The sequence below is a fragment of the Ornithorhynchus anatinus genome, chromosome 4, assembly GCF_004115215.2.
Source record: "Ornithorhynchus anatinus isolate Pmale09 chromosome 4, mOrnAna1.pri.v4, whole genome shotgun sequence".
NCBI lineage: Eukaryota > Metazoa > Chordata > Mammalia > Monotremata > Ornithorhynchidae > Ornithorhynchus > Ornithorhynchus anatinus.
Window position 1 is genome coordinate 32146014 of NC_041731.1, and position 553843 is coordinate 32699856.

Below are 553843 nucleotides of genomic sequence, written 5' to 3' on the forward strand. Positions count from 1 at the left end.
TCATTAACAAAATAAATAGGGTAATGGAAATATATCCAGTTGAGTTGATGCCCGTCTATTTGCTTTGTTGCCTGTCTCCCCCTTCTAGACCGTGAGCCCCTTGTTGGGTAGAGATTGTCTCTACATGTTGCCAAATTGCACTTTGCAAGTGCTAGTGAATGAATGAAGGCTCTGCTTATAGTAAGCGCTCAATAGATAGGCCGGAATGAATTACTCCTATCTCTCCTCATCATCCCAACCCTTGCCCTCCTTCGGGCCCGCGGGGCCTTCTGGGCGTTGTAGGCGGCGAGGTGCATTGTGGGGGTTGTAGTCCGGAGGCGGCGGGAGTAGTGCGGGGGTTGGCGGAGCCCGGGCCTAGAGCGGGCGGCCTTGGCGGTGGGGGATGGTTTGGGGGATGAGGTGGGAGATGGAATGGGGGATCCGGGGTCCCGGCGGGGTCGCCGTTTTCCCGCTGATGCTGTTGGTCCTGTCCGGGTTGGCGGGGGCGCGCGGAGGCGTCTGGGACTTGCGCTCCCTCAGCTGCAGCTTCCGAACTTACTGCGAGTGCGACTTCCGGCCCGACCTCGAGGGTGAGCAGGAGGGTCGGGGTCACGCGGGGGTCACGCGGGGGCCTGCGGGCCCAGCCCCATGCCGTCATTCGGTAGTATTTAACAATGTTGGTATTGGTTAAGCGCCTGCTATGTGCCGAGCACTGTTCTAAGCGCTGGGGGAGACCCAGGGGATTCAGGATGTCCCACGTGGGGGCTCACAGCCCCCATTTGACAGATGAGGGAACTGAGGCACAGAGAAGTGACTTGCCCACAGTCACACAGCTGACAAGTGGCAGAGCTGGGATTCGAACCCATGACTTCTGACTCCAAAGCCCGTGCTCTTTCAACTGAGCCACGCTGCTTCTATACGACTGGATGAACGAAGGATCAAGGAAGCGGGGACAGGACATGAGGAACAGGGCTCATGGGGAAACCGGGGGTCCCCCAAAGCCCAAGAGATGGGGAGCAAGGAGGCCATGGGGCCTGGAGGAAGAAGGACCCTGGCGTCCTGAGCCCCCGCTCCTTTCCTTCCCCCAGGCCTAGAGTGTGACCTGGCCCTGCACCTTGCTGGGCAGCCCCTGGCCCGGCAGCTGGTCACCAAGGCAGTAAGGGACTTTGTGCAGGACCCGGCGCCCAGTAAGCCCCTGGTGCTGTCCTTCCACGGCTGGACCGGCACCGGCAAGTCTTACGTCAGCTCCCTGCTCGTCCGCTACCTCTTCCAGGAGGGAATGCGCAGCCCTCACGTCCACTACTTCTCCCCCATCGTCCACTTTCCCCACCCCGACCGGATCGACCTCTACAAGGTAAGTCCGGGCTCCGACGGTGCTTCCCGAAGGGAAACTAAGGCACGGCCTTATCCCCCACTCTACATGCTCAGTTGGCATTTTTCTTTTTGCCGATGGTATTTGTTAATAATAAGAATAATAATAATAATGACGGTATTTAAGTGATTACTATGTGGCAAGCGCAGGGGTAGATACAAGGTTATCAGGTTGTCCCAAGTGGGGTTCAAAGTCTTAACCCCCATTTTGAATGTTTTCGTAGAAAAGTTAAGTGACTTGCCCAAAGTCACCCAGCTGACCAGCGGCGGTGCCAGGAATAGAACCCACGATCTTTGACTCCCAAGCCCGTGCTCTTTCCACTAAGCCACACTGCTTCTCGCTGTTAAGGGTTTGCTAACATTATCACTGGTATTTATCTAGCGCTTACTACATCTGTATTTATTGAGCGCTTACCGTGTGCAGAGCGCAGTACTGAGCATTTGGGAGAGTGCAGTGCAAAAATATAAGACACATTCCCTGCCCACAACGCATCCAACCTAATTAACTTGTATCTATCCTAGCATTTTACTGCAGTACCTGGCACATAAGTGCTCAACAAATACCAGAAAAGAAAAGAAAAATAGACTAGCACTGATGGACTGATTGTTGTCCCCCGGCTTGGTCATCTTTCCCCGTGCCCTGTGCCTTTCCCGCAGGAGGACCTGAAGGGCTGGATCCAGGGGAACCTCACCGCCTGCGGCCGCTCCCTGTTCCTCTTTGACGAGATGGACAAGATGCACCCGGGGCTAATAGACGTCCTGCGCCCTTTCTTGGGTCCCTCCTGGGTGCTCTTCGGCACCAACTACCGCAAGGCCATCTTCATCTTCATCAGGTCTCGACACACTCTGGGCATGTTGGCGGGGGGGCACCCTTTTCACTCAATCCTATTTATTGAGTGCTTATTGTGGGCAGAGCACCGTACTGTGTGCAGAGCACTTGGAAGAGTACAGTATAACCAAAGAACAGACACATTCCCTGCCTTCCAAGAGATTACAGTCTAGAGGGCTAGACAGATATTAATATGAATAAATAAATAAGTTATAGATATGTACAGAAGTGCTGTTTGGCCGGGGGGGTATGAATACAGGGAGCAAGTTAGGGTGACACTGAAGGGACTGGGAGAAGAGGAAAGACGGGCTTAGTCAGGGAAGGCCTTTTGGAGATGTGCCTTCAATAAGGCTTTGAAGGGGGAGAGTCATTGTCTGTCGGATATGAGGAAGGAGGGTGTTCCAGGCCAGAGGTGGGATGTGGGCAACAAGATGGTGGTGAGAGAGATGAGATGGAGGTACAGTGAGAAGGTTGGCATTGGAGGAATGGTGTGTGCGGACTAGGTTGTAGTAGGAGAGTAGCGGGGTGAGGTAAGAGTGGGCAAGGTGATGAAGTGTTTTCAAGCCAATGAAGAGGAGTTTTTAATTTCATATGGAGGTGGATGGGCAACCATGGGAGTTTCTTGAGAAGTAGGGAAACATGGTGTGAATGTTTTTTTAGAAAAATGATCCGGGCAGCTGATGGAGTGTGGATTGGAGTGGGGAAAGACAGGAGGCAGGGAGGTCAGCAAGGAGGCTGAACAGTACAGAAATCAAGTCGGGATAGGATAAGTGCTTGGGTTAACGGGATAGCAGCATCCCACCCTTCCACAGCCCACCCCACTCTGCAGCTTACATCTGTGATGACTGTAGGCAGCTGGATCACTGCTGCTCTTTCCTGGGGCTGGGGATGGGACTAGGGGCTGTCCCCACCAACCCCTGCAAAGCCCCGACACAATAAAGTGCTGCTGTAAATCCGGGTTTGTCAGAGAAGTCCCTTCTCCCACGCGGGCCCCCGTCTGGGCCCTTTGGGATCCCCTCGACGCGCACTCTGACCAGAGCTCTCCTCTCACCATTGGTGTCTAGCAATGCCGGAGGGGAACAGATCAACCAGCTGGCCCTGGAGTACTGGCGCCTCCGCAAGGACCGGGAGGAGATCCGTCTGCAGGACCTGGAGCCGGCCATCTCCAAGGCCGTCCTGGACAACCCTCGCCGTGAGTACCCCTCCCTCCCCCTTAGATCCCCAGGGCTCTGGCTACCCCTTCCTTTCCTGGAGAAAGGCAGGAAATGGTGGGGAGGTGTCATTCTGCCCTCTCTGCCCTGCCCTGTGTGTCTCACTTACACACATACACACATTCTGCACTCTGCCCTGGGTGTGTCCATTACACACGCACGCATACACACACACACACACAATCCTCTACCCCTGACCAAAAGAAGTCCCAGCTCCCTGACTCTCCCGGCCTCCCTCTCGAGTTGGCTGCACAAAATCCTGGCCGGCTCGTCTTCCACCAGCTGCAAGGAAGGGGTTGGGGGCGAGGAGACCTCCAGGTTCAGAACAGACACCAGCCCAGTCCAGAGTGGGGCCGGACCATGGCCAACAGCCCCTGAACATTCACAGCCCAGGTGGAGGCCGGGTGCATGTGTGGAAAGGAAGGAGACAGTGGGCCTCCCTAACTCAGCTTCCCTCCCTTGCTCCCACACCTCCTTCTCAGATGGCTTCTGGCAGTCGGGAATCCTGGAAGAGCAGCTCATCGACCTGCTGGTGCCCTTCCTCCCCCTCCGGCGTCACCACGTGCGGCACTGCGTGGCCAACGAGCTGGCCCAGCAGGGCTTGGAGCCCCTGGAGCCTACGATCGAGGCCGTCGTAGACAGCATCACCTACTTCCCCGAGGAAGAAAAGCTTTTCTCCTCCAACGGCTGCAAAACCGTGGCCTCCCGCATTCCCTTCTTCATGTGACCCCGGGGGCCCCGGGTCAGGAACCTCGGCCTCCGAAACTCAACCCTCACGGCCAGGCACGGATGGGGAGCCGCCGCTCTGACAGACGGGAACGCCCACTCGCCTCGACCCAGGGTGGGGCTCCTCCTCCTCTTGCGGCTTCGCCCTTTGCCCCGCCGGCCCGCCGAAAGCAAGCGAGGCGGGACGTGGCTGCCACCAGGGCAGAGAGCCCCACCCGGTCACGAGGGGCCGGGGATGCCCTCCCGCTGTTCTGACGGCATCTCGGCCCGGCCCAGCCCTAGAACAACCACTGCTGTCCAAGCCAGTCCCCAGGGGCCAAGACCAAAAGGCTTCATCTGAGCCCAATCCAACCCCCTCTTTATGGCTGTTCTGTGAATCACTGCCTCTCAGGGATGCTACACTGCAAAGCTGCTAAGCTAAACTCAGACTGGTATTTATTTCTGGGTCTCTCCTCCTTCCCAGCCTCTCCCCACCACCGGCGGGGGCTGCGCCTCCCTCAGCTACACCACCATCTCTTCCTTCCCAGGTCTCCTCCACAGCTCTGGTGGCTGCTGCAGGGTTTCCCTGCGGCAAGGGGAGGGCCACCAGGCAGAGGTGGACAGCTGGGAACGGGCAGGCTGCCTAGGAAGACCTGCTCAGCTATGGCTGGTTCCAGGATGGAGCAGGATCCTCATCTTCCGGAAACCAGGGCTGGGCACTTCCCCCATCACGAGTGCCCAAGGACAGAGACCCACCAGCACAGTGCCAGTTCTCAAATCCTTTTATCTTTACCAAAAAAAAATTAATAAAAAGAGGGCCCTGAGCCTGAAGCCCAGTGGGCTCCTACCTGCAGGTGGGACGAGGTGGGGGTTCCAAGACGGCTCTGTGGGAATCGGGCATTCAGGAGGGCATCCACCATGCTTCCAGACACACAGCCTGGTTTCAGGCCTGAGGGGTGGTGGGAGAGGGGCAGGCTGTCCTGGACCTGACAGCCGCTGGTGTAAGACCGGTATGCGTCGCCCCTCGGTCCCTAGGCCTCCTTAGAGCAAGTGTCCGACTGTGCCGAGGAGCTGGGTGTGGGACTCCAACGGGCGAAGCTCTGCTGACTGGCTCCACGCAGGCCCTGCGGCCACAGACCGGGAGACTTCCCCAAACCCTCAGGGGTCAGAGGATGATGGACGCTTCCTACGGCCAAGGGAAGGAAGGTGGAGCGGGTTGGTCCGTGTCTCTTCAAGAACTCCGAGCACCTGGGCCAGTGCTCAGGCCTCAGCCAGCTCTGGTCAATCAATCAATCAGTCGAATCTACTGAGAGCTTGGGAGAGTTCAAAATAACGGAGTTGGTAGATATGTTCCTTGCCTTCCACAAGCTTACGGTCTGGAGTGACTGACTGGGCTTCAGTCTTCTCTGAAAAGTGGGCTTCACTGGCCCCAGGTTTGGGAGGGGAACTGAGGCTCAAAGGAGAAAAATGCATGCCCCAGTCATACATCTAGTCGGGGATATGGCCAATGGAGGATACGGCTGGTAACAAGGGTCAGGAGGCAGTGGCCCCTAGCCCAAACTAGCTGCAGGCCTTGGGACTGTTGCGCAAGGTCTAGCGGATGGGCCTGGTAGTCGGGACATGCATTCTAATCCTGCCAATTGACTACTGTGTAACCCTGGGCAAGTCACTTCACTTCTCTATGCCTCAGTGACCTCATCTGTAAAATGGGGATCAAGTTTGGGAGCCCCATGGGGGACAGGGATTGGGTTCAACTTCGTTAGAGTGCATCTACCCCAGCGCTTAGAACAGTGCTTGATACATATTAAGCACTTAATACCATTTTTTTTTCCAATTGCTGTTCCCTCTGGCCTAAGGGCAGGCCAGGGCCGAGGCTCTTCCTCCCCTCCCCCACCTGCATCCCCACTCCCTCTCCTCAGAAAAGACCCTTGGGCCTGGGCTCACCCTCTTTCTCTGAGGGAATGGAGTCTGTGGGTGTCTCCTCCGTGTCTGCTCCCACAGAGGACGCCAGCCAAACGCACGGCCCCTTCCCGTCCGAAGCCTCCTCTGCTTCCTGTGGGTAACATAAGAAAGGACCAAGGGTGGGATCTGATGGGGGCTGGAGGCCCGTCGCCCTGAGGCGGACCACTCCCCCCTGGGGTCAGCGTCGCTGCGGCCCAGGGGACCATCTCTCGCGCCAACACCGTGATACGTCCTCAACCAAGAGGTAGTGCACCCATCTAATGCCCTTAACCTTCCCCTCTAATAGTCTATGGGGAAGTCTATCATTTGGGGACCCGCTTAACCCTTCTTGAGCCTTCTAACATCCCTCCTATTTCCCTCAAATAGCTTAGTTCTCCCACTCCCCAAACAGCATTCCCCGTTCTTCACAGATCTTCACTCGGGTCTCCTTTCTGGCCTCACGTCCGTGCCTCCCCTCTTCCCCATTCTCTGCAGCGTCCCATCTCCACCCCCATTTATCCCTTGGCCTGTTTAATCCTGGCAGAGGGCACAAGGGTTATTCTCCCCACAAGTGCACAGCTAGAAAATGGGGCAAGGAGTGAGGGTCCCCCACCCGAGACCTCGTGATCAGTGCCCTGCCTCACCTGGTGCCTCTGTCCTCTGGTCAACTCTGTCGCAGATAAGGGTTGGCTCCCTTGGGGTAAGGCGTGGGGCTCCAGGTTCTCCCGTCTGCTCTGGCCCGGCTGCTTTTCCACCTGTGCCCCCTGGCCCGGGAGCTGCCCCGCTGCCCTCAGCTGCCCCGCTGCCCTCAGCTGTCTGGCAAGCCAGTACTCCGTCTTCTGGGGCCACGGCTTCCTGTGGAGCCAGGGCACCGTCAACTAGGATCTGGATGGAGAGAACCCAGCTGAGGGCCCGGGACTGGGCAATCTCTCTGGGGTGAGTGGGGCCTGGCACGCTCCTTCCCTCCAATCGGGCAAAGCAGCCTAGGCCCAAGAAGGAGCTGAACTCTGGTGCCGTTGGCAGCAGTCAATCAGCCAATTGTATTTATTAAGCACTTCCTGTGGGCAGAGCACTGTTCTAAGCCCTTGGGAGACTACGATAGAGCAATATAACAGACACATTCCCTGCCCACAGTGAGTTTACAGTCTAGAGGGGGAGACATTAATAGAGATAGGTAAATCACAGATATGTACATTAGTGCTGCGGGGTTGGCGGGGGGATGCATAAAAGGAGCAAGTCGGGTGAAGCAGAAGGGAGAGGGAAAAGAGAACATCGTGACTGAGTGAAAAAGAGCGTGGGCCTGGGAATCAGAGGACCTGGCTCTAATCCCAGCTCCGCCACTTGTCATCTGTGTCACCTTAGGCAAGTCACTTCCCTTTTCTGGGCCTCGGTTCCCTCGGCTGCAATACCTGTTCTCTCCCCTACTTAGAATGCGAGCCCCATGGAAGACCTGATGATCTTGTATGTACCCCAGCGCTTAGTACGCAGTAAGCGCTTAACAAATACCACACTTATTGAGCTGGGACCCACCCATGGCTACTGCTCACAACCTCATCAGTCCCCAAAAGCTGGGGGGGACTGTGCTGGCGGGCTGACAGAGCGGCACATCAGCCGCGGACAGACCGAAGCCTTGCGGACGGGGGAGCGGCCTGGGGAGCACGCTTAGCACAGCCGCGCCCCAGAAGACCCGAATCGACGGTCCCCAGGGAGCCCGCCCCTCACCTGAGCATGCTGGTGGTGAGCCCGGGATACACGCGGCCCTGAGTGACACGTTTCAGGATGACTTGGGCCAGATCTGCTGCTTTGCTACTCAGCACCTCCTCCTTGGACTGGCCCGGAAAGAGGTTTGTCATGATGGGCATCACCTACGGGGGTCAAACTTCATTCAATCGAACTTACTGAGCGCTTACTGGGTGCGGAGCACCATGCTAAGCACCTGGGAGAGTACAACAGAACAATAGACACATTCCCTGAACCCAAAGAGCTTGCAGATTAGACGACCATCAGGCTCCTCAGGTCCCGAGGCAGGGGGAGGAAGGTGGGCAACTCTGCCCGCTCTCTAGCCAGCCGGGACAACAGAAAATGAATCAGGTGAAATGAGCCCGTTTGGGTACAACTCCCGCTCAATCACTAGTGCTAATGGAGAGCGAGGGATAAATCCATTTCAGTCCTAAGGTTCTTATTAGTTTTCAAACTCATCCCGCATCAACTGCTGCTGCTTCTGCAATGTAATATGGGCAGTGTTCATTTTACTCCCCCTGCAAGTGAGAAAAAAAAAAAAGAGAGAGAAGCCTACCCACAGCCTGGATAAGCCCCATTCGATCAGTCAGTTGTATTTATTGGGCTTTTACTGTGTGCAGAGTACCATACTAAGTGCTTGGGAGAGTACCCTATAAATTCATTCAATCATATTTATTGAGTGTTTACTGTGTGCAAATATAACAGAGTTGGTAGACACATTCCTTGCCTACTTACTGTGTACAGAATGCTCTACCAACCACTTGGGAGAGTATAATAGAACAGAGTTGGTAGACCCATTCTCTACCTGTGAGCCCCACCTGGGTCAGGGATTGTGTCTTACCCTATTTGCTTGTATCCATCCCAGTGCTTAGTACAGTGCCTGGCACATAGTAAGCAAATACTTTAATTATTATTATTCCCCACCACAAGCTTACAGTCCAGAGCCAGGATCAAACTGGCTCTCCCTCCGGAGGAGTCATCCACAGTGGCTTTCCTTGGTCACTCAAGCCCTCCATCCTCACCACGATCCAGGAATAGGGCTGGAGCCCAGCCTGCTCTCGGGGGAGAGACCCTCGGGCCCTCAAATATCCAGGAGAGAAAGGGCAAGCTGCATGGCTTTGTGGAAGAGCACGGACCTCAGAGTCAGAAGACCTGGGTTCTAATCCCAGCTCCACCATTTGCCCACTGTGTAACCTTGGGCAAGTCATTTAATCTCTCTGTCCGTCAGTTACCTCATCTGTAAAATGAGGACGAAGACTGTTGAGTCCCATGTGGGACACAGACTGTACCTGATGATCTCACAAATACCCCAGTGCTTAGTACAGTGCCTGGAAAATAGTAATGGCTTAGCAAATACCACTGGCAAAATAAAAAGGTAGGGGTGAAACAGAGAACACAACCAGATCAATAGCCAGGCTAGGAGTCTGGCTAGGGCAGTCAGGTTCCGATATTTTACCAGACAGACTGGTTTCAGTTGGTCCGTCCTCTTGCCTGGAATGGGTTCAGCCCCCGATTGCTGTTATTTTTACTGTCTGCCCCCAGCCTCCCTCTGCCGAGTTCCATGGCTCAAACACGGCTCCCGTGTTCCCACAGACCTGGGAAGGGAAAATGCCAGTTCTAGAATGTAAACTCTTTGAGGGCAGGGAGAATGCCTACCAACCCTGTTGTACTCTCCCAAGCACTTAGCACATTGCACTGCACTCAGTAAACGCTCAATAAATTCCACTGATTGACTGAAGTGGGGGGCTCATGATCAGTTTCCAATGGCTCCTTCTAATCAATCAATTGTATTTACTGAGCAATTACTGTGTGCAGAACACTGTACCAAACACTTGGGAGAGCACAATATAACAGAGTTGATAAACAAATTCCCTGTCCACAACAAGTTTACAGTCAGTCTAGGGGGAGAGACTGACATTAATATAAATAAGTAAATTTTGGATATACATGTTCTTGCTGTGGGGATGAGGGACAGGTGAACAAAAAGTGCAAATCAGTGAAATCCTAAAAAAATCCTCCCTTGACTCCCCAGCTCTCTCCAGTTATCGCCCCATCACTCACCAAAGAATCCTCTCCAAACCCCTTAAGCATTTTGGGTTTTATCACGGTATTTTTTAAGGACTTACTATGTGCCAGGTACTGTACTAAGCACTGGAGTTGATAACACCTGCTGCCTCTACTTCCTCTTCTCCAATTCGTTCCTTGACCCCCTCTAATCTGGCCTCTGCCCCCTTTAGTCCTCTGAAATGCCCTCTAAAAGGTCACCGACAATCTCTTTCTTGCCCAATCCAATGGACTCTACTCCATCCAAAGCCTCCTCTACCTCTCAGCTACCTTCAACACTACCCCTGATCTCCTGGAAATATAAGCCAACCTTGGTTGCACTGACACCGTCCTCACCTGGTTCTCCTCCTATTTCTCTAGCTGTTCATTCTCAGTCTCTTTTGCGGGCTTCTCCTCTGCCTCCCACCCCATCACCGCTCAAGACTCAGTTCTGGATCCCCTTCTATTCTCCATCCTTCCCCACTCCACTGTAGAACCGCCATGGCTTCAACTACCATCTTTATGCTGACGATTCCTAAATCTACATCTCCAGCCCTGATCTCTCTCCTTTTCTGCAGTCTCATATCTCCCGCCTTCAGGACATCTCTATCTGGACGTCCCACCGATACTTCAAACTTAACATTTCCAAAACAGAACTCCTCCATTTCCCAACCAAACCCTGTCCTCCCCCTGACTTTCCCATCCCTGTAACAGCCAATCAATTGATGGTATTTACTGAGTGCTTATTGTGTGCAGAACATTGTACTAAGTGATTGGTAGAGTAATAATAATAATAATAATGGTATTTGTTCATCAGGTCAGACACAGTGCTTGTCCCATGTGGAGTTTGCGGTCAATCTTTATTTTACAGATGAGGTAACTGAGGCATGGAGAAGTGACTTGCCCAAGGTCACTCAGCAGATGTGGCGGAGCCAGGATTAGAACCCAGGTCTTTCTGACTCCCAGGCCCATGCTCTATCCACTAGGCCCCACTGCTTCTCTAGAGTACAGTACGACAGCTGTACAACAACACCATCATCTTCCCCATCTCACAAGCCCATAATCTTGGCATCATCCTCGACTCATCACTCTCATTCAACCCACCTATTCAAACTGTCACCAAATCCTATCGATTCTCCCTTCACGGCATTGCTAAAAGCAGCCCCTTCCTCTCTACCCAAACTGCTACCACACTGGTCCAAATGACTTATCATCAAGCTCTCATAATATCCCGGCTGGATTATTGTGTCAGCCTTCTCTCTGATCTCCCTTCCTCCTGTCTCTCCCCACTCCAGTCTATTCTTCATTCCGCTGCCCAGATCATCTTCCTGCAGAAATAATAACATTGGTATTTGTTAAGCGCTTACTATGTGCAGAGCACTGTTCTAAGCGCTGGGGTAGATACAGGGTAATCAGCTTGTCCCATAATCAGCTTGTCCCACATGAGACTCACAGTTGATCCCCATTTTCAGATGAAGGAACTGAGGCACAAAGAGGTTAAGTGACTTGCCCACAGTCACACAGCTGACAAGTGGCAGAGCCAGGATTTGAACTCATGAACTCTGACTCCCAAGCCCGGGCTCTTTCCGCTGAGCCACGGCTGCTTCTCTAGCCATGCTGCTTCTCTCTGGGCATGTCAATCCCCTCCTCAAAACCCTTCAGTGGTTGCCTATCAACCTCCACGTGAAACAAAAACTCCTCACTCTTGGCTTCAAAGCTCTCCATGCCCTTGCCCCCTCCTACATCACCTCCCTTCTCTCTTTCTACTGCCCACCCCTTACACTCTGCTCCTCTGCCACTCACCTCCTCACCGTCCCCCATTCATGCCTGTCCCGCCAACCACCCCTGGCCAACGTCCTCCCGCTGTCCTGGAATGCCCTCCCTCCTCACCTCCACCAAACTAACTCTCTTCCCCTCTTCAAAGCCCTACTGAGAGCTCACCTCCTCCAAGAGGCCTTCCCAGACTGAGCTCCCCCCTTTTTCCTCTGCTCCCTCTCCACCCTCTGTTCCTCCCCCTTCCCCTTTCACCTCCCCTCAGCTGAGCCCCCTTTCCCTCTGCTACCCCTCCGCTCCCCTTCCCATTCCATCCCCTTCTCCTCCGCCCCCCAGCACTGTGTTCTTTTGTACATATTATTTATTACCCTATTTATTTTGTTAATGAGGTGTATATCCCCTTGATTCTATTTATCAGGATAATGTCTTGTTTTTGTTCCGTTTTGCTCTGGCGTCTGTCTCCCCCAATTAGACTGTGAGCCCGTCACTGGGCAGGGATTGTCTCTATCTGTTGCCGAATTGTACATTCCAAGCACTTAGTACAGTGCTCTGCACACCGTAAGCACTCAATAAATACTATTGAATGAATGAATGGATGAATGAATAATTCCCCACCTCAACTACTGCATCAGTCAGTCTGGAGTCTCCACTTCCAGTTTCCCCCTACTGCGCTGCCTGGACCATTTTCCTAAAAAACAGTTCAGTCCACAGCTCCCCACTCCTCAAGAGCTTCCAGTGGTTGCCCATCCACCCCTGCATCAGTAGGAACTCATCACCACTGGCTTTAAGATACTCAATCAGCTCTCCCCTACCTATTCCTGTTGCTCTCTTACTACAGCCAGCCCACACACTTTCCTCCTCCAACACCAACTTATTGCTGTCCGCTTCACCGGAGTGTCATTGGTGAGCACCCTGGATCCAGCCCGTGGCCAGGCCCCTGGCCAGGCTGGGGGCGGGGAGGAGGGCGGTCCTCCTGGGCCGGGGGAAGGGGCGCAGACAGACCCACCTGTGGGAGGTTGGGGTCGAGCAGCAGCACGACGGCAGTGTCCTGGCGGGCCCCGGCGATGTCCTGCAGCAGCAGGCGGATCTTGGCTCGGTGGAGTAGTAGTTGGCCCGCTCGGGGTTGTGCTCGATGGCTGAGGAGAAGTGGACCTCTGCCTTGCCGAAATGCCTGGAGGGACGGGACAGGTCATGGCACCCTGACCCAACCGGGAAAATAAGCTCTAGCCCCAGGCACCAGAGAAACGAGGGTGGCCTAAGGGAATGCAGGGGCAGGGGGGAGGTCCCTAAAAGAAATCAGGCAGTGGGGCGACCAGAAATTGAATCTATTCTGCTTATCCTCTCTATTCCTTTTGCACTTGGCTTTCCTGAGGATGTTGCAGGGGTCCAGGGGACACACGGGAGTGGGGGCGGGGTACGGAACCGGAATGATTTACAGCGAGCAGATCTTGGTGTTCTTTGAGCCCGGTAAGGTGGGGAGTGGTACAAGGAGCTGTGGGGTGGGGAGGATGGTTCTCTGGGCTGGTCCCCGGCTCCCCAAGGAGCTTCCATTCCAATCAGGGAGAGAGATCAAACACCAGTCAACAGACAAGTGTAGAAATAAGCATGGAACACACGTGGCAGACATAAAAACATAAAAAAATCTCGTGAAAGGTTTTAAAGTGAAAGGTTTTAAGTGTGCATAAAAAAAACTCGAGAAATACTCTACAGAGAGACAAACGCCACAGGGTCATGGGAGCAATCAGAGCCAGGAATGGGCTAGTCTAGGAGGGCTTCCTAGAAGAGAGGATGTTTGTTCAATTTGGAGATAGGGAATGAATCTGGTTTTAAGGAAAAAAAAAAAGGTGCGTGGGGGGTGGGCATTGCAAGTGAGGGATATGGCTTTGATGAAGGATTATTCATTCAATCATATTTATTGAGCACTTACTGTGTGTAGAACACTGTACTAAGCGCTTGGGAAGTACAATTTGGCAACAGATAGAAACAACCTCTACCAACAATGGGCTCACAATCTGGGTAAGAGAGAAGCACCATGGCCTAATGGAAAGAGCATGGAGTCAGAGGACCTGGGTTCTAATCCCTGCTCCACCATTTGTCTGCAGGGTGACCTTGGGGAAGTCACAACTTCTCTGTGCCTCAGTTCCCACAACTATAAAATGGGGATTAAGACGGTGAGCCCCATGTGGGACATGGACTGTGTCCACCCTGATTAGCCGGTATCCACTCCAGCACTAGTGCAGAATTTGGCATGTAATAAGCACTTAAATACCATAAAAAAGAGGGAGCCAATCTATGAAAGGAGCAGGGGCTGGGGATCAGATGCTTGTTGAGGGGAGAGATTGGTGACCAGGTAGAGAGGGAAGGAGGAGATGGCAAACACAGTAGTCTGGATCTTTCCTCCTTCCCCCACAGCTTTGCCAAACCAGAGCCCTTCCCTCCCTGAGTCACCTCCTCCAGGAGGCATTCCCAGATCTGTCCCTACCTCCTCCATCAGCCCATCCCACCAAACCTCTCGGCACTAAGAGATTTATTCATTCATTTGCGTATTCAGTTCAGTGTGATATTTCTAACTATTCTCTCACTTTTAGCTGAAGTACAGTCATCAATTTCTGTCTATTATTTCCCCCAAATGATTATAAGCTCCTCCAGAGCAGGGACCATGTCTTGTATTTGAATTGTGGGCTTTCTTAGATTATAAACTCCTAGGGGGCAGGGACCATATCCTGTCCTCTAACAGTGGCTTCCAAGAGTCCAGTGCTTCAACAGATTTATAAGTTCCTTGAGAGCGGAGACCTTGTCTTGTATTCTGTAAGCTTCCGAGAGCCCAGTGCTTCCCTAGACTGTAAGTTCCTCAAAGGCAAGGACCATGTCTTGAACCCCAATTGTGTGTTTCCCAAGTGTCCGGTCCGGGAAGCTCCAACAGCAGGGTTGCTGATGCTGAGAGTGACGGTGATCCTGATCCTAGAGCCGCAGGCAGGCAGAGGGTTGGCAGAGACCCCTGGCATGGAGTCAAGGCCCTGAGATGCTTTCTTGCTATGGGAGGAATCCCGACCCCGCGCACACACCCACACACACATATACACACCTCCTCTGCTGTTCCTGGAGGCCCATTCTGTTCTGCAACATCCCCAAGCGGACATGGACGCCCTGATCTGTCGGGCTCAGTTCCAGCGCCTGCTGGTAGTCAGCGAGGGCCAAGTTCAGCTCCCCAAGCTGGAAGAAGCAATCTGGAGAAGGCGGGGGGAAGAAGAGGAGGGGCCTTGGAAGAGCAGCAGTTACCGGATGCCCCCCCAATCTTCCCCTTAGCCAAGGCTCCCTCTCTGCCCCCTGCTTGCTTGGGCCCACAGCCCATCGAATATGGCCTCCGTTCATTCAATCACTCATTCGATCACATTATTGAGCGCTTACTGTACTAAGCGCTTGTGAGAGTACAATTTAACAATAAAGAGAAACATTCCCTGCCCACAATAAGCTTTCAGCCTAGAGGGTTTTGAAGAGAGCTCTGGCCTACTGTTTTCCATCTTCCAGTTGGGTGACTGGGTCGCCATTGTAGCAAGAGAGACTTAGGTCAGACCTAAAGGGGAACTTCCTAGAGGCACAAGTGAAGGACAAACTGGGCCATGCTAATAGAGGAGGACTGGACTTGTTGCAACTTTGAGAAAACGAGAGACAGTCATTTCCCCAGGAAGGTTTGGGGTGGGCCTATGTGGAGGCATGAGGCTGGAGTAGATGATCTTTTTTTTTTTTTCAGTATTTGTTAAGCGCTTACTATGTGTCAGACACTGCTCTAAGCAACTGAGATAGACCCAAGGTAATCAGGTCGGACACAGTCCCTGTTCCACATGGGACTCATAATGTTAATCCTCATTTTACAGAGGAGGTAACTGAGGTCCAGAAAAGTGAAGTGACTTGGCTAAGATCACACAGCAGACAAGTGGCGGAGCCGGGATTAGAACCCAGGTCCTTCCGACCCCCAGGCCCGTGCTGTGTCCACTAGGCCCCACTGCTTCTCTGTGACCCCTCCCCTTCCAGCCTTGCGCAGGGGCAGCCCTGCCTCCTTCACAGGTCCCCGGAGCCTCCTGGTTCACCTCCCCGGTTGAGGTAGAGCCCCTTCTCGGTCGTCTCCCCCTTGATGGCCTTGTTCAGAAGAAGGATGGCCTCCCGGTAGAAGCCCTTGCTGTAGCAGTGGACAGCGAAGTCGTTGTAGGAGAGGAGCAGTTGCCTCTGCGTCTGGGCCAGAACCTCAGGCCCCTTGCCTTTCCACTCCTGGATCAGGTCCAGGACCATGTGGAAGTCACAGATGGCCGCCTGGAAGTCCTTGAGCCGCCGGTACAAGGTGCCTCTGGAAAGAGGGGGGAGGGAAGCACCTCAACTTAGAGGGGAGAGGAAGGGAGGGGAGAAGCAGGGGACACAGTGTTCAAACAGCCACGGGAGAGGCTCAGCGAAGGAAGCCCCCGCGACCATTTCCATCCACCCGTCCTCCCCCAGCCAAACATCTCCAGAGGCTCCCTGTTGCTCCTTGCATAAGACAGAAACCCTAGACCGCTAGCGTCAAGGCTCTCCACCTCCTGCCTCTCTTCTAACAATAGTAATAATAACTGTGGTATTTGTTAAGCACTTATGTGTGACACTCACTGTACTAAGCATTAGAGTGAATCCAATTAATTCAGGTTGGACATAGTCTCTTGTCCCCTATCGGGCTCACGGCCTTAATCCTCATGTTACAGATGAGGTCACTGAGGTGCAGAGATGTGAAGTGACTTGCCTAAAGTCACCCAGCAGACAAGTGGCAGAGTCAGGGTTTTCCTCCCACCATAGCCCAGCTCGCACCCTTCGCTCCCGCCAAGACGGTCTTTAACTGAACCTAGATGCCTTCCTACCTTCTTTCCTGCCTACCTGCTCTCCCAGCTCACATCTGTATCCCCTCTCTGCACTTGCCAAGCCCCCTAAAAAGCCACATCCTGTGGAAACCATTTCCCAACTGATCCCTTCTGTCTTCCCCTCCCCACCCACCCTCTCAATATTTATGTGCTTGTCTGTTATTTTTTTAGAGTATTTGTTAAGCTCTTACTATGTGTCAGGCACTGTTCTCAGCGCTGGGCTAGATAAAGTTAATCAGGCTGGACATAGTTTTTGCGCCATTTGGGGCCCATGGTCTTAATCCCTATTTTCCAGATGGGGGTAACTGAGGCAAAGAGAAGTGTCTTGCCCAAGATCACAGAGTAAACAAGTGAGTTTATTACTTTGGTCAACTTAGGGAAGGGGGAGGGAAGGAGGGACAAGTCAGGGCAGATCTGGGATAGATCCAGCCTGGCGTAGGGGATAGAGCATGGGGCTGGGAGTCAGAAGGTCCTGGGTTCTAATCCTGACTCTGCCACCTGTCTGCTGTGTGACCTTGGGCAAGTCACTTCACTTCTCTGTGCTTCAGTTCCCTCATCTGGAAAATGAGGATTAGAATATGAACTCTATGTGGAACAGGGACTGTGTTCAACCCAATTATCTTATATCTGCCCAAGCGCTTAGTATGGTGCCTGACAGTAAGCACTTAACAAATACCACAGTCATCAAATACCACAATCATTCAGCTGGAGGGCAGAGGGGATAGTTCTGAGAAGATGGTGACATTTGTTCTCTTGTTCTTTTCAGGGTCTGGACCATCTAGACTGTAAAACCCTTGTGAGCAGATAATGCGTCTGTGAAATTGAACACGAAGCACTCAATAAATACAATCAATCACTCAATCGTATTTATTGAGCACTTACTGTGTGAAGGGCACTGTACTAAGCATTTGGGAGAGTACAATATAACAGTAAATAGACCCGCGCCCTGACCGTTATGAGCTCACATCATCCCAGAGTCCATGCAGCTGGTCTCTCTAAAGGGAGGAAGATTCACTGTCTCTGTCCCCCACCTCTTGGCTCGCAAGCCTTTATGGGGGTCCGGGCAGACTGAGGCGCAGCCCACCCAGAGCCCCCCAAAGTGCACCATGGTGGGGCCGGGGGGGTCCAGGATCGGGACTGCCCCTGCTGCCAGCCCCAGTATCCACTTCCCAGAGTACAGACCTGAACAAAAAGTAGCTGGGGTCCAGCGGGCTGTTCTCGATAGCCCAGTGGATCCGCAGCAGCGAATCCCGCAGGTTGCCCTTCAAGGCCAGCCTGACCGCTTCTTCCCGGGCTTTCTGGGCCTGCCCTACCAGCTTCTTCAGCAGGTTGTGGGCTTCCGGGTGCTGGTGCTCTAGGGCTAGGGCCTTGTGGATGTCCTGGTAACACAGTGTCACCTGCAAACGAGAGATGAACTGTGGGACTGCTGCCCCAGCCCACTCGCTTGAGCTTTTCCCTTCACACGGCTCTAGTGTTCCCATCAACTTTGCTAATAGCATTCATAATAATAACAATAATAATGATAATGGTGGTATTTGTAAGCTACGCTTAGGACGGTGGTTGGCACAAAGTAAGCGCTCAACAAGTACCGTAAGTATTGTTATTATTAACCACTTACTATGTGCCAGGCACTGTACTAAGCACTGAAGTAGATACAAGGTAATTGGGTTGGACACAGTCCCCGTCCCGCAACAGGCTCACAGTCTCAGTGCCCATTTTATAGATGAGGTGACTAAGGCACAGAGAAGTAAAGTGACTTGCCCAAGGTCACACAGCAGACAGGTGGCAGAGTCGGGATTAATGCAATGGTGACCCAGAAGGGAATGGGAGAAGAGGAAATGGGGGGCTTTAGTTGAGGAAGGCGTCTTGAATAACAATAATAATAATAATGACATTTGTTAAGCACTTACTATGTGCAAAGCACCTTTCTAAGCGCTGCGAAGGATTCAAGGAAATCAGCTTGTCCCACGTGGGGCTCACAGTCTTAATCCCCATTTTACAGATGAGGTAACCGAGGCACAGAGAAGTTAAGTGACTTGCCCGAAGTCACACAGCTGACAAGCGGAGGAGCCGGAATTTGAACTCGATGTGCTCAGGGATGTTTCACATAACTTGCCTGGAGCTATTAAAGCCCAGGCTCTCAGAGGAGGAAATGGAAGTGATTAAGGGATTCACTTCAGAAATGAGGGGCAGGGAGAGAATGAGAGAAAACATGAACGATAAGACTCTGCAAGCCCCCATTCCTCGACTGGTCCCCGGACCCAGCCAGCCCCCACAGTTCTGCCTCCCACAGAGGCGTCGGGCAACATGGAGCAACTGTGAGCTGGTTGGCTTCCATCCTTGCGGTTAGGGCTGGACCATCCAACGGCCCTGTCTCTCGATCGTATTTATTGAGCACTTACTCTGTGTGCTATATGTACTAAGCACTTGGGAGAGTTCAGTGCAACAGGGTGAGCGGACATAATCACAATCATGGTACTTGTTAAGCACTTACTATGTGCCGAGCACTGTTCTAAACTCTGGGGTAGATACAAATTAATCAGATTGAACACAATCCCTGTCCCACATGGGGCACAGTCTTAATCCCCATTTTACAGACGAGCTAAAGGAGGCACAGAGAAGTTACGTGACTTTCCCAGGGTCACACAGCAGACAGGTGGAAGAGGCAGGATTAGAACCCAGGTTCTTCTGTCTCCCAGGCCCACGCTCTGTCCACTAGGCCACAGTTCCTGCCCATAACAAGCGTGCAAAACTTCGCTTCTAGTGACCATGCGAGGGAAAGTGGGAGTGGGAGGACTGGATTCATAACTGTTCTCTCTCTCCCTTAGACGGTGAGTGCTATAAGGGCTTGGTCCCTAGACTCCTTGTGGGGAGGGAGCATGTCTACAGACACTTTTATAATGTACCCTCCCAAGCACTTAATGTAGCGCTCTGCACACAGTAAACGCTCAATAAAGACAACTGATTAGTTAATGAGGAGACTGTGTCAGACCTACTTATCTTCTACCTAGCCCAGGGCTTAGTACAGTGCTTGGCACAGAGTACCAAGCAGCCTGGCCTAGTGACTAGAGAGTGGTCCTGGGAGTCGGAAGGACCTGGGTTCTAATCCCAGCTCCATCACTTCCATGCTGGGTGACCTTGGGCAAGTCAGTTAGCTTCTGTGTGCCTCAGTTCCCTCATCTGTAAAATGGGCATTGAGACCGCGAGCCCTAGGTAAGACACGGACTGTGATGGATCTGATTAGCTTGCACCTACCCCAGTGCTTAGAACACGGTTTGACATGCAGTAAGCACTTAAATACCATGGGAAAAAAAAGTACTTGCTTAACAAAATCCAGAAATTTTTAATATTAATCATCATCATCATCAGAAGAAGAGACTGATGGGTTGGGGAATCCTGGTGGGCAGGGCAGGGCACCCCAGGATGGATGCCGGAGCTGGCAGGGGCCGGGGCAGTCGGTGGGCAGCAGGGCATACCTGGGCAAAGTGGTTATAGAGGCGGGCGCGGAGGATGTAGAGGTCCGGGTTGTGGGTGTTGGTCTTCAGCTCCTTACTGACCAGGGTGAGACAGTTCTTGTGGTGGTTCAGCCTGCACAGGCAGGTGACGCTGGAGCCGGGTGGGATGGGGAGAGCACGGGGTGAGGGACCAGCGGGGAGAGATGGCCAACGGCCTGGTCTCCTCCCCCTCCCCCGCCTCCCCCCCCCCGCCCCCCGCCCCCAGGCAGCCAAGGCATCACCTGCACATGAGGTAAAGGACATTGCGGGGCTGTAGCTCCCTGGCCTGGGTGAACAGCTCCAGGGCTTCCAGGTAAGACTCCAGCTCATAGAGACACTGGCCCTGCATGGAGGGAGCCGGGAAGGGAAAGAAGATCCAGCCCTGACCGTGGGCAGCTCCGGCCCCGGGAGCCCGGTGAGGGGAAGCCGGAGCGGGAAACGGTGGGGTGCCGGTGACAGACCCAGAGACAGTAATAATGTTGGAATCAGTACAATACAACATTGTATTGTATTCTCCCGGGCGCTCAGTACAGTGCTCTGCACACAGTAAGTGCTCAATAAATAGAATTGAATAATAGTAATAATAATAATAATAATTGTGGTGTTTGTTAAGCACTTACTATGTGACAAGCACTGTTCTAAGCATTGGGGTAGATACAAGGCAATCGGGTTGGACACAGTCCCTGTCCCACATGGGGCTCACACTCTTAAACCCCATTTTTACAGATGAGCTAACTGAGGCACAGAGAAGTGAAGTGGCTTGCCCAAGGTCACACAAAGAGAAGTGGCGGAGCCGGGATAGAACTCACAATCTCTGACTCCCAGGCCCGGGGTCTTTCCACAGTGGTCTGTCAGTCATGGAGAAGGAGCGGCCCCAATTCCCAGCCATGCCCCCCGCCCTGTACTCCTTTCTCTTCCTCTCCCTTGCCGCTGCCTCTCTCCGCCATCCACCTTGTGGGGTGCAAGGCTGACCAAGTCACGGAGAGAGAGTATTTGGGGGGGGGAGGGCTGGCGGGGCCCAGGAAGGGGGGACAGGGGATCGGGGGGAGGAGACACACTGACAGGGGAGCCGCAAGCCCTGACCTGCAAGTAGAGGATGAAGGTGAGCCGCAGCAGATTCTTCTTGTGGCGAGCACCCAGGGTCCAGGCCTTGCGCAGGTTCTGGGTGGCCGAGCCGAAGTCGCACAGTCGGATGTAAGCTTCGGCCCGCTTCAGGAAGAACACCTGGGAGAGCCCCCAGCCTCACCCTGTGGCGAGCACCCCGCCGCCCACTCCGATGCCCGCCCTCAGGGGCCCAGAAGATGGAGCGAACTGCCGTCCCCGGAAGAAATCCGGAGCTCGGGCTTCCTCACGGTGTTGCCCCGACCCCTACGGAGCAAAGCGAGCTGAGGAGACCCTGACCGACCCCGGGACCTCCATACCGGCAGGGGCTTGAAGTTGATGGCTTTGGAGAAACACAGTATGGCGCTCTCCCACTCCTCACTGGCCAGGTGGTCCCGCCCCTGCTTATAGCTAAGGGAAGAATCAATCAATCAGTGCCATTTATTGAGTGTTTACTGTGTGCAGAGCACTGTACTAAGTGCTTGCGAGAGTGCAATATAGCAACATAACAGAGCTCAAGTCTAAGTAGGGAGCAATTTAGGGTAGTGATGGAGAGGCAGCCTGGTCTGATGGAAAGGGCATGGGACTGGGAGTCAGAAGACCTGGCTTCTAATCCCTGTTTTTGTCACTGGCCTGCTGTGTGATCTGGGGCTAGCCACCTAACCTCTCTAGGCCTCGGTTTCCTGAGGATAAGATTCCTGCTCTCTCTCTACCTTTAAAAGTGTGAATCCTGTGGGGAACAGGGGCTGTGTCCAATCTATCTTGTAACTACCCTAGCCCTTACCACAGGGTTCAGTGCCTCATAATTATTCCTCTGTTGTCAGCCACAGAGTTTGGACTGTGGGGACCGAGATAAAAGCTTTTTGGGCGGGGTGGACAGCTCTGTCTAGTCTACCTGTCAGAGCTGCATGAAAAGGAGGAGGTGCAGGGGGAGGGGGCGTGTGTCTCCAGTCGCCTTGCTCATGGGGGTCCCTGATCAGGGTCACCAGGTCCATGGAGGGCCAGGGACCCTTTGGGTGGGGCTGCAACCTGCCCTTGGCCTGAAGGAAAGGAGAAATTGCCCCCCCGCCCCAAGATGGCAGCTGGGATCTCCAGGGAGAAGCAGGGTGAAAGGACCATGAGTCTGGAAATCAGAAGGACCTCGGTTCTAATCCTAGCTCTGCCGATTGCTTGTTGCTTGAGCTGGGTTAGTCACTTATCTGGGCCTCAGTTTCCTCAACTGTAAAATGGGGATGTCTGTCCTCCCTCCTACTTAGACTGCGAGCCCCACACAGGACAGGGACTGTGTCCAACCTAATTAACTTGTATCCACCCCAGAGCTTAGAACGGTGTTTGAAACACAGCGAGCACTTAACCAGTCTCTAGACCGTAAGTTTGATTTGGGCAGGGAACATGTGTGCCAACTCTATTACACTGTACTCTCCCAAGAGCTCAGTATAGTGTTCTGCACAAAGTAAATACAACTGATTAACAAATACCATTTTATAAAACCCAGTTCCAAAATCTGCTGGGGTTCCTCTTGCCTCAGGGGGGCTTCAAAACCAGGTAGCAGGCTCCTCCGGCCTCGGGCCCCAGAGTAGGTGGAGATTCAAGCTGGTGACCCGTCTCCAGAGTAGGTGGAGATTCAAGCTGGTGACCCGTCTCCCCAAAGAGTCTTCAGCCTGTAGTCTGAGGTGGAGGTGTTAGTCAATCAATCCATCATATTTATTGAGTGCTTACCATGTGCAGAGCCCTGTACAAAAGATTTAGGAGAGTACATTATACTAGAGTAGGTAGACAAGTTCCCTGCCCACAAGGAGCTCACAGTCTAGAGGGGGAGACAGACATTAAAATAAATTGCAGCTGGACTCAGCGTGGGCAGGGAATGTGTCTCATATTGTACTCTCCCAAGCGCTTAGTACAAGGCTCTGAACCAAGTAAGCGCTCGATAAATATGATTGATTACAGCTCTGTACATAAGTACTGTGGGGTTGGGGGTAGAATAAAGTGTTCGAAGCCAACTGTAAGGGCAATGCAGAAGGGTGAGGGAAGAGGGGAAGTGAGAGCTTAGTTGGAAGGCCTCTTGTAGGAGATGGGATTTTACTAAGGCTTTGAAGGTGAGAAAGAGGGGTGGTCTGTGTTAGTTGGGGTTGAGGAGCTGCTCTGACTTGGAAACCCCACAGCGCCTCATCCTCGAGCTGGGACAGGACACTGCCCTTTTCTGCCCCTGCCTCCTAAATGCCAGTCCTCTCTTGGCTGGAAGTCGAGCTGCCAAGATGGCACCAGGAGAGTTCTCTAAAGGCAAAATCCCTGGTCCCTGCCCTCGAGGACCTTCACTTCACTCCCCACCAAGCTCCCCTTCTAACGGCCTCACTCATTCTGTTCCTCAAGCCTAAGACACCTCCACCTCAATTCTGCCAGGCCACAGTTCTAGCTCTCTTTGAAGCCCTCCCAAAATTTTACCTCCTCCAGAAAGCCTTCCCTGATTAATCCCAGTCACATCAACCCAGCAACCATCCACGGCAGTGAATAATGTCCTCTAGACTGTAAACTCGTTATGGGCAGGGAACGTGACAGCTAACTCTGGTGTACTGTACTCTCCCAAGCACTTCGTACAATCCTCTGAACATACTAAGCACTCAATAAATACAAATGATTAATGTATTCCCATCCTCATTCATTCATTCATTCAATACTATTTATTGAGCGCTTACTAGGTGCAGAGCACTGTACTAAGCGCTTGGAATGAACAGGTTGGCAACAGATAGAGACAGTCCCTGCCGTTTGACGGGCTTACAGTCTAATCGGGGGAGACGGACAGACAAGAACGATGGCAATAAATAGAGTCGAGGGGAAGAACATCTCGTAAAAACAATGGCAACTAAATAGAATCAAGGGGATGTACATTTCATTAATAAAATAAATAGGGTAATGAAAATATATACAGTTGAGCAGACGACAGTGCTGAGGGGATGGGAAGGGAGAGGGAGAGGAGCAGAGGGAAATGCCGGCACTTATACGCATGTGAATATTTTTATTTGCATTTTTATAAATGTATTTGTTTATTTACTCACTTATTCAGCTATTTCATCCCAAAAAATATAAATGCTCAAGAGCAGGGAAGGCACCGCCTGCTTCCAGTGCACTCTATGGTGCTCCTTAAATCCCACTGTTTGTCACTGAGACCAGGGTGGAGTGGTTTGCTCTCTCCAAGGGTCCTCCAAGACCAACTGAAGATTTTTGTGTCCCCCTTAGGGCCCGGGCAAGGGCTTTTCTGCCCCCCTCTGAGCCCCACCCCAAATTCACCCCTCTCTTTAAAATTAGCAGTTGGCACCGAGGGGTGGGAGAAGAGGTAGCCAAGGGGTTACTCTGTGGAATGGAGGGTGGTTGGCCAGGGGAAGCTGGGCAGAAAAAGAGAGCTGGGTACCTGGGCTCAGGTGAGGGGCACCTGGGGACACGATGACCAACGGCGGGGGGCACGGTGTCAGGGGCAGAGAAGCGGCATAGCCTAGTGGCAAGAGCCCGGGCGTGGGCGTCAGAGGGCGTGGGTTCTAATCCCGGCTCCACCACCCGTCTGCTGTGTGGCCTTGGGCAAGTCACTTCACTTCTCTGGACCTCAACTACCTCATCTGTAAAACGGGGATTAAGACTGTGACCCCCATGTAGAGAAGCAGCGTGGCTCAGTGGAAAGAGCCCGGGCTTGGGAGTCAGAGGTCATGGATTCGAATCCCGGCTCTGCCACTTGTCAGCTGTGTGACTGTGGGCAAGTCACTTCTCTGTGCCTCAGTTCCCTCATCTGTAAAATGGGGATGAAGACTGTGAGCCTCACCTGATGACCCTGTATCTACCCCAGCGCTTAGAACAGTGATCTGCCCATAGTAAGCGCTTTACAAATACCAACATTATTATTATTATGTGGGACATCCTTGTATCTACCCCTGAGCTTAGAGCAATTAAATAGCATAATTATTATTGTTGTGCCCCAAAGCGGAAGGGGTCGGGGGCACCCTGGCCCACTCACTGGTCGTTGATCTTGTTCAGCACGATGTCTTCCGAGAATTTCTGCTCCCTGGGGGCTGGGGTCCCGGTCGCCTGGACCCTCAGGCTGGTCTGGAAGAGGCCGGGACCGGCCGGATCCCTCTCCGGCTTGTCCGGGGCCTGCGGGGAGGAGGGCAGAGGAGGGAAGGAGGGCAGGCCCGGGTCAGGAGGGCGGCTGTCCCGGGACGGACCCCCGGCCGCCATCGCCCCCCTCCCCGTTGCCAGGCGCCCGTATCCAGGACGCCGGGAGGAGGGGCGGGCCCGACCCCCGGGGGCCGGCCACCACCCCTCCTTTCACAGACATAACATCCACAATAATAATAGCATTTGTTAAGCGCTTACTATTTGCTAAGCGCTGGGGGAGATACCAGGTCATCAGGTTGGGGCTCACACTCTTCATCCCCCTTTTTTAATAATAAGAATGATAGTGATGGCATTTGTTAAGCGCTTATTATGTGTCAAGCACCGTTCTAAGCGCTGGGGGAGATTTACAGGGTATCCCAAGTGGGGCTCACTGTCTTCATCCCCCTTTTATAATAATAAGAATGATAGTGATGGCATTTAAGCGCTTACTATGTGTCAAGCACCGTTCTAAGCGCTGGGGGAGATTTACAGGGTAATGAGGTTATCCCACGTGGGGCTCACACTCTTCATCCCCCTTTTAGAATAATAATAATGATAGTGATGCCATTTGTTAAGACCTTACTATGTGCCAAGCACCGTTCTGAGCGCTGGGGGAGATTTACAGGGTAATGAGGTTGCCCCACGTGGGGCTCACACTCTCCATCCCCCTTTTATAATAATAAGAATCATAGTGATGGCATTTGTTAAGCGCTTACTATGTGCCAAGCACCGTTCTAAGCGCTGGGGGAGATATAAGGTCATCAGGTGGTCCCACGTGGGGCTCACAGTCTTCATCCCCCTTTTATAATGATAATAATGATAGTGATGCCATTTGTTAAGACCTTAATATGTGTCAAGCACCGTTCTAAGCGCTGGGGGAGATTCACAGGGTAATGAGGTTGCCCCACGTGGGGCTCACACTCTCCATCCCCCTTTTATAATAATAAGAATGATAGTGATGGCATTTGTTAAGCGCTTACTATGTGCCAAGCACTGTTCTAAGCACTGGGGGAGATACAAGGTAATCTCAGTGAGGTCACTGAGGCACAGAGAAGTGAGGTGACTTGTCCACAGTCACACAGCTGCCAAGTGGCAGAGTTGGAATTAGAACCCATGACCTCTGACTCCCCAGCCCACGCTCTTGCCACTGAGCCACGTAGAGCCAGTATGGACCCAGCCACAGCCCCGCTGTTGGTCCAAAGCTGCTCTGGGAATCAGAGGTCCTGGGTTCTAAACCCGGTTCTGTCCGAAGCTGGCTAATGTGGGTAAGGCCTACAACGACACACTTCACGGTGCACTGCGCCAGCAAGCTGGAACATGACCTGCAGGGGCCAGAGTGTGAGTGGCATTGTGGAACAACTAGAATCAATTTATCTGTGCCAGTACTTACTTAAATCTGAAAACCTAGGCTCACTGTGGGCAGGGAATCCGTCTGTTTCTTCTTACACTGTACTCTCCCAAGCACTCAGTACAGAGCTCTGCACCCAATAAGCACTCAATAAATACGAGCGAATGAATAGGCTGCTATTGAACATTTCCTTCCATCTTGTCTCCCCCTTTCTACACTGTGAGCCCCTTGTGGGCAGGGACTGTCTCTCTCTGTTGCTGAATTGTACTTTCCAAGCGCTTAGTACAGTGCTCTGCACACAGTAAGCGCTCAATAAATACGATTGACAATGAATGAATCTTATTACAGAATGAGCACTATTGCTCCTTTTCAAATATTCCAGAAGGTGGCGTTATTTTATCTGTTGAGGAAAAAAAATAAAATAAATGCATTTTGGTATTTGTTAAGCGCTTACTATGTGCAAAGCACTGTTCTAAGTCCTGGGAGGGAAACAAAGTGATCAGGTTGCCCCACGTAGGGCTCACAGTCTTAATCCTCATTTTACAGATGAGGTCACTGAGGCTCAGAGGAGTTAAGTGCCAAAGTCACCCAACTGACAAGTGGTGGGGCCGGGATTAGAACTCATGACCTCTGACTCCCAAACCCAGGCTCTTTCCACTGAGCCACGCTGAGTAGGCTGAGCTCATTGGCTTAGACGCCTGCTCCCAAGGAATCCTCAAATTAAGAAGCAGCGTGGCTTAGTAGCAAGAGCACGGGCTTTGGAGTCAGAGGTCATGGGTTCGAATCCCTGCTCTGCCATTTGTCAGCTGTGTGACTGTGGTCAAGTCACTTCACTTCTCTGTGCCTCAGTTACCTCATCTGTAAAATGGGGATTAAGACTGTGAGCCCCACATGGGACAACCTGATTCCCCTGTGTCTACCCCAGGGCTTAGAACTGTGCTTGGCACGTAGTAAGCGCTTAACAAATGCCATCATTATTAAATTACCTTGTCTACAATTATTCCCAGCCTTCTTCGTTCCCCACATTTTGGAACAGTGGCTGTGTGGCAGTCAGTCCCCCTCTCGGGATGACACTGGAGAGTTTCCAGTTCTCTACCAATCTCGACTACGGAGGGAGATTCTAGCAGAGGCCTGTCCGTTCCAGTCCTAGCTTGGGTGGTGTCTAGCGAGGGGAAGACCATCTGCTACAGGTCAAAGCTCACCTGTGCTGGGCCTCAGCGGCGTGGGAGAGAGTACAGGGAGAGATTCAAGTTTACTGCGAGGAAGAAAGCAGTGGTGAACCCCTTCTGGATTTTTTAAATCAAGAAAACTCTGTGGATACACCACCAGAACGACTGCACCAGATTTTTTAAATCAAGAAAACTCTATGGATACACCACCAGAACGACTGCACAAGGGGGTGGGGGGTGGTGTTCTGGGAGAGATGTGTCCATGGAGTCGCCATGGTTTGGAAATGATTCGACAGCGTAAGACGAGACAAGGCAGTCAGTAACACACTTTCTTATAAGCCCCATTGGTTCCAGCCCTGGGCTGCACATTTTACAGGGCAGCAAATTATGTAAAATGGGGACATGTGGGACGGGGACTGTGTCCAACTCGATTACCTTGTATTTACCCCCTTGCTTAGAACAGTGCCTGGAACACAGTAAGCACTTAATACTATTTTATTACTACTAATAATAACAATACTAATCATACATTTCAGAACATTTAAAAATTTTCATCACTGGAGGATGGGAGAGAAAGGCGGAGCATAATTCAGGGTCAGGCTGAGCAAGGTAAAGTATCAGAGATATTTCCGCCAATTGTCCCAGGCATCATTGGATCCTGGCACGGGGCTGGGTGGAGAGCAAGGTTCAGAATGAAATACACGTTTACGTTCTATTACGATTTCAGAGTGATTCACACATGCTAGTGACTAAACCAAGAGGCAGCGATACTCTTCCGGCCCAGAGATGGCAAAACATTAAACCCTCCACTGTTGCCCTAACAAAACCACAGGTCTTTTCTGGACTTTGACTCAAGAACCGAAACCAGAACCCAAGGCCCTCTCTTCTCCCTCGGGAGCCTCACTCATACTTGCTCTTCACTCTGCACCACCTCTCTCTCTAACTTTGGGCAAGTCACTTGACTTCTCTGTCCCTCAGTTACCTCATCTGTAAAATGGGGATTAAAACTGTGAGCCCTACGAGGGACAGTCTGATCACCTTGTATCCCCCCCAGCGCTTAGAACAGTGTTTTGCACATAGTAAGCACTTAACAAATACCACCATTATTATTATTATTATTATTAATGATCTCCCAGCTCTGGAGCACTGTACATGGTATTCCTTTCTGCCCTACCAACCCCAGGACCCCACCTCTTCCCACTCAATAAAAACAAAACTTTCCTCCACAAAGTCTTCCCAGATTACACTCAAGAGGTTTTCAATCTATCAACCAATCAATTGTACTTATTGAGTGCTTACTGTGTGCAGGGCACTATGTAGGGCACTGTACTAAACGCTTGAGAGAATACAAAATAACAGAGCTGGTAGACAGGTTCCCTGTTTGTAAAGAAGAGCTTATAGTCTAAAGAGGGAGACAGACATTAATATAAATAAGTTACAGATATTATCATAAAGTGCTGTGGGGCTGAGGGAAGGGTGAATAAGAGGCGCAAATCCAACTGCGAGGGCGATGCAGAAGGGGGTGGGAGAAGAGGAAATGACGGCTTAGTCAGGGAAGATCTCTTCGAGATGTCCCCTCAAAAAGGCTTTGAAGGTGGGGAGAGTGATTGTCATATATCTAATGAGAATTGTACGTATTAAGAGCTTCCAGTGTGCCAAGCACTGTGCTTAGCACTGAAATCTTTACAAAATACTCAGAATGGATACAGATATGCTGGATCCTCTTCTCAAAATGAAAATATTTTAAAATGAAGAGGAAAAACTTGATTGCTCCCTTGTTAAGGAAATCGGTGGCCAAAAGGAAATACAGAGATAATTTTCTTTAAAGTGACCCAGAATATAATGCTCAAACATTTTCACTACATGCTTGCACCTTTTATTAATAATAATAATAATAATGGTATTTGTTAAGTGCTTACTATGTGCCAAGCACTGTTCTAAGCACTGGGGGGGATACCAGGTTTTCCCATGTGGAGCTCACGGTCTTAATCCCTATTTTACAAATGAGGTAACTGAGGCACAGAGAAGTTGTGACTTACCCAAAGTCACACAGCTGACAAGTGGCAGAGTCAGGATTAGAACCCACGACCTTTGACTCCCAAGCCCATGCTCTTTCCACTAAGGCATGCTGTTTCTCTTTTCTTTCCCACAGGTGTTACAAGAGACCTAAGTGACTCCATGTTTAGCTAAACTGCCATTTCGGGGCAAATCAGGGAAAATGCAGAAGAAGCCCGATGTAAAGAAGAGTCAGGGAAACACCGAAGTGCCTGTCCACACCAGGCCCACGGCCCACTGCCTGGGAGCTCAAAGGTGCCATTTCACACATTTCAATAACACACGCCACCGGAGGGAATGCGCAAAATCCACGCCAGCTGCAGCCACACCGTGACAGTCAATTGTATTTATTGAGCGCTTACTGAGTGCAGAGCACTGTACTAAGCACTTGGAGAGTACAATCTAACAATAAGTAGACACATTCCCTGCCTCTGGCCACAGCAAGCTTACAGTCTAGAAGGGGAGACAGACATTAATATAAATAAGTTACAAATAGGTACAAAACTGCTGTGGGGCTGGGAGGGGAGATGAATAAAGGGGTCAAGCCAGGGTGACACAGAAGGGAGTGGGAGAAGAGGAAAGGAGGGTTTAGTCAGGGAAGGCCTCTTGGAGGAGATGTGCCTTCAATGAAGGTTTGAAGTCACAGGAGAGTTATTGTCCGTCGGAGATGAGGAGGGAGGGTGTTCCAGGCCAGAGGCAGGACGTAGGTGAGGGGTCGGCGGCGAAAGAGGTGAGATCGAGGTACAGTGAGAAGGTTGGCATTATAGGACAAAGAGTGCGGGCTGGGTTGTAGTAGGAGAGGAGCGAGGTGAGGGAGGAGGGGGCGAGGTGACAGACTGCTTTAAAGCCAATGGTGAGGAGCTTCTGTTTGATGCCGAGGTGGATGGGCAACCACTGGAGGTTCTTGAGGAGCGGGGAAATGTGACCCCATTGTTTTTGTAGAAAAATGATCCAGGCAGCAGAGTGAAGTATGAACTGGGTCCCCTGATTAGACTGTAAGCCCGTCAAAGGGCAGGAACTCTATCTGTTGCCGATTTGTACATTCCAAGCGCTTAGTACAGTGCTCTGCACATAGTAAGCGCTCAGTAAATACTATTGAATGAATGAATGAATGAATTGGAGGGGGGAGACAAAGGAAGCAGGGAGGTTAGCAAGGAGGCTGATACAGTAAACAGGGCGGGATGGGATCAGTGATTGGACTAATGTTATAATAATAATAATAATCATATTTGTTAAGTGCTATGTGTCAAGCACTGTTCTAAGCGCTGGGGGTAGACACAAGGTAATCAGGTTGTCCCATGTCGGGCTCACAGTCTTCATCCCCATTTTTACAGATGAGGTAATTGAGGCACAGAGAAGTGAAGTGGCTTGCCCAAGGTCATCCAGCAGACATGCGGCAGAGCCAGGATTAGAACCCACGACTCCCAAGCCTGTGACTCCCTAAGCCATGCTGAGGAAAGGGCAGATTTTAGCAATGTCGGGAAGATGGAACCTATGGGATTTAGTGATGGATTGAATATGTGGATTGAATGAGACAGCAGAGTCAAGAGAAACAGCATGGCTCAGTGGAAAGAGCACGGGCTTGGGAGTCAGAGGTTGTGGGTTCGAATCCCTGCTCTGCCACTTGTCAGCTGTGTGACTGTGGGCAAGTCACTTCACTTCTCTGGCCCTCAGTTACCTCATTTGTAAAATGGGGATTAACTGTGAGCCTCATATGGGACCACCTGATTGCCCTGTATCTACCCCAGGGCTTAGAACAGTGCTCTGCACATAGTAAGTACTTAACAAATGCCAACATAATTATTAAGGATGACCCAATGATTATGGGCTTCAGGGGGAGGAAGGGCTTGGGTGGGAAAATAGATTCTGTTTTAGGCAAACATATAAAAAGGAATCTTTAGAGTCTGTAGGCATTTGAAAATAAGAATATCACATTTAAGTTCAACCTATTGCTACTGTTTTTGTCTGTCTCCCCTGATTAGACTGTAAGCCCGTCAATGGGCAGGGTCTGTCTCTGTTTGCCGAACTGTACATTCCAAGCGCTTAGTCCAGTGCTCTGCACACAGTAAGCGCTCAATAAATACTATTGAATGAATGAATGTCCAGGAGTCAGGCCAGATGATGAGCAGCACGGCCTACTGGCAAGAACAGGGGCTTGGGAGTCAGAGGGGATGGGTTCTAATCCCAGTTTCGCCACTTGTCTGCTGCGTGACCTTGGGCAAGCCACTTCCCTGTGCTTGAGACTGTGAGCCCCACATGAGGCAATCTCATCACCTTGCATTCACAGTGCTTGGCACATAGTAGGTGCTGAACATATACCATAATTATTATTATCGTTATGAAAGAGGGACCAGCCATCCTAGCTGGGGGGGAAGAACCCAAACTGATGCTTGGGCCTCCCAAGGGTGTGGCACTTCAAGTGCCCCTTAAAAAGCAGGCACTTCCGCCCCCAACCAAAATGGCAACCAAAATGGCGGCCTGACGCCTCAGGCATCGCCTCCATCCCCAAGTCCCTCCCGTCACGTGACCTCTGGGGAGGCCGGCCCCCCGAGGCGCTGACGTCACCCAAGACGTCAGCACGTTCCTGCGTGGCGTCGGGAGGGGGGGAAACCACTCCGAAGCCCCTCTGGAGGGCTGTGATTGGTCGCGAGGGGCGGGAGCGGTTGCCGGGCCGTGATTGGCCGCGAGGGTCCGGGGGGCCTGTTGCGAGGGCCGTGATTGGTCGCGAGGGCCCGGGGGCCTGTTGCGAGGGCCGTGATTGGTCGCGAGGGCCCGGGGGGGGGGGGCCTGTTGCGAGGGCCGTGATTGGTCGAGGGCTGTTACATTGGGGGGCGGGGTTTCCCGGGCGGGCAGGACCATGCTGCCGGCTGGCCGCCTCTGGTTGAGGCGGGTGATGAGCGGGGTCGCCGCCGCCGCCGAGCTCCCGCCCCCGGCCAGGAGGTGGCTGGTAAGGGCAAAGAAGGCGGAGGAGAGGAGGGGGATCGCTGCGGGCGGGGGGCGTCCCGGGCCCGCCGTGAGGCTACACGTGGAGGGCGCTCGGATGGGAGGGCAGGGACTGTCTCTATCTGTTGCCGGATTGTCCATTCCCAGCGCTTAGTACAGTGCTCTGCACATAGGAAGCGCTCAATAAATACTGTCGACTGAACGGGGTGGGGGACAAGGGGGCGGATGGAAGCGGGATCAGTAAGTTGGGGAGTACCCTTGGAACAGTGGTATTTACTGAGCGCTTACCGTGCGTGCACTGTATTTAGTAACCACCGCCCCCCACCCCCAGCGCTTAGAACAGTGCTTGGCACACAGCGCTCAACAACTGTCATCATCATTATTATTATTACAGTGTCACAGAATTAGGAAGAAGCGGGATCAGAAAGTGGGGGGTGGGGAGTACCCTTGGAACAGTGGTATTTACTGAGCGCTTACCGTGCGTGCACTATATTAAGTAATGTTGGTATTTGTTAAGCGCTTACTATGTGCAGAGCACTGCTCTAGGCGCTGGGGTAGACACAGGGGAATCAGGTTGTCCCACATGGGGCTCACAGTCTTAGACCCCATTTTACAGATGAGGTAACTGAGGCACAGAGAAGTGAAGTGACTTGCCCACAGTCACACAGTTGACAAGTGGCAGAGCTGGGATTCGAACTCATGACCTCTGACTCCAAAGCCCATGGTCTTTCCACTGAGCCACTCTGCTTCCCGCAGAGTAACCACCGCCCCCCCCCCCCCCCCCCAGCGCTTAGAACAGTGCTTGGCACACAGCGCTCAACAACTGTCATCATCATTATTATTATTACAGTGTCACAGAATTAGGAAGAAGTGGGATCAGAAAGTGGGGGTGGGGGTTACCCTTGGAACAATGGTATTTACTGAGCGCTTACCGTGCGTGCACTGTATTAAGTAACCTCCCCCCCAACGCTTAGAACAGTGCTTGGCACACAGCGCTCAACAAGTCATAGTCATTATTATAGTGCCACAGAATTAGGAAGAAGTGGGATCAGAAAGTGGGGGGGGGGGGCTACCATTGGAACAATGGTACTTACTGAACGCTTACCCTGTGTGGAGCACTGTATTAAGTATCCCCTCCTCCCCAGCGCTTAGAACAGTGCTTGGCACATAGTAAGCGCTCAACACATCATCATCATCATTATTACAATGCGACAAAATTAGGAAGAAGCGGGATCAGAAAGTGGGGGGTGGATGTTACCTTTGGAACGGTGGTATTCCCTGAGCGCTTACCATGTGTGGAGCACTGTATTAAGTATCTCCTCCCTCCCAGCGCTTAGAACAATGCTTGGCACATAGTAAGCACTCAACAAATGTCATCATCATCATTATTATTATTACAATGCAACAGAATTAGAAGACACGTTCCCTACTAGGAAGGGGATGGGGCACAAGGAGGGGTCGGGGAGAAGCGGGATCAGAAGGTGTGAGGTGGGAGTTACCCTTGGACCAGTGGTATTTATTGAGCGCTTACTGTGGGCAGAGCACATACTAAGCGTTTGGAATGTACAGTTCGGCAGCAGTTAGAGACGATCCCCGCCCAACGACGGGCTCCCGCAGGGACTGTCTCTATCTGTAGCCGAATTGTCCATTCCAAGCGCTTAGTACAGTGCTCTGCCCCTAGTAAGCGCTCAATAAATACTACTGACTAAAAGGGGGAGACAGACTGATTGAATGAATGAGTACAGTATAGCAGAATTAGCAGAGACGCCCCCTGCCCATAAGAGGCTTCCAGTCTAGAGACTCTAGGGTGGCAAGAACAGTGGTATTTGGGGGAGGGAGAACTGCCCCGGTCTGGGGTGGTAACCCCCGAGCCCCTCACCGCCCAGCCCCCCGGAGGGGTCGGGACCCGAAAGGTTTCTAGCTGTGGAGTCTGGGTCCCCACGACGGCCCAGCGACTCCAGCCTCCGTGTCCTCAGGTGGCCGGGCTGGGGAACTATGGGATGCAGGGCACGCGGCACAACGTGGGCATGGCCGTGCTGAACCAGCTCGCCCGGCGCCTGGATGTGGCCGACCAGTGGAAGAAGGAGCGGAGGTGCTGCGCGGACCTGGCCGTCGCCCGGGTCGGGGAGACCGAGCTGTTGCTCCTCAATCCCCGAAGGCTGATGAACGTCAACGGGCACAGCGTGGCCCAGGCCGGTGAGGAAACGGGGCGGTCCCGGCGTCGGGGGGGAAAGGCGCGGGTTTCGGGATCAGAGCCGGAGATTGGGGACTGGCCCGACTCGGGGTTCAGGGCTTCCAAAACTAATTGAGGGCATTCCTAAGGTCTGACCTGTTCAGGGCTCCCAAAACTAATTGCGGGCATTCCTAAGGTCTGACCTGTTCAGGGTTCTCAAAATTAATTGAGGGCATTCCTAAGGCCTGACCTCAGGGGTGCTCAGTAAACAGCCAACCGGGTTGACTTAAAAGAAACTTCCTGGAGAGACGCCTGTGTTGTGCCAGAACCAAAATTAGGGTGAAGCCGGCTGTGACTTAATAAACAGCTAGCTGCTGAGGGGACTGTAGGCGCTAGACTGTAAGCTCAGTGTGGGCAGGGAATGGCTCTTCTAATTCTGTTGTACTCTCTAAAGCGTTTAGTACAGTGCTCTGCACATAGTAAGTGCTCAGTAAATACCATGGATTGACTGCGAGCTACGAAGATTGACTCCCCGAAATTCCCAGTTCAGTTGTGAAGCCTTAGTTAGGCCATTCCCCACGATTTACTCAAAGGAGGGTCCACACAGTATCTCTAGCTCTCCACCCTGCCATGCCATCTATCAAACAATCAGCCATTATTTATTGAGTGCTTACTATGTGCAGAGCACTGTACTAAGCACATGGAAGAATACAATAAAACAGAGTTGGTGGGCACGTTCCCTGCCCACAATGAGCTCAGTCTAGAGGGGAAGACGGACAATATAAATAAATTGCAGGTGTAATAATAATTATGGTACTTGTAAAGTGCTTACTAAGTGCCAAGCACTGTTCTAAACAGTGGGGCAGATAGGAGATAGTCAGGTCAGACACAGTCCCTGTCCCACATGGAGCTCAGACTTAATCCCCATTTGCCAGATGAGGTAACTGAGGCCCAGAGAAGTGAAGCTACTTGCCCAAGACCACACAGCAGCAGCGTGGCTCAGTGGAAAGAGCACGGGCTTGGGAGTCAGAGGTCATGGGTGTGAATCCTGGCTCCGGTATTTGTCAGCTGTGTGACTGTGGGCAAGTCACTTCACTTCTCTGTGCCTCAGTTACCTCATCTGTAAAATGAGGATTAAGACTGTGAGCCTCACGAGGGACAACCTGATTACCCTGTATCTCCCCCAGCGCTTAGAACAGTGTGCTGCACATAGCGCTTAGCAAATACCAACATTATTATTATTATGTGCGGGATTAGAAGCCATGACCTTCTGTCTCCCAGGCCCGTGCTTTATCCACCAAGCCATGCTGTTTCTCCAGATATTTATATAAGTGCTGAGGAGGGCCTGAATAAAGGATGCAAATCTAAGTGCCAGGGTAACGCAAAGGGATTGGGGGGGAGAGGAAATGAAGGCTTAGTCAGGGAAGGTCTCTTGGAGATGTGATTTTAATGAGATTTAGAAGGTGGGGAAAGTGAAATCATCTGTCAAGATATGAAGGCGGTGGGCCCGGCATTTAGAATAGTGCTTGGCACCTAGTAAGCGCTCAACAACTCCCGAAAGTATTATTATCATTACTGTTTCTGAATTGATTCATTGATAACTATTGCAAGCCAAGATGTACACTCTGCAAGCTGAGGATGTCTACCTGGTACACGACGAGCTGGACAAGCCACTCGGGAAGTTGGCCATGAAGCTGGGAGGAAGTGCGAGGTGAGGAATGGTCCCCCCCACCCTTATCCCCTTCCTTCTTCTCCGGGCCCTGGAGCTGGGGCCAGAAGAGGAGCAGGCTGGGTCTGAACTGCCCTCTCCCATTTGGGCCTGAGAAGTGGGGGGCAGGGTGCCCCTGCTCCGCTAGGATCCAGACCCTCTGTGGTCTGTAGACCACCCCTCACCAGCCTGCAGTCATATTGTCATCCACCTTCACAGAGGCTTGCTGAACTTGGACAACAACACTGCAAGAGAAATAGAAATGTCCAAGGCATTCCGGGCTATGGGAGCTAACTGCCCTCTCTCCTGACCACCTTTTGTTTTTTGGGTTTTTTTAAAATGGTATTTAAGTGCTTACGATGTGTCAGGCACTGTACTAAGCTCTGGGGGGCATACAAGCTAATCATGTTGGACCCAGTCCGTGTCCCACCTGGAGCTCACGGTCTTAATCCCCATTTTACAGATGAGGTAACCTAGGCCCAGAGAAGTGAAATGACTTGCCGAGGGTCACACAGCAGACAAGCTTCGGAGCCGGGGTTAGAACCCAGGTCCTCTGACTCCCAGGTTCGCCCCCTTTCCGCTACGCCATGCTGCTCTCCTGGCTCGCTGGGCAGTTCTGAAGCTTTCTCTTTCCGTGCTGTTTTTCTAGGGGTCACAACGGAGTGCGGTCCTGCATCAACTGTTTCAGCTCGGACGTGAGTTCTCTCCCCACGGATGGGTCATAGCCTACCCACCCCCCGCCCCAGCCCAAGCTAATTCTCTGGCCCAAAGACCCCGGAAGGAGGCGGGAGTCCGACGCTGAGTTTAGTTGGGTGTTGACTACCTGCCCCACCATGACTGTGTAGAGGCTTTAAGCCCTTGGGCTGTCCGGAGGTAGGGAGGGGAGCATCAGCTTTATCCCTTCTGACATCCCCGGCCTTGTCACTCCCGGCAGACCCTGCAGTTAGTGCGTGCAGGGCCGAGGCAGGTGAGTGAGGCATGCCGGCGAGGTGTCCCAGCCCCCCTCGCTGCCGCTTGTCCCTACCGGCCGGGAGCCGAGCCAAGCCGGGGGAGGAGCTGACGGCGCCTTGGCCCGGGACCCAGCCCCCTCCCTCCTTGACTCCCCTCCCCGCCCTCGGGGTTCTCCCTCAGGCCATGCCCAGGCTCCGGGTGGGCATCGGCCGCCCTACCCACCCTGAGGCTGTGGAGCGCTACGTGCTGGGCAGGTTCACGGAGGCTGAGCGGGAGCGGCTGCCCCGGCTCCTGGACGAGGCGGCGGAGCTGCTACTGAGCCACATCCTCCAGCGGAGCCCGGAGAGGACAGATGGCACCAAAGGCCCGAGACCCAGCGCCCCCAGAGCCCCCAGCACCTGCTGACAGCCCACAGGCCGGCGGGACTCATAAACACTCTTGGCTCTGTCTGGGCTGGTAGATCCTTGCCAGGTGCCGGGAGAGGAAGAATCTTGGCCTCGTGGAACGGGCACGGGCCTGAAAGGCAGAGGACCTGAGTTCTAATCCCCGCTCGGCCACTTGTCTGCTGTGGGACCTCGAGCAAGTCACTTTACTTCTCTGTGCCTCGGTTACCTCATCTGTAAAATAGGGCGTACGACTGTGAGCCCCATGTGGGACATGGACCGTGTCCAACTTGATTCCACCCCAGCGCTTAGGCCAGTGCCCGGCATATTATAAGCGCTTACCCAATACCACAGTTAATCCTGGTTCTCCCACCTGTCTGTTTGACCTTGGGGAAGTCACTTCACTTCTCTGTGCCTCAGCGACCTCATCTGTAAACTTGGGGGTTCAATGCCTGTTCTTACTTAGACTTTGAGCCCTAAGAGGGGTAAGGATTGGGTCTGATTGATTATCTTGTGTCTGCCTCATCCTCTGTTCAGTGCTCGGCCCAAAGTAAGTGCTCAATAAGTGCCACCATCATTGAGGGATGGTACTGAGCTCCAGAAGGGACAGAGACCTCCTCCATGGTTTGGGCAGAGCAATCAGGAGGGGTGAGGCAGGCCTCTGCCATCCCCAGGGCCTTTCCCTATCCCAAAGAGACCTGCCCGGTCACTCTGTGAAATAGCTGCTTTATAGAACCCCCCCCCACCCCCAGAGTCCCTCCCAACCCCGAGGCGGGAGGGGAATAAAGGCGGGGAGTCAGGCTGGGCTGGACTCTGTTGCTCGGCCACCGATGTCTTTTGAGGGATAAATGTGTCCTTTTCCTACTGGCGGGGCCGTGGGAGTGCAGGCAGCTTGCCCTGCTTTGCTCCCTTCTTGTGGGGAGGAACAGAGTTCTGAAAAAGAAAGGGGAGGGACTGGAATTGGAGCCCCCAAACCAACAGCCCTGGCCTGCCCTAGCAGGGTAGCCGGGTCAGGCGTGGCTGGCGAGAGCTCACTGCCTTCTGGGCACGGCGGTGACTCCTATCTGGCCTCACCCCTCTCCCTCCTCCAGCTCGTGGTCTGCTGGCTCCCCGCTCATGGCCATAGGTGTCTTTCCCTCCTCCCCACCTCCTCCAATTCTGGGGGAGGGGATTTCCCGCCCACGCACCTGGGAGGCGACGGAAGCCTGGAGGGGACCAAGCCGGCTGGTCCGTGAGAGCAGAGCGATGTCGTGGGGGTTGAGGTGGGGGGGCAGCGGGCGGGGGATGAGTCCCAGGTCCCCTGGCCTGTAGTGCACCACTCTGCTCAGCTGCTGGAGCAGGGGCCCCAGCGGGGACTGGGGAGGGCTGGGGAGAGGTGGGCCAGAGGCCATCAGCACAGGAGAGCTGGCCCAACTCCCAGCCCCTCTGCCCATCCTGGGGCCTGTGCCACTTCCTCTGGTGGGCCAGGGCACGGCTGTGGTTCTCCCCCCGCACCCCCCGTTCACCTCTGCTCCTGGGGCTCGACGGCCGGCGGGGGCACAAATTCGGGGACGTGCAGTCGGGCGGCCGCGATCTTGCTCAGCTGGGACAGCAGGCGTTGCAGCAGCTCGTTGCGCCGCAGCTGGAACCGCACGTCGAAGTGGCCATCCTCCGCGGGCGGCCGCTCCTGCCGGGACAGAGACCTCGGCGTGCCGGACCGACAGGGCCACCCCGCCAGACACGTCCACCCCCAGCCGTGGGTATCCCGGCTGCTGGATATCCCGGGGGGGGTCGGTGCAGGTCAGGCCAGCCGGGTCTCTGGGCCGGGGTCGGGCCAGACAGATCTCTCAGCCGGTCGGCCGGGCTCTTTTCATTCATTCATTCGGTTGCATTTATTGAGTGTTTACTGTGTGCAGAGCACTCTACTATTCTGCATATACTCTAACAACGAACAGCAGTGGGAGGAAAAATCTAGGCGAGCCAGGGGGCCGGAGGGTCCAGCGGCTGGCAGCCACCAGCCAGGGAGCTCACGTGAGTCAGAGAAGACCTGGAGCCAGCAGGTGCAGACATCTGCCAGCTGGGGCTCAGGAGTCCCGCCTCCCAGCACGGCGGACCCAGCCGCATTTGGCATCCACCCCCGCGCCAGCCAGCCGCTCACCGACAGGATGTCTTTGAGGGAGTAGGTGGCCTGGGCTAACACCTGCTCCAGGTTCTGCCTCTGCTTCAGTTCCCCATCCAGCTCCTGGTTCAGGCGCTGTCCCTCCTCCCTCTGCTGCTCCACCTCTTCCTCCAGCCGCTTCACCTCCTTCCTGGACACCAGGGGGTGGGGGCAAGGAGGGTAGTCCACTAGGAGGGAGAGGTCCATTGGGCTCCAACTGACCAAAGGTCCCGGGCAGGGGGGCCAGGAGGTTACCCAGAGGATGGTGGGAGGGTACACAGTACCTTCCCCCGCATCCCCTCGCCCCAACAAGCCCCTAAGCTCCTTCCCTTTCCCAGGGAGACAGACTCTTTTCCTGGGCAGGTAAAGCTGGTTTGAATCCTGATGCTCATACAGGGGACGAGGGGCTTGTGACCACCCACCTCAGGGCTTGGTTGGTGCTCTGCAGCCGCTCAAAGGCGACTTTCAGGCTGCCCAGCTCCTTCCTCAGCTGATGAGCCTCCTCCACCCCTTGCTGCTGCTCCCGACACTTCTCGCTCAGCAGCTGGATCATCTGGGGAGGATGGAGAGGTGGGTGGGGTGAAAGTTGGCCGGACTGATGGATGACAGACAGACAGCTGCCCACCTCGGCCCCGGCACGGTCCACCACCGCTGCAGGAGCAGGAAATCTTCCAGGTGGGGAAACAGCCCCAGGAACATCTCAATCTCCCCCTTTCATTCATTCAATTGTATTTATTGAGTGATAACTGTGTGCAGAGCACTGTACTAAGTGCCTGGGAGAGTAAAACGTAACAATAAGCAGACACCTTCCCTACCCCTGACCAGCTCAAACCCTGCGGGCGGAACCTCCCCCAGAGCCCAGTGCCCGCCGTGCCCACCTTCTTGTTGCCGAGGCCGTCCTTGGCCATGGCCTTCTCCATGTGCTGCAGCAGGACCAGCTCCTTCCGCATCTCCTGCGCGGTGCAGTGCAGCTGCTCGTTCTCCTGCATCAGGGCCAGGCTGCGGGAGGACACGTTGGCCAGCTGCAGGGTCACCCTCATGTTCTCCCGGATGGCCCGCTTGGTCGTCTCCGCCATCTGGCTGGAGGAGATCTTGCGGAACTCGGACGCCACGGTGTTCACCCGCTGGATGATCTCCTTCTTCAGGCTGTGGGGGGGAGGTGGGGAGAGAAGAGCATGCAATGGGGTTCCATGGGACCCATCTCCCCCCCAGCAGAGGCCTGACTCCACTTACCTGAAATCCATCATCCTTTATACTCTCCCAAGTGCTTAGTATAGTGCTCTGCCCACTGTAAGTGCTCAATAAATACTACTGATTGTTTGATTACCCTGCCATCCCTGTGGCCTTCCTGCCCTAGAGGCCTGGTTCTTCTGGGAGCCCCCAGGCAGTCCCACCCAGAGCCCTGACTTGAGGGGCCGGAGGATAGCCAGAGGGCCATGAGCCTGCTCCAGTCTGCCCAACAGCAACCCTCAGACGCCCAAGCAGATAGAGCACGGGCCTGGGAGTCAGACAGTCATGGGTTCTAATCCCAGCTCTGCCACTAGTCCGCGTGACCTTGGGCAAATCGCTTCACTTCTCTGGGCCTCAGTTACTTCATCTGTAAAATGCGGATTGAGATTGTGAGCCCCACATGGGACAAGGACTGTGTCCAACCCGATACCGTGTTCGTATCCACCCCGGCGCTTAGTACAGTGCCTGGCATGTTTGTTAATGAGGTGTACATGCCTTTGATTCTATTTATCGTGACTATGTTGTCTTGTTTTTGTCCGTCGGTCTCCCCCGATTAGACTGTGAGCTCGTCATTGGGCAGGGATTGTCTCTATCTGTTGCTGAATTGCACATTCCGAGTGCTTAGTACAGTGCTCTGCACATAGTAAGCGCTCAATAAATACTATTGAATGAATGCACGTAGTAAATACTTCACAAATACCACAACTATTATTATTACTGACTTGTCCTTGTCCAGCACGGCCTTCTTCTCCAGGTGGTAGATGTGTTCCTTATATTCCAACTCCTGCTTCTTCAGCTGCTCCTCCAGCAGCGCAAACTGGGCCATGAGCTCCTCCTTCTGAAGCCGGAAGTCATCCAGGGCAGCCAGCTTCCCCCCTGCACCCCAGAAGCCGGTTAAGCGAGAGGGCCCGGCTTCTCCCGTGGGCCCCAGGAACCACCAGAGGATGGAAGCCAGCCCTGCGTTTGGTTTTTCTTTGTTTTAATGGCATTTGTTAAGCGCTTACTACGTTTCAAGCACTGGGGAAGATACAAGTGAATCAGATTGGACACGGTCCCTGTCTCGCAAGGGGCCCACGTTCTAAGTAAGTAGGAGAACTGAGAAAACACAGACGAATGAAGTGATTTGCCCAAGGTCATGCAACAGACAATAATAATAATAACTGTGGTATTTGTTAAGCACTTACTATGTGCCTGGCACTGTACTAAGCTCTGGGGTGGATACAAGTAAATCAGGTAGGACACAGTCCCTGTCCTATGTGGGACTCACAGTCTCAATTCCCATTTTACAGATGAGGTAACTGAAGCCCAGAGAAGTGAAGTGACTTGTCCAAGGTCATACAGCAGACACGTGGTGGAGTCGGGATTAGAACCCAGGTCCTCTGACTCCCAGGCCTGGGGTCTTTCCACTAGGCCTTTCCTCCCGCCCCCAACTGCCGATGAGGGTGTAATCCAGCACCCTCCCCTGCCTCCGAGCAGACCCAGACCGGCGGAGGCAGCCAGACTTCCTCCTGGAGCCGGGACTCTCACCCAGCACCATGTTCTCCGAGGTGAGTTGGTCCTTGGTCTCCTGGAACTCATGGCGGACCTGAGCCAGCTGGGCCTCGAAGGCGTCCTTCTCCGCCTCCTTAGAGAGCTGCAGGCCCTGCAGCTGTTCGTTCAGGTCGGTGATCTCGTCCACCCGCTGGTTGAGGGTGCGCTTGAGGAAGGCCACGATCTCCTTCTTGTTGTTGGCCAGCTGCTCAAACTCCAGGCGGAAGAGCTTTTCCTCCACCACCAGCTCGTCCCATCTCCGCTGGTACCTGAGGGCAGAGCAGGTGGGATTCACTACGGGTCTTCATCTCCGGGCCCCCACACTCCTCCATCACCGCCCTGTCAGGAAGCTTCCTCCTCCGACTTCCTCGTCGCCCCTCACTCCTGGGGGAGCACACCTTCAAACCCCAGCTCTGGCCCAAGCTGACAGGACTTAGGGCTCTGGATTCTCCTCTTCCGCCTCTACTTCCATCTTCCCCCATGTTTGGTTCAGGACTTCATAGTGTGTGCTGCATGCCTCAGGCTTGAAGGAATGGGAAAAAGTAGGGGGCGGAGGCAGGGCTGGGCCAAAGGTATGGTAAGTAGGAAAGCAGAGTGGGAGTGACTCCTCTGGGAATCAGAGGACATGGGTTCTAATTCCCCTTCTGCCACTTTTCTGCTGCGGGATCTTGGGCAAGTCACTTAACTGCCCTACGCCTCAGCTTTTTCAACTGTTAAAATGGGGATTCAATCCCTGTTCTCCCTCCTTGTTAGTCTGTGAGCCCCATGTGGGACAGAGACTGAGCCCTACTTGACTGGCTTGGATCTACTCCACTGCTTAGAACACTGCTCGACACATAGTAAGCACTTAACAAATACCACAATGTCTCACACCCAGGATTTTGTGCTGCTGCTCAAACGAGGCTTCCTAACTCATGGGCAAGAAATTCATTTATTCATTCAATCGGATTTATTGAGCACTTTGTGCAGAGCACTGTACTTCTACCACTAATAATTATGGTATTTGTTAAACACTTACTATGTGCCAGGGACTGTACTAAGTGCCGGGGTGGATATAAACAAATCGGGTTGGACACAGTCCCTGTCCCAAGTGAGGCTCCCAGTCTCAATCCCCATTTTACAGATGAGTCAACTGAGGCTCAGAGAAGTGAAGTGACTTGCCCAAGGTCATACAGTAGACAAGCGGTGGAGCCGGGATTAGAACCCAGGTCTAGCAGCATGGCATATGGTGTAATGAATAAACCACGGGCCTGGGAGTCAAAAGGTCATGGGTTTTAATCCCAGCTCTTTCACTTGCCTGCTGTGTGACCTCGGGCAAGTCACTTTGCTTCTCTATTCCTCAGCTACCTCATCTGCCCTAAGTGGAAAAGGGACTGTGTCCAACGCAATTTGCTTGTATCCACCCCAGCAATTAGTACAGTGCGTGACACATAGTAAGCACTTAACAAATACCATATTATTATTATTGTTATTATTATTATTATTATTATGGTCACAGCAGGAAAATGGCAGAGTCTGGATTATACCCATGACCTACTGACTCCCAGGCCCATGCTCTATCCACTATGCCATGCTCCTTCTCTAAGCGCTTAGGAGAGTACAATACAACGAAAAACAGACACATTCTCTGCCCACAAGTTTACAGCCTAAGAGAGTGAGGAGACAGGCATTAATATAAAAAATGAACGACAGAAATGTGATTCCCCGAGGGGGCCGGGGAGACAGAGAAGCAGGGGAAGAAGGACCGGCCTGGCCTCAGCCCCATCCCCCTGTCTCCGTCCCCTCGTGCGTCTCCCCTGCAGGAGCAGCCGGGCATCAGCGTCGACCCCCAGAGAAGCCTGGGGGGCTCCGCTCCCCCCTGACATCCCCTGGGGGCTTCCCCTCCCGGGGCTGGGGCTCCCTCATCACCCACCGGGCCAGGCGGCTCTCCAGATCCCGAATCTGGATGAGGTAGAATTCCCGGGTCACCTCCGTGAGGGGCTCCTCGGGGGGCTTTTGGAGAGGATTTGGCTCCTTGCTCCCCTTTCTGCCCTTCTCCCCATCCTTCGGCGGCATGATGACAGGCCCTGATCTGCCCGCTGTGGCCCTTTAAAAAAGCCAGCTCGTCGCTAAGGAAGCTGTTGTACATAGCAACAGGAGGGGGAGGTGGGGGGGGGGGGGGCGGGAGGGGTCCCACCCCAGCCTTGGCCAATTCCGAGTAGGAGTCCCAGGAGCCCTGGAGGAGGAGGGGCTGGGAAGCCCAAAGCTGTTCATTCGTTCAATAGTATTTATTGGGCACGCACTTTGTGCAAAGCACTGGACCAAACACTTTGAGGTGGAGGTCTGCACCTCTCCTGGCAGAGACCTGCCAGTGAGCCCGCTTAGAGCTCCCTGGCTCCAGCCACCCCTCTTGGAGGGCTAGAAATCGGGACATCTAATTTTTTTATCGGAATCTGTTAAGCACTTAGTATGTGCCAGGCACCGAATGAAGCACTGGGGTAGATACAAAATAATCAGGTTGGACACAGTCCTTGCCTACCTCACCCCCCCCCAGCACCACAGCACCATTTAAATTATTATTATTTATATATCGTATGTTATTTACATTAATATCTGTATCCCCTTCTAGACTGTAAGGTCATTGTGGGCAGGGAATGTTACGTTGTAATATGTAAGACTGTTATATATATATAAATATACATACATATGCATATGTGTGTATATATACGTCTGCTCTATTGTTGTGTTGTACTCTCCCAAGTGCTTAATACAATGCCCTGCACACAGTAAATCCTCAATAAATACAATTGATTGTCCCACATGAGGCTCATGGTCTTAATCCCCATTGTGCAGATGAGGGAACTGAGGCCCAGAGAAGTTAAGCAATTTGCCCAAGCTCACACAGCAGTCGAGTGGCAGAGCTGGGATTAAAACCCTAATAATCATAACTGTGGTACTTGGTAAGGACCTACTCTGTGCCAGAAACTGGTCTAAGCTCTGCGGGAGTTACAAGATAATCAGGTTGGACCCAGTCCCACACCACACAGGTCTCATGGTCTAAGTGGGAGGGAGAACAGGTATTGAATCCCCATTTTACAGATAAAGAAACTGAGGCCCAGAGAAGTTAATCTGTGGCAACTCAGAGACCCCTGCCTCTTCCTTGCCTAAGTCTGTCCCCACTAGAGGCAGAGAGGAGGCTGCTAACGAGCCCCAGGACTCTCCCCCTTCCCTTCCCTTCCAGCCTTGTGCAGACATGATCTCACCAGGCACCAGGAGAGAGCAGGGATTGCCCTTGTTTCCGGACAGAAGGGGAAACGGGCGCCCGGAGAGATGGACCACCTCCAGGGTCTCCCAGCAAGGCCAGAACAGGTCTGGGAGGACAAGTCAAGTCAAACTTACCAGATGCTCCAACTCCTGCTGTTCTTCACACACAGCCCTGGCAATGGGCAGGAAGAAGAGTCCCTGGGCAGCTGCCCAAGGCGTCAAGGCTAAAGCATGCAGGGCTGCACAGAACCAGGGAGGGGAAAATGAGGATAGCCTCAGCTGGACTGAAGGACCGGGGAGACTAGACCCAGGGAACACAAGGGCTGTGGCCCGGTTCCCCTCTGCCCTAGCCTAGCCTAACCTACCCTGTCTCCCCTGCTTGCCCATCCTGGGGTCCCCTGCCCCGTTCAGGCCCTGGAGCTCCTCCAGTTCTTCCTTGGGAAAGCCTCCCCCAGCTCTTTCATTCCACTTATGTTCAGGAAAATAGAATGAAAGAAGGAATGAAGCAGTGGGAGCTACAAGACAGAGACCAGGGGCTGTTCCTTTGGAGAATTTTTTTCCACTTTATTCCATGAATCAGATCCCAGAAGAGAACCCGCCCCCACCCACCCACTCACCCTCTCCTCACCTCCCCCAACCCCCAGCAGACCTCCCGTTCCAGAGAAGCCATCCAGATATCCAAAGAAGCATCCCCACATCCTTGCTGGCACCAGTTAGCCGGCTTTATCCCTTCCCAGGAGGGGAGAGACATCACTGGCAAGGAAAGGGCAAAGGCTAGCAGAGATCCAGTCAGGACTGGAGGTTTCTAGCCACCTGCCTTGTGCGGGGGGGGGGGGGGGGGTGGGAGGGGCACAGCCCCTTCTGTCCCTACCCTTTAAACTGGGGGTTTGCCATGCCAACTGGCTTTCCCTGGTCAGCAAGAGACTGTGCCTGCCGGTGCCCAACCAACACCACTACCCTTTTAGGGAAAATATTCATTAGATACTCCTCACTGGATCATTTGAAGTCATTTGAGGATTGGGTAATGCCAGTGAGGGGGCACATTACGGGGACCCCTGGTGCAACCTGGCCCCTCTGAATCAAGGACCAACCCTGAGAAAGCACGTGTGTGTGGGTGTCAGGTTGGGGAGGAACTGTCTGGGGAAAAGAGGCCCCAGATAACTGCTAAAGGGAAGGAGTCTCTCTCTATAGGGGAAACTGAGGCGGGGGGGCCCTGTTATCGACTTCCAGGAGACTTCACTTAATCCTTGTCTGCCTGGGGTCCATGGAGGTAGGTACCTCTATTCCCTCCGGCGCAACCTGCCTGAAGCTCCGGAGGGCACCCGGCCAGAGGATCCCCGGAACCCGGCCCTCGGGTCCCGGGGTTACAGCTCGTCCCGGGAGGTAGGGCGCAGGCTGTGCCCGCTGCTGCCCCCGCCATCGAGCCGTGTGTCCTTCAGGGTCTTGTGGGAGCCGCTCCAGCCCGTGGCCCTGCTGTCGTCGTCCCAGATGGTGGAGGTCTCCGTGTCGCTGAGCCACTGGGCGTCCCCGGTGTAGTGCGTGGGGAAGGCCAGACTAGGGCGCATCGCGAAGGCCCGCAGGTCCCGGGGCCTGAAATGTTGCTTGTAATCCTCACTGGGGGCGAAATGGTAGGGGAAGGTCACGCCCGGCTCCACCCACCGTGGCATTCGGTACACAGCGCTCAGTACGGGGCTCGGCATGTCATAAGCTCTTAACCCAGAGTGCAAATTATTGCTACATCGGGAGGGGTGGGCGGATCCAGAGGCCTCCCTGCCTGGTGTCCCAGCTCCTGCTCGAGGCCTAGTTCGGTGGGGATGGAGCCGAGAAGGCAGAAGAGCCAGGAGGAAGGTCCAGTGGACGGAGAGGAACATGCTGACTGACAGCCCCCCCGCCCCCACGGGCGGGGAGCCAGCCTGGGACCTCCCCCTTTTGGGTTCTGATCCAGGGCTGCAGATGTGCCATGCACCCGGGAGGCTCCCGGCTCCTCCCTCGTTTCCCAGCCTGGGGGGCCCCTGGGGCTGCTGAGTCGTCTTTTCCAGAGCCGGGGGTGGGGGTGGGAGGGATGGGGGGGAAACGTGACCCAGCAGCTGCTTCTGATTATCGGGGGAAGGCGGGAAGGAGTTGGAGCTGCCGCGTTCCGATTCCGACAGACACTGGCCCTCGGCTCCCTGCGAGGCAGACCTGCTCCCGACCCCGCGTCTCTCTCTTGGGGCGTCGGCAAGACCCTGGGCATGCTCACTGATGCCCATCCCAGTGCCCAGGGGGTTTCCACCAGAGGAAGTCCCCTGTCTCTCAGCTCCCACGCGATTTGACTCTCAGCTCCCACCCCACCCTTACTTAGCTCCAATTCCCCACTGACCCCGCCACCAGGCCCTCTACAGTTGGTCATTCTGCCATTTTCCCTCCTCCCGGCCCCTCCCCCGCCACCTTTAGTTCAAGCGCCTGCCCCTCATCCCCTGCCCCGCCCCGCCCCTGCTGGCTCTCACTTTGGATGCCTGTCATACATGATGGGCAGGAATTCGTCCACAGGCAGCATCCTGCCGAGGGGCTGGGCCGCCAGCAGCTTACGGGCCCCACTAAGCGACAGGGCGTAGGCCAGGGTCCAGTAGGAGTAGTGGGCCACCACCAGGTTGTGGACGTCTGCCACAGCCTCCTCTTCCTCCGACGTCACCTGCTTCCGCCCCAAGTAACTAGAGGGGGGAGATCAGACACCATGCAACTCTCGGGATCCCACGCCCCACACACCCCTCTCCCTCCCGATCCCAGCCTTAGGCGTGTAAGCGGGGAGCTGCTTACTGGTTTCTCCCAATGTTAGAGGCTCTATAAATCCCAGGCCGTCTGGAGGCGAGACACGACTAGGGGCAGTTCTGCTGCTGCTTCGCGCCCCGGATTCGCAGCCTGGAGCTGACCGGATCCCCGGCGTAGTGGTCCCAGCGCTGCCCTCCACCCTCAACCCTCTCTCTCCCCGCCAAGGTCCTCATACATCAGATCCCACTCCAGCTGCTTGGCCTCCACCTCCTCCAGCAGCCGTTCCAGTCGACGCTTGAAGTTTGCCTCGAAGCGCACGTCGTCCTCGAGCACCACAACCTGTCCCAGGCCCCGAGCTGCCACCTGCAGGTGCAGGGAGAGTGTGGGGGCCAGGATGGGGTGGGGAGAGCATGGAGACTAATTTGGGAGCAAGGATAATGGGGGGATCGGGTTGGGACGGGGATAGCATGGGGCTCAGGATGGGATGGGGATAACGTGGGGGTCAGAATGGGAGTAGAGACAACATGAGGATCAAGATCAGATGAGGACAGCTTGGGGGTCAGGATGAGTGTGGGGATAGAGTGGGGATCAGGATCAGATGATGAAAGCATGGGGGTCAAGATGGGATGGGGAAAGGGTGGGGATAAGGACGGGTTGGGGAAAGAGTGGGGATCAGCATGGGGACCAGGCCAAGAGCAGGGAGAGGGTGGGGCCCGGGATGGGGCAGGGATTCCAGAGGGAAGGGACTTCCCCAGATCTCCCCTCCTGCCCCATCCTGTCTCTACCTTCCCACCCTCATCGGGCACCTCCTTGTCTGCCTCCCCTCCAGGCATCTCCCTCATCTTGTCCTCCCAGGTCCCTCTCCCACCCCCTCCCAGGGCCAGGTCCTCACCTCCTCCCAAACAGCATGGTGGCTTAGGAAGCAGCCCACCTCCCCCTTGGTCAGCGTGCGGCCGGAGTAGGGGTCATAGTAGCCAGTGAGCAGATCCACACCTAGACTCTTGATGGAGCTGCTGTTGAGGGCGCTGGTAGCAATAATCATTATCATCATTATTATTAGGGTATTTACTCAACGCTACACATCAAGCACTGTATCAAACACCAGGGTAGATGCAAGATAAGAAGACCCAATCCCTGACCCACCTGGGATGTAAAGTGAGGAAGGGAGGAAAAACAGGCATCGAATCCCCACTTCTCAGGTGAGGGAACTGAAGCACAGAGAAGTTAAGTGACTTGCTCAAGCTCACAAAGCAGGCAAGTGGCAAAACCAGGATTCAGACACAGACCTGGGCTCTTTCCACTATACATGCTGCACCTCTATAATTCTCGTAGGAGAAAAACGGTGGGCAGGGCTAAGGAAAGGTCCCTGAATCAGTGGGTTAACTGGGGGCATTAGATGCCTAAGTCTGAGTCCTTGAGCCCCAGAAACCTCACCACCCTGAGAGGGATGGGCCGTGGAGGAGGAGCAGCTCAACCCCATCTCCTGAGACTCCAGTCTAGTGAACCCTCCTCTCCTCCATGTACCACCATAGCCAAGGCAGTAGAACGCTCCCTTCCCTCTCTCTCTCTGCCACGGACCCTCCATCCTGGAGCCCCCAGCCATGGAGTCTGGAGAGCAGACCCAGAAGGCTCAGCAGAGGTATGGGGGGTGCAGAGCCAGCCTGCTGGGGAGTGGTTTGGCGCCCCCGAGCCCTCACCTGCCGTCCACGGCCTCCACCACTCTCCCCACAATCTCCAGCTCGTGCAGCGAGTTCAGCATCCGCTCCCGGCGGTCTGGACGGCGGGCCAGGTTGATGACAAACACCTAGGGGCGGCGCCGGGGAGGAGGTTTGAGAGGGGCTTTGGGGGGAACTGGGAGCGCCTGAGCCCCAAGAATCACTTACCTCATCAAACCCCATCTGGCTAGGCTTCTTGGGGGGCAGGGACACGTGGACTGAAGGCTGCATGGGAGGGCCATCCACTACAATGGAAAGGGCAGGATGAGGCACGGTTCTTCAGGGAAGACCACAATGACCCTGCTCCCTTGCTCAGACTGTGAATGTTGGTGGGGAGGGAAGAGCAGGAAGGTGCTAAACTCCAACATGGAGCTAACCCACTCCACTGTCTTATTTCTCCCACTGAAACGATGTCCGAACTACCCTGCTGCCTCATTCATCCTTCAAGCCTTGAGAAAGAATCCCTAACCCAGGCACGAAACAACCCACTCATTATACCTCGATCTCATTTATTTACCCCGTGACCCCTCGTCCCTGTCCTGCCTCTGGCCTGGAACTCCCTCCGCCCCCCCCCCATCTGACAGACCACCACTCTCTCCACCTTCAAAGCTTTATTAAAATCACATCTCCTGCAAGAGGGCCTCCTCGACTAAACTCCTCATTTTCCCCTGCTCCTTCTCTCCTCCACCATTGCACTTCTATTTTTACCTTTTATTTGCCCCAACATCAGTCCCACAGCATTTAGCGTATATAGCTATGATTTATTTTAATCCCTGTCTCCCCCTCCAGACTTTAAGTTTCTTAAGTGTCTACCAACTCTGTTATATTGTACTCTCCCCAGAGCTTCATACAGTACTCTGTACATGGTAAGTGCTCAATAAATAATAATAATAATAACAATGAAGGTATCTGTTAAGCGCTTACTATGTGCCAGCTACTGTACTAAGTGCTGGGGAAGATACGAGCAAACTGAGTTGGACACAGTCCCTGTCCCATGTGGGGAATCACAGTCTCAATACCCATTTTACAGATGAGGTAACTGAGGCACAGAGTGGTAAAATGACTTGCCCAACGTCACATAGCAGAAAAGTGGCGGAGCCGGGTTTAGAAAGCATGTCTTTCTGTCTCCCAGGGCTGTGCTCTATCCCCTACACCGTGCTGCTTCTCTACAATCGATTGATTGGAGGAGAGGATTGGGAGCCACAGGACTGGGGCTGGGAACAGACAAAGAAGAGCAAAGCCAGGAGTCCCAGCACTCCCTCCTCCCACCACAGCATGAACTGTCTTTAGCTGGAGCTTGAGGTGCAAGGGGGCTCAAGTGTCCGGAAAGCTTGACACCAAGGGGTGGGGTGGGCGAAGCCTGTGGTGACCACACCCCCTCACCCATGGCCTCCAGGACCAGGTGGATAAAGTTGACCCTGTCGTCCTCCAGACCCTGGTGGGGCTGTGCGGGCACGTTCAAATAGCCGAAGCGCTGCTGGTTGCAGACGTGGATGGAGACGCCTGGCAGAGAGGGGAGATGGTGGCATGTTAGGAATCTTCCAGAAGCTCTGCCCTCCCTCCTTCTTCACCCTCCCCTCTGTCTGCTGCCCTTATTCATCCCTCCCACCGGGAACCCATGAGGGGCAGGAATTAGTTTTATCCAGGCCAGATGAGGCAACTGAGGCATGGAGTGATCGGGGCACAGTTGAGGATGGGGACCCAAGCACTCTGGTTTCTAGCCAACTCGATGGGCTAGTGGGCTAACTCCCTGATAATTCCTTCTATTCCTTTCTCTATTCCAAATTCAATTCCTCCACCCCTCCCCAGACCCCAGCAGCCACTCCGTCCCCTCCTCCCCTTCCCAGACTGCCATCCCTCCTTGCCCATCACCTGCAGCCTGGCAGGAGAACGCAAAGACGATGATGTCATCAAACGGCCAGGTGTAGTTGGGGTGGGGGGGGTAGAAGGCGAGCCGGGCAGCCCCCTCCCCACGTAGAGCCAGCAGGAAAGTGGAGTGGACCATGGGGACTGAGAAACAGCCCAGCCGCTGCCGCTTCTTGGTGGGAAAATATTCCACCGTGCGTCGGTAATACCCCTGGGGGGACACGGCCGCCCTGGAGCTGGGGGAGGGATGGAGAGGGGGAGCAGAGTCCAGTCTGCCCCCTGCTCCACACCCCCATACCACTCCCTGACTCCAAGAAATCTCCTCCAGCTCCCAGTTCTGCTTCCTGGGTCCTACCAGCCTCCTCCCAGGCCCAGCCGCATTGCCCCGATGCCCCCTGCAGCCCCCTGCAGTCCAGGAGACTCAGCCTTTGAACATGGGAGCTGTCCCAAATGCTGGAGGGGCCGGCCGGGGAAGGGGGGAGGTCTGGGTTCCAGCCAGGGCCTCACCTGGGGGGTGATCCCGCACCAGAAGTTGGAGTAGAAGGTCTGGGAGTCCAGCATGGGGGCCACCACCGGCCGCCCTTCCTCCACCAGGAAGCGCAGGGTCTGGTTGTTGGTCAGGATGTTGTCCGTGTCGGCGAACTGAAGCAGGGAGAGGCCGGCTCAGGCCCTCGATCCGGAACCCTAATCTTCCTTCCACCCCGGAACTGACCGGGGACGGGGGTGCTCATTGGAATTGAAGTACCCCTCCCAGTGAGGCCAAATGAGATCCAGGCCGGTGGGGAGGACACCCATCCTGCTAGATCCCCCGGGAATCTGATGCGATCTGGGCTGAAGAGATCCTGTACAGGAACTTGTCCCGACCCAGGATCCGGCCCAGCGATCTGGGACAAGGGACCCGGTTGGCCAGCCGCACCCGGGTTTCCTGGGTCAGGGGTCGGGAGAAGAGGTCAGGTAGCCCACCCCTGCTTACCAAGATATAGTCAGCCCCCCAAGACCGAGCAAAGTCCAGGGCCTCCTGCCTCAGCTCCATGAGGAACTGGTAGCGCTCCCTGGTCCAGTGTTTGGGGCCTTCCTCCTCCGGGTAGGACCTGTGTGGGGGCCAGAGACCAGGCTGGGCAGGGCACGGGGCAATTGTCCACTACTCCAATGGAGTGGGAGTGGGCAGAGCAGGGCCCTCATGGAGCAGAGGGACTCCTCGAGAGGCTCAGGCTGGGCCCCTAGTCCTCGCCCCAGCGGCAGAACAGGTAGAGAGCATCACGACCCCCGTCTTCGCTCCTCCCGCACCACCCCGCCACCCCTCCTCCTCCGGCTCCCCACCTAGGCTCGCCTTGGGGACGCCACGTCACAGAGGCATAGTCCTTGCCCACGGCCGCCAGCCACTCCTGCAGCATCTGCGTCGTGTTGTCTTCATTGTGGTCCGTAGCACACCTGTGACAGGCTGGAGTTGGGGTGCGGGGAGTGTGGCACCCCGCCCCCCACAAACCCCCGGTGGAGTCTGGGGGCAGCTCTGGTCTGGGCAAGGACAATGGACTGTCGGAATGCTGTTCTGTGAAACTCTCGGGCCAGAAAGGGATTCCCAGACGGTCCCACGGGGAGAGTCCAGGGGCCCCGGCAAGACCGGCTCAACTGGAGGTGACGTGGCTGAGGTGGCAGAGCCCCAAATCAGAACAGTGGTGGCCTCTGGTCCCAGCTCGGACGCCGACCCGCCGGGCACCCTGGAGTCCTGGCTTCTCCCTCTGTCCAACAGGGCCCTCCTGGGCCAGAGCAAGAGTCTGTAAAGGGTCTTGGCGGGAGAGGTGAAGGAAGGGGAGAGGGATTGCCCAGGCTTTTGCAGCTGATGAAAAGAGAGCTGGAAGTCAGGAGACCTGGGTTCAAATACTGGCTCTGCCAGCGACTCATTGCATGAGCCTGGACAAACAACCTCTCTGGGCCTCAGTTTACCAGTCTGTGAAATGGAGAAAGTAATCTGCCTCTCTACAGGTTGGTGTGCAAGTGGAAAAGCAGCATAGCCTAGTGGATAGAGCACAGGCCTGGGAGACAGAAGAAAGCGGGTTCTAGTCTCGGCTCCACCGCTTTGTCAGCTGTGTGACCTTGGACAAGTCATCACTTCTCTGGGCCTCAGTTACTTCATCTGTAAAATGGGGATTAAAATTGTGAGCCCCACAGGGACTCTGACCAACCTAACTAGTATCTACCCCAGCGCTTAGTACAATGCCTCTCACATAGTAAGCGCTTCACAAGTACCATAAAAAAATGCCAAGCCAGTGTAAAGATGAAAGTGCTTTGAGTTCTTAGGAAGAAAGGTGGAGCTTCTGTGTTTAGGAAGCAGCGTGGCCTAGCAGAAGGAGCACGGGCCTGGGAGGCAGAGGACCAGGGTTCTAATCCCAGCTCAGCCACTTACCTACCGTGTGAACTTGGGCAAGTCACTTGTGCCTCTGTTTCCCCCTCTGTAAAATGGGGATTCAGTAGCTGTTCTCTCTCCTACTTAGACCATGAGCCCTATGAGTGTCAAGGACTCTGTCAGACTTGATTATCTTGCATCTCCTACAGAGAGTGCTTGGCGCATAGTAAGCTCCTTAATAAATGCCACAAATTTTTGTTTGTTTTTTCCTGGGGGTTCCGGAGAGGTCACCCACTGGTGGGGTCCCGCCTGCCCTGGGCCTAGTCCTCATTTAAGAAGCTTATTTTTCTTTAAGGCCTCAGCCCAGCCCAGAGCAGCCCCCAGGAGAGGAGAGAACACAACGTGTCATTCACAGCTGGAGAGTTCCCTGCTCCCCAAATTGCAGGGTGCTGGGCCAACCATTCTGTCCCTGCTCCACCCCCTACCGCCCCTCCTCAACAATACACGCTCACACACGCAGACACACACACACACATACAGTGCCGGGGGGGAGGGGGGGAATACACAACCCCATTCCCCAGTTTAACTCCCTGCCCAAAGAGCTAGAATTTCAGAGGTGGAAAGGTGCCCAACCCCATCCTTTGGGTGGCAGAGTTCCAGGTCCGCCTCCTGGTCGCCCCCTGAGCCCCGGGGTGGAGTCTGTGCCCACCAACTACCCCCTCCGGAAGATTCTCCTGGGACCTCATGGGGGGACACGGAGGAGCTGGAGAGGGCCTGGGGAGGCTAGGACGACTGCAGGGACTTCACTTCCCTGCCCTGATCTTTGACCTGAGGGAGGTAATTCCCTGGGTGGGGGGTGTGGGTGCTGATTATTGGGAATACAACAATCTGCACCCAAACCCCAGCTCGGTACCAGAGTGAGAGCTGGGGCTGATCAGGAGAGGGACGTGGGCTTTACTAAGGGAATGTATGGGGTGGGGGGCATCCATTCAAGGCACACATCTGCTAATATCGCTGTATTGTACTCTCCCGATCACTTAGTACGGTGCTCTGCATGCAGAAAGTTTTCAATAAATACTATTGACTGATTGATCGAAAGGGATCCACCCTTTAAGGAGGCCGGCGGGATTCCCTGAGAGGGCTCTGTCATGCCCTCACCCAGGAGGGGAGGGAAGACACCCCAACTCTTGCCCTTTCTCCTGCAAGGGACTTGGGCCCAACCACCAAGGGGCAGGATGGGCGGGTCCTGGCCTGGGATGTCTCAGAACTCAGGGAGAGGCTGTGGGGCACCCCCGGGGGCACGGGTCCAAGAAGCGGCACCTCTGTGGGCCTCAAAGCCAGCGGGGGCTCAACGATGGGGCTTGGGAACCAAGTGCCCGGGACCCCCGGGCGACCCAGGGGCGGTGGGCGGCCCGGAAGCCCTGGCACAGAGAGGGGCGCAGATGCCATGGACATGCACCCCAAGAAGCGGGCTGGGGGTGGGGCACACGTGGTGCCCGCGGGCAGGGGAGGGAAGGGGGCGAGGCGGGGGTCTGGGCGTCTCACCAGAGGGCGAGGCGTCCCTTGGGGTAGTCCAGCCGGTCCAGAGCCCCCAGGTAGTGCGGCAGCGAATGGGCGGCGTTGCGGGCCAGCAGGGCGATGACCACGGAGGGGTCCGGCGGCGGGGCAGGGCCCGGGCCCCCCGGCTCCCGAATGCCCTGGGCAGGGAGCCCCAGCAGCGGGAGGAGCAGGAGGGCGGCGAGAGGAGGGGGCATGTCGGGCCGGCAGCCGGAGGGAGAGTGTGCTGGCCGCCCCCGGGGAGCAGGGCCGGAGGAGCAGGCGAAGCAGGGCCAGGAGGGGCGGGAGCCGAGGGCCAGCAACGGGGGCGAGGGTGGAGCCGGGGGCCGGAGGAGGGGAGAGGAGGGGAGAGGAGGGGGGAGGAGGGGAGAGGAGGGGAGAGGAGGGGAGAGGAGGGGAGAGGAGGGGAGAGGAGGGGAGAGGAGGGGAGAGGAGAGGAGGGGAGGGGAGGGGAGGGGAGGGGAGGGGAGAGGAGGGGAGAGGAGGGAGGGGAGAGGAGGGGAGGGTCCGCCCCCTCGCCCCTCCCCTGCACTCCGTGGCCTCCCCCAACGCCCGTTAGTCGAAGATCTCCAAGTGCCGTATTGGCCCGGGCATCGGGCCCCAGCTGGGATCCGGGCCCAGCCCAACCCTGACGACATGGCGGGAATCCGAGACCCCCACCCCGAGACCCCCGCGCCGGCCCGGGGTGGCGACGGACCGCAGGGTGGCGAGGGGCGGGCAAGGACCGGCAGGGGCGGACAGTGATGGGGAGGGGCAAGCAAGGACTGGCAGGGGCGGGCAAGGATAATAATAATAATGGCATTTGTTAAGTGCTTACTATGTGCAAAGCACTGTTCCAAGCTCTGGGGAGATACCAGGTGATCGGGTTGTCCCACGTGGGGCTCGCAGTTTTAATCCCCATTTTCCAGATGAGGTTCAGTGAAGTGACTGGCCCAAAGTCACACAGCTGACAAGCGGCGGGGCCGGGATTAGATCCCATGACCTCTGAATCCCAAGCCCGGGCTCTTTCCACTGAGCCACGCTGCTTCAAGGATGGGCAGGGGGGCTGACAAATACGGGCAGGGGCGGGCAGTGATGGGGAGGGGTGGGCAAGCAGGGCCTGTCGGGGGCAAGCAAAGACGGGTAGGGGTCAGCAGGGGCGCGTAAAGGGTGGGCAAGAACGGACAGGGGCGGGCAGAGGCGAGTAGGGGCCTGCAGGATTGGGGATCTGGGGGGAGAATCCGAAGGGTTAGAGGCTTCCAGTGGGGCGGGGGTCCCGGGCCAGGAGCGGGTCGGACAGAGCCCCTGGGGGACGAGGAGTTGTATGTGGGTGGGAGGGTGTTATTTGCGGGGCGGGGGCCCGTTTTTCCCCCCCGCTGCAGTAGGAGGGCACGTGGTCAGCAGAAAGGGGCTCCCCCCGGGACGCCGCCATCCGCAGCCCACCGGCGCCACCCAGCGGCCAAGGCCGGACCTACAGGCCGGGGGAGGGGGCGACTATGGACCCCCCCCAACTCGAGGCCCCTGGACGGCAATCAATCAATCGATCGATCATATTTACTGAGCGCTTACAGTGTGCAGGGCACTCTATTAAGCGCTTGGGAGAGGACTCATTCATTCAATCGTATTAATTGAGGGCTTCCTGTGTGCAGAGCACTGGACTAAGCGCTTGGCAAGTCCAATTCGGCAACAGAGGCAATAATAATAATTATAATGGCATTTGTTAAGCGCTTCCTATGTGCAAAGCACTGTTCTAAGCGCCGGGGAGGATAGCAGGGGACCGGTTCATCCCACGTGGGGCTCACGGTCTTCATCCCCATTTTACAGGTGGGGTAACTGAGGCACAGAGCAGTGAAGTGACTTATCCAAAGTCACACAGCTGGTGAAGTGATTTATCCAAAGGCCCACAGCTGACAAGCGGCGGAGCCAGGATTTGAACCCATGACTTCTGACTCCCAAGCCCGGGCTCTTTCCACTGGGCCACACTGCTTCCCTACCCAACAATGGGCTCACAGTCTAGAAGATATAATAGTCTAGAATAATAATAATGATGGTATCTGTTAAGCACTTACTACGTGCCAAGCACCGTTCCAAGCGTTGAGTACAACACAGCAATATAACGGACACAATCCCTGCCCACAGCGAGCTTATAGTCTAGAGGGGGAGACAGATATTCATACAAATAAGTAAATAGATTTTGGATAAGTACCTAAGTGCTGTGGGGCTGGGTGACACAGAAGAGAGTGGGAAAAGAGGAAATGAAGGCTTAGTCGGGGAAGGCTTCTCAGAGGAGATGTGCCTTCAGTAAGGCTTTGAAAGTGGAGAGAGTTGTTGGAATGGACCCCAGGTGGACCGGGGGTAATAATAATGCTGGAATTTAAGCGCCTACTATGTGCCAAGCACTGTTCTAAGCACTGGGGAGATAACAAGGTAATCAGGTTGTTCCAGGTGGGGTTCACAGTCTTAATCGCCCTTTTTCAGATGAGGTCACTGAAGCCCAGAGGAGTGGAATGACTTCCCCAAGGTCACACAGCAGACAAGTGGCAGAGCTGGGATTAGAACCCATGACCTCCTGACTCCCAAACCCGGGTTCTGTCCATTATACCATGCCGCTTCCCAGTGGACTCGGCCTTTGCCTCTGCCCCAAGAATAGATACAAACAACCTCTGCCCTCTCTTAAACTCACCTGGAGTTCGGCTTCCTCCTGGTAACTCACCTTGTTTGGAAGAGACATGAGCCGTTAACCCTTGGAATATGACTAACTTCCTCCAGCTGCCAACTCAAGCTCCGGTGGCAGGCAGGCCCGGGTTCCATCTTGCCTCTCCGGAATTCCCACTTCCAGGTTGCAGGACTTGGATCGGCGAAGTAAGAGCTTAACAAATACCATTTAATAAAATGACAATGTCAGGAAAAGTGAAAGAAGGGGTCTTGGGAGTGAGAGTCCTCAGACTTCCCACTACTCAAGCTAAACAGCCCTTAGTTGGAAAGAGCAGAGGAATGGGAATCAGAGGCTTCGAAGATGGGAGAGTCACTGGGATGGATCCCAGATAGACCAGGGATGACCTCGGCCTTTGCTCTCCTCCACTTACCTTACCAAGCTGTTGAAGCATGGGAACAAAGGAGTTTCTGAAGATGGAGAATAAAAAGGGGTTTAGAAATGAGCCCTGAGGGGCTCCCATCAGTTGAGGGTGGGAGGTAGAGGAGAAGCCCATGAAAGAGGCTGAGAAGGATTGCACAGAGACAGCAAGAGAAGCAGGACGGTGTCAGTGAAGCCAAAGTTAGATGATGTTTCAAGGTGAAGGGGGTGGTCTTCAGTGTCAAAGGCAGCTGAGTGGTTTAGGAGGAATAGGATGGAGTTGAGGTCATTGGATTTGGCAAGAAGGTCATTGGTGACCTTAGAGAGGGCTATTTCCATGGTATGAAGGGGGTGAAAGTGAGGAGGGAAAGTGGAGTCAGTGGGTGCAGACCACTTGTTCAAGAAGTTCGGAAAGTGTGGTAGGAAGGAGATGGGGTGATAACTGGAGGGAGCCTTGGGGTCAAGGGAGGGGTTTCTTTAGGATAGAGGAAACATGGGTGTAATTGATTGGTAATTTCTTTGAATGTCTGTCTCCCCCCAGACTGTAATCTCGATGTGGACAGGGAAAATGTCTGCTAATCCTGGTGTATTGTACTCTCCCAAGCAGCACAGGGCTCTGCACAGAGTAAGCACTCAAAAAATACCACTGCTTGATTATTGGTGTCTGAAAGCAGTGGGGAAGGAGTCATTGGAAAGTGAGCAGTTGAAGATGGCAAGAAAAAGGGAAGGGGCAAGTGTTCTGATAAGATGGGAAGGGATGGGGTCAGAGGCGCTTGTGGAGGGGCAGGATTTGCCATGAGCAGAAGATCCCTTCTTGAGATATTATTATCATAGGGATTCAGTCACTATTATTACTATTAGAATGAGAATGCTTACACAGGAAATTATTTCAATCAATGGTACTTATTGAGCTCTTACTGTATGCAGAGCACTTTACTAACTGCTTTCCAACTAGTCCCTCCTCCTGCCTCCAGTGGATACAGAAATGAAACCATCCTGACCTGGAAGCTACACAACTCAACATTGCTCTCTGTCAAAAAGTTCTTTCTGATGTCTACCCTTCAACCGTCTTGCTACCAGTGGAAGACAGTCCCTCTTGTGCTGTGAACAAGGAAGATGGAGAACAGCTGGTCCTATGTGTACTTTAAGACGGGGGCCAGTGACCGCCCTCAGCTTTCTCTCCTCCAGTCTAAACAATCCTCTAACCTCTCTTCCCTTGGCCTTTTACCAGCCCTCAAATCATCACTATCACTGATGACTAGAACTAAGGAACTATATATTATGCTTTCCATTCCTTATCAGCGTCATCTAAGAGAAGCAGTACGGCCTAGAGGATAGAGCAGGGGCCAGAGAGTCAGAAGGACCTGCCTTCTCATCTCTTTTCTGCCATTTGCCTGCTGCATGACCTCGGGCAAGGCACTACACTTCTCTGTGCCTCAGTTATCTCATCTGTAAAATGGGGATTCAAGACTGTGAGCCCCATGTGCTCTTTCTATCCTGTTTTTTCACTATCCAGAACTAATTGCTTAGGAGAGTACAATACATCTGAGTTGGTAGACACATTCCCTGCCTGAATCTCCCTCCCCCTTCACATCCAGAAGACCACCATTCTCCCCATTTTCAAAGCCCTAGTAAAATGACATCCCCTCCAGGAAGCCTTCTCCAACTAATCTCTCATCTTCCTACCCTATTCCCTGCATGCTGTGTCACCTATGCCCTTGAGTCCTCACCCTCATCCCCCAAGCCCCCTTCTTTCCCCACAGCACTTATGGACATATCTGTATACTTGGTTGCTTCTCCCTACCTGTAATTTATTTTAGCTTCTACACACACACACCCCCCCCATAGAAATGTAAGCTCTTGGAGGGCAGGGATGGTGTCTGCCTATTCTATTGTAGTCTCCTCAGTGATTGGCACAATGTTCTGCACAGAGTAAGTACTTAATAAATATTATTGATTAATTTTGACTGAATGATTAGAATCAGTAGACATGCCCACTACCTCCATGGAGCACTCAACTCAGTGGTGAGTAAGTGAGCTTGAGAGAAACAGAGAGTGTGAGTTGGGGTGTAGTAAATCAATCGGTATTGAGCACTTACTGTATGCAGAGCACTGTACTAAGCACTTGGGAGAGTACAATACAACAATATAATGGACACATTCCCTGCCCACAATGAGCTTATAGTCTACTATTTTAGTAAGAGAAGGGAGTGCCAGTAAGAGGAAGAAAGGTGGTGGTATGTCCTGAACTACAGGTCACAGATTTCTGCTTGCTGTAGAGAGGAATGGGCAACCACTGGAGGCTTTTGAAGAGTGGGAAAATGGTGCAGAAGGACATTTTAGAAATATGATCCAGCCATCAAAATAATTTAAGGACTGGAGAGGGAAGAGATCAGTGAGTAGGCTCATGCAGTAAACACTATCATCATTAAACACTATCATCATCATCATCACCACCACCATCATCATCATCAATGGTATTTACTGAGCTGTACTAAGCGCTTATACATGTGTCTACCAACATAAAAGAGTTGCTAGACACATTCCCTGCCCACAATGAGATTACAGTCTAGAGGATCCAAGGATATGCCAAGTGAGAAGCATCATGGCTAAGTGGAAAGAGCACAGGTTTAGGAGTGAGAGGTCATGGGTTCTAATCCCTGCTCTGCCACTTTGGGCAGGTCTCTTAACTTTTCTGGGCCTCAATTACCTCACCTGTAAAATGGGAATAAAGACTGTGAGCCCCTCATGGGACAACCTGATTACCTTGTATCTACCCCGGCGCTGAGAACAAGGCTTGGCATATAGTAAGCACTTAACAAATACCATCGTCTAGATGAAGATGGTGACTCTTTGGGTGGAGAGGAAGGGGCGGATCCCGGGAATGTTGGGAAGGAAGAACTGAAAGGATTTAACAACTGATTGGATGTGGGAGAGAGGGAGGAGACAAGGATAATGCCAAGGCTGCGTGCTCTGGAGACAAGGAGGATAGTGGTGTCAACTGCGATGGGAAAGTTAGGTGGCTGCGACATTGTAAGCTCCTTGAGGGCAAGGGATGGTGTCTACTTTATTGTAATCAATTAATCAATCAATAGTGTTCGTTAAGAGATCACAGTGTGCATAGCACTTGGGAGAGTACAATACCACAGAGTCGGTGGACATGATTCTTGCCCTCAAGGAGCTTACAGCCCAGTAAGGGAGTCAGATAATAAAATAAATTGCAGACAGGGGAAGCGGCAGGTTATAAGGAGAAGGGCATCAGTGTTCTGAGAGCTGGGGTGGGAGAGTATCATACCACAGAGTTGGTAGATGTGATTCTTGCCCTCAAGGAGCTTACAGCCTATTAGGGGAGACAGATAATAAAATAAATTGCAGACAGGGGAAGCTGCAGCTTATAAGGACAAGGGCATCAGTGCTCTGAGAGCTGGGGTGGGGTGAGGATTAAAGTAGTACTCAGAGGTTACCGAGCCAAGTGCACAGGCAGCCGAGAAAATAGGGTGGGGAGATGAGAGGTTAGTCAGGGAAGGCTTCTTGGAGGAGACAGGATTTTAGTAGGGCTTTGAAGTTGGGGAGAGGGGCGGTCTGTCCCAGGTGAAGGGGCCGGAAGGGGGACCTAAGCAAGGGGTTGACGGAGAGAGGAGATCAGGGCGCAATAAGTAGGCTGGTGTTGCAAGAGCGAACTCCCGAGCAATAAGTACAGTGTTCTGAACAGAGTAGGCGCTCAGTAAATACTATTGATCGATTAACTGATTCCTGCCGCCCTGATGTGGGGAGAGAAGGGGAGTGATGGAGTGGCTTGGCCGCTTGGCCGTTCCATGGAGAAGCCGGGAGGTGGCGCTGGTGAGCCAGGTTTAAGAGACCCAGGTGGTTCTGGAGGAAGAGAGACCAGAGCAGACGGCCCGGCCCGGCCCCACCTCCTATCCCAGGCCTCTGCCCCTTAGCCTGCCCCCCTCCAGCCTCCTTATGACCCCCAAGGTCATCCGGATCTCTTCTTCCCGACGGGACCGAGCAGCCGTGATTCCCGGCTGGACCAGCCCTTGGCAGCTGGGGGGACCTCGGAGGGGTGGGGGAGAGAAAGGGCCGGCGACCAGGGGGGATCGCTGACCGTCTGGACATTAAGCAAGAGACACGCCAAAGGAGGGCAACTCCGCTTCACTTATTTTGAATGAAAGGGTCAGGTACTTTTGGCAACTGGACGGCCACGCCCTCCCACTCTTAGAACCGGGGGGGGGCATACCTGTCCCCACAGTTGGAGGCCCATGAAAATGACACCGGCGTGATCGGAGCCACGAGCCACGCCAGACCCAAAAGTCACTGGCTTCTTTGCCCCCCTCCCACCCTAGTTCAGATCCACAGGCCCTGGGGGCAGGGCCCCCCCAAAGCCTCAGCCCCCTCCCCCTGACCTCCTCGCCCTCGTCGGGGGTCTCTCCTATGGGGTGGGCCCAGTACCGGGCCCCTCACTGGGGTGGGTTAGATACAGAGGAGGAGGCTGCACACCAGGCTGAGACCCTCCGCTGAGAACACCCCCGTTCTATGGGAAGGGGACTGGAAGTGCAGGTTGGGCAGGAAAGAAGAGGAGAGGGGGCCATTGGGAAAAAGGGGGAGGACAGGGGAGCAGAGCTCTCTTACCAGACTGAGGTTGTTCTCTTTCTCTTCCGCCTCCTGTGCTGCTGCCTGCTAGCCTGCCCACCTCTCTCCCACCCTCCACCGGGCTTCACCCCCCTGGCCTTCCTTCTCCCTACCAAGGTAGCCCAATTCCCAGCTGAAAGGGGGAGGGGGACGGGACCCCTCCAGCAGGGACACTTCCACGGGCCCCTCCTCTTCATCCCCAAATCCCCAAATCGGAGGTTAGGGTGAGGGCAGGAGCAGGAGTCAGATGTCAACCCCAAAGGCAGCTCTGCTCCCTGAGCGGATCTCTCGGGCGAGCCCAGGTCCTAGTGGAGCGACCAAGAAAGTTTCTGCTCTTGGTTCCCTCCCCCTCCCCCTGCAGCATCCTCAAGCCCGCTCTGTAGGGGTGCAGGGGGGCATTTCTTGGGATCAGCCACCTACCTTCCCTCTGCCAGGACTCCTAAGTCCCCTACCCTAGCTGCTTCCCAGACTGAATCCCTCTCTGCTGTGCTCTGAGGAACCAGGGACTGAAGATTTCTCTCCCCCGAGGACCCAGAGAGGCTGTACCTTCATCCTCCAGAGGCTGGGCAGGGTCCAGCTGTTTTCTCCAGGAATCCAGCTGTTTCCCCTATCAGGGCACTGCCTCCTCCTCCTCCTCTTCCAACTCTTCTGCTAAAGTCGTTCCCTCTCTGCTCTGCAGCGTGGCGGCTCCAGGCCCCACCGGGGTTAACTCTTCACTGTCCCCGAGCTTCCGTACCCACCCATTTCCCCTCTCCAAGAAGGTCTGGGCTCAGAGCCAGACAATCTCCTTTCTGAGCCCCTCACCCCCAAACCCAAGGCCACCCCAACTGATGCCAGGGAAACCCAACCTGCTGCTGCCAGGGTGCCCCGCTCCACCACAGGGGATTGTCCTCAGGTGACCCTAGGATCCAAAGAAGTTCACCCTCCTCAGGAGCCACCAAGTGGGGGCAGAATGGCCTCGCCAACACTTCTCTGTCTTGCCTGCAGCCTGGCACCTTGACGGGTCCCGCCCAAAAGGCATTCCCAATCCTTAAAGGGGCCAGGCCCACCAGGCTCCATTTCTAATTAATAACTGTAATATTTGTTAAGCGGCGCTTTCTGTGTCCAGGCACTTTACTAAACACTGGGGTGGATACAAGCAAATAGGGTTGGATACAGTCCCTGCCCGACGAGGGACTCCCAGTCTCAATCCCCATTTTGCAGATGAAGTAACTGAGGCACAGAGAAGTGAAGTGACACAGAGAAGTGAAGTGACTTGTCCAAGGTCACACAGCAGACAAGTGGCAGAGCCAGAATTAGAACCCATGACCTTCTGACTCCCAGGGCCGTGCTCTATCGACTATGCCATGCTACTTCCTGGGCTGGGAAAGGGGTGGGGGGGGAGGGACCCCAGGTGGTGGAGACAGGAGGCTGGGAAACAGGCAGTGGGGTTCCCGTAGCCCCCGCCCATGGGGGTCCCCGCCCGCCCCTCTCCTCTGGCCCCCTGCCTCAAACTCCAGATCCATTTAAGACCCTCACACTCCAATTTCCAAGCCCCCTACTCTTATTGTACTCTCCCAAGAGCTTATTACAGTGCTCTGCACGCAGAGGGTGCTGAATAAATGCGATTGAATGATCGATCGATTGACCGGAAGGCTCGGACCTCAGCCCTGCAGTTCTGGGGAGGCCAGGGGTCTGGGCGTGATGGGACCGTCCATTTGGGGAGTGATTCCTCCCAGGCCGGGGCGGAGGAGGGCAGGAAGGTGGGAGTCGAGGGACCTGAGTCGGCCCCAGGGGATGCAGTGACCCGTGCTCTCCCCCTCCCCACCGCCCGCCCCCCCTTCTCCCCACCGGTCAGTCCCAACCCAGGCAGCTGGAACTGGGGGGAACAAAGCGATGAGGCCGACACAATAACCTTCTGTCCATTCCCAGATGCCGGCCACAGCCCTGGCCAGAGACAGGGGCTCGAGACACCGCGGGGCCGTGCCAGGCCCCTGCTGGCAGGAGACAATGTTGGCAGTGATGAAGAGGAGGGATTTCAAAGGGTTTTGTTCCCCGCCTGACCCCAGGAGCCAGGGGTGAGGCCGGGGCCCCACCCCCAGCCACCCAGCCCTCAGCGCAGCCGGGCCATTCTTGACCCCGGGGGAAAAGTTTAGAAACCCAGAGCCGGTGAAACAATAACAGTGTCATGGAACTGATTTAGGAGCAAGCCTTAACATCACAAAGGGGACACAAAGGAGCCAGAGCTGGGAAAGCACAAGGCTGCCGGCCCGCCCTGGGAGGGGACCAGCCTGTCACTTTCTCCCTGCCGGCCACCTCCCCCCAGTCCCCGCCACACACACACACATATGCACACACACACAAACACACACACACCTGCTCTCCCGTGGGCCCCGGCCACGCTGGCCATCTCCCCGAGGCCCTCTGCAGCCACATCACCCCGACCTCCTGCCCTCTGAGGCCTCCTTCTGCTGCTTAGCCGACGGGAGCACTGGCCTGGATGGTGGGCGGCGGGCAGCGGGAGAAGCCTAGGAGGGGCCCCGGGGATGGTCCTGACTCCCCTGTTTCCGAACCAGCTTCAGCACCACAGGAGGGGGTCTAGGGGTGGGGAGCCAGAAGACCTTCCTGAACGGGAGGGTCCCCGGGCCCGGAATCAGGAAGAATGGATGCTGCCAGTCTCTCCGCTCTTGGGCCTTTAGAAGTCAGGCGGCTTCTCCGCTGGCTGGGCCCAGCTCTCTGGGGACTCCTGACTGGTGTAGGTGCAGCAGGTGATGGGAACAAGTTCCCCAGGTCCTGGGGGGGGCCGCCCCAAGGGGGTCGCTTCGGCCCCGGCACAAGACCCCTCCCTCCGGCTTCGGCAGCTCCAAACTGGCTTGGGTTGGGTGGGTTCGGGGTGGGTTCATCCCCAGCCTCAGTCCCTGAGCTCTGCTTCCACTCCTGCTTAGGCAAGATCATCCAGAGGCAGGGGTTGGCCTAGATGACCCTTCCAGCCATCTGGAGGGACTAAACAAAATCAGGCTGCAGCCCAGAAGGAAAAATGGATCTGCTTGTCTTCCTCCAACATTTCTCAATGCTGGGCTAGTCCCGCTGCTTGTCCCAGGCCTAGGGATTAACCTGGGTCCTGGCCGAACCCAGGTGCTCTTTTCTAAACTCCCAGAGAGTACGTTGGGGAGGGAATCCGAGCCCACAGAGGTCCACTGAGACCCATCCCCTATATGGAGTGCAAGTTTTAAGTGGGATTGAGGTTAGCTGAAGAGGGGACCGGGCTCCAGGTGACCCTGCCAGGGCTGAGAGAAGAGCTGGCCATGGGGTAGCCTGTCTTCCGCACGACACTGTGGGAATGGGCGGAGCATCTGTCCTCTGTTCTACCAGAGAGACTGGCTGAGTTTGCAGCAGAAGGGATTAAGGTTAGACAGTTAGAACTTTCAGTTCCACCACTTGTTGGGTGAGTGGCTGTAGGCAATTCACTTCCTCCTCCTTCTGATTAGACCGAGTCCCAAGTGGAACTGAGACCTAATCTGCCCCAGGGTGCAGTATGGTGCCCTGCACATAGTACGAGTGTGACAAGTACTTTAACAAGTACTCTCCCCTCCTTTCCCCCGCGACACACAACCACCTTCCTGTCTGTGAAGTTTGCAGCTATTGAAAAGGGAACCTGAGAGGAAACACAAGGGGAGTCACTGATGGGTGGGGGTAGGGATGTAGGGGGTGAGGGCAGGAGACTGGACCAGATGAAAGGCTCTGGGGTGCTCAGCAATGTGCCTGGGGACATTTTATCTTCAATTACAGTGGGTTGCCCTGCCTGTGCCCACCCTAAGGGGCACAACTTGGGATGTGACTGTGAATCACTCATTGAATTTATTCATTCATTCGTATTCACTGAGCGCTGACTGTGTGTAGAGCACTGTACTGAGAGCTTGGGAGAGTACAATACAACAATAATCAGTCACATTCCCTGCTCATAACTTACAGTCTAGAGAAGGGGAGACAGACATCAATACAAATAAATGACAGAAATAAATAAATGACGGATATGTACTCAAGTGTTATGGGGCTGGGGGGTGGGAGAACAAAGGGAGCAAGTCAGGGCAAAGTGGAAGGGAGTGGGAGAAGAGGAAAGGAGGGGCTTAGTCTGGGAAGGCATCTTGGAGGAGATGCACCCTCAATAACGATTTGAGTGGGAGAGTGATTGTCTGTGTGATCAAGCTCCCGAGGGCTTCTGACTGGGGATGGCGGGGTCCCCAACAACATCTCAGGGGCTGGAGGGCTGGCCCACACCCTGGTCGAGAAGCTTAAGAGTCTGGAATCAGTCAATGTATTTATTAAGTCCTTACCGTGTGCAGAGCACTGTAGTAAGCACTTGGGAGAGATAATACAGTGGAGTTGGTCGACATGCTCCCTGCCCACAAAGAGTTTATGTAAAGTCAAGAAGGGAGACAGGCATTAATATAAATAAGTTATGAATATGGACAAAAGTGCTGTGGGGCTGAGGAAACACTTGGAGGCTGCACAGCTGAACTCTATGTTCTCTCCAGAGGGTCCCTCAGATGCTGCCCTTCAATCTAAGTGCAAAATAAATACGATTGATTGATTGATTGATTGCCCATCTGGCCCAGACACACCTGGAACCCCAGAGGGAAAGAATAAACAGGGAGATGGCACCTGCCAAACTCCTGGGTTCAGAATCCTTTGCTCCGAGCCCCAGATCCCAGCTTTACCCCCAGTTCCCACTGCTGCTTCCCCCACATTTGCAAACTAGCTCAGAGAGGGCTCAGAGCAGCAGCAGCAGCAGCAGCAGCTGAAGAGTGGGGAAGGATCAGGGCATCCAACTCCCAGCTCTATCTCCCACCATCCCTGTGGCCTAAACAAAAGAGCATGGACCAGGCAGTCAGAGGATACGAGTTCTAATCCTCGCTCTGCCACTTGTCTGTTGTGTGACTTTGGGCAATTTATTGAACTTTTCTATCTCTCTGTTTCCTCATCAGTAAAATGGGGATTAAATCGTACTCCCTCCTTCCTAGAGTGTGAGCCCCAGGCTGGATGGAGACTGTGCCTAAACTGATAATCTTGCATCTACCCCAGCGCTTAGAACAGTGCTTGGCATACAGTAAGTGCTTAACAAATGTAGTAATAATAATAATAATAATAAACAATAGTAACTCCCTCCCCTCTTCTTCCCTCCCTTCCTTGGCTTTCCTCAGTAATTCTCACAAGACCCCTCCCCTGCTTGTCCTCTCCAGGAACCTTCCCACTCCCACCTGGCCCTCTCCTGGATGAGACAGCAAACCTAGTCCCCGGAAGTCCCACAAGGAAGCAGACCGCTAGGTTAAGATGGGGAGGTGGTCCCCAGGGAGGCCGAGAGATGGAAAGTCCGGGTCTCAGTCCCGTGGTGCCCCACCTTTTGGCCTACCTGTCCTCTCCTCCCAGGACCCCCAGAAGGTAGCGCTGGGCTACCGAATCAGTTCTAGCTGTTGCCCCCGAGAGGCCTGGTCCTAAATTAGGGTCTGGGATGGGATTTAGAACTAAGGGAATCCCACGGGGAGAAGGGGAGAAGAAGAGATGGGAAGCAGTCTGAAATGGTGTCTCAGATTGGGGAGGCAGAGTGACCAGGAGGCTTGGACAGAGGTGGGGGTGGAGGGTTGGTGGCAGGCAGAGAGACGGGTGAGGAGGAGCAGGAAGGCAGGCTGTAAAGAGTTAGGAAAACAGGGATCCAGGGAGGCTGAGGAAAAGGAGATTTCCGGGGGGGTGGTTCTTCCATTCCTCGGAGCAACTGACCCTTCTCAGCTTCCCTCCCCTTCCCCCAAGGCCACAGTGGCCGCTCCCCACTCACCACAGAGTGAGGGTTTGGGGGATCCATTTCCCTCCACAGCCAACTGCCGGTTTTGCAGGCACAGCGGAGCTGGGGTGGCTTATGGGGGATTTTGCTGCTGAAAGTGCGTTTGTCTGTCTGCCTCCTCCTCCTCTGAGGAACGGGCACCCTGGCCGCTCACTTTATTTGTCCTCCGTGATTTTTTTTCCTGGCAGCTGTGGGGCAGGAAAGACGCTGCTGGCAAGGGGAGACTGAAGCTGAGGAAGGAGGCTCCCTCTGCCCCAGGCCTCAAATCCCTCCCTCTGCCTTAGGCCCCAGCTGCAGGGGCTAGGTCCTGGGGGGCTCACCCAGCTCCTCCCAACCCCCTTAGGTGGGGGGCAACCCCTGGACCCTGGCTCTGACTCCAAGGTAGGAGGGAGGGGAGTCTGGCCAGAGTCCTGACCTCCCCGGGGCTCCCTCACTGCCCCAGATGGAGATGTTTGTCTTTCCCTCTGGTCACACTGGGCTCAGTTCAGCCCCGAAGGCCATAGACAGCAAGGCTGAGTGGCAGGTCTGTCTGTGAGAAGGAAACACCTTCCCCCTCCCACCCCGCCTGCCAAGAGAGAGGCAGCTTGGTCTCTTGTGCACCTCCAGTCTCCCCATAAAGAGATGGCGTGGGGGAAGAGGGAAGAGGGTGAGCCAGGTTGGGGGGTAAGACGTGGGGGTGAGGAGGAAAGAGGGAGCGGGAAGGGGCACAAATCAGGGAGTGAGAGAGACAGGCAAAATGTCAGGTAGACAGGCAGAAACTGAGAGCCAGAGCCGAGGAATGGAGGCAGCCGCGGAACCCCAAATCTCAACCCCAAGGGCCAGGCCCGAGGGACCTTAGACCATCACACTGTCCCCCTCCTGGGAGGCCCGAGGTGCTGGCTCCGGACTGGTGACCCGGGGGGTGGTGAGGGTCCCTTGGGGCCAGAGAGGTGGGGAGGGGGCGTGCCCTTTGTGGGTCCTAGCTGTCAGGTTGGTACATAAAAGGGGTGGAAAGGTCAAGCGGGGCCTTTCAGGGCTGTGGGAAACCCCCGCCAATTTCCCTAATCCATATTTATTGGTGTGAGGCTGGGGGAAAAGGGGGGCGGGTGGGGGGAAGGCGGTCCTCCCGGCTGGGCCATCCAGACCTCGCACAGGTTACCGCTATCCTTCGAGGCGGCTCACGTGTCACCCAAATCCTCCTCTTTGTCTCGGGATTGGCTACATTTTGTCCTCCCGTCTCCCCCCACCCCCCCCACACCCCGCCCGCCCAACCCCATTGGGGTTGCCAAGCAACCGGAGCAGGGCAGCCAAGAAATTTTCTTTATTACAAGAGGGAGCAAGAAAGCAGCGTAGTTTTTTTTTTTTGGTGGGGGGGTGTCGCTGAGAAGCCCCATTCTCGGGGAAGATTCGGCAGTTTCACCAGCCCAAGGTCTGGCGAAGGGGAGAGGGAGGGACCTGAAGGAACAGGGGTGAAATTGACCAGCGGGAGGTGATGAGGTTAATAAGACTCATTATTGATTTTTTTTTTTTTCGGAAGAGGAATAACGATAATAAAAGTAGCGATAATAACGATAGCGTTAGCTTTCCTCCTAAAGGTGAAAAGCTCTTTCGCTTAATTCACCGCCTCTCCGGAGATCGCCGGGAGGAGCCAAGATTCTTTCGACTCCCCCCATTATAGAGAGGGAAACTGAGGTCCAGAGAGGTTAGGCGACTCTCCCCGGGTCACACAGCTTTCAGCCAAGCGCAGCAGCCCGAGGGTGAGGGATTCCCCTTTAGAGCCCTCCCAGGTCTTGGGGAGCAGGGTGAGGAGGAGTCGTTTCGGACCCGCACCCTGCAAGGGGCGACAGGGACGCGGGGGTTCGGTCCTTTCTCTACCCTCGGGCCCTGCTTGGACAAGGTGGGATCCCGCGGGAGGGCACGGCTGCCCCCCACAACCCCCCAAAGAGCCACAGCAAGGAAAAGGGGGCAGGTAACTGAGGGCCGGGATGGAGCCCGAGAAGCGGGAGTGGAAATTGAGCAGAGAAAGTTGCCTGGGCAGATCCGGGCGGGGCAGGGAGGGACGGGGTGAGCCCAGGCGGGGCACACGAGGGCATAGACGGGCAGGGGCAGGGAGGGACGAAGTGGGGCGAAGCGGGGCACGGGAGGGCACAGACGGGAGGGACGGGGTGAGAGCCCAGATGGGGCACGCAAGGGCATAGACGGGAGGGACAAGTTGAGCCCAGATGGGGCACGCAAGGGCATTGACGGGAGGGGCAGGAAGGGACGAAATGGGGCGAAGCGGGACACGGGGGGGCACAGACGGGAGGGGCGGTGTGAGACCAGACGGGGCACGCAAGGGCATAGACGGCAGGGGCAGGGAGGGACGAAGCGGGGCACGGGAGGGCACAGACGGGAGGGACGGGGTGAAACCAGATGGGGCACGCAAGGGCAGAGACGGGAAAGGCAGGAAGGGATGAAATGGGGCGAAGCGGGGCACGGAGGGGCACAGACGGGAGGGACGGGGTGAGACCAGACGGGGCACGCAAGGGCATAGACGGCAGGGGCAGGGAGGGACGAAGTGGGGCGAAGCGGGGCAGGGGAGGGCACGGATGGGAGGGACGGGGTGAGCCCAGATGGGGCACGCAAGGCACAGACGGGAGGGGCGAAATGGGGCAGGTGGGGCACAGAAGGGCATAGACGGGCGGGCAGAGGGGAGTGGAGTGGGGCGGTGCGGGGGCATGGAAAGCCATAGATGGGCCTGGCAGGGAGGGGCGGGGTGGGGGCCAGACGGGGCACGGGAGGGCATAGACGGAAGGGGCAGGGAGGGACGATATGGGGCACGGGAGGGCATCGACGGGAGGAGCAGAGAGGGGCGGGATGGGGGCAGATGGGGCACGGAAGGGCATAAACGGGCGTGGAAGGGAGGAATGGGGCAGGGACGAGCAGGAAGAGCATCCTCATTTGTAAAAATGAGAATTCAAAACCTGTGCCTTTTCCTAGAGAAGCAGCGCGGCTCAGTGGAAAGAGCCCGGGCTCGGGAGTCAGAGGATGTGGGTTCTAATCCCGACTCCGTCACTTCTCTGCTGTGTGATCTTGGGCAAACCACTTAACTTCTCGGTGCCTCAGTTCCCTTGACTGTAAAATGGGGATTAAGACTGTGAGCCCCACGTGGGACAATCTGATTACCTTCTATCTACTCTCTCTGCTCGGCACATGGTACGCGCTTAACAAATACCAATATTATTATTATTACTTAAATTGTGTGCCCCTCGAAGGCAGAGATTTTGACCCACCTGATTATTTTGTACCTGCCCCCTCTCTTGGTACTGAGCATATAGTAAGCGCTTAATAAATGCCAACATAATTACCAGTATTATTATTATCATTATTATTAAAGGATATAGAGGTGCGGGGCAGAGAGCGGCAGGGCGGGGCGAGAAATAATAATAATAATAATGATGGCATCTGTTAAGCGCTTACTTTGTGCCAAGCACTGTTCTAAGCGCTGGGGGGGGATACAAGGTAATCAGGTTGTCCCACGTGGGGCTCACAGTCTTCATCCCCATTTTACAGATGAGGGAACTGAGGCACAGAGAAGTAAAGTGATTTGCCCCAAGTCTCACAGCTGACAAGAGGTGGAGGCGGAATTAGAACCCACGGCCTCTGATTCCTCAGCGCGTGGCTCAGTGGAAAGAGCCCGGGCTTTGGAGTCAGAGGTCATGAGTTCGAATCCCAGCTCTGCCACTTGTCAGCTGTGTGACTGTGGGCAAGTCACTTCACTTCTCCGTGCCTCAGTTCCCTCATCTGTCAAATGGGGATGAAGACTGTGAGCCCCACGTGGGACAGCCTGATTCCCCTCTGTCTACCCCAGCGCTTAGAACAGTGCTTGGCACATAGTAAGCGCTTAACAAATACCCACATTATTATTATTATTATTATTACTAAGCCATGGGACAGGGTGTGTCCGGTGGGAGGGACGGGTATACATCGGCCAGTACGTGTCGCGTGGGTTTGCCGTGAACGAGGTATAAACGGAATGGAGCGAGTTAGGTGGGAATCTTCCCTGGACGGGACGTGCCGGGGGTGGGAGGAATCTTCCCTGGACGGGGCGTGTCGCGGGTGGGAGGAATCTGTCCTGGACGGAGCGTATCGCGTGGGGTCTGCCCTGGACGGGGTAAAAACGGAACGGAGCGTGTTGCGTGGGATCTGCCCTGAACAGGACGTGTCAGGGGTGGGGAAGGGGGGGATCCGCCTAGACGGGGCTGCCCTGGACGGGGCGTGTCGCGTGGACAAGGGATAAATGGGACAAGGCGTGTCGGGTGGAGTCTGCCCTGGCCGGGCCATGTCAGGGGGAGTGGGTGGGTGTCCGGGGGGGGTCCTACCCTGGACAGGGTATAAATAGAAATTGACATGTCGGGTGGGGGGTCTGCCCTGGCCGGGGCGCACCCTGGATGGGGTATAAACGGAACGGAGCGTGTCGGGTGGGGTCAGTCCCGGCCGGGGTATAAACGGGACAGGCCGCGTCAAGTGGTTTGCCTGGACGCACTCTAAACTCCGTGAGAACGGGGCCACCTGTTCTCCGGACCCCGAAAGTCCACTCGGGGTCCAAACCCAGGGTCACACCCGGCCCAGGAGCCCGCCGTCCACGGAATTCCCCCTCGCCCCATTCTCCCCCGGGGATCCCTGAGGTCCACCCCATCTCCTCGCTGGGGTCGCCCCCGGGAGGGGGCTGAATCCCGGTGGCTGCGGACAATTTGGGGGAGCGAGAGGGGGGCAACGGTTAACGGGGGCAGCTCGTCCCCCCTCCCTGGCCTGACCCTGAGCCCGCTGTCCACCCCAAGGTCCGTTCGGGGCTGGGGGCCTGCAGACGCCCCCAAGCCGAGGGTCAAGATCCGGGGTGCCTGAAGAATCTGAAAAGCTGGTGGTCTCGGGGACTAGAGGCAGAAGCAGCGTGGCTTAGTGGCTAGATCACTGGCCTGGGAGTCAGAAGGACCTGGGTTCTAATCCCGCCTCCGTCAGGTGTCTGCTGTGTGACTTTAGGCAGGTCAATTCACTTCTCTGGGCCTCGATTCCCTCATCTGTAAAATGGGGATTAAGAGTGTGAGTCCCTTATGGGACAGAGACTGAGTCCAACTGATTAACTTGACCCTAGCGCTTAGTACAGTGCCTGGCAGTCAGGGAGCGCTTAACAAATGCCATTATCATTATCATCGTCATCATTATTATTATTACGGACCTTCCCAGGTGTCCTCATTCCCAGACTCCCCAGAGCTTTCTTCCTGAGCGGTCCCCTGCTCCGGATTTTCTTCCACGGGTTCCTTCTTCTCCCTTTCTCTTTCTCCCCCCCCCCCCGCATCCCCGGGGAGACAGAGTTGTCAGCTGAGTGACTGTGGGCAAGTCACTTAACTTCTCTGTGCCTCAGTTACCTCATCCGTAAAATGGGGATTAACTGTGAGCCTCACGTGGGACAACCTGATGACCCTGTATCTACCCCAGCGCTTAGAACAGTGCTCTGCACATAGTAAGCGCTTAACAAATACCAACATTATTATCAAGCCCCCATGACCAGTCCTGGTGACCTCATATCTCCCCCAGCGCTTAGAAAGGGGCTTGGCACGTAGTAAGTGCTTAACAAATACCATTATTATTATTATTATTAGAGGCGCTGGCTGCGGGGAAAGAGAGTTCGCCGACGGGAGGGATGGGGTTGAGGAACAGGGCCTGGGGGTCGGTCCCGGGGAAGAGTTGGGGGGTGAGGGCTTGGGGGGTGGGGGTCTGCAACCCCGGAGAAGGAGGGTGCCGGCAGGGGATGGGATCCGAGGACTAGGGCCCGGGAGAGGGATTTGGGGCGGGGGGGATCAGCCGGGATCCCGGGACGGTCCCGTCCTGGGGGCCGCTTAGGGTCAGGGCCTCCCCGAGCTGGACCGCGGGGACCGGGCCCGACAGAGGGACAGAGGCCTGAGTGTGGACCCAGGGGTCCCGGGCCTGGGGGCGGGGGGTCTGCGGGGAGGGAGGGAGGGGGTGTGTGTGTGTGAGAGAGGGGGGGTGTGTGTGTTGGGGGGGAGGGTCCGCGCTGTGTCTTTAAGAGCCGGCTGGCTGCAGGTTGCAGCTGCTGCGAGGCTCGGCTCTGGAGACAGCGGAGATTCATTACCCGCCGACACAATGGCCATTGATCTCCCCGTGGCGTTATTCAAATCCAGTACCAATTGCAGCCCATCCCCATTCTTCGGCGGCCTCCACTGCAAGCCCCGTATTGTTGGAGGGGGCGACTAAAAACCCTCCCGAGCCCCCGACACGCCAGAGCCGCCGGCCGACGCTCTCCCTGCGCCTCGTCGCCGACACCGGGACACCGGGACACCGGGACACCGGGACACCGGGACACCGCCAGGCCGGGGACGCCGGGGACGCCGGGGACACCGGGTCCCCTCCCCCTCCCCACCGCCCCCCGGGCCGGCCCCGGCCGGAGCCCCCCGCCCTCCCTCCTCCCCGGGAGGTCCAGGGCCGGGGGACTGGGGGCCGCCGGGGGCCGGTCCGGTCCCGTCCGGTCCTGTCCAGCCACCGGGGCGACGAGGGAGTCGCCGCCACCGTCGCTCGCCTTCGGGCCGTGAGCCGGGGACCCAGGCGTCCGGCGGGCTGGGGGCTGGGGACGGACGGACGGACAGACGGACACTGTCCGGGGCGGGGGCGGGTCCTGGATTTCGTCCGGTTGGCCGATGCCGTTGGAGGGCGACGGCCCGGGGCCCCCCGGCGGAGGATGCTCGTGGGCACTCCCGGGCACGGATGTTTCCCGGTGGAGCGGGACCTCCGGGCAGGAGACCGACCGGACCGGACCGGACCGGACCGGACCTGACCGGGCCGGGCCGGGCGCGGACCTGCCTTCCCGAGGCCCCGGCGTCCGGGGCGGCATCTCCGGGACCAACCGAACCGGGCCCAACCGAGCCAGCGGGGCCCCGCCGCTGATTGTCCAAACGCAATTCTTGTGCGAGTTTGCGGCCAACCGAGAATTGTGACTGGACATCTGTGGCTGGGCTCCCGGCGCGACGCGGGCCGGACACGGGTCGGGCAAGGACCGGGCAAGGACCGGACACCGGCCGGGGGCGGCCCCGGACCCACCGTCCCGAGCGAGCTGCGCCAGACGGACCCCGGCGTCCCCCGGTCCCGGCCGTCCCGCCGCGGGGTTTCGGTGACCTCGGGCTGCGGGCCGGAGCCGGGGCTCCGGCTTTCCCCGACTTCTGCCGGGAGGGGACGGGGGGACCCCCGCACCCGAAATCGTTTGTCTCGGGGCTCGAAGGTCCGATTCCCAGCAAACCCGTGAGTTGTCCCGCCGGTCCGGTCCTGTCCGAGGCCCCCCTTCCCCACCGACGCCTCTTCCATCGAGCTGGGAAAGAGGGAGGAGGATCCCCCCCCAACCCTCTACAACCGCGCACGCACACCCACAGACCACACAGACCCAGACACCCTCCCCTCACACACACACAACATCCCCAGGGAGCCGAAACGACCCGTTTCCCTCGACTTGGGACTATGGCTTTCCGCGGGCCCGGCCCATCTCCCGCCTAACGGGCTGCGGTTCCCCTCCCGATTTCCCGGGGCCACGGGGACCGCCCCCCACGGGAACGGCGGGGGCAGCCGAGCTCCCCAGGATGGGCTGGCTCCACGCGCTCCCGCCCCCGGCCAGGTAAAAGTCCCCGCGTGGGGCGACGGGCCAAGCTGGGAATTCCCTCGCCGCAACCGCGTGGGTGGCCGCCGGAGCCGGGAAGGCCGGATAGACGGTGGGAAGCTTGGGGCTGGCTGGAGAAGAGCGGAAGGCCGAAGTGGCGGAGGGGCAGGTCGGGAGCGGGGCAGGCTGGAGGAGGCACCGGGGGTGGTGTCTCAACCCTCCTTGCCCCCACCCCGGCTAAGGGCTTGGACAAAGGTTCGGCTCGGAGCCCGTCTGGGCCGCAGCCCGGAGGTTAAGAGCAGGGGAAGGCCTGCGCTTTCTCTCCCCCGGACAACCCTAGCCTAGGCTGCCACGCTAAAAGACAGGTAGGCCCCGAAACTCAACACCTACCATCGCACACTCTGATCCACCGTCAAAACTGTCGCCTGGCCACAGCTACCCCACTCATCGCCCGGCTAGAGACAGAGACAGCCCCGGAGAAGTTCAGTCACTCCAATATTTATACGCACACAAGGAAGAAGGCACAAACATCCACAAATTAATTTTCGCCCACACCAGTACAGAAACCAAGGCAGACTAGACGGCTCCCCTGGGCATTCAAAAGACACACGCAAGGATGTAGACTCAGCCTCACATCCACCTCCGCTCCTTACCCACGGCGGAGGCGTGGACTCACACACAGCAAAGGCCCGAAAATGAGGAGCCACCCGATTAGACACACCAACACACACCGGCACAGCCACGACGACGGTTGTATAGCTGCATGCGTGTGCGCACGCACGCTTAATGAATACTATCTGATAGGGTGAGAGGCAGCCATGGCCAGAAACACAGGTACTCACCCGCCTGCAGGGACATCCACCCTGCCTTGCCCCATGCAGATTCAGGGTCCCATTACTTACATTTTCTGCCTCTCCTACCTCCAGTTTAATGGGAGCAGTTTTCTCATCTGTATAACGGGGATTCAATAACGGTTCTCCTGTTTGGACTCTGTGCCCCATGCGGGGCGGGGATCTACATATACCGATCTACATGTACCGCACCTACCCCGGTGCTTAGCATGGTGCCAGGCGCGTAAGGGCTTAACTTACGTTCAACCCAATTACCTTGTCTGCCCCAGGGCTTAGTACAGTGCCTGGCACAAAGTAAGTGCTCAGCACATACCATTATTAACAAGTACCACAATTATTATAGCTTGAGGGACATCCCCTAGGGTAGGCCGCCTCTCCCGTTTCGGGGAGTGGCTGGAGGCAGGTGGCAGCTGGTTAGCCGTGGGCTGGGAGGTGGGCACCTGGGAGAGGGAGTGGGGAAGGGCCTGCAGACTCTAGGCAAAGGGGCAACAGTAGGTCATCCAAGGGCTGGGCCCCACTGAAGCCCCCAAATTTGGGTCAGGCCAGGTCCTACTGATAGGCTGCTGGTGCCCAGCTGGGTATCGAGGGTAGGGGGCACCTGAGGCCTCCCTTTTGGTGAGGGGGAAGGATAATTTGGGTTCAGGATGGCACTTCCACCCCACTCCAGCCTACCCGCTCTTCTCTAGGGCAACTGCTTGCCCTGCCCCTTGACCGAAGGCTGTCAAGGGGGCCCCTCGCAATCAACCTCTGGGACATCTCGTCACAGTAGGGCTGAAGGCCAGGGACAGCAGCGGGGGACTCTATGCTCGATGTGGGCAGGGGACGTGTCTATCAACTCTGTTATATTGTACTCTCCCAAGGGCCCAGAACAGTGCTCCGCACATGGTAAGCGCTCAATAAAAACGACTGATTGGGAGCGACACTCCTGAGCCTCCGGGTCCATTTCTGACCCACCCACACGCAAAGGAGACGACTGCTAAATACCAAGAAGTTGCCAGCCAGGAGGTCCTGGCGAGTTTGGAGTGGAGTCCAGCCCCTGTCCGGTCCGAGCGTGTGGAGGACAAAGCTCCAGGCAATAAAGAAAAAAACGCCAAGCATGCAGGCCTTTATTTGCCCGACACCGGCTGTTACAAGCTCTGCGGCGCTGGCCTCCAGACGGATCTGCGGGGTGGGAGGGGCTTGGGACTCCTGCTCTCTTTGAGTTTTGGTGGTGAGAAGCTGGAGAACTCAATCTGGGGTCAAAAGGCTGCAATCCGTCCCCCCTCCCTCCCGCCCCTCCACATACACTCCCTAGGCTCCCTCTCCCAAGGGAGGCGTCCCATTCAGTGATGGCCAAAATCCCGGGTGACACCAGAGAGCGGACGCCCGCCCTCATCCAACTGGGCAGTGGCAGCCGGCAAGTCCAGAGGTCGGTTCCACCTCCCAGCCCAGGGCTGTCGGCTCCTGTCCACTCTTTCCCTCCAGCGGGGCTTGACCGGCAGCAGTCCTTTCTTGGAGGGGTGTGGAGGTAGGTCGGCTGGTGGCCTGTCTGACCTGGGGTAATGCCCTAAATTGAAGCCCAGGGCATGAGGAGGCAGAGGGAGAGGAGAAGCTGGAGCGGCTCGGAAAACCTGAAGCCAGTTGTGGAGATTGGGGTGGAAGAGGCAGAGAGCGCTACCCTAGGGGTGCTTGTTCAGGGTCTTTTTAGTCCATCTGCTGGGAGGCTCATCCCCACTTTTCCAGGAATGGAACCGGAGGTAGAAGGGTGACTAGGACCCCTAACCAGGGCCCTCAGGGACTCCACTTGGGGTTGAATATTCTACTCGGTTCCTCACTTGACCACCCGGACCCCAACACGGATAGACACAAGACGTCAAGGCACTTTTGGCCAAGGGGCGGTCCATCTGCTGAGTTTGGTTGGGGCCGGGGAGAGGGAGAAAGCTGCGTCCTCCAGTTCCCTTGCTTGTTTTGAGTGCTTGGCCTCATTTCCCTGTCCGGAGGGAGAGCTGGGGAGACGGAAAAATAGGGAGGAGATTGGGACAAGGAGGGAAGGTGGGAAAGAAAGGAGTCGGTTCCAGGAGCCACTGCAGGGGGGCTTGGGCTTCTTACTGTCACTGGTTAGTCCTTCCTGACAGCCAGCCAGCCAGAAGCACCCTGAGCAGCCCTGAGAGCCCAGGGGGCAAAGGTTGAGTCTTCCTTTTTTTTTTTTTTTTAATTTTGATCCCCCATCTTGAGGGTTTCTGCCTCTGGGCTTTCAGGGATTTTAACCACCATGTAAGGTCGAGATGAAGATAATGTTGTCCTGGTCCTTCAATTGGTAGTCCAGCTCACCCTGAAGGGGGAGAGAAAGGGGGAAAAGAGGGAAAGGAAGAGAGAGTTAGGTCATCAGAAACCAGCAGAGGAGGATTACTCCCTCCCACCTGGGCAGAAGCTGGGAAGAAGGTTGGACACTGGACCCAGGGGACAGAGGGGCTTGGACCTCCTACTCTCTTTAAGTTTTGGTGGTGAGAAGCTGGAGAACTCAATCCGTGGACAAGACTGTCCGTCTCCCCCACAGCCATACACTCCCCAGACCCTCCCCCCAACCATGGGAGGCATCCAGTTCAGTGATGGCCAAAACCCCGAGTGGACGCCTGCCCTCACCCTATAGGGCAGCGGCGGCCAGGAAGTCCAGGGATCAGGCCCACTTCCCGGCCCAGGGCTTTCTGCTCCTGTTCACTCCTTCCCTCCAGCGGGGCTTGACTGACAGGAAGGGGCGGCCGGGGGGATGGATGGATGGATGGACGGGGGCTTTGCTGCTGCTGGGAAGGATGCGCTTGGATCCCCGGACAGAGGGAGGCCCGGGCTTAATTCTCTTTCACCTTCTGCCCCCTCAACCTCTGATCTCTTCAAGCGTGGACCTGGCTGGGTTTGGTCCAGCCCTAGGCGGGCACTAAGATCGACCTGGGGGTCTGCCATTGGGAAGGTCCAGGTGGTTTTATCTTGTAGAACTGCTTTGGTGTGAGGGATTTTAAGTAACAGCCCCTGGTACTAACCAGAAGCTCCCAGTCGGCGTCGTTGATCAGCACCAGGATTCCGGGCCGCCTGCGGGACAGAGGAGTTGGTTGAAGAGACGAAGGCACCTAACGGCCACAGTGGAATAAGCAGAACCTTCAAGAGATGCAGCGTGGCCTAGCGGAAAGAGCCTGGGACCAGGACTCAGTGGACCTGGGTTCTAACCCCGGCTTTGCCACTTGTCTGCAGTGTGACCTTGGGCAAAGTCGCTTAACTTCTCCGGGCCTCGGTTCCCTCGTGTGTAAAATGGGAATTGAGACCGAGAGTTCCATCTGGGACCAGGACTGTGTCCAAACTGATTAGCTTGTAGCTCCCCAGCATTTAGTAGAGAACCTGGCACACAGAAGGGCTTAGCAAGTACCATTTAAAAAAAGAGAGAGAGAAAGATAGGGGAACCTAAGCCCATAAAGGTTCTTGACCTCACGGAGCTTCCATTCCGCTGCCCTCCTATTCCCAGGGACAATTTCCATCGGCACCTGGTGTGATTGAGACTGAATCTCACTGTGGCCTCTTCAGCCACCCATACACCCTAAGAAACTTCAGAGTCGCTGGCGTCACCTTTGAATTCAAAGGACAAATTAACTAAATTCTCAAAGAAGATTATTCTAAAAAGTTCTTAATGACGGTATTTATTAAGCATCTACTACATGCCAAGTACTGTACTGGGCACTGGGGTAGGCACAAGATAACCAGATTGGACCCTGATCCTAGTCCCTGTTCTATATGGGGCTCAAGAGGATGGGAGAGGAGGTATTTCATCCCCATTAAACAGAGGAGGAAACAGACAGAGAGAAGTTAAGTGACTTGATTGAGGTCACAAAGCAGACTAGTGGTGGAACTGGGATTCGGCATGGGCCTGGGAGTCAAAAGGACCTGGGTTCTAGCCCCAACTCTGCCACTTGCCTACTGTATGACCTTGGGCAAGTCAATTCACTTCCCTGTGCCTCAGTTACCTCATCTGTAAAATGGGGATTACGACTGTGAGCCCCACATGGGACAGGGACTGTGTCCAACCTGATTATAGCTTGTATCTACTCCAATGCTTAGTACAGTGCCTGGCACATAGTAAGTGCTTAACAAATACCATTAAAAAAAGAAAAAAAAAACTTATGGGTTTCCTGGCTCTCAGCCCCATGCTCTTTTCACTAGGCCAGCGGCCTCTCTTCCTGTGGTCTAACCTGAATTTCTCATGCTACAGTTTCAGCCTCTTCCCTCTTGATCTACCCTCCTTGCAATAACTCTCCCGAGGCTTCCAGCCCTCGGTAGCAGAGGGCCGTGGGACAGATCTAATTTCAGGGAGGGAATGACCTGGGGAGGCTGAAAGTGACGGCAAGCAGGAGGGGCAGACCAACAGGATCATCCACCCTCTTGGAGGTGGGTAGGGCCTGTGGCCAGCTCCTCCTGGCTCCCGGGGTCTGGGGCACCCTGCGGATCGGGATCAAAAGGGCAGGTCTACCCGTTCCCTCCCTCCCTCTGCCCCGCAGCTGCCTGCGCCCAGCTCGGAGTCGCATGCTCCCTTTTCCACCAGGCTGGCCTCGTTTTAAAAATAAAGCGATTTCCCAGCAGATCGATCCCAGCAGCTTCTTGGAGAGGCTCGATCGGGTGCCAGGAAGTGCGTGAAGGCTGAGGAGGAAAGAGGGGGAAGGTGGCTCGGAGGTCTCCCCGGCCCTGTCCATTCCCCGTCCATAGCTGATGGGGATGGGGACAAGCATGATCTAGGGTGCGCGGGCAGGGGGAGAGAAAGCGGGCCCAGGAGAAGGCAACGGCCACTATCCCAATAAAAGGCTGGAAGAGTCAGTGGAGCTGTAGCCATTGGCGGTCCAGTTGAGGACTGACAACACTATGCATACACGCATAGACGTGTGCGTGCACACACACACTCCGACCCATGTGGCTAGTTCACTAAGTTTCTCTCCCCACCCCTCCATCTTGGGGGAAAAAAAAAATCCCAAACCTAGATTGAGAGCAGGAAAAATCTAGACGGTGGCAGTGCAGAGGCACACTGAAGTGGAGGGAGAGGAAGTTTCCTCTTAACGAATCGCTGCAGGACAGGTGGAAGTTTCCATGGGCTGATGACAAGTCTGTTTTACTGGGTGATTCCCAGACAAGTCCCTTTCCCAATCTGGGCCCCTGATTCCCCCTCTTACCATAGGTAAGATTCCTTTTTCCTTAAGAAGCAGTGTGGCCCAGTGTGGGCCTGGAACTCAGAAGTTTCTGGGTTCTACACCCAGCTGGTAGATAGAGCCCGGGCATGGGATTTAGAAGGTCATGGGTTTTAATCCAGGCTCTGCCACTTGTCTGCCGTATGACCTTGGGGAAGTCAATTCACTTCTCTGTGACTCAGTTCCCTCATCTGTAAAATGGAGATTGAGACTGGGAGCCCCACATGGGACAGGGACTATGTCAAACCCGATTTGCTTGTGTCTACCCCAGTGCTTAGTACAGAGAGCCTGGCACATAGTAAGCGCTTGACAAATACCATAATCCTTATTATTATAATTATGGGCAAGAGATTCCATTTCTCCATGCCTTAGTTACCACATCTGCAAGATGGGGATTAAGACTGTGAACCTCATGTGGGACAGGGATTGTGTCCAACCTGAGTAGCTTGTGCTTATCCCTGCGCTTAGTACAGTCCCTGGCACATAGTAAGTGCTTAACAAAGACCATTTACAAAAATTATGAGGAGATAAGGGCTGCGAGACAAGGCCTGGAGCTTGTGCAGGATCCTCCAGGGCCCAGGTACTCTCCAAGCCATCTGGACCCATCTGGATCCTCGTCCGCTAAGATCTTCTCCACCATTCTTTCCTCCCACCCTCCTCACCCCCGACAAGCCCGTCCCGGCTGACTGAGGACTCACACACTGTCTCCCTGGATGAACAGCTCGGGTCGCTCTTTCAGCAGGTTGCTCTGGATCCAAACGAGGAGGTGCCGGATGTCCCCTGAGGAAAGACAAATTATGAAATTCCATCACTACTCCCCCACCCCTACCGTCCCCTGAGTCCTCAAGTTGCCCCGGAGACTGGGCTCAGTTGCCCCAACCCCACTCGTACCCCTGGGGCAGAGACCCTGAAGTGTCAACGAACAAGAGAGCAACCGATCCCTGAACACATGGGTGACTGTCTGCTTGCAAACCACGTACGTACAGAAAATTTCTCCCTTCCACAAATGTTGAGCACTGGCAGTGAAATCCGGCACCACATTCTACCTCTCCTCTGAAAGTCTAACAAGGAACAGCTTCAACTGCAGCAAGAGCTGAAAAAGCCAAGAGGCTTCGTGGGTAGAGCCTGGGAGTCCAGAGAACCTGGGTCCTAATCCCGGCTCTGCCACTTGTCTGCTGTGTGACCTTGGGCAAATCACTTAATTTCCCTGTGCCTCAGTTCCTTCATGTATAAAATGGGAATTAAGACCGCAAGCTCCATGTGGGACATGGACCATGTCCAACCTGATTAGCTTGGATCTCCCTAGTGCTCGGAACAGTGCCTGGCACAAAGTAAGGGCTTAACGTACACTTTTATTTTTTAAAGGAGGGATCTGGATTAGGCATCAGGAGTATTCAGTCAGTCAGTCATATTTATTGAGTGCTTACTGTGTGCAAAGCACTGTATTAAGTGTTTGGGAGAGTACAATATAATAATAAAATAGACACGTTCCCTGCCTATCCCAAGTTTACAGTCTAGAGGGACATAGGGGGACACTGGAAAAAGGGTTGAGGGGAGGCTGCGGATGAACCCCCTGTCCGGAGTAGGCTAGAGGTCCTCCTGCCTGCCAGTCTATCACACAGCCGGACAACAGGCTGACCGCTGTGGCTCTGCACTGGAGCCCAATTCCCCCCCGCTCTCGGTTCTCAGGAACCCTCCCGTTGCGCTGAACCGCAGCACCCAATGAGGAGAATGTATCTTGGCTCTGGAGGGTGAGAGGACGCAGCTTTCGCCTTTGCTGGCATACGTCCTTTGTGAGGGGAGAGAGGAAAAAAAAAAACAATTGTGGGAGCGATAGCATCAGTTAATTTCCTCTGGAGGAGGCTGAGGAGAGGGAGGAATCAGTCACCGGCCTGGAAGACGCTGACAAATGATTCTCCTGCTCCCTCTAGGTCCCTGGCTCCCCGGCCGGCTATTCCCTAGACCCACCCCTCGTTAAGCTGGCTCTGCCATGGGGCTGCATGGGAGTAGGGAGAAGGGGAGGGGAAAGATGGAGAGGGAGAGTGAGAGAGAGGGCGGCGGGGGGCGGGGGGGAACCTAAGCACAAGCACCAGTGCAGCTGGAAATGGGTCATCCCCACCTGCTTTACTAGCTGCCTTGCTCATGATGGGATTAAGCTCATCCTATATGCCAAAGCACTGTGCTAAGCACCGGAATAGATGCAACGGAATTAGATCAGGCCCAGTCCCTTGTCCCACACAGAGCTCACATTCTTATAATTGCTTATGTCCCTGCTGCTCTGGGGCGGGTGGAGGGATATTCTTTATCTTCCTAGAGAAAGGGGGCGGGGGTCCAGGACCAGGATCGTGAGCAGGGTTGGCACCCCCAAGTATCCCATCCCTTTGGTCTGCAGTGAGCGTGCATGTCATTGTACATCAGAAACTCAGTCTTGGCGGGGCTGGTGGGTGTTGCCTGGGTTCAACGGGGATAGGCTTGATGAGGGTCTGGAGACACTCAGCCATCGTCTCTCCTGTGTGAGAAGCAGCGAGAGGGGAGCTCAGCTGCGATGTGGGGCTGAGGGGGACAGATCCAACCTTGCTGCCACTGTGCAGTGTGACCCTGACCTAGGCCCTCTCCTCTCTAGCCCTCAGTTTCCCCACCTGGGGCAATGGGATGAGTAATGCTGAGCCACAAAAGTTGAGAAAAATGATGTCAAAGTATGACTTGAAAAAAAAAAAAAGCACAAAAACCCCACCACAGTAATCGGGAAAATTGGCATATGCCCTTTTAGTGCAAGGGAAATAGCAGCGCAGAGGGCAAGAAGGACTTGCTGCTCTTCTCTGCCCACCATCTTGCCTGGTACTCCCTCCTTCTCCCGCCCCCCAACGGGGTTCGGCCCAAAGGCCGACCCAGGGTCAAGCAAGGGCCCCAGGGCCTGGAGATGTGGGCCGCAGGTCCGTCCAGAACCAGCATGACCTCAAGTTCGTTCTGGGCCTGTGTGTGTGTTTATGTGTACGTGTCCATATGAGTTCCGCCTAGCGCCCGGCTTCACACCTGGCTGTTCTGAGAGGGGGGCCTTGGGCCTCGTCTCCCTCAGCCTCCATCTTGGCCCGGCCGGGCGGGGAGCCTCGGGCCCATAGATCTTCCTCCCGCTCGATAAAACCGCCCAGGCCTGACAGATTCATCAGCGGGGAATGGGCGGAGGGAGCGGGCGCGCGGCTCTGTGTGCAGAGGAACCGCCGGCGCTGGCGAGTGCCTGGAATACCAAACGCAAGGACGGGGCTGCCCTCTTTAACCCCTGCTCCCACTCACCCCAGCTGTCTCCCCGGGCCCTGGACAACGCTCCCCGCCTCAACCCAGCAGCTCCCGGTCCCCAGGGACAGCGCTCTGGACGCCCAGCCCCCACCCCGGAACCCGAGTCCGTGGCCTCCGATCCCAAACTGGAGTCGCCCAGCGGGATGGGGCTCCTCCCAAGCCTCGCCGGGTGCAGACCTTGGGGTTTATGGGAGGAGGGGGCTTGGACGCCGGCTTGGGGAGGAGGAGGAGGGTCTTGCTGCCCTCCTCATGGCGAGGTCAGATAAGCAACCAGGGCCGTTGGCCAGCCCGGGCAGCGCCACCCCCAGGGAGGAGACGCTTCCTTTGACCCGGGCTCGGCTCGTTCATCATGGTGCCCGAGACCCTGCTCCCATTTGCTGAGGTCACTAACTCCAGCGGACCCCCTGGCCCCGCCCACATTCTCACCCGCCTGCCCGTTACCATGGTGAGGCCCCTGCCTCTCCGCCCTTATTGTTCCCCAGACTGGATCTGGGGGTGGGGGGGGGGGTGGGGGGGGGGAGGAAATCCACAGCTCCCTTCGGAAGGGTCCCACTCGGCCTCGTCCCAACCTTCCTCGGCTCTGCTCCCGGGGAGAGGGGTGTGATGGTGGGGAGGAAGAAGGAAGGAAGGGAAATGGAGACCAGGAGCGGTGAAGGTGCTTAGCGGTGGGGGAAGGGTTCCAGCTCAGCTCCAAGGCTTTCCTTCTTTCTCCCAGGGAAGGCCTGACTATGCTAATGCCCTCCCTTACCAGATGGCGGCTCTCCAAAGGCAGGCTGGGAGGTGGAAGGGGGAAGCACAGCATCAGTCAGGTGCTGAGGAGCCACCCGGAACGGAGGAAAATGGCGGCCGGGACTACTCCCTACTGCCTGGGGATCGCTCCCTCACCTCGTCCCGCAGGCCTGGGAGTCAGAAGGCCATGGTTCTAATCCCGATTCTGCCACTTGTCTGCTGTGTGACCTTGGGCGAGGCACTTCATGTCTCCTTGCCTGTTACCTCATCTGCAAAATGGGGATTGAGACTGTGAGCCCCACGTGGGACAGGGACTGTGTCCAACCCAATTGGCTTGTAACGACCTCAGGCTCACTACAGTGCCTGGCGCATAGTAAGCGCTTAACGAATACCAGAATAATAATCGTCATTACATTAATTAATCATCGATAATTATCACTAAATTATTATCTAAAAGGAAAACAGTAATGAACAACATTATCAGTATCATCACCCCTTGAGTTGGACCATTCGGGTCCCACATCTCAGGAGGTTGTCAGCTGGAAGATTGCGGGCCCAGATCCGCCACCGGGCTTGAGCGCGACAGTCCAGAGGTGATGGGGCTCCTTCTCGGAGCTCCTCTCCCGGGACCCCTCGGCCAATCTGTTTGCAGCAGTCCAGCGGGGAACCCTTGGGACTCGGCAGCTGATTCCTCACCTCACGGCAGCTCGGCCCACACCGTGCCACCCCGACCCCCGGGCTCCCGGGTGTGGGGCAGTTAGACATGGTAGGGAACAAGGCCGGGAGCCCCCGAGGCCCTGGCTTCTGCCCCTTGGGGTGTCCCCGGGAGCGAGGCCAAGGAGGAACAGCCCTTACGGGTGGGGGCCCTCGGCCACTTTAACGGTTGGTCCCAATCAAAGGGCCAAGTTTCCGGCCCATAATTCCACCTCCAAAGGCCCCCGTCCCAAAGCGGCAGCTGAAGGGGAGTTGAGACGCCGTCTCCTCGTGACCACACGAGAGGCTTCACACTTCCTCCGAGGGGAGGCCGCAGAAGGGGATTCCCCTGCCAGACGTGGCCTGGCACTGCCCTCTCGGAGACCCCTCGGGGAGATGTCCTTGGAAGGCCTGCAGCTGGGCCCTACCAACAAGGACAGCCCACAGCTAGCCGGCCAGTCAACCCTCCCTCCTCGCCCTCCAGGAATCCTCCCCGCAACACCCTTGCCCACCCGCCCCCAGCCAGGACCAAGCCCTACCCAGAGTCACTGTCGTCCTGACCCACCCCACCCCCTCCTCCTCCGTCTGACCCCTTGCTCTGGGAAGTAGCATCCGGGTGGCTCTCCTAATGTCCCGGCCATATCCAACAAGGGCCATGAAACGGTTTTTCTCCTCTGCCTGCCCCCAGCCCGCCTCAGCCCCTTGAGCCTTACTTAAAAGGGAAGAAGAAAAGACCAAAGAGGGGAGCGGGAGGAGGGGGGTGGGGGGGCATCAGAGAGTCGATTTACAAGTGAATGGGGGTAAGAATGGAGCAGTTTGTGGGATAAAGCGCTTGCAGAAGGAGGTTTACAGATGTGCAGAGGGGACTGGCTCCTCATTGTTTAATTAAGCAGAAAGTGGCTCTTTTCAAAAGCAATTTTGCACAGGGGCTGGGGGGGCTCTGCAAACAGCCCCAGCGAGCCGAGGGCGAGGGCGGCAGGAGAAAGGAACAGCTGGCGCTGGGAGCCGCTGTGAAGCGCATGCTAAGCAGTTTAAAGAGCTACTGAAGCTCCCTCCCTCCCCCACACCACGGCCACCCTATAAATGGGAAGGGGCTGGGCTGGGGAAAGACTCAGGTTCCTCCTGCTAGGTGTCCCCCTGCAAAGAGTTCTCCTCCTAGATGTCTTCCTGCCAGGAGCCCTCCTGCCAGGTGTCCTTGGAGGAATGCTGTATGTCAGAAGAGGTGCAGGGAGGAAGCTTGGTGCTTTGTTTGATGGGAGGGCTCAGAGGAAAATCAATCAGTGGTATTTACTGAGTGCTTACTATGTCCACAGCACTGTACTAAGTGCTAGGAAGAGTACAGGAAAGCCAGGACACTGCCAAGGGTGCTAACCCTGTGGAACGGGACCTGGTCCGGTAGGCCCAGAGCTGGGGCCGGGCGGCTCCTCGGGACGGGAGCTGACGTCTCATTACAGCCACCTGGTCTCCAGGTCGAGACTGATTGATTGATCGACAGATGCCCAAGCTTCTCCAGCCAGGCAGGTAGGCAGGTAGGCAGCCATGCGAACCTTCGAGAGCTCCACCTCCCTTGTGTAAACCCATCTCTTTTTGCTTTCTTCTCAGGGCGGAGGAGGGACAAATGAGAATCACCATCCTCTAAAAACCTGCTTTTAGACCACAGGGGGAGAATTAGAGCAGCCTCAACCCCCAGAGAGAGGCCTGGAGTCAGTCCTCAGTGTGAGCCTCAGTTTCCCTTCTGGGGAAGCAGAAACTCTGCTCCCTCTCTGAAGGGGCTTTGTGAAATTGCATGAGGGCTTTTGGGAGAAGAAACTAAAATCCCCGACTAAAATCCCCAAGGTTCCTCTGCTCACACCCCCAACTCCAACAACTATCCAGCTGTGGGCAAAACCAAGGGCACCCCAGGCCTCCGCCACCGGGGAGGACTCCGCTAGCTGCCCCTTGGTGCCCACCCCCTTCTTCCTGGATCGCTCCCGCCCAAGGCCCGTTCCCCTCTGCCCAACTGAGTGGAGCTGGAGCTCTTCCATTCCCAGGGAGGCCCAGTGAGCGCCGCTCACAGACCTGCCACTGTGCAAAACTCCCGGAGCTGAGGAGGGTCCATGGCGGCGGGCGGAGGCAAGAGCAGGTGCACAGTGACCTGTTTGAGAAGGGCTCTGCCACATCCCGATGGCCATTTCTCCCCTGGGGGCTCCTTCTCCCCGTTCCTGTCCTCCTTGTCGGACAAACCCAAACCCAGGCAGCTCGTTTCTGGGAGAGAGGCCCTGGACTCAATTTTCTGGTGGGCTGAGGGCTCTGGGGGTTTCACATAATCACAATCACCTCAAAGGGAGTTGGCCTGGCCTAGCGCCCTGCCTCGAGGCAGAACTGCATCCAAGCCAGAGGATACGCTGTCAAACGGGACCTAATGTTAAGTACTTCCAGGGATGGTCCTCTCTCAGCTACCCGTTTCACCTTCTACTATACCTCCAACGGGAGCGTTTTCCTTGTATCATGACATCTGTGTCAGATTATGGTCCACCCTGTCACCTAAAATCTCAGGTTCTCACTCCCCACTGCTGCCCGTTCCCCTCAGGTAGTACATATCTTTTAACTTTATTGCTTCCCCCTATTTATTTATTTATAAAATAATTTTATATTTATTTTAGTGCCTGTCTCCCCTTCGATTATCTTTTAACTCTGTTACTTTCCCCTACTTACAATTTATTTTAGTGCCTGTCTCCTGCCTCGATTCGATTATCAGCTGCTTGAGGGCAGGGATGGTGTCTCTCAAACTCTGTCGTACTTATACTGTCCCAAGCTCTTAGTACAGTGCTCTTACACACAGTAAGTGTTCAATGAATACTAGTGAGTGAATGACTGCTTTCTAGCCTAAACCTCCCCTTGCTATCTCAGCCCATTTCCTCTTGTTCAGCCTTCTGAAAAAATGGAAAGCCGGTGACTACCGTTCTCTGTAAAACGCAGTCCTCTTCAAATCTTCCCCGATCCCCAAGCTAGTGTCCAGGGTAAATGATCCCGACTCCTGTGTCCTTCCAACTTTTCAACCTGTTGACCCCTGTGGCTCTCTCCCTGGAGCAAGCCTCTGGGTGCTGTATCTCAGTTCCTGAACACACAGCTACAGACTGGGGCCTGAGCTTGGGGGCTAACTTTCCTGGCTGTCTGAAACACAGGAAACGTGAAGCAGTGTGGCCTAACGGATACAGAAGGACCTGGTTTTAACCCCAGCTCTGCCACTTGTCAATTGTGTGACCCTGGGCAAGTCACTTCACTTCTCTGTGCCTCAGTTACCTCATCCGGAAAATAGGGAGTGAGACAAATGGGACAGAGACTGAGTGTCCTATGTGGGACAGGGACTGTGTCCAACCTGATTACCTTGTCTCTACCCCAGCGTTTAGTAGAGTGCCTGGCATATAGTAAGCGCTTAACAAATACCATTAAAAAAAAAATGAAAAAAGCCACCTTCCCCTGTTGCCTTTCCAGGGAGCCAATACACAGAAAAGCAATTAGGGTTTACACTGAAAGGGGGCAGAGAGAGAGTACAAGAGAGATTTTGTGTGTGTCCGTGTCCGTATCCGTGTCTGGAAAGGGAGGAGCACAGGAGGGAAGGGACAGCAGTGGCTGGCTGGTTGGCTGGCTTGCTACAAGCAGTGGCTGGTCAACAAATCTACACCACATCCAACCCCCACTTTGGGCATTTTCAGAGTTTATTCAGTCTGATTCATCTACCGGTCTCAATTCCATCTACCTTGCCGTTGACTCCACCCACGCCCTGCCTCTGGCCCGGAAGGTCCTCCCTCTTCATTTACCGGACAGACAACATTACTCTCCCCACCTTTAAAGCCTTATTGAAGGCACATCTCCTCCGAGGCCTTTCCAGACTAAGTCCTCATTTCCTCTTCTCCCACCCACTTCTGCGTCACCCCGATTTGCTCTTCATTCACCAACCCCTAATCCCATAGCAATTCTGTACATACCTGTAGTTTATTTATATCAGTGTCTGTCTCCCCGCTCTAGATTGCAGGCTCCTGGGTAGGAAATGTGCCTATCAAATCTGTTATATTGTACTCACTCAAGTCTTGGTATAGTGCTCTGTACGCAGAAAGCAATCAATATGATTGATTCAGTCATATTTATTGAGTGCTTACTATGTGCAGAGCACTGTAATAAGTGCTTGGGAGAGCATGACAGAGTTGGAAGATATGTTCCCTGCCCATAATGAGCTTAAAGTCTGATTGAGGTAGGAGAAGTGGTCTCCTTCACCCGAGGGAGGTAGCCAGACTGAGGTAATCGGGCAGGGCTGGTCCTGTGTGAAAAAGCTATTGAAGAGTCTCCCCTGGGAACAGAAGGGCCTAAGGTAAGAGCGGAAGTCCGAATGGGGAGGCAAAGGGGATCTCTGAAGCTGCTAGAAATGGTCACCTAGCACGCTCAAGGAACTGACGACGTTGTGTTTGTTTGCTTTGGGGGGAGCCCCCACGTGGCTCTGTGGAGGGGATTTCCTTCCCGTGGTTGTACCACTACCTGCTGAGATGGCAGGGCCGCTGGGGAGTTCCAATCCATTACCTCCTGCACGCAGAGCAAGCGGAGCCCTCCCTGCCTCCCCTCCCCTCCTCCTCCCTCCCTTCTCCCCTCCCACCCTGGGAACATGTACAATGGGCTGGCAGGGCTGGTGGAACAGCCTGCACAGATCAGCTACTCACAGGGCTCTGCCTGGCTGGGCAAGGTCACCAGGTGCTTCTTCACGCCGTCAAACAGGAGTTCGACTCCACCTCTGCAATTTGGACGGAGACAGAGAAAGGGCTTAGGACCGTGGGTGGGAGAGCATAGAGGAGAGCCGGGGTGGGGGAAGAAGCGTACAGGTCCCCAGCAGCAGAAGTGGAAGGGCAGAGTCCAGGGACCCGAGCTACATAGGTGGAAGGCTGATGTCCAAGGACTCCCCCGGTGCCCCACCAAAGCGCACCTGGTCTTCTCTCCGGAATGATGCTCTGTAGACAAACTCTGATCCATACCCTTGCTGTCCTCTGCAATCTCGCATTTCCTCCTGCCTCCGGGATTCCTGTCCTTCTGGCTCCTCAAGCTCAACAGGTCTAACCTCCTTAGACTGTGAGCCCCACGTGGGACAGGGACCACGTCAGACCTGGTGGGCTTCTATCTACGCCGATGCTTAGAACGATGCTCGATGCATAAGTGCTGATATACCATCGTAATAAGTCCAAAACTGAACTCCTCATCTTCCCTGCCAAATCTACTCCTCCTAACCTCCCCATCCACAGTGAAAAACACTACTCACTTCTAGTATCTCAGGTCTTAACCTTGGTATTATCCTTGACCCCACGCCCCTCTCTGAGTCTGTTGCCAAATCCTGTCGGTTCTTCCTCAAAAATATTTCCAAGATCTGCTCCTTCCTCTCCAGCTGAATGGCCACTATGCTGGTCCAGACACTTGTCCTATCCCGGCTTGGCTATTGTATCGGTCTCCCGGCCAAACTCCCTGCCTACAGCCTCTCCCCTCTTTAGTCCATACCTCGCTTTGCTGCCCGGATTGTTTCTCCACACTGCCGTTCAAAAACCTCCACGGGTTGCTCATTGCTCTTTGCATTGAGCAGACAATTTGTTTTAAAACACTCAATCAGCTTTCTTCCTATTTATCCACTCTCTTCTCCCACTACATCCCCAGCTCACACGCTTGGTTCCTTTCAAGCTAACCTACTCCCTGCGCCTCATTCTCATCTCTCCTCCTGCCAACCCCTCACTCATGTTCCCCCAACCCCGCACCTGGAACTCCCTCCTGCTTCCTGACAGACCACAGCTCTCCCATCTTCAAAGTCCTTCTGAAATTAATTTTCCCTGGAGGGCTTCTCCTACACATTTGCAATCTTCCCACCTATTTTCCTCAACTCCCATTTTCAGCAACTGCATGACACCAAATCCTCCGAGTCCTCTCAAACCTTTGTAGCCCTTATTTACTTATCTTATATACTTATTTCCTCCTATCTGTCATATTCTTTAGTGTGGCTTGCAAAACTGTAAGTTTCTTGAGGGCAAGCATCATGTACCTTTTTTAATGGTGTTTGTTAAGCGCTATGTGCCAGGCACTGTACTTATTTATTAAATCACTTTATTTATTCATATTAATGTCTGTCTCTCCCTCTAGACTGTAATCTTGTTATGGGCAGGGAACATGACTGCTAATTCTGTCGTACTGTACTCTCACAAGCGCTTAGTACAGTGCTCTGTAGCGAGAAGCAGCACAGTGTAGTGGATAGAACTGGGGCCTGGGAGTTAGATGGTCATTTGGTTCTAATCCCGGCTCCTCCAATTGTCTGCGGTGTGACCTCAGGCAAATCACTTCACTTCTCAGAGGCACACTTCACTTCTCTGTGCCTCTGTTCCCTCATCTGTGAAATGGGGATTGAGTCTGTGAGCCCCAAATGGGACAGGGACTGTGTCCGACTCGATTTGATTTGCTTGTATCCTCCCCAGCACTTAGTACGGTGCCTGGCGCGTAGTAAGCACTTAAATACCACAATTATTATCATCATCATTATTATTAAAGGCTCAATAAATACAATTGACACTAAGCACTGGGGTAGATAAAAGCTAATCAGGTTGGACACAGTCCCTGTCTCACATGGGCTCACAGTCTTAATCCCCATTTTAAAGATGAGGGAACCAAGGAACAGAGAAGTCAAGTGACTCTCCCAGGGTCACCCAGCAGATAAGTGGCAGAGATGAGATTAGAAAGCAGGTCTTTCTGACTCCCAGGCCTGTGCTCTGTCCACTAGGCCTCGCTGCTTCTCCAATTTTATTGCATTCTCTCAAGTGCTTAGTACAGTGTTATTGCGTGACACTGAGTAATGAATCGATTGGCTGCTCCATATCACACACCAAAACTCCTGTCCGTATTGCACCCCGCTCACCTCCCCATCCCACTAACCATCAAAACCACATCAAGAAACAGACACGCTCTTTTCCCTGATCGAGGGGAGGAAACTCAGGTACAAGGAGGCCAAGTTACCAAGATTTTAAACCAGACACCTTGTCTCTTGGCTGGAGCTTTTGACTTTCTTAAGGGGCTAAGTCATATACACTTCTGAACAGGATGCGGAGTGGGGGGATGGCAGAACCAATCCCAGTCAGGGGGAGTGGGTGAGGTTTTCTCACTAAGACTACCTTGAATCCCTGTTGGGGTCTCAGCAGGAGGGTGGCGGGTCAGTTTGTGGGGCGCGGCGAGGTGGTATCCCTTCCCGAAGCACACACAGTCACCATCAACCCCGGCCCCCTCCCTCCTTCTCCCACAAGTAACGTGATTTGATGAGCAACAGAGACCACCGAGAGCCCAAGACAGGGTGCCCGAGCCAAGGCAGTTGTGACAGGGGAAACATGGGGCGTCTGTAATCAAAACAAGGTCACACTTTGTTGCTGTAGAAATGTGGAGGGAGAGATAAGGCCCATCTGTGGCATGCTTGCTGGGGCTATTTCAGCTGTGAACGGTGCACAGAGCCTCCATTTACGCGCCTCCAAGAGATGCGCTTTCTTCTAGGGTGGAGATCGGGAATTGCAGCAGCTGGGAAGAGGGGCGGGTGGCCGGGGGGAGAATAGAACGGGGGGCTCTTTGCCTCGGGAAGAGGTGATGGCCATCTTGGGGGACGGAGAAGGATGAGGGGGGAGGCAAAGGACGAGGACGGCTGACGGCTGGGTAAACAACAGGCCGTGGCAGAGCCCGGTAGTACCAGCCACGGGGATTTGGTTTGTGTGGGGCTTTCCGCTGGAGGGAGAACGAAGCTGGATCAATGGAGAACTCACCGACCAGCAGCTGGGCTTGCTGGTCCACGAAGGGAGGGGGAGAGCGGGGCCTCGTTGGAGGTTTCTCCAGTGCTGGAGGGTTTTTTGAGCCGGACCCCAGGCAGATGAGCGGCTCCTCCTGGCTGGTGTGCTCAGTAGGGAGCTGGAAAATAACCTGGCTCAAGATCCGATCACGGGAGTCCAAGGGCCAGCCTGAGAGCGGAAGGACCTCGAGGGTCAGCCTACTGAAGGACCTCTCTGCCCAGCAGATTTTCTTCTTTTCTCCTAACCCTGCACCAACACTTATGCTGACTGCCAACTTGCTTGGTTTTTCTACCCGGTGAGGGTCGATGGGAAGGGCCGGGATGTTGGCCCTGACAACGGGTATTATGGTGCTTGCTTCCCGTCACTGTTCCCGATAATGAGATAATGACCCTCTCCATCCAGGCCCCGTTAGACTGTAAGCTCCATGAGGAGCTTCTCCCTTCTGCGTCGCCCTGACTTCCTCCCTTTGCTCTTCCCCCCGTTCAACCCCAAAGCACTTATGTTCATATCTGTAATTCTATTTATCACTTTGCTCTTCCACCCTCCCAAACCCAAAACAATTTTGTACATATCTGCAATTTTTTTTTTACTTGTATTGATGTTTGTCTCCCCTACTCAAGACCACAAGCTCATTGTGGGCAGGGAATGTCACTGTTTATTGTTGTAGCGCACTTTCCCATGTGCTCAGTACAGTGCTCTGCACAGAGGAAGTGCTCAATAAATATGATTGAAGGAGGATAAGAATCACGTGTTCTAACACTTTCGTGTTTTCTCGAGTGCTTAAAACAGTGCTCTGCACAGAGTAGGCACTTCATAAACACTAGTGAATGAACACCCCTCACCCACCAAATATTCCCTACATCAAGTTGGAGATAGACCAGGAAAGCATGGGGTTACTAGGGAGGAAGGGTAAGGAGTGTCAGAACTGGATGTGAAGATGGCATTCCTCCCTGGATCTATGATTTTTCCCCGCTGGCTCCAGCTGTCATGAATCAAAATAAATCCATAAATAAATAAATCCTGATTACCTTGTATCTACCCCAGGGCTTAGAACAGTGCTGGCCACATAGTAACACATTTTACACAGAGGTGCCCATGTTTTCTTCTGAGTGTGAGGGTGAAACAAGGGCAGGGGTTTTAGTGGTGATGAGAACTGGGAGGGGACAAGTTTCAGAGATATAATAATAATCACTGCGGCATTTGTTAGGCACCCACTAGGTACCAGGAACTGTACTAAGCACTGGGGCAGATACAAGCAAATCGGGTTGGACATGGGCCCTGTCCCATAAGGGGCTCCCAGTCTCAATCCCCATTTTACAGATGAGGTAACTGAGGCACCAAAAAGTGAAATTCCCAAAGCCACAGAGCAGACAAGTGGAGGAGCTGGGATTAGAATCTGGGTCCTTCTGACTCCCAGGTCCTTGCCCTATGCTCTAGGCTATGGTGCTTCTAATAAGCTAGAAACACACCACTTTGAGACTTTTCAGCCCTTACTGGAAATTCCCAAGTCTGTCAAAGGCCTGGGATGAGCACGTCTGGAAGTCCAGCTCCAACAGGTCTAATCCCAGTGCTTGGAATAGTGCTTGACACAGAATACCTGCTTACATAAGAATTTATAAAATAACACAAAAAACTAAGTGAAGAAAAAAACAGTTGTGGGGTATTGTCTCTGTCACACCTCAGGTAAAGGAAGACTTGACAAAATATCCGGGATTGGGCCAAAATGGCCTGCCCTCAAAATTGCGATAAGAACCGAGAGAAAACCAACAACGTGGAAATTATGGGCAGACTGCATTATATGACCGGAACTGCAGCGAAGACTGCAAGCATCAGCCTTATAGGAAGGCACAGAGTGGGAGTCTAAAGGACAATGGGGAGAAGAAAAGTGTGAATCAGACCTTTCTCTCTATAAGCAGAGCTTCAATCTTGAAAGGTACAGAAAAGGAATTAGAAACAAAATAGGAAGGAGGGTCACGTTGGTGATGGGGCTTGGTCCTTTTGTTTGGGTTCAAAGATAAGAACTGGGGTTGTCAAGCTAAGGAAAGGAAGACAGTGGGAGCAGGGGGGCTACTAGGCCACGAGAAGCAGTGCGAAAGTCAGAAGGAGCTGGTTTCTAACCCCGGCTCGGCCACTTGTCCGCTCGGTGACTTTGGGCAAGTCGCTTCAGCTTCTCCGTGCCGCGGTTACCACAGCTGCAAAATGAGGATTAAGAAACTGTGAGCCCCCGTAGACCACGGACTGTGTCCAACCTGATCAGCTTGTACCTACCCCAGCACTTGGGACAGTGTCTGGCGCATACGAAGTGTGGAACAAATACCATAAAAAAATAAGAGTGGATGATTTCAGAGCAGTAATGGGCAGTGGTGGAAGCAGCAGCGAACCCTGGGGGCAGGATAGGCAGCTGACAGCGTAAGGGAGAAGCCAAGCATTTATCTTGCTAGTGCTCCACTGTCCAAGAGCCTGAGCCAAATTAAGGAGCCTAGGTGCGTGTTGCCTTGGTCAAAGGGATTTACGGTTTTAGACTCACCATCCCTGAAAGAGATGGCACAACCAAGCTGGCATCTTGGCACCCGGGTACACAGACGCTCTCGGATACGAAAAAAACATCTTAATGATTTGGGGCGTGAAAGCTCTCAAGCCTGGATAAAACAGGACAGTGTAGCCAAAGAATCGAGGTTTGGGACCTAGGTCTATAAAGTCAGTGGCACACGGTACAAGGCAAAGGGCTTGATCAATTAAGATATCCTACAGCATATCTAGGACACTGAAGCAGCGTGGCCAGTGGATAGAGCACGGGGTTGGCAGTCAGATGGACCTGGATTTCCTAGCTCTGCCACCTGTCTGCTGTGTGATCTTGAGCGCTTAACTTCTCTGTGCCTAAATTACCTCCTCTGCAAAAAGGAGATTAAGACTGCAAGCCCCGTATGGGGCAAGGACTGTGTCCAACCTGATTTCCCCAGTACTTAGCGCTTGGCACATAGTAAGTGCTTAACAAAAACCGCAATTATTATTATGATACATATAGACTGTTTTTGCTGACCAACTGTATTTGAGTGCTGTGTGCAGAGCAGCACGGCTTAGTGGAAAGAGCACAGGCTTGGGAGTCAGAGGTCATGGGTTCTAACCCCCGCTCTGCCACTTGTCACCTGTGTGACTTCGGGCAAGTCACTTAACTTTTCCGTGCCTCAGTTCCCTCACCTGTAAAATGGAGCTTGAGCGTGTGAGCCCCAGGTGGGACAACCTGATTACCTTGTACCCACCCCCAGGGTTTAGAACAGTGCTTGGCACATAGTAAATGCTGAACAGACACCACCATTATTATTATGACTAAGTACTTGGGAGAGTACAACAGAAAAAACAGAGTTGGTAAACACATTTCTTGCCCACCACGAGCTTACAGGCTAGAGGGACACAGAAAAAAGAAATACGCGAGAACTCGCAAAGGATGGGGGTGTTCAGGCCTGGGAAGTGGGATTCCGAATGTCCATCCCAGTCTACCTCTGACCCCTCATACTATCTCAGCTCCCTCCTTTGGTGCCTCAGTTTCCCCCCAGAATAGATGCCTGTGAGCCCGTTGGGCAGGGACTGTTGCCCAATTGTCCATTCCAAGCGCTTAGTCCAGTGCTCTGCACCCAGTGAGCGCTCAATAAATACGACTAAATGAATGCGCAGAAGGATTTCATCCCCTTTACGGCTCTGGGTGGAAGTGGAAGGAGATGGGGACCGAGGTTGTGGACACGGACGACCTGGGAGGAAAGCAGAGCGCGAAGCCCAGCACGGGTGGGGGGCCGCCAAGCAATGGACCGCATTTTATGTGCAGAACACTGTACTATGCGTTAGGGCACGATCCCTGCCCAAAAGAAGGTGCAGGAGCCGTGGGGCAGAGGCCCGAATCCACCGGGACAGGCGGGAAGCAACGTGGCTCAACGGCAAGAGCAAGTCACTTCACTTCTCTGGGCCTCAGTTCCCTCATCTGTAAAATGGGCATTAAGACTGTGAGCCCCACGTGGGCCGGCCTGATGGCCCTGTATCCTCCCCAGGCTTAGAACAGCGCTTAACAAATGCCATCATTATTATCACCATTATTTTTCATCCACCATCATTCACTAAATTATTTATGAATAATAAATAATAATAAATAATACATTAAATGATAAATAATAAATTCATTCATGAATTCATTCATTCACTCCGCCACTTGTCTGCTGGGTGACCTCGGGCCAGTCCCTTCACTTCTCTGGGCCTCGGTGTCCTCATCTGTAAAATGGGGATGAAGACTGGGAGCCCCACGTGGACCACCTGATGAGCTTGGATCCTCCCCGGGGCTTAGTACAGTGCTTGGCACTTAGGAAGCGCTTAACAGATGCCCTTATTATTATTAAAAATAAGAATTGGTTCCTGGACAAATCGGGCCTTGGCAAAAAGGATGCGGCTCCGTATGGTTAAGACCCCGCCGAGTCACAACCGGTGGGCGAGGAGCGAAGGCCTCGCCCGCTCTCATTTTTTTAAGGGTGTTTACGAAGCGCTCACTAGGTGCCGGGCGCCGTACTAGACGCCGGGGCCGAGAGGCGCTCATCAGGTTGGGCCCCATCCTTGTCCCCCGCGGGGCTCGCAGCCTCCGTCCCCATTTTCCCCCTGAGGTGGTTGGAGCGGAGGGAAGGGGCTCGCCCAAGGCCCCCAGGCGCGGGATTAGAACCCAGGTCCCGGGGACTCCGAGGCCCGGGGTCTGCCCCCCCTTCCCCCCCGCGCCCGCCGCCACTCACCCGAACTCCACCCGCACCGACACGGGCGCCGCCATCTTGGGGGAACCCGAGCCGCCGGAAGTCCCGCCCTCTCGCCCCGGAAGCGGGGGCCCCCGCCCGCCACTCATTCGTCCGGCCGGCCGTCCATCATCCCTCCGCGCCCCCCCCCCCGCTCACTCATTCATCCGTCCAGCCATTCATCCTCCATCCATTCATCCATCCGTCTATCCATTCATTCGTCCACTCGTTTATCCATTCATTCATCCGTCCATTCATCCATTCCTCCACCCATCAGTTTGTACATCCATCCAGTCATCCATCCATCCATCCATCCATCCATCCATTTATTCATCCGTCCATCCATCCGTCCATTCATCAATTCATTTGTCCATCCATCTATCAATCCATTCATTCATCAATCCATTCATTCATCCATCCATCCATCCATTCATTTATTCATCCGTCCATCCATCTGTCCATCCATCCATTCATTTGTCCATTCATCTATCCATCCATTTGTCCATTCATCCATCCATCCATCCATTCATTCATCAATCCATTCATTCATTCATCCATCCGTCCGTCCATTCATTCATTCATCCGTCCATCCACTTGTCCATACATCCATTCATTTGTCCACCCATCCATCCATCCATCCATCCATCCATCCATCCATCCATTCATCCATCCATCCATCCATCCATCTGTCCATTCACCCATTCGTCCGTCCATCCATCCATTTGTCCATTCATCTATAGATTCATTTGTCCATCCATCCATTTGTCCATTCATCTATTCATTCATCCATCCATCCATCCATCCATCCATCCATCCATCCATCCATCCATCCATCCATCCATTCATCCATCCATCCAATCGTACTTATTGAGCACATACTGTGTGCAGAGCACTGTATTAAGCGCTTCGAATGTAGTAAGCGCCACTTGCCAGCTGTGTGACTTTGGGCAAGTCACTTCACTTCTCTGGGCCTCAGTTCCCTCATCTGTAAAATGGGCATTAAGACTGTGAGCCCCACGTGGGACAGCCTGATCACCTTGTATCCTCCCCAGGCTTAGAACAGTGCTTAACAAATGCCATCATTATTATTATCATTATTTTTCATCCATCCATTCATTAATAAATTCATTCATTCATCCATCCACCCCTTCATTCATTCATTCACTTTTTCATTCATAGTTATTGAGCGCCTACTCTGCGTACCACCCCCCACCCCAGCCCCATAGCACTTGTGTATCTATGTACATACCTATAGTTCTATTTATTTATAATTAATGCCTTATTTGTAATTGTTTTGATGTGTACATATATTTATAATTTTATTTACTTATATTGATGCTTTTGAGGCCTGTTTACTTGTTTTGATGCCTGTCTCCCCCCTTCTAGACTGTGGGCAGGGATTGTCACTCTTTGTTGCTGAATTATACTTTCCAAGTGCTTGGTACAGTGCTCTGCACAGACTAAGCGCTCAATAAATAAGATTGAAAGAATAAGTCCTTGGGAGAGTACAATATAATAATAAAAAAACACATTCCCTGTCCACAGCGAGCTTACTGTCTACAGGGCTACTCTTTGGCTTTAGCTCATTCCTCTTTGGCTACCGAAACCTTCCCCGTGACCCAATCTGCTGCAGAGAAGGGAAGGAAGGACAATCCATCAGTCAGTCAGTGATATTTATTTAGCGCTTGCTATGTGTAGAATGATGCACTAAGCACTGGGGGAAGAGTACAGTACAAAAAACTTAACAGACGTGCTCCCTGCCCACAATAATAATAATGGTATTTGTTAAGTGCTTACTATGTGCCAAGCACTGTTCTAAGCACTGGGGTAGATACAAGGTAATCAGGTTGTCCCATGTGGGGATCACAGTCTTAATCCCCATTTTACAGGTGAGGTAACTGAGACACAGAGCAGTTAAGTGACTTCCCGAAAGTCACACAGTTCATAAGTGGCGGAGCCGGGATTAGAACTCATGACCTCTGACTCCCAAGCCCGTGCTCTTTCCACTAAGCCACGCTATGAGTTTAGAGTGTAGAGGATCAATCAATCAATGGTATTCTTTGAGCGTTTACTATGTGCAGAGCACTGTACTAAGTACTTGGGAGAGTAGAACACAACAGTTAGCAATAATAATAATAATAATAATGTTGGTATTTGTTAAGCGCTTACTCTGTGCCGAGCACTGTTCTAAGCGCTGGGGTAGACACAGGGGAATCAGGTTGTCCCAGTGGGGCTCACAGTCTTAATCCCCATTTTACAGATGAGGTAACTGAGGCACCGAGAAGTTAAGTGACTTGCCCAAAGTCACACAGCTGACCAGTGGCCGAGTTGGGATTCGAACCCATGACCTCTGACTCCAAAGCCCATGCTCTTTCCACTGAGCCACGCTGCTTCTCTAGCAGAAACGTTCCCTACCCAGAATGAGCTTACAGTCTACAGGATGAGAAGGGAAGGCAAACCCCACGGCACCTGCGTCTATATAGACATTATATTATAAACTATTCATTTATATTACTACCTGTCTCCCCCCTTCTAGGCTGCAAGCTCTTTGTGGGGAGGGAAAGTGCCTATCGACTCCATGGTACTGTACTTTTCAAAGAGCTTAGTAGGGCACCCTCCTGGAGTACCTTCAAGCTAATCAGGTTGGACACAGTCCCTTTCCCACAGGGGCTCACAGTCTCCCCTCCCCATTTTACAGATGATGCACAGCAAAGCAAAGTGACTTGCCCAAGGTCACACAACAGCAGACAAGTGGCGGAGCCAGGACTAGAACCCAAGTCCTTCGGACTCCCAGGCCTGTGTTTTATCCACCAGGCCATGCTCGAGTCTCAGTATGTCTCTTAGAACCATTCCCTTTCCCAATCCGGGCTCCCGGGAGGAATCCACCTTTTAAGCTTTGAGCTCTCGGGAATGATCAGCGCTCTGGTTTTGCGGGAGGAGCACACCGGCTCCCACAGCCCATCTCCTCATACCGGCAACCCCGACACAGGAGCTGGGGAGCGCTTCTCCCTTTTGGCATCGGGCTCTCCCAAACGCTTAGTCCTGGGTACACTACAGTAGGGATCAATCAAAGGTATTTATTGAGCGCTAACTGTGTGCAGAGCACTGTACTAAGCACCTGGGAGAGTATGCTATGATAGAGATCAATCAGTGGTATTTATTGAGCACTATCTGTGTGCACAGCACTGTACTAAGTACTTGGTAGAAAGTGGAGAAATCATTCGTTTTGCCTTTCTCATTCTCTAGACTGCAAGCTCTTTGTGGGCAGGAAACGTGCCTGCTAGTTCTGTTGTACTGAACAGGGAAGCAGCGTAGCTTAGTGGATAGAGCATGGGCCTGGGGAGTCAGAAGGACTTGGGTTCTAATCCTGACTGTGCCATAGGTCTACTGTGTGACCTCAGTCAAGTCACTTAACTTCTCTGGGCCTCAGTTACCTCATCTGTAAAATGGGGATAAAGAGTGTGAACCTCGTTTAGGGCAGGAACTGTGTCCTATTCAACCTGATTAACTTGTATCCACCTCAGTGCTTAGCACAGTCCTTGGCACATACTAAGAGCTTAATAATAATGTTGGTGTTTGTTAAGCTATGTACCAAGCACTGTTCTAAGCACTGGGGCAGATACAGGGTAATCAGGTTGTCCCACATGAGGCTCACAGTCTTAATCCCCGTTTTACAGATGAGGTAACTCAGGCACCGAAAAGTGAAGTGACTTGCCCAAAGTCACACAGCTGACAGGTGGCAGAGCCGGGATTAGAACCCATGACCCCTGACTCCTAAGTCCGGGCTCTTTCCATTGAGCCGTGCTGCTTCTCTAATAAGTACCATAATTATTATCATTATTATGACCCTCCCAAGCACTTAGTAATCGCTCAATAAATACCACTGATTGATGAGAAGCAGCGTGGCTCAGTGGAAAGAGCCCGGGCTTGGGGGTCAGAGGTCACGGGTTCGAATCCCGGCATTGCCACTTGTCAGCTGTGTGACCGTGGGCAAGTCACTTAGCTTCTCTGTGCCTCAGTTACCTCATCTGTAAAATGGGGATTAACTGTGAGCCTCACGTGGGGCAACCTGATTACCCTGTATCTATCCCAGCGCTTAGAACAGTGCTCTGCACATAGTAAGCGCTTAACAAATACCAACATCATTATTATTATTATTATATCCAAGTGGAAAACAGGTCCAGGCAGGAGATTTGCACCCAAACCCTCAGTGTTTAACCTTCTTATTGGTAAACTTGGGTACTTGTAATTAAGTACATAGTCAGTACATCTAGCATACACCCTTGAATACGGGGGCACTGAGAGGTCTGTTGGGGATTGTGGAAGAAAAACGTCAGGACTGTGAATTGTTTTGGAGCCAGTATGTCAGAGACAAGTTTATTACTACCAGAGTTTCTTCTAGCACTAGTAGGGAGTAGGAGTTTCCTCTCTAATCAAGGCCAGCTCAACGCTAAGCAATCCAGAATTTTATATATATACACAGTATATATATATATGCAGTTGGCATTGAAATCAATCAGAAGAGAACAAAACAGGATAAATACATTAGCATAGGCAGCAATAAATCCACAAGGCGTTTTCCCATCCAACCCCTGCTTTGTTCTCTGGGTGATTAAATCCCACTGAACAGCAGGGCCTGGGGTCCTGATTAGATCAAGGGAGTAGCTTCAGCTCGTCTTCAGGTGATATTCTACTCCTTTCAGAAGACCAAAGAAGGAAGGGAAGAAGATGTGTTGTGAAGTGCTTACCTTGAGTTAATCGAGAAATCAAGCACATCCAGAGGGGGTCAAGCAGGCCGAGAGCTGAAAGAAGAAGAGTGGGGTGGGGGGGTGGTGAATGCAAGACCTTGACCATTGTGCTTCCACATGATGCATTAGATGGTTAAATACATCCTCCTGCAGGGAACCCGATAGAGTCTGAGTGGGGCAATTAAATAATTCAACAGTTTCCCACTCTGCCAGGCGGGCAGAGGGAGTGAGAAAAGTGGCTCTTGAGCTTTCCGGGCAGAGGCAGGGCTGCCCCTGGTGGCTCTGGGTAAAAGGATCCATGCGGGGAAAGCCGCCGCTCCCTCTGGGATTTACCCCTCCTTGAATCCAGAGGGTTTTAAAAATAGTATTATTAATATCAAACTATTATTAATAATGATAAAAATAATAATTACAGTATTTGTTAAGGGCTTACTATGTACCAGGCACTGTACTAAGCGTTGGGGTGGATACAAGCAAACTGGGTTGGACGCAGTCCCTGTCCCGCATGGGGCTCAGTCTCAAACCCCATTTTACAGATGAGGTTACTGTGGTACAGAAAAGTGAAGTGACTTGCCCAAGGCCATACAGCAGATAACTGATGGAGCCGGGATAAGAACCCATGACCTTCTGACTTCCAGCCCCATGCTCTATCCCCTATGCCATGCTGCTTCTCTATAATAATAGTACTTGCTAAGCACTTAATATGTGCCAAGCCCTGGGGTAGATGCAAGCTAATCAGGTTGGACACAATCCCTGTCCCACGTGGGGCTCACAGTCTTAATCCCCATTTTACAGACGAGGGAACTGAGGACCAGAGAAGTTGAGTGACCTGCCCAAGGTCGCACAGCAGACACGTGGCAGAGCCAGATTAGAATCTAGGTCCTTCCGATTCCCAGGCCTAGTCACTAAAGATTGAGTCACTATCTACTAAACCACTAAATACTTAGTGCTGGGATAGATACCAGGTTGGACACAGTTCTCAGCCTACTTGGGACTCACGGTCTTAATTCCCATTTTTACAGATAAGGTAGAGTGCTCTGCATACAGGAAGCACTCAGTAAATACAATCGATTGATCGGGTAACTGAGGCATAGAGAAATGAAACGACTTACCCAGGGTCACACAGTAGACGTGTGGAGGAGCTGGGATTATAACTCGGGTCCTTCTGACATCCAGGCGTGTGCTCTAAGGCCTCGCTGCTTCAAGTTCCCAGGTAGTAGATGTTGTGAGGTTTAGTCCGGCCCTAATTTCTCTACTGGCCCTTAGTAAATACCAGAGGTCACCAAGTGACTGGATTTCAGCTCAGCACCTTTGGGTGAGTCATTTGACTTCTCTGTGCCTCAGTTACCCCATCTGTAAAATGGGGATTCAATCAGTCGGATCTATTGAGCGCTTACAGTGTGCAGAGCACTATACTGAGCACTTGGGAGAGTACAATACAATGCTATAACAGACATTTCAGTCTAGAGGGATAGAGGAGAAGCAGCGTGACTGACATGGACTGTGTCCAACCCAATTAGCTTGTAGCTACCCCAGCGCTTAGTACAGTGCCTGGCACCAAGTAAGTGCTTTACAAGCACCATTTAAAAAACCAACCCTGTCTGACATGTGACTCATTTTCTACTATCTGCATTCCCTTCTAAAGATAATGACAATAATAAAAATAACCGTACTAATGATAGTGATAATAATAACACTATAATCCAATCCTCCACACAGGTTCTTGGTTCTGAAGTTTCAGGCCCGAGGCTCAGCGGTAGTTCCTGGTGGGAGTCTCCACTATGGCTTTGTGTGAAGCATTTTACTAGGCACTGTAAAAATAGGGATGCTGCTGTCAGAGAGATTATAGCTTTATAGGCCAGAGGATGAACAAATAAACAAATACGTAATCAGGTGAAAAGGGCGAGGGCTGAGGGCATAAGATTCACTAGGGGATGAAAAAACCTTCTCGAGACTTTCAGAGATACTTTTAAGTGCTGAAGTAGGGGAGTGGCTGGCGTAGTCAGGACTCCATGCGGGATGGCTTGGGTTTTTTTTAGAAGGGGCAGCTGAGTGTATGATCAAAAGCAGGGGCAGGAATTCTCTTTAGATTTTTATTAATAATGATAATAATAATAATTTTGGTACTCAGTTTGTCCCACGTGAGGCTCACAGTCTTAATCCCCATTTTACAGATGAAGTAACTGAGGCACAGAGAAGTTATGTGACTTGCCCAAGGTTGACAAGAGGCGGAGCTGGGATTAAGGAAGAGAAGGATGATCAGAGTGACTCTTCAGAAAGAGAAGTGTGAGCTAGTGGAAAGAGCATGGGTCTGGGAGCTAGAAGACCTGAATTCTGATCCGGGCTCTGCCACTTGCCTGCTTGTGATCTTGGGGTAAGTCAATTCACTTCCCTGTTTCTCAGTTTCCTCACCCGCAAAATGGGGATGAAATACCTGTTCGGGTTTTTTAATCGTATTTGTTAAGGATTTACAATGTGCCAGGCACTGTACTGCCCGGGCTGGGGTAGATACAATTGATTCAGGTTGGACACAATCCTTGTCCCACCTGGGGTTCACAGTCTTAATCCCCATTTTACAGATGAGGAAACTGAGGTACTGAGAAGTGAAGTGACTTGCCCAAGGTCATACAGCAGACAAGTGTTGTATCCAGGATTAGAGCCCAGGTCTTCCTGACTCCCAGGCCTGTGCTCGATCCACTAGGCCACGCTGCTTCTAGTTAAATGAACAGTAGTGCTAGTCTTTTACAGGTTTGTTTTCCTCTACTAAATTTTGAGCTTCTGAAAGGCAAGGAATGGTCTCTTCTACCTTCCAGGTAAATTTGCTGGCGTTTAGTTGGATGCCACACATGTCAGGGATCTGATACATGAGTGATGGAATTGATGGAATTGCTCCCAGCGTTCATTCAGTCTGGGAATCCCCAGCCTGCTCAGCAAGGGTTAGAAGATCCAGGTGCCAGCAGCATAGCAAAGTGGATAGAGACCAGGCCTGGAAGTCAGAAGGTCATGGGTTCTAATTCCAGCGCTGCCTGGCCTTGGACAGGCTTCTTCACTTGCTTGGGCCTCAGTTACCTCATCTGCAAAATGGGGATTAAGACTTTGAGCCCCAGGTGAGAAAACCTGATTACCTTCTATCTACCCCAGTGCTTATAATAATAATTAATAATAATGGTATTTGTTAAGCGCTTACTACGTGCCACGCACTGTTCTAAGCACTGGGGTAGATGCAAGGTAATCAGGTTGTCCCACATGAGGCTCACAGTTTAATCTCCATTTTACAGATGAGGTAATAATAATAATAATGTTGGTATTTGTTAAGCGCTTACAATGTGCAGAGCACTGTTCTAAGTGCTGGGGTAGACACAGGGGAATCAGGTTGTCCCACGTGGGGCTCACAGTCTTAATCCCCATTTTACAGATGAGGTCACTGAGGCACAGAGAAGTTAAGTGACTTGCCCAAAGTCACACAGCAGACAAGTGGCAGAGCCGGGATTAGAACCCACATCCTCTGAATCCCAAGCCCGTGCTCTTTCCACTGAGCCACGCTGCTTCTCGTGCTTAGAACGATGCTTGGCACAAAGTAAGTGTGTAACGAATACCATCATTATTAGTAGTAGTAAAGGGCAGAAGGCAGAGGATAAGCCCCTGCTCACAACTCCTTTCATTTTATTTTTCAACCCAAAGCTGGTCAGTCAGTCAATTGTATTTATTGAGCACTTTCTGTGTGCAGAGCACTGTACTAAGCGCTTGGGAGAGTGCCATATAACAATAAACAGCCCCCTCCATAAGCTGCAGGCTGAGATGGCCTAGAATCAGAAACTCAGAGTTGGAAGATAAATCCAGAGAGCAATCCTGTTTGCCCACCTGCCTACAGGCAGGAGAAGCAATCCACTCCCGATCCTGGTCTAGACCAATCTAGACCAGGATCGGGAGTGGATTTTCCGGGCAGGGAACTTGTCTGCTAATTTGGTAGTATTGTGCTCCTCCAAGTGCTTAGGACAGTGCTCTGCACATACCAAATGCCCTCAAAATACCATTGAATATTTCACTGATTGACTGATGTGCTGGGGGAGAAGAATCCTCCAGGCCACGAAACAACTTGGTCCTCAGACTCTACCCTGAAGCCCTCCTGCTGCATCTCTAGTTTGGTCTTCAGGGAGGAAGCAACCAAGAATTCAGTCGCCAGGAGGCGATCCCCGATTAACCTCTTCCTTCCCACAGCAAATCAATCCAACAATTTGGCACTTGGGCTCACATACTTATCCTTCCCAAGGGTGGATGGCACGGCTTCCATTTATTTTACAATTTATCCTGCCAGACTCCCGCTGCCAGCATTTGTAGCCTCGGTTTTTCTTTCTGCTGCTCCCACTGTTTGTAAATAAATTTCTCTCCGATTGTTCCGGGGTTAAATCGTAAGCTCCTCGGGGCCAGGGACCGCGCATCCTTGACTTGTAATAATAGTGATGATGGTTGAGGGCTTACTCTGTGCCAAGCACCGTTCTAAGCGCTGGGGTAGTTACAAGGTCATCGGGTGGTCTCACGTGGGGCTCACAGTCTTCATCCCCAGTTTGCAGATGAGGGAACTGAGGGCCGGAGAGGCCAAGTGGCTTGTCCTCTCCCAAGCCGTCGGGGCGGCCAGTCCAAGCCCAAGGGGTGATGGATTGGTACCTGGAAGAGGCTTTTATAAGCCGGAGGAGCCAGGAGGGGAGTGAGGCCTTCTTGGGTCCCCGCGGGAATCCATTGTTTCCGCCCCCAGGACCTCCCTCCCCCGGGCCTTTTGTCTGATCCCCCGGTCTCCGCGCTCAACTCCGGGGGGCCCGGAGAAAGGGAGACGGGGCGGGTCCGGAGGGCTCCCAGCCTTTTCCAGGCTTCCTCTTCCATTCTTGTGCTAATTGGATGTCAAGCTGAGATCAGTGAGAGCGAAGCCAGCCCCTCTGCTCGGGTTAAACTGCCGCCGGGGGAGAGAGCCCGAGCTCCCGGGAAAATAGCCGAATGGCATTAGCCGGTCGCCCGCCCAGGGAGGCAGGGAGGCTGGGAAGTGGGGAGGGAGGTCAGCAGGGAGGCTTGCAGATTGGGAGGTTGGCAGAGAGCTTAAGAGGGTGGCAAGGAGTTGGCATGGAGGTTGGCAGAGAGGCTAGGAGGTTGGAAAGGAGGCAGGAGGAGAGGGAGGGTGGGAGGGAGACAGGCACGGAATTTGGGAAGGAGGCAGCGTGGCCTAGTGGAAAAAATCCGGACTTGGGAGTCAGAATTGGGTTCTAATCCCGGCTCTGCCCCTCACCAACTGTGTGACCTTGGGGAAGTCACTTCTCTGTGCCTCAGTTATGTCATCTGCAAAGTGGAGGTTAAGACTCTGAATCCTATGCGGGGCCGGGACTGTGTGCAACCTAATTAACTTGTATCAACCCCAGCCTTGAGAACAGTGCTTGACACATTGCAAGTGCTTAGCAGATACTATCATATAATGATGGTGTCTGTTAAGCGCTCACTTTGTGCCAGGCACTGTACTAAGTGCCGGGAGTGGATACGAGCAAATCGCATTGGATGGAGTCCCTGTCCCACTTGGTGCTCACAGTCTCAATCCCCATTTTACAAATGAGGTAGTTGAGGCACAGAGAATAATAATAATGATGGTATTTGTTAAGTGCTTACTATATGACAAGCACTGTTCTGAGCGCCGGGGGAATTGTGGGGGGGATGCAAGGTAATCGGGTTGTCCCACGTGGAGCTCACAATCTTAATCCCCATTTTACAGATGAGGTAACTGAGGCACAGAGAAGTGGAGTGACTTGCCCAAAGTCACACAGCTGACCCAGGTGGACCCAGGCTTAGAACCCATGACCTCTGACTCCCTAGCCTGGGCCCTTTCCACTGAGCCCCACTGCTTCACTAATAATAATGAAGGTATTGGTTAAGCACTTACTATGTGCCAAGCACTGTCCTAAGCACTGGGATAGATGCAAGATAAGTAGTTTGTCCCACGTGGGGCTCACAGTCTTCATCCCTATTTTACCGATGAGGTCACTGAGGCGCTGAGAAGTGGAAGTGACTTGACTAAGATCACCTTAAGGGCAGGGAACCCCAAATTTCTGTGCCCAGATCTCCTCCTAGGCCGGCCTGAAGCTCTTGGCGATCTCTGGCTGTTTCCCTCCAACAGCCTACCGCACCCCCCGCCCCTTCTCTCCAGGGCAACAAGAAGGAGCTGACCACCGGCCTTCCTCCCCAAACCCCCAGGCCTGGAGCTGTGTCCATCTCCTTGATTCTATTTATCACGATTATGTTGTCTTGTTTTTGTCCGTCTGTCTCCCCCGATAAGACTGTGAGCCCGTCATCGAGCAGGGATCGCCTCTGTTGCCGAATTGTCCATTCCAAGCGCTCAGTCCAGTGCTCCGCACATAGTAAGCGTTCAATAAATACTATTGAATGAATAAATGAATGAATGGAGCTGGCAGAACGGGAAGATTGGTTAAACTCAGCACGCCCTCTGCTGCTCACACCTTCAACCTCGGCTAGCCTCCAGCTTTACGTGCACTTCAGTAATCAAATACTACTACTTGAGAAGCGCTTACTCTGCGCCAAGCACTGTTCTACGCGCTGGGGGAGATACCAGGTCATCAGGCTGTCCCACGTGAGGCTCACAGGCTTCATCCCCCTTTTACAGAGGAGGGAACTGAGGCACAGAGAGGGTAAGGGACTTGCCCAAAGTCACACGGCTGACAAGTGGTGCAGTGGGGTTCAGAACCCAAGCCTGACCTCTTTCCACTAAACCACACTGCTTCTCTAGTAGAGGGGCCAAGGTCTCCTGGACCCCATTCTGGACTTTCACTCGATTGTACTTGTTAATAATAATAATGACATTTGTTAATCGCTTACTATGTGCAAAGCACTGTTCTAAGTGCTGGCGTAGATACCAGGTAATCAGGCTGTCCCGCGTGGGGCTCACAGTCTTCATCCTCATTTTACAGGTGAGATAACTCAGGCACAGAGAGGTTAAGTGGCTTGCCCAAAGTCACACAGCTGACAGCCGGTCATTGGGCAGGGATTGTCTCTATCTGTTGCCGAATTGTACATTCCAAGCGCTTAGTACAGTGCTCTGCACATAGTAAGAGCTCAATAAATACTATTGAATGAATGAATGAATGAATGAGTGGGGCTTAGAACCCATGACCTTTGACTCCCCAGCCCCAGCTCTTTCCACTAACGCACGCTGCTTCTCTAGTAGAGTAGCCAAGGTCTCCTGGGCCCCATTCTGGACTTTCATTCATTCACTCGATCGTACTTATTGAGCGCTTACAGTGTGCAAAGCACTGTACTAAGCACTTGGGAGACTACAATACACAGACATCTCTGCACACGACAAGCTCCCTTTGCTAGTTTCTCTCCCCCTCCAAAACAGTTCCCTTATTCATTCAATAGGATTTATTGAGCGCTTACCATGTGCAAAGCACTGTACTAAGCGCTTGGAATGTACAATTCGGCAACAGAGACAACCCCTGCCCAATGATGGGCTCACAGTCTAATTCTGTTCCCTGTTCTTACTGATCCCCACCTAACCTCTGGGACCACCTCTTTCCCTCCATCTGCTAATTCAAACGGTTTTGAATCCCGCTTGACCAAGCGCCTCTATACTGTAAGCTCGTTGCGGGCAGGGATTGTGTCTGTTACACTGTTGTGCTGTACTCTCTCAAGTGCTTAGTACGATGCTCTGCACACAGAAAAAGTTCAATAAATATGACTGACTGCACCTAGTAAGTTCTCAGTAAATACCACTGATTGACATCAGGATGAACGTGGGGCAGGACAATAACCAAATCTGGTCAAGCACACAGATACACACACAGACGCGGACCCACAAACACACACATACACACAGAGGAGAGTCCATTTATTGGCCATGAAGACACAAGTCCCCCACAGCTAGAGGTAGGAGCTAGGAGGAAGGGGAGAAAGAGAGAGAGAGAGAGAGAGAATATCGGCTGGGAGAATGGGATGGAGATTCCTGGGAAAGACCAGCCCGTCCCCTCCTTCCCTCCCCGACTCTGCTCTCCCCACCTAGGGTCCTGAGAAATTGTGGGAGAGTCGCAGTGGTCCAGGCCCAAATACAGAGTGGGGGAAGGGGATTCAGTCCTTGGGAGATAGGCACTGGGAAAGAGAAGGGGCTGCAAAGAGAGAGACTGATGGGGAGTGAGGTTAGGCGAGGGAGGAAGAAAAGGGTATCTCTGCTGCATTCTCACCTCCCGCTGGTAGGCTCCTTGCCCCCCGGCCCGCAGGGGGAGGGGGACTATACCTTAGCATCATTCCTCTCCCCATCCCATACTCTAACCCCAACCCCTGTCCACCCACCAGACCCAAGCTCGGGGCTCCCCGCCAGCAAGCCCAGAGGAAGACTGCTGAGGTGACCTCGGCCGTCCGGCTGGCCTCCCGGTCTCCTCCACGATCTGGCCCCGGATGCTCAGGGCCCAGCCCCCTGGCATCTCCCCAGTGCCTTTTGGCGCCCTCCTGGCCCGCAGATTCAACCCCCAGAGTGAAGGGATGGTGGGAGGTGGCACACAGGCCAGGGGGAAGGAGGAGGGCAGCCCCCTTGGGGGTGCTTCAAGCCCCCTGAGACCCTGCCACTCTCCTCACCACGCCCGGCCCCCCATGCCCTAGAGAGATGGATGTAGCACCCTAGCCTCATGACATCATTCTGAGCATGCTCAATCAATCGCTGCCCTGTAAAAGGGGATGAGGAGAGGGCAGGCATGCCAAAATGTGGCCTCTCCTCCTCTGCCCCTCACTGCCCTGCCAACCTCCTTGCCCCCAGTCCCCCTCCCACACATGAGGCTTTCACAGAAAGCCCTGGTGGCAGTGAAGATAGTTGGCAGGCTCAGAGCTGGAGGCTGAGGGCAGGAGGCTGGTGGGGGAAGGAGGGGAAACGGGGGGCATCCCTGGGGTCAGCATTTCAGGGGGACCTGGTCCCGGGCGCCACCCGCTTTGGTCTAGCACTGGCCTCCAAGGCCCGGGGTGGGGGCTCTGGCCATTAGGGACCGAGCCCCAGACACAGTCCAGCACCCTTCCGCCCCCAACCCCATCCGGCTGAGGGTGGGGAGGGGGAGGGAGGAAAAAAAAAAAATCACAGCTTCTGCTCCCCGGACTGAATGCGTCTGTGGGCCTCGGCGTCCAGGGGCAGGTAGCGGCCCAGCTGAGCGTTCAGGTAGAACAGGGGGTCTTTGACCACGGCCGGGTCGAAGGACTCCCGTCGAAGATCTGCCTTCTGGAACTTGTAGGTCCCTGGTTGGGGGTGGGCAGAGGAGGAACGGGGAAGGGAAGGGGTCAGCCAGAGGAGGAACGGGGACCCCGCAGGCCCTGCCCGGAGATTGGTCGGGGCCGGTGAGGGGGCTTGATCCTCTGTCTCCCGGGTTGTGGCGGGAGAAAGAGAAAAGGAGAAGAGGGAGCCTATGGAAGAAAATCCGGAGCAGGGGATGGCTCGGGAACAAACAGCTCGGGGGTCTGGGAATGAGGATATCCGGAAAGGTCCTTAATAATGATAACAATATGTAGTATTTGTTAAGTGCTTACTGTGTGCCAGACACTGCACTGAGAGCTAGGGTAGATACAAGTCAATCAGCTGGACACAGTCTCTGTCCCATGTGGGGCTTACAGTCTTATTCCCCGTTTAACAGAGCAGGTAACTGAGGCACGGGGAAGTGAAGTGACTTGCCCAAGGTGCCACAGCACACAAGAGGTGGAGCTGCCATTAAGAACTGTGACACCCAGCCTGTGCTCTTGCCACTAGGCCACGCTGTGTCTCTGTCCTTGTGGCCAGGGGACGTGTCTACCAGCTCTCTCTTACTGTACCGTTCCGAGAGCCTAGTACACAGTGCTCCGCGTGCACTAAGCGCTCGATAAATACGACGGATTGCCCGACCGATTATCTGGGGGAGGGAAACCCGGGGGCCTGACCTGTCTTGTTGACCTCGGGCAGGAAGCGCAGGAAGATGGGCCGGGCATACACGGGCAGCTCCTTCTCCAGAGCCCGGGCAAACCGTTCCAGGTCACAGGAGATGTCGGGATCGGCCACTGCGGCCATGCCAGCGCGGCCCTCGGCACCTGAGGTCCCAACATGGGGAGAGGCGGGGGTAGTCGGGGAGGCCGGGAGATGGTCACGGAGGCCGGAGGATGGTTCAGGGAGCGGTCGGGGAGGCCGGGGGACGGTCACGGAGGCCGGGGGATGGCGGGACGGACTGCAGGGCTAGCGCTCGGCCCCGCCACCCAAATTCCCAATCCCCAAGGGCAGGGGGGGTCTTCCCATCCGCAGGGCGAGGGCGACATCTGGCGGCCGCCCGTCCCCAGAGCCAGAGGCCGGAGGCGGTGGCCAGAGCCCCGTGGGCCCTGCGACGGAGGCCCGGGGTCCGCCCAGGTACCTGGCACCTCCACTCCATACACCGCCACGTCGGCCATGCCCAGCAGCCGGCTCAGCGTCCCCTCCACCTCCGTCGTGGACACATTCTCGCCCTTCCACCGGAACGTGTCCCCCGTGCGGTCCCGGAAGTACAGGTAGCCCAGCTCGTCCATGACCAGCACGTCGCCTGGGTGGGGAGCCGGGCTCAGGGGCCGGAGTCCGGTGTTCCCGCCCAGGGCACCCCTCTCCCTCCGGGGACCGGGGCCCGCCCGGGGCAGGAGGAAGCCGCCCGACTCACCGGTCAGGTAGGCCGAGTCCCCCTTCTTGAAGACGTCCCGGGCGATCTTCTTGTTGTTGGCGCCCTGGTTCAGGTAACCATCGAAGCGACGCAGGGGGTCGTGCTGCACGATGCGGCCTACCAGCTGGCCCGGCTCCCCTGCGGGGGTCAAGAGGGTCAGTTTGCGGGGGACGGAGGGGAGCGGCGGGGTGAGGGGGCACATTGCCATGGAGACGGACCCACAGCCTCAGCCTCCACACCACCCTGTGCCTCCTGGCCTGCCCCAAGCCCAGCTCCAACCCCGGGCCCAGCTCCGACCCCTACCTTAGCTCTGACCCCTACCCTGGCTCGGCTCTGACCCCTGCCCCAAGCCTAGCAACGACCCCTGCCCCGGGCCTAGCTCTGACCTGGCTCGCAGGGGATGCAGACGCCGTCAGAGCCCCGGACGAGCTCCATGGTGTCCTCATTCACTCGCACCAGCCGGATGGGGTAGACGAAGGTCAGGATGCGACTGTTGAAGCCACAGGCCCCGACCTGCAAGGCCGGCCCCTGGAGCTCAGTCCCCGGACGCCTAAAGTTGCCCCTCTCCCCACCCGTCCCCTGCCCTGGCCACCCCCACCTCTCCCTGGCTGCAAGAGCGAGGGACCTTCCACTGGCCTGTCGTGTGACCTTGGGCAAGTCATCTAACTTCTCTGGGCCTCAGTTTCCTTATCTATAAAATGGAGATTCAATATTCTATGAACTCCATGTGGGGCAGGGGCTGTTTAACCCAATTGTGCTTATCTACCCCAGTGCTCTCCCCAGTACTTGACACATAGCAAATGAGTAATTAAAATCCCAATTCCTCTTATAATTATTACTGGTGTTTTTACGCGCTACTTTGTGCTAGGAACTCCACTAAGCTCTGGGGTAGATACAAGCCACTCAGGTTGGACACAGTCCCTGTCTCACATGGGGCTCAAGGTTTTAATCCCCATTTTACAGATGCGATAACTGGGGTATGGAGAAGTGATGTGACTCTCCCAAGGTCCCACAGCAGGCTAGTGGCAGAGCTGGGATTAGAATCCAGGTCCTTCTGACGTCCAGGTCCGTGCTCTAACCACTAGACCACACTGCCCCTCCCCGAGTGCTCCCCGCCCGGGCCCGGACCCCCACCCCCGTCACCCGGCCGGCGGCACCTGGCTGTCGAAGTTGCCCAGGCTGCAGTTACACTCCGTGGCCCCGTAGAATTCGGCCACCTGGGGGATGTGGAAGCGGCTGGAGAAGTCGGTCCAGATGGACGGCCGCAGCCCGTTGCCCAGCGCCATGCGCACCCGGTGCTGCCGCTCCACGTCCCGGACCGGTTGGTTCAGCAGGTAGCGGCAGATCTCCCCGATGTACTGCACGATCTGGGCCGGGCCGGGACAGCCGTCACCCTCCGCGAGACCTCCGCCCGCGGCGGGGAGGGGCCGGGACCCCTCTGCCACCACGCTGGGTTCCCGTGTTCCTCCTCCCCGGGCTCCCGGCCCCGGGCTCCCCCAGCCCCACGCCCCCCGGCTCACCGTGCAGTCGTATTTGACGCAGTCGCTCCAGAAGCGGGAGGCAGAGAACTTCTTGCGGATCACCACGGTCATCCCATGGAGCAGACACTGGCCGAGCCCCACGATGTTCCCTGAGAGGGGTCGGGCCCAGAGCTGGGGGTGAGGCGAGGGTGGGGAGCCTGGCTGACGCTCCCGCCCCCCAACAGTGTTCCCTAAGAGGGGTCCGGCACAAAGTTCACGGTGAAGCGAGGGAGGGAAGCCTGGCAGACCTCCACGGTGTTCCCCCAGAGGGGCGAGACCAGAGTTGGGAGTGAAGTTAAGGTAAGCTGGAAGGGAGTTTGCCTGCCGTGTGACCCTGGGGAAGTCATTTAACTTCTCTGGGCCTCAGTTGCCTCTTCTTTAAAATGGAGATTCGCCCTCCTTCTTGGACTCTGAGCACTCGGTAGGACGGACACTGTGTCCGACCTGATTATCCTGAAATTATCCAGGGCCTAGCACGTAGTTATTGTTAATTATCCTTATTATTGTTAGCTTGAGAGTAGCCCCTTTCACCCCAGTTTGGTCCAGGCACAGAGCCACAGAGACATCAACAGGAAGGATGGCAGAGAGCACCACTGGGGAATCCCCCTAGACTGTAAGCTCCTCAAGGGCAGAGTTCATGTCTACCGCCTCTACTGTCCTCTCCTCTCACAAGCACCGGTGAGGCAACCAAGACTAATAATAATGTTGGTATTTGTTAAGTGCTTACTATGTGCAAAGCACTGTTCTAAGCGCTAGGGTAGATACAGGGTAATCAGATTGTCCCACGGGAGGCTCACAGTCTTAATCCCCGTTTTACAGATGAAGTTACTGAGGCACAGAAAAGTTAAGTGACTTGCCCACAGTCACACAGCTGACAAGTGGCAGAGCCGGGATTAGAACCCATGACCTCTGACTCCCAAGACCAGGCTCTTTCCACTGAGCCACGCTGCTTCTAGAGAGGCAGCATGGCCTAGTGGACAGACCACGGGCCTGGGAGTCAGAAAGACCTGGATTCTAATCCTGCCTCTGCCACTGGTCTACTGTGTGACCTTGGGCCAGTCACTTCCCTTGTCTGTGCCTCCGTTACCTCACCTATAAAATGAGAATTAAGACTGTGACAGGGACTGTGCTCAACCTGACTGACTTGTATCTACCCCACTGCTTGGTACGGTGCCTGACACATAGTAAGCGCTCAATAAAAAATACCATTTAAAAAAAAAAAGTCTTGGGGTTCCAGGGCCAGGATGGGCCCCTGGAATCCCGCTTACCTGCCGAGTGGTAGAGGGGGAGGCAGTCGTACACGATATCATCCGACCGCATGCGGAAGCCGTAGTAAACCAAGGCGGCCATACGGTAGTACCTGGAGAGACGGGGCGAGATGAGGCTCCGAGTTGGGTCCCAGGCACCTGTCTCACCTGTTCTCCCCGCGCCCACCCCGCCCTCGCTCGCTCACCTGCTGTGGGCCACAATGGCAGCTTTGGGCATCCCCGTGGTCCCCGAGGTGTAAATGTAGAAGAGGTTATCTAGGGAGGGGACAGAGACGTGGATGAGCATGGGGCGGAGGGGGCCGCCAGACTGGGGACCAGTTTGGGATGGCAATGGCAGAAACTGCCCTGGGGGGTCATCCTGGGAGAAGGGGAGGATGGGACTACTGCATTGTGCCTCCTCGCTGATCTCCCCTCTTCCTGACTCTCCCCATTTCAGTCCACACGGCACTCAGCCAACTGGATCATTTTTCTACAAAACCGTTCAGCCGTATTTCCCCGCTTCTCAAGAATCTCTAGTGCTTGCCCATCCGCCTCTGCATCAGACAGAAAGTGCTCACCGTTGGCTTTAAAGCCCTCAATCACTCAACCGTGAGCTCGCCGTGGGCAGGGAATGTGTCTGTTTGTTGTCGTAGTGTATCCTCCCAAGCGTTTAGTACAGTGCTTTGCTTTGACTGATTGCTTTGCTAAGCCCAGCTCGCATACTCCCCTTCTCAGTGTGCCCCGATCTCACTTAGCTCGCCTCTGACCCCCTCCTGCGTCCTCCCCCTACCTGGACCTCCCTCCCCGTCCATATACGCCAGACCACCACTCTCTCCACCTTCGAACCCTTATTAAGGTCACATCTCCTCCAAGAGGCTTTCCCCAATGAAGCTGACTTTTCTCCTGCTTGCTCTCCCTTTTGCGTCCTCTGTGCACTTGGATCCGTGTCCTCTGGACATTTGATATTTGAGCCACCCCCATCCCCCCAGCGCTTATGTCCACAGCTTTAAATTATAGATTATAAATTATTTATTTATATTAACGTCGCTCTCTCCCTCTAGACTGCAAACTTGTTACTGATTCTGTTGTGTTGCACTCTCCCAAGCTCATAGTACAGTGCTCTGCACATAGTTAGCACTCAATAAATTCCACTGACTGATAGGAAACTGAGTGCTGCTCTCCAACTTCCAGAGTGTGTTTGTGCGTGAGTGACAGTCCCATGCGGGACAGGGACTTGCACTACCTAATTAGCCTGTATCTATCCTAATACATAGAACAGTGTTTGACACATAGTAGCAGCGTGGCCTAGTGGATAGAGCACGGGTCTGGAAGTCAGAAAGACCTGAGTTCTAACCCTGGCTCTGTCACTTGTCTGCTGTGTGACCGTGGGTAAGTTCTCTGTACCTCAGATACCTCATCGTTAAAATGGGGATTAAGACTCTGAGCTCTAGGTGGGAAAGGGACTGTGTCCAACCTGATTATCTTGTATCTACCCCAGTGCTTAGTACAGGGTCTGGCACATAGTAAGTGCCCTTATTTCCTTTTTTCCCCACTCCCTCTGCATCACCCTGATGTATTCCCCTTATTCACCACCACCCCCAACCAGCCCCACAGCACTTACAGATATATCCGTAATTTATTCTCGCAAGACAGTAAGATCATTATGGGCAGGGAACGTTTCTGCTATTCTGTTGTCCTGTACTCTCCCATGCGCTTAGAACAGTGCTCTGCGCATAGTAAGCGCTCAACAAATACCACCGATTATCTGTGCCTCAGATCCCTCATCTGTAAAATGGGGATGAAAACTGTGAGGTCCATGTGGGACAGGGACTGGGTCCAACCTGAGTAACCTGTAACTACCCCATCACACAGTACAGTCGCTGACACAAAATAAGTGCTTAAGAAATACCATAAAAATCCAAATATGTGCGCGTGTAGACAAAGGGACGGGGAGGCAGGGGAAGGGGGGAGAGCTTTCTTACCTGTAAAGCCTTTATCTGAGGGTCTGGGGAGGTCCTTGGGGGCCTCCTCCAGCAAGGGGTCCAGGTGCTCTGTGCCCGGGGGCACCGAGTCCGGCTCCCAGGCCCCAGAGCAGAAGAGGCTGATGGAAGGCTCCAGGGTGTCATGGATCTCCATAATGGCTGTGGAGAGGGGGGGTGGACCAACGGCTTTGGAAACCGCCCTCTGCCCTCTCTGCCACCGCCTCCTCCGCCCCCTCTCCCGTCCTCGGCCCACCCCCGCCGCCCGCCCCGGCCTAGCTCACCGGGGGCCAGCTCGCTGCCAAACACGAGGACGCGAGCGTGGGACGTGGTCAGACAGTGGCGCAGGGCATCGCGCCGCAGGTTGGTGTTGATGAGAGCGGCCTCCACCCCCAGCTTGGCCATGCCCAGCCACAGCCCCACGTACTCGTTGCGGTTCTCCATGAACAGGGCGGCCACATCCCCTGGGCGCAGGCCCCGGGACCGCAGCAGGTTGCCCACGGCGCTGGAGTAGGTGTCCAGCTGGCGGAAGCTCCAGCGGGCCCCGGTGCCCTCGAAGATCAGGGCCGTCTTGTCCGGGTGGCGCCGCAGCGTGGAGGCGAAGAGAGCGGGCACCGTCTTGCGGTCTCGCAGGTAGCTCCGCACCTTCAGCTTCACCTTCAGCAGGACCATCGCGGCGCTGCCAAGGGAGGGAGATGGACCCTGGCTCGGGGCCCGGGCTCCCGGCCGCCCTGAGTGCCCACCCTGCCGGGCACGAGCCATGGGGCCAACTCGGGGGGAGGTTCCCGGAGACCTGCGTCCCAGTCCCAGCTCTGCCACGGAGCTGGAGGGTCCCTTATCCTCTCTGGCCCTCGGTTTCTTCAGCTGTGAAATGGGGGATGGGATGCCTGCTCTCCCTCCCTCCCTCTTGGACTGCGAGACCCAGATGGGACCGAGGACTGGGTTCGCTCCGTTTGTCTTGTATCTACCGATTAGCGCTTACTACAGTGCTTGGCTCACAGGGAGGCCCTGGACCAATACCACGGTAATAAGGACCGTATTGGCTCGAGTCCCTGCCAACTAGGGTTGGGCCAAACCTCTGCGTCCACCTGGCACTGACCAACGTGATGTCACTCACTCCACAGTCAAGGTGGAAGTGGACGCCGTCAGCGGGTCTGACCCAGGCGGGGGCCGGGGGCAGGCGGCCCCTCTCGTCGGATTGCCAATAGAACCCTCCTCGACCCCCGGTAATGGGCTTGTCCCAACTGGGCCAACCTGGTACCATAGTCCTCTCCTGCACTGGCCCATAGGCAGCCCCGCCTGTCCTAGGCCTGGCACCACCATGCCAGCCCGCCAGGATGCACCTGCTTCCACCCCAGGCCTTATTTAGCACCCTCCACCCCCAGCCTCCTGCCACAACCACGCCAACCCGCATCACTCTCAGCCCGAACGGAATCCACTTAGTGCCGTGGCAGCTTGGTGTCTGCTTGCCTTTGCTCACGTCTGCCATCTCCAGTCATGCCCGCTGGGCGTGGGTGAGAATCTCTGGGACTTTCACTTCTCTCCTCCCTCCCCTCCCACCCTGTAGCCGCTGGGGCACCGGGGTGGGAAACCTCAGCTCAGACCAGACCATCATGGAAGTGGTATAAAATCTGGCTTTCCAGGTTCAAAACCCAACCAGACCCAGAGCCTTTCGACTCCTATTGAATTTGCCTCCCTGCCCTACCAGGAAGCTCTCCGGGGTGACCCTCGTGGCCGGGGTGGGGGGACCCTCTCCCAGGGACGGTTCCAGCCCCCAAGGCAGGACAGGAAGTCTGGCTAAGGGAGGGCAGAGGGGTAGAGGGGAGGCCTTTCCTCCACTCTAACCCACCCAGGAGCCTGACGTCTGAGGCCCGGGTCGGCCAGAGACTCGGGCCCCGTCCCTTCCCTACCCGTCCCGTGTATTGGCTCAAGAAGTCCAGGGCCAAGGGAGCCGTCCCTCAGCTTGGGCATCCCACCCACCAGGTTGACCGGTGGCAGGCTAGCGAGCCGAGCGGCTCTCTCTGCCCGCCGCCAAACCGGAAAGGAGACCATCGTGCTCGGCCCACCCAGGGGAGGGCGGAAGAAGGGGCGGCCCAGAGAGGTACTCACAAGACATCCCGTCTTATAGTCTTCACCACGACCCTGACAAACCGCCAGCCACCGGAGCCCAGGTAGGTGACCAAGAGTCCTAAGAGGACCTGTGTCCAGGGCAACCTCAGCACCAGCCGGGAGACCAGCAGCAGTGCCCCCAGGGAGGCCGCCTGCCACATCTTGACCTGCAAAGAAAGGAAAGCCAGGTGCCAGGTGCCTCTCCCGCCACCGCAGCTGGGCTGGGGAGGGCACCCTGGGCCCGGCGCCAGTCGGTTGGGTAAAGACCCGGGACCCGTCGGGAGCAGAGACTTCTGGCGGAGGGGGAACGTGGCCTAGTGACTAGAGCCCAGGCCTGGGAGCCAGAAGCACCTGGATTCTAATCCCGGCTCCGCCACCTGTCTGCTGTGTGACCTTGGACAACTCGCTTAATTTCTCTGTGCCTCAATTACCTCACCTGTAAAATGGGGATTAAGATTGGGAGCTCCGTGTGGGGCAGGGACGGTGTCCAACCTGATTAGCGTGTACCTACCCCGGCGCTTAATATCGTGCCCCTAGTAAGCGCTTAGCAAATCCAGAAGAAAATAAAAGAGGGTGCTGGCACTCGGAGGGACAGTGCGGTTGCCCGAATCCCCAGCCTAGAGGCCCCCTTCCCAAACAGGATGACCGCTGGGCCTGGGTGTCCGTCTCCTCTGCCAGTCCTCCCACCGCCCCTCCGCCTCAGGGGGCTGCCCGAGGCAGCCAGAGAACAGGGCGGATACGTTTTCTCCGCCCAGCCCGGGCCGGGACCCAAGTGATTCTGGGGGCTCCTCCCTGCTTCCCGGCCCCTGGTCCCGCAGGACCCCGGAGCGTTAGGCCAGAAGCAGGGGCGGGAGGGCTCCACAGGGTCCGGGGTGCCCTCCGGGATGCCCTCCTGGATGCCCAGCCCGAGGCGTGGGGGGGGAGGGGGGGCGACGCAGTGGCCGCCAAGGACCACGAGGGGGCGCGGGAAGACAGGTCTAGGCCCGGCCTAAAGCCCGGAGGGCTGCCTGGGGGCAGGGGTTGGGGGGGACGACCCCCGGACACCGGATAATAATAATGACCATGGGGTTCGTTAAGCGCTTACTAGGTGCCAAGCACTGTTCTAAGCGCTGGGACAGATACGAGGTAAGCAGGTTGGCCCACGTGGGGCTCCCAGTCTTCATCCCCATTTTGCAGATGAGGTCACTGAGGCCCAGAGAAGTGAAATGACTTGCCCAAAGTCACAGAGTTGATAAGCGGCGGAGACCGGGATTAGAACCCACGACCTCCGACTCCCCAGACCGTGCTCTTGCCCTTAAACCACGCTGGATCTAAAGAAGATGAACCTGGGGAGGGGGCGGCCGGGTCGGGACGAGGGCGCCTGCCCCTGTTGTGACCCTCTGTTGTGACCATCTTGGGGTGGGGTTGGGGGGGGGGGGGTCATTCAGGCCAGAAGATTGCAACCCCCATCCCACCTTTCGAAAGGGAAAGATTGAATCCCGGAGTAGCGAGGCAGGGGGGAGGTGGTGGGGAGGGGGCGCCCAGTCCGAGTTGGATGTCAGGACTCCTGGGTTCTCTTCCTTTGCCCCCCCCCCACCCCGGATTCTCTGGAGGCTCTTTCTCCCAAGGCCAATTAGCAGAGGGACCTAGAAAGCACTTTCGGCCCCTCCAAGCCAAGAGACCGGATGGGACCAGCCAGTTCGGGAGTCAGAGGCCGTGGGTTCTAATCCCGGCTCTGCCACCGGTCTGCTTGGGTGACCTTGGGCAAGTCACTTCACCGGGCCTCGGTGACCTCATCTGGCAAATGGGGATTAAGACCGTGAGCCCTGCGTGGGACAGGGTCCAACCCGAGTCACCCGTGTCTACAGGGTGCCCGGCACGGAGTAAGGACTTAAGGCGAGGGGCCCGGCCTTCCCCTCTGCCCCAGGGGGGGTCGGGGTCCTCCAAGGGTCCCTCGGGGTGACCCCCAGGCCCTGCAGTTCGGGGGATTCCCCAGGGGTGGGGGGTCCGTCCATCAGGGGTGGGAGCCAGGCCCAGCTCCGGGAGGCCTCCCGGGACCGGTCCTTGCGGCACCCGCAGACCCCGCCCTGCGGAGGGGAGCGATGCTGGGGCCCGCCGGGCCCGGGGCAGACCCACGCCGGATGCCAAGGGCCGCGCCCCCCGGGACCCCCCGCCCCCCGGAGCCGTCCCAGTCCCCGCGGAAGGTCCCGCAGCCCCTCGGCCCCGCTGGCAGGGTGGGGCCAGGTGCAAGCAGGAGGGGAGTGGGTCCCCGCCCTGGGGCCCGCAGACTCACCTTCCTGGGCGAGCTCGACCGCTGGTCTAGGCGGGGTCCGGCTGCAGGCTGCGGAGCCGGGGCTCCTACATGGGGCGGCTCAGGGGCGAGGGGCGGCCGGCTCTGACCTTTGCATGGTTGCAACTGCGGCTCTTGGCCTCTTCCCGGCCCCGCCCGCCTGCCACCCCCTCCCTCCTCCTCCTCCTCCTCCTCTTTCACCTGCACCCCCCGCCCCTTGCTTGCAAACCGGCTACACCGGGCTCAGACCTTGCTCCTTCCCTCCTTCCCTCCCTCCCTCCTTCTCTCCTTTTCTCCCTCCCTCCCCCCCCCACCGCCGCAACCCGGGGTGCGGGCAGGACGAAGCAGGAGGGGCCGGCAGCCTCCTGCACGCGCACGGGAGCGAGCCGCGGGAGCGAGCCGCGCGCCCCCCCGCCGCCGCGCAGCCCCCTGGGAGTTGTAGTCCGGGCTCCTCCCACCCAGCACGTGGCCTGCTCCAGGCCCAGATCCCTCCCATCCCATTTGGGGGGAAAATCCTCGCACATTCCCCCCCCTTCCTCCTCTTCCCGTTTTCCCCCCCCCCCCCCGTTTTCTTCCCGGGATGGCGGGGGGTGGGAAGCAGCCGAGGAAGCTCGGTTGGCACCGAAGGGCCTCTCCCTCCCCAGTAGCCGTCGCAGGAGCAACGAGGAAAGGTCAGCAAAGGGGAAAGGAGGAGCGGGCAGGTCCTGCTGCCGGGGGCTCTGTGGCGCCATGGAGAGCGCATTGGACTTCTAGAGGGGCGGAGGCGTTCAAAGGTTGTGGGGTCGAGTCCCACCGGAGTCGTCTTTTGAAAGCCTCCCCCTCCCAGGCCGCTTGTTTTGATGAAGGAGGGACGGGAGAAGGGAGAGCTAGGTCTCCCACCGGGGAACGGCGGGGTGCTTCGGCAGTTGGGTTGTGCTGAGCTCCCTGGGGGCGCTTAGTACAGAGGTCTGCGTGGAGGAAGCGCCGGGTAAATTGACGCATGCATTCGTTCAGTCCTGTTTAGGGCGAGCGCTCAGTACAGTGGCCTGCGCAGAGGAAGCGCTGGGTAAATTGACGCATGCATTCGTTCAGTCCTATTTAGTGCCAGCGCTTAGTACAGTGATCTGCGCAGAGGAAGCGCCCGGTAAATTGACACATGCATCATTCAGACCTTTTTAGTGCGAGCGCTTAGTACAGTGGTCTGCAAAGAGGAAGCGCTCGGTAAATCGACGCATGCATTCGTTCAGTCCTGTTTAGTGCGAGCGCTTAGTACAGTGCTGTGGGCAGAGGAAGCGCCCGGTAAATTGACACATGCATCATTCAGTCCTGTTTAGTGCCAGCGCTTAGTACAGTGGTCTGCAAAGAGGAAGCGCCCCGCAAATTGACACGTGCATTCGTTCAGTCCTATTTAGTGCCAACGCTTAGTACAGTGGTCTGCGCAGAGGAAGCGCCCGGTAAATTGACACATGCATTCGTTCAGTCCTATTTAGTGCCAGCGCTTAGTACAGTGGTCTGCAAAGAGGAAGCGCTCGGTAAATCGACGCATGCATTCGTTCAGTCCTGTTTAGTGCGAGCACTAAGTACAGTGGCCTGCGCAGAGGAAGTGCTCGGTAAATTGACGCATGCATTCATTCAGTCCTGTTTAGTGCGAGCGCTTAGTACAGTGGTCTGCGCAGAGGAAGCGCTCGGTAAATTGACGCATGCATTCGTTCAGTCCTTTTTAGTGTGAGCGCTTAGTACAGTGGTCTGCGCAGAGGAAGCGCTCGGTAAGTTGATGCATGTATTCATTCAGTCTTGTTTAGTGCAAGCGCTTAGTACAGTGGTCTGAGCAGAGGAAGCGCTCGGTAAATTGATGCAAGCATTCATTCACTTCTATTTAGTGAGCACTGTACTAAGCGCTGGGGGGAGTGCAATACTACAATAAACTGACACATTCCCTGCCCTACGATGAGTTTAGAGTCTATAAATACCAGTGACTGATTTAATTCCAAGCCGCGTGGCTCAGTGGAAAGAGACTGGGCTTGGAAGTCAGAGGTCATGGGTTCTAATCCCCCCTCCACCACTTGTCAGCTGGGTGACTTTGAGCAAGTCACTTCACTTCTCAGGGCCTCAGTGACCTCATCTGGAAAAATGGGGATTAAAAAATGTAGGCCCTATAGGGGAGAATCTAATTCCTCTGTATCTCCTCCAGCGCTTAGAACAGTGCTCTGCACATAGTAATTGCTTAACAAATACCTTAATTATTATTATTACTAAAATGGGGATGAAAACTATGAACCCCACGTGGGACCACCTGATTACCTTGTATCTCCCCCAGCGCTTAGAACAGTGCTTGCCACATAGTAAGCGCTTAATGAATACCATCACTATTATTATTTGAGCTGGGCACATAGCCCATAACAAATACCATCATCATTATTGTTGTTACTTGAGCCCCAGATAGGATGGAGGATCAAAAGTAAATGTGAAGGGATAAGTACAGTGCTTTGCACACAGTAAGCGCTCAATAAATACGATTTAATGTATGAATGAATTATGGAAACAGCTGCAGTAGCGTTGCCCCGGGAGAAAAGACAGGATTTCACCGAGGTTCACGCCTGAGCTTTTGGCTTTAAGATTTCTACCCGGGGCAAGGGAACACAAGTAGTAATTATGATACTTGTTAACAACTTAGTATGTGCCAAGCACTGTTCTAAGCACTGAGATAGATATACGTTAATCAGGTTGGACATAGTCCCTTTCCCACGTGGGTCTCACCTTCTCACTCCACATTTTTCAGAGGTAAATGAGGCACAGAGAATTTAATAATAATGTTGGTATTTGTTAAGCGCTTACTAGGTGCTGAGCACTGTTCTAAGCGCTGGGGTAGACACAGTTGAATCAGGTTGTCCCACGTGGGGCTCACAGTCTTAATCCCCATTTTACAGATGAGGGAACTGAGGTACAGAGAAGTGAAGTGACTTGCCCACAGTCACACAGCTGACAAGTGGGAGAGCCGGGATTCGAACTCACGAGCCCTGACTCCAAAGCCCGTGCTCTTTCCACTGAGCCACGCTGCTTCTCTAAGGGCACAGAGCAGACATTATGTACATATCTGTAATTTATTTAATAATAATTGTATGGATGTCTGTCTCCCCTCTCCCCCTGGACTGTAAGTTCGTTGTGGGTAGGGATGTGTCTGTTGATTGTTGTAGTGTACTCTCCCAAGTGCTTAGTACTTCTGCACACAGTAAGCGCTCAATAAATACGATCGAATGGAGGAATGTGGAGGAGACGGGATTAGAACCTAGTTCCTTCTGACTCATTTGTATATATTATTTATTACCCTATTTATTTTGTTAAATGAGGTGTACATCCCCTTGATTCTATTTATCTTAATGTTGTCTTGTTTTTGTTTTGTTCTGTTTTGCTCTGCCGTCTCCCCCGTTTAGACTGTGAGCCCGTCATTGGGCAGGGATTGCCTCTATCCGTTGCCAAATTGTACATTTCAAGCGCTTACAACAGTGCTCTGCACATAGTAAGCTCTCAATAAAGACTATTGAATGAATGAATGACTCCCAGGCCCAGGCTCTACCACTCAACCGTGTTGCTTCTCACTAGTCCCTGCCTTTGCGTAAGCCCTTCACCCACCAGATCTTATCTTGATTAATTGATTGTTTGGCAGCCAGGGCAGTGACTTACTCAAGGCCATTCTCCAAGTCAGTGAGGGAGCTTGAAATGGGGCCCAGGAGTCCTGGCTCCCAGTTCCACATCCTCTCCATCACACAATCACCTTGCCCCCTCCTACTTTACCTCTCTGCTCTCCAACTACAACCCAACCCGCACACTTTGCTCCTCTAGTGCCAACCTGCTCACTGTACCTCCATCTCTTCTATCTCGCCACCCACCTCTGGCCTATGTCCCACCCCTGGCCTGAAACGTCCTCCCTCTTCATACCTGAAAGTGACTTTTCCACCCTTCAAAGCCTTCTTGAAGGCACATCTCTTCCAAGAGGCCCTCCCTGACTAAGTCCTCTTTTCCTTTTCTTCCATTCTCTTCTACATTACCCCAACTCGCTTCCTTTATTCATCCCCCCCCCCCACCAGCTCCACATCACTTACGCCCGTGCCCGTAATTTATTTATTGATATTAATGTGTGTCCCCCCTCTAGACTGTGAGCTCACTGTGGGCAGGGATTGTGTCAGTTACCTGGTTAGAGTGTACTCTCCCAAACGATTAGTACAGTGCTCTGCACACAGTAAGCACTCAACAAGTCCAACTGACACCACATGACCTTGTTTGAGAAATCCCCCCTGCAAATCTTAAGTATAAAAAGATTATATTATATTATCTAATTATCTAATATAATTAGTATTATCTCTATCTGTTGCCGACTTGTTCATTCCAAGCGCTTAGTACAGTGCTCTGCACATAGTAAGCGCTCAATAAATACTATTGAATGAATAATTATCTAATATAATTAGATTATATTGATCCTGGAGAACAATCTCCAGGAGGGTGGCTGGGCTTTGGTGTCAACCCTCTCTGGGAACAACTCCCGGAGAGTGTCTTTGGACCCGGAGTATTTAAACCCCTCCCTCTCCCCACACCCACCAAAGCCCTGGGTCTGGGTCAGAGCATATTTCTCTTTGGAGTCGTAAGAACCACAACTCCAGGGATCTCTTTGGTGGAGAGGAAGAGGGGCCTAGGTTCTAGCCCCGGCTCTGCCACCTGTCTGCTGGGTGACCTTGGGCAAATCACTTCACTTCTCTGGGCCTCAGTTACTTCATCTGAAAAATGGGGATTAAGGCTGTGAGCCCCATAGGGGCCATGGACTGTGCCCAACCTGATTAGCTTGTACAGCGCTTAGTACAGTGCCTGGCACGTAGTCAGCACTTAAGAAACACCACCGTCATCACCATCGTCAAGGGATACTGCTGGTGCTGGGACTCTGCCCCCATCCAATGATTAAAAAAAGGGGATGAATCACTTTCACAGCTCTTGGGTCTGCTGAGGCCGGGAGCCTGTGTTCCAAGACCAGGACGTGACCCTTGGTGTCTTGAGATCCACGAGGGAGACACGTTGTCTTTCTGGCTGAACAAGGGCAAGGCCGGCCAACCAGCCGGCTCCGGTCATCCCCGCCCAACTCCTCTCGTAGGTTCTTTCCGGACTGTCCACTTGGATCTGTGACCTTTGGGCCTCTGATATTCACCTCACCCTCACGATCGATCCATCAATCAATCGAGCACTTGCTCTTGTGCCGATCACTGTACTAAGCGCTTGGGTGAGTACGACAGGGTTGGCAGACACGGCCCCTGCCCACAAGGAGTTTTACAGTCTAAAGGGGGAGACAGATATTAATCTAAATAAAAAATTTAGAATGTGTAATTTAAAGATAGGTACCTAAGTGCTGTGGGGTGGAGGATGGAGTGAATATCAAATGCCTAAAGATTCTATATATATCTATAAATTATATATTATAAATAATGTATTTATATTGTCTCTCTCCCCCTCTAGATTGTAAACTCATTTTTTATGGTATTTGTTAAGCACTTACTATGTGCCAGGCACTAAACACTGGGGTAGATACAAGCCAATCAGGTTGGCCACAGATCATGTCCCACATGGGGCTCACAGTCTTAATCCCCAGTAGTAAAGGAGATAAGGTAACTCATGCACAGAGAAGTTAAGTGACTTCCCAAGGTCCCTCAGCAGACAAGTGGTAGAGCTGGGATTTGAACCCAGGTCTTCAGACTCTCACTAGGAGTCTCTTTCCACTAGGCCATACTGCTTCTCTTGTGGGCAGGCTATGTAACTATTACCTCTGTGGTACTGTGTTCTCCCAAGCACTTAGTAGAGTGCTCTGCACACGGTAAGCACTCAGTGAATACCATTAATTGATTGTTCGAATGAACACAGGCTCAACACAGTTGAACCTCCCCGGTAATCTGAATTGGTCGGATATAATCCCGTGGTTGGTGTTTTTTGTTTTCAAATAATCATCATTGTGGTATTCTTTAAGTGCTTTTAGGTGCCAAACACTGTACTGAGCGCCGGGTAGACCCATGATAATCAGTTCGGACACAGTCCCGGTCCCAGATGGGGCTCACAGCCTAGGTCGAAGGGAAAACAAGACCTGAATCCCCATTTTACATCTGAGGAAACTGAGACGAAGACAAGTTAAGTGACTTGCCCGAAGTCATATACCGACAAACAGTGGACTGGGATTAGAACCCGGGTCGTCTGACTCCCAGACTCTTCCCACCAGGCCGTGCTGCTTCTCACGGTGCTTTAAACGATATTTACTAAGTACTCACTGAGTGCCAAATCAGAGGGGTAGATATGAGTATCAGATCGGACACAGTCCTTGTCCCACATGGAGCTTAATATAAAATAATCAGATTGAACACAGTCCATGCCCCACATGAAACTCACAATCTGACAGGAGGTATCTTATCCCCATTTGACATATAAGGAGATAGAGGGCCAGGGAGGTTGAGTGGCTCAAAGTCGCCCAGCGGGTCATGACAGAGCTGGCAATAGAACCTAGAACCCAGGTCTCCTGACTCCCAACCTACACTCTCACCCCCAGATTAGACGGTGCTCCTTTCTGAGATATTTGGGAGCTAGGCTGTGCTGGCTGGGGCAGCCGGGCACACCCTCACATTTGGAGACAAGCATCTCGTATCCATCGCTCCAGGCCTCTTTTAGCTCTTACATCTGTCTCTGTTAAAGACGTTTACGTTTCTGGCGCTGCTTGATGATCATAACGACGCCATAATCACCGGCCGGTCTGTGCTGAGCTCCCTCAGGGTGCGCTCACCTATACCGGGCCCTGCTTTTAAAGAACACACATCCTTCCTGCCCTCGAGGAACTTCCACTCTCATAGGGGAGACGAGACAAGGCAACCAAGTATGCAATCCACGTAAATATGTACCTGTGTCTGTATAATCATTTCATGATAGGAGTTTGAAGGGGAGGATAAGGGTGTAGGCTTATTCAAAGCATTAGTGAGTTTATCTGATCAAACTTCTTGGTCGATGTATTTTAAGCTGATATTTTATAGCTATTTGCCAGGATATGCATCTGACCTATAGACTCTCAGTTTTTTTAGGGCCCAGTTTTCTTCCTCTTTTATCACTCCCACAGCAGCAGGCCCAGGCTGTGACCCTGACAGACTTGAACGATCATCTGGACTCAAGATGGATTCCCTTTGACTGGGCAGACATCAAGGACTCAAGGAGCAGCGTGGCAGAGTGGAAGGGCACGGGCCTCTGACTCAGAGGACCTGCGTTCTAATCCCCGCTCTGCCAGATGCTCTGCCAATTCACTCATATTTATTGAGCACTTACTGTGTGCAAAGCACTGTACTGAGAGCTTGGGAGACTACACTTGCTTGCTGTGTGACCTTGGGCCAGTTGCTTAACTTCTCTGTGTTGTTTCCCCAACTGTAAAATGGGGATTCAATCCCTGTTCTCCCTCCTACTTCAGACCATATGCCCCAAGCGGGATAGGGACTGTGTCCGACCTAGTTGACTTGTACCTATCCCAGCACTTAGAACAGTGTCTGACACATAAGTGCTTAAGAAGTACCCTAAAATGAAAAAACATAAAACATTTATTATCAGCTAATAATAACAGTGGTGGTATTTAAGTATTTACTATGTGTTGGGCACTGTATTAAGTGCTGGATACAAGCAAAATGGGTTAGACACAGTTCATGTCCTACATGAGGCTCACAGTCGCAATGCCCATTTTACAGATGAGGTAGCTGTGGCCCAGAGAAGTAAAGTGACTTGCCCAAGGTCACATGGCAGACAAGTGGCAGAGCCAGGATTAGAACCCAGGTCCTTCTGACTCCCAGACCGCTGCTCTGTCCACTAGGCTATGCTTCTTCAACTCTGGGTCACTGAAAAAGCTGGGAGCTATCACAGGCCAACAGAGGTGGGAAGGCCTGAGATATTGAGGCCCGAGAGAGAATAATAATAATTATGGTATTTATTAAGCGTTTACTCTGTGCCAGGCACTGTACTAAGCGCTGGGAAGCCAGGTAAGTCGGGAGAGAACGCTGGGAGCCCAAAGTCAGAGAGTAGGATGAGCTGACAGAGGTGGAGAGCAGCTAAAAAAGACCCCTAAAACAGCAGTCCAGCTCCCCACCCTCCCTGGCTGCCCGTGCTCCAATCCAAGATTCTCCCAGGTTCCCCGAAGACTCACCCCACCCTTTCCCCAACCCCCAAACTTCCATCCCCCCAAGTCTAGAGCTGCTTTTTGCTAAAAAGGCCCTTGTCCAAACCCCCGCCGACCAGGTTTTAGCCGGACCCTAAGGGCCAGCCCCCGTCCTAGGTTCTACAGAAGGTATCTTTGGAGCTCCTCTGCCCCCTCGGCTGAAAGCAGCAAACAAGGCCGGAGAAGCAGTGTGGTCTAGTGGATGGGGTACGGGCCTGGGAGGCAGAAGGACTTGGATCTAATCCCAGCTCTGCCACTTGTCGGCTGCGTGACCTAGGGCAAGTCACCTAACCTCTCTGGGTCCCACCTTATCTGTAAAATGGGGATTAAGACTGTGACTCCCACGTGGGACATGGACTGTGTCCAACCTGAGTAGCTTGTATGGGCCCTGGCGCTTAATACAGTGGCTGGGACACAGTAAGCATTTAGCAAATACCGTAATAAAAAAGAGGGCTAGTGGGGGGCGGGGAGGGAGGGCCCTCAGAGGGGCAATAGGGGACTCAGACACGGGGGTTTTCCATTCCAGACGGGGTTTTTATTGAGGCAACACCTGCTCCATTCCCTCCCTCGTCGAATCTGCCTCCCCACTCCCCCAGCCACGGGCCTCGGACCGGACAGCCGATCGGTAGTCCAGGGGTCCTACCCGGGGGACCCAGCCCCCATGGCTACCCACAGAGACCCCTACGTAGGGGAAGAGAAATGAGGAGGAAGAAGAGGGTCAGGGGCCAGGAATGGTGGAGGAGCCGGGAAGAGGCAGATCCCTAGGACTGCCCTCAGATGAGCCAGATTCTGCGGATTCTTGCTCGCCGCTGAACAGCTCCTCTGCCTCCGGATCAGTAGATTCCTTTGATCCTCCACCAGGCTCCCGAGGAAAGCCCCTCCACCCCCTCAAACCACCCCCCCAGCTGCTCCCTCCTTGACCCCCGGCCCAGCGCCAGCCTGGGAAAGAGGGAGGAAAGGTACCAGCTGGTGGACCACCAAGCCCAGGGGAGCGGGCTGTGGATAGCTCAGTGTTGGGGGGCAGGGGTCCTCCGCCTCCTGCTGAGCAGGGGAGGCTGGGGGATACGCAGCTCCTCTCGCAGGGCTTCCAGGGGCTGGTCCCAGCGCCGCTCGTAGTACAGGTTCAGGACGCAGCGGGAAGCGCGGCCGCTGCGGACGGCCCACGGGATCAGGTCGCCGGTCAGCGCCTGCAGCTTTCTGCGGCAGAGGGGAAGAGCGGCCTTCGCTCTGGGCCCCCCCCCCCCCCGGCTCCCGGGAACGGCTGGCCCCGCTGACGTGGGGCAGCCTTGGGCGTGGGAGAGACCCAATGCCAGAACGACTCTTGGACTCTCCCACTTTCTTCCTCGTCCCCTCCCCCCGGCCACGCAGGCAAGCTTACTGGGCGTTGAGGCGGATGGGACCGAAGACAGCTCCCAGTATGCACATGGGAAGGCCCAACTGGACGGCTTCAAACCACTTCACCACGACCTCCCCTGAGGAGAAAGAAGCGGAGGAAATGGGAAATGGGAAGCGGGGGTGAAGGGGGAAGGTTTTGTCCCCCGCCGCCCACCATCTCCTTGTGCCCACCACTAGCCCAGCCGTATCATTGTCTCTGCCCCCTTGGGCAGGGGCCCGGCTGCCGGGACGAGGAGAGGGATCGGGGCCCAACGTGCCGCTGCCCGAGGGGGATGACCCGGGGGACTGTGGGGCAGGAGAGGCAGGAGCGAGGGGCCAGGGGCTCACCCAGCATATTTGTAGGCATCCCGAGGAGGGTATGTAGCAGGTCATGCACCTCGCGGTAGCGCTGAATCACGTAGGCCAGTTCTTCATCGTCCACAAAGCGGGTTGGGGCCCGGGTGTCTGGGGAGACCCGCTGACAGCCAGAACCCCTCCCGATCACCTTAAAGCCCCCGGTTCCTCCCTGCCAACACCCTCGAGGCCAGATGCCTCAACTCCCCTCGTAGGGGGGGGGCCTTCCGCAGCCCCTTGGCCTCCCATCTTTTGAAAGGAAGTGCCGGATAACTTCCCTGACCCCTCCCTCCCTGACCCCATCCCTCTGCCTTCCCTGATCTCCCCCTCCGCTCGCCCCCAAAGAAAACGTCTTTTTTGGCTACGTAATCCGGGGACCTGGCTCGGTGTGGGTCGGGTGGTCCGGCTATCCTCTTTATACACCTGTTGGTCAGGCCGGGCGGTGCCGGCCGACAGGGCCTGCCCGCTCCCAGAGGGCAGGAATCCTGTCCGGTTTAGTCTGCGCCGATCGGCGCCGGTGCTGACAGAGGCTTAATTGACGTTTTGATCGTTCGAAGGGTGATTCATCTGAATCAGGTTCCAGGAAGACGGGTTGAACCCTGGACCTCGAATGGAGTAACCTCCCGGCCAGCCTCATTGCTCCATCCAATCTGTGGGCTGTCGGGGGCTCCATCCCAGCTGGGTCACAACCTCCGGGGCTGTTGCTTCAGCGAGGACCGGGGGAGGGGAAGAGGCTGGCGAGCCCGAGGTCTCGGTCTCCTCCCAGTGCCGGGGCTCTTCCCTGCCCTCTACCCTCTAAACTCGTCCTCGAGACTCTAAGCTCACTGTGGGCAGGAAACATATCTGCTGGATTGTTATACTGTACTCTCCCAAGCGCTTAGTACAGTGCTCTGTACACAGGAAGCACTCAATAAATACGTTCGAGAAGCGTGTGGCCTGGTGGACCTGGGAGTCGGAAGGACCTGGGTTCTAATCGTGACTCAACCACTCATCTGCTCTGTGATGTTGGACAAGTCACTTGACCTCTAGGTGCCTCGGTTACCACATCTGTGAAATGGGGATGAAGACTGTGAACCTTATGTGGGATAGGGACTGTGCCCAATCTGATTATCTCGTATCTACCCCAGCTTCTACAACAGTGCTTGGAACATAGTAAGCGCTTTCCAAATGCCATAAAGAAGAAGACGACAATTGATCGACCGATTGCAGGCCCCGGTCTCCCCACCGTCCCGCCCAGGGTCCACATGACAATAGGCTCTGGCGGCAAGAGGTTGGTCCTGACCCGGTGTCCAAAACGTTCCCACCTGGGAGCACCCACCCCGGAGGGCCAGAATCTGTGTCTCATGGAAATTTCCAGACCCGGGTTCTCTCCCTCCCCCCTAGGGGCACGGGAGAAGCCAACCGCTAGCCCAAGGACTCACGTTATCATCCAAGAAGTGCACATATTCTCGGCCAAAAGTGCCTTCTGGCAAGGCCCGGAGCCTGTTCAGGTCCAAAGTAGAGAGCTGAATGCGGGGTCGTTCCCTGTGGGGCGGAGGTGAGGCCTTAGGCTGGGACGGGAGAGGCAGGAGGAGAGGATGAAGAGGCGAGGTGAGGTAAGAGAGGCAGCGGGGCCCAGTGGAAAGAGCGTAGGCTCGGGAGTCAGAGGACTTGGATTCTAATCCTGGCTCTATCACCCGCCAGCAGTGTGACCCTAGGCAATTCACTTGACTTCTTTGTGTCTCAGTTTACTCATCTGTAAATGGAGCCCTAAATACCTGTTCTTCCTCCTACTAAGGCTGCAAGGGATTGGGACTGTGTCCAACTCGATTATCTTGGCTCTACCCCCGCACTTAATACAATACCTGGCCTGCAGTAAGCGCTTGTCAAATACCATTCTTATTATTACCCGTAAATCTTCTGGGAAACCAGCAGTTCACGGGGAGGAGTGAAATGTCGAGCTAAGTAGAAGGCTGGTGGGAAGTTACTGTACCCCTTCGCCCCATTACCATTTCCCTTCTTGCCTTATGTTGTGGAATCGTTTCCGACCCATAGCGACGCCACGGACACGTCTCCCAGAACGCCCCGCTCTCCCTCTGTGATCGTTCCAGTAGCGGATCCGGAGAGTTTTCTTGGTAAAAATCCGGAAGCGGTTTACCACCGCCGCCTTCCGTGCCGTAAACTCTATTTATTTTGTGAATGAGGTGTACACCCCCTTGATTCTATTTATCTTGATAATGTTGTCTTGTTTTTGTTCTGTTTTGTTCTGCCATCTATCTCCCCCCTCACTTCTCTTCACCTCCCCTCAGCTAAGCCCCCTTTCCCTCTGCTCCTCCCCCTCTCCCTTTCCCTCCCCTCAGCACTGTGCTCATTTGTATAGATTTTATTACCCTATTTATTTTGTTCATGAGGTATACATCCCCTTGATTCTATTTATCGTGATTATATTGTCTTGTTTTTGTCCGTCTGTCTCCCCCGATTAGACTGTGAGCCCGTCATTGGGCAGGGATGGTCACTATCTCTTGCTGAACTGTACATTCCAAATGCTTAGTACAGGGCTCTGCACATAGTAAGCGCTCAATAAATACTATTGAATCAATCAACTCGAGCCTCCACCCTTGACTCTCTCCCATGCCGCCGCTGCCCAGCGCGGGTGAGTTTTGCCTTGTGGCAGATGGCCTTCCACTCACTAGCCACTGCCCGAGCTAGGAATGGAACGGACAGGCCTCTGCTTGACTCTCCCTCCCGTAGCCGAGACTGGTAGAGTCCTGGAAACTCCCCGGCTGCGACCCTGAGAGGGACACTATTTCCCTTAGCTATAATTGATATTAATGCCTCTCTCCCCCTGTTGACTGTAAATTTCTGGTAAGCAGGGATCACATCTGTTTGTTTCATTCAGTTTTCCTCTGCCGTCTGTCTCCCCCGATTAGACCGTGAGCCCATCATTGGGCAAGGATTGTCTCTATCTGTTGCCGAATTGTACACTCCAAGTGCTTAGTACAGTGCTCTGCACATAGTAAGCGCTTAATAAATACTATTGAATGAATGAATGAATGAATGAACATCTACCAACTCTACTGTACTTTCCCAAGCGCTTAGTACAGGACTGCACGCAATAAGTGCTCAGTAAATTCCACTGATTGATGATTCCACATGGGTCATAGCTGACTAAAGGTCCCCCCTGGCGCCGCAATCCCGGGAGGGTGGGGAGAGGGTGGTCGGGGCAGAAACATACTGAAGGATCAGGGCACCCTCGGGGTCCTTCCTCATCTGCTGTCTGAGAGCCTGCAGAGCCCAGCGTCCTGTAGTTTCACCTAGGACTGCGACCATATCTGAAAGGGAAAAGGCAGGGAGGGAGACGAAGAAGAACAATTACGGTATCTTTTAAGCGCTTACTAGGTGCCAAGCACTGTTCTAAGTGCCGGGATAGATACAAGTTAATCAGGTTGGACACGGTCCCCGTCCCACATTCTTATCACCATCTTAGAGATGGGGTAACTGAGGCACGGAGAAGTGACTTGCCCAAGGTCACACAGCAGGCAAGTGGCAGAGCTGGGATTATTACTCAGGTCCTTCCGGCTCCCAGGCCCGAGCTCTATCCGCAAAGTGGGAAAGAGCAGCTAAGGGATATCCCGTCTGCCTCGAGAGGTTGGAATTTCCCCCAGACACCCAAGGAGATGTCTTTAGGAGTGTGGGGCAGCGGGGGCTTGTTGAGAAAGAGCCTCGGGGAGCTAACTGAAACCTCAGCCCCACATTCAAGGGCACCGAATCCGGGGAAGGGAGGCACGGAGAGATGCCAGGACCAGAGAGCAACGGCCCGGACGGTGGGGCCGAGCCGGGCAGACAGACTCCCGGGCAGAAGAGACGCCAACGGCAGAGACGGGAAAGCAGTGCTCACTCAGCCGGCTCCGCCCGGCCCCGTCTCTCCTGAGCCTGTCTTTGGGAGACCCGTCTCTGGCGGGAACGTTAGCTGGGGCCCGGAGAAGAGACGAGGTCCCTGGTCTGGACCTACTCACCGTGCCGATAAGGGTCGTAGAGGGCCATGACGGCCGAGCCGGCCGCCAGCAGCACCTTCTGCAGTGGGCTGGTGGGGATGTGTTCGGGGTACAGCGGGGCCAAGACACCGGGGGGCCCCGAGGGCCTGGCGTGGAGCAGACGACAACCGGGACCTGCAAGGCGGCCGGAGAGAGCGAGTGGATCATCGGGGTGACGTTCATTCGTTCGTATGTATTAAGCGCTTACTCTGTGTGGGGCACTGTGCTAAACATTTTGGAAAGAACAATATGACAATAAAGGGTGACAATCCCTGCCCACAACGAGCTCAGAATCCAAACGGGGGGCGGGACACAGACATCAATACAGATAAATAAAATTACAGATATATACATAAGTGTCGTGGGTCAGGAAGGCGGGAGACGAGGAAAGGGAGCAAGTCAGGGCGACGCAGAATGGAGTGGGAGAGGAGGAAGAACAGGCCTAGGTCTGGTGGGGGTCATTCGTTCATCCATTTATTTTTATTGAGCACTTACTGTGTGCAGAGCACTGTACTAAGCACTTGGGGGAGGACAATACAACAATAAACAGACACATTCCCTGCCCACAACGAGTTTACAGTCTAGCTGAGGGGTCAGAGCGATCCTCCCTCCCGGAGGCCTACCCAGCTGTCGCCCAGCTCTTTAAATCACTCTTATGGCATTTATTGAGCACTAACTGTGCGCAGAGATGCGTTCCCTCACCTGTAAAATGGGGGTTAAGACTGTGAGCCCCAAGTGGGACAGGGACTGTGCCCAACCCGATTTCCTTGTATCCACCTCAGTGCTTAGTAATAATAATAATGATGGTATTTATTAAGCGCTTACTATGTGCCAAGCACTATTCTAAGCTCTGGGGTAGATACAGGCTACTCAGGTTGTCCCACGTGGGGCTCACAGTCTTAAAACTCATTTGACAGAGGAGGGAACTGAGGCCCAGAGCAGTGAAGTGACTTGCCCAAGGCAAGTGGCGGGGCCGGAATTAGAACCCACAACCTCTGACTCCCAAACCTAGGTTCTTGCCACTCAGCCACGATGTGCCTGGCACCTAGTAAGTGCTTAACAAATACCATAATCATTATTATTATTATTACTACATTCTTGGGAGAGTAATAATAAGAATTATGGTATTTTTTAAGTGCTTACTATGTGCAGAGCACTGTTCTAAGCGCCTGGGGGAGATACAGGGGAATCAGATTGTCTCACGTGGGGCTCACATTTTTTCATCCCCATTTTTACAGATGCGGTAACTCGAGGCCCAGATAATAATAATAATAATGTTGGTATTTGTTAAGTGCTTACTATATGCAGAGCACTGTTCGAAGCGCTGGGGTAATAATAATAACAATAATAATGTTGGTATTTGTTAAGCGCTTACTATGTGCAGAGCACTGTTCTAAGCACTGGGGGAGATACAGGGTAACCAGGTTGTTCCTCGTGAGGCTCACAGTTAATCCCCATTTTACAGATGAGGTCACTGAGGCACAGAGAAGTTAAGTGACTTGCCCACAGTCACCCAGCTGACAAGTGGCAGAGCCGGGATTCGAACCCATGATCTCTGACTCCCAAGCCCAGGCTCTTTCCCCTGAGCCACCCAGTCTTCATCCCCATTTGACAGAGGAGGTCACTGAGGCCCAGAGAAGTAAAGTGACTTGCCCACAGTCACCCAGCTGACAAGTGGCAGAGCCATGACCTCGGACTCTCAAGCCCGGGCTCTTGCCACTCAGCCACGCTGTGCCGAGCACCTAATAGGCGCTTAACAAATACCATAATTATTATTATTATTATGATGCTCCTGGGAGAGTACAACACAAGAGAAGTAGCAGACACGTTCCCTGCCCGCAAGGACCTTCCCCCGGTCGGACCGGCCCAGCAGGGAGGCGCAGAGCGCTCAGTACAGCGCTCTGCACACGGTAGGGCTGCATAAATAGCCGTGATCGATAAATACCATGGATGATTGATGGAGGCGGGTGGGGGGTGGAGCGGATGCAGGTGAAGGGCGAGGCAGGGGGAGCGGAGCGGAGCCGGAGCAGAGCCCGGGAACCCATCGTGTACCGCAGGGTTGGCACCGGAGGGTTTGGAGGGGTGGGGCGAAGGGAAGGGGGTGGGGCGGCCACCACGGAGCCTCGCACCGGCCAAAACAGTCCTCTTCGCCCCTCGGCCGAGGGGCTCGGGCGGTCAGAGGTCGTGGGTTCTAATCCCGACGCCCCCACTTATAGGATCGCCTTTGTCTAAGCACTCACTGGGCCCCGAGCGCTGACCTAAGGTCATACAAGGGCATCGGATCGTGGGGCTCACGGTCTGCAGCCCCCTTTTATTATGAGAATAATGAGGAGGAGGAGGATGGCATTTGTTAAGCGCTTACAATGTGCCCAGCACTGTGCTAAGCGCTGGGGGAGATTTACAGGGTAATGAGGTTGTCCCACGTGGGCCTCACACTCTTCATCCCCCTTTTATTATAATGATAATATTAATAATGATAAGGATGGCATTGGTTAAGTGCTTACAATGTGCCGAGCACCGTTCAAAGCGCTGGGGGAGATGCAAGGTCATCAGGTGGGCCCACGTGGGGCTCACACTCTTCATCCCCCTTTTATTATAATAATAATAATATTAATAATGATGAGGATGGCACTGGTTAAGCACTTACAATGTGCCGAGCACTGTTCTAAGCGCAGGGGGAGATGCAAATCATCAGGTGGGCCCACGTGGGGCTCACACTCTTCATCCCCCTTTTATTATAATAATAATAATGATGATGATGACATTTGTTAAGCGCTTACAATGTGCCGAGCACTGTTCTAAGCGCTGGGGGAGATACCAGGTCATCAGGTGGACCCACGTGGGGCCCACAGTCTTATTCCTCATTTCCCAGATGAAGTAGCTAAGGCCCAGAGAAGAGAAGTGACTTGCCCAAAGTCACACAGGCACTAAGTAAGCGCTTAACAAGTACCAACATTATTATTATTATAAAAAGGGGATGAAGAGTGTGAGCCCCACGTGGGACAACCTCATTACCCTGTAAATCTCCCCCAGCGCTTAGAACGGTGCTCAGCATTCATTCAATAGCATAGTAAGCGCTTAACAAATACCAACACTATCATTATTATTATTATACAAGGGGAATGAAGAGTGTGAGCCCCACGTGGGACAACTTCATTACTCTGTAAATCTCCCCCGGGGTTTAGAACAGTGCTTTCTCTGGGCCTCAGTTCCCTCATCTGAAAATGGGGATTAACTGTGAGCCTCACATGGGACAACCTCATTCCCCTGTATCTCCCCCAGCGCTTAGAACAGGGCTCTGCACATAGCGCTTAACAAATACCAACATTATTATTATGATTCTCTGGGCCTCAGTTCCCTCATCTGGAAAATGGGGATTAACTGTAAGCCTCACATGGGACAACCTCATTCCCCTGTATCTCCCCCAGCGCTTAGAACAGTGCTCATCACATAGTAAGCACTTAAATGCCAACATTATTATTAATAATAATAATAATAATGTTGGTATTTGTTAAGCGCTTACTATGTGCAGAGCACTGTTCTAAGCGCTGGGATAGATACAGGGTAATCACCTGTAATCACCGGTAATCACCAGGGTAAAAGCCTCACATGGGACAACCTCATTCCCCTGTATCTCCCCCAGCGCTTAGAACAGGGCTCTGCACATAGTAAGCGCTTAACAAATACCAACATTATTATTCTTCTTCTCTGGGCCTCAGTTCCCTCATCTGTCAAATGGGGATGAAGACTGTAAGCCCCACGTGGGACCACCTGATGACCCTGCATCTCCCCCAGCGCTTAGGACAGTGCTCTGCACAGAGTAAGCACTTCACAAATACCAACACGATTATTACTAGCAAAGTCTTCCGGCCCTTTTGTCCTTCGGGTGCGTGTTCCCGGCCGGACTCGGGAGGGGGGGGGGGGGGAACGCACTTCCGGTGCGGCGGGCGCGGAGGCCGGAGAGGGGGAAGGCGTTTCCGGGGGCGCACTTCCGGTCTGGCGCTGGGCGTGGGGGAGGGGGCGGGGCGGCGCGCTGCAGGCCATGGCGTCGGCAGGACTGGCCCGGCTCAACGGGCTCTTCGCCGCCTACAAGCCCCCCGGCAAGCACTGGAAATACGTCCGGGACACGGTGGAATTGAAGCTCCTGCAGGGTGAGCGTCCGGCCCGAAGCAGCAGGGCATAATAATAATAAGAATGATGCCATTGGTTAAGCGCTTACTATGTGCCCAGCACTGTTCTAAGCGCTGGGAGGGGATACAGGGTCATCAGGCGGTCCCACGTGGGCTCATAGTCTTCATCCCCGTTTTCCAGATGAGGGAAGTGAGGCACAGAGAAGTGAAGGTGACGTGCCTAAAGTTATAAGTGGTGAAGTCGAGATTACTAACTATAATGTTGGCATTTAAGCGCTTACTATGTGTCCAGCACTGTTCTAAGCGCTGGGAGGGGATACAGGGTCATCAGGCGGTCCCACGTGGGCTCATAGTCTTCATCCCCGTTTTCCAGATGAGGGAAGTGAGGCACAGAGAAGTGAAGGTGACGTGCCTAAAGTTATACGTGGTGAAGTCGAGATTAATAACTATAATGTTGGCATTTGTTAAATGCTATGTGTCCAGCACTGTTCTAAGCGCTGGGAGGGGACACAAGGTCATCAGGTGGTCCCACGTGGGCTCATAGTCTTCATCCCCGTTTTCCAGATGAAGGAACTGAGGCACAGAGAAGTGAAGGTGACGTGCCTAAAGTCACAAGTGGTGGAGTAGGGATTAATAATAATAATGATGCTGGCATTTGTTAAGTGCTTACTATGTGCCCAGCACTGTTCTTAGCGCTGGGAGGGGATACAAGGTCATCAGGCTGTCCCACTTGGGACTCAGTGCATCATCCCCATTTTCCAGATGAGGGAACTGAGGCCCAGAGAAGTGAAGGTGACTTGCCCAAAGTCACAAGTTGTGAAGTCAGGATTAATAATAATAATGTTGATGGCATTTGTTAAGCGTTTACTATGTGCCCAGCACTGTTCTAAGCGCTGGGAGGGGGTACAAGATCATTGGGTGGTCCCACGTGGGGCTTACAGTCATCATCGCCATTTTCCAGATGAGGCAACTAAGGCCCAGAGAAGTGAAGGTGACTTGCCCAAAGTCACAAGTGGCGAGGTCGGGATTAATAATAGTGATGGCATTGGTTAAGCATTTACTGTGTGCCCAGCACTGTTCTAAGCACTGGGAGGGGACACAGGATCATCAGGTGGTCCCATGTGAGCGTCATAGTCTTCATCCCCATTTTCCAGATGAGGTCACTAAGGCACAGAGAAGTTAAGATGACTTGCCCAAAGTCACCCAGCTGACAAGTGGCAGAGTCGGGATGAGAACTCACGACCTCTGACTCCCAGGCCCTTGTCAGTGAGCCACGCTGCTTCTAATTAATAATAGTAATGACATTTGTTAAATGCCTACTATGGGCCCGGCACTGTACTAAACGCTGGGGTGGGTGTGAGCAAATCGGATTGGGCATAATCCCTGTCCCAGATAGGATTTACAGACCTAATCCCCATTTCACAGATGAGGTGGAATGGGCCCGGGAGTCAGGTGGCCATGGGTTCTAATCCTGGCTCTGCCACTTCTCTGCTGTGTGACCCCGGGCAAGTCACTTCACTGGGCCCCAATTACCTCATCTGTGAAATGGGGATTCAGACTGTGAGCCCTATGTGGGACAGCGACTGCGTCCAACCCTTTTTGCTTGTATCCACCCTAGCGTTTAGTATATTCTCTGGAGGGCCCCGATCAGTCAAACAGTGGTATTTATTGAGTACCTACTTTGTGCCAGTTCATCAGTGGTATTTATTGAGCACTTAGTATGTGCAGAGCACTATATTAAGCACTGGGGAGAGTGCAGTACAACAGAGTTGGTAGATATGTTCCCCGCCCATGATGAATTTACAGCCTAGCAGGAGTTTACGGTGTAGAGCACTGTCCTAAGCGCATGGGAGAGTAACAAGAGAGGAAGGAAACAGGATCCCTGCCCCCAAGGAGTTTTCAAAATAGCAGGGAGGAGGACACTAAAATAAATTATAGGCTTGGGGAGGCTACCAAGCATAAGGTTCTGTAAAGGTATGTAAGTGCTGCGGAAGTGGAGGTGAATGCCTAAGGAGATTTAGGGGATGTGGACTTGTAAGCATAGATGACACGTGGGGATAGAGTAGGGAGCTCAGAGGTTAGTTAGGGACAGCTTCCTGGAAAGGATGTAATTTTAGGAGGGCTTTGAGGAGGGTCTCTTGGATATCAACGGGGTGGGAATTACAGGCGGGAGGGAGGGTTTGAGCATGGAAGGGGTCACAAGTGAGACAAGAAGCAGGGCACAGTTTCGAACAACTTTATGCCTTTGTCACGTGCAATTTAGATCAGTTGGTGTGTCTGGGACTGTTAGACTCTCTTTCGGACTGTTAGCTTCTCCAGGTCAGGGGCAATGCTTTTTTTTAAAACGCTATTTTTTAACTGCTTACTAGGCCAGGCACTGTTCCAAGTGCTGGGGGAGATTCCTCCTCTGGGACACCTGCCAACCCCTCTAACAAGGGTCTGCCAGAGGGACTCTCCATTCCTCCTTCCCCATGAAGGTTCCCCGGCCTCAGTTTTCCAGCTGCCTTTACCCTGGATCCTCATCTTGCAGTGATCCTCCCCTTCGGGTACAGTTTGGGAAGTGCTCGGCACCAGCAGAACTATAATAATAATTATGGTACTTAAGTGCTCACTTTAAGCCAGGCACTGTTCTAGACACTGGGTAGATACAAGGAATCAGGTTGGACACAGACCCTGTCCCACATGGGGCTCACACTCTTAATCCCCATTTTACAGAGGAGGTAACTGAGGCCCAGAGAAGTGGAGGGACTTTCCCAAGATCACACAGCAGACAAGTTGCAGAGTCAGGAGTAGAACCTGGGTCCTTCCTACTCCCAGACCCGTGCTCTATCCACTAAGCCTCGCTGCTTCTCAGGACTAGGTGATGCCTTTGCCACCATCGCAGACGGCGAGAGTGGGTAGGGCTCGTCTCTGCTGCTGAATTGTACTTTCCCAGCGCTCGGTACAGTGCTCTGCACACGGTGAGCACTCAATAAATACGATTGAATGAACAAGAGATGGGCCTTTCGCTTCTGGATTCCCCCACCAAGTGCCCTCTTGCTCCCCGGCTGTCCCGGTCAGGACTCAATGCCCTGAAGAGGCCAGCACCGCTGCAACAGGTCCGCTTCCTGCTGGGCCCCAAGGAAGGTGGTGAGGAGAAGGAGCTGACCCTCACAGCCACCAGCGTGCCCATTCTCGCCAATCACCCCCTTGGTAAGAGCTCGGGGGGCGGGAGGGAGAGGGTCTTTGAGGAGTGGTGGGGCCGGGGAGAGGAAGTGACACTATCACCCCTCCCAGGGGAGGGACTTTGGGTTGTCCCCAGGGGCAAGGACTGGGCCTCAGGGAGGCAGGTGTGTCTGCTGAGGTCCCAGGGGGCTGGGAGCTTTGTGAAGCCTGAAGTCTTCTCTGTGGGGACTTTGGGAATTTAGGGGGCGGGGGGGCTTTGGCCTGCACCCTCCTCCCACCCAAGTCCCTCAACCCATGAGGTCCGAGCTGGGACTCGAGTCCCTGGACCTCTGGGTTGGGAGAGAAAACAACTCGAACACCCTTCCCCCGCCCTAAACCCTGCTCCCTTTGACTCCACCACCCGGCCGCCGGGAGCCCACGACGGTCAGAACCACTCTGGGCAGCGGCCACAGGCCCGGGGCAAACGGATTATCGAGAGGGCCCCACCAAGACAGTTTGATAACGAGCCACGGGGAGGGTGGAATCTCAGCCTTAGGAGCCGTTCCACCCCTCCCGGCCTCAATCGTGTCCGGGCGCCTTCCCGGCCGGCCGCTGGCCCCGGATGGCCGCTCTCTCCCTCAGGTCCCAACCAGTTTGTTCCTTCTCAGTGAGAGGGCCGAGCTTCACTGGCCTGAAGATAGGTGTGGGACATGTCTTGGATATCCAGGCCTCTGGCGTGCTTGGTAAGTGCTGCTCCCGGGGCCCGGGCCCCAGGGTCCTTCTTGACCCGCCCCCGCGAGACCATCAGGCCTCGCCTAGCGGGTGCTCGGGCCGGCTGGCCACCCCTTTGGCTGCCGGGTCTTCCGCCCGTCTCCTCTGGGGACACGGGCTGCCCTTCCGTCCAAACCTGTCTCGTGCCTGTCTCCCTGGGCCACTCAGTCGTATTTACTGAACGCTTACTTTGTGCAGAGCACTGTACTAAGTGCTTGGTAAAGTACAATATAACAATAAACAGACATATTCCCTGCCCACAACGAGCTTACTCCCTAAAAACTAGGCTAATTTTGACTGGGTGGACGGGATCTCCTTGCCTGCTTTTTCTCCCCCCGCAGTGAGGCTGGGGCCATGCTCCCCTTCCTCTGCCAGAGACACAGAGAGACATAGAGATTGGGGATAGAGCTGAGAACTGGAGTCCTGAGTACTCACCACTCCTAAGTGTCCGAGGGCATCACCGTTGGGGCGTCATGTCAGATGGGGAGGATTGGGGCAGGAGGAAGGGAAAACAGCGTGGCCTAACGGATAGAGCCCGGGTCTGGGAGTCAGAAGGACCTGGGTTCCAATCCCGGCTTCACCGCTTGCCTTCTCTGTGGCCTTGGGCAAGTCATTTCGTTTCTCTATGCCTCAAAATTCCCTCAAACTGGTAAAACTGTTTTGTTAATGGTATTTAAGTGCTTACTGTGTGCCAGGTACTGTTCTAAGCCCCGGGGTAGATAAAGTCAGGTAGGACACAGACCCTGACCCACATGGGGCTCACGGTCTTAGTCCCCATTTTACAGATGAGGTGACCGAGGCACAGAGAAGTAAAATGGGGACTAAGCCCTGTGTGGGATACGGACTGTGTGTCCAACCTGATTATCTCATATCTACCCCAGTGCTTAGTACAGAGTCTGGCACATAGCAAGCGCATAACAAATGCCATTTAAAAAAAGCAAAGGCTTCTGCGAGCAATAGGTGGGCGCTTCAGGGGCTCGCCATTTACATGGTCTTCATTTCTCTCCCATTTCCTCTCCAGCTGTTTTGGGGTCCTACCCAGAAGCAGGGGACATGAGAGGGTGACAGGAGCATGTTAGAATCGGGCCAATCTCAGAGCAGTCAGGAGAAAGGCCAGTGGGGGAGGAGGACAGACACACACTCACTCAGAGAAGGACAGGGATCACGTCTCCCAATTCTGTTGTACTTTCCCAGTCCATTTAGTCCAGTGCTCCGCAGCCAGTAAACGCTCAATAAATACCATTGATTGATTTCAGTGCTCGGCGTGGGACACGGGAACAAACTGCTCATGGACTTGCATCACGCCCACCTGACCAAGGTAGCCTCCCAGCCGCTTGCCTGCCCTCCCAGCTCCCCTTCTGGGGAGAGAGCTGCCGGCGTGGCGCCGTGGAAACGAGGGGCCTCACCAGCTAGGAAGGAGGATTTCCAAGCACCTTGTGGGTCAGTCGGGCTCCCCAGCGTTCAGAGCAGTCACAGCCCCGACAGGGTTCCCTCTCAGCTTCTCTGGGTTGGAAAGCGGGGAAGGAAGAGGATCCCTAAAGGAGAAACCGAGGTGCAGAGAGGCTCAGGAGCTAAGGGTGGTGGCGGGGAGGGCCGTGGAAGACGGATGCGCCCCTGGCTCGAGGGAGATGACTCTCGGGAAGGATCGAGCACCACTGATAAATCCAGGGGGTCAGAAGGACCCTCGGTCTCTAAAGTCTTAAGGTTTCCGATCAGCCTGATGATCTCGGTGGGGATCCTCGGGTCAAAGGTCCTAGCCTCTCTGGATGGGGGCCTCAGGGGGTTAGGGGTGCTTGGGAAGGGGCTGGAGAATGGCCATCTCTTACCCTCCCCCCCCCAGACTACCAGGAGGACTAACCCAGTCCCATCTCTGGATTACCACCTCTCCCCACGTTCTGTCCCCCTTCCCTCCCATAATACCGCCCGCCCCTCTTCCTCCTCTAAGGATTACACAGTGCGTGGCCTTCTGGGGAAGGCGACAGATGACTTTTCTGACCTGGGCAGGCTGGTGGAGAAGACAACCTATGGTAAGATTCCCAGATAAGAGGAGAGGGAGGGACCGGAAACCAGGGTGGAGGTGGAGTGGGCGAGGGGGATGAGCGGCAAGTGGAGTGTTTCCTACCTCCTGACCCAAAGCCTCCCCGTTTGCCGGGCTGAGCTCCCCCGAATCCCCAAGAAGTCTCTCTTGGGCGTCTGGCCAGCTGCCAGCAGGACCTTTCCCAGCCGGGGAGGGGATGCGGTCACCCCAGATCTCCAGCTGAGACCCGGCACCCAGCTCTGGGGACCACCTGAGCTCCTCCCCCTTTCCCAAACTCCCCTTGGACTCTCTGGCCTAGAAGAGGACTCAAGAGGTCATCCTGTCCAACTCCCTGCCCCCCTCCAGACCTGCGCAGAAAGACTGTCTGAATCCCATCACGATCAGAGCTCTGCTCCGGAGGGGACGAGACCCCCAGGCGGCGAAGCCGCGCCAGGCCTTATCTTTAGCGGCCGGCTCCGGGCTGGGGGTGGGACCCGGGTCCCAAGGCAGCCTGGGTGGAGAAGCAGGGGTGGGGCTGCCAAGTTCGGGGGCACCGTCTGATGGCCTGGTGCCTCCGGCCGTTGCAGATCACGTGACCCAGGAGAAGCTGGACCGCATCCTGGCAGTCATTCAGGGCTCTCATCAGAAAGCACTGGTGATGTACGCGGGGCACTGGACCGGGCGGGGCGGTGGAGGAAGACCGGGGATATTTACTGAGAGTCCGCGTGGTACAGAGCACACCTCCCGCTTCTGCCGCCAGAAACTTCGAGCGCGACGGCTGAACTTGCGGGGGAGGGGAGCAGCTCTCCGAGGGCCCAGGCCCCTGCCTGGGGCTGGGAGGCCGAAGCTCCAGATGTCGGTCGGACAGAGGGACGGAGGGGGAGCCCGGGATGAGGGGGGGTCGGGTCTCCGGTCGAGCCGTCACGGCCCCCCACTTCGGTTGCGTCTACCCGCGCAGGCACTCCAGACTGGATCTGAAGACCCAAGAGGCCTACGAGTTGGCCGTGAAGGGATTGATCCGGCCCATGGACAAGGCGCCGATGCTCATCCTGGGCGTCCGATGTCTCGAGTTTTCACCTCCTGAATTCCTGTTAGGTAGGGCTGGTCGGGGGGAGGAGGCAGGGGGCAGGGACTGGGCAGTGGGCAGGCAGAACAGAGAAGCAGCATGGTGTAGTGGATAGAACACGGGCCTGGGAGTCAGAAGGTCATGGGTTCTAGTCCCGGCTCTGCCACTTGTCTGCTAAGTGACCTTGGGCAAGTCGGTTCACTTCTCTGGGCCTCAGTTACCTCATCTATAAAATGGGGATCGAGACCGTGAGCCCCACGTGGGTCAGGGAGTGTATCCAACCCAATTTGCTCGTCTCCACTCCACTACAGTGAGTGCTTAACACATACCATAATTATCTCTAGACTGAGCCCGTCTCCAGTCTGAGAGGTCGTGTGGGCAGGGAATGTGTCTGCTTTACTCTCCCGAGCACTTAGTCCAGTGGTTTGTCCACAGTAAGCGCTCAATAAATATGACTGAATAAATGGACTGGGTCCAACCCGATTACTTTGTATCTTCCCCAGCACTAGAACAGCACTTAAGCACTATTAAAAAAAAAATAGAGGCCTGGGGCAGCAGGAGAACAGGGAAGACAAGCCGTGGAAATGACCTTGGTGTCCAGGTCCGCATCCACCTGGTGTGTGCGCCCCTCGATGTGGCCACTCTGCAGCCTTGGCCCCCTGCCCGCCCGCACCCCTTTGGGTCTGCCCCAAAGGCTCCAGGCTGGCCTGTTCCCTTCATCCGCCCTCACCCGCTCCGCGCCAGGGCAGCGCCAGATAAGAGATCCTAGAACAAATGCTTTCATGTCTCCTGCCAAGACTCTCTTTGAAGCCGAATCCCAACGAGCGGAGTTTATATTTAGTCTTGTTCCCAGGCTCAGAGGGTGGCTCAGAAGTTGCCGTCCCAGTTTGTGCCCCCCCCCCCCCCAGCCTCCCTCTGCCCCTCTGTTCTCTTCCACACTTTCTTGCTTTGCATTCCGCTTCCTTCCTCTTTGTCATGTTCTTTACCGCCTTCCCCACATGCCACCCCAGGCTCCCACTCCCTTATTTCCCCCTTCCCCTTGACTTGCTTCACCACGTTTCTTCCCTCTAGCTTCCCTCTATTTGAGTTTGTTCATCTCCACCCCCCTTTACTCCACCCAACACCCTCCTCCCTCCTGACTGGTCCAGATTGCCTCTTGATTATTCTCCGCACTCCATAATAATAGTGTATTTGTTCAACCCTCGATATCTGCTGTACTAAGCACTCGGGGTAGGGACCATACAATCACATCCGACGTAGTCCCTGTCCCACAGGGGACCCACAGTAAGCGCTCAACAAATACGACTGATTGGCGGAGCAGGAGGACAGGAAAGGCCCAGAGAAGTGAAGTGATTTGCCCAGGGTCACGCAGCAGACAAGTGGCAGAGCCGGGATCAGAACCCAGGTCCTTCTGTCTCCCAGGCCAGTGCTCAATCCGCTAGGCTACGCTGCTTGTCTGAAGCCAATTATCTCTATACACATTTAGGTCGATTACCTGGTTGGCAGGCCTGTCCTGTTAGGCAGTAAGCTTCTTGAGGGCAGGGACCTTAGGTCATCGGGGACCTGAGGAGCTCAGTCCAAGCTCGTCTGACTGCCCTCTCTCTGCTTGCCCCTCTCCGTCTCACACCCCCGGCCGTCACAGAGATCCAGTGCATGAACGAGACCCAACAGCAGCTCCGCCGGGTGGTTCATGAGATCGGGCTGGAGCTAAAGTCGACGGCCGTGTGCACCCAGGTGCGCCGCACCCGAGACGGGGCCTTCACCGTGGACGATGCCCTCCCGAGGACCCGGTGGGACCTGCGCAGCGTCCAGGACGCCATCCGGGAGGTCAAGCCCCGCCTGGAGGAGGAGCTGCTGAAGACCTGGGAGGTGGTCCTGGACTCAGAGACGCCGGAAGGACGCACAGCCTCCCCAGTCCTGGGGCTAGAGCCCACGTCAGGCCGGCCTCCCCGTGTCGGCCGTGGATGCGGGTCGGCGCCCGGGCCGGGAGAAGGTCCCCGGGGCCCCGACGCGGACTGTGGGAGCCCCACTGCTGCGACCGCTCCTTTCTAGATGGCCACAGAGACCACTGCTGCCGGGGGAGCTCAGGGTCACATCTGGAGCAGCATGGCATAATGGATAGAGCACGGGCCTGGGAGTCAGAAGGTCATGGGTTCTAATCCCAGCTCCACCACTCGTCTGCTGTGTGACCTTGGCAAGTCCCTTCACTTCTCTGTGCCTCAGTTCCCTCATCTGTAAAATGGGGATTGAGACTGAGCCCCACATGGGACGGACTGTGTCCAACCAACCCGATTTGTGTGTATCCACCCCAGCGCTTAGTACAGTGCCTAGCACATAGTAAGCGCTTACCAAATACCATCGTTGTTATTATCATCTCGGCCTGAGAAGTGTTAACGCGGACTTGGGGGAAACTCCCAAAGGGCTCGGTGCACGGCTGGTGAGGAGCTAGCGAAGAGCCGACAGACCTGCTGCCTCGGCTGTTTGGGGGCCTTCTGTAGCTCTGTCACTCGGGGGCACACAAGGGATGTGCTTGGGCTGGAGACTCCATCTCCCCGTCGCCTCCCCTTCCTTCCTCTCCTCCCTCCCCGCCAGCTTAGCTGGGCAGGCGGGGGCACCGGACGGGCAAAGTGCATGGTGGGGAACCTAAATAAGACCTCGGACCAAATAGGTCACAACCCCATTGCTTTTGTGGTTGACGGTGAGGGGCTTCGGGGTGGAAGAAAGGGGATTTTTTTCTGAGCTGGTTGCCCCACTTGAGTAGGCAAAATCTCCAGATGAAAGAATGGGGCAGAAGTGAGGAAAGCAGGGACAGGGGGATTGGAGCTATGGCTTGCCATGCAACAGAGAGCAGTGAGAATAATGTTAATTTGGCTCAAAGATGTGCTTCCCTGAAGAATTTCACTTCACCCTGTCCACCCTCTCTGGCCGGGCCCCTCACCACCCATCTGCCCTAATGGGGGGGAGACTGGAGGGGAGAATGAGGTCTGTTCTTAAGCGATGGCCTGTCTGGGTCCTGGATGGTGGGGAGGGAGGGGATGGGGGTACCCTGCCTGCATCTGATGAGGACACCGGGCCCCAGAATCCTGCCTTTCAGCCCAGGGCTCAGCTCCCCCAGTTCTGTTTCCCTGCAGTCCCGTGGCCCTTTGGAGAAGGGTGGGAGCCAGATCTGAACCCTCCGAGCAGCTCTCAGCAGAGGTGGCACTTTGCCTTTGGCCGCCCCGAGCGTTAAGCCAGCAGGGGAAGCCTAGCCAGGGCTTCTTGTGAGTTAGTGTGAGCTGGGAGCCTGAGAGCATTCTGCTATTGGGGAGGCGGGGGGTAGGGGAGCCGGGGGGACGGTGGACAGTGTCTGTATTCGTTCCCCTGTCTCTGATCCAACATTCCTTCAGAGTGACTCAATCTCAAGGTCCCTTCCTCCCTGGGCCACCCAGACCCCATGCCTCTTGTCCCCACCTACACTTCAGCCAAGCACTCCCTGTCTCTCCCTCCCTGCCATGAAAACCCCCGGCCCTTCAGTCGTGCTCCTGTTCTTCCCTGCCCTAAGTAGGGGCGGGTTTACAGGGAGGCCAACCAGGCCGCGGCAGGGGGCTGCCCTCATTGATGGCCTCCCACCAGCCATGGCCCCCTAGTCAGGCCGCTACTTGGGCCCTGACTTCGCTGAAAACTTGGGTGGTTCCACGGTTCAGTCTTCCGGTCAGGGAGCTGGAGAGCCAAGGGGCACTTTTGGGAGTCGCAGCTAAATTCAGGGTGCCACCCGGAGCCGGGCCGGTTGGCCCCACATCCTACTTAGACTTGGGCTCCAAACCTGGCCTCGGTGAGGGTTTATCGAATAATGATAATGGTATCTGTTAAGCACTTACTATGTGCCAAGCACTGTTCTAAGTACCGGGGTAGATACAAGCCAGTTAGTTTGGACACAGTCCCTGACCCACGTGAGGGTCTCAGTCTTCACCTCCACTTGACAGATGAGGGAACTGAGGCACAGAGAAGTGAACTGACTTGCCCAAGGTGTCACAGCAGACAAGTGGTGGATCCAGGACTAGAACCCAGATCCTTCTAACTCCTTGGCCTGTGCTCTATTCACTAGGCCAAGCTGCTTATCTGTTTGCTACCAAATGGTAAGATCTCAACTGCCAGAAGAAAGTTAAACCCTCATTGAATGATAATAGTAATGATAATGGTACTCGTTAAGTGCTTACTTTGTGCCAAGCACTGTACTAGGGTAGAGGCAAGACAATCAGGCTGGATACAGTCCCTGTTCCTAGGCGTGGCCTAGTGGATAGAGCACGGGCCAGGTCAGGTGGATTTGGGTTCTAATCCTCATTCTGCCACTTGTCTGTTGTGTGACCTTGGGCAAATCACTTAATTTCTCTGAGCCTCAATTACCTCATTTGTAAAGTGGGGATTAAGATTGCGAGTCCCATATGGGACAGGGACTATGTCCAACCTGACTAGCTTCCATCTACTCCAGCGCTTAGAACTGTGCCTGGCACACAGAGCTTAACTCAGAGGGATTAAGATTCTGAGCCCCATGTGGGACAGTGACCGTGTCCAAGCTGGTTTGCTTGTATCCACCCCAGCCCTGAGTACAGTGCCTAGCATATAGTAAGTGCTTAACAAATACCATTACTCTTATTATTAATAATAGTAAGAAATGCCATAAAAAAGTGACCAGTTCTTCATCCCCTGGAAGGGCCTGGTATCACTGAGACCAATGCAATGGTTGCAGTGAGAGGATGGGTAAAGGATTTGGGAAGGACTCCCTGGCCGCGTTGTTGATTGAGCTGCTTGTGAAGTCTTTCCCTGGGCGATTTTTTTGAGTGAAAGCCTCCTGCCAGGGTGGGAGGCAGGGGGCAGCCCAGTTTTCCAAGGCCCCATCCATCCCTGGGTATGTCCCAGTGGCCAAAGCCAATGCCAGGTGAGCCGTCTCCTCCATCCTCTGCTTTTTTATGGTATTTATCCAGTGCTGTACTAAGCGCCAGAGTAGATAATTATGGTATTTAAGTGCTTACTGTGCACCAGGCGCTCTACTAAGCCTGTGGGCACTGTACTAAGCTCTGGAGATGCAAGCTAAACGGGTTGGATATAGTCCATGTCTCATGTGGCGCTCACAGTCCCAATCGCCATTTTAGAGATGAGGTAACTGAGGCACAGTGAAGCAAAGTGACCTGTCCAAGGACACACAGCAGACAAGTAGCGGAGCCGGCATTAGAACCCAGGTCTTATCCGCTAACCTACCCTTGCTGTCTCCACTAGGCCGTGCCGCTTCTCACTCCTCCTGGGGTTGCTATTCCCTTCATGCTCCCACCTCCCCAGAATGCTGGAAGTGCTTGGAATGCCTTACATCAGCTGGCCAGGCCGGACTCCATTTATGGGATGAACCGGGACCCCCGGGGACTGTGAGGCATAGGAGAGTGGGCTGGGTGAACGGAGGGAGCTGCAGAGGCGGCAAAACAAGCCCATCTCTCAACTCGGCAAACCAGCTAGGCAGGTTTGGCAGATTTTATGGTGTCCAACCCACCCGGAAGCAGGTGGGCAAGCCATGAAAAACAGAATAAATCAGCTGGAGAGGGGCTTGTTGGGAGCCCCGAGTGCCTGCTTTGTGATAGGTTGATGGTAAGGGGGAAACTGGCTGGGAAGACTGGGTGGTTTTGCCTTTTTTTTTTTTAATGGTATTTGTTAGGCACTTACTATGTGCCAGGCACTCTACTAAGTGCTGGAGTAAACATGAGCTAATCGGTTTGGACACAGTCCATGCCCCACATGAGACTCACAGTCTTCATCCCCATTTTACAGATGAGGGAATTGAGGCACGGAGAAGTGAAATGACCTGCCTGAAGTCACACAGCAGCCAAGCGGCGTAGCTGGGATTAGCACCCAGGTCCTCCTGACTCCCAGGCCCGTGCTCTATCCATTAGGGTGCCCTGCTCCAGTCCAAGTTGAACAAGCGTGAGGGCATTTAAGATGACGGTGGGGCCGAGGGCTCACTTTATCCTTAAAAAGGCTGGGCTGGGGTTGGCAGGGACGGATCAGGGATAGAGGGAAAACGATCCTGAGTTGCTCACCCCGCCCGGGCCCACAGCTTTCGCCCCTAATCTCGAGGTGGGGCTTGGGCAAAGACCAATCTGAAAGAAGGAGAGTCTCTGCTGCGGCCTCATGTGCAAAAACCGCCTGCTTCAGGCAGGGACAGGATGCCGAAATCACTACTCTGGGGCAACCTTCTGAGCTCGATACGATAGGGATGACTGAGTCAAGTGCGCAATTCCCTTTTCACCTAGTTCCACACCTGAACCAGTCACTCCCACCTCCTCTGCCCTGGTAACATGCCTGAATTTAACGCTTCGCTTCCAGGAAGCAGACGGGGAGAGCAGGTGACCCCTGGGGTTGGCAGTTACCCTCCACCTCCACCACTAAGTGACCTGCTGAGCCTCCAGCACCACCTCCTCCAGGAAGTCCTTTTAAGATTAAACACCATCACACTGGGCCCTCGGCTAACCCTTGGCGTTTAAAGTAGATCCCTGTAAATGACATGTTTATTGGGGCTTTAATATGGCCTTTCGTTTGGATATTCCTTTTTTAGGTTTCGTTACGTCAAGGCATCTGTGGTTGACCTGCCTCCCGTAAGCTCTTGAGGGCAAAATCATCACACGTTCTTTTGTACTTCCCACACGGCCTCGTGCAGCCGGGCTCTGCCGACAATGGCTACTCCAACAACAATTTCCCATCTAAGTCTGATCGTTCGTGCCACCTGTCTCCGTCCGTTGCCCAAACTGCCCTTTACAGCCAGCAGGAGGACCCCGCTTAGAGGGATTCTCTGCCACCCTGCCCAGCTAAGCAGCCCACAGACCTCCCTGGTTATGCCAAGAGGTGGCATGGGAGCTAATATTCCCCGCAGGATTTACATGCGCCATAGATGTCTCCTAGATCTGTCGTTCAGAGCCTGACCCGCTGTGGGCATTTAACCCCAGCAAGGCCGGGAAAGGGGCTCAGGGGCCCAAAATGGCACCTCTTCCTTTCTAGGCCTTCCAGCTGGCTGGTGGAAGTTGCCAGAGGCCTCTTCTTTTTTTCCTCCCCCAGGCTCAGATGATGCAGACTAAGGCCGGCACCCTCTTCAGTCTGTCCCTGCCTGAACCGTCCTGGGCGAGGCGCTGGGGCGAGCTAGAAGACGCGCTCCTGGGAATGGGGAGGGCCTTGGCACCCAGCTTGCCATCGGTGGGGTAACACTGCCCCAAACAGGCCACTGCCCAATGCTGCACTTAAAGGAACCCGCTGGGGGCTCTTTCCCGGCCCCAAATGAGGATTTTAATGGACAAAGCCATTTTTTTCCCCCTTCTTGTATCTGTCAGGCAGTTACTACGGCCCCGGTACTGTACTAAGCGCTGGGGTTTTTTTTTTTCTTTTTTTAATGGTATTTGTTAGAAGCACTTACTATGTGCCAGGCACTGTACTGAGCACTGGAGTAGATACAAGCTATAATCAGGTTGGACCCAGTCCCCGTCCCCCGTGGGGCTCGCAGTCTTCATCTCCACTTTACAGATGAGAGAACGGAGGCCCAGAGAAATGAGGTGCCCAAGGTCACGCGGCAGATGGGCGGCAGAGCCGGGACTAAAACCCAGGGCCTTCTGACTCTAATTAATTAATGATGGCATTTGCTAAGCGCTTACTATGGGCCAAGCACTGTTCTAAGCGCTAGGGGGATACTAGGTGATCAGGTTGTCCCACGTGGGCCTCACAGTCTTAATCCCCACCCACTAGGCCACGCTGCTGCCTCCAGCACTTATTTTTCCTCCAGCACTTCCTCCTCGAGTGGGCTGCTCTGATGGCCGACCCTTCTCCCACCCTCTCCCCTGGGTGGGCGGAGGAGGGAGGAAGTAACACACAGACTCAGAATGATTCAAAGCCCAAGGTGTGGGGAATGACCTTTCACCGAGGCGGGCAGAGTTTAGTGTCTGGGCATTTCTCTGCCCGCAGCCCTTGGCAGGCGGGGGCGGCTTCGGTGCCCAGTGCCCGGCACCCCCTCACTCAAAGGTCTTCTCCGTGATGCCCCCCCATCTCTTTGACAGCCATCCTGTGAGAGTCCTCCAATGCCTCCGCCCAACTCCATGCAGCTTCCCCAGAGAGCGGGAGGGGAACCCTTTGGCTCAGTCATTCACGTCCAGATCAAACTCGGGATACAGCTCCTTGGTGGGGACCCCTCGGATCACGGCTGGAAGACAGCAAGACTTGAGGCTAGGGTGGAGCTACGTGGCAGGGAGGGGAGAGGAGGTGGACGAGGGAGGGGAAGGAGTCGGTGGGAGGTACTTCCACGACTTACCCAGCCTGCCTAGCAGCATCTGCCCCGCGTCCTTGATGTCATTGTACTCGTGAAGCAAGGAGATGTGTTCCTCCAGCTCAGACACGCTGTAGCCCCTGAGACAGAGAAAGGAAAGCCTTCAGTGTGGAAAGGACAAAGTTACGAGGGGCGGGGGGGCTCGACCGACCAGAGAAACTGGATTGATGGTGGCTGAAGAGGGAGCCTAGGACGGCATGCTGTGCTTCAGGGCAGGGAGCAGGAGGCAGCGGGCAGAAAGCAGGGTCTGCTGCCAATCCGGGGTGGTGTGCTGCAGGGGTGCTCGAACCTTTTCATCCCATGACCTCCCTCGAGGCTCCCGGGACTCGACCCTCCCCACCAAATTAAAAGCCCAGTCCATCTCCCTCGTGGCATCGCAGCAGAAGAGAAAGAAAGGGAGGGAGAGAAGGAGGACATGCACCAGTGGAAGGTGGCCAGCTCACCCCATTTGTCCGTTGGCTCTCAAAGTCACTGTGGATCCAGCCTCCTCAATTATTATTATTCTTATTTATGGTATTTGTTAAGCACTTGTTATATGCCTGGCACTGTTCTAATCCCGGCTCTGCCGCTGTGTGACCTTGGGTGAGTCACGTCACTTCTCAATGCTTCAGTTGCCTTATCTGTAAAATGGGGATTGAGACTGGAAGCCCCAGAGATGACAGGGACTGTGTCCAACTCGATTTGCTTCTATCTACCCCGGCGCTTAGTACAGTACCTGGCACATAGTAAGTACTTAACAAATACCATAATTAAGTGCTTATTACAGTGCTCTGCACACAGTTAAGTGCTCAATAAATATGAATGAATGAATGCTGAGGTAGATACAAGGTAAACAGGGTGGACAGAGTCCACTTCCCACATGGGGCTTCCAATCTTAAGCCCCATTTTACAAATAAAGGAACTGAGGCACAGAGAGGTGAAGTGATTTGCCCAAGGTCACATAGCCAACAAGTGGCAGAACTGGGATTAGAACCCAGGTCCTTTTCACTTCCAGGTTGGTGCTCACCGCCCCCCCCAACCCAACAAACCAGTCAGATCTCAATAATTCCCCATCAGAGAAACCTTGGCCTAATGTTAACATTGGCAATTTCATGAGAGGCAGGAACACTGGGAGTCAATGGACCTGGGTTCTAATCCTGGCTCCCTCACTATTCTGCTGTATGACCTTGGGCAAGTCACTTGATTTCTCTGAATCAGTTAACTATAAAATGGGGATTAAGATCATGAGCCCCATGTGGGACATTGACTGTGTCCAGGTTGATTGGCTGGTAACTACCCCAGTGCTTAGTGCAGTGTCTGGCGACTAGCCCTTAACGACTATCTTAAAAAAATAAAACATTGCAGGGCAGAGTCTCCTTTATGCTGCTGCTTTTTTGACAACACAGTGGCAGGGCTCTGGCCTGGGAGGCAGGATTCTAACACCAGCTTCCGGGACCCAGGTTGTGTGTTTGGGGAGTAAAGGGGCTACGAAGAACTTCAAAATCCTCAGCGGTAAAGGTACAAGTTCTGGCCCTTCCATCTACATGACAGTCGGCCTCAAACCTGCCCGGCTTCTGTCACTCAGTCGATCATAACGATTTAATGAACCCCTCCTGCGGGTCGAGGGCTGTACTAAGTGCTTGAGAAAGTACAACACAGTTAGAAAACATGATCCCTATCCTCAAAAGGCTTACGGTTTATAGATGGAAGAAGTGAAAAGAAAAATGGAAATGTAGATGAGTAAGTGCTTCAGCAGTAGGGTACATAAAATGATCTGAATAATGGGCACAAGTGCATAAGTGCCTAGTTAATGCAGGAGTACTGAGGTAATGGTTTGGGGGATAGGATGTAGAGAGAAGAAAGTTTAATCTGGGAAGACCTCCTGGAGGTGTGATTTAAAATTATTATTATTAATAATAATAATAGTAATGGTATTTGTTAAGCACTTACTATTTGCCAGGCAGTCTATTAAGCACTGGGGTGGATACAGGCAAATCAAGTTGGACACAATCCCCGCCCCATGTGGGGCTCACAGTCTCAATTCCCATTTAACGGATGAGGGAACTGAGGCACAGAGAAGTGCAGTGGCTTGCCCAAGGTTACGCAGCAGGCAAGTGGTGGATCCGGGATTATAACCCAAGACCTTCTGACTCCCAGGCCCGTGCCCTATCCACTAGACCATGCTGATTTCAGAAGAGTTTTGAAGCTGGGGAGAGCTGGGGTCTGGCAGACTTGAAAGGAGAGGGAGTTCCAGGCAGGAGAAGGACAGGGGCAAGTGGTCCAAGTGGAAGAGACGAGAACAAGCTAATGGTCAAGAAATTTCTGCTGGATGCAGAGAGGAAGGGGCAACTAATGACAGTTTTTGAAAAGCGGGGAGGGGTGTACAGAATGATGCTTCAGAAAAATAATCAGGGTAGGAGAGTAAAGTAAGGGCTGCAGAGAGGAGACCCTGGAGTCAGAGAGATCAGTGAAGAGATTGATACGGGAGTGAAGTCAGGATTTGATAAATGCCTGCACCAGAGTAGCAGCTGTTTGGATTGAGAGGACGGGGCAGATCCAAAAAACACTGAGGTGGAAAAACCAATAGCATTTAGCAATGGACTGAATATGAGAGTTGAAAGAGAGGGAAGAGTGGAGAATAATGCCGAGGTTGTGAGTTTCAGAGTCTTTTTTTTTAGTGTCTGCCTCCTCCGCTACATTGTAAGCCCCTCGAGGGCAGGGATCATGTCTACTAACTCTTTTGTACTCTCCTAAGTGCTTACTACAGTACTCTGCCCAGGGTAAGTGCTCAATAAATACTATTGATTGAGGGAGTGACTGTTTATAACGCTACTGGCCAACTTACTCTGCGGACAGCTGGGAGATTTCCTGATCCAGAGTGTCCTTCTTCTGCTTCAGCTTCTGGATCTCCAGTCGCAAGGCTTCCTCACTGGTCTCGGTGGCCAGGCCAGTCCTGGGAGACGGCAGCTAAGCAGCAGAAATAATAATAATTGCGGTATTTGTTAAGCACCAAGCACTCTTCTAAGTGCTAGGTTAGATACTTGATTCCTCTCTCTCATTCAACCTACATATTCAATCCATCACTAAATCCTGTCGTTCCCACCTTCACAACATCGCTTAAATCCAGGACAGGGACTGTATGTATCCAACCTGCTTATCTTGTAATAATAATAATGAAAATGATTTTTGGAGTATTTACGTACTTATCAAGCACTGTTCCAAGCACTGAAGAAGGTACAGGATAATCAATTCAGTCATACACAGAGTTTACAATATAAGTGGGAGGAGGACTGTAGACTAGACTGTAAATCCGTTGTGGGCAGGAAATGTATCTGTTATATTGTACTTTTCTGAGTGCTTAGTACAGTGCTCTGCACATGGTAAGCGCTTAATAAATACAATTTATTCATTGAGGGAGAACAGAGAAGCAGCACAGTAGAGAGAGCACAGAACGAGTCAGAAGAACCTGGGTACTAATCCCAGCTCTGGCACTTGTCTGTTGTGTGACGGAATTGAACATCTCTTTGTCTAGTTACCTCATCTATAAAATGGGTTAAGATTGGGAACCCCATGTGGGAGGGAGCCCACCTCCCAGACTGTTAGTTCCCCGGCTCTAGGCTGAAAACTCGTTGTGGGCAGGGAATGTGTCAGTGTATTGTTGTATTGTACTCTCCCAAGTGCTTAGTAGAGTGCTCTGCACACAGTAAGTGCTCAATAAATATGACTGAATAAATGAATGTGTCCAAACCTGCTTATCTACCCCAATGCTCAGTAAGGTAAGTGCTTAACAAATACCAAAAAACCCCCCCAAAACAAACCAAACTGAAAAACGGGGATTATATTCCCATTTTTCAGATAAGGGAATTGAGGCACAGAGAAGTTAAATGACTTGCCCAAGTCCAAACAGCAGGCACTTGGCGGAGCCAGGATTAGAGAAACAACATGGGCTAGTGGATAGCGCCGAGGCCTGGGAATCAGAAGGACCTGAGTTCTAATCCCAGCTCCGCCCCTTGTCTGTGTTACCTTGGGTAAATGACTTCACTTCTCTGTGACTCAGTTACCTCATCTGTAAAATGGAGTTCAATACTATGAGCCCAATGTGGGACATGGACTCTGTCCAACATGATTAGCTCCAGGGCTTAGTACGGTGCTTGGCACAAAGTAAGCGCTTAAGAAATATCATTAAAAAATAACAAAAAACCCCAAAACTCAGGTCCTCTGACTAAGCCATGCGGCTCCCCACACTGAGGTAGAAGGAATCTACCTAAGCACTTAGAGTCTGGCACACAATACGCACTTAACAAATGCTATATCCCGGCTAGACTACTGTGTCAGCCTTCTCTCTGACCTCCCTTCCTCCTCTCTCGCCCCGCTCCGGTCTATTCTTCACTCCGCTGCCCGGCTCATCTTCCTGCAGAAACGATCTGGGCATGTCACTCCCCTTCTTAAACAACTCCAGTGGTTGCCTATCGACCTCCGCTCCAAACAAAAACTCCTCACTCTAGGCTTCGAGGCTCTCCATCACCTTGCCCCTTCCTACCTCTCCTCCCTTCTCTCTTTCTACCGCCCACCCCGCACGCTCCGCTCCTCTGCCGCCCACCTCCTCGCCGTCCCTCGGTCTCGCCTATCCCGCCGTCGACCCCTGGGTCACGTCCTCCCGCGGTCCTGGAACGCCCTCCCTCCTCACCTCCGCCAAACTGATTCTCTTTCCCTCTTCAAACCTTACTTAAAAATCACCTCCTCCAAGAGGCCTTCCCAGACTGAGCTCCTCTTCCCCCTCTACTCCCTCTGCCATCCCCCCTTTACCTCTCCGCAGCTAAAGCCTCATTTTCCCCTTTTCCCTCTGCTCCTCCACCTCTCCCTTCCCATCCCCACAGCACTGTACTCGTCCGCTCAACTGTATATATTTTCGTTACCCTATTTATTTTGTTAATGAATTGTACATCGCCTTGATTCTATTTAGTTGCCATTGTTTTTACGAGATGTTCTTCCCCTTGATGCTGTTTAGTGCCATTGTTCTCGTCTGTCCGTCTCCCCCGATTAGACTGTAAGCCCGTCAAACGGCAGGGACTGTCTCTATCTGTTGCCGACTTGTTCATCCCAAGCGCTTAGTACAGTGCTCTGCACATAGTAAGCGCTCAATAAATACTATTGAATGAATGAATGCTATAAAAAATATTGATCAGTGCCTCACTAGGGGACACCAGGGAAAGAGCTTTCTTCCACCCAGCATCTCCTTCAGTGTCTTAATTTAAATTCTTCCTACTGTGAAGGAAATCTGTTCTCCCTTGTTCCATCTCCTCCACTCCGAAGCTAAACCAATCAATCCTCAAAAACACAACCTCCAAAGAGCTTTGTATCCATCGATTTATCTGTCTGGTTTCTTTCACCTGTTCACCTACAGCCTCTTCCCTGTGAGCCCCATATGGGATAGGGACTGTGTCCAACCCGATTTGCTTGTACACATGCTTAGTACAGTGCCTGGCACATGGTTAGGTGCTTAACAAATACAATTATTTTTATTGTTATCATTAATATTTCAGGCTCCACACAGAACCCAGCCCCAGCTTCAAACTGCTGTTCGGGGACACAAATCCGAAGAGGTCTGAACGACTGGTCTGCTGTGTGACCTTGGGCAGGAGAAGCAGCATGGCCTAGGGGATAGAGCATGGGCCTGGGACTCAGGTCATGGGTTCTAATCCCACCTCCACCACTTGTCTGCTGTGTGACCCTGGGCAAGTCACTTCACTTCTCTGTGCCTCAGTGACCTCATCTGGAAAATGGAGAGTAAGACTATGAGAAGACTATGAGTAAGACTAATGAGAAGCAGTGTGGCTCAGTGGAAAGAGCACGGGCTTTGGAGTCAGAGGTCATGGGTTCGAATCCCGGCTCGGCCACTTGTCAGCTGTGTGACGGTGGGCAAGTCACTTCACTTCTCGGTGCCTCAGTGACCTCATCTGTAAAATGGGGATGAAGACTGTGAGCCCCACGTGGGACAACCTGATTCCCCTGTGCCTACCCCAGCGCTTAGAACAATGCTTGGCACATAGTAAGCGCTTAACAAATACCAACATTATTATTATTATTAAGCGCTTAACAAATACCATCATTATTATTAAGCCACTTCACTTCTCTGGGCCTCAGTTACCTCATCTCTAGAATGGGAATTAAGACCGTGAGTCCCATGTGGGACGAAGTCCAACCTAGCTTGTATCCACCCCAGCGCTTAATACAGTTACAGTGCCTGGGCCATAGTAGGCGGTTAATAAATACCCTATGAAAAAAAAAAAGGTGGAGGGGAGATTGGAAATGGAGTCAGACTGGGCCCTGGGCAGAAAGGGGAGGTTTGGGACATACTCACGGGGGATCGGAAAGCCGCACGGCAGCGATCAGTGGGTCCAAGCGGCGTCCTAGAAATAGGCCCAAGGGAAAGTGGGGGGTTAGGTGAGGTGGGGGGTGGGGAGCTCTGAGAAGACTGTGGGGTCGGCGGTCTTGGGGTTCTCTATGGAGGGAAATCCGGGGGGGGGCTGCCTGAGGACCCCCCCATCCAAGAGGGACATGAACAATCCAAGGGGGCTGCCTAGGGAGGATCCCCCACCCAAGGAGAGGGAAATATGGGGGCACTGCCTAAGGACTCCCCACCCAAAAGGGACAGGGAAATCCAGGGGGACTGCCTGAGGACACCTCAAAAGGGACACAGAAATCCTGGGGGACTGCCTGAGGACACCTCAAAAGGGACAGGGAAATCCAGGGGGGCTGCCTGAGGACCCCTCCCCAACCAAGAGGGACAGGGAAATCCGGGGGGACTGCCTGAGGACACCCCGACCAAGAGGGACAGGGAAATTCAGGGGGCTACCTGAGGACACCCCACCCAAGAAGAAAAGGGAAACCTGGGGGGACTGCCTGAGGACCCCCCACCCAAGAGGGAGAGGGATACTCAGGGGGACTGCCTGAGGACCCCTCCCAACCAAAGAGGGACAGGGAAACCTGGGGGGCTGCCTAAGGACACCCACCCAAGAGGGACAGGGAAATCTGGGGGGCTGCCTGAGGAGGACCCCCCAACCAAGAGGGACAGGGAAATCCGGGGGGCTGCCTGAGGACATCCCACCTAAGGGACAGGGAAATCCAAGGGAGCTACCTGAGGATGACCTTCCACGCAAGAGGGACAAGGAAATTCAGGGGGGACTACTAAGGAGAACTCCCCCCATGCAAGCGGGACAGGGAAATCCAGAATCAGGACAATCCAGGGGGGCTGCCTGAGGAGGACTCCTCACCTAAGAGGGACAAGGAAATTCTGGGTGACTACTGAGGAGAATCCCACCCACCCCAGAAGGACAGGGAAATTGGGGAGGTCTGCCTGAGGAGGACCCCCCCCCAACCAATAAGGACAGGAGTAATCCAGGGGGACTGCCTGAGGAGGACTCCCCCCACCCAAGAGGGACAAGGAAATTCTGGAGGAATGAGGAGAAACCCACCTACCCACCCACCCAAGAGGGACAGGGCAATCCAGGAGGGCTGCCTGAGGAGGACCCCCCACCTAAGAGGGACAGGGCAATCAGGGGGGCTGCCTGAGGGGGGCTTCCCACCCAAGAGGGACAGGGCAATCTAGGGGGGCTGCCTGAGGAGGACCCCCCCACCCAAGAGGAACAGGGCAATCCAGGAGGGCTGCCTGAGGAGGACCCCCACCCAAGAGGGCCAGGGTAATCCAGGAGGGCTGCCTGAGGAGGACCCCCACCCAAGAGGGCCAGGGCAATCCAGGAGGGCTGCCTGAGGAGGACCCCCCCCCAAGAGGGACAGGGCAGTGCAGGGGGTCTGCCTGAGGAGGATTCCCCACCCAATCCAGGAGGGCTGCCTGAGGAGGACCCCCCAGCCAAGAGGGCCAGTCCTTTCCCCTCGCCCACCTCCTCAGCCCCGGGGGCCTGGGCCCAGCCGGGGAATCCAGCGCGGGGCCGCGCCCGAGAGCGCGCGAGCTCGCTCCCGCCAGGAGCCGGGGGGGGGGGACGGGACGGGACGGGACGGACACGGGAGCGCGCACGTCGGGGAGAGACGGCGCGCGCGCGCCCGCCCGCCGGCCCCGCCCCGGAGGCCCAGCGTCGAGGTGGCTGCCGGGAGGAATGCCGCGGTGGCTGCCGGGATCGCGGTGATGTGGCCCCCTCCCCCTCCCCCCGGCCCGGGATGGCGGACGAGACCCGACAGAGCAAGCTGGCCGCGGCCAAGAAGAAGGTGAGGCCCCCGCCGCCCCCAACCCCGCACTTCCCCCTCTCCTTGACCCCTGACAGCCCGGCCGGTCCTGGCGGGGTCGGGGGAGGAAGGGAAGGACGGACCCCGCCCCCCTCCCCCCTCCGCCCCGAGCTGCTCCTGGGCGGGACCGTCCGGCCTGAGCGTTTTGGAGAAGGGTCGTCGCCCCCCGCCCAGCTTGGCAGGACCGACGGTTGCCTCCCGGACAGGGCCCCTTGGATCTCTCCCTCCCCGGGCCACCCGCAGGACAGTGTGGGCCATCCCCGCCCCTCCCCCGTCCTCCCTCCCAAAGCCCCGGAGGGAACCCCATAAGCAGCGTGGCTCCGTGGAGTCAGAGGTCATGGGTTCTAATCCCGGCTCCACCCCCATCTGGTGTGACTTTAATAATAATAATGATGTTGGTATTTGTTAAGCGCTTACTATGTGCCGAGCACTGTTCTAAGCGCTGGGGGAGACCCAGGGGAATCAGGGGGTCCCACGTGGGGCTCCCAGGCTTCATCCCCATTTGACAGATGAGGGAACTGAGGCCCAGAGAATAATAATAATGTTGGTATTTGTTAAGCACTGACTATGTGCCGAGCACTGTTCAAAGCGCTGGGGGAGACCCAGGGGAATCAGGGGGTCCCACGTGGGGCTCCCAGGCTTCATCCCCATTTGACAGATGAGGGAACTGAGGCCCAGAGAATAATAATGATATTGTTGGTATTTGTTAAGCACTGACTATGTGCAGAGCACTGTTCTAAGCGCTGGGGGAGACCCAGGGGAATCAGGGGGTCCCACGTGGGGCTCCCAGGCTTCATCCCCATTTGACAGATGAGGGAACTGAAGCCCAGAGAATAATAATAATAATAATAATGTTGGTATTTGTTAAGCACTGACTATGTGCCGAGCACTGTTCTAAGCGCTGGGGGAGACACAGGGGAATCAGGGGGTCCCATGTGGGGCTCCTAGTCTTCATCCCCATTTGACAGATGAGGGAACTGAGGCACCGAGAAGTGAAGTGACTTGCCCAAAGTCACTCAGCTGACAAGTGGCCGAGCCAGGATTCAAACCCATGACCTCTGACACCAAAGCCCACGCTCTTTCCACTGAGTCACGCTGCCAAGCCACTTCACTTCTCTGTGCCTCAGTGACCTCATCTGTAAAATGGGGATTAACTGTGAGCCTCACGTGGGACCACTTGATTAACTACCCCAGCGCTTAGAACAGTGCTCTGCACAAATACCAACATGATTATTATTACATAATCATCTCCATATTCTCTCCACCCACCTGGCTCACCATTTGCCATAGGTGAGCGGGCCGAGCGATGATTTGGAAGGCTGGACCTCCCCTTTGGGTTGGTCCTCATCCCCCGATTAATAATAATCACGTTGGTATTTGTTAAGCGCTTCCTCTGTGCAGAGCACTGTTCTAAGCGCTGGGGGAGATACAGGGGAATCACGTTGTTGACGTGAGGCTCACAGTCTTCACCCCCATTTTACAGCTGATAATCACGTTGGTATTTGTTAAGCACTTACTATGTGCAGAGCACTGTTCTAAGCGCTGGGGGAGATACAGGGGAATCGGGTTGTCGACGTGAGGCTCACAGTCTTTATCCCCATTTGACAGGTAATAATAATGTTGGTATTTGTTAAGCGCTTACTATGTGCACAGCACTGTTCTAAGCGCTGGGGGAGGTACAGGGGAATCAGGTTGTCGACATGAGGGGAGGTACAGGGGAATCAGGTTGTCGATGTGAGGCTCACAGTCTTCATCCCCATTTTACGGCTAATAATAATGTTGCTATTTGTTAAGCGCGTACTATGTGCAGGGCACTGTTCTAAGCGCTGGGGGAGATACAGGGGAATCGGGTTGTCCCACGTGAGGCTCACAGTTAATCCCCATTTGGGGACAGATGAGGTAACAGGCCCAGAGAAGTTGTGACTTGCCCCCAGTCACACAGCTGACAAGTGGCAGAGCTGGGATTCGAACCCATGACTTCTGACTCCCCAGCCCAGGCTCTTTCCACCCCTGAGCCACGCCGCTTCTTACAGCTTAGACTGTAAACCCGTCAATGGGCAGGGATTGTCTCCATCTGTTGCCGAATTGTACATTCCAAGCGCTTAGTACAGTGCTGTGCACATAGTAAGCGCTCAATAAATACTATTGAATGAATCTCCAGTTCTCTTGGCATTGGTACCCCCATTCCCCCTTCCTTTTTCTCCTCCCCCATCTTTTCTCTGTATCTCACTGTCTCTGTATGTGTGCGCGCACGTCCATGTCCTTGTGTCTCCCCCCCCACCCCCCAATCCTTGGCGATCACAGCTTTGTCCCATTTCTCCGCTGGGAAAGCCGAGTCCCCGCGATCTATCCAGACGGGGTGCCCGGACTCGTAAGGCTGTAGCTTTAGGTCAGCTGCTGAGCCTAAAGGCTTACCTTGGTGACAGTTAATAAAGCAATATCAGACTTAATAAGCCCCGTTAATTTCTAGGCCCAGTGTTTAGGTTCCAGTGATTTCAGAGCACTTGGTAATTCTTACAACATCCCAGGGAAGCGCGGGACAGAAAGATTGGATCCATTCCCCACCTTGGAGAAGCTACATGATCTAGTGGAAAGGGCGCAGATCTAGCAGTCAGAGGTCCTGAGTTCTAATCTAGTTGTCTCTATCCACCCCAACGCTTAGTGTAGTGCCTGGCACATACTAAGCGCTTAACAAATACCATTATTATTGATAATAAATCCACTTCTGCCACTTGCCTGCGGTGTGTGTATGTGGGCAGGTCATTTTACTTCTCTGTGCCTCTGTTCCTTCATCCGAAAATGGGGGTTCAGTTCCCGTTCTCTCTCCCCTTTAGACTGTGAGCCCCATGTAGGACAGGGGCTGTGTTGGATCTGATTACCTCAGTGCTCAGTATAGTGCATGGCACATTGTAAACACTTAACGAATACCCAGTATATTATACCCAGAATACCCAGAATATAACGAGTAATATTGTTATTACTTTCCATAGATCCGTACTGGATCCCCTTCAGATTTTCCTCAGATGTCCTCCCTCCCCACAAATGCCCTCAGATTCTGGACACCGTGTTGCCTAGTATCCCCACTAAAGTACTCCCTGTCATTGGGCAGGGATTGTCTCTATCTGTTGCCGAATTGTACATTCCAAGCGCTTAGTACAGTGTTCTGCACAATAAGTAAGCGCTCAATAAATACTATTGAATGAGTGAGTCACTCTCTTGTCCAAAGTGATCCTGGGAAACAGAGGTACAGGTCTGAAACGGGTCTTGCCCCAGTTCACTCAGCGAGCCCGGAGCCTAACCCGGTTCTCCCCATTGCGCATTGCCTTGCCTTCCGTTCATCACCGTCCAGTGGCTCGAACTTCGGCTCACGTGCCTGGTTCCTCTTCCTTCCAGCTGAAGGAGTATCAGCAGAAGAACAGCCCAAGCGTCACATCAGGAGCCAAGAAGAAAAGGAGAACGAAAGATGGCAGTAACCCTGAGACTCCTCCCTCCGGTGGCCGCCATTCTCCTCAAGACGTGAGTTTTAACTGGGTGGTCCCCTTCCCGGACAGGGAAGGAGGAGATTTGCGATTTGAGCGGCTTCTTAATTGAACCAATGGCCTTTAGCGTGCCTCCCCACCCCCCATTCTCCAGGGCAGCCTTGCAAATGGTAATGGAAATGGGCTTATCTCCTTGGACAACTTACCAGCCAGCTACCACTCCTGTCCTCCCCCTATAAGGCACAGAGGGAGTCAAGTAAATACTCTTTGTGTTCTTTCTTGCCACTCACCTGGCCTAGATTGGTGCTCGCCATAGGTGAGTGGTCCAAGTGACTATTTGGAAGGCTGACCCTGGGTTTTGGATTGGGGGCCTCATCCCCGATTCTCTTGGTTTTGGTGCCCTCATTCTCCTGCGTCGTCCCTCCCTTCCTTTTCCTCCTCAGGCATCTTTTCTCTCTGTCTCTCTGTCTCTGTCTCTCTCTCACACCGTCTGTGTGTCTCTCCCCTCCTCCCACCCTTCTTTTTTGTTTTCCTTTTCGCCTCCTGTAGATTCAGGACATACTGAAGGTGCTGGTGTCTGACCTTAGTCGTTCCAATGGGGTAGCGCTGCCCCCATTGGACAAGCGGAAGGTGAGGCCACGCTGAGGTCCCATCTCACTGGCTTGCTGTCCCTGCTCTGCATGCCTCCCCGGGCCTCTCTCGATCTGGAGGCAGCTTTGCCTTTGGCTTGATTTTTCTGTTGCCGTCATTTAACACTCAACGTGGTTGTCTCCTTGTGTTGACCTGCTTGGTCGCTTTTTCCTCCTCCACCTCTTGGGTGCCCAAGGGAGGTCTCCCGGATGACCTGGGGGAGAGATCCATCCCCAGAATCCAGCTGCGGGGGCGGTTTCGTCTAATATCCGCAGTGTCCTTGGACCCTGTCGATCGATCAATCGGTGGTATTAATCGAGCACTTACTGTGAGCAGAGAACTATAGTAAGCGCTTGACAATACGACAGACTTAGCAGATACGTTTCCTGACCGTAGCGGGCTCACAGTCTAGGGGGGAGACCTCAAAGAGCGTCCATGCTAAAAAGACCAAACCAGCAAGCCTCCCATTTCAGAGGCATTTGGGGTTCCTGAGGGTTAATTGGTTTGCTTTTAAGGTCCGAAGGTTAAGGTGAGAGGAAGTGGATTCTTCACTGAAGCTGGAGGGCTTAGAGTGAGACCTCAGGAGAGACCGTCTCCCTGGAAGACGGAAGGGGCATGTGACTCATTAGAATAAATTATCTCATGGAATCTACCTTCTTAGAAATTGTTAAGACAAGGCCAGGCACCCATCTGGTTTAGAGGGTTTTGTTGTCATTTATTTGAAGGCAGGGGGATTACTAGATGGCCTGTGAAGGACCTTCCAGTACAAGAAAATGTGTAATAATAATAGCTCTGGTATTTGTTGAGCATTTACCAAGCACTGTTCTAAGCTCTGGGGTAGATACAAGATAATCAGTCCTTGTTCCCAAGTGGGGGTCACAGTCTAAGGGGAAGGGAGAACAGGTATTGAATCCCCATTTTACGAATGAAGAAAGGGAGGCCTAGAGAAGTAAAGCGACTTGCCCCAAGTCACACAGAGCCAGGACTAAAACCCAGGTCTTCCGACGCTCAGTCAGTGTTCTCTCCACTAAGCCACGCTGCTTCTCGCATGTAATGAGATGTTGGTTCTCCTTGAGGGAGGGACTTCCTAAGCGCCGTGGACGGAGTCAGGTGAGATTGGAGAAGAACGTGGGAGAGGAAGAAGGTGGGAGGAGAAAGGCAAACGGGGGTAGGAGGGTGGGCGGGCAGGGAGGCGAGCCCCAGTGAAGATGGAGAACGGAGCTGAGGAGGGGAGACGCTCATTCAGAACAGTAAATGGGCTTGGTGCCGGAGGTTTGGGAGCCAAATGGGCCTTCCAGAAGCCCATGCCCTGGATGGGCCACGGGATGTCCACGTACCCTGGCCGGCCCAACTGGTGAAGCCGCCTCGCTCTAGGCGGAAACCAAAGAGGGCGACCTGCCAGGGTTTGATGAGCAGCGCCAGCTGTAGAGCTGCAGCCCTTGGGCAGGGCCCCCGAGGCCTCCCAGGAAGCGGGTGAGCCGCTCCCCGGGGTCGGCCGGCCGGCTTCGGGAGCAGCCCGTTGCCAGGAGGGCGAGCAGGAGCGCTCGGGTCTGGGACGCCGACTCTGCTGTCAGCTCTGCAGCGGGTGACTCGCATCAGGAAGTGACGCTGGCGTTTCCCCCCCCGGGGCAACTCTCACACCGAGCCGGGAAGCCAGAACCTGGCTGGAATGCAGCGGCGTCACCCATCACACCCACACAGAGCGCCTCAGAGCCAAGGCCAGTTGTTGGCGGGCCTGCGGGGAAGGCACTCTCCCTGGAGGAAAGGGACCACCATCTTGTCAGAGGGCAGGGGAAGCAGCCAACTCCTCCCGGATCGGAACCCCAGAGATCAGATCCCTAACCTGGGCAACCTCCCCAGCACACACACGTACTCGCCTTCGGATTCGCGGGTCACTCCGTCTCCTGTCGGAGTCCTGTCACCCTCTCTCTCTCTTTTCCGTCTCTGTCCTTTCCTGGAGTATCCAGCCTTTCTGTAGGCCAGGTGATCAGCCTGAGGGATCTGACCAGGGTATGTAGGAGGAAATAAAGTCTTTGTGAGAGCCAGGAGCCATCTGAGAAAGCAGCTGAACTCACCAGCAGCCGGGTTCCTGGCTCACTCCTGCTGTCCCCCCTCTCCTTCCCCCTCTCCCAGTCTCTGTTCTCCTTACTGTGATTGAGACCCTACTCACTCCCCGGGGCGGGCAGAGGGGTCTGGCCCAGTGCCTCGCAGGGGAGAGAATTCGGTCCGTGTTCTCTGATAATTAGAAAGAGACCGTGGTCCTGGGCACGGTGGCAGACAAGGGATAAAGGTCATGTGATTCAGGGAAGTAAACACACACAATGCCCAACAAAGTTTCTTCGTACATTTCTGAACCAGAGAAGGGGAACTTTCACCCTCATGGAAGCCAGGCTTGGAGAGGATTCCTGGGCCAGTGAAGCAGCTTCTTTGACAAGCAGCGTGGCTTAGTCGAAAGAAACCGGGCTTGGGAGTCAGAGGTCATGGGTTCTAATCCCAGCTCCACCACTTGTCAGCTGTGTGACCTTGGGCAAGTCACTTAACTTCTCTGTGCCTCAGATACCTCGTCTGGAAAATGGGGATTCAGACTGTGAGCCCCGCGTGAGACAACCCGATAATCTTGCATCTACCCCAGTGCTTAGAACAGTGCTTGGCACACACATACCATCATTATTATTATTTCCGTGGACTCATCAACCCCAAAGAGCAAACTAGCTCCTCCTCCCCCCACCCCCCATTCCCCTCCACCTCTGGGCCCCTGTTTTTTCTGGCCAGACCCTAATGATTATCATAATAAAATAATTATAGTACTTGTTAAGCGCTTACTATGTGCCAAGCACTGTTCTAAGAGCTGGGGAAGATACACGTTAATCTGATTGGACACAGTCCCCGTCCCTCATTGGACTCACACTCTTAATCCCCATTTTACAGATGAGGGACAGTCACATATCAGATAGGTGGCGGAGCTGGGATTAGAACCCAGGTCCTTCTGACTCCCAAACTCATGCTCTGTCTACTGAGATTGTGGTATGCGTTAAGACCCTGTGGCTCCCATCCCTTGAGGAGCTCCATCCCCTCAGCCTCTGTCGGGGAGGGATGACCCCGGACCCTCCCAGCCCTTAGCCCAGCCTTAGACTTTCTCCTGCTGGGCCCGGTTCCCGACCCCTTGGGAGCTAGCTTGTCTCCTAGGGGGATCTGGTGCTGCTCTGGGACTCCAGCACCCACAGACCCCTAGTTCAGGCATCCAGATCCCACAGCTCTGAATGAGCAGGCCCTTGGTTGGGCCAGGGTGGAAGGGAGCTGGAGAGAGAGGCCAGGGTTGGCCCTAGTCCGACCCCTGCGTTCAGCTGCGCTTGGATCCTCAGAATATCAGGGCTCAGCCTTGTATTGCGAGGGTCCCTTCCAGAGGGGCAGAACCACTGAGGTGACACTGAGCACATAGAGAAACCCGAGAACCTTGACTCTAGGCAGGTGGAGTGACAGTCAATAGATCACTCATATTTATTGAGCACCTCAGTTTGCAGGGAACTGTACTAAGCGCTTGGGAGAGTACAACACAGTAATATAACAGACAATAGAACAAGCTTACAGTCTAGAGGGGGAGACAGACATTAATTACGGATTTGTTCGTAAGTGCTTTGGGTCCGGGAGGGGGGATAAATAAAAAGAACAAGTCAGGGTGAAGCAGGAGGGAGTGGAAGGAAAGGAAAAGAGAGCTTAGTCAGTGAAGGCATCTTGGAGAAGATATGCCTTCGATAAGGCCTTGAAGTTAGGGAGAGTAATTGTCAGATATGAAGGGGGAGGGCATTCCAGGCTAGAGGCAGGATGTGGGCGAGAGGTCGGCGACAAGAAAGACGAGATTGAGGTACAGTGAGTTGGTTGGCATTAGAGCAGTGAAGCATGTGGGCTGGGTTGGAGTAGGACAGTAGCTAGATGGGTTCAGAAGAGGCAAGGTGATTGAGTGCTTTAAAGTCAATGACAAGGAGTTTTTGTTTGATGCGGAAGTGGATGGGCAGCCACTGGAAGTTCTTGAGGAGCAGGGAAACATGGACTGAACATTTCTGAAGAGAAATGATCCGGGCAGCAGAATGAAGTATGGACTGGAGCAGGGAGAGACAGGAGGCAGGGAGGTCAGCAAGGTGGCTGATACAGTAATCATGGCGGGAGAGGATAAGTGCTTGGATTACCGTGGTAGCAGTTTGGATGGAGAGGAAAGGATGGATTTTAGCAAAGTAATGGAGATCGAACTGACAGGATTTAATGATAGTGTGAATGTGTGGGTTGAATGAGAGAGAGAAGAGTCACGGATAACGCCAAGGTTATGGGTTTGGGAGACAGGAAGGATGGTGGTGCAATCTACAGTGATGGGAAAGAGAGGGTTTGGGTGTGAAGGGAAGGAATTTTGTTTTTGACGTGTTAAGTTTGAGGTGATGGCGGGACATCCAAGTAGAGATGTCGTGAAGGCAGGAGGAAATGCAAGATTGCAGAGAGGGAGATCAGGGCTGGAGATGTAGATTTGGGAATCATCCACATAGAAGCGTTAGTTGAAGCCATATGGGAGAAGGAATTTTCCAGGGACTGGATGTAGATGGAGAATAGAAGGGGGCCCAGAACTGAACCTTGAACTCACAATTAGGGGATGGGAGGCCGAGGAGGAGCCCATGAAAGAGACAGAGAATGAGCAGCCGGAGAGGAGGAGAACGAGGAGAGGGACGCTGTCAGTGAAACCGAGGTTGGATAACGTTTCCAAGAGAAGGGGATGGATGACAGTGTCCAAGGCGGCTGAGAGGTGGAGGATTAGGATGGAGTAGAGACAGTTGGGGCCTGGGGTGGCAGAGGATGGTAAGAGGTGGGTGGGCAGTCGGGCCACGCTGGCTGATGACTAGAGATAGACCGCGGTCCCGGGTCCTGAGGCAGGCGAGGGGCAAAGGTCATATGACTCAAGGAAGTAAACACAAACAAAGCCCAGCAAAGCTTCTTGTTAAATTTCCGATCCAGAGCCGGTGCCATTTCCACTCACTGTGGAGGTCCAGGGTAAAATACCCTCATGGCAGGGCCTGCGGAAGGACCCTTGCTGTGGTGTCCCCAATTCTTTGGGACGGGGGGGAATGTCCGCAGAGCAAGGAGGCCACAGGAGAGGGAGGTGTGAGTGCCTGTGGTTGGCTCAGCGGGAGGGAGAGAGAATTCCGGCCAGACGGCTTCTGAGTCAGGGAGCCCTGGCTGGGCCTGAGAGAGGAGGCGGGACCCACCGGCTCCCTCCCCTGCTGCAGAACTGGAAACTGGGGAGCAGGTGTGGCACTGCCAGGCCTGGGCAGGCCACCCCGGGGACCTTCCTTCTTGCTCCCTTCTCTCTTCTCCCCATCCCACACTGCTAAACCTCGGAGCCCAATGCTGCTCTCATCCTTTGGGTGCGTGCGTGGTCCCCATTGTTTCGGAAGCAGTATTAGGGCTCAGAGCCCGAAAGAAGGGAGAAGCCTCTGTCAGCAGTGTAGATGTAGGCCTTATGTCCTGGCGACATGATGCATCCGTGTGACAGGTGTCACATGTTCATGTATCCGTGATCATTACACCCTATGGGAGAGTCCCCAGCTGAACGAAGACACAGAGTTGGTGGGGGATTTCTCTTGGCGCCCTACCCTTGCCACGCTCACCTCTGTCCCAGAAGCTCACTCCCCACGCCCTGCCCGCCTGCACCCTGTGCATGCCACCCCTAACCCCCGTGCTCTGTTCTGTGACAGGCGCCCCATGAGAGTGTCGCTTTCGCCCAGCCACCTGCAGATGTCACCGGGTCCCTTGGCTACGCCAGCCCCCCCCGCCCCGCTAGCATGGCGCCAGCTCAGGTTTGTGCCTCCAGTGTCCTCTCCAGCCCTCCACCCCCCCGATCCTCCGGGCATTTTGGGCTCTGGGCTTTCCCCGGCATGGGGGAGGCTGGGTGGTGGCAACCAGCCCACACTGGCTTGCAGTCTCGTGGACTTCTCCTGGCACCTCCTGAGGTGTTGCAGGAGAGAGGGCCCAGCTTCGGGCCAACCATTTTGAGCGAGCCAGGTGTGGCTGGTATGAATGGCATTGGGACCACCTTTCACCATTCCCCCTTGTGCCTTCTTCCCCACAGATGTGGGATGCTGACCTCGGGTCCCGCCCTCTGGACGAAAGCAAGTGAGTCTTTTTCTACCCTGGGGTCTCTCTGCTGCCCTTGCCCCTGCCTCCCCACGCACACACACTTTACCACTGCCCTCCCTTCCCCATCTGTGTCCATCTGCAGGTCTCTGTCCTCAACTGATAGCCTGCGGCAGCTCTCAGAGCAGCTCAACGGTATCGTCTCCCAGGTACTCCCAGGGCGGGGTTGGAGTCAGACTCGCAGGGCACTGGGAGAGGGAAGAAGGGGTTATAGGGCAGAAATCATGTGAGGTTAGGGTCTGGGGGTGAAGAGAGGGAGGGCAGAGAAGGGATCAGTACTAAGATCAGGGGCTCAGAGAGTGGAAGGATCTCAGGAGATGGGGCATCCCAGGGGCCTCTTACTGCTAGACTTCGGGTTGCTGCCACCCTCTCTCCCTCCTTTCCCTTCCAGTCCACATCCTACATCAACGGAGAAGGCCCGGCCCCTTCTGCCAACATGAAGGAACTGGAGGTAAGTGGCTTGGGTCCCTGGTGAGGGTGAGCTGAGATCCACCTGCCCCAAGGGCCTTCTGTCTAACGACTGCTCTCTCCTCCCCTCCTTCTCCTCCGGCTTCCTCCGGCCCCTCCTCCTTTGCATGCGCCTCAGAGCCGGTACCAAGAGCTAGCAGTAGCCCTGGACTCCAGCAATCTAACAAACAAACAACTCAGTAGCAAGATAGAGGAATTGGTAAGCTTCCAGTCCTCCTCCCAAACCCCATTCTGGGGCTCCTCTCCCTCCAGGGCCCCCAGAGCCAAGGCCAGGCCAGAACTGTCCGGTGACAGGGGGCTCCCTCAGGCTAGGAGCTTCAGGATTTGTCCTGGGCCTGGGAAGTGGCCAGTGAGGGTTAACCACCCTGCCCCCTCCGCCCCACCCTCCTGGCTGCTTCTATCTGACTCCATCCTACACCCCCAGGTGCATCCCACCTGCCCTCTCTTTCTCTTCTCTGCCCCTGAGCCTGCCCTCAGACCCCGCATGGCCCCAGGAACTCCCCAAATTGGCTTCCTGAGAGGGGAGAGCAAGGAGAGTGAGAGGAATGGCAGCATCCCACTCCAGTCTCTGGAGTGCCCCGAGGTCCGGGGCACTGGGGAAACCCTGGTTGTCGTCGGGGGTGCCTCTCTGATCTGATCTTTTTACAGAAACAGCAGAACCAAGAGGCTCTGAATCAGCTGGAGAAGGTAAGACCACCTCCCCGCTGTCCGGTCTCCGCCACCCCACCGGTTTCCACCTCTCACTCTCCGCTCTCCTCCACCCCTTAGATCACCTCCTGGCCCTTTGACACCCTTCCAGGACTGACCCGTCCTCATCCCTGCCCCTCCCGCCTCTCTGATGGGCCCCTGACTTTTCCCCTTCCAGGAGAAGAAGGACTTCGAGCAGAAGTTTTCCAAGGAGCAGGGGGCCCTGAGGGAGCAGCTGCAGGTAGGTGGGTAGGTTTACTCTGGGGAGGGGTTTACTCTCGCTTCCCCTCCCTCCCAGCCCCGACCCCTGTGCTCTCCCTCAGGTTCACATCCAGACCATCGGAATCCTCGTTTCAGAGAAGACGGAGCTGCAGGCCGCTCTGGCGCACACCCAGCAGGCTGCCCGGCAGAAAGCGGGTAGGAGGCCAGGGTCCCCACTCTCTGACATCACAGATGGCTTTCTCTCTGTCCACCCCACTGATCTCCCTTCTTCGGGTTGGCTCCCCTGGACAGGTTGTGGGCCTTCCCCGTTCTCTCCTAGGGAGTGCACCATGCCCCCGCACTTACCCTGCCAAAAAAACTTTTCCCACCCGCTTCCCATTCCAGGGGAGTCCGAGGATTTGGCTGGACGACTGCAGACGTCCCGGCAGCGTGTGGGGGAGCTGGAGCGGACGCTGTCTTCTGTCTCTACGCAGCAGAAACAAGCAGAAAAGGTTGAGTACCTCCAGAAAGATTCTCTTCCTCCCACTCTCTCTCCCTCCACTCGCCCACCCTTCAGGCTGTCCCTCACTCCGCTCTGCAGGTGGATGTTCTGAGCGGAAGCCCCAGTCCGCCGGACTGTCTCTTGCCCCCGATCCAGCTCCTGGCAGGTTCTCGTTGCCTGTGCTCAGTCCGTGGTCCCCGGGTAGGGTGAAAGGGGTCAGACGGGCTCGCCTTCTCCCACACTGTGGCCGATTGACCCGGCTCTCTTTCCTTCTAGCACAACAAGGAGTTAACAAAAGAGCGGGACGCCCTGAAACTGGAGTTGTATAAGCACGGGTGAGGAGAGGCTAAGGGAGGCCTAGGAGGGTTGGTGGGGAGGTCTGGCATGTGGAGTATGAAAGGAACTGAGGAGAGCACAGCTGTGTGACAGTCCCCTCCTTCCCCCCCCACCCCCCCGACCTCCACACTGGCCTCCACCCTCAGCAAGGGCAACGAGGAGCTGAAGCAGCAAAACTCCGAGCTGGAAGAGAAGTTGAGGGCGCTGGTGACAGAGAAGGCAGCGGCTCAGCTGGGCCTGGAGGAACTGACCAAGAAGCTGGAGATGGCCGAGGTGTTGCACCAGGTAACAGGGGTCGGGATCAGGGTTGGGGGTGGGAGGCTGCCACCCAGCCCTCGGGGGCCCTCGGGATTCCCTGCTTCTGTCCATCTGGCTCTCTCCCTCTCTCCTTTCATCTAAATCACTTATCCAGGAAGCTTCTCTTGGTCTGCCCCTACCCAGTCTCTATCCCATCTGCCTCGTGTACCCCGTCCACGGTCCACTTCGCCCCTTCAACTCTTTCTTGACATTATTATCTCGGTAGATCGATCAATCAGTCGGTGCTGCTTGTCAAGCCCTATTGAGGGTGCAGAATGCTCTACTGAGCGCTCACGAGAGTAGATACAATCACTGCCCTCAAGGAGCCGACAGTCCAGTCAGTCGTCCGTGGTGACGCTACTGGTGGCTCTCCTGACTCTGTGGCCAACCCATAAGCTCCTTGAGGGCAGGGATGGTAGCACGATGTATATCGCGATGCTGTGGATGCTTGGTGCAAGAGTACCTGATTACAGACAAAGGGAGGGGATGGAAGTGTGAGCTGTGAGTCGACAGCTGGAACCTGACAGTTGCATTTCTTTCCTCTAGTTCTCCAGCCAGTCAGGGGCCCCGGATGCCAACCAGCAGCTGCAGCTGGCACTAGAGGAGCGTGTGCAGCTGGAAGCTCACTTGGGGCAGGTGAGGGTGCAGAGGCCGCCCCCCAGGCCCCCGGCGGTGGAGGACAGCGGGAGGATGGGAGGTTGAGAGCCCTTGGGCTGGATCCCCCGAGCCGGCCTCCTTCCTTGGCCTCTCCAGCTGTCAGAGTCACTGCAGCAGCTGCAGACGGAGCGGGACCAGTATGCGGAGAAGCTGAAGGAGGAGGGGGCCGTCTGGCAACAGCGGGTACAGCAGCTTTCGGACCAGGTGAGGAGGGTGGGCACGGTGGGTGAGCTGGCGAATCTGAGGGTGAGTCCGCCTCCCAGGGGGCCTGCCCTCATGCAGCTTTGTCTTGGGCCCACCCATCGCCCGTGTCCCGGCCAGGTGCGGCTGTTGGGGGAAGAGAAAGAGCGAGGCCGGAGTCAGATCCAGGAGCTAGAAACCAGCCTGGAGGAGCTGAGGACGCGGCCTGGTAGGCTCGGCCGGGTCGAGGTGGGGGCCAGGGGGTGGCTGGAGGCTGGGACAGTCAGAGCCTTTCCCCAGGGGTAACGGGACCGGGCGATCGGGGGCCCGAAAGGCCTGACCCACTACACCCCCCCACCCCCAGCAGCCCCCTCGCCCCCAGAGGTGGCGCCGGGGCCCTCAGAGGCCGAGCGGCAGCTGCAGGAGGAGGCCGAGCGGCTGCAGGGGGAACTGGCGAGGTTGGCGGAGCAGCTGCGGGCCCAGGTGCAGGACAACGAGGGGCTGAGCCGCCTGAACCGCGAGCAGGAGGAGCGCCTGCTGGAGCTGGAGCGGGCGGCCGAGCGCTGGGGGGAGCAGGCGGCCGAGCGGGAGCAGATCTTGGAGAACATGCAGAGCGACCGCACCACCATCAGCCGGGCGCTCAGCCAGAACCGGGAGCTCAAGGAGCAGCTGGCAGAGCTGCAGAACGGCTTCGTCAAGCTGGTACGCCTCCCCCATCTCGGCCCCGGCCTCCAGCCACCGCACCCCGAGGCCTTTCTCCTTTTCCCGTTCGGCTGCGCCTCTCCTCCAGCTGCCCTGAAACCTTGCTGCCCCCCCCCCTTCCATCCCCCACTCCCGGCCACTGCCTCCCTCTCTTAGGGTCGCTGCCGGCCCCGCTGTCTAACGCAGGGCCCGGATCGGTCAGGGCAGCGCCGGCTGGTGGCTCCCACAGGCCTTGGGGGCGGTGCCCCTGAGAGCCAGGTGGCAGAGCAGTGTGACTGGGTGGTTGGCCATGGGCGAGTGGAAGAGCCCAAGCCAGGGAGAGAAAATGGGCACCCGGAGCCTGGCACAGAACTGAGCCGGGAAGTGCAAGCTCCTGGGAGGGATGGGATCCTGGGGCAGATGGGAAAACTGATGTCCGAGTTGGGAGAGGATCCCTCTCCTCCCCCCTTCCTCACACTGCCCTCCCCTCCCTCCGACAGACCAACGAAAACATGGAAGTGACCAGCGCCCTACAGTCGGAGCAGCACGTCAAGAAGGAGCTGGCCAAGAAGCTGGGGCAGCTGCAGGAGAAGCTGGGAGAGCTCAAAGAGACGGTGAGGCCTCGGGCAGGAGACGCCGTGGAGGAGTGGGACCAGTCCGAGTCGGAAATGGGACTGGGGGACGGGGGAGGTCGAAACTGGCTGGGGTCACGGGGCCAGGGGCTCAAAATGGGTGGTGCTTTACCCGGTGCGGGGCTAGTGGAAGAGAAGCCGGGGGTGGGTGGTGCCGGACCTCGCCTCCAGCCTCCGGACGGAACCTCGACGGTGCCTCCCCGCCAGGTGGAACTGAAGACCCAGGAGGCACAGGGGCTGCAGGAGCAGCGGGACCAGTGCCTGGGCCACCTGCAGCAGTACACCGCTGCCTACCAGCTGCTGGCAGGTGAGAAGGAGGAGCTGCAAAAGCAGTTCCTGCTCCAGACCCAGCTTATGGACCGGCTGCAGCACGAGGAGGTGCAGGGGAAGATGGCTGCGGAGCTGGCCCGCCAGGAGCTGCAGCAGGCCCAGGTGAGGGGCGGGGGCTCCTGATGGCAAGGGGGCTGGACTCAGCACCCACCTGGCCACCCACTGATTCCCTCTCCCCCTTTTTCCCCCCTCTCATTCTCTCTCCCCCTTCATTCTCTGACCCCTCTTCTCATTCTTTCTCCCTCCACTTCTCACTCTTTCCTTTCTCTTCACCCTCTCTCATTCCTCTTTCTCCTTCCTTCTGTGCCTGCCCCCTCTCCAGGAGAGTCTGCAGGCTACCACTCAGGAGAACCAGCAGCTGCAGGCCCAGCTCAGCCTTATGGCTGAGCTGGGGGAGAGCGATAAGGCCCCAGGTGAGTGGTGCCCCCCTGGGAAGGAAGGGTCCGGGACATGGATCAGGCCGACCGATCCCTCTGACCGATGCCCCTACAACCCCACAGAAGGGGAGTTGGAGAATGAGGAACAGGTGGACGAGGCCGAGGAGAGGCCTAAGCCAGCCTTGAGCATCCCCGAGGACTTCGAAAGCCGCGAGGCCATGGTGAGCCGAGCCGTCCCGAGGTCCCGGGACGTCTTCCTCCCCCCGGCCCCATGCGTCCTTTCCCGGATACTAGCCCCCGTGTCCCACCCTGTTCCCGTGCCCGGTTCCAGGTGGCGTTCCTGAGCGCGACGATGGCCGGGGTGGAGGAGGAGCGGGAGCGGCTGCGGCGGCGATGCCAGCGTTTGGTACGGCAGGCGGCCACCCTCGGCCAGCGGCCCAGACCTCTGGCTCCGGGGCACTCCGAGCCCGGGGACAGTGTCCCCGGGGAGGTGTACCACGCCCTTCAGGCTGCCATGGAGAAGCTGCAGGTGAGACCGATCCCAGGGGGCGGCAGGGCACGGGGGAGGCTTGTCGGGGACGGATCCCGGCCGGCCGCTCCCGGCCCTGACCCCGCCGCCCGCCCCAGGGCCGCTTCACGGAGCTGATGCGGGAGAAGGTGGATCTGCGGGAGCGGGTGGAGGAGCTGGAACATCGCTGCATCCAGCTATCCGGGGAGACGGACACCATCGGTGAGGAGGCGGGGGCCCGTGGCGGGAGAGCGCCGGGGAGCAGGGTGTCGGGGTTGGGGAGGAGCAGAGGGCTCGGGGACCCCCTGGAGCCCATCTGCCCCATCCCTCCCTCCACCGCTGCAGGCGAGTACATCGCCTTGTATCAGAGCCAGCGGGCGGTGCTGAAAGAACGCCACCGGGAGAAGGAGGAGTACATCAGTCGGCTGGCCCAGGACAAGGAGGAGATGAAGGTAGTTGGGCATTACCGTGGTAATAGTTGGGCCCTTACCCTGCCCTGCCCTGCCTTCCCCTAGCTCCCAGCTTCCCCGGAGCCTACTTCTCCCTTGTCGTCAGGCCCCGGTAGTCATTTTGTGGTTTGAGGCCCCCGCGGGCCCCCCCGCCGTGCCACCCCTTCCCCTCTTCCTGTTCGTCGCTCCCGGAAGGCTGCTGCCGTTGCCAGGGCCCGGCGGGCCTGACGGGCCAGGGTCTTTGCAGTTGAAGCTGCTGGAGCTGCAGGACCTGGTGATGCGGCTGGTCAGGGAGCGCGACCAGTGGTACCGCAAATTCCTGGTGGCCGCCCGGGAGCCGGCGGAGGCCGTGGGGGCGAGTGGCCCGGAAGAGGACAGGGACCTGGCCCCCGGGGAGCAGCCGGAGCGCAGCACTGCCGAAGGGGAGGGTGAGTCGGGAAGGAGCAGGGGGGCGGGGGGAGGCGTGGGAGCCGGAGAGGTGGGGGGGGTGGTTGGGGGAAGGAGAGACCAGCTGAGAAGGTTTTTGCCCCTGCCAGACCTGCGCGAGGTGAGCCTGGCGGATGAGCCAGCGGCAGGGCCCCCCTTCCTTGGCGAAGCGCTCCCCAGCCAATCCCAGCCCGATGACCCCACGGCCCAGCAGATCATGCAGCTTCTGCGGGAGATCCAGAACCCCCGCGAGCGGACGGGAGGCCTGGGCGACAGCCCTTGCATCCCCTTCTTTTACCGGCCCGATGAGAACGACGAGGTCAAGATCATGGTGATCTGAGTGGGGAGCGGGCCCGGGGCCGGCTGGGGCCCCTCCTCCCCAACCCCAGGCCACCCGCACCAGTGGGCAGGAACCAGGGGGCTCGGTGGACTCCCTGCAGCCACCTGGCTACCAACCCAGGCTTCTTCCCCTCTTCTCCCCGGGTCCAAGGGGTCTATTTATTCTCAGCTGACGGCGGAGAGGAAGCAGCTCAAATCAGGCAGCGCCTGTGTGGGAACCCTTGGACCACCCCCCCCCGCACCCTCCTCTCCCCACACCCTCTCGGGGAGGTGGTTTCGGGGGGTGACAAGAGGGCCATTAGGGCCCCTCTCCCTCAGACCGGCTCTTATCCTGGCTTTGGTGATGCACCCGAGGAGTTTCCCCCATTCCCCGCCCTCCCCCCCACCCCCAAACCCCCACTCCCATCCCCCGCTCCTTGAGCCTTCAGAGGGCAGCGGCGGGACGGGCAGCACTTTCAGCAGGCTCGGGACGGGCGGCATTTCTTTCCGGCGGGCGAGGGCAACGAGAGAGGGTAGAGGATAGACTCCGCTTGAGCTGTGGCAGGAAAGGCGGCAGGGCGCGGGCGGTGTGTACATACTGTAGCTGTGTAACATTTTGTATATTGGAGGGAGCACGGCCAGCGGATCGTGCCACAGGTGGGCCCCTCTGCCCGAGAGGCCGAGGACCCCGCCCCCGGGAGAGGCAGGGGCATTTGCTATGGACTCAGAGTCTAATAATTATTTCCAGGGATGGGGGAAACTATTTATTGGTGGCACAGAGCAGGGCAAGGAGGGGCTGGGGCCTGGGTGATTTGACTCCTGTTTCTTTGGCTTTCTCTTTCGGAATAAATGGATTCAGCCCACCACTGCGTCTTCCAGCCTGCCCCCCCCGCCCCGGCTCCTCCGAGGACCATCCTGCTAGAACCTGAGTCTCCGGGCCCAGGAAGCTTGGGGCCACACGGGTGGGCCACGTAAGGACCTAAAGTCTAAATCTGCGCTTTCCCTGGGCCTCCGTTACCCTAGTAGGGTCGAGACGGGGTGGGGGAAGGCACCCTGTTACCCGGCAGCCTCCAGGGCAGTCATGGCCACCTCCCAGCTAGCGGAAGAAAGCCCTTGCTTCTTGCCCCTCTAGCGTAAGGGCGAAGGTAGATCCCACCAGGTTAAGCAGAAGCCAACACCCTTTCCCCCTAGTCACCCACCCTGACTGTGGCCTCTCTCTTTGCCCAAAGCGAGGGTAGGGGCTTGATTTCTCTCCTTGCCCAAGCAGGGGTAGGGGCTTGATCAACCTTTTCCGCTGCTGCTTTCCTCCTAGCCCCCTCCCTGGGCTCTGCCTGGCCCTCAGAACTTCAGTCCCCCTCCCGACTGCCAGAAGCACAGGCTGGCCCTTGGGTATACACGGAGGGAATGGACAGAGACCCACAAGACTTGTCCTGCCCCCTAGTTGATTGCTTTTCAGCTGCTTTAGGTGGGTGCTCGAAGGTGGCAGTCCCCTCCGCCTCCCCAGGCCACCATTGTGCCTTCTGTGGCCGGCCCTCCCCCTCCGTCCCCACCCCCCACACAGACTCTCAGGCAGCCCCGGCCAGGGGAGGATCTCCGTCGTACAGAAACGGACTTTTATTCTCAGCCAACGGTCAGAGCAACGGGGAGAGATGACAGCCACGACAGCCACCAACACAGCACCCACACATCTGAGGGGAAACGGGGGGCGGGCGAGAGTCCCCCGGCCGGCCGCGGCCCCGGGGGACAGTCGGGAAACAGGAGATAGAACACAGTGGGTGGGGGCGGATGCAGGATCTCCAGGCTGGGGAGACCCCCCCGGCTGTTTGAGCAATAAGAAGACTCCACGTGGACGTCACGATGGCCAGACTCCCACCCTAGCAAGGTGGAGCACGGATAGACAGCTCTCTATATATGTATGTATATGTGCGTGTGTGTGTGCATATATATTTATAGATATTTATAGAACGGGCATAGAGGGCTGGGGCCACAGACCAGGGTAGTGGGCTCTGAAAACAGGGGTCACTAACATCACCTACTGACTGATACATGTTCCGGAGCTCACGACAACGACCAAACACGTCTGGGGGTCGGGGTGTGTCTGAGGCAGGAAGTGGGGAAGGGAGAGGATCCTGGAGGAGGAGCTGGGTTACAGGTCAAATGGTGGCCGCGGGCTCTCGGGCCGGGATGGGCTGGCCTGCCCCGCACGGCTGGGAGGGGGGTAAGAGAGAGAAAAAGAGAGGAGAAGAACACGGGTAAGGCGGGAGCACCCAAGACGGAGAGCGGAGCAGCCTGAGAGGCAGTAGGGCGGAGGAGGGGGTGAAGGTGGTGACAGGAGTGGAAGCCGGGGATGGAGGGAAGAGATTGGGAAGAGGAGGAGGAAGGGCTTGGTGTCGAGCCTGGGAGGGGAAGGGGGGTTTCCTCTCCCAGTGGCCGGCAGGGCTGCTCCCCAGACATGCCAACACCCATATCTACGCATACACACCCACACACACCCACTCACAGAGGCCTCGAGGCCCCAGCTCTCTGCCCTGTGGGGAGCGTTCAATACTGGGAGTTGTAGTTCCCCCTTCCCTGGCTCCCCGTCTCAGCTCCCTCGCGGCCTCCGGGTCACGGCACCTCGAGGGTTTGGGCTTGAGACAAAACAAGGTTTGGCTCTTGTGCTAAGAAGGAAAAGTCAAAGGTCAGGCCCCCAGAGAGCCAGACGGCCCTTCCGCAGAGAGGGAATCGGGGGAACAGACCACCCGGCCCCCGCCTCGGGTCTCGGCTGACTGGAGGATGGAGAGGGAGGAGGGAGTTGGGGGGGAGGGGGGCGCGGGCCTCGGTGTCGGGGAGAGGCGGCAGGGTTACAAATCTAAGAGGGGCGGCTCGGCCAGGCGGGGGTTGGCAGGTCGCGTAGGTGAGACGGGGCCCTTCCTGCTGGGGGAGAAGCAGAAGAGGAGAGTCAAGGGTGAGGGCGGGATCTGGCCAAGGGGGTGGTCGAGGGATGGGGGGCAAGGGGCAGGAGAGGCGGAGACAGACCCCACAGCCTCCCATTTAGGACCCCAGGCTGATCACCCTGTGGCCCGAGAGGGCTGAGCAGAAGATGACTGACCAACCTGGAGGGACTACGGGTCTTGGGGAGGGGCCCAGAGAGGGCAGGTGGGTGGAGGGCCGGCCCAGCCCAGCCCAACCTGGGGGACTGCCAGAATAGAGGAGCCAAAAGGGGGTGGGGGGAAGGTCTGACTGAGGAACTGGGCCAGGGAGCAAATCTCCCCCTGGCCCTGAGCCCTAGCCCTGGTGACCCCCGTGTGGGCCCCACACGATGCCCGGGGCCAAGGGGGCAATGCCCAAGGCAGGGAAGTGCCTCCTGCCCTAATCTGGGCTCTCCGGGGGGCATCGCTCCCCGCCACCCGGGGCCCTCCTCAATCCGGCACCACGTCCAAGATGCTCAGCGGAGACTCGGAGAGCAGGAGGCAGCCGAAGGAGGAAGAGAAATGCAGAGAGGCAGGTAGGGCCCTGGAGGGGGGCCGTTAGAGCAGGAGCAGTGGAAGGAGGAGGAGGCCTGGGGCCGCCAAGGGTCTGGCTGCCTGTGCCGGGAGCCTAGAGTCCAGCGGGCTGGCCCTGCCTGGGCCTGGGGGGCCTGGGGGGTGCCGGGGCCACCGGGCCTGGCGTGGAGCCCGGGGCAGGCCGGGGACGGGACAGGCACACTGACTCATGCATCACACGGTGGGGCAGCACGTACCGTGGCTTTGAGTCCTCAGGGGTCACTGATAGTGATTCTGAAAGACAACACGAAATCAACATGGCAGTTCAGACAGGTCAAGGCAGGAGGCCAGGCGGGTGGACAGGCTACAAAGGTGGACACGCACACACGCCCACTCATACACCAACACGTGCACGGGGGCCCACACATAAGGGCATGCAGATGCACGCACATACCAACACATACACACACACACACACATCCCCGCCATGCTACTCTAGCACTTTCAGAAGCCTACGCATGCAGCAAAAAGCCCAGGTGTACGTCCTCGCAGCCCTCATGTGCACAGGGAAGCACACATATGACGACATGGAAGCACATCCCATGGCACAACACGATGGGCACACGGCGGGGCTCCCGGCTTCAAGCCGGTCCCCGAACCCCGAAGCCTAGGCTGGGCAGCCCGGTGGTGCTGGTTCCGCCAGGCAGACGGGCCAATGAGAGTCCCGGTCTTGGGCTCCCCAGCTTGCGGCCCCTGGCCGTGGGTCCCAGGGCCCGGACCCCAGCCTCCATGCTAGGGGCAAGGAATTTCAGCCTCGGGGTTGCCCCGCGTCTCAGCTTGCCTGGGTCTCGGCTGGTCAACTGCCACCCCCTCTGGACCCCCAGATTGGGTTAGCAGCCGCCGCTCGGGCCGCGGGGACCAGAGGAAAGAGGGTCGCTCCTCTGACATCTGCCTCCTCCTCACCAGCTCTGAACTGATCGACGCCAGCGGCGATCTGGGCTGGCCAGGGGTCGAGGTGCAGGGGGTTGGGGGAGGGACTCTCCCAGGAAGCTCCACATCCCCAACCCTGCTCTGCTTCCTCTCCTCCCTTTCTTTGACCCCCTTGGACCTGGCGTCTGCTCCCAAAGGTGCAGCAACCGCCTCCCCTAAGGTCACCAATATCCTTCTTCTCTCCCCCATCCCATCTTCCTTGGCCTAGCTCCTGTCTTTGATGCCGTGGACCAGCACCTTCTCCTCAGAACACTGTCTAACCTTGGCTTCACTGACACCGTCCTCTCCCGGGCCTAGCTCTCTGGCTACTACGTCTCAGTGTCTTTTGCAGGCTCCTCCTCTGCCTCTAACTGTGGGAGTTCAGTCTCAGGGTTCAGCTCTGGGTCCCTGCTAGTCTCCATCCACTCCCCCAGAGAACTCATTCACTCCCACAGCTTCAACTACCATCTCTAGGCAGATGATTCTCAAATCTACCTCTTCAGGCCTCTCTCCCCCCCATCCTCCTGCCTTCAAGACAAGTCTACTTGGATGTCCCGACAACATCTCGAATTTAACATGTCCGAAACAGAACTCTTCATCTCCTCACCCGAACCGTCTCCTCCCACCAACTTTTCCATCACTGTAGATGACGCCACCACCCTCCATCTCACAGGCCCGTAATCTTGGCATTATCCTCAACTCATCTCCCACATTCAACCCACATAGCCATCGCCACAAATCCTGTCAGTGCTTCCCTCGTAACATTTCTAGAATCGGCCGTCTCCTCTCCATCTAAACTGCTACCACGCCGATCCAAACACTTGACGTATCTCACCTTGACCACTGTATCGGCCTCCTCGCTGACCTCCCTGCCTCCAGTCTCTCTCCATTCCGATCCTGACTTCACTCTCCTGACCGGATAATTTTTCTAAAAAAAAAGTTCAGTCCACATCTCCCCACTCCTCGAAGACTTCCAACGGTTGCCCGTTGACCTCTGCATCGAACGGACTCTCCTCACCATCAGCTTTAAGGCATTCAATCAGCTCTCCCCTTCCTACCTAACCTAGCTAATCATCCACTATGACCCACCCCACACACCTCGGTCTCTTAATGTCAGCCCACTCACTATACCTTGATCTCACCTGTCTTGCCGACTCCTGGCCTCGTCCTCTCTCGAGCCAGAAAATCCCTTCTTCGTAGCCTACAGACCGTCATTCTCTCCATAGTCAAAGCCTTACCCAAAATCACATCTCCATGAGATCTTCCCTAACGCCTTATTTCCCTATTTATTCACCTTTTCATCTGGGTCATCTATACGGTTGGGTCTGTACCCCTTAAATATTTTGATTCCCCGTCCCACATCATTCTTAAGCACTTTGATACTTTAAGCATTTACGTGCAAATCCAAAGCTTCTTTTAATGTCTGTCTCCCCCAGACTGTAAGCTCCTTGAAGGCAGAGATCGGGTCTAATTTTCTTGTATTGCACTCTCCCAAATGCTGAGTATCAATGCTCTGATGATGATGGTATTAAGTGCTTTCTATGTGTCAAGCGCTGTTCTAAGCTCTGGAGTCTTTACAAGCTCATTAGGTCGGACACGGTCTCCGTCCCACACAGGGCTCATGGTTGATTTCCATTTTACAGATGAGGTAACTGAGGCACAGAGATGTGAAGTGGCTCGCCCAAGGTCACACGGCAGATAAGTGGCGGAGCTGGGATTAGAACTCAGGTCCTTCTGAATCCCAGGCCCGGGCTCTAATCCCTGGCTGCTCTGCACATAGAAATCACTCAATAAATGCCAGTGATTGATTGATTGCTCCCAGACCCTCTCTGGACTTGCTGTGAGGTGCCAACGCAGTCCCCACCCAACTGGTCCCCTCCCCTCCCACACTCCTGAGAAAGGACTGAAAAGAAGGGTCATCCCAGTCGGTCAGTCACCCAACAGCTCCTGTGGTTTGTAATTCAGTCTGCTGTCCTGTGTGTGTGTCTGTTCCTCACACCCTCCCCGACCTTAGATTATGGAGCTCCCTGTCGAACGGGATCAGGGAGCGTGCCTGAATTGACTTATTTTCTCCTTGTCCCGGGGTTTAGGGCAATGTCTGGCACTTAAAAAATGCCATTTATCAATCAATCCTGGCCCGGGACCAGGTCATCAGCGGCCAGTCCCGAGCCCTCTGCAGAATTCCCAAGCTGGGGAAGTTGGCTGGAATTGCAGCAGGAGGATGATGGGGGCGATGTGCGGTGAAATTTTCCAACCACGGGGGTGGAAGGCACAGGTGCCGTTGCCCCAAGAGGGTCTCACACCTCCCTTCTGACCAGGTTCACCCAGGGGAAGAACCCTCTTCGGTCCAGTCCGGTCAGCGAGGCATGCGGGGGCCCGAGGAAGGAGGAACCAGTGATGTCTGATTGGGGAGGAAGAGTGGGGTGTGCATTGGGAGGTGGCCCCGGGCTCTCTGGCCACTGGGATTTGGGGCACAGCCACTCACAGCACAGCCCAGCTCCACTCCTCCCAGATCCTCAGGCTCCACAACCCTCTCCCCGGGTGAAGGCAGGAGCTCTTCCAACAAACCCAGGAGTCCTGCCCCCGTTTTTCCCAGCCTCTCTCCCTGGCTGGCTAACCAGCTGTCCACCTCTCGGGGCATGTGGGCACAGCCAGGCCCTCCCCGAGTCGCTCACACGCCTCCCTGCACGTGTTGCACGCGCGCACACACACACACACACATACACACACACACACACACACACACACACCCTGCCTCCTGCAGGCCAGGCCCAGGACCTCCTGAAGCATGTGGTGCCCTCTGGGCAAGCCAGAAGGAATGGAGATTTGGGGGGTAAAGCAACAATGGATATGGAACCGACTCAGGCCCGGCAGATGGGGCACGGTGACTCCATAACTGGGATGAGCTCACTTATTCTATATCCGGGATAGGGGCGGGGGATAGGGATAAAGTCGGGGTGTCTCCCGAGGGGCTCGGGGAGCAAGGCAGGCACAGCCTTGGCGCCCTAAGATGCAAGTCGCCGGCCCGAAGGGGCGGGGTAAGGGGTGGGGGTGGGGGCGATGACCAGGTCCCACTGAAGGACCGGGCAGCAGAGAGGGCTCTCCTCAAGGACTGTATAGAATAATAAGGAGGACAGGAGCGGTGCGGGGAGAGGAGGGGTGGAGGGCAGGAAGGAGGAGTGGCAGAGGAGAGGAAGGAGGATGTGGCGGTGTTAGTGACGAGAGGAGAAAAGAGGAGAGGAGAGAGCGAGGCGGGAGAGGCATGCCCAGCGGAGAAGGGAGACCAAGAGGTGAGCAGAGTGGGTGAGGAAGCCACATGCCATTGTCCGGAGGACAGGCCCCAGAGACCCTCCCCCTCCCCCCATAGCTCTTCCAGGCCACCTCCCCTGGCACCAGCCCTCTCACCCCCCAACGGAACCCAGAGTTTGACTCCGATGACCCAGCCCCGTAGGCCTGTGCCCGTGGTGGGCACCATGCCCAAGGCACATGGGCCTCTCCCTCTGCGGCACCACAAATACTGCCCTCATCTCCTGGGGGAGCCTCAGGGTAGCGCGGGTACCCCAGGTTGCCTGAAGAGCTGTTCCCACGGAGTCAGCACCCCCATTCTATCTCCCCTCCGCCCCTCTCCCCTTCCTTCCTTCTACCCTCGCCCTCCCCTCTGGGAGCAGTCAGGGCAGATGCCGCTGCCTAGCAGATGGCAGCCTCGTTGTGACACTGGTGTCTTCTCGGAGGGGTTCCCCACCCCCTGCCATCCCCATCTCCCCCTCGGCCCACCCCCCCAGAGCCAGTCCCCTGCCATTTCCAGTGGGTGCCGCGCCTGCTGCTGCTCCCCGACCCCGCACCGCCCCCACTCACCTGGGCACGCCCGGAGGGGCGCGGTTGGGCCGGGAGGGCACCTGAGGAGGGGGCCCAAAGGGATCAGGGGACGCCCCCGGCCTGGAGGGCACGGGGGGGGCCCCCCCCAGGGCGGATCCAGCAGGCGGAGGCCCAGGAGCAGGGCCCCGGGAGCCGGGGCGGGCTGGGGGCACGGCCGGAGCTCGCCGCTGCGGGGTGGGGCTGGAGGTGGGTGACCTGCGGGTGACACAGAAGCCAAGGAAGACGGTCAGCCTTCCCCGCCGGACCGCCCCGCCCTCCTGGCCCCAGACCCTCGCCCTCACGCTCCTCGGATGCACCCCTTTCCTCCCGGCCAGCCTCTCTCCCGCTGGAATTCCAGGCCCCGGTCCCGACCCCCTGGCTCCTGCCGGGGTGGGGGGCGCGGGAGGGGGTGGGGCCCCTCCTTCCCACCCCAGGGCGGAGCCGCCGGGGGGCGGGGCCGCCCCTGGTACCTGCGTCCGGACGGTACGCTCTGCACCTGCAGCCAGGAGTCGTCCACGGGCGGGGGCATGGGGGTGCTGATGGTGGTGGTGTTGATGTCGCCGATGATGTTGAGTGCCTCCTTCAGGGCGTGGTACATGCGCAGCATCTCGTCCCGCCGCTGGGCCTGCTCCGCCGACTCCTCCATCAGCGTGTTCTGGTCCCCGCACGAGTACAGGTTGGCCAGCAGCTCCGAGTGGATGAAGTCCTTGGTCTGAGGATCAATCCATTAGTGGTATTTATTGAGCGCTTCCTGGCGGCAGAGCACTGGACTAAGCGCTTGGGAGAGGACCTGGCAGTCAGAAGGTCATGGGTTCTAATCCCAGCTCCGCCACCTGTCTGCTGTGTGACCTTGGACAAGTCACTTCCCTTCTCTGGGCCTCAGTTACCTTATCTGGAAATTGGGGAATGAGACTGTGAGCCCCACGTGGGTCAAGGGACTGTGTCCAACCCGATTTGCTTGTATCCGCCCCAGCGCTTAGTACAGTGCCTGGCACACAGTAAGCACTTAACCAACACCGGAATTATTATTTAGTACACTGCACTACTCAATAGGAGCTAAATAAATATCATCATCACTACTATTTTAGACTTTGAGTTCCCTGTGGGCAGGATACATGTCTACCAACTCCACTGTACCGTATTCTTCCAAGCAGCTAGTAGAGTGCCCAGCACATAGTAAACACTCAATAAATACCATTGATTGATTAACCCCTCTTTGTCCTCTCTCACTGGGCTGAGTTTGGGAATCAGGAGGCCAAAATCTAACCCAGGTCCATCCACCTCTTATGTGCCACTTGGCCTCAGTGTCGCTTAACCTTTTTGGGCCTCAGAGTCCTCTCCACAAAATGGGCTGAAGAGTCCCCGTCTCTCTTTGGCATCCAAAGCGGGAGCGCCCAGGCAAGTAAGATGGATCCGATCATTAAGTTAATTGAGCGCTTACTATGTGCAGAACACTGTACTAAGTGCTTGGGAGAGTTCGATACAACAGAATTAGCGGACACGTTCCCTGCCCATCATGAGATCTGTCCTGAATCCAAGCTCCAAGAGAATTAAGAGCTGTGGAGCAGGTGTTCTGGGCCGGCAGGGGAGGGGCAGTGCCACCCGGCCTCGTCCCCAGCCCCTTCCACCAGCCACAGCCTCAACCTCTCCCAATCCCCCATGCCCTGCCTGAAGCCCGGGGCAGTATGTCCGACGTCTTTTTCAGTGGCCGGCCGTGGTGACCATCCTCACCCCAACCCTGGAAGCCTGTTAACTTCCAGGGTGGGGCACGAGTTGCTATAATTTTTCTTTTTAACCCTCAACTCAGAGTGACCAGGGGTAAAAAGGAAAGAAGAGCTGGGGAATGGCATGAGTCCCAGGGGGTTGGGAATTCTGTCCAACCTGATTATCTTGTATCTACTGCAGCACTTTGAACAGTGTTGGCACATACTAAGCACCCAACAGAAACCATAATTATTATTATCTTTGTGAAGAACAAGCTGGAAACTCAGGATACTGTTAGTCTTCAAGGACGGGGGCAGGGGCACAGCAGATGAGGTCCTGGCTGCAAAGAGGAGTGGGACGGTGGGTGAGCGAGTCACCCACCGGCAGGAAAGAGCCACCGGGCAGGGGAAAGTGAAGAAGCCCAGGATGACCAGGAGCGGCAGGATCTAGGAGAGGGTCATTGTGGGCAGGGAATATGTCAGTTTATTGTTACATTGTACTCTCCCAAGTGCTTAGCACAGCGCTTTGCACAAAGTGAGCACTCAATAAAGGCGACTGAATGAATTAATTAATTAGAGGAACCCTTCAGGAAAGGGCCAGGGACAGACCGGGGAGGCAGAAAAATCCTGGGGTCTGAGAGTGGCCTAGCATTTGAGTCTGGGACTAGGCCGAGTCCATTCTACAGAGCCCTGGATCTGGCTTGGGTCTCATTAGCCGTCCTCCCCTCCAGAGCTAGCTCTCCGTTGCACAACATTGCTAATTTCCGCCCTTTCCTCTCCATCCAAACTGCTACTGAGCTGATCCAAGCGCTTATCCCACCTCGATTACTCTATCAGCCTCTTCGCTGACCTCCCTGCCTCCTGACTTCTCCCCACTCCAGTCCAGACTTCTCTCTGCTGCCCAGATCATTATTCTAAAAAAAAGTTCAGTCCACGTTTCCCCACTCTTCAAGAACCTCCAGTAGTTACCCACCCACCGCCGCATCGAACAGAAACTCCTCACCGTCGGCTTTAAAGCCCTCAATCCGTTCTTCCCCTCCTTCTTCCTTCTCTGATCCTACTACAGCCCAGCTCACACACTTCACTCTTCCAGCGTCAGCTCAATTTTGTCTGTCTCTCCACTGACCCCTTTCCCTCATCCTCCCTCTGATCCAGACCTCCCTTCTCCCTCCAAATATACATCAAACTCCCACTCTTCCCACCTTCGTAGCCTTATAAAGGTCACATCTCCTGCCTTGGCCCTCCCCCTCCCCCAGGAGAGGGCACCGCCGATGGTCCTGGAGCCTCCCCAGCCCCGCAGTGACCACGTACATTGTTGATCATCAGGTGCATGATGGTCTTGGGCATGAGGTCCCGGATGGTCTTGTTGACGATGGCCATGTAGGAGTCCACCAGGTTGCGGATGGTCTCCACCTGCCTCTCCAGCTGGGGGTCCATCGAGTGCATGAAGCTGTCCGAGCCATTCTCCTCACTCTCGCTGGCCTGGGGGTGGGGAGGGGCGGGGAGGGCACAGGCGGCTTGGTTTCAGCTCCGGCTCCCCTACCACCACTCCAACTCTGGCCCTCAGGACAAGTTAACCGCACCCATTGCGCCTTCCCCGCCCCTCTTGCCCCAGTCCCACCCCGACTGTCATTTGCTTCCATGCCTCACTCCTACACCCTGCTCACCCTCCCTTGACCTTCCCCTGGGCCCTGCCCCAAACACATCCTTATTTCTCCGAGCTTCCACTCTCCCCTTCCTTAACCTACCCCAGTTCCCTGGCCCTGATTGGTTCATGCCGGGTTGACCCAGAGGATAGGAGTGCAGAGGCATACAGCTAGAGGTGAACCAAGGCAGTCCCACTCTGGCCCCCCCCCCGACTTCCTGCTCTTCAGCTTGGGTAGATGGAGGCTGGATGCCCTGGAAGGACAGTGCTGAGGGCACGGATGGGGTCCAGGGCATCCCGCTCCTTGCCCTCCTGGGCCGTCATCTCCTTGGCATCCCAAGCCGTCACCTCCTCCCTTTGGAGGAGCCAGTGGGAGAGGCGGGTTCGGTCCCTCCCACTCATCTTAGGACTCTGCTGACCCGGCTTCAACCCCCACAAGCAGTGGGGATGAGGGAAGGAGACACCCCATAATGGGGGCCACAAGAAGGCAAGACCTGTTCCCCCAGAACCTCTAGGGCTCAGGCAGAGGCAAGGAGGAATCTCCAGGGACCCGGACACCAGGCCAAACTCTCCAGCCCGGTACTAACAGATTGGGCACAGACGAAGCAGAGCTAGCCCGAGGACGAGAGAGCTGGCAGGGAGTTGGGGGGCAGCCCAGGCCCCCGGGAAAGAGCAGGGATTGGGGGGGAGCAGGTTGCCGAGAGGCAGGGAGGAGAGGGGCAGGAGGATGAGTGGAGGCTCTTAAGGCAGGGGAAAGGGAGGGGAGAAACTTACTTTCTCCTTGTCCTGAGGGGTGATCCGGAGGTCCCACACCGAAAGACCGGTAGCCGCAGCACGACCACCACCACGCACCGCGGGCCCAACGGGAGAAACACAGACAGGGAAGTGGGAAGGGGGGTGAATTTAGAGCTGAGAGTGGCCACTCGGCAACCCAACCCTATGCTATCTAAGGAGGAGCAGGTGGTTGATGGGTCTAGGGACTGGAGGAAGTGGGTAGTGGGAAGTGGGAAGTGCAACCTCAGTAGGGAATGTGAGAAAGCATCATTTGAGAGACTGAGGAGGCACAAGAAACAGAGAGGAGGTGGGGGGGGACAAAAAAACCTCAGAGAGAGAGAGACAGGAGTCAGGCTGGGGCAGGTAGCTTCACCATTTGTCTATTGTGTGTGACCTTGGGCAAGTCACTTCTCTGTGCCTCAGTTACCTCATCTGTAAAATGGGGACTAAGACTGTGAACCCTATGTGAGATATGGATTGTGTCTAACCTGATTACCTTGTATGTACCCCAGCACTTAATACAGTGCCTGGCACATAGTAAGGACTACACAGATACCATAAAAAAAAAAGGACACTCTGTGCTGGAGTTCTCTAGAGGTTGTGAGTTGACCTTCCTCCCCTGCCCTGCTGCCACCACCACAAACCACAGTCTATCCAATGGGAGCTGCTGAAACTGTGTGGGAGCAAGGAGGTCCAAAAGGCTGTTGGGAAAATCACCACTGAACCCTGGGTCCCTCAGGGAGGAGGGGCCTCCAGAGGCCGGGGTAGATCTAAGGGAGGAACCAGCTGGGGGCTGGAATGGGGACGTGACCCCAGAGAGAGCAGGAACCTTGGGGAGTCAAGGCCCCTCCTGGAGCCTCCACACTCAGCTGGTAGAGATAGCCCAGGGAGGAACTGGGGAAGGCAGAGAGGGTAGAGGCTCAGCTTCTGGGCCGGAGGCCGCCAGCAAGCCCAAGGAGGGGATAGTTGGGGCAAGAGGAGGCACCGAGAGACGTGGGTGGTGTCTCCTCTCCTCCAAGGACCCCCCCCTCCCGAAGGACCCAGACTCACCCCAACCCTCTCTGGATACACCCCGGCCCGCAGGAACGATGCCTTCCAGCTGTCCACCTCCTCCTGGGTCTCGCAGGCCAGCTCCAGCTGCCGGTAATCCTTGTACACGTTCCTGGGAGATGGTCGGGGGCCCCAGGGTGAACAGGAAGAACCCAGGTGCCCTGCCTCCCAGCCCCCATGCCCGCCCACCCAGGGGGCAGCTGAACCTGCTCCCCAGACCCTCCAGGACTCGGGTGGAGGCAAGGGGGAGGGCGGGTACCTCTGCTCCGTGTTGAAGAGGGCAAAGATGTGCTTGCTCGACATGAAGCCCTTCTCCACATCTCGGAGCTTCAGGTTGTCCACGGGCAGCATGTACTTCTTCTCCTTTTCCTGAAAGGCACAGTCAGTCAGTCGATCCGGATTTACTTAGCACTTAGGGGGTAAAGAGCACTGTAGTAAGCCCTTGGGAGAATACAGTTGACTGTATTTATTGCCATTGTTCTTGTCTGTCCGTCTCCCCCGATTAGACTGTAAGCCCGTCAAACGGCAGGGACTGTCTCTATCTGTTGCCGACTTATTCATCCCAAGTGCTTAGTACAGTGCTCTGCACATAGTAAGCGGTCAAGAAATACTATTGAATGAATGAATGAATACAGTGTAACAATATAACAGACCCATTCCCTGCCCCAAATGAGCTCACGGTCTAGCGGGGGAGACAGACATTAATATAAATAAAACGGGTGCAGAGCTAAGATGGGGGTTCACATCCAGGCCAGTCTCCTGACCTTCATGAAAAGCAGCGTGGCTCAGTGGAAAGAGCACGGGCTTAGGAGTCAGAGGTCACGGATTCTAATCCCGGCTTCGCCACCTGTCAGTGTGTGACTCTGGGCAAGTCACTTCACTTCTCTGTCCCTCAGTTACCTCTTCTGTAAAATGGGGATTAAGACTGGGAGCCTCACGTGGGAAGACCTGATTCCCCTGTTATCTACCCCAGCGCTTAGAACAGTGCTCTGCACATAGTAAGTGCTTAACAAATACCAACATTATTATTATTATTATTCATCCTCCCTCCGGGCTCCGACCCCCAGCTGAAACTGCCCCCGGCTTGCGCCGGAATGCCACAGGCGGGCACCAGGGGGCGCCCTCTGCCCAGGGTTCCCGCCCAAGTTACCCCAGACCAGTTGGGGACACGAAGCGACTTCAATCAATCATCACTCGTATTTACCGAGCTCTTACTATGTGCACAGCACTATACTAAGCGCTCGGGAGAGTACGGTACATCCGAATTAGTGGACACATCCCAATGGATGCTTCTCGGACAGGGACCGAACCGAGGAACTTCCACAGACCTGAATGAGGAAGGAGGCCCTGGGGAAGGGGTGGAGGTTCTGTACCCTAGGTTGGGTGAGGGGTAGACCCCGCTTTCCAGGGAAGCCTGAGATGAACCTTTTGTTTTTTTAACAGCACTTGTTAAGTGCTCACTATGTGCCAGGCACTGTTTCACGCGCTGGGGTAGATACAAGTTAATCAGGACGAACACATGGGGCTCACAGTCTAAGCAGGAGGGAGAACAGGTATTGAAACCCCATTTTGCAGTTGAGGGAACTGAGGCCCAGAGAATTTTAAGTGATTGATACAAGGTCAGACCGCAGGCAAGTGGCAGAAGTGGGATTAGAACTCAGGTCCTGTGGCTCCCACTAGGCCCCGCTGGACCTTCCGGTCCCTCACTACCCACCCAGACTGTGTCTCGGGCGAAGTGGCATCCGGCAGCCCGGGCTCCAGCTCGGCCCCGCTCACTGGATCCCTTCTGACCAGGCCAGAGATGTCGGGCGGCTCGGCCCTTAGGTTTCGGGGGCCAGACCTCGGAGCTCGGCCTTGACCCGATGGTTCCTCTCACCTCGGGGGGTCCGGACCAGCCCCCCTACCCCCACCTGCAGAGAGCTGACACTGAGCGCCAACACAGTAGGAGAGGGTCTCTGATGCCCTGTGGATTCCCACCCCTGGTTCCTCTGTTTTTGGATGGGGCAGTCTGCTCCTGTCCCTCCTGCCCGAGGAGGGGAGAGGATGGGAGCGGGATATAGGGATCCCTCAGTGCCCCCGGCTGGAAGCCTCCTGCTCGGCTGGAGTCACCAGCTGCCCGTCCTTACAGCTAGACCCAGGCGCTCCAGGAGAGGGGACTGAGGGATGGACCGTCAGAGAACACCCCGGGGCCTGGAGGCCACCCCGCACCACCCTTCCCGACAACTGCCCGGGGCCTCCCTCCTCCTGCAGCGCCTGGTTTAGATCAGGCTGTGACTTCATTTCCTGAGTGTGGAGACAGGAAAGGGGGGAGCGGGCTGCCTGGGGGCCCTGGCTTCAAAGGGCTGGCTCAGCCCCCGGCCCATGTGGTAGCAATCAGGGGCTGTGTACACTCACGCGCATGTGTGTGTGTGTGTGTGTGTGTGTGTGTGTGTGTGTGTGTGTGTCTATGAGCAGATGTGTGTTTGGGTATGTGCTTGTGGGGGAAGGCGGGGAGGTGGAGTTGGGCTTGAGTCAGTGGACACAAGGGTGGGTGTGGATTTGAGGGTTGTAAATTGAGGGTTGGACATATTTGAGGGTTTGAGGAGCTGTGTATGTATGTGAGGAGATGGTATATGTACATGGGAGGTTGTAATGTGGGCAACAATGTAATGTGTGCAGGAATGGATGTGTGTGCAGCTGGGGAAGAGTTGAATCTGTGTGCAATGGGGAGTGTACATGGGGAACTGTAATGTGTGCCGGTTGAATATGTGCGCACTGGGGGGGTGTATATGTGCATGGGGGACTGGAATGTGTGCAGTATGAATGCGTGCAGAGTTATAATGTGTACAGCTGGGGGAGGAACTGAATATGTGCACGGGGAGGGTTCTGTCAACCCTAAGAAAGTAGCACGGCTAGGAAGTAGGGAGAGCATTCTCCTCTGGCCTATCACCCCACTTTGATCAGAAGCGGAGGCCCCTTATGGCCCAGCAGGGGAGAATGGGGACAGTGGAGGTGGGAGGGAGGATGGGGGGTGGGGGGGCGGCGCACCGCTCTGGGAATAGAGGCAACTCACACAAGGAGAGGAGAAATGGGGGGGGGGGGATTGCCTTGGAGCCCTGGGGGCTCAGCAGGGAGCAGAACTTAAGAACCCATCCAGAGGGTCCCCATCCCCTAGGTGGGGGCAGAACCCAAGCAGCATAGCATTCCAGCTTCAAGCCCCTTAACTAGCCCTGCCCCCTCTTCAGGCTGAGGCTGATCTCTGCCAGCCCAGATTCTCTCCGGGGAGTCCCCTCTCCGTGTCCCCCCAGACCCACCCCCGCGGCTCTCCCACAACCAGGCACAGAGACACTTCTGGGGAGGCACTAGGCCAAGAGGGCACTGCAGGACAGACTCCTCTCCCCTTAACGGGGGGGGGGGGGGGAGGAGAGGTAGGGAGGGGCACAACGGGAGGTCCTGGAGAAAGGGGACGTGGCGCGGAGCAATTTCCAGAATCCAGGACAGAGAAAAAGACGACCTTTTCTCTTCTCCAACTCCCATCTCCGCAGCCAAAATCTTTTAACCTCACCTGAGCCGGGACACCCGAGCAGCCCCCTCCCAACATTTTCGAGGTCCTGACCTCTAGAGCTAAGGGTGAGGCCCTGGACAGTGTGCCCCGGGAGATAGGAAAGTGGGGGAGAAAGGGAAGTGGGGGGGGGTCCTATATTTTAACATGAACTTAGTGTGTCACACCTACCCATGTAGTGTGATCTACTGACATGAGCTGCCCCCATTCTTGTATGTTGTGGCATAAAGTGTTGGATGTGTCTGGTCGGGGCATTTGCACTCCTACATGTTGGCATGGGAACCAGCAAGTTGGCATGTCACCTACATGTGTCGACCCATGCATGTCGGCATGCCGGAGAGGGCACCTGGCGACTCCAGAAAGGGCCGGTTTTGGGGGTGCAGACAGAACCGTGGGCGGGAGGTGTGTCCAGGCCCAGAGACCCCAGGGGGAGGGGAGAGGATGGACGGGGGACGGGGACGCGTGGTTGGGGAGCGGGCACCAGCCCCACGTAGGCACACACGAGGATGCCAAAAACCTACGTTCGAAGTCAGGACTGAAGGGGCGCCTTCTCATTAACCCTTTCCATCCCTGGAGAGGGGAGGTGTGGCGGAGGGGTCGGGGCGAGGTCATCCCTCCTTCTCCCCCTCCCACGGTGGTGGGCTGGTGGGGGGGCGGGGTCGATGCCCATTTGAACCCCCAAGCCGGCCAGGCCGGATCTCCTCTATGTCATATAAAGCGCTCTTTATCCCGGACAGGGCAGGGCAGGGGCAGGGGCAGGGGCTGGGGCAGGGGCAGGGGCTGGGGCAGAGCGAGAGGAAGCGGGCGGGGGGGGGGGCGGAGGAAAGGAAGTGGGGAAGTGGGAGCACCATATGCGTCTAGGAGCATCTGGAACTGTCAGAGTGGGCGGCGGTGGCGGCCGGGCCCGACTCTCCGCCGGGGCCACAGTCAGGTATGAAGCCTCCGACTCTTTCCCCCTTCTTCCCTTCTCCTCTCCCCTCCCTCCTCCTCCTCCTCAGTGGTTTTTATTGAGCATCTACTCTGTGCAGGGCACTGTACTAAGCGCTCGGGTGAGTACACGACAACAGAATGAGCAGACACGTTCTCCGCCCACAACGAGGTCCTTGCTCCCCCTTCCTCTTCTCCTCTTCCCTCCCTCCTCCTCCTCTTCTCCCCTCCCTCCTCCTCCTCCCTACCCCCTTCCTCCTCCTCCTCTTCTCGCCTCCCTCCTCCTCCATGCCCCCCTCCTCCTCCTCTTCTCCCCTCCCTCCTCCTCCTCCTCTCTACCCCCTTTCTCCTCTTCCTCTTCTTCTCCCTTCCCCTCTCCTCTTCCTCTTCCCCCTTCCCTCCTCCTCCTCCTCTCCTCCCCCACCCCCCCACCCCGGCTCTGACTTCCTGGCGGCCCCCCAGTCCCAGCCCCCGGGCCGGCTCCCCTCCCGTCCCCGTCCCCTCCCCTCGGTTCCCCTCCTGGCCCCTCCTTCCCCGCCGCCCGCCTCGTCTGCCACGTCAAACGGGCCAGGAGGGGCGCGCCGAGCGGTGGCCGGGGGACCGGGGGGCCGGGGGTCCGAAGGGCCGGACCGGGGGAGACTGAGCAGCCGGACGGGGGCGGAGGAGGATGGAGGAGGAGGAGGATGGAGGAGGAGGAGGATGGACGAGGAGGATGGAGGAGGATGGAGAGCGCGCTGGCCCCGACGGGCCCCCCGACGGACAACCTCGACGGCCGTCCCGGACAGTCGCCGGAGCCCAGCCGGAACACCGCAGAGTGTGTGTGTGTGTGTGTGTAGGGGGTTGGGGGTTGTGCTTGTCCTGGGGGGGACCCGGGAGGGGGAGGGGAAGGCAAGGCGGAGGAGCCCGCTTGCTCCCTCCAAGCCCCCAACCCGACGGCGCGGCCACCGCCAGACAATACACGGCAAGGGACGGAGAAGACGCGCGGAGGACAGGCCGGGACAGGCCAGGACAGGCCAGGCCGGGCCAGGACAGGCCGAGAGGCTCCACTCCGTCTGCCCAGTGTTTAGACTACCTGTTCACTGCTCCAAGATTGTACAGTAGTCTGCACATTGGTTAGGCTGGGCTGGGAGACGCACGCCGACCCACTCACCCACCGGACTCCCACAGCCGGGACCAGCCGGGACCACCTTCCTCCTCCTCCTCCTCTCTTCGACCTGACCCGACCCCTTCCCTCCCTCCCTGCAGCTGGCCCCATCGGAGGGGGCGGGGGGCGTCGGGGCCAGGGTGGGGGGCGTCGGGGAGGTGTGGAGCCGGACAATTGGGCGCGAACGGGCTGCGGGCGGGAAAGTGACTGGCCGGAGTGTGGGGTCGTGGAGGGGCACTTCTCCTCCCTGGGGGCTGGGGGCTGGGGGCTGGATGCAGCCGGGGCCTGGGGGCGAGCCTGGACGGGACGGGCACCAGCAGGGGCCAGGACAGAAGGAGGGGAAGGGAAGGCTGGAGGTTTTGGGGGGAGAGTCATTGAGAGGCGGGGGTCGGGGTCTGGGGGTCCGGTGTGGCCGGTGGGGTGGGGGGAGGGGGGCTGCAGCAGCAGCAGGGCCGGGTTTGGCCTTTGTCTGTCTTACCCCCGCCGCTAGGGGCGCCACAGAGCCCCACGCCTCCCATCCCGGACCCGGCTCTAGGGGGCAGCAGCCGCCCGCTCCTCCTTGACCGACAGAAACCCCCCCACCCAGGCTAGCAGCCTAGCCCCTGACCCCTGACCTCTGACCTAGGCCCAGGGGCCACGGCAGTACTTGGGGGGGCACGGCGGGGAAGGGAAGTCAGACAGGGTCCCGTTCCCCTGCCCGTCCCCCTGTCCCCGGCCCCGTTGGCCCCGCCACCGCAGGGAGTGGGGGATGCTGGGGCCCAGGCCAAGCCACCGGGGGAGGGCGGACAGAGGCTTCCCTGAAACCCGAGATTAGGGATCACACCCTGGGCTAGCAAAACATTGAGAGGCACCCCTCTCTGACGCTCCCTCCCACCTCTTCTCCACCAGCCCTGGGTCTCCCCTAACCCAGGAGGGGGGTGAAAGGCAGAGAGCGGGCACCCCCATCTTCCTACAACCATCTCAAACCCACAGACAGACACCCACACAGAGGCACAGGGCAGACCTGAGCCCTGCTCCAGCCGTCCCCACCCCTTCTTGGCCAGCTGGAGTTCATTACCACGAATCCCCCTCCCTTCCCCCTCCGCATCCCGGTTCCCCCCCCCCCATTCCTGGGACTCCGGTCACCTCTGGAATCCAGATGTTAAAGCCAAAAGCCAAGCTCTTAAAGGAGCCTGGCAGGGGTGGGTGGGAGACAGAGGGTGAGGAGGAGGAGGAGGAGGAGGAGGAGGGTGTGGAGAGAAAGAGGGAGAGGCCTGTGGCAGTCCAGCAGCCGGGCCGCCGGGGTGTCCCTCTTACGTTCTGCAGGGACGTCCTGGGGGCTCCCCTGCAGCTGGCCAGACCCAAGTCAGGGGGAAGGCGTTAACATGGGCGGCCGGGCCAGGCCTGTGTCTGTGTGCGTGTGCGTGTGTGTGTCATGGGGCCGGTGGGGCTGCGGGAGGAGGAACGCCCTGGAATGAGGAAAACAGGAAAGCAGCTGCCTGGGTCCAGAGGAGGCACACTCGTCCATCCCATCACCCCCCCCCCCATCCCGCCCCCGTGTCCACCTAAGCCCCGAGGTCCCTCCGGGGTGGAGGGGACTCGAATGGCCAGGCAGAAAGTCAAAGGCAAGGAATGGCCGGAGGGCGCCTGGAAGCCCTTCTCATCTAAGCCCAAGCCACATTTTGGGTTCCGTTCCACTCGGTAGGGGGCCTCCACTGGACCCCAGAACCCAGACCCCAGGAGGGTCAAAGGCCCCCGCTGGCCATCTCCCCTGGACGCGAGAACCGCCGGTTCTGGTGTCAGATGTCAGCAGCCGGGGATTCCGCCCCAGCTCCACCGACAACAGCTGGACCTCCAGGGACCACAGTCTACCACGACACTACTACCATGAAGTGCACGCTTCACTCCTCCAACGCCAATTCGCCAATTCGTCTATCTCGCCACCAACGCCTCGCCCACCTGCTGCAGCTCCGTCCCCTTTCATATCCCCATCTTTTCCAGCCTTATTAAGAGCGCATCTCCTCCAAGAGGCCTTCCCGGACTAAGCCCTCATTTCCTTTTCTCCCACTCCCTTCTGCGTCACCCTTGCACTTGGAATTATACCATTTATTCAACTCCACCCTCCTCTCCGCCACACTCATGTTCATATCCGTAATTAATTTATATCAATATTTTCCCCCTCTAGACTGGAAGTTCACTTTGGGCAGGAAATATGTCTACCAACTGTTGTACTGTACTCTCCCAAGCGCTTAAGAGTAGTGCTCTGCACCCAGGAAACAATAAATATGATCGATTGAGGAGGGTCTAAGACCATTTTCTGTGTCCTTCCACTCTCCCCACCTCTCCCCCCCGGCACCCCAGAGATCTCCGAGAAGTCGCAGGCTGAGGTCCTGCCTTCTGTCCCCTCTAGTGTTTTTGCCCAGGTGTGCTGGTCCACTGGCAGCGAGGTCCCACGATCCCATCGCTTCTCTCTACAGGAAAGCACTCTCCCCCCCGGGGGAAATGTCCTACCTCCCTACCTCCCAGAAGCCCACACACCGATCCCTGCTCCTCCCTCCCACCAAATCTCCCAGGGGAGCACGGTGTCCAGGAAGCAAACACAAGGGGCTCAGGGCACTCACCTCATCATCCTTGTACCACGAGAGGTTCTCGGCTGTCAGCACAAACCAGTACTCCTTAGAACCACCCTTCATGATGCCAATGTTGTTGATGGTCAGCCAGCCTTTCCGGATCACCTAAGGGGCAGAACGGGGGCAGAGGAAATGGAGAAGAGGAGCCCCAAGGTCCCCACTCTACCCCCTTCACCTGCTCGGATTCCCAGGTTGTTGGGTTTTTGTTTTCCCCTGTGATATTTGTTAAGCACTTTCTATGTGCCAAGCACTATAGTAAGCGCAGGGGTGCGGTCCCACATGGGGCTCATAGTCTAAATGGGAGGGAAAACAGGGATTGAATCCTCATTTTCCAGTGAGGAAAGTGAGGCTTGGAGAAAGGAAGTGACTTAACTAAGGAACAGAGAAGCAAAGTGACTTGCCCAAGGACACACAGCAGGCAAGTGGCAGAGCCGTTATTAGACCCCAGGTCCTCTGACTCCCCATCCCATGCTCTTTCCGCAAGACCATGCTGCTCCCAGATGAAGTAAGAGCAGGGATGGGAGCCCTGGGGACAGCAGAGGGACATCTGGGTTTCTTTGGTCAGTCAGAACCGCCCTGAGGCAGCACCTGGGGGGAGGAGGTTAGAGCCTCCAGAAGGGACTTTAAGAGTGCTCTGGCCTGAAGGATCCGTGAGGGAGCCATTGGGTGCTGGAGACCTGAATCTCAGCCCCATTTCTAAGAAGCAGTCCGACCTAGTGGATAGAGCACTGGCAGGCCTGGGAGTCAGAAGGATCTGGGTTCTAATCCTGGCTCCACCACTTGTCTGCTGTGTGACCTTGGGCAAGTCACTTCGCTTCTCTGTTCCTTAGCTATCCCATCCGTAAAATGGGGATTAAGACTGAGAGTCTAATGTGGGACATGGACCGTGTCCAACCTGATTAGTTTGGATCTACCCTAGCGCTTAGTACAGTGCCTGGTATATAGTAAGTGCTTAACAAATACCATAAAAAAAGAGAGAGACTTAGGGAGTCCCTGGAGACAACAGAAAACCACTTCGTGCTCTTTCAGCATTTCTGCATCATCTCAGACCTTGGGTTCTGACTCTCCACTCCGCTGTTGCACTCATGAATAGCTCCGGAAGCTTTCCTGTTTCTACCTGGCGGTAATTCCCTTGAGCGTCTGGTTCCCTTGCTAGACCATAAGCCCCTCGACGGCAAGGATTGCCCTTGGATCTGCACCCTTCATTTACCCCACCCTCAGCCCCATGGCACTTATGTACGTATCCATAATTTACTCCCCCTCTAGACTGCAAGCTCCTTGTGGGCAGGGAACATGTCTACCAACTCCATTCTTTTGCACTCTCCCAAGGGCTTAGTACAGTGCTCTGCACACAGTAAGTGCTCAATTAGTACCAATGATTGATAGGATAGCGTCACCAAACTTTATTGTACTCTCCTAGGCTCTTAGCAAATACTCTCTACGGAGTCAATGCTCAGAAAGTACTATCAATTGATCGACTGACTGACCAGGGGGTGAGGATCATTTGTGAAATGTTGCCAGGAACAAACCAGAGTTGGGCCCTCGTATTTATCCAGCACCTTTCCTCTGAGGAGCTCAGCACATGCCTCTTGTGCAGTCTCTCTGTCTCCTCTTCCTCCCCCTGTGGCCCCCACTGGAGAAGGAAGGGATGGGGTTTCTTTCCTGAGGGAAAGTTGAGAAGCAGTGTGGCCTAATGGTAGAGCACGGGTTGAGGAGTCTGGACCCGGGTTCTAATCCCCATTCTGCCATTTGTCTGTTGTCTGACCTTGGACACGTCACTTGCTCCCTTTATTCATCCCCCGCTAACAGCCCCATCACACTTCTGTTCATATCTGTAATTTATTTACTTATTTATATTAATATCTGTTAGCCCCTCTAACTGAAAAAGTGTTTTGGGTAGGGAATATACCTCCTTATTGTTGTAATGTCCTCTCCCAAGAGCTGAGTACACTGCTCTGCCCACAGTAAGCGCTCAGTAAGTACAATGGAATGAATGAATGAATGGCTCTGTATCTCAGTTACCTCATCCTTAAAATGGGGATGAAGTCTGTGAGCCCCAGGTGGGACAGGAACTGTGTCCAACTTGATTAGCTTATATCTACCCCAGTGCTTAGTACAGTGCCCAGCACATAGTAAGCATTTAGCCAATATCATTTTTTTCTTTTTAAAAAAGAAGCTCAGAGAGATGAAGTGTGGCTTGCTCAAAATCACAGAGCACATCACAGCCAGGGATCCCAGCTCTCCCTATGACCGCTCCATCCACCTGCAGGTTGGCTCTACCCACTGTCACCCCCACAACTGCAAGTGTTCTTCTTGTTCATGGTGTGAGAGCACACGTGTTCCCCAGGTGGAGGTGCAGGTGCGTCAGGTGAGCCCTGCTTCAGCTCTACGAAGGCGATCCGGAGCAGTCTTCGTGCCCCCCCAGCAACTCCACATCCACTGCCTGGGGGCTCTCTGCTCCCCTGATCCCCCTCAGCCCTCCCTCCTCGCCAGGTGACCCCCCCGGCCTTCTACTCACCAGGATCTCATCCTTTACAAGGCAACCAGTGCCACCACCCCGGAGCACAGGAGAGAGGAGAGAGGGTTACCAAGAGCAAAGCCCACAGATAAGCTAAGCCAGTTAGTTGCTGGAAGCTCCTGGCCTCCCCGCCATCCACCCCACCCCGGCCCATAACCAAACGCCAGTCTCTCTCAGGATCCGACTCCCCCAGAGATAACGGGGTGACTGCCCGACACCTCTAAGGCAGGCCGATTATTTCCCAGCGTGGGAAGAGGGACACCAGCGCTAGCCAGCCCTTAGTTTCCAGATCCACCCAAGAAACCAGGGCAGGGAATCCTCCTGCCCAAACTAGCTTTTTCCGACAAGCTGCGGGAACCTGGAGCAGGGCATAATTTGTAACGAGAGAGTGGCCAGGGCTCACACTACTACGTCCCCATAACCTGTTAGTCTGTAGTGACTAGGAAATGGTGAACCTAATAGATTCTAAGGGCAGATTAATCCAGTGAGTTATTGTGAAAGAGCCGACTTCTAGGACGAGGTCAGATACTTAGAGCACCTAAGGTATGGACAAATTTAAACTGTAGATTCACCTGCAGCGCCCAGGCTCGGAAGTGCCAATTCCAAGGGCTGATCCCTGGCACGAATTAAGCAGTAACCCACAGGAATTTCTTGAATTCCCTTTCCCTTTGCCCAAGATCCCAAAGGTCACGGAGAGAAACACACTTTAATGGGGCAGATCTCAGGGCAGCACCTGCTGCCGGTCCACTGGGGCAGCCAGAGAGTGAGAGGGTGAATTCCAGGGTTCTCACGCAAAGCCAGGCTCACAGGGGGACCAGGAGTCCCAGGTGGGTCAAGTGGAGGGAATGACAGTTGAGATGGGGGTAGGGCCAGCAGATAGCCCAGGGTATGGGCACCCATGGGTGGGACTTACCTGGTTCCCTGCTGCTTTCTTCTTACTCATTTGGTTGCTTCGCTGCTGGGCACTGTCAGAGGACAGAGAGGAAAAGGCAAAGAGAGGAAAGGAGGAAAAAGAGAGGGAAGGGGGAAAGAGGAGAGGGAAGGGGGAAAGAGGAGAAGGAAGGGGGAAAGAGGAGAGGGAAGGGGAAAAGAGAGGGAAGAGGGAAGAGAGGTAAGGGGGTAAGAGAGAGAGGAAGAGGAGAAAGGCTTTAGTCCTATGAGTCCAAGTTTGAGATGTATTTCCTCTACAGCACTGGGACCAAGTTGCCTCTTCCTCAACTGTGGGATTCTATTCATATATTCATTCATTCAATCATATTTATTGAGCACTTACTGTGTGCAAACACTGTACTAAGTGCTTGGGAGAGTATGTTATAATAACAGACACCTTCCTGCTCACATTGAGCTCACAGTCTAGAGGGGGAGACAGACATTAATATAAATAAATAGATAAATTCTAAGGGTAAGGACCCTTAGAACCATAGCTGAGGGGAGAATAATGGAGGGTTGGTGGCGGGGAAGAGCCGGGGTGCTTACTTGGCAAAGCCGATGAAGTCCTCATGGTTAGTGTTCATGTAGGCGAGCTCAATGTCTATGAGGAGCATGACCTGGAGAAGGATAGAAAGGGATGAAGGAGAGTAAGGAGATACAGAGAGAGAGAGAAACAGAGACACAAATATACACACAAAGACACACGCAAACAGATACACAGAGATACACATGTACAGAGACACATACAAAGACAGAGACAGAGAAAAGGGAAGCCAGAAACCCAGAGGGAGACACAGAAGGGACGGGGAAGGGAAGCAGAGTCTGGGAAAAAGGGAACGTAAAACAGGTGGGAGACCAGAGAAGACAGAACTAATTCAGAAAGTGAGCAGAGAGAAGAGGGCAATTTTGCAAAGGAGAAAGAGAATGAGAGAGTGAGAGGCAGAGAGTGGGGAGGACCTCCGAGTAGGTGGGGTCCGAAGTTCACCCAGGCCCTGCAGAGAGGCAGGCAGCCAGGCGGTTAGTTGGGTGGGTGGGTGGGTGGGAAGCTCACCTGGTCCTTGGTGCGTCCCTCCCGCTCGCGGATGTGGGTGGTGACTATGCGCTCCATCTCCTCCCGCAGGTGGGGGTACTGCTGGAGCTGTGGGGGAAAGAGACCACGTACACAAGGGGAGAGGGTTTGGGCTACACGCCTGCCCCCGGGCCTGGGAACCTCCCTGCCGGGCTCCACCATCCTGTGGAGTCGGGGGGCGTTGGGCTGGGGCCCCACGGGTGGGTTCGGGGAGCGGCACGCCAGGCTGCCAAGAGGACGCTGAGGGGCTTGGAGTCAGGAGGTGGTGGCCACCTGTGCCAGATATTTCTAGGGCACAGGCCCTTCCATTCCTGCTGACAAGCCCCTCCCCAGAAAAGCAGAGAGCTGGGGGAGCCTGTGAACCTGGCCTTCAGGGGTCAGGCACCACCCCACAATGCTGAGGGGGAGTGTTGGGGAAACACCTCGGAGATGGGCCCGAGTCTTGGTGTCATCTTAGATGTAGCCTTCTCGATTAAGGACTCCACTTGGGGACAACAGGAGCGCCTCCATTTGGGGACAACAGGGGCCGTAAGGGTCCCAGGGTTTGGGCTAGGATGTTGTGAGGAGCCTTTAGTACTGTCCCAGAACACTGGACAATCAATCAAGCAATCAATCGTGGGCACCCTTTTCATTATGGTTTGAAGGGTGAGGGTACTTGGCAGAAACCATTCACTTCCGGCAGCTGTGGGGCTACTTGCTCGGGTCCCGGGCGTGGGTGACCGGCCTCGTGGGCAGTCAGGGGGGAGAGAGAGAGGAAGGCAGAAGGGGAAGTTTCTCAGCAGACTGGTAGCCGACTTCAGCGGGAAGGGCCGTGCCAAGGGGCACGTGGGGTGGGAGAGCGTCCTGTTGGACCCGAGTAACGCCTCTGGTGGCCTTGGAGTCCGGATGTCGGGGGCAGAGGAGTACGGGAACTTGGGATCTCTGTGCTGCTCCAGCAGGGGCCAGGGATAGGAGGGGAGCACAGCCACAGGGTCACGAGATCATGAAGACGACATGCAGGAGGAGCCAGAGGCCTAGGCATGCGTGGGCAAGCAGAGGGACGGGGGCTCGGGTGCCCCGGTGTGGGTGGGTGGTCGGTGGGGGGGCATGCAGGGGATGGATGCCGGCAGCATGGGCAGCACCCAGATGGGCCACGGATCAAACCAGGCCCTCTCCTAACCCCTTGGACTTTGAAATTCTACCAAACCTCATCTCAGTCAGGGAGCAAGGGGTCCTCTGGGCAAGCCAGCCTCTTTCTGCCTCTCTGTCCCCAAGGGATCCCGCAGACTCCCCTGCCTCCCCCAACTGTCTTGGCCACCTGGACCCCAGGAGTGGAGGCGGCCGTCTCCCTGATGGGTCCCCTCCCCTCTGGGATGGTCTCAGGCGACTCCTTCTGGGGAACAGAAACTGGTCCCCCCAGGCACCAGTTGGCAGTGAGCCAGGGAGGAAGGGCCAGACCCAGGCTCAGAGTTGCAAAAATGGGGGTGCAGCCTGGCAGAGCCTCCTCCGGCTCACTCCAGACTGCCCAATCCTCATCAGGGCCCAAAGACCCCTGATCCCACATTTGGGCCCGGGGATTGGGGGGACGTTTGAGCTGCTGGGTGGTAGTCTCTAAAGGATCAACCAAGCATGTGCATGGGATCTGCCCTGAGAGGCAACTCCCTGGCTGGGGCGCCCTTAGTCTCAAAGACATGAAATGAGGCTGGGGGAATAGGGTGGAAGGACTGAAACGGTGCTCAGTTGGGCCACCCCAACCTGAGCCCTTTCTCCCATTGTCCAGGGCCCAAGGCCCAGGGCCAACTGGAGCTTTCTCGGGGGTCTGCAGTCTTGATCAGTGCTGGGAGCTGAAGCCTTGTTCTAGTCCCCATTATCCCACTGCTGAGTTGAGTGACCCTGGAGGAGTCACTTCACCCAACTGGGCTTCAGGGTCCCTTCTGTGGGGGCAGGAGCAGTATGGCAGCCCTAGTGGAAAAAGCTGGGAGTCAGGACACTGGGTTCCAATCCCAGCTCTGCCAGTGGCCTTCTGTGTGACCTTGGGCATTCAATCGATCGATTGTATTTACTGAGCGCTTACTGCATGCAGAGCACAGTACTAAGCGCTTGGGAGAGTATGATATAATATAGAAACATTCCCTGCTCAAGCCACTTAACCTCTCTGGGCTTTAGTTTCCTCATCTGTAAAACGGGGAGAAGCTACCTCATCTCCCTCCCTCTTAGGCTGTGCGTCCCACGTGGGGATGGGACCAAGTTCCATCTGATGATCTTGCATCTTCCCCAGTGGTGGACGCACATAGTAAGCATTCGAGAAATACAGGGATAGCCATGGCCATCAGTACCCAGGGAGAGACCCTGCTCCTCGCTTCCTCCCGAGGACGACCTGGAACTTCAACTTGACACGATGCCCCCTCAGCCTCAGGGCAAATCACCGGACTCAAAGGACAGCTTGACCTCTGGCCTGTTCCCCCGCTCTTGGTAGGAGGGAGCCAAAACCAGCTCCACAAATCCGTTGGGATGCAATGCTGACCTTTCGCTATGGGTAGGGGTGGGGGGGAGGGGAGCGAGCCCACTGATGCCCGATATTTCACGGGGTCCCTCTCTTTCCATGCCAGACCCCAAAGCCCACTGGGTAGGGCAGCTAGCCCCATGCCTATGGGGTGGGAGTGGGCAGAGGAGGGCAGGCACTCTCAACCCCTAATCCACTGCCAGAGGGTGGCACTCTAGCACCCTCTCCCAGAGCCAGGGTACTCCGTGACCAGGGCTGTGGGCTGCTGCTCCTTCCACATTTGGCTCTGTTGCTCCAGAGATGCAGCCAGATCTCCGGGTACCCATGCCCCGGACCAGCTGGGACACGGCTGGCGGGCCGGGACCCAATACAGGCTTGGAGGGGAAACTTGAACCTCGGACGAGAAACAGCACCCTGGGTAGGATTCCCCATTGGAAGCCTCCGATCCCTCCCACCTCACCCCCTCGGCTGCTGCGGTCTGCCCGAACCCCTGGTCCCCATGTGGACCCAAGAAGCAGCATGGCCTAGTAGAAGTAGCATGGTCTAGTGGATGGAGCACGGGCCTGGGATTCAGAAGGACCTGGGTTCTAATCCAGCTCCTCCACTTGTCTGCCTTGGGCAAGTCACATCACTTCTCTGGGCCTCAGTTACCTCGTCTGTAAAACGGGGATTAAGGCTGTGAGCCCCATGTGGGACAGGAACTGTGTCCAACCTGATTAGCACCCCAGTGCTTGGCACATAACAAGCACTTGACAAATACCATCATGATTACGAAGTGACCCTTTCGCTGCACTGCCCTGACGCCCCAGTCCGGTCACCCTTTCCAGAGCCTCCTCGGGGGGGAGTCTAGGCTGAGCGGCCGAAGGAATGGAAGGTAAATCTGAGGAGGAAAGAAGAAAGAACCAGGGAGAAGAGGCAGAGGAAAAGAGAGAGAGGGAATTCAGGTCTTTTCTGCCCTGCCACCCCCCCATGTCTTCCTCATCCCAGGACCTCTCCAGGACAGCAGAGGAGGGTGGGGAAGACCACTGTGTTGGGGGCTGCCCCTGGAGGGAGCCCCCCCATCAGCTGGTGCCTTGGGGTGGTGTGGGGCGCCCTCTACTGGCCCATGCTGACCCAGATCCCCGGGGGGCTACTGAGAGACTCTCCCACTGCAGAGTTAGTTCTCTGCTGGGATGGGGAGGAGACGGTGGCCCTGGGAAGAGGGGAGAGGAGGTTTCCAGATTGGCTTTCCCCTTCTAGTGTCCTCAAATTCAGAGGCAGGGAGGCAGTGAACCCCGAAGTTCTTGGGGTTTGGGGGGAGGGGGTCTTCCTCAAAAGAGACCTGGGAATGGAGGAGCTAGGGATGAAGGAAGCTGAGGTTCCCAGCCCAGTCCTGAGCTTCAAGCTCTAAGCTTGCCCCGCCACTCAGCCAGGGTCTTCCGAAGGGCTTGATTGGGCTGGGAAGACTAGGAAGATTGTATTTGCATATGTCTGTGTCTACACACTCTGTGTGTGTGTGTGCATGCCCATGTGTACATGTGTGTGCACACACATGTAGCCATATTTGGATGAACCCTGGGCAGTGAGTGGGAGGAGCACAAGTGAGAGAGCAGGAGGGAATACATGCGATTGTGGGTTGCACACTTCCCCTCGCTCCCAAGAGTGCAAGAGCGAGCAGAAAGAGGCAGGGGTGAGTGTGTTCCAGGGAGAGTGTGAGTGGGGGGGGGGGTGTGAACAGAGCTGAACGGGGAGGGCTTGAGCGTGCAAGGGGGAAGGAGTGCCAACAGGGGAGCCCCAGTGCACAACCGGGCAGTTCGAGGGTGCCGCCCAAGGGTGAGAGGGCCTGGCTGTGTGTGGAAGTGGGTACTGCCTACAGGGTGCCCAAGCGAGGAAACAGGCAGGAGAATGGACCCGGGAGCCAGGCTGGTGAGCGGGAGGGGCAGAACTCGGTAGGAGAGAGGGAGTACACTTTGGCTCTGGGGCGCTGACTGCCATCTTTACCTTGGCGCTACACTTTCTGATGGTGGTTGTGAGTTCGCTCACTACCATGTCCACACACTTGAGACTGGGCTCCTTCAGCTTCTGCACCTGCTTTTTCACTATGGCTTCAAAAGCGAGGTCAGGGGTGAAGAGGCCCGTTCTGAGCAACCCAGAAAGAACAGGAGGAGGAGGATGGGGAGGAGCAAGAGCAGCCAGGTGAGAGGACGACAGAGCAGAGAGGCAAAGGCAGAGGAGGAGACAGGGTGGGGGCGGAGGGAGAGAAAGAGAGAGAGACACAGACAGAGACAGACACAGAGACAGAGACAGAAACAGAGAGAGAGAACAAGGCAAATGTGAAAAGCGAGATTCAGCCCCCTGCCCCGGGAGGAGGGCACCTCTTGGGTGCTGCCAGATACCGAGGGTTCTGCAAGCACAGTCAGGGCACTGAGCTGCTGGGCCCAGGGGCAGCACAGCCTCCCCAAGAGTCTGTCTACTCGGGGAAGGGTGCCTGCCAGCGGGGGCAGCCCTTGACACCCTGGCCCTCATTCCCAGATATGCTTTATCCCGAGACTGCCCAACTTGTATCGAAAATCTCTTCTCACCTCAGGCTCTGGGCCCTTCTCCGAGCCTGACTGGGCTCTCCAAGACCCTGCCTCCCCATCCCACTCCTTCCCGTCTCCTCTGCCTGCCTCATTCTCTCCCACTTTCTCACCCCAACCCCCCCACCTCCCGAGCAGGCACCCACTGCCTCTAAACGTAGAAAGACAGAGGATGAGGGACAGAGAAGAGGCCGCAGGGTGGGGAGGGAATGGAGTGAAGAAGGAAAGAGAGGGAGAGAAGTGGGATAGGATCACATGGGGAATGTGAGGCCATGAAGGCTTCTGGGTACTTGGCGGCCCTAGCATACTGGTCTCCCATCTCCCAGTGCAGCACCCCTTTCCCCCACCATTTCCGTACTCCCCCACCCCCTGGCAAAAGTCACGATACTCCAGAGCAGGCCATCCACCTCCCATTTCCTCCTCCCCAGTTCTGCCTGCATCAGACTACCTACGAAACACTCAGGACCCCAGTGAGAGGCTCCCCGATCCAGGAGGTGCCAGCCTGCCGCTATGTCCAACATAAACCCTCGTGGTAAGGGGAACCCAGAGACAGATACAAGAATTGGAAGCCATGCCAACCCCATCCCCTCCCAAGCCTCCCTCACAAGTAGTATTTCCGGGCACCGGAGGACCGGCTGGGTCAACCCTTCCCGAAGGACACTGCCGCTTTCTCCACAGGCCCGCCTGGTCCGTGGGTGGTTCTGCCATCTCAACCTCCACTTTGTGCCCCCCTGGAGGGCAAAGATATTCTAGACTGGCTCCCTCTGCCCACCCACCCCCTCCCCCCAGGCCTGGGCATGCTGCCAAAGAGGTGGCGGAGGTGGCACAGGATAGGGAAGGAGAGGGAGGGGCGTCTGACTGAAGTGCAGGGCGGAGGGGAGCACAGGCAGGTAAGGGGGAGGCGGGCACCATACGCTGCCGCCCGGTTACCTTCTTGGTGCACTGTCTAACGGTATTGATTAACTCCGAAATCACCATGTCCACACATTTCAGACAGGGTTCTTTGATCTTCTTCACCTGCTTTTTCACAATGGTCTCAAAGGCCATGTCCGGGGTGAACAGCCCCGTTCTAAACACCCGGGGAGACAGGGCAGGGAGAAGGGACAGCATTACAAGCACGCTCCCACCTAAAGACCCCCGGGGGATTCCGGAGGGCTCCCGAGCTCGGCCAGGCCCCAGCCCAGTCCCCTGCCTTCTCCAGCAGGCTAAACTGGGCTGCCACCGGCAGGGACAGTCTCCTGCTGGTAGCAGTAATATTGATAGTATTCATCAGGTGCCTACTGTCTGCAGAGCACTGTATTAAGCGCTGGGAGAGAATACAGAGAAGCAATGTGGCCTGGTGCAGAGAGCATGGGTCTGGGAATCAGAAGGACTTCGGTTCTAATCCCAGCTCTGCCATTTGTCTGCTCTGTGACCTCGGGCAAGTCACTTCACTATGCCTCAGTTACCCTGTCTGTACAATGGGGATTAAGATTGAGAGTCCCATGTGGGATATGGACTGTGTCCAACTTGATTTCCTTACATCTACCCAGTGCTTAGTACAGTGCCTGGCATATACTGAGAGCTTAAGATATACCATACAAAAACAAAAAAATAACCAGGTAGGGATCAGTCCTGATTTCCGTCCCCAGGGTCTCAAGGCCGGGCTGCTTCCAGCAGAGGAATGAGAGGGGCCAGGTGGGCCAGGCATTCAGAAAGGAAATTAATGAATGCAAAGTCTTAGCAAATCTAAATTTACTCTGAGACAGCACCTAGGCCCTTTCAGGCATGGGTGATGGGGCTCTGCACTGCCCCCGTCCCCAGTCCAGTAATCTCTGCCTACAGGGGCCAGGCTCTGGATCCTGGGTGCTGAGGTTTTTTATCACTCAATCAATGGTATTTATTGAGTGCTTACTCTGTGCAGAGCACTGTACTAAGCACTTCAGAGAGTACAGTACGAGAGAATAAGCAGAACCCTTTCCCTGCCCATAATGTGCTTTCACACCTATGACATGAGAGCTCCATGTGGGACAGGCACTGTGTCCAACCTGATTAACTTGTATCTACCCCGGCGCTTAGAACAGTGCTTGGCACATAGTAAGCGCTTAATAAATTTCATCTCGCTACTCTACTACAACCCAGCCAGCAAACTTCTTTCCTCTAATACTAACCTTCTCAATGTGCTTCAATCTCGCCTCTCTCGCTGCCAACCCCTCACCCGTAACCTGCCTCTGGCCTGGAATGCTCTCCCTCAAATCTGACAATTACTCTCCCTCGTCTTCAAAGTCTTAATGAAGGCACATCTCCTCTAGGAGGCCTTCCCTGATTAAGCCCCCCATTTCCTCTTCTCCCACTCCCTTCTGTATCACCCTGACTTGCTCCCTTTTTTCTTCCCTCCTCCTAGCCCCACAGCACTTATGTCCATATCTGTAATTTATTTGTAGTGATGTCTGTCTGCCCGCTTCTTGACTGTAAACATGTTGTGGTCAAGGAATGTGTCTGTTAATTGTTGCATTGTGCTCTCCCAAACGCTTAGGACAGTGCTCTGCACACAGTAAGTGCTCAATAAATACGATTGAATGAATGGATGAATGAACCAATACCATCGTTATTATTATGAGGAAGCAGAGGAGGAAGGACTCCTCTTTTGGGTCATGTGGGAACGTTGATATTCTGATGCCCCCTCCCTTCCTCCACTGACACGGGCTCCAGCTGCTCCCTATTGCTGGCAGTGGCTTGGTGCCCATTTTAAGGCTAGATAGAGGGAAGGGGAAGAGAAGGGAGGAAGAAGGGAGAGGAGGAGAGGAGCAGGCACCTCCTTGATCCCTCCTGAGGGTACTCCAGGTTGGGGACTTCTCTGCCTCCCATCCCTTTCCTCTCTCCCTCTACAGCCAAGATGGGACAGGTGGTTGGGAGGAGAAAGGGTGGGCAGAAGGAGTTGGGCAAAAGGGTGGATAAATCCAGTTTCTTCCCCCTACTTCCAGCTCACAGCCCCCCACCTCTGCCCAGGGGTGAGGGTATCTGGGAGCAGGCTGTTCAATGAGTCTCCTAAAGGACAGTGAAATGATGAACACCTCCTCCAAGCTGGGCATAGTTCAGCTTGAAAACCCCTCCTCAGGGAGGGGAAGACAGCTCCAGGCTTCCTTGCCCACCTGCCCTCCCACCCACCCCGACCAGTTCTCCCCAGCAAGTCCAGATCCCTCCCTCCATCCCCGCCTTGCCCCGGCCCTGCCCCCAGCCCACAGGAGAGGGCAGATACGTGCCTGATGCCGTGGATGTTCTTGATGGCATAGCTGATCTCCCTGCGCAGTTCCTTCTCGTCAAATTCCATCTGGGCCAATGGAGAACCAGTCAGCTCCCACCCACATTTGGGGAAAACAGGGTACTCCTCCCCTCCCCACCCGACACACGCAGAGGGGGAACATCAAGTAAAGTTTAAGGCTCCAGGAATCCGCCCCGACCCGAGAGAAGGGCCAGAGGGCAATGACAAGTCCCCCATCTCGTAGGAGCGATGCCACCCAGGCACTGCCTGGATGGGAGGTCGCTAAGCCTCAGCTTTTCCCGGGGTCGGGGAGTTCCACCAAACCCAGTCCTGTCCCCCAAAGAAGACGGGGAAAGAGACCAGAGACCTCAGGTCCAAGGGGAGTCAGCAGTCCACAAACAGGTACAGCCCTGTTCAGTGAGCGGGGGAAGGAGATGGGCAAGAGGATAAGGGACAGGGAGGGGAGCCATGGGGGTGGGAAAATGGGGCCAAGAGCCACAGTGGGAAGCCGGACTCGGTACAGTCAGGGCCAGGACACACCTTGACTAGCTCAAAGGGAAAGCGTTCGTGGAAGATGCGGTTGATACGGGCGCCGCCGGACAACTCGTATGTGTCGATCTGGTCCCCGGAGCCCTCGATCCGCTTCTCAAAGTCCACGGCAAACTGCTGGACCATCCTGTTGAGGGAGGAGAGGGAGGCAAGGGCCCGGGCTGAGGAGGGAGCCTAAGGCAGCGGGGGGAGGAGAGGGCAGCAGGAACAGGTCACTCACTGGAGCAGGGCTTTGGTCTTGCGGGCAGGGTCATCGGGACGGAAGTTCTTGTACTCGTCCACCTCCTTCTCGATGGACAGCAGCTGGCTCTGCAGTTTGTTCCGCAGGCCGGGCAGGGTGTCCCGGATGTGGTTGGTCAGTTGCTGGCCAGAGGGGACGTACAAAGGATGAACAGGTTAAAGTCCAGGAGCCCAGGGAGAAAGACCCTCTGATTCAGCTCCAGGGAGCAGTTCCCCCTGGGAGAGGTTAGGCCCTGCACCACTTCCCGTTGCGCCTTCCAGGAACAGATTGCTAGAACGCAGGCGGTTGGGCCGCCCTCCCTCAGGAACTCACCTCAGGCACTTGTGACCTCCCTGTCAGGAAGTCCTTCCTGAGGTCAGGGCCACTAAACCCCCTCCTGTGGGGCAGCCCATTTCAGCCCATTTCCTCTTTTGTGTCCCAGGTGAAACGAGGACCAGCTGGGGCCTCCAATGGCTGGTCTCCCCACCACTTCTTCTGGGGACCACAGCTAAACCACCATCCAAACCACAGGACCTCCCCACCCTCCAGCCCCACCAACCCAACCTGGCAATCTCCTGGCCTGGATCTCCAGCCTGGAGGCCCTGCCTTCCCCTGCCTGTGCCGGGTACCTGGTTCAGGACTTTCTGCAGGAAGGGGGTGCCCATGCGTTCCGCCAGGTGACGGTAGGACGGGTGGGACAGGAAGAACTTGCGCTCGGCGGCCAGGGCGGCTGTGATGTCTTTCTTGCCATCAATGTCCTTCTGACTCCGGTTCACCACCCCGATGTAGCCTGCCGAGGTCAGAGGTCAGGGTGGGGAACCGGGAGCCCCTTGCGGGGAGCTGGGGAAGGGGAGACAGAGGTCCTCTCCTCCTACCAGGACCATACCTCTCCGCAACGGCAGCAACTTGTTCTCCAGCACATCCCGGGCATCGGTGCCTTCATCCATAAGATCCAGTTTAGTGATGACGCCGATGGTGCGTTGGCCTGGAAGGGGAAGGGGGGTAAGGTTCGGGGCCAGTACTTTCTGGCCATCCTAGAAGTCTTCCCGTCACCCAGTCAACCTGGAACCTCCGGGATTGGGGGGTTCCCTCAGGAATTTCGAGGGGCGCTCCCACCCTGCCCGGGCCCCGTCAGGGCTCACCCTGAGGGTCGACCTCCTTGGCGATCTTAAGGGCGTCGGAGTTGGCGAGGTCGGAGTTGGCCGGTGACACGGCTAAGATGAGGCAGTTCTCCTTGGTGACGAACTGCATGAGCATTTCCCGGATCTGGAACTCGATGTCTGCTGGCTGGTCCCCCACGGGCACCTTGGTCATCCCGGGCAGGTCCACCAGGGTCAGGTTAAGCACTGGATGGAAGCGGCGGAGGGGGCGGGGTCAAAGGGCAGCCAGCGGGGCCGCGGGGAGGGAGAAGATGGGCCCCGGGGGATGGAAGGAGAGGTCCCAGGGTGAGGTCAGAGGCCGGCTGGCAGCCAGCACGCCCCGGGCCCTTGCTCACCATGAGGAGAGTAGACTCGAAGGTTTATGGGCACGGGAGAGATGCCCTTGTTGGAGCCGGTGACCCGATCTGTTTCCGCCTCGATCTCCAGACGCACCTCATCGAAGTCTGTGAACTTTTTCCCCTTGCAGTGCAGGAATTCGGCATATTCTGCTCGGAGACATGGAGCCAGGGATCGTCGCCCCGGCCTCCCAGATCCCGACCCCACATCTCCCCAAGATCCAGCCAGGGTTCCTCCCCTCCCTTCTCTCTCCGCAGGAAGAGGCCCCCTCCTGCTCAGGAGCAGTTTGGGGATGGGTCTTCCCACTGGGCAGTGAGGCAAGAGGCCCCCGGCCCCCTCTGTGGCCTCGGACCAGGACATACCTGTGGAGGCGTTCACCAGCTGCAGGACCAGGGGGCGGCGGGTCACGATGCCAGAGCCACGGGGCAGGAAGTCTCTACAAGAAGAGAGGGAGTTCAGGGAGGACCCAGGCCCCTCCGATCCAGAGGGGAACGCTCTAATCTGGGGCTCCGTCATCTGCTGTGGCACTGCAATGCTCAGACCACTTCAGAAAAGTGTACACCCTATGGAGAAGGAACCAGGAGTACTAAACACTGTTGGTGTAGTGGAGAGTGGGAAGAATGAAGGGGAATGAGCATAGGGCATGGGGAAAAGTGAAGACAAAGCCCAGTAAAGGCCAATTTGAAGGGGAACCAAGTGCCTTCCACGAGTACAATTTGGGGAATAAAGGTGACATTTGTTAAGCACTTACTGGAGGCCAAGCACTGTTCTAAGTGCTGGGGTAGGTACGGATGATAAGGTTGGACATAGTCCCTTGTCCACATGGGACTCATGGTTTAAATAGGAGGGAATAGGATTTAATCTCCATTTTACAGGTGAGGAAACCGAGGCCACAATGCAGACGAATGGCAGAGCCAGGATTAGAACTCGGGTCCTCTGGCTCCCAAACCGGATTTGGCTGATACGTGGTACAGTTGGGAAGCAGCGTGGCCTCGAGGAAAGAACATGGGACTGTAAATCAGAGGACCTGGGTTCTAATCCTGACTCGGCCACTCGATTGTTGTGTGATCTTGAGCAAGTCACTTAATTTCTCTGTGCCTCAATTTCCTCAGTTGTAAAATGCAGATTCAATACTTGTTCTCCCTCCTACTTAGACTGTGAGCCCCACATGGGACAGGGACTGTGTCCCACCTGATTACTCCAGGGCTTAGAACTGTGCTTGGGACAGAGTAAGCGCTTAACAAATCAGTCAGTTGTATTTATTGAGTGCTTACTAAGTGCAGAGCACTGTACTAAGTGATTGGGAAAGTACAATATAACAGAATAAGCAGATACAGTCCCTGCACTTACCATAATTATTATTATTATTATGCTTCCTGTACAGGGGCAGGGTGGCAGAGAATAATGATAATAATCGTGGTATTTGTTAAGTGCTTGCTATGTGCCAGGCACTGTTGTAAGCTCTGGGGTGGATATAAGCAAATAGGGTTGGACACAGTCCACGTTCTAAGTGGGGTTCAGAATCCTAATCCCCATTTTACACATGAGGTAACTGAGGCCCAGAGAAGTGAACTGACTTGCCCAAGATCACAGAGCAGAGAAGTGACAAGTGATCTCTTCTTGAATTCCAGTGCCTCCCATCCAGTCCCTATAGTGTTTCTGTGCCCAGAGGGGAAAGCCATCTGGTACACACACCCACACTGGGACACACTTGGGACCCAGGAGCCCTGATTTCCAGGATCCGGTCCTCTTCTAAAGGTGTCCACCCCCGGGCCCAAGCCTGTCCCCGGGGCCGGGTCCCCAGCCAACCGCACAGCTCAGATTCCCTCTCGTTCCCTCCAACCCTGCCCCCTGGCCCAGAAAGGGGCTCCCCATTTCCCTTCTCCAAGGTCAGCCCTGGAGCCAACAAGGGCACCGGAGCTCCTTCCGGCTCCAGAGGCCGAGGGTGAGGGGAGGGCAGCCCCCACCCTCGGCGGTTCCGCCTTGTGCTGTGCATCAGCCTCTTTCCTGCCTTTCTGCTGACTCGGGGACTCTCCCCTCTCCCCTACCCCTCCTCTCGGGTCAGTTGCTTCCCCCACCACACCCGCAACTCAGGCCAAGAGCTCAGCAACAGCCAGGGGTCACCCAGCTGCCTTTAGGGCCGGGGCTCTGTCCAAGGGTCAGGGGTCGCAGGAGGCAGCCCGGACAGAAGTCCCATGGTATACCAACTGAAGCCGGGTGCGCGGGGGTGTGTGTCGGGGATGAGAGGAACTGGGACAGATGGAACTGGAAGCCTCTTCTGGGCAACGGGACACCTGGGTCTTGGGCTCAGGCCTGCTGAGCACAGAAACTCCAGAACCCAAGGAGGCGGGGGCACCAGAGGGGATGACAAGGCCTCATAGCCTAATGGTTACAGCACAGGCCTGAGAGTCAGAAGGACCCGGGTTCTAAACCCAGCTCTGCCACTTGTCTGCTGTGTGGGCATGTCACTTGACGTCTCTGTGCCTCAGTTACCCCATCCAGAAAATGGGGATGAAGGTTGTGAGCTCCAAGTGGGACAGGGACTGTGTCCAACCTGATTAGCTTGCATCTACCCCAGCGCTTAGACCAGTGCTTGACACATAGTAAGTGCTTTACAAACATCATCATTATCAGAACCAGGCAGGGGAAGCTCCATGACGGCCCGAAAACACATCTAACTCTACTATACTCTCCCAAGTTCCTAGTTGAGTGCTCGGCACGGACAGAGTCAGTGCCAAGTCAACATTACTGATTGATGAGTTCCCTCAAGGACTGGACGACCCAGCCCGGACGATTGTTTCTCCATCTGCCCTGACCCTGCTGACCCTCACAGTAAGGACGGCAAGGAGGAGAGGCAGAACTGAGCTGAAATTTTTGCATGAGGAAGTTGTCCTTGGGCAAGAAACTAGGGTGTGGCTTTCAGTGGTGGTCCCCATTGAGCCCTGGGGGGGTGGGCACTGGGTGGGGTTCAGCAGCTGGCATAGAAAAAACTGGGAAAGGTAGAGGCTAAAGGGCAAGTCATGGTTCCATGCAGGGCAGTGGGTGAAAAAGAGGCAGGTTGATGGCAGAGGACAAATTAGCTGGGAGGTAAAGTTCTTTCTTCCTTGACAAAATGACCCCTGGCTGAGGGGTCTGTAGGAAGGGATGGGGAGGCACACAGGGCAGGGGCTCCAAACCTCTTCTAAATCTCGGATGGATGGGGCCCAGTGATGAGGAAAAGATCCTGAGTGGACCAAAGAAAAAGAGCCTCTGCTTGGTCCACACTGCCCCAGAGTAAAGGCACCTGGATACCCGGTTGTGGACACAGCCAGATCCCCTGCCCTTCACCAATGGATCCCAGTTTGTCAGATTCAGAGGCTGCTGCGCAGGGCTCAAGATTCCTGGGTTCTCCTCCCTCTGGGACTCAGATGACCAGAGTTTGGTCAAACTCAGTGCCACGGTTTCCCCTTTGGTTACCAGACTGGGGCAAGGCAGAGGGGAGCAGGATCCTGGGGAAAACCCAGGGCCGGACTCTAGCTCTCTCTCTCTCTGCATCGGGACAGAGTTGAGGATCCAGAATAGAAAAGAGGTTAAGGACGGTGGGGCAGTCTGGACGGGGTATGCACGCAGCTGTGGAGACTTAAGAGTTAGAAGCAGCATGGTCTAGTGGCTAGAGCACGGACCTGCGAGTCAGAAGGACCTGGGTTCTAGTCCCAGCTTCGCCACTTGTCTGCTGTGTGACCTTGGGCAAGTCCCTTTCTTCTCTGCGTCTCAGTTACCTCATCTGTGAAAGGGGGATTAGGGATGTGAGCCCCACGTGGGACAAGGACTGTGTCCAACCTGATTACCTTGAATCTACTCCAGTGCTTAGAACAGTACCTGGCATAAAGTAAGCACTTAAAAAAAAAAAAAGTGGATATGGACCACCTTCCCTGCCTGGGGCTTCCAGGGCAATCCCAGAGTGGCTCAGAGTCACTGCTGCCATCGCTCTCTGACTGGCACTGGCAGGTCCCATCCCACAGAGGAAGACGTCATAGCAGCCTAAAGGGGCCTCATCCCCACAGCAGAAAGCAGTCCTGTGGGGAATGGGGGCAGATCAGGCCCCCTGTGCCCTCCAAATCAATCCCCCGCATCCTGCAATGAGAGTGAGCCAGATACCCCACTTGGCAAGCTCCTCCCCCCGACAATGTCTCAGCCACCGGCAGCTTCCATGGAAACCAGTCCAAAGAGGATGGAAAGGGAGGGACAAATCATCCCCAAAGAGAGTTCCCCCGACAGAGGAGAGTGGACCGACCTCCAGGACCCACTCCCAACTGGAAACGTAGTTGGGTCCACCTGGGGGCTGCAGCCAGATACCGACAACTAGCCCGAGAAAGTCAACTCTACTGTTACGGTGCCCCGCAGCCTTCAGAGAGGGTGCAGAGGGATCTTCAAAGGGAAGAAGCAGTGTGGCCTAATGGAAAGAGCCTGGACTGGGGAGTCAGGGAACCTCGGTTCTAATCCCAGCTCTGTCACTTCTTTTTTTAATGTTTGTTTTTTTTTAAGCACCTACTATGTGCCAGACACTGTTCTAAATGCTGGGGTAGACAACAAACTAATCGGGTTGGACACAGTCCCTGTCCTACATGGGGCTCACACTCTTAATCCCCATTTTAAAGATGAGGTAATAGGCCCAGAGAAGTGAAGTGACTTGTCCAAGGTCACACAGCAGAGAAGTGGCAGAGCCAGCATAAGAACCCAGGTCCTTCAGACTCCCGGGCCCATGCTTTATCCATTGGGTCACACTGCATTTGTCTGTCATGTGATCTTGGGCAAGTCACTTCACTTTTCTGTGCCTCAGTTATCTCATCTGTAAAATGGGGATTATGACTGTGAATCACACGTAGGACAGGGACTTTGCTCATCCTAATTAGCTTACATTTACTCCAGGACTTAGTTCAGTGCCTGGCACATAGAAAGCACTTAACAAATACCATGATTAAAAAAAAAAAGTGAGGGGGATGGGAGGATCCAGGGGAGAACAGCTTCAATCCCCCACACAGCTCTTGGGTGGGCAACCAGGAGCCCTGAGTGGATGGCAGGTGAGCCCAGGCCCCCTTGGTCCTAGCCTACCTTCCCCCCTGCCTGGCCCTGGGTTATTAAAAGGGCAATCCGCTTATGACAAAGATTATGGCAGGAGAGGAGTCAGTGGCAGTCACCAGGACCCGCTCTAGGACCAGAAGGGCTCGCTGGTGAACAATTTCCTCTCCTCTCAGCACTCCTGAGATGAAACCACAGGCCGTGCTCTGGATGGCCTACGAGGCCCTCAGGGTCTGGTTAAGGCTGGCCTGCCTTCTCCAAACCAGCCCCAGCCAGTCCCAGGACCTGAATGAATCCAAAGGTCATGGTGTGGGACCACCATGCCATCCTCAGAAAGAGTTCTCTCAGGATGGGGCCAGAAAACCTCATCCCCAACAAACTTGGGGTTGAGGAGATTGCAAAACCCAGGCACCCTAAATCCCAGCTAGGGACTCATCACCCCAGCTCAGCCAAGGAGTGAAGCTTGGGCAGGGTCCTATAATCAGCACAATCTCTCCCCCCACCCCCAATCCCCATATTGTTGCCACCCACGCCAGGAGGAAGGACGGAGGCAGAAATCTGCAGCTTCCTCTTTGCAAAATTTCCTCCCTCCTCCCACTTGCTTTTTCCCCTTCCTGGGAGAATCTCTCTCTGAGTCTCTCACTCTCTGTCTGTGCCTGTCTCTTACCCAACCACTAGACTGTAAGCTTGTTGTGGGCAGGAAATATGTCTATTGTTCTATTGTACTTTCCCAAGCACTTAATGCATAATTAGCACATAGTAAGCGCTCAGTAAATACAATTAACTGATTGACCAGCCGAACTCCTGACCCTTTTTCTCCTCTCCCTCCTCTCCTGCTTCACCTTCTTTTCCTGCTTCCTCTACCTCCCCCTGCCATCCTTTTCAACATCATATGCTGGTCCTTGCCCCAAAGGTAGGAGAGTCCAGTGGGAGGGGTGGGGGTGCAGTTCATCCCTTCCCTGCTTTCCATGGCATGCCAAACAAGATGTGGGTACAACTGAACAGAGGGTTCCCTGTCAGCCATCTAACTACCATTGCCAGGAATGGAGAGAAGCGGGTGTGGATGGTGAGCTGCCAGTCCTCCCTGGTGAGTTATACTGTACTCTCCCAAGCTCTCTGCACACAGTGCTGTGCCCACAGTAAGCACTCAATAAATATGACTGACTGAATGTATGAGTTGAGCAAGGGAGTGATTTCCTGCAGGAGTGATAGGGAATCCCCAGCTCTGGGAATCTCAAAGCATTTACATCTGCTTTCACTTATCCTTCCTAGAGAGGGCAGGGAAAAACAGAGGCCACGCAAGTCAGCATCCCAAAATGAAAATTCACACAGTAGTGAGTGAGAGCTTGATTAGGCCTGGGAAAAAGCTGCATATCAGGGCAGTTGACACAGGGACAAGTTTCCAAGGGAAGTGATGAGATCTTAAAGACAAACACAAACCACAACAATCTGTCCCGAATGACTTAAGTGTTCACCTGCCCAGATACAGGGAACTGGGCCGGTCGGACTTGTCAGGTCCCTTCCAGCTGTAGCATTTTATACTTCCCAGGTCCTCTGGTCTCAGCTCTGGACCATAAAGAAGGCAGAGATGGCATAGGAGGAGGAGGGAGAGAGAGGAGGAGTAATATTGGACATGTAGGTGTACACTGTGTTGTTGTTTTTTATGATATTTAAGTGTTCGCTATGTGTCTGTGTTCTAAGCACTGGGCAAGATTAAAGCTAATTTTGTTGGACACAGTCTGCCTGCATGGGGCTCACAATCTAAGTAGGAGGGCGAAGAGGAGAACTGAAGCGCAGAGAAGTAAAGTGACTTACCCAAGGTCACAAGGCAAGCATTTGGCAGATCCTGGATTAGAACCCAGGTCCACCCATTCCCAGACCCATGCTCTTTCCACTAGGCTATGCCTCTTCCACGCTCGGTTGTCAATCCAACAGCTGCCAATCCGCTTTCGGATTTCAAAAACGGTCTGACCCGTGATGGAGCTATCGATTTCTCATTTCCCTGGTTGGGAAGACCAGAGTGAGGGGACCAGGGACAGGCACTAGGGAGAAGAGAGAGACGGGGACCACATCTGTTCTCACTTCCGTAGTCCCTTCCAGTGCTTAGCACCCAGTAAGTCACTTAAAACATAGTATTACAACTACTTGACTGTAATTGGGTGGCGCGCATTACAAAATCGGACTCTATCCCTTTGCTGGGAGACATGACAGAGGGGTCGGGGCTAGGGCCAAAATTTTAGGGGAGGGGAAGCTGTGGAAATTAAATTTTCTGGGGAAGTTTCACTGGAAATGAGAGCTGAGGTTAGATCGGGTCTCAAAAAGGCCAGATCTGTGGTGCTCCAGCACTGCCCTCTAGGGGCAGGGGGTGGCATCTCCCCTGACAATGGGCAGGAGGGGTGGGTGGGTGGGTGGATGGATGGGTGGGTGGGGTGGTAGGAGGTTTGGCCCTCATTTCTGCTGAGGCTCCTCTTCCTCCCCCTGGGTCGGCTGCGCCAGGCTCCTATGACTCACAGCGTTCAGTAGAAGCTTCCATGTCACACCCTGCCCCCCTACCCCCCAACCTCCAGGGGAGAGGAAACACGGGGCTTTCAGGGGGACCTGGACTCCCTCCACTTAGAACAGAGAATCTTCCAGGAGCCCCTGGGCAGCGGGATCTTGGGGGGGGGGGCGGGGGGAGGGAGAAAAGGGGGCCGCAACCCGGACGCTTCTCTCCAGTCCACTTCTCTGGAGTCCTTGGGTCTCCTTCTGTGAAAGAGAAAACCTCTCCTGAGTCAGGCCTGGCACATTCCTTGGAGCAGGGAGGAGACGGGGAGGTTAAAGAAGGCAAAGAGTCCAAGGATTGGGAAACTGCATGAGCTAGAGGGAAGACCCCAGGTCTGGGGATCGGAAGAGCTGGATTTTAATACCAGCTCTGACACTTACCTGTTGTGTGACCTTAGGGAAGTAACAACTTCTCTGTGCCTCAGTTTTTTCAACTGCAAAATGGAGATTCGACACCTGTTCTCCCTCCTACTTAGACTGTGAGCCCCATGTAAGACAGGGACTGTGTCCAACCTGATTAACTTGTACCTACCCCAGTACTGAGAACCGTGCTTGACCCAGAATAAGCCCTTAAATGCGATAATAATATTTAAAAAATTTTTTATGGTATTTGTTAAGCACTTATTATGTGTCAAGCATTTTACTAAGGGCTGCTGTAGCCATAAGATAATCAGAATGGCCCATATGGGGCTCGCAGTCTTAATGCCCACTTTACAGTTGAGGCAACTGAGGCACAGAGACTTTAGTTGACTTGCTTAAGGTCACAGAGAAGACAAGTAGCGGAGCTGGGATTAGAAGTCGGGTCCTCTGACTCCCAGGCCCATGATCTTTCCATTAGGCCATGCTGCTTCTGTTGACAGCCTATGCTGTCATCACTGAGGGATGGAAAAAAAAAAGTGGCACTCAACCTCTGGCTATCTCTTTTCTCCCTCAACCTCTCGCTGCCTTTTCTCTCCCTCTAGGAAGAGTGGGGCAACATCCCAGGGCCTGACACCCTGACACCCTAATAGCTAATAGGGAGGGCCAACCCTCGGTGGCTGAAACACAGCCTGGAAAAAGGGTTTCCAGCCGTAAACAGAACGTCTCTCAAAGCCACTTTAATGCTTGCCCTCAGCCTGATTCCTTCCAGACTTTAGTCTTGTGAGCCTGGGCTAATTGACACGGTTATTGGGGCTGTTAGTAACATTAGCTTTCAGGAGAGCCCTGATGCCTTCATCCTGAAGGGGATTGGATTTAGAGAAAATTTAAAAAAGAGGTGATCCTCCCCCATCCCCCCCCCACCCCAAGCCGTGATTTGGTGGGGAAAATCCCACCAGTTGACTTGCTGGCTACTTCACGTGTTAGCTTGTACGTGCCAGGTCTTTGTATTGAAGACATATAATCGAAGCTGTGTGGCATAATGGATAGAGAAGGGCCTGGGAGTCAGAAGGACCTGGGTTCTAATTCCAACTCTGCCACTTGTCTGCTGTGTGACCTTGGGCAAGTTACTTCACTTCTTTGTGACTCGGTTCCCTCATCTGCAAAATGGGGATTAGGACTATGAGCCCCATGTGGGACAAGTACTGTGTCCAACCTGATTATCTTGTAACTATCCCAGTGCTTAAAACAGTGCTTGGCACATAGTCCTTAATAATACCATAATTATTATTATTATTATTCTCTGTGCTTCAGTTACCTTATCTGCCAAATGGGGGTTAAGACTGTGAGCCCCATATGGGACATGGACTATGTCCAACCTGATTAGCTTGTATTTACCCCAGTGCTTAGTAAAGTGCCCGGCACATAGTAAGTACTTAACAAATGCAATTTAAAAAAATTAGTACTACTGGTGAGGAAGAGCCAGTGAACCATGGCAAAAGCCTTGCCAGGTGCTGCTAGGGCTGGGGCTTAGGGCAGGTGATGTTTTTGAATTTACCCCCCTCCAATCCCGCTTGCCCTACCTCCAAAGCCTTATTAAAGTCACATCACCTCCAAGAGGCCTTCCCTGAGCCCTAATTTTCTCTTCTCCCACTCTCTTCTGCATTGCTCCTGCCCTTGGATTTGCATCCTTTATTCACCCCTGCAGCCCCATTGCACTTACTTACATGTCCGCAATATATTTATATTAACGTCTGTCGCCCCAGGTAGACTATAAACTCCTCGGGGCAGGGTACCTGTCTACCAACTCTATTGTACTGTACTCTCCCAAGTGCTCAGCACTGGGCTCTGCACACAGTAAGCTCTCAGTACCACTGATGGATGGATTGATGAGAATCCCACCTTAATCAGAGGCCAGTCAGGTGCCCCCAATCTGGGCCAGCCACCCCAGAGGATGGGATATCGGGTGGAAGGGCAAGTCCTGGCTTTGAAACCATTTTTCATGGTAGCTCAACTGAGAAGGCATCATCTATTTGTTTGCTTTCTGTGATTTGTTGGGAGATTAATTTTCCTAACAGTCATATTTATTAAGCATTACTATGTGCAGAGCACAGTACAACAGAATTAGCAGATTCGTTCCCTGCCTACAACGAGCTTATAGTCTAGAGGGGGAGACAGGTGGATAAATAATTTATAATATACAACTTAAATATATGTACATATCTTTGTACATGTACATCTTTCTAGACTGTAAGCTCATCTCAGGACTGTAAGCTCACTGTGGGCAAGGAATATGTCTGTTTATTGTTATATTGTACTCTCTCAAGTGCTTAGTACAGTGCTTTGCACACAGTAAGCGCTCAATAAATACAAGTGAACGGATGAATAAATCTCACACTCCTAAGAATGTGAGCTTGGGGAAAAGGACAGGGAAGTGGGTTTCTAGAAGTTCTCTGGATTTAGGGTGTTGGGGAGCGAGAGGTAGAGGGGCCTGGTCCTTTGTAGAATGGGAGGGTCTGGGCCAAAGTAAATATGGGTGGGCTAATGAAGATCACGTGGGCCTGAAGAATTGGGGCCCTATCTGTAAGGCAGGTTTCCTGGATGACAGATGGGACCAGTATGGATTCTATATATCCCTAGCCGATATGCTTTAAAAAAAAAAAAGGGGGGGCCCAAGGAGCTGTCTCCCTAAGCCCACCCTGGGGTGCAGGGTGAGGGGTGCAGGGCTGTGGCAGAAGCAGGGAGGAGCAGAAGCTGTACTTCCCGGGATGGCTGCTACAACCCCTGTGGTCCACCGCGAGCTTCCAGCCGCAGCAATGACAGCTTTACACCCTCACCTGCTTCTGCCACTGCAGCTCCTCTCCTTGGCACAGATGCCAACTTGAAGGATGGAAGCATCTGCCCCGGGCAGGCCCCTAGAGCCTCCTTGCCAACTCCAGACAAGAGATTAGGCAATTTGCTAGCTGTGAATAAGAATAATTCATCGTGATCACTAATGGTAAAATCTGCCTCTGAATTTCCTTTCTCTGGGGAGGTTACTTACATCTTTCATCTCCATTCCAGCCCCAAGAGACTGATGATTCTCCCTGGTTGAGGTGGGGGAGAAGACCGACCCAGAGAGGGTCAGCAGCTCGCCACAGGTCCCACAGCACAGCAGCAACCAAAGCACTGACTAGAACCCTGCGTCTGATCACCCCTCTCCTTCCCTTATCCTTCCGGATCAGAGATGGCAGCTTTTCACCTTTGTAAAACTGTCAACCTCCCAGGACTCGTGAGAGGGGGAAAGAGGAAGTCTTTAACAGATTGGGGCTCTACAGCAGGGAGTGACATTGAAGGAGGGAAGAAGCGGAGGAGGGGAAGGGGATCAGACCTGCTCTATCCACTAAACCAACCTACTTCCTTTCCCAGCCAGGCTTCCTGCCTGTTTGGATTCCGTGGTTTCATGCCCTGCAGTGACCCACATTGTTCCCTCTTACTCTGCTTTTCTTCTCTCCTCTTCCTCTCTCCCTTTCTCCTCTTCCCTCCTGCTGGATAGAGCACAAGCCTGGGACTCAAAAGGTCAAGGCTTCTAGTCCGGGCTCTGCCACTTGTCTACCACGTGAACCAGGGTGGGTCACTTCACTTCTCTGGGCCTCTCAGTTACCACATCTGTAAAATGAGGATTAAGAGTGTGAGCTCGTGTAAGACAAGGACTGTGTCCGACCTGATGTTTTTGGATCTACCCTAGGGCTTAGCATAGTGCCTAACACATAGTAAGCCCTTAGCAAATACCAAAATTATTATTATTATTATTATTGAGGTGAAGGAATAGATCTGACTGGCCTTCCCTCAAGCTTCCCTGGTCTAGGCTTGGTTCCACTGCTATCCCTAAGACCCCAGCTAAGCCAGAGTAACCTGACCGACCTTCTTTCTGGTTGGGCTGTTTCTTCGGGGCAGCTCCATTTCCTGTCCATGGCACCCAATGCCCCAGTTTGGTTTTCATTCCACCCTTCCTGGAGCAGCAGCAAAAGGCTGTTCCATATGAAGGAGTTTCCATGATTGCAAGCTCCTTTTGGGTAGGGAACATGTCTACCGACTCCTTTACACTGTACTCTCCTAAGCACTTCTTACAGTTTTCTGCACAAGGTAAATGCTCAATAAATATCACTGATTGACTGAGCGATTGTTTGCCCAGGGTGCCTAGGCTGAGCATGTCCAGGTCCGGTGGGAGTCGAGCATCTGTAATAATTGTGAAATTTATTAAACGCTTGAAGCGCTGGGGTAGATATAAGAATCAGATCTAGACTGTAAGCTTTTGTGGGCAGAGAATGTGTCTATTGTTATACTGTGCTTTTCCTAGCGCTTCCTGGAGGTGGAGATGGTTCCTGTTACACAGGTGGGGAAGCTGATGCTCAAAAGGGCTCTCGGCATCCACAGCGAGGCAGCTCCATAACCAAAGACAACTCACTCCAATTCCCTAACATAATTTATGTTAACGTCTGTCATCATCAATGGTACTTGAGCGCTTACTATGTACAGAGCCCTGCACTAAGTGCTTGGGAGAGCACAACGCAAAAGAGTTGGCAGACACGTTCCCTGCCCACAGTGAGCCCCCCTAGACTGTAAGTTCACTGTGGACAGAAAACATATCTGCCACCTCTGTTATACTGTACTTTCCTAAATGCTTAGTAGGGTCCTCTGCACCCAGTAAGTGCTCAGTCAATACTGTTGATTGGTTAATATCACTGATTGATTATTATTTCCCCACTGGCCCTGGGAATGAATCCTGTGACCTCAAAGCAGGCCTGCAACTGGCCTCAGCCAAGATTCTGCCACCTTGCTCATTATGCCCATTCCGGACAGAATGTCAGTGCCCACACCAGTCTTCCCCTTCACGTGGGGCTAAAAGGAAAAGGGAGGGGCAGTTCTGATATCATGACACATGCCCAGCTCCTTCCCACCGACCAAATCTTCTCCACTCTCTGCCTATACCCAGGTCATCCCTCTGAAGCTTTGCCTCTGCTCAGGTAATTCATGGCAACAAACAGCGAGGCCTAGTGGATAGATCAGGCGCCTGAGAGTCAGAAAGACTTGGGTTCTAATCCTGCCTCTGTCACAGCTCTGCTGTGTGACCACTTCACTTTTCTGTGCTTCAGTGATCTCATCTGCAAAATGGGGATTAAGACTGTGACCCCCATGTGGGAAATGAACTGTGACCAGATTGATTAACTTTTATGTACCCCAAATCTTAGAACAGTGCCTGGCACATAGCAAGAGCTTAAATACCATAAAAGAGAGACTCCAGCTTGAGGAGGGGCTAGTGAAGCAGGGTGTTGGGAGAACGGGGGAGGAAGACAGATGGACCGGGGGGGGGGGGACCATGCCAAGTTGGAAGCCTGGATTTTTCTCCCTGCTCCTCCAGTGACTGGCTGCAGGATGAACTGTGACTCGGTTTCCTTGCCTGTCCCAGGGAGAAGATTGGATCTGCCAGAGCAGGTAGAATAAGAGGAGTTCCCAGGTCATAGTTTATGTGCCACTGCTTTCTACACCCAGCCCATTCCAGATTCTCCCAGCTTTCCGGGAATCCCCAATCCTGCTTGGGCTCATCGTCTCTGGCCCCATCTTTGGTGACATTTTCCACTTCCTCCCAGATGTGAGAAACCGGTTCCCTCAAGGGTTTGGTTCATTCAGCACCGTGGGTCTACCTGGAGGATTCTGGGAGTTGCTGTGGAGAAGCCCCCAGGGAAGGCCAAGGGGCCACTAAGATTCATGCACAACTCCACCAGCCCTCTGCAGCTGACTAGGAGCTGGGGTGACCCAGGTAGGGTCCGAAGCGGAGAGGGGAGAGGTAAGGGAAGAGTCCGGAGCAGACTGTGGGCCACTGCCCGTGCTGGGACCAAGACAGAGTTAGGAATGGGGTATCAGAATAATTAGCATCCAGCCCCGACTCTGCCTTTTTCCCCCCCGCTTTTCCCCTCCAGGCTTACTGTGTGACCTTCAATCATGTCCTGTCCCTCTCTGGGTTTTAGTTTCTCTGTATATGAATGGGTGAAGAAACCCAGGATCCAAGGTCCTATCCAAACTGCTAGAGCAGCAGACCCAGCTCCCAGCTTCTAGGAGCACACCCCCACCCCCACCCCCCCCCGCCAAAAATCGGGAGCAGAGAACCCCAGGTTGAGCCGCAGTGCCTGGCTCCCAGAATGACATCACTGCAGCCCGGCCCCCAGCCACAAGGCTGGGCCCAGCGTTTCTCCCTCTAGACAGAGGCTTTGGGGACTCTGCTTTCCCTGACACTTGCCTCCCTCACCCCCTCACCCCCTACTACCCCCATCTCCCATTACCCCGAGCCTGGGGTCTGAGAGAAAGAGAGAGAGCATCTCTCTGGCCCCATTGCGCTTGGGGAAATTTTCAGGAGAGGGTTCAGCTTGAGGGAAAGGCAGGGTGTTGTTCCTGTTCCTGAATGTGTGCCGGGGCAGTCGGAGTGGGGGAAAAGTGGGGGCTATTCCTCCATGTCAGGCAGCCATCTTTGGATCTGAGGTAAAGGGAGAGGAAGGCGGGGGCGGGGGGGAAGGGGGAAAAGAGAGGACAAATTTCCATCCAGAGCTCTGGAAAATCCTGAGGCAGAAGCAGGCCCAGGTGTTTCCAGAATAAATCAGACCATTTTTCTGGGGCATCTTAGGGAGAAGATACACCCAGCCGAGGTCCCCTCTCTGGCCAGCGACCTGGGTCCCCTTCCCTGGTCCCCCTGCCCCCTCCAGCCACCTCTGCAGGCAGCTCCTGGAGGGGAGGGGCTAGCTCAGCCGGCCCCGCCACCTTCCATGCAGCAGAGCATCTGAATGCTCCCCTACCCATGAAGGTCATCTGAAGGGAATCGTCTCGGGCTTTCCCCAGCCCCAAACGGGGGCTTCCAGAGGGCTTGTGGTGGTGCACGTGAGTGTATGTGTTGGAGAGGACTGGATCCCTCCATTTGGAGACTACCTAGAAAGCACCAAGTGGGTAGGGGAGGAAAGGGGAAGGGGCATTTGTTATCAGATCCACCTGCTTAATGGTTCGGCCTTCCTCCTCCAAGATGCACAACCAAAGCAAACGCTGCTTCCCAGCATCCTCCATTTCCTTCCCGATTCGGAGGAAGGTTGAGGGGAGAGGAAAAAGGGAGAAGGAGACAGGGGACCCAGACCCTTACCCAAGCAGTGCCTCAGGGATGCAGGTCCCATCTGCCCTCTCCCCAAATTGGACTGGACATAAAAAATGGTGGGGGGGGGGGGGAAGAGGGGGGAGAGGACTGTGGCAATGACATTGGCCCCGATGGCAACCCCGGGATACTGCTGGCTAGCTCCCAGTGCTCCCCTCCCCACTAGAGAAGCCTCCCCCCTCCCCCAGGCTGGGACCCTTTGTCTCCATCCTGACGGCCCGGCTGAGGGCAGCCAGGGCTAGGGATGGAGTCCCTGGCCAGCCCCCTTGACTGAATCCTAGGTCCCTTTGGGTCTGTTCGCCCCCTGCCCCCTAGCCGGGATAAAGCGGCCGCCGAAGAGGGATTACATCCGGCAAATCTCCTCTGCTCGGAAGGCTCAGGCCGCTGCTGGCCACCGAGCCTGCTCCTCCTCCTCCTCCTTCTCCCCCCTCCCCCCAGTTCGGTCTTAGTCATCTGGGCTGCCTGCTCTGCCGCTACCCCCACCCCGGCTCCGGCCCCCCCAAATCACCCCCATCCCCTTCCCCAGCCCCCCAGCCCTCAATTCTTTCTCCGTCTCCAGCTCCCCACACCCCCCAACCCCTAACCCTTTCCTCATATCCAGCCCCCATCTCTCAATCCTCTCCCTGTCTCCAGCTCCCCAAATCCCCCCAACCTTTTCCTTATGTCCAGCCCCCCAATCCCTCAATCCTCTCCCCGCCTCCAGCTCCCCACACCCCCCAACTCCTAACCCTTTCCTCATGTCCAGCCCTCCAATCCCTCTCCCTGTCTCCAGATCCCCAAATCCCCCCAACTCTTTCATGTCCAGCCCCCCCAATCCCTGTCTCCAGCTCCCCAAATTTCCCCAATCTTTTCCTCATCTCCAGCCCCCCAATCCCTCAATCCTCTCCCCAACTCCAGCTCCCCACACCCCCAACCCCTAACCCTTTCCTCATGTCCAGCCCCCCCCCAATCCCTCTCCGTCTCCAGCTCCCCAAATCCCCCGAACCTTTTCATCTCCAGCACCCCCCTCCCAATCCCTCAATCCCCTCTCTGCTTCCAACTCCCCTCACCCCCAACCCTTTCCTCATATCCAGCCCCCTACTCCCTCAACCCCTTTCCCTGTCTCCAGCTCCCCAAATCCCCCAACCCTTCCCTCACGTCCAGCCCCCCCAAATTCCTCAATCCTCTCCCTGTCTCCAGCTCCCCCAATCCCCCCAACACTCTCATGTCCAGCCCCGTCCCCCCCAATCCCTCAATCCTGTCCCGGTTTCCAGCCCCTCAAGGCCCCCCTCCTCTTCTCATGTCAACCCCCTCCCCCTCTCCAGCTCCCCAACCCTCTCCAGCCCCCCAACCCCCTCCCCAGCCCCCCAACTCCCTCTCCACCCCCCACCCTCTCGTTTCCAGCCCCCAGACCTCCTTAACCCCCTCGTCTCCACTCCCCACCCTCTCGTTTCCAGCCCCCCGACCTCCTTAACCCCCTCGTCTCCAACCCCCTCACGGGTCATTTGCAGCCCCCCTCAACCCCTGCAGCCCCCTCAACCTCCCCTCAACCCCTCGGGGCTCCGACGGGCGAGCCCGGGGTGCAAAGTGACCAGTGACCCGTGCCCGCCCCCCCAGCTCGAGGGGGCTGCGGGGAGGGGGCAGCGCCGTGCTCAGAGGGCACTGCCCACTGGAGGGGGCGGCCGGGCCTCACGCCTGGGCTTAGGCCGTCGACGGGACGGTCAGCCCCAAGGGATGGGGGTGGGCAGGGAGGGAAAGGGGGGGGGGTCCTTACCTCCCCACGAAATTCTCCAGCACGGAGCTCTTGCCCGCGCTCTGCCCGCCCACCACGGCGATCTGCGGCAGGTCCAGGTTGGCATTCTGGCCGATGGCGGAGAAGGCGTCCTGCAGCTTGTTGACCAGCGGGATGAGGTCCTCCATACCGCGGTTGCCCATGGTGGCGGCGGCCGCCCTCCGGGGCTCTGCCCCAGCCCGCGACCCTGTCTCACTGCGGGATGCCCAGGGCTGGGGGACCCCCGACCTGCATCAGGGGGCAGTGCCCACCCAATGCCACTGCTGGTCCTGCAGCTGCTGCTGGTGCTGCAGCTGCTGCTGGTGCTGCAGCTGCTGCTGGTCCTGCAGCGGGTGCTGGTCCTGCAGCGGGTGCTGGTCCTGCAGCGGGTGCTGGTCCTGCAGCTGCTGCAGCTTCTGCAGCTTCTCCTCCTTCTTCTTCCTCCTCTTCTTCCTCCTCCTCGGTTCTGCCGCTGCAGCAACGCTGTCCCCGGACTGCCACCTCCTCCCTCCCTTCCCCACCCTTCGGGGATTTCAAGCGTGCAGCGCCCCACCGCCGCCGCCAGAGGGCGCCCCCCGCCCGCCTGCCCGCCGCGGGGCGCATGCGCTCGAGGCATGACGGGAGTTGTAGTTCTCCAGCCAAAGGACCAGCTAATCATAATCATGTGGGCATTTGTTAAGCGCTTACTCTGCGCAGAGCCCTGTTCTAAGCGCTGGGGGAGATACAGGGTCATCAGGTTGTCTCACATGAGGCTCACAGTTAATCCCCATTTTACAGATGAGGCCACTGAGGCCCAGAGAAGTGAAGTGACTTGCCCACAGTCCGCTGACTGGGTTCGAATCCCAGCTCTGCCACTTGTCAGCTGTGTGATTGTGGGCAAGTCACTTCACTTCTCTGGGCCTCAGTTACCTCATCTGTAAAATGGGGATTAAGACTGTGAGCCCACGTGGGACAACCTGATGACTCTGTATCTACCCCAGCACTTAGAACAGTGCTCTGCACATAGTAAGCGCTTAACAAATACCCACATTATTATTATTATTAGCTGACAAGTGGCAGAGCTGGGATTTGAACTCATGACCTCTGACTCCCAAGCCCGGCCTCTTTCCACTGAGCCACTCTACTTCTCAAGGTAAGCGACCTAGTTAGGCTTCTGCCTCGAGCTCTCCTTCTGCGCCAAGCCCTGGACTGAGAGCTAAGAGAGGGTACACGGACGGATGCATTCCAGTGTTCCTTAGCCCTACGGGCTCATGGCATAAGAAGAGTCCATTCCAAGCGCTCAGGTCAGTGCTCTGCACAGAGTAAGCGCTCAGTAAATAGGATTGATTGAAGGAATGCTGTGCAAGCACTCAATAAGAAGGTTGGTATTTGTTAAGCACTTACTGTGTGCAGAGCACTGTTCTAAGCACTGGGGGAGATACAGGGGAATCAGGTTGTCCCACATGAAGCTCACAGTCTTCATCCCCCTTTTAACAATGTTGGTATTTGTTAAGCGCTTACTATGTGCAGAGCACTGTTCTAAGCGCTGGGGTAGACACAGGGGAATCAGGTCGTCCCACGTGGGGCTCACAGTCTTAATCCCCATTTTACAGATGAGGGAACTGAGGCCCAGAGAAGTGAAGTGACTTGCTCACAGTCACACAGCTGACAAGTGTCAGAGACAGAATTCGAACTCATGACCTCTGACTCACAAGCCCAGGCTCCTTCCACTAAGCCATGCTGCTTCTGGCTCAATAAATAGGACTGATTGAAGGAATGCCCTGCACAAGGTAAGCGCTCAATGAATAGAATTGATTGAAGGAATGCTCTGCACACGTTAAGTGCTCAATAAATAGGATTGAAAGAATGCTCTGCACACGGTAAGCGCTCATTAAATAGGATTGAATGAAGGAATGCTCTGCACACAGTCCTCAATAAATAGGAGTGAATGAAGGAATGCTGTGCAGATGGTAAGCACTCAATAGGATTGATCGAATGAATGCTCTGCACACGCTAAGCACTCAATAAATAAGATTGAATGAATGCTCTGCACATAGTAAGTGCTCAATAAATACAATTGAATGAATGAGTAATAATGATAATTGTGGTATTTGTAAGTACTTACTCTGTTCCAGGCACTTGACTAAGCTCTTGGGAGAGTATGATACAACAACAGACACATTTTTCTGGCAGATAACCCACCGAGCTCACGTGATAATAATAGTAATGATTATAGTTGTGGTATTTGTAAGCACTTACTCTGTTCCAGGCACTGTACTAAGCACCAGTGTGGATGACAGCAAATCGGGTTGGACACATGGGGCTCACAGTCTTAATCCCCATTTTACAGATGAGGGAACTGAGACACAGCAAAGTGGAGTGATTTGTCCAAAGCTACAAAGCAGGCAAGTGACAAAGCTGGGATTAGAACCTGTGACCTTCCGACTCTCAGGTCCGTACTCTATCCACTAAGGCACACTGCTTCCCTGGTTAATAATCATAATAATAATTATGGTATTTTTGCAGCACTTAGTATGTGCCAAGCACTGGGGTAGATACAAGTTAAGCTGGTTGGACAGAGTCCCTGTCCCACATGGGGCTCATACTCTTAGTCCCTATTTTACAGATGAGGTAACTGAGGCCCAGAGAAGTGAAGTGACTTGTCCAAGGTCACACAGCAGACAGGAGCCAGGATTAGAACCCAGGTCCTTCCGACTCCCAGGCTTGTGCTTGATCCACTGAGAGTTTGGTGGAAATGGGACAAAGTTTTTCCTCAGCCCTATGAATTTATCTTGTAAGAGACCCTGCCTTTCTTACATATCTGCTCTTGGCACCTGCCCTTCCCTAGCTTGCACTCTTGGCTCCTCCCAAGATGACTTCTTTACAATGTCCAGTGCTCGCTCTTTGCTCCCCTGACCCCCTTCTGTCTCGTGCCCTTCCCTCCACCTGTCTCCTGTTTTAAATCTGCCAGACTACAGTTTTCGCCAGCTTTGAAGCCCCACTGAAATCTCACCTTTACCAGGAAGCCTTCCCCGAGACCCCCCGCCAAATCTGCCTTTAACACTTCGGCATATATGGTATTTCTTCAGCGCTTATTATGTGCCAGGCACTGTACTGGGCACTGGGATAGATAGAAGCTAATCAGGTTGGACACAGTCCATGTCCCACATGGGACTCACAGTCTTCATCCCTATTTTACAGATGTGGTAACTGAAGCACAGAGAAGTTAAACAACTTATCCAAGGTCACACAGCAGGCACGCAGTGGAGCTGAGATTAGAACCCAGGTCCAATACATACATCATTCCTAGCACTTGTGTATGTTGCAATCCATGTTCTTTGCTTTTTATCTGCCCCAGCGCTTAAAACAGTTGATGTAGAAACACTTAGCTAATATCATTAATCATCAGGACGTCTATTCATCTTCCCATTCTTTGGCTACTAAAGCTGTGTCTGTTTCTTCCTCCTGTTTCTCCAACTGGTAAATGATTTGTGTCTGCCTGCGGGTCTCCTCATCGAACTGTAAATTCCTCGAGGTCAGGGACCCTATTGTTTGCGTAGATTGTCTTCACCCGAGAGTTTAGCAGAGTGTCTGTGCACTTCTCTCCCTTGTGGGAGAGGAGGAGGAGGGGTCTGTGCTCCAACACGTTGTGGGAGGATGATGCAGTAGCACCATGTCTTCCAGGACTGAAAGCTAGAAAATTTTAATCAGAATCTCGCAGTGGTGGCAAGCAGCAGGAAGAGGGGCTGCCGGAGAGAAGAGGGCAAGACATGTTGTGCCTGGCACCGCTCTAGACTGTAAGCTCGTTGTGGGCAGGGAATTGTCTCTATTTGTTAAGTTTTTTAAGTGTGTAGTATAGCGTTCTGCACACAATAAGCCCTCATTAAATACATTTGACTGACTGACAGAGGGACCTCCCTGGATCGCTCTCCAGGGCCGGGCCAGGGATCGCACTGTAAGCTCATTATAAGGAGTGAACATATCTGTTAATTCTGTTGTGTTGGACTCTTCCAAGCGTAATCGCACTAGGTGCTCACTAAGTTTGCTGAGGGCAAGGAACGTGTCTGCAAATTCTGTTGTATTGGAATCTCCTGAGCCTTCAGTGCAGTGTTTTGCCCATCATAAGCACTCAATATATACCCTTGATTGATTAATTGAATGATTCCTCCCAGCAGGGCAGATGGAGATTTCGGCCCACAGCAGAGGGCATTTGGGTAGAGTTAAATGGGAGGTAGGAAAGGATGCTGAGAAGCAGTGTGGTTTAGTGGGTAGAACAGGGACTTGGAAGTCAGAAGGACCTGGGCTACTTGTCTTCGCTGTGACCTAAGGCTAGTCACTTCCCTTATCTACGCCTCAGTTATCTCATCTGTAAAATAGGGATCAAGACTCTAAGCCCCATGTGGGACATGAACTGGGTCCAACCTGGGTATCTTTCATCTACCCCAGTGCTTAGTACAGTGCCTGGCACATAACAAGTATTTAACAAGTACCATAGAAGCGGCATAAACTGGTGGAGAAGCAGCATGGTCTAATGGATGGAGCACAGGCCCGGGAGTCAGAAGGACCTGGGTTCTAATCCCTACTCCTCCACTTGTCTGCTATGTGACCTTGGGCAAATCACTTCACTTCTGAGTGCCTCAGTTACTTCATCTTCAAATTGGGATGAAGACTGTGAGCCCCGTGTGGGATATGGACCATGCTCAACCCAATTATCTTGTATCAACCCCAGTGCTTAGTTTAGTGCTTGGCAGATCCTAAACATTTAACAAATACTGTAAAAAAATGAATAAAGAAGGGACGGGAGCTGTGGCTGCTGGCAATCAAAAGGCAGCTGGCAGCCAGGGCTGGCTATCCCTGGCAGTGAAGGTCTCCCTACCCCCTCGCCCTCCAATCCTGAAGAGGGGCATCACCCCACCAGCACCCTAGAACAGCCATTCCAGGCCAATTCCGTTTCCCAGAGCCAAGTTCCGGCCCCATTCTGGTTTACTTCTGGCATTCCTAGAACGTTGAGGAGGCTGTGACCGTTGGGACTCTAAACACCCTTTCCCAAGCCGGGAAGAACCTAAAACTCTGCTCCTTTTTGCTGCAGTTCCCTGTTGCTTTTATAGTATGTATCGCTGTGCCTTGGTCTTTTTATGATAGTTTTTCTCCTTTTATAGTTTTATATTTTCTTATGCCAACTCTCCTCTCATTCCTGGATTGTAAGGCCAGTGTATTTTTCCTCCAGCACTTAGTATAGTTTTTTTTTAATCGTACTTGCAAGGGACAGTACTAAGCGCTTAGGCGGATCCTACAAATCGGGTTGGGCACAGCCCCTGTCCGACACGGGGCTCACAGTCTTCATACCCATTTTATAGATGAGGTAACTATAAGGCACAGAGAAGTAAAGTGCCTTGCCCAAAGTCACCCAGCAGATAAGTGGTGGAGCCAGAATTAGAACCCATGACCTTCTGACTCCAGGCGATGCTGTCCCTGTAGCACTTCTGTACACAGCAACACACATACTCTATTCTGTAAACATTGACTCACCCACAGCCGTCTTGTGGTTCTCTTTTTCCTCTTATCTGTAACTTATTTTAAGTCTGTCTCTCCCACTAGTCTGTAAATTCCTGGTTGGCAGTTCTAACTCTACTGAACTTTCCCAATCCATCAGTGGCATTTATTGAGTGCTCACTGGGTGCAGGGCACAGTATTAAGCACTTGAGAGAGTATAATACATAATATATAATAATTGAGAGAGCATAGGCAGGATCCCTTCCCTCAAGGAGATTATGGTATCTGGGGAAAACAGACATGAAAATAAATTACAAATGGGGGAAGCGGCAGAATATAAGGTTACGGACATAATTGCTGTAGGGGTAAAGGTGAGTAAGGGTGAGTATTGAAGTGTTTAGAAGGGGCAGGTGATGCAGAAGGGAGGGACTATAGGTTGGGAAGATGAGAGGTTATTCATCCATTCAATCATATTTATTGAGCGCTTCTTGTGTGCAGAGCACTGTACTAAGTGCTTGGGAAGGTACAATGTAATAATAAATAGACATTTTCCCTGTTCACAATAAGCTTACGGTCTTAGAGGGGGAGACAGACATTAATATAAATAAATTTCAGATGTGAACGAAAGTGCTCTGGGGCTGGGATGGGGAAGAACAAAGGGAGCGTCAGGACGATGCAGAAGGGAGTGGGAGAAGAAAGGGGGGCTTAGTCAGGGAAGGCCTCTTGGAGGAGATGTGCCTTCTCTAAGGCTTCGAAGAAGGAGAGAGTCATTGTCCGATTTGAGGAGGGAGGGCGGTCCAGGCCAGAGTCGGGATGGGGGTGAGCGTTCGGCGGCGAGATAGACGAGATGGAGGTACAGTGAGAAGGTTGACGTTGGAGGAGTGAAGTGTGTGGGCTGGGTTGTAGGACAGTAGTGAGGTGAGGTAGGAGGGACAAGGTGATTGAGTGCTTTCATGTCAACAGTGAGGAGTTTTTTGGAGGAGACATGATTTTAGTAGGGCTGAGTATTTCATTCATTCATTCAGTTGTATTTATCGAGCACATACTATGTACAAAGCACTGTACTAAGCACTTGGGAGAGTGCGATGTAATACCAGACACAAATTCTCACCCATGAGCTCACAGTCTAGAGGGGGAGAAAACATGGGGTGAGGGGTGGTGTGTCAGATGTCAATCCATCAATCAGTAGTATTTATTAACTGTTTACTGTGTACTGGGTGCTTGGGAGAGAACTTAGATTGTGAGTCCCATGAGGGAGGAGAGATAAATTCTGTGTCCAATCTGATTAATTTATATCTACCTCAGGGCTTAGAACATTGCTTGACACATGTAAGGGCTTAACAAATACCATAATTATTATAATTAACAATACAGTGGAATTGCTAGACACATTATGAAAAGGAAGGGAGGGAGTTCTAGGCAAGAGGGAAGATGTGAGGAAGGGATCTAGAGCAAGAGAGCTGTGAGATGAAGTACAGTAAATAAGTTGGTGTTAGAGCAGAGTGCAGACTTTTTTTAAAATATTTGTGAAGCACTTACTATTTACCAGGCACTGTATTAAGGGCTGGGATAGATACAAACTAATCAGGTTGGACACAGCCCGGAACTCACAGTATTAATCCCTATTTTACATAGTAGGAACTGAGGCACAGAGCAGTTAAGTGACTTGCCCAAGGTCACACAGCAGACAAGTGGCAGAGACTTAGTCCAATGCTCTGCACAGAATATACCAGATAATAAATGCTATTGAGTGATCGATTAAGTGGAGTTTATTGCCAATGAGTCCTCTCTTTTCCAGGTAGACAAATAGAAGTTCCAAAACTGGGAACATATTTATATTTATTTTATTATATATCTTAACTCTCATTATTTATAAAAAATAATTATATGTATTTATATCAATATTTGTCTCCCCCTCTACATTGAAAGCTCGCTGTGGGCAGGGAATGTGTCTACCAACTCTACCAACTCTGTTGTATTGTATCATAGGGAAGCAGCATGGCATAAGGATAGAGCATGGGCCTGGTAGTCAGAAAGTTGTGAGTTCTAATCCCAACTCTGCCACTTGTCTGCTATGTGACCTTGGTCAAGTCACTTCAGTTCTCTGGGCCTCAGTTACCTCATCTGTAAAATGGGGTTTGGGACTGTGAGTTCCATGTGGGACAGGGACTGTGTCCAAGCTGATTTGCTTGTATCCACTCCAGTGCTTAGGACGGTGCCTGGCATGCATTAAGCACTTAACATACCAAAATTATTATTATTACTTTACCAAGGGCTTAGTACAGTACTCTGCCCACAGTAAGCACTCAATAAATAAGACTGTCTGATGGATTGAATGAGGAAAAAAAACCCACCCCTGGTGTTCCCGAGAGGCGGGAGCAGGGACCCTAGGCAGGTGAAGGCTTCAGAGGGACTGGCCCGGACTAGGCCAGACTGGACTGGACCCTGGAGCGTCACTACAGACTAAATTCCATGCTGACTTCATAGGATGGATGAGGTCAAAGAGGAAACGGGGAGGAAAATAGGCAGATTATCGGAGGCAGAGACAGGAAGGAAAAACTGAGGCTGAAAACCAGGCTGGGGGTCATCTGGATGTGCTGATTAATACTTCCGAGCTTCCCAACACTTCCCAACCACTGAAGCCTCAGTAATACCGTATACCCCTTTGCCTTCCCATGTCCAGCAATACCGTGGCAGGGGACAGACCCCTGGCTCTACAGTGCCCCTGAGTTGTTTGAAGTTGGAGGAGGGGAGAGTGAGCCCCGACCTCTTAGTCCCAGCAGCTCAACGTGGTCAGAGAAAAGTCCTTTTGGGAACAGGCCCCGGTGACCCTTCATCCTTGAACTGTTCCTGAGTCAGGCTCTGCTCCTCCTCACCATCACTGATATCTGGCTCTCTCCAGATGACACGGTTTGGCCTGTTGCTGTCTCTAGATGGGGCCTCATCTTCACCCACTCCCCCAGACTCACTGGGAAAGGGGGAGGTGTTGGCTTCCTTTTCAGGTCCCAAAGCCGCTTTTGCACCATTCCACCTTCCCCTCCCTTTTCTTTCCTTTCCATAGAAGCGCAAAACATCCTCCCTCCACCCACTCCAGAGTCTAGTGACGGTCATCTACAGTCCCCCAGGCCCCACCTCCAACTTTTTTAACCATTTTGATCCCTTTCTCACATTCCTTCTCTCTTTCTCCATCCCTATTTTGATCCTTCGGAACTTCAACATCCACATAGATGTTCCCGATGACCCTTCTGCTTCCCGCCTTCTATAACTCCTCAACTCACTGCCTGTTCCACCCCAGCTCGCCCACTCAACAGCTTGGACACCCACTTGATCTCATCATCTCTAGTCACTGCACAATTTCTACCCTCACCGACTCCGAAATCCTATGATCGGACCACAACCTCCTCACCTGCCTTCTCTCCCAAACACCTCCTCCCCATAATTCTGTGTGGTTCCCCCACAGAGACCTCCGATCTTTTGATCCCTTCCTATTTTCTCATGTCACTGTGCCTCAGTTAGCCTCCATTCCTAAATTACCTTCTCTTGATGGCCAAACTGATGCTCTCAACACCACCTTCTCTACTGAACACAACTCACTCGCTCTCCTCTCCTTTCAACAATCTCATACCACTTGCCCACAGCCTGGATCACCTCCACAGTCTGCCTCTTTCGCTTTTGTGCATGAGCCACAAAGTATAGGTGACCAGCCCATCTCGTCCACTCAATTTTATCCTTGTGTGTTTTAACTCTCTCCTCTGCCTGGCAAAATTATTTCTCCATCCTTATCGACCCTCATGCCCGCTGCCCTCCCCATTTGTTCCAGATGTTTAATATGTTTAACTCCCTTTTCAAACTCCTTGTCCCCCCATCTCCCCCATCCCTTGTCCCCAACGACCTGGCCATCTACTTTATTGAGAAAATTGAAACTATCAGGCGTGAGCTCTCTAAAATCTTCCCCTCCCCGTCCTTCCCCTTTGTCAACTTTCCCATCTTTTCCAGCAGTATCTCAAGAGGAGATCTGCTTGCTCTCAAAATCCATCCCCTGCACCTGACATCTGACCCCATCCCTCCGTACCTTATCAAAACACTCGGCCCCTGCATTCTTTCCTCCCTAATGGCCATCTTCAACTATTTGCTCTCCAGTGTCTTCTTTTCCACTGCATTTGTGCATCCCTGTGTCTCTCCTATCCTAAATCCCCCCCCCCCCGACCCCATGGGTCCCTCCAGTTATCTCCCCATCTCCCTCCTACCATTCCTCTCCAAACTCCTTGAGCGAGGTGTCTACACCTGCTGTCTCAAATTCCTCTCCTCCCACTCTCCCCTTGACTCCCTCCAATCTGGCTTGGAGTGAGGGGGTGGCTTTTGAGAGGAGACGGGAGATCTCCTCTATAGATAGCGCTGGGAAGGAAGGGAGACTTGAAGAGGGAGGGATTGAGGAGGGACAGGGGCGATTTTAGGCAGGGAGCGTCTCTACCAACTCTGTTATATTGCACTCTCCCAAGTGCTTAGTACAGTTCCCTGCACACAGTAAATACTCCATAAATATGATTGATTGATGATGAAACTGAGGTATAAAGAAGTGAAGTGACTTGCCCAAAGTCACCCAGCAGGCAGGTGGTGGAGCCAGTATTCATATCCAGATCATTCAGTCAGTCAATGGTATTTATTGAGCCCTTCCTGTGTGCAGAACACTGTACTAAGTGCTTTGGACAGTACGGTGCAACAGAGTTGGTAGACACCTTCCCTGCCCACAACAAGTCACTTAACTTCTTGCTGCCACATGTCTGCTGTGTGACTTTGGGCAAGTCATTTCACTTCTCTGTGCCTCAGTTACCTCACCCGTAAAATGGGGATTAAAATTGTGAGCCCCATATGGCACGTGGGCAGTGTCCAACCTGATTAGCCTATATCTACCCCAGCTCTTGGAAAAGTGCCTGGCACAAAGTAGAAGCGCTTAGTACTGCTTGTCAATAACGGTAGCAGTATTTAAGGAACCCCTTCTGGACGTGGGGCTCCGGGCCTCTGCCCAAACCATAAGATCACTTTGAAGAAGCAGTGGAAAAGCAGTGGGGTTTCTCTTGCCTATTATCTGGATGAAAGTCAAGAAGCCAAAAATACGTGTTCCGTGTACCGTGGGGATGGTAATCATACCTTCGCACTGATGCTGTGAAGATAAAGTGAGATCATAGATGTGAAGGCGCTTTGAGCTCTCAGGTGGAAAGGTGCTAGGTCTACCCAGGGTATTATTATTGCTCTCCTCATGGGGGAGGAGACAAAATTTTCATGACACCGACTGAGCGAGAGAAACTGAAGGGGGATTTCTTGTTTTTCCCCTCAGCGAGGGGCTCCTCACATTTCGTCAGCCTACAACTCCCCTCACTCCCTAACCACAAGAATTGGCTCACTTTTGAGAGAGAATCATCTTCTGTCTGTGTCGCCTGGAGAAGCCACCGAGAGGGGTTGTGGGGAGTGGGCCGAGTCAGAGCTGAGAGGTGCAGGGCACATAAGGATGGGTGTTTTTGGAGGGGCTTTTCTGCCTTGTGCCCCTAATTTGTCTCCTCCTCCGCCCTCCTCTCCAGGAAGCATCACAGCACGATCACAGCATCGATCGACCGGTCAATTGTCTTTAGTGAACGCTTACTCTGCACAGAGCAAGCCACGTGGACTAGTGGAAAGAGCAAGGGTCTGGGAGTCAGAAGACCTGAGTTCTAATCCCAGCTCCACAACTTGCCTGTTCCGTGACCTTGGGCAAATTGCTTAACTTCTCTGGGCCTCAATTTCCTCATCTGTAAAATGGAGGGTAAAATACCTGTTCTCTCTCCTACTTAGACTGAGTACCCCAGGGACTGTCTCTGACCTGATTATCTTCTACCTACTGGCACAAAGCAAGCGCTTATCAAAATCACAATTATTATTCATTCATTAAATCGTATTTATTGAGCACTTACTGTGTGCAGAGCACTGTACTAAGCACTTGGGGAAGTACAATTCAGCAACAGAGAGAATCCCTGCCCACAACGGGCTCACGGGATTAGAGCATTGAATTAAGTGTTTGGGAAAACAGAATAGAGCTGGGGCTCATTGGGCATATCACTGCCCCGCTCTGGGCCTCAAACATCCCATCCATCACAAGAAGTCATCAGGCTAACCTTCCTTCCTCTGCAGCTAAAGAAATTATTCCATCAATCAGTGGTATTTATCGAGCACTTATAGTATGCAAAGCACTGTACTAAACACTTGGGAGACTACGTGTCCCTTTCCCACATCCTCCCTCTGGCCTGGAACTCCTTCCCCCTCCATATACGCCAGACTACCACTCTCCCCACCTTCAAAGCCTTATTAAGGCTTATTAAGCTGCTCCAAGGAAGCAGCAAGGCCTAGTGGAAAGACCGTGGGCCTGGGAGTCAGAGGACCTGGTTTCTAATCCTGGCTCTGCCACTCGTTTCCTGTGTGACCTTGGATGAGTCACTTAATTTCTCTGTGTCTCAGATACCTCATCTGTAAAATGGGGATTAAATCCTACTCCCTCTTTATTGCTGTATTATACTTTCCCGAGCGCTTAATACAGTAGTCTGCACACAGTAAGCGCTCAATAAATACCATTGAATGAATTAATGAAAAAAGGTCAACCTGCAAAGCCTGGAAACTGGGCTGCAGAGTGTGCTATAGAGGGACAAAGAAAGGTGCTCCCTCTCTGCTTGCCCCTCCCTCTCAAAACTCTCCTTATCCAATATAATTCCCCATTATCCCTGCTTTTCCAACTCCAGTTTGCCTGTTCATAGCACTGGTCCAGCAGCTGGCTGGGTTAGTGTGGCGTATGATGGGATATGTACTTTCTCCACGACCTTGCTGTGGCTGATAATGATGGTACTTATTAATCAGTCAATCATATTTATTGAGCTCTTACTGTGCGCAGAGCACTATACAGTGCACTTGAGAGTGTACAAAATGAGAAGCAGCATGGTCTACCGAATCAAGCACAGACTTGGGATTCAGAAGGACCTGGGTTCTAATCCCCCCTCTGCCACTTGCCTGCGCTGTGACCTTGGGCAAGTCCCTTAACTTCTCTGCACCTCAGGTACCGCATCTATAAAATGGGGGTTAAGACTGTGAGCCCCACGTGGGACACGGACTGCGTCCAACCCAATTAAACCTGTATCTATCCCACCGTTTAGTATAGTGCCTGGCACATAGCTAGTGCTTAAAAAAAAAAGTCAGTAGACACATTCCTTGCCCATGACAAGCTTACAGTCTAGAAGACTGTATTATTAATAATAATGATGGTACTTTCTAACAATAATGGAACAGACTAATAATGATGATAATATTTATTATGGGAAAAGCATTGTGCTTTGAGCTGGGGTATATACAAGATAATCAGGTGAGACACAGTCCCCATCCTACACAGGGCTTACAGTCTCAGAGGGGGTGTTTTTCTTCTGTTCCTTCTCAAATTAGAGTCACAAGGCATTCACATCTGCTGCTGATGCCTTTTCTGTGCTACTCCTTGCATTTGTTCTGTCGATAGGAATTTACAGAGAGGCTCCTGATTAAATCAGATTTTCTGGAGAATGGAAGGAGATCCAGAACTGAGCCTTGAGGGACACCCACAGTTGGGGGGTGGGAGGCAGAGGAGGAGCCCGTGAGAGAGCCTGAGAATGAGTGGCCAGAGAGATAGGAGAACCAGGAAAGGACAGTGGCAGTGAAGCCGAGGTTGGATAACGTTTCCGGGAGAAGGGGGTGATCGACCGTGTCGAAGGCAGCTGAGAGGTGGAGGAGGATTAAGATGGAGTAGAGGCCGTTGGATATGGCAAGAAGGAGGTCGTTGGTGACCTTTAAGAGGGCGGTTTCTGTGGCGTGAAGGGACCTAAGGGAGAGAATTGGAGGAAATTGGAGACCAAAGGGAAGAAGGTCTTAGATATGATGCAGAAGAGAGTGGGAAATCAGTCAATCCCCCTCATCTAGGGAAGGCATAACTTTCTTTGCAGGTCCTCCCCTTTAGAATGCAATCAGTCAATCGATGGAATTTATTGAGCACTTACTTTGGGCAGAGAACTGTACCAAGCCCTTGGGAGAGAACAGTAAAACAGGTTCCTTCATTCAGTTAATTGTATTTCTTTAGCACTTACTGTGTGCAGAGCACTATCCTGACAACTTGGGAGGGTACAATACAACAATAAACAGGCATGCCCTGCCCACAGTGATCTTAACGGTCTAGAGGGCAGGGGAAGAGAGACACTAATATAAATAAATAAATGCCAGATATCTACATAAGTGCTGTGGGACTGGAAGGGAAGAAGAACAAAGGGATCAAGTCAGGACCAAGTAGAAGGGAGTGGGAGAAGAGGAAATGGGGCTGGGGAAGGGGACAAGGGGTGGTGCTGGGACAGGATGACAGGGGTGGGAGAGGAGGAATGGATGGGCTGACAGGCCCTGGAGGGGGCGTGGATTGAAGGGTTATGGTGGGGTGGATGAGGTAAATGACAGCATGACAATTTAATTCAGTGATACCCAGAGGAGGTGGTTGAATTGTCCTTGGGGCTTGGGAGTGAAGAGGCCAGTGAAAAGGAGTAACTATCATTTGTCATCAATAGTACTGAATGCTTACTCTGTGAAGAGCACTGTACTAAGCACTTGGGAGAGGCCGCTATAACAAAGTTGGAAGACACGTTCCCTGCCCACAACTAGTTTACAGTCTAGAGGACAGGGAATGGGTGTTTGGTTTCAAGTGTCCTCTCCCAAGGGCCTAATATCTTCCTCTGCATTCAGTAGGCACACAATAAACACCACTGATTGATTGAAGCTCGGAAGGGGAAGAATGGAATTGAATTGATCTCTCCTTTCTCATTTGGACAATCTTATTCATAGCAGGTAACTTGCCCGGATGGCATTATTGATCTCATTCATTTCCATCTTTGGAGTGTGTGTAACTGTTAAGGTGGGGGGTAGTTATAATAATAATAATAATTGTGGTATTTGTGATAGACACTGTACTAAGCGCTGGGGTGGATACAAACAAATTGGGTTGGACTCAGTCCTTGTGCCACATAGGGCGTGCAGTGTTAATCCCCATTTTACAGATGAGGGAATTGAGGCACAGAGAAGTGAAATGACTTGCCTAAGGTCACACAGCAGACAAGTGGTGGTTCTGGGATTAGATCCCAGGTTCTTCTGACTTCCAGACCCGAGCTCTACCCACTAGAGCTCCAGGCCAGCAGGATCTCGACTCTGGGGACTTTGTTCTTTAAAGATCTGGTTCCTTTCGGTGATAGAAAGCAGAGACGGGAGCCCTTAGCCGTCACGGGGAGATGGGAAGGTCAGAGGGCTGGGGAGGAAATCTGACCAGAGGGATTCCCTGCTGTTCCGTAGGGTCCCTTGGATAGAGGGGAGGGCACCCCGAAGCAGGGAATTTTCCTGAAAGGGGTGGGCTGCCCCTTCTCCCTGCAGGAGACCCTCACCATCTGCCCCAGGTGGCGAGAATTCTCTGGGAACGAGGACAGATGGGCCTGTTGCCATATGCTTCCTCCAATTAGCTGTTTACTCTGTGTCCCCGACAGAAGCAGATGGCACCCCCTGCCCCTCCTCCACTCACCATTTCTTAGTGGGATGGAGGGTGCGGGGAGGACCCCTCTTCTGGATTAAGTTTTTTTTTTCCTTTTTCCTTTTCAGATCGTGCTGCAGGAGGTACCAGAGAGCTAAGGAGGGTAGCAAAGAGGAGAAGGAGGTCAAGGAGGGAGAGGAGGAGGAGGAGGACGAAAGAGGAAGGGGAGAGGAGGAAGAAAGAGGAAGGGGAGAAGGAGGACAAGGAGGGGGAGGAAGAAGAGGAGGAGGGGAAAGAAGAGGAAGAGGAGGGGGAGGAGGAAAAGAAGGAGAGGGAGGAGAGAGAAAGGAAGGGAGAGGAGGAAGAGGGGGAGGAAAAGGAGGAGGAGAGGAGGAGGAGGGGAGGGGGAAAAGGAGGAAGAAAGAGGAGGAGGTGAAGGAAAAGGAGGGGGAGGAAGAAGAGGAGGAGGGGAAAGAAGAGGAAGAGGAAGGGGAGGAGGAAGAGGGGGAGGACAAGGAGGAGGAAGAAGAGGGGGAGGAGGAAGAGGAGGAGGAAAAGGAGGAAGGAAGAGGAGGAGGTGAAGGAAAAGGAGGAGGAAGAAGAAGAGGAGGAGGAGGAGAGGGAGAAGAAGGAAGAGGGGGAGGAGAAAGAGGGGGGGAAGGAGGAGGAGGGGAAGGAAAAGGAGGAGGAAGAAGAAGAGGGGGAGGAAAAGGAGGAAGGAAGAGGAGGAGGTGAAGGAAAAGGAGGAGGAAGAAGAAGAGGAGGAGGAGGAGAGGGAGAAGAAGGAAGAGGGGGAGGAAAAGGAGGAAGGAAGAGGAGGAGGTGAAGGAAAAGGAGGAGGAAGAAGAAGAGGGGGAGGAACAGGAGGAAGGAAGAAGAAGAGGAGGAGGAGGAGAGGGAGAAGAAGGAAGAGGGGGAGGAGAAAGAGGGGGGGGGAGGAGGAGGAGGGGAAGGAAAAGGAGGAGGAAGAAGAAGAGGGGGAGGAGAGGGAGGAGGAGGAAGAGGGGCAGGAAAAGGAGGAGGAGAAGGCGGAAGGAGGAGGAGAAAGGAGGGGAAGGGAAGGAAAGGAGGAGGAAGAAGAGGAGGGGGAGGAGAGGGAGAAGGGGAGGAGAAAGAAGGGGAAGAAAAGGAGGAGAAGAGGAGGAGGAGGACCATAAGGTCGTTGTGGGCAGGGAATGCGTCTGTCTGTCATTCCCTGTCCTCTCCTAAGAGCTCGGTCGAGTGCTTCGCGCAAAGTAAGGGCTCCATAAATAGGATCGACCGATCGATTGCCCGTTGGAGGAGTGGCGGGCGGGTGAGTGCGGACCTCCGGGCCTCCAGAGGGCGCTGCGGGCGTCCCCGGCGGCGGCTGGGGGTGGGCGCCGACCGGCCGGGACCGGCCAGGACCGGCCCAGCGGCCAGCGGCGGGACGCCCTTTGTTCTCGGCCTTAGGGTGCGAGCGGGGGGAGGCTGGGGTTGCGAGACGAATGAAGGAGCGGGGAGGAGGGGGAGGGGCCCCTCCGCCCTGATGGGAGCCCCCCGGCCCGCTCTCCCCGGACGCAGCGATGTTCAACCAGCAGCAGCAGCAGCAGCAGCAGCAGCAGTTCCAGCAGCAGCTGCTGCAGCTCCAGCACCTCTTGCAGCAGCAGCAGCAGCAGCAGCCGGCGGGACGGTGAGCTCCTGCACTCGAGGCCCAGGATGCCAGGCCTGGTCCTGCGGGCGTGGAGGTCCCCCCAGCCCCCCCCCAGGGTGGACCCTCCCCTCCCCCAGGCCGCCCCTCCTCCGCCGGGTGACCCCGTCGTTTCGACTCCCTGGGCCTCGCTTATCCCCGCCGGAAAATGGGGGGGGTTGAGAGGGCGAGCGCCACGTGGGACGGGGACCGCCCCCGACTTGCTCAGTACAGTGCCCGGCACCTAGTTAAGCACTTAATCCTTACCGTTCGCAAACCCGACCTGCGCCCTGAGTGCCTCGAAGCCCCCCCCCAGCCCTTGTCCCTTCTTTCAGTAGTATTTATTGAGCGCTTACTAGGTGCAGAGCACTGTACCAAGCGCTTGGAATGGACAAATGGGAAAAAGATAGAGACAGTCCCTGCCCTTTGACGGGCTTACGGTCTAATCGGGGGAGTTCTTCCTACCTAACCCCCAAGGCAGACACATTCGAGCCCCACGTGTCCTCCTCCCCGGCCTCTCTGCTTGTCACCCCCCTGCCCCTGCTAATACTACAACCAAGATTCCCAACTGCTGTATTTGAGAAGCGCTTACTAGGTGCCAAGCCCCGGGGAGGATGCATTCATTCAGTAGTATTTATTGAGCGCTTACTAGGTGCAGAGCACTGGACTAAGCGCTTGGGATGGACAGTTCGGCAACAGAGAGACCATCCCTGCCCAGTGACGGGCTCACAGTCTAATGGGGCAGACAGAAGGACAGAAACAAGACATCATCATCACGATAAATAGAAACAAGAGAATAAGACACCTCATGAACAAAATAAATAGGGGAATAAAAATATATACAAATGATCACAGTGCTGAGGGGGGGAGCAGAGGGAAAAGGGGGCTTAGCTGAAGGGAGGTGAAGGAGGAGGGAGCAGAGGGAAAAGGGGAAGCTCAGCCTGGGAAGGCCTCCTGGAGGAGGTGAGCTCTCAGTAGGGCTTTGAAGATTATTCATCATAATCAGGTCCCACCTAGGGCTCACACTATTAATCCCCATTTTACAGATGAGGCCTGGAAAAGTGAAGTGACTCGCCCAGGGTCACGCAGCAGACAAGCGGAGGAGCCCAAGTCCTCTGACTCCCAGGCCGAGCCCTTTCCACTAGGCCACGCGACCTAGGAAATGAGTTTTGCCCCCTAAGCCCTTTCCAGACGCTGGTCTTCTTTTCCACAGGTTGGGATGAGGAGGGAAGGTCAGCCCGCTCTTTCCACCCTGGAGAGTGTCCGCTTTCCGGACTGGAGGGAGCCGGGGTGGAGAGGTGGGGTCGGGGCTGGGATGGAAGCGTTGGGAGTTTAGGGGTCCATAGGTGGGATTTGTTATTCTTTTTCCTCAGGGGGCTGTCCCCTCAGCAGCAGCAGCAGCTACTGAACCTGCGTGTCACCAACCAGGCATCCCTCCTCAACGCCAACCCCATAATGCAGAGAGCCCTCCTCATGCAGCAGATGCAAGGTAAAACTCGGGGAACCCTCTCCCTCTGCCAGAGTTTGCATTCAGTCCATCAACCAGTAGGTCGGATTCATTGAGCGCTTACTGGGTGCGCAGAAATGTGCTAAGCGTTCGGGAGAGTACAGTAGAACAGTGCAATGGACACAATCTCCGCCCACAACGAGCTTACAGTTCATTCGTATTTTTTGAGCGCCTAGTGTGTGCAGAACACGGTACTGAGTTCCTGAGGGAGTTCAGTGTAACAGACATTCCCTGCTTGCAGCGAGTTTATAATCTATGGCGGGGACAGACGTTAATATAAATAAATAAGATTAAATGAATAAAATGAAGATGTAAGTGCTGTGAGACTGGGAGGGGGGAGGAATAAAGGGAGCAGCAAGTCAGGCTGACGCAGAAGGGAGTGGGAGAAGAGGAGAGGAGGCTTAGTCAGGGGAGGCCTGACTTGGTTGTATTTGCATTCCATCTGTAAGAGACCATACCAGTGTAGGTGGGAAAAATATTCGGGGTCACCTGGATCCCACCTGGAGGTCAGGTATAGGATTCAGATAGGTTTGGAACCGGAGCCTGTGGGAAAGGGGTAGATTGAGGGTGGCCCTGGGATTTTTGTTCATCCTTTCTCTGGCCCCAGACATCATAGTTGCTTGGGCGTCCTCTCTAGGGGTGCCATGGAGGGGCTCATCCCCTCAGCTGTTTGAGCCTGACGCCAGCCCGGTTCAGGTCTCTGACTAAGCTCTGAGAGTTTCCAGTCGGGGCCGAAAAGACCCAAAGTGGGAGTTTTCTGGCCCTTCGGCACTCTGATTCTGCCCGCCCTGCCCCTGCTCCCCCTAAAATCCGTGCTTTTGCCTTCACGCTGAAAATGAAAAGCTGATCCCTGGGCTTAGTGATATTTTCTTGCCGCTTTCTATCCAAGGCAGGATCTTTGCCCTCATGCCGCCTTATTCAGCAAGACCTGTTTTTACTGAACGTTAACATTTGAGTAGTTGAGGGTGATACTGACAGGACTGAACTGGCTTCTCCAAGACAGCAGGAATAAAAAAAGATTTAAATGAATAAATAAACATCATCGTATCCCTCAAGAGTGCCTGGTAGACACAGTTCTTTTGGCTCCTCTGGGGCCTGCTTCGGCTTTGGGGTTCTAGCCTGAGGTATTTGGTCTGGAGGGGACCAGGGTCCGGTGCTGGGAATTCAGGTTCCCTCAGACTTTTAACCCAGACTTTTAGAGAAGCAGCGTGGCTCACTGGAAAGAGCATGGGCTTTGGAGTCAGAGGTCATGGGTTCGAACCCCAGCTCTGCCACTTGCCAGCTGTGTGACTTTGGGCAAGTCACTTAACTTCTCGGTGCCTCAGTTCCCTCATCTGTAAAATGGGGATTAAGGCTGTGAGCCCCACGTGGGACAACCTGATTCCCCTGTGTCTACCCCAGCGCTTAGAACAGTGCTCGGCACATAGTAAGCGCTTAACAAATACCAACATTATTATTATTATTATATTTAGTTCTCTTGCGCTTATAACCTGCTGGGGCAAATGGAAAGTGCTGTGGAATCAGACTCTGGAAGTCGGGAGTTGTGGAAGGAGGGAAATCAGGTTACTTGGGTTGAGCATCATGCCTTCCTGTTGTATGATCTTGAGATGACAAGGTTGGGAGAGGAGTTGTGGCTCTTTATTATTATTATTATTAATAGTAACAATGGTATTTGTTAAGCGTTTACTATGTGCCAGGCACTGGGGTAATCAGGGAAGGTAATCAGGTTGGACACAGCCCCCTATCCCACATGGGGCTCTCTGTCTTCACCTCCATTTTACAGATAATAATAATGTTGGTATTTGCTAAGTGCTTACTACGTGCCGAGCACTGTTCTAAGCGCTGGGGTAGATACAGGGTCATCAGGTTGTCCCACGTGGGGCTCACAGTCTCAATCCCCATTTTACAGATGAGGTAACTGAGGCACCGAGAAGTGAAGTGACTTGCCCAAAGTCACACAGCTGACAGGTGGCGGAGCTGGGATCAGAACCCATGACCTCTGACTCCTAAATGTGTGAGCCACACTGTTTCTCTAAGATGAGGTAACTGAGCCACAGAGAAGTGAGGTGACTTGCCCCAGGTCGCACACCAGAATCCGAGCAGCCTCGACCCCCCTCCCTTGGCAACACCCTGAGCCCTTGCCTTGAGGAGTGGGAGGGGTCGGGGGATAAGACGACTGAGCTTGTCTGTGTTCCGTGGGTTCTTCCTGCTTTGGGTTCTGCGTCTCTGAAGAGTGGAGTGGGAAGTTGGCTTGAACATCTGCCCCAGGAGTCTGGGCTTCCAGTGTTGGGGATTCTTTAATATTAAATTTGCCTCATGTCACCTCACAGGAACTTTCCTACTGTCTTTCAGCCCTGAGGCTGGGAGGAACAGGCTCAGCTCTCAAAGTTGACTTCTGTAGGCCCCTTTTAGAGACAGAATCCTAGTCTGAATGGACCGGGGTTTTGGGGGGCGGTCTGACCTAGCAAAGTCCTCATCTCGCCTCAGTTACCTTATCTGTACAATAGGGGTGAAGACTGTGAGCCTCATCTGGGACAGGGACTGTGTCCACCTCGATTGGCTTGTGTCCACCCCAGTGTTTAGAGCAGTGCCTGGCACATAGTATACGCTTATCACATGCCACAGTTATTATTATTATTTAAGTCATTCTTCTGCTAGGATGGAGGGGGGAAGCAGGGTGTTATGTGGGTGGCTTGGACCCTGGGTGCGGCGGGGGGTTCTGGCCAAGCCTCTGATCTCAGACCATTCAGTTCCGTGCCCTCACCTCAGCATCACTGGGGCTTACCCCCTGGAGGAGGTGACCCCAGGAAGGCAGTAGTGGAAGTGGAGGGGGTTTGCCATGGAGGAAGGAGCTGGGCTGTCGCACGAGGAAGGAGCTCTGGGCTGTTTCACTCCGTAATGAGCCCGGTGCCATCAGAGAAGCTAGTGTGAGCGGACAGCTCTCTGTATTTCAATCCCAGGATGAATAATTCAGAGGTAACTGGAGCCCCCGGCCTCTGCCGTGACCCTGGGCAGGACAGGTTGATCCCCCCGGCCTGCCCCAGTGACTGTAGTTCTTCACTGGGCACCCCTGACCTCTTGATTAAGGGCCTTCTGCCCTGCCAGAGGAAGATTTTTCCTCATCCCAAACATCTCCCAACAACCAGGCCTCAGGAGATTAAGCCAACCAGGACTGGTGCTTGCCCATCCTAAGTTTAAAACTCTGCTCTACAGCTTCTCTCAGTTGAATCCCACCAACAGTTATAACATTCTTGCTCTACCAATATATCAATAGTTTTTAAAAACAGTATTTGTTAAATGCTGTTGATTCCCTCCCATCCTGGTCAGACTATCATCAGCCTCCTCAGCACACACGGAGTCATTTCTTTATTCCCTTGTGTCTACAATAGCTCCTTTTTATGGTATTCGTTAAGCTCTTACTATATGTTAGGCACTGTTCTAAGTGCTGGGGTAGATACAAGGTAATCAGGTTGGACCCAGTCCATGTTCCATTTGGGGCTCACAATCTTCATCCCTGTTTAACAGATGAGGTAACTGAGGCACGGAGAGGTGAAGTGACTTGCCCAAGGTCACACAGTAGAGCCAGTACTAGAAAAGAGCCTGGGCTTGGGAGGCCGAGGTCATGGGTTTGACTCCCGGCTCTGCCCCTTGTCAGCTGTGTGACTGTGGGCAAGTCACTTCACTTCTCTGTGCCTCAGTTACCTCATCTGTAAAATGGGGATTAATTGTGAGCCTCATGTGGGACAACCTGATTCCCCTGTATCTCCCCCAGCGCTTAGAACAGTGCTCTTCACATAGTAAGCGCTTAACAAATACCAACATTATTATTAACTCGGGTCTTTCTGACTCCTAGGCCCTTTCTCTGTCCACCGAGCTATGTTGCCTCTCCTCTGACCCTCTAGACTGGAATGGGTGTGGTATATTGTTGTGTCTTACTCTCCCAAAGCACTTAGTACAGTGCTGTGCACACGGTAAACGGTCAGGAAATACAATTGATTGAAATATGAGTCCCACTCCTCGAGAACCTCCAGTTTCCACCCATCCATTAAATGGAAACTCCTTGCCATGGGCTTTAAAGCCTCCTTGCCGTGGGCTTTAAAACCCTCAATCACCTTACCCCCTTCCGTTTTACCTCCCAGATTTCCTACTACAACCCAGCCAGCACACTTAGCTCCTCTAATGACAACCTACTCACTCTACCTTAGTCTCGTCTATCTCGCCGCCCACCTCTGGCTCACATCCTCCCTCTGGCCTGGATCACCCTCCCCCTTCATATCCTTCAGACGATCACTCTCCCCACCCTCAAAGCCTTATTAAAAGAACATCTCTGGAAGGCCTTCCCTGACTAAGCCCTCATTTCCTCTTCTCTCGCTCTCTTCTGCAGTGTCCTTGACTTGGATTTGCACCCTTTATTCACCCTTCCCTCAGTCCCACTGCACTTGTGTACTAATCTTTAAATTATGTATTATAAATAATTTATATTATTGTCTGTCTCCAGACTGCAGGCTCATTGTGGGCTGGGAATGGGTCTACCGACATTCTTGTATCGTCTCCCAAATGCTTAGTGTAGCGCTCACAATAAGCACTCAGTAAATGGGACTGCTTGATTGATTGATTGGTGACCCACCGTCCTCTCCCCTTAATTCATCTCTCCTGTATTCACCCCCTCCTACACCAGCCCCATGGCACATATGTACATATCTGTAATTTCTTTAGATTAATGTCTCTCTTCCCCTCTAGACCGTAAGCTAGACCGTAGTGTAGCACTCACAATAAGCACTCAGTAAATGGGACTGCTTGATTGATTGGTGACCCACCGTCCTCTCCCCTTAATTCATCTCTCCTGTATTCACCCCCTCCTACACCAGCCCCATGGCACATATGTACATATCTGTAATTTCTTTAGATTAATGTCTCTCTTCCCCTCTAGACCGTAAGCTTGTTGTGGGTAGGGCATATGTCAGTTTATTGTCGTGTTGTAGTCTCCCAAATGCTTAGTGTAGCGCTCTGCACACAGTAAGCATTTAATAAATCCAATTGACTGACTGAGTTTCCGTCTGCAGGGAATCTACGGGGATTCAGCCTGACCGCTCCAGGCCTGCAGCAGTTCTTCCCACAGGCCACCAGACATTCCCTCCTGGGTCCACCCCCCGTTGGCGTCTCCCTCAAACCTCCCTGTATCGGTTTTCCCGGGCTCCCATTCCAGAGGCAGAACCGCCTGTTCCGAAAGGTAAGGTCCTAGGTCCTGATTACCATCTCCCGGGCTAGATTGTAAATGCCTCAAGGGCAGGGATTTTTCTTTTCAGTCTGTCCTACTCTCCCAAGGGTTTTTTGTTTGTTTGTTTCTTTAATAATGGTATTTGTTAAGTGCTCATTATGTGCCAGGCACTGTCCTAAGTGCTGGGATAGATACAAGGTTGAACTGGGGTTTTATTCCCCATTTTACAGATGAGGCAACTGGGGTACACAGACATGAAGTGACTTACCCTGGGTTCCGCAACAGACAGTGGAGCATGGATTAGAACCCAGGTCCTCTGGCTTCCAGGCCCATGCTCTATCCACTAGGCCACGCTGCTTAAGACTTGTGCCCAGAAGGCCTGTAAATGGCTATTGATTTTCTCCCATCGTGGTCAGGCCATCTCTCATCAGCCTCCTCAAGCTCCATGGAGTCATCCCATTATTCCCTTGGGCCTCTCTTGTAGCTGCTCTTTATGGTATTTGTTAACTGCTTACTATGCGTCAGATACTACAGGAAGCGCTGGGGCAGATAAAAGGTATCCAGGTTGGACACAACGCCGTGGGACATGGAGCTCACAGTCGTCATCCCCATTTTACAGATGAGATAACCGAGGCTCAGATCATTCAAGTGACTTGCCCGAGGTCACACAGCAGACAAATGGCAGAGCTGGGATTAGAACCCAGGTCCTTCTGACTAGCCATGCTGCTTGAGACTCTGAGGGCAGGGATTGTATCCCGGGACAGAGTTGAATTTTTTCCTGTTGCCTGAGATGGTCGTCTTGGAGATGGGGCAAGAGGCTGAAGACCAGCTCTTTCGGGAAAGTTCAGATGGTGGGTCTGGGGGAGAAGGGGGCGGACTTGAACCCCTCCTGGGCCGATCTCTAGAGCGAACCTTAGGACTCGTACTGTGTTATGCTGTCCTTCTGGATAGCAAGTATCCTGCCCTCAGGACCGAGCGATGGGCAGCCAAGTGCTCTTTGTGTGTGGAAGGTTGCAAAGTCTTCTGGGCAATTCTTCCCTTTGATTGGGGTGAAGCCCTGAATTTGAATCCTAAATTTCTCCTCCTCTTCCCCCTAGTCGGATTTTCTGGGGCCCTGACTCCCTCCGGAGAGAACCAGAAGATAGATTCTACTGAACAGTCTGGTTTTCTGGGATAGGCTGCTTTGTTATCATTTAAAGAAGTCATGCAGTTAAGATCTCCCCACTGATAGCAAAGTGAAAGTTGTTAATACTCAGGGAATGGTGTTTGTTAAGCACTTCTTATGTGCCAAGCACCTTACTAAGTGCTTAGGGAAATAAAAGATAATCAGGTTTGGCACAGTCCCTGTCCCACAAGGGGCTTAAGGTCTAAAGAGGAGGGAAAACAGGTATTTTATCTCCTTTAATGGAGGAATAAGTTTAGGCATGGAGAAGTGTAAGTGACTTGCCCAGAGTCCCACGTAGCAGGGAAAGGTGCAGAGCCGGGATTTAGACGATTCCCAGGCCTGAACTCTTCCTCCTAGGCGATATTCCTTCTCTCCTGGGTTCTAACCTTAGCTCTGCCACATGCCTGCTGTGTGACCTTGGGTGATCACCTGACTTCTCTTTGCCTGCTCACCTGTAAATAATTACGGTATTTGTTAAGCATTTTCCTCGTGCGAAGCACTGTTCTAAACACCAGGGTAGATACAAGATATTCAGATTGGACACAGTCCCTGTTCCACATGGGGCTCATAGTCTTAACCCCCGTTTTACAGATGAGGAACCTGAGGCACAGAGCAGTTAAATAATAACTGCAGTATTTGTTAAGTGCTTACTATGTTCCAGGCACTCTGCTAAGCGCTGAGGTAGATTCAAGCAAATCAGGTCAAACACAGCCCCTGTACAATGTGGGAATCACAGTCCCAATACCCGTTTTACAGAGGAGGTACCTGAGGCACAGAGAGGTGAAATGACTCGCCCAAGATCACACAGCAGACAAGTGGTGGAGCGAGGATTAGAAATGGTGATCCCCTGACTCTAAGGTCCGTGCTCTATCCTCTAGTCCCTGCTGCTTCTCAGGTGACTTAAGTGACTTGCCAAGGGTCACACAACAGACAAGTGGCAGAGCCAGGTTTAGAACCCAGGTCCTCTGAGTCCCAAGCCTGTGGTGTTTCCAGTGGGCCACGCTGCTTCCCTAAAATGGGGATAAATTATCTGACCGCGAGCCCCAGATAGGACAGAGACTGCGGTCTGATCATGCTGTCTGCTCCACTGCTTAGCACCATGCTTGGCTCCTAGTGAGCGCTTATCAAGTACCATTATTGTGACTGTTACTCTTCAGCATCCCTTGTTCCTCACCCGGCATGGTGAATGACAAGGCTGTTTTTGGGTTGCAGGACTACCAGAGGGGTCCTGATAGGAAACGGGACCTGGAGCAGAGCTCCTCGGCACAGGCGCCCGGTGGAGAAGAGAAGCTGGGCGCTCCAGGAGCCCCCCAAGTTGGGGCCGACTGCAACGCTTCCCCGGGTGGTAAGCAGAGCTAGGAGCTTGCCTGGAGAGAGATCCTGGGTGGGCCCTCACGTGGGGAGGGAGACCAGAAATCTGCAGGGGAGGAAGAAAGTCCCGGGAGTCTGGGAGGCTCAGGGTAGCTATCGTTCTCCTTGCGTAACTCTGGGACAGCCCGGGGCCGTTAAAATAATAATAATGATTGTGGTGTTTGTTAAGCACTTACTACGTGGCCAAGCACTGTACTAAGTGCTGGGGCAGATACAAGCAAATTGGGTTGGACACAGTCCCTGTCCCCCACGGGGCTCACAGTCTCGATCCCCATTTTACAGACGAGGGAACTGCGGAACAGAGAAGTGAAGTGCCTTGCCCAAGGTCACACAGCAGACAAGTGGCAGAGACGGGGTTAGAACCCAGGCCCTTGCTCTATCCACTACGCCATGCTGCTTCTCGGAGAGCTCCGTCCAGGGTTCCCTGTCCTTCCCCCACTTGCCACTCTTCTGGTGATGCTCCTTCCATTGGAAGAAACCTGGAGGACTGCACTGATGGGGCAAGGGGAGGGTGTCAGGGATTCTGCAGCCCTGCTTCCTCTTAGACCCTGTACCTGGGCCAGAGCCGAGGGAGAGGATTTCGGGGATGGAGGGCCAAGCGGGTTCAGGCAAGGAAGGACTCCCCCCGTCCCTTCCTTGGACTGGAAGAGCGTTGGTTGAGGAAGGTGTGGAGGGTGAGGCCTGCCAACCTTCCTGACCGAACTGTGGTGGTCTTCCCCCAGATCCGCAGCCCCCCACAGACCCCATGGCCGATGGCAGCTCGGAGCCCGCAGCTAAGAGGCTGAAGAGGTAAACGGACGCTCGGACCGCCTGGGGAGATGGCTCGGGGGACCCGCCCCCGGCCCCCTCTCCTCCAGGTCCCCGTGCCTCTGGGAGCGGGAGCTCTGGGTGCTCCTGCCCCTTTGGGGGGAGAGGGGGATGAGAGACAAAACCCTGGATTCATTCCCACTCAGAGAGAGGAATCTGGCGTCCAGGAGCCCTGAAATTCAGTTGTTTTTGGTGAGGCGTCTAAGACAGCACCGTCTTGCCTTCCCGCCCCCTTCTCTCTCCTTTGGACGCCAGCTGGGTCTCTGCTGGTGTCACAGCGCCACCCTGCGGCGGGAATCGAGCAATGTCGCCATCCTCCAGGGCAATGTGTCATTAATGATAATAATAATAATAATAATGTCGGTATTTGTTAAGCTTACTATGTGCAGAACACTGTTCTAAGCCCTGGGGGAGATACAGGGTCATCAGGTTGTCCCACATGAGGCTCACAGTCTTGATCCCCATTTTACAGATGAGATCACTGAGGCACAGAGAAGTTAGGTGACTTGCCCAAAGTCACACAGCTGACAAGTGGCAGAGCCAGGATTCGAACCCATGACCTCTGACTCTCAAGCCCGGGCTCTTTCCACTGAGCCGCTACACGTCAGCCTCCTTTATTTATCCTTTGCGGGCATTCATTAAGCGCTTACTACGCGTCAAGCACTAGTCTAAGATGCTGGGGTTGACCCACATTCATCGGGCCAGATACAGTCCCTGTCCCAGCGCGGGGCTCACAGCTTTAGTATGAGGGAGAACGAGCGTTGAATCCCCATTTTTGCGGTTGAGGAAACCGAGGCCCAGGGAAGTGAAGCGACATGCTCAGGGTCTCACAGCAGGTGAGTGGTGGAGCTGGGATCAGAACCCAGGCCTTTCTCCTAGGTTGCAGCACTCCTTCAGCCATCCCCCTCGCCTTCCAGGAGGAAGAGCTGACCCCAGATTTCTAGATCCGAGGAGTATAGAAATCTCAGAAGTTGAAGTAATGTCTTTGAGCTATAGAAATCTCAGAAGTTGAAGTAATGTCTTTGAGCTAGGAAAGAGAGCCAGGAGTTCATGTTTCCTCGTTTCAGGTGAAAATTTTTGTAATATTCATAAAAAAGCTGAAATGGCAAGACACCAAGGGATGGCAGCTGTACTTTCTGGGAAACTTGGCTTTGGAAAAATTAGAGATTCGCAGTTACAGCATGAAGAACTTCTTGATGCCACAAGAGGTGGCCAAAGGAGGCTGCGGAATCCCTTTCTTGGGAGGTCTTAGAAAACAGGATAGATGGTCAGATCGCTGTATGCTAATCTCTTTGGGTAGAGAACCTGAGAGCTAATTCTGCTGTATTCTCCTAAGCACTTAGTCCAATGATCTGCACATAGTAAGCACTCAATAAATACCTTTGATTGATGTGAGTGGAAAGTTCAAAAACGAACCTGCCCGGAGGCAGGAGGATGCACTCATTTAGTGCAGAGGACTGTAATGAGCACTTGGGAGAATACAGAATAACAGGGTTGGTAGAAATACTCTCCACCAATAAAGACTACAGTCTAGAGTCCTCCCCCAATTCTTTGAGCCCTCCAGCCTTATGTGAGCCTTGTCCTTCTTGCCCTAGTTCGGAAGGAGCCGAAGGTGACTTGGAAGAGCCAAGCCTGGAAAGCGAGGGTGGAGGTAAGACCCAGAGCCAGGTTCCCTAAATCCTGGGAGGAGGAGGAGGACAGAGCCTGGGTTTGCCGCTGTATCTCTGAAGTCCACTGGGGGAAGTGGTTTGGCCAGCATCTGGTTTGTGTTTTGCCCTAGTGAAAGGAAGAGTGGGGAGAGATTCTCTGTCCCCATTTTTCTTGTCCCCATTCCCAGTGGAAACTGATTCTGGAAAGGTGGGGGGTGGGGGGGGCAAGGCTGGGCTGAGAGTGTGCCTTATCAGTCGGCATCAAAGGCAGCCACTTAAGTGTTGGGGGGGAGGGTTCACAGTCCCCAACCTTCCCCTCCTTCCCCCCAACCTGAGGTGGGGGTGGAGCACAGACCCACACAGTCATCAACGCTCTCCCCACGAGTTAATGATAGTAGTAATTGTGGTACTCGTTAAGCACCTACTATGTGCCAGGCACTGTACTAAGTGCTGGGGTAGGTACTAGGTAATTGGGTTGGACACGGTCCCTGTCCCCCATGGAGCTCACAGTCTTAATCCCCATTTTACAGATGAGGGAACCAAGGCCCAGAGAAGTGAAGTGACTTACCCGAGGTCACACTGCAGGCAAGTGGCGGAGCCGGGTTTAGAACCCAGGTCCTTCAGACTCCCAGGCCCGTGCTCTATCCACTAGGCCACACTACTTCCCTATCTGTCACTTAAAATTGTAAGGAGCCAATTAAAGTAGCAGAGGTCGGGGGCGGGAGGTGGGTTTCCCAGAGTGGGGAAATGAGGTGCAGTGGGCCTGTTCTTGGGTCACAGCGTCACCCCCATGCTTCCTCCCAGGGAAAGAGGGCGTGGACCCCACAGACCTGGCCAAGGACCGGAATTTCTCCGAGGAAGCGAAGGCCCCTGAGGTCAGTGGGTCGGTGGGTGAAATGGGATGTGATGATGGATGTCGGGAGGAAAGGGGGAGAGGGTCCGGCTTGGAGATGGGGCGTGAGACTGGTCTTGCCTGAAACCGGAACCCCACTATGGCAGACTGGGACAAGGTTTGGACCTGCATGAACACTGTAGCTCCGTGGGCCCCGGGGAGGGTGGCTCCTGAATCAGGATTTGTTCTGCTAGGTTAAAAAGAGAGAGTCATGAGCCACGTTCTCATATTATTTATTTATAGAATGATTTCTCTAGTGCCTTCCTTCCAAAGATCTCGAGGAACTGTGCAAGTAACTTCCAGGCAGGGAGCACTTACGTCGTCATTCCAGAAAAGCAGCGTGGCAGTGGAAGTTGGAATAGTATTTATTGAACTCCCACTTGGTGTGTGGCAGGCAGAAGTAGTAATAGTATTTACTGAGTGCTTACTTGGTGAAGTGTACTGTATTAGGTACTTGGGAAGTACAGAAGAGCAAACTGACATGATCCCCGCCCACAAGGGGCTTTAGATGCTAAGAGCAGGGAAATTGAAAATATATGTACAACTTGAATGGCCAAAAAATGTAATATGCCCACACTTATATACGTGAGTGTTAAGAAGCAGGTAGATCCGTGCTAGAGTTGGCTGAAGGGGCGATAGGACTCCGGGTGGTGGGACAGTACTGAATGGGGAGCTTGTGAGAAGAGGAGAGATTTTTCGGGAGGGCTTTGAGAGCTGGCAGAGCTGTGGTCTGTAAGGGGAAGAGGGGTGGGGGAAGTGGGGAAGGAGAGAGGGAGCGATGAATGGACAAGAAAGCAGTTCAACTGGCAATATCAATGGGTGGAAGAATAACAAAAGTAGTACTTGTCAAGGGCTCACTGTGCGCTGAGCACTGTTCTAGATGCTTTGGTAGATTCAGGTTAATCAGGTTGGACTCAGTCCCTGTCCCACTCTTAATCCTCATTTTACAGATGAGGTAACTGAGGCACAGAGAAGTGAAGTGGCTTGTCCAGGGTCACACAACAGGCGTGTAGCAGCGCCGGGATTAGATTCCAGATCCTTCTGACTCTGGGGCCCATTCTCTACCCACTAAGCCACGCTGCTTCTGAGGAAGGGTTCAGATAATATGAACAGGGGAGGCCATTCAAGACCCAGCTGAGTGGCAGAGGAGAGGAGCCTTGGGGCCGAACTGGGTCTGGCTGAAAGAAGTCCCTGTCAGAGCCTGGGGGGCGGCCCAGCAGGGGAGAAAGCTGTCGGAGGAGCAGGTCGATAGGCCGCACTATAAACGCCAAACTGCAGCATACCTGCCGTGGATCGTCCCCAAAGTGGAACGCGCACTTGCTGGGCCCAGGGAGGGCAGGGGTAGGAAGCCGGGCGCTGGACCAGGGGTCCGGTGGACCCGCTGCAAGGTCAGTCGATCACTCAGTTTACTGAGCGCTAACTGTGTATAGAGCACCTACTAAGCTCAGGGCAGAGTACAGTATAGCAACAGAACAGACACATTCTCTACTCACAGTGAGCTTACAGTCTAGAGGGGACAGACAGTATAAATAAATGACAGATATGGACATCAATGTTGGGGGGCTAGAGTGAGAGGCGAATAAAGGGAGCAAGTCAGGGCGATGCAGAAGCCAATGGGAGAAGAAGGGGTGCCAGCGGGGCCGCGCTTGCACTTTGGGAAGTGAGTTTTTGCTATGGGGTAAGCAACAGCCACCCCAAAGTGCCCTGCCCACAGCTAAGCCCCTCCATCTCTCTGGCAGATGGTGAGCTCCGGGGGTTCCCTAAAGGTGACCATCCAGCAGAGCAGCGAGAGCCGTGCCATCAGCACGTCGGCCGGGCACCGGCCCTGTGAGGGGGTCCCGGCGGCAGCCCCCGCCCCCGAGGCGGGCCTCAAATTCTACTGTTACATCTGCAAGGCCAACTGCTACAACCAGCAGGTACCGGCAGCCCCCGGCGGTCTCCGAGGCCCTGAGCAGTAGGGCAAGGACTGGTCCAGGATGGGCCACCTTGGCCCACGTGGCTTGGGGATAAGAGGAGGGGACAGGAGCGATGTCCCTCCGTGCCGCCCCCGTTCTCTGTTCGCATAATCTCTGCCCCTCGGGACCAAGCTGCTCCCCGATGGCCTTACAGACAGGGCCACTTTCCCCTCCTCTTAGAACTGAATGTTTTTGTTTCCTTGTGGTTGATGTCCTCTCCCCTGGCAGAATTTCCAGGCCCATATGGCCGGGCTTCAGCACCAGCAGCGGCTCGGGGAGATCCAGCACATGAGCAACGCCTGCCTCGTCTCACTGCTGCCTTCGACCCAGGAGCAGCCCGGCCTGGGGGAGCGAGATGGGTAAGGGACAGCGTTCCTCTGCCTCCCTCCCTTCCATCCGCTCATCCGGCTCCCAACTCTAACGCAGCCCTCCTGCCTCTCACTGACCCCAGCCCTCCTTCCCGTTGACCTGCAGCCAGGCAGGGCGTGCACCCCTCTTTCTGGCTGCCACCTCCCCTCATCGGGTATAAGCCGGCACCCTGGCTCCCCCCAACGCCTTCCAGCCTGCCCTCGTGACCTGGGGAAACCCACGGCCCTGACCGTGTCTTGACTGTGAGCCCTCCGGTTCTCCCGGGGGTCCTGAGAGATCAGTCAGTCGTATTTATTGAGTACTTAATGTGTGCAGAGCATTGTATTAAGCCTTGAGGAGAGTTGATTGGCAAAAGAGAAAGGGACAGACTGGCAAGCAGTGCGTAAGAGCAAGAACTGAGCCAAGGGGGTGGGCTTTGAGGTGGGCGGGGGAGGAAATCAGATGACCGGAGGGCCTCCCTGCAGTGTGGACCCTCCCTAGTGGTGAAGAACCCCTTGTTGTTGGCCCTGCTTGGAGGCCAAGGGGCTCCCAGGGGTCATCCCACTTGATGGCCAATGGGCCCCCCCTACCTGGGGGCTCGTAGGCCCTCTGGCCAGTGGAACCTCCTTGGTGGCTGGTGTGTCTCTCCCCGCCTCCATTGCTGACCGCACCTAGTGGCCAGTGGATCTCCCACGGCTGACCCCTCTTGGTGGCCGGTGAGTTGCCCCAGGGCCGACCCTCGCTTTCTTCCGCAGAGAGCCCCAGGGGCAGCGCTGGTGCAACACCTGTCAGCTGCATTTCACTGGGGACCTGATCAAGCACCGCAGGACCCCAGAGCACAAGGTAGGGGCGCCTGGGGCAACGCCACCCGATTTCCCTGGCCCCGGGCTGACCGCTGCGCCCCAGGGTGAGGGAGACGGAAGGGAGCCGGGCGGGGGTGGACCCTTTCTTTAAGAATGGCAAAGACATTTTTTCTAAATTCAGGGGCCGGGTAAAATTGACATTTACCGAATGTGAATGATTTACTTGCTGCTGAAACTGGAAGCCCCCGCCCCAGCCCCCCCATTTCCAAGTCAGAGTTGTCCGGGAAGCCCTCTGTCCTGGGAGCTGGTGCAGGCGGAAAGTGGGGAGGGCCAGCTGGCACCTCCCAGAAGGACTCCGTCCCCAGACCGCTGCCCACGTGAGGTCCTCGGGGACCTCGACGTCCCTCTGTTTTTCCAGCTGGCCAAGCACTCCCTCCGTCCCTTCTGCACCGCCTGCAGCCGCCACTTTAAGACGCCTCGCAAGTTCGTGGAGCACATGAAGTCCCCCGAGCACAAGCAGAAAGCCAAGGAGGTCAGTTGTGGGCCGAGCTGCCCCCTGCTTGTTGGGAGCGCCACCTGCACCAGACCTGGGGTCTGGGAAGAGAGTCGGTCGATCGTCTTTATTGAGGTCTTACTGTGTGCAGAGCACTCTACCGAGCGCTGGGGAGAGTACAATACAACAGTAAAAAGACACCTTTCCTGCCCACAACGAGGAAAAGGTGCAGGGCGGAGGTGCCCACAGGAGAGCTAAGATTTCCAGTCAAGGCTGGAGGCCCTTTGGCTCCTTGACTCTTTGAAGCCTGTTACCTCTCAGTCCGTGCTTCACCCCACCCTCGTACTTGAAACGAAAATCATAATAATTATTAACTACGGTAATCATAATAATGGTATTTAAGCCCTTATTATGTGCCCAGACTCTTCTGAATTGGATCCGCTGCTGGGCTCCCTCCAGCTCTCCCGGCTGGTTGTCCGGGGCGCTCGAGGGGCTACTCCGAGGCTGCCAGGCTCCCGCATCCCAGGCTCTCCCCCTCCCCCCGACAGGTGAGATTGGGTGAGAAGGAACTGGGGGGGCCAGAGGAGTCGGAGGAGCTGATCACGGTGGACGCGGTGGGCTGCTTTGAGGAGGACGAGGAGGAAGAGGAGGGCACTGGAGGTGAAGAGGAAGAGGATTCAGATGTGCTGGCCGAGAGCGATGAGGTGGCAGCCGGCAAGCAGGTAGGAAGGCCCGGTGATCCCAGGAGGCCTGGCAGTGCCCAGGGCGGCAGGGACGGATTCTGGGCCGAGCCACACTGTAAACCCCCACGGACTGATGGAAGGAGGCTGGAACAACGCAGACGGATGTGTGTATAGTAGACGGAGGCCGGGAAGCTAGAGCAGTACAGAAAGACTGACCAACAGGTCACCGATGACCGATTCCGTTGGGTGGGAGGCGTGACCCTCCTGCCGCTCTTGCCTTTTCCCCTGCCTCTTTCACCAGCACCAGTCTCCCTTGTTCCTTCCCCGTCCTAAAAAAGTTGAGGGGCTCCTCCCAGGCTGTCGGGGGAAGTTGGGAAAAACCCTTTAAGTAGGAGGCCAGGGCCTCTCTGCTCTGTCTTCTGCTCACGTCCCGCCGCTGCTTCTCTCTCCAGGGCGGGTTGAAGGACGTGGCCATGGACGACTGGAAGGTCACCGAGGAGTATTGTCCCGACAAGTCCTACGGTGAGTCCCAGGGGGAAGAGGGGTCTTGTCGAGTGCCCGTCTCCCCATCTGCCCTGAGCCCTGGGGGCCCGCTGGCATTCTGGGCTGGCACCCTTCTGGCCCTTCAAGGGAGGGTCCTGTGGGTGGGGACCAAGAGGGGAGGCAGAAAACTGGAGCAAGAAGGAAGGTGTGAATCAGAGGAGACCGGGATAGACTGGACAGGAAACGGAGATGTCTTTAGGGTTTAAGAAGATAGGGGCCAGGGATTGAGCAATTACCAGCCCCAAGAAGCTGGTCGGTAGGTAGGAGTAGCAGGGATTGAGCACTCCCCGCCATCTTCTCCTTCGACTGACAGCTGGGTCTTCCTCCTCTGATTAACCCGGGCAGCTTTCCATGCCAGCTCCCTGGCTTGGGCCTGCTTCTGCTGAACCCACTGCTTAAAATGACAATGCCCCAATGGACTGTCCCCCAGTGGCCTGACCTTCCTCTCTCCCATAGCTGGAGGTGACATCCTGCAAATGCCCTCAACCTGTGTACATGTATGTTTGTCTCTCTCCCGCTTTCTGTCTGGTTTAATCCAGTCTCCTCTGGTTCCACCCTCCACTTCCCGCTCCACAGTTTCCCGTCCCCTCCTGCGCCCCGGGTGACTGTCTTTGGCTTTTCTGATGGAATGCCCATCCCTTTGCCAGACCTGGGGAGACAAGGGTCTGGGCTCTCAGCGGAAAAACCCCTCCTCACCCCCTAAAGGGTTGGTACCTACTTGGCTGGAAGTGGGCCGAGCCCCAGGGAGCCCAGGCCGGCCCTCAGAGGAGGAGACGTCGCAGATGTCCAAGGAGGAGGTGGGCGGTGGGAGCCTCTGGCATCGCAGCTGCCAGTTAAGGCCGGGCTGTCCCCAGGAGTTGGGGGAACGGATGTCCCTTCCGCCCAGCAGCATCAGTGACCTCTCCCCCCCTCGCTTCCCTTCCGGCCCCACTCCCTCCCGTTCCACAGGCCTGGATTTTCTGGTCCCCGTGGTGGGCTACCTGTGCAGGCTGTGCCAAACCTTCTACCACAGTGACTCCGCAGCCCGGCTCATGCACTGCAAGTCCCTGATGCATTTTGAGAACGTCCAGGTTAGAGTCGGGTGCTGCTTGTTGCTGTTGCGTGGCCTATGCTGCCTCTCTTTTTCCTTTCCCTCCTCCCGCTCCCTTATGATCTTTCTGTTTCCTGGCTGGTCTGCCCCCCTTCCCTCCAACTCCCCAACCCTTGCCCACCCTGCTTGAGCTTCCTCTGCTCTGCCCTTTCCACTGGCAGTTGGAAAATCTTTTGGGTCATGTGATCAGAGGACTGGATCACGCGACTCCCCTCCCCTCTGTGTGACAGCTGCCGTGGCCCCCTCAAGTCCCCGACTCACAGGAGACAGATGTCAGAGAAGAGTCGAAAACAGGTTGTTTACTCACCGTTCTGCAGTTGAGGGAACTGAGGCACAGAGAAGTGACTTGACCAAGGTCTCACAGCAGACCAATGGCATAGCTGGGATTAGAAGCCAGTTCCTCTGACTCCCAGGCCCATGCTCTATGGGGAATAAGGTGGGGTGATGAGAAGCCGGTAAGGGAAGGCTTCCCGGAGGAGATAGGATTTTAATAGGGCTCTGCAGTGGGGAAGAGGGGTGGTCTGTCGGATCTGATGGGGGAGGGAGTTCCCGGCACTAACTCTGTGAGCCCAGTTATTAACACACGGCTGCTACTCTTCTTCCCCCGCCAAAACAAAGTCATAAAATTGTAAAGCGATGCTATTCCAGGGTTGGAACAGTGGATCCGTTCAATTGCGTAGCCCATCTCCTTCAGTGGCACCCGGATGCTTGAAAGCGATGCGATTATCCGTGCGGGTGGCCAACCCCCACACTCAGACTGGCCGCCTATCAGCCCTAAGTTTTCCTCTGCGTGACTTGTCTACAAATGTTCCAGTATTTACTGACCGCCTACTGTGTGGAGAGCGCTACTGAGCGTCTGGGGGAGTACAAAGTGAAAGACATGGCTAGACACAGCGTGGCCTAGTGGGAAGAGCGTGGGCCTGGGAGGCAGAAGGAACTGGGTTCCGATCCTGGCTTGGCCACTTGCCTGCTGTGTGACCTTGGGAAGTAACTTCATTTCTATCCCAGTTCCCTCATCTGTAAAACAGGGATTAAGACTGTGAGCCCCACAAGGGACATGGACTCTGTCCAACCTGATTAGCTGGTATCTACCCCAGCACTTAGTACAGTGCTTGGCACATAGTATGTGCTTAAATACTGTTAAAAAAAAAAAAAAGATTCCCATCCACAAGGAACTCCAATAGGAGATGAACTGCATCCCCTCAAGGCTGCTGAGAGCTCTGCTCCACATCTTCCCACCTTTTCCTGCCGTGGTTTGTTCCTTCTGCTTCTACTCTCTGATTTGGGTTTTGGTTTTTTTTGCATTCTCCACCTAACTCCCACTGTTCTGGGCTGATGATTTGAGTTGATTGTGCCCTTCTAGAGACTTCCTCACCCACCCCTCCCCTGTCTCTAACAAGGAGGGAATCTGAGATGGATCAGCGAGGTAATTAAGTAATTTGTCCACAGTCACATAGCACCTCGGCGATGGCACTAGAAGACAGAGTCAAGGTGGCCACTCTTCCCCACCCACAGCCAAGGGAACGGGTGGGAGGCAGCTTCAGAAAGCTGTTTGCAGGCAAGAGAAGGTCAAGTGAAATGACAGAGAGGAGTGCCCAGCCCTTGGTAGAACCCTCCCGCCTCGGACCGGGATCACTGCTTCTTTCCTCTTCTCCCCAGAGATACAAAGCTGCCAGGAAGGCCAGGCCGGTCCCCCCGGCCACGGAGGCTGACCCCACCCCCAGCCCCCCAAGAGTGGACGAGACCGGAGCCCCCAGCTCGGAGCGGGATAAGAAGGCGGCGGCGGTGCCTCAGCCCTGGGAAAGCCAGAGAGAGACGGGCGACTCGGACAGCGACCCGGACGACGCTTGCGGGGCCCTGGTCATTGCCGAAGAGGACGGCAGCCCCCAGGAGAGCGAGCCGGGGGGCGGTCTGGAGGAGCCCGACCAGCAAGACAAGGGGGACGCCCCCTCCCCGGCTGGCCGGCGCCGCTCCACCCGCCGCAAGCCCAGATAGAGGGGCCGCGGGCCGGGCCGCAGAGGCTCATTTTCCGGAGCCTTGCGCTAGATCGATCGACGGAGAAACTGCGGGAGGTGCTGCTGTTTTTATCTGAAGGCCAATAAAGGAGCCTGGATTAGCGTTTAACCCTGGTGCGGGCTGTTCTGTCCAGTGGGGCTGCCTGCTGCCACAGACCCGCCCGCCCTCCCCGGAAGATGGGGCTTCCGTCCCGCCCACCTCAGCTGCCCCCAGCTCTGCTTTCTAATCAGACGGGGCCCCATGATTTAGAGTGAGGATGGAGAGCCGAGGAGGCTGATCCTCAGCAGGGGGTGCAGCGCCCTTCTCCCACTCCCTCCCACCCGCTCCTTCACCTTGGTCCCCCTGAGGGGCAGGGCCCCAGAGGAGAGCTGAGGGCAGCTGCCCTGAGCTGGGTTGGGTTAACAGGTCCCCAGCTCCTGTGAGGCCCCAGGGTGGAGCTCGCACTTGGCTCGGTCTTCTTGGTGGACGCTCCCTCCCCGACTCCCCCCAAAGACCCCCAGTCACCCGCTCGTCGCTCCCCGGCTCCCCCCAAAGGCCCCCAGTCACCCGCTAGTCCCCGTTTGCTCCTTCTGAGATTAGGCAGGGGGAGAAAGGGCTCAGGGGGCAGAAGCTGCTTTAATGACCTCAGCTCCCTTTCCTCCACCACGGGAGTCCCTGCTGTCCTGGGTCGCGGGAAGTCTGGGAGACAGAAATCCATTCCTTCACCTTTGGTGCCCCCGGGTCCCCCATCCTGCGACTCGAGGCTCCTGGGACAAACCCAGTCAGTGAGGAGAGGACGAAGGGAGGAGGCCGACCACTGGGCTGGTCTTCACGGGCTGGTCCCCGAGGCTGCTCCCAGGCCGGTTTTGGGTCCCGGCAGGGAGGAGGGAGAAAGGTGGCTCAATTAACTGCGCCGAAACCGCCATCGGCTTGCCTTGGGCGGGTGTTTCCTGAATTGGCTGAGAGCCTAGAAGGTGGGTTCGGTGGGGGGCGGGGGGAGAGGGAGGCCGCTGAGCTGCTGCTGGAACTCCAGGCGGGTCTGGCGGTTGGACTCGAGCAGCTCCTTGAGCTGGGCGTGGAGATGGTCATTCTTCTCCTCCAGGTGATCTAGGCACGTGTTTATCTGGTCCAGCATGGAGTTGATGGCGGCATATTCTGAGGAGGGAGAGTCCGTGTGTTTTAAGCGGGGGGATGGCTTTCACGCCTCAGAAGAGACAACAGGGCCCCCATTCCAAGACACCCCCGGCCCCGTACAACAAATCTATCCTGCCTCCAGGCACGACTGTACCTAAATCATACCAAGAGGCGGACTGGACTTCATTCCTTTCTTAGAGATTCCCAAGGTAAGAACATCCTCAGAGAACTCTCTGGGGCTCCCAGTTCCTCCAGTAGGGAAGTTCTCTGGGATTACTGACCTGAATCTTTCCTGCTGCAATTGAAACTCTCTCTTCTTTCCTCTAATGCCCTATTTAGTCATTCATTCAACTATTTATTGAGTACTCACAGTGTGCAAAGCACTGTACTAAGCACTTGGGAGAGTACAATGTAACAAAAACAGACATTCCCTGCTCACAACGAGCTTACAGCCCTAGTAATAACAATCGTGATATTAAGCACTTACTATGTGCCAGGCACTGTATTAAGCACTGGGGCGGATACAAGCAAATCGGGTTGGGCCCAGTCCCCGTTCCCAGGCCTGTGCTCTATCCACTACGCCGCTACCCACAGGCAGTTCTCTGAGCCCCCAACCCCTCCTCCCTCTCATCAGGGGTAAAGAACCCAGGAAAGGGAGACACTGGGTGAGAGGGAGCTGGTTTCAGTCTCTGTCAGTTAGGGATAAGTCACCCACAGCAGCTCAGTCTCCAGTTTCGGCAATAGACTGGCTCTTGCTGCCCACCCATTCTCCCCATGCCCAACTTCGACCAGGCCCGGGGGGCCTCTACCATGGGGGACTCGCTCCCTGGGCCGCAGAGTCTGACCCAGCTCCAAGAACACCTGCATTTCCCTTTTCAAGCCCCAACTGGGCCAGGCCTCCGGGCCGGGGTGGGATGAAGCCAGGCTAGGCGATCCCCTGCCGGACCCTCTCTGAACCCCAAAATGCTGCCAGAAGGGAAATAAAATAGCAAGGGGAAGCGGAGATGGTCAATGTTCTGGGCCCCCAAATGCAAATGTGAACAATCTGCCGGGAAACTGGCCCCCATCCATCCCCACCCATGTCACCTGGCCACCGTCAGCCCCAGTGAGAGGACTCGGGTGGGAGATTAAGGACAGGACTGGTCCCAGTCCCCTCCCGCAAAACCCAAGTGGGTGTCTCCCTAGAAAGACTGGTCAGTGGGCTTCTGCTAAGCCCGTGCCTAGATCAAGGTTTGGACTGGAGCTTGGGCGGGAATATTGTCTCCCCTCCTTCTGGGTACAGTGGGGCAGTAAGAGCTGAAGGGAGGGTTGGGAGACCAGAAGCTGGACTATCCCAGAGGGAAAAGGAGTATTTGCCAGTGGTCTGAAATGCAGGCTGTGCTTTGGACATCTTTTTCTAGAGAGAAAGTGGGGCATACTGGCATCTAGGGTTTAGAAAGCCAGGGCCCAGCCTGCCCTGCCCGCTCTGGTCTCTGAATGTGCCCAGGCAGGACAGTGCCCACTGGAGAGGGGCAGGAGGACTTCAAGGGAGCTGGACCTAGCTGGAAGTGGCTTGAAACTCACTTCCGAGGGAGGTGCCACATAGGCCCAGTTTCCCTTAGACTGAACAGTCTGTTGGTTTCTGGAAGTCGGGGCTGGACCGCTGCCAGTTTCTCCCAGCTCTATCCTGGTGGGGCTGTGCCCAGGTTCAGCTTGGCTTGGTCACGGCTTTGTGCCACCCTGCCTTGACCACTGCCCAGGGCATAGGGGGGCCTCTGGACTAAGCTTGGGCTCAGTCTGGCCTGCCCTTAACTCTGCCTCCTCAGAGACGTCACCAGGAAGAAAGCTCCATTCTAAAATCTGCCCGACTCACTGGGTGGAGGGAGTTTCAGCCCACATTTCCTCTCCCTCTGTCAATTGTATTTATTGAGCGCTTACTGTGTGCAGAGCACTGTACTAAACGCTTGGGAGAGTATGATAAAACAAAGACGCATTCTCCGCCCACAACAAGCTCCCTCTCCTCAGGCTCCCCACTCTTCTGCCCACCGAGACGAAACTGCCAGAGAAGTCTGTGTCCTAACTAGTCTTTAAAGGTGTTCGGGGAAAGCAGATTCCAAAATCTCCCAAGATTGTCAAATGAAATGAGAATACTGTGTTCTTTCCCTTTGGTTTCATTGGGAAGCAAGGGATGACTGGCATTAGAGAAGCAGCGTGGCTCAGTGGAAAGAGCACGGGCTTTGGAGTCAGAGGTCATGGGTTCGAATGCCGGCTCGGCCACTTGACAGCTGTGTGACTGTGGGCAAGTCACTTCACTTCTCAGTGCCTCAGTTACCTCATCTGTAAAATGGGGATGAAGACTGTGAGCCCCACGTGGGACAGCCTGATTCCCCTGTGTCTACCCCAGCGCTTAGAACAGTGCTCGGCACATAGTAAGCGCTTAACAAATACCAACATTATTATTATTATTCTTTAGAAGGCCTTCAGCCCATTGTGGGAACTCATATACTCAATGTAAAATAGACTGAAACTCATAGGAAAAACTACTTCACCGTCTTGCGGTGTTGACTCAGCTGCCATCCTTCTCCTCTCCCTCCTCTTTCTCGCTGCTGATCTCCATCAGCAGACTGGTCTCTCTTAATGAGGATCTCATCCCTTGGCTGGTCACATCCACGCTCTTGGTTAGGGCTTAATCTTGTTCCCCACCCACCAAAATGCTGTTGTGGAGCGGCTAGGGAATACCCACACGGGCTAAGGGCTGAAGCCACTTCAGACTTCTCTGTGCCTCCTTTACTTCATCTGTAAAATGGGGATTAAGATGTGAACGTGGACTGTGTCCAACCTGATCTGCTTGGACCTACCCCAGCACTTAGTACAGTGCCTGGCACGTAGTAAGCACTTAAATTCCATGAAAAAAAAAAATCACTCCACACTCCTCAGCCCTTTCCCACCACAGCCTCAGTCACGCTAATTTTCGAAGATGGGGCAGTGGTAGCCTCACTCATTTGGATGCTTACAACTGCTTGAAGAGACAGATCGTGCAAGGCGCCAGCAGTTCAGAGAGTGGAGAGAGCAATGTCATCCAGTGGACAGAGCAGGGGCCTGGGAGTCAGGAGGACCTGGATTAATGCTAGTATTTTTTAAGCGCTTACTTCGTGCAGAGCACTGTTTTAAGCGCTGGGGTAGATAAGGGGTAACCGGGTTGTCCCATGTGGGGCTCACAGTGTTCATCCCCATTTTATAGATGAGGGAACTGAGGCCCAGAGAAGTGAAGTGACTTGCACGCAGGCACACAGCTGACAAGGGGCAGAGTCAGGTTTCGAACCCCTAACCTCTGACTCCCAAGCCCGGGCTCTTTCCAGTGAGCCACGGGATTCTAATCCCGGCTCTGCCGCTTGTCTGCTCTGTGACCTTTGGTGGTCACTTCACTTCTCTGTGCCTCAGTTACCTCATCTGTCAAATGGGGATTAAAACTGTGAGCCCCACATGGGACAACCTGATCACCATGTATCCCCCAGCGCTTAGAATAGTGCTTTGCACATAGTAAACGCTTAACAAATACTTAACTTCTCTGTGCCTCAGTGACCTCATCTGTCAAATGGGGATGAAGGCTGTGAGCCTCACATGGGACCACCTGATTCCCCTGTATCTCCCCCAGCGCTTAGAACAGTGCTCTGCACATAGTAAACGCTTAACAAATACCAGCAATATTATTACAGTGCACAGAGTAAGGTCTCAATATGTACAATTGAATGAATGAACAGATATCACTGTTACAATTAACCTGATCATCTGGGATCTACGCAGTGCCTGGCACAGGGTCAGCGTGGCTCAGTGGAAAGAGCCTGGGCTTGGGAGCCAGAGATCATGGGTTCGAATCCCAGCTCTGCCACTTGTCAGCTGTGTGACTGTGGGCAAGTCACTTCACTTCTCTGGGCCTCAGTGACCTCATCTGTCAAATGGGGATGAAGACTGAGCCTCACAGGGGACCACCTCATTCCCCTGTATCTCCCCCAGCGCTTAGAAGAGCCCGGGGTTGGGAGTCAGGGGTCATGGGTTCGAATCCCGGGTCTGCCACTTGTCAGCTGGGTGACTGTGGGCAAGTCATTTAACTTCTCTGTGCCTCAGTTACCTCATCTGCAAAATGGGGGTTCACTGTGAGCCTCACATGGGACCACCTCATTCCCCAGCGCTTAGAACAGTGCTCTGCACATAGCACTTAATTACCAACATTATTATTAGAACAGTGCTCTGCACATAGCGCTTAACAAATACCAACATGATTGTGATTGTAAGGGCTTAATAAATACGACCGAATGTTCCAATCACTGTTACAATTAACCTGCTCAGCGCCTGGCACAGGGTCAGCCCTTAAGGGAAGCAGCGTGGCTCAGTGGAAAGAGCCCGGGCTTGGGAGTCAAAGGTCATGGGTTCAAGTTCTGACTCGGCCACTTGTCAGCTGTGTGACTGTGGGCAAGTCACTTCACTTCTCTGGGCCTCAGTCACCTCATCTGTCAAATGGGGATGAAGCCTGGGAGTCTCACGTGGGACAACCTGATGCCCCTGGATCTCCCCCAGCGCTTAACAAATACCAACATTATTATTATTATTAAGGGGCAGCAGGAAAAAAGGTCCCCGTGGACCAAAGAGGAGAGGGGGAGGGAGTCCTGCCTTCCTCTTTCCACTACCTGCTTCCCCGAAGTGGTCGTCGTGGGGGTGTCCGTCCTCCACCTCCCCGGGCAGCTGCACATCCCCGTTAGGGCCTGACATGTCTTCAAGCCCTGCAGGAGCAGGAAGCCACTGCGCAGGCGCCAAACACCTCCTGCCCCCCCCCACCCGCGCGCAGGCGCGAATCCTCAGGGAAGCCACGCCCCCTACCCCGAAGGGCGTCCCTCCCACCCCGCGGCAGCACTTCCGGTTCCGGGGGGCGGAAGTGGGGCTGCCCCGACTTCCCGGCGACCCCCGCGCCGCCGCTGGACGCGAGCCAAGGCCCTCTTTCCCAGGGGGGTCGATTTTATGGTTCTGGGGCGGTGCAGTCGAGGCGGGCGGGCGGATTTAAGCGCCCCTCAGTGGAAAGAGCACGGGTTCATTCATTCAGTAGGATTTATTGAGCGCCTACTATGGGCAGAGCACTGGACTAAGCGCTTGGAACGTATAAATGGGTAACAGAGAGAGACAGTCCCTGCCCTTTGACTGTACAGTCTAATCGACTGTAAGCCCGTCAAAGGGCAGGGACTGTATCTGTTGCCAACTTGTTCATTCCAATCGCTTAGTACAGTGCTCGGCACATAGTAAGCGCTCAATAAATACTATTGAATGAATGAATGAATCGGGGGAGACGGACGGGCAAGAACAATGGCAATAAATAGAATGGAGGGGAAGAACATCTCATGAGGAACCAGAGGTCATGGGTTCTAATCCCGTGTGTGTGCCAGCTGTGTGACTTTGGGCAAGTCACTTCTCTGTGCCTCAGTTCCCTCATCTGTCAAATGGGGATTAAAATTGTGAGCCCCACGTGGGACAACCTGATCACCTTGTATCCCCCAGCGCTTAGAACAGTGCTTTGCACATAGTAAGCACTTAACCAACACCACCATTATTATTATTATTATCCCGGCTCTACCACCTGTCAGCTGGCTGACTTTGGGCAAATCATTTCACTTCTCGGTGCCTCAGTTACCTCATCTGTAAAATGGGGGTGAAGACTGGGAGCCTCGCGTGGAACAACCTGATTACCCAGTTCCCCCCCCAGCTCTTAAAACAGGGCTGGGCACATAGTAAGCGCTTAATAAATGCCATGATGATGATGATAAAATGGGGATTAAGACTGAGCCTCATGTGGGGCAACCTGATTACCCTCTCTCTACCTCAGCTCTTAAAACAGTGGTCAGCACATAGTAAGCACTTAACATATATCATGATTATTATTATTTAAGGGTACGCCGACCTTCTCCTCTGTCGAATGAGGAACGGTTTCTCTCTGTCCCCCGGTTGCTCTGTCTGGCTTTGAAAGGGACAGTCCATTTTTTAGGGTATCGGCTAGTGCTGCTGCTCCCCTTCTACCGAAATCCACCTCTGCTGCCTCAGAGATCCAGATATTTAGCTGTAAATTCCACAGCTTCATCTCGTTTCACTTCACAAGGGTAAAACCCTGATGTACAGTGGTGGGCTAGGCCGAAGGGAGGCCTAACAAAGAAGGGGGTGGGGGTTAGTGCAAAGAAAAACTTACTGGCTTTTTTGATGGCATTTTTGTTAAGCCCCTCTAGGCCAGACACTATACTAAGCGCTGGGGTAGACACAAGTTAGGTGTCCCACATGGGGCTCGCAGTCTTAATCCCCACTTTACAGATGAGGGAACTGAGGCACGGAACACTGAAGTGACTTGCCCAAGGCCTGCTATGTAAATCCCTTCACGCAACAGACCAGTGGTGGAGCCGGGATTAGAACGCAGGTCCTGACTCCCAGGCCTGTATTCTAACTTCTCTGTGCCTCAGTTTCCTCATCTGTAAAAGGGGGATGAAGACTATGAGCCCAATGTGGGACATGGACTGTGTCCAACCTGTTACGTTTGTATCTACCCCAGCACTTAGCACATAGTAGACACTTAACAAATACCATTAAAAAAAGGAATTTACAGTCCGGAGGGTGAGACAGACATCAGTTTCAGAAAGGTACGTAAATGTTGTGCTCTCCCACTCAGCAAGCAGGGAATATGTCTTGTTATACTGTACTCTCCCAAGCTCTGCACTACAGTGCTCTGCACACAGTAAGCGCTCAATAAATACAATTTATTTATTGAGTGGCAGAGCAGAGAAGGGCCCCAGGTGTTCTTGGCTTGGTTCCTCTTCCGGGAGTCCCTCTACTTTTATTTGCAGACAGGTAACCTTGAAAAAGGACGGAGTTCCAGTCTCTCCGATTCTTTGTCTCGGCCCCAGTTGCAAGATGAGCCTTTCGCCGGAAATCCCACCAGTGTCTGCACCGGACTAGGTCAGAGCTTTAGCCCAGGGGAAAGCTGAGCAGGGATGAAAATAACTTGGAATTAGGGCTCCGGGTGAGCCGGGAACAAGCTCGATTCCTTTCTCTGGGGAAAACAGGGAGGAGAAGCTCAGTGGCAGGGCTCCTCTGGCTCCCCGCAGCTCCGACCGGGGTCAGGCAGACTGCGTGACCACACGGGCCTCATCTGGGCAACCCACATTCTGCTACTGGAACCCTTGGTTTGCTGCAATCTTGAGCCCTGATCAATCAGTAGAAGCAGTGGGGTCTAATGGGCAGAGCACTGGCCCGGGTGTCAAAGGACCTGGGTTCTAATCCTGGCTCTGCCACCTGTCAGCAGTGTGACTGTGGGCAAGTCACTTTACTTCTCTGTGCCTCAGTTCTCTCATCTGTAAAATGGGGATGAAAACTGTGAGCCTGACGTGGGACAACCTGATTACCCTGTATCTCCCCCAGAGCTCAGAACAGTGCTCTGCACATAGTAAGCGCTTAACAAATACCAACATTATTAATCCCGGCTCCGCCACTTGCTTGCTGTGTGTGTCACTTCCTTTCTCTGGGCCTCAGTGACCTCATCTGAAAAATGGGGATTAAGACTGTGAGCTCCAGGTGGGTCATGGACTGTCTCCAACCTGATTATCTTCTATCTACCTCAGCCAGTGCTTAGTACAAGCTCAGCACATAATAGGCAGTTAACAAATACCTTTTAAAAACAAACAAAAATACCTGGGAGAAGTTGATAAGGAGATCAACGATGAAGGATGTGAGGTCTTGGCTACCATTTCCTCCCTGGAGATCCTTCAGAAGATATCCATATCCACTCTTTTATTTAGAATAGGTGCAACTAGAGGAGGTTTTGTGGTCTAATGGATAGCGCATGAGCCTGGAAATCGGAGGGACCTGGGTTCAAATTGTGACTCTGCCACTTGTCTGTTGTGTGACCTTGGGCAAGTTACTTCACTTCTCTGTGCCTCAGGTACCCCATCGGAAGTATGGTGTGAGCCTCATGTGGAACAGGGAGTGTGTTCATTCAGTCGTGTTTATTGAGCGCTTATTGTGTGCAAAGCACTGTACTAAGCGCTTGGGAGTGTACACTCTAACAACTGATGCATTCCTGCCCACAATGAGCTCACAGTCTAGAGGGGAAGAGAGACCTTAATACAAACAAATAAACAGATAAGTAAATTACAGATGTGTACTTATGTGCTGGGCAAATGAGAGGGAGGATGAATGAAGGAGCAAGTCAGGGCGAAGCAGAAAAGAGTGGGGAGAAGAGGAGAGGAGGGCTTAGTCAGGGAAGGCTTCTTGGAGGCAATGGGCCTTCGATAAGGTTTTGAAATGGGGGAGAGCAATTATCTGTCTGATATGAGGAGGGATGAGTCCAACCTGATTGGTTTCTATCTTAGTACAGTGCCTGGCACATAGTAAGCGCTTAATAAACACCACAATTATTATTAGAACAGTGTTTGACAGGAAGTGCTTACCAAATACCACAATTATAATAATAATAATGTTGGTATTTGTTAAGCGCTTACTATGTGCAGACCACTGTTCTAAGCGCTGGGGTATACAGGGTAATCAGGTTGTCCCACATGAGGCTCAGAGTCTTAATCCCCATTTTACAGATGAGGTAACTGAGGCACAGAGAAGTTAAGTGACTTGCCCACAGTCACATAGCTGACAAGTGGCGGAGGTGGGATTATTATTCTTATTATTAGAAGAGTGTTTGAAAGGAAGCACTTACCAAATACCACAATTATTATTCTTATTATTAGAAAAGTGTTTGACAGGTAGCACTTACCAAATACCACACATTATTATTACAAGAGCATTTGAGCGGAAGCGCTTAACAGATACCATTCAAAAAAAGTTTAAAAAGAAAAGGGGGAAGGAGGGGAAACCTATGAGAGGTGCAAAAACTGGCCAGGGATTGAACGGCCTGGAAACGAAGAACAGGGATGGTCTCTATCCACTGACCATTCCAAGCGCTTAGACCAGTGCTCTGCACATAGTCAGCGCTCAATAAATACTAGTGAATGGATGATTGAATGAAGAGTCCTTTGCCCTCCAAGGTAATAATAATAATAATAATGTTGGTATTTGTTAAGCGCTGACTATGTGCAGAGCACTGTTCTAAGCACTGGGAGAGACACAGGTTAATCAGGTGGTCCCACGTGAGGCTCACAGTCTTAATTTTACAGATTTTACAGATGAGGTCACTGAGGCCCAGAGAAGTGAAGTGACTTGCCCCCAGTCCCACAGCTGACCAGTGGCAGAGCTGGGATGGTGTCCAGATGGTGTAGCAAGGTGTCCAGAGCTGCCCCTTTAAGGGCGAGGTTGGGGGCGCTTTGCTTTGGTTGCGGTGCCCGCCCGCTCCGGTCTTTGCAGCCGGGGGAAAGATGGCTGGAGCTGCTGCAGCAGCTGCAGGGCGATGCATGGGGCGGTGCATGGGACGGTGCATGGGACCACCGGGCTGGAGGCCCAACCGGGCCCCGTACTCGGGGTTGGCGGCCGGGCCCGGGTCCCGGAGGGGTGGGCAGCTCCTGGGGGCGGCCTTCGCCCTGGGAAGCGCCTGGGGCCTCTACCAGACCTTGCATTTCCACCGGGGGTCCCGGGACCACCGCGCCGAGCAAGCCAGCCTGCAGGTGAACCACGGGACCACCCCCCAACCCCTCGCCCCTCGCCCCAACCGGCCCTCCAGGCCGCCTCCTGCTTCTCACTCTGATAATGATGGCATGGGTTAAGCGCCTACTATGTGCCAGGCGCTGTACTAAGCGCTGGGGTGGAGGAGACAAGCAAATCGGGTTGGACACAGACTCCCTGGCCCCCGTGGGGTTCACAGTCTCCATCCCCTTTGGGCAGATGAGGGAACTGAGGCGCGGGGAAGTCGCCACTTGCCCAAGGTCACACAGCAGACATGTGGAGGAACTCATGACCTTCTGAGGGCCAGGCCCGAGCTCTGTCCACTGTGCCGTGCTGCTGCTTTCATTTATTCATTCAATAGTATTTATTGAGCGCTTACTATGTGCAGAGCACTGTACTAAGCGCTTGGAATGTACCATTGAGCAATGCGCAATGACGGGCTCCCAGTCAGTGAGTCCCACGTGGGACAACCCGATCACCTTGTATCCCCCCAGCGCTTAGAACAGTGCTTTGCACATAGTAAGCGCTTAACAAATACCACCATTAATTAATGAATTGGGGGAGAGTCTAATTGCTTCCCCCTCGCTCCAATTTCTCTCTCCCCGGCTCCCGGCCTCTGGGTTCTAACCCAGGATCTGAGGACCTGGGTTCTAATGCCGGCTCTGCCACATGTCTGCTGACCTTGGATGAGTCGCTTAACTTCTCTGTGCCTCCCTTACCTCATCTGTAAAATGCAGATTAGCTTAGAACAGTGCTCGGCACATAGTAAGCGCTTAACAAATACCAACATTATTATTATTATTAGATTAAGAGCATGAGCCCCGTGTGGACTGAGCTCTTACTGTGTCCAACCTGATTGACTTGTATCTACCCTGGTGCTTGGAACAGTGCTTGACACGTAGTAAGCGCTTAACAAGTGCCGTAATTATTATTAGTTATTATCCCTGCCAGCTTCTGATCACTGGGGAGAGGTGGGAAGGAGGGGCAGAGGTCAGAGAAAGGGGTGGGAGGGAGGGATGGAGGAGCCCCCTTCCTTCCCGCCCCTCTGTCGGGTGTCCCCAAGGTGAGCCCCCCCGAGGTCGGGGCAGCCGGGTCTGGGGGAAGGGACATTCCCAGCGGAGCCGGTGACCCGCACTTGGTTTTGCCAGCAGCACACGGAGGGCCGGCTGCAGCTCACCCTGTACCAGTACAAGACCTGTCCCTTCTGCAGCAAAGTGCGGGCCTTCCTGGACTTCCACGGGCTGCACTACGACGTGGTGGAGGTCAACCCGGTCATGAGGCAAGAGATCAAGTTCTCCTCCTACAGGAAGGTCCCCATCTTACTTGCTCACGAGAGAGACTCCCTGGTGAGTGCCCTTTTCCTAGAACTCTTGGGGTTCAAACTGCCCCCCGGGACCCTTACCTAGCATGGTGTTGGGGCACACTTTTAGCCCCATGTAGGGACAGTACTTCCCTTCTAAACTCATTGTGAGCAGGAACTGTCTACCAACTCTCTTATATTGGACTCTCCCAAGCGGTTAGTATAGTGTTTTGCACACAGCTCAATCAATACCACTAATTGGTCGACAGGCTTTATTTGGAGTCCTGCTCCCCACATCTCCTCCCAGTTTGGGGCTTACAGAGCTTTGATACCTGAGGGCAGAAAGGAGGAGATACAGGAGGTGGTCATTCCCAGCCTGGCCGTGTATTCATTCGTTCAGTCGTATTTATTGAACACTTACTATATGCAGAACACTTTACTAAGCGCTTGGAAGGGTACAATACAACAATAAACAGACATTCTCTGCCCACAGTGAGCTTACAGTCTCAAGTAGGACCTTGACCAAGCTACTTCCCCTCGCTGGGCCTCAATGTGCCCTCAGCTCTGCCCTGCAACTCCACATCTCCAAGAAAGTGTAGTGAGTTCTTCTCACAACTGGGCCCCAGCCTTGCTGAATGACCTTGAGTAAATCATCCAAGACTTTGGTTTCCTCACACCCTTTCAAACATGCCCAGGTCTCCCCGATCCTAAAAAAAAAAAAAAGCCCCCTTGACCCCATGGCTCCCTCCAGTTATCACCCCATCTCCCTCCTACCTTTCCTCTCCGAACTCCTAGAGCGAGTCATCTACACTCGCTTTCTCAAATTCTTCTCTTCCTGTTCTCTCCTTGACCCCCTCCAGTTTGGCTTCCATCCTCTTCATACCACAGAAACCTCCCTTTCAAGGGTCACAAACGACCTCCTCTTTGCCAAATCCAACGGTCCCTACTCCATCCTAATCCTCCTCCCCTAATCCTAATCTCACTGCCTTCCACATTGTCGACCACCCCTTTCTCCTGGGAATGTCATCCAACCTCGGCTTCACTTAGGCTCTCCTGGTTCTCCTCCTATCTCTCTGGCCACTGAATCTCAGTCTCTTTTCCGGGCTCCTGTGCCTCCCACCCCCTCACTGTTGGTGTCCCTCAAGGTTCAGTTCTGGGGCCCTTCTATTCTCCATCTACACCCACTCCCTTGGAGAACTCATTCTCTCCCATGGCATCAACTTCCATCTCTATGCATTGTACTCTGCGCTTGGGAGACTACAATGTAAGAGTTGGTAGTCACGATCCCTGCCTGCAAGGAATCCAAAGGGGAAGACAGACATTAGTATAAATAAATTAGAGTTAACTGAATCTGGGAAGCAGTGGATAGAGCACTGGTCTGGGTATCAGAGGGATCTGGGTTTTAATCCCGGCTCTGCCGCTTACTTGCTTTGCGACCTTGGGCAAATCACTTGACATCTTTGCATCTCAGTGACCTCATTTATAAAATGGGGATTGAGACTGGGCCCAGTGTGGGAAAGGGACTGTGTCTGACCTGATTGTCTTGTATCTACCCCAGTGCTTAGCGCTGTGTCTGACACATAGAAAGTGCTTAACAGATACCTTAAAAAAAAAAGGTTTGTTTGTAAGAGCTGAGGGGCAGAGGGTGGGGTGAATGAAAGGTACAAGTGCAAAGATACACAGATGGGAGTAGGAGAAGAGGAAATGAGGGTTTAGTCGGGGAAGGCCTCTTGGAGGAGATGTAATTTCAGTGTGGCGAAAGTTTCCGATGGAAGAACCCCCCTGGTGTTTATATTAATGTCTGTCTCCCCCTCAAGACTGGAAGCTCCTTGCGGGCAGGGAATGTGCCCTTTATATTGTTGCATTGTATTCTCCCAAGTGCTTAGTACAATGCCCTGCACACAGTAAGCGCTCAATAAATGCGATTGACTGACCCAGGAATCCTGAAAACTAGCTGGCTGAAATGGGCTGCAAAGACCACAGCAGCTGGCCCCCGGATATGATATTTTGTGACCGCCTTCTCGCTGGCTTGAGGTCCTTTTGGCTGTAAATTGGCCTGGCATATAAAAATCCTTGGCGCGTACTATGTAGGGTGCTGCACCCCATCCGCCTCCTCACTCGAGGTATTCCGTGACCCCGTGGAACACATCTGGCAGGAGGGAGGAAGGGAGGGAAGGAAAGAGAGAGAGAGGATGGCATAAACCACCATCGCTGTGATCAACTCCTCCAGGCACATTCTCAGGTCTGAAGCATCAGAACCGAGGCTCGCCTGTCATTTTCCAAGGGAGAAGCAGCATGGTGGCCTAATGGGAAGAGCACAGGCCTTGGGAGTCAGAGGACCTGGGTTCTAATCCCAGCTCTGCCACTTTTCAATCATTCATTCATTGTCAGTCATATTTGTTGAGCGCTTACTGTGTGCAGAGCACTTGCCTGCTGTGCAGCCGTGGTCAGGTCACTTCTCTGTGCCTCAGTTATCTCATCTATAAAATGGGGATTCAATACCTGTTTTCCTAGTTAGACCGTGAGCTTCATGAGGGGCAGGGACTGTGTCCAACCTGATTAAGCCTAGAACTTAGAACAGTAAGCTTGGCACATTTTAAGTACCAGAATTATGTTAGTATTATCATTATTGAGACTCCATCACAGTTTGTTCTCGAAAGTGTTAGCTCACTGTTGGAGAGTTGCTCTGAACTGGATTCTGGTCTTCTTTCACAGCAACTTAATGATTCCTCGGTGATTATCAGCGCCATCAAGACATACCTCGTTTCAGGGTAAGGTGGCAGCTCCGGCTGAGTGAAAACTTAGTGAAAGAGGTCATCAAGACCATCCCCCTGCCTCTAGGATGACCTTAGCAAGTTGCTTAACTTCTCTGGGCTTCAGTTATCTCATCTTTAAAATGGGAATTAAGAGTGTGATCCCCATGTGGGACAGGGACTGTGTCCAACCTGATTAACTGGCACCTACCCCAGTGCTTAGAACAGTGCTTGGCACCTAGTAAGTGCTTAAGTTCCATAATTATTACTATGAGGGATCCAGAGGCCAGAGGAGTCTTCTGTCTGCGCCTCGCAGACCACTAGAAGCGAGGAGGAGGAGGAAAAGAGAGGGATGGGCTGGCATATGCCTCTTATCCAGGAGGAAGAGCCTGGAGGAGATCATCACGTATTACCCGCCGATGAAGACTGTGAATGACCGGGGCAAGGAGGTGACCGAGTATGGAAACAAGTACTGGCTCATGCTGGATGAGAAGGAGAACAAGCACGTCTATTCTGGGAAGGAAGCCCGTGTGTGAGTGGGGCTGGGCTGGACCGGACCACCCCGGGGAAAACTGGGTGACCCCGGGGGGGTGTGGCGGCCCTGAAAGATCTCCTCCAACCATGGAGGGTGAGAGAATTCTCCAAGCCTCATTTAATCCCTGCTCCTGCTTTGGGAGGCTTGTAGGCTGTGAACTCCTTGAAAGAAGGGACGGTGCCTCTTGCTGAATCAATCAGTGGTATTTATTGAGAACTTACTGTGGCAGAGCACTGCCCTAAACGCTTGGGAGAGTACAATACAACAGTGAGATGCAGCGTGGGCTAGTGGATTAGAGCATTGGCCTGAGAGTCAGAAGGATCGGGTTCTAATCCTGGCTCCACCGCTTGTCTGTTGTGTGACCCTGGGCAAGTCGATTCACTCCTCTGTGCCTCTGTTACCTCATCTGTAAAATAGGGATTAAGACTGTGAGCCCCATGTGGGATGTGCACTGTGTCCAAACTGATTTGATCGTTTCTACCCCAGTGCTTAGTGCAATTCTTGGCACACAATAAAGGCTTAACAAATGCCAGTTTCAAAAAAAACCACAGTTGGTAGACACATTCTCTGCCTTATAATCTAGACAGAGAGACAGACGTTAAAGTAAATCGTAGATAAATACGTACATATACATGTACATAGGTTTCTGTGGGGTGAATATCAAGTGCTTAAAGGACACAGATTCAGGTGCCTAGGTGACAGAAGAAAAGGGGAGTAAGAGAAATGAGAAGTTAGTCAGGGAAGACCTCTTGGAGGAGATGAGATTTTAATAAAGCTTTGAAGGTGGGGAGAGGGATGGTCTGTTGGCTATGAAAAGGGAGGGAGTTCCAGACCAGAGGGCAGACAGGTACTCAATTGCACTTGCCCGGGAGGTGCTCATTAAATACTGTTGACTGATGGAGCAGGCAGGTGGGCCTTCTCAGGTTGTGGGGGCCCTTTTGGGGTGCCAGGAAAAGAAATTCTCCATCCTTCTTAAGAGAGGCCCCGGGGAGCTTTGAGTCCAGGTTGGGGAGAGGGGGAGGGCAGAAGGGGCCCCAGGGCCTGGGCTGGAGCTGCGGGACTGAACCATTACTGCCCGCAGGGAGGAGATGAAGTGGCGCAAATGGGCGGATGACTGGCTAGTCCACCTGATTTCCCCCAACGTGTACCGCACGCCCGGCGAGGCCCTGGCGTCCTTCAACTACATTGTTCACGAGGGCAAATTTGGACCGGTGGAGGGGGCCTTCGCCAAGTACATCGGGGCTGCTGCCATGTTCTTCATCAGCAAGAGACTCAAGAGCAGGTAAGGGGAGAGGGCTGGGGGTGGGCAGGCCCCAGGTTGGGGTGAGGGGTCTTGAGGTAGGATATGTGCCTCTCCCCAACCGGGGAATCATTTGGGAATGATCTGATTTTCCGGCAAGCGGGCCCCTGCCAGGCAATTTCCCTAGAAGCTTCAGCCTCAAAGGGGGCGGGGTGACGGTGGGAGATAGGGTCATCCCTGGGAGCAGGTATTCATTCATTCATTCAATAGTATTTATTGAGCGCTTACTATGTGCAGAGCACTGTACTAAGCGCTTGGGATGAACAAGTCGGCAACAGATAGAGACAGTCCCTGCCGTTTGACGGGCTTACAGTCTAATCGGGGGAGATGGACAGACAAGAACAATGGCAATAAATAGAGTCAAGGGGAAGAACATCTCGTAAAAACAATGGCAACTAAATAGAATTGAGGCGATGTACAATTCATTAACAAAATAAATAGGGTAACGGAAATATATACAGTTGAGCGGACGAGTACAGTGCTGTGGGGATGGGAAGGGAGAGGTGGAGGAGCAGAGGGAAAAGGGGAAAAAGAGGCTTTAGCTGCGGAGAGGTAAAGGGGGGGTGGCAGAGGGAGTAGAGGGAGAAGAGGAGCTCAGTCTGGGAAGGCCTCTTGGAGGAGGTGAGTTTTAAGTAGGGTTTTGAAGAGGGGAAGAGAATCAGTTTGGCGGAGGTGAGGAGGGAGGGCGTTCCAGGACCGCGGGAGGACGTGGCCCAGGTAGGCAGCCACGATGACCCTCCCTGACACAAGTCGCCTCCCCAGGACCGGAGCAGAACAGCCTGCTCCCCTCTCGGCCCCGGGCCCAGGCGGCTGTTGCCGTCCTCCCTCAGGTCCAGAATTGGGGTGCTCCAGCCCAGGCAGAAGTGATCGGGGGAGCCAGAAGTGGCTCCGTGCAGCAGCAGAACGGAGGGGAGGACTTAGTTGCTGCTTTAACAGATGCCCCAAAGTGAATCAATCAATCACTTGTATTTATTGAGCGCTTATGGCGTGCAGAGCACCATACTGAGCACTAGGGAGAGTACAATGTAACGATACAACAGACACATTCCCTGCCCACGGTGAGTGTACAGTCAAGAGGGAAGCATCCCTATGCCTCCTGCCCAGACATCTGCCCCGTGTCCCAGGAAAGGGTGAGGGCGGTGAACCCCCAGCTCGCATCTGCCCCGCCGGGCTGCTAGTGACAAAAGACACAGAGGCCAGAGATGAGGTAGAGCCCGGGAGGCCCAGCTGTGCCATCCCGGAGAAGCGAGGGCTCCCTCCCAGGCCTCTGGGCAAATGCCTTCTGGGGTGAACAGGCCACTGAACCTCTCGGCCTTCCTCTCCAGGGTTAAAGCTCAACACTGAGCTGCTGGGGCCCAGCCTCTCCCCTTGTTCTGTGTATCTGAACTAAGCCCGACTTTCCTCTTCTCCCACTCCCTTCTGCATCACTACGACTTGCTCCCTTTATTCATCCCCTGTCCCAGCCCCCCAGCACTTATGTACCTATGTCATTTATTTATATTAATGTCTGTCTCCCCCTCTTGGCTGTAAGCTCGTTGTGGGCAGGGAATGTGTCAGTTTTTTGTTACATTGTACTCTCCCAAGTGCTTAGTACAGTGCTCTGCACACAGTAAGCCCTCAATAAATACGATTGAATGAATGAATGAATCAATGAACTCTGCTGGTGAACAGCAGTGGTGCAGAAGGGGCTGTGTTTCTGTGGGCGGGTGGGAAACGGGTGGCGGGTTGGCCTAATGCCTTGGGATGCCCTCTCTCTCTCCCCCCTTCTCCCCCTCCTTCCTTTCCTCCCTCCACAGGCACCACCTCCAGGATGACGTCCGGGCAGATCTGTACCAGGCAGCCGACGAGTGGGTGGCAGCAGTGGGGAAAGATCGGCTCTTCATGGGGGGGAAAGAGCCCAACCTGGCCGACCTGGTAAGGAGACTCTCTGGAGACCCGGAGCCCTGTGGGGGATTCTGGCCCTTGTCCTCGGGATGAAAGGAATCGGGGAATAAGAAAAATTGGGGGCGGGGGGCCGTGGCCATATTGGGAAGATAGGACGGCGGGACTTGGATCCAAGACGGAGCCTTCTCTGCCAGGGCAGGACCGGAGGCTCTTGGCCGATCTCCTCAGGGGAGCTGGAGCCAGAGAGGGACACGGGAAAGAAGGAACTGGGCCAATGGGGAGGGGTTGGTTTGTCCGCACAGGTAGGGAGTCAAGGCCAGCTCCACCCGTAACAAGCTCAACGTGCCCCACTGGGCAAACTAGGTATCTGGCTGTTGGACAGGGGCCCCCTCTCTGCCCAAACATTCCCAGCCCGGGCCCCCCAGGAATCCCACTGCGAGAGGCGGCCAGTCCTCCTCCCTGCCTCTCGGGCCGGAGCTGGGGCTCACCTTTCTCCTCCCCTTGCCCAGGCGGTGTACGGTGTCCTGCGAGTGATGGAGGGCCTGGAGGCCTTTGACGATATGATGCGCCACACCCAGATCCAGCCCTGGTACCAGCGGGTGGAGCAAGCCATCGAATCCGCACCCAAGACCTACTGATGGCCCCCATGGTGGCCAGACTGGCAGGGAGAGGGTAGGGTCTGCCCTGGCTCTGGGGAAGCCGAGATAGAACGGTATTGGGAGTGGGGAGAGGAGCCAGCAGGCCAGAAAGGGCAGAGGGAACAAGGAGGAGAAGAGAGGCTGCCTCCCCTGCATCTGCCTTTCACCTTCCTTCCATCTTCCCTCTCGGTTTCCTACCTCCACCCCAAGTCCATTAAGTTCTCAAACGCATTTAGGTCCAAGACCGATCGCTTTTCACTCAGCGGTTGCCGCGAGGGCAGAGCTTGGTTCTGTCTTGTACCCAAAACGGCCGGCTGGGGCTGCAGCCAGCCTCTCTCTCCCTGCGGCAGCTGACCTGCCTAGGGGCTGAGGAAATCTGGGCCGCCTGGAGCCGAGCTATTTATTCCTGGCAAGGCTGAGCAGCGGCAGGCTGGAGCAAGGCCTCAGGCCGAAAAGGAGCAGGCGATGCTCTGCCTGAGCTGATGTGCTGGGGTTGGGTGACCATAGGGACTGTGGAGGCGGCGGAGACTTTACTGTGGGGGGAGGTGAAGCCCCAGCTGGTCCTCACCCAGCGCTGCTGCTGGGAACAGTGGGACATAGTCTAGGGGCAGCCCCTTTCTTTGTGGTGTGGGGCTTCCCGGCCTTGACATCCTGACACTTTCTCTGGTGACTCTCTTCCACCTGAGACGGTGGCGGGAAGGGGCCGGCCCAGATTTCACCAACTCGGGCAGACCATCCCACCCTGCCAGTTGAGCAGTTGGCAATAAAGAAACGGTTTGCTGCTACCGCTGTGTTGCGAGCCCTGCTTGGGGGAGAACCTAGGGTCTTGGAGGTGGGGAGAAAGTGGTATTTAAAGTTGGAGGCCGAGATCCCCAAGTGTCTGAGCTGAGCCACTCTGTGGGAGGGCCATAAACTCACAAATTCTCTGGATAAATGGGGTCTGAGCAACCATTTCCTCTCCTGATATGGCCCAGCACCCATCCTGCCGGTCGCTTCCTAGTTAGAATTGGCTGCTGCCTTAAGTTGGCTCCACCAGTAAACCCCAACCCCTGCCCTCCTCAGCCTTTCCCCCCGTTGCCAACCCACCTGAGGCAGAAAACGGCAATAGCCTGGGAGAAGCAGTGTGGTCTAGTGGATGGAGCACAGGCCTGGGAGTCAGAAGGACCTGGATTCTAATCCCGGTTTCGCCATTTGCTGCTTTGTGTCCTCGGGCAAGTCAGCGCTGTACTAAGGGTTTGAGAGAATACAATCTAATGGAGTCTTCCCCCACCAAGTTGCAGTCTAGTCACTTCACCTCTCTGTGCCTCAGTCACCTCATCTGTAAAATGGGGATGAAGACTGAACCCCATGTGGGACGTGGATTATGTACGACCTGATTAGCTTGCATCTATGCCAATCTTAGTACAGTGCCTGGCACGTGGTAAGTGTTTAACAAATACTTTTTAGAAAATGGTAGGTATAGAGCCGACGCTGGGAACAAAGTTTCTGGTTTTATTCAATTTCTGTCTTGGCCCCAGCTTGGCTTCTGTTCGGCCTGGATGAGAGACTTTAGGGCCCCGAAGCTCTTTGTTGGCAGGGTTGGTGGATTCTCCGCTTCAGGGTTTTACCGGACATGGACATATGTAACCAGTTTGGGCTTATTCTCCTTTTAGACAGGTACTTGACCTCGAGAACTATTTAGAGAGGGAAACTGGACCTCTTCCTCCTTTCTCATGACCTGAGCCCTCCCGCTGCCCGAACCTCAGCGATGGCATTGCAGCCTCCTGTGGAGCTCGTCGAGGGCAGGGAAAGTGTCTGTCTGCGTTGTCGTATCAAACTCTCCCAAGCGCTTAATACGGTGCTTTGCGCGGAGTAAGTGCTCGATAAATACGATTGAATGAATAATCCCGGCTCCATCATTTTTCTGCTGCGTGACCTTGGGCGAGCTACTTTGCTTCTATGGACTCCAGTAACCCCTTCTGTAAATTGGGGATTAAGCCTGGGAGTCCCATGTGGGATGGGGACTGCGTCCAACCTCATTAGCAGAGCTCCTTGTTGGGCAGGGAATGCCACTGGCTATTGTCGTAGTGTACTTTCCCAAGCGCTTAGTATGGTGCTCTGCACACAGTGAACGCTTAATGAATATGATGGAATGAATGAATGAGATTGTATCTACATAGAATGGATGAGCTGGTTCCCTCCAAGTCCTTGGCACATAGTAAGTACCATTAAGACTGTAAGCCCCACGTGGGACCACCTGATGACCTTGTATCCTCCCCAGCGCTTAGAGCGCTGCTCTGCACACAGTGGGCGCTTAATAAATATGATGGAATGAATGAATGAGCTTGTATCTACATAGAATGAATGAGCTTGTTTCTCCCCAAGTCCTTAGCACATAGTAATTACCATTAAGACTGTGAGCACCACCTGATGACCTTGTATCCTCCCCAGTGCTTAGAGTGGTGCTCTGCACACAGTGGGCGCTTAATAAATATGATGGAATGAATGAATGAGCTTGTTTCTCCCCAAGTCCTGAGCACATAGTAAATACCATTAAGACTGTGAGCACCACCTGATGACCTTGTATCCTCCCCAGCGCTTAGAGCGCGGCTCTGCACACAGTGGGTGCTTAATAAATATAATGGAATGAATGAATGAGCTTGTATCTACATAGAATGAATGAGCTTGTTTCTCCCCAAGTCCTGAGCACATAGTAAATGCCATTAAGACTGTGAGCACCACCTGATGACCTTGTATCCTCCCCAGCGCTTAAAGCACTGCTCTGCACACAGTGGGTGCTTAATAAATATGATGGAATGAATGAATGAGCTTGTTTCTCCCCAAGTCCTGAGTACATAGTAAATACCATTAAGACTGTGAGCACCACCTGATGACCTTGTATCCTCCCCAGCGCTTAGAGCGCGGCTCTGCACACAGTGGGTGCTTAATAAATATGATGGAATGAATGAATGAGCTTGTATCTACATAGAATGAATGAGCTTGTTTCTCCCCAAGTCCTGAGCACATAGTAAATGCCATTAAGACTGTGAGCACCACCTGATGACCTTGTATCCTCCCCAGCGCTTAAAGCACTGCTCTGCACACAGTGGGTGCTTAATAAATATGATGGAATGAATGAATGAGCTTGTATCTACATAGAATGAATGAGCTTGTTTCTCCCCAAGTCCTTAGCACATAGTAAATGCCATTAAGACTGTGAGCCCCACCTGATGACCTTGTATCTTCCCCAGCGCTTAGAACGGTGCTCTGCACACCGTAGGCACTTAATAAATATGATGGAATGAATGAACGAGCTTGTTTCTCCCCAAGTCCTAGGATGGATGAGCTTGTTTCTCCCCAAGTCCTTAGCACATAGTAAGTGCCCTTAGGACTGTGAGCCCCACCTGATGACCTTGAATCCTCCCCAGCGCTTAGAACGGTGCTCTGCACACAGTGAGCGCTTAGTGAATATGATGGAATGAGTGAGTGAGCTTGTATCTACATAAAATGAGTGAGCTCGTTTCTCCCCAAGTCCTAGGACAGATGAGCTTGTTTCTCCCCAAGTCCTTAGCACATAGTAAGTGCCATTAAGGCTGTGAGCCCCACTTGATGACCTTGTATCCTAGCGAGTTCTAGGGAAGCAGCGTGGCCCAGCCGAAAGAGCCTGGGCTTGGGAGTCAGAGGTCATGAGTTCGAATCCCGCCTCCGCCACTTGTCACTTGTGTGACTTTGGACATGTCACTAAACTTCTCTGTGCCTCAGTTCCCTCATCTGTAAAATGGGGATTAACTGTGAGCCTCACGTGGGACAACCCGATTCCCCTGTATCTCCCCCAGCGCTTAGAACAGTGCTCTGCACAGTGTAAGCGCTTAACAAACACCAACATTATTATTCTTCTTAGGCTGGATGAGCTTGTTTCTCCCCAATAATAATGTTGATATTTGTTAACCCACGCTGCTTCCCAAGTCCTAGGATGGATGAGCTTATTTCTCCCCAAGTCCTTAGCACATAGTAAATGCCCTTACGACTGGGAGCCCCACCTGATGACCTCCCCAGCGCTTAAAACAGTGCAATAATAAGCGTTTAATAATAACGCCATCCTCATCATTCTATAAAACAAGTAATCACATTGCGGTTTGAGGCCAAAGGAGGGGAGAGGGGCCGGTAGGGGGGCCCTCCCCGACCTCCACCGGTGCTCGCTCCCGAGGCTGGCTCGGTAGCCATGGAGACGGGGTTGGAAGTGGGCGTGGGGTGGTCCTTTGTGAGGGGGAGGGGCGGAGGGTGGAGGAGGGGCGGAGGGCGGGGAGCGTTTGAACGGTCCAATGGGGGAAGCGCGGGCGGCGTCCCGGAAGAGGCGGCAGGACAGGCCCGGCTGGGGCTCCGGCCTCCCTCCCACCCCCATCCCCACCTTCCTCCCGACGCCTTCCTCCTCCTTCTCCCCGTGGCGTCTCCATGGCACGGCCTCCCACCTCAACCATTTCCTGAGAAGGCGCCTCTGGGCCCAGCCCTGCCGCTGCTGGTGAGACCCGCCACCCCCCTGCACCCCACACCTGCTCCCTCACAATGACCTCTGTGACCCCGCGATGCCTGGACCATCAACTCCCTCACCATGGCCTCTCTCCCCCCCCCCGATACCGATCCCTAATACTATTGGTGTTCGTTTGTTAGGCGCTTACTATGTGCAGAGCACTGGCCTAAGCGCTGGGGGAGAGACAGGGTCATCAGGTGGGCCCACATGGGGCTCACAGTCTTCATCCCCATTTGACAGATGAGGCCCAGAGAATAATAATCATCCTGTTGGTATTTAAGCGCTTACTATGTGCGGAGCACTGTTCTAAGCGCTGGAGGAGATGCAGGGGAATCAGGTGGTCCCATGGGAGGCTCACGGTTAATCCCCATTTGACAGATGAGGCCCAGAGAATAAGAATAATCATGTTGGTATTTAAGTGCTTACTATGTGCAGAGCACTGTTCTCAGCGCTGGGGGAGATGCAGGGGAATCAGGTGGGCCCACGGGAGGCTCACAGTCTTCATCCCCATTTGACAGATGAGGGAACTGAGGCACAGAGAATAATAATAATAATGTTGGTATTTGTTAAGCCCTGACTATGTGCAGAGCACTGTTCTCAGCGCTGGGAGAGATACAGGGGAGTCGGGGGTCCCACGGGAGGCTCACTCTTCGTCCCCATTTGACAGATGAGGGAACTGAGGCCCAGAGAAGTGAAGTGACTTGCCCACAGTCACCCAGCTGACAAGTGACAGAGCCAGGATTCGAACCCATGACCTCTGACTCCCCAGCCCAGGCTCTTTCCACTGAGCCATGCTGCTTCCCTCAAGGCTTCCCCCCATTAACTCAGAATGTCCTCTGTGACCCCACATTACTTGTCCCTCAGGGGTGCCCCCCATTTCCCTCCCCCCAGCTCCCTCACAGTGACCTCTGTCACCCCGGCATCCTTATTCATTCATTCAATAGTATCTGTTGAGTGCTTACTATGTGCAGAGCACTGGACTAAGCGCTTGGAGTGCCTCTGCTCCTCCCCCTCTCCCTTCCTCTCCCCTCAGCACTGTGCTCATTTGTATATATTTTTATTACCCTATTTTGTTACTGAGGTGTCCATCCCTTTCATTCTATTTATTGCTATTAAGTTGTCTTGTTTTTGTCCGTCTGTCTCCCCCAATGAGACTGTCAATGGGCAGGGATGGTCTCTATCTGTTGCCCAATTGTACATTCCAAGCACTTAGTACAGTACTCTGCACACAGTAAGCGCTCAGTAAATACTATTGAATGAATGAATGAATGAGTGGACAACTGGGCACCAGATAGAGACCATCCCTGCCCAATGACGGGCTCACAGTCTAAACGGGGGAGACAGACAGCAGAGCAAAACAGAACAAAACAAAACCAGACAATATCATCAAGATAAATAGAATAATGATAGTATTTGTTAAGCGCTTACTATGTGCAGAGCACTTTTCTAAGCGCTGGGGGAGATACAACGTAATCAGGGTGTCCTATGTGAGGCTCACAGTCTTCACCCCCATTTTACAGATGAGGTCACTGAGGCCCAGAGAAGTGAAGTGACTTGCCCAAGGTCACACAGCTGAGAAGCAGCCGCACTGGGATTAGAACCCACGACCTCTGACTCCCTCCCAAACCTGGGCTCTTTCCCCTGAGCCTCATTAACAAAATCAATAGGGTAATAATATATACAAATGAACACAGTGCTGAGGGGAGGGGAAGGGGGAAGAGCAGCAGGTGGGGAGGGGGTAGGGGAGGAATCCCTCACATTTCTCCCCCCATCAGCTTCCTCTGAATGACCTCAGGATCCCCCCCATACCCCCCATTAAATCCCTCCGAATGACCTCTGTGCCCTGTGACCCCGGGGTGCCTATCTGTGACCCCATGTTACTTATCCCTTGAGATCCCCCCACACCCCTCCAGCTCCCACAGAATTTCCTCTCTGACCCCCGGGGTACTTCTTATTTCCCCCCTTAGAATCAGCTCCCTCAATATTTCCTCTCTGACCCCAGGGTGCTTATCCTTCTGGACCATTCATTTATTCAGTCGTATTTATGAAGTGCCTACTGTGTGCAGAGCACTGTACTAAGCGCTTGGGAAAGTACACACTGTAGCGATTCATTCAATAGTATTTATTGAGCGCTTACTATGTGCAGAGCACTGTACTAAGCGCTTGGGATGAACAAGTCGGCAACAGATAGAGACAGTCCCTGCCGTTTGACGGGCTTACGGTCTAATCGGGGGAGACGGACAGACAAGAACAATGGCACTAAACAGCGTCAAGGGGAAGAACATCTTGTAAAAACAATGGCAACTAAATAGAATCAAGGCGATGTACAATTCATTAACAAAATAAATAGGGTAACGAAAATATATACAGTTGAGCGGACGAGTACAGTGCTGTGGGGATGGGAAGGGAGAGGTGGAGGAGCAGAGGGAAAAGGGGAAAATGAGGCTTTAGCTGAGGAGAGGTAAAGGGGGGATGGCAGAGGGAGTAGAGGGAGAAGAGGAGCTCAGTCTGGGAACGCCTCTTGGAGGAGGTGATTTTTAAGTAAGGTTTTGAAGAGGGAAAGAGAATCAGTTTGGCGGAGGTGAGGAGGGAGGGCGTTCCGGGACCGCGGGAGGACGTGACCCAGGGGTCGACGGCGGGATAGGCGAGACCGAGGGACGGCGAGGAGGTGGGCGGCAGAGGAGCGGAGCGTGCGGGGTGGGCGGTAGAAAGAGAGAAGGGAGGAGAGGTAGGAAGGGGCAAGGTGATGGAGAGCCTCGAAGCCTAGAGTGAGGAGTTTTTGTTTGGAGCGGAGGTCGATAGGCAACCACTGGAGTTGTTTAAGAAGGGGAGTGACATGCCCAGATCGTTTCTGCAGGAAGATGAGCCGGGCAGCGGAGTGAAGAATAGACCAGAGCGGGGCGAGAGAGGAGGAAGGGAGGTCAGAGAGAAGGCCGACACAGTAGTCTAGCCGGGATATAACGAGAGCCCGTAATAGTAAGGTAGCCGTTTGGGTGGAGAGGAAAGGGCGGATCTTGGCGATATTGTAGAGGTGAAACCAGCAGGTCTTGGTAACGGATAGGATGTGTGGGGTGAACGAGAGGGACGAGTCAAGGATGACACCGAGATTGCGGGCCTGCGGGACGGGAAGGATGGTCGTGCCATCCACGGTGAAGAGTGACAATCCCTGCTCATTGTCTAGAGGGGTGGGGAGGCCCACATCAATACAAGTAAACAGATATCAATAGAAATAAATAAAATGAAGGATACAGAAGTGCTGTGGGGTGGGGAGGGGAGGAGAGAAAAGGGAGCAAGCCAGAGCGAAGCAGAAGGGAGTGGGAGATGAGGAAAAATGGGACTTAGTCGGGGAAGGCCTCTTGGAGGAGTTTACAACACCCCCACTCCTCCAGCTCCCTCAGAATTTCCCCTCTGGCCCCAGGGTGCTTGTCCCTTGGGTTCCCCCCAAATCAGGGATTTTCCCCATCATTCAGTGGTATTTATTGAGCGCTTACTGGGTGCAGAACACTGTACTAAGCGCTTGGGAGAGACCGATATAACAGAGTTGGTAGACAGGTTCCTTGTCCACTACACTCTAGAGGACGGTAACACCATCTGCACCCTAACTAATCCCCGTGCTCTTTCCTCCTTGGGATTTCTGCTGTGGGCAGGGAACGGGGTCTACCAACTCTGTTGTGTTGTATGCTTCCAGGCGCTTAGTACAGTGCTCTGCACACAGTAAGCGCTCAATAAATGCCATTGAGGTCCTTACTCTCTCGCTTGCCTCCTCTTACCTGGGTATTTAACCCCTCCCTAACCCTACTTAAGTGGTGTTCTCTGCCTCCCATCAGTTCACACAAATCACTTCTCTTTCTCTCCCCCCACCCCACCCCCACACCTTGACTGGAACCTTCACCCTTTCCCTCTCTAGACCGTAAACTCATTTTAGGCAGGGACTGTGCCTGCTAATTCTATTGTACTCTTCTAAGCACTTAGTACAGTGTTCTGCATCTAGTAAGTGCTCAATAAATGCCATTGATTTTTTCCACAAATCCAAACTATTACTCCAAACCAATCAATCAATGGTATGTAGTGTTTATAGTCTGCAGAGCACTGTTCTAAGCGTTTGGGAGAATGCAGTGCAACTGACCTGATAGACACATGTACCCTGCCTACAGTAAGTTTAGACTAGAGGATTAAACCCTAGTTCCTTTCACCTCTACAAACATAAGATGTCCTCCTCCTCCTCATCTCCACAGGTGAATGGAGCCCAGGAGGACATGGGGTAGCATCCCCCTTGTTGTGACCTGGGACTGTGTCTGTTTATTGTTATATTGTTCTCCTAAGGTTTAGTAAATTGCTTTGCACACAATAAGCACTCAGTAAATACGATTGAATGAACTGATGAATCGCCTCTCCATTGCTTCCACATCCCAGGGAGCAAAGCAGGCTCACTCTATTGTATTCTTAGGGCTCCATACATCCTAAGAGCTAGTTGACTGATTGACCCCTACCCTCCTTCTTGCCCGGGTGCTAAGTGTTTCCATGCTGATGTCATAGCCCCTCAACTTTAAGGGCAATTGCAAGGTGTTTAATGCCCCCAGTCTTCATACATATCCTAGGCCTCTTACCCAAGAAAAGAAGATTCCTTCCCAACTCTATAAGCTCCTTGTGGGCAGGGAATGTCCATTTTATTGTTGTATTGTACTCTTCCAAGTACAGTGCCCTGCATGCAATAAACGCTCAATAAATATGACTAACTCAACAGAAAAGAATTCATCTCCCCTTTTCAGAACTACTGCCCCTTTCTCCCTCGACAAATTGGAGAGTCACCCAGTGGTTTAACTGAACAGCTTTCTCCAAAGCTTTTGCTGTTCTAGAGTGGATTTCTCACATTCTCAGTAGCATCCCTGTCCGGTTCAGCCAGGATCAAGCTCTCGCAGAAATCCCGCTGGGCATCTTGGCCAAGGGCACGCTAGCTTTTATTACCCTAACAACCAGTGGTAAGCTTGGTGTGCTGTTGCATCATCATTGCTAGGCAATAAAGCCTAGAATGGTTGTTATAATGGTAACCCAAGTGCTATCTGCCCACTGTCACTGAGAGAACTAAAGTCAATCAGCGGTATTTATCGAGTGCTTACTGTGTGCAGAGCACTGCGCTAAGCCCTTGGGAGAGTACAGTAGAAGAGAGCTGGTAGATGCGCTCCGTACCCATAACGAGCTTGCCATCGGGATCACCATTCGGACTTTCCCTTCCTTCTTTTTAGCTTGCTCTTTTGTGGTTTGAAATTACCCACCCACAATAGAGTTTTTGGGGAAAAAAAAAAATCCCATGATACCAGTGTTCCCGAATTTGGACCTGCAGGAATAATGCCAGATCTGACAAAAGAGGAAAACTTGGTTATGCAGTCAGTTAAATGTTATGAACCTGGGGTGAATGAGAGGAAAGCAGGACGGAGGAAGAAACGTTCTCTGCCTGGAAGTGGCTGTATAATATGTAGGAAATCAAGAGCAGGATATTTTAACTTTGAAGGATTCCACTTCAAGGAGAGCTAAGCACGAGGCAATTAGACATTCTGCTATCTGGGGTGAGCGTAGGTTGCCTGGAGGCAGAGATGGGGAGCCTTAGGGGACCTCTGCCGGTCCCTCCTAACCCAAGAATCCATGAATTTTCATCATTTATCCCAAGAGAAGCAGCATGACTCAGTGGAAAGAGCACGGGCCTGGGAGTTGGAGGACCTGGGTGCTAATCCCCACTGCCATGTGTCTGCTGTGTGACCTTGGGCAAGTCACTTCAGTTCTCCGTGCCTAAGTTACCTCATCAGTAAAATAGGCATTCATCTGCCTCTCCTGCTTAGGCTATGAGCCCCTTGTGGGTCAGGGACAGTGTGCAGCCTCATTATGTCTTCCGTGGTTCTTGGCACATGTTAAGCGCTTAAGTACCAATAGAATAATAATGATTATGCCATTTTGTAATTTTTTAAAAATATAAACAATAATAGAGGGACAGATGAACTGAAAAAATATTGGAGTGTAGCAGCGTGGCTCAGCGGAAAGAGCACGGGCTTGGGAGTCGGAGGTCATGGGTTTGAATCCCGGCTCTGCCACTTGTCAGCCGTGTGACTGTGGGCAAGTCACTTAACTTCTCTGTGCCTCAGTGACCTCTTTTGTAAAATGGGGATTAAGACTGAGCCTCACGTGGGACAACCTAATTACCCTGTATCTAACCCAGCGCTTAGAACAGTGCTCTGCACATAGTAAGCGCTTAACAAATACCAACATTATCATTCTGAATTTGATAAGCTAGGTACTCATAGTTTATAATTAAAATGAAACCTTTTTCTCCAACAAATACTAAAAGGAAGTAAAATGAAGAGGCTGGTATAACAAAGTGTTGGTTTTAATGAGGTGGTCCCTGAGCTGTGGTTCCAACGGATCGAGCCCGAGAGAATCAACTATCTGATTTTAGAATGGGTGCGCTGTTCATTCAGTCATACTGAGCGCTTACCGTGTGCAGAGCACTGTACTAAGTGCTTGGGAGAGTACAATATAACAATAAATAGACGCATTCTCTGCCCACAACAAGCTTACAGTCTAGAGGGACAAGGGACTAGACAGTGTTTAAATGCTTTTAACCATCCTATTCATTTTCCATTCTCCACGGCCTCCCCCGCGGCCCCCCCCACACTTCATTTTAGCTTATGATCAAGGGTCCTCACTTGATCTCCTCGAGTCACCCTGGACAGTGTTTTTTCTTAGTAGTCAGGCAGGCTAAGAGGTCACAATGCTCGTGATGTAACTCCAATAGAAAAAGCAGTGATGCGGTGGCAGCTGCCGCTCCCGTCCCGTGCCACCTGGGCAGCGCAAATCACTCATTCAAGTGGATCTGACCTGTACTGTAACTGCCCTCTGCAAAAGACCTAACGTACAGCATATCACGTTTGCTTTAGAGTGGGGGAAAAATCCCCTAAGGAGCAGGAAAATCAGAGGCTTCTCCTGTTAGAACCTTGGTGATCCAATTGCTGTTTCAATGATCAGGTTTCCTCCCTGCCGGAAAAACGAAATCAAGACGACCACCACCCAGAAAAAAGTCTTGCAGTCGTCAGGTGGAACACATAGAATAACAGTGACGGTAGGTGACGGGATCTGGGGGTAAGGGATGGGGGACGCTGGGCTGGGGCGGGGGAGGAAGTTTTGCTCTTGTGGTGTAGCTCTGCTGTTGGGCAGGTTGACTTAATAATGGTGGTATTTGGTAAGCGCTTACTATGTGCAAAGCACTGTTCTAAAGCGCTGGGAGGTATGCAAGGTGATCTTGACATAATACACTTCAGCAACCCAGGTAATCTTGCTTGCACACACCCATGTGCTGCCTGAGTAGTATTTAATGAAGGGCGGTTGGCACTTTTAATTTATTCCATTTCCAAAAAGCTTCAGGACGACCACATTTTTACTTTTCACACATTCTACGCTCTCCTTGGTGGGCCAAGAGTTTACTTGTCTAATGGTGGTGAGTACCAAAAGCTTTGGGAGATGCGTCTAATGCTGTGGGACGCGTTTTCTGCTTCTGTTTTGTTCTTGCATATGGCATGATTCTTTTCTGTTTTCAGTAGGGGCGGGGAGAAGGAGTTGACCTATTTCCCGAAGACCCCGGCTCAACCTGTTGTCCTGGCTGTTCTAGATCAGGATTGTAAACTCTATTTTGATTTTTTTCTAATCCAGTCTGCGACCTTGGGCTGGAATGGAGGATTAAACGGGATCTTTTGGGAGACCGTCTTGTCTATTGCTTAACCAGAGGACCCAGTGGTTCTCTGGCCTGTAAGCTCGTCTCTAGTCTGTAAGCGCGTTATGGGCAGGGAACGTGTTTGCTAATTCTGTTATGTCCCATTCTCTCAAGCGCTTAGTACAGTGCTCTGCTCGCAGTAAAACGCTCAATAAATACCACTGGTCGATCGATTTTCGTAGAACGTTAACTCCCACCCTTCCCCTCCTCATCCACTCTTGCCCCGCCTAATCTCGCTCGGCTGCCCCATGGTGCAGCCGCATGGTGAAGCTCGGATCTGGATCCAAGTCTTTTAACATGGCCCCACTGGCTTGGCTTTCAGGCGCTCCCGCTCCGAGTCAGTAAGCTCTGTTGTTTATGCCCAGTTTACTTATCCGCAGATCAACCCTTTATTGTGTTGCCCTCCCCCGCCCGCCAGAAGAGAACGATGAAGAACCGCTCCACATCTCCCCCCTTACATGTTCATGTGGATGAGAACACCCCCGTCCACGTCCACATAAAAAAGAGTCCGAAACCACCACCGGCCAGGAGCCAGGTAGGAGCACGTCGACGGCGGGGCTTGGTGAAGGCCGCCGAGCGGCCCAGGGGAAGACCTGGTTCTGGAGAGGTTCCATCCGCCTCGTCCGGTTCTGGGCTTTGAGAGCGTGTTCTCGTCTGCAGATCGGTGGCGGCTTAAGCGGAACCCGTGCCCTGCGAGCCAACCACTGTGACGCTTGCCTGGTGTTGCAGCAGGGGTGCAGTTAGGTCTTCTTGTTTTTTTTCCCCCATGCTGCAGAAAGCGCACAAACGTGGCATGAAAGGAGACACCGTGAATGTAAGGAGAAGTGTCCGAGTGAAAACCAAAGCCCCTTGGGTGCCCCCCGGAAAAGGATCGTGCCGCGATGCCAGCTACAAGTGGGAGGTACAAAGCATCCCTCGGGCAAGGAGAGGGTCACTGAGACTCCAGCCAGCCCTAGCCGGGCAGGCCCAGGGAGGGTGGCCGTGGGAGCACCTCCTGTGGAACACACTGGGCGTTTCAGGTCGATCGGTGGTATTTATTGAGCGCTTACGATGCACAGAGCACTATGCCAAGCGCTTTCAGATAGCAGTGATCTGCGGCTCAGCTGCTTTGAGAGGGGTGTCCATTTCCACGCCATCTTCCCCCGAGCTGGTCTGCCATTGCAGGGGAGACTCCCAAGTTTTCGGCTCCCCTCCCCGCCCCCCAGCAGTCATGCTGCCCCCTGGGTGGAGGGATGACGGCCTGCCCCCAAGAGGTAGAGGGACTAAGGAAGGTGGGGAAACTGATTATCTGTTATGCAGGCATATGAACTTGGGGATTTTATTCACCAGGCTGGGTTAAAAGTCTCACTTAAGCATTTTAAGACAGAAATTCAGTGTCACTGATGCAAAGAAGCAGAATTGCCTAATGGACAGAGCATGAGCCTGGGAGTCAGAACGACCTGGGTTCTAAATCCCAGCTCTGCCCCCTTATCTGCTATGTGACCTTGGGCAAGTCACTTCACTTCTCTGGGCTTCAATTACCTCATCTGTAAAATGGGGATGAAGACGGTGGGCCCCTTGTGGGTCATGAACTGTGTCCCACCTGAATAGCTTGTATCTTCCTCAGTGCTTAGTACAGTGCCCAGCACGTAGTAAACGCTTAATTATTATTCATTCATCCATTCATGCAATTGTATTAAGCTCGTACTCTGTGCAGAGCACTGTACTAAGTGCTTGGGAAAGTACAATACAACAATATTATTATTGTCATCATTATTATTATCTCTCTGAGCCTCAGTTTTCTCATCTGTCAAATAGGGATAAGATATGAGCTCTGTGGGGCTTGGATTGGGTCTAATCTGATAAACAAGCATCTACCACGGTATTTTGCTCATAGTAAGGGCTTAATAAATGTAACTGTTATTATTACTATCAATAATAAACTTTGAGCTGTTGCCTTTCCTTCTCGGTCTGAATCAGGGCCCAACTCATCGCCTGGAGATAACACCCCCTTCTTCGGAGAAGCTGTTTTCGGTTTTGAGACTGAGCGACCTATCGACAGATGAGGACGAATCTAATGGGCAGAGCAAAATTAACCGCTACGAGAAGAAGATTGATTCTCTGATGAACGCCGTAGGCTCTCTGAAATCTGAGGTGAGCTGAGAGGGGAGGGAAAGACAGGAGCAGCCTGGGGGCGGGAAGCTGACTTGGGAGGCCCCCTTACCCTCAGAACCTAGATCCCCTGAAAGGTGAGAGTTTTTTCCCCTCCTCCCCTCTCCCCTCTGACGGCCGTCAGAACTTCTGGACTTTTTAACTTCATTCAAACCTTTTTCTCCCCCAGATGTACAGCTAGGAGAGGATCCAAAAGCTTAGTTCTGTTTTTTGTTTTTTTTCTGTACACTGTAAACTCCTCCATTAAGTACTATAAGCTCCTTGAGTGCAGGAAGCATATCTATCAACATTATTGTATTCTTGCAAGTGTTACCACAGTGCTCTGCATAAAGTAAGTGCTCAATAAATACCATCAGTTGCCCCCAGAAATAGTTATGACTATAACAGACCCCACTATGCAACAGAGTTCATGGAGGGGGTTGTCAGGCAGGAGGTTCGAAAGTCTCAAAACAGCGGCAGCATCTTGCTCTTGATAAAGAGAAGCAGCGTGGCCTAGTGGATAGAACACGAGCCTGGGAGTCAGAAGGACCTGGGTTCTAATTCCAGCTCTGCCACTTGTCTGCTGGGTGATGTTGGGCAAGTCATTTCTCTGTGTCTCATTAACCTCATCTGTAAAATGAGGGTTAAGACTGTGAGCCCCATGTGGGACAGGGACTTTGTCCAACCTTATCAGCTTGTATCCTTCCCAGTGTTTAGAACAGCGCTTGACGTGTAGTAAGCACTTATTATTACTCTTAATTAGTCTTTTGAGGAGATTTGTGCCCCAGTTTTAAAACTCCCAAGGAGCCAAATATTTAGATATCCCTCAGTGTTCTTATAACTCCTCCAGAGAAGCAGCACGGCCTCCTGGATAGAACATGGGCCTGGGAGTCGAGAGGACTTGGGTTCTAATCCTGGTTCCGCCACTTGTCTGCTATGTGACCTTGGGCAAGTTACTTCACTTCTCTATGCCTCAGTTACCACATCTGTAAAATGGGATGAAGACCGTGAGCCCCCCCCCCCCCCCGGGGACAGGGACTAGGTCTAACCTGTTTAACTTGTACCTACCCCAGCATTTAGTACAGGACCTGGCATATAGTAAGCACTTAACAAATACCATAAAAAGCTATCAGCTCCCTGGACCAAAGCTGCCTTTCCTGATCCCGCTTGCCCCGGCTTCGTTGTAGGTGAAAATGCAGAAGCGGCAAGACCAGCACTGCTTAGCCAAACGGCTGCTGGAGGAGCGGAAGGAGGAGCTGCAGGACGTGGCTCACGAGCTGGCTGAGACCGAGCACGAGAACAAAGTGCTACGACGCAACATTGAGCGCATGAAGGAGGAAAAGGACTACACTGTGTAAAGCCGCTTTCTCCTCCTCCCATACTGCCCTCAGGGCCAGGCCCAAGCAGCGATGTCTTTCCCTACCCAGCTCTATCAACCCGGGGCCTGGGCTTGTCGTTTTTTTTGGGAGATGCCCTCGGGGGGTACCCTGCAGGGCGGGCCGGCCCTCAGTCGGGGTCGGAACCGGCCCCGTGCTTCCCAGTGCTTGGTACGACAGCATCTCTCCCGATCTGATTCGCTCTTGCCAGTCTCTGCCAAAACTCTTCATTGGCAAGAGGAGACAGGAAGCAGACTCTGCCTAACCCTCCCCTCACCCCTCTAACTTCTAAATTTCTGCCGATCGGGTAGAGTCGGGATAATGATTGGATGGGGTTGGGATAAGGGTGGCTGAAGGTGGTTGGAGGTCTAATGTTTTGCGGGCTTAGCGCAGCTGGTCTCCTGCAAGGAGCTTTGGGGAAAGAGACATCAGCCAGTCATCCTTCTGAAGTTGTTCCATATTCTTCCTCCATTAGTCTGAAGCAGCGTGGCCTAGTGGATAGAGCACGGGCCTGCGAGTCAGAAAGACCCAGATTCTAGTCCTAGCTCCGCCACTTGTCAGCTGCTGTGTGTCCTTTGGCAAGTCATTCACTTCTCTGTGCCTCAGTTGCCTCATCTGTAAAATGAGGATTGAGACTGTGAGCCCTATGTGGGACAGGGACTGTGTCCCACCCAATTTCCTTGTATCTACCCCGCACTTAATACAATGCCTGGCACATAGTAAGCACTTAACAGATATTATTATTATTATTATTGTTATTTGGGGAAGTAAATCCAGCCTCTTGGGGAAGAAGTGCCATGTAATCCAAGTTCTTTACAGTAGTGACCTGATTAATTCAAAGCCCCAGGCTTGGGAGCAGTCCCTTACTTTGGAGGGAGATTCACTGAAATTCATAGAAATCCTGTAAAAACACATTTTTTATGGTATTTTTTAAGCCCTTACTATTCACCAGACCCTGTACTACTGCTGGGGTAGATACAAGCTCATAGGACTGGACATATTCCCTGTCCCACATGTGTCAGGCGCTGTCCGAGGACAGGGGTAGAGACAAGCCTATCAGGTTATCGGTGGTCTCTGTCCCAGGTGGGGCTCACAATCTTCATCCCAATTTTACAGATGAGGGAACTGAGGCCCAGGGAAGTGAATGACTTGCCAAAGGTCACACAGCAGCTGACATGTGGCAGAGCCGGGATTAGAATCCAGGTCTTTTTGACTTGCGGGCCTGTGTTCTGTCCACTAGGCCACGTCCCCTCCCTAACTTTTTTACGAGATGTTCTTCCCCTTGACTCTATTTATTGCCATTGTTCTTGTCTGTCCGTCTCCCCCGATTAGACTGTAAGCCCGTCAAACGGCAGGGACTGTATCTGTTGCCGACTTGTTCATCCCAAGCGCTTAGTACAGTGCTCTGCGCTCAATAAATACTATTGAATGAATGAATGAACTCCACTCACGCCCCTCTAGGCCTCAGTTTTCCCATCCGCCCTCCCCTGCTTGTTGGCCAGGTGAAATTGGGCCGCTGAGAGGGCAGAAATAGTTCACCGAGCAGGGTTGTCCTTGCAGACTGCAGAAGAAACACCTGCAGCAAGAGAAGGACTGCCTGATGTCCAAGCTGGTAGAAGCAGAAATGGATGGGGTGGCGGCGGCCAAGCAAGTGGTCGCCCTGAAGGATGCGATTGGCAAGCTGAAATCCGTAAGTGGTGGAGAATGACACTTCCCTGGGGCAACTAGCAGATTCTGAGTCGGGGTGGGAGAACGGCCGATCGGTAGCCCTGCGTTTGGCAGGTGTGGGGGCCCCTGGGACTGTTGGGGTTACTCCTGGGGGTTGTCTGCCCCCCCAAAACCATTCCCTGTTGGAGACCTGGAAAAGTTGGGATGTGGTGAGGCCTGGAGCTCGTAGCTGTGGTGAGCGTGAGTCCCAGGGCGGCCACCCAGGTGAGACCGTGTCATGGACATCCTCTCGTCTCTACAGGAGAAGAACATGACGAGCTCCGACATCAACACACTGACCCGGCAGAAGGAGCTCCTGCTGCAGAAGCTGAGCACCTTCGAGGAGACCAACCGGACGCTCCGGGACTTGCTCAAGGAGCAACACGGCAAGGAGGTGAGCCAGCAACCCGGCCTCTGGACCCACCGCACCTGGTCATGGCCCTGGCTGTTGTGGGGGACACCCCAAATCTCGATGTCAAGCCTAGACATAGGCTTTCTCCTTGAAGCCTTTTCCACTCCCAAAGTCTTAATAATAATGATATTTGATAAGTGCTTAGTATGCGTCAGGCACTGTCCGAGGACAGGGGTAGAGACAAGGTAATCAGGTTATCGGTGGTCCCTGTCCCAGGTGGGGCTCACAATCTTCATCCTGATTTTACAGAAGAGGTAACTGAGTCACTGAGTAGTGAAATGATTTGCCCAAGGTCACAAAGCAGACGAGTAGCGGAGGCGGAATTAGAACCGGGTCCCCTCTGGGGTCCGAGCAGTGAGACAGCGGACTAGAAAGAGCAGGTTTTGGCAAGAGAGGGAAAGCCAGTTTGTGACTTAAAGCGGGATGGTGAGAGGTCTAGAGCAGTCAAATGACCTTCTCCATATGGCTTGGGGTTCTAGGAGCCTGGGGCAATTAGACGGGAGGCCTTGGGCGAGTGCTTTGTTCATCTGACCAATTTTTCCACTTCTTGATCTGTTATACTCTCCCTGAGCAGAATAAGCGTTCAGTAAATACAGTCGATTGATTGAGATTTACTGTTCTGGGGCTTGTCCCTCTTCGGGACCAGGTTTCGGTCACAGGCAGCCACAACCTGCTCTGGGGACACTGTCAAGTCAGGAGCGGGATGGGTCCAGGGAGCTCGAGATGACATTTTTGACAGGGAACGAGGCTACCGACTCTGTTATCTTATACTCTCCCAACGCTTAGTACAGTGCTGTGCACACAGTAAGCGCTCCCTAAAGGCTATCGATTAGTCGATTGACGTAATCATCCCGTGCAGCCAAAGCGCCTAAACTTGCCCAGATGGAATTCAGGTTCAGAAAGAGGGAGCCCATGATCCTCCTGACCTTGAAGCAGGAGGTGGCGGAAAATACATCACCAGGCTTTCCGGCTCATCCCAGCCAACGGTCGTGGCATCTCATCCTTTGACACTGTTCTCGTGCCAGTGCCCTTTAGATGATGTCCAACCTCTGCACCCACACAAGTAGTTGAGAAGCTGTGGCGCCCTCCTATGTTCCCTTCCACCACATGGGCCTCTCGGCTAACAGTCACCTACTATAACCAGAGCGGACCGAATCTGTGAGCCCCGTGTAATAATAATGATGGTATTTGTTAAGCATTTATTATGTGCCAAGCACTGTTCTAAGCACTAGATTACTATGTAGGACAAGGACTCTGTGCAACCTGATAAACTTGTATCTTCCCCAGTGTTTAGTACAGTCCCTGTCACGTAGTAGACTCAGTCCTTTCATTCATTGTCGTATTTATTGAACGCTTACAGTGTGCACGGCTCTGTAGCCCTTGGGAGAGCACAATACAACAGTAAACAGACACATTCCCTGCCCACAATGAATTTACAGTCTGGAATGGGGGAGACAGACAGATACAAATAATAAATTACAGATAATAATAAATAATAATACAAATAAATGAATTACAGATATGCACATAAGTGCTCTGGGGCTGGGAAGGAGGAAGAACAAAGGGAATAGGAGAAGAGAAAAGGAGGGGCTTATAGTCAGGGGAGACAGACAGATACAAATAATAAATTACAGATAATAAATAAGAATAACAAATAAATAATACAAATAAATGAATTACAGATTGCACATAAGTGCTCTGGAGTTGGGAAAGGGAAAGAACAAAGGGAACGGGAGAAAAGAGAAGGAGGGGCTTAGTCAGGAAAGGCCTCCTGGAGGAGATGTGCCTTCACTAAGGCCTTGAAATGGGGGACAGTAATTTTCTGTTGGATTTAAAGAGGGAGGACATTCCAGGCCAGAGGCAGGACGTGGCCGAAGAGTTGGTGGTGAGATAGGCAACATTAAGGCACAGTGAGAAGATTTGTATTAGAGGAGCGAAGTGTGCAAGTTGGGTTGTAGTGGGAGAGTAGGGAGGTGAGGTAGTCGGGGCCTAGGTGATTGAGTGCTTTAAACCCCGGCTCTGCCACTTGTCAGCTGTGTGACTTTGGGCAAGTCACTTAACTTCTCGGTGCCTCAGTTACCTCATCTGTAAAATGGGGATTAAGACTGTGAGCCCCACGTGGGATAACCTGATTCCCCTGTGTCTACCCCAGCACTTAGAACAGTGCTCGGCACATAGTAAGCACTTAACAAATACCAACATTATTATTATTAAAGCTAATGGTCAGGGGTTTTTGTTGATGCAGAGGTGGATGGGCAACCACTAGAGTCTTTTGAGGAGTGAAGTGGACTTATCCTGAACATTTTTATAGGAGAATGATTCCGGCAGCAGAGTGAAGTCTGGGGTGGGGAGAGGCAGGAGGCTTGGAGATCAGCAAGGAGGATGATGCAGTAATCCAGGCAGGATAGGATGAGTGTTTGTTTTAGGCAGGATAGGATGGTAGCAGTTTGTATGGAGAAGAAAGGGCAGGTTTTAACTATTTTCTGAAGGTGGGATCAACAGGATTTAGTGATGGATTGAATATGTGGGTTGAATTAGAGGATTCAAGAATTAACATCAAGGTTACGGGCTTGTGAGACAGGACGGATGGCGGTGCTGTCTAGAGTGATGGGAAAGGCGGTTGGAAGGACAGGGTTTGGGTGGGAAATTAAAGAGTTCTGTTTTGGATGTCATAATAATAATAATGATATTTGTTAAGCACTTTCTATGTGCCAAGCACCGTTCTAAGCACTGGGATAGATACAAGTTTATCAGGTTCTCCCACGTAGGGCTCACAGTCTTAACCCCTATTTTACAGATGAGATGACATATTAAGCCTGAGGTGATGGGAGGACATCCCAGTAGAGATGTCTTGAAGGCAGGAGGAAATGCATCATTACACAGAGGGAAAGAGAGCAGGGTTAGAGATGTAGATTTGGGTATCAGCCATGTAGAGGTGGTAGTTGAAGCCTTGTGAGCAAATGAGTTCTCCAAGGGAGTGGGTGTAGGTGGAGAATAGATGGGGACCTTGAACTGAACCCCGAGGGACCCCCACAGTTAGGGGGTAGGAGGCAGAGGAGGAGCCCATGAAGGAGGCTGAGAATGAACAGCCAGAGAGAAAAGAGGAGAACCAAGAGAGGTCAGTGTCAGTGAAGCCAAGGTTGGATAATGTTTCCAGGAGAAGAGGGGACTCAGTGTCGAGGCAGCTGAGAGGTTGAGGAGGATTATGATGGAGTAGAGGCCACTGGATTTGGCGAGAAGGAGGTCATTAGTGACCTTTGAGAGGGCGGTTTCTGTAGAGCGAAGGGGACGGAAGCCAGATTGGAGGGGATCAAGAAGAGAATGGGAGGAGAGGAATTTGAGATAGCGAGTGTAGACAACTCACTCGCTCAAGGAGTTTGGAGAGGCATGGTAGGAGGGAGATGGGGCGATTAACTGGAGGGAGCCGTGGGGTCAAGGGAGGGTTTTTTTAGGATGGAGGAGACATGGGCTTGTTTGAAAGCAGTGGGGACGAAGCCATTGGAGAGCGAACAGTTGAAGATGGCTTTTGGGCAGGGAAGAAGAGAGGAGGCGAGAGTTTTGATAAGGTACTGAGGAATTGGGTCTGATGCGCAGGTGAAAAGGGGTGGCTTTTGAGAGGAGGCGGGAGATCTGCTTTAGGGATTCTGCTAGGAGGATAGGAGAGTTGAAGGGGGTCCAGAAGTAGGAGGGGCTGAGGAGTGTCCAACAGAGAGACTCGTGGTCCAGGAAGCAACAGAATTTAATTATAGGGGAAGGGATGATGATGATTGTGTTATTCGTTAAGCACTTATGTGCCAGGCACTGTAGTAAGTGCTGGGGTAGATATGAGATAATCAGGTTGGACATAGTCCCTGTCCCATATGGAGCTCCCAGTCTTAATCCCCATTTTACAGATGAGGTAACTGAGGCCCAGAGATGTGATGTGACTTGCCAAAGGTCACACAGAGCCAGAGTTAGAACCCAGATCCTTCTGATTCCCAGACCTGTGCTAGTGAGAGTGACTCCCACACTCTCATTTGCGCTGGGACTCAGCGTGTAACACACAAGGAGGCGGACGGGGCCCCACACATCGTATCGTGCCTGCGTGGCCTCCCCGCAGTCAGCTAGCTGCGAAACCGGGACTCCTGATTCCCAGAGCAGTGCTCTTTGCACTGGACCAACTGCAAGACTAGCTAAACTACTACTTTCCATTCTCTCAAGCCCACAGATTTCCTTCACCTTCCTTTATTTAGCAGAGGAAATACTGTAGAGCCTTCGTTAGGTGCCTTGGCCAAGTCTGCTTTGGGTGCAGTTAAGGCCCCCGTGTAATGCCCGAGCCACCCTTAGAGAAGTGTAACTGTAGATGGGTGGATAGAATGCAGATTTCTGGCATCCAGGGAGTTTAGGGAGAGATTCTGGGGCACCGTGGCTCCCCTTATCCAGGCAGAGAAGCCTGGGACTTGGGGTACAGCCTCCCTTGTACTTTTAACATACAGGGAGCAGAAAGTAGGCATCCCTCTCTTCCTCCTCTCCTCCCCTCCCAAGACCCATCCTTTTTCAAGGCTGGTGAGGGGAGCGGTAAGGAGGGATTCTCTGCTCACTTAAACCCCATTGGCTCTTTTTCAGAGAGACTCAGAAAAGCTGATGGAGCAACATGGAGAACTGCTGAAAAGGCTGAAGGATGCAGACACAGAGAAAGTGGTAATGCCCCTCCGGCCGAGAGACTAATTCCCTTCCAAATCAAGGCTCACTGTAAGAAGCTTATACAGACAAAATGTGGGGCTAGAGAAGCCTCTCGTCTTGCTGTGGGGCAAGTCGCTTCACTTCTGGGATTAAGACTGTGAGCCCCATGTGGGACAAGGACTGTGTCCACCCAATTTACTTGTATCCAAGCCTGGCACATAGTAAATGCTTAACAAATACCATCATCATCATCATCGTTATTATTATTATTATTATTCATGAGAATAATTCCAGTTCTTTCCATAGTATATGGAGGGTTAATTAGGTCCTTTCTGAGTGCCTCAATCCATTATATTTACTGAGCGCTTACCTGTACTAAGCACTTGGGGAAAACACAACATAATAGAGTTGGTAGATATGTTCCCTGCCCACAATGAGCTTACAGTCTAGAGGGGGAAACAGGCATGACTATAAATAAATTAGAGATATGGATGAAAATGCTGTGGGGCTGAGGGAGAGGTGAATAAAGGGAGCAAATCCCAATGCACGGTGATGCAGAAGGAAATGGGAGAAGAGGAAATGGGGGTTTAGGTAAGAGCGATAAGATCCATTTGATTTTCAAAGAATCTTCCGTCTGCCACTTTGGTTGAGTTTGTGGTTACAACGGTCCGAAAAGCCCCGGGGCCACAGAGTCGTGGCCAGTGAGGAGAAAAACTGCAACCAGTGGCCGGCCTGGCCAGCCGAGGTGCTGAGAAGGATGGGGCCCGACAGCGTCTGCCGTCTCCCCTTTTCCAGAGGTGAAATGGAGGTGTGCTTTGTGTTTCAGTTCCTAACAAAGCTGCTGAAGGAGAAGGAGAAGGAAGTAGACAGTCTACTACAGGAAGTGGAGAGCGAAAAGGTAGTTTCTTTGCCTCCTTTTCCCCGTTCATATTGAGGGGTGTGGCATCAGGAATTGGCCGTTTTCGGTGTCGGTGTCACTGGGAGGTGGTGTGGCCTGGTGGAAAGAGCCCCGGCCTGGTTGTCCAGTGATCCGGATCTTAATCCCAGCCCTGCACCGGCCTGCTGTGTGACTAGGGGCAAGTCACAGATCCCTCCCTGGGCCTCAGTTTCCTATCTGTAAAGGGGCTACAGGTGTCTGCTCTCCCTACATTTTAGGTTGGGAGCCCCATCTCCTCCAAGAGGTCTTCCCTGACTAAACCCTCCTTTCCTCTTCTTCCACTACCCTCTGCGTCACCATCATTTGCTCCCTTTATTCATTCCCCCATCCCCCAGCCCCACAGCGCTTATATTCACTTCTGTAATTTATTTAGTTATTTATATTAATGTCCGTCTCCCCCTCTAGCTCGCCGTGGGCAGGGAATGTGTCTATTTATTGTCGTACTTTCCCAAGTGCCTAGTACAGTACTCTGCACACAGTAAGCGCTCAATAAATATGATTGACCATGTGGTATGGGGACCGTGTCGGACATCAGTGACTCGCTTAGGCCCCCAAGCACGGTGGTTGGGCCCACAGCAGGTGCTTAATCGATACCATGATGGTGATTCGGCATCACTTTCCTGTTGCTTGTGCCTCATTCATTCATTCAGTCGTATTTATTGAGTGCTTCCTTTGTGCAGGAGAGCACTGTACTAAGCGCTTGGGGCCTTGTGATCATCCCCTTCTCTCAGAGGACCCCCAGCCCCCTCCTTCGGCCGGGCACAGCCTTGTCTTTGGGGACTTGGCCCAGAGGCCTTTCGGGTGGACCTCCGGGAAGCGGATTCCAGCGGCCTCGGAAGAGCATCACCCTCAGATGGCGAGTCTGATCCGGGCTACTGGTTCAAAAAGCCACTGTCCATCCTGATTCCCGCCCTCCCCGCAGGCTCAAGCAAAGACAGCAGCCGAGCTCTCCAAGTCGATGGAAAACATGAGAGGTCACTTGCAGGTCCAGCTGCGTTGTAAGGAGGCTGAGAATAATCGCCTCGCGGTCCAGGTCAAGGTACGGTCTCCCCCGCAGCCTGCCGGGACACTGGGTTGTGCCCTCTAACGACCGATTGGGCGCGTTCCTTAAACATTCCCTCTCTGGGGCACATCCCGGTATCTCCACCATAGGGCGGGGCCAGAGAGGAAGTGGCCACATCCTCCTGGATCTTGGTGTCCAAGGAATATCCACAAGCCACTTGTTAACTTTTTTTTTCCTTTTTTTAATAGTATTCGTTAAGCGCTTACCATGTGTCAAACACTGTTCTAGGCGCTGGGATAGATATGAGTCAATTAGGTCGGACACAGTCGCTGTTCCGAATGGGGCTCACAGTCTAAGTAGGAGGGAAAACAGGAAACCTGAGGCACAGAGAAGTTAAGTGACTTGCCCAAAGTCACACGGCAAGCAATTGGCAGAGGTGGGATTAGAACCAGGCCTAAGCTCTTTCCACTAGGTCACGCTGCTTCTTAAATTGAGACGTTGCTCTGTCCAGCCACCCACTGCTGCCCTCTGAGTGGGTGGCTGTTTGAACGGCAGTTTAAAATGCACCCGGACCCACTGTTTGAGCACCCCTCCCGAATAATAATAATAATGGCATTTGTTAAGCGCTTACTATGTGTCAAGCACTCTTCTAAGCGCTGGGGAGGATACAAGGTGATCAGGTTGTCCCACATGGGGCTCACAGCCTTAATCCCCATTTTTACAGATGAGGGAACTGAGACACAGAGAAGTAAAGTGACGCCCAAAGTCACACAGTAGACAAGCAGCTGATCCAGGATTAGAACCAATGATCTCTGACTCCCAAGCCCGTGGTCTTTCCATTGAACCACGCTGCTTGGGGGGGATTCTTGCCCGAATCATCCAGGCAAGGGAGCGCTGCAGCTGCTGACCGGAGGCTGAGAAGCAGGGTGGCGTAGTAGACAGAGCCACGGAGTCAGAAGGGCCTGAGATCTAATCCCGGCTCCATCACTTGTCTGCTCTGTGACCTTGGGCAAGTCACTTCACTTCTCTGTGTCTGTTACCTCATCTGTAAAATGAGGATTAAGACTGTGAGCCCCATGTGGGACAGGGACTGTCCAACCTGGGTAGCATGTACCTACCCCAGAGCCAAGAACAGTGCCCGACACATAGTAAGTGCTTAACAAATAGCATAATAAAAACGTGCTTGTGGGCAGTGAAAGGGATCAGCCAGGTGAAGCCTGCGGGACACGTGTAAGCTTTCTCTCCTCACCACCTCCTCCCTGCTAGAATCTAGAGCGCAGCGGGGCTCAGCACAAGGCCGAAGTAGAAGCCATCATGGAACAACTGAAAGACCTGAAGCAGAAAGGAGAGCGGGACAAGGAGGCCCTGAAGAAAGCCATCAGGATGCAGAAAGAGCGGGCAGAGCGGAGCGAGGAGTATGCCGAGCAGCTGCACGTCCAGCTCGCGGATAAGGTAACGGAACGATGAGGAGACCTTCCTCTCTGGCCTTCCTACCCACCCCCACCCCCCACTCCTTGGCCTTTGTCCCCTCTCTCCTCCCCAGCCCGCCCCCGGATCCCAACTGAGGGGAAAGGGCTGCTTTGTCCTCACGAGTCCCTCCCGTCTCCGCCTCGGGGTCCCAGGACGTGTACGTGGCGGAGGCCCTGTCTACTCTGGAGATGTGGAGAAACCGCTACAATCAGGTGGTGAAGGACAAGGGAGATCTGGAGCTGGAGATCATCGTGCTCAATGAGTAAGCGGTCAGGAGCTGGGGAGCGGGTGGGAGGAAATAGGGGCAGGGGCACGAAAGTGAGAATTCGGAGACTCCCGGGATAGAATGATAATATTCATCGTGGTATTTGTTAATTGCGTACTAGGTGCCAAGCACCGTATGAAGTACTGGGGTAGATACAAGATTAGCAGGATGGATCAGCAGGATGGACTCAGTCCCTGTCCCTTATGGGGCTCAAGAGTCCAAGAGAGAGGGAGAACAGGTTTCAAATCCCGAGGCCCAGAGAAGTGAAGCGACCTACCCAAGGTCACACGGCAGACGTGGCAGAGCCAGGTTTAGAACCCATGTCCTTCTGCCTGCCAGGCCCATTCTCATACCGTAGGTTGACTGGAGAGAAGAAAGACTGTAAGCTCATTATGGGTCGGGAACGTGTCTGATAATTCTGTTGTACTGGTGCACTCTCCTAGGCGCTTAGTACAATGCTGGGCACACAGGAAGCACTCAATAAATAGCACTGATTAAAGAAAAATCCCTGGCTCCTACTGATTGAAGAAAAATCCCTGGCTTCTAGCAAACTGCCCTCTAGACTGTGAGCTTGTTTTAGGCAGGGAATGTGTCTGTTGTTATATTGTACTCTCCCCAGTGCTAAATACAGTGCTTTGCACATAGTCAGTGCTCAATAAATACGATGGAATGAATAAATGTTCTTGGGTGGAGTAGCCTCCCATCTTGGAAAGGAAGAGAGAGAGGGTCTCTTGTTTCCAACTGAGCAAGCTCCCGAATTGGTTGCCGAATCCGTAAGAGAGGTCTCGGCAACTGCTCCCCCTCTCCCGAGTTCCGAGCGGCCCAACTCCGTTTGTCTCCTCTGCCCTGTCCCCTTCCCGCAGCCGGGTTTCCGATCTGGTGTCGCAACAGAACAGCTTGGAGGAGAAGATGCGCGAAGACCGGGAGACCCTGGTGGAGAGGTTGCACCGGCAGACGGCCGAGTACGCCGCTTTCAAGATCGAGAACGAAAGGCTCAAGGTAGGAGGGGGGTCTCGCTCTTCGCAGAGGCCGGCTTCCCAGGGAGAGGAGATAGACGCCGGGGTCTTTGGATGTCGGGGGGCTCTGTTCATTTCCGGCTGAGGGAGGAGTGAATAAAGGGTGTGAGTCTAAGGTGCAAGGATGATGCAGAGGCAGGGATTGTCTCTATCTGTTGCTGAATTGTACTTTCCAAGCGCTTAGTACAGTGCTCTGCACACAGTAAGGGCTCAACTGAATTAATGAATGAAGAAGAAATGAGGGTTTAGTTGAGGAAGATCACTTCACCATCCTGCAGGCTAATGATTAAGGATACTTCAAGAGCGGTGATGAGAGAGCAAGGAGATTCCATTGTTAGAGGGTACTCGCCCAAGCGCTTAGTACAGTCCTCGGTACACAGTAAGGGCTCAATAAATATGATTGAATGAATGAATGAATTTTTCTCCTGGCCTCTCAGATCCATCAATCAATCAGTGGTATTTGAGTGCTTATTATATGCAAGGGACTGTACTAAGTGCTTGGTAGAGTACAGTATAAAAAAAATGGGTAGACACATTCCCTGCCCACAGTGATCTTATGGTCTAGAGGAGGAGACAGACATTGAAATAAATAAATGATGCCTATAATAATTGTGGTATTTCTTAGGTGCTTACTATGTGCCAGGCACTGTACTAAACACTGGGGTGATTACAAGCGGGGACGCAGTCCCTGTCCCACATGGGGCTCCCAGTACATATGTGGTTGAGGGAGAGGTGAATAAAGGTTGATGCAGAGGAGTGGAAGAAGAGGAAATAAAGGTTTAGTCGGGAAGACCTCTTCACTATTCCTGCAGGCTAGTGAATAGAGATACTTCGAGAGGTCTTGAGATAGCAAGGGGATTCCATATTTTTTTTTCCTGACTTCTCGGATTGATCAACGAATGGAATCTATCGAATGCTTGCACTTGGGAGAGTGCATCCGAGTTAAATTCCTTGCCCACAACCCTCACCAGGATGCTTAAGGGTGGGGAATGATGAAGGCAGGCGGTCACCGCCCCGGGGAACTAGGTGGGCTTTCCCAACCAGTGGCATTGAAGAACCAGTACCTAAGGAAGGGGTGGTGATCTCCTCCAGGCTAACATCTTGCCAGTGGAGGACAGGCTGAACCAAGCCCAAATCGAGGTCCAGCAGCTGAAGGCGTCGGTCAGGAACTACGAAGGGATGATCGACAGCTACAAGAACCAGGTACGGTCCATTCTCCTATTACCCGGAATCCCTGTTCCTGGAAAACCCACGTTTGGGAATAACGAAAACGTATTTGTTTTGCTTCCAAATAATCACAGTCTCTGTACCAAATGGAGTTCACACTCTTAAGTGGGAGGGAGGACAGGTGTATCATCCCCATTTGACGAATGAGGAAACCTGAGGCACAGAGCAGTTGAGTGACCTGCCCAGGGTCACCAGACAGACTAGTGATGGAGGAGGGTTTAGAATCCAGGTCCCTTGCTTCCTCAGCCCGTGGCTTTTCCCCCAGGTAGCTCTCCTCAATTGGCACATGCATGTAACTGTATCTTCTGCCAGGGCATCAGAACCTCCCTGGGGAGAGGCATGTGGTTGGCAGGCTGTTCCTTAATTTCCTAAGCAGCATCCTGTGGGCATCTCTTCACTTTTCTGCATTCTGTGTCTGTTTTTTCCCCTGGAGGCACACCCTCAGCTTGTGGGGTCTCAGCTCATACCCCCGGCCACATAAGGAACTGGCAGCTTTGGGGTAAACATGGGTTTCTGCTTGAAGTCACATGTTGGCCATCAAGCCCTTCCTGCCTCCCCAGCAGAAGCCCTGACTGGCTTTTCTAACCCTAGGTGGTGAAGACCCGCCTGGAAGCTGACGAGGTGGCCGCCCAGCTGGAACGTTGCGACAAAGAGAACAAGACTCTCAAAGATGAAATGAACAAAGAGATTGAAACGGTGATGCCCCCCCCCCCCCGCCCCCTCTCTGTCTTCCCCAATCGTCCCGGCCTCCTACCAAACCCCTGCCTGCTCTGGGCTGGCCAGGCTAGGCTGCCCATTATGTCCCGTCGGCTCTTCCACCCGCTCTAAGCTAAAGGCGATGGGCTCCCCAGGGCTTCTTGGGGAGAGGGAAAAGGCAATCAGAGCATCCCTCCAGGTTACCACCCCAGTTATTTTAAGGGACAATATGGCAGCTGTCCCCTCCCCACCCCCAACACTGCCCAGGGTGTGTTATTTTTATTAGTGATTCTGTGTTATATTTCCTGGAAATAGCTCCAATCCTCCTTCCCCTCACTCTCCTAAATTCACCAGATAGTGGCCATAAAAGGCAGCCGGGTAAACCTACACGAGAGCGATGTCAATGCCGGGTCGGGGAGGGTGATATATCGCCAGATGGTATTCTTTGAATTGCCCAGGGCTGTCTCCGTCAGTCAGTCGATCGTATTTATTGAGCACTTACAGTGTGGGGGGCTCTGTACTGAGCGCTGGGGAGAGTACAGTGCAACAGCTCAGCAAACGTGTTCTCTGCCCATAACAAGCTGATAGTCTAGAGATGCCCCTTGTTGAAACTCTGCTAGGTCAGGGCGTCTTCAGGAACCAAGGGTGCAGGTGAGTAAGTCCGGTTCTGGTCTCCCCGACCTACGTCTAGGCTCGGAATGAGTTCCAGGACCAGCTGATGGAGCTTCAGGGACTGCCCGAGATCCTGAAGATCACAGAAACCAAGCTGGCCGAGTGTCAAGACCAACTGCAGAGCTACGAGAAGAAGAACGTGGACCTGTCCACCATCATCAACGACCTGCGCAGCCGGGTAAGGGACTGGCAGAAAGGATCTCACGACGGCCCTCGAAGCAACATCCGGCTAACAAAATGATTCCCCGCTCCCGGAAGGAGGTCCAGGGCCCTCCTTTCCCACAGCCACCAGCTTGTGAAGTGGATTCTCGTTAGTACTGCACAATAAAATGTTGATGTGCTTTACGTCACGTGTTTGCCAGCAGTGATTCACGCTGAAGGAGCGGACCCCTTTCCACACTCGCCCTCTTCCTTCTCACTCCTGGATGCTCCCTGGCCTGATGGCTCCAGGAAAGTTCTTGGGAGCTCTTAGTTCCTAGTGATCCTCCTCATCCTCTTCCGTACAGGCTGATGTAAATTAAGCATCTACAAGGGCACCAAAGCACTGTCGTAGGCCCCCAGGGTGATGTGTTTATGATGGTCTGAATTGCTCTCCAGTCTGCCCTCCTTTTTTTACCCCTATGCCCATGTCTTTTCATTCTTCTGCTTTCTGCTCTCCTGACATTTTTGCCGTCCCAAAGTACGGAGCTTGGTTACATCTACTAGCCACAATCTTAGATCATAGAACCTGCGGCACCAATTTGCATATATGTCTTCCAATTTGCTTGCCTGCAGATATCTTCATTGTCGTATTTACTGAGCGCTTACTGTGTGCAGAGCACTGTTCTTAGTGCTTGGGAGAGTAGAGTATAACAATAGACATGTTCCCTGCCCACAACAAGTTTACGGTCTAGAGGACCTTTCAGTCTCACGAGGCTACCAAAGAATAAAATGAAAAGTGCCCAAAACTCAAATCGAAAAGCCCCCATCCAGCTCCTCCCAGTCATGTGACCCAGTACAAGGCCTATGTCGACTGCCCTCTCTAGTCTGTCATAGATTATCTCTGAACATCTGATTTGGGGTAGCCAGGGGAATCCTCGGCCTCCTCCTATCACAGAAGCCTCATTCTGTCCCCTCAAGAGCCGAGGGAATGAGTTAGTTTGGCATCTGCTTGGTATCTGCTCTTGAGAATGTACGGGGAAGTCCTCAGCCTTTCTTTCGTCTTGGGCCCGAGGTTAGCGAATGATACATAGCTGGCTATCTAGCCCTTGGTTGCTTCTCTTTTCCTCTAGGGCTTTGGGCGGTGAATTTTGCACGGGGATTGAGAGCGACGCGTCCCTTCTTCCCGACAACAGCTCTTCTGTTTGGGTGAAGGATCGAGGGTCGGGGGGAGGGCAGAGGGCATGGAACCTCCTATTTTAAGATGGTCTAACTTCCCGTTGTTTTAGATGGACCATCAGGGGAGCAAGCTGGAGGTAGCAAGAGAACGACACCAGAGTTCTCAGGAGGAGAATAAACAGCTGAGCCTGAAAGTGGAAGAGCTGGAAAGGTCAGACTGATTCACCCGAGCCCTCTTCGTCTTCACCTCATCTTTCTAGGGCCTGCCCCCTTGGGAAGCCTCTTCTGACTGGGATGGAACCGGAGGGCAGACTCTCCACAGACTTCTCAACCCCGAGCCATCTGGAAATCCTGAATCCCACTCAGGGACCTGGGAATGATTGGTGCCTGTTTTATATGGGACAGCTGGGGCATTTTAGAGGGTGGGATCAGTCGGTGGTATTTCCTGAGTGCTTACTGTGTGCAGAGCACTGTATTAAGTGCCTGGGAGAGGCCAATATGACATTCACATTCCCTGCTTACGACAAGCCTTCAGTTTAGTACTCCCTCCCATTCAGTCCCCCAATTTCCCGTCTTCCTTGCCCTTCCCTAGTCAGTCATATTTATTGAGTGCTTACAGTGTGCAGAACCCTGTACACTTGGGAGAGTACAGTGCAACAATAAGTGCTTGGCACACAGTAAGCGCTTAATAATTATGATTGAATGAATGAAGGAACAATAAACAGACACATTCCTTTTTACCGCTGCTTCTGTTGCTGACTGGCTCTTTCTGAGCTTCCCAACCTAAGACTCTGCTTCAGAAGAGAGCAGCTTTGCCCTCTGACAGTCAGCTGGGAAGAATGCACTGTCTAACCAGTGACTATGGGGGCAGGGCCCTTCTCCACCTCCGCCACCTGTCCCCCACCTCACTCTCTGGTTTGCGACTTGTTTTTCCTCAGGCCCTGTGAAAACTCTCACCTCAAGCTCTCTGAGATCCCATTAATGGGAAACAGGCCTCTACCCAGAGACTCTGAGGGGCCCAGTTGGGGTCGGGGCATACGGAACCTCAGTGGAATGCTCTGGCTCTTTCTCCCTTTCCTCATCCCTCTCTTTGGTCCTCTCCCACAGGAAACTGGATGCCACAAATGCCCAGAACATTGAGTTCCTTCAAGTGATCGCCAAGAGGGAGGAGTCGATCCACCAGTCCCAGCTGCGGTTGGAAGAGAAAACCCGCGAATGTAGCTCCCTGGCCCGTCAGCTGGAGGCTGCCATTGAGGATGCCAGGAGGCAGGTCAGTGGTATCTGCCCAAGACTCCCGTCGACTCCCAGGGCAACCAGATCGGGTCGGTCATATCCCTGGACTGTGGTTAACACTCGTTTCTCTCCCCTGTTCTCAGCGGGATCCTCTCGATGGGATTGGTGGGGTGTTCGGGGAGGAGAGCTCAGATGAGGGGCGTCAGGGGGCCGGGAGGAACTTCAGATCGGGAACGGATTGACGGGAGGACCTGGTGCATCCTCTTTGGAGAGGGTTGGCGGCTAAGCACCTCCACCCTGAGGAATCCTTCCCCGCAGGTGGAGCAGACGAGGGAACGGGCGGTATCCCGGGAGCGGACTTCCCAGACCAAAATCTTGGATCTGGAAACCCACCTGAGCCGGACCAAAACGGAACTGAACCAACTGCGTCGAAGCCGGGATGACGTGAGTCGGGTGGCGTGAGAAGAGGGAAGAGCCTGGACTGGGCTGTAAACTGAGCTTCAACCCTCCCACCCACTCGCTAGGGCTGCCTCCCTCTCCCCAAGCGTAAGGGGGCAAGGGACGTTCCTGGTCTCTGGCAGGGTGGAGTTCTTCTCTTTTCCCTTCTTTCCCCCTTCAACCTGGAAATGGAGCTAGCGTGGCGGGTGTCGTCTCCCTGGCATTCCACACTAGGATGGATCTTGTTTTTCTATCTTGGATTTAGTAGCCGCCCGGATGTCCTAAGGGGAACAAGTGCTGATCAGAATGCCCGGAGTGGTATTCTGAGCAGGGGGCGGGCCGGTTGGCCAAACCCACCTGGGAAAGCCGGTGCCAGAGACTCATCCACCCTTCCCTCCCGGTCTCCTCCCAGGTGGATCGCCGATACCAGAGCCGCCTGCAGGACCTGAAGGATCGTCTGGAGCAGTCGGAAAGCACCAACCGGAGCATGCAGAACTACGTTCAGTTCCTCAAGTCGTCCTATGCCAATGTGTTTGGGGACAGTGCCTTAACCAGCTCTCCCATCCGCTCCCGATCTCCTCCTGCGTGAGGCCGGCCTGCCTGCCCGCTACTGACCGGGAGACCCGGCCACCTGCTGCCGGGAAACCTATGGAAGGGGACAAGCCATATATTCGGAAAACTAGTCGGTTTTCCTTTCTCCTGTTGGAGAGGTGGATTCAGGGGCCCCGCCTGACTTGTTCTGGAGAAGTCTCTATTGAATCTTTTTGAGGAAGAGGAGTGGGTGGGGACCCCTCTTTCCTCTCACCTCTATTTCCCTCGGTGACTCAGTCACCTCAGAGGGGGTTTTAAACTAACTTGAACCATTTTCAATTTTTCTCAAGGCCTCCATCCCAGCTTCTAACGCTTCCTCTTGCCGGACCCTTCCCTTGAAGATGAGATTGTTTGCTCCGAAATAGGGTGTGTATGTCAGGGCATTCCATCGGCAGATGATGTCCCGACAGCCGACGGATGATCCCTTTGAGCTGTCCGGGTATCCCAGCTCACTGTTAGCTGCTGCTGGAGTCTCTGATTTCCTTTGAGAGGGTGGGGAAAGGAGTGGAAGTGAAGGTGTTTGCATTCCCATTTTACTTCCCCATCTCTTCCTCAAGGTGTGAGCTTCTCTGCATTTTTTAATTTTTTTAATGCTACTATCCCACCAGTGCTGAATGATTCTGGGAAAGCCAGAGCAGCAGGGCCGACAATCCTTGCGTGGCTCATCGATGGGATGAGGACGAGGAACTAAGGAAGACCTCCTGCTCTGGCCTCCCCTCCAAAAGCACTTCAGGGGCAGATCCCGTGTCTTTCACTCCGTTAACAACGGGTCAGCACTCATCTGCTCTTTTGTCTGTCGTCTTGTTTTAATCCTGGAATGTGCTTGTCCTAATGTTTATGGAATTTTACAAATTGCTTTTATAATCAGTATTTCAAGGTCCTGTTGTGTGATTTTTTTTATTTTTTCAAAAGAATAATTGTCAAAAGGTGCTAGGGGTAAACTATTAAACATCTAAAAAGTGGCTCTGTCCAGACATTTCAAGCCATTCATCTCGTAATGGGCAGCTTCTCGGTTCCCTTTTCCATCTTCCCTGGTTCTCCATCTGTTGGGCTCCTGTTAAAGTCCAAGTGTGAAATTCATCCCTGAAAGGAGCTGAGGGAATTAAGGAAGATAAGATCCTAGGACTTTTCACTTTTGAATGGGTGGGTGGGAGACAGCCACCCAGGGTGACAAACAGGAGGGCAGACATCGAGAGGATTGTTTGACAGTTTGGCAAGCCACCCAGTTGGCTGGTGTCAGAAGCATTAAATTACCTGAGGAATTGTACTTTGATCCTGTAAAAACTCACAACCTCTTGTGAGCACCAAACAAATACTTTTATTAGTTTCAGTGTGGAAAATAAAGGGAATTGTTCTAAGTGCAGCGGGTCAAGGGTTTTCAAGAGACAACCCACCCCGGTGTAGCCTTGGGGTCATTTAGGGAGGGAAATAATTACACAATCTCCAAGAGCCCTTCAAGGACAAGTATCTTGGCTTGGTGGAGAAGCAAGGTGGCCTGCAGCGTGTTTTAGTAGACTGTAAGCCCGTCGATGGGCAGGGACTGTATCTGTTGCCAATTTGTACATTCCAAGTGCTTAGTACAGTGCTCTGCACATAGTAAGCGCTCAATGAATATTATTGAGTGAATGAATGAGAGTCCCATCTTGGGAGTCATGGGTGCTAGTCCTGACAATGCCACCTGCCTGCTGTGTGACCTTGGGTTAAGTGACTTCTCTGTGCCTGATACCTGGAAAATGGGGATTAGGAATGTGAGCCATGTGGGACAGGGACTGTGTCCACCCTGATGACCTTGTATCTCTCCCAGCGCTTAGAGCAGTGCTTGGCACATAGTAAGCGCTTAACAAATACCATCCTTATTACTAGAAAATAAGAGGGAATAATTAGAGATGCAGCATAGCTCCGTGGAAAGAGCCTGGGCTTGGGAGTCGGAGGTGGTGGGTTCGAATCCCACCTCCGCCCCTTGTCAGCTGGGTGACTTTGGGCAAGTCACTTCACTTCTCTGGGCCTCAGTGACCTCAGCTGGAAAATGGGGATTGAGACGGTGAGCCCCATGTGGGACCACCTGATGACCTTGTATGCCCCAGCGCTTAGAACAGTGCTTGGCCCATAGTGTGTGCTTAACAAATACCATCATCATCATTATTATATATGTTTAATTATATAGTACATAATAATGATAATAAACCTATATGAGGGTAATCACACTATCCAAGGCTGTTAAACGAAGGAGGCAGCGGGCACGCGCTTTGGGAGCAAGGGGGAAAAGGGGAGGGGGGTAGGGTTAGGATTGCGTCATTACGTAGGGGGAGAGGTGGGATTGCGTCATTACGTAGGGGGAGGTGGGATTGCGTCATTACGTAGGGGGAGAGGTCGGATTGCGTCATTACGTAGGGGGAGAGGCGGGAGCACGTCGTTACGAAGGGAGAGCGGTGGGGATTGCGTCATTACGTAGGGGGAGAGGTGGGGGTTACGTCGTTCCGTACGGGGAGCGGTGGGGATACGTCATTACGTACGGGGAAAGGCGGAGATCGTGTCCTTACGTACGGGGAGAGGCGGGGAGCACGTCGTGACGTACGGGGACAAGCCGGGCAGACGTCATTACGTAGGGTAGGCGAGGCTTACGCCCTTGCGTAAGGGGAGGGCAGCGAGGCGTGACCCGGAAGTAGAAGCCGGAGCGGGCGGTGCCGAGAGCAGGACCGGTCGGGGCGGCGGCTTCGAGTGTCGACGGCGGCGGCGGCGGCGGCGGCCGGAGCGATGCCGTGGAAAGGCCGCTGCTGGGAAACGTTGCAGGCCCTGAGGAGCTCCGACAAGGGTCGCCTCTCCTACCACCGCGACTGGCTCCGCAGGGGCCCGGTTCCCCCCCCCCCCCCCCCAGCCCCGGCCTTCCCACCTGGCCACGCTAATGATATCATCATCGTCGTTATTAATCATCATCATCATCCACATGGTCACTCGAATAACATCATCATCATCGTTAATAATAATAATCCACATGGTCACTCCAATATCGTCGTCGTTATTAATAATAATAATCCACATGGTCACTCTAATATCATCATCGTCGTCGTTATTAATAATAATAATCCACATGGTCACTCTAACAACATCATCATCGTCGTTGTTAATAATAATAATCCACACGGTCACTCTAATATCAGCGTGGCTCAGTGGAAAGAGCACGGGCTTTGGAGTCAGGGCTCATGAGTTCGAATCCCAGCTCTGCCATTTGTCAGTTGTGTGACTGTGGGCAAGTCACTTCACTTCTCTGGGCCTCAGTTCCCTCATCTGTAAAATGGGGATTAAGACTGCGAGCCCCACGTGGGACAACCTCATTCCCCTGTGTCTCCCCCAGCGCTTAGAACAGTGCTCGGCACATAGTCAGCGCTTAACAAATACCAACATTATTATTATCATTATTATCATCATCGTTATTAATAATCATCCACACGGTCATTCTAATAACAGCATCATCGTCGTTATAATAATAGTCCACATGGTCACTCTAATATCATCATCGTTATTAATAATCATCCACACAGTCATTCTAATATCATCATCGTCGTTATTAATAGTAATAATCCACATGGTCACCCTAATATCATCGTCGTTATTAATAATAATTCACATGGTCACTCTAATAACATCATCATCGTTAATAATAATAATAACAATGGTCACTCTAATATCATGATCATCGTTATTAATAATAATAATCCACATGGTCACTCTAATAACATCACCATCATCGTTATTAATAATAATAATGGTAGTGCTCAAGCGCTTACTCCGTGCCCTGCACTTTACTACTACTACTACTAATATTGCTGGTATTTATTAAGCGCTTACTATGTGCAGAGCACTGTTCTAAGCGCTGGGGGAGATACAGGGTCGTCAGGTGGTCCCACATGAGGCTCAGTCTTCATCCCCATTTTACAGATGAGGGAACTGAGGCACAGAGAAGTGAAGTGACTTGCCCACAGTCACACAGCTGACAAGTGGATTCGAATCCATGACCTCTGACTCCCAAGCCCGGGCTCTTTCCACTGAGCCACGCTTTATGTCCACGTCTAAACTTTATATTAACGTCAGGCTCGCCACTGGACTGTAAGCTCATCTGAGCAGGGAATCTATTGATTATTATATTCTCCCAAGCGTGAAGGACAGTGCTCTGCACAAAATAAGCCCTCGTTCATTCATTCATATTTATTTATTCATATTCGTATTTACTGAGCGCTTACTGGGTGCAGAGCACTGGACTAAGCGCTTGGAATGGACAGTTGGGCAACAGATACAGACAGTCCCTGTCCAACGACAGGCTCACAGTCTAGAAGGGGGAGACAGACCGCAAAACAAGTAGTCAGGTGTCAGTACCATCAAGATAAATAGAATCATAGCTATATACACATCATTAATAAAATAAATACAGTAATAAATAATATATACAAATAGACACAAGTGCTGTGGGGAGGGAATGGTGGTGGAGCAGAGAGAGGGAGGAGGGGGAATGAGGAGGGGTGGAGGAAAAGGGAGAGCTCAGTCTGGGAAGGCCTAATAAATCCGATTGAACGAATGAATGAACAAGAACTAACCCCCAGGCACAGTTTGCTTTGCTTTTGCTCCCTTATACTCCCCTTTGTCCTAACCTAGGTGACCCAATCCTCAAAAACCATGGGACATTAAAGTGGAAACTCTCAACCCGTGGCACCAAATCAGCTCTCTCCCCACTATTTATCCACACTCCCTTTACCACAGCCAGCTCGCACTTTTCATTCCTCTCCAGCCAAGCTACTCACCGTGCCCGGGTGGGCATCCCTCCGCCCACTTCTGCTTCAGACTCCCTCCTCCTTTGTGTCCTCAGCTCTCCCCACCTTCAGAGCCCTTTCTAGGTCACATCTTCAGGAGACCTCCACAAGTAATCTTTAGTCTTCCCTTTTTGTATCTCCCCACTACCACCTTGGCCCTTTCCTGCCACAGAAGCACTTATCACAGTCTCATAGCATTTATGTACATCTATAATATGCTCCATTATTTTGCCCGCCTTTAATTTATTTGTGTCTGTCTTCCTGGCTGGACTGTAAGCTCCCTGAAAACGGGGATCATTTCTTGTTTTGTGTTTTCCCAGGTGCTCAGTACAGTGTTTTAATAATAATAGTAACAGTAATACCGGTATTTGTTAAGTGCTTACTATATGCCAAGCACTGTTCTAAGCACTGGGGTAGATACAAGGTAATTAGGCTGTCCTACATAGGGTTCATAGTCTTAATCCCCATTTTATAGATGAGGTAACTGAGGCACAGAGAAGTCTGCATACCCCAGCGCTTAGAACAGTCCTCTGCACATAGTAAGCAGTTAACAAATACCAACATTATTATTATTATTATTATTATTGACTTGCCCAAAGTCACATAGCTATTCAGTGGCGGAGCCAGAATTAGAACCCATGACATCTGATTCCCAAGCCCGTGCTCTTTCAGATGCTCAAATAAGAGTAATAATACTATTAAGTACTTGCTATATGCTAAGCGTTAAACTAGTCACTAGAGCAGATGCAAGATACTCAGGTTGGACACAGAGTCTGTCCCACCTGCTGCGGCTCACGGTCTGAATAGAGGGAGTACGATTTAATGCCCATTTTACAGGTGATGAATCTGAGGCACAGAGAAGTGACTTGCCCAAGGTCACACCACAGACAAGTGGCAGGGCCAGGATTAGAATCCAGGCCTGTTCTCTTTCCACTAGGCCATGACGCTAATGATGATGATGATGACCCCATAACTGGTGCTTCTTTTGGAAGTAGATGAGTAAGTATCTCTGCGTCTTCCCCCACCTCTCCCCAGGATGTTTTGGAAGAATGTATGACACCTCCAAAGCTGTCTTCTTACTCCGGCTGGGTGGTCGATCACTACCTGCCCCTCGCTCAGGGGGACCCCCCTCTCTCTGGGAGTCCTGCGGCTTCCACCTCCACACCCGAGCCAGACCAACAGTCCACTCTTTCCAAGTCTCCTGGAGGACACTTAGCTTCTCTGCCAGCATCTTCAGTGGCCCCAAGTGAAACGAAGGTAAAAAGTTAGCAGGGGCCAGATTTACTCCAGAGGAGACGGTCTAACTACTGATAAACACAGGGGAAATGAGTCTCCTCGTCCTGCGGTGAATGTACGGTGATTGCCATGGAATTATTCGGGTGGGGATGACTGGTGGGCAGAAGTGGGGGAGGATTAAAAGGCACCTTGGTATTCTTTTCAACTTCGAGTCTTCCCACCGACATCTAAAACAAGTGTGTTTACGTGTTGTTTTGGCACGTGAGTCAAACCACGTGGTTCAGTCCAAAATTAAGGGGACATCTGACTTACGGCGTGAACCGGGGAAACATCCTAGAGCCTATTCCCTATGGAACTAGTGCCTCAGCAGGACAGAGAGAACCCAGGCCAAGTGTGACTCCAAGACCTTGGCTATCGACTGTTTGGGGCTCATTTTAAAAATGAGAAGTTCCTCCCAAATGTGCAGCGGTCACGGCTCTGGCCGTGCCGACGCCTCCTTCCGTGGCATATCGTCTCACAGGGGGCCCTTTCTTCTGCAGGCCCAGGTCAGGCAGGATCCAAACCCAAACCCAGCGATCCGTGGGTTCTGCTTTAACCGGTGCTCATTCTCGCCCTGTAAAACCCGGGTATTTTGAATCTGGAGGTCCTTTCCGGGCGATTCCCGAAGTTCCCTTTTGGGGGTGAAGGATTTTTTTTTCCACTTGTCCCACTCTTGATAAGTTTGACCCCCTTCCGTCCCGTTTGCTGTCTTTGCAGAGCAAGGATGATTCCCATCAGGGAGTCCCCCTGGGGGCCCCGGGCCCTGCCAGGGGAATGGAGGTAGAGGACTGTATCCAGCTGTATGAGGAAATGCACAGAATGAAAAGCATGGTAAGTGAGCCAAGGGCGAGGCCCTGGCCGACCTGCCGTTCTGTGGGGCTTAGAGAGAGTCGGCCGGAGGCTCCGTACCAGGAACCGGGAGGTATTTTTGATCTTGGGGTGGTGGTGGGGTCTAACTCAGAGTACACCCTAAAGATGGCCAGTGGGAAGCCTTAGCCTCCTAGGAGAAGAGGACAGGCAGGACCACCCTTCACTGGATTTAGTACATTGGAATTCAGTCGCTGGCATTCATGGAGCACTTATTGGGCACTTGAACCTATCTGTAACTTATATTAATGTCTCTCTGTCCCTCTGGACCGTAAGCTCGTGGTGGGCGGGGAATGTGTCGTTAAACTGCACTCTCCCAAGTGCTTAATACAGTGCTCCCCTCACAGTAAGTGCTCAATAAATACGATTGACCAAGGGAGAGTGTGTCATTTGCTCTTTGAGTGACGGAGTCCAATCTCAAGGTTGTAAGTTCTACTCCTGCCTCGGTTTTTAACCGGAATCGCGGCACCAGATTTAACTGGAGCCGCCCTTCTTTCGTGCCAGCCCGAAGGCCAGGTGCTCAACTCTGGGGCCAAAAGGCCAGGCGGAGCTACCCAGAACGTGGCGGGTTGAGGAGAGAAATTGCTTCCAGAGAGTGGCATCTGCAGCTCATAAAGCTTTCCTGGGGACACAGAGCGAGGAGATGGGGAAACTGGTCAGATGTTACCAGAGAGCCCACAGGCCGCTGGGAAGGGGTGGGAGAGCTGCTCCTGGACAGGGCAGGAACAGCAGAAAAGTGATCTGCGGATAGGGGAAAAAGACTCTCTCTCTTTCTCTCTCTTTTTTTTTAAATGGTGTTTGCTAGGTGCGTATTATGAGCCGGGCGCTGTACTAAGCACTGGGGTAGATACAAGCTAATCAGGTTGGACACGGTCCCTGTACCACACAGGGCTCACAGTCTTATTCCCCATTTTAGAGATGAGGGAACTGTGGCACAGAGAAGTGAAGCAACTTGCCCAGGGTCGCGCAGCAGGCAAGTGGCGGAGCCAGGATTAGAACTCAGATCCATCTGACTCCCAGACCCCGGGCTCTAATTACTAGACCATGCTGCTTCTTACTCTCGCTACAGTGAGGTTGAAAATGGAAGAGCTGGCTTTCTAAAATCACATCTTCCCCTTGTACTTAAGGTCTCATCTCTTCCAATAAGCCTTCTCCGTTTAAGCCGTCTTTTCCCCGGCTCCCTCCCTCTTCTGCGTCATCTGTGCACTTGAATCTGTGACCTTTGGGGATTTGATACTCACTCCCACCCTCGACCCCTCAGCTCTTAGGTGCATAACTTTAAATTATATAAGAGAAAATTATTTATTTTAATGTCTTCTCCCCCTGTAGCTCGTTGTGGGCAGGGAGCGGGTCTACTAACTGTCGTATTGCTCTCTCCCAAGTGCTTAGTACAGTGCTCCTCACACCTTAAACGTCTAATGAATATCATTGATTGTGTTTAACAGCATGGTCTAGCGGAAAGAACACTGGCCTGGGAGTCAGAGGCCCTGGGTTTTAAGTGGCTCTGCCGCTTGCCTGCAGTGAGACCTTGGGCAATTCACTGAACTTCTCTGTGCACTTCAATTCCCTCATTTACAGAATGGAGATTTAATACGTATTCCCCATTCTACTTAGACTGTGAGCCCCACACGGGACCCGATTTTCTTGCATCTATGCCAGAGCTCAGTATAGTTCTTGATATGTTATTATCGTTGTTGTCATCATCATCTTCGTTATTAACACTATCAACTGGTGGTGCTTTTCCCCCCCCACTACAATGAGAATTTCATTATATACCTTCTCCTTTATATTGAGGTTTTACCTGCTATTAAACTTTAGTTTTACTTTTTTTGTTGTTTCTTCCTTAAAGGATGTGAGAGTCGTCAGAGCCAGGGAATGATGACTTATATCCACCTGGACAGTTTTATTCAATGCCCCGTGAAACATTCCAAACAAAAAACTTATAAACACTAGTTGGTGGTGATGCTTGTGAAAGATCTGTCCCAGCGGGTGGGTGAACGCCAAGGGGAAACGTTGAGTGCGTCGATCGAGGGAGTGTGACGTCATCCAAGCGCTTTGCGTTTCCTTGTCCTTTCAGGAGGGACTGAGGCATTGGCAGGAGGAGCACGAGAAGAAGGTGCAGGCCATTTCCGAGATGGCGTCGGAGCAGCTGAAGCGGTTTGATGAAAGGAAGGAGCTGAAACAGCACAAGGAATATCAGGACCTGCGGGAGGTGATGGAGAAGAGGTGAGAGCGAGCATGCCCTCTCGGGACACGGGGCCTGGGACTGTCTGCCCAAGAATCAGGGATGGGGGTCACCTACCCACCCATACGGCCCAGCTCAAAGTTAGGTCAGATCAAAACTCACGACCCAAACCGATTGGATGTGTCAGGTAATAATAATTCTGGTATTTGTTAAGCACTTACTATGTGCCAGGCACCATATTAAACGCTGGGGCGGATCCAAGCAAATGGGGTTGGACACAGTCCCTGTCCCATGTGGGGCTCACAGTCTCAATCCCCATTTTACGGATGAAGGGACTGAGGCACTGAGAAGTGAAGTGACTTGCCCAAGTTTGCACAGCAGATAAGTGGCGACCCGGGCTCTAACCACTACTCCATGCTGCAGTGCAAGTTGGAAAGACCTCCTCCTGGGTTCTGACATATATATGTGTCAGAACCTAGGAGGAGTCCTTCGTATATATATATTTGTGTGTACCCGTGCACACACACACACTCTCTCTCTCTCACTCACACCACTCACACTGTTTGCCTTTCAGTTCCAAGGAAGCCCTAGGGCAGCAGGAAAAGCTGAAAGAGGAGCACAGGCACCGGGCCAAGGTGAGAGGCAGTTGCCCAGAACGGACAGGCCAGTGGAGCTCTGCAGCTCTGGGCCCTGGGATCGGGGGCTGGTGCGGGGGTCGGGGGATCCCCAGGCTCTCTCTGCCAACTGATTTGTGCATCAGACCCTGGATGGGCAGAAGGGTGCTGGGCATCAGATTGCCACCAGCGGCCCCGGGACCCGTTTCTCTCTCTGCGTAAGATGGCTGCCCCGCCCACCCCAGCCCCAAATCAATCCATCAATCAGTGGTAGCTATTGAGCCCTTACTGTGTGCAGACCACCATACTGAGCGCTTGGGAGAGTACAGGACAACAATAAATACGATCCCTGCCCACGAGAAGCCCGAGAAAACCAGCCTGAGAGTTTCGAGGTCCTCGGCCAGAAGGCTGAAGGGACCTCGTTCTCCGGGTGGCCGGGCGGGTGACCCCCACCCCCACCTTTCCACAGATCCTCAACCTGAAGCTGCGGGAGGCCGAGCAACAGCGGCTGAAGCAGGAGGAGCAAGAGCGGCAGCGCAAGGAGGAGGGCCAGGACCGGCTGCGGCGCCTCTACGGCCTGCAGGAGGAGATGCTGCAGCTCAACCTGCAGCTGGACCCCAACTACCCGCACAAGGAGCTGCTCAGGGTCGACCTGGCCGGTTACGGCACCCGCGGCAACCAGCTCTGCGGGCTCGTCTCGGGCATCGTGCGCGCCACCGGCGAGGTGAGGGGACCCGAGCCGGGCGGGAGGCCCACCGCTCTCGCCACCTCGCCCTCGTCTCCTTCAGTCGGTCGCTCGTGTTTACTGAGTGCTCTCTGGCTGCAGGGCACTCTACTGAGTACTTGGGACAGTACCTTACGGCAGAGTCGGTAGGCACGTTACCTGCCTGCAGCGAGATTACAGGCTGGGGGGAGACGGAGGTTAATGTGAACGAGTAAATCGCAGATGCGTACTGAAGTGCCGTGGGGCTGAGGGAGGGCGGGGGAAGAGGTTCGCGAGACTTGGCGTGGGAGGAGGGGAGACGTGATTGGTAGGGCCCGAGTGGTGGGGGGCATCAGGAGATCCAGACCACAGTCCCGGCTTGGTCTCTAGCCTTGCCCAAGCCATGTGACCGCTCTGTCCTTCAGCGACTTGCCTAAGGTCACCCAGCAGACAAGCGACGGAGTTAAAACTAGAACCCAGGTCCTCTGACCCCCAAGGCCCGCTTTCTCCACTCCACCAGGCCATGCTGCTTGGATTTTTCATTATTCTGACTCTGGCTGAGCTCTGGAGGGTCTAGAGGAGGAGCTGTGGAAGGGACCAACAAATTTCTCATTGTAATAATAATGATGGTATCTGTTGAGTGTTTACTATGTGTATAGTACACTGTGCTAAGCGCCGGCGTGGAGACAAGCAAATCAGGTTGGACCCAGTCCCCGTCCCACGTGGGGCTCACAGTCTCGATCCCTATTTTACAGATGAGGGAGCTAAGGCCCAGAGCAGTGAGGTGACTTGCCCAAAGCCACTCAGCAGACAAATGATGGAGCCAGGATTAAAACCCATAACCTTCTGACTCCCATGCCTGTGCTGTATCCACTACACCGTACTGCTTCATTATTGAACTGCATTATTATTTCCGGCATCTGTTAAGGATTTTCTGCCACGCACTTTGCCCTGCACTGAGGAAGGGTGGAATGCTGGTAATTCAGGCCCCATTTCTGGCTCCAACAGTCTGAATGTTGAGCATTTTCCTGTGGCTTTGACCTTCCCCCGTGCCACTCCAGTATGGGAGGGCAAGGTTGCACTGGGGCTGGGGGTGGAGGGGGACCAGCCCAGGCCTGCTGTGCCACAGCTTCAGATTCATATAAACGTTGCGTTGGCTGGGTGGGATTAAAAGCGGCCGCAGTGGGTTGGTTTAGAAGGCAGTGACGAGAGAGGGTGACCAATGGAAAGGGCCACAGAAGTCCCTGTATCTGGTTTTGGTCGGGGGAAGTCCACATAGGTTGTCATCTTGGTAGCTGATTTTTCAGAAACTAAGATGGAAGCAGAGAAGCAGCATGGACTAATCGATAAAGCCTGGGCCCGGAAATCAGGAGGATCTAGGTTTTAATCCCAGCTCCGTGACTTCTCTGTCGAGTGACTTTGGGGAAGTCACTTTGTTTCTCTTTGCCTCATTTCCCTCATCTGCAAAATGGGGATACAGACTGTGAGCCCCATCCAAGGCAAGGGACTGTGTCCATCCAACCTGATAAGCTTTATATACGCTAGTGCTCAGGACAGTGCCCGACACATAGAAAACAGTTAACAAAGGCCATTAAAAAAAAATCAAGACAACCCCTAAAATTCAGATCCGAGGTTAGGAAAAAGCTAATTTTTGATTTTAGTGGATTGTTCAACTCTTGAGCACTGAGTTCAGGGGCATGACGAAAAAGCGGGTGGTCGCTGCATGCTGCTGCCACTCCCAAAAGCCTAAGCCAAGAGGGGTAGTCCCTGAGGGGCGGACCAGCCGGAGCCCCACTGGCATAGGAAGGGGGGTCCGTCCTCCTCTCCGCCGAGCCCCTCCCTCGGGGAAGGTGCCCGCTGACCCGTGTTTCTCTGCCCCCCAGGGGGGTTTCCCCAGCCCAGAGGATGAGGCCGTGGCTGAGCACGCCCTCCAGGAAATGCGGGAGGTGGTGGTGAGCGTGCGGCAGGAAATCGCCAAGGCCGTTGAGGAGAAGAGACAGGAAGAAAAAGCCAGGGAAAAGCAGCAGTTGCAGAAGCAGCAGCAGAAGCCCGAATCAGAGACCCTGACCCCTGCCCACACGGAAGGAGGGGGCAAACAGAAGGAGGGGGGTAAGTTGCGGGGGAAAAGGGGACGTTGCACCCAATTACCTTGTACCTACTGTGGTGCCTAGCATATAGTAAGCACTTAACAAATACCATTATATTTAGTATTATTATTACTACTGCTTTCTGGAGCCTAAAAGCAAGCAGTGCCTGTCCTCAGAATGCTGCCCAGCATGAGGCAAGACAGATGAACCGAGCTTCCTGTCCGGAACAGTTTGCTGAATGGATTGGTCTTCCTCTCACACTCTCATATCGTACTTGGGTAAAAACAAAAGTGTCCTCAAAAGGGGCCCATCAGTAAGCATTTGGGTGTCTCCGAGTGCATCTAGTTTAGTTTGTCTCATTCCTGAGTCCAGATTGGCATCTTCTACCACCTAGTAGTAGAATAATATCACAGGTTTTTTTGATGGTATTTAAGTGTTTGCTATGTGCTCTGGGGTAGATTTTTTTTTTAATGGTATTTTAAGAGCTTACTATTTGCTAGGCACTGTAGTAAGCTGTGGGATAGATACAAGATAATCGGGTTGGACCCAGCTCCTGTCCATCATGGGGCTCCGCCTTAAGCCCCATTTTACAGATGAGCTAACTGAGTGTCAGAGGTGAAATTATTTGCCCAAGGTCTCGCAGTAGACATGTGGCAGATCTGGGATTAGAACCCAGGTCTTTCTGACTCCCAGACCCAAACTGTCTCCACTAGGCCACACAGGCTTATCGGGTTGGACACGGTTCCGCTCCCGGGCCTCACAATCTTCATCCCCATTTTACAGATGAGGGAACTGAGGCCCAGAGAAGTGAGCCGATTTGCCCAAGGTCACCCAACAGCAGACATGTGGCGGAGTCAGAATCAGAAGCCAAATCCTCCTGGCTCCCAGGCCCGTGCTCTGTCCACAAGGTCACGCTGCTTCTCCTTATGCTTCTCCATCATTGTTAAAATGGTCGTTGGCTAAGGGTCTGGGGTTTCAGAAGGATCCTGGCCGGCTTCCTGGTTGCAAGAACTCCCCCATCCTAAAAAAACCCGCTCTTGACCCCACTTCCCCCTCCAGTTATCGTCCTATCTCCCTACTACCCTTCCTTTCCAAAATCTTAGAACGAGTCGTCTACAATCGATGCCTAGAATTCCTTAACTCCCATTCTCTCCTAGACCCCCTCCAATCTGGCTTCCGTCCCCTCCACTCTACTGAGACTGCTCTCTCTAAGGTCACCCATGACCTCCTTCTTGCCAAATCCAATGGCTCCTACTCCATTCTGATCCTCCTTGACCTCTCTGCTGCCTTTGACACTGTCGACCATCCCCTCCTCCTCCATACCTTATCTCACCTTGGCTTCACGGACTCTGTCCTCTCCCGGTTCTCCTCTTACCTCTCTGGCCGATCATTCTCGGTCTCCTACGCTGGAGCCTCCTCCCCCTCCCATCCTTTAACTGTTGGAGTTCCTCAAGGGTCAGTTCTTGGCCCTCTTCTGTTCTCCATTTACACTCACTCCCTCGGTGAACTCATCCGCTCTCACGGCCTTGACTACCATCTCTACGCAGATGACACGCAGATCTACATCTCCGCCCCTGTCCTCTCCCCCTCCCTTCAGGCTCGCATCTCCTCCTGCCTCCGGGACGTCTCCACCTGGATGTCGGCCCGCCACCTAAAACTCAACATGAGCAAGACTGAGCTCCTCATCTTCCCTCCCAAGCCCGGTCCGCTCCCAGACTTCTCCATCACCGTGGATGGCACGACCATCCTTCCCGTCCCGCAGGCCCGCAATCTCGGTGTCATCCTTGACTCGTCCCTCTCGTTCACCCCACACATCCTATCCGTTACCAAGACCCTGCCGGTTTCACCTCTACAATATCGCCAAGATCTGCCCTTTCCTCTCCACCCAAACGGCTACCTTACTATTACGGGCTCTCGTTATATCCCGGCTAGACTACCGTGTCAGCCTTCTCTCTGACCTCCCTTCCTCCTCTCTCGCCCCGCTCCGGTCTATTCTTCACTCCGCTGCCCGGCTCATCTTCCTGCAGAAACGATCTGGGCATGTCACTCCCCTTCTTAAACAACTCCAGTGGTTGCCTATCGACCTCCGCTCCAAACAAAAACTCCTCACTCTAGGCTTCGAGGCTCTCCATCACCTTGCCCCTTCCTACCTCTCCTCCCTTCTCTCTTTCTACCGCCCACCCCGCACGCTCCGCTCCTCTGCCGCCCACCTCCTCGCCGTCCCTCGGTCTCGCCTATCCCGCCGTCGACCCCTGGGTCACGTCCTCCCGCGGTCCTGGAACGCCCTCCCTCCTCACCTCCGCCAAACTGATTCTCTTTCCCTCTTCAAAACCTTACTTAAAAATCACCTCCTCCTAGAGGCGTTCCCAGACTGAGCTCCTCTTCCCCCTCTACTCCCTCTGCCATCCCCCCTTTACCTCTCCGCAGCTAAAGCCTCATTTTCCCCTTTTCCCTCTGCTCCTCCACCTCTCCCTTCCCATCCCCACAGCACTGTACTCGTCCGCTCAACTGTATATATTTTCGTTACCCTATTTATTTTGTTAATGAATTGTACATCGCCTTGATTCTATTTATTTGCCATTGTTTTTACGAGATGTTCTTCCCCTTGACGCTGTTTAGTGCCATTGTTCTTGTCTGTCCGTCTCCCCCGATTAGACTGTAAGCCCGTCAAACGGCAGGGACTGTCTCTATCTGTTGCCGACTTGTCCATCCCAAGCGCTTAGTACAGTGCTCTGCACATAGTAAGCGCTCAATAAATACTATTGAATGAATGAAAGAACTAGAAAAGGCCACCCTGACTGGGTGTTGTCCCCTGGTTTTTCAGGTCTCCAGGTGAAAGCGGAAGACAGCACGATGCAGTGGTATCAACAGCTGCAGGCTGCCTCTAATCAGTGTGTGGCTGCCTTTGACAGCTTGGTCAGCAGCAAAGACAATCAGGTAGAGCACGACTCTGGGCGGCGGGGGAGGTCATGTGGAGCTAACACTCAGTTTAATGGGAACACTGCACGGGATCTTGAGCCTGTTCCTTTCCCCATCACCCCCGGATGGAGGGATCTCTTGGGTTTCGCTTCCAGTTTCCTTCCCGAATGGGCCACCTCTTTATTGACGTGGAGCCCATGCCTTCAGCCCGCTTTCCCTCTGTTCTCGGTCAGACCAAAAAGATCAAGATGGACCTCCAGAAAGCGGCTACCATCCCCGTGAGCCAGATCTCCACCATAGCAGGTTTGTGGCAGGGGGGTGACCAAGAGCTGGACGTGGGAAAGAGGGAGCTGAGAATTTATTGCGGGTCTTTGGGGAGCAAGGTCCTGGAATCTGGAAAGACCCGCAGAGCATTTGTACAGGGAGAAAGGGAGCGATCCCTCAGAACTGGATACGAGCAGGTTAGAGCCAGTGTTAGGCCCGAGGGATTTCCACCGTCTTTCGACCGCTTGGTCAGCTGCCGTGTGGGTGAAGGATCAATCAATCTGTGATATTTACTGGGCGCCTGGTGCACGCAGAGAACTGTTCTAAGCACTTGGGAGAGTACGCCATATCAGACGCATTCCCTGCTCACAGCAAGCGTAGTCTAGAGGGGAAGACAGACATCAATATGAAGAAATAAATTACGGGTGTGTATGTAAGTGCTGTGGGACTGAGGTTTGGGGTGTGTGAATAAAGGATCCCCGGAATCCTCCACCAGGCGTGAGACGCCATGGGCCTCACTCTGGGCTTCGAGAGACCGGGCTCGGGGCCTCTTTCCCCCTTCTGATGTGAGCTTGAATGCCCTTGGAGCCCTAAGATCCTCCTCTAGGAAAACTACCAAATCTCCCTCTTTCCGCTCTGAAATTTAGAAAAACAATTAGAAAGCCTCCTTTATCGGATCTGGGCGGCAGGGGAAGAGGAGGGTTTGACAGTGATGCTTGTAGTATTGTCCCTTTCATCATGGTGGGCTTCATGGAGGAGGTGGGATAAGGGGAGACTTTTTTATGGTATGTAAGCACTTGTTATATGCAGGGCACTCTACGTAGCACTGGGTTAGATGCATGCTAATCAGGATGGACACTGTCCATGTCCCACATGGGGCTCACAAGTCTTACCGCCATTTTACAGATGAGGTCGCTGAGGCACGGAGAAGTGAAGCGACCTGCCCAGTGTGTCACCCAGCAGACACGTGACAGAGTCAGGATTAGAACCCAGCTCCATCTGACTGTGCTCTACCCATTAGGCCACGCTGCTTTTCAGTGAAAATAAGGCACCGACTTGGCAGGGGGAAAGCGAGTAGCCGCCCGGGTGTGGGAGACAAGAGAACGGGGACAGGAATGGGAGAAGGGACAAAAGGGGCCACAGCAGGCTTCCTCACCTGGAGAGGGGCTGACAGGGTGGAATGATGGGGAGGGAACTTTGGGAAACAGAGCTGAGGCAAAACCTGTAGGAAAACGAAATGCTTTTGCCGCAAGCATATTCTGCAAATTTCTCTGGTGCCTAGAAAGGCTCCCTGCATCTGTTTCCTCCTCCTGTGTCCTTCTACCTCAGTGCTGCCCGACTTAGACCGTGAGCTCTGAGAGGGTGGGGTGTGCCGGACAGCGGTGCTCCATACAGCGCCCTGCTCACCCAGAGAGCAGCCGGGTCCTCGATAGTCAAGTTGGGATGGTTTTTGAGACAGCTGAGTCACTACTGATGCGTGCCTTGTTGGTTTGTGATTATTCCGTCTCTTACCCGTCCCCACGCCTCACCCGCCCACAGGCTCGCAGCTGAGGGACATTTTTGAAAAAATCAACAACCTGCTCTCGGGAAAGTCCGTCCACTCTGGCGGGAGAGCCGTGGCCGTGGGGCACCATCCTCAAGGCCTGGACTTCGTCTACTACAAACTGGCAGAGAAGTTTGTGGTGAGTCAGACTGGGCTTCCGAGGGAGGGGGGGGTGCGGGGGCAAGGAGAGCTCGTCTCCAATCAATGGCATTTATCGACCGCTTACCATGTGCAGAGCACTGTACTAAATGCTTGACGTAGCAGTCAGTGGGCCTGTTCCCAGCCCGCAACGAGCTAACCCCGGGAGTTGAGTTGAAACTGGTGCCCCCCATTTCCTGTTCCATAGAAACAAGGGGAAGAGGAAGTGGCTTCTCACCACGAGGCTGCGTTCCCCATCGCGGTGGTGGCGTCGGGAATCTGGGAGCTCCACCCCAGAGTGGGGGAACTCATCCTGGCCCACCTGCACAAGAAGTGCCCGTATTCTGTACCCTTCTATCCAGCTTTCAAGGAGGGGATGGCCCTGGAAGAGTATCAGAGGTGAGGATTTTTGTGGGGCGGCGTCCCTCACTAGACCACCAGCATCACCCCAGACAAAACAGGACGGCTCTGGGGCAGGGAGCGGGTGGGGGACGGGGGATGGCTTCTGGCAGGGGAATGGGAGGGAGAGAGGAAGAAGGGAAATTATGGACACGGGGCTCCTGGAGGGGGGTTGTGGAAGCCCTGAGATGGTCCGCCGCTCAGAGACCTCATCTGCCTCTGTTTCGAAGGTTGCTTGGGTACCAGGTGAAGGATTCCAAAGTGGAGCAGCAGGACAACTTTCTGAAACGCATGTCTGGGATGATCCGACTCTACGCCGCCATCATCCAACTCCACTGGCCATATGGAAACAGACAGGGGGTAAGTAGGCGTGGCCTCCTTGCTTGTCCGCCATAGAAGGAGTTTCATTCGGGAGGTGCTCCACCTGACTGCCTTATATCAACCTGGGAACTGGAACTCTCTTGTCCAAGGGACTTCCGGAGAGCTGTCGGTCAGTCAGTCAATCGTATATATTGAGCGCTTATTGTGTGCAGAGCACTGTACTGAGCGCTTGGGAGAGTACGATACACGGGCACATTCCCGGCCCATAACGAGCTTAGAGTCTAGAGAGGGAGACAGATGCGATGGCTCACAGCGACCGACTGGTTCAGCCAGCTCTCCCAAGCCAGGGAACCACGCCGTCTGCAGGGCATACTGTCACCTGCCTATCCGTGGGACAGTGAGAGGTGGCTATCGGGAGTGTGACCGATGATGCGGCTTCCCCCGGGGCTGGGGGAAGGGCAGAGGGAGTCCCTTGGAATTTCTCAGGGCTTCTCGCCGGAGGCGACGTCAGACCCGTTTCTCATTGATAGAACACCTCCCGGAACTGGGATTTTGAGACTAAGGTAGACAAGAAACAGAACCTGTTCTAGATCTGGCTCTAGAGCCAGATTCAGCTATTTGGGAAGAAGAGGGACGACGAAGAAGTAAGGGATCGGGGCTGGGTGAGGTCGGGTTTGGAGAAAGCGGGGGCCTGGGGCTGTGGAGAAGTTCAAGTGGACTGAGGGTCATCAACCCTGAAAAGGAATTCGTCAGGTTGAATCTGAGGTAAAGGGGCCCTGGGCAGGAAATGTCGGGGACTCGTGGGATTCGTTTAGGTTGTCTGCAGCAGGTGAAAACCGGGGTTCTGAGCGAAGGGAAACCGTGAAGTGACTGAGCTTCTCCCCCCTCCGGTCAGTCTCACCCTCACGGTTTGAACCATGGCTGGCGCTGGTTGGCTCAGATCTTGAATATGGAGCCTCTGTCGGATGTGACAGCCACCCTACTGTTTGATTTCTTGGAGGTAAGCAGCAGAGGCAACCCAGGAGAGTGGGGAGCCAGAGACATGGACTTCTTGTTTTTCCTTTTTCTTTCCTCTTTTTTTGTGGTATTTGTTAAGCATTACTATGTGTCAAACATTGTACTAAGTGCTGGGGTAAATGCCCGTTAACTAGGTCAGACACAGTCCCTATCCCAATGGGGCTCAGTCTAAGTAGGAGGGACAACAGGAGAACTGAAGCACGGAGAAGCGAAGTGACTCGCCCAAGGTCACTGAGCAAGCCATCGGCAGGACTGGGATTAGAACTCGGGTCCTTCTGACTCCCAAGCCAGTAGGCCATGCTGCTTCTTGAAGCCCCTAGACCTGGTTGGGAGAGGAGGTGGGGCTGGGAGGGGAAAGGGGGAGGCACAAAACTAAAACCTTGTGATTCCGAGGAGGAGGAGAAGGCGCAGCAGGCTGGGTGGTCCCTGGCCTGCTCCTCGCTCGGCCTGGGACTCCAACAAGGGAGACTCTGGGCTGCTTTTCCTCCTCTATCGGCGGGTCTGATCCAGATGCCCTAGGGATGGGGCCAGGTGTGGGGATGGGCCGCTTGAGGGGTGTGGCCGCCCGCCTCACAGCTCAGCGTCATTCGGGCAGTACTCCCGGTAGGAGAGAACCGAAAGCGGGTTGGGTCTCCCGGCTCCCCTGTCACCTGGGGGACCGCTTGTCTCCTCAGGTGTGTGGGAATGCACTCATGAAGCAGTACCAGGTCCAGTTCTGGAAGATGATGCTGCTCATCAAGGAGGACTATTTCCCCAGGTACCAAAGCCGATGGAGCCGGGGGAACAGTCCTGGGACAGAGAGCTGGGCGGGGGAGATCTGAATTTCCACCCTGCCTCTGACTCACTCTGCTACCTTGGGCGAGTAACTGGCTCCAAATGTTTAAGGGAATTAAAGCTTTCTCTGAAGAGGGGGCAGGGCCGGGAGAGGGCAGCTCCACCTACCTCCATATCCATTCTCTAAATGATTCATCACTGTGGTGTTTAAGCGCTTATTCTGTGCCAAGCACTGTACTTACTGAGCGCCGGGGTGAGTGGTGTATACACAGATGGGAGAAAGTCCCTGTCCTGTGTGGGGTTCATGGTCTAAGGGGGAGGGAGAACAAATATCAAATTCTCATTTTGCAGATGAGGGAACTGAGGCGCAAAAAGTTGAGTAATTTGCCCAAGATCTCACAGAAGGCAGTTGGCGGAGCCGGATTTGGAACCCAGTTCCTCCGACTTCCAGGCCAAGGCTCTTTCCACTAGGCCATGCTGCTTCCCAGTGAACTCCGTGAGCTCTATGAAGGCACCCTTAAAGGCCCTTTCAAGTCACTGCAGAAGGAAAAATCAATAATCTCTATTGAGCACTTGCTGTGTGCAGAGCACTGTACTAAGCTCTCAGATGAGTACCAGCAGACTTTGAGGACATGATCCCTTCCCTCAAGGAGCTTGCACTCTAGCAGGAAAAACTACCTTTCCTGCCCATTATCAGCAAGCAGGAATGATGCTTGCACCTAGATCCCCAGAATGAGAGGGAAAAACAGGCCAATTGAACCATTCCTTTGCTTCCGGGCAGGACTAGCTCAGAAAGACTGGTGTCTGCCCAGTTCAGAAAGCCCTCTGGGGAGGAGAATCTCTCACCTCCCTCTAAATCTTGATCCTCATGTCTGCCATCAATCAATGGTATTTACTGAGTGCTTACTTGTGCAGATCACTGTACTAAGCACTTGAAAATACAATGCAACAGAATAAGTGGGGGTCCAATGTCTTTCTCCACAGAATTGAAGCCATCACCGTCACGGGGCAGAGGGGCTCTTTTATACGGCTCAAGCAGTTCTTAGAGGTAAGTCTCTGTCTCTGGCATAACAGTAATAATAATAATAATTATGGTATTTATTACACGCTTACTATGTGCCAGACACTGTACTAAACACTGGGGTGGACACAAGCAAATTGGGTTGGACCCAGTCCCTATCCCCTTACAGATGAGGTAACTGAGTCCCGGAGAAGTGAAGAGACTTGCCTAAGGTCACACAGGCAAGTTGTGGAGCCGGGATTAGAACCCATAACTTTCTGATGCCCAGGCTCTGTCCATTATGCCAAGGTGCTTCTCTTGGGCATCTTCTCCCTTCTTCCTTGCCCTCCCCCTGCCTGGGACATGGCAGGGATGTCACTCCACCTCTCCTTAAAGTCACCTTCAAGCAAAGCTTTCCCAAAGGCTTGACTGAAAGTCACTTCATCGGCTTGTCCACCCTCCTACCGGTCGGTCCTTAATTTCCTTCCAGTCGGCCAATGACGGGTTGCTCCTCTTCTCCCCAAATGATCGGTTTGCAGGGTGGCCTGGTCGGTAGAGCAGGGGCCTGGGAGTCGGAAGGATCGGGGCCCTAATCCCGGCTCCACCACCCGTCTGCTCTGCGACCTTGGGCAAGTCACTTCACTTCGGTGCCTCAGTTCCCTCATCTGTAAAATGGTGATTAAGACGGTGAGCCCCACGTGGGACAGGGACTGTGTCCAACTTGTATCTATCCCAGCGCTTAGAACAGTGCTAGACACATAGTAAGCGCTTAACAGATGCCATCATTATTTTCATCCTCTCTTTCTCCTTCCAGAAATGCCTGCAAAGGAGGGAGATTCCACTGCCAAAGGGCTCCCTGCAGTCTTCCTTCTGGCGATCCTGATACGCATCCCTGGCCGCCTGGGTCAGCCCGGGCCTCCTGCCCCTCTCTTGGAGAGGCAGGAGTCACCGAAAGCGGCAGGGTCAGGGGCCGGATTCAAGTCAAGCCCCCAGCTGGCGGGAGGTATTGGTTCACTGACCAAGAGGAGTCTCAAACCTAATACTGAATCATTTCAAAGCCCTTCTGACAGGGGAGTTTGGAGGCCAAATCTAACTCCTGGGAGACGAACTTTTCTAACCGTGGCCGAGAGCGAATGGCGTGTGACCTCGCCGCTGGGGAAGGCGTGATGCCCAGTAAGCAGATTGTGACCCTGGAGGGGTCCCCTCTCCCCTCCTCCCATAGCCCAGGGGAGTCCCTTCCACAGAACACTTTGGCAAGCACTTGACTGATACTTCTGTGTAATATCTTGTTGTGTTACTTGGACGGTACAAATCTTGAGAGGCCGTGAGGAGCAGTGGGGACTGAGAGATGGACCATTTGGAAAACGGGGCAGTGGCACAGTCAAGGACACCTGGGCAGAGCAGTCAGTGATTAGTCATCTGCTGCTTTGAAAAGAGAGAGAGAGTTCTCACTTTCCTTTTTTTTCATCCTTGACTAAATCCTTGTCTGTCTTCTGAATTTAGTCCTTCCCTTCCCCGTCGCCTCCTTTAGGGCAACACAGGGTGTAGGTGCTTTGAGCTATCCATCTTTGGTTTTTGCTGATAGTCCCCTGTGGTCCTCATTACTCCTGGAAGGGGCTTTTGGGCACCCAAAGATGGAGAGAGAAGCCCAGAGACTAGAAGAATGAAAGATCATACTTTCTGTCAGCAGGCTGATAAAGAATGGTAATCCTCACCCTGGCAGGTAGGGAAAGGCACCTGGGCCTGAAGCTTTCTGATTTTGTTTTCATACTCCGTTCATGGAACGAACCTTTTTGTACCTCAAAGCCAAGTGTGTCGGCTGCTCTGTGGGGGCGTGGGGAAGGGGGCCGGGGGTGGGTGTGTGGGTGGGTGTGTACATGCTTGATTGTATGTGAGTGTATGGGCAGTATGGATGATATGGAGTGATCATTCTGTGAATGATGTGCTCTTTTTAGTATCTTGTCTGTCAAAAATAAAATGTACATTTCCTAACCCTGCTGCTGCAGAGTTGATTCTAGGCTGGGCTCCATTGGTGAGGATGTGCCTAATTTCCAGGGGTCTCAGAAGTGTAAGTGCATAGCTTCAAATTATATCTTGTAAATTATTTATGCATATTAATGGCTCTCTCTCCTCCTCTAGGCTCTAAACTCGTATGAGCAGGGAATGTGTCCACTCTTTTTTTTTTAATGGTATTTAAGCACCTACTTTGTGTCAAACACTGTTCTGAGCGCTGGGGTAGGTACAAGTTAATTAGGCCGGACACAATCCCTGTCCCGCAGGGGGTTCACAGGCTAAGTAGGAAGGGGAACAGTGTCCCCATTTAACAGTTGAGGCAACTGAGGCTCAGAGAAGTGAAGTGACTTGCCCCCAAGGTCACACAGCAAGCAATTGGCAGAGCCAGAATTAAAACTCAGGTCCTTTTGACTCCCAGGCCTTGGGAAGTGTGAGCATGAAGTTGGCAGAGGGATTTGAAAGGAAAAACTAAAAAACTGTCTTTTTATAGATACCTCCCACCATAAGAGCTCGGTTTCTTGCTGGTGAAGCAGCTCTGGAATTTGGGTGGTGGCAGCTGTCTTCGCTGGGGTCTGATGGGGTGGGTGTTTTGGGTGTTGAGAACACATTGGGTGTTTTGGGTGTTGGGTGTTGAGAACAACAGTAATAATAATGGTGGTATTCAAGTGCTGACTAGGTGCCAGGCACTGTACTGAGCACTGGGGTGGATCCAAACTAAGCAAATTAGACACAATCCCTGTCCCGAGTGGGGCTCACAAGTTTTAATCCCCATTTTACAGCTGAGGTAACTGAGGCACTGAAGTGAAGTGACTTGCCCAGGATCACAGAGCAGGCAAGTGGCAGAGGTGGGATTAGAACCTGGATACTTCTGACTCCCAGGCTCTATCCACTAGGCCATGCTGCTTCTCACCTTTTTTTTCTCACTTCTTGCCTACCTACAACTGGCACTTCCAGTCCTTTCCAGTTGCCAATATTTTATACATTGCAAGTGCGAGTCTTGGTCCACAACAATGTCTACCGACTGGATCAAAGCAGCAGGAGGGCAGTAAGCAGTGTAAACCCTTTCTCCTTTTTGTATCCTTCCATTGACCTGACCCTGGCCTAAGTATATGGGGAGAAAAAATGTTCCTAAGTGACTGTTCTGTGTGGGGATGGCAACCCCGAAAGCCTGCCTGCTTAGCACCTCTGCCTTCACCGATTTCTGTCCCCCACCCCCCGGCCTTCTTTCCATACCCCAGAAAGCCTATTTGCCATCAGCACTCAAGTTAATTTTTTTTAACTTTCAGTCCTGATCCTAATTGTCCTTTAAATTTGACTGGGGTCTCACTGATGTATCTACCCCAGCGCTTAACACTAGTGCCAGGCACATAGCGAGCACTTAATAAATACCCCCCCCCCCAAAAAAGCTCAAGACAGCCCCTATTTACAAGACTGTAATCAAGGTGTTGTCCTATATTTCCAAGAGTGAAAAAACTCATGTGGCTTTTGTAGTCTTCCATCTTTTCCCACAATACATTATCGATTGCCCAGTCTTACCTGCACATGGTCAGGAAGTGTTCCCTTCTCTCTCCCATCTTAAAGGTCAATCTAAGTGCTTTAGTGAGAGGGGCAGAAACTTTTCTGGGTGGTCTAGGAAGTCTCATGACACTTTTACCAGCCTTGTATTTTTCTCTCCAGTCAGCCTCTGCAGGATCTGGTCCTGGTCTTCAAAGATAGTAACTGTTAGGGAAAGAATCCCTGCCCTCTGCACTGTCTCCCTCGTGCTGAAACTCAAAAAGGGTTGAGTTTCCTGTCTGACACATCAGCACACACTTTTTTTCAACTTGCTTATTGCTAGGAGTGGAATGAATGAAATAGTCAATGCTCACCGAAACATAAAACGTAACCTGTCCTGGGGGAGCAGGCAAGTAATGGATTACGTAAAATGTTGGTTATTCTAATCAGGGATGGAGAGAAAATATTTTCAAGGCTTTCTGCCCCCAAAGAAGAGACCCTGGCTCTGAATTTCTGTGTGATCCTTCACTGTTTAAGGCCCGACTGAGGTGTGTTTTATTTTTAGTTGAATTTCTCTCCTGATTATATATGTTGGCCACAGGTGTTGCCGTTGACAGGTTGGAATTTTTCTGGGGGAGAACAAGGGCGGTGCCAGGGAACTGAGCCCTGGTTTTGTGCAATGCCCCGTACCCAGGGTGCCCCACGTCTCGTGGGAGGAGAATGGCCAGCCTGGGTGGGGAGGGACAAAGGGCAACTTCCAGGAGCCAGAACTGTGCCCATAAGTCACTGAGGTTAGATGGGGCCAGGCGGGGTTCTGGGTCAGGGGCGGCCGGGCCTGAGGCCTGCTGCGGGGTGGGCAGGGGGCCCACCGGACCGAAATTGGAGATGTGATCGCTCACCTTAGGCACCAATAAGTGGCTGCCCCTATTTACAAGACTGGCTTGAGCCTAGAGCTGGGGAGGTATCGGCCTATGGTGGGATGAGGGGCTGCCACGTACCTCAGAGATAGTGGGCCAAATTGGGCTCGGACATCCTCCATTTCATCACCCCGGGAACCAAGGGCAAGGAGCCTGGCCGGCTGTTGCTGTCTTCATTGCTCGCTGGGGATGGAGAGGCTGGGAAAGCTGTTGGAACCAGGCCTGGCCGTGTGCCCCCTGATCAGAATGAAATGTGCCCATTTTGATGTGCTTCACTGTGGGTCCCAAGCCCCAGGCAAGGAGGGTACTAATAATGATAATAGTTGTGATATTTGTAAAGCGCTCACCATACACCTGGCACTGTACTAGGTGCTGGGCTGGATACAAGCAAATCAGGTTGGACTGATTCTTAATGTGTCTTGAAAAGCAGGGTGGGTTTTTGTTGTTTTTTCGTTGTATTTATTAGGGTTAGGCACTGTACTAAGTGCTGGGGTAGATACAAGATTGGGCACAGTCCATATCCCACATGGGGCTCACAGACTCAATCTCCATTTTAAAGATGATTAACAGAGAGCTTGGAGAAGCGAAGTGACTTGCCCAAGGTGTAACAGCAGTCAAATGGCAGAGCTGGGATTGGAACCCAAGTCCTTCTGACTCCCAGGCCCGGGCTCTGTCCACTAGGCCACGCTGCTTTTCGGGAATAGGGTTCTGGGATCTCTCTGGTTCATCCTGGAGACGGCTGTACATTTCCCACAGGGGCAAGAATGAAGTTGGCAGAGGGATTTGAAAGGAAAAACCAAAAACTGTCTGTTTATAGATACCTCCCACCATCAGAGCTCGGGTTCTTGCTGGTGAAGCAGTTCTGGAATTTGAGTGGTGGCAGCTGTCTCCGCTGTCTCGCTGGGGTCTGATGGGGTAGGCCATCTTGGTCTCTTAGCCGAATATTCTGTTTGAAATGCTGGGCTGGCCCCAAGCGGGAGAGGATATTGAAGGAAATGACGACTCCGGCCTGCATCCCTGGGGGGAAAATCAGATAGATGGTGGTGGGGAGTTCTTTAAATAGGAGATGGCAGGAAGTGCTTCTGATCTGCCTTGTTTTTCTGCAGAGGGACTCTTCTTCCTGCAAGATGACAACTCCATCGGGGAAAAGACATTTCCCTGCTTTCAGTAATGCAGCACTGATGGGCGGGGGGCGGAGGGGGAGCGAGGAAGGAGATGAGATACCACGAGCAGCTTTCCAAGCCGAGAGAGGAACCCAACCTGCTAACTGCAGAGACTCGGAGCTGGGCTCCAGCCCAAGGTTTAGCGCAGACGGGCAGGCGGCTCCTTTCATATTTATTTCATGACCTGGGCCGCTTCATCAGGCTGAGGCGGGAGTGTCGGGTGCAGAGACGACAGCAGAGGCCCAGTTCTGCAGATCCCCTTGGCTCCCTGACAGCTTTTGCGTCGCTCCTAATGGTTCTGTTCTCTATCAATCTCAGTGCTTTGCAGCATGCAGTTGGTTCTAGAAAAAGTGTATCTCCTCCTGCTTTTATGGAGGTTGCCCAGGCATCTTTTTAAAAAAATAAATAAATAAAAACACCCAAATCTACCCGGTTGATGGCATAAGGGACCGGCTAGCTAATCGCCCCTTCCCAACTCCTCCCTACATCTGCTAAATCGTGGCCCTGGATGTTTTCTGAGATCCTGCCCCATTTAAGCTCTGGACAAGGTCTCCCAGTATCCGGTCTTCTCCTCCTCCGCTCCCCTGCGCGTAAAATGAGGGTCATGCTTTCTCCCTCTCCTCCTCCTGCTCTGATGGGGAACGGGGGAGGAAAGAGGCGTTCCCGCTTTTGCTTCAGTCTCTTTCCTGGCGGAGGGCTGTGGCTGAGGCCCCCCTTCAACCTCCTTTCTCCCTTCCCCCCTCCCCTAGGAATCCCATCTTCGCACACCCCAGCTGCAGCCGCTGCAATGCAGGGGGTGGGAGGGAGGGAAATATTTTTAATGGTCAGAGCAGCAGGCCCAGCGCCTCGCCGCAGCCTCCCGCCCTGGTGCTCTGAGGGCAGGGGCAATGCCATCTCGAACCCCCGACCCAGACCTTTTGGGGTGACTGAGGGCCAAGCGTCGGTTTCTGCCTTGCCCTTTTCCCAAAAAGGCCCCGGCCTGCTGATTTCTAAAGGGAGCGGATGCGTCTGGTCAGACTGAGAGGGGGTAAGAGTGGGCGAGGAATATATGAGCCTGTCATCGGGCAGGGATTGTCTCTATCTGTTGCCGAATTGGCCATTCCAAGTGCTTAGTCCAGTGCTCAGCACATAGTAAGCGCTCAATAAATACTCTTGAATAAATGAATGTCCTTTTATTATTGTATTGTACTTTCCCAAGAGCTTAGTGCGTAGCTCAGTGCCCTGCACACAGTAAGCGCTCAATAAATATGGGGCTACTGAGAGCTCACCTCCTCCAGGAGGCCTTCCCAGACCGAACCACCCCCCTTCCTCTGCTTCCCCCCCGTGCTCTTCCCCCTTCCCCTCAGCACTGTGCTCATTTGTATATTTTATTTATTATGTGAATGAGGTGTACATCCCCTTGATTCTATTTATCTTGATGATGATGTCTTGTTTTTGTTTTGTTCTCTTTCACTCTGCAGTCTTTCTCCCCCATTTAGACTGTGAGCCCGTCCTTGGACAGGGATGGTCTCTATCTGGTGCCCAATTGTACACTCCAAGCGCTTAGTCCAGTGCTCTGCACAGAGCAAGCGCTCAATAAATAATGAATGCGAGTCGAAGGAATGAATCCTGAGGTGGGGAATAAAGGGCGCTGACTGGAAGCACTTTGGGAGCAGGGAATATCTGTGATAGTCTGCTCTCCCAATCGTTTGGCACAGTGCTTCGCACAGAGTAGGCGCTCAATAAACGCGACTGAGGCCTTGGGCGTAGGCGCCTCGGTGCGTGAGGCCTCTGCGCTCCGGCCGCCTCCTCGTGCCCCGCCCGAGAGCCCGATGGAGGGACCCGAGCGCCTTCGGCTGTTTCCGAGCCCCTTCGACTGTTTCCGAGCGCCTTCGGCTCTTTCCGAGCGCTTTCGGTTGTTTCCGAGCGCCTTCGGCGGTTTCCGAGCGCCTTCGGTGGTCTCCGAGCGCCTTCGGTCCTTTCCGGAAGCCCTCGTCTCCGGCCCCAGAGGCGAGGCGGTCCAGGCCCCGCCCCCTTCCCTGGCTCCGCCCACCCCCGTGATTGCGCGCGCCGCCGGAGCGCGCCCGGCCGCCTATAAAGGCGCGGGGCGCGCGCGCCGCCCCCAGTGGCCGCCGCGGGAGCGCTCGACTCGGCTCGACTCGGCTCGACTCGGCTGGATTCGGCTGGACTCGGAGAGCATCCACCGCCCCCACCCAGAGCCGGTGAGAGGGGAGCCAGGCCAGCCCGGGGAAACGGAGGCAGGCAGCGGGGTGTGGTCCTGGGGCGGGGGCTCCTATTTACTGAGCGCTTACTCGGTGCAGAGCACTGGTCTAAGCGCTTAGGTGAGCGGGGGGGGCGCCTCCCCCTCGGTGCTCCGCCCCTGCAGAGCACGGGGGCAACGCTCAGGTCGCCCGGAGCAGCGGCTGCAGGAATGTCATTGATTGGCACGGGGGGAGGGGGCTGGGAGGAAGGGGACGGTCCCGTCGCCGGCGGCTGGTGATGCCTCCCCCTCCCCAGTTGCCCCCCCGTGCTTCCCCCTCCAGCCCCAGCCCCCCGGGCTAGTGCTCGCCCCGTGCAGAAGGCAGCTCGCCCTCCCATCCCAGCTGCAATGGCTGCCTCCTCCGAGCAGCCCCGCCCAACCCCGGCCCACATCGGGCGAAGCCCCTCGCCCCACGTCCGTGCAAGCTCCCTGCTCATCCTCCCCGCATTTGCAAACCCCTCGAAGCCGCCTGTGCAACCGTGGAAATAAAATCATTAGGGTCCCAACCCCTCTTTTCCATCTCCTTCTTCCCCCATTGAAGGTCAGGTCTCTCGGTCAGGGCTTTCCTGACTGCTGGCTGCCTTTCTCCCCATAAACATCCCCATAAGCTTCCACTTCAGTGGTTGGGCTTAAATAGCAGGCCATCGAGCAGATGTTTTCCCCTGCGAGGCCCAAATAGGACAGCCCTTTCTCCCCAGGTTGTTCAAAAGTCCGGCTAGTCCTATTTCTGGGCGTCGTGATGAGTGAGAACGGTTTAGGGTGGTCCAGGCATCCCTTTTGTCTGAAAATGGAGACCATGGACTTAGTTTACTATTTGCTCAATCAGTCTCCCTTCGGCCGATTAAAAGGTAAAAGTCGATCTGTCCTCGGCGAATGGTTTTTCATTTCTGCCGATCAAAAGGTAGCCTTTTGGAAACGGGTAGAAGTAGTGGGCCCTGGTCCAGGGAGGGTCTTTTGAGAAAACCAAAAGGCCAGAAGGAGGAGGAGGGGAGGATGAGAAGAAACCCAGCAACGATAGAGAAAATGGATCTGTCACCTCTCTCTGTAATGGATAGGGAGACGGTGCTCTTTGTTGTTGTTGTTCTATCCGCAGCAGCAAAGTGTCCGGAGATTTTACGGATCCGGCGGTTGGAAGACCTCAAATTCAGGCCCGATTTGAGGGAATCCATTGAGAGAGTTTGCAAGCGGTCAGTGATGGGTGGAAAAATTGGCCGTCAGATAGGATTATACTCACCGGTAGGCCAGAAGAACATATAGGCAAAAGGAAGCACAAAGGATTGCGTGTTTTGCTACGGCACAATGGCAGGGATGAGAAGAGTGGTGGAGGCATTGGGGTGCGAAAATTCAGAGGCGGTTTAATCTATTTCTTTACCGCCGTCCTTTGGAAAGGTCATATTGAGTGGGATCAGGAAAAAGGCTGTGCTGCAGTAGATTCCGCAGGGAGGGAAAGTAACAAAAATCTCTTTGTTTTGTAAGTGGGTCAATAATTAGCAGTGGGGCTCTCAAACCTTGTTAGTGGCTTTCCTGAGGCCTAGATAAAAGGCGGAAGGGCCCGGGTGCTTTGGTCAAGTATAAAACTATTCCCGTGGCTGAGGTATCGGTTTAATAATTAATCCTCAAATTACTGAGTCGTGCAGTGTTTTTGATCAATTCAGCAGAGGAACGATGGTTAGGGAGAAATTGGTGATTTGCTCTCCGAGGCAGCCCGAGCCATTTGACGCAGATTTAAGAAATGGGTTTTTTTTTTTCCCCTTCCTTGGAAAATTAGATTTTTTTTCTTTTTTTTTTGGTTCTCTGGGTCAGGCCTCCAAAGAACAGGGAGGGGCAGGCTGCCGCAGATGCTGGCTGGGAAGTGGAGCACCCTTTGCCGCCCGGCACGATCCAGCCATTTCTGAGCCAACATCGAGGCCAGTGGGCACTGGGCCTGCTCGCCTCCCCCCCCCCCCCTCCCTCAGTAATCAATCTCCTCTCGGCTATGCAAGGACTGCGCTAGGTATGCAGGGGCACATCAGCTGCAGCTAGCGGTGCAGGAGCCTGGAATGCAGCAGCCTGATGACAGATGCAAGCTGGAGAATCAATCCGTCGATCGTATTGATCCAATGCTTTCCCTGCCTAACTCTAGGCAGGGAACAGGTCTGCTAATTCTGCTGGGTCACGTTCTTCCAAACGTTTAGCACGGTGCTCTGTACATAGTGAGCGCTCAATAAATACCATTGATTGCAGGGCACCGTACTCGGCACTTGGGAGGGTACAATACCAGGGAATTAGCGGACAGAATGCAAAGAGCTTCATCCGGCCGTTGGAATGGGTAGGCCAGTGGAATGGAGCAGCTGGTCTTTGGCACAGCACCTCCCCTGTTTTTCATGAATTCCCGTCCCACCAGTGCTTGGTCGCAAATGGTCCTTTGGAAAAGGAAGGGTGGATTCACTTGCCACCGTGCCGTGGGTTGTTGGGTGGGGCTTTTTCTTTGGGCTTTTTCTTTGTTTTATGGTATTTAAGCACTTACTATGTGCCAAGCATTGGGGAAGGTACAAGACAATCAGGTTAGACACAGTCCATGGCCCATGTGGAGCGCACTGTCTTCATCCCCATTTTACGGATGAGGTAACTGAGGCACAGAGAAGTGAAGCGACTTGGCCAAGGTCACAAATCAGACAGGTGGCAGAGACGGGACTAGGACCCGTGTCCTTCGGACTCCCAGGCCCGTGCTCCGCCCACTAGGCCACACTACTTCTCGGCTGTTGTTGCCTTTTTTAGAAGAGCCCTGCCTATCAAAGCATCCTCTTCCCAAGCCTCACCCCTGTCATAACTTGTGATTCAAAACCGTGCCTATTTCCTGGCTTCAGTGAAATACTGCTCCTGTTAAATTGGAAAGACTCACCCCTTTCTCTACTTGCTTTGGATTACCATTTAACAGGAACAGCATTTCAATGAAGCTAAGAAATAGGCACAGTTCTGAACTCTGGAAGGTTAGAGTTCCTCTCCCTCAAGGTGCTTCATCCATTTGAGACTTCTGTCACTTAAAAAAAAAAAAAAGTCTTAATGAATTGACTCTGTCCACTTTTAACAATGTGGGGGGTTAACTGGTTTTCGAGGAGCAACGTGGCCCGTCGGTCACTCCCAGTGATGAGACGGTGAGAAGCGAAGGGGAGGAAAGAGAGGAGAGTTCCAAAGACCGAATGGACCTGTGATCTGGACCTGTGATAGGCATTTCCTCCTCCCTCCACCCCCACCCCCTTTTGACGTGTTGCTTCATTTGCCCTCAGCAGCCTGTGTTACTGTGATCTTCCCCCTCCCCGTTTAGACTCTGCATTCCTCCATCATGTTGTCATCGTTTCGTAAGCGCAGAGTCCAGGTATCTGGCACCCAGCATGCGGGAAATGTTGGTTTTTTTGGATTTGCCTGTCTTGTAGTGTTGTTGAAGTTGTGTGACCTAGAGAAGAGTGAGGGGGGAAAAGAAAGACCCTTCCCAAATGGTCTTTCTGATGAGCCAATTGGCTGGGTTTCCTTTTTGGGGGGAGGGAGGGTTGCAGGGGATCTTTTTGGTGGTGGGTGATCAGAGGATTCTCAAAAGCTCTTTCTCCCAAATTTCTGAATCCTCCTGTTTTTACCCTGCTCTCTCTGACGCATGAATAGATAATCATCCCATTGCTGGATTGCAGTTTGCATGTGGCGTTGGTTGATTCGGCCTTTTTCTTTTCCAATTCTCGCTTGGGAGTTGGGGAGGCAGGCAACAGGCTCTCTTAGCTATTTGGAAAAGAATCCGAATCAGATTTCTCTGGACAGTAATGGAGTTTGGATTTAAATTGCTGTATGTTGACTACTTGGGTTTGTTTCCTGTCCCCACCCACCTTATCTCTTGTTGCAGTGTCCCTAAGAATGAAAGAGATGACATATTTACAAAGCATTACAATGTGTCCAGAAAAGAGCCGTTTTATTTGTTACCTTTGAGACAGTCTGTTGAACTTTTCAAAATAGGAGTTTAGAATCCGAAGCCAGAATCTGGGAAAGAGGAATTAGAAATGCTCAAAGGTCCCCTGGTTGAAGGTGAAAAATTCAAAGCACACCCTTTAAAAATCATCCCTAGTATTGCTCTGTGAGACTTCTCTTAAAAGGGCCACAACATATAGCATTTTCCACTTCTGAATTACAGTAACATTTATGTTGTACGTTAAGTGCTCTCATCTCAGTATTACAAGTGAAAAGGTAAGTAGCAGTGAGGGAGTGATTGGGACAAGTCCAGAAGCGAGTTTCTCGAAAGATCACGTTCTTTCCGAACCTGACATTTCTGGGTTTTGATGCAATGCAGTCTGGATAATTGGCTTTCTCAAGAGCTTGTTTGCAGAGCCCTGTTCCTCTGCCTCCTTTGAAGCAAAAGCTAAAGAAATGGCCCGAGGAACCAAAGCGAAGGTCGAAACCCGCTCACCTGATAGCGAATGATACCGCTAACTAAGACCAGGCCGAGTATGTTGTAGGCAATCTCCCAGGAGTTTTGTTGATGTGAGAATTTCAGGTATACTGAGAGCCCGTGGCCAGTCAATCCTAAATGTGTCCACAGAATTCAGTTCTTTAACTGGTCATGGTGGAAATCTGGCAAGGAGGGGCGTTTGTTCTAAGCCCCGGAAAACCAGCTTGTCAGTTGCTGATGTCATAGGTCTGACTAAGCACTAAAAATCAACCTGTTAGACATTCACTGACCGCATTTGGCATCTGTCTGAGAATTTTGCAGAGGTTTTTGTGGAGCCAGCGGCCCCTTGGCCCACTTAACCGGTTCCGGAGTAATGGAGAGGGATGTGGCCAAGCGTTGTCAAAATCCCCCTCCCAGTAAGATTTCTTTGCTTTGGTGAGTGCATTAGGTATTTGAAGACCTTAATATTCCGACTAAGTGGGAGTGAGCCTCCAAAGGGCACCGAGGAGAAAAATCACTTTTCATCCTTCTGTTTGGAAGGCTGGAGTCAAATGGACTGCTTTGAAAGGCATTCAAAGTCCCAAATGGTTTTGTTTCCTGAAAAGGGTAGTTGTGATTCCCACCATCCCTGCACTTCTGGGCCCACCCCGCCCGACTCCCCTCCTTCCGCCCTCCTCTTGCCCCCCGGGACCCGAATGAAGGTGATATGCCACCTAGTCTTTGAAGCTCTTCGAGCCAGGGAGAACCCCCAGCCAGCAGCCCGATGCAGATATCAAGGTTGCGGGGTTCAAAAAGCTCAGACCCCGTGGCGGAAAACGTTTGCATCTGCAGCCTTCTTATTCCCATAACCTTTATTTCAATTCCCCTCCCTCTTAAAAATGCCAAGAGGCGCCCACCCAGACTGGGGAGACGTTACCCTATACAGTTCATCGAAAAGCCATTCTTTGATTCTGAGGGGACCGCGAATCGTCTGGAGCAGCTGTTTCTCTGGCACTCGACAGGAAGCCTCAGACACTGAGGCTGTTTTAACAGCCCCACATCCAGAAACCACCAGCATCCTTAGCGGAGAGCTGTGCTCGTGTTTCAGAAATTCTCCGGCTTGCCAGTATTTGGCTCCCAGCCAGACGTTTAGAACCTAGTTTAAAACCCCCAGACCGTCTTTATTCCCCCACTAACTCCTGAATATTGTTTTTTCCCCGAGAATGCTGACGGGCTCATAATTTTTTGTTATTCACCCTTTGGTGGCACCACTGAAATTCCTGTTTAACCCACCAAGATCAAACTGCTTTTCCTGGCTGAATGATGTTGCTGACATCATGACTGTTGCATTGCAGCATTTATAAATAGTCGGTCCCTATTGAATATTCCCCGTGCGTTGCTTAGCATTCACCCCTCTTCTGATTTGCCTGCAAAGGACTGATCTTGTGCCTACAATTAGTCGAAAGGGGAGTGAGCGTGAATCGTGACTGAATAAGCATGGATTTTTGGGCCCCCAGATCAGGCCTTAAACTCAACTTGCCTAGTTAAGATTTCCTTACAATCAGGGACTGTGAAATCAGAGTATGCCACTGTGCTAGAGATAAGCAGTTGTCTGCCTTTTTAGGCGTAGGAGCAGGCTGGAGAATGAATCTTTGCACCTGAAGGTTTTTTGCCAGTCACAGTAGCTAAGAGTCTTGAAACAGTTAGACACAGAATAAGTGGTATGGCTTTGCGTTCATTTTTTAGAGGGAGGTAGGTCGACAGATCAGCCTTTCATGAGGCTTTAAGAAGGAAATAACCCATTTGCTCCGAGAGCAGCCTGGAACTTTCTGTCTCCCAGTCTGACCTTATCAGCCTGCTGCATATTGCAAGGGGAGGGGCTGGTTTCTTGAACTACAGCGAGTCTCAGGCAGCTCGCAGTCACGGGAGGAATGCGATGTGAGTAGGCAGAGTCCAAGAACGTGGACAGTTATCTCCGGCTTGGTGCGGGGCAAGAGGTTGTAGCACCTCGGGACGACAATAGCCCTCGGCTATAGTTGTGTAGCTTTGGAACCCTCCAACCTCTGTATCCCTTCCCCCCACCAACACCCAGCCACCCAGTCCCCGGCCCACCCTTGTAGAGGAGGAGGATATGGACCCTAATCCCCACTCCTCCACGTGTCTGCAGTGTGACCTTGGGCAAGTCACTTCTCTGTGCTTCAGTGACCTCATCTGTAAAAGGGGTTGAATACTGAGAGCCCCATGTCGGACGTGGACTGCGTCCAACCTGATTAGGTTGTATCTACCCCAGCGCTTGGCACATACTGTGCGCTTAATAAATACGATCTAAAAAAAAAAAAGAGTTGAGCTCACCATGAGGCTGAAGTGGAGGCAGCCCCAGATTCCCTCAGCACTGCAAGAGCAAACTGAGTGCACACCACCTCCTTCCGCAGCATCTATGACTTTCACGCTGCCGGGCGCCTGCCGTTTGGGTCTTGGCAGAGCCCCGACCTGCCGCCGTCAGCTGACCCGCTGCGGGAAAGAACAGTCCATTATCGTCCGGCCGAAGCACTTGCTTCACAATTGACTCGCTCTACTCCACTGGGGCCACAAAGAGGGCCTTTTAGGTTGGCAATCCCAGCCGCGGGCCCGGCTGGCTCACCTCCCCGGATTGGTGGAAGGTCAAACCAGCGGTGACCTGGAATCAATCAATCGGTCGTATTTATCGAGCGCTTACCGTGAGCACTGTACTAAGTGCTCAGGAGAGTACAGTAGAACAAAGTTGATAGGCGTGTTCGCAATACAACGGAGTTGGTAGACGTGTTCCCTGCCCCCAAAGGGCTTACAGTCAATCAATTAGTGGTATTGATTGAGTGCTTCCTGTATGCAGGCCACTGTACTAAGCTTTTGGGAGAATGCAGTATAGCAGCATTGGCAGACACGTTCCCTGCCCACAGTGAACTTACTGTCTAGAGGGGAATTGCAGGGAAGATCCTCTTGAAGCCCTATGGTGGTTCGCGGAGGTTTCCGTGGCCACCGTAAGTGTACAGACCCCAGAGAGGGCTGGGTCTTAAGGAAGCTTAATCACCCGGCAATAATGATCCCTTGGACATAATATCCCCTTTCTGCCGGCGACCCAGAAGCGACACTGTTATTATTCACTTGCCCTCCTGGCGTTCCCATAAGGTAAAGAGGAGCAAGATGATCCCTCCCACCTTGTTCCCGAAGAGGAAGATGAAATCACCTCTTCTCCTTCGTGCACTTCAGTCACTGGAGCTGCTTCCACGGCTCCCTCTAGCCCTACCTCTCCAACATGGCCTAGTAGATAGAGCACGGGCCTTGGGATCAGAAGGACCTAGGTTCTAATCCCGGTTCCACCGCTTGTCTGTTCCGTGACCTTGGGCCAGTCACTTCACTTAACTTCTGTGCCTCAGTTACCTCATCTGTAAAATGGGGATTAACTGTGAGCCTCACGTGGGACGACCTGATTACCCTGTATCTACCCCAGCACTTAGAACAGTGCTCTGCACATAGTAAGCACTTAACAAATACCAACAGTATTATTACTTCACTTCACAGAGAAGTGCCTCAGTTGCCTCATCTGTAAAGTGGAAATTAAGACTGTGAACCCCTGTGGGATATGGAATGTGTCCAACCTTGTATCCACCTCAGAGCTCAGTACAGTGCCTGGCATGTAGTAAGCACTTAATAAATACCATAAAAAGGGGGTCGGCACAGGTGTACAGTGCGGAGACCTGTGATCTCTGTTTCTGGCTCTACCCCTGACTTTTCTCTGTGACCTTAGTTAGGTCACCTGACTATTCCTGTGCCCTATTTTGCTAATTTGTAGAGTGAGAATTAGCTTTGGTTTTTCCTTAGCCCCCTGCCAGCCCTTGGGGAAGGGCGGATAAATAAGATCCTGTCTGGAAAGTGAGCTGATCTCCCTAGAGAAAGGCAATTTAATAAATATAAGGTGGCGGTGTTGTAATCAACATATTCTCTCACTGCATCCTTGGGTCAATCTTCCAGAACATCATTTGCTCCCAGGTGGCAGTGGAAAAAGAATGTCAGTGTAAATGCATCCAAGGTATATACTCTGTCTACTCAGATGTACACATCGTCACAAGAACCCTCTCTTCTTTGTGGTTGTGAAACTATTTGAAGCCCTCCTTTCCCGACTATTATTAACTCGGCCACCGAGGTCCGTCAGGATGTTGGAGATAAGACCCTGTGCCTCCGTTTCTCCATGACACCTCTGGACCACTGAAAACCACAGCGAAAAGAGCAGCTGGTTTCCCAGAAAATGTTGCCCTCTGGTAGATCCAAGATTACCTTGGACTGAAGCGTCAAATGTGATTCAGCCTTGCTAATGAGATCGACGCTTGGCTGGGTTCCTCCATTCTGTGCTGCCTTTGCTGGCTTTGTCGTTTGAGTTATGAGTGTAGCGTGGAAAGCTACAGAGGAAACACCCAGTTTTACAACTTGGAAAACGAAAGCATGGAAAGCTGGTCTTCCCCAGCTTCAAAATTGCCGCAGTGCAGTTGGGAATCGGGGTTCAGCAGAGAAAGACACCCACACTCTCCTCCCCGAGGGCCTCTTCCAGGCCATGGGGGGAGTGGGAGAAGAAACCAGAGAGCAACCCCCCCCAAGCCCCATAAACTCTTCTCCCTCGAGAGTCTCTTCACATGGCCGGAACATGAACTGGATGTCCATTGGCCATATCTCCTCGTCATCCCTACCAGTGGAGGATTGTGGCAGGAAAATTTCTGCCTGGAGACACTGGGACTTGGAAACCAAGCTGGGAGAGGTGAAATGGAAATTTCTCATTAAAGGCAGCATCTCTTAGGTCATTTATTTCTGCATTCAGATCTGCTTTGGGTGGAAGGGCAGCTACCCTGGATGCCCACCCCACATACTCTGTGTTGGGGGCCCAGGGATCACCTGTCCTTGAAGAGGCTGCTTTGAAGAAGGCTGCAAAGAAAGTCCCGTGGCACCAGCACAGTGGCACACCGTCCTCCCTCATCTTCTGCTTCCCTTCCCTCCACCGTGGCTACCGTGCTGAGCTAAAAGGAGACTCGGGATTGTCATGAAAGGGTCCCGTTCCCACTTGTGTGTTAGTCAGTGGGAGAAGGCCCACTTTCTCCTGGACTTTCTCTGCCTTGGTTCCCCCGGAGCCTTCACCCGCCCCTTTCTCCATCTCTCTTTCCGTCCCCAACATTTTAATGGGTGAAGAGAAAGATGTCGATGTGATTGCTGGTTAGAGCCAACATTTTTTTTTTTTTAGGTATTAAACTCGTGCTACGTGCCGGGCACTGGACTAAACGTTGGCGTAATCAGTTTGGACACCGTCCTTGTCCCACATGGGGCTCTCAGTCTTAATCCCCATTTTACAGATGAGGGAACTGAGGCACAGAGAAGTGAAGTGACTTGCCCAAGGTGACACAGCAGACAGGTGGCAGAACTGGGATTGGCACCCAGATCCTTCTAACTCCCAGGCCCCTTGCTCTATCCACAAGGCCACGCTACTTCTCAGACATGCTCTGCATTTTAAGAGAGTCAATGTGCCTTCTTCCCCCCAAACCTCACTTGGCTCCAACAGCAGCAGTCGTCTGGAGAGTCGTCTGGAGAATGAAATGGCCCATTGCACTTTGGATCTTTGTGTACTTTCCGTTCCTTCCACTTCCAGCTCGTCAAACTGGAAGATCGGATCCCACCTCTGGGATTTACATTTGGATAGAACTTCCCAGTGACCTGGTTAAGAATAAATGCATATTTGGGGCCACTCAGAAAAACTTGATCCTGGGACTTGCTCCCTTTTTTCTCACCCCTCCCAGCCCCACAGCACTTATGTAAAGATCTGTCATTTATTTATTTAAAATCTGTTTGCCCCCCACCTCTAGACTGTAAGCTCATTGTGGGCAGGGAATGTGTTTATTGTTGTATTGTATTCACCCAGGCGCTTTGTACAGTGCTCCACACACATTAAGCACTCAATAAATATTGAATGAATGAAAAGTGGGAGTTAAAAATCTAGGCCCTCAAGTGGGCATTTGACCATCTGGGAGGGAGTGGGCTCAGTCTGGAAGAGGAAGGAGGGCTGACACACCAGACAACAGCCCGCCTCCCCTCTTCGTCCCCTTTTCTCCTGCCCCCGTCCCACCCCCCGCAGTCTTCCACCACTCCACAACTGACAGGCTGCGCCCAGCTGGGCTGTGCACCCTGAAACAAATGGAGGGGAGGAGAGCCCCTACACTACTGGGTACATATGCTTGGAGGGAAAAGGGATAAAGTCATGCTTTTTCTTACGACACCCCTTTTTTTAATGGACTCCTCAACTCTGAGGAAACTGTTTGGGCAGAATTTAGGACTATGGGAGATGAGTGATTCTACCGTCCTCCGTTAATAGAAAGCCTGGCAGCTGAAGGCCTGGAGGTGGGCAGTTCCCATCAAAAGATTTGACTTTTGAATTGCCGAGGAAGGGAGTGAGTAATTCTTCCATTTCCCTACAAGGAAATGAGAGCCAATAGATGAAAGGGTGTTTTGAGTTGACTTGGTATTGATTCTGTGAATGTGAGAGAAAACATCTGTCACATCTCAAAGCCCCTTTAAGAAGCAATGATATATACCTGAAGAATACTTTTAATCCCATCCGAATTTTTCACATCTTCCTCTGCCTGATTTGGTGTCCAGCCTTTTGATAAATATGTTTATGTACCATTGTAAATATCTTGGTGAAGGTGTTGGAGGTTAATGACTAAATAGAAGAGGGGTTGGGGCGGTGGGGCGGCAGGGAGAAAGAGTGTGTGTGTGTGTGTGTGATGTTTTTATCTGGAACTGTCCTTTACAAATGAGAAGCAGCATGGCCTAGTGGATAGAGCACAGCCCTGGAAGTCAGAAGGACCTGGTTCTAATGCTGTCTCCACCACTTTGCTGCTGTGTGACCTCATTTAACTTCTCTGTGCCTAAATTACCTCATCCTTAAAATGGGGATTAAGACTGACCCCCAAGTGGGACAAGAACTGTGACCAAACCTAATAAGCTTGTATCTACCCCAGCACTTAGTACAGTGCCTGGTACACAGTAAGTGCTTAACAAATGCCTTAAAAAAAAAAAAAAAAGGGGGGGGAAGCTGCACTATTAATTCCATGCTTTGGTATAAAATAATCTTTCTTTGGAAGGCCTTTTGGGGTAATGGTGGGAATTTCTGGAGACCATAAATGAACCCCTCTCACCCTCTCCCAGGGGGCCCTGCTTTGGCCTCCGAGGTCCTTACCCCAGTGTTTTTGTCGTTTCAGAAAATGGACCCGAGTGGGGTCAAGGTGCTGGAAACAGCCGAGGACATCCAGGAGAGGCGGCAGCAGGTCTTAGACCGCTACCATCGTTTTAAGGAGCTGTCGACCCTCAGGCGCCAGAAGCTTGAGGATTCCTACCGATTCCAGTTTTTCCAGCGGGATGCCGACGAGCTGGAGAAATGGATCCAGGAGAAGCTGCAGATTGCATCCGATGAGAATTACAAAGACCCAACCAACTTGCAGGTATGTCCTACATGCCTTCTCGGGTCCCTTTGCTCCAAAGCCCCGTCAGCGGGAGGTACGGAGGGAAAATGAGAATAGAGTCATGAGAAGTTGGCTTAAATCTTGGCAGGAGAAATTTAGATTAGTCCAAAGGAAGAAGGGACATGGGGTGACTTAAGTCCCCGGAGTGTTTTTCTAAGACAGATTTTAAAAAATAAGCTTCCACTCTTCTATCTTGAACATTTTGTCTCAAGGCCCCTCTGGACTGTAGGTTCGTTATGGGCAGGGAATGTGCCTGCTAATTCTGTTATATTGTACTCTCCCAAGCACTTAATACACTGTTTTTCACATAGTAAGCGTTCAATAAATGCTATTGATTGAAGCAGGGGATTGGACTGAGTGTCCCCAGAAGGGTCTAGAAGGCTAGCTATGTTAAGGTGCAGAAAAGCAGAATGTACAACAAAATATAGAGTTTGCTTTCAGTGACCCATTGATTTCAAAAGGGATACAAAGAGGAATGATTGTTTTAGGGTAAATCACGGCTAAAACGTCCCAGCAGGAAAATGGTGTTGATATGACTCTTCCCAGAATAAACTGGATGTGTTCAGTTAATGAGTTGGCTTCCCTCCCACGTCGATGTTGAGTTCTGAGACCCTGTTGTGACCGTAAATGGGGAAGTTTTCGAGCATCTCCAGTGGGATCAGCTGACAAACTGGAAATGTGGGTGGGACTTTATTAGGAGTCCCCTAGATCGTAAACTCCTTGCGGGCAGGCAGGGATCACACATCTACCAACCCTGTGTATTATCCTCTCCCAAGTGTTTAGTCCAGTGCTCTGCCCACAGTAAGCACTAATTGAATTCCCTTGACCAAACATTTGATGTGGTGTAGGCTTTAAATCTTGAGGTGGCTGCCACGAGGTTCAAAGTTAATGACAAGGTGTTTGGACCCATAGGCGAGAGGGATGGAACCAGGTGGGATATTAAGTCATGTTGGTGTGGAGGAGGATCGATTTTTTTTCAGGACAGGAGCAAGGGCTGAGACGATCTCTTGTGTGCTTTCCACCTGCAGGGAAAGCTTCAGAAGCACCAAGCCTTTGAAGCCGAAGTGCAAGCCAACTCGGGAGCCATCGTTAAACTGGATGAGACCGGGAACCTGATGATCTCCGAAGGACATTTTGCATCCGAGACTATACGAGTGAGTCCCAGAGCCCAGGGAGGGTGGCTTCCGTGGGGAAGGAACGTGGGGGAGTGACGACAGACTAATTACGGAGGCAGGGAGGAAATTACCATTCCTTTTGGAGAGCAGTCTATTTAGTGAATGCAGTGCTATGGCAGAAATAGACTGATGAGATTTTAGATGTGACATTTTATCCACGTCAGTCAGTTGTGTAGAAGATTTCAGTGAGTGGCTTGAGATGGAAATCAAAGGGATGAGGCTAGAACTCACCAAAGGCCCTGGGAAAATGTTCCCTTTGAAGGGCTTTCAATGTTGCTTCCTCACCAGGGACTCCGGGTCTCTCCTTGAGTCCGAAGTTGGCAGATTGGGGATAGACAAAGCAGAATGATGGGCGGTAGCTGTTAGATCCCCAGGCGATGGGTCAGGCTCTGAGGCCAGAGGTGAGAAGCCAGTCCGGCCCTTTTTATTGTCTGTTCTACTGGGCCTTTTCTAGTCAGCTTCATTGCTGTTACAAGGGATTTGGAGGAATAATGGATCCTACTTTCCCTCATTTTGCAACTCGTAGCACCCGGATAATGAGGAAAAATGCAAGTGTTTCCTCTATGGGATGAGATGCACAGCTATTTTTCTGCATGTGATGCTCCGTTTTGCTGTCCTTCAGAGCCTTGGTTTTTCCTCTCACTTACTTTCCACTTTTTGCTCAAACCCAACTCTTTTAAAAATGGTCAGCCCCTTCCTTTCTGGTCAAAGCTTTATGAGAGCCTTGACTTCCCATATTCCCCTTTCCCCTTTAACCAGGAAGCTCCTAATCAGTGTTCAACTCTTACCCTTCAATAGAAACTCTTCTTCCTCCACCCACCCCTGACTGCCATCATAAACATTCATCCTCCAATCCCATTCATTCTCTCTCTGTCTCCCTCCCTCTCTCTCTCCCTCTCCCTTCCTCCCTCCCTCCTACATAGCTTGTAATCTTGTAATGAGATGGTACAAGCAACCAGCAAAGCAAGGATCAGTTATTCATTATCTGTATTAGCCGTAATTTACCCAGCTTTTCCTTTTTGCCAAGCACTTTACAATCATTTCTGTCATTCAGTAATCCCTTTGGACAATTGTAGTAGTCTTGCCAAGATGTACAAAAATTACTCTGCCTCCTCCTTAGTTACTGAGCAGAAAACCGAGTCCTGCAGCAGGATGGCTTTTTTTTTTTTTGGGTCATCCAGGGCATTAGCTGTGATTAAAATTCAGACCCCCGTGCTCCCCGGGGCAGCAGTACCCTTGGCTTCGCTGAGCAGCATAAGAGCTGCTGACTTCGAGGAAATGTTTAATCATGGTTTTTTTCCCTCCACTTCTCCTTGATCTCATTTACTCCTCTCCTCTCCTCCTTTTCAGCCTGTGTTTGTTTTTCGGGCCTGTTGGCTCTGTTGACATTCCTGTAGTTTCACCGGCTTCTGCCTATTTGAAAACTCTTGCCGTTTGCATCAGAGTCCTATTGAGAAATCCACCGGTCCCAAGACCAGAATTTCTCTTCCGGCCAATCAGCCCGTCAGTTTTGACTATGGGTTCTTTGTTCAGACTAGTACCGCCTCCCCCCACCCTCTCACCTGCCCACATTCTCACACAATCATAAGCTTGTAAAACTCGTCTCAAAATGCTTTCGGTTGTGAGAGAAAAAACTCAACAGGAGGTAGGGGATCTCGTCCCTAAAGTTGGTTGCCTGGCTTGGCCCCCCTCTCTCTTCCATGGCATGAAAATTTAGACTTGCTAGGAATGCGGAATGCATTTTTAGGGTGAGGTGTCTTTTTGTTTTAGTTATTCCTCCTGAACAGGTGCGGTTCTGATGACGTCATTTTTAATTTGGGAAAAGCACTCTCCTCTAATCCGTGCTTTCGTGTTCCATCTCCCCCAGAGGTTTTTAGCCCTGTCATTGGATCCCTCCTTTGTCAGAATTGACTCAGGCAAGCGAAAGTATTCATTGCGCACTTACTGTGTGCAAAACACTGTACTAAGTGCTTTGGAGAGTATAATATAATAGTACAGTATAACAACAGACAGACACATTACTGCCCACAGCAAGCTCATAGTCAAGAAGAGAAGACCGACATTAATAGAAATAGATAAATAAATTACAGATATATACATATACAAGGTAGAAGGGTAGAAGCCATTCCCCCGCAGGGGGGCTGAAGGGCAAAGGGCCGAGGGGGCGGGTTCTAGTCCTCCCTCCCGGGTAACCTGTCTGTCACCGGTTCAGACTTTCACGCCGTACCGGACCGCTTGTCGTCCCATAGTGACCACCACCCACGTCGGGTCTCACATCCAAGTAGGTGACGTGTTTGCAGTCCTCCAGACTCCCTCGGCATGCCTCCGTCTTCCTCCCCGTGTGATGATTTGCACTGGAAGCGGACAGTGGTGGAAGTGTATTGTTTTGTGCGAGCTTTCTCTCACTCTCTACCTGTAGATCTTTCAGTTTAGAGAGCCGTCCCTGTCCCCTCAGAGCCCACGCCCAGGCCCCTTCTCCTGCAGGCTCTGTGACTTGACTTTCAAGGGGCCGTTGGGAGGGTGTGGGCCCCTCGAGGATGGGTGGAGCCCGGGCTCTTTCCTGTCAGTGCTCCTGTGTGTGCTTTTTCCGTTTGGTGTTTCTGCTCCCCCTCACGGCGCTTAAAAACTCCCCACGTCTTGGGGCGGCACAACCATGGGCTCAGGTTGTGGCTAGACGTGTGCCATCCTAAGCGTCACCAGACCAGTGCCCACCGAACCCAGAGAGGCTGGGGAGATTGTTCTGTGGGTATTGATGGGCCGTTTGGGGAAGTTGAGCATTTATGACCCCTGGCTGCCTTGTGGAGGATGATGAACTGAGCTGAGTCAATTAGCGTGGCCTATCCTGGCTCTCCCACTTATCAGCTCTGTGACTTTGGGCAAGTGTAACTTCTCTGTGCCTCAGTTACCTCACCTGTAAAATGGGGATGAAGACTGTGAACCCCACGTGGGACAACCTGATTACCTTGTATCTACCCCAGTGCTTAGAACAGTGCTTGGCACATAGTAAGCACTTAACAAATACCAGCATTATCATTATTATTATTAGTGGATAAGAGTATGGGCCTGGGTGTCAGAAGGTCATGGGTTCTAGTTCTGGCTCTGCCACTTGTCTGCTGTGACCTTGGGCAACTCACTTCACTTCTCTAGGCCTCAGTTACCTCATCTGTAAGTTGGGGATTAAGACTGTGGATCCCCATGCGGGATGGGGGATCCAACCCGATTACCTTGTATGTACCCCAGTGTTTAGAACAATGCTTAGCGCATAGTAAGTGCTAAGCAAATACTATATTAATTATTAAATCAGTGGAGTACTTACTGCCGGCAGACCACTGCACTAAGCGTTTGGGAGAGTACAATACAAAAATAGACAAATTCCCTGCCCCACAGCTAGCTCAGTCTCGAGGGGGAGATAGATATTGAATAATAATTGAATAAATCGTTTATCATATATAATGTATAGATTTGGACATAAGGTGCTATGGGGCAAGTACCAAATGTCACAGGTCACCAACTAAGCGATCAAAGCAACTTTCTTACCCGTCCTAAGAACCCGTTGGGCATCCGACTAAATTTCAGGAGCTGGGCCTGACTGGCACAGAATCTGGGAAGTCCTGCTAAGAGTGATGACCAGTGGGGAGGGGATGGGGTTTGAATAGCAGGAAACTCTTCTATCTGCCATATCACTCTTGACCACCCTGGTAATCAGTTAATCAGTGGTATTTATTGAGCGCTTAATATGTGCAGAGCATTGTACTAAGCACCTACTGACAGACCAGGATTTTTACTGTAGTACCCTGGGTGGGATTGTCCCTCAGCCTACCAAGGACACTAAGCTTCTCGCTGCCCTTCAGTTGTGAAAAGAGGGAAAGCATTCTCTCACGGGCTTGCCCGGGCTGCCCTGGGGGAGCTCGCCCCGGAGCCGCCTCAGTGGTTCGAGATGTCCCGCCGTACCGGTTTCTGTGGTAATGTGGGTTCGGGGTAGTCTGTGGGCCACAAGTTGCAGCACAAAAAAGACGCTGGAGAACTCCATTTTAATGAGTTGTTATTTCTCTCCCCTGAGACGTTACCTTCCCTCTTTTTTTTTTTTAAATGGTATTTGTTAAACACTTTGAATTGTATTTGTAGAGTACTTACTGTGTGCAGAGCACTGTACTAAGCGCTTGGGAGAATCCAATACAACAATAAACAGACGCATTCCTTGTCCACAACGAGCTTACAGTCTAGGGTGGGGGAGACGGACATTAATACAAATAAATAAATTACAGACATGAACGTAAGTGCTGTGGGGCTGGGAGGGAGGGAAGAGCAAAGGGAGCAAGTCAGGGCAATGCAGAAGGGAGTGGGAGAGGAGGAAAGGGAGGGCTTAGTTTGGGGAGGCACTTACTATGTGCCAAGTGCTGTACTAAGCATTGGGATAGATAGGAGATAATCAAGTCAGACATGGTCCGTGTCCTACTTGGAGCTCACGGTCTTAATCCCCATTTTACAGTTGAGGTAACTGAGACACAGAGAAGTGAAGTGACTTGCCTGAGACCACATATCAGGCAAGTGGCAGAGACAGGATTAGAACCTAGGTCCTTTTGACTCCCAGACCCGTGCTCTATCCACTTGGCCACGCAGCTTATTATGTGCTTAGCACTGTACTAAGTACATAAGGGCAATGGGTATGTAGCGCAGCAGTTGGGGGTGTGGGTACCCAAGTGCTTAAGCGACGTGAAAGAACTCCCGGTCCGCTTCTTGTCTGCTGTGAGACCTTGGACAAGGCACTTGACTTCTCTGGGGCAGCACCCAGCAGACCACGGCAGGAACCCCGGGGGTCCTGGATCCCACTTTCTGATCTTCAGTCCCATTCATTTTGTAATCTGTAAAACCCACCGAATCTGTTCATTTGTTTTCCATTGGAGGTTTAAGTCACAGCCCCCTTTTAACTTGGGGTGTTCGTCATGAGAATAGAGGGTTTTGGTTAGATGCCTGTGACAGTTTCAACAGTTTTGGAACTGTAGGAGTCAAACCTCAAATGATCAGCTTCCCACCACCTGGTTGTAATGCCTGAGGCTGATTCTCTTAATCCCTCCACTCCCCACCATCACTACCCCCCACCCAGACCCGCCTAATGGAGCTGCATCGCCAATGGGAGTTACTGCTGGAGAAGATGCGGGAGAAAGGAATCAAACTGCTGCAGGCCCAAAAGCTGGTGCAGTACTTAAGAGAGTGCGAAGACGTGATGGACTGGATCAATGACAAGGTGTGTTCTCGTCTCTGTGTTGGGGAGAACTCAGGGAAGGCTTTGCCCCCATCAGTGGGGTTTTGAGAGTAGATGAGGACAAAGAAGGAAGCTCCAAGTGGCTTGTGCAGCGAGCACGCCCTGTCCTGGGGCACTCCACCCTCCGTGTGCCCCAGCTGCACCTCTGACTTTGACCTCTAAACTAAAGAGGAAATGAACCATAAATCTCAGCACGAATATCGTTCTCTTCTCAGAGGGCAGGCAAAGGGCTCCATCTTCTATTGTATCAATCTGTGGTTTTTATGAGCACTGAATGTGCATAGAGCACTGTACTAAATGCTTGGGAGAGCACAATATAGCAGTTGGTGGACATGTGCCCTGCCCACAGTGAGCTTTCAGCCTAAAGGGGAAGATGGACATTAAAATTCCAATACAAGTGCTCTGAGGCTGAGGTGAATAAAGGGTACAAATTCAAGTGCGAGGACGTCGCAGGAGGGACAGGGAGAAGGAGAAATGAAGGCTTAGTCTGGAAAGGCCTCTTGGAGGACATGTGATTTTTAGGAGGGTTTTGAAGGCGGGTGGAGTGGTGGTCTGTCGGATATGAAGGGGGAGGGAGTTCCAGGCCCCAGGCAGGGCATGGACAAGAGGTCGGTGGTTGTATTGGTTTGTCCCTGTCGCCACAGGAAGGTGATGGGGACAGATAGCTCTGTTCATTGTGGGTAGACTTTAGCTCTGCTTTGTGCTTCCTGGCTAGGAAGCGATCGTCACCTCTGAGGAGCTGGGCCAGGACCTGGAGCACGTGGAAGTTCTGCAGAAGAAATTTGAAGAGTTTCAGACAGATATGGCAGCCCATGAGGACAGAGTCAATGAAGTGAACCAGTTCGCTGCCAAACTCATTCAGGTAAAGATCAGAAGCGTCTCGCCCCTGGTGCCCGAAACACCATCGTGAATTCGGCCAGTAGGAAACGAGTTTGGTTTCCTGGTGAATGCAAAACCTTTGGGTGTCCGAGGGATATTTAGTAGCCAAATGTATAATTTTATTTCCGGGAACCTGGGATCCAGTGGAAATTGGGTGATGGAGGCCCATGGTCAGTCGCCCGCCATGGTCTTGGGGCCCCAGGGTGGGAGAGAATTTGTCCTCTGTGAGCAGGTCAGGCTTATTATCTCGAGTAGGAATGTCAGAGTTCATTTGAGTTCTGTCTTCTCCACCTGCGGAGGGAGCCAATGGCAGTAGAGCAGAGGGGGTGGGGCTCAGGGATGCTTTGGGCAACTGGAGCTGGGCCCAGGGAGAGTTTCTCAGAGGCGGGTGTGGCAGGGAGCATTTTCTCAGAAGGAATTGGCAGTCTTCCACAAACACCCCATCGCTCCCCTCTGCCACAGGGCTTCTGTCCTGCATAGTAAAACAGAACATGAAGCAAATTAGGAGGTGCCTCAGATGTAAAAAAATAAAAATATCAGGTAGTGCGGCCTTGAAAAGAAAGATATGAACTCTGCCAGTCCTTTCAGCTAGGTTTTCAGTACTCCAGGAAATTTAGGTCCGGAGGATGGTTCTGCCTAATTTCAGGAACACAAGCTATTGGGATCAAAGGCAGTGGGATTGTTTTTAGGTTGGAAGGAACCAATGTAAACTTTTTAGGCTCATTGAAAGTTTAGCCGAGTGGATAAAAATAACTGAGGTATTTAAGCTTTTACCAAATACCTTACTGAGTCCTGGGGTAGATTCAAAATACTTTGTGCAGGCATAGTCCCTGTCCCACAGTCTGCGGGGGGAGAGAAAGAGAACAGGTATCGTCTTCCCCTTTTCGAGATGAGAAAACAAACCCAGAGAAGTAATGTGACTCGCCCAAGGTCACCCAGTGGAGACGGGCTGAGAACCCACCTATGTCTCGTGACTCGCGGGCCCGTGCTCTTTCCACTAGGCCCCGCTGCTTCTCTAAGTGAAGTTGTTGAAGCTGATCTCCAAGACTGCTTTTCTCTGTGAGGTGGGCAGAGGAGGAGTGAACTGAGGATCAGAGAGGAACTTGCTTCTGGTTACCGAGTAGATCCAGGATTCAGACTCCCTGCCCCGGGTTTCCCGTTCCCAGAGGTGTCAGGGTTTTTCCGAAAGAATATTTTGATGGGAGTTCCCTTACCAGGATTTTCTCTAAACTCATAGAAGCTGGAGAGAGATCCAAAGGTTTTGACTAAATTTCCCACCCCTGGCTGTTTTCACCTCTTTAGGAGCAGCACCCCGAGGAGGAGCTGATCAAAAGCAAGCAGGACGAAGTGAATGCGGGCTGGCAACGGCTGAAGGGCTTGGCCCTGCAGAGGCAGGGAAAGCTCTTTGGGGCGGCTGAAGTTCAGCGCTTTAACAGGTATCGGAAAAGTCCCTCTAGACTGTAAGCTTGATGTCGGTGGGGAACGTGGCTACCAGTTCTGCTGTATTGTACTCTTCCAAGTGCTTCGTAAGGTGCCCAGCACGCATTAAGTCTTCTATAAATACCGTTGGTTGATATGGGACCCGGCCAGGCCTCTTTCCCGTGGTTCTTGTACGGGCCGGTAGTAGCCAGCATCTCCCACTGAGCCACAGTCGTGCTGAAGGAGAATTCGACTCTGCATGAATCCTGCCAGTTACCTCCTCCATATTTTCCCTCCTGAGGGCTCCTGCTCCCCCTAGCAGAGCCCTAGGATCGGTCGCCTAAGTGGGGGCCTTTGTTTTCTAGGGATGTGGATGAAACCATCAGCTGGATTAAGGAGAAGGAGCAGTTGATGGCCTCCGATGACTTCGGCCGAGACTTGGCGAGCGTACAGGCCCTGCTGCGGAAGCACGAGGGACTGGAGAGGGATCTCGCGGCCTTAGAGGATAAGGTGGGTCCCGGGGCCTGGGATTTGATCCCCTAGGGACGAGGCGGCCCAGAGAGCAGGATCTGACTGTGGCTGCGTGTCTAGGTGAAAGCCCTGTGTGCCGAAGCGGACCGCCTGCAGCAGTCCCACCCAATGAGTGCATCCCAGATCCAAGTGAAGCGGGAGGAACTGATTGCCAACTGGGAACAGATTCGCACCCTGGCAGCAGAAAGACACGCTCGCCTCAATGATTCCTACAGGTGAAAAATAAAAAGCCTTCAACCACACCGCCCGCCAACCTCTGCATTCCCAAACCATCCTTTTGTGGGCAGGAGAGAGAGAGAGAGAGAGGTAGAACAGCTCAGGTTTTAGGGCAAGGTTCCAAACACTTCAGTTCCCCCGCCGCTCCCCAGCAGCCATCACTCTTAGTAGGATTTCCCAGGATTTGGTGCCGGTCAGGCCCAAGCCCCAGAAGTTTAGTCAGATGTCCAGAGGGATCTTAGAATACATGGGGGAGTTGTAGCTTTAAAAATATGACCAAAGTCTCTTTGGTCACTTAGTTGGTGACCTTTAGGCATTTGGTAGTTGCTATGAATTATATATTATAAATTATTTATATCAATGTCTGTCTCCTCTAGACTGTGGGGAGGAAACAGGTCTACCAACTCTGTTATAATATATTCTTCCAAATGCTTAGTATAGTGTTCCGCCACAGTAAATGCTCAATAAAAAGCATTGATTGAATGACCATCTTCTTGAAAAGGGAAGATGATTCTGGGATTTAGCTCCTGGAGAAAAAATAAACAAAAATGGAAATGATTTTCTTTACCAAGGTTGAATTTTACCGACTAGCCAGCCTGACACTTTAACGTTGCTGAGAACATTGTGCTCTCTCTGGCATGGGTGATCCATCTCACTTGAGGGGGTGATATAAGATTTAACAGTTTCAGAAGCATTTCTCACCTTTCCCTCTCCCCTCCAAAAAAAATCCATCAGTCTGTTCTGGCATAATATGTGTTTTCACGCTGCATTTTGGATAGAATGCAAAGGCAAAATTAAGGAATTACCATTCCTCACATGCATCTATCTGTAAAGAATGTAACTGTCAAAAGACACAGCTGGGTATAAAGGCGTGCCTTGGGACACAGATGCAAGTTTTCCACACTGGCAGGTTTGTCAAAAGCACAACTCCAGCCTCACTGAATATGTCTAACTTCTCTGCACAAGTGTTTGAACTTTAGGGAATTGAATGTTTCAAGTTGCTTAGATCCAAGAGCTATTATAGAGCTTTTTCCCTTTCTGGAGTCATGCCGAGGGTGGTCTCCATCCTTCCAAGGAAACACTTGGGCCACCTAAGAGAGGAGAGGGTGGTTCTGAGCAGCAGGAGGGTGAAGGGTGGTATAGTGAGGGGAAGGGGCAGTGGAGGGTCTAGATTCTTCTAGAAAGTAAACTCATTGTGGGCAGGGAGTGTGTCTACCAACTCCTGTATTATACTCTTTCCAAGTGCTTAGAACAGTGCTCTGCACATAGTAAGCACTCAGTAAATACTATTGGTTGATAGGGCTAAGCAGTCTCCAGTAAGGCCCATTCCTGATGGGTTCCCTCCCTTTGGGTACTGGGGTACCCCCTTCTCTCTGGGGAACCCATGTAGAAGAGGTTAATAGTTTTTTCTCTTTCCATTTTCTCAAGGCTCCAGCGCTTCCTTGCCGACTTCCGCGACCTCACCAGCTGGGTGACTGAGATGAAAGCACTCATTAATGCCGACGAGCTGGCCAATGATGTGGCTGGGGCCGAAGCCCTGCTAGACCGGCACCAGGAGCACAAGGTATTGATGTCAGGGTCTGTTAGGGGTCGGGGGATGGGCATTGCACTCCACTTTCAGGGCCTTCTGTGTTTCCACTGACCCAGTTTCAAGGCTTCCCGCAGCAATGTGACACCGTTCTGTCCCTCACACTCCAGGCCATGGAGAACCTGTTCACCCGGGGGGTTTTCATCAGCGGACAATATTGACCCATGATGCCGTTGGCGAGTACTCAGCTGCCGGCGGTGTAGGTAGTAAAGGTCTCGGGCTGAGTATCAGGAGTCAAAGCAGGAACCCAAACAAGCTAAGAGATTACCTTGGGTCAGGTCTAAACCTGCCCCGTGGGATTCTGTCTTACACCTCGATAAGATTGGCAGTAATGATTTTCCACTTAATCTCTGAATTCCCCACGTTCTGTGTGAATTCATCTTGCTCTGCCTTAGTGTATGTTTTTTGAACCACACATCTAGAGGGGTTAGTTGCCTGGTTGTCTTTAGAGTCGTTTTGTAATTCCAAGATTTTCTTATTCTTTAATGGTATTTAATTGCTTACTATGTATCAAGCGTTGGCATAGACACAAATCAATCAAGTCGGACAGGGGCCCTATCCCACATGGGGCTCTCATTCTAAGGAGGGAGACAGGAGTTTTTTGGTTTTTGTTTTTTTTTTAAAATGGCATTTGTTAAGTGCTTGCTATACGCCAGGTACTGTATTAGGAGCTGGGAAAAATACAAGATAACCAGGTTAGGCACAGTCCCTGTCCCTCATGGGACTCTCAGTCTTAATCTACATTTTACTGGTGAGGTAACTGAGGCCCATAAAAGTGAAGTGATTTGTTCGAGGTCTCCCAGCAGTCAAATGGCAGAGCTGGGTTTAAAATCCATGTCCTCTGACACCCAGGCCCATGCTCAATCCATTAGGACATGTCGCTTCCTGATTTTTGAGTCCTATGGCTCAGTCTTTCCTTTCCTTCTTCCCCTACTGACTCTGCACAGTAAATTGCACGATTCTCCTCCAGAGCTAGCTACCCAGGGCTCTTTCTCAGTTTGTTGTACTCAGGACCTTTTTACCTCTCATCATCCCTAGGTTGTTCTTTTGCCACTCTTTAACCTTAGCTGCTGAAGTGTCAGCACTCGGACTCTTCATCCCACATAGGTTGCCTTCCAGAAGTCACGGAGTATTTTCACTTCATTCTGGGAAAGCTTAGCACATTGAACAACTAACCTGACTTCCAATTCCAGAGGTGACAACTCCGATATTTTCCCTTTTGTGATCTCTTGCAAAGCAGGGTATTCTGTTCTCCTATGGGAAGGTGGGGAAAACTGTACATTTGCTTTCTTTCACAGGGTGAAATCGATGCCCACGAAGATAGCTTTAAATCCGCCGACGAATCTGGACAAGCCTTGCTTGCTGCTGGTCATTATGCCTCCGATGAAGTGAGAGATAAGGTAAATTGAGGGAAGGAATGGAGGAGGGTGTCGATGATGAAACCTGGTTCTACCTCCACACCCTGCTTCTCGAGCTGCTTTGGCAGTTTATCAGCTCTACCCCGGCTCTTCCTATCAGTCCCTGATTTTCCAGATCCTACTGAAGGAAAAGGGCAACTTGAAATCAGGGGGACGGGAGGGAGGGGAGAATTTAAAAATAAATGTGGACATAAGTGATATTGGTGAGCCGAAGTTAAAGGGCCCCCTCACGTTTGCGGTATGTTCTCATCTTCTGGGAAGCAGTGAACGGATCCCTGTGTCTCCGTGCACTTCTGTGGCTTTTTGTAAAGTGAAAAATCGCTTCTTCAGATCTTTCCCTCACGCCCGTTGCTCTGGGGAAAAATTCATGGAGAAAATCCACTGAGAAGCCACTTTCACTAGCAGAAAACCTCAGAAAGCCACTGCCACCAATAGATCAGTGTCTCATTCTCTCTCGCCATCCCACGGCCCTAGCCCCTGCTGGTCTCCTCCACCACCAAAATGTCCTTTGCTGTGGTCTTTCCTGTGGAGGCAAACTTGTGACAAAATGGAACTGAATCAATTCCATATTAACTAGAGGTAAAAGGAACCATCTCCTTGCCTTTTGCACCAGCAGTTTATTCTTGTCACCTTGGATTTGAAAATGACTAATCGTAAATCCACGCAAGTAAGGAGGATTTTCTCCATGGTTCCTACAGTGCTAGGGGGTTTGGGCCCGCAGGGGAATAAGACCAGTTTTGATGTAGCAGCTGCATCATTTTTACCACTGTAACCTTTCCTTTTAAAATTGGTGGACAAGAAAATCGAGGCCCATCAAAGGGAGTGATTTGCCCAAGGTTATGCAGAGGGCTAGGGCCAGACTTAGAGTCCCGCCATCCTCCGCCTTGACTCCTTCCCAGCATCACTTCTGACCCTGCCTCCCTGTCGTCCTTCTTCTTCAGCTGTCCATCCTTTCCGAAGAGCGAGCCGCCTTACTGGAACTGTGGGAATTGCGCCGGCAGCAGTACGAGCAGTGCATGGACCTGCAGCTCTTTTACAGAGACACCGAGCAGGTGGACAACTGGATGAGCAAACAAGAGGTCGGCACTTCAATTATGAATGGCGGGTTGAAGGAAGCAGGGTTTAGCGAGGCTGTGGCAATTTTCCGATAACTTTCCTATTTGGGAAGTGATGCGTTCCAGGAGACAGATGCCGTGACTCATGATGGGAAGGTGCTGAGCCAGTATTCTTACTCAACTGCAGTATTGCCCCTCCCTCCCGAAGCAGCCGAGTCTTTGATGTCCCCATCCTTGGCTTCTCCTCAGGCGGGAGAGGCTTCCAGGGGGCCAGGCCTATATGGCCTTTGAAAACCATCCTCGTTCTTTCCATCGAGGGCCGGTGACATCAGGACAGGAGATAGGATTAGACACACTTCTTGAATGAGTTGAAGTCCTAAAAGGTGGGAATGTTTCAGAAAAGAGGTGGGTCTCCACTGGTCCGGAGTCCGGAATGCACCGGCAAACATCTGTCCCGTCTAAGTGCCAGGAAGAGAGCTGGCCCAGACTCCACAGATCAATTTCTCTGTCTCCCCCCACTCCTCCTGCCTCCATTGTTTGATTGGGCTATGGGTTTAGTGTTCAGACCAAGAGTCACTTTGTGTTTTAGGGGAGAATGAAGGTGTATGACACAGATCAATTATCCAGAAGAGTTTTCTTCATAGACTAAGATGCTCAAACTCCCTGTTCCTCTTCTTTGGGATGCACCTTTAGCATTTAGGTTCCTCAGCCCCCTGGAACCAGGGACCTGTGGCGTTTCCTGGACCTGGCTTTACTGTAAAGCCATTCACCACCTTTCTCATTTTCTTTCTGAAGGCATTTTTGCTAAACGAAGACCTGGGAGACTCCCTGGATAGTGTGGAAGCTCTTCTGAAGAAGCATGAGGACTTCGAGAAATCCCTCAGTGCCCAAGAAGAGAAGATCACGGTTAGACACCTTCCACGGTTTTGGTCTTAGATCTTCTGTTATATCTTTCAAGAACAGATTAGCCCAATGAAGGGCAAACTGCAGCTTAATGGCTGCTCTGGTGCAGCTCGAGGTGTCTGCCATCCCCTGTGACACCCCCCCCCACTCCCCAATTCCTCCCTCCCCTCTGTTTTGGCAGCCCTTCGTTTATCCCCGTGTGACTCGCACTGGATGGGCCAGAGAGCCTCTGATGAGACAGTGAGTGTTGTTGGGTCCTGCAGGGCTTCTACTTTTCTCCTGCCATTTCACTTCTGCGAAGTTGCCCTCTCTTGAGGTAGAAAGGACATGGGCTCCAGCAGCATACACAGGAAGAGACTTGATCTCTTTTCAGCCCCCTCGGCAACTCTCTTCAGACTCATTTCCAAGAGCAGGGCCCTCTGTCTTCAGAGACGGTTTTTGAACTCCCTCTCCCCAGACCAACTCGCCCGCATGGAGTGGGTGTAGGAAGAGGGCAGTGGTGGGTGATAGGGCAGGTGAGTCTGGCCATCCTTGAGCTAGAGTGTGCATTTTTTCCTGGAAATTTGTGCACCTCTGCATCTGGGAAGTCAGGCAAAACATACTGGCTGGTTTTTGTTTTTTTATACTTGAAGTCACGTTTTGCCAGAGGAAGGAATCAGGAATATGTGGAATCAAGCCATGTTTATTTTATCCCTTGTACTTTAGAGTGGAATCGGGTTGCTGAAATCCGGAATCATTTGTCAGAGTCGGGAAGTAGAAATTAGACTGCATCAGAATTAAGAGAAACCCATAGGTGCTTTTGGCTTCAGCTGTGAAAATAGAGGTCACCGGACACTCTAACATAGAAGTAAACTTGAAGGTGAAACCCCAAAGCAGAGAGAATCCGCGTTTGCCAGAGTCTTACTGGACATGAAAGCCTTGATATCTGGCAAAAGCAAATGAACAGTTTTTTTGGTTTTATTTTTAATGGTATTTGTCAGGCACTGTATTAAGTTGGACACTGTTCCTGTCCCACACGGGACTCATGGTCTTCATTCCCACTTATCAGATGAGGTAACTGAGGCATTGAGAAGTGTAGTGACTTGCCCATGGTCACACAGCAGATAAGCAGCAGAGCTGGGATTACAACCCAAGTCCTCTGAGTCCCAAGCCCAGGCTCTATTCATTCGGTCACGCTGATTTTCTTGGCATGACTTCGGCAAGATGCAGTCTGCCAAATGCATCTCCTCCAACTTCTGACTGTAGGGTAACTTGAGATTCCCCCAAATGGGTGAATGACAGTATCTGTCTCTGTAGGCACTGGATGAATTTGCAACGAAGCTGATCCAAAATAATCACTATGCAATGGAAGATGTGGCCACCCGCAGAGATGCGGTAAGTCTCCAAGTTGGGGGAAAATATCGGGAGTTGCCTGTCTGAATGGGGCAGGCGTAGAATGGAAGCGCCCTCAGATCCTGATAAGGCTAGTGCTGAGGGCCTGGAATCAGAGATTGAAACGCAAATGTGGGTTGTTTTTTTTTCCAGCTTCTGAGCCGACGCAATGCTTTACACGATCGGGCCATGTATCGGCGCACTCAGCTGGCAGATTCATTCCACCTGCAGCAGTTTTTCCGAGACTCCGATGAGCTCAAGAGCTGGGTCAATGAAAAGATGAAAACGGCCACCGATGAAGCTTACAAGGTTTCTGCTCTTAATTCTGGTTATTGTCTTTTAGTCCTTCACAATAGACCATGTCACTGTGAGTGATGCTGGGGAGAATAAGCTCCCTTGCAAGGTGGGGAAACCGAGGCCTGTCCAGCAAAGTCCAAAAGCAGCAACGGCTCAAGTTACGCCTCCGCTGCTGCTCTAAATGGGGAAGTCGTTTTTGCCGGGTGTTTCTCAGTTGCCGTCGGTGGATGTCTGAGGATAGATGTAACATCTACTCTGGTTTTCCTGGAGGGCGAGGGAGAACAGGAATTCTCCAAACCCTAACTCATTTCTGAGGGGAAGCACCATGCAATTCACCTTTCTACACAGCAAACAAAGCCTAGTGCCCACATTTCTTGTTTCCGTGTCAGAGAGCCTGCTGTCCAGATTTGTCACTCATACTCTGCCAAGGTGTTCACCAGTTGGTTTAGGCTTTGAGTAAACTCAGAATTGCAGCAATATGGAAGGAATCTATTGAGCGTGAGCGGAAAATGGAACATAAGATTGTGAGAAATTACAAAAGAAGCCAACGGGAACCAGCTCTATTTAATATCCTGTGGCCTATTCTTGCCCCACTATTTCCTACCTCCCCCCAGGTATTAGAGTAATTTGAATCAGTCATTTGATTGGCGGTATTTGAGAGTGCTCACTGTGGGCAGAGCACTTTACTGAAGTGCTTGGAAGAGTACAGTTCATTGGAGTTGGTAGATAAGTTCCCTGCCCAACATGAGCTCACAGTCTAAAGAGGAAGACAGATGTTAATATAAATAATGTATAATATATAATTTAAAGATATGTACGCAAGTGCTGTGGGTCTGAGGGGGTGGTGAATACCAAGTGCCCAAAGGGTACTCTAGACTGTAGGCTCCCTCTAGACTCTAAGCTCATTGTGGGCAGGGAATGGGTCTGTTTAGTGTTGTATTGTACTTTCCCAAGTGCTTAATGGTGCTCTGCACATAGGAAGCTCTCAGTAATTATGATTGAGTGAATATAGGTCCAAGTGCATAGATGATATAGAAGGGAGAGGGAACCAGGGAAAAGAGGGCTTAATCAAGGAAAGGCTTTGGGAGGAGGTGTGACTTTAATAAGGGTTTGAAAATGGGGAGGGTGGTGGTCTGACATATATGTGGGGGGGCCAAGTTCGAGGCCTGAGGGAGTGTGTGGGAAAAGCATTCGTCAGCGAGATAGATGAGATCAGGGCACAGTGAACAAGCTGGCGCCAGAGGAGCAGTATACGCAGGCTGGGCGGTAGTGGGAGATCGGTGTTCCAGACTGAAGCCTCTCTCCTTGCTTCCTCTACCTTCAGGACCCATCCAACTTGCAGGGCAAAGTTCAGAAGCATCAGGCTTTTGAAGCCGAGCTGTCTGCCAATCAGAGTCGTATCGATGCCCTCGAGAAAGCGGGCCAGAAGCTGATTGACGTCAATCATTATGCCAAAGACGAGGTGGCAGCGCGTATGAATGAGGTCATTAGCCTGTGGAAGAAGTTGCTGGAGGCCACAGAACTGAAGGGTAAGAAAGATGGCTGAGTCCCTGGAACGTGGTTTCCTTGAACTAGAAAATTGGAGGCGGCTGGATTAAAGAGGAAAATGGGCATGTTTTGTTTTTTTTTTTTATCTTGGATCAAGGCTTGCCTCTACCTCCCAAGGAGGAGTGGATTTTGAAGGGGTCAGTTTCAGCCTTGGGATTAATGATCTTGGGTGTCCAGGGCCCAATCTCAAGGTGATATGGTGGTAAGAGAGAGGTTCACGGAGGGTCACGTGGGAGCAGTCTCCATTTTAGGGAAAAGTAGTATCCCTGGGTGAGAAGAAGCTCGAGCCACCGACCGTGCTGGCTGTCAGCAGTGGGCCTTGGAGCTGGGAATGAACACATACTAGGAGCTGTGGAAATAACTTGGACTAAATGGTCGTCGTTTAATGGTACCGCACATCCGTCCTCATCAATGGTGTTTGTCGAGTGCTTATTATATGCAGAGCACTATACTTGAGCGCTTGGGAGAGTACAGTACAACAGAGTTGGCAGACACATTCCCCGTCCTGTCCCTTCCCTGCGGGACTTAAAAGAACTGTATAGACACGATCTGATCCCTGGGGAGTTAGGGTGGAAACGGGGATTTGCGGGTAAAGTTAAGGCCCAGCCAGAGGAACTGATCTTCTCTTCTCAGTGAGTCAACACCAGGGGCCAAAAGCAGGCAAAGGTAAAGCTAGCCTCCTGCACGTGGCGGAGAAAATGGCCAATTATTTTTATTTGGAAAAAATCTTCCCCTTTCTTTGCCTGTCTTTGAGAAGCAGCACGGCGTAAGTGGAAAGAGCACGGGCCTGAGAGTCAGTCAGTCAGTCGATCAATCAGTCGGATTTATTGAGTGGTTACTATGTGCAGAGCACTGTACTAAGTGCTTAGGAGAGTACAGTACAACACAATTAGCAGGTATGGTTCCTACCTGGAAGCAGGAACCGGGTTGTAATCCTGGCTCCACCACTTCTGAGCCATGTTACCTTGGGCAAGTCACTTCATTTTCAGTTCCCACATCTGCAAGATGGAGATTAAACACCTGTTCTCCTGCCTATTTAGACTGTGAGTCCCATGTGGGACCTGATTATCTTGTTTTTGCTCCAGGACAAGGTACAGTGCGTGGCACGTAGTAAGCGCTTGACAAATAGCACAATTATTTTTTATTATTATTGCTATTACTGTTATTAATAATAAATCTCTCCCTGCTGAGCAGGCATAAAACTGCGTGAAGCCAACCAGCAGCAGCAGTTTAATCGCAATGTGGAGGACATTGAGCTGTGGCTATATGAGGTGGAAGGGCACCTGGCCTCCGACGACTATGGCAAAGACCTGACCAATGTCCAGAACCTCCAGAAGAAGCATGCTCTGTTGGAAGCAGATGTGGCCGCTCACCAGGTGGGAAGCAGGATTGAGAAGGTGTCGCGCGGACAGTTGAATGAATCGAGACCGACATCTGGATTGGCAACCAGATCAAAGCAGAGGCTGGGTGTGGTGGAAAAGAGATTCATTATGTCCCAACACCATATTCTGTTTGTATCTCCACCCTAATCTGGAAATAGGGTAATAATCATCATCATCATGGTACTCGTTAAGCGCTTACTCTGTGCCAAGCACTGTTCTAAACCCTGGGGTAGATGCAAGGTAATCAAGTTGATTACACAGTCCTTGATTACACAGTCCCTGTCTTACATGGGGCTCACACTCTTCATCCCCATTTTACAGATGAGGGAATGGAGGACCGGGGAAGTGAAGTGACTTGCCCCAGGTCACACAGCAGATGTGGTAGAGCCAGGATTAAAGCCCAGATCCTTCTGACTCCCAGGCCTGTGCTCTATCCACTAGGCCTCGCTGCTTCTCAATGCTCTTATGCGAGATGCTCCTGAGTAGAGGATTGGAGCTCTCTGACTGTGGTGGGAGCCGAATGTACAGCGACCCCCTCCCCTTTATCTTTGATTTCCTTCCCCCACCGTGCCTCCCCTCTTAGAGGTAGTAGTCCCCTCCCCAATATATCATCATTATCAATGGTGTCTATTGGGTGCTTACTATATGCAGAGCACTTTGCTAAGCACTTGGGAAAGCACAATACTACAGAGTTGGCAAACGTTTCCTGCTCACAACGACTTACAGTCTAGAGGGAGAGATGCAGGCTAATATAAATAGGCAATTTCGAACATGTAATTTATAGATGTATACCGAAGTGCCATGGGGTGACTATCAGATACCCAAAGGTCACAGATCCAAGTGTGTAGACGACACGAAAGGAAGAGGGAGCCGGGGAAAAAGAGAGGCTTAATTAGGAAAGGCCACCGGGAAGAGATTTGCCCTTCCTAAGGTTGTGAAGGTGGGAAAAGTAGTGGCCTGGTGACAACTCTGTCCGAGATTCCTGCCAGAGCAACCCACCACATTCGCTTGAATATCGTGCCTTCCCCTTCCTAGGATCGTATCGACGGCATCACTATCCAGGCCCGGCAGTTCCAGGAAGCCGGCCACTTCGATGCTGACAACATCAAAAAGAAGCAGGAGGCCTTGGTGGCTCGCTATGAAGCTTTGAAGGACCCCATGGTTGCCCGCAAGCAGAAACTGGCCGACTCCCTGCGCCTGCAGCAGCTCTTCCGGGATGTGGAGGATGAGGAAACTTGGATTCGGGAAAAGGAGCCTATCGCCGCCTCCACCAACAGAGGTTTGTCCAAACCCCGGCTTCTCGTTCAGAGCAGACTGTTGAAAAGGACACAATCCCTGTCCCACATAGGGCTCCCAGTCTTAATCCCCGTTTTACAGATGACGTAACTGAGGCCCAGAGAAGTGACTTGCCCAAGGTCACACAGCAGGCAAGTGGCGGAGGCAGGATTAGAACCCAGGTCCTTCTGACTCACAGGCCCACACTCTATCCACTAAGCCATGCTGCTTCCCCAAGATAGTAACAACTGAGGTGTTTAAGTGCATACAGTGGGCTAAGCGCTGAGGTAATAGTAATAGTATTAAATGCTTACTGTGTACACAGCACTGTAATAAGCGCTGGGCAGGAATACACAGGTGGGAATTTGACACGTTTCCAGTTTTTCGGGGAGTTCACAATCTGTAATCAAAAGAGGAAGAGGAAATTGGCAACAGACAGTTTAGGGGTAATCGGATCGGACTTAATCCCTGTCCCACATGTGGCTTAAAGTCTGAGGTAGGAAGAATAAGTGTTTTATCTCCATTTGAATAAGAGGAGGAAGAATTGTGGTATTTGTTCAGTGCTTACTATGTGCCAAACACTACACGCTGGGGTATTCATTCAATAGTATTTATTGAGCGCTTACTATGTGCAGAGCACTGTACTAAGCGTTTGGAATATACAAATTGGCAACAGATAGAGACAGTCCCTGCCCATTGACGGGCTTACAGTCTAATCGGGGGAGACAGACAAACCAAAACAATAGCAATAAATAGAATCAAGGGGTGAACATCTCATTAAAACAATAGCAATAAATAAGAGATAAGGTAGATAAGAGATAATCGTGTCCCAGATGGGGCTCCTAGTCTGAGGGAGGAGAAGAGGTATTTAATCCCCTTTTACAGATGAGGAAACCAAGGCACGGGGAAGTTAAATGACATGCCTAAGGTCACACAGCAGGCAAGTGGTGGAGCCAAAATTAGAACCTGGGTCCTCTGCCTCCCAATCCTGGGCTCTTTCCACTAGGCCACACTGCTTTTCGATGAGAGGCTATCTTTCCTAAAAGTAGCTGGACACTGTAAATTACCCATGCGTTCGAGTCGTTTCAGCGTGTACTTTGGAAGGCGTCCTGGGTGAGTGCCCTAGGGGGAAAAGCAGCCTTGACTTGCTCCAAAATGATGGCTCGAATGATGGTCCTCTGGGGATTCTGATTCCAGGCAAAGATCTGATCGGCGTCCAGAACCTACTGAAGAAACACCAGGCCCTGCAGGCCGAGATTGCCGGCCACGAGCCCCGTATCAAAGCCGTCACCCAGAAGGGCAACGCCATGGTAGAGGAAGGTGAGTTGCGTTGCAGAAGGTTCCTGTCAGATTGAGAATTCCAGGTCGGCTTCCGTTCTGCTCCTGGTGCCTTTTCTTTCCTCCTTTCATTCCTTCCCCAAGGGACCACCCCTGACCCTGATCCAGCCGAAGTTCACCATGGAAGGGGTGGGGCCCTGGTGATGCAGGTTTGTGAGGTCTGAGGATGTGCAGTGGGGCCAAGAAGTCAGAGCTTTGGCCATGTAGAAGAGGAGCTTGTCAGTCATATTTTTTGACTGCTTACTAGATGGAGAGCACCGTACGAAGCGCTGGGGAGAATATAATATAATAGACGCATTCCCTGCCCACGATGAGCTTCCGGACTTCTGGGGAGGGTCCCGGGCATGCCCGGCTACTTCTCACTAAACTCCTGGCATCTTTCTCTGTGAAAGCCAAGGAGTCTCTTTTGTAGTCAAAGCTGCCTCCCTTTAATGCGCTGATGACTTTCTCTCCGCCCGCTAGGGCACTTTGCTTCCGAGGACGTGAAGGCCAAACTGAATGAACTGAACCAGAAGTGGGAGTCGCTGAAGGCCAAGGCATCCCAGCGCCGGCAGGACTTGGAGGACTCGTTGCAGGCTCAGCAGTACTTCGCCGACGCCAACGAGGCCGAGTCTTGGATGCGGGAGAAGGAGCCCATCGTGGGCAGTACCGACTACGGGAAGGATGAGGACTCTGCGGAGGTAGGACATTCCTCGGGGAGTAGGAGGAGTCGAGATGACTTAGGAGGGGGATGGGTTTATGTGTAAGAAAAAACCCGTGGGAAGGAGGCACGAGACCCCCTTCCGGTCCACTAGAAAGACTTTTTTGAAAAGAAGGACCCAGAGCTTCCTCTCTTAACCCTCCACCATTGAGGAGGCTGAGTAGGGAAGAGTCCCCGGACAGAGTTGAGGGTTAATTACGACTTCTAAGATTCTCCCAAGGTCCCAGAACTAAAAAAATTCCAAAAATTGGTCGGAAGAAATGAAACATTGTACCTTCGGATCATTGGTCAACTCTGGTGTGGGGCAGATGGGATTGGGACAGCACCAACTATTTTGCTCAGTTCTTGGGCGAATTGGGTCAGTTGGGTAGCTGTCCATCAGGTTCCCAGGGTTTCGCAAGATCCTTTCCCATCCCTGTGTGGCCATGAGCCAGTGTTCCCACAAAGTGTCTGCACCCCAAGATACGGGACCGGACCGCCCTCCAACCTGGCCAGGCTCCATGGCAGGTGGCTCTTAAAGCTGCTTCCCCTCTCTGCTCACCCTATGAAATTAACACACAGCTGAGTAAGACTGCAAGGAAAAAAGGTGAGTATCAATAAAACAGCCAGTCCTATGAACTACAACGCCCAGGACATCTTACGAGGGGTCTGATTTTTGGTTTCAGGCTCTTCTGAAGAAGCACGAAGCTTTGATGTCAGACCTCAGCGCTTATGGCAGCAGTATCCAGGCGTTAAGGGAGCAAGCTCAATCGTGCCGGGTGAGGAAGGCGAAGTTAACGGGCTTTGGCCATTTTCTGTGGAATTACTCGGGCCCGTGTGCACCGACCAACTGCGGCAGACTTGCCCAAATGGGAAGTGGGCTTTCCAGGACAGGCGTGCTAAACAGGTGTCTCTATGCATCTGTCTTTGGACATTCTCAAGCAGAAGAAATAGATGGATCACTCAGGGCATGTTAGAACTCACCACTGTTCTCTCCTGGTCCTTAAATACTTTTAACCAATATAAGAGAATTTCAGAACTGACAAATCTCATTCTGTAGAAGTTGAAGTTTTGATTATTTTTTTTAATGATATTTGTTAAGCACTTACTAAGTGCCAGGCGCTTGCTAAGTGCTGGGGTAGAATCAGGCTAATTAGGTTGGACGTAGTCCATGTCCCACATGAGGCTCACAGACTTAATCCCCGTTTTACAGGTGAGGGAACTGAGGCCCAGAGATGTCAATTGACTTGCCCAAGGTTACTCCGCAGATAAGTGGCAGATCTGGGATTAGAACCCAGGTCCTTCTGACTCCCAGGCCTGTGCTCTCTCCACTAGGTCATGCTCAATTGCAAGCCACTGAATAACAATGTTTCAACTTTCCTTCCTTCTCGTTTCCCCTGCAACCTTAGCAACAAGTCGCTCCCACGGATGATGAGACAGGGAAAGAACTGGTCCTGGCTCTGTACGATTACCAAGAGAAGAGTCCTCGGGAAGTCACGATGAAAAAGGGAGATATCCTTACCCTACTCAACAGCACCAACAAGGTGAAACCTCTTTAACGTGGGGGCTGTTTCCTTTCATCTCTACCACATTGTCTGTGGCATTTGCCCAAGGATTAGCCTGTCTTCGTCCTCTCTCGGTTCTCTATTCCATTCAGCTGGCTCACTGCCAGCCTCGGGGTTAGCTGGATTGGAGACCGGATGTAAAGTTTTCTTCCCTAGGACCCCAAGGCTGGGAAATTCCTCTTTTCCCCAGTCTCCAACTGAGACCGGACATAAAGCCCAGCTTGCTTTCGGCTTGTCCTATCCCCAGCACTCAGTTCCTGTTGGATTGGTTGCCTCCACAGTCGACAGGAGGAAACGGGGTAGTATTTTGGCACTAAGTCAGCGGACTTTACGCCACCGCCATTTCTGCATGCCAGAGGACCGCCAAGACGGACCCAAGAATCTGTTTCCCGAGGGGGTCAGTGCCTGTGGCACGTTGGTTGGGATTCTGGGTCGACCTGAGGTGGAGATCCTTGAGGCACTCAATCACTCACTGGTATGTATTGAACGCTTTACTGTGTACTCTCCCAGTACATAGCACTTGGGAGAGAAAAACATAACAGGCTAGACACGTCCCCTGCCCACAGTGAATTTACAGTCTAGACTGTAAGCTCCCTCTAGATTATAGGCTTGTTATGGGCAGCCAATGTGTCCATTGGTTGTTGTACTCTCCCAAGTGCCCAGTACAGCACTCTGCACACAGTTTGCGCTCAATAAATACAATTGAATGAATGAATGTATTTAGAGGACTGGTGGTAGTCTAGAGGTGGTTATTATTTGTTCTTCCTTGCACGTGCCATTTGGCTTCTCTCTACAAGGGCATCTTGAGGGAAGCCTCTTTGGAACCTCCCATCTCGGACCAGGCTTAACCCGCGGTTGTCCGTTCTTTTCCTTTAGGACTGGTGGAAGGTGGAAGTGAATGACCGCCAGGGCTTCGTACCAGCTGCCTACGTGAAAAAATTGGACCCCGCCCAGTCAGCCTCCCGGGAGAACCTCCTGGAGGAGCAAGGGAGCATAGCCCTGCGGCAAGAGCAGATCGACAATCAGTAAGAGCGTTTTCCAGTCACCGTCCAAAGTCTCTGTCGTGCCGGGCGTGGCCGGGGCCACGGTTAGGCCAGGATTCCGGAGTCTTCCGCGGCTGGGGCCTCCCCTGGCGGCTGGTCTTCACTCAAGGGAATGCTCACTCTTTCTGCTTTTTTCCAGAATTCCCTTTAACCCTTCCAACCTCTTCAGTTGGAACTAAATTCCCCGGCTGTCTTTTTGGTTTGTTTTTTCCCTAACAGTGTTTCCTGAAATTCTTTTTCTTCATGACCTTCCTTTTGCAAGTCACACCTTTTTAACCCTCCTCCCATATGGGTTCAAGATGTTCTCTGAAATTGGGGTATATGGAGCTTGACCCCCTCCACCACCTTCTGGACCTCTGGCATTGATTTGCTTGGAGATTGTGGCTGTCAAGAGGGTTGTATTTTTTCTTAGAGGAAGTTGGCTATTGAGGGCAGGGCACCTCTTAGTGCCTCAATTGAGCCACATTTCCCCTCTTTGACATTATTTTGCCCCATGAATGAACTTGACAGTCTGGGAGGGTTGAAGATAGGTTGACAAGTGGCATGGTCCCTTGGGCTCAGAGCAGCAGAATGAATTCTCAACACCCTGCTTAATAGAGCAAAGCTAAAGAGTATGCCCTCAGCTACACTGACTATGTCAGTTCCTCCTGGCATTGTTCAGAAAACAACATGGCTGCCTTTTTGTTATTGTTCTTGCTATTTCTCCTTTCAATTTTTGATATGTATAGGTCAGAATCTGCTGTTTTTGTAAAAATCTCATGCTTTGCCATTAGCTAATCTGAGTGAGGTGGAGGGTTTATTACTCATGAGAAGATTCTCATTTCCAGAGGCAACTAGTGACATTAATTCTGATTGCTGGACTTAACCTCAGGAAATTAGCTGTCCACTCTTCTCAGTTTGTTTTGTTTTTAATGGTATTTGATAAGGGTTTACTTTGTGCCAGACACTGTACTAAGTGGTGGGGTAGATACAAGCTAATCAGGATGGACACAGTCCATATCCCACATGGGGCTCACAGTCTTAATCCCCATCTGTCAGATGAGATAACTGAGGCACAGAGAAATGAAATGACTTGCCCAAGGTGACACAGCAGACAAGTGAAGGAGCCGGGATTAAGGACCCAGGTCCTCCTTCTGACACTCAGGCCTTGGACTCTATCCACTTGGCCACATTGCTTCTCCCGGGGATCCCAAGAAAGTGAAGTCAGGGTGTGTCCCTAGATCTTGGTGGCCTGTCCCAAGTTGGAAATTAACGCCCAGAGATCGGAGGGAGACCCAGAAGGAGATTTGAACGCTCTGCTCAATATTTCCATACTGTGACTTGCAGTCCTAGCCCACCCCGCTTTCCAATAGCTCTTGAATGACTCCCTAATCATCTCCCACTTAAACTGAGGATCCACTCCTCACCTCCACAGCACCTGGATGGAGCTGCTTTTCATTAATCTGAATTAATCTGACTAATTTTTTTTTGCATGCTTTGCTGTGCCCCCTCTGTGCAGGACACTCATAACTAAGGAGGTTGGCAGTGTCTCTCTGCGTATGAAACAGGTGGAAGAACTGTGAGTAGGCCAAAAGTCTTTGCTGAACCATCCCTGTGTCCACTGCTCTCATGCCTATTGCTTTTCCCCCTGCTTCCTCTCTGCTGGGGACTGCCTCCCCAAGGGGTTAGGGGGCATTGAGGACTGGGCGTCAGGGACAAATTGAATCAATGTATCGGTGCACAAGGGATATCTTTTGCCCAAAAGGAAAGAGGTTTTACATGAAATCGACCTGCAGCCGTTTATCTCACCAGTCGCTTGTACTCTCAACTGTTGGTTCAGAGGGATGTGGATATCCTCTGGCCTCCCCAGCGGAGTCTGGGGCCTGCCAAAAATACTCACCTGCCCCCGTGGATAGGAATGAATCCATTCAAGAGCTAAAAGTGTTGGGTGGCGCCTGCCTTTTCTCTCCTGGAGTTCTAACAACTAAGCCCAACCTTCCCAAGAGAAGCCAATTTGGCTGCTGCCTTGGTTTGTGTGTTTGGGTGGTGGGGGTTTTTACCCAGAAAAAGAGATCACTCAATTTTTAGTTTGCTGCCCACCAGCTCGCCCAAGGATGAATCAATCAGTAGTATTTATTGAACACGTACTATATGCAGAGCACTGTGCTAAGTGCTTGGGGGAGTACAGTATAACAGGGTTGGCAGACACATTTCCTACCCCTAACTAGCATACAGTCTAGAGGGAGACAGATGATCTGCCTAGAATTTTTGGTTGAGAAACTCAATACTTACTGTACTGTTACTCCTGAATGCTTCCCAATACATTGTGTTTCCTGCCAGGAGAACTTCCTCTTCCCCATAAAAGTTATTTTATTTTTTTCCTTCATTTTTCCTGAGGCTTTTTAAAGCTTCATTTCCCTCTCTTCTTTAAAGTTGCCCATAACTTTCCTAGACTTGGTGGCAATCTCTGCTAAAGAGAGAGTCCAGTCATTTCCAGTCATCCATTGTGCTTATGCCGGACAGGCGGGCGCCTCTGAGATTGGGCCCTTTTTCAGATCGGCTGACCCAGGGGTGCTGTTAGAAAATTGTAAGTGAGAGAAAAAGGCAGGAACAGGAAATCCTCTGCGATGCAGAATCCTTCGCAAACCCCTCTGGTCTGTGGCCGCATGCCCCTCTTGTTGTCGTAGGTGCTTGGGTTGACTCATTCGTGTTTGGTGGCTGTGACGCTGTGGCAGTTGGCAGACAAGCCTTGGGACATGTGGGCTTGGCTCTTCCTGCTCCAGAAGCAGTCCAATGCAGAGGTTGCAGGAGAGCGTCGTCGCCACCCTGTCGTACCTGAAGTCGGCATTTCCGTCTCTTCCCACGTTAACATGCGTATCCGGACCAAAATCCCTTGTTTCCGTATATCGTGCCAAACGTTGCGTTGGGGATTCCACCTCATGGAGGATTCCCACTGCTACCCATCTCGTTCTTACCTACCGAAATCTAAGATGTCCCCTTCTTTCCTCCTCCACCTTGTCGCCTCTCGAATTAATCCAGGTACCACTCTCTCTTGGAACTGGGTGAGAAACGCAAAGGGATGTTGGAGAAGAGCTGCAAGAAGTTCATGCTCTTCCGAGAAGCCAATGAGTTGCAGCAGTGGATCAATGAGAAGGAAGCGGCTCTGACCAATGAGGAAGTGGGCACTGACCTGGAGCAGGTTGAGGTGCTTCAGAAGAAGTTTGATGACTTCCAGAAGGTAGGGCACCCCGCATCTGGGGAGCCTCCTATTTACCCTGAGCGGTAACTAGGAGGCGTAGAGGGAGGGACCAAGCACTTAGTACAGTGCTTCGCCCACAGAAAGTGCTCAGTAAATACCATAGAGTGACTGAGAGGAGGAATCTGTGCATAGCAATGTATGACATCCCTGGGAGCCGATGGGGGAATGGTTCCGAAGTGTGAAGTGGCGAGACAGACCACTGCCTCGTATGGATCAATCGGTGGTGTTTACTGAGTTCTTACTATGTCTGAGCACTGTACTAATCGCTTAGGAAAGTACAGTGTAACAGTTGGTAGACATGTTCCATGCCCACACTGAGCTTACGGTTTAGAGGAGATGAATGCAACCGGAGTGCCGATGGGACTGTTAGTCAAGCAGTTGCAGTTGCATAGCTGCCATATTAGTCTTCCCCAAAATTGTTACTTCAGCTCCTTTTCATAGGTGCTTGGATTTAGACAAGAGCAGCATAGCAATCAGCCAGATCTGGAGCTATTAGCTTTAATCTAAAGGGATAGGTGGGAGACAGTGTGGCCTAATGAGAGAGGTCATGCTGCTAGGAGTCAGGAATCCTGAGTTCTGGTCCCCGCTCTGCCACTGACCCGCTGTGTGACCTTGGTCAATTCACTTAACTTATCTGGGTCTTGGTCTCCTCATCTGCAAAACTGGGATAAGATCCCTCCTGTCCCTCCTAGACTTTGAGTCCCCTGAGGGACAGGGACGTTGCCCGATTCAGATACATAACAAGCATTTAATAAATGCCATACTCAGTTGGGTAAGGCAACGTGACTTAGTGGTAAAAACCCAGGCCTGGGAATCAGAGGACCTGGATTCTAATACCAGCTCTACCACTTTGCCGCCGTGTCACCTGGAGCAAGTCATTTCGGTTCTCTATGCCTCAACTCCCTCATCTGCAAAATGGGGGTTCAGTACCTGTTCTCCCTTGTTCTTAAACTCTGAGCCCCTTGTGGGACCTGATTATCTTGTATCTATCCAAGTGCTTAGTACAGTGCTTAGCATGTAGTAAGAGTTCAAGAAATTCCACTATTAGGAGTTAGAAGGGGTATGATATTTTGCCAGGGTTAACAAGGAGGGGAAGACCCCACTATCCCATTGTTATTTTAGTCCCTTAATTAAATATAATCAATAATCAGTGGCATTTATTGAACACTTACTATGTGCCGAGCACTGTACTAAGTGCTTGGGAGAGTACAGTACAACAGAAGAAGCAGCGTGGCTAGGAGAAGCAGCGTGGCTCAGTGGAAAGAGCATGGGCTTTGGAGTCAGGGCTCATGAGTTCGAATCCCAGCTCTGCCACTTGTCGGATGTGTGACTGTGGGCAAGTCACTTAACTTCTCTGTGCCTCAGTTCCCTCATCTGTAAAATGGGGATTAAGACTGTGAGCCCCACGTGGGACAACCTGATTCCCCTATGTCTACCTCAGCGCTTAGAACAGTGCTCGGCACATAGTAAGCGCTTAACAAATACCAACATTATTATTATTAGAATCAGCAGAAATGTTCCCTGCCCATGATGGACTTAGAGTCTAGAGGGGGAGGCAGACATTAATGTAAATAAATAATTTATAGTTTATAAGTCAGAGACATGTACATGAGTGCTTTGGGGTTGGGGTGAATATCAGATGCCCAGAGGTCACAGATCCAAATGCGTAGATGAGGCAGAAGGGAGAGCGAGCCCAGAAAGAGAGGGCTTAATCGGGGAAGGCCTGTTGGAGGAGATGTGACCTAAATATGTCAGGATATATTTGGATTTCCTGGTCTCACCCACCACAGATGAACCACGACAGGCAGGATCAATGAGAAGACTCCCGCGGGCCAGGAATTGACCTGTCAAACCAAAATACCGAAAACCTCCCCGCTCCCTTGACTTTCTGCCTCTCAATTGCCATACGTTTTTTTCTTTCTCTCCTACAGGATCTGAAAGCCAATGAGTCGCGGCTGAAGGACATCAACAAGGTGGCTGAGGACCTGGAGTCAGAAGGACTGATGGCAGAGGAAGTACAGGCCGTTCAGCAACAGGTCAGCTCCTGTCCCATCTCCCGCACAAAAACCCAAATCGAAGCGAACAGACTACTTCCTTCCTGCCTTCTTTATCCTGTCCTCGGCAGCCGTGGGGGTCAGCAGGCTATGATGCCAGCTTCTGGCCAATCCGCTTGTCTGGGACTCTGGAAATGCAGCCCCCTCTGAGTCCCATGTGGATCAAGGGCCTTTTTGGTCACTCTGAGTCCCATAGGGCTGTAGGGGCATTGAAATATGATTTAGTTCATCCCTCCGGAGGTCTCAAAAAAATGGGAATCGTATCCCTCCATTCCTTTAGAGAAATGCTGTCATCTGTAAGGCCCTGTGGGAATTACATAATGACCGTATGGAAATACAGGTTCTCAAAGACCTGTTTCCATTCAGCCTTCCGACAGGATTCTTTTTCTTTAGCTGATAGGAAGTCATGCTGAAGGGTATTTTTTTCTCCCTCTTTGAATCTGTGCTGTAGCGTTGCTCCACAGTCTGACAGTGCTTCCCTGAACTTCTCAGGTTCATTCAGCTCCTGCCCAAAATTCGAAGATGCGGGCAGAATGACTTGATCACTCGCCCTCCCGAGGCTAGTGTGAAAGGGCCGCCTGTCACTAGGCTTGGCTCTGTTGCGTCTTCCCCCATCTTCTGCCGCTGCAGCTAGGCAGGATTGAATTCTGTCTCGGGCCCTGGTCAGTCATATTGAGATAAATGTGGGCTTCCCTTCTAAGAGACTAAACTGAATCCTTTCTCTCTTTGTAGGAAGTGTATGGGATGATGCCCAGGGTAAGTCTCCGAAGTTTTATTTCGATCTCTCAGAAGCTTTTTTTTTTTTTCCCTTTAAATAAGCTGAGATTGGGGGTTTACCAGCCCAGGGAAAAGATTTTCAGTTAAGAGCATCCTAAAACCACTCTTTGTGGTTCATGGAAATAGCTGCCTTAGTCAGGGGCTGCAACCTTTTCGTGCAGAGAAGCCAAACGAAACGAAACCTTTGAGCAGTTGACACACATACAAAGAGCGAATCTTTCAAATTCAGCACACACCGAATCACCTTTAATGTCACTTCCTTGTGGAGTTATAAAATGAAATAGTAATAAAGAGGAAGAGGAAGAAAAGGAGAGGGTGACATTGCCAACCCGGGTCTTGCTCTCTCTACCTTCTTTTCCAATTTTGAAGGGTGGGCAACCAAAGCGACAGAGCTTTCATGCTCACTCGGTAAACAGACTCGGTGTCGGTCTTGATTCAAGCTGTCAAGGAAACTGCTATGCTGGTGCTCAGCTGTAGAGCTCAAGGTGTCTGGAACAGAGTCCTGAAGCGTGGGATAGGAGCCCGGTGGAGACCCGGAGGGATCCAGTCTCTTTTGGGGGCAGAGTCTGGATTTGGGGGAGGAAGAGAATCGTCAGGTCTAAAACCGATCAACTGTAAATGGGTGGGGAAGAAGAGGGAGGCAACTGCTTGGGTTTATAAAGCTTCCTTCCCCTGGGCAGGGGCTGCAAGCAAGAGAGATGGACTCCCCCAGCAGCCCCAGCTCATTTATACACTCTCCGTCTCCTTCATCGACTTACCAGACTGGCAGCTAGCTAGCTAGTAACAGTTTGCCATTGGTGGGGCCACCATCAAGATTTCATTTATTTTAGCTTTGGGGGAGGGGGAGGTATTTGACCAGCTGGGAGACGGGGGAGGACATCGGCGGTCTGAAAGATGCTCTGAGCTGGATCGCGAGTCTGCTCTAAACGCCTTCTTCTTTGGCTAGGATGAGACCGATTCCAAGACCGCCTCCCCTTGGAAGGTAAGACAGCTGTCCTTGTGCTGCCGCCCCTCGGGTTTGTTTTGAAAGGAGGAGAAAAGAGTGTCGGTTTTCCCTCTGCCACATTTACCCCCTGAAAATCTGGGCTACCCCATTCTTGATGAAACATTTGGCTACTTTGGGTTTGCTTCTAGGTGCTGGCGTAAACCTTTTTTAAAACTATGTCCTTTTTTGTTTGAGTAACTTCTCGTCTGTCAAAGAATGGAAGGAAAATGGTCGTGTTTCTCTGCTCAGTGTGAGGTTATGGCATTTTTCTTACACGTTTGTGGGCAAATATTGCATTGGGAATTAAGTCCCAAATAGGCTTGGCCCTTGCATAGTGGAATTATCACAATAATTGTGGTATTTAAGTGTTATCATGTGCCAAGCACAGTACGAAGAACTGGGGTAGATACAAGATCTTCAGGTCCTACATGAGGCTCACAGTCTAAGTAGAAGGGTGAAGAGGTATTGAATCACCATTTTGCAGATAAGGTAACTGAGGCCTAAAGAAGTGAAGTGACTTGCCTGTGGTCACGCAGCAGGGAAGTCGTGGAGCTGGGACTAGAACCCTGGCCCACTGACTCCCAGGCCCGTGCTCTTTCCACTAGGCCCAGCTGCTTTGCGATAGGCTTAGTACAAAGAGGGAATTATCAGGAGATGAAACAAGGACTTGTTTTACCCATCAGCTGCCTAAAAGAAGTTCCGAGGCCAACCTGGGAACCCAGGAACTATGAATCTGGAGGAGACTTTGAAGGAGGGGAGAATGACTGACTGGTGGTCGGGTTCCGGAGAGGTGGGGCAGTCGGGCCTTTTAGGAGTCACAGTTGTCGGGGGAAGGGACTGTTTTATTCTGTGAAATATCCGTGGATAGGTTTCTCTCTTTTGGTTACATTTAGTTATGTGCACCGAGAATAGGTCTGCTGTATCCTCCTTCCTGGTTAGGGAATCTTCCCAGAGGTTAATGACTTGCTTTGCCTCCTGTGAGCAATTGGATTCTGCAAAACAAAGGAGCAAGAGAAAGGCAAAGAAAAGGGGACTACCACTATCTTCTCTAAATTAGGCCGAGAACCCCTTCTGGATGGTGACAGTGTGTGTCTCTTTCTCTCTTCCCACCCCCACCCCCGCCCCATCTCCAGCACTGATTGTTCTGCTCAATGGATAAGCATATTCCAATTTGGAGAAATCATCTCCTTTTGACTCAGTGTGTTTTCTCTGCTTTTCCTTGTCTCTTCCCGAACCTCAAATGGATCACTGGTAATAGAGAAAGCAACAGCCTTATTAATAATGTTGGTATTTGTTAAGCGCTTACTATGTGCAGAGCACTGTTCTAAGCGCTGGGGTAGATACAGGGTAATCAGGTCGTCCCACTTGAGGCTCACAGTTAATCCCCATTTTACAGATGAGGTAACTGAGGCACTGAGAAGTTAAGTGACTTGCCCACAGTCACACAGCTGACAAGTGGCAGAGCCGGGAGTCGAACCCATGACCTCTGACTCCAAAGCCCAGGCTCTTTCCACTGAGCCAATGCTTCCCAGGGATTAATTCTGTTCCAGTTTTTGTTTGGTGCATGCATTCAATTTCCTAGTCTTATACCCACTCGTGCTTGCTAAGAATGTATTCGGAATATCTTGGGACACTTAAAATGCCGGAATACTCTGGGGCCCCAGCTCAAATCCCTAAAAATAATTACGTCCTTCCTTCTTTGAGACGATGGGAATTTTGCCCAGAGGGGGCGAATCTTTTAGGCAAGTCCTGAAAACATAAGAATCAGGCTCTGACTCGTGGTCTCCTTTTCCACTCTATAAGGCTGTTGTCTTTGGATTAAGGGGACACCGTTGCTGGGCAAACAACCCTGGGAGCCAGTATTGGCAACAGAGTAGATTCCAGAGGATCCCGGTTGAATATTTTTGTCAGAGCGACTTCTGGGTATCTATCCCCATGATACAGGCAGGGAAGCAACACCCATCTATTAGTCTGTGGGCTCTGCTTCTCCTGTAAGGCTGGACTACAGTGTTTCAATACAGCCGGGAAATATTGAATTGACTTTTTTGTCACTCAATAAAAAACGAACCATAGAAAATCTTTTGAGTTGGCTACACCAGGTTTTGCAGTGATCTGTCTGTAACTGGATTTTGTATATGTGTTTTTTTTGTTTTTCTTTTTTAAAATATTACTGCCTCCACTCCCAAGATCACTGGTAGCAGTGTCCCTTTAACGTCATCCCGGACAACAGCCAGTTGAGGGGCCTGATCGAAAATATCAGAATGTCCATTTCCTGCCTGATCGGCAGTTCTTTGATTAGTTTTGCTCTCCTTCTGCTTTCCTCCCCCATGCAGTCTGCTCGTCTGATGGTTCACACAGTGGCCACCTTTAATTCCATCAAGGTAAGAAACAATGAATGGCCCTCCCTCGTCTTTTCTGTTTTTCTTCAGCTCTGCTTCTCTGTGATCTCTGATTAATCTCTCACCACCCTCCATCTTTGCGGGCTGGGTTACTTCCTATGTTCATAATTGCCCTGGGGCAGATGAGTGGCAGAGAGCCACTCTTTGCTGCCAGAGTTTGGTTCTTGACCACTCCTCCACCCCCCAGCAGTAGACGGGCAGGGCCGCGAGTTCAGGTCCAGGAATGCCTCTGTTGGTCTCCAGTCGTGCATGCCCCTGGTGGAGGGAGGAGTTGGCTGCTGCCGGAAAGCTTGGAGAAGCCTTCCTTAACCCTTGCATCATGCTTGGCGGGTTTTATTTTGCAACAGATAAGTTTAGGTTTAAGGTGAGATGGGCCAAGGCTTTGAGCCCTGAGTTTCCATGTAGTGAGAGGGAAGGGGACCGGACTTGGGAGGGAACACTGGCGGCAAAAGGTGTGCATCAAAAAAGGGTTGTGGAGGGAGATTCTGGCATTTGTTCAGGTCCGTGAACCTGCCGGGAGATTTGTACCATCATACCAGGATGGGAGGGAATGGTCAGAGCATGTCCCACGGCGGGGTAGAGTGGACATGGTGAATCCTAACAGGTGCCAACATCGTCTTCCCTGTGGTCCGGTCAGGGCTGTGGAGTCCAGGCCATGAAGGAAGCTCTGCCTTGGCTTGATTTTGCCTTGGTCATTCAGCTTCCCGCAAGCTCTCAGGAGACAGAGTATCAGCTTCTCTGAGTTCTGGCATTTTTCGTCACATTAACGTATTGGCTTCTTCACCCTCATCTTTCTCTTCCTGCTGTCAGCAGAACGGTGGGGCATTAGGAAGAGGACCAAAGTGCCCTTCTCCAACCCCTCCCTGCCCCTAAGGGCAGAAGCTGGAAGCAGAGCTGATGGTGGGCTGTGTTGTTCTTTCCCCAGGAGCTGAATGAGCGCTGGCGATCACTGCAGCTGCTGGCGGAGGAGAGGAGCCAGCTCCTGGGCAGTGCCCACGAAGTGCAGAGATTCCACAGGTCCGAGGCCCCGGCTCCAGACATTCAGCCTAGGGGGTGGGAAGGGAGGAGGAGGGAGGTGGGGCGAAAGGAATCTTTGCACCATCTGAAATTTTAGTCCATCATACTGTTCCACTTTGGATCAGCTCCCAAAACCTGCAGGTTTGCATGGTAAGCGAACCATCTAGCTCCCACTAAAATAATAACGATGATAATGATGGTATCCGTTAAGCGCTTACTATGTGCCAAGCACTGTTCTAAGCACTGATGTGATTGACCTCAATTTCACATACATGTCATCCACACCTATCAATCAATCAGGAGCATCTTCTGAGTCCCTACTCTGAACAGAGCACTGTATTAAGCACTCTGGGAGAGTACAGTAAAATTAGTAGACACTGATCGCTGCCTGTAAATCCTGTAAAGGAGTTTACAGTCTAGAGCAGGGGAGGCAGACACTAAAATAATTACAGGTAGGAAGCAATAGAATATGTAACCTCTAAGTTCGTGGGCAAGATATGTCTGCCAACTCTCTTACAGCGTTACTCTCCTTAGGCACTTAGTAAAGTACTCTGCATATAGTAAGCACTCAGTGAATACCATTGAATGAGTGTGCATAGAAGTATTACTGGGGTTGTGAGTGCTCAAGTGTTGCTTTTTCGAAAAAAATAAAATGGCATTTGTTAAGCACTTACTATATTCCAGGGGCTGTACTAAGGTCTGTGGTAGATATCAGATAATCAGGTTGGATGCAGTCCCCTCTCACCATTTTACTGGTGAGGTAACTGAGGCACAGAGAAGTTAAGTGGCCTGCCCAGGGTCACACAGGCAGATGCCAAAGCCAGGATTAGAAACCAGGTCCTCTGACTCCCAGTCCTGTGCTCTTCCCATTAAACCACACTGCGTTTCCACAAGGGGCATGGAAGGGCAAAAGTGGCAGATGGGAGATCAGAGTGGGGAGAATGAAGGTTAATTGGGGAAATCCTCCTGGAGGAGATATGATTTCAGAAGGGCTTTGAAGATGGAGAAAGATGTGGTCTGTCAGATGTGAAGGGGGAGGGAGCTCCAGACAGGAGGGAGAGTCAGTCAGTCATTGGCATATTCTGGGCACTTTCTGTGGGCAGGGCACTCTACTAAGCATTTGGGAAAGTACTTGAGAGAATTGAGCAGGGGGTTGGCAGCAGGAAAACCAGGAACAGGACTGACTAGAGAAGAGTGAGGGTTGCAAGCTGGAGTGTAGTGGGAAAAGAGCAAAGCAGGAGGAAGAGAACTGAATGGATGGCTTAAAGCCAGTGGTAAGGAGTTTATGATTGATGCGGAAATGGCAACTAGAGGAGGTTTTTGAGGAACAAGTAGACGTGTAGAACGGCGTTTTAGAAAAACGGCCCAGGCGGCAGAGTGAAGTATGGCCTGGAGAAGGGAGAGACTGGAGGCAGAGAAGTTAGCGAGGTGGCTGATGCTTAAGTCTATTGCTAGTCTCCAACCAAGGGGTTGGGACATTACTCCATGTGTAAAGTGATTAATAATTAATAATAATTAAGCTGCACCAAAAAAGTCTGAGAGAGTTACATCCATTTGGAAGATCAACTATACGTTTAGAACTTGGATCTCAGTGCTTTGGAAAATGTATTTCTAGAGCCGGAACAGGAGAATTTTGCAGTCACCTGAATTCTCTCTCTCTCCCTATTGTTCCCACAGGGATGCTGATGAAACCAAGGAATGGATTGAAGAGAAGAATCAGGCGCTAAACACAGACAATTACGGCCACGATCTGGCCAGCGTCCAGGCCCTGCAACGCAAACATGAGGGCTTTGAGAGAGACCTGGCTGCTTTAGGTGACAAGGTAAACAATGGCGAGAGAGAGAGAGAGAGAGAGAGAGCATGAATGAGAACAGGTTGGCTTTCTCTTATCCAACCCCCAGCCAGTAACTCTGCCCATCACGCCTTCTGACCTCCCTTTTCCTCACTAGGTGAATTCCCTTGGGGAAACAGCAGAACGCCTGATACAGTCCCACCCTGAGTCTGCCGAAGATCTCCAGGAGAAATGTACCGAGTTGAACCAGGCCTGGAACAGCCTGGGGAAACGGGCTGACCAACGCAAAGCCAAGCTTGGGGATTCCCACGACCTCCAGCGTTTCCTCAGCGACTTCAGGTAAAGACCCAAAGAGATATTCTAAGCTTCTCCGCACTCTGTGATGATAATCGCGGAACTTAAGTGCTTCCTGTATACCAAACACTGTATTACGTTCTGGGTTAGAGTAGGATTTAATCCCCATTTTACAGTTGAAGAAATTGAGGCACTGAGAAGTTAGGTGACTTGCCAAAAGCGACACAGCCGACAAAGGGAGGGAACCGGAATTAGAATCCAGGTCCTCTGCCTCCCAGGCCCGTGATCTTCCACGGGTATCTGTGCAGACTGAGCGCTGCCGTCCTTAAAGGAGAATGAGGAGCTGTTTTCATCTGGACCCAGAGAAGAAATGAGCCACCACTAAAAGTTAGTGTTTTATTGGCTATTCAGTGGAATCCTGCTGCTCCCAAGTGAAAGAAACTGAGCAGTGAGAAGCTAAAGAAATGGTTTTACCCCTATTCCGCTTGGCCTCGAGGCTCAGAAATCTTACAACTCCTGCCCCACCCAAGAAATCTGGTGGGCCAGAACAGTTGCTTCTGTAGCATACATTAGATTAACCTCCGCTTTTCAAAGCAGATGGTTGGCCAGCCGGAGGGTGGAATCATCAGGAAGCAGCATGGTGTAGTGGACAGAGCACGGGCCTGAGAGTCGGAAGGTCATAGGTTCTAATCTCGGCTCTGCCACTTGTCTGCCGTGTGAACTTGGGCAAGTCACCTCACTTCTTGGTTACCTCATCTGGAAATTGAGATTGAGCCCAATGTGGGACAGGGACTGAGTCCAACCTGACTTGCTTGTATCCACCCCAGTGCTTGGTACAGTCCTTGGCACATAGTAAGTGCTTAACAAATACCACTCATTATTGTTGTTGTTATATTCCTCTGGATATGTCTTCCAGAGACCTCATGTCTTGGATCAATGGAATCCGGGGGCTGGTATCCTCCGACGAACTGGCCAAGGATGTCACCGGAGCGGAAGCCCTGCTGGAGAGGCACCAGGTGCGTCAGGTGGCCCGGGAAATTTCAGAAGACACGATGGCGGACTGAGCCGGCTGAAATCGGCTCACTGACAGTCGGGCCAAGATCTCATCTCTGCCTTACGGGGCGAGTAACGGCACGTGTCAGGGTGGGCATTCATTCCGCTGCCAGGTTTCTAATCCCCTCCCTCCCCTTGGCAGGAACATCGCACGGAAATAGATGCCAGGGCAGGCACTTTCCAGGCATTTGAGCAGTTTGGGCAACAGCTGTTGGCCCGTGGGCACTATGCCAGCCCAGAGATCAAGGAGAAATTGGATATCCTAGACCAGGAGCGAGCCGACTTGGAGAAGGCGTGGGTTCAGCGCCGGATGATGCTGGATCAGTGTCTCGAACTACAGGTACTTGCCTGCTTGGGGCGGACACGTGCACACCCACACCTCCCTCTGGGGCTGTTTGGAGGCCCCGCTGTCTGGCCCAGTGTCTCTGAGCCATCTGTTCTCTCCTCCAGCTGTTTCACCGGGATTGTGAGCAAGCGGAAAACTGGATGGCTGCCCGGGAGGCTTTCCTGAACACTGAGGATAAAGGAGACTCCCTGGACAGCGTAGAGGCCCTGATCAAAAAACACGAAGACTTTGATAAAGCAATCAATGTCCAGGTAAGGGGCTCGCTCTGGAAAATGATCTTCCTGAATCTCAGGCCACCTGGCTGAAAACCTTGGAAAACCTTGGGAATCCTTGGCTTGGTGGTTGGCTGTCATGCATCAGGAGCTTCTGGCCAATCAACGTCCAGCCCAGTCCTTCCTTTAGGAAGGGCAGGAGGGCTGGGGAGGGGCGGACTCCCCACAGGCAGGTCTCTCACTGACCATTCTGTTCCCGCCCACCTCCTCCACCCTCCCCGCAAAATCTCCGCCATCTGACAGCCCACTGGAAACCAGTCTGGCGATACCAAACCCTGAAGTCTGTATCACTTGTTTCCCTCTGAGATTACCTTTTCTCCTGTCCTTTTCTAATCTAGGCTAGAAATTGGGAAGTAGCTGATGAATAATAATGATTGTGGTGTTCGTTAAGTGCCAGGCACTATAGTGAGCGCTGGAATGGATATAAAGTTAATAATAATAATGTTAATAATGTTGGTATTTGTTAAGCGCTTACTATGTGCCGAGCACTGTTCTAAGCGCTGGGGTAGACACAGGGGAATCAGGATGTCCCACGTGGGGCTCACAGTCTTAATCCCCATTTTACAGATGAGGTAACTGAGGCACAGAGAAGCTAAGTGACTTGCCCACAGTCACACAGCTGGCAAGTGGCAGAGCTGGGATTCGAACTCATGACCTCTGACTCCAAAGCCCATGCTCTTTCCACTGAGCCACGCTGGGACGCCCAGTCTTAATCCCCATTTTCCAGTTGAGGTACCTGAGGCACCGAGAAGTGAGGTGACTTGCCCAAACTTACATAGCAGACAAGTGGCAGAGCTGGGATTAGAACCCAGTCCTTCTGACTCCCAGGCCTGTGCTCTATCCACTAAGCCATGCCACTGATTATGAAAGCTAACCTGATCTAATTCGGCAATTTCATTGTGAGGTTACAGTGATTACTTTTTAAACAAAAGGGAAGTTTAAAAAGTCATTTTCTCCTAAGAGAGTTTGGGTTTAGAAAGATGTTTGGCCAGTGGCTGATTGGCATTGGCTATTTATGTGACAAATTCATGCCAGTCCCCTGTCCAGATCCTTGTATGAAGCCTGGATTTGGAGATTAGGGGTTTATTTTTTTTTTTTTTTAACCTCCTGGAGGCCTCCCCCCATCTTGAAACCTCACCTTTGTTCTTCCACAGGAAGAGAAGATTGCAGCTCTGCAATCGTTCGCCGATCAGCTGATCTCTGCAGACCACTATGCCAAGGGAGACATTTCTAATCGGCGCAATGAGGTTCTGGACAGGTAGGGACTACCCACCAGGCCAACTTCATTCTTCCCGAACCTGCAGGTTATCGGTGGGAAAATGGCCACCTCCTGGGAAAGTACACTTGCCCCTTTCTCAGCAGGAGCCGAGCGATCGATCAGTGGTATTAGTTGAGTGCTGACGCTTGGGAGAGTACAGTATCAGAGTTGGTAGACACGTTTCCTCCCCGAAAGAGCGTCAGTTCTGATCGCTCTCCTGCCCCAGGTGGCGGCGCCTGAAAGCCCAGATGATTGAGAAGAGATCCAAACTGGGAGAATCCCAAACCCTCCAGCAATTCAGCAGGGATGTGGATGAGATCGAGGCTTGGATCAGTGAAAAGCTGCAGACCGCCAGTGATGAATCCTACAAAGATCCCACCAATATCCAGGTGAGCTGCCGAGATCCTGATAGAGGCCCGTCGTCCATCACCACACACCCCGACCCCGGGAAGGCCCCGACTGGCAGTTAACGAATCAGATGTGAAATGAGTAGGCTTCAGGAAAGGAAGCCAAAAGTGAGAGGAGCAACGTAGAGAAAAAGAAAGCCATAAGAGTTCCAGCTTTTGCCCTCCAGAGTTGCTGAATGGTGACAAGTGTTGTCTTTGGTACCTGCTCTTTTTAAGTCTTAGCTCTCTTTGCTCTCCCCAACTGTAAACGTTCCCGACTCTCCCGACAAACTGATATTCTCTGTGGTTCGATTGTGGAAGTCCATGTTAGTGTACTGAACTCTTTCTCTTCATCTATTTTGTAGCTTTCCAAGCTGTTGGTAAGTTTTTCCTTTTTAGAACTTGGTTAAAGTAGCCCCGGTACGTGTGCATTCCTCTGTATAGTGTGCCAAGATCCAGTCACGTTCAGTCTGTTAGTGTCTTCATCCCATCCCCTTGGCTTCTAATCACCCATAATACTCCATCCAGGTGTCCCCGTCTGGGTGTGGCTTTCTTTGTTTTAATCATGCCGCAAAACTCCTGGGGTTTTTTGTTGTTTTGGGGGGTTTTTGTTGTTTGGGGGGGGGAAGGAGGGGAAGTGCGTGTGTATTTTTTTTTTAATTTCCTGGGCATGTTCTGCATGATCTGTCTGAGGGGCAGGGTGTGGAGGGGTCTCCTAAGAGGGATCCTTCCTGATACCTCCTCCTCTTTACTAACATGATCTCAAGCTCTCCCGTGGCCAGAGGTGGTGAGAGTATGACATGTAAAGCTGTTCTACTGCACAGGCAGAGTCCAGAGGAGAGGATCCTAGGGGAGGGGCTGCCTGAGGACTTTTGAATGAGTCAGATTAAGCAGAAGAGAAATGACCGCATCAAGCAGCATTTTAATTCCACAGTTTTCCTGTAAATTCCCACTTCTTGGAGTACTACAGTTTGAGCAAGGCAGAGGAGTTTGAATTGCCCCACAAGGGACACGCGGTCGCCCCCCCCACACCAGTCGTCAATACTTGTTATATCTACATCTGATGTAGAATCTTCCCCCTCTAGGCTATTACATTTTCACCATCTTCTTTTATGGCTTCTCTCTCACCTCCCCACCCGCACTGCAAGTTGTTGGATTCATTATTCAGTTCTTCCCTGGGACAGAAAATGTTTCCCCATTTTCCCATGTCTCTCACAGCCCGTTCTGCCAAGAGTTGGTTGGCATTTGCTGCTTCTGAGTCATTATTGTTGTAGTAATGATATTTATTAAGTGTTTACTATGTGCAGAACACTGTACTAAGCACTAGTTAGTAGGTGCTGATAGAACATCCAGGGTGTGTTATCTTTATTCCCCCACCATATGGAGTCAGAAAACCAAAATAATCTTTCCCCAATCCCCCAGGTAGGAGGGCTACAGTTAGTCTCGTGGTTCTCCTTTTAAAAAAAAAAAAAGGTATTTAAGCACTTACTATGTGCCACACACTGTACTAAGCAATGTGGAAGATACAAGATGATCAGGTTGGACACAGTCCATGATCCACACGGGGCTCACAGACTTAATCATTTTATAGATGAGGAAACTGAAGCACAGAGAAGTGAAGTGACCTGCCCAAGGGCACACAACAGACAAGTGACAAAGCCTGCCTTAGAACCCAGGTCCTTCTGACTCCCCAACCCTTGCTCTATCTACTAGGCCTTACAGCTTTTCTTCTCTGCATTTGGCTCCATTGCTGCTGTTTCCAGAGAAAGTCCCATAGAAATAGACTGGTGGTTTTTATGGCTCACCAAGTTTACCACACAATGGTTCACCAATGACTTGGCCCGTAATAGCTGTGGCATGAAAAGAGGCACTTAAGACAGACTTCACTCTGGAAGGTCTCTACGACTCCTCACCTGGAGTAGATTGGCTCTTTGAAGCTCCTGACCTAGGAACTCGGCTTTCCTAGCCCGCGGCATTGGGGATCTGCCCAGCAAATTAAAAATTCAAGCAGGAAAAGCAAGAAACACACATAGAAATGAACTGGAGATGCTCACTTACTGTAGCATACAGAATTGTGCATAGTCTGCATTCTGTCCCTTGTTCCACAGCTGATTAGTGGACCGAGGCCTTGCCCCATTCTAGACCCCCCTCCTGCCGAAAGAGCGTTCTGGATTGTCAGCTCTGGCCGAGAGAGTGTTCTGGGACCTTGGTGAGCTGTATTTCTCAATGACTTTGTCTTTGCCCTCTCCAGAGCAAGCATCAGAAGCACCAGGCCTTTGAAGCAGAACTGCACGCCAATGCTGACCGCATCCGGGGCGTCATCGACATGGGCAACTCCCTGATCGAGCGGGGGGCCTGCGCCGGCAGTGAAGACGCTGTCAAGGTACAGATTGACCAGGCCTCGGGCCGCTGCCCAGATCTCGATTCTACCTCGCTGCTTAGTACAGTGCTGCATGGCACATAGCGCTTAAATGCCACAGTTGTTGTTATCGTTGACCAGACAATAGAGAACAGTAGCAGAGGAGTGATTAGATAGAGATCGTAGTCTTCCCAATCTGTGATGTGATCCAAAACAGTGGCCCTGTCCATGCTGGAAACTAACTGATAGCCTGGGACCTGGTCGCATTGGATGTGGTCACAGAAGCAGGCAGATGTGGGGAAGACTAACAAAATATTTTTCCCCAGCATTCTGCTACTTCACAGACCCTGGCCGGAGAAGTTTTGGGTGTGGAGGCGGTAATAAATTAGCTTCCTTGGGGGTGGAGTTGGAATACATCTCTGACTTCCGCAGTCCTAAACCCATCTCTCTCCCTTAGGCCCGGCTGGCCGCCCTGGCCGACCAGTGGCAGTTCCTTGTGCAGAAGTCGGCCGAGAAGAGCCAGAAGCTAAAAGAAGCCAACAAGCAGCAGAACTTCAACACTGGGATCAAAGACTTTGACTTCTGGCTCTCAGAGGTACAGATTTGATTGGGTTTGTAAGTCACCCCTCTACACCAGTGACATTTCTTGCCCCTTGGGCCAGACTTAGGGTGCTACAAACTGTAAAAATCTAGGGATTGGCCATTCCGAAGGCCATTTTCTGCAGCAAGTGGAATCCCCCTCTGCAGCTGGGAGGGTGGATACCTGTTCCTCCCCTGCCCCCAGCCAAAAAAAACCCCCAAAACATCAGCCTTAGGTTGTGGGGTCAATTGTGTGAGTACAGACCTCTTTTTCCTCGGTAAGGTTTCAAGAATCTGTCCCTTCTCCATCCAAGCAATCACCTTGCCAGACCAGGCACTTGTCACATCCTAGCTTGCCTACTAGATCAGCCGCCAGTCTCTTCCCTCTCCAGGTTATGCTTCACTGTGCTGCCTGGATCCTTTTTCTAAAATGTCATACAGCAACATGTCTTTCCACTCCTCAGCATCCTCCAGTGGTTGCCCATTTCTCTTCACATCAAGCAGAAACTCCTGACCATCATAACTAAAGCACAGCTCTCTCCCCACTACTCGATCAACTCTGTTGTCCCACTACACTACACGTCGCAATCTGTTACTCTGAAGCCAGCCTCCTGACTGAACCTCATTTACATTCCTTCTTCCACCGACCTCTTGCTCACACCCTTCCTTCCCTGACTAAACCCTACTTTCCTCTTCTCCCACTCCCTTCTGCATCACCCTGACTTGCTCCCTTTATTCATTCCCCTCCCAGCCCCACAGCGCTTATGTACAGATTTCAATTATTTATATTATTGTTGTTCTCCCCCCTAGACTGGAAGCTTTTTGTGTCAGGGAATGTGTCTGCTTACTGTTATTATGGTATATTCTCCAAAGCGCTTAGAACAGTGCTCTGCAGACAGTAAGCGCTCAATAAATATGACTGAGTGAATGAAGAGATCAGTGAGGGCTTTAGAAGGTTGCCAGGGGGCAACACAAACCCTGTGCCATTCCCCTACCAGGTGGAAGCCCTGCTGGCATCCGAAGATTACGGCAAAGACCTGGCCTCGGTGAACAACTTGCTGAAGAAGCACCAGCTGCTGGAGGCGGACATTTCAGCCCATGAGGTGAGGTTAGCCCCGGAGTCCAGCTCAGGGAAGGCTAAGGATGAAGGATAAAGAGTCTAAGATCTGGCCCCGGAGTCACTCACAAATTACTCTAACCTGGGCCAAGAGACTGGGGCGCTCTCTCTCCCCACCTGGAAAATGGTCTCTTGCCATCTCACGGAGATAAATGGGGTCCCGGGTGCCCTGAGCAATGAGGGAAGGCCGCTGTGAGTCTCAGTAGTACCGTTATGAACCACCTGAGAAGCAGCCTGGCCTTGTGGATAGAGCACAGGCCTTTGAGTCAGAAGGACCTGAATTCTAATCCCAGCCCTGCCACTTGCCGCGTGACCTGGTGCGGGACACTTCACTTCAGTATGCATCAGTACCTCATCTGTAAAATGGGGATGAAGACTACGAGCCCCACGTTGAACATGGATTGTGTTCAACCTGATTAGTTCGTGCCTACCCCAGTGCTCAGTACAGTGCCTGGCACCTAGTAAGTGCTTAACAAATACCATTTTAAAAAAAAAATTCCAACAAACCAAAAACATTAACATCTTTCTCCCCTTAATATGAAATTTTCCAAATGCTGCCTGTAGAAGACCGGTCTTGCGGGTGGCCAGGCTGGAGATGTTGTGGGGGCTTCTGCCTGCCACCGGTGCAATCAGAAACTTGCTGACGTCACCTTCTGAAATATTGCCAAGATTTCAGCAGCTGCACCCCAAACAGAAAATCATTTTGAGCACCGTGTCTTCCTTGGCCCTCTCCCTCAACCCCACCCTCCCTTCACATCCTCAGGATCGCCTTAAGGACCTCAACGGCCAAGCGGACAGCCTGATGACCAGCAGCGCCTTCGATACCAGCCAGGTGAAGGATAAACGGGATACCATCAACGGCCGTTTCCAGCGCATCAAGAGCATGGCGGCGGCCCGCAGAGCCAAACTCAACGAATCCCACCGCCTGCACCAGTTCTTCCGGGACATGGACGACGAGGAGTCCTGGATCAAGTGCGTGCCACCGGGGCCTCAGTCTTCGTGTAGCTGGGGAATCCCAGGCGGGCAAGTGGGTAAGAAGACTGGCTCCAGAGACCCAGAGGAAACTGCAAGTTCCAATCTTCTCTGTCTTCCCTCTGGCCCTCAGGGAGAAGAAACTACTCGTGAGTTCGGAGGACTATGGTCGAGACCTAACTGGAGTGCAGAATTTGAGGAAGAAACACAAACGTCTGGAGGCGGAGCTGGCTGCTCATGAACCCGCCATCCAGGTGAGCAGACTGGGCATGGGCGGGCCAAGGAGGGGATGGGGGCGACCGGCTGGTGTGTGGTGAGGCCCGGTTCCATCGGCACAAAGCAGCGGAAAGGTCTTGGAGGATTTAAGACCAGTATTTGTCATCATTGAGGGGAGGGAGGTGGAAATGGATGACTTAGGGGGCTTGGACCAAGCAATTCTAGACCTGGTATTTTCTCTTCCAGGGAATTAGAGGAAAGCAGGATTATTTTGTAGTTTGGAGTACACCTTCCCACAGAGCAATAGTCATTCATTCAGTCATATTTATTGAGTGCTTATTGTGTGCAAAGCACCGTACAAGGTGCTTGGGGGAGTACAACATAACAGTAAAGAGACACATTTCCTGCCCACAACAAGCTTATAATCAGCCAGTCAGTACTGTTCATTGAGCATCTGCTCAGAGCACTTGGCAGAGTACAGTAGGGGGAGGAGGTAGGGGGAGGAGGACCCGTTGTCTGTCTCCCAAGGAGTTTACAGGCTGGTTGAAAAGACCGACACCTCATAATTTACCCATAAGAGGAAGAATTCCCATAAGAGGAAGAAGTGCTTAAGTAGCAGACCATGTAAAATGACAGGTGCAAAAGTGCTGCAGGTGGATGTGATGATCCTTGAGAAGAAGGAAAAATGCACTGGGAAAGAGCTGGGATTTCAGAAGGACTTTGAAGGTGGAGCTGAGGTCTGGTGGATTTGAAGGTGGGGAGACCTCCGGGTTGGGGGAAGGGTGTGAACCACGGGTCGGAGGTGGGAGAGCCAGGTACAATGAGTAGGTGGTTTTGGGGAAAAAAGAGTGTGAACTCGGGGGTGTAAAATAATAGAGTGGATTGGTAAGAGGGAGTTAGATGGAGTGTCTTAAAGCCAATGATCCAGCTAAATTATTATCTGTCTCCCCCTCTAGACTGCGAAACTAATTATGGGCAGGGAACGTGGCTACCAACTCTGTACTGTACTCTTCTGAGCACTTAGTACAGTGCTTCACGCGGAACGCTCAATCAGTACGACTGTTTGATTACTGGCTACGATGGAAACGTTAGCTGGAGGAAAGAGTTTGGAAGGGAAGGTGAATTCACTTTCTAACACATTGAACTTAAGGCACCAGCGGCACTGTCCTGCCGGCAGGAGGAAATACGAGATGGTAGAGAAGGAAAGAGGCTGGGGCTAGCAAGATAGATTTAGGAATCATCTGCACAGAGCCTGCTGAAACGTGAATATAAGGAGGAAGAACACCAGTCCCGGAAGAGAGCCTTCCGAGACACCGACAGCTAGTGGAGGAGAGAGCTGTAAAATAGGGATTGACATTGTGGCTGAACCCTGTGTAGGACAGGGATGTGTCCATCCTGATTATAAAAAGTAGCATTGCCTAGTGGAAAGAGCACGGGCCTGGGAATCAGAGGACCTCTGTTCTAATCCCAGTTCTGTGACCTTGGGTAAGTCACCGAACTTCTCTGTGCCTGCTACCTCATCGGTAAAATGGGGACGTGGACTGTGTCCAACCTGATTAGCTTGTGTCTACCTCTGCACTTCCTTCAGTGTCTGGTACATAGTAAGCACCTAACAAATTCCATTAAAAAGAAAAAGGGCAGCTGAGGTGGAGCGTGGTGTTGATTTGATCACTTTCTGTTTCTCAGGGTGTGCTGGACACGGGGAAGAAGTTGTCTGACGACAACACCATCGGCAAAGAGGAGATCCAGCAGCGCCTGGCTCAGTTTGTGGAGCACTGGAAGGAGCTGAAGCAACTAGCAGCTGCCCGGTGAGTGCAGCTGCAGCCAGAGGTCTGTTTTGAGGGAAGTGGCCAGAGGAGGGACTGTTTCCTCCACTCAGGGCGGGCAGTACTCCATGCCACCGGTCGTTGCCCTCCGCTGGGCCGACGCAGCCTGGACTGGCCCAGGCTTCCGACGTCGCCTTCCCTGGCCCCTCTCCGTGGCACGGACCTCACCACAACCCAGCAGGGCCGAATTCCTCCACCTTCCGTAGGCAACCTGACCCGATGGTCCGGTCCTGATGTCCGTCTGACCGAAGGTTAGCGTCCCCTGCGCTGGCCTGGAGAAAGAAAGGAGAGGCGGTTCGTTTTCCTCAAGAGAAACGTGAAAGTCTCTGCCTCGTGGCTTTCAGGCCGCAAGTCTTCGGTGGTGGAGAGAGCTGAGGGCTGCCTGGAGAAAGAGGCTAGAAACCGAGCGAAGCAGATGATCTTGCATCACAGCCCTTCCACCCCTTCCGTTGACTATCTCCACGGGGCAAAGTCGAGGGGTGGGCATTGGGATTTATCCTTACTCTGCCTCCCGTTCCAGGGGCCAGCGGTTGGAGGAGTCCCTAGAGTATCAGCAGTTCGTAGCCAACGTGGAAGAGGAGGAAGCTTGGATCAATGAGAAGATGACCCTGGTAGCCAGTGAGGACTACGGAGACACGCTCGCCGCTATCCAGGTATGTGAGCCAGCGAGCGGTCCTATCCTCGTGTCAACTGCTGCCTTGTTTGACCCTTGCTTTCCGGTCCCAAGTCTTAGTTAACGGTTCAATCGGAAAGGCAGCCTAAAAGATAGATCCTTCCTCATTGTAGCAGATTAGGTCATGGGGCCTCTCACATCTGTTGACTATGCTTATCTAGCTCCTGTAGAAAAATCCACAAATTGGAGCCTCGTACGGGACTAGGTCCAATCTAATGATCGTGTATGTACCCCAGCGCTTAGTACAGTGCTTGGCACGTTAGTACGTGCATAACAACTACCACTATCATCGTTATCACCACCATTATCGTAACCATTATCGTCAGTGGTATTTGAGTGCTTACTGTGTGCAGAGCGTTGTACTAAGGGCTTGGGAGAGTAATAGAATAACCTATCTGGAAACCAGTGTTCGACATAGGATGGCGATGGGCCATGCTGGCCAGAGTTAGGCCACTTAAGGAAACAATAAAACCTACCCCAGCCCCCACATCACAGTCACATGATTGCCATGTGTAGATCGATGACTAAGGAAGCATGCATCGAGCACAGCACCGTACTGAGCACTTGGGCGAGTTCAGTTAAGGTAGAAAAGCTGATCCCTGCCCTTGAGGAAAATGGGATTTTTGTTAGTTTTGAGCACATTACATTGACCTTCTCTCAGAGTGAGTGAGCTGTCTGCCGAGGACGGTGCAAGGCTAGAAATAGGCGAGGCCCCTGAAGAGATGGTGTGCTTTATCACCAGGGTTTGCTGAAAAAGCATGAAGCTTTTGAAACTGACTTCACGGTGCATAAGGACCGGGTGAACGACGTCTGTACCAATGGGCAAGACCTCATTAAGAAGGTGAACATCTCCCACGGGCTAAAGTCCCTAAGCTCTTACCTCCTCCACCTGCTACCCACCCCACCTCTGGGCCCTTGGAATAAAAGGGTGCTGGCACTTTGAACCCCTCTGTCAGCTGTCCTTCCCACATCCTCCATCTGCGCTGACAAGGGTGAGGGTTGGGCGGGAGGGTCTTTACTAAACCCAGACCTTTGGGTATGCCTCTCTCTCCACAATAAACAATCAGAGACCACTTTTCATCCCATCCCCGGGGCCAATGGGCCCGCAAAGCCAACCTGCCGCTCTGACTGACCAGTCGAACCTGGAAACAGGAGCTCATCTCCCATGTAGCGTCCTCGGCCCTCAGGGGACACTTGATTCATTTTGACTGACCAGTCAGCTTGAAAGTGGGCAACCCTCCTGAGTTAGGCTGGAAAATGGGCCTGGGGCCGGAATGCCCAGGGGAGGCCTGGCCCCAGAGCCCGGATCAGACAGTGGAGACAAATTGTGTCTGTGGTGTTCTCGATGCCCTAGAACAATCACCACGAGGAGAATATCTCCGCCAAGATGAAGGGCCTGAACGGGAAGGTGTCCGACCTGGAGAAAGCGGCGGCCCAGCGGAAGGCCAAGCTGGATGAGAACTCTGCCTTCCTGCAGTTCAACTGGAAGGCCGATGTGGTGGAAAGTTGGATCGGTATGGCTTTTTTCCCCATGTTTTCTCTGATTTGTCCCGTTCTGGCATTGGGATCTCCTGGTCCCGGAGTCTGGGCTTCTACGTGTCTAGATTTGGGGGCCAGCGTGGGTGGCTCTGGGACTTCACCCTCACAAAATAGGACTCTCGGTTGCCTACCTGGTTGTCTCCTCTTTGAGAAGAGGAAAGACAGGCCAATTCTGCATTCTCCATGCGTGGTTCTCCAGGTGAGAAGGAGAACAGCTTGAAGACCGACGACTATGGACGGGACCTCTCCTCCGTCCAAACGCTCCTCACCAAACAGGTCAGTGGCCACTTCTCAAGACAGGTGGGCGGGCTGTCTGTCATATGCCCTGGGGTTGCCTCGCCTGACGTCCACCCGGCTCCTCTCGTGGCAGGAAACCTTTGACGCCGGGCTCCAGGCCTTCCAGCAGGAAGGAATCGCCAACATCACTGCTCTCAAAGACCAGCTGCTGGCCGCCAAACACATCCAGTCCAAAGCCATCGAGGCCAGGCACGCCTCCCTCATGAAACGCTGGCACCAACTGCTGGCCAACTCGGCCACCCGAAAGAAGAAGCTCCTGGAGGCCCAGGAGCACTTCCGGAAGGTGAGGACCCAGCTGGGATCCCCTCCTTTCACCTGGCCAAACTGGGGAGAAACCTCATACTCCCTGGAGTATGGTGGGGCGTGGGGGCGGCACTAGAAGGTACTGCCCATGGCCCCTTCGGAAAGAACTTTCGTTTCGAGGTAGCTGCCACCCAGGCAGGGGAGACTGAGGCCCATCTCCCTTCGACTCGCCAACCACCGCCCCCGGTAACAACTCTTCATTTTTAAAAGCCGTTAAAAGCTTATCTGTAAGCCTAAGTCAAGGTGAGCCAGTGGGGACATAGGATTTTTCAAATGAGGGGTCTCTGGCCTTGGGGTCCGTAGACCCCGCCTGAGTTTGCCATGCAGGCAAGAGACGGAAGAGGGAAATCGAGGCCAGATTTCGTAAAGGAGACATAGGCATTGGGAAGCAGAAAGAAAAAGGCTACAGGAGGAGGAGGAGAAGCAGCCTGTTAAAGTGGGAACACGGCCATCCTAGGCTTCAGATTGGCCAGTTGTCCTTTAAGCCAGTCCCCCATCTCGCCCCTTCCAGGTGGAGGATCTCTTCCTGACCTTTGCCAAGAAAGCCTCGGCCTTCAACAGCTGGTTTGAGAACGCAGAGGAGGACCTGACGGACCCCGTGCGCTGCAACTCCCTGGAGGAGATCAAGGCCCTGCGCGAGGCCCACGACGCCTTCCGCTCTTCGCTCAGCTCCGCCCAGGCGGATTTCAACCAGCTGGCCGAGCTGGACCGCCAGATCAAGAGCTTCCGGGTGGCCTCCAACCCCTACACGTGGTTCACCATGGAGGCCCTGGAGGAGACCTGGAGGAACCTGCAAAAGATCATCAAGGTGAGCCTTCCCCGCACTTGGAGAAAACCACTCCTGAGAATCGGGAAGCCGGAGGGACCAGCGGGAGGAAGCTTGAGATGTGATTGAGCGCTTACTGTGTGCAGAGCACTGTTCTAAGCGCTTAGGAGATTACACTACAGCAATAAGTGGGGACGTTCCCTGCCCACAGTGAGCTTAGGGGAGACAGACAATACAAATTAATAAATTACAGATATGTACATAAGTGCTGTAGGGCTGGGGGGCGGGGAGAGCAAAGGGAGCAAGTCAGGCTGAGGCAGAAGGGAGTGGGAGGTGAGGAAAGGTGGCGATTCTCTTATTGGCTCCATCGTTGACCTCTCTGATTTGTGGAACGTCAGTTTTCCTCTCCCTGGGCTTTTGATTTCCCCCCCTTTTGCCCTGAGGATGAGCATCGCTCCTTCCCCAACTCCCCAGGAATGCCATGAAGATGGAAAGCATGGCCTAATGGATAGAGTCTGGGCCTGGGAGTTGGAAGGACCTGGGTTCTAATCCTGGCTCTGCTATTTGTATGCTGGGTGACCTTGAGCAAGTCATTTCACTTCTCTGTGGCTCGGTTACCTCATCTGTAAAATGGGGATTAAGACCATGAGCCCCATGTGGGACGTGGATTTTGTCCCTCCTGATTAGCTTGTATCTACCCCGGCGCTTAGAACAGTGAGTTGAAACTTAGCAAAGTGCTTAGCAAATACCATTACTATTATTTATTGTCATAGTGTTCCTGCAGTGTTTCAAGCACTTTAGTGGGGAAGAGTTGGCTCCTACATTGGGGATCTCATCCGTTGGTCTCCCCTGTGGCTTCTTCGCTTCCTTGGTCTATCCCTCTAAGGGCCGGGCCCTGGAAGTCAGTGAAGGCACGCCTGGGTTCACATGGACTCCCTAAAGGACTTCTCTGGATTGAGGGTGTTGGGGCAATCCCATGGTAACCCGGGCCCAAGGCAGCACGTGTGTGTGTCTGTGTATTTGTGAGAGGGTTGGCACAAGAGCGCCTGTCTCTTGTTCTCAGGAAAGGGAGCTGGAGCTGCAGAAGGAACAGAGGAGGCAAGAGGAGAATGACAAGCTGCGCCAGGAGTTTGCCCAGCACGCCAACGCCTTCCACCAGTGGATCCAGGAGACCAGGTACCCAGCAGCCTCCCACCACGGCTCAGGTGGGGCACCCCGCGCCCTGCTTGCAGTTACTTTCAGGAGGGAGAGTGCCCACGGCTAAGCCAGGGTGTGGGCAGGGGCAAAGACTGTGAAATGTGCCTACCCAGCCGGTCTCACCCTTGGGCGGCCACCCGGGAGACGGGACCGGCCTGCCTGCGCGTCCTCCTCAGCCGGCCGCGGGAGGTCACGAGCCCCTTGGACCGCTGGCGGAAGCAGTGGCCTAAAGGCTGTAAGTGGGTGACCCCCGAAATGTAGATGAGCCTTAAAGAAAAGTAACAGACCCAGGCCTTGGACTTCCATTAAAAAGGAGATTCTTGGGCCGGCAGAGCTGCCTTTCCCATTTTTCCGAGGGGGATACAAGATCATAAAGCTGGGAGGGAATCCCACCTGGGCCAGCCTCCCTACTTGGAGAATGGATAAAGAGCACTGAGGATTTGCACGTTTTGGAAACCGAGGAGACTGGGGCCCCCCCAGACACACTTCCTCTATCCTGAATGAGAGCAACACTTTAAAATTGTGCTAAAGTAGATTTTTTTTTTTCCCCTTTTCTCTGTTGCTGCTGCCGCTGCCACCACCAACTACTTCCTGGATTGACACCTGCGAAGAACGTATCTCCTCGACGGGTTAATATTGTCTTTTTCTTTTCCCCGGGCCTCGTCATGTTGTGGCGTTGGTGGTGTCTCGTGCGCTTGGTCCCCATCTTCCCCCACCCTGGCCCATGGCTTGGCTCGTGGACGTTTCTGCGTCGGGGCAGATGGCTCCCACCTTTCACACATGCACCGTGCACCGCCCCTTCCCAGCACGGGGCGGCTTGGGGGAGAGGGTATCCCCGGCCCACGCCCCCACCCCAGCCCTGGTCGTCGAGGCCCTGGGTGATGAGGCCCGTTGCCGAGTCAGGGCCTGAGGTCTAGGGATCTGCTTGGAGTCTCTAGTCGTGACCCAGAGTGTCACCTCGTTGAGAGGCGGCATGGGTTGGGGCCGAGGTACTGGGCCGGGAGTCAGGGAGACCCAGGTTGTAATTTGAAGTTCACCGCTGACGTCTGAGGCTCCCCCCGTGCTTCAGTTTTCCCCCACGGTCCACGGCGGGCCTTGCCGCGAGGGCAGATGATTGGAATTGGGAAAATCTGCCGCTGGCTGCCCCGGCCCCTCGGTTCGGTTTCGTGTCCCGAGCACCGAGCGGGCGCTCTGGTCTGATGGGCCACGGAAACGTGTTGGGCCCAGCTGCCCCTCTGTGCCCTTGGGCCTAGTGGACGGGGACCCGGTGCTGCTGTGTTTGACCACGTAGAAGCCCGGGGCACCAGGTGACACCGGTGAATCAGAGCCGGGGGCTTCCAGGTCGGCCCCGGTCGCCCAAGGCCTCCTTTCTCAGATGGGGCCCGCCTGAGGTGCCTCTCCTTGAGATGGATTCTTGGGCCCCCGGAGCCTCTCTGTGACGTTCTCCTTGGGGACGGACGGGTGGGCGGGTGGGTGTGCCTTGGCCTTTGAGGCCCAGTCAAACGTGGGGCTTGAAACCCTCCTATTTAAGTCGGGAGAAGAGGCGCCAGCAAGAGCGATTGAGGCCGTGGTTGGGCCTCACACCAGGGCTCGGACTTGCTGCCTCCTGTTCTCCGGGACCACCCAGCGGCCAAGCTTTGATAGGGGACCGACGGTGGGGGCAGGCGTCAGTGAGAACTGCTTCTTTCTCCTCCAGAAGGCAGATACGAGGGTGGGCCGAGAAGGGAAGGGCAACTCAGAGAGTAGAACAGCCTAAAATGTGGGACCTCTGTGACAGTCGGCACCTGGCTCTCCTCCTCCTCGTCCTCCTGCAACCTCCTTCACCACTCTCCTCTTCCCGTGCTCCACCTCCTGCTGTCTGTGCATCCACAAGTGCTGTCCGTGGTCCGTTCACCTCATGGCTCCTTAAATCCTGTCCGGTTCCACCCCTCCCCGGCCACCTTCCTGCTTGCGCCGTCCGACCGGCACCGGGCCCGCCCCCGGGCTCCGGTGTCGCCGTCCTCTGTGCTCTGCTGCCGGCTTGGACTCCGTGGCCTGTCTGTCGTGGCGTGCGCGCTCTGGCTTCCGCCCCCTTCTCCCCCCTCCCGCCCTCGGTGTATTCATTTGGTTTCTTTTCTTTGACTAGCATAGCATATCGTCGGGTCATTCGTGTCTATCAGTATGAAGTTGGGGATGATCTGTCTGGAAGGTTTTTCTCCTCTTATTTCTCTTCTTACCTCACTGTGGTTTGACCGATGCACTTTTGACTCTCCCCTCCCCGTTCCCTGCCCCACCGCCCCCAGAAGTAGCTCTGCTTTCTCTGACTAACTCTCTCTCACTGCCCTCGGCCGCTTAGGAGGGGGGGACCCGCCTTGTGCCCGCCCCCAGCTTTCTGGCCCAGGTCCTGGGCATTCGTTTTTCCCTTTTGGAAACGGTGTGATGGTGTCTAACCCACTGGGCTAGGAGAAAGCTTGGCGAGTTTCCATGGCTGGAACAATTTTTTGAACTCTGAGAACCCAAGAAGATTGGGGGTTTTTTTTTGTTTTGGTATTTGTTTTTTTTCCCCTCCTCCCCCGTCCCCCGGGGTGTGAAGAAAGTGTGTGCGCTGGGGGAGGAGGTGGGGTTTTGAACTGAAAAGGGGGACACAAGTACAGTTTTAACTCGCCCCCGCACAGTAACCCCAACGTGTTCGCTCACTGGTGTTCCGCTGCGACAGCTCCCCATGATACGTTGAAAGGATGAAGGCTCTTAGAAGCCAAACACAACTGCCGCCTAAACACTGGTTGGCACCCACAACCAAAGGTTTGGCCCATTGGTATCAGGAGGGCGGGCATATAGACATTCTGGAATTGGGGAAGAGAAACCAGGAGTTGGGTGGAGATCACTGCCTTCCCCTGATTTGGGTAGAGTCGTCTGAGTCTCTCGAAGGCCTGGCTACCAGTTAAGTCCGGAAGCACTCTGGTTTGCCGGTCACGAGCCTCCAGCCACTAGCCCATGGCTGCCCTACCCTGGGAGCGGGCCGGAGAGCGTGGCGGCCAGCCCCAAGTCGGGCCCGGAGGACCTCGGTCTCCACTGTCCCCGACTGCTCCTGTGAGTTTTGGGGTGTGCCCCTGTGTGAGGGCATAGTCGGCCAGGTTGCCCTCTCCCGCTTCGAGGCTGGGAAAAGAGGCCGAGCCCTTTAATGGGGGCAGACCGCGTCTCGGCTCCTGCTGGAGGGGTGGGTTGAGGGGCCTGGTCTGGGCCACGGGCACCGGTGTCAGGACCGAAAAGGTGGTCCAAGGCAGCGGGGTCTAGTGGTTGAAGTGCTGAGCTGGGAGCCGGGGGTCTGGGTCTCATTCCCAATTCTTCCTCAGACCCTCTGGGCCATTCTGGGCAAGTCCCTTAATCTCTCGGGCCTCAGTTTCCTCATCTGTAAAATGGGGATAATAATGCCTGCCCAGTCCTTGACTCACCCAGGGCTGCCGTGAGATGTTAAGCCAAGGCCCAAGGGACTTGGAGCATCTCACGGAGGCGCAAGGTATTATTATGGTGGCTCTCTCCCGCGAGGAGGGCTGAGGGAGCCTGAGGGAGGGGGTGTTCAGAGCCTGCCACCTGTAGCCCTTTCCCAGGACCGGCCCCTCCCTCACTGTGGGTCTATGTTTAGGTCATGCATGGTGGAGGAGTCGGGGACCCTGGAATCCCAGCTGGAAGCCACTAAAGTAAGTAGCGCGTACCTCTCCGCCCGTCGCTTTGCCCATCCGTGCCCTCTGCCAGCTGGCTTGTCCCTCTGAGGAATGTGCCCCGACGGGGAGCACGGACGCCGTTCCACTCCCAGCCACACTCCTCCAGTGGGAGCAGGCAGGTGGGGGCCTCTTGGAGCCTCCACCGGCTTTTCCTGCTGCCCAGAGGAACTTTCTAGTTGGATCCATTGGACTCCCGGGTGGTCTCGATTCTGCCCTTCCTGCATTGGAAGCTGACCGGGCCCGGGCGTCATATCCCCCGGCCCCGTACCCTTGGGAGAGTCTGGCCCCGTAGACGGCGGGCGTGGGCCGGCGTCTCGCCGGTCAGCTAACCGTCCGATCGGCGGCTGACGACTCCGACCCGCCCCTCTCCCCGCACAGCGCAAGCACCAGGAGATCCGGGCCATGCGGAGCCAGCTGAAGAAGATTGAGGACCTCGGAGCGGCCATGGAGGAAGCGCTCATCCTGGACAACAAATACACTGAGCACAGCACGGTGGGGCTGGCCCAGCAGTGGGACCAACTGGACCAGCTGGGGATGAGGATGCAGCATAACCTGGAGCAGCAAATCCAGGCCAGGTGAGCGATCCATCAGCGGGGGTTACTGAGCGCTCGCTGCGGGCCGAGCGCTGGACCGAGCGCTTGGGGGAATATAGTACAAGAGAGTTGGCAGGGGTGGGCCTTGCCCACAAGGAGTTGACAGGCTAGAGAACCCTCCACTGCCAGGCTGGCACCCAAGGAGAGGGAGACAGCTCAACTGGCTCGGCTTGGTTCCTGTCGTATCAGGCCGTGAGCTGGGAAGGCAGGGAGTTGATGCTGGGCAAGTGACATGGAGACCCTGGAGCGAGCGCTGACCCCACGGCCTTTAGGGGCCTTCCGTGCTGGGGAGACTTGGGGATGACAAGTGACTTCTGAGGACGGACGGGGGTAGAGGCTCCGCGAGCGGGCAACCTGATCACGTATCTACCCCAGCGCTCGGACCAGTGCTTGGCACGTGGTAAGTGCCGAACAAGTACCGTTACTTACCTTAACCACTCTGGTTTTCAGGAACACGACTGGAGTGACGGAGGAGGCCCTGAAGGAGTTCAGCATGATGTTTAAGTGAGTGATCCAGAGGCGGAGGAGCTTCTGGGCCCCGGGCACCAGAGGGGGGTAAGTCAGGGCAGCCTCGGCCCTCCCCACTCCCCTGGAGCTAAGCCCCCGCCCGTCTCCTAGGCACTTCGACAAGGACAAGTCTGGCCGGCTGAATCATCAGGAGTTCAAGTCCTGCTTGCGCTCCCTGGGTTACGACCTGCCCATGGTGGAGGAAGGGGAGCCAGATCCCGAGTTCGAGGCTATCCTCGACACCGTGGACCCCAACAGGTAAGCTAGGGAGGGCATGGGTCTACGGGAAGAGACTCCCCGCCCACCCCAGTCTCCACGTGCCTTCAGGACACTGACTACTGTCCCTCAGAGAGGACCAGCCCTCTCCGCTTACACGGGGCCTCGCCTCTCCCCGCCTCACCCTCATGTTTCTCTCCCAGGGACGGCCACGTCTCGCTGCAGGAGTACATGGCCTTCATGATCAGCCGAGAGACCGAGAACGTCAAGTCCAGCGAGGAGATCGAAAGCGCCTTCCGCGCCCTCAGTTCCGAGGGCAAGCCCTACGTGACCAAGGAGGAGTTGTACCAGGTACGTGACGGCTATGGGGACCGCCTGGCCCCCGGGTCGGCCCTGGGCCCAGGGCGAGTCGGATCCGCTTTGGAGACCCTGCTTAACAGCCGCCTTGAGACGAACACCCTGGTTGAGGGGTGCAGCTCAGCTCAGAGTCCCCCACTCAACCCGTTTCCCAGTAGGGCAAGAGGAAAGGAGCTCGAGCACCCGCTGGAGAGGTTTAGATCAGGGTGGGCTAGTAGAAAGAGTATGGGCCTGGGAGTCAGAGGACCTGGGTGCTAACCCCGCCTCTGCCATTTGTCTGCTGTGGGACCTTGGGCAAGCCGCTTAGCTTTTCAGTGCCTGTTTCCTCAACTGTAAAATGGGGGTTCACTACCTGTTCTTGTGCCTTAGATTGTGAGCCCCACTTGAGAGGGAGAGGGCCTGTATCCAACCTGATAAACTTGTATCTGTCCCCTACTTAGAACCGTGCTTGACATCCATCAGAAGTATTTACTGAGCGCTTACAAGCATATAGTACAACAATTAGCAGACATGCTCCCTGCCCATAACGATCTTACAGTCAGAGCTTAACAAAATACCATCATTATTTTAATTAATTAATGATGTCAGATCCAGTTTCCAGCCCTGACTACTGAGGCAGGTTTCAGGAGTAGCTGACGTCATAGGAAAAGGAAAGCTCCTCAGGGCCAGCAGGGTTGGACACAGGGTATCGACCAAGTAGTCTCTGAAGAGCGTGAATGGGGTCGGGGTCCTGAGGGTGAGACCCTGGGTGTGGGGGATGGGAGCCTGACCCCTTGCATTTTGTGTGTGTCTGTCTTCCCCCTCACCTTCCAGAATCTGACCAGGGAGCAAGCAGATTACTGCATCTCACACATGAAGCCCTACATGGACAGCAAGGGCCGCGAGCTCCCCTCCGCTTTCGACTATATAGAATTCACGCGCTCACTCTTCGTCAACTGATGCCCAGCCCTTAGCCACCGATAGCAACGGCCCCGGTGTCGCTCGTCCTCGCCGCCTCTGCATGTCTGTCCATCTTTGTGCTCTTATGGTAAATTCCAGACAGTGTTACTCTCCACTGTAACCTTAAAAACTGCTTAGCTTGGGTGAAAACTTAGTAGAGAAAAAAAAAATGGTGCTTCATACAACGCTACCGCTCCAGTCGGGATCGCCCTGTCACTATCAGGGTCCGGATTCGTGTTAAATTATGGGACTTCAACCTGTCTCCCGTGTGTCCTCCGCCCAGCTGCCCGTCTCCGCCTCTGAGCGGGAAACGGACAGCCGGCTTCACAACCCCTGCCCGCCCTTCCCTCCCCGATTTTTCTGTCTACGCGAAAGAGAAATAAACGGCTCGAGTCTAAGCGGAGGCTTTTTTTTTTATCATTAACGAGTGCCCACGTCAGGCAGCACCATGCCCTCTACGAGGAGACAGTCTGGGGGTGGGCGAAGGGCCCGTGGTGCTTCAGGAAAGGAGGCGGGGAAGCGGCCGGAGCCCGCTGCTGAGTGGTGCAGTCCGTCTCCCTCTTCCTCCTTAACCCCACCTCCTCGGGCGCCCTGCCCCAGCGGTCCGCTCCTCTGTGTTGCCCTACCTGCGGCCAGGTCAGCTGGACTTCGGCTCCGGTCTCAGTCGGCCACTTCGTTGGCTAGCTGATCCAGGTCCTCGGTCTCCCGGGCCAGCTGCTCTGTGAACTCAGAGCTCAGCTGCCAGATCTTCACGGCGCCCTGGGCGTCGCCGGCCGCCAGCAGCTGAGTCTGCTGGGCGTTAAACTCCAGGCAGTACACTGGGCTCTGGTCAGAAGTCTGTTGAATGGACACAGTGGGCTTTTGGGAGCTCTTTCGGAGGTCGAACAGCTGCACTGCTCCTGTGGAAGGAAAAGGTCGATGGCAGGGGTGAGGCCCGGCTGGCTGCCAAAGCTGTGAAATGGGGAGTCAGACTGTGAGCCCTCTGAGGGACGGGCTCTGTGTTCAACTCAGTTACCTTGTATCCGCCCCAGTGCCTGGCACATAGTAAGCACTTAAATACCATTTAAAAAAAGAAAAGCCAGGAGGAGGATATGAGGAGCCAGATATAGCTGTCCTGCCCTTCCCCACACATGAACACCAGCTTTCCCCAGTCCCCAGTCCAGTGCCTTCTGGCTGTTTGGTGCCTTCTCCTTGTTCTCAAGAGGCCCGTGGGGAAGAGGGGAGTCCGCCCCGCCCCCAAAAATAGCCATACCTTCTCCAGAAGCGGTGGCAAAGACCAAGGGGCGCGTGGGAGACCAGCGCACGCTGAACAGGTACTTCTGGGAGAGCTGCAGGGAGGCCAGCGGCCGGGCCTGCAGCATGGAGTAGAGGTGGACGTGGCCGTCGGTCCCGGCGCTCAGAAAGAGGTTCCTGAGGAGAGAGAGAATGGTGTTGGGGAGACCGGGAGTTGAGCCTTTAAAGGGGATGGATGGCTAGTCAGTCCCCTCACACGAGGGTCGGGTGGCCAGCCCTCCCTGTGACCTTCCCTTAGGCAGTTGTAAACCAGCCCTTCTCCCAGACTTCCCGCTCCGCCTCCTCAATGCTCCTTGACCCACACCAGAGAGGTCAGAGTCGGTCTGTGCAGGGGAAGGATCGCCGGCCACCCGAGCCCAAGTTTCCACTTAGCGACGGGTTCATAAGCCCTCTCTCTGAGACCCAAGAGCTGCCTAAAAAGTGAAGCCTGGTGTGGGGTGGGATTCCAGAGCTGGTGGGCTCTGAACCTGAGGCTCACCTGTGGAACGGGGAGCAGCTGACGGAGTAGACGGGGCCGCCGTGGGGGGAGAAGGTGAACTGGGCGGGCGCTCGTAGGGGGATGGAGCAGGGCAGCCGGGTGTGCGCCGCGGTCTCGGTCGCCGTGGAGCACTTCATGGGGAAGCCCCCCTCGGAGCCCACCACAAACAGGCTCGGGTCGAAGTGGGAGAAGGCCAGAGCCGTGACACCCACGGCCACCTCACCCCGGCTGGGCTGTGGATAGAGGACAGACACACGCATCAGTCTTGAAACCTCCCTGGAAAGGAGCTCAGTGCCAGTATTGCGGTGGCAGCCTTGAACACTTCAGGCCTGGCTTCCAGCCCAACCTCTTTTCCAGGTGCCCACAATACTACTCAGGAAGCCAGCGAGGCCCCTCTTCACCCGAGCCACCTTAGAGAAGCAGCGTGGCTCAGTGGAAAGAGCCCGGGCTTGGGAGTCAGAGGTCATGGGTTCAAATTTCAGCTCCACCACTTAGTTGTGTGACTGTAGGCAAGTCACTTAACTTCTCTGTGCCTCAGTTACCTCATCTGTAAAATGGGGATTAAAACTGTGAGCCCCACGTGGGACAACCTGATCACCCTGTATCAACCCCAGCGTTTAGAACAGTGCTCTGCACCTAGTAAGTGCTTAACAAATACCATCATCACCTCCACCCGTCCCCCTTGTCCTGCACCTTGTATTGAGCCATGGCTCCTGCGAGGGCACCCCCCCCGGCCCAGGGCAGAGGCGCCAGCGAGGGATGCCGTCTGCCGCAGGGATGGTGAGCTCAGTTGGTCCGACCTCCCCCAATCCTACCCTGTTGCTCCTGTACCCTAGGGGCACAGCTGACTGCCACTCGCTTCGGCCGGGGAGACCTGAAGCCCCAGAGCCTCAATAGCCGCTCCCACGTCTAGCTGGCCCGGTCTCAGAGTCCGGGTGCGCTGGCGAGCCACCATCCTTACCTTCTTCAGCCCGGTGCTGCGGGGGACCTGTTGGGCCACCAGGGCGTAGCCGGCAGCCAGCTGAAGCTGCCCGTCGGCGCCTGCCCGCCACACCAGCACCTTCCCATCCGTGGACACGCTCAGCAGCTGGAAGCGGTGGCTGTGCTTGGGGTCGGGCAGCCAGGCCACCTGTGCCGGGAAGAAGAAGGAGGTTATCTAAGACAGGGGGACTTTTAGGGCCCCGCAGTCCTGCCACAGATGAAGCTCCTCTACCCCCACCTGTGGTCGGCCCCTTCTGTCGATAAACCTCTCATTTGGCCCAGCTTCTCCTGGGGCATGGGGAGTGTGGGGCGGGGAGAGGCCACCTGCTCAGCCACAGGGCCGGAAAGTTGTCCCTCGTCCCTAGTGGGGGAAGCCTTAGAGGGCAGTTGGTGGCGGGGGTTGACGGGGAGGGAGGACAAAGCCTCCTGGGGAGGAATGGTTTAGTCACTATCGCAGCTCGCCGCTGCACAGGGGACCCTGCCATTTCTCTCCCTTTACTTCACTGGACAGTAAGCTCCACGACGGTAGGGTTTGTATCTATGAACCACATGGTACGGTACTCTCCCAAATGCCTAGTATGGTGCCCTGCACCCATTGCCTGATCCACTGCCTCTCTCAGCCTCCTCAGACCCCAGGACTTGTGTGCCCCTCTCTGATGGTGCCAGCTCTGGGCCCGGAACACCCAGCCAGCCCAATGCTGAGTAGCTTTGGTGCCCGCTGCCATCCTGCCCTTCTCTTCCCTGGACTTCCCCAATCTCTCCCACCTGCTTGCCTGGAGAGTGGGGAGAAGATGTTAAGAAGGGGATTTCAGGGATGGAGCTTGCCAAGGCCCCAAGCTGCCCGCCTCCCCGTCAGCTGCCCTCGCTCCGGGCAGGCAAGAGCCTGTGAGTCAGACGGGGAGGGCTGGCTCCCTCTTCTCGCTGAACGGGGGCACTTCAGGCCTTGGCCTTCTCTGGCAAGTGCTGTCAGAGGCCAGGAGCCTCCCTTGGCACGTGGATCACCGTGCCAGCCAGGAACCAGGACAACCGGGCAGCTGAATGCCACCTTTGTCCGGCACTGCTCCGGGGGTTGAGGGAGGGGGTGGGGCCTCCGAGCTGGGAGGGAAGGTCTATGGGGAGAGATGCTCTCCTCCCCCATCCTCCAAGGGGGCGGGAAGGGGCCGGAGGACTCCGGAAATGAATCGCCAAACAGAGAGTCGGGATGCCTCCATCCTACCCTGAGCTCCACTCCCAACGCTGCGGGATCTGGCGTCATCCTGCCTCAGTCTCCTCCCCCAGACCCTGGCCTACTGCTCTTGGCCCGTTGAGGATCGGCAGACCACTCAGGCTCCCAGAGAGGGGCAGCTGCCAGAGACCCGTGGGGGCCACCCTCACCCTGCCCCCTCTCTGCTGGGGGAAGCCCCCGCAACCTGTGCCCACCTGGTAGACTGGGTCGGTGTGGGTGTCGTCCGTCAACCCCGTCCTCCAGAGCAGGGTGTCCTCCGGCTGGCTCGTGTCCCACACCAGCACCTCACCGTTGTACAGGCCCCCTGGAGAGAGAGTGGGTCCTGGAGCAGCCTGCCCGAGAGTTGAGCCCATCACCCCCCAGTCTCTCTGGCTGGCTCACGTCCCACGCCAAGGCCTCACCACCATAAGGCCCCCTGGGGGAAGCAAGCGCGTGTCCCCGGGCAGCCTGCCCGGGAGCCGCATGGGCTTGGAGCAGGGTAGGGTTAGGGAGGGGTCAGAGCCCGGCACCGGCTCCTCACCCCTGACCCCAGAGGTGTTGGCCCGCAGGGGAGGGGGACTCGTTTCAAATGCCGGCCATGGTCTCTCGCCCCATCACCTAGTGTGGAGGAGGCAGATCCCACCCAAGAGGGAGGTGGGTGGTGGCCAGCTGCCTGGGAAGAAGACCTGACTCAGGCCTGCCTAAACACCGGCCCCGGCATCTGACCGGCCAGCCCTGCCTCCTGGACGAGTCCCCTAAACTTTTAACGAGGGCTCCCGCCGAAGAAACAGGATGGGTTCCCAGGCCACCTGAGAGGGCTCCCCACAAACAACGCAAGCAGAGGCCCAGGAAAGCCAGCCAGCTAGCTCTGGCCTAGGCTGGGGGGAGGGAGCCGGGGCCCCACCTGCAATGTGGGATGGCTGGGATGGGTGGAAGGCCAGAGACATCACCGCGCTGGCCACCTCCACAGCGGCAGAGGGCTGGTTGGGGTTCAACTCTCGCCTGTCCAGGTTCCAGGTGCACACGAAAGACTTCTCCGTACTCCAGTCTCCATCGCTCAGCCTGTGGGAGGAAGGGGGAAGTCAGGAATGGGGTCTGCCCATTGGCCTGGGCCCTGCGGCTTCACTCCTCCCCACTGTTTGTGTGGACTTTTCTCCACACTCTGGCCTCAGTGACGGGAGAGGAGCCGAGAGTAATCATCCTACCCATTGGAACCGGCCCCATCCCTGCAGACCCCGGTGGTTTAATAGTGATGGTATTTGTTAAGTGCTTACTATGTGCCAAGCACTGTTCTAAACACTGGGATAGATACAAGGTAATCAGGTTATCCCATTTAACAGATGAGGTAGCTGAGGCATACAGAAGTTAGTTGCCCAAAGTCACACAGCTGACAAGTGGCAGAGCCAGGATTAGAACCCAAGTCCTCTGACTCCTAAACCTGTGCTCTTTCCACTAAGACAGCAGCTCCCAACTCCAAGGGGAATCCCGGCCAAATTCCAGTTGGGCGGGCCCCGGCTGGCACATCGGGCCCAGTCTGGCCCGGCGAGGCGGGCACAAGATCAGGCTGGCCTTGGTGGGCACGGAGCAAGAAGGCCGGGCCAGTTAGGCCCTCCTGGGTTTCTTGTTCCCATAGGTATCCTGAGACACTCAACCCAATGCTCTTGGGACTGCGACAAGGAAATGGCTTCTATGGGGTGAAGGCCTCAGGCGGGTAACTGGAGTCTCCAGTTTCTGCCCCGAGAAGCTCCTGTGGGATGGCTCGGCTTCCTTGGGGGTTAGCTGGGCACACCAGGCCAGGCACACCGAGTGGGCAGACTCGGCTGACTCCCCGCACCGCGAGGCCCTGGGCCAGGAGCCTGAGTGCAGCCAACACCGCCATCTGCCACCGCAAGGAATTAAACAGCTGCTCAGATGCCAATCTGTGCGTTGCTCATTTAATGCTGAAACACAGAACCTCCAGTCGTTTTCTACCCCCTGTGATTTCCTGTCTTCAAAGGGTGCTGGCTCGGCCAGGAGAAAAGAGAGGGGGTGCGGGGTCAGACGAGGAAATGGAAAGGCAGAGCCTGAGCAGGAACGAGTCCTGGGCCCCTTCGAAAGGCAGAGAGCTGAGAGAAGCCCAAAGCAGCAGCATGGCCTAGTGGGTAAAGCTCAGGCCTAGGAGTCAGAAGGACCTCAGTTCTAACCCCAGCCCCACCGTTTGTCAGCTGAGTGACCTCGGGCAAGTCACTTCACTTCTCTGGGCCTCAGTTACGTCATCTGTAAAAATGGCGATTGAGACTGTGAGCCCTTTGTGGGACATGAGCTGTGTCCAACCTGACTAGCTTGTACTTACCCCAGCGTTTAGTACTGCAGTGCCTGGCACATAGTGTTTAATTACCCCCCCAAAAAATAGGAACATGGGGTTCAGCCCCTGGGGAATCTGCCTTCTGCTGGGTTCAGATGGGAACAGCATGGCCAGGGAACACCGGTGGCCCAAGCTAGCAAGACGCAGCTCCCCAAGACTGGAGAAAGCAGATCCCCACTTCTGAGGGGAATGACCCCAGGTCTGGCTCAGAACTGAGCACTAAGGACCCCAAGAGGGCAGGGGAGAGAGGCAAGGTGTAATCTCACCTACCGGCATTCGAATCCCAAGCAGACTGACCCTGGGGACACCAGAAAAGGCCAAGTTCTCCCCCAGTTTGATCCCTGGTTCCCAGAGCTACTCACCGGCCGTAGGAACAGGCCACCACTGAGCCGGTGGCATTCCAGGAGACGCTGGTGACCTGCAGGTTCTGCGCCTGGGCAGGCGGGTAGGCCAGGCTGTGTAGACAGGAAACCTGCAAAGGCCACGCTCCTTAGCCACCGGCCCGAGCCGGTCCGAGCCAGAAGGGAGGCCGGCCGGCACTAGGGCCCGGGAAGAAGGGACCTACCGTCTGCTGCTGCTCCGTCCAGTTCACCTCGAAGCCGTCGAATGCGTGGCTCTGCCAGTTCCTGTTCAGCTCCCGGATGAGGGGGCCCTCCACCCGCCGCAGGAAGGCCGCCAACCCCGGGGGGTTGGGGAGGGCCCCGGCCTGCAGGGTCGGGGGGCCGGGGGGATCGGTCTGCACCTCCGCATCTGCCTGCAGGAGGACTTGGGCCGAGGCCTCAGCCATGCCGATGCTGGCGGTCTGGCAGCTTTTCTGGAGGAGAGAGCGAGAGAGGCATGTGAACCGGGCCACCCGAGGGTCTCCAGGTTCCTGGTCTGCCAGAGCTGGAGCCAGGGCCAGGTTAACAGAGAGACAGTCCCAGCAGCTGCTGGGGGTGGAGGTGCAGACGGACATCACACCACTCTAGCCCTGCTGCCCACCCATCCACCTACCTCCCAGTTAGTTGATTTGGGATTCCAGAGGCTTGAACCAAACCCCAAAGCAGATGTGGGCAGAATCAGTGCAATCCCACCCTCCTCAGGACCCCACCCTCCCTTCCCTCTCCCACTTCCAGTCTGGGCTTCAGCAGATGGAGCTTGAGCCCACCAGATACTTCCCTTCATTTTCCTCACCTCCACCCGGGCAGCCCTGCCAGCAAAACCAGTGCAGCTCGGATCAGGGGTTTCGTGTCTACTGGGCAGCCCTGGTCTGGGCGGGGGGGGGGGGGGGGGGGGGGGGGGGGGGGATTCTAAGAGGGATTACTCCCAAATTCTTGCCTCACCCGACCCAGCCCAAAGAGCAGAGACCGAAAGGGTGGCAAAGCCTTTTAACCAAAGCAGCAAGCAGGCCTGGGACGACCATCTCCCCAGCCCAGAGACCCTGCTGAGGGAAACACATTCATTCCTTTATTCATTTGATTGTATTTATTGAGCACTTACTGTGTGGAAAGCCCTGTACTAAGCGCTTGGGAGAGTCCGATACAAGAAACAGACACATTCCCTGCCCATAACAAGTTCATGGTCTAGATGGGGATGCATGGATTGGAATCAGCTGCTTTCTGGGATTTCACCTGGGATGGGGATTGTATCATAATTGCAACCAGCTGCGTCTCGCTAGGGTTGCTGGATCCCCACCCCTCCAGACAGCCAGAAGGGTGTGAGCTGGGCACCAAGGGGTGGGGATCAGGGGAGACTCAGCAAGGGCCCAAGATGTCATGGGGTGCAGGCCCTCTGGAACCGGGACAGAGTTTAGAGCACTCTGAGCTATTCATTCAATAGTATTTATTGAGCGGTTACTATGTGCAGACTACTGTACTAAGCACTTGGAATGTACAATTCGGCAACAAAAAGAGACAATCCCTGTCCATTGACGGGCTTACAGTCTAATCGACTGTGGCTATGAGAACCCACTGTCCCGCCTGGCTCGGCAAGCACAGAGGTGGCTCCCAGAAGAAATGCTCCCATATTCTTCTCAAAGGGCTTGTCTGCCAACTGTCTGGCAGGCTACAGTGACCCCACGGCTCACCACGATAATATAAAAGCTTGCATTTCTACGGTTCTTTTTCTTTTCCCGAAGCCGCCCTTTCATCAGTGATCTCTCTCATCTGCATGAGGGCAAGAGGCAGCCTTTAACTGAGGGGTTCCCTTGTAACGAGGCCCAAGGCCCCGCTCATCCTGGACTGCGGGTACCCAGCCCTCACTCTCCTTCCTGCCCCACTGGAGGGTTTGAGGCTGGCAGAAGTAATATTTATTCAGCGCTTAATAGGTGCAGAGCACTGTACTGAGCGATAACGCACAAATAGTAATTAGACGCAGCTCCTTTCCAGGGGGGGTCGGCTCAGAGTCTAAGAAGTTATTAGGGATGGGAGAGAAAGTAATAATGGTGGTATTTGTTAAGCGCTTACTATGTGCAGAGCACTGTTCTAAACGCTGGGGTAGATTTACAGGATAATCAGGTTGTCCCACGTGAGGCTCACAGTCTTAATCCCCATTTTACAGACGAGGTAACTGAAGCCCAGGGAAATGAAGTCACTAGCCCACAGTCACCCAGCTGACAAGTGGCAGAGCCGGCATTCGAACCCATGACCTCTGACTCCCAAGCCCGTGCTCTTTCCTCTGAGCCACGCTGCTTCACCCCTTGACCCGGTGACCTCCTGTCGGCATTCCATCTCCAAACCCAACTTCTCCCCCTCCCCCGGGGTTCTCCTTCGCCTCGTTGGTTATTATTAATTCTATTTCCCGAGCGCTAACTGTGCGCAAATCACTGTACTAAGCGCTTGGAAGGAATACAGTAACAGAACATCCCTGCCCACAACAAGAGCGCGGTCTAGCGGGGGAGACGGACGTTGATATCAATAAGTAAATAGGTAGGTAAGTGTCCAGGCACATATACGTATATATTTTGGAGAGCTCTGGCCCTGTACTGAGCGTTCCCTCCCTCCTGCCCCTGCCCCGGGGGTTTTCTCACCGCCTCGCTCCGGCTCTCCTGGGTGCCCCTCCACAGCGAGGGCAGGGAGAGCCCGTCCATCGTCTCGTCCCGCAGCATGGCTGCACCCCGAGGCCCGCAAGGACCGGCCGTTAGTCGCCCGTCGCCCCTCCCCCCCGGTCGCCATGGCGACGAGCCCCCGACCCCCTCCTCTCGGTTGCCTTGGTGACGCGGTGCCCCGGAGAGCTGGGCCCTTGACGACGGGCCGGGAGGCGCCATCTTCGGAGCGGGCGAGGCTGGGGCAGTGCCAACTTATTCCTGCGGGCAGAGGGTGGGTGGGGCGGGAACTTCCGGGGAAGAGGGAATGGGAAAGGGAGGGATCGGCCTTCCTGGAGAGGGATGGAGGAAGCGGGGCTCCGATCAAAGATGGAGGCTTGGAGGGAGGGAGGTCGGAGAAGGGCATCGTCGGCGGGGGCGGGCCAGGTGGCCATATTTACGCTCCCATCCCCAAGGCCTGGGGGGCTCCTCTATCAGCAGGCCTTCGGAAGCCCGCTCCCCCCGCCCCTTCCTTTGGTCTGGATTTGGCCAAGCAGCGTGGCTCGGTGGAAAGAGGTCATGGGTTCGAATCCCGCCTCAGCTGGGTGACCCTGGTCAAGTCACGTCACCTCTCTATGCCTCAGTTCCCTCATCCGGAAAATGGGGATGAAGCCTGTCAGCCCTACGTGGGACCACCTGATCACCTTGTACCTCCCCCAGCGCTTACAACGGTGCTTGGCACATAGTAAGCGCTTAACAAATACCATCATTATTAATTATTCACTCTCCCTAGGGCCTTTCTGAACTATAAAAGGTCTGATGTCACATCTCACAGAGTTGGGGGCGGGCACACCTACAGAATTCAGTCCGCCCAATCGATTGTCTGTGCCTCAGTTCCCTCATCTGTAAAATGGGGATTAAGACTGTGAACCCCATGTGGGACAACCTGATTCCCCTATGTCTACCCCGGCGCTTAGAACAGTGCTCGGAACATAGTAAGTGCTTAACAAACACCAACATTATTATTATTATTATTTAGTGAGCACTTGAGCAGCGGCGTGGTCGAGGCGTTGGGAGTCAGAAGGACCTGATTTCTCATCCCGGCTCCACCACCTGCCTCATTCATTCATTCAATAGTATTTATTGAGCGCTTACTACGTGCAGAGCACTGTACTAAGCGCTTGGAATGTACCCTTCGGCAACAGATAGAGCCCATCCCTGCCCATTGACGGGTTTACAGTCTAATCGGGGGAGACAGACAAAAACAAGACAACTTAATCACGATAAATAGAATCAAGGGGATGTACACCTCATTAACAAAATAAATAGGGTGATAAAAATCTATACAAATGAGCACAGTGCTGAGGGGAACGGAGAGGGGGAGGAGCAGGGGGAAAGGGGGCTTAGCCTGATGGGTTACCTTGGGCAGTCCTGTGGACTGTGAGCCCATCACTGGGCAGGGATGGTCTCTATCTGTTGCCAGAATGTACATTCCAAGCGCTTAGTACAGTCCCCTGCACATAGTAAGTGCTCAATAAATACTATTGAAAAAAAGTCACTTCATTTCTCTGCCTCAGTTACCTCATCTGTAAAATGGAGATTACAAACGTGAACCCCCGTGGGGAATGGACGTGATTAGCTTCTATCTACCCCGTGCATGATACAGAGCCTGGCACAAAGTCAGCACTTAACAAGTACCATTAAAAAAAGTAAAACTTACTCTGTGCCGAGCACTGCGCTGAGGGCTAGGGAGAGCACGATATAACGGATTTGGTAGACACGTTCCCTGCACACAAGTAACTTACAGTCTAGAGGGAGAGACCGACATGAAAATAAAGCACAGATCTGTACGTAAGTGCTGAGGGAGGGGTGAATGAAGGGCACGGACCCCAGTGCAGGGGTGAGGCAGAGTGGGTTGGGAGAAGAGGAAAATGAGGGGCTAGTCGGGGAAGGCCTCTTGGAGGAGGTGTGCCTTCAATAAGGTTTTGAAGGTGGGGAGAGCAATCGTCTGTTGGGTATGAAGTGGTGAGGGAGTCCCAGACCAGAGAGAGGAAGTGGGCTCTGGGTCGGCAGGGAGATCGAGGTATGGTGAGTAGGTCAGCATTAGAGGAGGAAGTGAGCACGCTGGGTTGTAGAAGGAGATCGGAAAGGTTAGCTGGAAGTGGGCAAGGCGACTGAGTGCTTTAAACCCAATCATTCAACTAAGAGTATTTATTGGGTGCCAACTGTACGCAGAACACTGTAGAATAGAATTAGTAGAAATGATCCCCTTTCCTCCAATAATTTACAGTCTAGCAGGGGAGACAGACACTAAAATAATTACAGACACAAGAAAGACGGAAGAAGGGATATGGACATGATTTAGGGCTTAGGTAATACTGTATTGTACTGTATTATATATATCTGTGTCTGAAATACATCAATATATAGTATTATACAAGTAATAATACTGTACCATATGCTTAGCCCATTGTGGGCAGGAATTGTCTTTCCTTATTGCTGTATTGTACTTTCCAAGCATTTAGTACCGTGCTCTACACACAGCGCTCAATAAATACGATTGAATGAGTGAATAGGAATGACTGAAGGCTTTGAAGGTGGGGAGAGACTTGTCTGTTGGATTTGAGGAGGGGGAGATATATAGCTATATCTACAGATATATAGATATGTATCATATGGTACGGTATTACCCAAGGCCTAAGTCAGATGTATATATAAAATGCCATGAGAGGTTGTGAGTACTTATATTATTAGGTGATAGAGAACTACTGAACAACAGTAAGGGGGACTATAAGCAAAGGAGGTTAGCAATTCATTAAGGAAGGCCTTCTGGAGAAGAGATTTCAGAAGGGCGTGGAAAATAGAGGGCAAATTTGAAGTCCAAATTTGAAGAGGGAGGTCCAGGCAGAGGGGTGGGCATTTGGAGGGTTGAGAACGAGGCATAGTGAGTGGATTAGTTTAAAAGGAATGAAGAGTGTGAGCTGGGGTGTAGTAGGCAGAGAGAGTGTTTAAGCAGAAGGGAGAGAGATGATGGAGTGCCTTAAAATTAGTGGTCAGGAATTTCTGCTTGATGTACAGAGTAGGCGACTATTGGAGGTTTCTGAAGAGGGGGAAGACGCACACAGATGATTGACAAATGGAAAGGCAGTGTGAAGACTGCGCTGGAGAGGGAAGAGACTGGAGACAGGGAGACCAGTGGGAGGCTGATGCACTCGCCAAGCCAGGATACGACAAGTATCTGGACCAGCACGGCAGTTGTTTGGATGGAGAGGAAGGGACAGATCCTGGAATATGTTGTGAAGGAAAAACTGACAGGATTTAAAGCAGGAAACAATTGTGGTTGTCAGTGGTGAAGCATCTAGCTCTGCCAGTGGGGAAATCTGCAAAAGTGTCCAGAAGATTTTGGCTCCAACTCTTAAAAATGGGTCTCGGAACTCAGCTTTTCCTGGGAAAAGAGCTATTGAATTATCAGTCAATGGTATTTATAGAGCGCTTACTGTGTGCAGAGTATTTACTGTACTCTGTGCAGAACTCTTACTGTACTAAGCACTTGGGAGAGTATAAGTAGAATGAACCAGAATGAGCATAAGCTCTTGGGAATTCCAACAGATCATTTTCTAAAATCTAAATAATTCCATCCTATTTATTGAGTGCTTACTGTGTGCAGAGCACTGTACTAAGCACTTGGGAGAGTACAATACAACCGAGTTGCTAGGCACGTTCCCTGCCCACAAGAAGCTTCTGGACTAGAGGGGGAGACAGATGTTAAAATAAATTATAGATGAGGACATAAGTGATGTGGGGATGAGGGTGGAGTGAATAAAGGGTACAAATCCCATTGCAAAGGCGACTCTGATAGGAGACGGAGTAGGGGAAAAGAGGGTTTAGTCAGGGAAGGCCTCTTGGAGGAGAAGTGATTTGAATAAGGCTTTGAAGGAAGGGAGAATGACGGTCTGTCAGGTATGAAGCAGGAGGGAGTACCAGGTAAGAGGCAGGATGGGGGAAGGAGGGGTCGGCAGTGAGATGGATGAGATGGAGGTTTTTAGAGAGTAGGCTGACGTTAGAGGAGCCAAGTCAGCAAGCTGGGTTGTAGCAGGATATCAGGGAGGTAAGGTGGAAGGGGGCAAGGTGATCGAGTGCTTGAAAGCTAATGGTAGGGAGTTTGTAAAAAGACCTAATGAAAATCCAAGGCAGGTTTTATAAGGTGACAATAATGATCCTTCCATTCCTACCACACTGCTCTCCAAGCAGCTTGGTGAGGTTTTCAAAGACAGAAGCAGCAGCAGCAGCATTCCGCCTCCACACGATGTACAGAGTGGGGAAGACTGCAACTCCGGCAGTGACTGGGGCTGTTAGTTGCCGCGGCTATGGCTGTGGTTTTGGACTCTGAGCCATGACTAGTCTGAAACTCTGCTCTTCTGGACATGGTACCCTTTTATTTGATTTTGAATTTATCCCTGTCCCCGTCTTTTGTGGCCTTACTGTTTTATTGTGCTTCCGGCCACCAGTCCCCTTTCCCTTATAACAGTAATGACGAGGAGGATATTTGTTTAGCACTTGCTTTGTGCCAAGCACTGTACTGAGCACTGGGGTAGATACAAAGATAACCAGGTCGGACATAGTCCCCCGTCCTACGTGGGGTTCACAGTCGGGACAAGTACCCCTCCCAGCCCCACGGCACTTATGTACATATCTGTAATTTTATTTATTTGTATCGGTGTCCGTCTCCCCGCCTCTAGACTTGAAGCTCGTTCTGGGCAGGGAATGTGACCGTTTATTTTTGTATTGTCCTCTCCCGAGTGCTCAGTACAGTGCTCTGCACACAGTAGGTGTTCAATAAATACGACTGAAGTAGAAGAGACAATGGGTATTCCGAATCCTCATTTTACAGAGAAAGAAACTGAGGCACAGAGAAGTAAAGTGACTTGCCCAAGGTCACAAAGTAGGCAAGTGGCAGAGCCAGGATTTAGAACCCAGGACTTCTGACTCTCAGGTCCATGCTCTTTCCACTAGGCCACAGTGCTTTCCAATTCTTAGATTGTGAACTCCTTGAGGACCAGGGACCGTGTCTAATTCTCACCCATGTATTCTTTCCCAGTGCTTAATACAGTGCTTTACCCACAATTAAGTGCTTAATTAACACTATTACGATTATAACTACTTTATCATTTTCATCCTCATGTGAAATAGGGACACAGCTCTCTCCAGAGTGGGTGGTATGTGCCTGGCACACGCACCGGGACCTGGCTCATAAGACCCCAGTCCTGTTGCTGCAAATGAGAATGTGAGGATGAGTCATCCCTGAGGCAGGACTGGAAGTCAGAAGGACCTGGGTTCTAATCCCGGCTCTGTCATTTGTCTGCTGGGTCGGCTTGGGCAAGTCACTTCTCCGCACCTCAGTTCCCTTATCTGTAAAATGGGATGATGAGCCCCTAATGGGACAGGGACTGGGTCCAATCTGATTACCTTGGATCCAGTGCTTAGTAAAGTGCCTGGCACAGAGTAAGCACTTAAATATTAAAAAAAAAACAACAACGAAGTACAGACCCTCCCCATCTTTAGAACCCTTCTCAATCAACCAATGGTATTTGTTGAACACTTCCGCTTTGCAGAGCACTTTAATAATAATAATTGTGGTATTTGTTAAGTGTATACTATGTGCCAGGCACTATACTAAGTGCTGGGGATAGATATGAGATAATCGGGTTGGACCCAGGGGCTGCCCCACCTAAGGGTCCCAGTTTTAATCCCCATTTCACAGATAAGGAAACTGAGAAATAGGGAAGTTACATAACTTGCCCAAGATCACACGGCAGGCACGAGGCAAAGCTAGGATTTGAACCCAGGTCCTCTGACACTCAGGCCTGGGCTCTTCTCAGAGAAGCCACGCTGCTTCCCTAAACACTTGGGAGAGTACAATGCAATCAATTTGGTGGGCCTGATTCATTCAAGCCCTGAGAAAGCTGTCAAGCTAGTGGAAAGGAAGTGAAGGTCATGAACAGAGATAACCGTTTTAAAGAATTTGAACAAGGAAGGAAAGAGTATCTTGGGAGAAACAGCGTGGCCTACTTGAAAGAGCCCAGGCCTGGGAGAGGACCTGGGTTCTAATCCTGGCTCCACCACTTGTCTGCTGTGTGATCTTGGGCAAATCACTTTATTTCTCTGTGCCTCAGTTATCGGAACTGTAAAAGGAGGAATAAGACGGTGAGCTCCACATAGGATATAGACTGTATCCAACCTGATTGGCTTGTATCTACCCTAGCACTTAGAGAAGCAGCGTGGCTCAGTGGAAAGAGCACGGGCTTTGGAGTCAGAGGTCATGGGTTCGAATCCCGGCTCGGCCACTTGTCAGCTGGGTGACTTTGGGCAAGTCACTTAACTTCTCGGTGCCTCAGTTACCTCATCTCTAAAATGGGGATTAAGACTGTGAGCCCCATGTGGGACAACCTGATTCCCCTGTGTCTATCCCAGTGCTTAGAACAGTGCTCGGCACATAGTAAGCGCTTAACAAATACCAACATTATTATTATTATTACAGTGCCTGGCACATAGTAAGCGCTTAAGCGCTTAACAAATACCATTAAAAAGAAAGAGAGAGTTGGAGAGAACATGAGATCCTTATTGCTGATTTGTTATTGTTCTGGAGTGGGGAAAATATGAGGCCCTGAATTGTAAACTACTTCTCTCCCCTCCCCTAACCCTTGTCACTGGCACAGATAAAGAAAAGGATTAATTCCTGTCAGCTAAATTCCAGAATTTCTTCCTTTGCTCATAATATCATCATGGCAGATAAAGTAGCAGGTTTGTTTAATGGCCTTTGTAAAGCGCTTACTATGTGCCAAGCACTGTTCTAAGCACTGAGGTAGATATAAAGTCATCAGATTGGACCCAATCCCTGTCTCACAGGGGGCTCAGAGTCTAGACAGGAGGGTGTAGGATTTAATCCTCATTTTACAGATGAGGAAACTGAAGCACAGAGAAGTTAAGTGACTTGCCCAAAGTCACACAGTAGACAAGTGGAAGATCCAGGATTAAAACCCAGGCCCTCTGACTCCCAAGCCTGTGCTCTATCTACTAGGCCACGCTGCTTCTCAGCAGTTGATCTAGGGAAGACAATGGTTAGAACTCCTAAGACTAAGCCTAGAATCAGAGTTGCAATCAGTTGGACTTCTCCCAGAAGCTCAAAACCAGGGTTTAATAACAATAATAATGGTAATAATATTTATTATTATATGTATTATCCATATTATTATTGTGATATTTGCTAAGTGCTTATTATATGCCAAGCACTGAACTAAGCACTAGGCTAGATACCAGATAATAGTTTGGAGACAGTCCCCGTCCCATGTGGGGTTCACAGTCCACATAGGAGGAGAACAATTATTGAATCCACATTTTACAGATGAAGAAATTGAGGCACAGAGTAGTTAAATGACTTGCCCAAGGTCACTCAGCAGACAAGTGGCAGAGTCAGGATTAGGACACAGATCCTCTGACTCCTGTGCCCATGCTAGGGTTTGTTTGGGGCAAGGTGCCTTGGGGAATAGGTATCTCTTTTTTTTTGTTTGCTTTTTAACTCTTCAATCAATCCATCTATTATATTGATTGAGTGCTTCCTGGGTGCAGAGCACTGTCCTAAGTGCTTGGGAGAACCCAGTCCAATAGAGTTAGTAAACACATTCCTTGCCCACAAGGAGCTTGCCTAGAGGAGGAGACTGATATTAAAATAGATTTAGAGATGGGGGAGATGGCAGAGTATAAAAATATGAAGATAAGTCCTGTGAGGCTGAGGGTGGGGTGAATACCAATTCTGTTGCATTGTACTCTCCCAAGTGCTTAGTACAGTGCTCTGCACACAGTACATGCTCAATAAATACCACTGATTGACTGATGAAGAAGTACAGAGCCAAGGTAGCTTTCATGGTGCCCATGGACCCAAAGAAAGGTCACCGGAACAAAATATGCTTAGTTTTTAATGTTGCCTAGATACTACTGAGCCTAGTTTACCTGTTTAGAAAAACCAGGCAGTGACACTGTTAGAAACTGCAATGGGTTGGGTTTTAACAGTCAAAAGCTACCGTCCATAAAAGCCTGGAAATGCCCCCTACGAAGAGAGTCCAGAGCAGAGAATCCTAACAAGGTGGAGAGGGAGGGGGTCAGATGTTTTAGTGTACTCTCCCAAGCGCTCAGTACAGTGCTCCGCAAACAGCAAGCGCTCAATAAGTACGATTGAATAAATGAATGAATGATCTTCCTGCCCATGACCCTCAGTCATTTCTCCTTCCAGGTTTGAGATTCCTGATTTAGGAAATGGAAGCTATCGCCGCCAATGTCCTCCTCCCCACCTCACAGAAACACTGGGAAACGAGCATCGCTGTTTGGACGTCAGCAGAGGAAAAGGGCCGGCGTGATTTTCAGGCACTGATAGGATAAGCGCTTAGTACAGTGCTCTGCACACAGTAAGCGCTCAATGAATAATCACTGATGATGATCATCATAACTCTTGCTTACTGACGGTTCTCTCTGGGACCCAGGAGGTATCTCTGCTCAGGAATGTAAGTGTGTGAGTTTATTACTATTATTAATATTACTAGTAATAATAATAATATTTGTTAAGCCCTTACTCGCCACCCTCTCTTCCTCTGGCTCCCAGCTCTCCTGAGAGGCAGGGTGGCTGGAGAGGCACAGAGGAAGAAATGGGTCTGGAAGATCCCTGAAGTCACTCCTCCAATCGGTGATGGAGCTGACGGGTAGCCGGGAAAGGAATGAACTTGAGGACAGTTCTAGTCCCAGCTCCACCACATCAATCAATCACATTTATTGAGAATTTACTGGGTGCTGACCACTGTTCTAAGCGCTTGGGAGAGTACACTACAACAGAATGAGCAGACACATCCCCTGCCCATAATGAGCTTTCAGTCTGGAAGGGGGGGGGGGGAGAGACAGACATTAATACGGATAAGTAATTTAAAAGGAATGATTTAACTATATGTACATAGAGCCGTGGGGTCGGGTGAATATCAAATGTCCAAAGGGCACAGATCCAAGTGCACAGACGGCATGGAAGGGAGAGAGAACCGGGGAAAAGAGGGCTTATTCGGGGAAGGCCTCATGGAGAAGATGTGACTGGAATTGTGCTTTGGAGGTGGAGAGGGTGGTGGTCTGGCATATATAGAGGGGGAGGGAGTTCCCAGGTAAGGGGAGGACGTGAGAGAGGGGTCGGCGGTGAAATAGACGAGATTGGGGCACAGTGAACAAGCTGGCACTAGAGGAGCAGAGTGAGCGGGCTGGGCTCTACTAGATTAGTGAGGTGAGGTAGGATGGAGTGAGCTGATCGGGTGCTTTAAAGCAGATGGTAAGAGGTTTCTGTTTGATACGGAGGTGGATGGGTAGTCATCGGAGGTTCTTGAGGAATGGGGAGGCAGGGGCTGAATGTTTTTGTTGTTAGATGATCCGTGCAGTAGAGGGAGGTATGGATTGGAGTGGGGAGAGAGAGGAGGCCGGGAGGTCAGCGAGGAGGCAGATGCAGTAGTCAAGGCAGGAGAGGAGAAGTGCTCACATCAGCATAGTAGCAGTTTGGATGGAGTGGAAAGGGTGGATTTTAGCATTGTCGTGACCTAGTGGATAGAACAGAGTCAGAAGGACCTGGATCCTAATCCCGGCTCCACCCCTTGTCTGTTGTGTGACCTTGGGCATGTCACTTCATTTCTCTGTGCCTCAGTTATCTGTTCTGTAAAAGGGGGATTAAGACTGTGAGCCCCATGAGGGAGAGGGACTGTGTCCAACTGACTAACTTGTAGCTACCCCAGCGCTTATTATAGTGCCTGGCACATAGTAAATGCATAACAAATACCACAATTACTATTATTACAGTAAGTGCTCAGTAAATACAAGTGACTGAGTGACTGACACATAAGAAGTTTTTAACAAATACCATGAAAAAAAGCAGCTTTGACCAGGGTCCCTCAGTTGCTGTCCTCCTCACTTCCTTCTCCTGCCCTGGGTCTCACTGAGGAAGCATTTGCTGTTTCCACTATTTATTAAGGAGCTTTGCTGCCTGGGCGGCCCCAAGGGCTAAGGGACGCCAAGTTGCTGGACGCCAAGTTGCTGGTCTTCCCAGCGGAAGTCCAGGGTCTAACCGTGAGTCGGCCCCACCTTGCACCCTCTCACGCCTTCTCAGCTACCAGCTGTCGTTACGGGCAGGGAAAGTGTCTGCTAATTCTGTTGTATCATATTCTCCCAAGCGCTCAATAAATACCATTGATTGATTAATTAAGAAATGAAACCAGGTGCAATCCTGCCCCAACAGGATTGAAGCAACCCTAATTTTGACCACCGTCTGTGCCTTCACTGCATGGCTGGGAACGAGGTTGGGGCCAGGTGGAGTGACGGAAGGGCTCCGGGTTGGGTTGCGGTGAGCTCTGCCTGGTTTCTAGTAGCTCCGGGCTCTTTCCTTTGGCCCTAGGTAACCTTCCAGTGCTTAGAACAGTGCTTGGCACATAGTAAGTGCTTAACAAATACCATAATTATTATTTCCCCTTCCCCCGTCCCCCCCAACCAGACAGCTCACGGCGGGTGAAAGGAATCTGGCCAAAAAGAGGGGTCCCTGAGAAGGAACCAGCATCCGGGGGAATCGCAGGGAAGACCTGCCTTTCAGTGGCATCCCCACCCATCCATTACCCCTTCAGAAGCAGGTGAAGATTCCGTGGGAGCAACCCTAGGAGGGTAATCAATCAGTGCTGTTTATTGAACGCTTACTATATGCAGAGCACTGTACTAAGCGTTTAAACCTTGGTATGGAGTCATCTCTATCCAGAAAGCATCAATCGGTGGTTTTTACTAAGCACTTAAGCGCTTGGGAGAGTACAAGAGAGTTGGTAGACAGGATCCCCACCCTCAAGGATCTTTTAGTCTAGTGGGGGAAAGAGACATTCAAATACATTACAGATCAGAGAAGCAGCAGAATGTCCCACGGAAGCAGGGGACCCTGAGAGAGTGTGGCTATTTTCAACCAGGACATTCACCGAGAGCAGAGAGGTGCCTGAGGACTGACCTGTAGGGTGGAAATGGACAAATTGTCATTCCTATCGAAATTGTTCAATAGTGGAATTTACCTTCTCTGTGTCTTGTTAGGTTCATTTTTTGCTGCTGCTGCTGCGTTAGTTCGTGTGCGCAAACGCACCCACTCTTACATTGAGCCTCAGGGCTCAGAGTGTAAGAAATTTTCCTCTTCGTCTCCATCCTCCCCTTCCCCTCCATCTGCCCCTTCTTTACCATCCTCCCCTTCCCTCTCCATCCAAACGGCTACCACTCTGGTCCAAGAACTCATCCTAACTTGCCTCAACTACTCCATCAGCCTCCTTGCTGACGTCCCTCCCTCCCTCCTGTCTGTCCCCTTTCCAATCTACACTTCCCTGCGGTCCGGCTCACTGTTCTAAAAAAACTCTTCAGTCCAGGTCTCCCCACTTCTCAAAAACCTGCAATGGTTGCTCACCCATCTCCGCGTCAAACAAAAACTCCTCACCATCGGCTTTAAGGCGCTCCATCGGCTCACCCTTCCATATCACCTATTACAAGCCCGACTGCACGCTTCACTCGTCTGATGTACCTCAGTCTTGTCTGTCTCATCTCTAACCCCTTGCCAACATCATCCCTCTGGCCTGGAACTCCCTCCCTCTTCCTATACCAGATTTGATATACAGACCACCACTCTCCACCTTTAAAGCTCTGCTGAAGTAATCTCTCCTCCAAGAGGTTTTCCCTGCCTAACCTTATTTGCCCATCTTATTTGCCCTCCCTTCTTCAGTCACCTATGCCCGAAAGTCTGTACCCCGTAAGCACTGTAGTATTCATATCCGCCCCCCAGGCCCCACAGCATTTATGGACATTTCCTGCTATTTTGCCACTTCCTCTATCTGTAATTTATTTTACTGTCTCCTCTACTAGACTGCAAGCACACAGTAAGCGCTTCAGAAATACCATCATTATTATTGAGGGATCCTGCCTACCAACTCTATCTTGGTGCAGTGATGAATTAGATGGTGAATGAGGCAGTTATCTACCCGGCTGAGTACTTCATGCCCTTTCAGCAATCAATTAATCAATCAGTGGTGTTTATTGAGTGCTTAGTGTGGCAGAATACTATGCTAAGTGCTTGGGAGAGTAGTTACAGCAGAGCTGGGAGACCCATTCCCTGCCTACTTGGAGCTTACAGTGTAGAGGGGTCGGTCAGTCGTATTTATTGAGGGCTTAATGTGTGCATAGCACTGTAGTAAGCGCTTGGTAGAGTAAAAGCCAACAAGAAACAGACATATTCCCTGCCCACAACGATCTTACAGTCTAGAGGGGGAGTCAGACATTAATATGAAGAAATAAATTAAGGATATGTACACAAGTACATAGAGAAGCAGCGTGGCTCAGTGGAAAGAGGCCGGGCTTGGGAGTCAGAGGTCATGGATTCGAATTCCACCTCTGCCACCTCTCAGCTGTGTGACTGTGGGCAAGTCACTTCACTTCTCTGGGCCTCAGTGACCTCACCTGTAAAATGGGGATTAACTGTGAGCCTCACGTGGGACAACCTGATTACCCTGTATCCACCCTAGCGCTTAGAACAGTTCTCTGCACATAGTAAGCGCTTAACAAATACCAACATTGTTATTATTATAAGTTCCGTGGGGCTGAGGGTGAATAGATGAATTAATAGATACATTAATTAAGGCTATGTACATAAGTTCTGTGGGGCTGAAGGTTACAGACCCAAGTGCATAAATGACACAGAAGGGAGAGGGATTCAAGGAAAAGAGGGCTTCCTCTGGAAAGGCCTCTTGGAGATGAGATCTTAATAAGGCTTTGAAAAGTGATGGTCTGGCAAATTATGGAGGAGGAGGGAGTTCCAGGCCAGAGGGAGGATGTGGGAAAGGGGTCAGCGGTGAGGCAGACGAAATCAGGGCACAGTGAGTACGCTGGCACTAGAGGAGTGAAATGTGGGCAGGCTAGGCTGCAGATCAGCGAGGTGAGGTAAGATGGGGTGAGCTGATCGAGGACTTTAAAGCTGCCGGTCGGTCAGCACTTTCCCCATTGTGATACTGATATTGGTTGATAGGGAGGCCCTGGGGCAGGGGCTTGCAGTGGAGGAGCAGGAGGGACTAGGGAACCTTTGGGACATGTGGGATGGGGAAGGTTGGAGCCAAACCATTGATTTGGGCTTGAGGAGGTGTGACCTAACACCTAGGGGGTGATGAGATGGGGTGGGGGCAGAGAGAGGGAAAAGGACTGGACAATCAATCGATGGTATTTATTTGTTGAGTGCTCACGGTGTGCAGAGCACTGTACTAAGCACTTGGGAGCGTACACTACAATGATATAACGGACAAATCTCCCTCTCCCTTGCCCTTTGGAGGAAGATGGGGATTTCGTACCTCGGCACAGAGCTGCTGGAAGAGATTGGCCGGGAGTCAGGGCCAGAGTTAGAACCCAGGGGCCCCGACCCTCCCCCTCAGTCCACGCAGAGGGACAGTGGTCTCTGCCTCAGAGGTGACAAATAGCAGACTGTGGACTGTAAGCTCATTGTGGGCAAGGGAAGTGTCTGTTTATTGTTATACTGCACTCTCCCAAGTGCTTAGTACAGTGCTCTGCACAAAGTAAGTGCTCAATAAACACGATTGAATGAATGAATGAAAGCAGAAAATTGATTCTTTCTCTCCCTCCTCCTCTTCCTCCTCCTACCCCAGGCTGCCTTTGTCTCTCCCCTCAGCTCTGAAACCCTGGAGGATAAAGATGTGTTAATGAGGACCCAGAGAACCCCTTAATGCAGCCCATTGTCATGGCTTTGTCATTTCTAGAGGGGGGGTGTTTGTGTGTGTGTGGTGGGCCTGGGTCTTGAGGGTAAAGTTGTGGGGGTGGGGGAGAGGGGGAAGCTTCCTTGGGACCTCTTTTTGGTCTCACTGTTATTCAGGGTCACCCCATGGTGGGAACCGGATGTCACGTCTGATCTCTTCCCGGGCCTCACCTCTCCACTCTGAAGCCACTGAAGCTTCCAAGGGGGGGGTGGCTTGTGGGGCCAAGAGTCCCTGGGGAGGGTCATGTGATGGGGAGGTTCTCCATCCAGCTGCCAGGTCACCTAACATCTGTCCTTCTTCAGCCCTTTGCCTGCCTCCTCCCTGGAGGGGACGGGAGATGAGAGTTTTCTATCAAATTGGCAGCTGACTCTGGGCTGCAGCACACCCCTTGTTTATAATAGACACTTAGCAACCTCGCCTGGAAACCAGGAAGTGAAGAACCTGGAACCAGAGAAGGAAGGGTTTGGCCAAGGATGGAATTCAACCCTAGTCAGGGTAGGTTGACCCCATTTCACCTTTTACTTGTCCCGGAGTACGGCAGGATGTTTATTAAGAGACGCAGCATGGCCTAGTGGAGTCAGGGGACCTGGGTTCTAATCCCAGATCTGCCTTTTAATAATAATAATGTTGGAATTTGTTCAACACTTACTATGTGCAGAGCACTGTTCTAAGCGCTGGGGTAGATACAGGATCATCAGATTGTCCCACGTGAGGCTCACAGTCTTCATCCCCATTTTACAGATGAGGTAACTGAGGCCCAGAGAAGTGAAGTGACTTGCCCACAGTCACACAGCTGACAAGTGGCAGAGCCGGAATTCAAACCCGTGACCTCTGACTCCCAAGCCCGGGCTCTTTCCACTGAGCACGCTGCCTCCTGCTGTGTGACCTTGGGCAAGTCATTTAACTTTTCTGTGCCTCCTCGGAAAAATGGGGATTAAGACTGTGAGCCCTGTGTGGGACAGGAACTGTGTCTGACTCGATTACCTTGTATCTACCCCAGCACAGTGCCTGCACATAGTAAGTGCATAACAAATACCACAATTATTATTATTGGCCATTTTTATTATTATAAAAATACCTGTGGTATTTGTTGAGTGCTAAGCACGGTCCTAAGCACTGAGGGGGGGGCAGGAGAATCAGGTCCCACATGGCGCTCACAGTCCAGGTTTTAATCCCTGCTCAGCCCCTTGTGTGCTGTGTGACCTTGGGCAAGTCACTTAACTCATCTGTGTCAGCTGCCTCATCTGTAAAATTGGGATTCAGACTGTGAGCCCCATGTGGGATGTGGACTAATAATAATAATAATGTTGGTATTTGTTAAGCGCTTACTATGTGCCGAGCACTGTTCTAAGCGCTGGGGTAGACATAGGGGAATCAGGTTGTCCCACGTGGGGCTCACAGTCTTCATCCCCATTTTACAGATGAGGGAACTGAGGCACAGAGAAGTTAAGTGACTTGCCCACAGTCACACAGCCGACAAGTGGCAGAGCCGGGATTCGAACTCATGAGCCCTGACTCCAAAGCCCATGCTCTTTCCACTGAGCCACGCTGCTTCTCTAAAGACTGTGAGCCCGTTGTTGGGTAGGGATGATCTCTATTGGTTGCCAAATTGTACTTTCCAAGTGCTTAGTACAGTGCTCTGCACACAGTTACCACTCAATAAATACGGCTGAATGAATGAATGAGACTGTATCTACCCCAGCATTTAGTACAGTCCCTGGCACATAGTAAGCACTTATTGCTATTGTTCTTGTCTGTCCATCTCCCCCCGATTAGACTGTAAGCCCGTCAAAGGGCAGGGACTGTATCTGTTACCGATTTGTACATTCCAAGTGCTTAGTACAGTGCTCTGCATAGTACAGTGCTCTGCACATAGTAAGCGCTCAATAAATACTACTGAATGAACTTAATAAATACCAAAACAAAAAAAAAAGTAGGAGGGAGAACAAGTATCGAATCCCCATTTTATGATTAGGATCCAGGTCCTGTGACTCCCAGGCCTGTGCTCTTTCCACTAGACCACATTGCTTATCATTTTGCTTAGGTTGTTTAGGTTGCCAATTCCTGGCGAGGATCTTGTCTACTTACTACTTACTCTGCAGTAGGTGCCTGTAAATGTGCCTTGAAACTACTGATGGTGGGTTATGGGTCAGAGAGGTCAGTGGGGATTCTGGCTCCTGACCAGAGACTGACCTTCCATTTTGCTCTTTGCCCTTAAAAGAGCTCCTCAAAAGAAGACACCCCTCGGCTTTCAGCCCCTTCCCACCTTCTATACGAGGGCAACTGACTAATAAAATAGCCAATCAGTAGTATTTGTTGGATGCTGAGTGTGTACAGAGCCCAGTACTATTTATTTGGTTTGATGTAAGTCTCCACCTACCCCCTTCCCCAGACTGTGAGCTCTTGTAGGCAGGGATTGTCACTGTTGATTGTTGTATTGTTCTTTCCCAAGTGCTTAATACAGTGCTCTGCACACAGTGAGTGCTCCATAAATACCATGGATTAGTCCCCATTTTACAGATGAGCTGACTGAAGCACAGAGAAGTGAAGTGACTTGCCCAAGGTCACACAGCGGACCAGAGGCGGAGTCTGGATTAGAGTCCAGGTCTTTCTGACTCCGGGGCCTGTGCTCGATCCACTGGGCCACACTGCTTCGCTGACCTCGAGGGGCCTACAGTCTAGTGGGGGAAGCAGCACGGAATGTGTCTGTTTATTGTTATATGTATTCTCCCAAGTGCTGGGTAATAATAATAATAATGTTGGTATTTGTTAAGCGCTTACTAGGTGCAGAGCACTGTTCTAAGCACTGGGGAGACACAGGGGAATCAGGTTGTCCCACGTGGGGCTCACAGTCTTAATCCCCATTTTACAGATGAGGTAACTGAGGCACAGAGAAGTTAAGTGACTTGCCCACAGTCACACAGCTGACAAGTGGCCGAGCCGCGATTTGAACCCATGACCTCTGACTCCAAAGCCCGTGCTCTTTCCACTGAGCCATGCCGTGCTTTGCACACAGTAAGCACTCGATAAATTCATTCACCGGATCATATTTATTAAGCGCTTACTGCGTGCAGAGCGCTGGGAAAGTAGAATACAATAATAAACAGTGACAACCCATGCCCACAATGAGCTCACGAGACTGAATATTACTGATTGAATGAATAAGTATGATACAACAGAGTTAAGAGACTGGATCCTTGACCACCCCCCACCCCCTGCCAGGTGTTTACAGTCTAGTTCAGGAGACAGACATTAAAATAAATCACAGATGGGGAAGCTCTGCTCGGGAGAGTAAAATACCACGGAGTTAATAGATAGGATTCCCCTCCTCCCCCTTTTTTTCTGGTATTTATTGCCCTCTAGAAAATAAGCTAGTTGTGGGCAGGGAATGTGTCTGTTATAGAGCTATATTGTACACTCCCAAGCGTTTAATACAGTGCTCTGTACCCTGTAAGATACCACGATTGATTGTTAAGCGCTTACTACCTGCCAGGCACTGTACAGAGCACTGGGGTAACACGAGATGATCAGATTGGACACAGTCCATGGGCCCCCTGGGGCTGGCAGTCTTAATCGCCATTTTACAGATGAGGTACCTGAGGCACAGAGAAGTGAAGTCACTTGCCCAAGGTCCCACAGCAGACAAGTGGCAGAGCCGGGATCAGCACCCCCGTACGGTCTAGAAGGGGAGACAGACATTATGAGGACTTGGGTTCTAATGCCAGCTCCACCATTTGTCTGTTGTGTGAGCTTGGGCGAGTCAACTTAACTTCCCTGGGCCTCAGTTACCTCTACTGTAAAATGGGGATTGAGACTGTATGCCCCACGTGGGACACGGACTGTGTCCAACCTGATTAGCTTGTGTCCACCCCAGCGCTTAGTACCGTGCCTGGCACATAATAAGCACGATTTTTTAAAAAGTGCCATGGAGCTGAGGGGGAGGTGACTTGTCTGTCCGTCTCCCCCGATTAGACTGTAAGCCCGTCAAAGGGCAGGGACTGTCTCTGTTACCGATTTGTACATTCCAAGCACTTAGTACAGTGCTCTGCACATAGTAAGCGCTCAATAAATAGTATTGAATGAATGAATGAATGAATATCAACTGCCTCAAGGTCACGGATCCAAGTGCATAGAAGACACAGAAGGGAGAGGGAGCCAGGCAAAAGAGCTCTTGATTGTGAAAGGCCTCTTAGAGGAGATGTGACTTTAACTAGGCCCCAGAAACAGTGTGGCCTAGCGGATAGAGCATGGGCTTGGGAGTCAGAAGGACCTGGGTTTTAATCCTGGCTCTGCCACTTGTCTGCTTTTTGATGTGGGCCAAGTCACTTCACTTCCCTGTTCCTTTGTTCCCTCATCTGTAAAATGAGGATTCAGACTGTGAGCCCCATGTGGGACAGGGACGGTGTCCAACCTGATTTCCAGCCCTGGAGTCTCTCTCCCTTTCTGCAGCCTCACATTTCTTCCTGCCTTCAAGACATCTCTACTAGGATGTCCTCCTGTCGCTTCGCACTTAACATGTCTAAAACGGAGCTCCTTAATCTTCCCACCCAAACCCTGTCCTTCTCCTAACTTTCCCATCATCTTAGGCAGCACCACCATCCTTCTTGTCTCGCAACCCTGTAACCTTGGCGTTATCCTTGACTACATTCTGTCATTCAACCCACAGAGTCAATCCATCCCTAAATCCCGTCAGTTGGCCCTTCACCACATCACTAAAATCTGCTCTTTCCCCTCCATCCAAGAAGCTGCCACATTAATCAAAGCACTTATCCTATCCCACCTTGATTACTGTAATCAACCTTCTTGCTGACCTCCCTGCCTCCCGTCTCTCCCCACTCCAGTCCACATTTCACTCGGCTGCCCGGATCATTCTCCTGCAAAAACACTGGGGTCACGTATCCCCGTTCCTCAAGAACCTCCGGTGGTTGCCCATCCACCTCGGCATCAAACAGAAGCTCCTCACCCTTGGCTTTAAAGCAGTCCGTCACCTCGCCCCCTCCTACCTCACCTCGCTCCTCTCCTACTACAACCCAGCCCGCACGCTTCGTTCCTTGAATGCTAACCTTCTCACCGTACTCGATCTCATCTATCTCGTCGCCGACCTCTCGCCCACGTCCTGCCCCTGGCCTGGAATGCCCTCCCTCCTCATATCTGACAATGACTCTCCCCACTTTCAAAGCCTTACTGAAGGCACATCTCCTCCAGGAGGCCTTCCTGGACTAAGCCCTCCTGTCCTCCTCTTCCACTCCCTTCTCCGTCACACTGACTTGTTCCCTTTATTCGCCCCCCCCAATGAGTCCCACAGCACTTATGCATACATCTATAATTTTATTATTTTATATTAGTGTCTGCCTCCCCTTCTAGACTAAGCTCACTGTGGACAGGAATGTGTCTGTCATATGGTACTCTCCCAAGTGCTTAGTACGGTGCTCTGCACACGGTAAGCACTCAATAAATACCACTGACTGATTTGCTTGAATCCACCCTCGTGTTTAGAACAATGCCTACCACACAGTAAGCGTTTAATAAATATGGTGATTATTTAATAAGCATTTAGTACAGGGCTCTGTACATCGGAAGCCCTCAATAAATTCCGTTGATGATATAAGGCTTTAAAGGTGGGGAGAATAGTGATCTGGCATATGTGGAGGGGGAGGGAGTTCAGAGTCTTTTCAGAGTCGAACAACGGAACAGCTGACACGGGTAAATCATTGGAAAGTTTTCCGTTTCTCCCTCTCCTCGTGTTCACATCCCTCTTCTTCCCAGAGGCAACTGCCCCGTCTCTTCGGGGCTTTCTTCCCTTTCCAACCCCTTTGTCAGCATCTCCTGGACCGTGTCTATCAACTCTTGTGGATTGGATTCTCCCAAGCGCTTAGTCCAGTGCTCTGCACACAGTAAGCGCTCAATAAACACCACCGATCGATTGATGAGTTCAGCGCGAGGGTCCCGGAGGAGCTGTGGAATTGACCGATCCTGGACTCTGCCCAGCAACTTAACCAGATGAATTGCTAACTTCGCGCTGTGCCCTGTTCACCCTGGCACACGACCAGTGATCCTCAGTTCTCACCCCCCGCATCCAGGACGTGGCACACTCCAATCCAGTCCGACTCTCCGGCGGGCAAAGGACAACAGCTGTGCATGGAGTTGGGTCCCCCGGGGGCCTGGGAGTCAGAGGATCTGGTTTCTAATCCCAGCTCTACCACTCCCCTGCTGTGTGGCCTTAGGCAAGTCACTTAACTTCTCTGGGCCTCAGTTTCCTCATCTGTAAAATGGGGATTAAATACCTGTTCTCCCTCCCCATCTACACTGTGATCCCCATGTGGTACAGGGACTGTATCCAACCTGGGGTTGCATTGCCCCAGTGCTTACAACAGTGCTTGGCTTATAGTAGTAATGGCAGACGTATTTTTTTGAGAGAAGCAGCGTGGCTCAGTGGAAAGAGCCCCGGCTTGGGAGTCGGAGGTCATGGGTTCTAATCCTGGCTCCGCCGCTTGCCAGCTGTGTGACTTTGGGCAAGTCACTTCACTTCTCTGTGCCTCAGTTCCCTCATCTGTAAAATGGGGATGAAGAATGTGAGCCCCACGTGGGACCACCTGATCACCCTGTATCCCCCCAGCGCTTAGAACAGTGCTTTGCATATGGTAAGCGCTTAACAAATACCACCATTATTAAGTACTTACCAGGGCAGTGCACTTTAATAAGTGCTGGGAGAGAATGCACCTGTGAAAATTAGACATGGTCCCTGTTCCTTATTATTGTAATTATCATTATTATGGAGTTGGAATTCTTTCTCCTACTTCCTCTGATGAACTGTTCTGGCTAAGAGGACAAATACCATGTAGAGCGTTATAGTTCTCTCTCCATTCAAATTCTGGAATCCTCCCTCTTCAGGATATTCCAGGCCCAGAGCAGGGAAGGTGAGAAGAGGGATGTCCTGATTGGAGAAGTCATATGGCACCGAGGCTTTCGACGCACCAGCCCAAGTTCTTTGACTCCCGGAACTGCAGGCAGGGGAGTTTCAGGTGAAACTATTTACTGTGGTACTTACTGCGTGCCAAGATCATCACTCCTCTGGCCCACACGGGGCTCGCAATCTAATCTGACGCGCAGCTGAGAGGCACGAAGAGCTTCCATCCACCATCGACCGAAGCGGTGTCAGGGAAGCCGCCGTGGGGGAAGGAACTTGGCCTAAAGGCCTGGGAATCGGAGAACCTGGGTTGTAATCAATCAGTGGTATTTATTGAGTGCTTACTGTGTGCAGAGCACTGAACTAAGCATTTGAGAGGGGACAGTATAACGGAGTTGGTAGAGGCGTCCCCTGCCCACGACAAGCTCACAGTCTAGAGGGAAGAAGCAGCGGGGTTCAGCTGAAGGAACCCGGGTTTAGGAGCCAGAGGTCATGGATTCTAATCCTGGCTCCGCCACGTGTCAGCTGTGTGACTTTGGGCAAGTTACCTCTCTGGGCCTCAGTTCCCTCTTCGGTAAAAGGGGGATGAAGACCGGGAGCCCCACGTGGGGCAAGCTGATGACCTTGTATTCCCCTCCTGGCACTTGGAACAGTGCTTGGCACGTACTGAGCGTGTAACAAAAAACATTATTATTATTAATCCTGGCTCTGCCCACTTTCCTGCTGCTGGGCAACCTTGGACGAGACCCTTAATTCCCCCGGGCCTCAGTCTCCTCATCTGCAAAGTGGAGATTAACTACCTATCCTCCCTCCTACTTGGGTAATGAGTGTCATGGGGCACAGCGACTGTGTCTGACCTATCTTGGATCTAACCCCAGGGCTTGGCGCAGTTAGCGCTTAACGAATACCACGATTCTGTAACCGAACCGCTCACGGGCCGTGAAGCCGTCGTCCACTTACAGGTCCAACTTCTTCGGGGCTCTTTCGATCCCGCGGTCTGTTGCGGGCCGGGGCCGCGTCTACCCACTCCGTCGAACCGGCCTCTCCCTGGCGCTTAGAACAGGGTTCTGCCCAAGGTAAGCGCTCAATAAATGCGACATTGCTTGAAGCGGGAGCCTGCTGTGTGGGGTTAAACGCCCCCAGCCACCGACCCCGTGGATTATGGACGTTTTGAGTCTCTCGTGCCCCTTGGCAAGGGTCGTCGGTGCTGAACTGAACTCTGGCCTGAAGTGATGTCCCCGCCGGACAGCGGGGAGGCGGCTGACCCCACCATTCCTTTCACAGAGAAGCAGCCTGGCTTAGTGGAAAGAGCCCGGGCTTGGGAGTCAGAGGTGGTGAGTTCTAATCCCCGCTCCTCCACTTATCAGCTGTGTGACTTTGGGCCAGTCACTTCACTCCTCTATGCCTCAGTTCCCTCATCTGTCAAATAGGGATGAAGACTGTGAGCCTCATGTGGGACCACCTGATTCCCCTGTATCTCCCCCAGCGCTTAGAACAGTGCTCTGCACATAGTAAGCGCTTAACAAATACCAACATTACATTACATAGAAAGCGCTTAACAAATGCCATCCTCATTACTATTATTACCTCAGCGTTTAGAACAGTGCTTGGCACCTAGTAAGTGCTTAACAAATGCCATCATCATTACTATTCTTATCCCAGCACTTAGTACAGTGCTTGGCATATAGTAAGCGCTTAGCAAATGCCATCCTCATTATTATTACCCTAGTGCTTGGCACATAGTAGGCACTTAAATGCCATTGTCATTATTATTACCCCAGTGCTTGGCACATAGTAAGCACTTAAGAAATGCCATCATCATTTTTACCCCAGTGTTTGGCACATAGTAGGCGCTTAAGAAATGCCATCATCATTATTACCCCAGTGCTTGGCACATAGTAGGCACTTAAATGCCATTGTCATTATTGTTACCCCAGTGCTTGGCACATAGTAAGCGCTTAAGAAATGCCAGCATTATTACCCCAGTGCTTGGCACATAGGTGCTTAAGAAATGCCATCATCATTATTATTACCCCAGCGCTTAGCACAGTGCTTAGCATATAGTGAGTGCTTAGCAAATGCCACCGTCATTATTATTACCCTAGTGCTGGGCACATAGTAGGTGCTTAAGAAATGCCATCATTATTGTTACCCCAGTGCTTGGCACATAGTAGGCACTTAAGAAATGCCATCATCATTATTGTTACCCCGGGGCTTGGCACACAGTAAGTGCTTAAGAAATGCCCTTGTCATTATTATTACCCCAGTGTTTGGCACATAGTAGGCGCTTAGGAAATGCCATCATTATTATTATCCCAAAGCTCGGCACATAGTAGGCGCTTAAGAAATGTCATCATTATTACCCCAGCGCTTAGCACAGTGTTTGGCATATAGTAAGCGCTTAGCAAATGCCATCGTCATTATTATTACCCCAGTGCTTGGCACATAGTAGGTGCTTAAGAAATGCCATCCTCATTATGATGACCCCAGTGCTTGGCACATAGTAAGCGCTTAAGAAATGACATCAACATTATTATAATAATAATAATAATAATGTTGGTATTTGTTAAGCGCTTACTATGTGCCGAGCACTGTTCTAAGCGCTGGGGTAGACATAGGGGAATCAGGTTGTCCCACGTGGGGCTCCCAGTCTTCATCCCCATTTTCCAGATGAGGGAACTGAGGCACAGAGAAGTGAAGTCACTTGCCCACAGTCACACAGCCGACAAGTGGCAGAGCTGGGATTCGAACTCATGAGCCCTGACTCCAAAGCCCGTGCTCTTTCCACTGAGCCACGCTGCTTCTCCGACCCCAGTGCTTGGCATATAGTAAGCGCTTAGCAAATGCCATCGTCATTATTATGACCCCAGTGCTTGGCACATAGTAGGTGCTTAAGAAATGCCATCACCATTATTATTGTCACCCCAGTGCTTGGCACATAGTAAGCGCTTAAGAAATGCCATCCTCATGATGATGACCCCAGTGCTTGGCATATAGTAAGCGCTTAGCAAATGCCATCCTCATGATGATGACCCCAGTGCTTGGCATATAGTCAGCGCTTAGCAAATGCCATCGTCATTATTATGACCCCAGTGCTTGGCACATAGTAGGTGCTTAAGAAATGCCATCACCATTATTATTGTCACCCCAGTGCTTGGCACATAGTAAGCGCTTAAGAAATGCCATCCTCATGATGATGACCCCAGTGCTTGGCATATAGTAAGCGCTTAGCAAATGCCATCCTCACGATGATGACCCCAGTGCTTGGCATATAGTCAGCGCTTAGCAAATGCCATCGTCATTATTATGACCCCAGTGCTTGGCACATAGTAGGTGCTTAAGAAATGCCATCACCATTATTATTGTCACCCCAGTGCTTGGCACATAGTAAGCGCTTAAGAAATGCCATCCTCATGATGATGACCCCAGTGCTTGGCATATAGTAAGCGCTTAGCAAATGCCATCCTCACGATGATGACCCCAGTGCTTGGCATATAGTCAGCGCTTAGCAAATGCCATCGTCATTATTATGACCCCAGTGCTTGGCACATAGTAGGTGCTTAAGAAATGCCATCACCATTATTATTGTCACCCCAGTGCTTGGCACATAGTAAGCGCTTAAGAAATGCCATCCTCATGATGATGACCCCAGTGCTTGGCATATAGTAAGCGCTTAGCAAATGCCATCCTCACGATGATGACCCCAGTGCTTGGCATATAGTCAGCACTTAGCAAATGCCATCGTCATTATTATGACCCCAGTGCTTGGCACATAGTAGGTGCTTAAGAAATGCCATCACCATTATTATTGTCACCCCAGTGCTTGGCACATAGTAAGCGCTTAAGAAATGCCATCCTCATGATGATGACCCCAGTGCTTGGCATATAGTAAGCGCTTAGCAAATGCCATCCTCACGATGATGACCCCAGTGCTTGGCATATAGTCAGCACTTAGCAAATGCCATCGTCATTATTATGACCCCAGTGCTTGGCACATAGTAGGTGCTTAAGAAATGCCATCACCATTATTATTGTCACCCCAGTGCTTGGCACATAGTAAGCGCTTAAGAAATGCCACCACCATTATTATTGTCACCCCAGTGCTTGGCATATAGTAAGCACTTAGCAAATGCCATCCTCACGATGATGACCCCAGTGCTTGGCATATAGTCAGCACTTAGCAAATGCCATCGTCATTATTATGACCCCAGTGCTTGGCACATAGTTGCTTAAGAAATGCCACCACCATTATTATTGTCACCCCAGTGCTTGGCACATAGTAAGCGCTTAAGAAATGCCACCACCATTATTATTGTCACCCCAGTGCTTGGCATATAGTAAGCACTTAGCAAATGCCATCCTCACGATGATGACCCCAGTGCTTGGCATATAGTCAGCACTTAGCAAATGCCATCGTCATTATTATGACCCCAGTGCTTGGCACATAGTAGGTGCTTAAGAAATGCCATCACCATTATTATTGTCACCCCAGTGCTTGGCACACAGTAAGCGCTTAAGAAATGCCATCCTCATTATTACCCCAGCGTTTGGCCCATAGTAGGCGCTTAAGAAATGCCATCCTCATGATGATGACCCCAGTGCTTGGCATATAGTCAGCGCTTAGCAAACGCCATCGTCATTATGACGACCCCCGTGCTTGGCCCCCCGGTAGGCGCTTAACAAATGCCACCCTCGTTGTTCGTGCCCCGGCGCTCCGAACAGTGCTTGGCACCCAGGGAGCGCTGAAGACACGCCACCATTCTGATGAAGAAAAGGACCGGCCCCCGGCCGAGGAGCACGGCGATTCTTCCTCCTCCTTCTTCTTCTTCTTCGACGAGAGCCGGCCCTTCACCATTTTAACGGCGCCTCCCTCAGGGCCTCCCTCCCCCTCAGGCCCGCGGGCCTCCGGGGCCACGTGACGCGTGACGTCACGCCCGCGCGGGCGGGGGGGGGGGGGGGCGCGCGCGCGCTCCCTCCGCTCCTCGCGCCGCCGGGACCGAACCGCGGCCCACGTGACCGCCCCGCGCGAGGCCAGCGCGCGCTGAGGAGGGAAGCCCCGCCCTCCCCTCGCTCCCCCCCCCCCCCCCCCCCGTTTCGTCCGCCATCGTTTCCCCTCTCTCTCTCTGTGTCCCTCGCTGACGTCCCGGCTGTGGCGGGGGAGCGGGCGGGTGGCCCTCCCTCCCCCTCCCCGGCCCGTCCTCCCGCCTCTGTGTCCGGGCCCCGGTGGCCCCTCCCCCGCCGGCCGCGGGTCCCGACCAATGGGGAGGCCGCGCGAGCCGCTCCGGCCGGGGGCGGGGCCTGCGCGCGCGCGGCCCGGCACGCATGCGCGCCGCCGCCCGCCCCTGGCCGCGAGGAGGAGGAGGAGGTGGAGGAGGAGGAGGAGGAGGAGGGTCTGAGGGAGCGTGAGTGAGGAGTTGCCGCCGCCGCCGTTTCCTCTGCCCGCCGCGTCTTTCCGGGAAGCGGGAGCCGAAGCCCCGGGCACCTAGGTGTCCGCGCCGCCCCGCTCCCCTCAGGCCGCGCCGAGCGGGCGCCCCAACCCGGAGGAGGCGGACCCGCCGCCCCCCGTCCCCCGTCCTCCTCCTCCTTCCGCCATCCACCATGTCGGCGCCGGCGGCCAAAGTCAGTAAAAAGGAGCTCAACTCCAACCACGACGGGGCCGACGAGACCTCAGGTGAGCGCCGAGCGGGGGCCGCCGCCATTTTCCCCCCGCGGGGACCCCGGGCCGTCGCCGCCGTCGCCCGGGACCGGCCTTCGCCGTGAGGAGAAGGAGGCCATGTTAGCGCCCTTTTTGTGTGGGGCGCGGGGGGGGGGGGAAGGGGAGGAGGGTCCAACGCCGACCGAGCCGCGGGCGCCGCGGCCTGTACTGCGCGCAGGCCGGACTGGAGGGAGCCCTCCCCCTCCCTCCCTTCTCCTCCTCCTCCCCCCCCCGCGATCTCGCCGAGAAGCGGCTCTTTATTGTGTTCCGCCATGATGCTTCTCTCCCATCAGCCGCCGCCGCCACATGGTGGCCGGACCGACCCTTCCTCCTCCTCCGTCCCCACGTGGGCCACGCTCGCCCCGACCTCTCTCCCTCCCCCCCATCGCCCTCCCTCCGTTTTTCCCACTTCAACCAGTCCTTCCCCCCCCCATCCCCCGTGATCGCTCATCGAAGCACGGGGCCTTATCGCTAAGCCGAGAAGTTGGACCAACTTTAGCGTAGCCCCTCTTAGGGAACAAAGGTAAATCACCCTCCCCCCCCCCCCCCGCAACCCGAAGTTAGCTTCCCCCCTCCTGCGCTGGATATTTAAGATTTCCCGCTTCCCGAGCACGTCCTTTTCCTTCCCCCCCCCACCCCGGTTGGGGAAAGAGACGTCCCGAGCTGATGATACACACCGGCCGATCGCGCCGAAAGACAATTAATTGCCCTGGGAGATAACGAGGTTTTTTTGGGGGGGGGAACGTTGCCTCCCGACGGATGCAGAGGGAGAAAGGCCCGTGTCAGGGTCGTGTCAAACGTCGCTGCTGCGGGAGGGAGGTGGGAGTCACCAAAGCCGAGCCAAACTTTTTCCTACCGGGCGTGTTTTCACATCCACGGCCGCCTGGGAGCGAAGAGCGAGCATTTTCCTCCCCCCCCCCCCCCCGAATCCACTCTCCTCCTCTCTCTTGCAGAAAAAGAGCAACAGGAAGCAATTGAACATATCGATGAAGTACAGAACGAAATAGACAGGTAAACGGAAAAAGATCTTGGTGGTGGTGGGTCGTCGTCGTCCGTCCCCCCCCGCCTGTAACCCAGGAGGTGTTAGGAGCGGGACAAGACCGGGTTTGCCGTCCACTAAACGTGTATCTCTGGAAAAACACTTTTAGGATTTTGTAGCTTTAGTTAGGTGGCTTTTACTGTTCAAGGATTCACGGAGCGCCCTTTAATCCGTGGTAGGACCATCAGGTGTCAGCAGTAGATTGACCTTTGCCGAAGGTGCGTTTTTGACGTCTTTGAAAAAGTTTTCCAAGCGGCCGTTACGAATCCGTGGAGAAAAATGGGGTTAATTTTGCAATCGGTCGTTAAGGCTCGCCTTTCCTCGCCTACTTTTACCTGGCCCGTGCTGAAGGTTTCTACCGCTTGTTTGAGGTAGCCAGCACTGGGGCGGGGGGTTGGCCTGGTAAGTGGCTAGATGAAGGGAAAGGATGCTCCGTGTAATCAAAGCGGCTTCATTTCAAATGGCCCGCTTAACAAACTTAGTGTTTGTTGTTCATGTATTTGCCAAGTTTCTTACTGGGCTGGGTTTGGTCTTCTAGATAGCCTATGTCGATGAAGTGGGTGTTGAAGTAAATGAACTGTCCCTATTGACAGGTTTAAAATTTTAATTCCCTTTGGCCCGACAGCTCGATCGGTCATTTTGTTCGCTCAGACTAGTAAAACCGCAGGGCACTTAGTAGATTGTATTTCTCTCCTCCGGCCGCTGAGCCGCCTGCCCTTTACATCTGGTTTGAAATGCACACGTTTCTTCTGCTTCAGACTGAATGAACAAGCCAGCGAGGAAATTTTGAAAGTAGAACAGAAATATAACAAACTCCGCCAACCATTCTTCCAGAAGAGGTCAGAATTGATCGCCAAAATCCCCAACTTTTGGGTAACAACATTTGTCAATCACCCACAAGGTACGTTTCTTGTCCTTTTCCCTCGCGTATAACGGCGTGTGGGCAGTTGGAGGGCAGGCCAGCCCGATCACTTTGCGCTAGAGGCCGAAGACTGCTGCCGACTTGGGAAAACTTTGGCTCCCCTTTTTTTCACTTGTAAGGAGGAGCTTCAGAGGTTGTTCCCGAACAGTAGCACCCCTACCCAAGCAGAGCTGTGCCGTCGGTTGACTCGGTTTCACAACCCAACTTGGAAAAACGCTTGCGCTTGTAAAAGAGGGGGGAGTTTTTAAAAGTAACTTCTTCAGCCACTTATCGTCAGAAGAAGGGGGTTTGACCTCTGCGGTTCTTTTGCCGTTGTAGTATCCGCACTGCTGGGGGAAGAGGATGAAGAGGCGCTGCATTATTTGACCAGAGTTGAAGTGACAGAGTTTGAAGATATCAAATCAGGTTACAGAATAGATTTTGTAAGTCTCCCTCCATTTTTACCGCCGGGGGGGTCGCACCCTACGCTTCGGTGGCAGCTGTTCACGGTGGAACCGAGCGGCGCGTTACTAACTTGTGTTCTCTCTTAATAACAGTATTTTGATGAAAACCCTTACTTCGAAAATAAAGTTCTCTCCAAAGAGTTTCATCTTAATGAGAGTGGAGACCCATCTTCAAAGTCAACTGAGATCAAATGGAAATCTGGGAAGGTAGGGGTTTTTAGCTGTGAATTGGTCAAATAGGTTTTTAAATCTCCCGCTACCTAAATTTTGAAATCTTTGCTAGGGGATGGGCAGCAAACGGGCGTACGCAGCACACGGGTGCAGGTGAATGAAGCGCAGACTCCCCGCCGGCTGTTTCGAGCTGTGCCGAAGATTGACTTCATGGGGATCCCAGTGAGGCTTGCTGCTTTCTTTGCGGTTGCCTCTCTAGAATCAGGGGCAATCTTACTGGATAAGGATAAGGGTGTGATGGGAAGAGTCCTGGGTTCCCCTCAGCCCGCTGGCTCATGCCCTATCCCTTGGCTGCTTCACTCTCACCAAGAAAATGAGATCATTTTGGTGAACCTGTCAGGTGGTGATTTTCCTGAATTTATTTTTAAAATGCCAGCGGGCCTCCTTTGGAGCCAAAGGCTAGGGGTCTGTGGAAGAAACCAAAACAATTAGTTCTACTTTAGCATTGAGTATTGTTAAGGGTGTTTTATCTTAGTCTTGAAGAACAAGGTCCAGACTTCATGGCTCCCACCCAGCCTCTTTGCTGTCGTAGCTCGTAGTAGGATAAACCCTCCTTTTAACCTCACCAAGAGGGGCAAGTCAAAGGACAGAGATCCATTTTAGTGTGTCTGGCAAGGTCTTTGGATCGGGGACCCCTCGGGAGAAGCACACGCAGGTGCACACCCTCTTCAGCCCGCACACACCCCTCTAATAGTCCTGATTCAGAAAAAAAGTGCCTAATATTAGTAGCGGGTTTTGAATCCAGCTTTTACTATATAATTCAGCCCTCAACTTGTAGTTCCCTAGACCGAGAACTAATGGTTTGCTCTGAAGAGCTTAGTCGTACAGGCTGCCGTCTTCAGAAAAAAGAGCTCATAAAAGTGGCATGGCCGTGTGATGGTCTGGAATAGGGATTTTGTTCTGGCAGGACATCTCTCCCACCAGCAGCTGACAGCTCTTAACCCTCTGACCCGGAGAGGCAAACTCAGGTGGAGAGGAGATAACTTGCCCGAGATGCTTAACCCCAAATGATTAAAACTGTAGGCGGCTGGAAGAGTGGTATATAGATATGTCGGACCTGACTCGGTCGGATTTCAAAGTCTCTTCTAATCTCCTCTCAGGATTTGACAAAACGTTCGAGTCAGACGCAGAACAAAGCCAGCCGAAAGAGACAGCACGAAGAACCGGAAAGTTTTTTCACTTGGTTCACTGACCACTCTGATGCGGGTGCTGACGAATTAGGAGAAGTCATCAAAGACGACATCTGGCCAAATCCTTTACAGTACTACTTGGTGAGTTGGGAGTGGTTATTCGCCGCCCTCTTTACGGTGCACCTTTCTCTTTTGAATGAGTTATTTTCAACGTAACTGTGATTCTTAAGGTTCCTGACATGGATGATGAAGAAGGGGAAGGGGAAGAAGATGACGACGACGACGAGGAGGAGGAGGGTTTGGAGGACATAGATGAAGAAGGGGATGAAGATGAAGGCGAAGAAGATGAAGATGATGACGAGGGAGAAGAGGGAGAGGTGAGTGGAGAGAGTCTTAAAGTTGCCTAGCAGCGCAACTCTCTGCGCAACAACGCAGGCGAATAGGCGACACTGGCCGACTGAAGGAACCTTTTAATTCCATCTGCCCTCTGTTTTAGAGAGACCGTTCAGTGATTTCAAGGGTAGGGTTCTTGCATCTGCCGAGGTGCTGTGCACAGACTCCTCTTAGAATGAAGGATTTCCTCTTAAGAGATTTAGCACAGTGCCATCTCAGTAGAGCTGGGAAACCGTCTCTCCCTAGAGTTCTGTGTTGGACTGCTTCCGATTATTCGGGGAACGTTTCGACCGACTCTGTTGTATTGGACCCTCCCGAGCGCTCGGTACAGCGCTCTGCACAGAGTCAGCGCTCACTAAATACCGTCGACCGATGACTGGCGAGTCAGTCCCTCGATGCCAGAGCTCCGGATTTCTTTTGACTCTCATGCTGCCTTTTATTCTGCGGTGGTCTCCATCTGAGGTGGGCACTCGCCCAGAGAACGCAAGGTCTCCAAAGGCAGTTGATGTCGATGAACAGTAGACGGGTAATCTTCAGCGTCACTGATTTGAACTGACAGAAAAAACGTGGATCCCGGTCGGCGGATGAACTGTTCTGTCCGGTTGCTGATTTGTTCTTTAAAATAATTCAGATCGGTTGGGATTTATCAGTCCGCCATTTGCAGCAGAGGGGAGAGTGTTTTCAAAGTTGAAGGTGGTACGGGTGTGTTTTTCTTTGGCTTTGTTTTTGTTAGGAATCACTGGGAGTTCAAATGGCTGCTCTGTCCTTCTGTATTCGTTCTACGGACCCTCTTTGTTGCGGAAGAAACCGTATTGGCGAATGGGGACGCTTGGGGGGTGGCGGTCTATAAAAGCAAGTGATTTTAAACAGCAGTTAAGTGTGGATTAATTTACTGTTATTTTTTCCTCACAGGAGGATGAAGGAGAAGATGACTAATAGAAGAACACTGATGGATTCCAGCCCCCCTTTTCCTTTTTAATTTTCTCCAGTCCCTGGGAGCAAGTTGCTGTCTTTTTATTTTTTATTTTTTTTTCCTCTCGTGCTCAGTCGCCTTGTTCTCTTGAGGTGTCTTTTTCTCTCCTCTTTACACCATGGTTCACTTTTTTTTTTTTGGGGCGGGGCGATACCTTGAGCAGAATACAATGGATAAAGATTCTACCAACTTTTCTGTTTCGAGTTCATTTTTACCCCTTCCTAATCTCAAAGCAAAAACTGTTTATGGAATCAACACACCGTGTTCTGTGGGAAAAAAGAAAACCTTCTGCTCCCTTCACTCTGCTGGAAGCTGAAGAGTGCTAGGCCCCTGTGTAGTAGTGCATAGAATTCTAGCTTTTTTCCTTCTTTCTCTGTATATTGGGCTCAGAGATTACACTGTGTCTCTATGTGAATATGGACAGTTAGCATTTACCAACATGTACCTGTCTACTTTCTCTTGTTTAAAAAAAAGAAAAAAAAAACTAAAAAAAATGGGGGTAATAGGTCAGCAAGGGTGGGTTTGAGATGTTTGGGTGGGTTAAGTGGGCATTTTGACAACATGGCTTCTTCTCCTTTGGCATGTTTAATTGTGATGTTTAACAGACATCCTTGCAGTTTAAAATGACACTTTTAAAATAAAATTCTCTCCTAATAATGACTTTGAGCCCTGCCACTCGATGGAGAATCAGCAGAACTTGTAGGATCTTATTTGGAATTGCCATTCTCTATTGTAATTTTGTTCTTGTTTTATTTTTAAATTTTCTTTTTTGTTTCACTGGAAAGGAAAGAAAGATGCTCAGTTTTAAACGTTAAAGTGTACAAGTTGCTTTGTTACAATAAAACTAAATGTGTACACAAAGGATTTGATGGTCTTCTCTCAGAACAGGGTATGCTTCAGACCCGATTGTTTCCAACCTTGTCCAAACCACGATGTCACTAAATCCGGCACATTTTGTGTTTTGTCGATATTTTTTTACTTTTTTTTTTTTTTTTTTTTTTGGTGATATGCACTTTGCAAGACGACCTCAGGGCTGTATGGACTGATCCGATCGAATCGAAGAGTCTGGAGTCAGTGTGCCAATCAATGTTCCCGTAGCTAGGAAAGTCTCTCTAACTTGACGTGGGTAGAAATTTGCCGTGAATTCCGCCACCCGGAACGCTCGCTGTCAAGGCCGGCCAAGCAGTCAAAAAGGAGTTGGTGTGTTGTGCACACTGGACTTTTTAAAATTGACTTGCCTGCCTGCTTCGACACCTACATCGGTTGTGATCCTTTTTTTTTCCTTTTTTTTTTTTTTAACACATGCAGTTGATAGAAAAAAATAAAAATAAATAAACGTTGCTGTTTGTGCCTGTCACCACCAGACTCGGGTGCACTCATAATCCAGTTTTCAACCGGGACAGATGCTCGAACGTCTCCGATAGCCGTTAGCTCTGTTAACGAAGAGAGTCCAGTAGGAGGAGCAAACAATTCACTGGGTGCTGGTGGTGAGGAACTCAGGTTAGGAGTCCTTTTTATCTTCACGTACCACCTCCCAAGCCAAAGGTTCCCCAGACCGACTCTGTCTACACAAATCCGATGAGATGGACTGTGCTTTTTGTTTGCTCGATGGCAGTGGTGCATAGAAAGATCATTTAAGGAAGTCGCTACCTTATGTTTAGGCTTTTAATAATGCTGTTAAGTTTAGTTTCCAGCCACTTAACATTTTCCAAGATGTGGTTTCAATGAAGGCCGGCCTGTTCGAATGCAAAAGCTTTTCGATGTATTGAAAACTTGCTATACAGAACTATTCCATCAAGAGGCAGAGTGTAACACAAACCTGTTTAGACGGATAGAATGTAATTTCTCTGCACAGGTCTTCGTGTTTAGTAATACATCACTGTATACTGGTCAGGAATCTTGCTCCAATAAAGGAACGTAAAGATTCTTTGGACTGGGAATACTTGTTTTTAGACTTAAGTAGCAGTGTGTTAGTTTACACTCTGTTTTACTGGGTAACTTGAATAATCCTTGTGTGTGACTGGGGAAAATGGAAAATATTTGCTGTCTATACTTGGCTTGTCTGTATTCCTGAAGTTTGGAGTAAATCATTTGTATCAACCCAATTCCACGATGAATTTCAGCACCATTCGAGGGAGTGTCCCAAGAACTAGAGTAAAGGCTCTAGCTATCTAGCTTTTGAGTACTTCTGAATAAAGGTTCTATCCAAGGTGGTGGTAATTACTGCCTCCTCCATAACTATGTCCCATGATGTGCTTATTTGCAAGAAGGCGGGTGGGGCGGCGGGGAGGGGAGGGCCAAGGCTTGGCAGAAACCAATTTTGCAGGCTTTGGGGAAAAGGGCCCATTAGGGAAGCGCAACCTGATGATACAAAACCCAGGCTAGTTCGGGAACTTCAGTAGTCCGGGTCGGTGAGGAAAGGACTTCACCCGGAGGCCGCTTAGCTCGGGAGATGGTGGCTTTCCCTGGTTTTTCCCCAATAATCCTGTCGTTTGCGTTTAGTGTTTTCATTTAACCGCAGCACCTCGGCATTGCTCTTGCTGGAGAGGGTGCGATAAAAGTTCCTTTGGTTTGGAAGGGGGGGGTCATCGAGGCTGTGGGACAAATTCCGGTGAACTTTCATATGGGAAAGTCAAGGCGGAGAGTGGTGATTAGGGTCTGATGATTAGGGTCCGGGGCCGGGGGGAGAGGAGCTGAATAGGAGAGGTCTTCCGAGGTGTCAGGCCAGGCCACTGAAAAGATAGTCTTGACCTCGCTCAGTGCGGCCGTCTTTTGCAGTTTTGGGTGGGATTAACCGCGTGTTCTGGTGAAATTTCATCTTGTTTATTTAACCCGGTGAGACACTCCAAACGGGTGTCGGGAAGCCCTGTTCTGTGATAGTTTCATGCCAAGATCACATTTTGATCTGAATTGGAGCCTCATGTGTTTGTGTGATAACGATCCTGTAACCACGCTGAGTTAATAGAGGTACCGGGGGCTGCCTGCCTGGGTGTTAATCTTTGAGAAGCAATGTTTCGACCAGCCTTGTGACTCCAGTTACGGTTTTCTTCAAACTCCACTTGGGCTGGTTTGCGTCCCCGCTTTAGGGTTAGATGTAATCTCACAACTCGCCGTGGTCCGTGTTGGATAGTTCTGGGCTCCTGGGGGGGTGGTAAGAGGAGAAATGGAGTGGACAAGAAATGGAGGAGCCATGAAGAGCTGCCTTTTCCGTTCTGGAAGGGCACGTGGGTTTTCTGAGATGCATAGCATCATTTCGTTGTGCTTACCGTGTGCAGAGCGCTGTACTGAGCACTCGGGAGAAGCAGCGTGGCTCAGTGGAAAGAGCACGGGCTTTGGAGTCAGGGCTCATGAGTTCGAATCCCAGCTCTGCTACTTGTTGGCTGTGTGACTGTGGGCAAGTCACTTAACTTCTCTGTGCCTCAGTTCCCTCATCTGTAAAATGGGGATTAAGACTGTGAGCCCCACGTGGGACAACCTGATTCCCCTATGTCTACCCCAGCGCTTAGAACAGTGCTCGGCACATAGTAAGCGCTTAACAAATACCAACATTATTACAATACGGCAGCCGGTAGCCGTGTTTCCTGACCTCAAGGAGCATTAGGTAATTATTCGGCTACATTAGCACCCGAGGGCGTATGCGATAAGGCCGTCGAATCTCCCGGAGCCCCCGAGAGGCATTTAATAACAGCATTTTACCTGAATTAGGGAGATTAAAAAGGTGGCGGGTTGCAGCTGTCGACCTAAGCATCTTAATTCCCGGAGAGAGGCTGTCCTAGGCCGACCCTGAGATTTCAGAGCCTTCCCAGCCTGTCAGGAGCTCCGCGCCCAGAAAGCCACATTCATTTCTGTTTTGCGTCTTTCTTTATCGCAAGTTAGAATTCCAAAGTCAGAGCTGCCTTCCCCTTGAATTAAGGGCTAGAAACGCGCGAATGGCACAAGTTAACTCATAAAAAGGTTAAAGGGAAAGGACTGTGGTTTTGTGGTTAGGACAGGAATAGGGAGGACTCGGAGATGAAGGGAGTTTCCTAATTTAATTCACCAGTGATGTGCTCTACTCAGAGCTCACATCAAGGGTTACAACTTCAAGTTCAAAGGGATTGATGTTGGCACATCTGAGGAATCGAAAAGGAAGATGTGTGCAGTCTTAGGTTCTACAATTCTAAACTTTGAAGCCCCCTTGCCGTCCCTTTCTATCCATCTGGAGGGAGGTGTAATCCTGGTCTCAGTCAATCAGTCGTGGCTATTGAGCATTTACGGTGTGCAGAGCGCCGTACTAAGCGTTTGGGAGAGTTCGCTCTATCAGCCGACTGACGTAGTCTCTGCTGACAGCGAGCTTACCCTCTAGACCCCTCTGTTTCTTTAAAATTTGAACCTATCAGCCTGTTGGAAGTGAGCATAGGTTTCCTCTTTTCAAACCGGCCTATAGACCGAATTCGACTCGAGCGTTCACGCACTAACCAGACTTCAATTTTCCTCAGCAGCAGAAGCAGGAAGTGCGGTTGAAAGTCCTGGGGCAGGTATCGTTTCGTGAGGGGGTGATCTCGGGCCCAGATCAGATCAGCGGTGACCAGGTCGGTGGCGAGGGTGGGGAGTGAAAGTACAGCCTGGGTCCATCGGAACTGCTTTAGCCTCGGAGCCCAGTTACTTTTAAGGGATCCTGGGGGTGGGGGCTGGAATAGGAAGGAGTCAGAGGACCTGGGTTCTAATCCCGGCTCTGCCGACGGCTTCTTGGGTGGTCTTGGGCAAGTCACTTCCCTTCTCTGTGCCTCAGTGACCTCAGCTGTAAAATGGAGACGCAATACCTGTTCTCCCTTCTACTTAGGCTGTGAACCCCAGGCGGGACAGAGACTGTGTCCAACCTAATTAACTTGCTCCCCGCTCCCAGCCCCGCAGCACTTATGTCCATAGCTGTAATTTATTTTTATTAATGTCTTTCTCCCCTCCAGTTTAGACTGTAAGCTCATTGTGGGCAGGGAATATCTGTTTATTGTTATATTGTACCCTCCCAAGCGCTTAGTACAGTGCTCTGCACATGGTAAGTGCTCAATAAATAGGACTGAATGAACGAATGCTTCTACCCCAGTTTAGAACAGTGTTTGACACACAGTAAGCGCTTAAGAGATACCATTAAAAAAAAAGAGAGAGAGAGCTTCCAGAAAATATGTCTGAACATACCCTCTCCCGCCGCCGGCTACCCCTTTTTCTCCACTTCAAGCGAAAACAATTGGCTTCAAAGCTCCGCCATTTCTCTCCACCTTAAAAATCAGCTCTCCTCATCAGCTGCCCTCCATCCCAGTCTCTTCACTCCTTCCACACTCACATCTTACCTCTCCATTCTTCTGCCCCCGTCTCTTCTTCGCTCACCTTGTTTCCCCACTTCCAAGTCCGACAGATCCCAGCTCTCTCCATTTGCAAAATTCTAAAGTCCCACCTCCTCCAGGAAGTCTTCCTTTACGTATTCACAACGCCTGAGTCACATCAACCCAAAAGCCACGCTCATGCAGCATGGCCTAGTGGCTAGAGCACGGGCCTGGGAGACAGAAGGATCTGGGCTCTAGTCCTGGCTCTGCCACTTGTCTGCTGGGTGAGCTTGGGCAAGTCACTTCACTTTTCTGTGCCTCAGTTTCCTCAGCTGTCCCAGACTAAGGAGGCCTTCCCAAACTAAGCCCCCCTTTTCCTCTGCTCCTCCTTCCCACACCATCGCCTCGACTCCTTCCCTCTGCTCTACCCCTCTCCCCACAGCACTTGTGTATATATGTACACATTTATTATTCTATTTATTTTATTAATGATGTGCAAATATCTATCATTCTATTTATTTGTATTGGTGCTACTGATGCTGGTTTACTTGTTTTGATGTCTTTCTCCCCCCTTCTAGACTGTGAGCCTGTTGTTGGGTAGGGATGGTCTCTATTTGTTGTTGAATTGTACTTTCCAAGTGTTTAGTACAGTGCTCTGCACACAGTAAGCGCTCAATAAATATGAATGAATGAATGAAGACTGTTAGCCTCATGTGAGACAGGGATGGTGTCCAACCTGATTGCTTTGTATCTACCCCAGTGCTTAGAACAGTGCTTGGCACATAGTAAGTGCTTACAAATACCATGATTATTAATAACAAATACCACAATTATTATTATTATTATTCCTAGCTTCCACACTTAGGTATATATGTATTTGAATATTCATTCAGTTGTATTAATCAACCACTTACTGTGTGCACAGCACTGTACTGAATACTCAATTATTCATCTTTTTCATCCTGACATCTCTACTGCTGTCACTTATTTCCTTGTTCTTCATTCTGCTCCCCCTGCCAGATTTGGAAAAGACTTTTGCCGGCCTCCCCGCTTCGACTATAGTTTCCTCTGGGACAGGGAACGTGCGCCTGGCTTTTGTTGTGCTCTTCCAACAGTATAAAATGAGTACCATGCTTTGCACTCAGATGCTCAAATGACTATTTATTAAGCACCTACTGTGTAAAGAGCACTCTACTAAGCATTTGGGGGAGTAAGATATCACAGAGTTGGTAGACACGTTCCCTACCCACAGTGAGCTTAGAGACTACAGGGGGATAGATGCCCTTGACTGGGGTTGGAAAGTGTGAACTGGAAGAAGGACAGGAAGTTTGATGAAGGAAGTTTTAGCTCTCTAAGCTCCTTGTGAGGAAGGGAGGGTGGTTTCTGGTGGTGGCGAGTGGAGGGGGAGGGTTTCCAGAGCCAAGAAATGTTGGTTATTCATCAGTCATTTATTGAGCACTTAGTACCAGTGCTCTGTATATAGTAAGTGCTTGGGAGAGTCCAATACAACATTCATGTATTCCGTTGTACTTATTGAGCACTTACTGTGTGCAAAGCACTGTTCCAAGCTCTTGGGAGAGTACAACACCACAATATAACAGACACATTCCCGGCCCATAATGAGCTCACAGTCTAGAGGGGGAGTCAGACATTAATATACATAAATCAATTACAGATATGGACATTAGTGCTGTGGGGCTGGGAGGGGGGGATGAATAAAGGAAGCAAGTCAGGGTGATGCCGAAGGGAGTGAGAGAACAGGAAAGGAAGTTTAGGGAAGGCCTCCTGGAGGAGATGGGCCTTCAACATGGTTTTGAAGAGGGGGAGAGCAATTATCTTTCGGATAGGAGGAGAGAAGGCCTTCCAGGCCAGAGGCTGGATGTGAGTGAGAGGTCAGCAGGGAGATAGCCGAGATTGAGGTACAGTGAGAAGGTTAGCATTAGAGGAGTGATGTGTGCGGGCTGGGTTGTTGTAGGAGAGTAGCCAGGTGAGATAGGAGGGGGCAATTATGCTTTATTATGCTCTCCTGCCCCTGCCTGCTTCACCCCCATTACTAGCCAAGAAGCAGCAGCGTGGCCCATTGGGGAGAGCACAGGCCTGGAAGTCAGAACACCTGAGTTCTAATCCCAGACCCGCCACCTGCCTGTTGTGTGACCTTCGGCAAGTCACTTCACTGACTTCGCAAATTAGTCTTAGTTTGCTAATCTGTAAAATGGAGGCTAGACACCTCTTCTTCCTACTTGGACTGTGAGCCCCCTGAGGGACAGAAACTGAGTTGGACCTGACCGTCTTGCATCTATCCCAGTTCTTGGCACAAAACAAACACTTTACTATTATTATGGTTATTAATAATAATAATAAGCCTTTGGGAGCCAGGATTACCCCGGGTTGAATGGTGTAGGTTGCCGGCCACAGCATGCAAGTCAAATCTTTCCCTCTGGACTGAGGACTGGAAGGCAAGGCCGTAAAGGTTTCTAATGGAGCAATTCCCACCTGGGTCTTTTGGGGGGAGGGTTGTATTTATTTTGAGGCTTCTCGTACTTGTCCTGGGCCCTGGATTCGAGGGGCAAATCCCTTCCTGCAGCTCTTCCTCCAGGTATCCGGGAGGTGGCACTGTCTCCTCAGCTCTGCCACCTCCTCCACGGCCACTGCCCTGCAGCCACCTCTGGAGTGGAGCTCTGTGGAGAAAACAGAAATATACATATATATTTTATATATGTGTGTGTATATTTTATACATGTACACACACATGTGCATATGGGTGGCAGGGGGATATTTAAGCACCGCATAGTCACTGTGCTAAGCGCTGGGGTAGAGGCAGGTTAATCAGCTTGGACACAGTCCATGTCCCACCTGGGGCGCTCAGGCTGTATCCCCATTTTACATATGAGGGAACTGAGGCCCAGTGAAGTGACTTGCCCGAGGTGACCCAGCACACAACCGGTGGAGCCCGGAAAAGCCGGGCCCAGACTGAGTCACCTCCCTTCCCCTCAACACTGTGCTCATTGGTATATATTATTTATGCCCCTATTAATTTGGTTAATGAGGTGTATATCTCCTTGATTCTATTTATCTTGATGATGTTGCCTGGTTTTGTTTTGTTCTGTTCTGCTTTGCTGGCTGTTTCCCCCGTTTAAATTGTGAGCCCGTCGTTGGGCAGGGTTGGTCTCGATCTGTTGCCCAATTGTTACAGTCCAAGAGCTTAGTCCAGTGCTCTGCACATAGTAAGTGCTCAATAAATAGTATTTTTTTATTGAGCGCTTACTATGTGCAGAGCACTATACTAAGCGCTTGGAATGTACAAATCGGTAGCAGATAGAGACAGTCCCTGCCCTTGGACGGGCTTACAGTCTAATCGGGGGAGACAGACAGACAAGAACAATAGTAATAAATAGAATCAAGGGGATGAACACCTCATTAAAACAATAGCAATTGAATGAATGAATAATTAGAGCCCAAATCCTTCTGCCTCCCAGGTTCATGCTCTATCCACTAGGCCACGCTGCAGTGGAAAGATCCCGGGCTTTGGAGTCAGAGGTCATGGGTTCGAATCCCTGCTCTGCCACTTGTCAGCTGTGTGACTGTGGGCAAGTCACTTCACTTCTCTGGGCCTCAGTGACCTCATCTGTAAAATGGGGATTAAGACTGTAAGCCCCACGTGGGACAACCTGATTCCCCTGAGTCTCCCCCAGCGCTTAGAACAGTGCTCTGCACATAGTAAGCGCTTAACAAATACCAACATTATTATTCTCTGGGGAAAGGGCATGGAGGGGCAGCAGCTTGACCCGGAGGATATTCATCCTCTTGAAGGGAGACGGGGGAAGAACAAGCTCCGGAGAGACACACATATATGGTAGAGGAAGCAGCCTGGCCTGGTGGCTCAAGGGAGTGACCCACGCTCACTCCACTCCACCAAAGGTCCACTACTAATCTGCAGGTCAAGGCAGCCCCTTCTGCCAGATGCTTCTTCTCTCTCGAATTCTACTCCTGCTTTTCTCCGCATGTTTCTGCCTCTTGCTTGCTCTCTACCTGCGCTTTCCTCTTTTACTTCTGCTTCAGGTGCTGCTCCCGGCCATTTAAAACGACCGCCTTCTAGCCGCCTTGGTGGGGAGGGAGGGTCGCAGCCGTGGCTTACGTGGCAGTCATTGATTGGCCCAGATCCGTTACCGGGTAGAATAGGGAGAGAAGGCCTCGCCTCCCTCCGTGCTCCGCCCCCACAGGTCAGCGATGATGATGAGGATGATGGTATTTGCTAAGGCCTTACTATGTGCCAAGCACTCTTCGTGCATTCAAAAGTATTTATGCATTCATTCAGTAGTATTTATTGAGCGCTTACTATGTGCAGAGCACTGGACTAAGCGCTTGGAATGGACAATTTGGCAAAGGAGACCATCCCTGCCCATTGACGGGCTCACAGTCTAATTGGGGGAGATGGACAAAAACAAGACAACTTAATCACGATAAGTAGAATCACGGGGATGGACACCTCATTAAAATAAATGGGGTAATAAAAATCTATACAAATGAGCACAGTGCTGAGGGGAAGGGAGAGGGGGAAGAGCAGAGGGGAAAGGGGGCATAGCTGAGGGGAGGTGATGAGTGCTTACTGTGTGCAGAGCACTGTACTAAGCGCTTGGAAAGAACAATTCGGCAACAGATAGACACAATCCCTACCCAACAACGGGCTCACAGTCTAAACAGGGGAGACAGACCGCAAAGCAAAACAGGTACCTGCTGGGGTAGATACAAGGTAATTAGGTTATCCCACGTGGGGCTCACAGTCTTCATCCCCATTTTACAGCTGAGACAACTTAGGCACAGAGAAGTTAAGTGATTTGCCCAAAGCCACACAGCTGATAAGTGATGGAGGAGGGATTAGAACCCACAAGCACAGGCTCTTCCCACTAAGCCATGCTGCTTCTCTAATCATCTGTCTCAGGTAGCGCCCATCAGTGCCTTTGCCAGGGTCTACCTGGTTGTTCATGTGATCACAAAGTCACTAATAATAATAATAATAATGTTGGTATTTGTTAAGCGCTTACTATGTGCAGAGCACTGTTCTAAGCGCTGGGGTAAACACAGGGGAATCAGGTTGTCCCACGTGGGGCTCACAGTCTTAATCCCCATTTTACAGATGAGGGAACTGAGGCACAGAGAAGTGAAGTGACTTGCCCACAGTCACACAGCTGACAAGTGGCAGAGCTGGGATTCGAATTCATGAGCCCTGACTCCAAAGCCCATGCTCTTTTCACTGCGCCACGCTGCTTCACTAATAAGACAGCTTGTTGTGGGCTCACCACATTATTATTACATTATTATTATTAGTCGTATTTATTGAGCACTTACTGTGTGCAAAGCACTTTACTAAGCTCTTGGGAGAGTACAATATAACATTAGACACATACCCAGCCCACAGTGAGTTCTTATTGAAGGCCCATCTCCTCCAAGAGACCTTCCCCGACTAAGCCCTCCTTTCCTCTTCTCCCACTCCATTCATTCAGTTGTCTTTACTGAGCGCTTACTGTGTGCAGAACACTGTACTAAGCGTTTGGAAAGTACAATTCAGCAACAGAAACAATTACTACCCAACAACTGGCTCACAGTCCCTTCCGCATCACCCTGACTTGCTCCCTTTATTCATCCCCCCCCAGCCTCACAGCACTTCTGTCCACATCTGTAATTTCTTGTATTTCTTGTTTTATGTTAATGTCTGTCTCTCCCTCTAGGCCAGAAGCTTGTTGCGGGCAGGGAATGTATCTGTTTATTGTTACGTTGTGCTCTCCCAAGCGCTTAGTAGAGTGCTCTGCACAGGGTAAGCGCTCAATAACTAGGACGGAGTGACCAACTAGAGGAGCTGGGCCCTACTTCTCCCTTCGGGGACCGAGCTGATGGCCGCAGAGTAGTGGGGAGCCTCGGCCAGGATTTAGGGTGCGAGGCTGAGGTTGGGAGATCGGGGGTCGGTGGGAGATCGGGGGGCAGGGGCTGGGGAAGGGGGAGGACTGGGGGTGGGGCTGGGGCTGAGAGAGAGACGGGGTGAGGCTGGGGCTGGGTGAGGGGGTGATCTGGGGTCGGGGGGGTGGGCAGAGGCAGGGGGAAGGGCTGGGGAAGGGAGAAGGGGTGGGGGGAAAGACGGGGGTGAGGCTGGGGGTGGGGGGAGAGACTGGGGCTGGGGGAGAGAGAGGGGGTGAGGTTGGGGGTAGGGGGGAGAGAGGGGGGTGAGGCTGGGGGTGGGGGGAAAGACGGGGGTGAGGCTAGGGGTGGGGGGAGAGACAGGGGGTGGGTCTGGGGGGCGGGAGAGGGGGTGGAGCTGGGGGCAGGGTGAGAAAGGGAGTGGGGCTGGGGGAGGGAGAAGGGGTGATGGGCGTGTCCGGGGTCGGTACTGCCCACCCTTGCCCTGCCCGGCCCTGCTGCCGCTTCCCGGGAACTTTCAAGTTGAAAAGTGGAGTTGTAGGAGTCGGGCCCTCCGGGCCGGCCTGCCACCAGACCCGCTCCCCGCCCACCGCCCACCCCCAGGACGGGGCCAGGAGGAGGAGGAGGAGGAGGAGGAGGAAGGGCAGGCCGGCTGGGCAGCAGAGCGAGGCGGCGGCCATGGGAGAGCCCCGGCAGGTGAGCTGCGGGCGGGGTGGGGCGGCCTGCCGGGATCTGGGGGGTCGCCCCCCGGGGGAGGAGATGGGAGGGCGGCCGGCCGGGGTCTGGGGTCCTTTTCCTCCGAGCCCCAGTTCCAACTCCCCATCTTTGATACCCCGAATCCGAGGTCGCCATCTCTGACCCCTTCCCCCCACGTCCAAGCTCCCATCTTTGACCTCCCCCCAGGTCCGAGACCCCCATCTTTGACCCTCCGCTCCAACTCCTCCCCCCCATCTTCGAGCCCCTCACCCGGAGACCTCCATCTTAGATTCTCCCCAGCTCGAGACCCCCATCTTTGGTCCGAATCCCCCATCTTCGACCCTCCAGCTCAAGCCCCCTATCTTTGACCTTCCAGCCCAAGCCCCCCCATCTTTGACCCCTCGGTCCGAACCCCCCATCTTTGACCCTCCAGCCCGAGCCCCCCATCTTTGATTCCCCCCAATCCAAATCCCCCATCTTTGACCCTCCCAGTCTGTCCCCCATCTTTGATCCCCCTCCCCCCAATTCTCAGCTACCCATCTTTGACCGGCCCTGCCCCTCCACCATTAAGTAGGAGGGGCCAGGGGCCAGGGATTCTGGATCCGTCTCCCCACCTCAACGCACTCCTCCTGTGGGACCCCTCAGCTGGTTAGTGGGGGCAGAAATGGGCCCAGACTGAATGCCCCGCTCCATATCCCACTTTCTCCCCCTCTATGTGCTCCCCTTGCCTCAGTGTCCCATCCCCACTCCTCCGTGCCTTCTTCCCCATTCCTCTCCATCCTCATTTCCCCCATCGCCTCCGCGGACTCTGAGCCGGGCACGCGCCCTGCTCAGTCCAGCCTCAGAGCTCCGGCTGGAAGTGAAGACCAGAGCCCCCCACCTTCAAAGGGACCCCCAGACTCCAGCCCCTCACCTGACGACCCTCAGGGTCCTGGTGAAGTCTGGGTGCCCTCAGTTTGTCTCCCCCCTTCACATCCCCCACCTATTTACACACACAGAGCCCCGCTCTCCTTGGCTCCCCTTGGTGGGGACGGTTTTCCAGTGGTGACTTGTACACATTTTCCGATTTCCTGGCCCGGCGCGCTCCTGCCGGGTGGGGTGACTCAGGACCCCGGCGCCCGGGCCCCCAGCTCCATGGGATCTTTGTTTGCTCAGGAGCTTGGCGCCTGGCCTGTCCTTGCAGACCGGGTGAGGATTTCCTGAGCAGCTCAGGCCCCCGCCCCTAGCTTGGGCCCCAGTCCTCTGACCGTGGAAGGAGAGGCCGGGAGGGGCAGGAGCCTCCGCTCCCCTCTCCCCTCCAGGCCAGAGAATGGAGACCGCTGAGGCCCCAGCGGAAATGGAGTCACCGAGTCTTGGGAATGGTCCGGGTGGCGGGCGAGGGCTGAGGACCTTCCCAGAGCCTTGGCCTTCCTCGCCTAGAGCAGAGAAGGGCCCAAGTGTAGGGAAGGCACCTGGGACGGAGGGAGACAGAAATGGACTGCCAAGAGACCAGTTGCTGCTCCTGGGGGGAGCTGAGGGTCAGGGCTCTTGGGTTATCTCGCCCTTCACCCCCTGCAAAGTTGCCCAGACAGGCCACTGTTCCTCCTGGAACAACATCCTCTTCAACTCCCGTCTTGGGGTCCAGGAGAGGAGGTGGCTGGGCGGCAGGAGAATCGCAGCCCGGAGTCTGGGAGCAAGTTCGGCCCTGAGGTGCAGAGCAGTTCCTGCCCTGCTCAAGGCGGGATGAGACAAAATGACTTCCAACTACAGCAGGAGGGATTTGGGGTAGACTTCAGAGCCGCCCTGGTGTTCAGCACGAGCCCTGGGTGGGGGGAATGCCCATCGTCCTTGGAGATCCAAAGGGACACCCTTTGCCCCGCCCTCCACTGTGGGAGCAGTCAGCCTGGAGGCTGAGGGATGGCCCCGATGACCTCTCCCTGGTGCCTGAGGGAGGTCACTATTGGGAAAGGCCCTTTTCCATCAGCTCAGTGGGAGTGGTCCCAGAGAAGGTTGGAGGGGCTTCCTCAGCTGATGGCTTTCAGAACAAGTGGTCCTATCTAGGGGAATGGGATGCAGGTGCTTTGGCTTACAGCCTAGCCTCGTCAACCTAGAGCAACCTAGGTTTTGGGAGCCACAGATGCCAATGGTCCTCCCGGTGGGGCTCACATCGGGCTCACGGTGGGGGCAGGGGGTAAAACTGCCTGGGGCTGAGGAGCCGGGCTGCCCCAACCCACCAGAACGCCTGCAGGGCCCCGGACCAGACCCGGGGCAGAGGTGGGGTGGGGTGGAACCCTCAGGGCTCTGAGCCAAACCCTGAGGGATTTAGTGGTTTTTCTGTCTGGCTGAGCCTGGCTCCCAACTGGACTCCGCCCTCTGGGGTAAGGCTATTGGAAATGGGTTGGGTTTTTTTTTTTCTTTTTAGCAAAATAGGGATCACATCCAGTGTGCAAGATCACATGCATTTGTGAGGGCCACTCAACTCTGGGGGTTGGGGCCCGGACTCGGGTCAGGGGGGCTCCAGATGGCGGGGCTGAGGTCTCCCTGCCCCAGCCCCCCACCCCCTCCTCCCAGTAATGAGGAAGCGGGGCAAGGCACGAGGGCTGAAGGGCGGAGCCTATTCCCAAGCTCCGAGTGGGTCCAGAAGTCAGAAGGATCTGGATCCTGATCCCGACTCCACCCCTTGTCAGCTGTGTGACCTTGGGCAAGTCACTTCACTTCTCTGTGTGTCAGTTACCTTATCCATAAAATGGGGATTAAGACTGTGAGCCCCATGTGGGACTTGGACCATGATTAGCTTGGATCTACCCCACGCTTAGTACCATGCCTGGCACATAATAAATGCTTAATAGATACCATTAAAAAAAAAAGTTCCAGGAAGAGACTGGGGGCAGGTCCTGTGGGACAAGAGGGAAACTGAGAAATCAGGGATAAAATTACAGCCTGATGGAATGTGGTTCTTACACTCTGAGGCAGATTAGCCCTAGAAGAAAGAGAAAACCCTGGGAGACGGTGTTGTTTCCTCTCTGGGTGCCATAGAAAAAGAGTTTCCATATAACCAGCCTGGAGGGAGGGGACCGGAGTGGATGACCCTGCCCACCTTGGGAGTTTGGGACCCAGGAGTCCTGGCTCCCCGGCCCCTTAGGGAGTTCCTTCTGGGTGGCTTGTCGTGAGGGCAGATGGAGCTGTTGGACTGGCCCCCGCTGGGAAGGTAGGGCCATGGGGGAGGGTCTGGTCCCGTCGGTGCCTCCTTGGAGAAATCCGAACTGAGAGCTACTGGGGGTACCAAAGTAGTTTGGAGAACAGTACTTGCTAAGCGCCTGCTTTGTGCAGAGCACTGTACTAAGCGCTGAGGGAAAAATGTTCAGGTAAAATTAGACATGGTCCCTGGCCCTCAAGAAGCTCACCATAAATAACTTGTTTTACTTGTTTTGATGTCTGTCTCCCCACTTCTAGACTGAAAGCCCCTTGTGGGCAGGGATTGTCTCTCTCTATTGCTGAATTGTACTTCCCAAGCGCTTAGTACAGTGCTCTGCACACAGTAAGCATTCAATAAATATGATTGAATAAATGAATGAAAGTACCCAACAAAGTCTACTTGTTTCTGGTTCTGCCCATCGCTTACTGTGTGAAGAGGATTGTACTAAGCGCATGGGAGAGTACAATATAACAATAAATGGACACATTCCTTGCCCGCAACGAGCTTACAGTCTAGAGAGGGGAGGTCCTTGGAGGCAGGGGGATGGATGATGTGATGCGACCCCTGCCCCTAGAAGCAGCAGTGTGCCCTAATGGATGGAGCATGGGCCTGGGAGTCAGAAGGACCTGGGTTCTAATCCCAGCTCTGCCACTTGTCTCCTGTGCGACCTTGGGCAAGTCACTTTCACATCTCCGCACCTCAGTTCCCTCATCTGTAAAATGGGCATTAAGACTGTGAGCCCTACATGGGACAACCTGATTACCTTGTATCTATCCCGGCGCTTAGAACAGTGCTTGGCACATAGTAAGTGCTTAACAAATACCATCATCATTATTATTATTATTATTATCATGTGGGACAGGGACTGTGACCAACCTGACAACCTTGTATCTACCCTAGTGCTTACAACAGTACCTGGCGCATAGTAAGTACCTAATAAATACCACAATACCCAAACCCCCTTCCAGTCCAATGACCAGCCTGGGAACCTGAGGTGGATGGGGAGGTGGGCAGAGAGGGGCAGCCCTGGGCCTCCTGTGTCCGGCTGAGCCATCCCCTGTCCTGCCCCCATCCCAGGAGAGCTGCCTGCTGGAGCTGGGGGCCGGGGAGCGCCTCCTGGATCCGGGCTTCCAACAGCGTCTGGAGGACGAGAAGGAGCTGATCCGCAGGGCCATCCAGAAGGAGCTGAAGATCAAGGAGGGCGCCGAGAACCTGCGGAAGGCCGCCACCGACCGGCACCACCTGGGCCACGTGGAGCGACTCCTCCGCTCCTCCAACCGCAAGCTGGAGCAGCTGCACTGGAGCCTACGGGAGCTCAACGCCCGCATCCTGCTGCCCGACCGGGCCGAGAACCGGGACGGTGGGTGTCCGGGGCCTGCGGAGGGAGAGGAGGAAGCGGGGCCTGGGGTGGGGGTGGGGAGGGCGGGCTTGTGTGAGGTGGGAGGGGGACCCGGACCCGTCGGCTCAGGCCAGGGAGGAAGGCTCGGGGTGGGGTGGCCAGGGCCCAGGAAGGAAGAGGCCCTGGCAGGGAGATGGTGCCGGTGGTGGCGGGAAGAACTGAACTGGCATGCCAGACATTCTCACTCCCTCATTCTCCAGTCATTCATTCAGTCGTATTTATTGAGCGCTTATTGTGTGTGGAACACTGGATTAAGCGCTTGGGAGAGCACCGCGTAATGGTAAACAGATAAGTTCCTTGCCCGGCTGGAAGGGGCCATGCTGGGCTCCTTCCCTGCCTCTAGGGACCTCACCCCAGGTGGAAGGGCAGGGGCTGACCGGTCGCCGTCTCTCTACCAGGTCCTGCCGTCTCTCCAGATCCCTGCCGCTGGGAGGAGAAGCCGGTGGCCCGGAGGGTGGAGGCGCTGAGGAAGCAGCTGCAGGTGGAACTGAAGGTGAAGCAGGGTGCAGAGAACATGATCCAGATGTACGCCAACGGCACCCCTAAGGTGAGCCCTCCACCGCCGCGTGCTGAGCCGGGAGGCCGGGCTGGGTCGCCGGGGGCTCTCTCCTGGGTGGCTGAATTCCGGAGGGGGTGGCTGAATTCCGGAGGTGGGGGGGAAACTGAATCACGGGTGCCCCGGGTGCAGGAGCCTTAGATCTGAGGCCCGGTCGAGCCGGGGCCGGGAGCCAGGGGTCAGTTTCTCCTCGGTCAGTACCGGTCCCATGGGGCCTTTCTCTCGGCCGCCGGCCCCAGGAACGCAAGCTCGTGGCCACGGCCCAGCAGATGCTCGGGGACAGCAAGCTGAAGGTGGAGCTGCTGCGCATGCAGATTGGGAAGCTGGGAGCCGGGGAGGCCACCGAGCCAGCGGGTGAGAGCCCAGCTGCCCCCGACAGAGACGCTGATCCGACCTGACCCAGACGTCGACCCGTTTCCTGGACGGACGCTGACCCGGTCCAACTTGGACCCTGACCCCCGCCTGACCCGGCCTCTGACCGTACCCGACTTGGACTCCGGCCCGCCCCAACCCGACCCGGTGCTGACCAGACCCTGATCCGACCCAGACCCCGATGGGACCCGGACCCTGAGCTGACTCCAGCTCGGCCCCCCTGCCCCCGCTTCCCTCCTCTTTCGTCCCCTCCCCTCCGGCCTCCTCCCGTCCAGCTAGGGCCGGGCGCGGGGAGCTGCGTGTGGAGGAGCTGAGACACCGGCTGCGCATCGAGGCGGCTGTAGCCGAGGGTGCCAAGAACGTGGTGAAGTTGCTGGGAGGGCGGAGGCTGCAGGACCGCAAGGCGCTGGCCGAGGTAACACCTGGACAGGGCAGGGGAGAGCGTTCGGGGGTTGAACCCCAGAAGCCCTGAGGTCTCCTGTCCCTGCACCCCACCTCGAGCTCTGGGCGCTTCCACTTCTGCTGTCACCTGCCCTACCAGCTCCTGCCCACTGTTCTCCTCTCTCCTCTGCTCTTTTCCCTCCCCAGTTCTCTCCAACAAGCCTCTGTTCCTTTCCCCAATTCTCCCCTACAAGCCTCTGCTTCTTTCTCTAATTGTGTCCAATAAATCTCTCCTCCTTTACTAGATTCTCCCCCACTACCTTCTGCTCCTTTCCCTAATTCTCCCCGACAAGCCTCTGCTTCTTTACCTGTTTGTCCCCCACAAGCTTCTGCTTCTTTACCTGATTGTCCTCCAGAAGCTTTCCCCGATTCTCCCTCACAAGCCTCTGCTCCTTCCCCAAATCAGGTCCCCTGACCATCATTGGCCCCCTCTCTCCAGCGATTCCAGGTTCTCACGGTCCAGGGGGCAGGGCCCCTGACCACCTCCCCTTTCCCAGCAGACAGTTTAAGGTGGGGAGAGGGGAGTGGTCTCTGCCTGGGGGATGAGATGGGATTCTCAGACAACGGCTCTGGTCTCCGGGTCCTAGGCCGGAGGGTTGGGTGGCTAGGCAGGGCCAGTCGCTACCCCGGGGGAGGGGGCAGTGTCCAGGTCGGGCCTCAGCAGGCCCCCTTCTCTTGCCCAGGCCCAGGCTCGGCTGCGCGAATCCTCCCAGAAGCTGGACCTCCTCCGGCTGTCCCTGGAGCGGCTGGCCGCCGAACTGCCGGCCGCCCACCCCACGCGGAGTCTCGTGTCCCGGGAGTTGCGGGAAGGGACTCTCGGGAGCCTCTGCTCCCCCTCGGCGCTCGGCAAGCCCACAGCCCTTACGGGTACGTACCCACCCCAGCCGGTTCACGATGGACGCGAGACCCAACGTGGTGAGGGGCCGACCCCGGGCCAAGCCGCCTTTCCGGACCGGGACTGGGCAGAGGGCGGTCGTGAGGATGGGCAGGGAGAACTAGAGGTGGTGTTAAGCACCTACTATGTGCCACGCACTGTTCTAAGCACTGGGGTAGATATGAGAGTCTCAGGTCGGACACAGTCCCTGTTCCACATCTGCCTCACAGCCTTACTCCCCATTTTACAGATGAGGTAACTGAGGCCCAGAGAAGTGAAGTGACTTGCCCAAGTTCACGAAGCAGAGTAATAGGGAACCCCATGGTTCCCATCTGACCCTTAGATCCTGTGGGCCCCCCCACAGAAAGAGCTGCCCCTGGCCCTGCCAGGGGGGATCGGGACGGGAGAGCAGGGGAACGACTCGGTCCAGGCAGGGAAGCCGCAGGACTCCTGGGGCGGAGCACGCGATCCCGGTTTGGGCTGGCGAGGGCTGACCTGGGGTTGGCGGGATGCCCGGCAGGGACCCTGGAGGTGCGACTGATCGGGTGCCAGGAGCTGCTGAGGGCGGTGCCAGGCCGGTCCCGCGTGGCCACGGTGCTGGGGAGCCCAGGAGAGAGTCGGCCCTGGAGCCGAGGAGCCAAGCCACCGCGGAATGAGGAGCTGGCCAGTGAGAGAGCTGCCTGGGGGTGGGGCGGGACAGCCCCCGGCCCGGCCAACCTGAGGGGGAAGGGCGTACTCCCTGCTTTGCCTGCCCTTTGACAGTCCCCCCCAGCCACCACCCAATCCGTCCTCCATCCGTCCCCACCCCTAGCCCGCTCCATCCACCCCCTCCCCCTGACAGCCCCCTCCATACTCACCCTTGCCCCGATAATTCCCTCCAACAAGACGAGGTCCTGGCGGTGCTCAAGGTAGACAACCGTGTGGTCGGACAGACGGGCTGGGGGCCGGTCAGCAAGCAGGGGTGGGACCAGAACTTCCTGATCCCCTTGGAGAGGGTAAGTTGGATCCTCGTCTTCCCCGCTTGACCCTGTCTCACCTCACCCTGCTTCCCGTCCTCACCAGACCCTCCCCATCTCGCCTTCCCCCACCACTCCATCTCCATCAGTGAATTAATCGATGGTATTTACCGAGTGTGTCCTGCGTGCAGAGCACTGTCCTAAGCACTTGGGAGAGTACCGTACAAGAGACGGTAGACACGTCTCTTGCCTTCGAGGATCTTATAGTCCAGAAGGGTGAGGGATTTTAGAATTTCAGATAGGGAAAATAGAGTATAGATACATAAGTCAGTCAATTGTATTTACTAAGCGCTTACTGTTTGCAGAGCACTGTACTAAATGCTTGGGAGAGTACAGTAGAACAATAAACACAGGCACGTTCCTTGCCCACAACGAGCCACGGTCTAGAGGGGCGGCGGACATTAAATTTCAGAAAGGGGAAATAGGAGGGTAAAGGGTTATGAACCTAAATACTGTGGGACTGAGGGTGGGGTGGATATCAAATACTTAAAGGGACAGATCCAAGCAGAGCGGCCACACAGAAGAGAGAGGGAGTAGAGATGAGGGCTTAGTTGAAGACCTCTCAGAGAAGATGGGATTTGAATAAGGCTTTGAAGGTGGGGAGAGCGCTGGTCTGTCGGATATGAAGAGGGAGGGCGTTCCAGGCCAGAAGCAGGACGCGGGCGAGGGGTCGAAGGTGAGATGGACAAGATCGAGGTTCAGTGAGTAGGTTGGTGTACGAGGAATAAAGTGTGGGGGCTGGGTTGTAATAGGGGAGTAGCGAGGTGAGGTAGGAGGGGGAGAGCCGGATGGGATGGGACAGCCCTCCCACCTTGCCCCCACCTCCCCCTCGACTTGGGGGGATTCCAGGGCCGGGAGGCAGGGGGTCCACCTACAACTGGGGTCCTTCCTCACCCCCCCCCCGCAGTCTCGCGAGCTGGAGATCGGGGTGCAGTGGCGGGACTGGCGGGAGCTGTGTGCCGTCACCTTCCTGCGGCTGGAAGATTTCCTGGACAACGAACGCCACGGACTGAACCTGCCGCTAGAGCCCCAGGGCCTGCTCTTTGCTGAGGTGACTGTACCCCATGTGGGCCCCTCCTTGCCTTCACCACTCCCCACCCCTTGCCCCATCTGCTCCCCAAGCTCGCGTGTCTCCCACACCCCAAAATGGGAGTGGGATGGGAGCGGGTAAAACTCCCCTGGAGGCCAGTAGGTGCAGCTGGACTTTTCTGGCCTTCTAGAGGCTGGGAGAAGCTGCTCCCCGCTTTGAGGGCCAAAAGGGCCACCTCATTCTCAGAAGGAGGTTCTGGGCCCCAGACAGCGTGGACCCCAACCCCAAGGGCCTGGCCAAGGTGCCCGCAGAGGCCACAGCGAGCCCAGGGCGAGGGGAGCTCGCGGGGAGGGCTGCCCTCGGAGTGACCATCCCCTTCCTCGCCCCCGTCGCCCAGGTGACGTTCTGTGACCCCGTTATCCAGCGGAGGCCCCGGCTACAGAGGCAGAAGCGCATCTTCTTCTCCAAGCAGCGGGGTGAGGGGAGACGTAGCGTGGCGCCGGGGGGAGTCTGGGGAGGTTCGGGGGGTGGGCTGGAGAGGGGCCGTGGGAGGGCGGAGGTCCCACCGCTCCAAGCTTGGGGTGTCTGGCCCCCTCAGGTCAGGACTTCCTTCGTGCCTCCCAGATGAACATAAACATTGTCACGTGGGGGCGACTGGTGTTGGGCTTGTTGCCCCCCTGTGGCTCTCCAAGCAGCACTCTCAGCCCCCCCAGTCGGACCCCCGCCCACGCTCCCGCAGCCCGGGTCGCCTCTGCCCCTGCCTCTGCTAGGTAAGTGCTGGCAGGTGGGTATGGGGCAGGTCCTCCCGAGCCTCTGGAGACTGGACTTGGGAGCCGCAGCCAACCTCCTCTCCCCTTCCCTCTGCTCTCTCCTCCCCTCAGACAATCGGGTGGTATTTACTGAACACCTACTGTGTGCAGAGCATGGTACTGAATGCTGGGAGAGGCCCCTTCAGGGGGTGTCCATCTGCTCCTAGGTTTCTACCTGCAGCAGTGTCTACCTGTGGGTGGGAGGCTGGGTGGATGGGATGGAGGGAGGGAAACTCTAGGAGGGTCCGCTCTGCCTCTCCCCGACCCCATCCTCTGATTCACAGCCCCTTCCCGCTGACGCTGGAGGAGGAGGACCCCCCGCCCAAGCCCCCACGCCTCTTCCTGCCTCTGGAGCCGGTCGCCGGGGACTCTCCGGTGAGGGCGCGGCTCGCCGGGGACGGACGCCGTTGGGGTTCCCGGGGCCCGGGAAATCCCGGTGACCGGGTTCCGTCACTCTCCACACCCACTCTCTCCACAGTGCACCAAACGCCCGCACATGGAGGATGGGAGCAACAGCAGGGGTAGCCACAGAGCGGGGCAGATCCCGACCTCCTGTCCCAGCAGGTAGCCCCACCTGGTTGCGCCCCCCCGCCTTGGGGTCTGAGTTCAGATCCTCCCAGAACCCAGGCAGCTCTCTCCCTGGGTAGCCCTCCTTCCCGCTGACTGGTAGTCGGTCCACCCTTCCCCAGGGTTTCTCTAGGGAAAGCCCTGCACGCTCAGCCTGGCCCGGCCCAGCAGGATCTCCAACCAGGCTCCAGATGGCGGGCCGGGCCACGGGGACCATCTGTCCTCCTCATCGCCCTCCCTCCCCCACCCTCACACACTTCCTCGCTCCTCCCCCGACACACTTCCTCGCCCCCTCCGCCGCTTCCTCCCTGGTCTTCCTCCTCCCCTTTCCTCCGTCCCCCAGAATTCAGGAACTGGGCAGGGCTATGTGTCACCTCCTGATTTTGTGAGCTGGGCACCTGGGCTCCTGACACCATTTTCTCTCCCCCCCATCAGGACAATCCCCCAGCTCCAGGACTTCCGCTTTGTGGCTGTTTTGGGCCGGGGCCATTTTGGGAAGGTAACACTGAGCCGGGGAGAGTCGGGGGCGGTGGAGGGTCACTGTGTACCCTGCACACGGTTGAGTGCTCAATAAAGGCGATCAATTGGAGGATCTGCATCGACCTTGAGCCTCGTTTTGGGGAGGAGGAAACTGAGGCCTCAAGAGACTGTGGAATTAGTTGGGTCCCAATCATTTAAGGAGAGGCTTGTGGCAGGGAGGGTTTTCCCCGAAGCTCCCTCCGAGGTGAGCTGGGTCGGGGGGGACCCGGCAAGGGGCAGGGAGAGGGATGCGTGGGGCTCCAGTCGCATCCTATCCTCCTTCGTCCAGGTGCTCCTGGTTCAGGCCAAGGGGACGGGACGACACTATGCCATTAAGGCCCTGAAGAAGCAAGAGATCCTGAGCCGGGATGAGCTGGAGAGGTAAGTCTGTGCTCCAAGGACCGAGAGCACGGCAGGCTGGGGGGCGCGGGGGACTGGGGGGCATTGGGAGTCGAGCCCAGAGCCCTCTGGGCAGTACCCATAGATCATCTGAGACTGATGTTCCCATCTGTGCCACGCCCCTGGCAGCCTGCACTGTGAGAAGCGGATCCTGGAGGTGGTGGGCCTCGCCGGGCACCCTTTCCTCCTGCCTCTACTGGCCTGCTTCCAGACGCCCAGCCACGCCTGCTTCGTCACAGAGTTTGCACCTGGCGGGGACCTGATGATGCGCATCCATGCCGATGTCTTCCCTGAGCCCCATGCCCGGTGGGTGCTCTGCTGGGCCCGCCCCTCGGACAACCACTCCCTTCCCGGCCACCCCATGCCCAATCTCCATGGCACCCAACCTCCCTCCCTTTCTCCCCTCCTCCTTCTCTCCCTTCCTTCTTCTCCCTTCCTCCCCTGCTCCCCAACCCCTCTGTCCTCTCTTCTCCCCAACCCCTCTGTCCTCTCTTCTCCCCAACCCCTCTGTCCTCTCCCCAACCCTCTCTCTGCCTTCCCCTGTAGGTTTTACTCAGCCTGTGTGGTGTTAGGGCTACAGTTCCTGCATGAGAAGCGGATTGTGTACAGGTAGGCTGAGCTGGGACGTGAGGGGCTGAGGAACCATGATGGGAAACCCCGGGGGCCTCGTCACACCTGCCTTGCCCGTTTCCCCCGCCTACCTCCCCGGACCCATCCCCAGGCCCCGTCCGAACCTGGGGAACTGGGCCCTTTCTCCCTCCCACCCGTGTCCCCGTGGCAGCGGCAGAGAGGACGCTCGTGGCTATTTCAGGCTGTGGGCTGGGGGTGGACAGAGCTTGGCCGGGCTCCCAACCCGTGTGGGCCCAGAGAGGAGGTTGAACAGACTCCCGGAAGGGCCCCACACTCACACTAGTCCCATTGATTGATTGATGATTGATTGATTGACCACTCCCCACTCCATCTATGGTTGCATTTGGCTTTGCCTCTGGATCCCCCCATTCCCCGGCGGGCTGCACTCGCTTGTCCACCCTGCCCCGCCACACTCCGCCCTGCCCCACCCCGCTCCCGGCTTCTCTCGCTCAGGGATCTGAAGCTGGATAACCTGCTGCTGGATGCCCAGGGCTTTGTCAAAATCGCCGACTTTGGGCTGTGCAAGGAGGGTGAGTGGCCCCAGACCCACCCCAAGACTGTGCCCTTCGCTGGGGTCCCAAACTTTCACTGGGGGAGCCGCTGGGGGCAGCCAGGGATGTGGGGTCTCTCCCAGGAAAGCTGGGGGGCCGCTCCTCCCCGTCAAGCAGCAGCATGGCCTGGGGGTGGAGCCCGGGCCTGGGTTCTAATCCTGGCTCCACCACTTGTCTGCTGTGTGACTTGGGGTAAGTCGCTTCATATCCCTATGCCTCGGTTCCTTCATCTGTAAAATGGGGATTATCGCTGTGAGCCCCATGTGGGACTTCATCTGTGTCCAACCTGATTAGCTTGTATTATTATGTTGGTATTTGTTAAGCGCTTACTATGTGCAGAGCACTGTTCTAAGTGCTGGGGTAGACACAGGGGAATCAGCTTGTCCCATGTGGGGCTCACCGTCTTCACCCCCATTTTACAGATGAGGGAACTGAGGCACAGAGAAGTTAAGTGACTTGCCCACAGTCACACAGCTGACAAGTGGCAGAGCTGGGATTTGAACTCATGACCTCTGACTCCAAAGCCCAGGCTCTTTCCACTGAGCCACGCTGCTTGTATATACCCCAACGCTTAGAACAGTGCCTGGCAATGTAGTAAGTGCTTAACAAATACCATAAGAAACCCAACTCACCCCTCGGGACCTACCTGCAGCTTTCTCCCGTTTCCCAATCCTGCTGTCTGGCGCAGAGAGGGGCAGCAGACCGACGCTGTCCTGACGGTGGCTGCAGCAGATGGCAGTGGGCAGTGTCCTGGACCTGGGCGCACACTCTGTTCTCTCTCATCTCCCCCCACCCCCCCAGATCAGTGCGCAAAACCGCCTGTTGCCCAGGGGCAGCCAGGCAGGGCAGGACTGATGGGGATCTCTAGACTATAAGCCTGTTATGGGCAGGAAACATGTCTGCTAATGCTCAGTGCAGTGTTCTGCGTCTAATAAATGCTCAGTAAATAGCGATCGATCGGTCGATCGATTCTGCCTCTGCAGGAATGGGCTTCGGCGATCGAACCAGCACTTTCTGTGGCACCCCGGAGTTCCTGGCCCCCGAGGTGCTGACGGACGAGTCCTACACAAGGGCGGTGGACTGGTGGGGGCTGGGGGTCCTGCTCTACGAGATGCTGGTGGGAGAGGTGAGCCCCACCCGGGTCAGACTTCCTTGGCTCCCGCCTCACCTCGGCCTGGTTCTGCCCCCTTCCCTCCCCGATCCGTCGAGGGGATGAGGGTGAGGTGGGAGGGGCGGGTCATGCCGAAGCAATGCTCCCCCCCCCGCCAACGCCCACTTACACACGCTGAAGTGCCCCTTTTCCCCATCCGGCAGTGCCCGTTTCCCGGAGACACGGAGGAGGAGGTGTTTGACAGCATCGTCAACGAGGAGGCACCCTACCCCCACTTCCTGTCGGTGGAGGGACTTGGACTCATCTGCAAGGTGGGAGCGGGGCCCCGGAGGGCGGATGGGGCTGCCGGGGCCAGGCCTGCCGCCCTAAAGACCTCGGCCCTGATCCTCGCAACCCCCCGAAGCCTCACCCGTTGCCCTTGTGGGTCCCCGTGTGCCTGCCGTGCGGCCCCCGGGGGCTGCAGCTGTCGCGTCACTTCCCCTGCCCACGGGGGAGGTCGGTTCAGGCGCAGCCGGACTCTGCCCACCCACCCCAACTTTCCAGCTGCCTCACTCTCAACTCTCCCACTTCTGCCTCCTCGCTCACAGTCGCCCTAGCCTGAATCTCCCTCCCTGCCCAAGTTATCTGCCATATCCCAGGTCTCCCCACCTTCAAGGCCCTCCTAAAATCCTGCCGCCTCCAAGTCTTCCCTCATCAACTGACAACTCCCCGGGTCACGGCAACCCAGAATCACCTGTAGCGTTGGCCTACTGACCGATTCCTCTCCTTCCTCGGCGCTTCCCACCCGTCCTGAGCGTCCCCCCTGGGGTGGGTACGGGAGCCTCCATGATCTGACTTGGCTCTACCCCCCTCCCCTGTCCTTCAGCTTCTCCAAAAGTGCCCGAAGCAGCGCCTGGGTGCAAGCGAGCGTGACGCGGAGGAGGTCAAGGTTCAGCCCTTCTTCAGGGTAAGACAGCCATGCCTCCTGAAGGCCCTGGCACGGATTTCTGCTGTTAGGGGACTCCGGTGCCGGCTCCGGGCAAGGGAGGGCCCGGGGGGGAGAGCAGGGTGATCCAGGCACTGGATCGAGGTCTGCTGCTCCCCCAGGGGCCTCCCCCACGGGTGGCAGACTGGTCAAGGGGTGAGGGTGGGGGAAAAGCAGGATGAGGCCGGGCCGAGGCCACTATCTGCCGTTCTCCCGGGGGGGGCCTCTTGTCTCCACAGGTGACAGACTGGGCCGCCTTGCTGGCCCGCCGGGTCCAGCCTCCCTACGTGCCCCCGCTCCGGGGCCCGGCCGACGTGCGCCACTTCGACCGAGAGTTCACCGTGCTTCCCCCGGCGCTGACTCCCCCCAACCCCCGCTGCCCCCTGACCCCCCGCCAGCAGGCGGCCTTCCAGGGCTTCGACTTCGTCTCCGACCGCTTCCTGGAGGCCTGAGGGGAGCCGGGGTCTGTCTTCCCCTCCACCCCCACCCCCCCGCCCCGCAGCCGGGGCTGACTGAGCCCCGAGTTCCCTTCCTGCTTCACCGGTTGCCGAAGGCCCCCAGAGGCCCGGCCCACCGGCCCGGTCCCAGGAAAGCCCCGGGGGCCCCTGCCGTCCCCACGCTCATTTCCATCTCCGGTCTCTGCGCCGTTGACCCAACCCTGGGACCCAACTGTCTGGCCTCCCGTCAGCTCCAAGCCCCTTGGCTGCAGCGGGAGGGGTGTGGTTGCGTGAATGCCCTTGAGGTGGCACGGAGGGGTAGGAAGAAGCGTGGCACCTGGTGCTGGGGTTGCCCACACCCAGGCTTTATTGCGTATTTACGGCTGCAAGTGGTGCCAGGATCACGACCGGACACTTGTTGTAGGGGGTTTTTAACGATCCACCTGCTTTTCGGACTATTAAATACGTAAACTTGCACCGAGTTGAGTGTCCGGGGTGGGCAGTGACATCAAGATCAGGGGCAGGGCTGGTTGGCTCCATTTCCCTGCAGGTCTTTTCTGTCTGGGGGTGACGGCTTGTGTGGTCAGCAGCAGGCCAGGGACATGGCTGGCTAAGTGGGGCCAGAGCCCTAGGCCCCCCGCCAACCTCCGCTGGGCCCAGCTTGAATCTCCGTGTTCTGCTCGTCCTTCTCGTGTCTGTGCTGGCTGCACCGGCGAGGAGTCAAAGACTGAGGGAGCGGGACTCCAGGCCCCAGCCCCCGAGCCAATCTGACTCCCCGGTCGACTCCGGGCGGGAGAACGTGCACGCGTGCGTGTGGGTGTGTTTTGTGTCTGCTGGTCCTCCCGCTGTAGGCCTGGTGATTTTGGGGGCCTCCGAAACCAGCCCCGGGTGGCTGAGAAACCAGGTGCCGAGGCACAGACAGGTCCTGATCCTCCTCCGTGAGGAGCTGGGGGGTCGCTTGTGGCCGCTGGTGCGGCCCCAGGAGGGAGGGATGGAGGAGGCCACAAGCCTCAGGCGTGAGCCGGCACCGAGGAGTCACTCGGGCCCCGGGGCCGTCCCCCCTCACTCGGTGCTTCCCCCTTTGGCCCCAGGATGCGGCATCTAGACGGGCTCGCCGTCCTCCGGGGTGTACAGCATCTCCCAGGCCACGGCCTCGCAGCCGCAGAAGAAGCGCCCTAGGTTTCGGAGCAGGCCCCGATCGAAGGGGCTGCTGCTGCGGCGGCGGAGGTAGGAGATGCGATGGGGGGACATGAATTCCCAGGTGGTCGTGTCGCAGGACACCAGGTAGAGATGGGAGGCCAGGAGCAGGGCCACCACGGCCGAGAAGACGGCCAGCAGCAGGAAGGCGGCAAACAGGAGTCCGGTGTGCCGCAGCCAGGCGCCCCAGGGCTGCTCAAAGCTGATCCCGGACCTGGGACGGGAGGAGAGGGGGCTGGGTCCTCCTCCCTCCCCGCTGGACGCGGCCCCAGCCCCCTCCCCGCTGGAGGGCAAGACGGCCACGGGGAGAACCCCCCCCACCCCCCGGCTCCTACCACGCCAAGCGCAGGGCCCAAACCAGGACCACCAGCTGCAGCGCGAGGTAAGCGACGAAGAGGGGGTGGTTGCGCTCGCCCACGCAGTTCTCGATCCACGGGCAGTGGTGGTCGTAGCGGCGGACGCAGCGCTTACAGGAACGGCAGTGACGGGCCCTCAGGGGCTGCTGGGGAGGGAACCGGAGAGGTCCCCGTCAACCCAGCTCCCCCGGGGCCACGTCTGCTGCAGTCCCACTCTCACCCTAAGGGGTTGGGGGGCAGAGGGACCCTCACCCTCAAGCCCTGGCTGTCTACTGAATCTGGCTGCAGCTGCTCCCTGGCTCCCTCCCTCACCAACCCCTCCAGTCACCAACCTTTAGCAGACAGTAGCCACAGCGGCGAAGGTGGATGGTTGGAGGCTTCTGGGGGACCATAGCCTTCAGCTCCTCACTGGTGCTCGCCTGGGGGGAATTAGAATCATCCTAATTGTGGTATTTAAGTGTTTACTACGAGCTGAGCACTGTACTAAGCAATGGGGTGGATACAAGCTGCGTGGCTTAGTGGCAAGAGCGTGGGCTCGGGAGTCAGAGGTCGTGGGTTCTGATCCCGCCTCCGGCACTTGTCAGCTGTGTGACTGTGGGCAAGTCACTTAATAATAATAATAATAATGTTGGTATTTGTTAAGCGCTTACTATGTGCAGAGCACTGTTCTAAGCGCTGGGGTAGACACAGGGGAATCAGGTTGTCCCACGTGGGGCTCACAGTCTTAATCCCCATTTTACAGATGAGGGAACTGAGGCACAGAGAAGTGAAGTGACTTGCCCACAGTCACACAGCTGACAAGTCGCAGAGCTGGGATTTGAACTCATGAGCCCTGACTCCAAAGCCCATGCTCTTTGCACTGCGCCACTTAACTTCTCTCTGCCTCAGTTACCTCATCTGGAAAATGGGGATTAAGACTGGGAGCCCCACGTGGGACAATCTGATGACCCAGTGCTTAGAAGAGTGCTTGGCACATAGTAAGCGCTTAAATACCACAGTTATTATTACAAGCACCTGTTCCACGTGGGGCTCTGTCTCAGTCCCCCTTTTACAGAACAGGTAAGGGAGGCCCAGCAAAGTCATTTGCCTGAGGTCACACAGCAGACAAGCGGCGGAGCCAGGATTAGAACCCATGACGGGGGTTCTGATGTCCTGAAGGGGAAAGGGTGGAAGGTACGGGGAGAGTATTACGGGGCTGGCCCATGAGGGAATTCAGCTGTTTAAGGGGGGGTCAGAAGGATTTCCCAGGTTTGGAGGAGCTGGTGGCTTCCTCACAGCTCAGCTCCAAGATTGCTTCTCACGGTTGCCATTAAGGAGGTCGGGCAGGCGCCGGCTGGGGTCTCCTTCCCTCTCCAGAGCCGTCCCTCCGTTTCCCCCCGCCGGGCAGGGGCGAGGACCGGTTACCTGGGCGTGAGGTGCGGGTTCGGGGCCCACGTAGCCGGGGTCCATGAGGGAGACGGCAAAGTAGAGCAGGACGGAGCACAGGACCAGCAGCACAAAGAGAAGGGGCTGCAACAGCTCGCCGTGAGCTTCCTGCTGCCGCAGCTCTGAAAAAGGTAAGGGGGAGTGAAAGGAGCCTAGAGAGCTGGACTGGGCCCGGGGAAGGAGGCTGGGGGACCTGTTCGACAGATCCTGCCCTGGGCCCTGCCTTGGGATGACGGACGGACGGGGAGGTGGGGTGGAGAGAGGGAAGGAGGAAGAGACGAAAGGAGGGAGGGAGAGGAAGGAGAGGGAGAGAAGGTAGGAGGGGGAGGAGAAAGGAAGAGAAGAGGGAGGAGAGAGGGAGAGAAAGGAGGAGAGAGAAAGAAGAGGAAGAGGGAGAAAAAAGGAGAGAGGAAGAGAAGACAGAGGGAGAGAAGGAAAAGAAGAAAAAGAGAGAGAAGGAAGAGGAGAGGGAGAAAAAAGGAGAGAAGAAAGAGGGATAGGAGAGAGGAAGAGAAGAAAGGAGGGAAGGAAGAGAGGGAGAAGAAAGGAGAGAAGGAAGAGAAAAAAGGAGAGAGGAAAAGAGAGGGAGGGAGAAAGAAAAGGAAGAGAAGAAAGAAGAGGAAGGGAAGGAAGCGAGGGAGAAAAAGGAGAGAAAGAGGGACAGAAGAGAGGAAGAGAGAGAGGAAGGGAAGAAAGAGAGAGAGAAAGAAAAGGAAGAGAAGGAGAAGAGGAAGGGAAGGAAGAGAGGGAGAAAAAGGAGAGAAAGAGGGACAGGAGAGAGGAAGAGAAAGAGAAGAGAGGGAGGGAGAAGAAAGGAGAGAAGGAAGAGAAAAGAGGAGAGAGGAAGAGAAGAGAGGGAGGGAGAAAAGGAAGAGGAGCAAGGAGAAGAGGAAGGGAAGAAAGGAGAGAAGGGAGAGAAGAAAGGGAGAAAGAGGGACAGGAGAGAGGAAGAGAAAGAGAAGAGAGGGAGGGAGAAGAAAGGAGAGAAGGAAAAGAGGAGAGAGGAAGAGAAGAGAGGGAGGGAGAAAAGGAAGAGGAGCAAGGAGAAGAGGAAGGGAAGAAAGGAGAGAAGGGAGAGAAGAAAGGGAGAAAGAGGGACAGGAGAGAGGAAGAAAAATAGAAGGAAGGGAAGAAAGAGAAGAGAGGGAGGAAGAAGAAAGGAGAGAAGGAAGGGAAGAAAGAGAAGAGAGGGAGGAAGAAGAAAGGAGAGAAGGAAGGGAAGAAAGAGAAGAGAGGGAGGAAGAAGAAAGGAGAGAAGGAAGGGAAGAAAGAAGAGAAGGAAGAGAGGAGAGGGAGAAAAAGGAGAGAAGAGGGATAGGAGAGAGGAAAAGGAAGGGAAGAAGGGAGAGAAGAGAGGGAGGGAGAAGAAAGGAGAGAAGGAAGGGAAGAAAGAGAAGAGAGGGAGGAAGAAGAAAGGAGAGAAGGAAGGGAAGAAAGAGAAGAGAGGGAGGAAGAAGAAAGGAGAGAAGGAAGGGAAGAAAGAGAAGAGAGGGAGGAAGAAGAAAGGAGAGAAGGAAGGGAAGAAAGAAGAGAAGGAAGAGAGGAGAGGGAGAAAAAGGAGAGAAGAGGGATAGGAGAGAGGAAAAGGAAGGGAAGAAGGGAGAGAAGAGAGGGAGGGAGAAGAAAGGAGAGAAGAGAAAAAAGGAGAGGAAGAAAGAGAGGGAGAGAGAAAGAAGAGGAAGAGAAGCAAGAGGAGGAAGAGAAGAGAGAGGGAAAGAGAGAAGGGGAGAGGGAAAAAGGCAGAAGAAAGTGTGAGTCAGTGGAAAGAGCCAGGGCTTGGGAGTCCGAGGTCATGGGTTCGAATCCTGCCTCTGCCCCTGGTCAGCTGGGTGCCTCAGTTCCCCCTTCTCTCAAATGGGGATGGAGCCCCACAGCGCTTGGCACCTAATAAGCGCTTAACAATAATAATCATGTTGGTATTTGTCAAGCTCTGGGCGGAGCACTGTGCTAAGCGCTGGGGGAGAGACAGGGGACTCAGGGGGTCCCAGGTGAGTTAATCCATTTTCCAGATGAGGGAACTGAGGCGCAGAGAAGTGACTTGCCCAAGGTCACACAGCTGACAAGGGGCGGGGAAGGGGGGGGATTCGAACCCATGACCTTAACGAATCCCCACAGTATTATCATTAATGTCCGGCTCAGGCGCCCTCACCGGTGCGGTGCAGGAAGAGGAGGAGCGTCAGCCCCCAGCTGAGCACGGTGTGGCCGCCCCGCACCAGCAGCCCCGACCACCGCCCCGCGCGCGCCCCCATCGCCTCACGACCCCCGCATCGCCTCAGGCCCCCGCACACCGGAAGCGGCCTAACCGCCGGGGGGCGGGGGCAGCGGGGGGGAGCCGCGCCGCACGCCGATTGGTCCAGAGGGAGGCGGGGGGGCGGGCACGCTGGATGGTGATTGGCCGGAGAGGGGGACGGGGGGAGGGGCCGCGGCCCGCGCGCCGCCTCCACCCGCCGCTCCCGCCTCCTGGAAAACGATTGTGCGCCTGCGCCGGAGCTGGACACGCCCCCTTCACCGTCCTCGTCTCCCATTGGCCACGTCCCCCTCGAGGCCACGCCCACCTCGCAACCCTCGCCTCCCATTGGACAAACCCCTCCCCTGGCCACGCCCCCGTCCGCCACTTCCCTCCTGGCCGGTCCGGGCGTCTTACAGTGCGGCTGCTGGCCTCGGGGGGGCGCTGCCTCAATGGGCCTTTCCTTCAGTAGTCGTTGGAATAATCATGACAATAATAATAATAATAATTAATAATTAATAATTGTACGTTTTGAAACGCTGACTATCCGCCCAGGACTGTTCTAAGCGCCGAGATGGATCCCAGCTAATGAAAGAGCACGGGTTTAGGAGCCAGAGGTCATGGGTTCTAATCCCACATCCGCCACTGGTCAGCTGGGTGACTTGGGGCGAGTCACTTCACTTCTCTGGGCCTCAGTGACCTCATCTGTAAAATGGGGATGAAGACTGGGAGCCTCACGTGGGACCACCTGATTCCCCTGTCTCTCCCCCAGCGCTTAGGACAGTGCTCTGCACATAGAAAGCTCTTATCAAATACCTACATTATTATTATTATCACTATTATTATTATCCCGGCTCCGCCACTTGTCAGTTGTGTGACTGTGGGCGAGTCACTTCACTTCTCTGGGCCTCAGTGACCTCATCTGGAAAATGGGGATGAAGACTGGGCGCTTCACATGGGACCACCTGATGACCCTGTATCTCCCCCAGCGCTTAGAACAGTGCTCTGCACATAGAAAGCGCTTAACAAATACCTATGTTATTATTATTATTATTATTTATTATTATTATTATTATTGTTGTCCCGGCTCCTCCACTTGTCAGCTGTGTGACTTTGGGCCAGTCACTTCACTTCTCGGTGCCTCAGTTACCCCATCTGTAAAATGGGGATTAATAATAATGTTGGTATTTGTTAAGCGCTTACTATGTGCAGAGCACTGTTCTAAGTGCTGGGGTAGATACAGGGTAATCAGGTTGTCCCACATGAGGCTCACAGTTAATCCCCATTTTACAGATGAGGTAACTGAGGCACAGAGAATAATAATAATAATGTTGGTATTTGTTAAGCGCTTACAATTAATTACAATTTGTTAAGCACTGTTCTAAGCACTGGGGTAGATTTACAGGGAAATCAGGTTGTCCCACGTGGGGCTCACAATCTTCATCCCCCTTTTACAGATGAGGTGACTGAGGCCCAGAGAAGTGAAGTGACTTGCCCACAGTTACACAGCTGACAAGTGGCAGATCCGGAATTCGAACCCATGACCTCTGATTCCCAAGCCCGGGCTCTTTCCACTGAGCCACGTTGGGTCTGGGTAGGTCCATAAGTACTGTGGGGCTGGGTTGCGGGTGGTGAGTAAGGAGAGCGAGTCAGAGGGGCACATTAATATAAATATACAAATTATGGGTATGTTCATAAGTCCTGTGGGGCTGGGTTGCGTGTGGTGAGTAAGGGGAGCGAGTCAGGGCAATACAGAAAGGACTGGGAAAAGAAGAAATGAGGACTTAGGGAAGTCCTCTTGGAGGAGATGTGCCTTCAATAAGGCTTTGAAGGTGGGGACAGTCATTGTCCGATATGAGGGAGGACGTTCCAGGCCAGAAACGGGACACGGGCGAGAGGTCGACGGCAAGATAGTTGAGATCAAGATAGAGTGAGAAAGTTAATAATGTTAATAATGTTGATATTTGTTAAGCGCTTACTATGTGCAGAGCACTGTTCTAAGCGCTAGGGGAGATACGGGGTCATCGGGTTGTCCCACATGAGGCTCACAGTTAATCCCCATTTTAATAATGTTAATAATGTTGATATTTGTTAAGCGCTTACTATGTGCAGAGCACTGTTCTAAGCGCTAGGGGAGATACGGGGTCATCGGGTTGTCCCACATGAGGCTCACAGTTAATCCCCATTTTACAGATGAGGTCACTGAGGCCCAGAGAAGTGAAGTGACTCGCCCACAGTCACCCAGCTGACAAGTGGCAGAGCCGGGAGTCGAACCCATGACCTCTGAGTCCGAAGCCCAGGCTCTTTCCACTGAGCCACGCTGAGGAGCGGAGTGTGGGGGCTGGGTTGTAATAGGAGAGGGGTGAGGTGAGGTAGGAGGGGGGCGAGGTGACGGACCGCTTTCAAGCCAGTGGCGAGGAGTTTCTGTTTGATGCCGAGGTACCGGGTGGGCAACCACCGGAGGTTCTTGAGGAGCGGAGAAACACGGACTGAACATTTTGGTAGAAACCAGAGAGGACAGTAATGAGTGAAGCCAAGGTTGGATGATGTTTCTGGGAGAAAGGGGGTGTAGGCGGCTATGTCGAAGGCAGTTGAGAGGCCGAGGAGGATGGAGTAGAAATCATTGAATTTGTCAAGATGGTTGTAACCTTTGAGAGGGCGATTTCTGTGGAATGAAGGGGACAAAAACTAGATTGAAGGGGGTTAAGAAGAGAATTGGCGGAGAAGAACTTGAGACAGCCGGTGTAGACAACTCGCTCAAGGAGTTTGGAGAGGAATGGTAGGAGGGAGATGGGGGGATAACTGGAGGGAGCCGTGGGGTCAAGGGAGGGGTTTTTTTAGAATAGGCGAGACACGGGCACGTTTGAAAGCAATGGGGAAGAAGCCACTGGCGAGCGGACAGTTGAAGACGGCGGTCAGGGAAGGAAGAAGGGAGGGGGCAAGTGTTTTGATAAGGTGCGAAGGGATTGGGTCGGATGTGCGGGTGGAGGGGGTGGGTTTTGAGGGAAGGCCCATTACCTTGCCGGGCTAGTACTGAGAATGTTAGGCCACCAGTGCTAGGGTAACACTGAGCATGTTAGGCTGGCACCTTCAGTTAATCAATTGTATTTACTGAACGCATACAGGGGCGGCACTGGATATGTCAGGCCAGCCCTGCCAGACCAGCACTGAACACATTAGGCCTGCCGGACCAGCCCTCGCTATGTCACGCTGGCCCCGCCGGACCAGCCCTGAGCATGTTAGAGGGACCTGACCTGCCGGTCCAGGGCCTCTGGGGTCAGGAGGTCGCTGGCGTAGTTGGCGGAGGGCTCGCTCCTTCTCCTTGCATAGCAGGTCAAGACAACACACGTGCCTCAGCACAGGAGACCCACTGCAGGGAGCCGAGCGACCCTTTCGCAGCAGCTGGAGGTGGAAATTAAACCGGAGCAAGCCCGGAAGGCAGGGGACGTGGGCTCGGTGGAGCCACGGGGTGCCGGGAGGAGGGAGGTCAGGGCCCATGGCCGGCCCCCAATCAAAACTCCGTACACCCCTCCTTTTTACACAAAAATGTATTTCCGGGACACCCCAAGGGGTACAGACGCCTACACAGAAAACCTGGGTGCTGATTTAAGTCCAAACATCATGCCCCTTGCCCACCGCTGCCTTTCAACCAGGGGCGGCACAGCCGGGGCCGGGGGGAGGACGACGAGGGGTGGGGAAAAACCCCAGCAGCCAGCTGACAGATGCCCAATTCAGCACCGCTCCCACACTGGGAAGACGAGAAAGCAGCAAAACCTCTACCTTCTGGGGCAGGGAAGGTGAGAGTCAAGGAGAAAATGTACAAACGCATCTCCGACTACTCTCCGCCACTCGTTACTGACGCACAAACGCTTGGAGGGGAGCCGGCGGGGACGAGGCTAGGAAGAGGAAGAAAATACATTTTTGGGGTGATCGGCTTCCACGGGTAACTTGTCGATGGGTTTCGTTCTTCCGATTTATAAACAGTTACACCAAAAAGAACAAAAACAAAAAAACCCAACCCTCCCCCCCGCCCAAAACCCAATACACTCAAGAGAGATCGGGGGACACTTAAAAAGCAAGAGAGGGAAAAAAAAAATATACACGTTTCACGCCTCACACTCTCATAACATAGCACAGAGGTCCAAAGAGAAGAGTCGAGGATCGCACCGCCCCAGGCCTCGGGCGCTCTGTGACGCAGGATGGGCCGTCACGCCGAAAGTGTCCTTTGTGCTGGTCTGAAGAAATGTCCGTTCACAAGAAAACTTGTCAGTCTCTGTGGCGATGGGCCCTGGTGGCTGGAACAAGTCCCGAAGCGTGGTGGGTGGGAGGCGATGCCGGGGGCCGGGGCCGGCCGGGGGGGAGGGAACCTCTCCAAAGCGTCCTGGCTACCCCCGGCCCCTCCGGGCCGACACACGGCATCCCTCCGGCTTGGAGGCTTCGGGCAAACGGTGACCGGATGGAGAGGGAAGGGGTTAAATGGGGGAGGTGACCTCCATTCAGTTCTGCTGGTGGGGGGTTGGTGTTCGCTCTGTCTCCTGGCCGGTCGGAGTGGGGGGGACCGGGAAACCGCGGGGAGATCAAGGGACGGGTTTGGTGCGTGTGTTCTGGGGAGATCGGGAGAAGGAGTTAGGGGATGAAAAAAAAAGTCCATACTCTTTCCTAAACCGGGCAGCCCACATATTCAGAGTCGGGTGTGTGGAGGGCGGTGAACATAAGGTTTGCACGGCAAGGGTGGAGGAAGGAGGCTGAGCGAGACAGAGAATTGGCTAAATGACATCCTCCCTGGATGGCTGGGGGTGGTGGTTGGCAGAGGGGGCCTGAGGTTTCCTTACAGAGCAGAGAGTTTTTCTTCCACACAGGGGAGAGGCTTGATCACGCCTCTCCTAGGCTCTCCAAGGAAGAGGACGCCACCTGCCCAAAATAGGGAAACCCAGCCGTGGGGGCTCGTGTGGTAACACTGCCCAGCTCCCAACAGATGGACGTCAAGTGGATCTGAGAGACCTGGGATGACCAGGCATCCTCGGGAACTGTCAAAAATCTCGAGCTGGGGCTTTGACCGCCCTGGGCGTCCCCAGGACCCGGCTCCTCTGGGCCCAGCCCAGGCTCGGGGGCCAAGGTTGGGAAAGCGGTGGCGGGGAAGGTGAGTGGCTCTCGGGGCTTCAGGGAATTCCAGCAGAGAAACACGATCGAGTCACACCGTCCGCCCCAGATGGACAAACCTACGGGGACTGGAGGCTCCGGGTCCGGGTCTAAGAAAGGCTTAAGGATACCACAGGGGAGGGGGTTTCTGTTTCTTTTATACAGAAATCATACACGCAATACTTCAATTCATACCTCCTAATGAAACAAAAAATATATAATATATATAATATATATATATAATCTCTCTCTCTCTCTCTCTCTCACTAATGTTAAGGAAAAGCATCGTTTGTGCAAAAGTTCCCCCAGTTCACCTTCATCTCATTGGGGTCACACCCGCAGAGAACGGGGACCTTTCTGACTGCCGGGCTGGTGAGGGTGATTCAACCGTCGATACCGTGAGTTAGAGAGATGCTGGGGACTGTGCTGGCCAGAGACAGAAGAGGAGCCGCCTCTATCTGGATGTGTCCATGTTCTCCTCCTTAAAGTTACTGCAGTGCTCTATCACCTTCCTGGGGAACGACAGAAGGGGAAGAAGCGAGTGAGGTTGACTTCCGAGGCTCAGCGAAGCATTGTGGCCTGGGGAAAGAGCCCGGGCCTGGCGGTCAGAGGACTTGGGTTCTAATCCCGGCTCTGCCGTTAGCTGGGTGACCTTGGGCAGGTCGCTTCACTTCTCTGAGCCACGGTTTCCTCATCTGTAAAATGGGGATTAAGACTGGGAGCTCCGTGACGGACAGGGACGGGGTCCAAACCGATTAGCTTGTATCCACCCCAGCGCTAAGTACAGTGCCTGGCACATAGCGAGCGCTTAATAAATACCATAAAATAAAATGAAAAAAGGCTGGAGAGGGACACTGTGGGGGAACGTGAGGCTTTTGGGTTTCCCCCGGGTCCAGCCTCTTCCCATCTTTCGGGGCGGGCTCTCCTCCTCCATCTACAGAGCGGAGCCCCAACAGACCCGACGGCCTCAGCCCCGACCGGACGATCCCCCGACTTGGTGTCCGTCGGGGGCCTCGCCATCCTGACAACCGGTCCAGGCTCATTCTCGAGTCTTACTTCGCCTGCCTCTCTGTTCGCTCCAAACCCCTTCCCTCTCCCTGCCGCCCGGCCGGCTGACCCTGCCCCGCTTCCTGTAGGGCTTCACCCTTTCCAATCCACCCTCCCTGCTCTCTCGCTCTGCATCACGCCTACCGCTGCTAACGGACACCCCCACGATAGCCGACAGCCACCTGGAACCCCTCTCGCCCCGAACCGCGACCCCCTCGACCTGCTTCCGCCTGCCTCGTCAGTGGCCGGGGGTCTGCCGGCCCTTCGAGAGGAGGGAAACAACCTCTGACGCAACGCAAGATGGTTAGTGACTGTGCGGGGGAGATTTTATGTTAAAATACCCATGAAGGGCAGCATGATCTAGTGGGTAGAGCGCAGTCCTGGGAGTCAGAAGGACTTGGGTTCCAATCCCGGCTCCACCACTTGTCTGCTGGGTGAGGTAGGGCAAGTCACTTTACTTCTCTGGACCTCAGTTCCCTTATCTGTAAAATGGGAATGAAGACTGTGAGCCCCCAACGTGGGACAGGGACTGTGTTCAACCTGATAGGCTAGTATCTATTTCAGTGCTTAGGACAGTGCCTGGTAAGTGCTTAAACAAATATAATAATTATTATTTTTAAAAAAGGGATCTTGGGATCTAAGGATGACTAAGCAGAATGGAGAAAGGCTGTTGGGGAGGTGTGGGAGGGGAAGGAAACTTGGGACAGACTTTTGGTGTATTAGCGACAACCCAGAGGTTCAGTCTTGTGTTTCTAGTTTCCTGGCCACATCGCAATCCCCATTGCCGCCGCCAAATCCCCCGCGACATCGCGTCACCCAACGTCCCGGCTCTCACCCTCAGCCCCACCGCCTCTGAGGCCCTTCAGAGCTCAGAATCGCAGCGTCACATCCCGGCCGCGAGCCCCGCTGCCACCCAACACCCTCAGGAGTGTAGGGCGGCATGTCCTCGCTTCCTACCGAGCCATCTCCTTGGTCTCTTGTCGAGTGGATGCCATATTGATCATGTCCTTCAGAAGCGGCATGCCACCTTCTTTGATCAGCAGGGGACAGTACTTGTCAGCTGTGGGAAGGGCAAGGAGAGGAAGGCGGGGAATGGGTCATCCTTGGGTCCCAGGGCCAGCCCCAAGGGCCGAGGAGTTCGGGAATGGGAAGGATGGAGAAGCGGACGGGGTCACCCCCTCTGGGTCACCCTAGGCGCCTAGCCCAGCTCCCACCTCCAAGGGCCTTTGCCATACATCTTGGGTCTGTCCCGTCATCTCAACACTGGCCTTCCTGGCAGTAGTCAATCAATCAGTGGCATTTATTGAGCACTTGCTGTGTGCGAGGGCGCTGTACTAAGCGCTTGGGAGGGTAAATGTAACAGAGTTGGTAGACACGTTCCCTGCCCACAATGAGATTACAGCCTAGGGGGGAGAGAGACATTAACGGTATTGACCCGAGGCACTATAGCCAGGAAAAGGGGCAATGCCCCGGTTTAACCACCCACTCTGGAACAATGGGATCGGGAGGGCCTCTGGAATTGGGGAAGGGTCTCCTAAACCCATCTCCAGGTCCTGTGAGGGGACAGGGGCCGGAGAGAGGGGGTGCCAGGCAAGAGTCAGTCAACAAGAACGAGGACCCGAAGGAATGTGAGCAGATTTCCCCCAACCTGAGCCAATGGAGGCCGATTCAAGGGTCGGGCCTGCCAATGCTGGATTTAGTTCTTACAACCCACCCCGCACACTTCGCTCCTCCAATGCTGACCTTCTCAGCATTGACCTTCTCAGAGAAGCAGCGTGGCTCAGTGGAAAGAGCCGGGTTTGGGAGTCAGAGGTCACGGGTTCTAATCCCGGCTCTGACACTTGTCAGCTGTGTGACTTTGGGCAAGTCACTTCACTTCACTTCTCTGGGCCTCAGTGACCTCTTCTGTAAAATGGGGATGAAGACTATGAGCCCCATGTGGGACCACCTGATTACCCTGTACCCCCCCAGTGCTTAGAACAGTGCTTGGCACATAGTAAGCGCTTAACAAATGCCATCATTATATTAGTATTATTCGCACTGTACCTTGATCTCATCTATCTTGCCACCGACCTCTAGCCCTCTGGCCTGGAACACCCTCCCTCCTCATATCCGACAGACGGTTATTCTCCTCCCGCTTCAAAGTCTTAATGAAGGCCCATCTCCTCCAAGAGACCTTCCCCGACTAAGCCCTCCTCTCCTCCCTTCCCCTTCTGCGTTGCCCTGACTCGCTCCCTTTATTCATTCATTCAATAGCATTTATTGAGTGCCTACTATGTGCAGAGCACTGTACTAAGCGCTTGGAATGTACAATTTATTCATCCCCCCTGCCTCAGCACTTCTGAACATAGCTGTAATTTAATTTCCTTATATTAATGTCTGTCTCCCCCTCTAGACTGTAAGTTCGTTGTAGGCAGGGAATGTGTCAGTTGTATCGTTATAGTGTACTCTCCCAAGTGCTTAGTACAGTGCTCTGCACATAGTAAGTGCTCAATAAATACAATGGACTGTTTAAGGGAGGAGCAGAAGCAGAATTTGGGAGCCTGCCAGCCACCACTGCTCCTCTCCCCTCCAAAACAGGGGCTGCCCCACAGGCCCACGGGACCCCAACCACCTGGGAAAGAGGGCTCCCGCTGGATTTCCCGTCCCCCTCCCCACGGTGGGACTTTTTCCCAGGGAGAAAAGGAGCTTACGGTAGACTGAGACAAGGTTATACAGGGCCCACGTGGCCCAGTGCTGGCTGACGGGAGATATCCCCTGGGGAAGGAGGCGGAGGATCGGCTCAAATGACCTGCAGGAGAAAAGAGAACCAAAGCTTCACGGTCGAAGGCCGCTCTCTGCTGCCCCAAGGTCCGGTGACTTCAAGAGCCTAAAAGGGAGGCCGGGCTCCGTGGGGGGTTCGACCCGAGCGGAACACGTGGCGAAGCTTAATCCCACCCTCGTCGGCTCTCGCCACGGTGCGGGGCTCGATAGAGCAAGGGGAAGAAGCCTTACATTGGGCAGGAAGGATTGGATTTGCGTCGAGTCCCGAGGAAGAACTTCGAGATAGTGAATGGTGGAATGGATTGAGGGTGGGAGTGGTGGAGTCCAACTCCCCTGAGAGTTTCTAGGAGTAGGAGAGACTCTCGTATGTGCAAATACAGCTGTGCCCAGGGGCCGGGCCTCCTCCTCCATGGGACTTCCCCCGATTCATTTTTACCCCTCCAACTGTCATCTCGGCCCTTGTCGCCTCTCAGCCCCAGTGCCCTCGCGACCCCTGCCGCTCTCCTCCGACTTCCTTACTCTACTACGGAACCACTTCCTCCTCCTCCTGGGAAATCAGGCTGGGTGCGTCTCCGGGCTCAGACCGTAAACGCCCCGCGGGCAGGGACTGTGAGCTCCGCACACCTGAAGCCGCTCCGTCGCGGTGACGACCGACCGACGTTAAGGTTAAGGCCTCGGTGCCCTCCGGCGGGCCCCCGGAACCCGTGATCCAGGGCGGAGAGGATGCGGCCGCTCGCCTCTCCACAGAAGGAGAACGGGCTTCCTCAGCCAGAGCGTGGGGCTGCCCTGACCCCAGGGTCCGGGGGGCGGGGTGTCTCTCCCCTCCCCGCCCCCGCACCTGTAGTTGATGTTCCTTCGGGAGTTGATGTCCCAGCTCTGGATGGCCGCCCACATGCGGTCCACCACCTCCTCCCGCCGCGGCTCGCGGATCCCCCAGGCCTCCGGCCCGTCGAACATGATGTGGGACAGGACCCCGCAGGCGTTGTAGGACACCTCGATTCCGTCCGCTTTACTCTCCAGCAGGTTGCTGTCGGGGGTGGGAGCGGGAAGAGGGTCATTTTAGGCCCCGCTGGCTTTGACCCCGGGACCCCAGTGGGGCCGGGCTGCCCGTCCCGGAGACACCAACCTGAAGACGCTGATGAACTGTGAGGTCATCAGTTGGGGCCGCAACTCCTTCACCTCTGCCACATTCCCGAGCAGTCCCAGCATGTTCCGGTGTAGCTCCTGCTTCTCTGGGAATTCCTGGGAAAACGGGGGGAGAACCTTGGCGAGAGGGACACCAGCTACCGGTGGAGGCGGCATCCCTCGGAGAGCCGTCATATGCAAGAGCGCCGGGACTGCTCTCGGGAGGGGCCTGGGAGCGATCTGGGCTTCTGTATTCCTGGGTGGAGGGCGGGGGGGGGGGGGGTCTCTCACTGAGAGGGAGAAGCGGTCTGGCCATCTCTCCAGGTGGCCGGCTGGGCTCAGGACTCAGCCGTTAAGGCAAGGAACTGAGGGACCCCGGCCCGCCTCTGGGCGCCGGTCCGGCGGGCCCCGTCTCCGCTGCCCGGGCTCCTCAAGCGAGGGGACTGTCGCCTCCATCTCTGACCCTGCGGATGCACCCTCCGGCCCTTCCCTCCCTGGCCTCCGCCTTCCAGATCGGCCTAGCCTCCCTTTCCCTGGGACCCAATGGCGGGCACCGGCTCACTGACCTTCAGACACTCCAGGAAGAGCTTCATGCCACTGTAGTTGAGGAACATCTCGCAGTTGTCGGGAGTCTCGTCGGTGATGTTCCACAGGGCGCTCCAGGAGAACTCCATGACCTGGTCACACTGCGGAGAGCGGGAGGGGCTGATGACCTCCCCTTCTCACCCCGCCGGGGACAGAACTGGCCACCTTGGGGCAAACCCCGCCGAGCTCAGGTGCCGTCTTGGTATCAGGCCGGCTGGCGAGAGGAATCACCCCATCTCCTCCTATCACCCCCCAGCCAAGGTCACGATAGTCTGGGCCTCCTACCCTTTCCCTGGCTGCTACCCCTAGACTGTAAGCTCATTAGGGGCAGGGAACGGGCCTGCTAGTTCTGCCTCTCCCAAGCGCTCAGTACAGTACTCTGCACAGAGTTGGCGCTCAATAAATACCACTGATTGCTCCGCACAAAGTGCTCCATAAATACCACTGATGGATCAACTGATTCCATTTTGGCGAGGAAAGGCAAAGAGGTGGACTGCTAAGTGCCAAAAGGGAAATACCAAATGTTAGACTGAACCCTCACAAGCGCTTAGTAGAGTGGCTCTGCATACGGTAAGCGCTCAAACAATGGTTGATTGACTGCAAGGAGAACTTACCGTCTTGTCCATTAGCTTCTTCTGGATCAGCTTCAGCATGGTCTGAGGGCAGAGAAGGGGCATTAGGAATGAGGTTGGGTAGTGCCAGGGGACGTCTTCAGCTGGCACTAGCTGAGCTGGAGCAACCCTCTGGAGGACAACTGGTCTACCCCTTGCCATCCTGGGCGGACGCAGAGGTCCAAAGGGAAAGCAATTCCAGACCCTCTGTTTGGCTCATTAATAAAAAGAGCTTCATGGCCGAGCCGAATGTCTCAAAAACTGCTGCAGTTTAAGCCCAAACCCTCCCCGAGCAGCTGGAAAGTCATTCATTCATTCAGGCCACAGAGGAAGAATTTGTTAAGCCTTTACTATGTGCCAGGAACCGTACTGAACGCTGGGGTAGATAGAAGCTAATCAGGTAGGACACAGTCCCTGTCCCACATAGGGTCTGCTGTCTCAATCCCCATTTTACAGTCAAGGAAGCTGAAGCATAGAGAAATTAAGTGACTCGTCCAAGGTCACACAGCAGGTTAGAACCCAGGTTGTCTGACTCTCAGCCCCGGCCTCTTTCCACTAGGCCACGTTGCTTCTCTGCAACAGAGAGTTTTACTTATTTTTAAAAAATGGTAATTGTGAAGCCCTTATTATGTGTCAAGCACTGTTCCAAGCGCCGAGGTAGATACAAGTTTATCGGGCTGGGCCTAGTCTGTGTCCCACACGGGGTTCCTATTCAAAGTTGGAAGGAGGAGGATTTAATCGTTCTCTGAGAAGCAGCTTGGCTTAGCGGTTAGAGCACGGGCCAGAGAGTCAGAAGGACCTGAATTCTAATTCCGGCTCCAGCACGTGTCTGCTGTGATCTCGGGCAAGTCATTGAAATCCTCTAGGCTTCAGTTACCTCATCTGTAAAACAGGGATTGAGATCGTGAGTCCCATGTGGGACAGGGACTGTGTCTAACTTGATTAACTTGTATCTACCCAAGACCTTAGAACTGGGCTTGGCACATAGTAAGCGCTTAACAAGTACCATCATTATTATTAAAACCCCATTTTACAGATGAGGTAACTGAAGCCCAGAGAAGTGAGGTGATTTGCCCAAGGTCAGCCAGCAGGCACATGGTGGGGCCGGGATGAGAACCCAGGTCTTCTGACTCCAGGCTCGGGCTCTTTCCCCAGGCCTCGCCGCTTCTCGGTTTGCTATGGAAACCGAGGGAATCCGAGATGAACCCGGGGGGATCCGGCCCTGGGCGTATGGGGCTTCCCATCTCCAGAGGCGGGCGGGGCAGGGGCCACCGAGGGACGGATGAGGCGCGCGGCAGGTGGGCCACGCACCATGACGAAGCCCATCTTGCCCACGGCCTCCTTGTGGTCGTTGTCCACCTGGCAGACCAGGGCGTTGCAGAGGTGCACGGCGATGCGCTGGATGGACTCGTCCTGCCGCGTGGGGTTGAGGATGTTGAGCAGCAGCTCGTTCACCCGCCGGTACTGGAACTCCAGCTCTTCGGGGATGCTGAAGTTGCACAGCGTCAGGCAGCAATTCCGCTGCACCTGTGTTAGGGGCGGTGGGGAGGGCGGACGGGTGGGAGGGTGAGGGCCGCCGAGGTCCCACAACCACCGGGGCGACGCTGACACCGTCCGGCCCTCGCGTCACCCGCCGTCGGCCTGCCGGCCCGCGTCCCATCATCCCGGGAACCCGTTCGCCTCTGAGCCCGGACCGAGCTTTTTACTCTTCTCTCAAGTAATAATCACTAATAATGATGGCATTTGTCAAGAGCTTACTAGGTGCCCAGGCACCGTTCTAAGTACTGGGGTAGATACGAGGTGATCGGATTGGAGAGTCTCTGTCCCACATGGGGCTTTAATCCCCATTTTACAGATGAGGGAACCGAGGCCCAGAGCAGTGAAGTGACTTGCCCGAGGTCATACAGAGGACGAGTGATTAGACTGTAAGCCCGTCAAATGGCAGGGACTGTCTCTATCTGTTGCCGACTTGTTCATTCCAAGCGCTTAGTACAGTGCTCTGCACATAGTAAGCGCTCAATAAATACTATTGAATGAATGAATGAGTGGCGGAGCCGGGATTAGAACTCAGATCCTTTTGTCTACCGGGCTCACGCTCTTTCCACTAAGGCCACGCTGCTTCTCCCCACCAGTGGAGTCCAAGGGCCCATCCCGACGCCCTGGGATGGGGATGGCCGGGGGTGGGGAGAGGGGCACTTTCAAACTCCCCTTAGGGGGCCAGAAACGACAACAGCAGGAAACAGATCCGGCGGTTTGCTCCGGCAAACAGATGACCCTCATCCTCCTCTAAGAGCAAGCGGACACTCCCGCTCTTCCCCCAGGGCGAGCTTCCCTCGAGACGCCCCCCGCCCTCCTCGGGGCGGCCGGAAAACCCGGGCCCATCGTTCCCCACCTCCTCCGGGGAGGCTCTCCGGCCCGAGGGTGTCCCCGGCGTCTCCGTCCGAGGGACGGTGTTCCTCCGGGGGCCCGGCTCTCACCGTCACTTCCTGGTAGGACTCCATGCCGTTGAGCACCACCTGGATGACCTGGCGGCGCAGCTTGACGCTCTGCTCGGTACGGTACTCCGAGTTGGTCAGGTAGAAGAGGGCGGCGCTGCCCGTCACCTGGATGTTCTTGTCGTACTTGTGGCACTTGAGGGCTGCGATGACCAGCTGCCCGGAACCACGGGGAGGCCGTGGGGACCCCGCCTCGGGTCCCACACGCCCGCCCCGCCCACCTTTTCCAGGGGAGGGACGACGGCCCGCACCCGAGCTGCGGTCTAAGTGTCAAGCACGGCACCCAAACTCTCGCGAAAGCGGAAAAGAGGGGCACAGAGGACCGTTCAACTCTGGAGGAGGAGGGCCGGCGGGAGGAGGGTCGGGATGGGAAAGGGGAGGTGGCCCCGCGGTCCGAGCTGAGCGGCGGGGCGAGCCCTGGGCCAGGGACTGACCTGCAGGGCCCGGAGCAGCTGGTTGCAGCGCTCGATCCGTGCGATGTCGAAGAGCAAGTTGATGGCGCGAGAGGTGATTTCGGGGCGGTGCTCGGTGTAGGCCTCGATAGCGTTCAGCACCTGCTCCTCGTTCTTGTCCCCGCTCACCTGCCCGCGGGAGGGAGAGAGGGGGCCGGCTCAGGGCCGCTTCCCCTGGTTGCGGGGAGCCTCTGGAGGCGGCCCCACCGACAGCTCGCCGCTCTCGGTGCCGGGATGGAGGGCCGCCCTCCCCGGCCCTCCAGGAAGCCTTCCCTAATCAATCTCTCATCACCCCGCCTGTCTTCCTACTGCCTCACCTCCGCGCTCCAGTCCATACCCCCTAAAGCCCTTAGGCACCCGCCCCGCTCCCAACCTTACAGCGTTTACGTTGCTTCTTCGACCTGGAATCTATTTCAACGTCTGTCCCTCCGTTAGATCGCAAGCTCCTCGAGAGCAGGGTTCCCCTCTACTGATTCTATGGTCCTCTCCGCAGAGCTCAGTACAGCGCTCTGCACACAGTAAGCGCAGCACCCAACAATACCAATACCACTGAAGGGTTGACGGATCGACCCCCGTCGTTCCTTGGGGACTAGCCCCTCGAGGTCCACCTGAACAGCATCCCGACCCTGGGCCGGACCCCACCCCGTCGACCTCCCCCGCCCCGTCACCTTATAGGCTGGGATGTGAGTCAGGCGGCAGAGGGAGGTCTCAAAGAGCCCGAGGAACTGCAGAGGCCGCTTCAGGGCCCGGAACGGGGCGATGCTGCTCTTACACGGCTCGACGCTGGAGAGACGGAGACGGCCAGGCCTCAGCTAGGCGGCCCCGGCCCCCAAAAGCCCCACGCAGACCCGTCGTCCACCCGCCGACGGGAGGGCCGATCCCGGGGAGCCGAGTCGGCGTTCTGCTCGGGTCGGTCGGGTCGGTATCCCGCCTGAGTTCCTGAGGGGACCTCGGGGACCTCGGGTTTCATCCTCCCCATCCCTACCCCCACGCCACTTTCCAGGTGCCCTATGCGCTCCAACTTTCCCCGTTCCCGGGCCCCGGAAGTCAGGGATCGAGTCCGTGGGCCGGACCACCGGGCCCCCGGGCGATCCGGCGGTCCCTCGGCCCTCCCGGCGGCCGGCTGGCACCTGGTCTGCCCGGCCTCCTCGTCCATCTTGGAGATGCTGCAGTTCTCCAGCATCATGTGGCCCGAGATGTCCAGGGACACCAGGTTCCCCAGCTTCTGCACAAACAGGCTCAGCACCTTCCGCGTCAGCTTGAACTTGTAGTAGCTGGACAGTCGATCCCGGGAGATGTCCAGGTGCCTGAGGGGGGGGAGGGGGGAGAGCTCGGATATCGGAGGTGGGGAGAGGATCCCACGGACATTCTTCTCCAGCCTCTGGCCCCCAGGCTTCCCTGCTCTTACAGGCTTGGATTTCTCTCCCGTGGCCTGGCCCCAGCCTTAGCTGGAGTTCCAGGAGCTCCACGGATCACCTCGGAATGGTCTACTAGGAACGCAGATCAATCAGAGAAGCAACGTGACCTAGTGGATAGAGCACGGGCCTGGAAGTCGGAAGGACTTGGGTTCTAATCCCAGCTTTGCCACTTGACTGCTATGAAACTTTCAAGTAACTTCACTTTCCTGGGCCTCAGTTCCCTCATCTGTAAAATGGGGATTACGACTTTGAGCCCCATGTGGGACAGTGCCTGGTACATAGTAAGTGCTTAACAGATACCATTAAAAAACATATATATATATCAAGCCCAGCCCAAATGGTGGCTGTTTCTCAGCAGTGGATAAAGTACCAGTGTAGAGAACACGGGCCTGGGAGTCAGTAGGAGCTGGGCTCTAGTCCCGGCTCCGCCACTTGTCTGCTGCGTGACCTTGGGCAAGTCAATTCACTTCTCTGGGCCCCGGTTACCTTCTCTGTGAAATGGGGATTAAGACTGTGAGCACCTTGTGGAACAGGGGCTGTGTCCAACCTGATTAGCCTGTATCCACCCCAGAGCATAGTACAGTGCCTGGCGCATAGTAAGTGTTTAACAAATACCATAAAAATTAAAAAAGGCTGCGCTTTGGGCAGGGGGGTCACTCTCCTACCGGTCTCGTCTGGCCGAGAGAGCAGGAGGGCAGGCCCGGAGGTGCCGGGGAGGGGCGGCGGGGAGCCGAGGAAAACCCTCTTTCCCAAGCGGCTCCCGACCCACAAAGCCGAGCCCCCGGGGCGCCCTCCGTCCGGCCCAGGCAGAGGAGTTCGAGGGGAGGCGGGAGCTCCCCGCCCCGAGGCCCGCCCCGGAGGGCTCACCGCAGCTTGTGGAGCTGCACGATGGCGTGGATGTGCTCGTCCGACAGGTCCATGTTGTAGAGCACCAGGGACACCAGGCTGTCCTTCCACTGGGTCAGGAAGGCCGCGTCGCCGGTCTGGATGCCCGACAGGTCTAGGGCGGCCAGGGCGCTCAGCGGCCGCAGCAGGGGCTCCACGGGCACCCCCTCCGTCATGCGGCCCAGGTTCAGGAAGCGCAGGCGCCTGAAGCCCTCGAAGGTGAAGTCCTTGACCAGCACCTGGCAGGTGGGGTTGACCAGGCACTCGTCCTCGCAGCCGCCCCCGGGGTTCTCCTCCTCGTAGAAGATGTTCCCGCAGCCGAACAGGCTGAGGGACACCAGGGTGGGGCTGAAGCTGCCCAGGGTCTGGAGGCTCTTGGCCGTCAGCTTCTCGCAGTTGGTCAGGTACAGCTCCACCAGGTCCTGCAAAGGCCGGGGCCGGGGAGAGGACAGACGGGCTGCAGGCCGCTGGAGGCTGCTGCAGCTTGCGGGGTCTGGGGAGAGGAGGGAGTCCCGCTTCCCTCCCCGAGATGCCGTTCCCCCCGGAAGAAGAACGGGTGTCTCCTCCGTCAGCCTGCAGGGTCCTCGAGGGCAGGGATCGAGTTTACCAGCTGTTGTGCTCTTTGAAGCACTCTGGACAGTGCTCTGCACACACTCCAAGAGGCCTTCCCTAAGCCCGCCTTTCCTCTTCTCCCACTCCCTTCTTGCTCCCTTTATTGATGTGCACTTCCGGCCCCACAGCACTCTTGTACATCTCTGTAAATAATTTCTAATAATGTCCATCTCCCCCGCTAGACTGTAAACGCGTGGTGGGCAGGGTACGTGTCTGTCTCCTGTTGAACTGTACTCTCCCGACTGCTTAGTACAGTGCTCCGTACACAGTAAGCACTCAGACATAAGACCGATCGATCGATTGACCGAGAGCTCGGTAAACGTTATCGGTAGATCGACTGATGGAGGCAGAAATCATGTCTTCGACCTCTGTCGCGCTGTACTCTCCCACGTGCTTAGGATGGTGCCCCGCACACAGTAAGCGCTCAACAGATAGCACGGATTGATCTTTGGTGAACTTCATTCATTTATTCAATAGTATTTATTGAGCGCTTACTATGTGCAGAGCACTGTACTAAGCGCTTGGGATGAACAAGTCGGCAACAGATAGAGACAGTCCCTGCCGTTTGACGGGCTTACGGTCTAATCGGGGGAGACGGACAGACGAGAACAATGGCACTAAACAGCGTCAAGGGGAAGAACAAATCAACAGTGGTATTTTCTTCCCATTCAAAGGATAGGGGTACGTAATCAACTGATGTCATACGCAATTTCCCCTAGACCGTAAACTCGTCGGGGGCGGGGAGATAGGTCTACCAACTCTTTCTGCTGGACTCTCCCAAGCTCTTACTCCAGTGTTCGGCCCACAGTGATCGCTCGATAAATACGATCGATCGACGGACCGATGGACGGGTGCCCCAAAGCCTCGCCGATGTGTCTCTCTGCAGGCTTTTCGACCGCTCTGCCCCTGAGCTTGGCTCCTCCAGCCCTCTCTCGGGCTCCACCTCTCCCTAGCGCTCACAGGCACCCCCACCGCCACGACGCCCGCCTCCCCCCGCCCGCCCACCTGCTTCCGGATGGCCTCCAGATCTTGGTCCTGCACCACTTCCTCCCGCAGGTGGACCCGGGTGAGCCGGGTGCTGCGTGGGTCCGAGAACAGGCTGAAGAAGCTCTCGTGCGGCTCGAAGTTGCAGTCCGCGTTGACCAGGTCCACGTACCTGCGTGGGAGGTGGGCGTCAGCCCCACGAAGGGTCGGCCCCCTCCGGGAAGGGGTTTGGGGGGTCTCGTCCGAGGACCTCGGTGGGCCAGAAGCGCCCGAGGGTGAGGGCCTAATGGGAACCAGTGAGCTCAACCAGTGGGTCAGCTGGAGCCCATGGGGATGTGGGGGGAGGCGACGAGGGCCGGGGGGACGCACCACCTCCATTTCCTTTCTAGATCGGCCCAGGTCTCATCCTCAATAAGCGCTCAATACAGTTCATTCACTCAATCGTATTGATTGAGCGCTTACCGTGTGCAGAGCACTGTACTAAGCGCTTAAGAATGATGGTATTTGTTCAGCGCTTACTACGTGCCAAGCACTGTTCTAAGCGCTGAGGTAGATACAAGGTCATCAGGTTGTCCCTTGTGGGGCTCACAGTCTTAATCCCCATTTTACAGAAGAAGTAACTGAGGCACAGGGAAGTGAAGTGACTTGCCCCAAGTCACACAGCGGACAAGTGGAGGTGTCCGGATTAGAACCCACGACCTCCGACTCCCAAGCCCGGGCTCTTTCCACTAAGCCACGCCGATTGACGGGTGGCACCGGGCCCACTGGCTGACACAGAGGCAGCGGCCCCAACCACAAGTCCGGCACGCACGCGGTGACCGGGCCGGGCTTGGCCGGGCCCCGGCTCGAACCCCGACCTCGTCCTGGGCGACGGGTCTCGGCCTCCACCTCCCAGTGAGCCCCCGGCCCCGTCGCCCACCCACCCAGCCGCCCCCTCGCAGCCTAACCCCTTGCACCTACTCGTTGACGAGCCGGTCGCAGATCTCGCTGGGCAGGAAGATGTCAGGGTGCGACCTCGGGGGCTGGTGGTCCAGGAGGTAGCCCAGGGTGCCCTCCAGGTTGCGGAGGCAAAATTCGGTGCAGAGCGCCATCAGCGTCTCCGGACTGTCCGACGCCATTCCGGGCGGGGGGCGGGAGAGCGGCGTGCGGCACAGGCCCGAGGGCCCCCGAGGGGGGAGCGCGATTCCCGGCGGAGTCACGGGGGCGCTGGGGGAACGAGGCCCTGGGAAGCGGCAGTTGGGAGGGATGAGCGACGGCGGCGCCGCGGGCCGGGCCTCGGCCGCCCGGCGGAGCCGATGCCCGACGGAGGCCATCTGGGCCGCGAACCCCCCAAGTCCCACCCGCCTCGAGGCCCTAAGAGTGCCCAACCCCAATCCCGCCTTCCACCCGCCCCGGGAACCGGCACCGATGAGCTTCTCTTCCACGGCGGGAGACTGAGGTAGAGGCCGAGGAGCTGGGCGGGGTGGAGGGGGATGCCTCCGGACAAGAAGGAGGCCTCGGGAGTTCTAGCTTCCAGGGCCGACTGAGACTGGGGAAATGTCTCCTGGTGGGGGGAAGGGAGGGAGGGGGGGTGAAGCGGCCTTCCCTCGGCAGCTGGAGGGGAAGCGGGAAGTGAAACTGACCAGTTCAGTGAAACCGAGCGGGCCGGTTTCCGTGCCCCAGGGCTCCCCAAAACTCCGCAGCGGGGTTAACGGGCGGGCGGGCCGGACCCCGGGGGCTCCCGTAAGGCCCCAGCATGGCCTCGCCGCCTGGGCCTTCCGTTCTTTGGCTGATGTCCGCGTCCTAGGTGAGGGCGGGGCGGGGGACGGTCTCCCCCCGGCCCCGGGCTGGGCACTAGTCTCTCCGCAGGCCGCTCTTCCGCTCTGCACACCTCTCGCTCTCCTCCGTGCCTGAGTCTTTCCTCCCCCTCCCCCGGGCCCCGGAGCTCGGCCAGCCTCTTCTGAGACGGAGGCAAAGGCCCTAGGCACCCGCCGGCCGGGGTCGCCGACGCCGGCCCGCCTGACTATCCTCCCGAACGACTCTCCGCCCGAGAGCCGGCGACGACGTGGGGTCTGTCGGGATCCGGAGCCGGGACCGCTTTCCCGCTGGCCTCTCGGCTCACACAATGAGCTCCATTGTGCCAACGGTCCCCCTGGCAACCCGACACCCTCCGGGGACGGTTCGGTCAACAGGATGTGGGGCCGAGCCCGGGTCTGGCCTACCTCCGCTGCCATCGTACTCTTGTCCCGGGGAGGGGGAGGTTCCCCCCCACCCCCCGAAGCCACCTTCCCCCGTTAGCCCGGAAGACTGCGGCCACGCCTGCCCCTTGGCTAGCGACCGGTTTCGGGAGAGCAAAAGCGGTTCGGATCCCAGATGCTCCCTCTCTTAGACGGCCTGGCTGCCTTCGAAGGCATCTGTGCCCGTCCTGGGCACCCGCCCAACAGATGGGCCTCTCCCCCGGGCACGCCGAGCCAGAGGCGCCAGGCCCACTCCAGACTCAACGGAGGAATCCGCGGTGCCCAGGACCGAGGAGACACGTCGGGCAGAGAGCACCACGTGCCAGCAACAAACCCCTTCCCGGGGCACTGCCAGTCAGCTGCCCGGGCACGAGGAGAGCAGGCACCGAGCTGCCTTCGGTGGTCAGGACAAAAGTCCGGGGCCTCACGAGGAAGGGCCCTGGGGTCAGCTACGTCCCCTCCGCGACGGACCGGCCGACGCTCCCGGCCGGCCAATGTCCAGTCGGATCAAGCGGGGCCGACGGCGGATCCCCTGGAGCTCCGAGAGCCCAGCCTGAGATCGGTTGGGATCTGGGCAGTCCCCCGAAGCCAACAGGCAGCCCCCTGGAACACGCAGGGTGGGCACAACCAAGTGGAACGAAAATAGAGAAATCCGACGAGTCAGTGGCACGAAGAAGCCCTCTGCCTTTCCCTAGCGCCCTGCGGACCCCATCCCTCCCCCGACTACGCGGCCACCTCCTTGGGGCCGCCGGGCAAGGGAAGGGACGATTCCCAGGCCTCCCGGCTCGGCGGGACCGGGGCCCCGACACCAGCTGTCGGTGGCCGCCGCCGCTGACCGGTCAAGGAGTCACTCCCTCCCCGCGCCGCTTCCGTCGCTCCGGCGCGTCAACGATTAACCGAGCCGCTGGGGGAAACCAAAACAAATGCACTATTTATAGAAGCTGGAAGACCTCCAGCGGGGAGAGGAGAACAGAGCCAGGCCGCTTCCAAGCTTCGGAAGGGACCGGGGCTGCGGGGGAGGGAGGGGCAGCCGGTCCCAGGGGTGGCTGGAAGGGAGACCGGGAGATCAAAGGACAGGCCCGGGAGGACGCGAAGAGAGCGGGGATTCGGCAGACCCACGGAGCTGGGAATCTCTCCGGAGCCTGCGGCGGGGGACGGCTCGGGGAGGTCAAGCGGAAGAGGTGGAGGGGGGACGGACGCCCAACCTGTAGGGGCGAGGAGAGGGGGAGAGTCGGCAGGAAGCCGCCGAACCCAGTGGCTGAAGGATCCGGCTAGGAGTGGGGGACGCCGCGGTTCCACCTCCAGATTCATCGCCCCCGATCCTGTGCCGAGTGTCGTTCCTATTCTCCTCCCCTCCCCGCCTCAGTCTGGGGGCAAAGGAGACTCTGGTCCGTACGGGGCTCCTCGGCGCTCGTCACGTTAGCCTTCATTAGCGGCGGTGATGACGGGAATCACACCACCGCTAATAATAACGAGCGGGGGTGACAGGCCCGTCCATCTTCCGCATCGGCCCGGAGAGCGGCAGTGAGCCCGCACGAGCAGTCCGGCCAGAAATAGCCTCCCGGCCTCCGGCCCAATCGGCCAGAAGGGGATCTCGGAAAGGTCTGCGGGCTCCGGGCTCCTCCCTCGCGGCACCTTAGGGCCGGGCTCGGCCTAGGCGTCTCTGCCCCATTTTACAGCAAGGGAAGCCAGGACCCGGAGTGACCTGGCACCCGGACCCTACCCTGCGCCCGGGGGAGGTGGGAGGAGGAGGAGCCCAATAAATGATGTCAACACTCCAGAACTGGCTCTGCACCGCACAACACCTGGCGAAGTTAGTCTGCCTCCCGCCAAGGGCCCCTCTGGGCCGAGCGGGATGCGTCTCACGGCGGTAGCCGGGTGCTTGGGGCGGCACGACGGGGCCGGCGGAGGGTGCCATCCGTTATCCGTCCACCCCCGTGGACCCCACAGAGGCCAGGGACCACCCCCCGCCCCACGTCCGCCCCGGCCGACGGCTCCGAAGACCGGACGCCCGACGGTCAGCGGTGCGAGGGAGCCATCCCAGCAGCCCGCGCTGCCCCGCTCTGGATTCCGCTCGACCGGGAGGACGGTTAAAATCCTGTCGGTGGAGGCCGGGTAGGAGGCTTTGCTTTGTGCAATCGACTCCAAGGTCACCCGATAAAAGACTCATTTCAACAACTTGGCCTCTGCGGCGGGTTTCCCCGTCGGTGCCGGGTTCGGGAAATATAATCCGCCAGGTGGGGCCTAAAGGGGCAGGGCGGATACCGACTGTGATCCGCGCTACTAACGGAGATGCACCAAAAAATGAAAAACCTGCTTCACCTATCCCGGGGGAGGAGGAGGAGGAGGAAGGTTGGCTCTTTAACTACGAAGTTGAGTTCACTGGGTCAGTTTCACTTTCTCTTTATCCCTGTTTTCCTGGCCCTAGGCTGTAAGATAGACACAGTCGCCCATTCCTGCTCGTTGTGGGCAGGGAATGTGTCTGTTATGTTTTTCTGTTGTACTCTCCCAAGTGCTTAGCACAATGCTCCGCCCACGGTATGTGCTCAATAAATACGAGTGACTGATTGACAAGTCATTTTCTCATCCTGCTTGCAAACCAACTTTCCCTCTAGGGTCTACCCCAATGCGTCGGCTCTAACGGAGAGAGATTTGGGGGGGGGGCGCCCAAATTCTTCCAGTATCCCTGCAGCGGTTGGGGGGGGGGAGGGACAACGGGGAGGTGTCGACAGCATTTCGGGTAGGAGAAAGCGTCCGCAAACCCCTTTTAGATCAGGCCAGTCTGGTCAGTTGACTTTAGGAGAACTAGCCCAACCTGCTTTCGAAAGAAACAATCCGATAATGGGACGAATCCGGATCCGGGTGGGGGGTCGGGGCTGGGGGGGAGAGGGTCCCTTGGGGGAGGGGGAGCGACAGGTGCCCCGCCTCGCCCAAGGCCTCCCAGACCCGTTCCAGGCTCGGAGAGTGGAGGGGAAGGGCTGGAGGCCGGGAAGCCAGTGGTGGGGAAGAGGTTCCTCTGGGAAGGCCTGGGAGAGACCTGGGGTTTGGGGTTGCGGGGGGATTCGGGAAAACACTGACAGGCAGGCTCTCTCCAAGGAGGATGGGGGTGGGGGGAGGCCAGGGATGATCTGAGCGCTTAGTCCAGTGCTCTGCGCAGAGTAAGCGCTCCATAAATGCAACTGAATGAATGACGGAATAGTGTGGACGGGGAGGGGGTTAGGAAACTGGGGGTGGGGGGAGGATCCTGGACACCTGGGGAAGGGGCAGTTCGGGGAGGAGAGGAGGGGGGAAGAGAGGATGCAGGTTTTCGCGCTTAGTCCAGTGCTCTGCACACGGTAAGCGCTTCACAAATATCACTAAATGAAGGAACAGTGTGGACAGGGAGGAGGTAAGGAGCTGGGTGGGGGGGAATCCTGGACACCTGGGGAAGGGGCAGTTCGGGGAGGAGAGGACGCAGGCTCTCTCCGAGGAGGAGGGTGGGGGTGGGGGGAGGTGAGGGGCGATCTAAGCGCTTAGTCCAGTGCTCTGCACATAGTAAGCGCTCCATACATACCATTGAATGAACGGTGTGGATGGGGAGAGGAGTATGGAGCTGGGGGGGGTATACTGGACACCTGGGGAAGGGGCAGTTCGAGGAAGAGAGGGGCGATCTAAGCGCTTAGCCCAGTGCTCTGTACATAGTAAGCGCTCCATAAATGCACGTGAATGAAGGACGGAACAGTGTGAACGGGAAGAGGGGTAGGGGGCTGGGGGTGGGGGGGATCCTGGACATTTGGGGAAGGGACAGTTTGGGGAGGGGGGAGGCGAGGGGCGATCTAAGCGCTCAGCCCAGTGCTCTGCACACAGTAAGCGCTCCACAATTGCAAGTGCATGAAGGACGGAATATTGTGGAGGGGGAGGGGGGAGGGAACTGGGGGGGAGGGGGATCCTAGACACCTGGGGAAGGGGCGGTTCGGGGAGGGTCGATCTAAAGCGCTCAACCCAGTGCTGTGCACATAGTAAGCGCTCCACAATTGCAAGTGCATGAAGGACGGAATATTGTGGAGGGGGAGGGGGGAGGGAACTGGGGGGGAGGGGGATCCTAGACACCTGGGGAAGGGGCGGTTCGGGGAGGGTCGATCTAAGCGCTCAGCCCAGTGCTGTGCACATAGTAAGCGCTCCACAATTGCAAGTGCATGCAGGAAGGAACAGTGGGGGGGGGGGCCGGGGGATCCTGGCCACCTGGGGCAGGGGCAGTTGGGGGAGGGCGACAGGGGGATGGAGGGAGAGGTGGGGGTGGCTCCCGCACTGACCTGCCTCCTCTTCCTCCGATCCCGATCCCGATCCGGATCCCGATCCCCCGCCGCCCCTGCTGCTCCAGCTCCAGCTCCTCCTCCTGCAGCCTCCGCCGCTGTCAACAAACCCGCCGTCGTCACTTCCGGTCCCGCCCCGTAGCCCCCGGGAATGGCTTCCCCCACCTCGCCGCCGTCCGTCGCCCCGACCCGTCCGGCGGGGAAACGCCGCCCCGCGCCCCACCGTTCCGCCCCCCGCAGCCGGCCCCCTCCCCCCCCCAGTCATTCAATAGTAATCATCCTGTTGGTATTTGTTAAGCGCTGACTCTGTGCCGAGCACTGTTCTAAGCGCTGGGGGAGACGCAGGGGAATCAGGGGGTCCCACGTGGGGCTCCCAGGCTTCATCCCCATTTGACAGATGAGGGAACTGAGGCCCAGAGAATAATAATAATAATAATGTTGGTATTTGTTAAGCACTGACTATGTGCAGAGCACTGTTCTAAGCGCTGGGGGAGACGCAGGGGAATCAGGGGGTCCCACGTGGGGCTCCCAGTCTTCATCCCCATTTGACAGATGAGGGAACTGAGGCCCAGAGAATAATAATAATAATAATGTTGGTATTTGTTAAACACTGACTATGTGCAGAGCACTGTTCTAAGCGATGGGAGAGACACAGGGGAATCAGGAGGTCCCGCGTGGGGCTCACACACTTTTCATCCCCATTTGACAGATGAGGGAACTGAGGCCCAGAGAAGGGCAGGGACTGGCCCAAAGTCACCCAGCTGATAAGTGGCTGAGCGGGAATTCGAACCCATGACCTCCGACTCCAAAGCCCATGCTCTGTCCACTGGGCCACGCTGCTTCTCTAAATGTTGGTATTTGTTAAGCGCTTACTATGTGCCGAGCACTGTTCTAAGCACTTGGGGGAGACACAGGGGAATCAGGGGGTCCCACGTGGGGCTCACACACTTTTCATCCCCATTTGACGGATGAGGGAACTGAGGCCCAGAGAAGTGAAGGGACTGGCCCAAAGTCACCCAGCTGATAAGTGGCTGAGCCGGAATTCGAACCCATGACCTCTGACTCCAAAGCCCGTGCTCTTTCCACTCTAAATGTTGGCATTTGTTAAGCGCTTACTATGTGCCGAGCACTGTCCTAAACGCTGGGGGAGATACAGGGGAATCAGGTTGTCCCACATGAGGCTCACAGTCTTCATCCCGATTTTACAGATGAGGGAACTGAGGCCCAGAGAAGTGAAGTGACTTGCCCACAGTCACCCAGCTGACAGGTGGCAGAGCCGGGATTCAAACCCATGATCTCTGACTCCAAAGCCCGGGATTCAATTCAATCTAATTGAGCGTCCAGTGGGTGCAGAGCACTGCACTAAGCGCTCGGGATGGACCACTGGGCCGCAGAGAGAGGCCAGGCCGGCCCCACCACGGGCTCACAGTCTCGTCGGGGGCCACAGACAGAAAGACGAGGAGTCAGGGGTCAATGGCATCCAGAGAAATGGAACCCTAGATAACAATAATAATAATAATGTTGGTATTTGTTAAGTGCTTACTATGTGCCCAGCACTGTTCTAAGCGCTGGGGGACATACAGGGGCATCAGGTTATCCCACGTGGGGCTCCCAGTCTTCATCCCCATTTTACAGATGGGATCACTGAGGCCCAGAGGAGTGAAGTGACTGGCCCACAGTCACCCAGCTGACAAGTGGAGGAGCCGGGATTCGAACCCTGCCTCTGACTCCCCAGCCCGGGCTCTTTCCACTGAGCCACGCTGTTTCCCTAGATCTGGACACATCATGAATAAAATAAAATAGAGTCATAAATAACATATACGAATGTGCACCAGGGCTGTGGGGAGGGGAAGGGGGAAGAGCAGAGGGAGGGAGGAGGGGGAAGGGGGAGGGGAGGAGGAGCAGGGGGAAAGGGAGGGCTCAGTCTGGGAAGGCCTCCAGGAGGAGGTGACCTCGCAGTAGGGCCATAAAACCGACCCCTGACCCTCCCGGCACTTTATAACCTCGTGGACCCTTTCTTTGTCACCTCCACCGCTTTTTCTTTTCCCCTTGCCCGCCCCTTTTTAAAAAATGGTCTTTGTTAAGCGGTTACAACACCCCAGACACTGCTCTAAGCACTGAGATGGATCCAGTCCCTGTACCACGTGGGCTCCTTATCTTCATCCCCATTTTCATTCATTCATTCAGTGGTTTACAGATGAGGGATCTGAGTCCCAGGGAAGGCAAGTGAATGCAGACAAGCCACGTTGCTAGGATTGGAACCCAAGTCCTCTGACTGCCCAGGCTGCTGCTCTTTCCTCTAGGCCATGCTGCTTTTTTCATTCATTCAATAGTATTAATTGAGCGTTTACTATGTGGAGGGGACTGTACTAAGTGCTTGGAATGTACAAATCGGTAACAGATAGAGACAGTCCCTGCCCTTTGATGGGCTTACAGTTTAATCGGGACTTTCTCCTCCTCTTCCTCTCTTTTTCTTCTCGTGCTCTGGGATCAATCCAGAGAGACCTTAGGAAATTGTGCAGGCCTAAAAAACCAGCAGGTTCAAGAATTATTTTCCACAAAATAATTGTGGAAAAGCTTCTCAGGGAAAGAGATACAGATGTTGGATCATCAACTTGGTGCGGTCATGAGCCTGTCTACCAACTCTCTTGTATCACACTCTCCCAAGTGCTTAGTAATAATAATAATAATGGGGACATTTGTGGTTTTTTTCATTTTTCTTTAATGGTACTTGTCAAGCGCTTACTATTTGCCAGACACTGTTCTAAGAGCTGGGGTTGATACAAGTTAATCAGGTTCCTTAAGCGCTTACTATGTGTTGAGCACTGAGGTAATAATAAGAATTATTATAATATTTGTTAAGTGCTTACTGTGTGCCAAGCACTGTTCTAAGCACTAGGGTAGATAGAAGGTAATCACGTTGTCCCACACAGGGGTCACAGTCTTAATCTCCATTTTACAGATGTGGTAACTGAGGCAAGGAGAAGTTAAGTGACTTGCCCAAGGTCACACAGCAGACAAGTGGCAGAGCGGGGATCAGCACCCCCGTCCTCTGACTCCCAAGCCCGTGCCCTTGCTGCTCTTCAGGTCCCGCATGGGGCTCCCGGTCCAAATAAGAGGGAGAACAGGTATTGAATCCCCATTTTGCCGATGAGGGAACTGAGGCACAGAGAAGTCAAGTGACTTGTCCAAGGTCCCGCAGCCGGCAAGTGGCAGAGCCTGATGGGACTCCAGGTCCCCTGATTCCTCTGACTTAGTTCAGTGCTCTGCACACAGTAAGCACTCATAAATACCATAAGTGGCGATGATGATGATGATGACGATGATCTACGGAAGCAGGGCAAGAATCAAGTCCTCCAAACACCCTCTTTGGTGTCGCAGTTGGAGATAGAATCTGGTTCTGAGTGCGCTGCTGGCTTGTCCCAGAATGGCACTGCTGATGGTCATCTGCTCCTGGACATAACTGAGTAACTGAGGTAACTGAGCCCCAGAGAAGAGAAGTGACTTGCCCAAAGTCACATAGCAGAAAAGTGGCAGAGCAGGGATTAGCACCCAGGTCCTTCTGACTCCCGGGCCCCTGCTTTATCCAGTAGGCCACGTTGCTTCTCTGGAAAACGGAATATTCTGTGGAATATATCTGATGGTGTCCCCTAAACCCTATGAGGGCTAGCCCTTTCCCAGATCTTGCTATTCCATGTCCTGGAGATCTGGCCCTGTCTCTAATAATAATAATGATAATGGTGGTATTTAAGTGCTTACTATGTGCAAAGCACTGTTCTAGTCTGTAAACTCACTGTGGGCAGGGATTGTCGCTGTTTACTGTTGTATTGTACTCTCCCCAGAGCTTAGTAGAGTGTTCTGCACACATTAAGTACTCAATAAATAAGACCGAATGGATGAATGAATGAATGAAAGGGCAGAAACAGCTTTTACCTGGGGCTCAAGAGGTTTGGCTTCAGCCTCTATGTCTCTGCCAATGATCTGGGAGACTTGCTCTCCACCCCTCAAATTTGTTTTGTTTATTTATTTATTTATTTTTGGTGGTATTTGTTAAGTGCTTACCATGTGCCTGGCACTGTCGTAAATGCTGGGTTAGGTATAAGCTAATCAGGTTGGACACGGTCCCTGCCTCCATGGGGCTCCCAGTCTTCATCCTCATACACGGATGAGGCAACTGAGGCCCACAGAAGTGAAGTGACTTGCCCAAAGTCACACAGCTGACAAGGGACGGAGCCGGGATTTGAACCCATGAGCTCTGACTCCCCAGCCCATGCTCTTTCCATTGAGCCACGGCTGCTTCTCGTGGAAGGGATGAGAGGGATGGAGGTAAGGAGGGATGGGAGGGATGGAGGGGAGGAGGGATGGAGGGGAGGAGGGATGGAGGGGAGGAGGGATGGAAGGGATGGGAGGGATAGAGGGAAGGATGGGAGGTAAGGAAGGAGGGAAGGGAGGAATAGAGGGAAGGAGGGATGGAAGGAAGGAAGGATGGGAGGGAAGGAAGGAAGGAGGGATGGGAGGGAAGGAAGGAAGGAGGGATGGGAGGGATAGGAGGAAGGAGGGATGGGAGGAAGGAGGGATGGGAGGAAGAAGGGATGGGAGGAAGGAGGGATGGAAGGAATGGAGGGAAGGAGGGATGGAAGGGATGGAGGGAAGGAAGGATAGGAAGGAAGGAGGGATGGGAGGGATGGAGGGAAGGAGGGATGGGAGGGAAGGGAGGGAAGGAAAGGATGGGAGGGAAGGAGGGATGGAGGGAGGGATGAAAGGGATGGGAGGGAAGGAGGGATGGAAGGGGTGGAAGGGAGGGAGGGTAGGAGGGATGCAAGGGGTGGAAGGGGTGGAAGGGAATGGAGGGAAGGAGGGATGGAAGGGAAAGAGGGCAGGGAGGAAAGGATGGAGAGAAGGAGGGATGGAGAGAAGGAGGGATGGAAGGAAGGAGGGATGGAAGGTATGGAGGGAAGGACGGATGGAAGGAAAGGAGGGGAGGTAGGAATGGATGGAGGGATGGAAAGGATGGGAGGGGAGGGGAGGGGGGATGGAAGGAGGGAGGGAGGGCGGGGAGGGTGCCGGTCCTGGAGTGTAAAGGTTGTTGTTTGTGGCCGGCGTGTTTGTGGGGGGCACAGGAGGGAGGGAGGCGGGCGGCTGCTGGAGGGCCTGGGGCCTGGGGCGTGGGGTCTGGGGCGTGGGGCCTGGGGCTGGGGCGGCCGGAGCGTTGGGTTTCCGCCCGGAGCCTTTATCGGGAGCGCCCGGGCCGCCCGCCGCACCGGCAACCGACGCCGCCACAACGGCAGCGACGGCCACCGCGGGAGCCGGACCTCAACAATATGTCCAGCCTGCACAGGAGCCGGTGAGCGGCTGCAGGGGGGCTGCAGGGGGCTGCAGGAGCGGGGAGGCTGCAGGGGAGCTGCAGGGAGGCTGCAGGGGAGCTGCAGGAGCAGGAGGGGAGCTGCAGGGGAGCTGCAGGAGCAGGCCCCCCATCCCCAGCTTCCAGGAACCCTCCCTCCCCCCCACTGCACCCCCCCGGCCTTAATTAATTCATTTAACTCTGGTATTCGTGAAGCCCTTACTATGCGCCAGGCACTGACCCCCTGGTGTGGCTACAAGCAAGATGGGGTTGGCCCCTGCCCCACTTGGGGCTCACGGTCTCAACCCCCATTTTACAGATGAGATAACTGAGGCCCAGGGATGCGAAGTGACTTGCCCAAGGACCTGCAGAGACAACCCCCACCACCACCCTGGTCCCAAGTTTTCCCCTTTCAAAACCCCCAAACTCCCTGGGCCTCCCCTGGTGTCCTTCCCTCCTGCCTCTTCCCCCTCCGTAACCCCAAGGCTCCCCGGGCTTCCCGGCCTCCTTTCCTCTCCGTGGCCTCGACCTGCCCCGGGCCTCCCCCTCTGTTGCCTCTTCTCCCTCTTTAACCCCGAGACTCCCCCAACCTCCCCCTCCAGCCCCTTCCCCCACTGTAACCCCGAGACTTCCTTACCCCATTCTTCCCCATAGCCTCCAGTCCTCCCTGTCCTGCTCTTCTCCGTCTTCCCCCTTGGGAAACCCTGAGGCTCCCCCGACCTCCCCCTCTCCTGCCCTTTCCCCCCCTTCCATGACCCCCAGGCTCCCCCGACCTCCCCTTCCCCTGCCCCCTCTGTAACCCCGAGAGACTTCCTTACCCCTTTCTTCCCCATAGCTTCCAGCCCTCCCTGTCCTCCTCTTCTCCTCCCTCTTCCCCCTTGGGAAACCCTGAGGCTTCCCCAACCTCCCCTTCTCCTGCCCGTAACCCCGAGACTTCCTTACCCCTTTCTTCCCCATACTCTGAGGCTCCCCCGACCTCCCCCCTCCTGCCCTTTCCCCCCTTCCATGACCCCGAGACTCCCCAGACTTCCCCGTCCTCCTCCTCCTCCACCCCTTTCCCCTCCACATCCCCAAAGCTCCCCAATCCTCCTCTTTTCTGCCCCTTCCTCTTCCATGACCCCTAGATTCCCCTGGGCCGGGTTCAGGGTGTTCCAAGAGGCCGGGAGCTTTGCAGGGTCGGATGTGGCCTCCCCTGACTTAGGGATCCTAGCCCCAAGCTCCATGGGGGTGCCCCGTCCAGTGGCCGGAGCCCATGTGGGCCAGGTTCACAGGAGGGAAGGTTTCTGCTCCCTCCGACCCACCCACGGCCTCCAGAAACGGTGCCACGGGCCTGATGGCTCTTGCGGCCTCACTGCCCCATCAGGGGAAGCCCTGCCTGATTTGGGGGTCCACGAAGTGTGGGTGGTAGGACCCCGACCGGTCCAGGGCCCACTGATGGACGGGGCGACGCGCCGGGGAGCAGCCCCTGCAGAAAAACTCCACAGAGTTTTCACAGAGGAACAACTTGGGCAGCAGTGGCGGGTTGAGAAAGATCAACAAGGCTGGATTCGGGGCATTTGACGGGGGAAATTGAGCTGGCCTGGGGGCCCCCGCCCTCTGCCTGGCCTTTGGCTTACACCACTCCTTTTCAGGATTGCATATTTCCAAGGTGTCCTGAGTGAGCCCAAAATCGCCCTGGAAAAGCTCCGAGAACTCTGCTTCAGTGGTAAATCTCAGCCGGGGCCCCCGCCTGGGTCATCGGGGGGTGGAGGATGGGCGAGAGGGGGTTGGGGCAGGGAGGATGAGGTCCCTCAAGTTTGGCCCGGAGGGTGGAGAGATGCTGGCAGCAGCCCACAAGTGCAGGGCTCGTTCCAAATGACCGCTGAACTGTTCAGCTCTCGCGGGGTTGCTTTTATCTCTTAGTTACCGGGGACCCCAGACCCGAAGGAAGGTCCGGCCTGACATACCTAGTCTTGATGAAGTTGTTTTGAAGACGTGAATGTTTCAGGCTCCCGGGAAATTCCACACCCTCAGCAGAGAGGGAGGGAGGGGAGAGGTTGAAGGGTCTCGGGCCGGGGCCCCCCCTTGGGCAGTGCTGGACTTAGGCAGCCTAGCACCCTTCTGGGTCTTCCTCACCAAACGAGGGGAGATTGAACTTTGGTTAACGGAGCAGGCCGTGTCAAGGGTCTGACGGGATCAATGTTTAACTTCATGTTAACCCAGACCACACACAACAATGTCTTGGATTCCAGGAAGAGAGGCCAACTTTTCCCGGCTTACCCCAGAGATCGCAGTATACACCCCAAACTTTTTGGCCTCCTTCCTCTGCTGTCCTCCCTTCCCTTTTCTTCCCCCCGACACCCCGCTCTCATCAGGAAATTATTGATTGGGGACTCCTTGATTCATGGAAAATTGGCTTATGACACTTCTCTTCCAAATCAGGTTTATCGGTCTGGGGGCCATTAATATTCTGGGTCAACCTGTGTAGGTGGGTCGGGAGACATTCAGAATTCTGACCCGGCAGGAAGGGGGAAAGCTTGCAGTTTCGTCTCCCCAAAATCTAAACTCTCACCCTGGGGCCCCATGTGCTCTCTGGATTTCTAGGGGCGGGTGCTGGTCGGGCTTCAGCCTGAGGCATTTGTCTCTGAGTTACTGGGCTGAGCTGGAGGTTTGGTTGCCTTCCTGGCATGCCAGACTGTTTGAAATGGAAAAAGGCAATCCCGTGTGGGAGAGAAGCCAGTTTACTTCTGCCCTCAACCCCAGATATGCCCTCACCAACATCCTATGTCGAAAAAGCCCAGAAGTGTGTCCCGCATTTCGCCTCTTGGAAGGAAGAAACTGAATGGAGGCCAAAAGGAAGCATCCCCCTGAGCTCCGAGCCCCTTCATCCTGGCCCCCGAACCCTGGATCATGAACCTGGACCCAAAATAGGGAAAACCCCAGCCTCGGGAGCCAGTGATTCCCGCCCCGCTCTTTCCCCCAACCCACTCCTTGGGGCCACCCATCCCTAGGGGGTGCCTGCTAGGAAATCGGTGCCGGGGTGAGTGATCCTCTACCTGCTGTATTCCACAGGGATCCCTTTTGAGGGCGGAATTCGCTGCCTTTGCTGGAAGGTGGGTGTGGCTGGGGCTTTGCTCTTTTTTCCTCTCCTGTGAGTAACCCATCCCTTTGCCTTCCACCCCCTCTGAACCCCTCTCTCTTCTTGTTCGGTGAAGACCCTGGGGTTTGGGATTCCTCCTCCACCCTGAGCGGCTTTTGGAGGCTCTCCGCCGTTTCTGGGACCTGTTCCCTTCTTGCTTAGCAGCCGCCTGCAAAGAAACCTGGGGAGTTAGTTGGCCTGGGCTTCCCGCCCTGCAGGCTCTACCTAGTTGGAGGGTGGGGGGTCCGAGGGGAAGATGGAGAATCCAGGCATCCTGACAACCCCTGGGCCCTGACACAAGTATCAGAGGCCCCCTGTAGCAGGCGGGGGGAGAGGGCTCAGACCAGAGGAAGGGTCCCTAGGGATCCTGTGGTTCAGAAATGTCCCCGCTCCCAGCGACCGGCTCTTTGAGTTCGCTTTTCGCTGCCGGCTCCTGGCCGTGTCCCAGGCCCAGGGGGAGGTGGTGGACGCCAGCCTCAACCTTTTCCTTTTATGCAGATTCTTTTGAACTACCTCCCTGTGGAGAAGGCCTCATGGACCTCCATCCTGTCCAAGCAGAGGTGAGGCCCCGGGCCGGAACTTCCTCAACGGGCGGCAGCCGGGTCTCGCTCACGCCACGCTGGCCGGGGCCGCTTCTCTGGCCGGAGTGGAGCCGGTGGTCTCGCGGGGCGGCGGAGAGCCGGGGTTGAGACCCCGGGCCAAGGACGAGGAAGGAAACCCAGGCTTCTCCTTCTCCGCCCCCGACCCGATTTCCTCTCTCCTCCACCAGGGAGCTGTATTCCCAGTTCCTGAAGGAAATGATCATCCAGCCCGGTATAGCCAAAGCCAACATGGGCGTCTCCAGAGAGGACGTGACCTTTGAAGACCATGTGAGTCGCGGGGAGGTTCCCGGCTCTTTCTGACCCCAGCCACCCTCCGCAAACCTTTAAGAAGTCTGGAATCCAGGTGTAAAGTGGGAAACGATCGGGAAGTCTGGGGAAGCGAAATCTTGGGTTCACTGCCCAGAAGCAAAGAATCAGATGAATCAGAATCATTTGGGTTTATCCTCTCCACCTTCCGGACACCGCTACCCTCCTCCGCTCCCCGCCCCCACACGCACACTTCCTCTCACTGAATCCATTTTGCATCTGAAGATAGTTGTCCCCTCCAACCCAGGCTGAGCCACTGAAATCGTGCGACTGTCCCGTCTCGTCTGGCTGGGTTTGAGTAATCCCTGGTGGAGGGGAAGGGGGAAGGCAAGGTCTAGAATGGAGTCTTCTGCTGCTGAAGCCCGAGGAAGTCTCCTCTTTAGAGCCACTGTCCTGACACCCCCAGCCTGAAAAACCCAGAGCGTTGAGGATTCCCTTCCCCCTCCCTGCACCGACAACATCACACAGCTGGGGTGGGGATTCAGACCCCCCTTTTTTTCCCCAGGGCTCGATAAGAGGCCAGGGGTCACCAAACTGGCTGGCGGCTATGAGGCTCTCCTAATGGGTAGAGCATATGTCGCTAGAAGCCAAGGCTGGAGCACCAGTTTCAGGCTTCATCTTGCTCTCTCCGTGTCTCTGTCTCTCTCTCTCAGCCACTCAACCCCAACCCCGAAAGCCGGTGGAACACGTACTTCAAGGACAATGAGGTGCTGCTGCAGATAGACAAAGATGTCAGGTAAGCGAGGGCCTGGTCAGGATCTCCTGAGAGGGGAGGGACTAGGGAGGACCCGGAGCAGCTGTGTGTCTTTCGGGTTTTGTTTTATGGTATTTGTTGAGCGTTTACTGTGCGCCGGCCACTGTACTTAACGCCGGGGTAGATACAAGCTAATCAGGTTGGACACAGTCCCTGTCCCACGTATGGGGCTCACGGTCTTAATCCTCATTTTACAGCTGAGGTAACTTCGCCCAGAGAAGTGAAGTGACTTGCCCTAGGTCACACAGCAGTCAAGTGGCGGAGCCGGGATTAGAACGCAGGTCCTTCCGACTCCCCGGCCCGGGCTCTGTCCTCTAGGCCACGCTGCTTCTCGGCTTGAGGGAGGTGACCGGCAGCTAGTGTGTTCACTTCCTTCCTGCCCTCAGCTCTGGCCTGTGGCGGTGTTGGCGGCGGCGGGCTGCAGGGAGGAAGCTGGGAGCCAGAATGTCAGGCGAGGGCAGCTCGTGAGGGCCAGGCTGCTGCAGGGGATTTAAGCCCTGGGTTGGGAGCTCTGACTCTCGTGATCTCTTCCAGTTCAGCCCTGATCATGACCTTGGGCAACTCTCCTCCCCTCCCCGTTCCGGGCTTCTGCTTTTCCCGTGACCTTCCCTCCTCCCAGCCTGTCTGGCAGCGGGGCCTCCAGAGCGCCGTGGGTTCTGCTGGGCCTCTCCCCGGCCTTGACTCACATGGCTCTCCCCCTCTTGTCCCCTTTCCCCAGGAGGCTGTACCCAGACATGTCCTTCTTCCAGACCTGCACCGACTATCCCTGCCTGCTCATCCTGGACCCCCAGAATGAGTTCGAGACCCTCCGCAAGCGGGTGGAGCAGACCACCCTGAAATCACAGACGGTGGCGCGGACCCGAAGCGGCTTCACCAATGTGAGGGCCAGCTTGGGGCCAAGGATCATCTAGGGGTTGAGGGAGCGGCCCTCCCGCTCCCTCCCAGCTTCTGTCCGTGTCTGCCATTGTGCCGGGCAACCAGCACAACGCCTTCGCCCTCACCGGGCCCACACCCCTCGACCCGTTGCGTTCCCCTGCCTCTTCCACCCCACTTCCAGGCTTTCCTGCTTTGGGTTTGGTGGACACTCTGAGAGGAAAGAGAGAGCGGCCTTGTTTTTTTTCAGTTTGGCCAGGGTCATTCGTCTGGCTCCTGGTGAGCCCCTCTGGGGGCCCCAGGTTTCCTCAGAGTGAATCAGACTGCGCTGGCCCCATGGAAGGGGTTGGACCAGGTCTTCCTCCTTGGTCGCCGGCATCACCAAATGGAAGGGGCACCCTTGGTGGCCCCCCAACTTCTGCCCAGCCTCAGCCATTGAGGCCGAGTCCCTGGGCATATGCCACCCTCACTTCCTGGTTCCATTCGGACCTCCATACTCTCCCCCCGCCCAGTCTGGCATCCAGATCCAACACCTCTTTCACTCCTCCCCATTTCTCCCGCCTTGCTCCAGGGACACTCCGTCTAGCCGCTCGGTCAGGCACCTTCCCCAAGGGCAGCCACCCCTCGACCGGGAGGAGAGGGGTGTGGGGCACGAGCATCCTGGAGGAGTTTCCGTAATGGACGTCCCTCCCCTTCCCTTACAGATGAGCTCCCCCCACAAGACCCCAGCCCCCCATTCTCTGAGCGAGTACAAGGTGCTGCCCAACGGCTGCGAGGCGCACTGGGAGGTGGTGGAGCGCATCCTGTTCATCTATGCCAAGCTGAACCCGGGCATCGCCTACGTCCAGGGCATGAACGAGATTGTGGGGCCCCTATACTACACATTCGCCAACGACCCCAACAACGAGGGGAAAGGTGAGGAGGAGCCAGCTGGCCCGGTCCTGCCCGAAGCTGCAGGGTTTGGTGTCAGGAGAGCCAGATTCCAGGCCCTGTTCTTTCTCTCACCTTCTGGGTAACACTGGGCAAGTCATTTCCCCTCCTCTGTGCTTCAGTTTCCTTGTACAATGGGTACAGTAGCAGCCTCTGAGCCTCTTGGATTGTTGGACTGTTGAGGGAACTGATGAGAAAGCACTTTGGAAAAAGTCAAAGGGCTATGGAGAGTCAAAGGAATTTGTTTTGGGGGGTGGTTTTTGTTTGTTTAATGTTTAAGCACTCATTCTGTGCCAGGCTCTGAACTAAGGGCTGGGGAGATATGAGCTCATCAGGTTGGAAGCAGCATGGGCTAGTGGCAAGAGCACGGGTTTGGGACTCAAAGGTCGTGGGTTCTAATCCCGACTCCACCACTTGTCTGCTGTGTAACCTTGGGCAAGTCACTTAGCTTCTCTATGCCTCAGTCACCTCCTCTGTAAAATGGGGATTGAGACCGGTGAGCCCCACGTGGGACAACCTGATCAGCTTGTTTCTATCCCAGTGCTTAGAACAGGGCTCGGAAGCTAGTATGTGTTTAACAAATACCGCAATTATTATGATTGGACACCGTCCATAGCCCATGTGGGGCTCTCAGTCTTGATCCTCATTTTTACAGATGCGGTATCTGAGGCACAGAGAAGGGAAGTGACCTGCCCAGGGTCGCACAACAGACAAGCAGCAGAGCTGCGATTAGAACCCAGATCCTTCCGACTCCCAGACCCGTGCTCTCTCCACTGGTCTTACTGCTTCTCAATCTGGTCTTTGCGCAGTCTCTCTCCCCCCACAGACTGGTCTTTCTACATAGCAACAATGTGTCCCCTTGTTCTGTCACCACAGTCACCCATTATTGGTGGTAAAATTATTCTGGTTCTTTGCGTGCAACGCAGGAGGGCCATCCTCTGATTGATGGCCAGGGCAGAGTGACTTTCCAGCTCCTGCCTCCTTGGCTCTTTGCTTCACCTTGCTGTTTGGGCCACAGAAACGGCATGGCCTAATGGATAGATCACAGACCGCCTGGGAGCCGGAAGGACCTAGGTTCTAATTCCGGCTGCACTGCTTGTCCGCTGTGTGACCTTGGGCAAGTCACTTCACTTCTCTGGACCTCAGTTCCTTCGTCTAAAAATGGAGATTAAGACTGTGAGCTCCATGCGGGATAGGAACTGTGTCCAACCCGATTTGCCCATATCCACTCCAGCGCTTGGAACAGCGCCTGGCACACGGGCTCCATGCCGAGCTCCACCCGCCCAGTCAGGGATCAGCGGCTGGTTGACCTCTTTCCCGCCACTCACGATGGGGGATGTGGCGTGCGGGAGGGCCCCGGGGGGAGATTTATGGGACTGATTCTTCCCGTCTGCCACCCTCGCTTTCACCTCCATGGCTGGATCACCCTCCCTCTGCCCTGGGGGAAACAGTAGCGGGGCTCTGGCCGGGTGGGGAGGGGCGGACCTCGCCTGGCACTCTTGCCATCTCGATCGACACCTCGCCCCCGCGGGTCTCTCCCAGAGCACGCCGAGGCGGACACCTTCTTCTGCTTCACCAACCTGATGTCCGAGATCCGGGACAACTTCATCAAGAGCCTGGATGATTCCCAGTGCGGCATCACCTACAAGATGGAGAAGGTGTATTCCATCCTGAAGGAGAAGGACATGGCGCTCTACCTGAAACTGGTGAGGAGGCGGCTCTGGGCCGTGTCGGGCGGGTTGAGGAAGGTCCGGGGGACGGACGACAGACGGAGAGGAGCAGAACAGCGCCTGGGGCCGACTGGCCATTCTCGGCCTGGGCAACCCTGGTCGACGCAGCAGCTGAGGAGGTGGCCCCGGGTGGTGACTGACTGTCGCTCAGGGCAGACTCCAGTAATCTGGAGGCGCGGGGAATCCGGACTTGGAGCTACCTTTGGGAGGGCATCAGATCCAGGCAGAGGAAAATGCCCTGAACCCCGCGGACCCTCATCTGTTCTTTGACTCTGGAGACAGAGGGGAAAGCTGGGAGTCTCCCTCAGCATCTCGTTCCTCCATCCGGACCCCCTGACCGTCCTGAACTGACTTCTTCTATGTCCGGTGGACCTCTTCTCCCCTGAAAAAATTTCAGCCCATTTCCTCGGTTTCGGGCCCATGGATGTGGAAAGGAGGTGGCTGGCGGGCACTCCCTGCCTCCAGGCTTCCCAGCCGGAGGGTCCGGCAGGAGGGGTGCCAGGGGTCACGGGCTGCCGATCAGCGGGACCCCTGTATCATCCCTCTGGTGGGGACCCGGATTTAGGGAGCCGAGGGGCCGAAGTAAAGCTCATGGCTTCCCCGTCTGATAGTTCGTAATAGTGATAATATAGTCATCTTGGAATTTGCTGAGTGCTAACTCTACCCCCAGCACTGTGGCAGGGACAGGGTATCCAGGTTAGACACAGTCCCCGTTCCCTTCCCCCCCAGCAGGGCTCACAATCTCAGGGGGAGGGAGAACAGGTATTTTCTCCCCCATTTTACAGATGAGGAAACTGAGGCCCAGAGAAGTTAAGTGATCTGTCCAAGGTCACACAACAGGCAAGTGGCGGAGCCGGGATTAGGACCCAGGTCCCCTGACGACCCCCAGGCCCGTGCTTTTTCCACCAGGTCATGCCATTTCCCGCCTGGGCAGCAGGGCCTGGCGCCCTCGCCCAGGGTGAATCCCTCCCTCGCCCACCACCCCCACCCCCACCTGCCTTGCCCCAGGTCAGGGGCCGGTCCTGAGCCCCGCTGCCCTCCTGCCCCCTCCCCCCCAGCAAGATCAGAACATCAAGCCCCAGTTCTTCGCCTTCCGCTGGCTGACGCTGCTGCTGTCCCAAGAGTTCCTGCTGCCCGACGTCATCCGCATCTGGGACTCCCTCTTCGCTGACGACAGCCGCTTTGACTTCCTCCTCCTCGTCTGCTGTTCCATGCTGGTGTGAGTGGGGCGGTCCCTGCCTCCAGCCCAGGGCGTCCCCCTCCCCACCCCCTCGGACCTCACCCCTCCACTCAACCGGGCCGTCCATCTGCCGCTCCGGCCCGGGCTCGGGGCTGACATCCCTTGGGCCATAGACCTCTCTAAAAGATCTTCCCCTGGGATCGGGGGCCGGCAAGGGGGCGGGGCTGAGAGTCCCTCGTAGCCGGGACGCTTTGGGGGTGACCTGTCCCCCGAGAGTCCATCCCACTCCTGCCCTCCCCCAGCACGGGTGAGCCTGGCGCAGGGTTCAGGGTGTCTCTGCTGATGGTTTCTCCAGGTTGATCCGCGAGCAGTTGCTGGGAGGGGACTTCACCCAGAACATGAGGCTGCTGCAGGTGAGAATAGCGGCGGGGGCAGCAGGGCCTAGTTCCCTTCCCTCCTGACAGGTCTCAGCAAATCAATCAATCAATCAAAGGTATCTGTTGGGTGCTTCCTAGGTGCAGAGTGCTGTGCTAAGCTCTTGGGAGAGTACGTTAGAACAGAATTAGCAGACACGTTCCCTAATTCAATTCAGTTGAATTCAGTCGTGTTTTTGTGTGCAGAGCACTGTACTAAGCGCTTGAGAGAGTACAGTATTTCAATAGACACATTCCCTGCCCACAATGGGCTTGCATTCTAGAGGGGGAGACAGACTTTAATATGAATACAGAAGTTACAGATATGGAAATAAATGCTGTGGCACTGGGTTGGGGTGCTGAATAAAGGGAGTAAGTTAGGGTGCCGCCGAAGGGAGTGAGAACAGAGGAAAGGGGGGCTTAGTCAGGGAAGGCCTCTCGGAGGAGTTGTGCCTTCAAGAAGGCTTTGAAGTAGGGGAGAATAACGGTGTGTTGGATTTGAGGAGGGAGGGCGTTCCAGGCCAGAGACAAGACGTGGATGAGAGGTCGGCGGCCGGATGGATGAGGTGGAGGTACAGTGAGAAGGTTAGCAATAGAGGAGCGAAGTGTGCGAGCTGGGTTGTGGTAGGAGAGTAGCGAGGTACATAGGAGGGGGTGAGGTGATTGCTTTAAAGCCAGTATTTGATGCAGCGCTGGATGGGCAGGCACTAGAATTTCTCGAGGAGCGGGGAAGCGTGCCCTGAACCTTTCTGTAGCAAAACGATCCGGGAAATAGAGTGAAGTACGGACTGGAGTGGGGAGAGACAGGGAGGTCAGCGAGAAGGCTGATACCGTAATCAAGGAGGGATAGGATGAGCGATCTTACAGCAGAGGGAGCAGAGCTGCCTTCCCCTACAAATGAGGGTTTTTCAGGGCCTGGGAATGGATCCTTCCCAGAGTTGTCGCTTTTCCTCCTGGCCCCACATACCCCCTCTCCTTCTGGAAATTCTCGGGACATCAAAGTAATGCCTTTCTCCCCCTCTAGATCGTAAGCTCATTGTCGGGGGGGAACACGTCTGCCGACTCTGTTATCATTGCACTCTCTCAAGTGCTTAGTACAGAGCTCTGCACTTGCTAAGCACTGGATCAATCCAATCGGTTGATTAATTGAAGGGAGAGGGCACAAACCCTGTGGAGGCAGCATTGGATTAAGAGCAGGGTGGGAGACAGGCTGGAGTAGTAGCGGGCGTAGCATTTATCAAGCACCCCCTTGGTGAGAGGCACTGAAAAGAAGCTTGGGAAGGATCAAATAAAGAAGTGACACGTTCCCTGCCCACGAGGAGCTGAGGCTCTAAACGGCGAGGGAAAACGTGAAAACACTGACGAACCATTAAGGAAGGTGAAAATAAGTTCACTCGTGTTAGTCGGCTGAAGGGAAGGTGTGACTTGGGAATTGAACTCGGGGTAGGAGGAGGTGGAGTTTTAGGAGGGCTTTGAGCGTGGCAAGGGCAGCAGTCTCTCTCATCGGCGGGTTCAGACACAGAGGCATGACAGACGTTTCATCAGTAAGTAAACCTCCTGTCGCACACTGTCCGCCTGGACCTCGTCCCGCTCCGGAAACGGAAGGTTGGCTCCCACGGTCAGGGCCCTCGGCCTCGTTGCCAACTTGCTACGTGTCCTTAGACCAGTTCCCCTCCTCCTCTGGGCCTCTTTCCACATTGGTACAGAGGCGACTGTGAGAGGCGGAACCAGGCCGGGTGGGTGCAGACAGTTTCTCCGCCCCTATGAGAAAACGGGTGATGGTGCATCATCCCGATCCCTGTAGTTCCCAGACCTACTCCTGGCCCCTCATCCTGTAAGTCGGGGGTGGGCGAACGTGTCTAACTCTCTGCTCTCCCCTCTCCCCCACAGGATTACCCCAACTCGGATGTCCATCAGATCCTAAAGAAAGCCAAGGAACTTCAAGACTCCAATTAGTCCAGGCGAGGAGGGGACAGCGGAGAAGCCCGGGGGCTCTGGATTCCACCCCTCCCCCCTGGCTCGGGGCGCGGGGTCGGTCACCCCCGCCTCTGGGCCCACCAGTCTGCGTTGGTCCTTCGGACTCCAAGAGGCCTCTTCCCCAGCCGGAGCCGCCGGGGCAGCTGAGAGGGGCGGACCGCCGGGCCCCCGCACCAGCCCCTCGCCTCTGTCCGTATGGTATTTTCTCTCCCTGGTGTGAATTTGAGTTTGAATCCTCACGCTCGGCCTTACCCCAGGGTCTGTGGGGGAGGCAGGGGCCGGCGGGGGTGAGCGGCATGTCTCCCCAAGTTGATTCAAACCACCAGGGGCATTAACAGGTTAGTCAGGCTGAATTTGCAGGGGAGGCGGGAGAAGGGGCTTGGGGTGACTCCCTGTGACTCCACCTTCCCATCTTCCCTTCCCACCTCCCACAGGGCAGTGATTGTGCTATTTTGTTGCCTCTTGGGGAGTCGGGGGAGGGTGTTGGGGGGGCCCGCCCCTCTCTTGGGTATGTGAATCCCCCAGGGGCTATGATCTGTTGGCTGGCGCTGCCACTCTTTCCCTCTCCGGAGAAAGCGGAGAGTGGCCCAGGATTCCTGCCCTTTGACCTTTCCTGCTCACTTGCGCTTGTGCTTTCTCTTTCTTTCTCTCTCTCTCCCTCCCACCCCCAAATCTCCTTCTCCCTCCCACCCCCAAATCTTCTCCCTCCCCACCCCCAACAAATCTCCCCTTCGCTCCAAGTTGCCCGATCCCAGGCTGATTCCCCACCAGCCGTAGCGGGGTGGGAGGATGAGCCGGAGTGGCAGCTGTCCATGACACTAAAGCCTTAGAGCAGCGGGCCGTGCCAGCTGCCTGACGTCTGCATTGCTGTGGGCCCAGGCGGGGCTCGCGACTGGTGCTGCCCCCTCGCCTTGGAACCGCTGTGATCCGATCAGATGAGGATGTTGCCTGCGGGGCCAGGTTCAGGTCTGCCCCGGGAAGGAGGAACCTGGTCTTCCCATGGAAAAATGGCCCGGGGCCCGCACAACCCTGGCACTCTTTCCTGTGCCCGGGGCAGGATCCTGATCTCCACTTGCCTGCCTTTGTCATCTCCTTTCCCAGAGGGGCCATTTGGGCCCAGGGCACTTGTCGGGACCTGTTCCTCTCCCGCCGCCGGCAGAGCCGGCCGGGAGCAAGCTCTGGGGAGGAGGGTCGGACCGGGAGAGCGAGCGGTCACTCCATTCTCTAGGGCCAGCGGTTTGAGGGAATTCAAGAGGGTTTGGGCTGAAAGGGGGTAGGCCTGGAGTCGGTTCTTAACAAGGGGACCAGGGATCGGGAAATTGGGACCAACCAGCGGATGGATTCCCTCCCGAGGCCCCCACGGAGTGGGACCACCTCGGCTCTATCTGCCACCGGGCAGCCCTTGGCTGACCGTTTTCCCCCCTGGTTCTGACAGGCTCAGTTTCCTGCTTGTCCTGGGCCGTGGAATGCCCTGAGGCTGGACTGGGGCGATGCTCAATTCCTTGGACTGCCAGGAGCATTTCTGGCACTGGAGGGGGCACTGGCTTCCCCTCTGCCAGGGCTCAGCCGGCTGGTTCCTGGGAGTAGAGAGAGCCGTGGGGGCCCCCTCCCCTGGGTCTGCAGCCACTTGGGTAGCAAGGGCGCCGGGGAGGGGCAGATTCCGGCCGTGACCGCACAGCTACGGTTAGGGACGGGAGGGCGCTTGGGTGACAGAAGGCTTGCTACCTACTCAACCATCAGGGGCATTAGGGTGAATTGGGTTGGTACAGTCCCGTGCCCCTGTTCTCCCCGCCCCCCCGGCCGCCCTCCACCCCACACAGAAGGTCGAAGTGGTCGAGGAAGGGGCCTCCATCCTCCAGGCAGCTGAAACCCAGCGGCGACCACCCCGCTCTGTCCACTTGGCTCATTTTAACCGGCTGCTCAGGCCAGACGGTGCCTAGGTAACTCCTGCAGCACAGGGAAGTCTTCCTCTTTATTTGAGGGTCACGTCGTTGATTTCAGAGGGGCAGAGTTGGAGACTCTGACAGCTTGTCCGAGTTGGGACCCTGAAGGACTACCCCACCTGAATTCCGCCCGTGAGGGTTCCCCGGTTTTTAAAAGTTTCTGATCCCCTCCGGCTCCCTATCCCTTTTCTCTTCCATGCTCTGGATCCCCTTCCTCAGTGCCCCCCGAAGAAGCGCTGCTTGCTGAACAGGAAGTGGGAAGGCCTGACGTGGTTGCTAGTTCTCACCGAGGAGGGGGAAACAGAGCTTCTCTCTTCTCTGGGTGCCGTAGAAACCCCAAGCCCTTGGCATCGAAGGGGGTGGTGAGATTGGTTTGTCGGGGAGGCTCCTGAGCCCCTCCCAAGTGCCGTCCATTCTTGGGTCTGGGCCTTCCGGCGGAAGACAGACCTACCTAGGAGACTGGCTTCCTTCTCCCCGGGCTCTTCCCCAGATTGGAGCTCGGTGCCCGGGTGTGCAAGAGCAGAGCCTTGTCCAGGTGGAGGGAGGGAGCCGTTTGAAGAGGCTGCTCTCTCTCCTCAGAGACCGTCTCTCTTAGGGGGGCGCCCAGCGGGCACTCCAGGGGGCCGTCGGTCTACTGCCTTCTCTTGGGACATAGCCATTTCCTCTCTTTTGATACTTTAGGCTTTGGGCCATGTGCACCGAAAGCCAGAGCCCCACTCTCTAACCCCACCCCCAAGCCCCAGTGACCTGGGCCTGGAAATGGCTTTGAGAGCCAGCCTGCCACACCAGGCTGGAAGCCAGTGAGCGGTGCGATGCTTCAACGGCTTGCCCTCTTCAGAGGGCACTAGCTGCCCCCTCAGACTCTCCCCTCGCCACCCTCCTTTCTCTCCCAATCCCACCTTCCTCAGCCCCTTAGAACAACTCCTTCACTCACTCCGGAGTCCAGGCAGCGTAAAGGCAACCGGCTCACCGGCAGCTGGGATTTTTTTTTACCTCAGCCCCATCGCAGCCTGCACGTACGGGCTCTGGGGCCCAGCCGATCCTGCCCACGGCGATGCTCCCGTTGCAGGGAGAAGGCTCTCCTGGCTCCGCTCCGTCCCTCCCCTCTGCCCCCAGGCTCATGAGTCTCCTCCGAGTCTTGTAGGTACGCAGGGGCCTGAGGTAATGGAGTTGGTAGAGTAAAGGGCAGGGTGGGGGTGGAGAGTATGACTGGAATTCAGGCCAAGGTTGTCCCTTGTGCTCTGGGGCTCCCGCTGATAGGCCTGGGGCGGAGGGTCCCCTGCTTGCTGGGACATTGTGAGAGGGGATGAGTCTTCCAGCGGGTCTGGTCCCTCTGATCCCCAGAGGCTGGTTGGAAGGACCCCCCCCCCCCAGATGCCTTCAGCCAGAGCCCAGGCCTCGAACCTTCTCCTTAACCGGTTTGGTTGGATCTCCTCCCGTGACCCGCAGAAAGACCCTCTGTTTTTGTTTTTTTGCTCCCCTCACACTGCTCTGAATTGTTTATTTTTTTTTTTTATCATTGCTGTTCATGATGATAACTTATCTTAATAAATCACGTGTTTCCTTTGCAATGGGCCCTTTGTTTGTGACAGATATCCTCAGATGGGGGAAGCGGGGTAGAAGAGAAAGAAACCGGTATTGAGGGATTGGGGCCAAGGCCCACCCTCCTGCTCCTTGTAAATCAATCAATGATATTTTTTGAGCACTTAACCGTACGCCGGGCTCCGTACTAAGCGCTTGGAAGAGTACAGCATGACAAAATCGGCAGGCGCATTCCCCGCAGAGAAAGCAGCACGGCGTAGCGGATAGAGCACGGGTCTGAGAGTCAGAGGGCATGGGTTCTAATCCCGGCTCTGCCCCTTGTCTGCTCTGTGACCTTGGGCAAGCCACTTAACTTCTCTGGGCCTCAGTAACCTCATCTGTAAAATGGGGATTGGGACTGTGAGCCCCACGTGGGACCACCTGATTACCTTGTATCTACCCCAGTGCTTAGAACAGTGCTCAGCACATAGTAAGGGTCTAATACCATTATTGTTATTATTATTACTAGGCTCTTGGGAGCCTAGATTTTCTAGGAGGGCAGCCTAGCCGGCATAATAATAATAATGCTGGTATTTGTTAAGCGCTTACTATGTGCCGAGCACTGTTCTAAGCGCTGGGGTAGACACAGGGGAATCAGGTTGTCCCACGTGGGGCTCACAGTCTTAATCCCCATTTTCAGATGAGGCAACTGAGGCACCGAGAAGTTAAGTGACTTGCCCAAAGTCACACAGCTGACAAGTGGCCGAGCCAGGATTTACTTCTAAGATAATAATAATAGGGTATTTATTGAGCACTCACTATGTGCCAAGCACTGCTCTAAGCACTGGGATAATAATAATGATGGCATTTGTTAAGTGCTTACTATGTGCAAAACACTGTTCTAAACGCTGGGGGGATACAAGGTAATCAGGTTGTCCCATATGGGGCTCACAGTCTTCATCCCCATTTTACAGATGAGGTCACTGAGGGACCGAGAAGTGAAGTCACTTGCCCAAAGTCACAAAACCGACAAGCGGCAGATCCGGCATTAGAACCCACGACCTCTGACTCCCGAGCCCGGACTCTTTCCACTGAGCCACGTAATGATATTGGTATTTATTAAGCTCTTTCTATGCCAAGCGCTAGGGGTAGATATGAGAATTTCAGATTGCAGGGAGTCCCTGTCCTACCGGAGGTTTGCAGCCTAAAAGGGATAGGAGAATGGGTATTTTATGCCCATTTTACAGATGAAAAAAATGGAGCAGGTAAGTGGCGGAGCCAGATTTAGGAGCCGCATCTTGATTCCCTCAAGCTGCTGGCCATTATTTGAAGGAATCAACATAGACCTTACCCTCTAGGAGTCCGTCGACAGGAAACACATAATCTTGCCATTAACCTTTGTTCCATTTTGTTATCAATTGATCTTCTTTATTGAGCACTTACAGTGTGCAGAGCACTGTACTAACTGCTTGGGCGAGTACAATATAACAGTTGGCAGACACATTCCCTACCGATAATGTGGTTACAGTCTAGAGGGGAAGACACGTTAATACAAATACATAAATCACAGATACCTAAGTGTGGTGGGGCTGAGGGTCGGGGGTGGTGAATTAAAGGGAGCAAATCCAAGTGCCAGGGTGATGCAGAAGGGAGCGGGAGGGGAAGAAATGAGGGCTCGGTTGGGGAAGGCTTCTTGGAGGAGACGTCCCTTCAGTCGGGCTTTGAAGGTGTCAGAAATGAAGGGGGGAGGGACGTGGGCGAGAGGTCGGCGGCGAGATTGAGGCATCAGAGGAGCAAACCGCTGGAGTAGGAAATGAGAGAGGCTAGGTAGGAATGATGTTAATAATGTTGGTATTTATTAAGCGCTTACTGTGTGCAGAGCACTGTTCTAAGCGCCGGGGTAGATACAGGGTCATCAGGTGGTCCCACGTGAGGCTCACAGTCTTCATCCCCATTTTCCAGATGAGGTCACTGAGGCCCAGAGAATGAAGTGACTGGCCCACAGTCACACAGAGCCGGGATTCGAACCCACGGGTGATTGGAGTACTTGAAAACCGCTGGTGAGGAGTTTCTGGTGGAGGTGGATGAGCAACCAGTGGAGGTTCTTGAGAGAGGGAAATGTGGCCTAAATGGTTCTGTAGAAAAATGACCCAGGCAACAGAGTGCGGCGTGGACTGAAGGGAAGGAGAGGCAGGGAGGTCAGCAAAGAGGCTGAGCGAGAAATCGAGGCGGGAGAGGGTAGAGAAGAAGCGTGGCTCAGGGGAAAGAGCCCGGGCTTGGGAGTCAGGGGTCATGGGTTCGACTCCCGGATCTGCCACTTGTCAGTTGTGTGACTGTGGGCAAGTCACGTAACTTCTCTGTGCCTCAGTTACCTCACCTGTAAAATGAAGATTAACTGTGAGCCTCACATGGGACGATCTGATTACTCTGTATCTCCCACAGCGCTTAGAACAGTGCTCTGCACATAGCGCTTAACAAATACAAATATTATTATTATTCTCGGGGCCTCAGTGACCTCATCTGTAAAATGGGGATGAAGATTGTGAGCCTCACGTGGGACAACCCGATCGCCTTGTATCTCCCCCAGCGCTTAGAACAGTGCTCTGCACATAGTAAGCGCTTAACAAATACCAACATTATTATTATTAAGTGCTTGGATTAACGTGGTAGTAATTTGAAGAGGAAAGGGCGGATTTAGCAATATTGCGAATGTTGAACGGGCGGAATTTGGTGACGGATCAAATACGCAGGTTTAGCGAGAGAGCTGAGTTGAGGAGGAGGATGATGAGGATGGTATTTGTTAAACGCTTACTATGTGCCAGGCACTGTTCTAAGCGCTGCGGTGGCTGCGGTGGTCATCAGGTGGTCCCACGTGGGTCTCACACTTTTTAATCCCCATTTTCCAAGCAAGGGAACCGAGGCACAGGGAAGTGAAGTGACTTGCCCACAGTCACACATCAGACAGGTGGCGGAGTCGACATTAGAACCCACATCCTCCGACTCCCAAGCCTGGGCTCTTAAGGTCAGGGGCTTGTGAGACAGGGAGAAGCAGCATGGCCTAGTGGGGAGAGCCTGGGCCCAGGAGTACCAAGGACCTGGGTTCTAATTTCCAGCTCTGGCTCCACCCCTCGTTTGTTGAGTGACCTTGAACGAATCACTAAAAGTCTCTGAGCCTCAGCTACCTCATCTGTAAAATGAGGATTCAGGCTGTGATTCTCCATGTGGGACGTGGTCTGTGTCCAACCTGATTATCTCGTATCTACCCCAGTGCTTAGTACAGTGCTTGGCACACAGTGAGCGCTTTTGTACGGTAATGGAAAAGTCAGGTGGAGGATGAGGTTTGATTGGGAAGGTGAGAAGTTGTTTCGAACCTGCTGTTTACTGAGGATCTCCCGAGCACGGACTCCCTACCACTCAGTAAGCGCTCAGTACAGTGCCCTGCACCCTGTAAGCGTAGTATTGAGCTGCTTACAGAAGCAGCATGGCATAGTGGAAAGACCCCGGGCTTGGGAGTCAGAGGTCGTGGGTTCTAATCCCGATTCCACCACTGATCAGCCGTGTGACTCTGGGCAAGTCACTTGTCTTCTCTGTGCCTCAGTTCCCTCATCTGTCACATGGGGATGAAGACTGTGAGGCCCCCTTGGGACAACCTGATGACGTATCTTCCCCAGCGCTTAGAACAGTGCTCGGCATATAGTAAACGCTTAACAAATGCCATCATTATTAGTATCATTATCAGGCAGAGGAGACTAATAATAATAATAATAATGTTGGTATTTGTTAAGCGCTTACTAGGTGCCGAGCACTGTTCTAAGCGCTGGGGGAGACACAGGGGAATCAGGTTGTCCCACGTGGTCAGAGGGCCTGGGTTCTAATCTCAGCTCCACCACTTCTCGGTCGACAAATGGTGTATTTATTGAGCTCTTATTGAGTGCAGAGCACTGGACTAAGCACTTGGGAAAGTTGGTAGGAGCCATCCCCGCCCACAAGGAGCTTTTAGGCATGGAACATATCTGCTAATTGGGTTGTACTCTCCCCAGCCCGGGCTCTTGCCACTAAACCACTTCACTCCCCCTCTAAACTGTAAACTCCTTGTGTCTCTTTGGGTGACTGTTTATTGTTAGCACAGGGCTCTGCACCCTGTAAGCGCTCAGTAAGCGCTTAGTACAGTGCTCTGCACCCTGAAAGCATTCAATAAACGCTTAGTATAGCGCTCTGCACTCTGTAACCGCCCAGTAAGTGCTTAGTACAGCCCTCTGCAACCTGTAAGCGTTCAATAAACGCTTAGTATAGCGCTCTGCACCCTGTAACTGCCCAGCAAGCGCTTAGTACAGCGCTCTGCCCTCTGTAAGCATTCAATAAACGCTTAGTATTGAGCTGCTTACAGAAGCAGCGTGGTTTAGTGGAAAGAGCCCAGCTTGTGAAGCAGAGGTCGTGGGTTCTAATCCCGACCCTGCCACTTATCGCCTGGGTGCCTTTGGGCAAGTGACTTCACTCCTCTGGGCCTCAGTTCCCTCCTCTGTAAAATGGGGATTAAGACTGGGAGCCCCACGTGGGGCAACCGATGACCCTGTATCTACCCCAGCGCTTAGAACAGTACTTGGCACATAGTAAGCACTTAACAAATACCATCATCATCATTAGTAGTAGTAGTAGTACAGTGCTTTGCACCCCGTAAGTGGTCAATAAGCAGTTAGTACCGTGCGCTGCACCCCATAAGCGGTCAATTAGCGGTTAGTACAGGGCTATGCACCCCGTAAGCGGTCAATAAGTGGTTACTATAGTACTCTGCACTCCATAAGTGGTGAATAAGTGCTTAGTACGGTGCGCTGCACCCTGTAAGCGCTCAATTGGCGGTTAGTTCGGTGCTCTGCACCACCTAAGCAGTCAATAAAGGCTTAGAACAGTGCTCTACACCTTGTAAAGGCTCAATAAGCGCTTAGTATTCATTCATTCATTCAATAGTATTTATTGAGCGCTTACTATGTGCAGAGCACTGTACTAAGCGCTTGGAATGAACAAGTCGGCAACAGATAGACGGTCCTCGGCACCCCGGAAGCGCTCAATAAGTGAAGGAAGACGATGGAAGGAGGGAACAAATATGCTTGGCACAGAGTAGGCGCTGAAGAAACGCAGCGTGGCTCAGTGGCAAGAACTCTGACCTGGAGTCAGAGGTCGTGGGTTCGAATCCCGGCTCTGCCCCTTGTCAGCTGGGTGACTGTGGGATAGTCACTTCTCTGCGCCTCAGTTCCCTCGCCTGGAAAATGGGGGTTAAAAGTGTGAACCCCACGTGGGACCAGCTGATGACCCTGTATCTCCCCCAGCGTTTAGAACACTGCTCTGCACATAGTAAGCGCTTAACAAATACCAACATTATTATTAGAGAAGCAGTATGGCCCAGTGGCAAGAGCCCGGGCTGGGGAGTCAGAGGTCATGGGTTCGAATAGTGACTCTGCCCCTTGTCAGCTGTGTGACTGTGGGCCAGTCACTTCACTTCTCTGGGCCTCAGTTCCCTCACCAGTAAAATGGGGGTGAAGACTGTGAGCCTCACGTGGGACAACCTGATTCCCCTGTATCTCCCCCAGCGCTTAGAACAGTGCTCTGCACGTAGTAAGCGTTTAACAAATACCAACATTATTATTATAGTGCACGCTCAATAAATACTATTGAATGGATGACACTGTAGGCACCGCAGTTGGAAGCGCTGAAGAAATGCCAACAGTGGAAAGAGCCCGGGCTTTGGAGTCAGGGGTCATGAGTTCGAATCCCAACTCTGCCACTTGACAGCTGTGTGACTGTGGGCAAGTCACTTCACTTCTCTGTGCCTCAGTTCCCTCATCTGCAAAATGGGGATGAAGACTGTGAGCCCACGTGGGACAGCCTGATTTCTCTGCGTCTCCCCCAGCGCTTAGAACGGCGCTCTGCACATAGTGAGCGCTTAACAAATACCAACTTCACTTCTCTGTGCCTTAGTTCCCTCATCTGTAAAATGGGGATGAAGACTGTGAGCCCCACGTGGGACAGCCTGAGTCCCCTGTATCTCCCCCAGCGCACATCGTAAGCGCTTAACAAATACCAACTTCACTTCTCTGTGCCTCAGTTCCCTCATCTGCAAAATGGGGATGAAGACTGGGAGCCCCACGTGGGACAACCTGAGTCCCCTGTATCTCCCCCTGCGCACACAGTAAGCGCTTAACAAATACCAACTTCACTTCTTTCTGCCTCAGTTCCCTCATCTGCAAAATGGGGATGAAGACTGGGAGCCCCACGGGGGACAACCTGAGTCCCCTGTATCTCCCCCAGCGCACATAGTAAGCGCTTAACAAATACCAACTTCACTTCTTTCTGCCTCACTTCCCTCATCTGCAAAATGGGGATGAAGACTGGGAGCCCCACGTGGGACAACCTGAGTCCCCTGTATCTCCCCCTGCGCACACCGTAAGCGCTTAACAAATACCAACTTCACTTCTCTGTGACTCAGTTCCCTCATCTGCAAAATGGGGATGAAGACTGGGAGCTCCACGGGGGACAACCTGAGCCCCCTCTATCTCCCCCAGCGCACACCGTAAGCGCTTAACAAATAGCAACTTCACTTCTCTGTGCCTCAGTTCCCTCATCGGCAAAATGGGGACGAAGACTGTCCTCCCTCAGCGCACACAGTAAGCGCTTAACAAAATACCAACTTCACTTCTTTCTGCCTCAGTTCCCTCATTTGCAAAATGGGGACGAAGACTGGGAGCCCCTCGGGGGACAACCTGAGTCCCCTGTATCTCCCCCAACTCTGCACCTAGTAAGCGCTTAACACCTGCCAAGCTGATGCTTACGAAGCCCCACCAACCCGAGGGGCGTCCAAAGGGGAGTCCGCAGGCGGCTCCTTTAAGGGCCAAGGGGGTGGGGCCCGCAGGGGGAGGGGCCCGAGGTCAAACGCCTTGGAGGGAGGCGGCGTCTTGCACCGTGCAGCGCGCACCGCGCACAGTGCAGCGCCTCGAGGTGGGGGGATGCGGGGGTGGGTGGGGCGAGGCCTGTGCGTGGCCCTGGGCTTGGGGGCGGGGGCGGCGTGGGGAAGAAAGCCGGGGGTGTTTGGGGAGGGGGCGGTGGTGGAGGCGGGGGCGTCGGCCCTGAAATACGGGGCTCCGGAGCCCCGGGGGCTGCAGGTGCGAGGGGGCTATGTACTGAGCTACGACGCGCGGAGTCGCGGGGCGCGTTGGGTGCTGGAGCGGCTGCGGGCCGAGGAGCTGCGGGGCCCCGCACGACGCCGGGCCTGCGCCTTCCGCCCCGACCCCGACCTGCACCCCTATCACCGGGCCACCGACCTCGACTATCGCCACAGCGGCTTCCAGAGAGGACACCTGGCCGCCGCCGCCAACCACAGCCGCAGCCAGGCCCGCATGGACGACACCTTTCTTCTCAGCAACGTCGCCCCGCAGGTCGGGACCTACCCCCACCCCGGCCTCACACCCCGGCTCGCCCCCCAGGTCACTCCCTGTCACCCCCAGGGCTCACCTCCCGGCCCACACCCTGGGTCGCCCCCCAAGTCACCCCCTATGTCACCCCCCGGGTCACCTCCAGGCCCGACCCCCAGGTCACCTCCTGGCTCGCTCCCCGGGTCACCCCCCCGGGTCACCCTCTCAGGCCACCCCTGGCTCAGCCCCCAGGTCACCCCCCCAGGTCACCCCCCGGCTCACCCCCCGGGTCACTCCCCAGACCACCTCCTGGCTCACCCCCCAGGTCACCCCCAGGCCCGGCCCCCAGCTCATCCCCTGGCTCACCCCCTGGGTCACTCTCCAGGTCACCCCCTTAGGCTACCCTTGACTCGCCCCCCCCCACCCCCCTCGGTCACCCCTTGGCCCACCCCCCCAGTCACCCCCAGGTCACCCCCTGGCTCACCCCCTGGCTCACTCCCCAGGTCAACCCCCAGCTCTCCCCCTGAGTTATCCCCTAGGCAACCCCCCCCCCGTCACCCCCAGGCCCGACCCCCGAGTGACCCCCCCCCCGCCCCAACCTCCTGGTCACCCCCGGCTCACTCCCCAGCTCACCCCCAGCTCTCCCCCTGAGTCATCCCCTAGGTCACCCCCCCGGTCACCCCCAGGCCCGACCCCAGGGTGACCCCCAGCCCAACCTCCTGGTCACCCCCGGCTCACTCCCCAGGTCACCCCCGGGTCGCCCCCAGCTCTCCCCGAGTCATCCCCTAGGTCACCCCCCCCGGTCACCCCCGGCCCGCCCGGCCCCCCGTCACCCCCGGTCACCCCGCGGCTCACTCCCCCCAGGTCACCTCCCGACCTCACCGGGCGCCCAGCCGAAAGACCTTGGGCCTAGGGAGGCAGATATCCCTTTTTGGCTTTTCTAACGGTATTTGCTAAGCGCTTGGCAGGCACCGAGCGCTGGGCTGGATACCAGATAGCGGGTTGAGACACAGCCCTGCCTTAGTGCCTCCTATAATTTGGCTGTTTTTTAAGCACT

The 553843-nt window shown here is 54.0% G+C and overlaps 25 protein-coding genes and 2 non-coding genes across 63 annotated transcripts in view; 14 read left to right on the forward strand and 13 right to left on the reverse strand.

Moving 5' to 3' along the window:
* The first annotated feature begins 312 nt into the window (after positions 1-312).
* On the forward strand, positions 313-5779 carry TOR2A (torsin family 2 member A). Its single transcript, XM_029063937.2, has 5 exons — positions 313-569; positions 1068-1333; positions 2008-2183; positions 3244-3371; positions 3873-5779. The coding sequence occupies exons 1-5, from the start codon at positions 383-385 to the stop codon at positions 4115-4117; spliced, it is 1002 nt and encodes a 333-aa protein (XP_028919770.1). The 5' UTR covers positions 313-382; the 3' UTR covers positions 4118-5779.
* Positions 4860-25295, reverse strand: TTC16 (tetratricopeptide repeat domain 16). The gene is given in 14 exon segments (XM_029063935.2): positions 4860-5281; positions 6040-6148; positions 6681-6891; positions 7759-7901; positions 12599-12693; positions 12696-12763; positions 14678-14819; positions 15681-15934; positions 17655-17869; positions 19949-20078; positions 20209-20309; positions 21050-21190; positions 21388-21478; positions 25068-25295. Coding segments are annotated over 14 exon segments (2076 nt in total). The 5' UTR covers positions 25289-25295; the 3' UTR covers positions 4860-5126.
* Positions 25296-32631: 7336 nt separating this feature from the next.
* Positions 32632-38003, forward strand: PTRH1 (peptidyl-tRNA hydrolase 1 homolog). 2 transcript variants are annotated; one of them, XM_029062125.2, is made up of 5 exons: positions 32632-32726; positions 34699-34918; positions 36507-36606; positions 37253-37298; positions 37735-38003. In XM_029062125.2, exons 1-5 carry the CDS (start codon positions 32637-32639, stop codon positions 37957-37959), a joined length of 681 nt encoding a protein of 226 aa, XP_028917958.1. In that variant the 5' UTR covers positions 32632-32636; the 3' UTR covers positions 37960-38003. The 2 variants fall into 2 exon arrangements, with proteins under 2 accessions (XP_028917958.1, XP_028917959.1); XM_029062126.2 differs by having other exon boundaries at positions 37809-37921.
* Positions 38004-38647: 644 nt separating this feature from the next.
* CFAP157 (cilia and flagella associated protein 157) lies at positions 38648-44951 on the reverse strand. 3 transcript variants are annotated; one of them, XM_007665886.3, is made up of 9 exons: positions 44747-44951; positions 42832-43103; positions 42027-42180; positions 40953-41220; positions 40497-40627; positions 40075-40225; positions 39443-39603; positions 39125-39302; positions 38648-38870 (listed from the first exon to the last, which is right to left on the reverse strand). In XM_007665886.3, the coding sequence occupies exons 1-9, from the start codon at positions 44887-44889 to the stop codon at positions 38799-38801; spliced, it is 1530 nt and encodes a 509-aa protein (XP_007664076.2). In that variant the 5' UTR covers positions 44890-44951; the 3' UTR covers positions 38648-38798. The 3 variants fall into 3 exon arrangements, with proteins under 3 accessions (XP_007664076.2, XP_039767691.1, XP_039767690.1); XM_039911757.1 differs by having other exon boundaries at positions 40075-40262; XM_039911756.1 differs by having other exon boundaries at positions 39125-39603; positions 40075-40262.
* A 1669-nt stretch (positions 44952-46620) lies between these two features.
* Positions 46621-59163, reverse strand: CERCAM (cerebral endothelial cell adhesion molecule). 3 transcript variants are annotated; one of them, XM_029063539.2, is made up of 12 exons: positions 59000-59163; positions 53727-53837; positions 53380-53497; positions 52914-53048; positions 52413-52617; positions 51924-52043; positions 50709-50785; positions 50523-50629; positions 49718-49850; positions 49061-49188; positions 48564-48767; positions 46621-47691 (listed from the first exon to the last, which is right to left on the reverse strand). In XM_029063539.2, the coding sequence occupies exons 1-12, from the start codon at positions 59095-59097 to the stop codon at positions 47442-47444; spliced, it is 1686 nt and encodes a 561-aa protein (XP_028919372.1). In that variant the 5' UTR covers positions 59098-59163; the 3' UTR covers positions 46621-47441. The 3 variants fall into 3 exon arrangements, with proteins under 3 accessions (XP_028919372.1, XP_028919374.1, XP_028919371.1); XM_029063541.2 differs by lacking the exon at positions 59000-59163 and adding an exon at positions 56296-56606 and having other exon boundaries at positions 53727-53847; XM_029063538.2 differs by lacking the exon at positions 59000-59163 and adding an exon at positions 56296-56587.
* Positions 59164-76688: 17525 nt separating this feature from the next.
* On the forward strand, positions 76689-76810 carry MIR219 (microRNA mir-219). The gene has a single exon (NR_034680.1). It is a non-coding gene; the product is annotated as a microRNA mir-219 (primary transcript).
* A 2538-nt stretch (positions 76811-79348) lies between these two features.
* URM1 (ubiquitin related modifier 1) lies at positions 79349-100838 on the reverse strand. The gene is made up of 5 exons (XM_029063652.1): positions 100767-100838; positions 92875-92945; positions 84166-84247; positions 81287-81335; positions 79349-80583 (listed from the first exon to the last, which is right to left on the reverse strand). Exons 1-5 carry the CDS (start codon positions 100799-100801, stop codon positions 80515-80517), a joined length of 306 nt encoding a protein of 101 aa, XP_028919485.1. The 5' UTR covers positions 100802-100838; the 3' UTR covers positions 79349-80514.
* A 12533-nt stretch (positions 100839-113371) lies between these two features.
* Positions 113372-125612, reverse strand: SLC27A4 (solute carrier family 27 member 4). The gene is made up of 13 exons (XM_029063411.2): positions 125312-125612; positions 123040-123206; positions 121215-121609; positions 120934-121092; positions 119158-119227; positions 118973-119064; positions 117705-117814; positions 117342-117551; positions 116571-116697; positions 116185-116322; positions 115909-116073; positions 115448-115594; positions 113372-114775 (listed from the first exon to the last, which is right to left on the reverse strand). Exons 2-13 carry the CDS (start codon positions 123198-123200, stop codon positions 114618-114620), a joined length of 1932 nt encoding a protein of 643 aa, XP_028919244.1. The 5' UTR covers positions 123201-123206; positions 125312-125612; the 3' UTR covers positions 113372-114617.
* Positions 125613-134397: 8785 nt separating this feature from the next.
* On the reverse strand, positions 134398-141308 carry COQ4 (coenzyme Q4). The gene is made up of 7 exons (XM_029063837.1): positions 141180-141308; positions 139217-139369; positions 138436-138532; positions 136643-136745; positions 135216-135345; positions 134872-134965; positions 134398-134690 (listed from the first exon to the last, which is right to left on the reverse strand). Exons 1-7 carry the CDS (start codon positions 141277-141279, stop codon positions 134501-134503), a joined length of 867 nt encoding a protein of 288 aa, XP_028919670.1. The 5' UTR covers positions 141280-141308; the 3' UTR covers positions 134398-134500.
* On the reverse strand, positions 137864-138001 carry LOC114811665. The gene has a single exon (XR_003759361.1). It is a non-coding gene; the product is annotated as a small nucleolar RNA SNORA7 (small nucleolar RNA).
* A 1924-nt stretch (positions 141309-143232) lies between the features above and the next one.
* On the forward strand, positions 143233-152522 carry TRUB2 (TruB pseudouridine synthase family member 2). Of its 2 annotated transcripts, XM_029063835.2 has the most exons (8): positions 143234-143385; positions 146425-146556; positions 147177-147251; positions 148536-148597; positions 149225-149306; positions 149884-149956; positions 150255-150391; positions 152005-152522. In XM_029063835.2, exons 1-8 carry the CDS (start codon positions 143277-143279, stop codon positions 152412-152414), a joined length of 1080 nt encoding a protein of 359 aa, XP_028919668.1. In that variant the 5' UTR covers positions 143234-143276; the 3' UTR covers positions 152415-152522. The 2 variants fall into 2 exon arrangements, with proteins under 2 accessions (XP_028919669.1, XP_028919668.1); XM_029063836.2 differs by lacking the exons at positions 146425-146556; positions 147177-147251 and having other exon boundaries at positions 143233-143385.
* A 5725-nt stretch (positions 152523-158247) lies between these two features.
* SWI5 (SWI5 homologous recombination repair protein) lies at positions 158248-166708 on the reverse strand (the record flags this gene model as incomplete). The annotated part of the gene is made up of 5 exons (XM_029062726.1): positions 158248-158565; positions 158674-158768; positions 161513-161634; positions 165029-165077; positions 166569-166708. Coding segments are annotated over 5 exons (471 nt in total), but the record flags the coding sequence as incomplete, so codon positions are not given.
* A 56-nt stretch (positions 166709-166764) lies between these two features.
* On the forward strand, positions 166765-185106 carry GOLGA2 (golgin A2). 6 transcript variants are annotated; one of them, XM_029064166.2, is made up of 27 exons: positions 166765-166890; positions 170302-170424; positions 170937-171017; positions 176753-176854; positions 177127-177170; positions 177277-177340; positions 177583-177642; positions 177778-177858; positions 178308-178346; positions 178525-178587; positions 178670-178763; positions 178953-179059; positions 179326-179384; positions 179532-179670; positions 180229-180318; positions 180436-180543; positions 180661-180748; positions 180884-181221; positions 181701-181814; positions 182040-182264; positions 182485-182575; positions 182663-182760; positions 182871-183068; positions 183167-183269; positions 183393-183499; positions 183744-183924; positions 184033-185106. In XM_029064166.2, the coding sequence occupies exons 1-27, from the start codon at positions 166843-166845 to the stop codon at positions 184260-184262; spliced, it is 3075 nt and encodes a 1024-aa protein (XP_028919999.1). In that variant the 5' UTR covers positions 166765-166842; the 3' UTR covers positions 184263-185106. The 6 variants fall into 6 exon arrangements, with proteins under 6 accessions (XP_028919999.1, XP_028919993.1, XP_028919996.1 ...); XM_029064160.1 differs by having other exon boundaries at positions 166811-166890; positions 180887-181221; XM_029064163.1 differs by lacking the exon at positions 177778-177858 and having other exon boundaries at positions 166811-166890.
* Positions 185107-185820: 714 nt separating this feature from the next.
* Positions 185821-238381, reverse strand: DNM1 (dynamin 1). 12 transcript variants are annotated; one of them, XM_029064175.2, is made up of 23 exons: positions 237865-238380; positions 221347-221420; positions 220984-221133; positions 220631-220834; positions 220375-220473; positions 220118-220278; positions 219489-219631; positions 219260-219395; positions 218721-218788; positions 214901-215039; positions 210421-210507; positions 209916-209986; positions 209353-209404; positions 208440-208451; positions 205913-206026; positions 197960-198069; positions 197701-197812; positions 196651-196662; positions 195543-195713; positions 192999-193240; positions 192529-192744; positions 187962-187998; positions 185821-186447 (listed from the first exon to the last, which is right to left on the reverse strand). In XM_029064175.2, the coding sequence occupies exons 1-22, from the start codon at positions 238023-238025 to the stop codon at positions 187977-187979; spliced, it is 2556 nt and encodes an 851-aa protein (XP_028920008.1). In that variant the 5' UTR covers positions 238026-238380; the 3' UTR covers positions 185821-186447; positions 187962-187976. The 12 variants fall into 12 exon arrangements, 10 of the variants coding, with proteins under 10 accessions (XP_028920008.1, XP_028920006.1, XP_028920004.1 ...); XM_029064173.2 differs by lacking the exon at positions 214901-215039 and adding an exon at positions 216409-216547; XM_029064174.2 differs by lacking the exons at positions 185821-186447; positions 214901-215039 and adding exons at positions 187076-187153; positions 216409-216547.
* A 15652-nt stretch (positions 238382-254033) lies between these two features.
* On the forward strand, positions 254034-275167 carry CIZ1 (CDKN1A interacting zinc finger protein 1). Of its 2 annotated transcripts, XM_029063384.2 has the most exons (16): positions 254034-254165; positions 254414-254522; positions 255893-256008; positions 261090-261256; positions 263622-263754; positions 264503-264569; positions 266183-266238; positions 267041-267111; positions 268868-269044; positions 269312-269442; positions 270187-270274; positions 270653-270766; positions 271276-271449; positions 271863-271932; positions 272902-273023; positions 274703-275167. In XM_029063384.2, exons 2-16 carry the CDS (start codon positions 254416-254418, stop codon positions 275036-275038), a joined length of 1929 nt encoding a protein of 642 aa, XP_028919217.1. In that variant the 5' UTR covers positions 254034-254165; positions 254414-254415; the 3' UTR covers positions 275039-275167. The 2 variants fall into 2 exon arrangements, with proteins under 2 accessions (XP_028919217.1, XP_028919216.1); XM_029063383.1 differs by lacking the exon at positions 254034-254165 and having other exon boundaries at positions 254230-254522.
* Positions 275168-275655: 488 nt separating this feature from the next.
* On the reverse strand, positions 275656-280985 carry BBLN (bublin coiled coil protein). Its single transcript, XM_029063385.2, has 2 exons — positions 280837-280985; positions 275656-276193 (listed from the first exon to the last, which is right to left on the reverse strand). The coding sequence occupies exons 1-2, from the start codon at positions 280916-280918 to the stop codon at positions 276006-276008; spliced, it is 270 nt and encodes an 89-aa protein (XP_028919218.1). The 5' UTR covers positions 280919-280985; the 3' UTR covers positions 275656-276005.
* Positions 280986-285522: 4537 nt separating this feature from the next.
* On the forward strand, positions 285523-294979 carry PTGES2 (prostaglandin E synthase 2). Of its 2 annotated transcripts, none has more exons than XM_029063831.2 (7): positions 285523-285786; positions 286933-287130; positions 289800-289855; positions 290217-290369; positions 291454-291654; positions 293469-293586; positions 294066-294979. In XM_029063831.2, the coding sequence occupies exons 1-7, from the start codon at positions 285541-285543 to the stop codon at positions 294192-294194; spliced, it is 1101 nt and encodes a 366-aa protein (XP_028919664.1). In that variant the 5' UTR covers positions 285523-285540; the 3' UTR covers positions 294195-294979. The 2 variants fall into 2 exon arrangements, with proteins under 2 accessions (XP_028919664.1, XP_028919665.1); XM_029063832.2 differs by having other exon boundaries at positions 285524-285786; positions 286936-287130.
* A 3508-nt stretch (positions 294980-298487) lies between these two features.
* ODF2 (outer dense fiber of sperm tails 2) lies at positions 298488-328488 on the forward strand. Of its 3 annotated transcripts, none has more exons than XM_029063210.2 (20): positions 298488-298692; positions 305716-305809; positions 307233-307358; positions 308417-308590; positions 309775-309941; positions 311524-311653; positions 311933-312064; positions 316688-316762; positions 317571-317642; positions 318604-318720; positions 319951-320136; positions 320307-320416; positions 321283-321418; positions 322528-322638; positions 323254-323358; positions 324050-324208; positions 325458-325558; positions 326455-326617; positions 326899-327024; positions 327431-328488. In XM_029063210.2, exons 1-20 carry the CDS (start codon positions 298496-298498, stop codon positions 327605-327607), a joined length of 2658 nt encoding a protein of 885 aa, XP_028919043.1. In that variant the 5' UTR covers positions 298488-298495; the 3' UTR covers positions 327608-328488. The 3 variants fall into 3 exon arrangements, with proteins under 3 accessions (XP_028919043.1, XP_039767694.1, XP_028919044.1); XM_029063211.2 differs by lacking the exon at positions 298488-298692 and adding an exon at positions 306838-306992 and having other exon boundaries at positions 305723-305809; XM_039911760.1 differs by lacking the exon at positions 318604-318720.
* Positions 328489-330277: 1789 nt separating this feature from the next.
* On the forward strand, positions 330278-350509 carry GLE1 (GLE1 RNA export mediator). Of its 2 annotated transcripts, XM_029063914.2 has the most exons (16): positions 330278-330462; positions 333447-333668; positions 334404-334517; positions 336631-336779; positions 337313-337373; positions 337822-338076; positions 339939-340164; positions 342967-343079; positions 343295-343364; positions 344865-345007; positions 345215-345405; positions 345636-345765; positions 346622-346726; positions 347418-347500; positions 348502-348565; positions 349332-350509. In XM_029063914.2, exons 1-16 carry the CDS (start codon positions 330364-330366, stop codon positions 349398-349400), a joined length of 2094 nt encoding a protein of 697 aa, XP_028919747.1. In that variant the 5' UTR covers positions 330278-330363; the 3' UTR covers positions 349401-350509. The 2 variants fall into 2 exon arrangements, with proteins under 2 accessions (XP_028919747.1, XP_028919749.1); XM_029063916.2 differs by lacking the exon at positions 346622-346726.
* A 5704-nt stretch (positions 350510-356213) lies between these two features.
* SPTAN1 (spectrin alpha, non-erythrocytic 1) lies at positions 356214-427636 on the forward strand. Of its 9 annotated transcripts, none has more exons than XM_029062509.2 (58): positions 356214-356305; positions 368005-368244; positions 369294-369419; positions 374545-374685; positions 375419-375565; positions 376885-377018; positions 377367-377511; positions 377593-377747; positions 379177-379312; positions 380635-380736; positions 381696-381833; positions 382605-382715; positions 384009-384086; positions 384237-384392; positions 385705-385909; positions 387123-387304; positions 388346-388589; positions 389783-389905; positions 390386-390603; positions 391289-391381; positions 392012-392146; positions 393044-393192; positions 394709-394768; positions 396229-396427; positions 398380-398484; positions 399235-399258; positions 400226-400261; positions 402598-402645; positions 403589-403680; positions 405358-405502; positions 405630-405811; positions 406683-406782; positions 406962-407159; positions 407270-407416; positions 408592-408695; positions 408922-409084; positions 409447-409461; positions 411333-411464; positions 411898-412035; positions 413018-413122; positions 413900-414108; positions 414242-414362; positions 416011-416132; positions 416671-416803; positions 417566-417664; positions 418178-418337; positions 418562-418638; positions 418733-418942; positions 419474-419770; positions 420792-420904; positions 421537-421554; positions 423051-423113; positions 424548-424602; positions 425005-425201; positions 425670-425723; positions 425838-425984; positions 426146-426293; positions 427113-427636. In XM_029062509.2, exons 2-58 carry the CDS (start codon positions 368008-368010, stop codon positions 427236-427238), a joined length of 7497 nt encoding a protein of 2498 aa, XP_028918342.1. In that variant the 5' UTR covers positions 356214-356305; positions 368005-368007; the 3' UTR covers positions 427239-427636. The 9 variants fall into 9 exon arrangements, with proteins under 9 accessions (XP_028918342.1, XP_039767695.1, XP_028918341.2 ...); XM_039911761.1 differs by lacking the exon at positions 356214-356305 and adding an exon at positions 359651-359698; XM_029062508.2 differs by lacking the exons at positions 356214-356305; positions 409447-409461 and adding an exon at positions 359651-359698.
* Positions 427634-436849, reverse strand: DYNC2I2 (dynein 2 intermediate chain 2). Its single transcript, XM_001507321.4, has 9 exons — positions 436546-436849; positions 434104-434352; positions 433901-434010; positions 432099-432256; positions 431410-431519; positions 429971-430138; positions 429010-429242; positions 428491-428648; positions 427634-428137 (listed from the first exon to the last, which is right to left on the reverse strand). The coding sequence occupies exons 1-9, from the start codon at positions 436780-436782 to the stop codon at positions 427899-427901; spliced, it is 1662 nt and encodes a 553-aa protein (XP_001507371.3). The 5' UTR covers positions 436783-436849; the 3' UTR covers positions 427634-427898.
* A 25836-nt stretch (positions 436850-462685) lies between these two features.
* SET (SET nuclear proto-oncogene) lies at positions 462686-468974 on the forward strand. Its single transcript, XM_029062997.2, has 8 exons — positions 462686-462955; positions 463933-463990; positions 464777-464919; positions 465259-465362; positions 465477-465590; positions 466715-466885; positions 466975-467121; positions 468050-468974. The coding sequence occupies exons 1-8, from the start codon at positions 462883-462885 to the stop codon at positions 468071-468073; spliced, it is 834 nt and encodes a 277-aa protein (XP_028918830.1). The 5' UTR covers positions 462686-462882; the 3' UTR covers positions 468074-468974.
* Positions 468975-479796: 10822 nt separating this feature from the next.
* PKN3 (protein kinase N3) lies at positions 479797-495341 on the forward strand. Its single transcript, XM_029063692.2, has 22 exons — positions 479797-480016; positions 484269-484551; positions 484989-485137; positions 485386-485500; positions 485794-485933; positions 486643-486826; positions 487354-487500; positions 487719-487828; positions 488757-488900; positions 489277-489355; positions 489478-489649; positions 489973-490063; positions 490167-490252; positions 490691-490754; positions 491064-491155; positions 491303-491479; positions 491720-491782; positions 492257-492333; positions 493338-493480; positions 493669-493776; positions 494331-494411; positions 494669-495341. Exons 1-22 carry the CDS (start codon positions 479999-480001, stop codon positions 494879-494881), a joined length of 2736 nt encoding a protein of 911 aa, XP_028919525.1. The 5' UTR covers positions 479797-479998; the 3' UTR covers positions 494882-495341.
* On the reverse strand, positions 495211-500275 carry ZDHHC12 (zinc finger DHHC-type palmitoyltransferase 12). Of its 2 annotated transcripts, none has more exons than XM_029063694.2 (5): positions 499994-500275; positions 497824-497966; positions 496752-496838; positions 496399-496562; positions 495211-496277 (listed from the first exon to the last, which is right to left on the reverse strand). In XM_029063694.2, the coding sequence occupies exons 1-5, from the start codon at positions 500091-500093 to the stop codon at positions 495968-495970; spliced, it is 804 nt and encodes a 267-aa protein (XP_028919527.1). In that variant the 5' UTR covers positions 500094-500275; the 3' UTR covers positions 495211-495967. The 2 variants fall into 2 exon arrangements, with proteins under 2 accessions (XP_028919527.1, XP_028919526.1); XM_029063693.2 differs by having other exon boundaries at positions 496399-496565; positions 499994-500271.
* A 3326-nt stretch (positions 500276-503601) lies between these two features.
* Positions 503602-524784, reverse strand: ZER1 (zyg-11 related cell cycle regulator). The gene is made up of 16 exons (XM_029062004.2): positions 524696-524784; positions 519148-519409; positions 518209-518359; positions 516574-517013; positions 515419-515595; positions 514957-515071; positions 514271-514417; positions 513819-513992; positions 512653-512868; positions 511345-511386; positions 510712-510831; positions 510147-510262; positions 509859-510047; positions 508951-509048; positions 507215-507317; positions 503602-505722 (listed from the first exon to the last, which is right to left on the reverse strand). Exons 2-16 carry the CDS (start codon positions 519303-519305, stop codon positions 505665-505667), a joined length of 2304 nt encoding a protein of 767 aa, XP_028917837.1. The 5' UTR covers positions 519306-519409; positions 524696-524784; the 3' UTR covers positions 503602-505664.
* Positions 524785-529936: 5152 nt separating this feature from the next.
* Positions 529937-545433, forward strand: TBC1D13 (TBC1 domain family member 13). The gene is made up of 12 exons (XM_029062005.1): positions 529937-530039; positions 531668-531741; positions 533088-533128; positions 533653-533714; positions 533924-534023; positions 534716-534798; positions 535535-535694; positions 536394-536604; positions 538162-538325; positions 539408-539568; positions 539885-539942; positions 541833-545433. Exons 1-12 carry the CDS (start codon positions 530017-530019, stop codon positions 541896-541898), a joined length of 1203 nt encoding a protein of 400 aa, XP_028917838.1. The 5' UTR covers positions 529937-530016; the 3' UTR covers positions 541899-545433.
* A 6948-nt stretch (positions 545434-552381) lies between these two features.
* Positions 552382-553843, forward strand: part of ENDOG (endonuclease G) — a 4830-nt gene continuing 3368 nt past the window's right edge. The window contains exon 1 of the mRNA XM_029062727.1: positions 552382-552810. Coding sequence (XP_028918560.1) covers positions 552382-552810 — 429 coding nt within the window. The remainder of the gene's footprint in view (positions 552811-553843) is intronic.

Excerpts from the sequence above, each read along its gene's own strand:
- TBC1D13 (XM_029062005.1), top strand. The coding sequence starts at position 530,017 with ATGTCCAGCCTGCACAGGAGCCG. Across the intron at positions 531,742-533,087 it reads CCGAGAACTCTGCTTCAGTG|GGATCCCTTTTGAGGGCGGA; the intron begins GTAAATCTCAGC and ends TGTATTCCACAG. Across the intron at positions 533,715-533,923 it reads TCCATCCTGTCCAAGCAGAG|GGAGCTGTATTCCCAGTTCC; the intron begins GTGAGGCCCCGG and ends CTCCTCCACCAG.
- URM1 (XM_029063652.1), bottom strand. The coding sequence starts at position 100,801 with ATGGCGGCGCCCGTGTCGGTGCGGGTGGAGTTCGG. Across the intron at positions 92,946-100,766 it reads TCGGTGCGGGTGGAGTTCGG|AGGTGGAGTCGAACTCCTGT; the intron begins GTGAGTGGCGGC and ends TCCAAATTGCAG. Across the intron at positions 84,248-92,874 it reads GCCCAGCCAGGCAGAGCCCT|GGGACATCCGGCACCTCCTC; the intron begins GTGAGTAGCTGA and ends GTCTTTCCTCAG.
- ODF2 (XM_029063210.2), top strand. The coding sequence starts at position 298,496 with ATGGGGGAAGCGCGGGCGGCGTCCCGGAAGAGGCGGCAGGACAGGCCC. Across the intron at positions 316,763-317,570 it reads ATGCAGACACAGAGAAAGTG|TTCCTAACAAAGCTGCTGAA; the intron begins GTAATGCCCCTC and ends TTTGTGTTTCAG. Across the intron at positions 320,417-321,282 it reads GAGATCATCGTGCTCAATGA|CCGGGTTTCCGATCTGGTGT; the intron begins GTAAGCGGTCAG and ends CCCTTCCCGCAG.
- SPTAN1 (XM_039911761.1), top strand. The coding sequence starts at position 359,666 with ATGTTGTCATCGTTTCGTAAGCGCAGAGTCCAG. Across the intron at positions 382,716-384,008 it reads CCCAAGAAGAGAAGATCACG|GCACTGGATGAATTTGCAAC; the intron begins GTTAGACACCTT and ends CTGTCTCTGTAG. Across the intron at positions 396,428-398,379 it reads AGTTTGATGACTTCCAGAAG|GATCTGAAAGCCAATGAGTC; the intron begins GTAGGGCACCCC and ends TCTCTCCTACAG.
- COQ4 (XM_029063837.1), bottom strand. The coding sequence starts at position 141,279 with ATGGGTTCCCGGGCTCTGCTCCGGCTCCGCTCCGCTCCCCCTGCCTCG. Across the intron at positions 138,533-139,216 it reads CTACGACCCTTATCGGCACG|ATATGGTCGCAGTCCTAGGT; the intron begins GTGAGTAGGTCC and ends TTTCCCTTTCAG. Across the intron at positions 134,966-135,215 it reads GATGCCTACAAATATGCTGG|GGGAGGTCGTGGTGAAGTGG; the intron begins GTGAGCCCCTGG and ends CTTTCTCCTCAG.
- DYNC2I2 (XM_001507321.4), bottom strand. The coding sequence starts at position 436,782 with ATGGCGCCTCCCGGCCCGTCGTCAAGGGCCCAGCTCTCCGGGGCACCG. Across the intron at positions 434,011-434,103 it reads GGACGGAGCAGCAGCAGACG|GTTTCCTGTCTACACAGCCT; the intron begins GTAGGTCCCTTC and ends TGGCCTTTGCAG. Across the intron at positions 429,243-429,970 it reads GCAGCACCGGGCTGAAGAAG|CCCAGCCGGGGTGAGGTGGC; the intron begins GTAAGGATGGTG and ends CTCTATCCACAG.
- DNM1 (XM_039911758.1), bottom strand. The coding sequence starts at position 238,025 with ATGGGCAACCGCGGTATGGAGGACCTCATCCCGCTGGTCAACAAGCTG. Across the intron at positions 221,134-221,346 it reads GCTGGTGAACGCCTCCACAG|AATATGCCGAATTCCTGCAC; the intron begins GTATGTCCTGGT and ends GTCTCCGAGCAG. Across the intron at positions 219,396-219,488 it reads AAGACCAAAGCCCTGCTCCA|GATGGTCCAGCAGTTTGCCG; the intron begins GTGAGTGACCTG and ends CTCCCTCAACAG.
- SLC27A4 (XM_029063411.2), bottom strand. The coding sequence starts at position 123,200 with ATGTGGCAGGCGGCCTCCCTGGGGGCACTGCTGCTGGTCTCCCGGCTG. Across the intron at positions 116,698-117,341 it reads TGGGCAACTTCGACAGCCAG|GTCGGGGCCTGTGGCTTCAA; the intron begins GTGCCGCCGGCC and ends CCGGCCTTGCAG. Across the intron at positions 114,776-115,447 it reads GCCCGAGGTCAACAAGACAG|GGACCTACAAGTTCCAGAAG; the intron begins GTCAGGCCCCCG and ends ACCCCCAACCAG.
- PKN3 (XM_029063692.2), top strand. Across the intron at positions 484,552-484,988 it reads CCGGGCCGAGAACCGGGACG|GTCCTGCCGTCTCTCCAGAT; the intron begins GTGGGTGTCCGG and ends TCTCTCTACCAG. Across the intron at positions 487,829-488,756 it reads TCCTGATCCCCTTGGAGAGG|TCTCGCGAGCTGGAGATCGG; the intron begins GTAAGTTGGATC and ends CCCCCCCCGCAG.
- GLE1 (XM_029063914.2), top strand. The coding sequence starts at position 330,364 with ATGCCGTGGAAAGGCCGCTGCTGGGAAACGTTGCAGGCCCTGAGGAGC. Across the intron at positions 333,669-334,403 it reads TGGCCCCAAGTGAAACGAAG|AGCAAGGATGATTCCCATCA; the intron begins GTAAAAAGTTAG and ends CTGTCTTTGCAG. Across the intron at positions 334,518-336,630 it reads TGCACAGAATGAAAAGCATG|GAGGGACTGAGGCATTGGCA; the intron begins GTAAGTGAGCCA and ends TTGTCCTTTCAG.
- PTRH1 (XM_029062125.2), top strand. The coding sequence starts at position 32,637 with ATGCTGCCGGCTGGCCGCCTCTGGTTGAGGCGGGTGATGAGCGGGGTC. Across the intron at positions 36,607-37,252 it reads AAGCTGGGAGGAAGTGCGAG|GGGTCACAACGGAGTGCGGT; the intron begins GTGAGGAATGGT and ends CTGTTTTTCTAG. Across the intron at positions 37,299-37,734 it reads TCAACTGTTTCAGCTCGGAC|GCCATGCCCAGGCTCCGGGT; the intron begins GTGAGTTCTCTC and ends GTTCTCCCTCAG.
- TRUB2 (XM_029063835.2), top strand. The coding sequence starts at position 143,277 with ATGGCGTCGGCAGGACTGGCCCGGCTCAACGGGCTCTTCGCCGCCTAC. Across the intron at positions 147,252-148,535 it reads CCAGGCCTCTGGCGTGCTTG|TGCTCGGCGTGGGACACGGG; the intron begins GTAAGTGCTGCT and ends GATTGATTTCAG. Across the intron at positions 149,307-149,883 it reads GGTGGAGAAGACAACCTATG|ATCACGTGACCCAGGAGAAG; the intron begins GTAAGATTCCCA and ends CGGCCGTTGCAG.
- PTGES2 (XM_029063831.2), top strand. The coding sequence starts at position 285,541 with ATGGCTGGAGCTGCTGCAGCAGCTGCAGGGCGATGCATGGGGCGGTGC. Across the intron at positions 291,655-293,468 it reads AGCAAGAGACTCAAGAGCAG|GCACCACCTCCAGGATGACG; the intron begins GTAAGGGGAGAG and ends CTCCCTCCACAG. Across the intron at positions 293,587-294,065 it reads AGCCCAACCTGGCCGACCTG|GCGGTGTACGGTGTCCTGCG; the intron begins GTAAGGAGACTC and ends CCCCTTGCCCAG.
- CFAP157 (XM_039911756.1), bottom strand. The coding sequence starts at position 44,889 with ATGCCGCCGAAGGATGGGGAGAAGGGCAGAAAGGGGAGCAAGGAGCCA. Across the intron at positions 41,221-42,026 it reads GCCGTGCTGGACAAGGACAA|CCTGAAGAAGGAGATCATCC; the intron begins GTCAGTAATAAT and ends TCCCCCCCACAG. Across the intron at positions 40,263-40,496 it reads AGCACCAACCAAGCCCTGAG|TGGACTACCCTCCTTGCCCC; the intron begins GTGGGTGGTCAC and ends TCTCCCTCCTAG.
- SET (XM_029062997.2), top strand. The coding sequence starts at position 462,883 with ATGTCGGCGCCGGCGGCCAAAGTCAGTAAAAAGGAGCTCAACTCCAAC. Across the intron at positions 462,956-463,932 it reads CGGGGCCGACGAGACCTCAG|AAAAAGAGCAACAGGAAGCA; the intron begins GTGAGCGCCGAG and ends TCTCTCTTGCAG. Across the intron at positions 464,920-465,258 it reads ATTTGTCAATCACCCACAAG|TATCCGCACTGCTGGGGGAA; the intron begins GTACGTTTCTTG and ends TTGCCGTTGTAG.
- CIZ1 (XM_029063384.2), top strand. The coding sequence starts at position 254,416 with ATGTTCAACCAGCAGCAGCAGCAGCAGCAGCAGCAGCAGTTCCAGCAG. Across the intron at positions 254,523-255,892 it reads CAGCAGCAGCCGGCGGGACG|GGGGCTGTCCCCTCAGCAGC; the intron begins GTGAGCTCCTGC and ends CTTTTTCCTCAG. Across the intron at positions 273,024-274,702 it reads TGCATTTTGAGAACGTCCAG|AGATACAAAGCTGCCAGGAA; the intron begins GTTAGAGTCGGG and ends TCTTCTCCCCAG.
- ZDHHC12 (XM_029063693.2), bottom strand. The coding sequence starts at position 500,093 with ATGGGGGCGCGCGCGGGGCGGTGGTCGGGGCTGCTGGTGCGGGGCGGC. Across the intron at positions 497,967-499,993 it reads CCTCTTCCTGCACCGCACCG|AGCTGCGGCAGCAGGAAGCT; the intron begins GTGAGGGCGCCT and ends TACCTTTTTCAG. Across the intron at positions 496,566-496,751 it reads GTGGCTACTGTCTGCTAAAG|CAGCCCCTGAGGGCCCGTCA; the intron begins GTTGGTGACTGG and ends TTCCCTCCCCAG.
- ZER1 (XM_029062004.2), bottom strand. The coding sequence starts at position 519,305 with ATGGCGTCGGACAGTCCGGAGACGCTGATGGCGCTCTGCACCGAATTT. Across the intron at positions 513,993-514,270 it reads AGCTGCTCCGGGCCCTGCAG|CTGGTCATCGCAGCCCTCAA; the intron begins GTCAGTCCCTGG and ends GGTTCCGGGCAG. Across the intron at positions 510,048-510,146 it reads CAGTTCATCAGCGTCTTCAG|CAACCTGCTGGAGAGTAAAG; the intron begins GTTGGTGTCTCC and ends CACCCCCGACAG.
- TOR2A (XM_029063937.2), top strand. The coding sequence starts at position 383 with ATGGTTTGGGGGATGAGGTGGGAGATGGAATGGGGGATCCGGGGTCCC. Across the intron at positions 1,334-2,007 it reads ACCGGATCGACCTCTACAAG|GAGGACCTGAAGGGCTGGAT; the intron begins GTAAGTCCGGGC and ends CCTTTCCCGCAG. Across the intron at positions 2,184-3,243 it reads GCCATCTTCATCTTCATCAG|CAATGCCGGAGGGGAACAGA; the intron begins GTCTCGACACAC and ends ATTGGTGTCTAG.
- GOLGA2 (XM_029064166.2), top strand. The coding sequence starts at position 166,843 with ATGGCGGACGAGACCCGACAGAGCAAGCTGGCCGCGGCCAAGAAGAAG. Across the intron at positions 171,018-176,752 it reads CCCCATTGGACAAGCGGAAG|GCGCCCCATGAGAGTGTCGC; the intron begins GTGAGGCCACGC and ends GTTCTGTGACAG. Across the intron at positions 177,341-177,582 it reads TCAACGGTATCGTCTCCCAG|TCCACATCCTACATCAACGG; the intron begins GTACTCCCAGGG and ends TTTCCCTTCCAG.
- BBLN (XM_029063385.2), bottom strand. The coding sequence starts at position 280,918 with ATGTCAGGCCCTAACGGGGATGTGCAGCTGCCCGGGGAGGTGGAGGAC. Across the intron at positions 276,194-280,836 it reads CGACCACTTCGGGGAAGCAG|AATATGCCGCCATCAACTCC; the intron begins GTAGTGGAAAGA and ends CTCCCTCCTCAG.
- CERCAM (XM_029063538.2), bottom strand. The coding sequence starts at position 56,504 with ATGCCCCCTCCTCTCGCCGCCCTCCTGCTCCTCCCGCTGCTGGGGCTC. Across the intron at positions 50,786-51,923 it reads CCTGGTCCTGGAGGCCATGG|TGGATGGCCCTCCCATGCAG; the intron begins GTGAGGGGGTGT and ends TTTCCATTGTAG. Across the intron at positions 48,768-49,060 it reads CAGCTGGAGTGGGATCTGAT|TTACTTGGGGCGGAAGCAGG; the intron begins GTATGAGGACCT and ends TCCCCCCTCTAG.